The sequence below is a fragment of the Mauremys mutica genome, chromosome 3, assembly GCF_020497125.1.
Source record: "Mauremys mutica isolate MM-2020 ecotype Southern chromosome 3, ASM2049712v1, whole genome shotgun sequence".
Taxonomy (NCBI): domain Eukaryota; kingdom Metazoa; phylum Chordata; order Testudines; family Geoemydidae; genus Mauremys; species Mauremys mutica.
In genome coordinates, this window is record NC_059074.1 from 117,058,604 (window position 1) to 117,635,319 (window position 576,716).

Consider the following 576,716-nt stretch of genomic DNA (forward strand, 5'->3'; position numbering starts at 1 on the left):
TAGATTGGTCCAGGCTGAGGTTGATGGAGGGGTGGAAGCTGTTGAAATCGTGGTGGAATTTTTCCAGAGTCTCCTTCCCATGGGTCCAGATGATGAAGATGTCATCGATGTAGCGTAGGTAGAGAAGGGGCGTGAGTGGACGGGAGCTGAGGAAGCGTTGTTCCAGGTCGGCCATAAAAATATTGGCATATTGTGGGGCCATACGGGTGCCCATAGCAGTGCCACTGATCTGGAGATATATATTGTCAGCAAATTTGAAATAGTTGTGTGTGAGGATAAAGCCACAGAGCTCAGCAACCAGGTGTGCTGTGGCATCATCAGGGATACTGTTCCTGACAGCTTATATTCCATCAGTGTGTGGGATGTTTGTGTAGAGAGCCTCTACATCCATGGTGGCCAGGATGGTGTTTTCTGGAAGGTCACCAATGCATTGTAGTTTCCTCAGGAAATCAGTGGTGTCACGGAGATAGCTGGGAGTGCTGGTAGCATAGGGTCTGAGTAGAGAGTCTACATATCCAGACAGTCCTTCAGTGAGAGTTCCAATGCCCGAGATGATGGGGCGTCCAGGATTTCCGGGTTTGTGGATCTTGGGTAGTAGATAGAATAACCCTGGTCTGGGCTCTAAGGGTATGTTGATTAGTTCTGGTGTTAGTGTTGGGAGTGTCCTGAGTAGATGGTGCAGTTTCTTAGTGTATTCCTCAGTGGGATCTGAGGGAAGTAGCCTGTAAAATTTAGTATTGGAGAGTTGTCTGGCGGCCTCCTTTTGGTAGTCAGACCTGTTCATGATGACAACAGCACCTCCTTTATCAGCCTCTTTGATTATAATGTCAGGATGGTTTCTGAGGCTGTGGATGGCATTGCGTTCTGCACGACTTAGGTTGTGAGGCAAGCGATGTTGTTTTTCCACAATTTCTGCCTGTGCACGTCGGCGGAAGCATTCAATGTATAGGTCCAGACTGTCATTTCGACCCTCAGGAGGAGTCCATGTGGAGTTCTTCTTCTTGTGCTGTTGGTGGGAGGGTAACTGTGTATCCGTGCGCTGTTCAGTGTTGTCCTGAAAGAATTCTTTGAGTCGGAGACGGCGAAAGTAGGCTTCCAGATCACCGCAGAACTGTATCATATTGGTGGGGGTGGCAGGGCAGAAAGAGAGTCCCCGAGATAGGACAGACTGTTCTTCTGGGCTGAGTGTGTGGTTGGATAGATTGACGATATTGCTGGGTGGGTTAGGGGTACCACGGTTGTGGCCCCATGTGGCAGGTAGGAGTTTAGACAGCTTACAGTCCTTTTTCCTTTGTAGAGAGGTGAAGTGAGTAATGTAGATCTAACCTCATTATCTCTAGCTTGCTTCTTGCTTGCTTATATATACCTGCCCCAGGAAATTTCCACCACTTGCATCCGAAGAAGTGGGCCATTCACCCACGAAAGCTCATGCTGCAAAACGTCTGTTAGTCTGTAAGGTGCCACAGGATTCTTTGCTGCTTTTGGAGCAGTGACCTTCATCTTTGTACATTTTTTTTTTTTTTTTACAGCACCTCACACAATGGGAACCCAATCTGATTGGGACTTCTGGATTTTACTGTAATATATGTGGGAAAAAATGTCCTTCATACAGTTGGGGATCGCACTGTGTGGATAATAGACTGCAGGTTTATTACCAGAAGTGTCTTGGGTTTTTTTCAGTACATTATTACTAGTATGTCCAGTAAAAGATGGTGTGTGAATGTTACTGTAAGTCCAAGGTGTTGACCTTTAACACAGGGACAAGAGAGGTCAGGAGTGTATGCATGGCTGCAATGACTGTACTCAGTTGAAAAGTTCACAAAAGGTATCAAACTGGTGTAAAAGTCCTGACAGCTTCCTTATAGTTTGGCAACCTTATATATTCTCTTTTTATGATTATAGTTATAAAGGAGCCCAGATCCTGTAATTGACCATCATTGGAGAAGTAAATAGGGACTACAGAAGTGCTAAAGTTGAGCATGTGCTTAAATGTTTATTGGATTGGGGCCTTACTTTTTAAAGAGGATAGCCAGATTGTTTGTTTGCTTGGGGGTAAATTGATAGCTCCATTGACTTCAGCCAAAGTCTCATTGACAGTCATTAGGCTCCTTTAGTCACTAAGAAGGTTTTGAAAATTTTACACACAGTAATTTGTGCTGTTTTAATTTAAAATAAATATTTACAAGAATGTCTGTAACAATGACTTTCTTTAAAACCATGAAAGGAAAAATACCCATTTTAAAGATCTGCATTCGGTGTCTTTATGGACTACTGGATGAACAATACTTGCTACCAAATATGCCTGCCTTCCTTATTCATGTTGCTTAGCACTTCAATTCCATGAGTATGCCATCTAAATTTATAATACAATGAGGACCCATTACACTGTATTGCAGAGGTGGGCAAACAACGGCGCAGGGGCCATATCCAGCCCTCCAGACGTTTTAATCTGGCCCTTGAGCTCCTGCCGGGAACCGAGGTCTGGGGCTTGCCCCGCTTCGGCACTCCAGCCGGGGAGCAGGGTTGGGGTCTTGCCCCATTCTGCACGGCTCCTGGAAGCAGCAGCACATCCCCAGTCTGGCTCCTACATGTAGGGGCGGCCAAGGAGCTCCTCATGCAGCCTCCACCCCAAGCACTACCCCCGCAGCTTCCATTGGCCGGGAACCCCAGCCAATGGGAGCTGCAGGGGTGGTGTCTGTGCAGAGCTGCCTGGCTGCACCTCTGCATAGGAGCCGGACGGGGGACATGCTGCTGTTTCTGGGAGCTGCTTGAAGTAAGCGCCGCCCAGTGCCTGCCCCTCTGACCCCCTCCCATTCCCCAATCCCCTGCCCCAACCCTGATCTCCCTCCCTCGGTCATAGCCCGGAGCACCCTCCTGCACCCCCAACTCCTCATCCCCAGCTGGAGCCCTCATGTCGTCCTGCACCCCAACTCCCAATTTCGTGATCATTCATGGCTCACCATACAATTTCCATACCCAGATGTGGCTCTTTGCAAACTTTGTGGCCCCACCCCGCCCTATTGTGTCCACTTGTTTATATAACCCATATAAAACCCCATAAACAGCCAAATCACAACAACAAACAGTTAAATATTGGAGAAGCTCAGACAAATAGTAGCAATGAGATTATATAATACAATAGCTAAAGGAAATTATTAGGAAGCTTGTTCCTGATTCAAAGACTAAAGGTCGCTTCTGGTGGATTGTGTATATTTTCTAGCTCCCTCCCTCAGTTTATGTACCAAACTGTGTACTGTAGACGTGGTATGCTTGCCCCCCCTTAGAAAATGGGTTGTGAGGCCTTTATTAGCAATTTCCCTGCTTGTAGTTACTGCTTGAGATAGGACAGCTGAAAATAGGTTTGTTTGTTTGTTAGCACTGATTCAGATGAGTGTTTTACTTTTTTCTTTTTGTTCTCTCTCCTGATTTATTTTAGTGCAAATTTTGTTGAGCATTGTTTCCCCTTCTGTCACCTTAGGTTTTTATTTCTTTATGCTGCTTTCTACCCCTCCTTGCACCTCCCCAACTCCTTCTGTCATTATTGATTTTCAAAGAGCAATACAAGTAATTAGAATGATTCAGTGGTATATGGGTAATAAATAAATTGTGGTATATACAGTTTGCAGAAAAAGCCTTCAATTTGGAGGACTTGGGGGAAATTGTGAGGCTAAGAAATAAGTGACTTAAGAAAAGGAAATGCTAGTTGCTTTGTACTAAATGCTGTTCTTTTCTTTATCCCCGTTACCATTTTTATTTAGATCAGTGTACATTTATGATCTGTATCCTAATTTTGGGCCAAATCCTAGACCAGAGAGCAAAGCCCAAGTAGAAGTTTTTTTGTTTTGCATGCAAATCTGGCCCACTGGCACAGTGCTAGGGAATGGAATGCTCTGCCACAGCTTGAGAGGGAACATGAGAACCTGGGGAAAGTACACTCAGTACATGGCTGGGGGATTCTGGTGGTGTTGCAGATGATGAAGTTGGGGGAACTTTTATTTGAACAGGCCCCCATAAAATGTAAGACTGATTCTGCTCTTTGTTCCATGGGATCTTTTTACCTGTATTTCACTGTCTAGGGGTCGTTAAATGAAATTAATAGGCAGCAGGTTTAAAACAATAAAAGGAAGTATTTCTTCATACAATGCACAGTCAACCTGGAACTCCTTGCCAGAGGATGTTGTGAAGGCCAAGACCATAACAGGGTTCAAAAAAGAACTAGATGAATACATGGAGGATAAGTCCATCAATGGTTATTAGCCAGGATAGGCAGGAATGGTGTCCTTAGCCTCTGTTTGCCAGAAGCTGGGAACGAGTGACAGGGCATGGATCACCTGATGATTACCTGTTCTGTTCATTCCCTCTGGGGCACCTGTCACTAGCCATTGTCAGAAAACAGGATACTGGGCTAGATGGACCTTTGGTCTGACTCAGTAGAACCATTCATATGTTGTTCTTATGCTCTTTTGTCATTGTGGCTTGTTTTGAGAACTGTGGATTATCTAATGACCTCCTGTGCACGTTATTTAGTAGAAGAAATAATGAATAAATTTGCTTTAATAAACAGTATGTTAAGTTGTTTATAGTGCTGTAGCTTCTTGGTCCCAGGATATGATAGAGACAAGGTATATGAGGTAATATCTTTTATTGGACCAACTTCTATTGGTGAAAGGTACGAGCTTTCACGGAGCTTTGGCAAGCAAAAAGGGTATGTGTCTCCCCCCTCCCCCCCAATCAGGTTAGCTCAATCAAATTAACTTAACATGACTGAGGAAAGAACAATAAGAAAAAACCCAGTAAGATTCAGGATAACACCATAGAGCCATGTCAGCTGGCTATATTGTAGCCTGGGTGGAGTACAGGCTACAACAACGGTTTTCAAATGTTTTTTTTCTGGCGACCCAGTTGAAGAAAATTGATACCCACAACCCAACAGAGCTGGGGATGAGGGGTTTGGAGTGTGGTAGGGGGCTCAGGCCTACCTGAGGGGGTTGGGGTGAGGGCTGCGGGGTGGGGCTGGGAATGAGGTGTTCAGGGTGTGGGAGGGGGCACTGGGCAGGGGCTGGGGTTGAGGTGCAGGAGGGGGTCAGGGCTTTGGGTGCAGGCTCTGGGGTGGGGCTGGGGATGAGGGTTTTGGGATGCAGGAAGGGGCTCAGGGCTGGGGCGATGAGGCTCAGGGCTGGGGTATGGGCTTATCTCTGGCAGCTCCCATTCAGCAGCACAGCAGGCTGGCTTCCCACCTGTCCTGGCACTGCAGACTGCACTGCGCCCCAGAAGTGGCCAGCAGGTCCGGCTCCTAAGCAGAGGCGCGCAAGCAGTTCTGCATGGCTCTTGCTCGCAGGCACTGCCCCCCTCCAGCTCCTATTGTGTGGAAACCGGCCAATGAGTGTGTAGAGCCAGTGCTCGGGGTGGAGGCAGTGCGTGGAGTCCCATGGCCACTCTGCTTAGGAGCCGGACCTGCTGCTAACCACTTCCAGGGCACAGCACAGTGTCAGAACAAGTAGGGACTACTAGTTTTTACTGGCCAGCTACTAGAGTCCCTGGGTGCTGAGCAAGGGGACCCAGTGCCTTGCATTCCATGACCCAATACTGGATCACGACCCGAAGTTTGAAAACCACTGGGCTACAACATGACAAGCTAACACACCTTTAGATGTGTTAGCCTGAATCTTAATGGATTTTTTTTTTAAATCACGTTAACTCGATTGCACTAACTTGACTTTTGCCGTTCAAGACAGGAACTTACTATATCTGAGTAGACCAGGGTCGGGCAAGCTTTTTGGCCTGAGGGCCACATCCGGTTTATGAAATTGTATGGAGGGCCGGTTAGGGGCGGCTTTGCCTCCCCAAACAACCAGGCGTGGCCCAGCCCTGCCCCCTGTCCAGCCCCCTCCCCCGCTTCTTGCCCCCTGATGGCCCCCCTGTGACTCCTGCCCTATCCACCCCCTGTCCCCTGACTGCCTCCCCCCTCTCGGACTCCTCCGCCCCTGACTGCCCCCAGCCACCCCATCCAACCCCTCCTCTCATTCCTGACTGCCTCCCTGGGACCCCGGCCCCATCCAACCACCCCTTCTTCCTGTCCCTTGACTACCCCCGGGACCCCTGCCCCCATTCAACCCCCCTGTTCACCTCTCTCTCTGACCGCCCTGACCTCATCTACACCCCCGCTCCCTGACCACCACCCTGAACTCCCCTGCCCTCTATCCAACCCCCCTGGCCCCCTTACCGCGCTGCCTGGAGCACCGGTGGCTGGCGGTGCTACAGCCACGCTGCCCAGAGCACCAGGACAGGCAGCTGTGCCGTCCGGCTGGAGCCAGCCATCTCACTGCGCAGCACAGAGCACCGGGTTAGGCCGCAGCTCTGGAGCCGCACTGCCCGGCATGAGCTCGCAGCCCCACCGTCCAGAGCATTGCGGCGGTGGCGCAGTGAGCTGAGGCTGCGGGAGAGGGGGAAGAACAGGGGAGGGGCTGAGGGCCAGCCTCCCGGGCCAGGAGTTCAGGGGCCAGGCAGGAGGGTCCTGCGGGCCGGATGTGGCCCACAGGCCGTAGTTTGCCCACTTCTGAAGTAGACCCTAGCTTTGTGGTGTTTATCATCACCTGTTTTAATTAAATGCTTCCTACTCTGAGAAGAGAAAGAGGCAGGTGCATACATGTTAATAGTACCCAGTCTCCATTCATGCGGCGTTGTTTTTTTTGCCTCAAGGAAAATTCTTTGTCAAAGATTTGAGGTGTGAACCTAAAAAGTAGAATACCTTGTTCAGATCAGAAAGTAAAGGCAAACAAGCATTTAGAGGAGTATTGTCAACTTAAAAACTCAGGCCTCTTTGAAATGTCTGGGACTTTTGCCCTTGACTTCAATGGACCCAGGACTTCACCCTGTATTTTGTAAACAAACACATTTCTTTCTCTGGTATTAACAATATTGTAGACTATATTAAAAAGTAAGAATTCTAAAAAGCCAATAAACTAGTCACTGCCTAAGGCTTGTCTACACTGGCACTTTACAGCGCTGCAACTTTCTCGCTCAGGGCTGTAAACCCCCCCCCCCCCGAGTACAGCAGTTTTCAGCGCTGTAAAGTGCAGGTGTAGACAGTGCACCAGCACTGGGAGCTATGCCCCTCATGAAAGGTTTTTTTTGTTTGCTTGTTTTTGTTTTAGAGCACTGGGAGAACGCTCTGCCGCGACTACACAAGCCACGTTAACGTTGCCAGTGTAGATGGGCCCCTAGTCTTCTTGTTTATTTTTTGAATTTCTCTTAGCTTGGACAATGAAAATCAATTAAGTCATATTCAGCTTTCAACTTTCAAATGTTTGTGCTTCAAGTACTGCAGGAAAATGTTTGCATAAAAGTAACAATGTTTAGTGGAACTAAAAAAGAATGGCAGAAACATTTCTATTGGTCTTAGGTTTTAAAGAAGTTTATCTTTACAAAATATAAATTCTGAGCCAAATTTAAGTTGACAATGTCTCTAAGTTTTTTGTAATGCTAGCTCCAGAAGAAGAGTAGAGTCAGATTTTAAAGCTTTTTTTGTTTTTCATTAAAGAGGTTGAACTGACTTGTATAAGTGTTTTTTTTTTTTTTTGGAATATATTTGATTGTGTAAAGAATCAAAATATTATGCATGGTCACTCTGTGATTTTCTTTATAGTCAGATTTCTAACTATATTATTAATTGCTCTTCAGTAACATTACTTCTGTTTTCGCATGTTGTTTTTTAAAAAAGAAGCAGGATTTTTAGAGAGGAAACACGTCAAGAAGTTAGCAGGCTCTTTTAGTCTGTTGTAGGAACAGGAAATAAGACTACACTCATTGGAGCTAACAAGAGGAATACATCTTAGCTTGTGCACAGTTCCTGCCCAAAAGAAATTCCTACTTTGCAGAGAAACATTGGTCCTTGACCACTCTATATTGTGTTAATTAAATCAGTTAGATTGCATCACCAAGATGATAAAGGGAGTTTGCATTTTATATTAAAAAATGAAATTATAGATTTTGCAAGAGTTTTGTGTAACTGTTTAGATACATAATGCCACAATGTTTCATCATATTATTTGTTATATATTTTACATTGTTGATTTGTTTTGATGTTCACGACTTGGAAACTTATGCTACAAAGATTTTGATCATAATTATCTTCTGCTAGAAGGCACTTGTATTTGCATCTACCACACTGACTCCTACTATTTCTTAAGTTGGAGACTGAAAAATTCATGAACAGCTTTTAAATGTCAAAAGAAAAGAGAACAATTTATTTCCCTTTGCCCCATTTCTACAATACTGAACTTAATAGCTCATATTTTCAGTTGGTGAAACAGACCATCAGAGACAGAACACAGGCTTCAGTGCTTAACTAGGGTGATTATGCTAAGATTGTGGAGCATTTGGTTATGCCTTTTGGTGCTACATTTAGATAGATTGGAGCTGCTGTAATTGCAAAGTGATCAGGCCATAACATGGTAGTGGTACCAGTAGTTAGTGTGTAGTGGAGTTTTTGCAGTATCTGTGTAATCTGTTTTGCAGTATCTATTTTATGTAATTAGCTTGTGTTATCATATGTACAATAGCAGAGAATACAGAAACTTGAACCATTGAGATACCATTGTTTGGAATACAAAGCTTGTTAAGTAATTATACGCGTCTAAGCTCATTCAGTGCTGAGCTGTAGGCATTTTGTCTGAAGAATTTTGAGCAATTGTTAAAATCCATTTAATTCTCACCCCTAATTTTTATTCCTTGTCATTTACACAAACATTTGTTTGGGGCTGACATAATCTCTGCGTAATCTCAGTTTTTATGAAAGTGTGAGAAATATCCAACAAGTCATTTTATGTAGCTGCTAAAAATGTAAATGTTTCAAGTTTGTAACACTTGTATCACCTTCCTGTTGTAGCTGGTAAGTTAACAGCTTTAACTCTACAACCGCAAACATGTCATGCCTGTACTCTTCAGTGTATACACATGCCTATGGCAGGTTTCAATTGTTCAGAACGAAGAAAGTGATACAAGTCTTTGAAGTCGTAGCTTTTTTTTTTGTGTGTGTGTCTCTAAATAATGGGAACTCATGCATCGCACATCTTCTAACATTCAAGGATGCATATGTCCTAATAATCACCTCCATTTTACTACTCAACTGAAGCCATAATGCGATGATGTCTGAATGGGTTCTCCAGCAACCTGTCTATACTCACCTAAACCCAGTAATATGTCACCTGACTGTATTTCCTCCTTCGGTTGTCTATAGTTTACCACTAGTTACTGGAAGTGACATGCTGTTCAATCTTCACCCTCCTTTTATTTTTCCGTATCATCCTAAATTCCTCAGCTTCTCTGGAGGAGAAGGGAAAGTATGCTCCTGGGTTCAGTTTGTAGAGGACGACTAAAGGAGGTGACCTTCCCAGATTTCCTCTCTTTCACACTCTTGTACAAAGCCCCAGATTCTCCAAGGTATGTATGCACTTATTTTCCATGAAAATCAATGGGACCTATGAGCTTAAATACCTTTTGAGGATCTGGGCCAAAGTAATTACCAGTCTCAAAGTCCAGAGTGTTCTGTGGCAATGTAGGTACCATGGGAAACCTGACATTTTAACATTTAGATTGTCAACTCTGCCACTAGTTATTTTTCCAGGAAGAATAAATTCAGTTTTAACTGTGCAGTCTCGCATTGTGTGTGTGTGTGTGTGTGTGTGTGTGTGTTCAAGCTCCCTTCCTGATATTATTACTATTGCAGCTCAGGAGGCTGATGGTGAAATAAATGAATAACAGAATAGGACAGTTTTCTTTAGAGGAAAGCTGTTGTTTTAATGATTAGCATTAAATTCTGTCTTAAAAATAAGTTAAAGTGATACTTAACAATAGTGACTTCAGTGTGATTAATCATGGGTGCAAGTGCTCATCCTTATAACTGTGGTCCCCATCTGGCCAACAGTGCCCGTAAAGTGCTTTGAATAAGGAAAAAGTGCTACATAAGTACTAAGCATTATTATACTCTCTTCAATACTACCACAAAACCAAGAATACAAAATCTCACCCAAAAAGTTTTAAGTACCAAACAAAAAATCTAGTGTCAATGCTGAAGTTCTGTCTTGGTCTTCCCCACCAGAAAAAGGTATGTTTTTACCACGGGCTGGCTAACTGTGTGTTAGCTATCCTGCTGTAAAATCCTATTGAGACATGGCACTGTGGTTTTACAGTGAGGTAAACTAGGTGATGTCAGCCACAGACAAAGGTATAGTGTTGACCTTGCCTAGCTACCTCATGGTAAAACCTACAGGTGTCTTGTCCCCACTATCATTTTGGAGTGGGAAAGCTAATTCACATTAGTTATCCTGTAGTAAATCCCTCCCTCGCCCCCTTTGTTATAGTGAAGACAGCCTTTGTCACCTTAAGATGGTGGTTCAGCCTCCCTTTGTTGAATTAGCTGGTCTTTTGTGGAGTTCTGGTAAGTACACATGAGGCACATGGCTAGCTGTTTATATTTACATTATTTATCATATGGTGAAATTAGATGCCCAGTAATTATCAGCAATCAAGGAAGTTACGCATCTAATTATCCATGCAGCATTCAGAATATCTGCCCTCTTATCATTATTTACATAGTACCAACAGTGAATTAGGCACTTTATAGATATGTAGAAAGACAAGGTCCCTGTCCCAAAGCATTTACAGTAACTAACAGCAAAAGAAGAGTGAGAGTGTAGTTTGTAATTAAAAACAGTGACTGATCAGCAAGGTTTGGCACATGTCAATTCCGTGACTTCTAATCACTACTCCAGCATAGGGTTTTGTGTATGTGGTTTACCTTTTTGAAGAAATGATTCTTCTCATGTCAGGTTAGTATGTACAGTTTGACCTATCTTTGTTTATTGTTTTAATGATGGGGCAATAAAAATAAAAATGATGGCTAAGCAATAATACCATTTTGAACTCAACATTGTATTGACATTTCCAGTGCACTAAATGTGAACTTTGATTCCACAACAGCTTGTACATTACTAACAAGCTTTGATAGTCTCTTCCTGGTAAACAAGTAATTGTGATTTTTCTTGTTGCAGTCTGTATATTACTACTTATAACCATCAAATCACATGCTATGAACTCTGTCCTGAGAGAGTTTGAGGGCAGCTCCTACTCTGGCACTAGTGGAGAAATTTGGAGGCAACTGACACAGTTCAGTCTGCCACTTCAGTAAAAATTTAACTGTCATACTTGCTTGTAGCTCACATTAATACCATTGGGCGATATCTGTACATATGGAGAGGAGCCTTTCAATCTAGTCAAGATTGCCCAGTGTTCACAGTTGATTCACTCTTATTCTCACTGGAAGAGTCAGAGTCTCTTTATTATTACTACATCAAACAGAGTCTTGTGGACTTACACAATATTCCTGATAGGCTTAAACTAGTGATGTAACTAATCAATTAGAAATTGCTTCAGTTTAGCTCTCCTGGTACTACCGACATCTGAATGTATGGAGTTTGTTATGGATCAGGTCAGGTTGGATTCTGAAGTATGTCTGTTTTCAGATCACAAAATACCCATTTCCCCCCCACCTCCCCACCCCCATCCAGCCTGGCAAGAAGTAGAAGAAAGCATGGAAGAGCTACCATCTCCATACTCAATAGTACTGTACTTCAAACAAATCAGTTGAGGATGTAGTTTTAATTTCTCTTGAAAGGTATATAATCAGTCTAGGAGAGTCGTCCTCCAAAGGGCCCCTTCTGACCTTAAAAAATTATGAAAACTAAGTGGGAGCATCCTTTCAGCAGCCCATGCAGGCTCTTCCTCTTTACCTAGACCTCAAAAACATTCTTGTGATCAAAATTAAATCTTGCATTGGAAGATGCTTATGGTATTAACACTTTAAAGAAATGACAAAGGGAGTGGAGTAAGAACAGGGGACTAAGAATCAGAGCTCCTGATTTGTGATTTTTTTTTTTTTGGCTGTGCTGTAACTATGTGATCTAATGTGAGGTACTTCATCTCATGTTGCATAGGTTTGCCCATTGGTAAAATGAGTACAGTAACTTTGCCTACCTCATGGAAGTGATGAAGCTTTATTCATAGCTGAAATGGCCTCAGAGGAAAGATGCTATTTCAGTGCAAATATTTTATTTTATTCTTTCCAATAAAGTCCACACAAAATTTTAGGTAATACTGTCTTATGAAGAAAGAGAGCACTCCTTTTGTAACAGGCAATCCACTGGAAAGTTGCTGGAGCTCTTGACAAATGATAGCATCTTTGCACTATTTTTTCTAAACCCTGTAATTTTCATAATGTTACATAGGTTTTTCCACAATCAAGTTTTTCTTCCACCTTTCTGCTGCTAAAAAAATGTCCCTAGCCATCACCTTTCTCCCTTCTATTTTTTTAATTGAGACAGCCTGCATATTTGGTTGTAGAGACAGTTACTTCCTACAGCAGAGCACTAGATTTAAAAAAAAAAATCCAAATAAATAAAACCAACCCCCCACCAAAACAAACAACAAAAACAAATTGCTGAGCAGTTGTGGTTCTCTTGTTTGACATTTTATGGAGCAAATACTGGCCGTGCACCATTTGGCGTTCTGCAAGACAAAGTCCCCACACAGTGTTGCCAATTTCATTATGCAGTTACACCAGTTACTTTTAAAACTTGATCCTGTTTACATAGGATTTGAGTCTTACTAGCATACCCATCAAAAGGTTATTGTCTGCACACAGAAAGTCACTGTTTTTAGTGATTCTGCCTATAAATCAAAATAACCAGTAATTAAATGGAAGTTTGAGTGCCAGACAGGAATAAAACTGAAGGTCTCCCCTCTCCCTAAGGGATATTAAATTATGGTTAGCAGGTGTTTATTTTACATACCAATTGGTTTAAAATAGTGTAAATCATCATCAGGGCATGACTTTCCTTGAAACCTAATGCTAAATACAAATGAAATAATAGAAATGGCTCCCATGAACAAAAATGTTCAGCATGAAGCAGTAAGCTTTGTCACAATGAAAGGTAGCTGGAAGTGGCATTGCTTTTACAATTCAAAACACAAATTGATGGAAAAGCTGGATGTCTGGGAATGGGATTGAATATATTTTTCAGAAGTCTTGAATGGTTGCTTTCCCTGTTAAAGTATAACCCACGCACAAATACCCCATTTTTATATCTCTCCCACACTCATTTTATTGGCCTACATTGCACAATAGGGAATCAGCAGGTTTAGAAGTATGATGCTTTGTGGATGTATAATTTATGTATACAGTATGTGAACTATGTATCTGGCTGTGCCAGAATCTGTTCATGGCCAATATATAATGTATAGCAACACTTTTTTTATAATGAGGAATATATATCTGTTTATATGGTTAGAAGAGGATATTTCTTGAGCAGAGTGTTAAGAAAATACAAAATCATTTTTAGGGTTCTGTATTATTATATCTCTCCATTTCTCTTAAGAGATGCAGTCTCTATGTCAGAATCCACACTGGAGCTACACAATTTGTAATGTGTTAAATTTTGTTGGAAGTCTGAGAGCAACATCTGCAGCAAATCATATTTGCTTGTTATGCTACTATCTTTCAAAATATATTGATCATGAGAGTGGCATGTCTTTTGTGCTTATACTAGCTGGTTTAAGGAAAAATGAAAAATGAGTTTTGTTTTTTCGCAGAACAAATACATTATTGTTAGCGCTGGTTGAAATATTTCCAGTGGTACACGTTTCCATTAGAAAATGCTGTTTTTTATCAAATTTGAAATCTTTTGCAGGAGTGTCTTTTGACTTGAGGCATTTTTTTCATAATTTTCAATTGGAAAAGTTTTGAAATGGAACAGTAATTCAACCCTGTCCCAGGGTGTTGTAAGTGGAACTGTCAGACACCAGCACAAGGCTGCTCAGAAGCAGTGCTCTTCTGTACAGTAAGTTAGGGTAGGGAAAAACCTCTCAAGGCTTGGTCTTCCTCAGTGGAGGAGATGTTGTGGAAGCTGTGAATCGTGAATCCCTGGAAGTAAAGGGAGGGAAACTGTCATGGTGTGGAGGAACCAGCAATGTCTACATTGCCTGAGGGAGACAGCTCCTCTGGAGAAAAATATTTCCGGGGCTATAGTTGACCAGTCGATGCGTAGGAGGTGTGATAGAATAATAAGGAGGCTGTTGCAGGTTCAGTTAGTCCAGCACCACATGAAGTTGTTTCTCTTCTAGAGGCTGGCCCCCAGCAGGCTGATGCCCAGGGACCATCAGTTTTTTGAGTGGTGGCCCCTATGTGTATTTCACATACGAGTGCGTGGCACGCATGCGCACCTGAGTCTGGAAGCGTTTCTTAGCAGTGTCTGACCTGCATGTGCATAGCGCATCAACTCATGCTCCCAGCTGAAGGTATAAGAGGTCATTTGGATCGACACCTCTCCAATTCCCTCCTACCACCGCATGGCCTGAGTCGGAACCTACTGTTCCTTCGCACTCGTAATTTTCTGAGAGTGACTCACTTCTACGTCATTGTAAATAGGTGTACATAGTTTTTTTTTTCTTTAGTGTTTAGTTAAGCTAACATAGTATAGTTCTTCTTTCCCTGTTCCTATGCTTCAGATTCTGGGTTTCAAAAACTGTTTTCTGCAGCACTTGTCTGTGAGTGACAATCCCCAGCGGTGCCGCTATTGCCTCGGTGATGCACACATCGTGGCTCGATGCACTGTTGCTAAGTCCTTCCTGTCCGGGAGCTCTGCCTTCATAATACCTCATTTCTCCCCCCCCAATGCAAAGCGGCCATCATTGGCAGTGAGCACCCCCTCAGAGCACTGTGCATGTCCTGGAACTGACAATACTGAAGGCCAAAGATAAGTCCAGCATGAGAGCAAAAACCACTCTCACGGGCATGACAGCAGATTGCTGCTGTGGACTGCTCCCAAGCACGGTGTTTCCTCCCCAAGCTATGCCATGTTGCGTGAGATGTTGTGTGCGGAGCCAGCCAGACTGGTGCCCAAGATTCCCTGCATGGAGGGTCAGGTGCAAATGGGATCCGACGGTACCAATGGTGACCTAGGTACCCAAGCATTTGGAAAGCTTACTGGCATGTGCACTGCCCATTCCACTGGTAACATACGCCTCTTAGACAGGCTGGCTCTGCAGGTACACTATGGACCCCTGGATGCTTGGAGGCCTTTCTGTCAGTGGAAGAGTTGATCTTTCCCTCCCCTCAGTCTCCTCTTGTATCCATCACCCTTCTTCTCCCTGCTCACCCACAACATCCCACCCCCAGAAGACAAACCCCTTCTGCTGCTGCTGCTGGAGAAGCCTGTTCCCTGTTGCACTGCAGCCCTACAGTACCCCTTGCCGGCACCATCTTCAGAGTCCAAGTTCTTGGAGCTGGAACCCTCTTTCTCGCTGGTGTCATGCTGGAGTCTGAACATACACCCCAGGCTGCTCTAGCCTTTGGCATATGACCCAACAGCAGAGGCCTGGTACGGCTTCCTGTGGGGCCCACCACATCCAAGGGACCATCCCTTTTGGCCATACAGGGGACCCTGGGATCCCACAAAGGTACCATTTCCGGCGTCCTACCACCCATCCCCTGCATGTCCACCGGCGCCATTGGTATATGAAGAAGGAGACATCGAACTAGTACTGCTGGCTCCGCCAGTCCCAACTGGAGCATCCTCCTTGTCAGATGAGGTGATCATCCCCCCCCCCCTCTCTCTGCCAGACAACCACCGCCAGTACCAGAACTTGTTACCAAGAGTAGCGGCAGACCCGGGCATCCCATTGGCGGAGGTTCAGGACCCACAACATCAGCTCCTGGATGACCTTCAACCCCAGGGGCCATCTAGGATAGCCTTATCCATCATTGAGGCCAGCCTCTGACTGGCGTGGGCAATATTGCACACACCTGCATCCTGTGCCCCCCACACTGAAGAGGAGGTATTTTGTGCCTGCTAAAGAGGCGAATTTTCTTTTCTCCTGTCTACCCCACAGCCCCCTGGTTGTCCAAGCAGCCGTGGAATGGGCACAGCAGCAACCACAAAAGTCACCTGGAAGGTCTATTCTTTTGCAAGATTACAACTCCGCAGAGCTACCAGGCTCTGCTAGCCAATTGTGATTTTTTTTTTAACAGCTACAGGCTAGCTAGCAGACTTCAAGGACAAGCTGCCACTGGAGCACCAGCAGCAATCCCTGGTGCTGCTAGATGAAGGGTCACCGGTCACCAAGGTGAGCCTTCAGCTAATGGTGGATGCGGCAGACACATCCTCTCGCTCTCTAGCGACTAAGGTTGTTATGCGAAGAAGTTTGTGGCTACAATCATCCGTCTTCCCCAGGGAGGTCCAAAATATGATTTGAGGACCTCCTTTTTGTCAAGAACCAGCTGGTCCATGATAAGACGGACGAATTGCTGAAGGACTCCAAAGCCAAACTATGGTCCCTGGGTATACATACCCCGTCCCCGAGACGCAAGCAGCGGAAACAACTTTTCCATCTGCACCCTCACGCGCCCTACTACCAGCACCAGCAGGAGCCCAGACACCAATCACAGCAGCTTCGCTTCCCCGACACTCTTACATCCATCTCCTCAACCCTCTCGCAGCAGCAGACCAAATTGCAGAAGCTCCACTGGTGTCACCCTCAGCACCCTATTCACCCAATATTAGGGCAAGATCACCACGGACAGTTGGGTACTGGAGATCATCTACCACAGCTGGATACTCTCTCATGTTCCTCTCATTCCTGCTACTCTGCTCTTACCACTTGCCCCCTCTCTAGGTACCCTGGGGATGGTGAATCATTAAGCATTGGAATGACTTCTGTGATGAGAAATGGATTGGATGGTTTCCACTTAAGTAGAAGTGAGATTATGCTTCTAGGTTCAAAATTGTCAGGACTTGTTAGGCAGGCTTTAAACTAGATAGGAAAGGGGGAGAAGGCGTTCGTTTTGATTAATTCCAATGATCTAATGTGCATTTAAAAACAAGAAAATATGGGTTTCTGAAAAGTAATGAACAAGGAGAGTATTAATATACTAAGATCTGTAAACAATGCATGGTGTGTGGGGAAACAAGATGAGCTAAGAGCTTTACCAAATGATGAAGTCTTTGCTCTAGGGGACATAACTGAAACTTGGAATAACTGGAATGTTATAGATAATTACATAGAAGAGATAGCAGCAAAGAGTCCTGTGGCACCTTATAGACTAACAGACGTTTTGGAGCATGAGCTTTTGTGGGTGAATACCCACTTTGTCGGATGCATGTGAGAAGAAGATAGTGGGGGAAGAAGAGGATAGCTGTAATAACAGTAGTATTAGAAATAGCAACTTAGACGTAGGTTTGTAACATGATATGGCAGCATAAAGAGGCCGATGGAATTTTGAGCTTCATACCACAGGGAGCCTTTATAGCTATAGCATGACTGCATCTGGAATATTACATTCAGTTCTGGGCACCGCATTACTAGAAAGTTACGTATACATTGGAGGTAGTTCAGAGAAGAGCAACAAAAATGATCAAGGGACTACGTCTGAGCAATAAGAGAGAATTAGAGGAACTAACAATAGATAGCTTAGCTAAGAAGTGGATGGGGAGAGCGTAACAGTCTGACTAGCTGAAGTATATAAACCTCATGCAAAGAGCATTATTACATAAAGTGCCACAAGGGATTATAAATAGGAAGAAGTTAAGTAAACTTAGACTGAATATCAGGAAATAAATTTTTATAGTCAGATCTGTTAGGCTGTAGAATAGTTTTTCCGTGAAGTGATGGGAGCCCCATTCCTGGAAACACTTAAAACTAGACTAGACAGAACATTAGAAAATGGCCAGTAGGGAACAGACTTTCATTGGCAGGATTCGGATTGGATGACATTTTGTCAGCAATATTTGGTTGTCAGCTATTTTTGTTTGATGAAACATTGACCCGAGTGGTGTGTGTGGGTCTTAAGGCTGTAAATCATAAATTCAAGTCCCAGTTTCCATACTGCTGGGGATGAAATATTTGTGGCTAAATGTCACTGGCAAAATCTTGTGCCAAAAATTTAGTGTAATGAAATGTCTTTCAAGAAGATCTCACCATGCACAATTAACCTGGTGAAAAACCTGTAACCAAAGGTCAACAGTGACAGAGCATTCTCTTAACCCTTTGCCATAAATGACAGTGAGGACATCCATGGCTAAAAACAAGTTTTGAGTGATGCTGTGAGTATCCTTGTAGTGCTGCTTCCAAGTTTACTCTCTTTCCAGTAGTTGGGGTGGTTAAATACCTTTTTATTCTCTGTATCACTATATACCATGGTATAAGCTTCAGAACACAGTGGTACAGAAGACACAAATCCTTAATTATCACTTTATTGACTTAAGAATAGTTCAATTCTCAGCCAGTTGTTTTTGTATAAAAATAACAGAGAAAATAGAATATTTATTATACAGGTTATAAAAAGCTGCAAATATGATACAAATAGCATTGAGACATTATTTGTATCTTCCATCACAAAAATATCTGCTTTATTAAAAAGACTGAATAATCTTTTCCTCCTTTGTTCCATTACAAATTAATAATACTAATTTAAACAGTTTTTGCACTTAGTTGTGCTTGACCAATAAGCACAATTAAACATATTCTGTTTCTTTTGGAACAATATACTTTCTGTTTCTGAACAGCTCTTATTTTCCTCTGATTCACACATTGATGTCATTATTATTTCTTCCAGTTTTTACTCCAGTGTCTATGGGAGTGTTGTATTATGGAGAAGATGGGTCTCTTACGAATAGAGCACACTTGATTAAATACTACAAAGAGCTGTGTGGAACCCAGTGCTTGTGGTTTATAGGATGAGATGTTGGCACACTTCTGTTGTTGTTGTTGTTCATTTGTGTTCTTTGTACCATCATGAGTTTTGCCTTGAGGTGTTTTTTTAATCTGAAAGAAGCAGTTTCTATATTTCAGCAGTGCAGGGAAGAACCTCACTAGTCTGCACATTCCATCCTTTGCTAACCCGCCAATCTCTCCACTTCTCAGCTGAGCTGATAGGACACTTCTTCTATAGCAATTCACTATTACTAAAATTTCATTCTTACCAAACATACTACGTTACACTCACAGTATAGTATAAAAATATCCAGAATTAAAAATAAACCATAACAATCAAAACTATAACCATCTGCTGTGCTCAGATATAGTAGAGAGTGGTGCCTGTAGGGAGCCATTTGTGGCTGGAGGCTGAGCCATAGAGCAGGTCTGTAGCAGAGCTGGGAACTGAGCCCAGAACTCCCAAGCCTTGGGTAAATGATGGATGTGTTTTGTCATGGAACAAACATTTGTGGAATGTCCAGACTAGCCTTTACAAATGTGGTGACTATTTCTAGTTCATGGGCAATCAATTAATTTGAAGGGGGGAAAAATCTCTTGTGTGGACAAGATCAGAAATTAAACCCCAGATTTTAAAAGGTGTATAGGTATTGCTCCATTCAGCATTGCAAGGCCCTAGTGACTTGAATAGCTAATTCCCATTTTCAAAAGTGACTTTCAATTAGGCTAAGAGCCTTGTCTACACTTAAAACTTATGTAACAAGGTTGACTTTACTCAGGGGTGTGAAAGATTCACATGTAGTTAAGCTGACCCAGGCCCTGGTATAGACACTTCTAGGTCGATGGAAGAATTCTTCCATCGACTCGGCTACCACCTCTTGAAGGGGTAGATTTACCTCAGCAACAGAAAATCTCTTTTCTATCACTCTAGCAAGTGTCTATACTGCAGACCTACCCAGGGCCGGCTCCAGACCCCAGCGCGCCAAGCAGGCGCGTGGGGCGGCCCTTTCCCGGGGGGGCGGCATTTGGCTCCGGCGGACCTCCCGCAGTCATGCCTGCGGGAGGTCCACCGGAGCCCGGGACGAGCGGACCTGCCGCAGGCATGACTGCGGCGGGTCCCCTCTTCCCGCGGCTCCGGTTGAGCTCCCGCAGGCATGCCTGCGGCGGGTGCGCTGGTCGCGCGGCTCGGACGGACCTCCCGCAGGCATGCCTGCGGGAGCTCCACCGGAGCCGGGACCAGCGCACCCGCCGCAGACACTTCTGCCCCGGCCGCGGGACCGGGGAAGGGCGGCGCAGCGCGGCGCCCTGCTTGGGGCGCCCTAATTCATAGAGCCGCCCCTGGACCTACCCATAGGTTCCTAAAGTACTTTTGAGAATGGGATTTATCCATCTAAGGATGTGTCTATGCTGCAAAGGAAAACTTAGGGTGCGGAGTCTCAGAGCCTGAGTCAATTAATTTGGCCTTGCAGGTCTGCGGTTGTGGAGCTAAAAATAGCAGTGTAAATGTTCTGGCTTACCTGAGTCCAGCCTCTAAAACCCAGTGATGGGGGAGGGTGTCAGAACCCGGATATATACACTGCTATTTTTAGCCCAAGGCCCAGTCAATTGACCTATGCTCTGAGACTCGGTTCCATGGGTTTTTCTTTGCAGTAGAGACGTACCCAAAGTTACTTGGACCTTGCAATGCTGAGAGCTGGGCCTAAGTGACTTGCCTAAGGTCACGCAGGAAGTCTGTGGCAGAACCAGTAGTTGAACCCAGATCTTCTGAGTCCGAGTCCACTGCCTTAGCCACAAGAGCATCTTTTCTCTATTTATTTGTTTGTTTAGTTAAATATCTTAGTAGAAATTAGTAAGCTAGCTAGTTCAATTGAATATAGTCAACTATTGTAGATGTAAGAGCTCCATACAGTTTCATATAATTTCTACCTAAAACCACAAACTGGGACCCCTTTGCCTCCCTTCCCCAAACTCATGTAAAAGATGATAAAAGGGAGCATGAACCTCATAGGTGGGGGAGGGTGGGAGAAGAAGTGGTGGCCCAAAACTGGGCTCAGTTTGGGCTTAGTAACAAAATTAATTTGATTGGTAACGAAATTTGAAATCAAGTGAATTTCAGTTGGTTTCATTTTCTTTTCTGAAAAGTTATCAAAGCTCTGGTAAATATATATTTAATTTTAAAAGGTGCTTGGGATCAGTGACACGTTCAGTATTGTAAAAGAAACTGATATTGGTAAAAATCTTGAGTTTCAGTGTATGGACTCACCCTCTGGTAAAATTCTTGGGTGAGCTGCTTTTTCTGAGTGTGGTATGTTTAAATGTAATTAACTGTGAAGATAAAGCAAAAGTGCTTCCTTTCCCTTCTTCTCACGATAATTGTTATACCTTCTGGGCTTGTATCCCGCAGTGTAGGAGCCAGTGTCCTGTAGTTTCTTAGGATGCTCTCAGTTGGTGGTTAGCCATGTGAGATCTCTGCTGTCACATGAATAACAGTCATCCCATTTTGCCTTCTGCTAATACAAGTTATACTTTCTGAAGGCAACTATTAGCATGTTTGCTCCTGGCCATATCAGAGTTAGCCTTTCATGCTTCGGATTAACACATAATGGCCCCTTTAAGAGTAATCAATTTAAAAGGTTAAAATTCCCTTTTCATTCAAAGACATTCTTCCTTCCTTCTGTCCAATTTCTCTTCAATAACATTTAATATGTCACTTTATCTGAGTAAAATAGTTTCCTCAACTGTATATATTTTCAGACTTTTGGATAAGGTAAATACCACTGAAAACATGCTTGTAGAATAAAAATTAGCTTTACCTGGAAGTGGCTATATTTAAGGTTATGACAACGCAGGGAGAATTGCCTTCAAGAGAATAATTCTACAAGAAAAATATAAGCTTTCTCTGATCCAGGGTCACAGAGAAAATGTGTGAAATGAATAACACAAAGATTCTATAAACCTAGCTGCATCTCATTCCAATATTTACCACCTAATAATGATTAATTTAAGATAGACATTTCGTTACCATGGTGACCACAAAACTACTACTGCTACTTGTTTCTGTTTTTGTGTTTGTTGAGAACACAAGAAATACATTGGCTTTCAGATCTGTTTCAGGAACAGTGGTGCAAGCAGAATTAATTTCTTACCAGTATGCTGCATTCATGGGAGGGACACAAAGCGGGGGGGGGGGTGGATGTGACCCTCCCACATGACTCCTCCCCACCCTGCCTCCAGCCCAGGGCCCCCGTGCTCTCCCTGTCCCCTCCCCATGATCCAACCCATGTTGCCTGGGGGGGCCTTTGTCCTCCTCCTGCTGCACCAGAGACTTCTGAACCCCAGGGCTCTCCGGAACCGCAGTGGCAAAAGGAGCAGAACATGGGGTCCCACCCTGGCAGCTCCTCTTGCGTGGCTGTACTGCCAGCCCTGTCCTCTGGCGAGGCTGCTGTACAGACCCCAGACAGGAGATACAGCTGCGTGGCAGGGATGGAGGTGGTACAGCTGTGCCAGAGGAGCTGCTGGCATGGGGCCGCCTGGCGGCCCCACCTTCTGTTCCTCCTGTGTCTTTCTGGTACAGAGTACCATCTATAAATATCGTAGTGGTACAGCATACTGGACCAGATCGCTGTACTTGCACCACTGATCAGGAAGCCTGTTGTAGTGTGGTATACTATGAGTGAGTTAATTTGGTTTTGTTCGGCTACATTTATGGTTCATAAAGATTAACACTTGAATTTTTTTTTTTTTAAATTATGTGCTACTCTCACTTTTTTATTTTCAGTTGGATATTGGGGTTATTTATATTATTACTGACTTACAACACAATCATTTAAATATACCATGTGATAGATGCAGTATAAGAACCTGAGTAGAATAGAACAGAATCCTCTAAAATCACAAAATCTGGAAAGATTTGTAGTATATATTAGGAATTTCTTTTTTTAAATGGGAGAAGGCTGGATGACTTTGAGGATTAGTAATAAGATATGTACCTTAACTTCTAGGTCATTAGTTTAAATGCAAGTTGCTAATTACCAGAAGTTGTTACTGTTTGGTATGTGAAAGAAAGATCATGTAGCATGACATATATGAATAAGTAAATAGCAACATTTTATGCTTTTGTAGGTGCTGAAATCATCCCTTCTGTTTCAAGTCACATTCATAGTTTGTTAAATAAATTGGCAGATTACTGCAACATGCCAATCACTCTTGCTTCAAGTCAGCAAATCACCTAAGCATGTGCATAAATTTCAGCACATGAATATTTTAAGTGGCTTCACTGTGACTACTTGTGTACCTGAAGTTATGCACATGCTTAAATGCATTGCTGGATTAGCATGCTTGTGTCTGCAGAAGCCTCTCCTGGTATATAGTTAGACTCGGTCCCTTTTTGTTTTGTGTTGACTGTGTGAAGAGAACAGGCTTCCATATACAATGCATTACTTGTCCCTTTATATATTTTACTTGAATATCATAATTGCAGTGAACCCCCCCATAGCCTTCTGTTTTCCAGGCCTAACACATTAAGCTCCCAAAGCTGTTCCTCCATATCTAAATAATTCTTCTTGCATCCTCTGAAGTATTGGATGCATTTTTTCATCTTTGTTGCCAAAATTGTGCACAACATTTTGTTCTTAGAGGCCGAGGAGAGCGAGAGAGAGAGAGATTATATATCCTAAAGATGGTATTCAAAGTAAGAACTGAGAAATATCTACTATGGACTCACTGTTTCCTTACTTTTGCAACCAATTCCTAATGTGGCATGTATTTTCCTTCACTGTGGCACGGCAAACTCCCTGGATGACTCGGTAGATTCTTAAGTGTCATGTTCCCATTGCTCCTTACATGGCAATAAGGTAAGAATGCAAGACATCAACAGAAGTTTTACCCAACTGGGGCCATGAATATGTTTTGCTGTGTTTTTTTTTTTTTTTTTTTCTCCTCATGAACTTTCTCCCAATTTGAACTGAACTAGAAATGAGGTAAAATGAGTTAGAAATTTTGGCTTTTTTCTAATAAACTGTGTTCACATGTATCTATGGTACGAATTATTGTACATAAGAAGAATCCATTGATAAGCACCTACTTAATGATTCTACAGGAAAAAATTGCCCAGTAAGAACAGTAATTCTGAATATTTATGGTGACTAATATTTACAATATCTCTGAGTGAGAGGAAGTATTAAGTGACTGGCCTAAGCCATTCATCAAGAAAGTTGCAAATAATTTTGTTGTTGTTGCTTGGTTTTTTCTGTCTTGTTTGTTTGCTGTCCCCCTGTCAAGGCTGCATCCCCACTCTGGCACTTTGAGTACTGAAGGTGGGGGCCCACAAGGATTTTAAAAATTAATACTGGCCACTCCAGGCTTGTATTAAACTCCCAAGGTTACAGCTTTTCTCTGACATTGGGAGGTGGCAGTGTTTACCAAGCCAAATGCAAAAAACCCTCTTTGAACCCAGGAAGGCGCAGTTGGGAATTCCTCCCTGTGGGGTATCCTCAAGCCCTTTCATCCTACTCCAGGGAAGAGCTGAGAAAGAAAACAAAGGAAATTAGCTGTGGCTACTAGCTAATCAAACAACATTCACAAACCTCTTAGGACACCAAAAATCTAATCCTGCTCTTAAAAAAGGGTAAATTTTTATTAGAAACAAAAAGGAAGAAAATACATCTGGAACTTAGGCTTTTGCTAGATTTTAAAAGAGCAATTCCAAAAGTTAAGTACCAAGAATAGCTTTCTTGGGGTCCAGCTTAAAAGTTACAAGCAAACAAAAGCATCTGGGGTTAGCACAGGAGAGATCCACAAGCTAAAATAAAGAAATAAACCTGATCACGTCCATTTAAACATTCCTAATTAACTTACATATTTGGGGGGTTCCAGATAAATAATTCTAGGTATGATCTGATGATTGCTCATACCTGACCTAAAGCTGTACACAGCATTCCTGCTGCCCTCTGTTCCCCTCTTTCCTGGAGAGACACAACAGACACAAAGGGAAAGTTTCTTTCCCAATTTTAAAAAGTTCTAGCCTTCCCATTGGCTCTTTTGGTCAGGTTCCCACTCCTTTCTTTTACCTGTGGGCTTGTTAACCTGTGGGCTTGTTACAGGTAAAGCAAGCAAAAAACAGACACCAAGAGAGATTTTACAGCTAGCTGGCTGGCTGGGTATTTATAAAAGGGAGCTACCTCCACTTCATTTATCACACCCACTTATTCCAGAATTGTTGGATTGTGATGAACCAGATCTATTGCAGCGGAGAACCAGAATGACCAATGAACCCCGCTGGAGCATGAAACCAGACCTTGGAGAGTACAGAACATTCTAATAAATAATTTTCTTGGTTTTGAAAAAGGTTTTGTTCTTTTGTGGGGAGAGACACTTTTCAAAACTCGGAGAATATGAAGTCACTTGTCTGATTCTCTGTGATTGGCTGCAAACTCCTGAAAGAGTCCTTGGTAGCTATGACATTACTGCATGCTGTGCTTTGTGTCAGGGCTGGCCCACAACATTTTGGCACTGGCATTTTTATCTGTTTGAATAATCAAAGTGGTGCTTTCCGTGTCGTCTTGGTTGCAAAGATTTGAACTGCTTCCTGCAGAAGGTCCAGAGTCTGGGCCAGCTCATGCTCTATTGAGATGGTTGCAAGTCCGACCAGCCTCTCCTGTGTCATTGTGGAGCGTAGGTGTGTTTTTATTAACTTCAGCTTGGAGAAGCTGCGTTCTCCACTGGCAACTGTTACAGGAAGTGTTAGAAGTACATGCAGAGTAACAAAAGCATTTGGAAAGAGGGTGGTCATCTTATTTGTGCACATATATATTCCAGAACAGCCTTGGCGTTGATCCTGCTGAAATGTATCTTGAAAGGGCTTTCAGTTCATCACCTAAATCACTCGCATCAATATCGCACATGTCATCATGTGTCAACACTGTCTCTAGTGCCCTGCATTGCTGGTGCAGGTCTTCTTCAGGTATAGTGAAGAGTTTTGGAATATCACACAACAGCCCAAATATACTACTGTGTTCCTTGAGCTGCATGAAACGTTCTTCAACTGACTGTATTGCACAAGCTAGCACCTGGTTAAAGAATTCACCTTTGAATTGTTGTTTGGGATCTCTTATGGGATTATCCCGTGCCTCGTAATCAAAATGTCATCTTCTTCGGTAACTCTTGTATACTTGAATGGGTGGGAAAATAGTTTCAGTGTGAAGTTCCTCTGCCAACTTCTGTGCACTCTTCAGAACGTTTTGAAATCCCTCAGCTGACCGGTAAGACGGTAGGTATGACTTTGCTTTGTCCAGTTCCATTGCTTCAGATATATCAAGGTCAACACCTTGGAATCTCTTGCTTACAACATTTATTTCAAACAGTATGTCATGCCACAACACTAAGCCACACAGAAATTTGAAGTTATGTAGGTTCCTTGTGATTCCATTTCCCTCTGCCACTGTTCTCCCACGAACAGTTCCTGTCATAGCATTATCTTCCATAATGGCAACTATGGCATCATCTATCTTCTCAATTTGGTGTTCGATAGGTTTATCGCCTCCACTTGACTTTCCCATCGTGTGACACTCAGTGGTTTCAGTGTCAGAGAGGATGTTCCCAGATGTTGCTTCAAAATTTGCCATCGATGAGTTGATGCAGAGAAAAATACATAGATGCTTTGAATTACATTAAAAAATTCAGCAGCCTCACTAGAAGCTGATGCTGCATCACTGACCACCAAGTTCAATGAACGAGAACTTCATGGGACAAAAAAAGCTCGAGGGTTTAACTCTCGGATCTGTTCCTGCACTTCTCTGTTCTTTTCTCTCATGAAGGCACCATTATCGTAGCCCTGACCTCTCATGTCAGCTATTGCAATTCCCGTAACTTCCAGCTTTTTAAGAAGCACATTTGACATACCAGCTCCTGTAGTATGATCAATGTCAATAAATTCTAGAAAATGCTCTCTGACAGTCACCATTGTAGGGACATTTTCACTAGGTTCTGTTGTTACAAAACACACCATTAAAGTCATTTGCTCCGTATGGCTGATGTCAGGTGTGCAGACCAGAATAACAGAGTAATATTTTGCTGACTTCAGATCTGCCACAATCTTCTGTTTTGACTTTCGTTGCCAGTAACTGTATGATCTCCTTTTGAATTGTTTTTCCAAGGTAGTGGTGTGTGTACATTTCTTGGGTGGTGACTCTTCTTAGATGCTCCTGGAGTACAGCAGCAAACTCAGTCATCAGCTCCACAATTTTAAGGAAGTTTCCATTGTTTTGCACATACAGCTGATCTGAAGTGCCACGCAATGCTAGGTTTTGGGTGGCAAGCATTCTCACTATGGCAATGAGCCTTTCTTCTTCGAGTGATTGCTCCAATGCATTCCAGTTAGGTGTGCGCGCCGCGCGTGCACGGCTTCTCCGGAACTTTTTTACCCTAGCTACTCCGGCGGGCCGGCTGGCGCCCCCTGGAGTGGCGCCGCTATGGCGCCGGTTATATACCCCAGCCGGCCCGTCCGCTCCTCAGTTCCTTCTTACCGCCCGTGATGGCAGTTGGAACTGTGGAGTGCTAAACAGTTCTCCACGTCCCTAGCTTTCTCTCTTCTTCATCGTTGTATATAGTTACCATAGTTAGTTGTAGTTATTTAGTTAGTATAGTTAGTGTTAGATAGATAAGGTAAAAAGGGGGTTTTTCCCCTTTTTTGCCTTAGCCGGTGCGGGCTCATGCCCAAAGCACCGGGCTTTAAACCCTGCAGGGTGTGCCAGAGACCGATGCCCGTGGGAGACCCGCACGACGCCTGTCTCCGCTGCTTGGGCGAAGGGCACCGAACAGACAAGTGCCCGATCTGCTCGAAGTTCAAACCGCGGACCCGCAAGGATCGAGATACCCGCCTAAAGCAGATCCTCATGGAGGCGTCTCTTCAACCAGCGGCACCGCCCGCACCGGTCCCGCGGCCTCCTCCCGTGCAGGACACACCGCCGGCACCGAGTCGCTCCACGTCTGCGGCACCGCCGGCGAAGAAGGCGGTGACGAAGTCTCGGCACCGCTCGCTTTCGCCCGCCAGGAAACAGAGACTGGCGAAGGCCCTGGCTCAGGCTCGCGTAGAGGACTCTGCCAAAGCGACTCCGCAGCCTGCAGCCCCCGTGGTGCCTCTGCACAAGCCGTGCACAGCACCTGTGACTCCGGCGCCGCAAGGGCCGTCGAGTCCGGCGCTGCCACGCTCCCCGGTGCCGTCCGTGGTCGAGCCTCGGCAGCCGTCAACGCCGGAGACATTCGCCTCCGCGCGAGAGCTGATACAGCTCCTAGAGGCTCCAGGCCTCCGGCCCCCGGCACCGCCGGTGCGGGCTGTCGTGTCCAAGGGAAAACCGGCCGCGATGATCCGGCCACCATCCCTGGAATCACGGCGTGGACGTCGTACACGGTCCCGGTCTCGTTCCCGCACCGTCGACAGGTCCCCGTCCCGCCGATCGCGATCCCGGCACCGCTCTCCATCGCGGCACCGATCGCAGTCTGCTCGTCGGTCGCAGTCCCGGTACCGCTCCTCTTCGCGGCACCGGTCGTACTCCCGGCGTCGCACCAGATCCAAGTCACCACTGCATCGGCACCGACGGTCTCTGTCACGGCACCGTTCCCGGCGCCGCGACTCCCGCTGACGCTCCAGACGTCGCAGCTTGCGCTCTCGGTCGAGCTCCCGGCACCGGTCGAGCTCCCGGCACCGCGATGACCGTGGTCATTCCCGGCACCGGAGATCTTACTCCCGCTCCAGCCCCCGGCACCGCTCCAGCCCCCGGCACCGCTCCAGCCCCCGGCGCCGGTCGAGCCCCCGGCACCGTGGAGAGAGTCATGTGAGGTCGCCTTCCCGGCACCGAGTGGAAGGGCATCCCGCTGCGGTATGCTCTGGAACTTCCTCGGCACCTCCCTGGCCTTCTCGCCCTGAGTCGGTCGCCTCCGGCGCAGAAGCCTATGGGCTCCCGCATCCGACGCCACCAGCCCAGCCTCGCGGTGCGCAGCAGTGGGGATTTTGGGTGCCATGGGCCCAATATGAGTCGGACGGTGTGCCCTTTCTGCCGAGGCCTCCAGGGGCCCAGCACAGAGTCCCAGAGGCGTCGATATCCTGACCACCGCCATCACCACCACCAGCTATTCCGGTGGAGTCAGAGGGCCCCTCCGAACCCCCAGCGCACCACGCAGTGGACCCCTCTTCGGCCGAGGTCGTCCAGGAGTTATCCTCCGCATCCTCACCCGATGAGGCGGTGGCCGGCGCGGCGTCAAAGGAGCCGCCCCCCGTTGATGCGAAGGCGCATCAGGACCTGCTCCGCCGTGTGGCGACGGCTATGGCCCTCCCTGTGGAGGAGGTAAAGGAGGACGAGGACCCCATCACAAACGTGGTGGGGTCAGACATGCCAGTACGGGTTGCGTTACCTTTTGTGCGCACAGTCCAAAGGAACGCCACCACTATTTGGCAAACGCCCGCATCTGTGCCTCCCACAGCCCGTGGCGTCGAAAGAAAGTACTCAGTCCCTCCCACGGGCTATGAGTACTTGTATGTGCATCCGGCTCCGGACTCCCTAGTTGTACAGTCCGTCAATGATAGAGAGCGAAACGGCCAGCCGGCCCCTGCTCCAAAGTCAAAGGACGCACGACGGATGGACCTGCTCGGCCGAAAGGTCTATTCTGCGGGGGGTCTGCAGATGAGGATTGGTAACCAGCTGGTCCTCCTGGCCAGATACGTGTTTGACATACTCACGTCTCTGGACAAGTTCTCTGACCTCCTGCCATCGACATCCCGCCAGGACTTCACCACTATGTTGGAAGAAGGGAGGCGATCCTCTCGGTCCTCCATTACAGCCGCCCTCGACGTGGCGGACTCAGGGGCACGCACCTTAGCATCGGGGGTCACGATGCGGCACATCGCCTGGCTCCAATCTTCTACCCTGCCTCCGGAAGTCCAGTATACTCTCCAGGACTTGCCCTTTGACACCAAGGGGTTGTTCTCGGAGAAGACGGACTCGCGGATCCAGTCTCTAAAGGATGGCCGGGTGGCGATACGTACACTCGGTATGCATACGCCGGTGACGCAGCGCAGGCCATTCCGCCCACAGCCTTCCCGGTATCAGTTGCGGTACCGACCCTACCCGGCTCGGCGACCGGCCCAAAATCGCCGTCGCCCATCGGGCAATCGCCGAAACCAGGGCCAGGCCGCTTCCAAAGCCCCGCACGCGGCCAAGCAACCCTTTTGATGGGACGCACGAGGGCTGCACATCACTCTCCCCTCCGGATCCTTCCCGTTTATTTCACGACCGCCTCTTCTCGGCGTGGTCCCGTGTGACGTTGGACAGCTGGGTACTCAGCACGGTCCACTCGGGATACCGTCTCCAGTTTGTTTCACCCCCTCCTTCCCACCCACCTTTCCTGTCCCTCTTCAGGGACCCCTCTCACGAGCAAGTCCTCATACAAGAGGTCCAGACTCTGTTGAGCGTGGGTGCCATCGAGGAGGTGCCTCCCTCCAGGCGGGGCAGGGGATTTTACTCCAGGTATTTCCTCATCCCCAGGGCGAAAGGCGGGCTACGTCCTATCCTGGACCTTCGCGGGCTGAACAGATACCTGCTCAAGCCCAAGTTCCGCATGGTCACCTTGGGGATCATCATTCCCTCCCTGGATCCGGGAGACTGGTTTGCTGCCCTCGACATGAAGGACGCCTACTTCCATGTCGCTATCTACCCCCCTCATCGGCGCTACCTTCGGTTTGTGGTCAACGACGCCCACTACCAGTTCGCCGTGTTGCCGTTCGGCCTGTCGACCGCCCCCAGAGTGTTCACCAAATGCATGGCGGTCGTCGCCGCAGCCCTACGACGGAGTCAGATACATGTTTACCCGTATCTGGACGACTGGCTGATTCGAGGTCAGTCCTGACAACTGGTGGGGAATCAGCTGACAGAGATCCTGGCTCTCTTTCGGCGGCTCGGCCTTCTCATCAACATCGACAAGTCCACTTTGATTCCGACACAGCGCGTCGAATTCATCGGCGCGGTCCTCGACTCCACGGTGGCCAGAGCCTCTCTCCCTCGAGCTCGGCACCAGACAATGGTCTCCCTCATCCGGGACCTCGTCAATTTCCCGACTACGACGGTGCGGTCATGCCTTCATCTCCTAGGCCACATGGCATCATGTACGTATGTCACCGCGTATGCGCGGCTCCACCTCCGTCCGTTCCAGTCCTGGCTCGCAACTCCATCGACATGGTGGTCACGGTCAACAGGACGACCCTCGACTCCCTCCGCTGGTGGCTCGACCCGGAGGTCGTGTGCGCCGGAGTCCCGTTCCACCCTCCTCGGCCATCTGCAACGTTGACCACGGACGCCTCTGCGCTCGGATGGGGGGCTCACCTGGGGGACCTTCACACTCAAGGCCTCTGGTCAGCGCACGAGCTCGCACTCCACATCAATGTCCGCGAGCTCCGAGCGATCCGCTTCGCATGTCACACCTTTCGGTCCAGCCTGCACGGCCGCTGTGTGACAGTGTTCACGGACAATACAACAGCAATGTTCTACGTGAACAAGCAGGGCGGAGCCCGCTCGTCCCCCCTCTGCAAGGAAGCGATCCTCCTGTGGGACTTCTGCGTGACCCACTCCATTCACCTGGAAGCGTCTTTTCTTCCGGGAGTGCAGAACACGCTGGCCGACCATCTCAGCAGGTCGTTTCTCTCCCACGAGTGGTCCCTTCGTCCCGACGTTGCACACACGATCTTCCGGAGGTGGGGGTTTCCCCGGGTCGACCTCTTCGCCTCCAAGGCGAACAGGAAGTGTCTCCAGTTCTGCTCGTTCCGGGGTCACTCGCCGGGCTCTCTGTCGGACGCCTTCCTGTATCCCTGGGAGACTCACCTCCTCTACGCCTTCCCTCCGTTCCCGCTCGTACACAGAGTGCTCCAGAAGCTTCGGAGGGATCGAGCCACCGTCATACTCGTGGCTCCGGCCTGGCCGAGGCAGCATTGGTACACCCTGCTCCTCGAGCTCTCCGTTCGGGATCCCATCCCGCTCCCGTTATGGCCGGACCTCATCACGCAGGACTTCGGCAGGCTCCACCATCCGAACCTGCAGTCCCTCCATCTTACAGCCTGGTACCTGCGTGGTTGACCCACGCAGAGAGGGATTGTTCGGCGGCCGTGCAGCAAGTCCTGTTGGAAAGCAGAAAGCCTTCCACTCGTTCCACCTACCTGGCGAAATGGAAGAGGTTCGCACTCTGGTGTGACCAACAGGGGGCTCAACCCATTCGTGGTACCGGTCCCTACCATCCTGGACTACCTCTGCTACCTTAAGGAGCAAGGTTTGGTGGTTTCCTCCTTGAGGGTCCACCTCGCAGCAGTGTCCGCCTTTCGTCCGTCGGTGGAGAGTCGCTCCGTCTTTTCCAATCCGATGGTCTCCCGCTTCCTGAAAGGCCTCGACGGCTTATACCCGCCGGTTCGACGTCCTGCCCCGACCTGGGACTTGAACCTCGTCCTGGCCAGACTCGTGTGTCCACCATTCGAGCCTATGGCCACATGCTCTCTCCTTTACCTCTCCTGGAAGACGGCCTTCCTGGTTGCCATAACATCGGCAAGATGAGTATCGGAGCTCCGAGCGTTGACGGTGGGCCCGCCCTACACCGTCTTCCACGCAGATAAGGTGCAGCTTCGTCCTCACCCGGCCTTCCTGCCAAAGGTGGTCTCGGCTTTCCACCTTAATCAAGACATCTTTCTTCCGGTCTTCTTCCCGAAGCCCCATACCATGCCTCGGGAACAACAGCTCCACACCCTCGACGTCCGTCGAGCGCTTGCTTTTTACATCGAGCGGACGAAGCCCTTCCGGCGTTCCACACAGCTCTTCGTAGCAGTCACCGATCGCATGAAAGGCGAGCCGGTCTCTTCCCAGCGCATCTCCTCCTGGGTAACGCAATGCATCCGGACATGCTACGAGCTGGCTCACGTGACACCGTGCCGCCTCACCGCTCACTCCACGAGAGCGCACGCCTCGTCTACCGCCTTCCTGGCCCATGTCCCTATCCAGGACATCTGCAGAGCGGCCACCTGGTCTTCGGTCCACACCTTCGCCTCCCACTACGCGTTGGTGCAGCAGTCTAGAGACGACGCAGCCTTCGGCTCTGCGGTATTACACTCCGCCACATCTCACTCCGACCCCACCGCCTAGGTAAGGCTTGGGAATCACCTAACTGGAATGCATTGGAGCAATCACTCGAAGAAGAAGAGACGGTTACTCACCTGTAATAACTGTTGTTCTTCGAGATGTGTTGCTCCAATCCATTCCAGACCCGCCCTCCTTCCCCACTGTCGGAGTAGCCGGCAAGAAGGAACTGAGGAGCGGACGGGCCGGCTGGGGTATATAACCGGCGCCATAGCGGCGCCACTCCAGGGGGCGCCAGCCGGCCCGCCGGAGTAGCTAGGGTAAAAAAGTTCCGGAGAAGCCGTGCACGCGCGGCGCGCACACCTAACTGGAATGGATTGGAGCAACACATCTCGAAGAACAACAGTTACTACAGGTGAGTAACCGTCTCAGAACATTTTGCCGGTAAAGAGACTCTGATGCAATCTTCTCTTGATGCTGAGCATCTATGGTGGCCTTTAACCTTAGTCTCACCTCAAGCTCTTTCCACCTATGGAATATTTTCTGATGATTTGCTGCCTTATCATAGCATGCCAGATTTCTAGCCAGATTTTTCCAGTCCTTTGTTCCTGTAGAACCCAATGTGGCTGGAACATTAGACTGGAAGAGTTTGCAACAAAAACAGTATGCAGCATTCTGGGTTTTTGAGTACATAAGCCATGGCCTCTCCACTTGGTCACCATTGGGGATTTCACGCCAGTAATGTGTTGGATGGAAACGTCTATTTTCATTGTCTTTGGGAAACATGACGTTTTTCACTTGCTGTGGCCCATGCAGTACAAGCAAGTCCCTCAGGCTACTGCTCAAGCGGGTCCACAGTCTTGGATCATCTAGCCTTAAGGAACTAAACTCAGCAGCAGCTGTTTCTTGCACCTCCACCACACTCTTCTCTGATCTATACTTTTCTTCAGGAATGTGCATGGTTACATCCATTTGAGATGGAGATATGGATGCTGCAGTAGCTGCCAGGTTGCCTGCACTCTGACTAACTGCAAGATCAGGCATCTCCCCACCACTCTCATCCTCACTGGGGCCGGAAGGCTCACCATGCTGCCCCAGAGGGGCGTTTTCTTCTTTCACTCATGACTACTGTTCTGTGCCAGCTATAGTGGCTCTCAACACTTAATTGAAGGGGACAAACAAGCAGGCTGGTAGCAGGGCCTGAGTGAGGGAAGTGTCCCTGAAGATGCTGATATAACTGGCTCCTACTACTTCAGTTGACTGCCAGTTCTCCTTGAGTGGATTCAGGGAAGCAGCAGGAAACAGGAAGCTCCCTGAGAAGCTGGTGTTAATCATCCCAGGCTCCTGGGGGTGCTAGAGAGGTACATAAGAGGCTCCGCCTCCTCTCTCTCTCCCTACAGCTCCTGCTGCTTTCTGTGGCCTGGTCTACACCACGCATTTATACCGAATTTAGCAGCATTAAACCGATTTAACCCTGCACCCGTCCACACAACGAAGCCCTTTATATCGATATAAAGGGCTCTTAAAACCGATTTCTGTACTCCTCCCCGATGAGGGGAGTAGTGCTGAAATCGGTATTGCCTTGTCGGATTAGGGTTAGTGTGGCCACAATTCAACGGTATTGGCCTCCGGGCAGTATCCCACAGTGCACCATTGTGACCGCTCTGGAAAGCAATCTGAACTCGGATGCACTGGTCAGGTAGACAGGAAAAGCCCCGCGAACTTTTGAATTTCATTTCCTGTTTGCCCAGTGCGGATCTCTGATCCGCACGGTGGCGATGCAGTCCCAAATCCAAAAAGAGCTCCAGCATGGACCATATGGGAGATACTAGATCTGATCACTGTATGGGGAGACGAATCTGTTCTATCAGAGCTCCGTTACAGAAGATGAAATGCCAAAGCATTTGAAAAAATCTTCCTCCAGGCTATGATAGACAGAGTCCACAGCAGGGACTCAGCACAGTGCTGCGTGACAAGCATAACAGAAAGCCAAAGAATCAAATGGATGCTCATGGAGGGTGGGTAGGGGGACTGAGGACTCCAGCTATCCCACAGTCCCCGCAGTCTCCGAAAAGCATTTGCATTCTTGGCTGAGCTCCCAGTGCCTGAAGGGTCAAAAACATTTTCGCGGGTGGTTCAATGTCGTCAATTTACCCCCTTCGTGCACACCCCCCCCCCCCGAAAGAAAAGGGGAAAATATCGTTTCTCGCCTTTTTTAATGTCACCCTATGTCTACTGCATGCTGCTGGTAGACGGGGTGCTGCAGCGCTGAACAGCAGCATCCCCTCCCTTCCCCGGTGGTGGATGGTGCAAAATGACTGATATCCATCGTCGTCATCATCATCCCGTGAGTGCTCCAGGCTGGCCTTGGTGAGTTTGGCCGGGGACGTCTGGGCAAAAATGGGAATGACTCCTGGTCATTCCCGGCAGATGGTACAAAAGGCTTGGTAACCATCCTCATCATAGCAGCTGGAGGCTGAGCTCCATCATCCCCCCCGTTTCATGTCTAATGAAGATTCTGTGCTGCCTGGACTATCATAGCAGCGGGAGGCTGCCTCCCCCTCATTTTATCTCATTAAAAAGTCAGTTTTTCTTATTCCTGCATTCTTTATTACTTCATCACACAAATGGGCGGACACTGCCACGGTAGCCCAGGAGGGTTGGGGGAGGAGGGAAGCAATGGGTGGCGTTGTTGCAAGGGCACCCCCTAGAATGGCATCATCATTTCTGTGGGATCTCGGGCTGTGACCCGGAGCAGCTGTGCTCTCTGGTTCTCTAGTCCACTTGCCCCATATTCTAGGCAGGACTGACTCTATTTTTAGACAAAACATAAAGAAGGGAATGACCCGGGGAGTCATTCCCATTTTTGTCCATGTGCCTCCGGCCGACGTCAGCGAGGCCAGCCAGGAGCACCCATGACAGCAGCAGACGGTACAAAAGGACTGAAACCATCATCGCCAATTTTCAATTGCAGACGGTGCTATAGCTGGTAACCGTCTCTTTAACCTTGCAAAGGCAAACGAATGCTGCTGTGTAGCACTGCAGTACCGCGTCTGTCAGCAGCATCCAGTACATATACGGTGACAGTGACAAAAGGCTAAATGGGCTGCATGGTTGCCATGCTATGGCGTCTGCCAGGGCAATACAGGGGAAAAGGGCGCGAAATGATTGTCTGCCGTTGCTTTCACGGAGGAAGGATTGAGTGATGACATTTACCCAGAATCACCCGCGACACTGTTTTTTGTATTGGGATCTCAACCCAGAATTCCAGTGGGTGGGGGAGACTGCAGGAACTATGGGATAGCTACGGGATAGCCACCCACAGTGCAGTGCTCCGGAAATCGACGCTAGCCTCGGTACATGGACGCACACTGCCGAAATAATGTGCTTAGTGTGGCTGCATGCACTCGACTTTATACAATGTTTTTAAAAAAACGGTTTATGTAAAACGGAATAATCCCGTAGTGTAGACATACCCTGTTATTCCCTCTCACCTTTTCTCCAGCCTGCCTGTTATATCTCTTGTGCCCTCCTTCCTCCAGCACAGCACTCCACCATCTCTGTGCATCCAGAGCAGAGAGAATATATGTGCACCAGCAGCAGACACAATTTTCTACACTCTGGGTCCTAGTGGCGCGCCCCCCCCCCCCCACAGTCTGGCACCTGAGGCAGCTGCCTCAGTTCGCCTCATGGTTAAGCCAGCCCCGCTGTGTGTCACTATGGAACCATAATGTGAAGTTCAGGAAACTTGTACCAAACAGGTGTTGTAAACTTACTCTCTTGTATGATTGCGCCTTTCACCCTTGCTGTTTGCGGTAGCCAACACATTTGGTATAGTAAAAAAAAAAAAATACATACGAGCCTCCTTTTAAATATTGAGTTGTTTAAAGTGGTTTGGTGAAGCAGTCAATGCAGTAGACTAAAGTTACACTTCAGATTTTTACTTGAAAATACAGGGTGCTGTCTATTTCCTGTTCAGGTGTGGCAGATCATATTGCATTCTCATACATTTAGGGATGTTCTAAACAGGAAAAATGTGCATGTAATAGGAAAGCTTTACACAGCTGGAAATTTGATACTATCATCTGATCGTTCTTTCTTAAATGTGAAGAAAGTCCTGGGATTATAATAATCAGATTAGATTGTTTTTCTTGTCTTTTTCCTCTTGCTTATTTGATTGTTGTTTGCTTAGTACTGCAGTACAAGGCCTGTAAATTGGACTTCAGTCATTTTTCTGTTACATTTTAAAATGAATTGTTTTCCTACCTGCCTCCCCTACCCAAGGAGGAGATGTGTCTTTGTTGATTTCTTGATGGTAGTATTAAGATAGATATTTTTTTCTGATGTGTACAAACAGATTACAGGATAAACAACTGATTACAACAGGTCATTCTGAGAATGGTTCGTGGACTTCAGAGTCCTGTAAAGAATTGTTTTATATCAGTCATGTTCAGTCATATGCTTTTGTCCTGTTCTCCACCCCCTCCCCCCTGGTCAACTAACTGGTTTTAAAAAGCAGAACAAGAGACTTTCTTTCCCCTGCTATCCCCACCAGTGATTCCTCTGTCCCTCTCAGAGGGAATCCTGAAGATCCCTTACAAGTGTACTCTTTTTTTAAAAAACCCTCTCCCATCTGGCTTTATGCTATATCCTCTAGTCACTTGCTGATTATAACACTGCTCTACAGCCAAAATGCTTCTGAAATAAATGTAGTCTAACTTTACTAATTCTGGGTCACTGAGAACGAAAATGATGCTTAAAATTGTTGATTGGCTCTAGTTTTCAAGATATGCTATTGGGTCAGTATATACGACCCTTGACTTGGGAATAGCGGAGGATAAGTGAGTTATAAAGGGAAGGGATCTCAATTTAAACCAGAAATGACTAAAATACATCTTTGACTGGATCTATGAATAAATCTATGACTGGGTTTGGACAGTACTTGCTTTTTAGGCAAAACAATGAATGATGCAATCTGAAGTTGGTATTGCGTCATACATGATATGAATTGCATCATGTTATTCCTAGAAGTCATGGATGATGCAATCATAACGAAGCTTACATCACTCTGCTGAACAAATTGCCCTATATCAGCTCTAGAAATCATACAGTGTCGTGCTCTCTTATTTGTCAGTGTTTGATTTTGCAAAGGGACACATTTCTGTTTAGCCAAAGTGAGCAGAGATGCCTCGTACTTGTGTGAACAGTGCAGATAACTTCTGCTATGTTTGTGGTGAAGTGACTTTTGCATCACAAAAGCGCAGTATAACCACTATGGTTAAGAAAGCCTATCACCTTTATTTTGGCTGCAAAATTGGAGATCAGGACAAGAGGTGGGCCCCACACATATGCTGCAACACTTGTGCAACAAATCTTCGCCAGCTGTTGAACAGGAAAAGGAAATCTATGCCTTTTGCAGTGCCAATGATTTGGAGAGAGCCAACAGATCATGCCAGCAATTGTTACTTCTGCATGGTGCCTCCAGTTGGGAAAGGTGTGTCAAAGAAGAAAAAGTGGACTGTGCATTATCCAAACATTCCATCAGCTATAGGCCCAGTACCCCACGGAGAAGGACTGCCGGTTCCTGATGCACCAGAATCATTCTCACTTGAGTCAGACGAGGAAGAGGATGAAACTTCTGGTCCTGATCCATCAATGTCACAGGACCCACATTTTCTCCCATCCTCCTCCTCCTCTGAACCACACCTCATAACACAAGGTGAACTGAATGACCTTGTCAGGGATTTGGAACTACCCAAGAGTAAGGCAGAGCTGTTGGGCTCCAGACTACAGCAGTGGAATCTCCTGGCAGGTGATGTTAGGGTTTCCATGTTCCGTGACCGTCAAAAGGATCTTGTCCCATTCTTCTTCTTCATGGAAGGGGATCTTGTAGCCTGCAACAACATCGATGGTGTGATGGCAGCCCTCAACATCGTTCACGATCCAGATGAGTGGAGACTGTTCATTGATTCATCGAAGACGAGTCTTAAAGCTGTTTTACTGCATAATGGCAATGTTTTGCCATCAATTCCAGTTGGTCATGCAGTCCATATGAAGGAAACCTATGACAACATGAAACAATTTTTGAGGTGCATAAACTATGATCAACATCAGTGGCAGCTTTGTGGCGATTTGAAGGTTGTTGCTCTCTTGCTTGGTCTGCAGACTGGATACACAAAGTACTGCTGTTTTCTCTGCGAATGGGATAGTTGTGCAAGAGATTCCCACTACATCAAGAAAGATTGGCCACTCCGACAGTCATTGGAGCCTGGGAGGAAAAGTGTTCAGCATCCACCACTTGTTGAATCAAGGAAGATTTTGTTACCACCCTTACACATCAAGCTGGGTCTGATGAAGAACTTTGTCAAGGCCATTGACAAAACACAAGCAGCTTTCAAGTACCTCCGTGGAAAATTTTTCCAAGGTTAAGTGAAGCTAAGATAAAGGAAGGTGTCTTTGTTGGTCCTCAGATTCGTGAACTTCTTCGAGATGATGCATTTGACCATGCACTGCGTGGCAAGGAAAAGACGGCATGGAAAGCCTTCCAGTTAGTGGCAATAAATTTTCTCGGAAATAACAAGGCAGACAACTACAGGTTGTTGGTGGGAAAACCTCCTCAAGGCATACAAAAGCCTTGGTTGCAACATGTCACTAAAGATACATTTTTTTGCACTCTCATCTAGATTTTTTTCCACCGAACTGCGGAGCAGTGAGCGACGAGCACGGCGAGCGATTTCACCAAGACATTGCAACAACGGAGAAACGCTATCAGGCCAAATGGAGCCCATCAATGCTTGCAGACTATTGCTGGACAGTGACAAGAGATGCTCCATTTAATGAATACAAGAGACAAGCCAAGAAGCGCCGAGTAGACACTGAATAGGACTAAACTATGTACATAATTTTTTGCCTTTTGTTTCATAATAAATTTTAGTTATATAACCCTTTTGCTGATTTTTTAAAGTGTTACATAAATAGGACAGGTGAAATATTATCATGTAAAGCAACCATAAACACATGAAAAGACCTAGATTTACAATTTATGATTAAAACTCCATCTACACAATATACATAGACATAAAATGTAAAAACTTAAATATCTTAGAAACAGTAGCCAATCAGTTGTTTTAATTGTCATATTTGAATTCAGCACATCAAAATACATAATAAATAGCACATTTTATCTCTGAAGCAGACGACTTCTCAAAAATTGTAGACCAGTGTTATGAATGAATGGGAATCTGGAGGGTCTGTCAGTGATGATCTTGAAATCAGTAGCTAGGAGAAAGACAGATGCAGGACTCAAAACAATGCTCCTAGTTCTCCCCTTCTAGTTCCTGTCTGCTAGGAAAGAGCATATCATGTCCACACAAATCGTAGCTCATTGCATCGCTAGGCTGAAAATCAAGCAAGTAGCTACGAACCTGGCCATTATGTTTGTGAATAAAGGTTTTCAAGAATGAAAGGAGAAATATATGTTAAAATGTCAAGTCACTGATTGGGGCAAAGCATGGTAGCTTTTACATAGAATGATCTGGTGAACTAATTATAGTAACCCAGTTTTTTTCATCACATGGAAGAGAGGGAGAAAATGGTGAGCGTGGGCTAAAGGTGAGCATAGTAAAAAGGCCAGGGCAGCCCAAGGCATTCATGAAGTGAAAGGAACTTGGAGAAAATTGGCAAGGGCTGGTGAGATTCCCATATACATGGTTCACTAATCTTTGCTGCTTTCAGCATTGTTAAATTTAAGATATTGGGTTATACGTGTCACGATTATAAACAGGTGTTTAGTAACAAATAGTTAAAAGAAATGCAGCCAGTTAAACAGAAGAACAAATGTCAGTAATATGTTTAGTAAGTGAATGCAGAAAACTCTGCTGATGATGCAACACAAGTTTGTATTCTTTTGTTTCTTACCATGTTTTATAGCTAAGTACAAGATACTTTTCATAAGTTTCACATCTCACATTCTGCAGCAGACATTCTCTGATTTCCATCCTGACCTTTTAATTAGTGCCTGGTTCAAAGCCCATTGATGGCTTTGTCTACACTGCGTGCCTTTTAGCGACATGGCTGTGCCGCTACAGCTGTGCCGCTAAAAGGTGCGCAGTGTAGCCGCTGTTTGTTGGCAGGAGAGAGCTCTAGCGCTGCCAAAAAACTTCCATCCCTAACGAGCAGCAGTAGCTTTGTCGGCAGGAGAGCACTCCTTCTAACAAAGCACTGTTCACACCAGCGTGCACACCTCTGAATGACAAAACTTTTGTCATTCAGCTTCCAGTGTGGACAAAGCCTTAGTGAGTAACATATTTATCTAAAGTGGAGTGACTATATGCAATACATAAGAAAAGTTTATAAATATTATTGCCCAGTACTGATAACCTCTACATAACAAGCAGTGTTTTAAAATGACAAAGGTCAGTAGAAGTCATGTGCCTATGTCCTGCTGGCTGTGTGCTATCACGCTTATGATCAGCCTGGAGACTATACAGAACCAATGACCGATAGTTTTCTGGCTCTGCTAGCAATCAGGCTTACAACCCTCTCCTATTCCTCCTCCTCCTCTGTTGATGTACTTACAATTCCAGATGAACTGTTAACAGCAAATTTTCTAGTAAGAATATGAAACATGCAGGCTTATCACAGTAAGGTAAAGTGCAGGGGGCATTCAGGAATGAAACTGGGACAGTTCAATTCGTAATTTGTCACTTTGTATATACTACTCAGATTCTATATGTGGTTTAAAGGGATGAAATAGTTAAAGTTCCTGGTGCACTGAGCCTGATTTATAAAATGTATAGCTATTGCATTATATAATGGACATTCAGTGTTTCTTGAAAAGTTGATTTATATGATCATTATGTTCTTGAATATTAAGACGTGACTAAGAATTAATGGTATTGTCTGAGCTGCTTTAGCACATTTTTCACCTTATATGGAAAATTGCCTACTGCTTATCAGGCAGAAGCAGGGCCAGCTCCAGGCACCAGCCCAGCAAGCTCGTGCTTGGGGTGGCAGATTCTACGGGGTGGCATTCCGCCCAATCCTAGGGTGGCATGGACGCGCTTTGTAAAATTTTGTATTTATTTATTTATTTTATTTTGTTTGTTTGCCGCTCTGGCCACCCTGTAGGGGGCCGCGGCGTGGAGGAGGGGCGCTCCCTCTGCCCCAGCCGGTGCCAGGTCTGCAGCAAGCCGGGCAGCCCACGTCCTTCCCTCCCCGCCGATCGGAGCGGCGTGGAGCCCTCCCGGCAGACGGCGCGGTGGTCGGGGCCGCGTGGCGAGCACCCCGCTGAAGCTCTGGCTGCCCCCCTTCTCTCTCTCCCCCCGCTCCCTTCCCCCCCCCAGCCGGGGCACGTCTGCAGCGCAGGGAGTCCCCCTGCACCCTGGCTCCATCCGCCCCACAGGTTTTTTATCTAATGAAGAGTAAACTTTAAGGTTCATTTTGCCATTTAAATATTGGTTTTAATTCAGTAACTGTTAGAATGGGTAGTGCTTCTTCAGCAAAATAGTGCCTCTGCACATTTTCATTGCCATGTAGCAGAGTTCTTTCCTCAGCTTGGTTAGAGAACCTTAGATGTACTAAAGTAAATGTACATTTCTGTTTGGAACCATCTTAGGTTTCCGTGTGTGAGTGTGTGTAACTACAGTGTACATATAAAGAGCAATACAAATTGTTGTTAACTTTCTGTATTGCCTTTTTTACTGTTGAAGAGGCTTGGGTTTGAATGGTCTTTTTAATTCACAAGCTTTGCCTGTGTTAACCTACTCTGAAGGTTTGTTTAATCATTATGCTGCTGTGGGAACAGTTGTGTCACAAGTTAATCATTTGACTATAAAGATTTAAAAGGTAAAAAATTATGGGCATGGAGGAAGAACCACTTGTTTAAGCACCAATATCTCTGATTAGCAAAACAGCAAGAAGAATGGAGAAGAACACATTGATGTTGAAGAGGTTTTTAATTGTCTAATCTGATCTATTACAAAAAAATTCTGATCTCACATCAGTGTAAATGTACAGTATGGAAACTCCAATAAAATCAGTGTCCTGTGGAACATGAGAATCTCTGGAGGTGTGAGATCAAAATCCGATCTGATCTATGTGTTTCTCTCTAATGTCTTAAGTTTTTCTTTCAGTTAAAATATTGCAACTTCATGAGACTGTGATGGTCCATGCGGCAGAAAGTCATTCAGTGTGTGTGTGTTTGAATGTGAATATATTTCTTGTGGCATATTACTGGTTGCATATGAACAGAGACTTAGTGTGCTATACATTGTAAAGACTAACTTTAGGGACCTGATTCTGCCACCCTGATTACTAATTATAACTACCTTACTGTGCAGATGATCTTGTATATTTCAATTGGTGAGTAAGACTTCAATAGGTGTAAGGATAACAAAGTCTGGCCCTAAATTATTTTGCCATTTTAATGCACAATTATGTAGTTCAAAAATAGTTAATTGGATAGCAAAATTCAATACTTTACTTGCTCCTTAAAACTAACCCTTGGATATTGATGGTGTGTTTTTTTTTTTTTTTTAAATAATATGCAGCAAGAAATCATGAGTCCAGGAACAGCTTGAGCCAAAAGACACTTAAGGATAGGTTTATATGGCTAAATACTTTATAAACCAATATGTGGTTTATAAAGCAGTTGCATTGAACTATCCATGCAACTATCCTTTTTGTGGAGGTGGGGAAAGGAATATGGTGGGTTGTTTTGTGGTTTTCCCAATCCTGGCATTTTATGGTTCATATGAAAAGAACAAAATTTCTTATCATACGTGTTACAACAGGTCTTAAACTATCCATATTTATTTTTAGGTCTCCACCCTTGGGCTTTGGATCTTGCAAACTGCTATTTTAGTAAATTGAAGTCTATATATAGGGGAAACTTGCAAATTAAATATTGTTTAAATCTGTATAATATAAATAGCAATTACTGTTTTGAAAATCTAGCTATAAAAAGTAAATGATACAAGAAAGCCAAGTTAAAAAGGATTTCATTTTAGTTTGTTACTAAAATGACCAATGTTTCCTGCTGGCTCTTGCACCCTGCAATTGGAGGATCTGGCATGCAAATGTTTTAAATAATGCTAGGTTTTGTTGCTGTTTGGCGCTGCATAATATTGAGGCTGGAATGACTTAAATATACAGGGCATGGGCCAAATTTGGGAGTCCTGTCTTAGGCAGAACTCATACTGACGGCACATTAAAGTGTCTGCAATGGGAGTTTTGACAGAGAAATTGCTAGAGATTTTGTCTCAAACTACTTATTACTAGGTTTTGCAAGGAGCGTTTTCATGATTATTTTTCTTCAAAAATGGAGTACACCCATATGAACACTAGAATTTAGCAGAAATCCTAATTTTGATCATGTTAACATCGTATCAGTCCCTTAACGGGAAACTAATTATTTGTGATAACTTTATCTGTTCTTAATCTTTTCTTTAAATTATTTTGGTAATAGGAAGGACAGTCACTAAATCCAAAAATTCTGTGTTTAGGTTGCTAATGAATTTACTGAGCTGCTCAACATCAGAGACTGGCATATAAATTGCTCAGTAATCTGTTTTCAGGAGGCAATGGGTTGTTTATCTGTCTTTCTTTCTTCAAGGGGGTCTTGGATGTCCCTGCTAGACCCATGATGATGATAATTTCTCTTTTACACAGAAATATGAGTATCTAATGCTTTGTACTGCACTTTGAAAATCACTGTAGTGCTGGCTTCTCTCATGGGGGCACTAATGCAAAAAGGAGCATGTTTACTTTAATGAGGTGGGCATTTTGGGTTTGTCACATCCATGATCATTCTGTGTTTTAAAGCAATATATGCATTCTAGGTGGAGCTGGAACTGCTAGTTGCCTAACATTTTCCATTATTAGCCCATTTTCAGTTGCTTTTAACTTTGCCAAACTTCAGCCATTCAAGTTAACATTTTCCATGCGTGCTGTCTGCCACAGGCAGAACTCTTTTTGGAAAGTTTCAGCAAAAGTGGTTCAGCTGTTTCCAAGAACGCAGTTAGGGAAAACTGGGTAGGTTTGCCAATGTAATTTTTTTTTAATTATTATTATTTTAAACAACCATTTCTTTGAGGACCTTCTAAAATGCCTCTAGGGTCTGGAGCATGAATTTGAAATTTTGACCAGGGGATCCTCTTGGGCTCAGGAATGGTGCCTTATGCTGTCCTCATTAAAATCAACCCTGATTTGTACAAGTTACAAGACTCTGAAAATTGCCATTTGCACATAGTCAGTAGAGTAGATTAAAAGAAGCTTGCTGCTAAAAATCTCTGAACTGCATTAATTGTGCTCCAGCCTCACAGGCACAGAGCTCTGAATGGGACAACGGTGCATCAGCAGCTACTGCTTCCCCTGCCGGGGTTCTCAGACTTCATTGCACCACGACCACCTTCTGACAACAAAAATTACTACATGACCCCAGGAGGGGAATTGAAGCCTGAGCCTGCCCAAGCCCTGCCACCCTAGGCAGGGGGCCAAAGCTGAAGCCTGAGCCCCACCGTCCTGGGCAGGGGAGCCATAGCCTAAGCCCAAGGGCTTCAGCCCCCGGCGGGGGGAAGGGGGATGGGACAGTGTAGCCTGAGCTCCACCACCCAAGGCTGAAGCCCTTGGGTTTCAGCTCCAGGCGGTGGGGCTCGGGCTTCGGTCCTGGGCCCCAACAAGTCTAATGACATTTGTGGCAACACCATTAAAATGGAGTTGCGACCCACTTTGGGGTCGTGACCCGCCGTTTGAGACCCACTGGCTTAGGGGAAGACATGTTGGGAGCCCAGAGGAGACTGTGAGGTCCCTTGTCTCAGCTCTTCCAGTGATGATTGTTAATAACTCTGTGCATTTCACATCCCTTATTATTCAGTAAGACCTTTTGGCCTTGGTATGGTACTCAAAAGGAAAGTGTCATTGTTCCCATTTTATGGATGCAGTAATGGAGAGGTCACTTCTGGCGGAGCTGGGAGTACAACTCTGGAGCTAGCTTCCAAGTACTGCTCCTCTCGGGAGGCGCACAGCACAATAGGTGCAATTCAGTGTATGGGGCAAAGGTGGTGGTAAACCACTTTTATGTCTACCAGATTCTGGGTTGGAGTGTTGCCAGCTCTCATGATTTTAGTGAGTGTCTCATTTTCCTTAAAGCCTTGGCTTCCAGAGTCAAACAAATACATGGGACTCTCAGTTTTCATTTTTTTTTTAAAGTTTGTTTCTAGTCCTTATGGTTGCAGAGAGAAGCTTGAAACTGCAACTTGAGTGTACACTCAATATTTTTTTTCAAAAAGGTAAATTAAACTAATCCAAAAGGTATTGTTTTTTATAAAATCTCATGGATTTTTAAGACGGTGTCATGGTTTTGAGGGGCCTAACTAATGATGATTGAGTGCTTGACATTAGCAATACTGGGACTTCTCTGGGGGCCTTAGAAGGGTATCATCTGAGGCACACTGCTTCCTTGGGGCTACTGTTCAGATGGTGCAGCATATACACCATCCCTTTCTTAGGACAGTGCCTAAAGGCACAACTTATCTTTCTGGATCCTACTCCCACCATATTCTCTGTGCCTTGCTCTGTGAAGTTTTCTAAACCTGCCCTATCTCTACCCTCTCCTAGTTTAAGTCCTTCCTTAAAAGGCACTTCTTCTAAAAGGCCTAAAAGCACTTCCCTTCATTGAGAAGTGCTCAGTAATCTCAGCAGCAGCAGTAGGAACATTTTAGAAAGTTGTTTTTGAGGTACTTCAATTATTGTAATTGTGACCAATATATGCACTATGTATATTTCTGGAGGGGGAAAAAAATCCACAACTTGTTGATCTCTTGCACCTACAGAGTTAATGTGATTCATCTGTACTGAAAAGTTATCAGTGTGTAAGAAAGACCATAGGATCACAAGAAATAGCAAATTGCCTTTTGAGCATGAATGACTAGGTTGTGTTTACAGTCTTAGTCATCTGCTGTACTAACAGTAATTAAGAATGATGTTTTGTACACCTCCAGGGTCACATTTCATACCTAGGTGAATGTTACCATGGATTTCCTAACATGTGCAGTAGTCATGGCACACCTTTTAGTATTTACAGCATTTCCAAGCCATTAACACTGTTCTGAAAAGCTTTTGTTCAAGAGCACTAAGCAAGCATATTTTAAACCAGAACATTCTGACACGGAAAAAAAGTCATTAATTAAGCTATGGGGATGAAAACATTATCGTCAGTGTCAGCCTTCTGTTGTTAATTGGTAAAAGCATATGGACTGTAAAGTGAAGTAAAACAATTATCCAGTACACAGGGTCGGCTCTGTTTTTTGCCGCCCCCAGCACGGCAGTCAGGGAGCCTTTGGTGGCGTTTCTATGCGTGGTCTACTGGTCCCGCACCTTCAGCGTACCTGCCGCCAAATTTCCGCCGAAGCCACGGGACCAGCGGACCTCCCGCTGAAACGCTGCCGAAGGCTCCCTGACTGCCGCCCTGACACTGTCGTCCCTCCTATCCCCCCCACCCCGGGCTTGCCTCCCCAGGCATGCGCTTGCTTCGCTGGTGCCTAGAGTACAGGTTCATTTGATTTTCCAAGTTTTGCTTTTTTAGATTACATTTAATCAGTGGCAAATTGTAGATCCAACCTAATGCACGCGGAAGTCAGTGGTAGGAGATTTTCCAATGAGTTCAATGAATTTTGGAAAAGGCGCTGTGATGGGCAGGAACAATTTGAATGTTTCTCTTTAACAGTTTGTCTTAGCACCATTTGCAATGCCTAGTATTTCATAAACTCTGCTTAAGTGAAAAGACAGCATTTTGATGCATTCTCCTCATGACTGAAAAAACATTTAGAAATATTAAAGCAGACAAATAATGAATGTCATTACTTAAAATGTAGTATCAAATATATGAAAAATGTTACCAGTGCAATAATATAAAGCACCACAAAAAGTGTGTGAGACTGACATTAGCTAGAATAGAGGACTTGCATCTAATTTGCATAACTTTCTCTCACTTTTTCTCTCTGTGTTGATGGATTCCTTAAGAACACCAAAGAAATAACTGTAAAAATTTGTCTTCACGGGGTTTTGATTTTTTTAATATGGGAGATAGACACATGCCAAAATTATACTGTCCACCATTAGATCTTAAAAGTTAAAAATGAAGAATTCCCTATTATTATGGATGTTCCTCTCAGACCAGTTTTCAGTGCTAGTAACATAGATGCTTTCCACATCTGCAGTTCCCCTGCATAATAGTGCTGTGTGTTGCTGTCTCTTGGGACACCCCTCCCCCCTCTGCCATTTGAGTTCTGATGCAGTGACCAGATTAACAGCACTACTATGGCAATGGTTGCTTTATGGGCATAGATGATGCTTATATAATGTAATTACTGTATAGTTTACAATGTTGCTTTAAGTAAAAAAGGAAGACAGTTTGTCTCCATTTCCAAAAAACTTTTTTTTGGGGAGGAACCTTTTATTTTGTTTAGTTGGTTCCATTGCAAAAAAGTTTGAAATTAACAGTTTGCTCAAAATTGGCACTGAGGCCTCCATTTTTCTATAGGCCTAATTCTGCGCCATTGAAGTAACCGGGAGTTTTACTATTGACTTCAATGAGCACAGGACCAATCCCTGTATTTCTGTTCCCCCTATTCAGCCATTGTTGGCTGTTCTCCATTCTATTCTCCATCTGGCCTGCCTCATTGCACAGCTATAGTAACACTCCTTCCCCCTGAGGTGACAGCATCATGAGCACTGCTATATTAGCTCTGTGATAATAGATGCAGCCAAACAAGATCACAAAACTTCTTTCCTTCCTTTCTCTTTAATTTTTCTTAGTACCTTGAAATAAGAGAGATGTAGAATAAATGAATCATCCATGGGGGGCGGGGCGGGGGGAAGCTACAGAAAGGTGACCCAAGAATGACTGACTTCTGCACATTTCTGCTTTTAAAAAACAGGATACCCATGTAGGAGCAGCTTCCCCTCTTGACTCTTTATGACGTGACGGGATGATGATCATGCATTGTGTTGTCTGATGTCAATGGGGAAGTCTGTCATGAGCGTTTTTGGTTTTGTGTGCTGTGTAGTGCCTACCGCTTAAGTGGTACTGAACAAAGAATAAACATTAATTAACGGCAGCATTACAGAGCAATGAATATGGGGACATGTAGTCCAACCCTTAGATGTTTTATATCTGAGGTGTGGAGAACTGGAGGGCAGTGCTGGGCTCTGTGGGCTATCCTTTGGTAGGCTGCATGGAGTAAGAGAACATAATTCTACAGGATGATGTAAATAAGGTTTCAGTAGAAACATTGCAAAAGGGAAGAAGGTAATGGTGTCCCATCCCCCACTCTGCCTAGCATTGGTATCCAGTCCTTTTCCTGTTCGTGTTTTTAATTTGTTTCTTTTTTAACTAATCTGCAGCCAGTTTCAGTTTTTCTGAGTATAGACTTCCATATCTGTGTTAAAGCTCCAGCTAAGCATTTCTATTCTTTTGAGGGAACATGGTGCCTCACAGAACTGGGCCCATAGTTTTGAAGTCCAGAATTGGGAAACAGAACCTTCTTTAAGATTTTATTTTAAAGTACTAAGGAAGCAATGCTGAAGGCTTTTTTTATTTGGATAAAGAAATGAGGCATTTAAGCTGTAACTGATTAGTGCAAGTTTTTCTCTAGTGTGGAACAATCTCTGTTCAATTAAGACTTTTCCTGAGCCACTCAACTGCTTTAGTGAATGATTATCTTTCTAATTAAAACTGCTGAGTAGAGATTTAGAGGCTTTTTGATGGAGATCATTAGTTATGCATAGAATTAGAGCGTTAACAAGATATTCACATTTTTTTCCCCATAAGATCAAACACATTTATCCTCAGTAGTTTAGGGAAATAATTTGTTTGCTGTTTTGTTAATGCATTGCCTGTGATACCATTCGAGTACATACCCAGGGTCCTGAGCAGGCTTGAATTCAGGGGGCTACCCTGTGCTGCTGTCATGGCTTCTCTGCTATATATTGCTACAAAACTATCTCAGGTTAGCTTACTTGTGCTGCAGTCACACCTCCCAGTTGCTGTGTAGGTGGACTCTCAGAGCTCAGTTATGCACCATCTTGATTTTATTTGGGTAGAGAAGCACAGCAGGGTGCCTTCAGTTTCATTGTTGTGAGGTGGTAGAGGTGGAAAAGCAGCAGATTAGCTGGTCTGCTCTAGAAGCAGAAGTGCTTGTAAAGTCAAACAGTTGGGACAGGAAAAATTGCAGGAGTGCTTTTTTTGACTTGTTATGCAGATGTTGTCTAGGTGGTATGGTTGAAATTTGATAACATCAAAGGATGGATTGTGCATAGCCTTATAGGGGAACACAAATGAGAATCGGACACAAAAGACTTCCATAATTTGCCACTATGTAAGGTGCAATCCCTGTGGGATGGTTGAGGCACTAGCAGGCACTGTTCCTCGCTAGTGCCTCAAGCATCCAGATAAGGCTATACTGGTGTAGGACATGCTCCCACACACTGACCAGCAAGCAGAGCTAGTTGCGTGAATGGAGAGAGGGGAGAGCATTCTGCACCTATTGCAAGAGTGATGGCGTTGACATTGCACTGTGTGCTCCTCTGGAGGGATTCTGGATGACTCAGCAATAATTCCTCTTGACTCTCTTGCTGCAGGTTGGCCTTCTGTGCATTGACAGTTTGCAATATGCCCCTGGCTTTCAAAGCCATTTGCAATAGGTGCATCTGAATTTCCCACACAGAATGTGCATGTCTGTACAAAACATACAGCTAAAGCTACCCAGCTACTTGAGTTGTATATGTACCTGTGTGTTTCGAATGTGAAACCTTTTTGAAAATTTAACTGGTCAAAGCAATTTGATGCTTACAAATGTTCAAATGTTTTTATTTTCCAGACTGACAGCTCTGCTAAAATATAGAATAACAACACAAGAATTCCTCAACTGGGGGAGCAGCAGAGGCAGTGTTAAGCACAAGAAATACCCCTTGTCCTGGGTGCATCTAATTCAGGACCCAGTTGGAAGCCAAGAGTGGGAAGCAAAGGAGCCAGATAGCAAATAAATGATGCAAGGTTTGTTTGTTTGTATTTAATTTTCAATTTATAGACCTAGTTACAAAATAGTTAGACTAACCCTCCATAGTCTCTACCTGTCCCTGATCCAACTCTTATTAAAGTCAATGGGAGTGTTTCATTTGACTCCAGAAAGAGTTGTCTTTGGTTTTTGTAATTTTGTATCGTAGCACAGATAAATCCTGTCTATACTTGCTCATAATAAAATCTCCTCTGGGTATTACTTTCCCTGCTACTAACAGCCTCATGTTGTGGCAAATGGCCCTCTGTCCAAGGAGGGCTGGATGCAGCATTTTGGTGTCTATTGACACCGTCCCTGAATCCAAGACAAAAGTCACTTTCAAGAGTTACAACGCATAGCCCCCATCCCCTACTGCCCCAAGGGAAATAATTATACTAGACCATGGCTCTCAACCTGCCCAGACTACCGTACTCTTTCAGGAGTCTGATTTGTCTTGCATATCCCAAGTTTCACCTCACTTAATAACTACTTGCTTATAAAATCAGACATAAAAATACAAAAATATCACAGCACGCCAGTACTGAAAAATTGGTTTTGTTCTCATTTTTACCATTCAATTATAAAATACATCAAATGGAATATAAATATTGTATTTCAGTGTATAGTATATAGAGCAGTATAAACAAGTTGTCTGTATAAAACTTTTTAGTTTGTACTGACTTCGCTAGTGTTTTTTTATGTAGCCTGTTGTAAAACTAGGCAAATATTTAGATGTACCTCCTGGAAGACTTTTGGTACCTCCAGAGATATGCTTTCCCCTGGTTGAGAATCACTGTACTAGACTCTAATTCTAATTATGCATATTATATCATTCTGCTGTAGTCACCATTTGGAGCTCATGACTGTGGGTCAGTGTAACATTTGGAAGAAATCGGTGTCTGTGGTGCATTATGAAGAGTTGATGCAGATTTTGTGTGATTTTTTTTTTCTGCTGTGGTTTTATGAAGAGATAATGTTGTGGGAGTCAAGTTGTTTCTTGGCATTTTAAAGATGTTGTGATACATGAAGTGGGGAGGAGAGCAGTAGCTCCCTTTGATGGACATCCAGCCATCCAGGTAGCTGTAAAATCCCTCTTGGTCTGTCCTCTGCTTCTTAACCTTTTAGAGGGAAGAGGGATTTTGATGCACTCTCTGGGGAAGGTTTCCCAGAATCAGCCAGGTAATGTCCCTGCATTCTAAGTCATTGTAGTCCTTGAAATGTAAAAAGTTCTATTTAGTTCTTCATGTAATTATTAGTAAAATTAGAGGTGCATGTATTTTATTAACTCTGTTTCCTAAACCTCCAGGAAGAAATCCCAGCTGGTGTGGACCAGACCTGAACCAGGCTGGCCGGCACCATCTGTGATTTGGGGGACATGTGATACATGAAGGGGAAGGAGTAGCAGATGTTTACCCAGGGTATTTTATAAAGGAGTGATGGTAGGCTGTTTTATTCATATTTCTGATTCTTTTGACTTGCTCTACAGTTCTGTTTTACTGACATAATTATATATATTTGTTATGTGGAGCTGCTGGGGTGCCTTGAGCTATAAGTGTCAAGGCCATAATGAGGCTGTCTGACCCAATGGTGAGAGCCTCAGGTGGGTCAGAGTCACAGTTGTGAATCATGCCAAAGTATAAAATCAGAGTCGGAAGCCATGCCAAGGGTCAGCGCCAAGTCAGAGTTCGAGCCACACCAAGGATTAAGCTGGCGTTGGAGTCAGAAATCATGTCCAGGGTCAAAGATGGAGTCAGCAGCAGGGATCAGGGCAGGGTAGCAGGAGCGGGGACAAGACATGGTAACAAGAACAAGGAGTAGGAGCCCAACAAAGAAGCAGGTTGCTCAGACAAAGGGTGGGACAGGAACGGGAAACTTTATACACCATAGTGTTCAATCAGCAGTCTGCTCCTAATCACCAAATGCTGCTGAGTCAGCGGGTGTAGCGTATTTTGGTGGGGCGTCTGCTGCATTTTCCTCTGTGGACTCTGCAGTGTGGTGACACAGAGGACAAAGTTCTTGCTTGGCAACCCAGATTGAGTTCCGCAGTGCCTAACAATTAGCAAAAGAAATACAGCTATTTAGGGACTATGCAGGAGGAGCCCCATGACTAACCTCAATAAAGCTGCTTCCGTCGAGCCTCTTTAAGGCTCAATCCTGTGAATACTTGCGTGCATCATGCTGACATGGAGCTGGATTGTCCAGAGCCCTCACTCGTCTGTGCAGAGGATTAAGGCCCTTCTTTTTCAACCTCGCTCATTCTGTCATAGTCCCATTGCATACTCATTTATACTTCTGTACAGTGAGTGTAAAAAGCTACAGTGAGTTTCAGTGAGTGGAGAATTCAGATTTGATAGCATTTTACATCTGCTTTGCACAGATGTAAATGATTATACAAGGTGCAGGATCAAAGAGAACTAGGCCCCTGGTCTTTATATTCCTACTGTTGTCACAAGTAATGCCTAAGATAAGTAGAACTGAAAGAAACAAAAGGCAGTAACTCTTACAAAACATGAAATTCTATTATAATACCATAAATATTGGTAGGTGGATACAGGTAACTACTTCCAACATTTTTTTTTCTTAATTGGTGTCCCTTTTTAAAATTCTCAAATAGGATTGCTTTTCCAAACCAGCAAATCACTTTGGGTCAAATTGTGGCCCAGTTAGCATGGCAGTGGTGCAGTGGGCATATGGTCTCTCTGAATCACAGCCTTCATTCCAGGAGCAGCACAACTATGCCCTGCACCCTGCTCAGGCCAGACTGTTGTCTTGGGATCTAACCCTTTAGGTGACTGACGTCAAATTATGTATAGCATAAACAATCTACCGGGATTGTTCCTTTATTTTCCTTTTTGGTTGGCTTGATATATATTTTTTAAACTAAGAAAAGACTATACTGGGCCCAATCCTGAAGTTGATGGGAGTTTTGCCTGCTGAAGAATCGCAGGATTGGGTCCAGTGTAGCACACTGTGTTTTTAACTCTTTGGGGGCATAGATACTATTTATCATTTTGTAAGTAAAGTTCATCTGAATTGTTGGAATCTGATTGTTGCAGCCAGAGGACAATAAAGATGTGAAAGGAAAAGTTTGTGGCATACAGAATGTTCGTGATGGATAAATATAACAAAAGTGTTCTGAAATTCTTAAAACTCATGATGAACTGATGCATTAATTTGGTGTTTGGCTACGGCACAGCTACATCTTCAGAATATCTCATTAATACCAGGCTGCTGTTTACTGGCTGACCATTTCCTAAGACTGAAGCAGCAGGCACAATTCCCAAGAGATGACACATTAGTCTCTACTAGCCAATGGAGTGGGATTCCCAAGATTGTTTTTAAAGCTGGGGTCTGCATGTTCTGCAAGCAGACAAGCTTGAACAGGAATCTAATTAAAAGAAGTCCACCATATTGAATAAAGCCCAGGAGCTCCATCTGTTCAGTTTTACAACCAGAAATTAACCAGTGAAGCACAGGAATGCACGTCATTGTTTTGGCAATTTCACTGGTATTGTTTAATCAGTACAGCTGCTAGTCCACATCAGGAGCGGGGACAAGACATGGTAACAAGAACAAGGAGTAGGAGCCCAACAAAGAAGCAGGTTGCTCAGACCTGCTCAGAGTTATGCAGAACCTATTAGTAGTAGTAACCAGTTTGACCTTATTAATTATGGCATCACATTATGTTCGGGAGATAAAAGAAGTGGTTTAAAGACTAATCCTATGAGTGTGGCACTGATATCCCTGTGTGTCCTGTCCTGAATAATTATCTTCATACTGCCTGTAGCTTGTTTGTGTCTTAAGGAGGGGCATGACTACCAAGATCCTGATTAGTATCAAGTCATGCTCATGACTGATAAAGGGCCTGATCCTGTAAGGTGCTGCGTGGTCTCAGCTCCTACTGAAATGAGTTGAAAGCACAGTGCAATTCTCAGGACACACATTCAGTACCTCGTGGCCTTCTCTCTCTCCCCATACACAGTTTTGAACATGTAAGATTCAGAAAACTGAGCTAAGCAGAAGAGCACATTCGTTTGAGAGAAGAGAGATGGGGATGATGACAGTAAAATTCTTGCGATGTTTTGAAATCAGGTACTTCCAGAAAAGGTGCCCTAGCACCAGAAATCAGCATCTTCTGATTTTTGTTATGGGTTCTTTATAAAGCAGAATTTAGGGATGGTTTATATGTATGTTTAATGTGCTAAAGAATGTTAGGCATGGATGTTTAATTTAACAGTGTGAATTATGGCTCAATGTAGTTGGCATATGCAGTTAGGTAGCAGTTTCAGGACTGAGGATTTAATACCTGGTGACAAATCCGTCTATGGACCCTTACAACAATCGTACCTAGGTTAAAACTCCAAGAAAAGCAAAATAACACCTAGGATTAGTTCTTTACTTCTTTTCCAAGTGAAAATCTGTCATAGTCAGTCAAATGGGAGAAAACCCTAAAGGAGATGCCAACATAAAGCTCAGAAAAGACTCAACTGATTTGCAAATTCATATTGGGATTGGAAATAGAGATGAAGAGAGAAATATACACCAATGTCTCCATGTAAATGATGGGCTAGCTATAGTCAACCTGAGAAATCTCTATTAGCATCACATCCCACTGGTAACCAACAGCACTGCAGTCATAGCTTATGTAAACCAACATGGGGACGTGAAAAGTAAAACCTTACTGAAAGAAACTCTCTGCCTATTTTGGTGGGCCAAAAGGAAACCTTTATGAATAACACCTCTACGTATTATGGAAGAAGAGAATCTCAGGACAGGCTGGCTAAGCAGAAGAAAACTTCATCCTGCTCAATGGAATGTTAAGGAAAACTTCTAAAACTCATTGTGGAAAAATTTGAGCAAATAGACATTTTTGTGACAAGCAACAATTATGCACCCAGGTAATTATGAGATCAACCAAGCATATGCATATTCTTGATTTCCTGGAAATTCACTCTGGCTTATGCATCCTCTCCAATATATTTCATGTGGAGGGTGCTAAAGTCTTAAAGTAATGATAAAAGAGCAAAGCAAAATACTACTTATAGTTTCAAGGCTGGCTGGATGACCCCATTTTGCAAACCTCCAATATTATAGATGGTTAAGTGCCTACATTTTAACTCCCCATCTCCAGTGTAGCTTGAGATCATTCTTGTGACCCATTCTTCCACCACAATACAGCTCATCTCTACTGTCTGCCTGGACCATGAGCAGGGAAAGCTTAACTAAAGAAAACCAATGAAAAGTTGGGCATGCGGATACAGTTCTAATGCTACAAGCCTCCAGGGAAAGAAAAAAAGAGCCCTCTCTTCTCTGTTATGTATTTGGTCTGATATTTGCGCACTAGTGCTCCTTGCAAAGTATTGTATTAAAAATTGCAGAGTGGAACCCTTCTCTTCTGGAATTCTCAAGAAGCAGCCCTCTGCCCATAGAGGAAGTATAAGAGGAATACTCATGTGTTTGTTCCCCAGGACAGTGTTTTATTTTAACCCACTGGTTAGATGGTTGGCTTCCCACTTACGTTTTAACCTTATCAACAAGATATGAAAATCCCTGTTTGAAACCCTGAGAGTTGCCCCTTTGTATCTGCTCACACAGAAGATAACTTTCCTTGTTGTAATGTAAGGCAATAGCAGGTCTCTCATTTCCATTCCCTTCCTGCAACTTTCTCTAGAATCATAAGGCCCTGATATCTCCTCTTTACTAAAGCATGATCTCCTTTCCAGCTCTGTCCAGATATGTCCCTTCCCAGCTTTCGCTTCAACCTTAGGATAAAAAATAAATATGGATGTGCCCTCCATATGCAGAGAGTCCTACTTAACCTTTAGAAAACGGGAATCTTTATTTTCTCTTTGTAGGGACATAAACAAATTCATAATGCTAACTTTGTAAAATACATGCAATTCTGTATTGGCAAGGCGCATAAGCAGACAGGATTGGTAAAGATTAATGCCTGGTAAAGATTGATTAATTACACATTCCACTTAGTCTCTATCTTTTTCATGGGGAGAAAGAGATGATTCCTCAGTCAAGGCATAATGTGAGGTAGTGACCTGAAGTCAGCCCCCAACTTCTCTGAGTGCTGAAGACTGCTATTGCTTTAGCTTCTGCATTCTTTGGCCTTTAGGGCCTCCTACGCCAAGTACAGTAGGTCCCACCTCATCATAAGCAGGGCAGGGTGCCTGAGATGATGTTTTTGGACACATAATCTTAGTTACTCAACAGGAGGATGCCAATGGGAGACATTAATCAGATAGGACTGTATAGCTGTGGCATTTCATTTCCCTTCCCTCTCTATTATTGTTCTTTAATATGGCCCGTGTTTTAAGAATTGGAGAGTGCAGCGGTGTCGTAGCAGTGATTAAGTGAAATTTTTTCAGATTCTTGAAAATATGAACAACTGATTTAGAAACTAGGAAGTATAATATTTGTAGATAAGCTTTACTGAATACAGCTGAAATTTCCCTGTGGAAATCTATAAGGATTTTAAAAGATTCTTTTAAAAAAAAAACCGCTACAATATTCAAGACACACCTTCTCTGTATTTAGCCTCCGGTAGATTTGTGTGTGTGTGTGTGTGTGTTTTCTAACTTTCAGTTGTACAACAGATTATAAAGTTAAAGAAGGCGGTGATGTGATCTTGGATATGAATGACCCAGACAAATAAACAGGTTTGTGGATTTTGAGTATATCGCCTCACAATGGATTGCATATTCTTCACTGGTACACTTAAAGGGTCTCTAAAGAGTTTCTTTCTAAAGTTGTATAAAAACTCCATGGACGTTAACTCCAAAAGATGCATGATTGTCTCATTCTCTATGATTATGCCATTTTTGTGCCTTTTTAATTTTTGTTGTTTGTTGTGAATGAATGTAATGCTCATTGTTCAGATTTGAATGCTCCTTGGGGCCGGGGCTATATTTGCTTCTGTCTTGTACAGCACGAAGCATGTTGTCATTTAACAAGTAAGAATAAGTGAGGGACTAACAGCTGTTGGTGGAGTCAGGCATACTGTGGTCAGGCAATCAACCCTCTTTGTTACCTGGTTTTACCAGATCACTTCATTTCTAACCATTAATCCAGACCTATTGATATAGATTCATCCATTCCAAGGCCAGAAGGGACCACTGTGAACATCTAGTCTAATCTCCTGTATAACGCAGGCCATAGGTCTTCCCTAAATTAATGTTTGGACTAGAGCATCTCTCTTAGAAAAACATCAAATCTTGATTTTAAATTTTCCAGTGATTAAGAATTTACTGCAACCTTTAGTAAGTTGTTCCAATAGTTAATTACCCTCACTTTTAAAAGTTTGCACCTTAAATTGAAAATGTTAAAATTCTGTATGTATCTTGATGTTTTGTGATGTGACAAATAGGGAACTGGGATAAAATTGCCAACTAACTTTATTTTGTGAGCAGTACCAGAATTTGAACTTGGGTCTCTAGTTGTGGAAAACAAATGAAATCATTTTCTGCAGCACTTGCCTTCCCTCTCCTGCCATAAATTGCTCTCTGCCTGATTGCAAACAAACATACAACCCCCCCCCCCCACAAACAATCCTGAATCCCCCACAAAATAAAAACACAACAGTGACCTAAAAGAATCAGAGTTAACTTCAGGCTGACATTTGGGAAAGCAGATTCAAAAAGTTTAGTGCTCGAACTGGTTGCATAAAGCTCTGATTCATCATTGTATATGGGATGAATCATTGCAAAGCTGGACTTTAATGCTGCACAATAAATGATCATTTAACTATACTAGTAAATCACAAGTGAATTAGTTCTGCTGAGTTCTGTTTAGTTGGGACTCCAGCCATTCAAAAGAGGGAGGGAAAAGGGTGTGGTCCAAAAATGACTGAGGTGTAAGGAAAACTAAATCAAATAAATCATTTTTAGTACTGAACCTTCAGCTTATTATGATCTTTGGGAGAGGGCGGGAATTGGATAAAGATAAAGGAAATGGTAAAAGGTGACTTAAAAATTACGGTAGTTATTGTTTTATATTAAAAGCTGATCTACCCTTCTCTGACAGATGAGTTGGCACAATGGCTGAAATCCTGGCTCCACTGAATGGGAGGTTTGCCATTGACTTCAGTGGACCCAGGATTTCACGTATAGTATTTTAAGATTAGTAAGAGGTAGGGGTGTGTGTGTGTGTGTGTGTGTGTGTGAGAGAGAGAGATTTCGAAGTAATTGGGCAAGGGTTAAATGTCTCAACTGTCTATCTGAAGAAAATTATGCTTATTTTTACTGTGTGACATTTTGTAAAACTTCCTTTTTTTTTTCCAAACAAAAAGGAGTTTCTGCTGGCAGACTCTGTCCTTTTGCTTATGACAAAATCTCTCACAACTGTGCTGGTGGAAAGTATTTTATGTTTGTTTTTTCCCCTGTAAAACTGGCCAACAGCCAAAACTTGACAGTTTCATTTTACATCTGAATTTTTCTTATTCTCTATTGGCTTTAAAGGAAGCTGGGGTTTAAACACTGACAAAATGCACATAACTATTTTTAGGAATAGTTTATTATATGGGACTTGCTTCACCACTGTAGTACTTTGCAATTTACATGAAATAATATTTGAGGATTACACAACCACTGTAATATGCTATGTCTCTTTTTAATTCCACTGAAGTCCATATAACTTCACATGACTTTAGGAGGCACATACTTGGGCCCAAAAGAGAAACAGACACAGTACAGATATTAATGCTGTCCCAAACAGTTGTGGATGTTGTAATGTATTACTCTATTCTTAAACAAAAACATTCATTACAAAATAATTAAGGTATAAAGTGTATATCCACTGAATCTATCCAAAGCCCAGCAATTGCATTATAATTTTCATAGAGAAGTGTCAAATTTTGAAAATAAGTTAAAGGATGCATTAATTTCACTCATGTCACGTGTCACTTTTTAACTTATGATCACTCTGTGTAACATCAAATAACAGATTGCTCTGAGATTATTGGAAAATTACCCTTTGAATAAGGAACTGGATTCTGTAATCTCTTAACTCTTTATTTGGTATATTTTTGAATGTAGTAGGAGACAACATTAAGGTTGGCTGGGTACTAGTGAGTGATTAATGACTGTGCAGCAGTGGGGAAATTGGCTGGGTATCTTAACCTGTCATTTCTACATTTTTCTAGCACTTTTAAAAGTGAAATTTTTGTAAATGAAGTGTAATGCTTTTTGGAAGACCCCACTGAAATGGAGGCAACTTTTTTTAATGAGTTCTGAAAGTTTGTAAGGTTGATTTACTAGTTGTGCAGGAGTGAGTAGCCCTGCTCAGAGAGATCTTATGATGTCTACTCATCTACTAGATATTAGCAAGTCTAACTGAGACTTCATTATCTTCATTATCTATTGTATTTTGTCATAACTAGGATCTCAAAGACTTATAGGCTTTAATGTCAGAATGGACCATCAGGATCATCTAGTCTGACCTCCCGCACATTGCAGGCCACAGCACTTCACCCACTCCTCACATATACCCTAACCTTTGACTGAGTTACTGAAGTCCTCAGATCATGGTTTAAAGACTTCAAGTTACAGGGAATTCACCATTTGCACTAGTTTAAACCTGCAAGTGACCTGTGCCCCCTGCTGCTGAAGAAGGTGAAAACCTACCAGGGTCTCTGCTAATCTGACCTGGGGGAAAATTCCTTCTCAACCCCAAATATAGTGATCAGTTAAATCCTGCGCATGTGGGCGAGACCCACCAGGCAGATACCTCAGAATTAATTATCGGTAGTAATTCAGAGCCCTCCCCATCTAGTGTCCTGTCTCCATCAGTTGGGGATTTTTGCTACTTCTCAGTGGCCAATGGGCCATGCACATGCCATTGTAGGCAGTCCCATCATATCATCCTCTCTATAAATTTACAGAACTCAGTCTTGAAACCAGTTAGGTTTTTTGCCCCCACTGGTCCCCTTGGAAGGCTGTTCCAGAACTTCACTCCTCTGATAGTTAGCAATCATGATCTCCCTGGGGGAGGAACTGAATTTCTACCATATGTGTGTACCAGTGCCCAGCATGGTTGGATCCTGGACCTTGACTGGTGCCCCTACAGTGCTATTGCAATATAAATAATAATAGGATGTGTGGTGGAGGAAATTATATTAGCATGGAATACGGGGGGCACTGGTTGAAGGGAACAGGAGAAATGGAAGTGTATCCTATGGGAAAACATTAAGCACTCAGCATTTCCCTGTTCTCTTCTTTTTCTCTACAGGTTCCCTGCACATACACCTTGCATGGCTCCTCTGGTTCCCTGTGCTTGCAGTGCATGTACTCTTCCCCCTGTTGCCATTCCATGTCCCCTATATACATGCTGTTCTCTGTGTTCCAGGCGTCCACTGTCCCCTCCTTTATTTCTCCCTGTAGGGTCAGTTTGTTTGATGTGTGTTGAAGGATCATAAGTTCCTGATTTAAACTTTTCATTATAATCTGTCACAACCAGTCAGCATGACAAACGGGGATTTTACATTACATTTGTATTCTTTCCAATGTAAAAGGAATAGCACTTTCTCTCATTTGTGACATGAATGGGCAGTTTTATAGTCTCCTGTTTGGGAAAGCATCCTGATTCAAGAAGGGTGCTTAAGTGTGTTCTTAAAATTAAGCATCTGGTTAAATGTTTTCGTGAATTGGGGCTTTAATGAGTAGCAGTTTAAAAAAACATTTGTGTTTTAGTATTCTTACAGCTCAGTGAATAAATGGTTAATAACCAGTAAAGAATATGGCCAAGTGGCAGGTTGCCAGTTACTCCATATCACATTGTTCGGTTCATTTCTTCACCATCACAGGGCCCAGATACCATGCTGTGGAAGGTGTCCCCCCCACCCCCACCCCTTGGCAGCAGCATCTGGCTCTTGGACAGACTCAGCAGGATTTTGTACTGGCAACCTGGGAGCTGCCCATAGGCCGTCTGTGCTGTTTTGTTATCTGGATGGCTTTTTCCTTTGATAGCTCACTGTTTCTGAAAAATCTACATGTTATTGAAATGGCTTAAGTAATATGCATCATAACACTGTCCTGGAGAATGACTTACAATATAATAGAAAAATATTTGGCCTATGGTCTGGTCTTGTCTTCTAACATTGTACTGCTAGGAAATAGAGAATGAACAGCTTATGGAACAAGCAAAATAGTTTAAGCATTGGTATAATTGGTTCAAATATATCTTTTTTTGTTTGTTTGTTTTTGAAATTTTGTTTGCAAAAAATTTGGATTTTAGTTAAGGTATCAGTTCTTTTATGGTTTTTTTTAGAAATTGTAATTGTTTTCTTTCTGCCTTTGTTGACCTCTTTCACTTCTGTTCTAACATAACATGAGATTAGATTCATGTAATACTAAATAATTATTACTATTATGATAAATACTGATTTATTTATCCGTAATCTCAAAATAAGCATTTATCTAGACTAGGTATAGTCCATTAAAATTGTGTGTGTGTGTGTGTATTAAAATATGTGGTTTCAGGATTTTGCACTAGTCAAGAAGCCGTTTAGAGATATTGGGATGAAGGCTGTGGCATTACACAAAGCTTTATTATTCATAGAAATTGGAAGAGGAAAATACAGTATTTCATTTCTGAGCCTTCAGAAGAAGCTGTAAGGTTTGCAAATGTGAAAATCCAGGAGATGGAAGTGAACTTCCCAAGTGCTTTCAACTTCATGGGAATAATAATAATAATAATGAGTGATTATAACAACACTGTTTTTTAGAAACAGATACATTGTTTAATGCTCTTAGATTTATGATTGTAATGCCTGAAGTGACCATTGTGATCATCAGTTCTCCATCACATAGGCCAATGGAGTTCCCTGAATGAACTCCTGTTTGAACTAGAGCATATCTTTTAGAAAAACATCCAAATTTGATTTAATATTTTCCCCCTGATGATGGAGAATCCACCACAACTCTTTGTAAATTGTTCCAATGGATAATTATCCTCACTGTTAAAAATGTGCTCCTTTTAATGGGCATTAATACAGTGTACTACTTGTCTTGATCACCCCTCTGACAGCATGATATAACAGAACAATTTGGTGGTGTTTTTATATGATATTGGAAGATAACTTTTTTCTGTACAGAACTTTTTTCCACCCGAGCTAATATTTCCTCCTCCTGTGAGATTACAGTTTGTGGCCTAGTAGATAGGTCATTGAATTGGAACTTAGGAGATCAGAGTTCCAGTCCTCGCTCTGCTATTGCTTTGCTGGCTGACTTTGGGAAAGTCACTCTACCTCTATGCCTTAGTTTCCGCATCTGCAAAATTTGGATACTGATATACACTTGCTTTGTAAGGCACTTTGAGTTCTACAGTGAAAGCTGTACAGTTCTACAGTGAAAGATATTGGCATATTCTTTGCGTAGTTGCACGCAGTTATTGTTCTAGTTTCTGATCTCAGTCATACCAGTGTAAATCTGAAGTACCCTTACTGCATGAAGTCCTAGCCCCGTGGAAGTCAATGGGAATTTTGCAATTGACATCACTAGCTGGGATTTCACTCATTGATTTCAGTAGTTACCTCAGATTTATACCAGTGCAGCTGAGATCAGAATCTGTCCCCCTTATTGCTAAATACTATCCCCTGCAATGGCATAGTCTGTTCCAGTGCTGGACTCAGGCTCTCGACAGGCACACAAATGGCAGGGTCTATAACTACTAATTGTATCATGCCCCATTCAGAAACACTAGTGGTTTGCACATGCAGATGGTTCACTTCCATGGAAGTGGATTAACTATGCCAACAGGAGAGTTCTCCCCCATTAGCTTAGGACAGAGGTGGACAAACTACGGCCTAAGGGCCACATCCGGCCCTCCAGACCTTTTAATGTGGCCCTCAAGCTCCCACTGGGAAGCGAGGTCTGGCGCTTGCCCCACTCCGGCACTCCAGCCTGGGAGTGGGGTCGGGGTCTCGTCCCACTCCGCCTGGCTTCCGGAAGCAGCGGCATGTCCACACTCCAGCTCCTATGCGTAGGGGTAGCCAGGTGGCTCTGCACGTCGCCCCCGCAGCTCCCATTGGCCAGGAATCGCAGCCAGTGAGAGCTGTAGGGGCGGTGCCTGCATACAGGGCAGTGTGCAGAGCTGCATGGCTGCGCCTCTGCATAGAAGCTGGAGTGGGGGACATGCTGTTGTTTCTGGGAGCTGCTTGAGGTAAGTGCTGCCTGGAGCCTGCCCCTCTGACTCCCTCCCATGCCCCAACTCTCTGCCCCAAACCTGATCTCCCTCCCGCCCTCTGAACACCTCGGTTCCAGCCCAGAGCACCTTCCTGCACCCCCAACTCCTCATCCTCAGCCCCACCCCAGAGCCTGCACCCCCAGCCAGAGCCCTCATACCCTCCTGCACCCTAACCCTAATTTTGTGAGCATTCATGGCCTGCCATACAATTTCCAGACCCAGATGTGGCCCTTGGGCCAAAAAGTTTGCCCACCCGGCTTAGGAACATCGTCACTAAAGCACTGCAGCTGTACCAATGCATTTGCACTGATGCAGCATTTTAAGTGTAGACCTGCCCTAAAGTTATTTTTTTATTTAAAATTCTTATTTAGAATAATTTCTCCTATATACATTAATATATGATCTTTTTGCTCATTAATTTATTCTCTTTGCTTTAACATAGAAGACAGTTATTTGATTCTCACATACCTGCTTTTGTAATTATTTTAACTGTTTTACATTTGTCATATTTTCACTTGGTCACAATAATATAAATTCTGATTTGCATGGTAAGTTGGTTGTTTTTGAGTAGTATGAGCCACTCTGAAACATAATGGAGATTTAAAGAATGTGGAAAAGAAGGTGTTCTTTTGGAGTGACATGTTCCTTTCAGAACAGAGGAGCTCAAGATCTGTATATGATAAATTGTCCCTGCATAAGCCCATGTTCGCTACAATTAATGGAATTTTCAGAAAAGCTTAAGTTTGTTAGGTGCCAAAATCCATCCCTTTGGATTTCCAATAGTCAAAGCCTAAAGAATACTCATGCCATTGTGCTTGGATTTTTGTCCTCTCCCTCTGACAAAGGGTCTCAGTCTTGTAAAGCACCTGATTCCGTGCTGATGAGCATAGATACATAAATTACATACAAAATACTACATAAAAAATGTTCATGTTGCAAAGTCAAGTGCTCAAAACTCAGGAAATGCTTGACTAAAGTGTAAGTGTGTGTTGCAATAGATTTACAAAATTGTCGTGCCAGCAAGTGCTCCTCCCCCCCCCCGACTTATTGGAAAAAATGCCATATTTTTAATTAAAAAAACCCGATGTAAGTATAAGCCATGGAGGCACAAACCCAAATATAACATGGCATGGCTTTGAAGCCATTTGCGTGCCTGTTGTTTATTTTGAAATAATTGATTGTCCTCATTTTCTTTCAAATTGCTCCAAGTTCTTTGTTGCTCTTGCTGAGACTTGCTACAAATGTTTTTATATATATATTTTTTGTTTGGTTTTGCACAGTTATAAAGGTGGTTCTGGAGAATCTGACTGTAACAGGTACTATTGACTGTAACTTAAGACGATTGTTAAGTGGGTATCAGAGTTCATCACCTTACTGTATATTCCTTTTTTTCTTTTTTTCCTCATTGATCCATGTGTCCATCCAAAACTCTACTGAGGAAGTACAAAGATTACAACAGAGAAGGGGATGGAGAGTTGAAGGGAGTGTGCTGAACTATAATGATATAGTCAAGGTAACCTCGAGAAAGAATTGAGGATGGAGGCATGTGTTTATGCTGCCTTTGAAGACATGAAACTGCTGTTGCTCATTTTTAGAGCTGGGTGCAAAGATTTATTAGCTTTCAGATACTTTGGAAGCAGCACTGGCTTCATTCTCCTCTAAAGTGATTGTGTCACAGTAGTTCTGGAGTGCTACAGTTCAAATTATTCACAGTATTTCAGAGAAAACTAGCCTTTGGCATTTTTTTTTAAAAGAACTTGCACACAAATTTGGGTTGATGACCTGCTGATGTGCTTCATCCTGCTTCCATTAAAAAAAATCATCCCATTAACTTTAATGGTGGAAGATCAAGTCCCATATCCTTTACTTGTGTCTTATGTGCATAATAACTTTTGGTCCCTGCCCAGCCCACTTCTCAACATGGTACACCATTTGTTTGTGTTTTTTTTTTTTAAAGTGACTTGCAAAGGGAAAAAATGCATTTTATCCCTTTTTTCCCCCCTGTATGATGTATAAAGAAAGTATGAATGTTTAACTATTTATTTTAAAAGGGTTTTTAGGTGTTTTTAAACATAATAAATAACAGGCTTTTTTTTCTATCCTGTTTTTGACGGAGGACTTTATAGATGGCTGGAGAACTGGTGAAATTATGGCATCATAAAGTTCACTTTAGAGCTCTTTTAAAATCAGAAAAATGAAGAAGAGCTCTGTGTAAAGAAATTAAGAGTTTAGATAAAGCCAAATCACACGTGATCACAATCGAGCATGAAGACCTTTTTCGCCTTTCTCTTGAGACAGGGTATCTGCTTCTAATATGAGTCTTTCCTAGTAAAATACAGATTCCTTTGTTTTTGTCTTTTTTGAGGCTGGATTTAGAGAGATGAAGAAACATGCCCTGAAAGTGATCACTTCCAGATAACAAAAATGCTGTTGCATGCAGTGGCAAAGCTGGCTTTCCAGTTCACAGGTTGTTCTTCACTGATTATTATTTAATATAATCATAAATCAAGTGACTTACATGAATTACCATCACTTATTCAATGCATTATCTGTGCATGGTGCTTTACAGACAATTAGAAGACACAGAGCCAAATTCTGCTTACAGATGCGTCAGTGTAAATTCAGAGCATTGATTTAGGTGGAATTACCTTGGATTTGTACCAATGTAATAAAGATCAGAATCTAGCTCATATCCTTGTCTCAAGGAGCTTACAGTCTAAATTCAGCAGTATACAAGTAATGTCAGACTATTGTGAGGCGGGGAGTTAAAGGAAGGAGAAAAGTTGCAGCCAATTATAATTGTATTCTTAATTTATCTGTTGAAATCAGATATTGGGCCTTACTGTCATCTCATTTCCAGTTTAAATCCATTTACATCAGTTTCAGTAACTCTTGATTTACAACAGGGTACGACTCAGTCACTCAAAGCCTTGAGCAAGGAATTTTCAATATAAAAAACCTTGAATATATTTTAGTTATATAAATGAATATTTAAAAAAAATGCCAAATTCACCAATATGTGGTAGCTGATTTTGTGCCACTGTAACAATGCAGAGCTTCCATAAACTTTGCATAACTGTTTGAAGTGGTCAAATGATTTGTATCATAAGAGCCGTCCAAAGCAACTACAATGTTCTGGTGAATCTGGCCCATAATAATCAAAATAAGAAAAGAGGATTAGTTACAGCTAACTTACAGTAAACACAACCAAATCTGTACTGATTGCCTGGTTGTAGAAAACAGCTCAAACAAGAGGATGCTGTCTATAATAAGCTTGTTGTCATACTTGTCACTGCATCTTTTTTCACTTGACATTTTTATAGATTTTCAGATCTTTGTTGCACAGCACAAACAGAATAAATATGTGATCACAACAGAAGTCTCCAAGTACACTGCACAAAACGGACTCTGTCCTAAGTGCCCCCCACCCAAAGCACATATAGAAGTTTGCAATCCAAGGAGACAAACTGGAGAAAGCCCTCAGAAATCTGGGGGCAGAGGGTGAGGGGGCTACTGACTATCCCATCTGGCTGTCTAGCAGCCACAAGCTTACTTGTCCCGAGTTCCCCTGTGGATCAGCGAGATCTGGTATGTTACACATACATGATTAAGACAAACTTTAGCAGAAAATGCTAAAGACCAGGTTACAGAAGCCAAATGATCCAGAGTCATAAACATATTACAAAGAACATTGATATTGATGTACATATTTCTAACAGGTATAGTAACATGGCAGATGACCTTTTCTTTGTGGAATGACTGCTCAGCCATGACAGCCAGTGCGCTAGACTAATTAACTTAAAAACTATAGTGTTTCAGTGCAAGCTGCTTAAGATGGACTAATCAGACAAATTCTGATTTGTCCATGTCACCCGATGTCCGTAATTTAAGTGAATGAATTTCGGGTACCCTTGTCTGCAGGGGAGGAGGGTGCAGGGAATGGGAAAACCAGCAGGAAGATTTTGCTCAGAAGGGCGAGAAAGGAAAAGCTGCCAGGGTCACCTTTGCTCAGGAGGGTTGAGAAAGGGAGGGAGGAGAGAAGTGTATTTTCAGGAGGGTTAAAATAAATGAAGAATATTTTTCAGGGTGTGGTGCCAGGTGTTAGGAATGGAAAGAGACGGTGATGGAGAAGAGTATCCAGCAGGGAGGCTAGAAAGTGCTCCCAAGAAAATCAGTACAATTCTATAGATTATGTGATAGCATAATTAATGACAAATCTAAAAGGTGCCTACCGTAATGTTTATCTGGATCTAAGACTTAGTATGTCTGATAGTCAAATGGCTCATCGATTCCCTCCCTGCCCTTGGTCACTGTCTCTCTTTACAACTAAAGATTGCTCTGCCCAGGGTGTTTACAAGAGTACTTCCTAGGCCAAACTCTCTCAATATGGATAATAACCCATCTAGCCACAGGAATTGCTTGAATTTTAAATGTCTCCATTCCTTAGAGAGCGAGAACATGTGTCTGTAGGTGCAGATGTTTCTTATCTTCTCAGAAAGGAAACTAAGGGAGTTACTTCAGGGAAGACAGGATGCTCTTTTCTGCAGTTTTTCATTTTCAATTACCGTTAAGAGGCGTAATTTGTAACAAAGGGAAAAGGGTTATTTCCAAGGAAAGGAGAAGCTGAAAATGTCTGAATATGTTATTGGGATAAAAACTTCATATAGCAGCCTTTGTCAGTGCACTTACAGAGTTGTGAGAGAAGGAGTTTGCCCATTTTGGCTGCAAGATTTTCCCAAAAGAGGACTACTGATGTATTGGCCGAGTAAGAGATAAGCAATATGCTTCCCTGTTTTCTGCTTCTGATGCTTGGAGATCATGCACAACCCTGAGAGAAGAAAGGTGGAAAGTGGTAATTCTGTGATACCATTACACATGGTGAAACCTTATAGACCACACCCAGGGAAGGCCCTGTGCACAACTTAATATGTCTGGCGGGGCTAGAGAGGTGGGCTGCCAATGGAGCAGCTGTATAGAGAATCTTCTGCGCTCCTTGCACCCGGAGAATGGGGACACATTTTCAGAATTTTTTCCATCAAACAGAGGGAGTCAAATATGTCTTCCCTCCCCCCCCGCCCCCCACTCCCCTTGAAGCTGATGTTCAAGTAACTGCTTAAGACTTGAAGTGATCTCAGGAAGCCCTGCAATATAAATGTCTCTTAGAATTCCTGTACAGTGCCATTTCCTTCCCTTGGGGAGTCATTGTTCTGGTCTGTTTCATGCTGGAAAGGATTTGTCTGGGGTAGCTCTACTGCACAGAAACACGTTACACTAAGGCATGCTGTTCGAAGAAAATAATTCTACTTTTCCTATGGCTTTTTTCCTTAGAATGCGATAGTAGTAGTAGTATTTTTTTGTTGTTGAAAAAAATAGCTTTGATTAAATAGTGATTTTTTTTTTCTGTAACAGGAGTTTGACAATATCCAAGGTACTGTGGGAAGTTATTTGTTTTAAGAAACAACAGCAGCTTTTCAATGTGTTAGCAGCAAATGCTAGCCAAAGTAAATTGACAAGAATACAATGAATGTGTTTTCTTTCTCCGGTAACTTGGATACTAGTAACTGGTTAAGAAGGTTCATGGATTTTAACTGGCATTCTCACCTACAATTCTATCCTATAATTGCTATGACTAGAATATTTTCTGCATGTTCTCAATACAGTACATTATGTAGCAGGAAAATGCATCAGCCCCATGCTTCAAAAGCTTATTTTCTTCTTTGAGTGATTGCTCATGTGTGCTTGGCACGTGCACCAGTGCAGGAAGTTTTTTCCCCTAGCAGTACCCATAGGGGAGCGCCCTAGCAACCTCTGGAGTGGCGCCTTCATGGCGCAGTATAAGGGGCACTGCGCACTCCCCCCACTCTCAGTTCCTTCTTGCTGCCAGTGAGGGTGCTTTGGAACTGCTCTGCTCCAGCTTTGCTGTAGCTCATCCCCAAAACTGCTTGTTCGTTCAGCGTATGGTACATGTTAGTTAGTTAGTGTAGTGTAGTTTAGCTAGAGTGCCTGGGCCGGGGCATGCTCGTGCCCTGGGTTTTAAGTTGTGTGACACTTGTAGGCGATCTATGCCAGTGAGTGATCTGCACGCGGACTGTTTATGCTGTTTGGGGGAAACCCATCTCAGCAATCGCTGCAAGATTTGCAAGTCGTTTAAGCCTCAGACCAAGAGAGAAAGGGATATCAGGCTCCAGGCTATTCTGATGGAATCGGCGCTGACCCTGGCTCCAGCGCACCTCTCCGAGTCGGCACCGTGGTGTCGGTGCGCGGCGACCCTTCAGCGCCATCGACTAGTCGGCACCGCTCCCCATCCATGGGGCACGCCAAGAAGGCTACAAAGAGGCCTTCTTTGCCATGGCACTAGAGTAAACCCGTGACAGAGGCTAGACCCATGTTGGGCAGTCCTTGATTCCCCCCCCCCACCAACCTCTAGGCCTCCGACACAAAGGAAACAAAGAATTGCTGGAGTGGTGAGTTGTGAGGTGGAAGTAAAATGTTGGCTGCAGGAAGCAGTCGGGGCACACCCGGGAGTCTGACGAAGGAGATCAGATGGATAGGGAGACAGAGCTTCAACAGTGGGGTTCACTACAGCTTGGCTGGGTTTTGGCTACCCAGAATGGACTATGCTTAACTGTTTCTCTATGCTAACCAAAGATTTCCTATACTGTGTTCTTCCTGTCAACTAATAAACCCTACTGTTTGACAACGCTGGCTGAGTGTCACTGCAGAGGTGCATTGATCCCTAAGATTGTACAAGTCTCCCTCGGGATCTGTCTCAGTGGGACTCACTGAATGGAGCTCATGGTGTGAAGCAGGAGTGCTGAAGGCCCAGAGATCCAGTCTAAGGAAGTGGTGAAGCTGCCTGGCCTACCCTGGAGGAAGAACGGGACAACTACGGGGTTTGACACACTGAAGGAGTCTTCCCAGAAACTGAGCCTGTGGATCCAGGATACCTGCACAGTAACTTGAGTTCTTCAAGATGTTTTGTCCCTATTGGTGTTCCATCTCCTTCTCCTCTGCTGCAGAATCTTCTAGGCTTTGTAGGTTGAGAAGGAAATGGAGTGCTGGCGGGTCCCATGCTCCTTTATATGCCCTTGCCATAGAGCACAAGGCACTGCTCTGTTCAGGCGTGGAGCTGAGGATATTGCTATTTACAATCTCTGGTCAAGAATGCACAGGCATGCACACATCCTGTGGTGGAGCACACATGGGACAAAACAGCTTGAAGAACACAAGTTAATATACAAGTATGTAACCTCTTCTTCCTAGCTCTTGCGCTAGGAGAGGGAGAAGGAGCAAAGAGTCTACTCCTGAGTGCTCCAGAAGGGACATAAGTTGTATATGTGGCCAGAGGAGTGCAGGAAACGCTCCCTTCAGGTGCCCCTGAGCTACAGGATATGAAGGGACAGGGGAAAAGCAAGGCCATGCTATTGCTCCATATCCCCGCACCGGTCAGAACCTAAGGGGGATTGGTGCAGGGTGTGAATTCCCCTGTATAGTAGCTAGCTTGGGGTGGGATTGTGCCTCAGGTTTCCCTTAGGAAAAGTGACTACTCAGACCTGTGGCTAAAAGGCCACAGCATAGTCCTAAATACACCTTATCTTCCTGTCTCAGTTACTTACAATTCACAAATTATTTTCTTTTGTTCATCACCACAATACTGTGCGGTTCCCTCCTCCCCTTCTTTCTTGGTCAAGAGTTTGTGTTCCAGTTTTGATTAGATAAACAGCAGTGCTGGGGGAAAATAAACTCAAGTTGAAGCTTTCCTTAAAAAAATAAACACAAGATGCTTTGAGTGGAATCAGTCTTTATCTTGCTTGCAGGCGGATGTTCAGATGATATTCTGCACACTCCTATTTTCATCTGTCCTGTTAGTGCTGTTCATTGCGTCAAGCAACACACTTTTGATTGTCTGCTGAATAATACTGTTGGTTTAAGCCTGATTAGACAGCTGTGTTCAGTATCCTTCACATATTCCTAATGAGATTTTAAATTGATCAATTAAGTAATTTTAGTCAAAAGTGTTCAGCCGATGGACGGTTCCCCCTTGGACACGCTTTGAATGTGTTTTAGGATGACCTTTCCTTTGTTATCCGAGCAGTGCAAACACAATTTTTAATCAATTGTTACTTGTTAACACTGTACTCTGGCAATTCTGCAATGAGAGCATCTGACGACAACAGTGGTATTTAAAAAAAAAAATCCCAAATCATTAACAGGGAAACTGTTAAGAATTTAATTGAGGCTTCAGTTCTGTGAAATCAAAGGAAAACATCTTGATGTCAGACTTGGATGTTAAGAGATGCTTTTCAAGGCTTGTTTTATGTGAAAAAGAAACACCCATAATATAGAATGGATTTACTTTTAGAAAATCTGGTTTTGCATGGTGTGATTTTTATTTTATTTTTTAAGTTTGTATTGTGAATGCTCTTTTATAATGATCGTGAACATGGCGTTTGTTGGGTTTGCTTTGGACCTTGTACATAGAAGTGGAAATCTGAATGTCACTATTCATCTTATTCAATCCTCCAGCTGTGCATGATGATCTTAAAATTTTACAATATGCAATATTGTTCTTTGGCTCATCTTGGAATTAAGAACCTAGCTGCTCAATCATCTGACCCTGAGGAGAGAGCCTGCAGAAGGAGGTTAGTATTGGAATGCAGTCAAATTTTTACCTCATTGGGGTTCCCCAAATAATTTTATGGCAGGTTTTCTCTCCCACGGAACAACAGGGGTTCAACACAAAGAATCTGATAAAGCCTCAAGGCCAACCACTGAAGGCCCTTGCCTACATGGTGACTTCAGGGTTTCCCTGGTCTTCCTTCAGCTCTCTAGTGAGATCAGCAGATTTCTCACAGGGCTTTCGAGGGGACAGTGTTTCACTCCATTCCCACCTGTGATGTTCAACTTTTGATCTTGGTCTTCCCCTTCCCCAGGCATCTATCCATAACTTCCTAGTGGTTTGCCAGGATACAAGGGGAGGATGATGTTGCATGGAGGCAGCCGCACTTCCCCCTTTGCATGAACAAAGGATGAGATGTGTGACAGTTTTCCTTTCCATGCTCATGTCTCCAGAGAAGAAAGTGTTTGAAAGATTTTACCCAAGATTTGCATGGAGTCAAATTTAGCCCTGAAGATGTACCTGCTTACACCAGCACTGGCCCCTGAAGTGTATGGTGCATAAAAATACTCACTTAATTTTATAGTTGAGACAAGCCCTAAGTGGACTTCAGTCGACATACAGCCACTGCAGTAATTAAAGCAACGGTTCATGTCTACATTATGCTCCTTCTGTTGGCGGTGAGCGTTCTCACCAGACGGAGGGGGTGTCAGCACCACGGTGGCGGGGGGCAGCTGTGAGCCTTGCGCCCGGCCTACACCTTGGGTGGTTAGCGCGGGGAGAGAGGCAGGGGGCTCCAGCTGTCAGTCCCTCTCCAGGCTGACAGCCAACCGCCAATGTAAGTAAAGGTGTGTCGACAATTAGTGTCACCCTAATTTGATCGACGTAAGCGCTATGCCTCTTGAAGAGGTGGAGTTATGTTGGTGTAGCGGGCTACTTACTTCAGCTGAAGTAACATTGCAGTGTCTATACTGCAATAATTAGGTTGCTGTTTCACGCCAACCTAACTCTGTAGTGTAGGCCAAGCCTTAGTGTTGCCTCTCTTTTTGGCCCTCTCAAGTTTAAAAAGTTCATTTAAAACAAATATCCAGGAAAAAGTGAGATGATGGCTGCATTTGTGTAAATCAGCTCTAGAGATCATAGGTACTTTAGGTGATGGTGATTTAAAAAATATAATGTATGACAGTAACACCCCCCCCAAATATATAAACGCACAAAAATTTAAAAAACAAATCTGCAATTCAATCTATATATTTAACATGATAACCATTTTACTTTATGTACTTCTGTATCACATTACTGTAGTCATGTAACTACTTGATTCTGAATTTTAAATACCTTCACAATTGAGGTTTGGATACCTGACCTGCTAAAACCTCTTAACTTTTGGCCTGGCTGCTATCTGCCTGGGTACTGGTTGGCAATTCACAAACATCATATAGGGGGTGAAGTATTCTCTCTCTGCACTACCATGATTGTGAGGCTATGTTTCATTGGAATGAACTCTCAGTAGAGGCAAACCACTTCTGGACTAATTCAGAGCTGCCTTGTTAAAAGAAAAGGTAGGGAGGAGGCTATAAAATCCTGTTAATAAATACCAGACTATGTGTTGCATGAACTGTATGAAGTAGTTTTAACAGTCTGGTTTATTTGTCATACAAATGCAGTGGAGATAAGTCAGGTCATGCCTTTTTTGCGCTGACAGTTTCTTCCTGCAACTGTAGAGGAATAGTCATGACAATCATTTATTGAAGATAGCTGATGAAACAATGGGAGGATGTGGGCTGTTGCATAAAAATGATGTTGAGGCAGATGTGGATGATTATTAATTAGCTGATGCTTCCTCCTAGGTTTGTAATCCACAAACACAACCTGGGATGAATCTCTGTATATTAATAACAAAGGTTTTGTAGAAAATGAGTGCATGCTTTTTTCTTTTTTTAAATAAAAGCTATTTCCTGTTTTAGTCAATAGAGTGTGGAGTTTCTTGAATGAATGAAATAACAATGTTGTGTCAGTTACAGTAAGTACTTGGCACAAGCCTGGAACAACCTGCTGTGGAAAGATTTCTTAAAAGGGATTCACATAACCATACTTTTTTGGCATTAGGTGCAGTGACAAATTCAGAACTCAGTGACATAATTTTAGACAAATATATTTGTGTTCAGGCAGCCTGTGTTTTAGTGTGGTGATGTAAGAAAGCAGAAGATATATTATAAAAAGGACTTTATTAAACTGCCAAAGTTATGGACTACCTATTTAATTTGTTCTGGCTTTCAGTCTTATTTTCTTCTAGTCTCATTGTGTTGTCCTTCATTATGTCGGAAGGTATAATACCAAGTTTTTACAGGAATCACTGGGGATATGTTTGAAATACTTTAAATGTGTGCCTTCCTTTGTAGTCTTTGCAGAGATGGCATGCCTGATTTATCTCCCATGTCCTCAGAATTTCTGGAAAGTTGTAAGAAAGAGATGAAGCACACATTATCCAAATAGAAAAATGAGAACTAGATTTAGCCTCTGATAATACTGTGCCACAAATATTACTTTGATTCCTGGTACCATTTTAAAATGCGAGCAACAATTTCTGTGGCTTATATTAGCTGCCACTCTTGTTCCATAGAGTCATTGCTTGGAGCATTGGCAATATTGAAGAAGGGAAATGTTTTGATACCATTACAATAAACTGGCTGAATACTAACTACTGTTGAGAAGGTAATGCCTGTACTTTGCACTTCTGTAATGCCTTTTTTCTAAAAGATTTCAAAACACTCCATAGACATTAATTAATTAATTAATTACACTTAGAGTTTTGTAAGAGGAGATGTATATAGGGATCATTTAACTCAATGCTAAAATGCAGCCACCTCTGAAGTGGCAGCTGTTTAACCCTACCCAACAGTTTGTCAGTAAGTGCTAATGATATTATTTGAACAGTGAATAATAACAATGGAAAAATAGGGAGAAGGATGAGCATAAAGAGGAAAGGGATTGTTAAGAAGAAAAGTGGGTGGCTATCTTTACAGTAAAATATAATTAAATGTTTATTGAATGTAAATTGTATAAGAATGCAAACAGATGTGTAACATAATGGGATTTGCTGTAAATAGTGATTATTTCATATTGTTTCTTTAGTTTCAGAACTTGCTTTCCAGTGGATAATTAAATAAAATATTATAGTTGCTCTTGTTTTTATTTGATTTCATTGTTTTCAAAGCTGGAGAATCTTTTTAAACAAAGTAGCCTATGCCAAGTAAATCATTTGTTTATTGGTGTGTAGCCCCCCACCCCACCCCTTCACCCCCGCCTTCCTGAGTACAAGGCAGTTCCTCAGGAATTCCTTTATGCTGAATTAGACAGGGCAATGATGGATAACTCAGGGCAAAGGACATTCTAAGCAGCGAACCAAATTGATTGCATAAACCTTTAGCTAACTTCTTTAGAATCATGTTGGATAGAATGAATATTCTGAAGCATAAGGTGGAGCCTAATCTCGCACAAGGAGTCCGTCTTTGTTATTGTTTTCTGTCATGTTGTCCTTAAGTATTTTTTTTATTCTAGAGAACTAAAATTATTTATTTCAAGAATTGGGGATTTGCAAAAAAAGATTGAGATCTGAAATCCTGTGGATCACTGCCTTTACTGCCTCTCTGTGAATGTTTGAGTTTGAGTAGAGATAATTCACCTTCATTTGAAGAGTTTTTTTCAGTTTAAGGGTTCTTGGACTATCTACATGGAGAGTCAGCATTTCTGTGCTTCCCCCCAGCTCTTCCTCTGCCTGAATCCTGGAGGCATGTGTCTCCTAGGAGCTGTTTTGGCTTTGGTCTATCTTGTGTTTGACTTATTTCCTCATTTTCTCTCCCCTCCACCCCATCCCCTCCTCATAACTTCTGAGATGCAGATGGGCAGTTAATCCTCAGTTAACTGCTACTGATTTCTCCCATGGTATTTTCTGCCCAGGTCCCCAGAGGCACATGCTTTGTGAAATATCTGTTCTCTGTCTCTCCCTGCTTTTGCACTGGCAGAAACCCCACAATGTATGGAGTCCCTACCATCTGGTGTTAGACTAGAAAGAATTCCACAGGCTTCTGAGGAGGGGGAGCAAGCCTGTAGAGGTACCATACCTTTCCACCCCTCCTTGAATTCTGGAGCTTTTGCTCCACCCTGGGTTGCAGAATCGGGCCCTTGTTTACCAGTGGAATGTAGCATCACTGTCTCACTATACTCAAAGGCTGTGGAAAATATAAAATATCTGACAAGAAGCCTAACAACATCGTTTACCAACATTTTGTTTTCTTCTGTAAATTAAAATACTGTACTGAAAATAAAGTAGCCTTTAATTGGTTATTTTAAAGTGCACTTCAATGTATTATTGAGCAGCAACATAATTTCCAAAATATGTTCACTATAGTGTTTATAAACTCTGTAAATTGTCTGTAATTGTCAGCATTTCTTTTTCAAACCATATTTTCAATGGTATCACGGTTGTCATAAAATATTATCAAATCTATCTACCTTCAATATAGAATACAGTTCCCTGAACAGAGGTTGGGAGAGGGGATACAAAACCTGTGTGATTCCTGATCTTAGTTGAAAGACCGAGACGGATCAAAAATAATTTCTTAAACAATTTCACTTGCTTCAACTCCAAACTCTCTTCCTCAGTTTAATTTTAAGTGTTACATTATCACCTGATTGGTTTGGTTTGCAGACACCACCTACTTAATATCCAAGGCTTTAGTCAGTTTAATATGCCAAGGGAGAGGGAATGTGGTCTAGGGGTTACAGTAAGGGACTGGGATACAGGAGTCAGGTTGGGGGTGGGGAGATTTTTCTGTTCCTGCCACCATTGACTTGCTGTGCAAATACAAAGCACTTGTAGGTTCTTGGATGAACACTTCTTTATATCTTCACAAAACTGGTTAGGGAAATTCACAATTTTTCTTAGGATGAAAGATTCATAGATTTTAAGGCCAGAAGGGGCCATCGTGATCATCTAGTCTGACCTCCTGCACATTGCAGGCCCCAGAACCTTACACACCTACTCCTGTAATACACCCATAATATCTGGATGAGTTACAGAAGTCCTCAAATCTTGATTTTTAAATACTTCAAGAGAATCAATCATTTACTCTAGTTTAAACCTGTAAGTGACAAATGTCGCCATGCTGCAGAAGGTGGCAAAAAACTCCCAGAGTCTCTGCCAATCCAACTCAGGGGGAAAATACCTTCCCAACCCCAAATATGGTGATCAGTTGTATCCTGACCAACTCCTGTATTTTAGCTCCCAGCAGACAGAACACCCTTCTGTTCTCCGGATCAGCTCTGGTGACAGGTCTATTTTTCTTAGTGGGGAGTCTCTAATCTCCCTCTTCCTGGTGTTGGTGTGATTCTCCAGCTTTCCTCCTGTTCTTCTGGCTGCAAGTCCTCTTGTCTTTTGTTCTCGCTTGCAATCTTCTGAGTCATCCTCTGTCCTCCTGGGGCTCTGAACTCTGGCTATCTCCACTGATTCTTCCCCTCTTCTTATAGAACTAGCCGCTCTTCTCTTCTTCCTTGTCCTCTCATGTTCTGTTATTGCCTGCTATGCCTTTTCTTCATTTTCCAACTCAGCAAACCTGTTTGAGCTCTGGTTCTCCTTCATTTGCTGAAATGCTTCAATAAGCATTTATTTAACAATCAAACATTTTGGTTTTATACATTTATTGAAAATCAAAATGTTATCTGTATCCTGTGAATTTAGAGAGATCTCTGCAGTATTTGTTTAACAATCTGGAATTTTCTGTGCCAGTCACTTCCATACCAGAAATGCCTAAGATTTTGCCTTGGATATCTTCCTGGATACCATTGTGACATTCTCTGGATGTTCATATAACACTACTTATTCATTCTGTGGAGGGGTCAATGAAAAGTGTTAAGGTTTTGAAAGGCCCATAGCTCCATGGATAAAGTAAAACCTGTATCTTGAATGCCTGTTTGGCAGAGGTATTCCGTGCCCACTGAGGACTCATTTCACTCTTTTTATGGCTGCATCTTGGGAGGAAATAAAAGAAGCATCAGTTCAAGAGTGCTTAGCAGACTGGTTCTTGCTCACTTGCTGAGGCTCTAACTGATCGCCATATGTGGAGTCAGGAAGGAATTTCCCCTCAAGTCAGATTGACAGTGACTTTGGGGTTTTTTCACCTTCCGCTGCAGAGTCTGGGTGTGGGTCACTTGCCAGGATTATCTAGCTATATCTCACTTAATCAGTGTCCTGCCATTGGAGGGGCCTCAGGCACTGGTTTACCTTGGGACTTCTTATTCTCTGTCTCTGGTACATAATAGTCTAGGTCTCCTGTGGGCTATACTACTTTGGTCTAATTTTGGTTGTTGGGTTTAGAGTGCTGGTGCTGGCTGGTGTTGGTGGCCTGTGCTATACAGGAGGTCAGACTAGATGATCTGGTGCTCCCTTCGGGCCTTAAACTCTGTGAATCTAAGAGATAACTAAGGGATCAGGTTGTTTTTCTCTTTGTTCTTGCACCCACCATAGGCAGATTGACACACGGTTGCATGGACTAACTGTAATTTGCCTGCTCCTATCCCAACTGGACAGGGGACTGTGTGGACTTTTGGGACACTGGACAGTCTTGAGATGTTTTATACTTTCAGCACCAGTCATTTTCCTGGAGCGATGGTGGCCAGCACGAGGGAGTACCATTCTAGCGAAGGGAAAATGTCTATCTGAAATTAAGGGAAATGGGATCTGGTAGGGATTCCTGGGTGGAGCTAGTTTGGCTCCGTCACTACCAGTCCTCCTGGCTGGCAACTAATCCAATGGCATATGTTTGTATCCTGATGTTACATAATTAAAATGAAACAATCACAATGCATCATAATGTTCATAGCTGTCTTGGGGTTTGTGTTTCTTATTGATTGCAATCTAGGAAAAACAAATATTGGATTCAGGGCTCAGTGTGTCCTAGGGATAGATGGTATAGAGAAGGGAGCTGTAGAGGGAAGAAATAATGTTGGCAGGATGGTCATGTGCAATTTTCTGTCATACTCTCATACCAAAAAGAGCCTTCCCGAGGTGATTTCACAAGCTGTCTGGTGGCACATCTCACTTCTAAATAGATTGTCACCAGATAAGCTTTGTGTTCAGATTTTTTCAAGGCATTGATTAGAGAAGGTAAAGCTTAGGAACAGCTCAGTGCTATGAAAAGCATAGCTGCCTCCTGGGCAAGGAGTCAAACCTGGACTCCTAATTTGAAAACAAGAGAAAGTAATGTACCTGGTAAATGGTCTGTTAATAAATAATGAAAAAATTGACATTGTAATGTTATCTTTGAGAAATCAACTGCTCCAGAGTCAGGAAATTTTATTGAATACTAATGGAGAAATCAATTAAGGTTTCTGTTAATGAATGTAAGTGAGAGAGCACACACTAAAACACTGCATATGGTGAATACTATTAAAAATCTACCTTTATTGGGACACCATGGTGTCTGCAATCACCACGACATCTTGTACTTAAAATTGGTGCTGAGTGGCAAAGGTAGAGTTTTAAAGGGTGTTTGCAGTATGCGCAGTGCGATAGAGTTAATATTTTGGAATTGTCTGGCTTCTGAGTGCTTAGTCTTTCAAACTTAATATTGCATTAGTTCCATTTTTTTCATGTAAATTCCTTGTTTTTGTTTTAAGAAAGAGAGGTTATGGGGAAAGGAAGTGAAAATGTAGACATAACCTGTTTGTGCAGTTTAGAAGCTCTGCTAGTTTTTCTCATGTTGACTTCCCTGTAGGATCAATCAGAAAGAGGATAAGAGTTATAGGACAATAAAAAAAGGTTGAACGTCTTAATAGCTTATGTAAAGAGCTGATGGAAAAAGCCATTTGCAATGCACATCAACAAAAAGTTGTATTGGTCCTACAAAACCCAGGAACTGTGCTACATATTTGTGAGTGCCATCTTCTGGTACCTTATCCATTAACTAACTAATGACATATATACTGATACAGAGCTCTCTTTTAACAAAGGGGCTTAAGAAACACATTTTTCTTGATGATCGAAAAAGGGGAAGGAAAAAGCATGAAAAAACCTAATAGATTAATTGATATCACCTTCACTGGGGACAGCATACTGGCCTGCATGCTGGTCATTTCTGCTGCCTGGCCCATAAAGGTGGGAGAGGGTGATGCTGCTGCCTCTTCCCTATCCTTGCCCACCCTGTTTGTGGGAAGCAGAGGAATTGCAGTTGTACTCTGTGGTTGTACAGGGGCAAAAGAGGATTGGGGCACCCTGGCACCATCTCTTCCTTCAGTTCCCTCACCTGAGCACTCACTATGCTGAGGGTACAACCTGGCCCCAGAATCATATGCAGCAAATCTCTGATGTAGGGGTGAAATCCTGGCTCTACTGAAATCAATGGTGATACCCTCACTGACTTCACTGGGGGCAGGATTCCACCCTAAAAAGATTACGTTAACTTGCCATGGATGTAAGTGAATGGTAAATGAAGCTTAAAATATTAGTGGGCTACTCAGTATCAAGTGGACCTTTTTACCTTTTCCATGATAAAAGCTTTCCTAACTCCATTGTCTCTGTAGTCTGTGGCAACCTATGACTATACTTGCTCATAATTTAAGCTTGTAAATTGTTAATTTGCATTTTAATAATGGATCATAAATTCATCATGAATCCTTACACATGCTCACAAAGACTGAGTGTGCGTCTGTGTGCAGAAGTTTGTGTTTGTACTGTAGGCAGAAAACAACAAATCATTTTTGTGCAAATCTGTACATGTGCCTGAAATTGCCCATTGTGATGTGCAAACATGCTGTGCTCAGAGATACATTTTAAGAGGCTATTAAGCAGATCCATAATGTATCTTTTTGCTGTAAAGGCCAATGAAGAGTAAATTACAAATATAATTAAAGAAATAAGATGAGAAGGTAATACACTGCTTTTTCTAAAATTGTCACCAAAACTATATTTACCTCCACATCAAAATTATCTCTGTGGGAAATATCCTGTCAGTTCCATACTGAAATGATGAAAGTGCTTGTAATCCATGGGCTTTAATGCAGCCATGTGGTTATGATTCTACAGGGAAGAATAAGTGTAGTTTAATGCTAATTGGAATAGCCTTTTTAATTTGGTTGTTTAAAGGAGTTAAGGGGTAGAGGAAGTTGGGGGAGGGTTATAATTTGAAAAGGAACTGACATGAAGAGGAGCAAGGATTTGAACTGTGTTAAGTCCCAATTAAGGAAAGCACTTAAGTACATGCTTAATTTTAAGCATATTCCTAAGGTCCAATGATTTAAATGGGATGTAGATGCACATTTAAAGTTAAACATGTGCTTAAGTTCTTTCTGAACAGGGATGCTTTCCCGAATCAGGACCTCAAGCACTAAAATTGTTCACCCTGGCTACAGCATTCCCTTAGTTGGATGTACAAGCCTGGTGTTTGCTTTTCAAAGCTATGATGAATATTACTTATTAAGGCATCCTGCATTTCATGGCAGAGCTAATGGGAATCAGGACACGTCATTTTTCCCTCCTCTCTTCTCTCTGCTGCTTGGGGGTCGGAGGGGAGAGGAAAGAAAAACACTAGACCAAAACAAAGAGAAAAGGTAGAACTTGAAGTGTAAGTAGATAAATGGTTCTTTTGAAAAAGCTGTTCATGTTTTCTTTAACCTTCACCAAGAGGTAACTAATACTGACAATGAAAATACTTTTTCATTTTCCATTGATTGACATCTTCATTGGCAGGGACTCGTGCTATAGGAGGAGTCTCAAAGTCAGACTCATGGTTTCCTGAGACTGTCCGTTCATGGAGTGAAGAGCAGAGACATAGCACTTTGTTGTGACATGTATGCCATTATGTTCCATCAGTTTTAAAATATCCTGAAAAGACTTAGCTCTGGGTATGTTGGAGGCCATGGACCTCAAGGGACCAGGCAGCAAACAGCAACATCACTCCTTAAGCTGGCTTTTTAGGAAAATCAACAGTTCCTTTGACCATCATGGCCAAAATTAGAAAGTTTGATGCATAAAAATATTCCTACCCTTTTTTGACCCAAGTGATTAGCCAATATTCAAGGTCTTATGGGCTGTTTCTCTTATGATGAGAAATTGATTATAGGTATTTCTTTGATACAATCATAGTTATTTACAAAAAGTGTACGTACAATCCTGTTTCCCTGAACAGAGTATGAATCAAAGGAAGGCAGTTTCTTTCCTCAATATTCTAGATCTCTTTCCTGCCGGCACTGTGTCTAAAAAGCACACTCTCTTAGCTTTCTCTCAGAGTCATGCTACAAGTACTTCTCTGGCTGTCTTTTGGTTTTCTACTGCCTTCCTTGTCTGCTCCTCTTGTGTTTTGTTTGTATGCACTCTCTCTCAAACTCACTCCCACCCCCTCTGCCAAAACCATACCCAGCAAACCCTTCTGCCCAACTGGCTCAGTTTCTGACCTGCCTTGCATGTGGCCTGCGCTTTGGGTAATGGCTCTTATTGTTTCAGCTATTTTGGTCCAGAAGAAGTTTAATTTCTTCTTACATTTATCTTGGAGGAAGGGTGGCTGTCGTGCTCACCAGTTTCAACAAGGTTTCACCGAGCCCCCAGCAATCTTATACCCTGGTTCATATTCTTTTTTCCCTTTTATTTTGATGGGACTACTCTCATGCTTAACTTTAAGCATGTGCATAAGTGTTTGCAAGTGTGGGGCCTAAATATTATATCAAATACCTTTACCCTAAGGTCATTTTTCTGTTTTCTCTGCTGCTGAGCTACCCAGTTTGCTAAGAGTTAATTACACATTGAAAATGTTTATTTTCATCCATAGAGTGACTCATGTCTGGTTAAATTGAGAGCAGCAGAACCATCAATTCATGAGTTCCGTGACTGTATGTATGAGTGTAAACAAAGATTTTTATCCTGCCCTTGAAGGCTTTTCTATTTAATCTTCATTCCTTCTTTTCAAAATGTGGTGTATGCTGTTCTGGTTAAAATACAAACAACTTTTAAAAAGATTTACAAGATTACTGGAAATTATGTGCTTTACATGTATTCCCCTTTCAGGTTAATGCTTTTAGAACAGAGGTGGGCAAACTTTTTTTGCCTGAGGGCCACATCTGGGTATGGAAATTGTATGGTGAGCCATGAATGCTCACAAAATTGGGGGTTGGGTGTGGGAGGGGTGAGGGCTCCGGCTGGGGGGTGCGGACTCTGGGGTGGGGCAAGAAATGAGGAGGTCAGGGTGCGAAGGTGGCTCCGGGCTGGGGCAGAGGGTTAGGGTGTGTGTGTATGTGTGTGTGTTGGGGGGGGTGAGGGCTCTGTCTGGGGGTGCAGGATCTGGGGTGGGGCTGGGATGAGAGGTTTGAGGTAGGGGAGGTTGCTCTGGGCTGGGACTGAGGGGGTTCACCAGGTGGGAGGGGGATCAGGGTTGGGGCAGGGGGTTGGGGTGTAGGACAAGGTTGGGGTGCAGGGTCCGGGCGGCGCTTACCTCAAGAAACTCCCGGATGCAGCGGCATGTACTCCTCCGGCTCCTAAGCAGAGGCACTACCAGGTGGCTTTGCGCGCTGCCCGGTCTGCAGGCACTGCCCCCGCAGCTCCCATTAGCCACAGTTCTGGTGCTTGAGGTGGGGGCAGCATGTGGAGCCCCCTGGTTACCCCTACACATAGGAGCTGGAGGGGAGGCATGCCTGCCATGCCGCTGCTTCTGGGAGCAGCGTCGAGCCCTGGCATGCATGGAGCAGGGCAGGCCCCCAACTTTGCTGACCAGCTGGAGCGCTGGAGCTGGGCAAGCCCCACTCCCTGGTAGGAGCTTAAGGGCCAGATTAAAAGGTCTGATAGGCCGGACACAGCCAGCAGGCCGTAGTTTGCCCACCACTGCTTCAGAAGGTGGTAAATTACTCAGGTAACATCCCAGGGTGGCTGGCTCCAGTAAATAAAGTTGGTCCAGCACCCTTGTGCCAGAACAGGTACCTCCCAGTTGATCAATTAAGAAGGCAGGGCAGTACCTGGGGGCTATAAAAATCCAGGGAAAATTTGAGAGGGACAGAGCTGGTGAGTTATGGCTGCCAGAGTCGTAAGACTGGAGGAGGTCTCTCTGGGAAGAGAGAGGGATTTGCTAGGAGGCTGATGGAGGAGCTGACTGTCCTAGAGAGCTAGTGCCAGGAGACCGGACAGGGCTGATAACTAGGAGCCAGTGGAGGAGCTAGCATGTGGACCTTCCTGAACTAGAGATAGTGCTGGGAGGCTGAAAAGGGCTGAGAGCTACAATTTCCTGAATTATAGCAAATTTGACAGATTTACTGATAGCCTCACACAACATGACCAGGCTCATTTTCAGGCATTGATGGAGGAATGGAAGCTGGTAGCCAGAACAGTGCTTCAATCGGCAGTGGACACAGCAGATACTTCCTCCAGGGCCACAGAAACGGCCACAGTTATGCATAGGGAATGTTGGCTCCATTCCTGTGGGTTCCCTAGGGAGTGCAGAACACTATTGAAGACCCCTCCTTTAATGAATCCTATCTTTTTAATCAAAAGACAGATGAATCGCTACATACCTTGAAGGACTCCAGAGCCACCCTTCAGTCACTGGGCAACAACAGTCCTTCCCCAAAGTGTAAATTCCACCACCCACCATCCACCCAAAGCCACAAATACACCCAATTCTACCCTCGGAGATCTTACAAGCCACTGAGGAAGTGACAGAAAACTCAGAGATCCTGCCTCCCTTCACAGGCTTACACCTCACAGCTACAACCTACAGCCAAGAGGTATTTCTGAGGCAACCTCAAGAGCCATCAACCAGTATGCCTACCACCTCATGACCCCTCTACTCTCCTTGGGGTCGTTTAGTACTCTTTTTTTCCCCAAGCTTGGAGTGCAGTAACAGACCAGTGGGTGCTGAACATCATCCACCATGGCTATACTGTTGAATTCATCATGCTACCTTCTCCAAAACCCCCCCCCCCATCACTCCTCAGGAACCAATTTCACGACAGCATTCTCACTGAAGAGGTGGATTCCTTACTACAGTGAGGGGAGAGAGAGAATGCATTCCCTTGGAATATCAAGGAATAGGGTTTTATTCGACTTACTTCCTGATACCCAAGAAGAAAAGTGAGTGGAGACCAATCCTTGATCTCAGTCATCTCAATCGCTTCATTCACAAACTCAAGTTTTGTATGGTCACGTTGGCAATGATTATCCCATCCTTCGAGAAAGGCATGTGGTTTATGGCCCTCCAATATGACGGATGCTTATTTTCACATTGATATCCATCCAGCCCACAGACATTTCCTGAGATTCACAGTGGGTACCCACCATTTCCAGTACAGAGTACTTCCCTTCGGAATAGCCACCGCTCCCAGAATCTTTACCTAAATTTTCTCAATCTCAGCGGCCTGTGTCAGACATGGGGTTCTCATGTTTCCATATCTCAATGATTGGCTTCTAGCCACACGGTCCAGGCACAAAGCCCAAGTGTCAGGACTCCATTTTGCTTAGCCTTCTTTAATCCCTCGAACTCAGCGTCTATGTCAAGAAATCAATCCTAAACCTCATGTAGTCCCTGGACTTCATAGGGGCCACCATCTATTCAATCAACCTACTGAAAGACAGGTTCCAGGCACTGGGACACATCATAACTTGTATCATCAGCAATTCTTATGTACCAGCCAGGATTGTCTGTCCCTTCTCAGGCAAATGGCTTCATGTACATACTTTCACATGACTCTACCTTCGCTGCCTCCAGACATTGCTCCAGTCAATTTCCTTGCCAAAACATCACGCCATGGACTTCATGCTGACAGTCCCACCAAGGTACTGTCATCCCTTCAGTGGTGGACTGATCTATATCATGTATGCTAGGGGGGTTCCCTTTCTCTCATCCTCCTCGGACAAGATGATCATCACTGACGCATCCTGTATAGGCACAGGAGCACATGTGGCTGATCACATGACACCGGGGAGACCAAGTTCCTTAGAATCCAGGATGCACATAAATGGCCTGGAACTCTGAGCTGTAAGAAAGGGTTGGCATGGCTTTCTCCTGTTCATCTGTTCCTATCATGTTCTCATCTTGTCAGACAACACCAGCAGTTTATATCCACAAACAAGGGGGAAGGAGACTGACTGCTTCTGCACATAGAGCGGTCATTCTCTGGAATTGGTGCATCAATCACCAGATCCTCTCATCCGCAGCCTATCTTTCTGGGGCACAGAATGTGCTTGCAGACTTGCCCAGCAGACATTTTGCAATCAACTACCACTGGGAACTCCACGATTCAGTAGTACACAACCTCTTTACCTGATGGGGGATCCTGACCAGAGACCTATTTTCCTTGGATATAAACAACAAATGCACCACATATTGTTCCAGCAGAGGTCTCAGCCTCCACTCTCAAGATGATACTTTCCTACTCTCCTGGTCAGACCAAATCAACTATGCCTTCCCTCCTCTACCACTCCTGCCTTAGGTGCTCCACAAGATCCAACAAGACAGAATGACGGTCATTCTGATCGTCCCCCTGGCCCAGACAGTTCTGATTCCCAATCTCCTTTGCATGTCATACCATCTATTAATTGCTGTTTCCAACTTCCCTGATCTGTTTACACAGGAGAACGATGAGATCAGACATCCCAATCCACAGGTGCTCCACCTCAGAGCATAGTATTTGGATGGACATCTGCTTGAGAATGTACTTGTTCCTTGGCCATGCAAGGTATCCTCTCCAGCAGCAGCAGGAAGGAATCCACTAGGCAATGTTACCAGGGCAAGTAGAAATGTTTTGCTTTCTTGGCCCAGCAAAAGGGAATTTTACCAAAATCAGTGGGGATCCCCCTCATCCTGGACTACATTCTATCCTTGAAGTCATGAGGTCTTGCCCTCAACTCTTTCAGGGTGATTAGCGTGTTCCACCCTCCCATGGAAGGTTCCTTTCTTTACACACCCACTAACTGCAGGGTTTGAAAGGGCTTCATCAGAACCTTTTCACCTGTTCAATTGATCGCACCCCAATGGGACCTGAGTCTAGTTCACCCCTGCTAACGAAACCCCTCTTTGAACAATTAGCATTGTGCTTTATCTCCCTCCTTTCCATGAATGTTGCCTTTCTTGTTGCTATCACGTCCATGAGAAGAGTCAGCAAACTTGGAGCTATGATGGAGGACCTGCCTTTCACAATTTTCCCCAAAGGTGATCTCCCAGTTTCACATCAATCAATTTTCACTTACCTGTTTTCTTACTTAAGCCACACACATCTGCAGGGGAATGTTGACTTCATTCCCTACATGTCCGAGCTTTAGCCTTCTACTTATGGAGAACAAAACCTATCAGGAAGTCCCGCAGACTGTTTGTTGCAGTAACAGAAAGATTCAGGGGATAGGCCATCTTCACCCAGAGAAACTCTACATGGATTTTGGGATGCATTAAACTCTGCTACCTACTATTAGGCTTATCTCCCCCCTGCAGGGGTGTGGGCTCACTCCACGAGAGCTCAGTCTTTGACCACAACCTCCCTTCAAGATGTGCTGTTCCTAGACATATGTAGAGCGGCCATGTGGAGTTCGGTGCACACCTTTGCAACACAATATACCTTACTACAGGACTCTGTGGTGGACACCTTCTTTTGGGGGGGGCAGTTCTCCACACAACCATTCTATCCTTATCCTCGCACCCTCCTCCGACTTAGGTACTGCTTGTTAATCATTCTCAGTGAAATACAACAGGGACCATCAGTCAGAGAAGAGGAGGTGGTTTCTTATCTGTAACTTGAGGTTCTTTGAGTTGTATGGTCCCTATTTGTATTGCACTTCCCACTCTCCTTCCCCTCGACTATGGATCTTCTCAAGGTGGAGAAGGAACTAGAGATGCGGTTGTTCTGCCCCACCCTTTGTCACCTCGGACAGAAGCATGAGGTGAGCCAGGGTGCATGGTATGCATGCATAACCTTCAGTGGACTACAGATAGGACCACACATCTTGAAGAACCTCCGATTATAGATAAGTAACCTCCTCATTCCAGGACTGGAGAAAATGTCGTATAGTTACAGACTTAAAAAGCTCAATCTGTTTAGTTTATCAGATAAAAGATTGTGGGGTGACTTGATTAGTGTATTTAAGTAGCTGCACAAGGAGAAAATACCAGCTACTCAAGAGCTCTTTAATCTAGTGGAGAAAGGCATAAGAAGAAACCAGTGGTTGGAAGCTGAAGTCAGACAAGTTCGAATTAGAAATTAGACACATTTTTAACAGTGAGGGTGATTTAACCACTGGAACAAACTAGCAAGGGAAGAGGTGGATTCTTGTATCTCTTGATTTCTTCATATCAGAATTGGATGCCTTTCTGGAAGATATGCTTTAGCCAAACACAAGTTATTGAGTTACTTGGTGAAATTTAAGGGCCCTGGATATACAGGAGGTCATATTGGCGATCTGTTGTTCCCTTCTGGCTTTATAGCATGAATCTGTGAATTTATTCAGCCTCTACTATATGTTACACGATTGAATTTGCTTCAAGCTATAGACCACTTTTTAAAATTCTAGACTATTGATTTATTTTGTGAAGGGGAAAAAGCATGTTCAGTACAACAGAAGAAAATCAGGAAGAATCCCTGGTGTGACTGTTTCTGTTATCACTCAGCAAATCAACCACCCTTTTAATCATAAGTTAAATATTTCTCTAACTTTTGCCAGTGCTACTGATAGCACTCAGCACGTTACAGTGCAATTTCCTTTTCTTTGTTATGGTGAATATCCTGTTGCATGAACTCCACTTATTTCACAAATGAAAGAGAACAGTCATGCTTAAGGAAAGCAATTACAGTATTAAATAGTAATTTGCTTTATTAATTCAGGGCTAAATTGTGGCTTTTCCACAACCCCTGTGCATGGGATAGTCCATAGCTGCACTGCCACCAGAGCAGACCAGTTTGTCTCCTGGTTTTCTTTAGAGAGGCTTTACAGAGACTGCCTCTCCCCCATGCTGCTATTAGTTGATCAGTGATGTGTGTGTAGCTGGTGCAAGGAGGTAAGTGGACATCTTTATGCACCTGTATTACCCTGTACAAGCATCTAGGATGGCCCACTCTCTGGCCTACCATTTATTGGCCTAATAGTGATAATCATTACTAAAGTGATTGGATGAAATCCAGAAACCATATGCTATTGCCCAGTGAGATAGCAAGTGAAGATCAGAAGGAAACAAGTAAGCAGAGAGTGCAAATTTGAGGACAGCAGGACTGGCCCACAACATTTTGGCACCTAAGGCGGGGAGCTCAAATGATGCCCCCATATCCCCTCGTTTAGGCCAAAACTTTGAAAGGTCTCAATTCTGCCTTCTTTCTGTTCTACTCCTCTCATGGTACTGCTCTGCTACCTACCCCAATAAAGGAGACCTAACAACTTAAAATTTTTGAACAAGCATTTTAAGTTAACACTTAAAATGCCTTGTTCAAAAATTTTAAGTAACACTTGTATTTGCTGTTCAGGCATTTGAAAGTTAACTTTTCTTGTCTGCATAGTAAACACTGGCATTTTTATCTGTTTGAATAATCAAAGTGGTGCTTTCCGTGTCTTCTTGGTTGCAAAGATTTGAACTGCTTCCTGCAGAAGGTCCAGAGACTAGGCCAGCTTATGCTCTGTTGAGGTGGTTGCAAGGTCATTGTGGAGCGTAGATTGTTTTTATTAACTTCAGCTTGGAGAAGCTGCGTTCTCCACTGGCAACTGTTACAGGAAGTGTTAGAAGTACGTGCAGAGTAACAAAAGCATTTGGAAAGAGGGTGGTCATCTTATTTGTGCACATATATTCCAGAACAGCCTTGGCGTTGATCCTGCTGAAATGTATCTTGAAAGAACTTTCAGTTCATCACCTAAATCACTCGCATCAATATCGCGCATGTCATCATGTGTCAACACTGTCTCTAGTGCCCTGCATTGCTGGTGCAGGTCTTCTTCAGGTATAGTGAGGAGTTTTGGAATATCACACAACAGCCTAAATATACTACTGTGTTCCTTGAGCTGCATGAAATGTTCTTCAACTGACTGTATTGCACAATCTAGCACCTGGTTAAAGAATTCACCTTTGAATTGTTGTTTGGGGTCTCTTATGTTATCCTGTGCCTCGTAATCAAAATGTCGTCGTCTTCTTCGGTAACTCTTGTATACTTGAATGGGTGGGAAAATAGTTTCAGTGTGAAGTTCCTCTGCCAACTTCTGTGCACTCTTCAGAACGTTTTGAAATCCCTCAGCTGACCGGTAAGACGGTAGGTATGACTTTGCTTTGTCCAGTTCCATTGCTTCAGATATATCAAGGTCAACACCTTGGAATCTCTTGCTTACAACATTTATTTCAAACAGTATGTCATGCCACAACACTAAGCCACACAGAAATTTGAAGTTATGTAGGTTCCTTGTGATTCCATTTCCCTCTGCCACTGTTCTCCCACGAACAGTTCCTGTCATAGCATTATCCTCCATAATGGCAACTATGGCATCATCTATCTTCCCAATTTGGTGTCCGATAGGTTTATCGCCTCCACTTGACTTTCCCATCGTGTGACACTCAGTGGTTTCAGTGTCAGAGAGGATGTTCCCAGATGTTGCTTCAAAATTTGCCATCGATGAGTTGATGCAGAGAAAAATACATAGATGCTTTGAATTACATTAAAAAATTCAGCAGCCTCACTAGAAGCTGATGCTGCATCATTGACCACCAAGTTCAATGAACGAGAACTTCATGGGACAAAAAAAGCTTAAGGGTTTAACTCTCGGATCTGTTCCTGCACTTCTCTGTTCTTTCCTCTCATGAAGGCACCATTATTGTAGCCCTGACCTCTCATGTCAGCTATTGCAATTCCCGTAACTTCCAGCTTTTTAAGAAGCACATTTGACATACCAGCTCCTGTAGTATGATCAATGTCAATAAATTCTAGAAAATGCTCTCTGACAGTCACCATTGTAGGGACATTTTCACTAGGTTCTGTTGTTACAAAACACACCATTAAAGTCATTTGCTCCGTATGGCTGATGTCCGGTGTGTAGTCCAGAATAACAGAGTAATATTTTGCTGACTTCAGATCTGCCACAATCTTCTGTTTTGACTTTCGTTGCCAGTAACTGTATGATCTCCTTTTGAATTGTTTTTCCAAGGTAGTGGTGTGTGTACATTTCTTGGGTGGTGAGTCTTCTTAGATACTCCTGGAGTACAGCATCAAACTCAGCCATCAGCTCCACAATTTTAAGGAAGTTTCCATTGTTTTGCACATACAGCTGATCTGAAGTGCCACGCAATGCTAGGTTTTGGCATTCTCACTATGGCAATGAGCCTTTTCAGAACATTTTGCCGGTAAAGAGACTCCGATGCAATCTTCTCTTGATGCTGATCATCTATGGTGGCCTTTAACCTTAGTCTCATCTCAAGCTCCTTTCACCTATGGAATGCTTTCTGGTGATTTGCTGCCTTGTCATGGCATGCCAGATTTCTAGCCAGATTTTTCCAGTCCTTTGTTCCTGTAGAACCCAGTGTCTGGAACATTAGACTGGAAGAGTTTGCAACAAAAACAGTATGCAGCATTCTGGGTTTTTGAGTACATAAGCCATGGCCTGGCCACTTTGTTACCATTGGGGATTTCACGCCAGTAATGTGTTGGATGGAAACTTCTATTTTCATTGTCATTGGGAAACATGATGTTTTTCACTTGCTGTGGCCCATGCAGTAGAAGGAAGTCCCTCAGGCTACTGCTCAAGCGGGTCCACAGTCTTGGATCATCTAGCCTTAAGGAACTAAACTCAGCAGCAGCTGTTTCTTGCGCCTCCACCACCCTCTTCTCTGATCTACACTTTTCTTCAGGAATGTGCATGGTTACATCCATTTGAGATGGAGATATGGATGCTGCAGTAGCTGCCAGGTCACCTGCACTCTAACTACCTGGAAGATTTGGCATCTCCTCACCACTCACATCCTCACTGGGGCTGGAAGGCTCACCATGAACATTTTGTGTCTGTGTCATGCATCCGACGAAGTGGGTATTCACCCATGAAAGCTCATGCTTCAATACGTCTGTTAGTCTATAAGGTGCCACAGGACTCTTTGCTGCTTTTATGTATCTCAGGAGAGCTCCTTCCTGCTTAGATAGAAAAACTTCCTTTGCTTGCTTTCTTTTTCTGAATGCTGCCCCAGAGGGACATTTTCTTCTTTCACTCATGACTGCTGTTCTGTGCCAGCTATAGTGACTCTCAACACTCAATTGAATGGGACAAATAAGCAGGCTGGTAGCAGGGCCTGAGTGAGGGAAAATATCAGTGTCTTCAGGGTCTAACAGGCTCCTACTACTTCAGTTGACTGCCTGTTCTCCTCAAGTGGGTTCAGGGAAGCAGCAGGAAACAGGACGCTCCCTGAGAAGCTGGTGTTAATCAGTCCAGGCTCCTGGAGGTGCTAGAGAGATGCATAAGAGGCTCCTCCTCCTCTCTCTCCCTGCAGCTCCTGCTGCTTTCTGTTATTTCCTCTCACCTTTTCTCCTCCTGTCTGTTATGTCTCTTGTGCCCTCCTTCCTCCAGCACAGCACTCTACCATCCCTATGCATCTAGAGCAGAGAGACTACATATGCAGCAGACTCAATTTTCTACACTCTGGGTCTTAGTGCCCCCACCCCCCCACAGTCTGGAACCTGAGGCAGCTGCCGCAGTTCGCCTCCTGGTAAGGCCAGCCCTGGTGAACAGAGCAGAGAAATTTGATTAATCCATGCTAATAAGTAGTGTTTAAAAAAAATCCAAAGAAGAGAAGCAAGGATCTGTGGGTGAAATACCAATGTCATAAGCATTCTTAGCCAAGTTGATTGTTGTGTTAAGTGCTCTAGATTCCCAAGCTCTTCTACAGCAGTGTTGAGAGAGTATGTGTTTTTTGTTTTGTTTTTTTAAATAAAATAACAGTGCAGTCTCTGAACTTAGTCCAGGGCTTGACAACAACTTTGACTGGTAGTGACCTGTGTTACTGTAGGTGTGGGTTTCCTCTTCTGCACGTTGCTGGTGATGTTAAGAGTTCCGCAAACGTGGATTTCATAGAAAGCTGTGGAAGAGTTCTGAAGGGAAATCCCGAGCTTCATTTTAATAACCAAAACAGAAAACTGAGGAAGGAAAATAATAGATGTTCTTTACAATAGTGACCTGCAGCTTTTAATTATCACCTATATCCAGTGGTTAAAATATATAGAAATAGGAAGGGGAGCTTTCACTGCACCAGCTGAAGAGGAGGAGCTATGTTATCTCCTGCTACTCCTTCCTTTAGCTCCTGTTTACATCATCATGAGATTGTTAATGTAACTGTGTAGGAACATAGGAATGACCATATTGCATATGACTGATCGTCCATCTGATCCAATATCCTGTCTTTGATAATGGGTAAAGAAAATCACTTTTATATGCACAAAAAGTTCTAAGAATAATGAAATTCCTGGGGCATGGGAAGGAAGAGATCTTTTTGGCATGGTCGTTCACTCCGATCACCCAGCGCAGGCAATTCAGGCCGCAGCCAGCTCAGTGGCCGTACCAGCCCCAAAACCACCCGGAGGCCCCGCGCAGGTGGAGTAAAAGTAGTAGGAGGAGGCAACACCTGTCCTTCAGACAGTCTTCCGGCCAACTGTGGCCTCTGTCAGGGCCTAGACCCCAAATTTGATGGTGCGGTCGAGGACGACCTACCAGTCAGGACCATGGATCCTACCAACCTTACCTTTTCATCTTGTCTGTTCCCCTTTTACCGTGCCTGGTCCTGAATTACATCAGACAGTTGGGTGCTCCGTATGGTAGAGAGGGGATATTATATCCAGTTTTCCTCACTTCCGCCCCACCAGCCCCCCTCCCCGTCCCTCTTCAGGGGCCCTCTCATGAGCAACTTCTAATCCAGGAAGTACAGTTCCTCCTCGCGGTAGGGGCCATGGAGGAAGTTCCCCAGGAACTCAGGGGCAAGGGGTTCTACTCCCAGTATTTCCTAAGACCAAAGGCGAAAGGAGGCCTCAGACCCATTCTGGACTTGCAGCATCTGAACAAGTTTGTGAAGAAACTCAAGTTCCACATGGTCTCCCTGTCCTTTATCATTCCCTCCATGGATCCAGGAGACTGGTACGCTGCCCTTGACTTGAAGGACATGTATTTCCATGTCACGATCATACCCAGTGATGAGCTGCCAAAATATTAACAACTGGTTCCCTCCTCCTCACCCCACGAGGGGGTCATGCCCCCCCCCACCCCCGGGACTTCTGCCCCATTCAACCCCCCACGTTCCTTGACACCCCACCCCCAGGACTCCTGCCTCATCCACCCCCCTTCCCTGTCCCCTAACTGCCCCCTGCCGCTCCATCCAACCCCTTCTCTTATTCCTGATGGCCCCCCGGGACCCCTGCCCCATCCAACCACCCCTTCTCTCTGTCCCGATTGCCCCTGGAACCCCTGCCCCTGACTGCCTCCCACCGCCCCATCCAACCCCCTCTCCTTCCTGACTACCCCCCCAGGACCCTTGTCCCCATTCAATTCCCTTGTTCCCTGCTCTCTGACCGCCCCGAGTCCTGACACTAATCCACCCCCCACCCTCTACCCAACACCCCCTCCCTGCCCCGCTTACCGTGCTGCCTGAAGATGGGGGCCGCGCCACCTAGAGTCGGGGCTGGGAGCTGCGGGCGCCGGGCCGGAGTTGGGGGCCAGGCAAGAGCTGGGGGTCGGAGCTGCAGCCGCTGGCCAGCCCAGAGTCGAGGCCAAGGGCTGGCCCGGAGCCACTGGCCAGGCTGGACCAGAATCGGGGACCGGGGGCCATCCCAGAGCCAGGGGCTGGAGCCGCTGGCCAGGCCGGAGTCGGGGGCCGGGGGCTGGCCCGAGTTGGGGCTGTGCTGCCCGGCCGGGGGCCAGCCCGAGTCGGGGGCCGGCCTGGAGTCGGGGGCTGGCCCGGAGCCACTGGCCAGGCCGGAGACTGGGGGCTGGCCAGGAGCTGCGCCGCCCGGACGGAGTTGGGGCCGGGGCCAAGGCCGCCCACAGACGCGCGGCGCCTAGAGCCCTCCTTATGCCCCCCGCCCCAGCTCACTTGCAGGAAGCTGCTGCTTCCTTCTCACCCCTGCCAGGCTTCCTGCGCTAACAGCTGATTCGTGGGAAGCCCGGAGGGGGAGCCTTCAGGGTAGGAGGCAGAGGCAGAGCTGGAGCCAGGTGAGCTGGGGCTACCAGGGCAGGGAGCTGCTGGAGCTTTTGTTAAATTTAAAAGCCCTTTACAACCGGTTCTAAAAGGGTTTCTAAATTTAACAACCGGTTCCAGCTCACCACTGATCAGACCTCAACACAGATGTTACCTCAGGTTCATGGTGGCCGGCACCCGTCTCCAATTCACAGTCCTGCCATTCGGACTGTTGACGGGCCCCGAGAGTTTTCACAAAGTTCATGGTGGTGGTAATGACTTTTCTGTGCAAGCACGAAATCCAGGGGTTCCCATACCTGGACGATTGGCTCATCAAGGGCCATTCCAAAGATCAGGTGGAGGCTCAGGTGGCCTTTACCAGACAGACCTTCCTCGAGCTCAGCCTCCTGATAAACGAGGCCAAATCTGTCCTGTCTCCCTTCCAGAGGATGGAGTTCATAGGGGCAGTCCTGGAGTCGACGCAAGCCAGAGCGTACCTCCCATAGTCCAGGTTTCGGTCTATGTCCAACATCATCCTTGGTCTCTGGCACATCCCGATCACTACGGCAAGGAATTGCCTCAAGTTACTGGGGCATATGGCCGCATGCACCTACGTGGTGAATCACGCCAGGCTCAGGCTGCGACCTCTTCAGTCCTGGCTAGTGACCATGTACCGACCAGCCAGGGATGCACTGGACTCTGTGGTGACGCTTCCCCAAGTGGTGCTGGACTCCCTCCAGTGGTGGCTTGACCCACGACAGGTCTGCGCGGGAGTACCCTTCACCAGCCCTCAACCATCCCTATCCCTGGTAACAGATGCATCGGATCTGGGATTGAGGGAGCATCTGGGGAATCTCAGGACCTAGGGCCTCTGGTCCCTAGAGGACCTCTCCTTGCACATCAGCATCAGGGAGCTGTGGGCGGTGCGCCTTGCCTGCCAGATTTTAAAATCCCATTTGACAGGCAGGTGAGTAGTGGTCCTCACAGACAATACCTCGGCGATGTTCTATATCAACAAATGGGGGGGTGCATGCTCCTCTCCCCTGTGCCGGGAAGCCTTTGCGTTATGGGACTTTTGCATACAGAATTCAATCCACCTGACGGCATCCTATCTCCCGAGGGTGCAAAATGGTCTGGCGGACACCCTCAGCCACTCGTTCAATGGTCATGAGTGGTCCCTTTGCCGGGATGTGGTATGTTCAATCTTCCGTCTCTGGGGCTATTCCCAGATAGACCTGTTCATCTTGCAGAACAACAGGAACTGCCAACGGTTCTGCTCCCTCATGGAGCGCAGCCCAGGATCACTCACAGATTTCTTCCTCCTTTCGTGGGAAGGGGGCCTCCTCTACGCCGTCCCTTCAATTCCGATGGTCCACAGGGTACTTCTGAAGATCGTGCTCAAGTCATACTGATAGCGCCGGCGTGGCCGCGCCAGCACTGGTTCACATCACTACTGCAGATGTCCATACAGGTGCCCTTCGCGTTGCTCCTGCTCCTAGACCTGATCTCACAGGATCAAGGCCGCTTCCGGCATCTGAACCTGGAGTTGCTCCACCTCACAGCCTGGCTGCTCCATGGCTGAACCCAGTGGAAGTGCAGTGCTCATAACAGATTAGGCAAGTCCTCCTTGGTAGCAGGGAGCCCTCCACCAGGGCCACATACATGGCCAAGTGGAAACGTTTCTCCATCTGGGCAGAATAGCAGGGTCAAGCTCCATTGCTCGTCCCGATTCCTCTCATACTAGGCTACCTACTCCATCTGAAACAGCAGGTACTTTCCCTCTCCTCGGTCTGGGTACATTGGCTGCCATCTCTGTGCTCCACCCAGGAGCTGAAGGAGTTTGTCTTCGCTAACCTACTGGTCAGCCACTTCCTCAAGGGCCTGGATAGACTCTTCCCGCATATGCGACAACCTGTCCCGGCCTGGGACCTTAATTTGGTCCTCTCTGCCCTCACGGAGCCTCCTTTGGAGCCCCTCCCTACATGCTCACTACTGTATCTCTTCTATAAGATCGCATTCCTCGTGGCGATCACCTCTGCCAGGAGGGTCTCGGAGCTCAGAGCCCTGATGTCCGAGCCTCCATACACCATTTTTCATAAGGACAAGGTCCAACTCAGGCTACACCCGGCGTTCCTCCCTAAGGTGGTCTCCCAATTCCACATGGGCCAGGACATTTGTCTCCCTGTGTTCTACCCCAAACCACCTTTCTCCAACAGGTAGCGTAGGCTGCATTCCCTGGATGTTTGTAGGGCCCTAGCATTTTATATTGAAAGAACCAGGCTATGCAGGAAATCAGTCCAACTTTTCATTGCTGTGGTCAACAGGATGAAAGGGCTACCTGTCTTGTCACAGCACATCTCCTCCTGGATCACGGCCTGCATCTGTGAATGCTACAATCAGGCTAAGGTGCCTGCCCTGCCGATCACGGCCCACTCCACAAGGGCACAGGCATCTTCCGCAGCATTCCTGGGTCAAGTCCCGACACAGGAAATATGCAGAGCTACCACATGGTCTTCAATCCATACGTCTGGCTCTGTTGAAACAGATCAACAGAGCCAGACGTGTACCCAGAAGCCTCCTACTGGAAGACAAACCCAAGAAAGAAACCAACAGGACTCCACTGGCCATCACATACAGTCCCCAGCTAAAACCCCTACAACGCATCATCAGGGATCTACAACCCATCCTGGACAATGATCCCACACTTTCACAGGCCTTGGGTGGCAGACCAGTCCTCGCCCACAGACAACCTGAAGCATATTCTCACCAGCAACTGCACACCGCACCATAGTAACTCTAGCTCAGGAACCAATCCATGCAACAAACCTCGATGCCAACTCTGCCCACATATCTACACCAGCAACACCATCACAGGACCAAACCAGATCAGCCACAACATCACCGGTTCATTCACCTGCACTTCCACCAATGTAATATATGCCATCATATGCCAGCAATGCCCCTCTGCTATGTACATCGGCCAAACTGGACAGTCTCTAAGGAAAAGGATAAATGGACACAAATCAGACATTAGGAATGGCAATATACAAAAACCTGTAGGAGAACACTTCAACCTCCCTGGCCACACAATAGCAGATCTTAAGGTGGCCATCCTACAGCAAAAAAACTTTAGGACCAGACTTCAAAGAGAAACTGCTGAGCTCCAGTTCATCTGCAAATTTGACACCATCAGCTCAGGACTAAACAAAGACTGTGAATGGCTTGCCAATTACAGAACCAGTTTCTCCTCTCTTGGTTTTCACACCTCAACTGCTAGAACAGGGCCTCATCCACCCTGATTGATCTAACCTCGTTATCTCTAGCTTGCTTCTTGCTTGCTTATATATACCTGCCCCAGGAAATTTCCACCACTTGCATCCGAAGAAGTGGGTATTCACCCACGAAAGCTCATGCTGCAAAACGTCTGTTAGTCTATAAGGTGCCACAGGATTCTTTGCTGCTAATCCATACTTTCACGTTGTATTACGCCATCATGCATCAGGCTAGAGATGATGCAGCCTTCGGCCGTGCAGTGCTCCAATATGCAGTGAACTCCAACCTCACCGCCTAAATTCAGGCTTGTGAGTTGCCCGCTTGGAATAGACATGAACAACAACTCGAAAAAGAAAAAACGGTTACTCCATCTTTTTATAATTGTTGTTCGAGATGTGGTGTTCATGTCCATTCCAATACCTACCCTCCTCCCCGCTGTCGGAGTGCCAGCAAGAAGGAACTGAGGGGGTGGAGGATTGACGGGACCCTATCTAGGGCTCCATGTGGCGCCACTCCAGAGGGCGCCTGGGCCGACACTACGGATGCTGCTAATGGAAAATCTTCCGACTGGCTTACACGCGGTGTGCACACACCTGCTTGGAATGGACATGAACAACACATCTCGAAGAATAACAGTTACGAGAAGGAAGTAGCCATTTTTTCTGTAGACAGTAACTGGTAGGGGAAATCCCTGGCAATGAAGTCTCATGCAAATGGCCCTGTCCCTTTGGCAGATCCCTAAATCTTGGCTGGTTCTGGGGATGGGTACCTGCTGCTTCATCTATGGGACCAGCCTCTCCACAGAGTGAATGCATGGGACACTCTACACAGAGAATCTCATTGAGTTTCTAATTCCCTGTATGGGATTTTTCCTGAATATAGGACAATTAGGGACATAGTCAAGAACATTAGGACAAGAAACTGGCTAGCTCCTTGCTAAATATGATGTACATTGCAAACTGTTATGTGGTTAGTGGAGTTACATTTAATGGTTGAATATGTCCTGTGTTTAGTTAGTGTGTTGCTTTTTCATGCAGTTGGTTATTTACTCACAATGTTATGTTGGCAAAACACTTAAAATCTTTCCATTTAATTGTTTGGTCTTCTAAATCTCTGCCTTCTGCTTCTGGAAATATTTATATGTAGGTGATACATATGGATTTTTCATGTCACGTTAATGGAAAACTTTACCTTTTGTAGTATCCTTTTTTTAACATTTGGAAGGGGTTTTGTTAAATATTTGAGCCTCCTATGATATATATTAATATAAGGATAAATCAGATAAGATTTCTGATCCCCATGCAAGTTGTTTATAGATGGAATGAGAGTATTACATTTTAAGCAATTTCCTTCCAATCACCTAACCAATGAATTGTCAGTGAACTATGGTCTGTTTTGTTCCATATGGTGATCTAGTAAAGATTTACAGTTCCTTTCTGGTATTGTGTGTGTGTGTGTGTGTGTGTGTGTGTGTGTGTGTGAATCTTATTTTTCTCATGTTTTGTATTTTGGTTATAAAATTCTAATACAATACATATATTTTTTAATTACTACATTAATATCACTGTTATCCGTGCTTGTTTCAGGAACTCAATTCAGAGTGAGTCAACTTGAATAGAATTCTATTGATTCTGGCAAAATGGTTTGAATAAGTCATGTTGATCCTTCACTCCAAAAACATAGGGGTGGTATCTCCTGCTTCTCTTTGATAAGATTAGGCTGTGTGGAACGGTCATGTGTTTCTAATTTCTGGTAAGAATCTCAGCTAAGAAACAATTGATGCAGCTACTGCCATTTTTGCCCTGCTTCCCTATCATTTTACCCCCCCCCCTTCCCCCAGTTATTGTAGTACAGGAATATTTATGAATGCTTTCATTTAAATGAGTGCTACTTATCTGCCTCTTTTCATGCTGCTATGATAATATATTTACACCTATTATCCATCAGATTGTAGGGGAAGGATCATCCCATAGCAGGGTCTTTCCATAATATAAAACTTGATAAAAATTTTTTAAACCATTTGGTCTTATCAACATGTTGCCAATTCCCCTTTGATGGAATTAACTTGTTTACTTTATTTGGTATCTACAGAGCTTCACAATGTATGGCCTCTTTATTTAAAGCAAGGATCTCTTAAAATTTGAGATGCTGTGCTGAAACATACATGCGCAAAGCCAACCCTCTTCCCCATATTATTTTTTAAAGATAATAGAAGCTTCTTGTCTACTTAACTCGTATAATTAAAATGGGACACATTGTGATGTTACTTTCAATTAGTATGATAGGCTCCATGGGAGTAAGATAATTCTGTTCGTTTCACTTTTTTTCCCCCCTAATGACTAGAAAGAGTCCTCTGAGAATTGCTGAATAATCCAGGCCATTAGGAACCTGTCAACTTGAACATCACTATCTCCAACCAGAAAAATTGTTGTAAATGGGTAGACAAGATGTTGAAATTGTCCTTATTATTAATTCTGCTTTGGGCATATTTCTTTGCAGCAACTTAAAAGCCCTGATGTGCATCACTCCATTTAAGAAGTATAAATATAAAATGACACATTCTAACCAGGGAGAACCCTTATTTTAGTATTCGTATACCAGGATTATTCCTTGTTACATTTCTGTACAACTGTAATGGAATTCAACAGTTGCCTTTAGCAGTTTTGTGAGCCCCAAACACGCAAAAACCATGAGTCAGGCTTCAAAAAATCATGAGATTGGCTTAAAAATCATGAGAGTTTTTTGTTTGTTTTAAAGTAGTATGTTTTGAAATTTTGTTACTTGCCTTCTGGCTTGTGAGCCTTTAGGGTGCACTCATGTCCCATTTTCAAGCTTTTCTCTGCAACAGTGAAGACTGGAAATTTACTTTTAATAAAAACAGCTGAGATTCTTGTGTAACTTCAGAAGGTGAAGCTTTAAGAAAAACACCAAATATCGTGAAACTTGTGATAGTCACAAGAACACTGTTTTAATTAAAATGTATTTTATACAAGATCTATTTTTACATGCCTTTTGATGCAGATTATCTAAACAAACATTAATTGACAGAACTTGCTTAGAAATTCCCCCATATTTATCCCATTGTAACAAAGCATTGTGACTCAAAATTAATTTAACATGTTCTGTTGACTTACCAGTTTCCCTTTATTAAAAATATATATTTTTTTAAAGTGTCTGACACTTCAGTCTTTAATGTCAGATAATAAATATTCAGTGTTGCCAAGGCAATTAACTGGTCTGTTGGATCACTTAATGGCACAAGCAACATTTGTTATGCAATGTGAAATAACACCTGTGATTTATAAATATTTATGTCCTGAGACCTCTTGCCTATGCTAATGTGACAAATGACTCCACCTTCAAATATTTTTGCACACGTTCGATAGACTTATGCCTTTTAAACTGCTTGTTGGAAGACTCCACTTTCCAAATGCTTTAAACTAAATGCAGATGTTTTAGACTATTTTTAAAATGTTCCATTTTATATCTCAATGAACATTTTTCAATTCTTAAATTTAGTTTCTTGCTATGCAACAACATACATTTTAAAAACTATTGACACAAATGTTGCTGTAGTAAAAATCTTACAAATACTGTTACGTTTTTGTTGGAACAAAATATTTCCCTGGGTAATTGATGATGGTTGATATTGTTAGGTAACCTCAAAATTATCTGTGATTTCTTTAGACCCAATTCCAAATTCTTCTGTGCAGAGGTATAGAGATTGGAGAGGAGAGTGTGGGGGTGGGGGGAGGAGAATGAGGAAAAGTTAAAAATACAAGAAATCCTTTCCTAATATTATTTTTCCATGTAATCAATTGTTGAGGTGTCTCCAAATAGACTCCAAATAGAAGAGGAGTTAGTCCAAGAGACACATTTTCTGTTATGTCCTGTGCTATGAGAGAATTTGTGAACCTGCGAAATATAGTGATTATCAGCATGACATATCAATGCTATTTCTGTGTCTTTATAGACACCAGCTCAGAAAAGGATTGGATTGGGATGGTACACAGTGATATGGTGTGTTGTCACCTCTGTCAGCTGTTTTCTTGTTTTCAGAAATCTTAACTTACTTTTTTTTAATGAAAGCTTCTAGCTGTTCTGATTGTGAAGAAAACTCTAAAAATGTGAAAAGCATTTAAAACATTTAATTCCCTCATGTAAGAAAGGAGGGTGGGGGCACAAATGCATACAGTCTCCTGTGAGCAGCATCTTATTTTGGCAACTCAAATGAGTGAAGCTTATTTTTCTCAATTAGACCCCTGAGTTCAGACCATTTGATTATCTTGGTGTCGTCATCCACACAGACCTGGTGGGCAAACTTTTTGGCCCAAGGACCACATCGGGGTTCCAAAACTGCATGGAGGGCCAGGTAGGGAAGGCTATGTCTCCCCAAACAGCCTGGCCCCCTCCCACTTCCTGCCCCCGACTACTCCCATCAGAATCCCTGACCCATCCAACCCCCCCCCCCCCGCTCCTTGTCCCCTGACCGCCCCCTCCCGGGACCCCCTACGCATAACTGCCCCCCCAGGACCCCACCCCCTATCCAACACCCCCTGCTCCCTGTCCCCTGACTGCCCTGATCCCTATCCACACCCCCTCCCCCTCACAGGCCCCTTGGAACTCCCACACCCATCCAATTGCCCCCTGACTGCCCCCCCTCAGAACTTCTGCCCCACCCAGCTTCTCCCTGTTCCCTGACTGCCCCCTGACCCTTATCCAACCCCCCGCTCCCCGACCCTGTACCATGGCACTCAGAGCACCAGGACTGGCAGCTGCACTGCCCAGCCAGAGCCAGCCACGCTGCTGCGTAGTCCAGAGACTGGGGCAGGCCGGTGGCTCTCACAGCCACGCTGCCTGGCAGGAGCTCGCAGCCCCGCCGCCAAGAGCACTGGCGGCATGGTGAGGTGAGGCTGCGGGGAAGGGGGAGCAGTAGGAGAGGGGCTGGGGGCTAGCCTCCCCGGCCAGGAGCGCAAGGGCTGGGCAGGACAGTCCTGCGGGTCAGATGCGGCCCACGGGCCATAGTTTTAAAGAAACAGATGCTCTGATCTAGCATCTAAACACTGTAGATGCTCTTTGAAACATACTAGAAAAAATACATGAAATCAAACAGTGACCTCATGCATCTAACAATACTAAAAGAACCTGACAGCACAAAAGTAAAGCAAATTTCCCATATTACTTTAAACGTCACCTGACAATGCTTATGTCTTCCATAGCTTTTCTGAGATATGGCTTGCAGTATGCCCTGATGGTCATCAATTCACATTATTTTGGTCCATGATGGAAGAGTATTCCAAAGAAAAGGGGCCTTCATGCCGTGGCAGCGCTTTTACGTGGCTTGTGTAGTCGCAGCATAGCACTGGGAGAGAGCTCTCCTGGCACTCTAAAAAACCCACCTCCACAAGGGGAATAGAAAGTCCTTGGTTGGCAGCATATAGGAGGGGGTCTTCTTGCACATCTCTTCCCCCCCACCTGCACAGACAAGCAAGGGTCATCATAGCCTGCACTAAGTATATCTGGTGAATCTACTCAGTAGTTTGCTTAGAGGGACCAGTAAAGTGTACCATAAAACACATCTTAATTTCAAAGAGTTTTCAAGCAATCTGTTGGGGGAAAAACTCTCACTCTTTTAAAACAGGTGTAACAGTTGTCTTAGCCAGTTAGGTGGGTGCAGCCTAGGCATGTTACTAGTGCATCACTTCGATATTATTTAAAAAAACAAACAAACTGGAACTCAACTGCCACAGGATTTCATGGAGCCCATTAGGACTCAGAAAAGGATTAGACTTTTGTATAGATAATGAGAACATATTAATAGTTACATCTGATAGCATCAACATGTTTAGAAGGGTATTAACCTTCATGGTTCAGTGCAGGAGCCAGCCATTAATTGTTTTTAGGTTAAACAAAACCAGGACGGATTATTCCAGAATTATCAACTGCATGGTTTCTTCCACTTCCCTCTTAGGCACCTGGAACTGGCCACTATCTGAGACAGGATACTGAATTCAGTGGACTGCAGGTTTGCTCTGGTGTAGGAATGCCTGTATTCCTATGCAAATTGGTTTTAAAATAGGTCTCCTGCATTCACGCAAATCAAATGTGTGCAAATCTGTGTAAAAGGTTTTCTGGGTTCTGCTGAATGTTTCCACTTTAGAGTGCAGTTGTCCTTCAAATCATGCATCCTGTTGTTCAACATGGAGAAATATTTTCCTAAAGTAAACTTCTGAATAGGGAAGTTGATTTTGTGAAACTGATATTCTTTGCATTAGCATGCAGGATAGATAACAGTTTGGTAGCTATGACTGTTGGTTGTCATTTTAAAGAGTCTTGATACATAAGGAGTTTAACTAGATGAAATTTATTCTAGTCTGTTTCTTTAGCAAGGTTACTGATTTAACGTATCTTCCACAATGCACTTTGGCCAAAATATTCAAATGCTGGTGCTTAGAGGTAGGCATCTATACCTGTTTTTAGGCATCTAAATAAGTGGCTTGGTTCTCAGATGTTCTGAGCATCCTTAGCTCTCACTGTAGTCAATAGATGTGGTTGCTCAATGCCTCCGGAAATCAGGCTATTATCTGTGTGCCTAAATATAGATTTAGCAGCCTAGCCTTAGGCACTGAAATTTAAAAATATTGTCATTTATGTAAAACTTATGTCTGCTTTGTATCTTATAACCATTATTAGAAACAAGTAGTTCAACCTGTAAGCTATTGCAGCTCGGTACAGCTTTAAAAACAAAACCAAAGAGAACATAGGGTTTGCCTGATATACGTGACGTGTAAAATCATAAAATTATTTTTAAGAGAGGTGTTTTCATGACTATAACATTCCAGCGGTGGGTTTGGAAGTTGTTGTGTTTACAAAGGCATCATACACAAGGATGTTAGGTGTATGTACTTGCTGTTAATGAGTTTAAAAAAGACACTGAGGCTACCTTCAAGCAAGCAAACCTTTATTCAGCAAACTTTCTAGTTGCTTTCCTATGGAAGTTTCGTGGTAATTCTGGAATGCAGGGTCAAACAACAGCCTAGTCATAGAGCATTCCCTGGTGGCTTTGAGGCATTATGGAAGGCCGTCCAGGCTAATCATTTCAAGCGGCCCATGGAAAACCACTTTCTGGTTAAGTCTGCATCATACTGTTCCACCAATGGAAAAAATTGAACATGAGGAGGGTGTGTAGCTTACAGACAAAAATACATCCAGCGTAGCCCAGAATCTGTTTTTAGCTCATAACGGCTGAACATTTTGAAGTGTTAGACACAGTTTCCTGGCTTACTGGGGCAGAAAGAAAAGTGTGTGTGTGTGCTGCATAGTTTTGTGAAACATTAGGGAGAAGAGGCTGAAGCAGGAGCTTTGCTGAAGGTAAGGCTGGTGGGCAGTAGAAATTGTGAAGAGGGTGGGAGAACAATGGGTGTCAGGCACAAGAACAATATTTAAAAGAAAAATAGAGTGAGATAAGAAACTTTTGAACTTGAAGGCACTGGGCAGAAAGAACAATTTTTGTCTCTCTACAACTCTGATGTCTTCCAACTATAGTGGTTTCTTTAGCTAACATCTACACTGCATAGTATACGTGAATTGTTTTCCTGCACAGAACTCTTTGTATCTGTGATCAGTTGAACTTAATTGTTGTGATTGGTGAATTAGACACTGCCAAAATCACCTTACAGTTCAGCTCTAAAGGTGGCGGTTTGTGTTTTGTTTTGTTTTGTGTTTTTGCCCAGGGTCTGTGTGGCGGAGAAGGGTTAAGGAAAGCTTCATATGTATGGTATGCTTTAATAGAGCTTTATATTGTCAGTAATACACTAGAGTGACTGCCCCAATCCATGATGATTAATGCATAGACTCTCTCTCTCTCTCCTTTCTTTCTTGGATTCTGCCTAGCCTGTCCCATTAATTTTAGTAATTTACAATAAATACAAATCATAATGAGCCAAAAGTTTCCTTTCTTAGTGTTAAATACATTTGATACTGGAGGGAAAATTTCCATTCTTTATGCTGATAAAGCAGGGTAAAGTGGCTGGAGTGGCACAGAGATTTGGCCTCAATGTCTTTTGGATCTCTCTGCTACATTCAACTGGAAAGAAAAAAAAATATTTAGACCTGATTGCAAACGTAGCTTTGCTACTTAAGAGTATCTGTTTAAATTATTTGCTGAAGGAAATATGACATTTCCATCTGAGTGGTTAATTTTGGAATTTACACATAACCTCTTAAATGTCATCAGACTTAAACAACAGACTAGTGCAGCAAGGTCCAATTTTAATTCTGACACACGGGATATATATACAAGAACTTGAAATAAACAAACAAGCTACCCAAAGTTGATCTGTGTTAGCTCAGGTTACTCATGTAAACTCTGTATCAGTGGATAACACTCTTGCCTTCAGAGAAGGAAGGTGTGAGTTTAAGTTAAATAAGGTGGTTACTGTTCCACAGATGAGCTACTCAATGGCAGTCCTAACCATCTCTACTAATTGTCAAAGTGGAAGTTTTTTAACAGAATAAGGAAGACCTAGTAAAAGACATTCTCGCCTACAAGTTTGCAGGAGAATTATTGCTGAGCAATGGGGTCTTGCTCTCAACCAAGCTTCTTTTTCAGCACTCAACGTTTCATGTGGGCACAGTTGAGAGAATTTAGATGACTAACTAGCTAACTGTGGCTGCATCCAAAGTAGCTAGACACCTTCTGCTTCTTTCATATTTTGTATTTACAGTAGTTCCTAGAGGCCCCAAGTGAAATTGGGGCCCAACTGTGTTGTGGTGTTTGTGCACATATTAAGAGACAGTCCCTGCTCCAAAACACTTACAATCTAAATAGACATGATAAACAAAGGATGAGAGAAAGGAAATACTATTGGGTGGGATTTTCAAAAACACCTAGGTGACTTAAGAGCACTAGTCCCAGTGAAAGTCAGTGGCATTTGTGCTCCTAAGTCACTGAGGCACTTTGGAAAATCCCATCTATTGCTCTTATGTCTGTGAAGGAAGGGAGGCATAGATTGACTAAATGACTTGCCCAACGTCACACAGGAAGTCTGTGTCAGAGCCAGAAACTGAACTTAGCTCCATGAGTTGCAGTCCAGTACCTTCACCACAAGGCCACCCATCCTCTGGATGTATGGCTACATAACATCAGTTTCTGCACACATCTGTGTCCACAAGTTGTAAGCTGAAAAAAGGGAGGACAGTTTGAGAAATCAGGTTGTAGAAACTTTTGCTCAGTTTGTACCTGCAGGTACAGAGTCCATGCACTCCCAGGATCTAAATAATTAGTTTCCTAAATAATTTGAAATTCCTGGAAGGCACTACATTATATTTTGGTCTATACACTTAGGACTTAGTAGCTAGAGATGGAAAAGACCTATCAGATCATTAAGTACATCCCCTGCACAGGCAGGAAGTAGTCCCTCTGAGAGAGGACACATCATCCCTTTAACCACTACAGCTACATTAGCCAAAATTTGAACGGGCTCTTCTAGTTATTATTTTTTTTTTGTCAAGCGTAATGGTTATTACTTAAATGGATGTGCACACTAGCCATTGTGCATCAATTCAATAACATTTACAAATGATGAACTTTGTTTTTCCTAGAGAAGAAAATTATGTCTCCAGAGATTTAGATTGTATCAGCCCTCCTGTAATAGGATAAGGATCTTCAAGCTTGAATCAGTCTTCCATGCTGCTCTAACTTGAAAACTGTAAAACATAACTTAATTAAATTGCACAGGTCTTGCGCTCAGAAGAATGATTTAAGTAAAAGAAAAAATCATGGCCTGGTTATAGGGTCTGCAGTTCTGACATGACATGTGAAGAGTGATGTAGACTTTTTGGTACTGACTTTGTATGTAAAACCAAAAGAGATTTTTTTTGTTTTTTATTTATATATAAAAGTAGAAGTGTATGAACAATGATTAACAGTTTAAAAGACTTATCTGGCTGATATTGAATAATTAATTGAATACTGATTACTGTTTTATAAAGAAAACTGTTGAAAATAAAAACAAAATATGACATCTGTGATCTACAGAACAATTTTCTGTTTAACCTAATGAGACTCTGCTCTAAAGAGAGTCAAATGAGTTTGAATTGGATTCTGGTTTCAAAATGGATTTTTAAGGCAAAATAATGCTGCTTTTTTTTTTGGTGCTGCTTTAGTTCATTGCTTGAATACAGTAGTATATAAATGCAAAATATTCTGCCAAGAATACCATGGTACAATTATTATGGTGTATTTTTGTCATAGGAATGTGATTGGAGTTGCAGGAATCAAAAATCTGCTTCTCATTTGTGAAAGCATGTGACCAAAATCCATAGTTTTCAAAAATACTGTAAATTGCTGCCAATAAGAAACTCAGTATTTAATTCAGCTACAGTGTAACACTAACACACATCCTGCTTATTTCATATATAGATCCATATACAGCTTTGAAAAAGGTGAAGTCTAGCTTACTTTCTGGCTTTCTGCATGACTGTCACATTAAACTGCAAACCAAAGTGAACAAAGATATAATTTATAAACAAGATACTTCTAACCCTGTATTCCTGTGGAACTAACAAAGCAAATACACTCCCTCCTCCCCCCCAAACCATAAGCTGTATAGCAGTGAAGAGAAAAATACAGGCTCAGACTCATTAGGATGTAAACCATCTAAAGTTGATGATGTTTTGACCATTACAGAAAGGAGGGTATAAAAGTCATTTAAGCTGAAAAGAAAAAGTTTGGGAATTACTGAAAGAAGAATTTTTTTTTCTTAAATTAATTGTCTTGAGCTAGAGAAAGAGGAGAGAGAGTTAGTTGGTCCAAGTCAAAGCCATAGGATTCCAGACCACATAAATGCAGCAAAAGAAAATAACAAACTGGCAATTTCATATGGGAGAGGGATTTTTTTTATTACTCTGAAATACTTTTAGATTCTGCATAATCACAGCACCACTAATCAAGATGAGAGTTTCTTGTGGTGTCCTTATTTGACATACAGATGGACCAGCCGTGTTTGCGAAGACATTGGCACTGCCATGTCTTTTTTTTCCCCCCTTCCTGAAGGTGAATATTAGTCACATTCTACAGCTGAAAGTCCTTCTAAGGCTGTGTACAGTATGAGCTAGAGGTATGATTTCCCCTAGCATAGACATCCTTGTGCTAGCTCAGTGAGGGTAAGTGAGAGTATAAATAGTAGTGTAGCTGTGGTAGCATGGGGAACAGCATGGTGTATTTGTGCCAGATATGTACATGTGGGGTTCAGGCACGTTTGGACTCAGGGAGCTGTGCTACCACTGCTCCTACCCATGCTACTGCAGCTACATGAGCTCTCATTGAGTTAGCAGGAGTATGTGTACCATTAACTCAGAATATACCCCTTAGCTCGTAGAGTACATGTTTCCTAAGACAGAAGGCTGTATTTGCTGAGTTCTGGGGACTCATTTATTTTATACTCCACTCCTCTCAAAGGATCAGATCATTTTGTATCAAAAATAAACATATACTTAAAATAAAAAAAACCCAAACAAGTGAAAAAACAATAGAGAAAAGATAAATAGCATTTACCATAGTGTCTCCCACCAGAGGTCAATGCCAAATACTGTAAGTTCTTCCATAAGAAAGGTCAGAGAGTGTACCCCCCTTTACTGCACTTATCTAAAGAAATCCACATTCATCTGTCAGTGTGGGCTCCTTTTGATTAATCTCCTACCTTTTGTACAAACATTACAACCGTGATGGAGCTTGAGGTCAGTATTTGCACTAGTAGAACAGTGAGATTTCCTAAGCGCTCGGTGTACTTTCCTCTATACGTAGTTTTTTCATCTTCACGCTTCTCACTTTCAGCACTGGTACTTCAGACAGGATTTGTTTTTGAGTGGCCATGATATTCAGAAGAATATCTCCGCCCATCATGTTTCTGTGATGTCTTCCAGCAGTAGAGGACTGGCATGTAAACTGGTTTGCTCCTAGAGAGAACCCTAGGGTACCAACATTTTGCAGCCACTGTTCTAAATGAAAGGCCTCTACAGTGGGTGCCTTGTTGATTCATTAGAACAGTCATCTGATGTCTTCTCTCATCTCAAGGTCAACAGTAAAGAATGAAAAGACCAAGCCTTTTTCTTGTTCATGTTTCCTAAGTGGCTTTGCTAGCCTTGGTCTGACGTTTTCCATCTTCCTTGGTCTTCTGCCCAGTTTTCCAATCTGGGGTCCTCTGATGTATCCCAAGCCAGAAAATCTGTTCTGCATGGGTTGACTTTTATTTTTCCTAGAATGCTATTACTGCCATTCTACCAACTAACTGCCCAGTTACCTATGGAGTGTATGTGATTATATTGCCTATGTGTCTCTTGTTGGAATTCCCCTCACAGGTGATCTATTTACATACATTAGTGTTTTACAGTCAGTCTTAAACAAGACTCTTGGTCTGCTGAATTCAGACTTGGAACTAATGGATCATGGGGGTGGGGGAGGGAGAAAGAAAGATCGGTTAACGAACATTTCTCCCTCAATGATGAATCTCATTAATCAACGGCAGCTGAGCAATGGCAATATAACATAAGCGTAAGTACTTTTTTGGAGCCTGGATAGTTCTCCGAGACACTTCATCCTTTCAATCTATTGGTTCTGATGATTATTGGTAACACTGTTTGTTGATCTGCCTAGGTTAGAAAGGAGGCTGTATTAATCTAAAAATCTTTCTGATGGTTTCATAGTGATGGAGCCTGTGTCAATATCCTTCAAGTGACACTGTATTCTTTTAGCATGAGATTCACCCATGTCCAGAGGACCAGCACCAGGCCTGTGAGGCACACACATCCCACATAAGGTCTTAAAAGAGGGCTTAAGTGGAACTTAAATAGTGCATAGGTCTCATATCGGCCATGCACAAGGTGAATTTCACACTGAGTGCCCAAAAAGAGGAATGAAGATATTTTAAATATTGCATAAAAATATCTATAGTAGACAGATTCATGTGTGCGTGATGATGCCTTTTCTGCCATTGCTTAGAATGTATGTTAGTCGGTCTCTAACAACTTGATAGTTGAAGAAGTCAACCATTACCAAAGAAATCTGCAAAATTGCCACATGAAGATCCTACCATAGTCTCTTGTCCCTTTTAGATTTCATCCGTGGATACTGAATAATTCTGCCTTTGGTTGAAGGATACTCTGTCCTTTTATATCTTCCTGCGTACCTGTCAATCTGAAGTTATAGTTCTGCACAATTTAGAATAGAGAAGCATTCTGCATTTTAATTTTAGGGAAGTCTTAACCTAGGCAGTATCGTTATATTGGAAGAAGAGAGATGGCAGTGCCGAAATCAGCATAGTGGGGCTCTTACAATAAGTGAAACCATGACAGGAGTCTTTGTGATCTTCGGCTGTAAACTGCTGCTGCAGAATAAGCAATTTATTCTGTAGGTCTGAAAACTTCCTGTTCCCTCGAATTGTTGTTCCTTATAAGCAAATATAATGCCAAAAATTGTTTATTATTGTTGTTTTTAAAGTAAATATTTGCTTTCACCCAATACCTTTTGAAAACACAAAATTTGTCTTCGCTTTTGCATACAGTATGGGATGCTAAATACCTCTTTATAAACCTCTGTTCTCAGAGATTAATAATTTGGTGTGGAAAGTACCTTTAAAGCTGCAATGTGCTGCTGTACCCTTTATTCCCAAGGACATTTTTTATCATTTGGTAAGGCTGTCTAATGGCTATTCTGCCATAATGGCAGTCAGTGAATGTGCTTATGGTGGAGCCCCATTAGTTTAAGAGAAGGGGTGTAGCTGGCTGGCCATTGTCCAGGAGGGCTCCTCAGTTCAGAATCTCACTCCCACCCTGGTCTGAAATAGACCTAACTGGTCAATCTTTCAGGGCATGCTACAATGCATGTTTTTGTTCTTGAGCCCAGAGAGACTGGGAGGACTTTATATGGAAGATCATAAACATGGGGAAATGTTTTTAGCTACCGGATTCTGACTTATGTTAATTATTGGGTGTGGTGGTGGTAGGTGGGGACGAGGGGGTTTCCTGGAGTAATCTGTTGGTATACTTGCATTTTTTTTAAATGTGTCATGGAGCACCTAGGGTGAAGGCTAAAAACTCTCTTTTTTTCATGGAATGTCTAGTACAACTGAAAGTAAAACTTTTCTATCATCCTTGAGTGAGGTGAGCCACTTTATAAATACACTGATTATAATGACAGAAAACATTTAATAGGAGCTGGTTTTGTTCATGAGAGGTATCCATACAGCCACCTCTCCAAACTAGTGGGAGAATTCATCTCTTAATCTGGAATACAAAGATGCTGTGAAATACATATTTTTATTTTTTAGACGTAGCTGAGGTCAGTCCTTTATGTTCCAATTTCTATATCTTCCAGAATTAAGGGGATTTAAAATATGTGGTATCTCTGAATCAAAGAAACTGGAACTTGTCCTAGAGCCTTTCCCATACACCAGTGTCATCTGGGATTTGGCACCAAACTGATTCCCCCAACTCACCCATATTGTAGGTTGTCAAAGGAAAATCTCTATACAAATGTAAGAAAAATAGCAATGGCTGCGGCTAATTTTGAGGGTGGTGATTGCTCTGTAGTCTTGCAGATGTCATGATTTGTTGTTTCACTGGTTTGAATGTTTAGAATGTTCTGGCCTTCTGAAGTCCCAGAGCGCTGAGAAAAATCCCTTGTCACTATTTCTGTGTCATTTGAGTGTTTTTTGTTGTACTTTTAACTGGCTCCTACACTGACGGAGGCCCTATTTTACAGTCATTGTACCTTAAATAAATTTATTCCTTCACCCATTATATAACATATACATGGCATCAGACACACACAATGGAAGTTGTGCCAGTGACTTGAGCCTTGACAAATTGATGTCTATCTTGAGGTTCTTAATAGCAGCTTGCTCACTACCCTCTCTGTTAAAAGGATTACCCGTCCACTGCACAATCATTATGGAGACCAGATGGTCGCTTTGCCTGCTTCTTTAGACAAATTGGGTTCAATGTCCCCTTATGAATAGAAATAAGCCCCTCAAAGCTTCCTTGCAAATGTAGTTTTATGCTCTGATATGTAGGTTCTGCATACAGACTCCCTAGTTTGTGATCTGCTCCTACTGGAATGGTCAAAGCAGATTTGCTGAAGATTTACATTGACTGAGTAACTGGGAACTTGATAGAAAAAAAATACATAAACTCTATTTAAATTGGTTTCTTCCTCATCTTGAACGTAGGGTTTTCCCCCTTTATGTTGTTAAACCATTGCTGTGTATTAAAGCTGCTATTATTAAAGCTACTTTATATAACTAATGCTTTTCTAGACATAGACAGTTAGTACCTACAAGATAAGGGGATACATAAATAATTCCTTATTATTAAAAATATCAAATAAAGTAGATTATCATAAGATGTTTAAGTCTCTACATTTAGTGAAAGTCTCAAACAAATGGCTTGGTGAAAGTGCCCAGAGCTTTGTGTACAGAGGTGTGTAAACACTGCAGAGCATGGTAAAAAAATAAATAAAAATATATACCTCTAAGACATTTGTTTGCTGACCTTTATCTAAGGCTCTCTATCGATACTGTTTTTAATGCTAGTTTGTGACTTTTTTAATTTAGGTAACCTAAAAGTTAGCTAAATACAAAGCTTGCTGATGAATTCCTTTAGTTATCTGTGTGGTTCTTAATATGTTACAGAGATATAAAATCATCCACATTTTCTCTTCTTTTTAAAAAGAAGCTAAATCTTCCAGTGTATTGTTTGTTTTTGTGCAGATGGGATAATTTTTCCATTGAAAATGTCATAGTCCTTTGGACTCTTCATGGATTACTTGTAAACTGCCCACCAAGTTTACCTGGGGGAGGGGATGAATTTTGGTTAACAGTATATCCATTAAACTGCTGTTCTAATAATTTCCTCCCCAAAACTTTCTCTACAGTGATGCATTTCTTCTACTGGGCGTTTTCAGTCAATAACCTGCTGTTGAGTTCTGTGAAATTCAGATCCTGTCCTGTTATTTTGAATGACAGCCTTTGTGTGCTATGTGAACAGCTGATGTATTCTCAGCCTCTCAATAGCAGCTTTTGTCTTGTTACCTTTTGGTGTGTACAGAGCCTGGTGCTGCCTTTTTGTTGTTTTGCTGGCAGATTAACTTAAAATCAGAATAAACTTTAAGAAAAGTTTGCTGGCTGGTTGACAAGGTGAATTACCCAGTAGCCTTTCACCTCTGCAGTTGTGGCTGGAATTCAGCCATGACAAGAGTAAACAAGCACAAAAAATTGCTCTGATCAGTTCGATATAAGTGGTCCAAATTGTAATGGATACTTGCACAGCCTGATAAATTTTAATTGATGTTACCAAAGCAAAATGCAGAGTACTGGAAGTTTGTGCCAGTTCATCATTGAAAGTGGAGTAAGAAAGAATTAGAAAAATACCCCAATATTAGGTTCTATTGCAATAATTTCATACCTGTTAACAAACATAGTGTATAGGAATAGGAAGCTGAAATATTAAAAACTCTTAACCAATTCCCTTCTATCTATTTTTTTGTGCTCTGTCTTATTTTTATGTTGATTTATCTAATAGCAAAGGTAAAATATATGTAAATGTATTTGACTGAGATATTTTTTCCTTGTTTGTATTTTCCAGAAAGTTTGCATGGAATGCCATCCTGTTTTTGGAAAGTGTGGTGGCTAGCTATCAAGACAATGCAGAGTACGCTGATTGCTAATTGCACCCACATTTAATGGTGATTCTAGAGGTATTTCTGTTTCTATTTCATACTAAACTGTATACCAAAAGACTTAATGAAAAATGAATAGGGTAGGGTAGGAAGGGTTTTCAAATAAATGTAAAAAAAAAATGTGGATCTGTTTTCACAATGGGGTTAATTCTCAGAAGCCCGTAAAGAGGCTGCACAAGCATTGTCCAGTCCAACAGTCTGAAAGTTAATATGAAGAGAAGCACCAGTTACCATATCAACATTGAAAACACAGTTTAGAATGACTTGTTTATATCTTTTCAAAACATTCTTTGTCATTTGTATGTACATTGCAGCCACTGGAGTTTGACACCCATGTAAGGGCAGGCCGACTTGGGCCTTTTATTTTCAAGTGCACTTATATGGGGCCAGATTGTACAACCTTCTCACACTAGCAATTGAACTTCTCCTGTAAATGCTACTTTATGTGAGCAAGGATTGCTCAAGTGCGTTTTGCTGAGTGAACTTCCAAACTTCTGTGTGCTGAACAAACATGGTGCAGCTTTGTGTTTGAAATGAGGGATAAAGCTATTCTAAAAACCCAAGTCCCCCCGCCCCCCTTTTTTTCCAGATTGGCTCTTTTTAATCATGAGGTAGGGGTTTGCTGAACAATTTATTGAAGGAACATTTTATTGCACAGAAGCTAGTCAAGCTGAAACTGCAGTTTGCATGTCTCCTGGCAGCAGGGGTTTTCTGAAAGTACAGTTCACTGTACATCTAAGTAGCGATTATCCTGTTGTTTCCCTTTCATTATGCAATTGTTCTTGGGAGTTAAAGGTTTTACAAGTTATAAGAAGATGATGTTGCCAGGGGGTGTGGGAGGAGGGAAGTGTTGAAATGATTTCAATGGGGTTAGACGCCAGCATTTAGTAGCTTTATAGCAGGGTAACAAACCACACAAAGAATGAGCTTTCCTAACCACCTTCCCAGCCCCTGAAAAAAAATTAATTATTAAATACTGAAAATGGTTATTGATGCTATTTTGAAAAAAGTTGTTTCATACAATAAAAAAACTCTGTTTCTTGTTTAGAGAGTAAAAATGCTCTATTCATCTTGGTTCTTCATCTTCTGGCCACTGATATTAATGAAACTTTTTTCTTAATTTAGTGGAAAATGGGGAATTCAGAAAGCCAGTACAGCTTTCATGGATCAAAAAATCACACTAATGCTGCATCTGGTGCCAAGCAGAAGCCTTGTTCTCTGAAAATTCACAGCATTCATGCTAAGGATGAAAAGTCTTGCTCCTTGCATGGATGGGGACACAACAGCAATGGCACTAGCTACAAATCGAGATCACTAGCCAGAAGCTGCCTCTCTCACTTCAAGAGTAACCAGCCTTATTCACCTAGGCTCAGTGACACAGTGGCAAAGGCCTCTAAAAGCAGTATCCTTGTCAAACACAGGACAAATGCCTCAGGGAACTACTGCCAGGGAAGCAATGCGGCATTTTTTCCTGAGAATGGTTTCCACTATATTGGCCTTGAAGCTGCAAGTAATCATGTTGCCTCCAGGGAATGCAGTGGACATATTTTAAATTGCTATGGAAAGAATGAGAGCATAGCATCAACCCCACCACCAGATGACAGGAGAAGCCCCAAAGTTCTCATTAAAACGCTGGGGAAGCTGGATGGATGTTTAAAGGTTGAGTTTCACAACAGTAGCAACAACAAAGTCTCTACAGAGGAATCCAATGGACCAGTCCAGTTGCTGAGATACTCACCTGCTTTAGAATCCAAATCTAATGATCTGCTAGATGTGAGGAGGAGCTCCAGTACAGATGACACTTCAAGTCATCGTCTATCTCCCACTGACTCAAGACTTAGATCCAGTAAAGGAAGCTCCTTAAGCTCAGAGTCTTCATGGTATGACTCTCCCTGGGGCAACAATGGGGATATCAATGAGCTGGATGGCTCCTACCTGACCAGGAGCACTCCGGATACAAGGATTCATGCCAGTTTTCCCACAAATGACAGCAAAACGTCCTTCAACCAAAGTTCATCTCTTTCCTCCCTCCGCGATCTATATAAGGATACAAATTTAGAAAGCAGCCCATCCTCAGCTCTCAGGTTGTCTGATGAATACATTGGCACTCATGCCAGCTTAAGCAACCGTGTTTCTTTTGCCTCAGACATTGACGTTCCCTCTAGGGTAGAACACAGAGGCCCCGCACAGTACTCTTCTTATACCCTCCCATGTAGAAAATCCAAACCCCTAAACGACGATGCCTCCAAGAAGGATACATTAAAAAGCAGGATGCGACGCATCAGTGACTGGACAGGAAGCCTCTCTAGGAAGAAAAGAAAACTGCAGGTATGTGGGAAAACTCATCCTAAAGTCTGGTACTGAGAGCTGTAGACACCTTCCATTAGTGTAATGCCTGCATTTTATTTGTTTTTCCATAGGACTACTCAATGATAGCTGGAATTTTCACCAATCTCTAATTGTCATTTATGGAAGCAAATACACCAGTGAATAGATTTTCAAGTCACTGGATTTTTCATGAGATGGGCTGGAGCTTTTAAAATAATTACAGTGTTAAAGCAAAGAGATATCTGATCCTGTGAATCAAAACATAATTTGTAGCCCTGAAAATGCCTATAAAAATAACCTGAAATGTGCAGTAGAACAAATCCTTAAACGTGCACATTGTAAATATCTTTTTGTAGATGTTTTCCCTCTCATCACCAGTGTTAGCTGTCATCCCTCTCAAGTTAGGAAATGACAACCCAGTTATATCTCCAAGTCCAACTGTAGACAGCGGGGTTTTTGGTTAAACCTGTAGTTTTTGGAGATGTTATTATCTAGCTGCCTTCTTCCTGTGTATGAACCTGGCTACATAATTCTCTGGGTATCAAAACTGAAGTACCATCTGGTTAGTTAGAGGGTGTCTCTTTAGAACAGTTTAAGGCTAATCTCATCAATGGGAGCTGAGGATAGCTGTGATCAAGACTGAAATTCCTGTCTCCTGCTCTAGGTCCCAGAATCAGCTCCATAAAGCAGGGCCGCCCAGAGGATTCAGGGGGCCTGGGGTCTTTGGTGCCGGGGGGCCCCGCCGCCAAATTGCCGCCGAAGACCCGGCACTTCGGTGGCGGGCCCCGGGGCGGAAGGACCCCCTGCCGCGGGTCTTCGGGGCACTTCGGTGGCGGGTCCCGGAGTGGAGGGACCCCCCGCCGCCGAATTGCCGCCGAAGACCCGGAGCGGAAGAAGCCCCGGGCCCTGCGAGAGTTTTCTGGGGCCCCGGAGCGAGTGAAGGACCCCGCTCCAGGGGCCCCGAAAAACTCTCGTGGGGGCCTGGGGCAAATTGCCCCACTTGCCCCTCCCTCTGGGTGGCCCTGCCATAAAGGCCAAACGGTGCCTGGCCTTGTAGGAACGCACAAGTGGGGAGTGCAGAAACTTCCCTCACTCCCATAATGCCTCCCATGAAAGGGCTGGCCAAAGTTGTGCTCTCTGTGCTCTCCTCAGTTTAGGGACTGCTCCCTTCTAAAACTGTGGGGGTGCAAGCCACCACAAAGGTGAGCAGAAAGGAGGCAGAGCCATGTACCTGTACGTCTTCAGACTGTCCAGCAGTAGTGTCTAGATGAATAGGAGATCACACACAGCAACTGTTCTTCCCTAGTGTCCTGGGAAGATTTGGTAGGCATTGTGCCATTTTGTGGCATAATCTTCCTGGAGCGCCACCTCACTCCATACCACAACCAGTGTGTGAGCCGCACTGACTTCAAGGCACAGCATACAATATTAAGGGCCAGTTTGTGCCAAGAAATCAGGTTAATTTGAGGGTTGCCTGTGTAAATTCTAAGAGAGGGCCACAGAATTTGGCTCTGAGAAATTTGAAGGCTGCTCAGCTAGTTCATTATCTTACTTAAGACTTTTGAAAGTTATTATGGAGTCCTCAAGGTTCTTGAAACCTTACCCTTGCACTCATCTGTTAGTTAGAAAACAGGAAAAAAGGAAATTAATAAGTGCTTTAGTTTTTTTCCTGAGGTTTCTTCACTGATATAAACAGCACTGACTATTTTAGATTTTTTTTTAATAAAAGTTCATATCGGGCTCTAAATATGATCTCTGCAACATAGCCCTTTTGTTATGCATTAGTTAATTACGACATTTTCAGAATGATATGTGGTAAGGGATTAATGGCTGTTTTACACCAGCTGTGTATACAAAGTACAGAGACTCACTGACTTCCCCAACAGCAGGGAAATGTTGCTGGTGAGTCTGTATCAAACCAGACTTGGTGAAAGGAAATAAACCCCAACCCTAATTACAGTATCTTACTTTGAAAATGTAGGGCTTGAGTAACAACTGTCTTTGAGATGAGGACTCTAGCAACAACAGGTTAAAACGTGTAGCATCTTGTCCATCAATGTAGTTTGTTTGTGGGGGAGTGGGTGGGTCCTTTCCACTTTACCAATTTTAAACATGTAACTGGCTCAGGGGACAGCTATGCTGTCACATGGTTACAGTGGTAGTGTAGACGGATCCCTAGAGAGACAAAAATTCTATAAGTGGTATCAGTTTGGGCTCGAGTCCCTGTATGAGAGCTTTAATGGAGTTTGTAACCAGTTAGTGGCAGGGCTCGCACTTTATTTAGTGGGCCCCCAAATGAGGCCCCCAAATGAGGATTTGCAAACCTAATAATATATTCCCTAAATAAACTGAAAATTGGTCTTTTTGTAGGAAGCTGATTGGCTCTGAAGAGCAATAAGAAAGTATTCAAATGCCAGTGTTTCAGCATGTGCCTGTGCCAACACTGGATTAAAGAAAGGGGAAATGGATATTCCCAAATTTTACAAGAGATTTGCAGCTAGTTAATGCCTGGAGTCAGGCCAAGAGTTTTTATCCCATTGATCACACATCATTTTGCAGGCACATGCATAAAATATTTTTTAAAAATCTTTTCTTGCCTCTCCACTTGCACTGGTGAGAATGCTGCTGCCTTCTCTCCCTTGCTCAGTATAGCGCACATCTTAAACCTTTTATATCCATTGTCATTTTTTTCTGACTCCAAATAGTCTCAACTATCCAAATAATATGAATCCAACTCTCACCCAAATCTGCATATTAGGATATTCATTCCCTCTCACTTTCATTGGAGTTTAGGATTACTTCTGCCTCCATCTGCAGGAATGAACTTCAGACACAACCTGATTCTGATCTCAAGTCACTTTTATACTGGCATAACTCAGTTGAGTTCAGCAGACTGATCTATCCCTCGGTAAATGCTCCTTCTGGCCCAGGCTGGCTTCTCGCTGTCCCGTACTGAGAAGTGTGCCAAACGGATCAATATGTATTGCGTTGTTGATTTAGTGCTCTGAGACTAAGCCCTAGTCGATAGTAAGTTTTATGTAAAGGATAGAGACCAATCACATGCTAAAACTATATACTCTTATAGGAAAGCTGCACCTACTTTGCTGAGCATAGTGATCTAAAAGATCTAGATGTTAGAAGGGTCTCTTCCAGTTTCAAACCTAGATGTATTGTCTTGCCAACTTTAATTTAAAGATTGTTCCATTTCTGAGCCTACTGCTGCAGCAGTCTTCTTGCTGAAAAGTGACCTTTCTTGTGAAATCTGCAGCGGCATGGAATCTCACTGTTGCTCTTGGCTTTATGTTGGAGGTCATCATACTATCAAAACATGACACAGCTTCTTCCAGTACATTTTTGATGTGCAACATCTAGGATGTGAAAACAAATGCAGTTGCTTTCCAAGCTTCTGGTGTGACTAGTTCACAGGAGACCAGTGTTTGTTTACTTTATCCGTATGTAGAAGTCAGAGTGCAAATAAATATTACTATAGAAGCAGTGTAAACGTGAGCAAAAAAAATAACATTTTCCTGGGTAATAGTTGTACTTCTGGTTGAGCCATTTACAGCCCCTGGGTATTTTCAAGTAAAATTTGTTAATTTTTTTTCTATACGAAAGGCAGCAAATAGTTTTTCTCTTGCTTATTCTTTAAGCATAATGTATTTTTTAAGAATGTCAGTGAAATACAGTTGGATGGGAGATAAATCCTTCCATCAGACTGATGGAATGGTTCTTTTTGACAGTGGAATTAACTTGAAGAGCCCAATCTTGTGAAATACTAAGACACCTGAGAGCCCACTGAAGTCACTGGGCATTAGGGTGACCAGAGAGAAAGCGTGAAAAATTGGGATGGAGGTGTGTGTGTGGAGGGTAACAGGCGCCTATTTAAGAAAAAGCACCAAACATTGGGACTGTCCCTATAACATCGGGACATCTGGTCACCCTACTGGGCATTGAGGGCGCTTAACACCTTGCTGAGTCAGGCCACGAGGCTCCGATCTTCCATATAGACAGACTATTGCAGGAATGAGTGAACATTCCACATCGCCAACGTGGAATTAAAATCATATGTAGAACAGTTATCTCAGAGCACTTAAAAGGGAACTACCCTGCCCGGTTGCAGAAGAAATGAAATTGCATCATACAAGCATGAGTAATACAAATGGATTTCATAATACACTGCTGGATCTAGGAGTCAAGCCCCCACTGTAATAGCAATGTCCGCAGTCTTTAGAAAATATACACCACTTCATTTTAAAACCTGGATTCGTGCAAATCATCCAACACCCTTTCTTTTAGTTTTTTAAAACGAAGTTGAACACATTTATCTTGGCAGATAGTTGGTGTATTCAATGGGTTTAAAAATATTTCACATTTCAGACTGACATTTTTCAGACCCTCAGGAGGCAAAATCAGCCTACCTCCATTAAAGTAATCAATTTACATCTGTTAATCCAAAGATCCAAAGTTTTTAAATGGTCAGATATTGAAACCTTGCTACCTAGATTGAATTTAATTTCACCCATTATAAAACCTCTGTAAGTCTTATCAATGTTACTGTTATAGTTGGATCGGGGTGTAAAAGACAATGTCCCTGTTTCACAATGCTCAGGAAAACAGATTAATTCACCGTTGTCAGGAGTACATGGGCTGTTGGAAATCAAATCACAGCAATTATCAGTGAGTTCTGAGATTTTTTTTTTTTTTGAGGCCTGTTGAGTCAGCAAACACTGCTGGTTTGGCAATTAGCCTTACTGGGATTCTGTTGAATAAAAATGTTGCAGTAATACTGACAGTAACAAAGATTGCTAGGATTAACAGGCACCATCATGGTGCAAGCGGGCACACTCTGATGAAGTTTACAATGACGATACATGAAACAAACAAGACGCTATAAAATATGTCTCTTTGCCATAGATTACTTGCAATTTGCATTATTTACAGGAGCCAAAATCCAAAGATCTGAGTGAATACTTTGACAGCAGAATTGATAACCTTGCTACGGACACTCTGGCACCTTCGCAGATGTCTGGTTTACTGTGGTCGCCTGGCTCTGGCCACATTCTGCCCCAGAGAAGTGAATCCACTAATGCAATCAGCAGTGATGCCCTGAGGCAGAACATTTATGAAAACTTCATGAGGGAGCTGGACATGAGCAGGACTAACATTGAGAATACGGACACATCAACAGACACAGAGGACTCCAGCAGTGAATCACTCAGTTCCTTAGAGCAACTGGATCTGCTGTATGAGAGAGAACAAGGAGTTGTGCGCAAAGCAGGGTGGCTCTTCTTCAAGCCATTGGTAACTCTACAGAAGGAGAAAAAACTTGAGCTGGTTGCACGGAGAAAGTGGAAACAGTATTGGATAACACTCAAAGGTAAATCATTGTTAACTCTTTTAACCTGCCAACACAGGTGCTATCCATTGTTTGGTGGTGGGGTTTTTGTTTTTGTTTTTAAATGAAACCTAGGTAACGTTTTGAACTGAAATAGCCCCTGAAGACCTTAGGCTTTATCTACACTAGCACTTTTGTCTGTAAAACTTTTGTTGGTCACGGGTGTGAAAAAACACTCCTCCGACCGACAGAAGTGCCGGTGTGGACAGCGCTATGTTGGTGGGAGACACTGTCCTGTCAACATAGTTACTGCCACTTGTTAAGGGTGGTTTAATTATGCCAGCGGGAGCACTTTCACCAGGATATACCAGATACGCGGGAAACCTTACAGCAGTACAGTTGCAGGGGTACAGCTATAGGGTCTGTAGTGTGGACAAAGCCTAATTCAGGTAGATACTGAAGTCTGTGCCTAACTTGAAGTACACAAGTTATCTACTCTCACGCTTAAAAATAGGCATGTGCTTAGGTACCTTCCTAAAAGTGGGCCTATATTTGCATCTTCAGCTTTGGGTTGGAAGCCCTGCATTTAATACTGAAATTGGGTAATTACCTGTCCAGCTCTCTGATTTATGGACTCATGCAAAATTGGGTATGTGTCAATTTAGAGGATGCATGTGATAATTTGGCAGTTAAAAACAATTCTGGACCTGTCACAGGGTGACTAGCCCCTATAAGGGAAATTGTCCCAGTTCCTTTTGACAAGGTAGGCGCTTCCCACTTGGGCCTGTTCGGGGATAAGGGGAAGGCACTTGATACTAATGAAAGGAAGGATGGGAAATCTCTGAAGGGGAGGGAACTCTCTAGAATGGATAGCGGAGACTGTCCAGACCAGAGAGGCTTGGGCAGGAGCCCAGGAGGGGCTGGAGAAGATGACTGCAGGAACGTTTCAGACTCCTATGAGGGACCCTGGGTCTAGGGTCAAACCATGGACAGAGGTGACTGGATGTTTTCGGGAAAAGACTTGGAGGGTTGGACTATGAGAGATGAGTGACAGCCTACAGACTGAGGTGTCAGGTCAGTGTTCCCTCTAATTTTTCCCATGCATGTGCATGAATTTTGTTATGTGCACCAATGTGGAGGTGATGTGTGTCTGCATGTCCCTATCCAGCAATTCATCTTGCCCTCACCATCAGTTCAGCCCCCTTTGGTTCAACTTCCCCGAGCCCCCCATCAATTCAGACCCCCCTCCCAGCTTCCCCTAAGCCTCACCCCTGCACCTCCTGGCATTCTTCACCCTTCTCCCAGGCCAGGGAGGGCTGTAATGGGGTCCCCACTCCCTCTTTCCAAGCTGAGGGTTGGGCACCTCCAGGGGCTCTTCACCCCCCTCTGCCCCTTCCCAGGATGGATGCTGCAGTTTGGGGGAAAGAGGAGCAATATCACCGTCTTGTCTGTGGTTTTAAAGGTGGTGAGGGGGGAAGAGGGAGCAGAGTTGAGCTGAGCTGCTGGGCTCTGTGAGAATGGTGATCATAGGGGAGAGATTCTGCTGGCTTCTGGCATGGCTCAATTTCGCAATGGGACTGGAGTTTCTTGTATCATCACAAGTTGTGCTCCAGCACTCTCTGAAATCCCATAGCTCTTAAAAAAAAATCCTGAGAGTTGTCAGTACTGGGGATACAGTGTGGCAGGGCCAGATTATTAAAAAGTGGAATCTCACTTGCAGCCACAGAATTGTTCATGTGTGCATCTAAGATTGAGTGTCTTTCTAAAAGATATGCTCTGGTTTAACCAAATGTTATTACTTAATGAAATTCTATGGCCTGTATTATACAAGAAGTTAGGTAATCAAGATGGTCTGACCTTAAAAATTGGAGAGTCTATAGTTGGACATAGAAACGACTACTTAGCACACAGATGGGTGTTTGTCTTCACAATTTCCTCACCTGTGCATTTTGGTGGGGGCAGAAAAGTTTCCATTTTTTTTTTAAATTTGGCCCTTTTATTTATTAGAACAATACTGACTAATTATCTGTTCCTGAGCAAAAATTTCCTCTTCTTTTTGGAGTTACTTTTGAGCCACTAAATTACTATGAATTCATGTACTGGAAAGCCAAAAACACTTTTATTTTTAATACTGCTACATTCCTCTTTTCACTTATAAACACACTAGAGTGGTGGTTCCCCACCTCTGGTGCCCACAACAGTATTTCAGGCTTTTGTGACAGATCCTCCTACTAATCTTTCTTCACTAATGATGAGCATGGGTGCTAGTGCCAGCGTATTACTCCTGCCATCGTCCATTCACTTGCATGTGGTCCAGCCCACAGTTTAGGTTACTCCAATCCCCAGTCTCAACGGTTCAGAGCAAGCCAAGAAGCATTATGGGTTAGAAAATGCACAGCTGAGTGGGGGGCCGTGGACATTTAGCTGAAGCATTCAATTCGGCGTTTACACATCTGTAAGTGGGTATAAATTGACTTAACATATGGGTCAAAGGTAGCCCTTGATGCACTGATGCTGTGGCACAGACACTCAGTTCCCCGTGGTGCTGCTGTGTGGTGCACTGAGATCTCTTGAAACCTTGATGTGCCAGCACAGACAGTCAGTTCCCCAGCATCATGGCCCTGGCTGTCCTGTGCACCAGGTAGGCATGTCATGGAGAGCCACGTGCCTCTGTGCTGCAGCACTGACACGTAAGGGACATCCCATAGTGCTGCTGCCTTCTGTGCTGAGGGAGTTAAGGCAATAGTGGCTGACAGGGCCGGTGCAAGGATATTTTGCGCACTAGGCGAAACGTCCATTTTGCAGGCCCCCGCCCACACATCAATTCATTGAGGGGCAAATCCCAACAAGCCTTTATAGACCCCAGGGGCCAGCCATGCCCAGGGTCTGCTCCCCAGACCAGGTTCCCCACCCCCTGAACTCCCCGGAGGGTGCTCAGCCCCACCGTGAGCCCTCCCCACCCCAGCAGCCCCCACCCCAAGTCCACTCACTGGCTTTGCTGGGCTTGGGCTGCTGCAGCAGCTTGGCAGGGAGGAGCTGCCTTCCAGAGGCACTGGAGAGCCAGAGCGTCAGCTTGTGGCAGCAGTGAGCCCCAGCCATGCAGGAGCTGGCGCGGTGCAGGGGGGCAGCAGCCCTGTGAAGGTGGTGACGCTGCTAGCGGAGAGTAGCTGCACCCCCCCCGTTCTGCCCAGGCTGTGGCCTGCCGCCCTCACCCCCCGGGGGCTCCTGCAGCAGATACATGCTGCGGGCGGCGGTCCCCGTGCGCTCCCTCGCTCCCCCCTCACCGCACTCCGGCTCTGCGGCTCCCGGGAGTGTGAGCCACCACCACCCTTCCCAGAACAGGCTCAGGGCCCTGCGCCTCGGCAGTGGTGGGGGCTCTCATGCCCGGGAGCTGCAGAGCCTGAGTGCGGCAAGGGTGGCCCACGGGGGCCGTCACTCGCATGCATCTGCTGCAGCCTGCAGGACCCCCCCCGGGGGGGTGCAGGCTGCAGCCTGGGCAGGGGGTGCGGCTGTTCCCCCTTAGCGGCACTGCCGCCTTTGCAGGGCTGCTGGCGCCCCTGCACTATGCCGGCTCCTCCATGGCTGAGGCTCGCCGCCCCTGCAAGCCAACACTCTCCGGTGCCTCCGGAAGGCGGCTCCTCCCTGCCGAGCTAGGGCACTGCTTTTTGGCGCCCCCAACCACTTGACGCCCTAGCGACCGCGTAGTTCGCCTAGTGGTTGCACTGGCCCTGGTGGCAGAGGAAGCCCTTCTAGCACCTAAATCTCAACAGCGGGGCACTGGAGTCCCTTTCTCCCCAGAACCCTGGTGCAGCTCTGGTACTCCCCCGTCCAGCCATGGCCCCGTGTCCGTGGCACAAAACTCTCCTCTCCTGTGGCAACTCACATCCCACCGATTCCTCCCCACTCGTTGCTGTCCCACATCACTGCCCTCTACACCAGGGGTTCTCAACCTTTTTCTTTCCGAGCCCCTCCCAACATGCTATAAAAACTCCATGGCCCACCTGTGCCCATAACTGGTTTTCTGCACACAAAAGCCAGGGCTGGCATTAGGGGATAGTAAGCAGGGCAGTTGGCTGGGGCCTCGTGCCACAGGGCTACCCTGCCGCAAAGTTGCATTGCTCAGGCTTTGGCTTCAGCCCCAGATGGTGGGGCTCAGGACTCTGGGCTTCAGCCCATGCAGTGGGGCTTTGGCTTTCTGCCCTGGGCCCCAGCGAGTCTAATGCTGGCCCTACTTGGTGGACTCCCTGATACCTGCTTGCGGCCCCTCAGGAGCTCCCGGACTGCTGGTTGAGAACCACTGGTCTACACTCCTCCCCACTCTTCTCCCCCCTGCTTCCCTTGCATGAGACAGCACAGTGTGGAGCCAATCTGGTAGGGGGGAAGAAAGCTGTTTGTGGGTTGATGGATGACTGTTGTGTTGGAGGTAAGGTTGCATGTTTGCTACTGAGTGTAATGGAGGAAGTAGGTGTGTTACCAGCAGCGGATGGGTGTCAGCAAATATGTGGAGGAAAATCAACATACAATTTGTTTTGGGGAGGTGGAGGAATTTAACAGGGGATTTCCTAAATTGTATAGATTACACCTCTGGGAATTGCCTTGTAGTTAATATAATGTTAAATTTAATAAGTAAGGAAATAGTCAAAGTAAATGGTTTCCTAGCATATTTGAGACTGGAAGAGAGAATATAATAACCTTCCCACAGGTTTCACTTTACAAAATTATTACCTGACTCACACCTGCGTCTAGACCTGAAGAAAAATAAATACTGTGCTGTAAGTATCGGTGATGTTCAAAATGTTGCAATGTCAAGGAAAGAAAGAAAAAAATACAGTAATTCTGCACGATAATTCTGAGATCCGTTGTTAAGCGATCAAAATGCCATCAAACTGAGGCTATGTCTACAATATGTACCTTTTAGCAACACAGCTGTGCTGCTACAGCCCTGCTGCTAAAAGGTGCGCAGTGTAGCTGCTCTTTGTCGGCAGGAGAGAGCTCTCCCACCAACAAAAAAAATAATTCCACCCCCAGCGGGAGGCGGTAGTTTTATTGGTGGGAGAGCTCTCGTGCCAACAAAACGCTGTTCACACTGGCGCTTTTCGTCACTAAAACTTTTGTCATTCGCGGGTTTTTTTCTCTTTTCACACCCCTGAATGACAAAAGTTTTACCGATGAAAGTTAATTAACAGGTTAAATCACTTTTCTTTATCACTAGACTGAGGCAGTAAAATGAATCATGCTGCAAATAGCATATGTAAAGAGAAAAAGCAGTATCTGAATACCACCCTTTCCTCACCTTTGTTTAGACACTGAAGTGTAAATATGAGTTTAATCTGTGTTTTGAAAGACTTCTTAAAGTACCAACACAACACCTTACTCTAAATATGTTACAGTAATAAGACTCTCACAAAACAAGTGCATCTTGAATGCTTTTCACATGAGATTAGTGTTATAGTTACCTTCATGGTGCTGGATCTTTTTGTCTGTTAGTTGTTCATAAATAGACATTTCCTTGATCATACATAACTTTACTTGTCTTGAAAAGATTTTTGTTGCCAAAATAAACTTGTCTGTGTGGATTTCAAGGCCTCCTTCTTTTATTTTAATTTAATGTATTTATTTAGAATCATAGAATCATAGAATTCAAGATCAGAAGGGACCATTATGATCATCTAGTCTGACCTCCTGCAAGATGCAGGCCACATAAGCCGATCCACCCACTCCTTAAGCAAGCGACCCCTGCCCCATGCTTCGGAGGAAGGCGAAAAACCTCCAGGGCCACTGCCAATCTACCCTGGAGGAAAAGCATACTATACTAAGCATATATAGCATACTATACTAAGATCAAGAAACTTGCTTCAGAACTCCTTGTGTAGATTTTGATCAAATCTTGGTTTAATTGATTCTAGAAATTTAAATAACCAAGATATAAATACATTTTTAAAAGAGCCACGTGTGTGAATGAGAACAGCATGTTTCTCTGCATTCTGTTGATGTGTGTTTAGTTATAAATATGCAAAAGGCTTACAACCTTCTGGTTACCTGCCAGACTTGGATTTATCAGTGTCCTGAGGCCTCCACTTTACTTAGTATGCTGACAAGACCTGAGCTTGAATAGTAAACCTTTAACAAGGGGAACTCTTCTTCCCATCTGTCCCCTCTAATTTATTTATTTTAACAAGGGAAATTGCTTTCCCACCAATTCCCCCTCAGTACAAGCTTTGATCAAAACACATAGACTATAATCCGTTCCAGTGCAGCATCAGGAATAGGGAGAATGTGTGGACCTATCTATTTATAAGGATTATAGTTCTGCTGTTACTTGGCTAAACTCTAAAACGTGCCTTGCTCCTCTGAAAAACTTAATATTAGTGGAAAACTACCAGGATAAAAATATGTATTAAAATACCCTTCCTTATGTTCTTATAACACGTTGAGGGTATTAGAAAGAATTTTAAAATAATGTAATTTACACTTTTTATAAACAGAACAGTAAATCCAGATAAGTCAAAATACTTTGAGATGGTACAGTGCCCTCTGACTGAAGAAAACTGGGAATATATACAAGAACAAAGCACCAACCCATTAAAAGCAGGCTTGAATTCTAAACCTCTAATCCAAGCTGTGCATAACCTCATAACGCAGTTATGTCTGTGCAAGGTGTGTGTGCATAGTGGCTGTAAAACGCTGCTGCTGATGTATGCAAGTGCAGAATTTTGATTTGGTACTGCTACGCCCACTCTGCTGAGCTATAAGTGACTACAGTAGGCGCAATGCCTCTTATTTCAGAGCAAATCATGCCCCTGTCACTGCATCTGCACAGAGCCCTTAGTGTGGCTCTGTTGTATGGGGAAGCAGAGCATAGCAGGCTGGGGACAAAGCTGCGGATACACTGGCCAGTTCTTCAGACACCCTAGGTGTGTATGTGTTTGTAGTGAAGGGCACATAAATGTCTGTGTAGGCTGCTCCAGCTATTGGACTGCAGTGACCTCAGTGGGGTATACTAGGGAGAGAATTCTTTCCTCTGAGTATCAACCTAGCACTCAGGCCGCCTGGGTGCTAATTTCTGAATTTACTGTTTACATTTAATTCACATTAGAGAATGAAACGAGACTGGTCAGATTCACTTTTGTTTCTCTTAATTCTCTATAGAGATGGGTCACAACCAGAACATTGGCTCCAAACTCTATAAGTCCTTAACAGCCAGCATGCACCGATCGCTATAATGGGTTAAACTGGAGAGCAGAATCCAAACAACCCTGAATTGTGAGGAGGTTTGAAGCTGGAGCTGGTTTTACATCTAAACTTGGTGACCTAGGTTGCACCTCCAGTTCTCATGAACTAGAACTCTGTGATTTTGGATTTCCAACACTAGTCAGAGGAACGTTAAAAATGGGGGAGAAATCTATTTTCAATTAATTTTTTTTTAAAAAGAATGTGTAAAACGGAAACATTTCTATTTGTATTTTAGGTTGTATGACATCCCCATCACACACCACTATAAGTGCACACACGCGTGTGCACACACACACAGAGATGCACCACTATTCTCACAATCACCACTTTAGGGCCAAAATTTAAGTTTTGCTCTAAACAGCATTATAGTGCCTCTTAATTTGAAAAATGGTGGGAAAAGGTAGAATGTTAATCCTTGTTTGTCTCAGTTTCAAACCCTTTACTGTATATTTCTATAGTTCAGGACAGATATATATTCATAGATTAAAAAGCCAGAAGGGACCTTTGTGATTATCTAGTCCAGGGGTCGGCAACCTTTTAGAAGTGCTGTGCCGAGTCTTCATTTATTTACTTTAATTTAAGGTTTCGCGTGCTGGTAATACATTTTAACGTTTTTAGAAGATCTCTTTCTATAAGTCTATAATATATAACTAAACTATTGTTGTATGTAAAGTAAATAAGGTTTTTAAAATTTTTAAGAAACTTCATTTAAAATTAAATTAAAATGCAGAGCCCCTCCCCCCCCTCCCTCGGACCGGTGGCCAGGACCCAGGGAGTGTGAGTGCTACTGAAAATCAGCTCGTGTGCCGCCTTCGGCACGCGTGCCATAGGTTGCCTACCCCGATCTAGTCTGACCTCCTTTATAACACAGGCCATAGGAATTCCCTGAATTAATTCCTGTTAAATTAGAGCAGATCTTTTAGAACAAACATTCAGCTTTGTTTTAAAAATTGACAGTGATGGATCCTCGGTAAACAGTTCCAGTGGTTAATTACCCTCACTGTTAAAAATTTGCACCTCATTTCTAGTCTGAATAAGTGTAGCTTCAACTTCCAGGTATTGGATCTTGTTATACCCTTTGTCTGCTAGACTGAAGACCTCTCTATTAAATTTCTCTTCACCGTGTAGGTACTTATAGACTGCAATCAGGTCACCCCTAACCATCTCTTTGTTATATATATATATATATGAGTATCAGCTTAGTTACTGAGTTTTAGTTCCAGGATGCAGATGTGGCCATCTGCTATCTGGCATGTCATTCTATCTGAAAAACTGAGAATGCAGTCCAAGAAAGGGAAATCCTTTAAAACATCCAAGTTATTTGGATGGTGATCGGTGTCTTACTACAGAATTTGCAGATAGAAACAAGGGAACCAAAGTTAATCTCCAGAGATGCTTACTCATTTTCTACAGTATTTGAAGATCAAAAGTACTGAGCGTCTGCTAATCCCCTTTAGCAAATATTAAGGTTTCCCAGGTGACTGGGTGAGAGAGAACTGGCTCCTTAAATTATTAAATAAACACAACAGCTTCTTCAGCTGAGTAGCCTTTTATGTGCTCTAGCACAGAGGTTTTCAACCTTTTCCTTTCTGAACCACCCCCACCCCAACGTGCAATTAAAAACTCTAGGGCCCACCAGTGCCACAGCAACTGCTTTTCTGCATACAAAAGCCACGGCCGGCATTAGGGCAGTTGCCTGGAGCCCCATGCCATAGGGCCCCCACAAAGGTACATTGTTCAGGCTTCAGCTTCAGTCCCAGGTGGTGGGGCTCAGAGTCCCAGGCTTCAGCCCCATGTGGTGAGGCTTCAGCTTTCTGCCCTGGGCCCCAGCGAGTAATTCTGGCCCTGCTTGGCAGACCCCCTGAAACCTGCTCATGGCCACCTGAGGGACTCCAGATCCCTGGCTGAGAACCACTGCTCTAGCATTTTGACATTCTAAGTTTACTAAGCTATAATTTATTTTTTCAGCCCAAGTTTGTCTTTCAGAAAACATTTTTCCTGTTTATTAGTTATCCGTTTTCCCTTCTTATTGACAAAGCCACCATTAACCTTTGCCTTCTCTTGGTTTAGTAATTCTTCTCTTTGCTGTCCACCATTGGAGTTTGAGTGTGTCTGGCATCTTAATTCTTTATTCCTACAGCATGTCGTGTAAAAGAACATTGGAAGCTCACTTTGTTTCTCTTTTTTTTTTCCCCCAAAGGTTGTACCCTGCTGTTTTATGAGACTTATGGCAGGAATTCCATGGAACAGAGCAGTTCACCAAGATATGCTCTGTTTGCAGAGGACAGCATAGTGCAGTCTGTCCCTGAACATCCCAAGAAGGAAAATGTGTTTTGCCTCAGCAATTCTTTTGGAGATGTGTATCTATTTCAGGTAATGATATTATTTTTATTTGTCTTTATATTTCATATAATTAGTAATGTGCCCTGTGCTGATTGACTGTTTGCTCCAGTGGTTTGACCATTGGCCTGTTAAACCCAGGGTTGTGAGTTCAATCCTTGAGGGGGCCATTTAGGGATCGGGGGCAAAAATTTGTCTGGGGATTGGTCCTGCTTTGAGCAGGGGGTTGGACTAGCTGACCTCCTGAGGTCCCTTCTAACCCTGAGATTCTATGAAACAATCCTCCCCCTCCTGCTCCTTTACAGTCTCTTCACCTTAGTTTCATTCTACAGCTATCCCTCTTCTCCACTGCCCTGTCTCTGTCACTCCCTTTCCCTTCCCTTTTCTTTCCATTTATCTGATCTCCTTCCCTTCCACCCTCAGAAATTGTGGAACTAACATGCTGTTTGCTGCAATCACTTTGTTCACACTGCCTGTGTGTTCTACAGGGCCGCCCAGAGGATTCCGGGGGCCCAGGGTCTTCGGCGGTGGGGGCCCCCGCTTCGGCGGTAAGTTGGCGGCGGGGGGTCCTTCCGTTCCGGGACCCGCCGCCAAAGTGCCCCAAAGACCCACAGCGGGGACCCCCCCTCCGCCGAATTACCGCCGAAGCGGGATCCGCCGCCAAAGTGCAGCCCCCACCGCGGGTCTTCAGGGCACTTTGGCGGTGGGTCCCGGAACGGAAGGACCCCCCTGCCGCCGAATTACCGCCGAAGACCCGGCTGCATTCCGGCGGCGGGTCCCGCTTCGGCGGTAATTCGGTGGCGGGGGGGTCCTTCTATCCTGGAGAGGAAGGACCCCCCCGCCTGCGAAGACCGGGAGCGAAGAAGCTCTGGGGGCCCGGGCCCCACGAGAGTTTTCCGGGGCCCCTGGAGCGAGTGAAGGACCCCACTCCAGGGCCCCCGAAAATCTCTCGTGGGGGCCCCTGCTGGGCCCGGGGCCTGGGGTGAATTGCCCCACTTGCCCCCCCCTCTGGGCGGCCCTGGTGTTCTACTCCTTTATCACTCTGTGTCTGTCCCATCTATTTAGATAGTAAGGCCTTTGGGATAGGGACAGGACAGTCAGCTGCTCTGTATTTGTATAGTGCCTGGCACAATGGGGCCCCATTCTTGGTTGGCCCTTGTAATAAACATGATTAATAGTAGTAAGCTATCTATCTGTGCTAATGGGTGTGTTAGCTTCATCTGTTTGTTTTTAAGACAAATCTTAGTCTGTACCTCAGACTTTCACTCAATTCTGTCTTTAAGCAAAACTTTCATTGATGTGAATGGGGATTTTTGCCAGAGGGAGGACTGAGTGAAAACCAAGCGCCATGTTCTCCACTCCATTAACGCTGTTTTTTTGCTGGTTGGGGAAGGGAAAGGCAAGGGGTACGTAAGAAGAGGTGGGAACAGGGAGGGTAAGCCAGATGAGTAGCAGAGGAGATGATCAGAGTCAGTCAAGAGAGACAGAAACGATGAGAATTAGACAGCCAAATGTAACATGAGCTTAAGTGAGCAGTCTACTGTGAAAGGTAACAGTAGAACAATGATGTTCAGATAGAGGACAAAAGCGATTGAGAAATGTCTGGTCCTGACAAGGAGGAGGGCTGCAGGCATGAAATTAAAACAATACTTAACTGTGATAACTGTTGCTGCTGTCATGATTTTAGAGCTCCTCCAGGTCTGTCACTGGTCCATTCAGGTGCATGAGACTTCATCAGTGAACTCAGCCACCCACAGCTACAGAAATCATGGAGGGGCTGGAATGGATGGGGTTAAAATAAATAAGCAGAGTGTAACTTATGCTGTAAGGCATCTATTGTTTGCCCGTTACAGCCCATAGGAAATCAGCAGTATTATCAAAATCCAGACACATCTATTAGCACTCCACAGTTCTATACGGACAGACCCACCCTGACTCCGTTAGCCTCAAAGGGAATTTTGCTTCTGCTAAGCGTTGACGTTTGGAACCCCCAAAAAGTAGTTAATAATCTAAGGAAACTAACCACTTGTCTGTATTATTGGAGAGGCTCCTAACGTCAAGCCATCCTTCTAAGGAAAAATACATTGCTGCAAAGCTGCATTTTTTAAATTGATGTTTGCAGGCACTTTATAAAAATGCATCCTCCCTTGTCCTTCTGTGCTCCCTCCACTAATTTGTGCTTATTTAAATATGCAGACCTCTGTCCTCGGAAATCAGTTTTGTGGCCACTATCCCTGTGACCAAATTGGACTGAAGGAAATTTACCTTCATAGCCTATCAGTTTTATTTCTTAACTGGCTGGAGGATTGAGCCATACAAATCACTTCACCTCCACAACTCTCAGAAGTGCTCTTGTGCTTGCTGATTCTACAGCACTCACAGGCCTGGCAGGACTCACAAGTGAAAGGTTGGGTGTAGCAATCATGGGGTACATCAGCATTGCAATACAAAACCCACCGCATTGAGTCTCAGAGCCTGGGTCAGTTGACTCGGGCTTGCAGGGCTAAAAATTGCAGAGTAGACATTCAGGCTCAGACTGGAGCTCAGGTTCTGGGACCCTTCTGCCTCACGGGGTCATGGAGCCTGGACTCCATGCTGAATCTGAACATCTACACTGAAATTTTATAGTCCCACAGCCCAAGTCAGCTGACCTGGGCCAGCCGCAGCCATGCTTGGGTTTTTTCATATCACAGTGTAGACATACCCCATGAGACAGTGGAGAAAAGGCTAGCAGCACCTACTTAACTTAACTCTACACACATGCATAATTTAAAGCATTAAGCTCTTATAAATCAAAGCACCTGACAAAAACTTCTTAGTATCACCTAAGTCCTCTTTGATTATAATGTTGCTTTCTTGATCTGTTATGTAGGCAACAAGCCAGACGGACCTGGAAAACTGGATTACAGCAATACACTCGGCTTGTGCTTCCCTCTTTGCAAAGAAACTTGGGAAAGAGGACACTGTCAGGCTTTTGAAAAACCAGACCAAGAGCCTTATCCAGAAGATTGACATGGATAGTAAGATGAAAAAGATGGCAGAATTACAGCTTTCAATTGTCAGCGATCCAAAAAATAGGAAGGCCATAGAGAATCAGGTACTACTCATCATGTATTAATTTCTGCTACTGAATTTTGTTACACAGGCTTGACTACAAAGGCTCATCTGCTCTGGGCTCAGATTTTGTTAATGTTTCCTAGGCTTGGAGAACAAGTGTCCCTATGGATTCACACTTCAAAACAGGGAAATCACTGGCAGCTGTACAATGCCATACAAAAGACCTAGCCCATAGTTATAGAAGCTAACTACTACAACTTTGCCTGTAACGACTACTAATCAAGTTTCCACATATGGAAATGGATATTTCTGTAGCATGCTGCAAAAGTCAAACAAGGTCTATGTTATACTTGTGTTGGGTGAATTGCCAGACATTCCCGTCTTCTGCTCTTGTTGCTTATAGTTTATTAGCTGCTCATATAAGTATTAAGAATGAAACATCATTAACATATGGAACAAAACCAGGAGACAGTTATGGAATCTGAATTCTTAATGTTTAGGGTGAAATTCTCCAGTCTCTTTACACAAAGACTTCCAAGGCTAGCTACACAAAAGGACTTTAGTACCTAACTGTCACTTTAGGAACCTCAATCTGCCCCCGAACTCTGTAGGCACCTAAACTTGCTCAGTGCCCAATACTAATTTTTGCAGTAAAAGTTCCTGATCTGCTTATGTTTCTGCCTCTCCGCCTATGCACAGCAGCCCCACGCCAGGTGTCTGGATGCCTAAGCCTCAAAGCAATGCACAAACCAGGGGGAGATAGGCATTTCTCTGCCTAACTTGCCTGTGGGGCCTGATCCAGTAATCATGTTCAGACCTTGCCTACCCTATTGGACCCCTATAGCCATGCTTACACAAAACGCTGGGGGTGCGGGAGGAGGACCTTCCTCATAGCTTTTAGTTTAGTGGCTAGGTTTCTCACCTGTGGCATAGGAGGCTCCTGGTCCAGAATGTTGCAAAATAAATCAAAAGTGTGGATCCCAGTGATTTTTTTTTTTTAAAGTTAGGGGTGGCAATGCTCAGCATCACCACACCTAAGTTCCTTTGTGAATCTAGGGCCTAGTGATAGTTTTGCCTGGGTAAAGACTGACGATCCAAAGCCAATTAAGTGCATAAAAAAACTTCTTTTGATTTAAGTGGGGTTTGGATCAGACCCTCAGTCTTGTGACCTAAACTCAGATATGAAGCCATGATTTCCAGAGGGGAGAATCTATTGTACTATACTACTTTATAACCTGCAATTCAATAATAGAAGTAATGCAGGTAAATATTTATTTAATTATTTACCCATCCATTTAAAGGAACAGACTTTAACAGTGTAGTGTTATTCATGGATATAGTCTTAATGAGGGCATATTAATTTCTCTTAATTACATAGTCCAAGGCTTGAATATCTCCATTGTTTCCCAGTCTGGTTCACTGAAAAAATGGGTTGTAGTCTTTTGCAATTAAAATCCATCACTGGCACTGCAGAAGATTCATTCCCGTTAAACTTCTGTTTAAGAATTTCTCGCAAGGTCAGGTAAATGACACAAAGAGTGAGTTAGATCATTCACAAACCGCATAGTTTGCGCACAATGAATTCATAATGAGACTTTTCTCTGGCTTTTATCTCACTGATTGCTATATGATCTCTTATTGCAACTGCTAAATGTTTGTTGGCCATGTCAAATGGGTGAGAAAGCAATAGATAACCTTGCTTTCTAAACTCTTAATTCACAAGTCACAGCATAGGGCGCATTAAAAAGACCTTAAAATATAATTTTAAAATTAATGATTTTGAAATCATATTCCTCAGCTTTAATTCTGTGTAGTTTAGTTTGTTTTTAACCAGTTTCATGAACAGTGGCACTATAGATTATGGGGCAATTTTTTAGTCTGCCGCATAGGAATTTGATCGTATAGCTTCAGTCTACATAAATGGGAGTCATGTGTATAGATGACTGTACCTCTCCCTCAGTTTTCCTGTGTGTCTAATATATAACAACGTAGGCTGGTGCTCTAGTTTATTAATAATGATTTTAGTTACTCTTCCGTAGAACTTCATATGTGAAATCTTGACCCCAGTGATGTCCTTGGGAATTTTGTGTTTGACTTCATTGGGCTAAATTTCACACTAAGTGGTTAAATTTAGGACCCAGTCTTGCACTTCGTAAAATCTCTGGGATTAGTACCATCCAAGGGAAAATTTTACTATAGGAACCTACGACTCCCCAAGACTTACAGCTTCTATCTTCCTCAACATCTGTGTTGTTTAAAAAGCAAGATACTGAATGCCTATGCTTTGGTGGGAGGGGAGTTTAGACAGTGGGAGATATCTACATCCCTGCAGCATGTGGTTCTTGTCATACCATTCACCAGCCTCTGAAGAGGGGTTACAGTATGGGAATCTGTACATGTGAATTTTTAAGTATGTGTACATATTTAAATGTGTGTGTATATATGTTTTTAAACTTTCAGTTATTTAGGAGTTTGGGGAGTTTTAATAGTATTGGGTTTGGTTGCTAGCATTTGATAAAGAATGATTGCATTTCTAACATTTGGCAATCCAAAGAATTTTAAAGTTTTTAAATAATATTTGCTCTCCCCCCAAAAAAGACACCAAGAAGAAGGTGTTATTTTTATAACTCTCTGCCTCAGGGCTTGTTGATATTTCGGCTGCCAGACAGGTAGCCAAAGTATCTCCTAGATCAGGGACTGCCTCCATCAGTAGATGTAGTGTTTTTAGAGCCACATGGGACCCCAGTCCACTAATAGCAGACTTGGAGCCCTCTTACAAAGAATGGTGACCCACTGAATAGGCTTTAAAATAATTAAATCCACTGTATGGGGGAAACCCACAAAGGGTGTGCTGTAACTACAGATACAAAGGTCTTGGGAGGGGCCATAGCTAATGGATTAGCTCTGAGTCTGAAATCTGTTTATGCCATCTCATGGATCTGGGAGCTGTGATATATTTGTCTTTGTCTACGTATATCATACATATTTTATGGGTGGGATTTTCAAAAGCACTCCAGCTTGGGCTAACTCTTTTCCCATTGGAGTCCATAGTAAAACTCCCATTGAATTAAATGGGAAGGGAGATGAGACAAAGTAGAGTGCTTCTGAAAATCCCATACTAAACATCTCAGTTCTCAGAACTAACAGCACTACTACAGTTACTTTTGTTCTGGAGCTGCAGTAGCATTTTGCCACCAAACATTGTGAGGGCAAATTTTTTGTACATGAGGGTCTGTACACGAAGTGGGTGCATATACACTTATCTTCAGGCACAGCTTAGGCACCCACATTTAACCACTTTGGCTCACTTAATTGTTAAACATGCGTACGGTTGTGTAGTAGGCAAATAAATCATAATATATGCTACAATCATGGGACCCAGTTTAACTATCATTAAAGGCAATGAAAACACTCCATTTGACTTCAATGGAAGTGGGTTCAGGTGCATGTCCAGGAAATCTTTAAATAGAATTATTTTAAAAAGAATATTGCAAAATAAATCAAAAGTAGGGGCCTGCATCTGTGCACATGGGGAACATCTATTAGCATGAATGGAAAGTCCACTGTGGACAGAAGGCAGTATGTATCTCTTAATGTTTTTATTAATGTGTTTGCTACTTTTCAATCACATGGCTGTTTCGCTCCCTATTCCTCTTCGTTTTGTTATGAATTTCTTTTAAAAGAAAGAATCATATGGAATAACTTCGAGTAACATCGGCTTGAATGCATTCTGGGCTTCTTTCTAAAGGTTCTAAAATGGCAGCATAATCATGTTTTTTCAATAATTTTGACGTAGCTGCCATGATTCACATTTGCTGTGGACATTATACTTAACTCACTTGTCAGATGGTTGTGAGGAGAGGTATTTTCTTTTTATTAGCAGGCACTAAAACAATGAAATGTTAATGAGAAAAGCAGACACGTGCTTGGAATTACTTTCATGGGAGTTTTCCTAGGTTTCCTTTAGCTAAGTGTATTTTGTCTGTCACCTTAAAAGCCAAAGCAGCAAGATCAATAGGACTGCATTCTGCTTGCCCAAAGTCATCTTGAAATATACTGTACTAGTTCCCCTTCGCCTGCCTCTACTGTCCTCTCTCTCATTGCCCCTTAGAGGGCAATGCATTACATGGTTTGTTTAACATTTAACAGATTATTTTTCTGTTTAACATGTAATAGATTTCTCCCTCAGTAACAAATATTTATAAGATCATGACTTTAATTTCAAGCTATTTTATTGTGCAAACTGACCTCCCAAACTCCAACTTTTCATAATTATTTTTAAAGAATGAAATGTAATACTGTTAGATAATAACATACATGAGTAAAAAGTCACAGTACCCATTCTCCAAGGTAATCTTTTCAAAAGCACTTTGCTGGGTCCTTGCTGTTTTTGTTGCAAGAGAAATACAGCTTTAGTTGCAATCGATCCAGTTACTTTTTTTAAAATTGGCGCACTCGGGGACTATAACAATTGATATCTAGATTTATTGGGTCAGAGCATCAGGTGGTGTAAATCAGTGTCACTTCATTGAGTACAATAGACTACACTGATTTGCATCAGCTGATATTCTAGCCCATTTATTTTTTACTGTGTAAAATTGTCCTTCACTCCATCCTCAGTAAAATACTTCCATTTTAGTGATTGCATGTGCATCTCACCACTATGGAAAGAAGTAAATAGGCAGGGAGAGAAGTTAGGGAAATGTTGCTCTGATCTTCACACTGGTGTATTTGCCATTTTGCGGATCCTGAATCAAGAAAGGAAATCAACCAAGGTTTTGAATAAAATATTTTCTTTAAACTTAAGATGTAGAGCATCTCTGCATTTGGAGAAACTGTGTTGGAGGCTGGAGATTATGGGCTGCAGGCTAATTCTTCTTTGCAGAAGGCAAGTTGCTGATAAATTTGCGCCCTAATTAAGTAAGTTTCTTAAGCATATGCCTAACTTTAAGCATGTGAATAGTCCAATGGGGCTACTCACTTGCCTGAAGTTAAGCACATGCCTAGTGCCTTACAGAATCAGGGCCTTGACGCTGGTGCTATGACCCTGAAATGATGACTCCTTTCCATACTGTGGTCAATATGGGAAATATTGTGTACATCTGTACTTCCAGCGATAAGAAAGTGGCATTGATTGGAAAAAGCTAGCTGTCTGTAGTTTTTTCTCCCCGTGTATTCTTCTTGTTATTTCAGGATATTTTCTTTAATGTTTCTTAACTTATTAGACAGAATGATAAATAAAGGATAGTATTGATTTTACATTAATGTTGTTTTACTGTGTTCTCTTTCATTTTTCATCTCTTTGATTTCAAAGATATAGTGATAGCTGAAGTAACCCTTATGTTATACAAATTCCTGGAAGGGTGCCATAGTTGCTGCTTTAAGTTCTCTGTAGGAACACATGACAAAATAAAAAGATCTTTTCACAGTCCCCTGATAGTGAGTGACTCATTCATCCAGATGGGTGCAATATGGATTGTGTCTGAGAACTGAGGAATGGAATGCAAAGAGTTTTGTGTTTGTAATGTGGTCGAAAAGCTGTTTCTATAAAACAGCAGGGATTTTTTCTTTTAAATCCATGGGGCCACAGTAGGTTCCCCAGATCAGCTTCTAAAGATTCATTCTGTCTGGAAAAAAGTCTCAGGGAAAAATCCTGCACTTCTTACTCATGCAAGTAGTCCTGTTGCAGTCATTTCTGTTAGCAAGGAGCACAGTGTTTTGTGTATGGGGGAAAAAAATCACATCAGTTTAAAGTGTTGGACAAATCTTTTCCTTCTCCTCACCTTTACCTGGGCTCCTTTCGCTTTGGGGCAATGGGAAGAATTTGTTTTAAAATCATATCATGTGTCAAGGATTTTTATTCTTTTTGTAATTCTGGCTCAGTCTGTGTGAGCATAAAGCTTTTTCATGTGAGAGTATTTAGAGCAATCTTTAAGTGTGTTTTGTCTATATTTGTCCCCTTTTCATAGGAGTCAGCTCGTACATCTGACACCCCATTTGTGTGGAGATGGTTTTTGTTACACTGGGCTTTCCCTACCTAAAATGATCCTTCTCAGAGCTTCATGTAAAGAGCTGCATTCAAGAAGCCAGGAATAATACAGCCAGCATTGACTGGCATTTTGGTCCAGATCCTCAAAGGTATTTAGGCACCTAACTCCCACAGAAATCAGTGAGAATTGGTGTCTAAATATCTTTTAATGTCACTTTAGGCCCTTATCTGTTAACTATTTACATATATTTCAGTCCTGTAGCCGATCCTATAGGTTGATGAATTAGCACAGATACGAACAATGCAAGCGTCTTAGCTCATATCATCCTATAAGGGTGCCATATATTTTACCCTATAGTTGTTTTCCAATTTCTTAATAGATTTTTCTCTAACCTAGGAGCTATTTCTCCTAGTGATCTAAGAGTAATCCTTGCTTCCCAAATGCTTTCTCTTCCTCTTGCACCTCAGCTATTGAAGCTTCTTCCTCCCCAGTCCAGGTATCTGCTGCAAAAATAATCCATCTTGCCTAGCACTCTAACCATGTTCAACCACTCTACAATTCCTCTAGTGACCCTCAGCCTATATCATTCAAGTACCTCATCCATGTCTTCAAGATCTGCCACAATTTTATCTCATTTCTATCTTTCTGCCTTTGTTTCATTTTTTTTCTCTCAAGGCACTTATGTGGATGCTCCCTTTGTTTTTCTCCCATGCCCACCTCTCTGTTTCTGACTATAATGTATACGATGCCAATCCCTGTCTTCTTTTAACTCCCTTTCCAACACCCACTTCTTCAAGGAGACTTATAACCTCTGGCTGAGATTTTAAAACCAATGGGACTTGGATGCCATTGGTGGGAATTGAGCATCCAGCCCCCCCTAGTTGGCTTTGCAGATCTCCATCTATCAATCAAAACATTTACTATTATGAACAAAATACTGGCAGTTACCAGGAAGAATTCTAGCTTGCCATGTGGCCAGGCAATCTGACTGTCCTCTCCTTTGTCCTACCTATAATTGATAATGGCTGGGTGGATGGCCAGAAGTGTTTTCTGTTGTGTTGTGTATGGTTTTTTTGTTTTTTGTTTTTTTAAATGTCTCAAAACCATCAAGTCTGTTTAGCTAGCCTATCATATATGTGACCACCTACTGTTCCCATTATCATTCTTCTCCTCCTTCCATTCCCTGCTGTTGTTTGTTGCATTGACCTTTTTTACCTCGTGTCTTAAATTAGAAGTAGGGGCTATTGTGTATGTGCATGATGGGGTTAAATCCTCTAGTCTTAACTCAGGCTGAAATCAATGGGATATTTGGCTCATTCAAGTTAAAAGCAGAGTAAGGATTGTAGCTGCTAGCCCATGGATTGTAATTAACATGTTGGACCAGGATGTGTTTTACTTTGAAGTTGTTGCTTTTTAGATTGTAAGTTTTCCCCTTTAGTCTTCAAGTGTATAAATCATGGGCAGGGAGAATTATCGTAGTTTAAAAGGTTTAGACAAGTAGCAGCTGGTATTGGTTCACAGTCTCCGATTGGTTCCAGACATCCTTGGTTTTGATAAGACTACAAGACAATCCCTGAAATTCCATGCCCACAGCTTTTGCTAATGCCATTAAATGTAACATCATGATTACTGGTGCTTTGGGAGTTGATTAGCTAGCATCCTGCGTGGCTGATAAACACAGTCATGTAATCTTTTCTCCAGAAGATCCTTGCATCATCTCTTCCTGTCCCTCCCCAATTTTAGCTTATATTTATTTAAAATACATTTCTGTAGAAAAGCTTATGTGGGATTTTCAAAGGAGTTTAAGGAACTTTGGTGCCTAAACTCCATGCTTTTCTGAGAGTTGGTGGGCCTAACTTCCTGAGTGTCCAGGAAAATCCCAACTCTGTTTGTTTGTTAAATGTGGGATTTTCAAATATATTCAGACTCAGCCTAACTTTGCCTCCTTTGAAAACTCCCATGACTATCATGGGAGCTGACATAGGCAACAGCTGAACGTTTTTGAAAATTCCATTCTAAGGCTGTCCCTGCACTGCAGCTGGGAGGTGTAATTCCCAGCGGGTGTAGACTTACTCAGGCTAACTCTGCTCAAGGTAGCATGCTAAAAATAGCAGTGTGACTGCAGCAGCTCGTGCTACAGCTTGGGCTAATCGCTCAAGTACAACCCTGTCCAAGACCCCAGGTATGCGCTTGGGAGGCTAGCTCAAGCTGCTGTCTGTGCCCGTGCTACTTTGAGCAAAGCTTATGCATGTACTTCTACGCAGGCTGGGAATCACACCTTTCAGCTGCAGTGTAGACATACCCTATGTGAAAAGACAGACCTGAGCTTTTTGTTGTTGTGGAAAGCTTGCAACACACTTTCATTCTGTGGGCGTCAGTGTATGGAGAGTGAAGACTGTTGTTGAACCACATACTATTTTACCCCATCCATGAAGTAGAGGTAGATGGAAAAGTGTCATATTAAAGGTGTGTGGTGAAAGGAGTTGAAGTAAAGGGAAACTTAAAATAAAGAACAATCATAAAATAAATCCAGGGTGTGTGGTGAGGGGAAGAGTTCCTTGAAGGATTTATGCACAAGCATATATATATGTATTTAAAAGTTGTTTCTGGTGAGACTGCACTAGGTATTTTCCTTATGTGAAGGGTATCTCTCTGTCTTTTTTTGTGTACATTTGTGCATCTCTTCTTTGTGACCTAAAACTACATTTTTTTCAGAGACTAACACTCAAAGTTTTTTTCTTTCTGGATTTGCATAACGTAAAGTTTTTCTGATCAAGAATACTCTGAGATGGTATGTCACAGAAAAATGGGAGGCTCTCTTTTTGGCTCCTCTTTTTAAGGAGCCCAAGAAGCAGATAACTCTGACCTGTGTAATAATGGTGCCAGCTTTATGTTTGTGAACATGTGTGTGAGGGGAGGAGTGGAGGAACAATAAATGAGGAACTCAAAGTGAATCCAGAACATTTAGTGGCTCCTCACTCAGTTGCAGTGCCTACCACCGCCATCACTCCTCTTTCTTTATGATAAGAAGCCTGATTACTCCATTTTTTTCACCCATGAAATTAACAGAGTTGCACCAGCATAAAACTAAAACAATGCAGTGGTGAATTGAGCCCTTTCTGTTGTCTGCAGGAGATGGGGGGGGGAGCGGGAAGACAGTACTCCCCAACACTGGTAGCTCTATTATAGGAGACTTTCTATGGTACCTCTTCTTATGGAATAATTGCAATAGCAAGAAAGAGAATTTAAAAAATCCATTACCGTGGGAAATGGTCATTTTCCTGTTCAATGGAGCACAGACATTAAAACAAACATTTGGAAAAAACAAAAAGAGGTGTGCATCAAACATGCTGCAGCATATCCCACTCCTTCAGAATGAATAATGTATTTGGAACCTCTGGTGTCTCAGGCCAGCATGTAGCTGGCAACTCAAGACTTGTCTACCTGAAGTATTTTTGCGCTGGTGAAGCTACACTCAGCCCATGCAGGTGTGCTACACTATTGTAAAGCAGGGTTTATACCAACAGGACTTATTGTGCTTTCAAACGCCATTGCAAAAATTAGTGATGTAGATGAGCCCTAAGAAATGTATAAGAAATAAGGCAGCAGGGCAGGAGAAAAGCAGTCTCACAACTCAGAGAACTATTAGCAAGTTAAAGCAGAAATGAAAAACCGGTTGCAAAAATTAGGATATTGCGTAGCTTATCCAGAATTATCTGTTTTATTTTTTATTATTGAATCATTTCCTTGGTTACATCGCTTGTGGTTGTGTCACTCATAAAGCATTAAGGACTAGGAAAGGGTGACTTGTCTGTGGATGACCTTGAAATTAAATTGAGTTGTCTATCAAGAAAATATGGTTGTTCCAGTATTTTCCTGAAGCCATACTTAACTACCTATGTGTACTCTTCCTGAAGTGCATTGGGGAGAGCAGCATTCAGAAGGAGCCAGTAGAATTTAGCAGTGTAACAAACTAGGCAAGGAAGTCATTAATTTCTTTCTGATATTTGGTGACATGACAAGGAAACTGATCTGATTTCACTTCAAGCCAAATGTGTTAGTCAATCGGTGCACCTAGAATTTTTATACCCATGTTATCAGCTTGTCCTGTGGGCAATAAATGATTGAAAGGTACTTGTCCAGACTGAGTTTTTAATAGTTCTAGAATTCAGATAGCAGCATTTTTCTACACAATGTACACAATGTCTACATGTAAAATGCTACAGCAGCACAGCTGCGCCACTATAGTGCTTCAGTGTAGACACTGCCTACACCAGTTGATTCTCCCATCAATGGAGGTAATCTGCCTCCCCAGGAGGCAGTCACTAGGTCGATGGAAGAATTCTTCTGGTGACCTAGCGCTATCAGCATGGGGACTTAGGTCAACATAACTATGCTGCTCAAGGGGGTGGATTTTTCACATCCCTGACCAATTTTCTAGTATAGACTAGGCCTAAGTGTGGCCATGGTTAACTTGCAAAATACAGCTGCTCTTTTCTGTTGAGTCATGTAATGTAATGCAATATATAATACATACATAGTCAGCCTGATTCCACCTGCACTTACACTCTCTAAATCAAGCAGTTTACACCAGTATAACTGAGGGCAAAATCTGGCCCACATACATTGCGAGTGCGTGCACACACACACACACACACACACCCAGGTTTCAGGTTTGGGTACTTATGTTCAGTATCCAGTCCAGCATTTGGATCTTCAGTTTGAAATTTATTCATATAAGTGCACACCTTAAATGAACATTTTCACCTTTGAACTCCTCAGGTTAGGATTTGGGTGCCTAGTTTAGTTTAAAAATTGGACTCTCAGCAAGCGTGTGTGTGTATTTAAATATTTTTATATTGTATTAAGCAAACACACTTCTCACTGCAGCAGTCTCTATTATATCTAAGGCTTATAATGTATTTAATTCACATTTACAGTATGATTAGGTATAGGAAATGGTTTACCTGTTAATAGGAGTAAGACCCAGACATGCTGGTGTTACCAGTTGCTACCTCTTCTTTAGGAATGGGGGATTCAAAGGGAAGAGCACTAAAAGACCAGCAAAACCCCTCAACGTTGCTTCTTGGGTGATTGATTTCGCTGAGTCATGCAGCTTTGCTTTTAGGCAACCAAACATAGAATCTAAGCTCATAAAAATGTAGGAAACAAAATTAATCAATTTTCTTGAAACTTCTTGAACCACAAGGATTTGTTTTTATGTAATTGCTTCTGTGGGAATCAGGCTACCCACGATCCATTCATCTTGTCAGTATATATTTAGGACCACCAGCTTTGTTTTATTTCAAGCCATTTTTTGAGTTGTTGTAACACAATATGACTGAATGTGTTTTGGCAGGGGGAAAACTAATCCAATCCATATATCTCCAGATGAAAGTAATTTACTAGACGTTTGTGGAAGAGCTCACATTTTCAACGAGACCCACAAAAACATTTTTTCCTCTAATTGTCCCTCTTCATATCTAAATAGATCCAGCAATGGGAGCAGAATCTAGAGAAATTTAACATGGACCTCTTCAGGACGCGCTGCTACCTGGCGAGTCTACAAGGTGGGGAGTTACCAAACCCTAAGAGCCTTCTGGCCGCCACCAGCCGTCCTTCAAAACTGGCACTGGGGAGACTGGGCATCTTCTCAGTCTCCTCCTTCCATGCACTGGTGAGTGTGACTGCACTTTATGTGACGGTGTTATAGAAAGGTCTGGTTACCTTATCACTAGTGATTTAGTTGTATGAAGAGTAAAGCCAGGGAAACTAACATAGACACGCTCACACACAGCGCCAAACCCACCAGCTGCCAAAGAAACCCTGTTAGTTCGCAGACTCTAAATGTTTAGGAATTATCTTGCCCAGAGACAGACTTTGGGACCTGGAAGCATTGGGCCATGCTTTCTTTCGCCCCAGATTTGGGGACTCTGAAATGTTGAGGCTTATCTCAGCTTTCATTTAAAACAAAAAGACAACCATGTAAGTTTCTGACCTTCTTCTTTGCAGAGATGGGCTTGAAAATGTCAACTTATCATTGTGGAAGGTTTGCCACAGTGATTTTTTTTTCTCCCTTAAATTCACAGATGAACTTTTATATAAATTAAATACATCAAATTGGGATGAGGGCTGGAGTCAATATTTTTAAAAGTGACTAGTGATTTTGGGCCCATCAGTGTTGAGCTGCTCATCTTAAAACAGCTTAAAAGAGCTTGATTTTGCCAAGCACCCTCCATCTGAAAATCAGGCCTCTTTACAGTGTCTCAAATTGTGCCCCCAAACGTGGGGGGAGGTATCCAAAATCATTAGACACTTTTGAAAATCTTGTTGTCAGTGTGCAAAGAATAATAGAGCGGATCCTTAGCAGTTGTACGCTGTTGTACCTTTCAACAGATCTACCATAGTTTGCACCATCTGAGAATCTTCCCTCATCTCTCTAACCCTTGCCAAAAATCCTAAGGCTGATCACAATGAGCAGGACTGGATCACATTTGGTGTGGTAGAGAATGAGGGTGAAAGAGTTTTGAAGGTCCATCTTGACATATTAAGGCAAGCTCTGTCACAGACAAGGACTATATTTCTCTCTTGCACATGTGCGCGCTCTCTCTCTCTCTTTGCCCATGTGGCTAGTGTTATTGTTTGCTAATAGTGTGAAGTGACAATATGCTGTTATCTTGTATGCCCGAGACTTTTGTGTGCCTTCCTTCCTTGAGGAATTTAACATCTAAATCATGGCTTATCATTCTTCCTCAGGATCTTTGCAATAACTTCTTCAGTCGCACAGTTTACAGCCTTGTACTAGCACTAGCTTGTTGTTGGGCAGAGCAGTATTTTCTCAGTATCTTCCCTACCTTGACTTTTTTTACATCATATTTCTTCAATTGTCACTTTGTATTAATAAAAAAAGGAGCAGCAGTGCAGAAGGTTTGGGACCATGTTGAGACAAACTGAAATAACCCTCATTTGATGCCTCATTATAATTATTTTGGAGTTATCTTGCTGTTATGTGATGGAGATGTGAAGGCTTGTATGTATGTTTAATAGATCTGCTCCAGGGATGAGGCTGCTCTCAGGAAACGAACGCTGTCTCTGTCACAAAGGGTACGAAGTAAGAAGGGCTTATTTTCCTCACTCAAAGGGCTAGACACTTTGGCAAGAAAAGGGAAAGAAAAACGACCTTCAGTAACTCAGGTAAATGCCAGTTTAAAATTATTAAAAGGCTTGTAAATGACAGTACTGAAAATTAAGTTCCTATTGCTTTGTGTACATTGCTGAATAAGAAAGATTCTGACCCACAGGAGTAGAAAGTCAGTGGCTCTAGACAAGCAGGGCCTGAGAATGTTGGGAGGGCAGTGCACTCGGCAAGGGGAGGTGGAGATCCCTGCAGCAACACTTTGGAGTGACCTCATGTGGTGGACATGCAAAGCAGCCCTGCTGGGTCTTGAGAAGAGCTTAGGCTCTGGTGCTCCTTCAGCCAGAGAGGGAAGGATGTGATGACTTGGGGGGCTAGATTTTCAGCTGGCATAAATCTGCACAGCTCCACTGACTTCAGTGGAGTTACTTCAGTTCAGGGGTGGCTCTAGGTATTTTTCCGCCCCAAGCACGGCAGGCAGGCTGCCTTCAGTGGCTTGCCTGCGGGAGGTCCCCGGTCCCGCGGATTTGGCGGCAGCCTGTGGGAGGTCCGCCAAAGCCACGGGACCAGCGGACCCTCCGCAGGCATGCCGCCGAAGGCAACCTGCCTGCCGCCCTTGCGGAGACCAGCAGAGCGCCCTCCGTGGCTTGCTGCCCCAGGCACGCGCTTGGCGTGCTGGTGCCTGGAGCCGCCCCTGATTTAGTTAGCACCAGATGAGGATCTGGTAGGGTTTTTCTGAATTGTACAAGCAGTAAAGGAAAGGAGAGAGGGAGTGGGGGGTATCTCAAAAAACCCAGACAGAAACTTTTGTTTAACTGTCATAAAGAAGGCAGGCTCATGCACACATTCAGAACACTACTATTTTCCGTAGCTTTCTGCGTGCCTACCGTGTCAGTAGGGCTCATTTTGTAAAACCAGCTATGTGGGTCATTCATTAGTCCATCTTATTCTTCTGTTATTCCCCCAGTCTTGCATTTTACTTTTATTAAACAGAAATCCCTGATCATGTAGCATTTGAAAATTGGCTGCTGCAAATACACCAGTAATTTGCTTTCAGACTTTTTAAACATGCCCATCCATATTCATATCACAATAGCCCGAGAGCTGATGTAATAGATTTAATATTGCATGTTAATGTGTCTGTGTTTTATGGTCTAGCAGTTCATATTCTGAATGGGTAAATATTTATCTACATAATAGACTAAGGGTGTAGTCTATTGGGTAGTGACATATTTCAGCATATCAGAGAGATGTGCTTTCATGATGAACGTAGGTAAGAAATGACTGTGAGACCCAAGCCTGACTGAGCCCCTGGCTAATATCTACAGGGCTGGGAAGAGACACGGTGCATCCCCTGCCCACTATCCCTCCCTATCCTGACTCTATATGACTCCCCTTCATGCCCCAGACCCTGTGGAGAGGCCTCCACAGAGTTCAGAGGGGGGTTGTGTCACCAAGGCAGCTATATCCCTCCTTTTTTGAGTGGAAGGGGGGAAATCTGAACATGAAGAGGAAGGCGCCTCCACGGTCAGATTTGCTGGCATCAATCTGGGCAAAATGCTCCTTTCGTTACCGTCACTGCAGGGAATTAGCGCCAAGCTGGCCCCAAATAAATCTCAGTTTTCATAGACTTTGTGGGTTTTTTTTTTAAATTACTTCACTTTTTATTTAAAATCCTACTGTAAAACTAAGGAAAAGTAAACACTAAGTACTGTGTGTCAGTAATACTAGGGCTCTGACTCATGTCCGTAAAAGTGAAGAATTTAAGAATGGTGGCTGAAATTTTCACCCCTGACCCTCACAGTGTGCCATAGAGTTGCATAGCCATATAGATAGATCTATTCAGGACCCAGTCCTGCCTTCCTTGTGTACCTGTTGAATCCAGTAGGAATTTGGGATGAGCAGGGAAGGCATGAGTGAGTGCTGTGTTCACAGTGCTGTGGTTCCTAATCATCAGATTGTGAGTTAAGAAGAGGATGTCAGCCTTGCCTCTGAATCTCCTTGCTTTCATTGATTTAATTCAAATTGAATGTGGTGGTTCAAAATACTTTAAGCAGAAAGTCAGATAGCGTACTCTCAAACCTTTTAAAGTCTTTTTTATCTTCAGCCCAATTTTATTTCATGGTATTAATTTAAAGTCCACCCTGGGAAGATTTCCAATATAAAACTGAATGAAGGGGATAGTATTTTGTTTCCCCATTATTTAGAAACCGATCAGTTATGGAAACTGAATCCTGGCAGATGGGTGATAGCAAGGTTCACATCATCCCTGGTCTCTAAAGCAGTTTCTGTTTCTTTGATTCTAAGTTGCAAACTATTTCAAAAAGTCATACAAATAAGATACTTTGATTAGAGCTGTGAGTGGAACATGGGAAAGGAAGTTCATAAGTGTTGCTGTTTATTCACATTTCAATACTGCATCATGTGTACATGTCAAGAGAAGAGAGCTTGCGATTGTCTTCTGTATCTTAAGACAATTCTCTGGGATGACCAAAACCCGACATTTTCTAACAAAGAAGTTAGTGTCTGATATTGTCCTACTTTGCTGGTATCAGAAGTGAGCTAAAAATTACGTTTTGCTTACATATGCCTTTTTGGAGGTTGGTCCTATTACTTACAAGTGGCAAAGCCATGAATGACGTATACAGGTCTATCTAGATACTATATGACACTAATCACCATAGTAACTGAGTGTATCCATAATCATGAATGGCTTTTTTTAGCCTCCCAGCACCTGTGAGTTAGGTAAGCTTTATCCCCACTTTGAGAACTTTAGCCTTAATTTCTCCATGTCTCAGTTTCCCATCTCTAATGTGGGGATAATACTCAGCTACCATTGTTTGTTATTGGTACTATTTTGTTTGCCCTTCTTTCTATAAAGGTAGTCTTCTCTTACAACTGTGAGTCCAAGCTAATGTGTTTTAGAAAACCACAACATTTATTTAGAATAGCGTTTCTATAAATAATAGTGACATGATTTGACATGATATGGTATTTCACAGGCTACCAGGACTGGAAACTGTTGGCCAGAGGGTTAGTTTGCCACTTGAAGATACTAGATAAATGCAACTTATCATGTGGATATAAGCAACATATATAGATAGATAAGAGTGAAGAATGTGTGTGTGGCATCATAAGAGGAGTCTTGGTGCAGGGTTCACTAGTCAAAATAAAATGGTAACATGTCGCAAAAATAATCTATTCTCAGGTTGGTTGGTTGATGGAATGATATTTTGTTACCTTTCATCTTTGTTTATGCACAAGAGATTTAGTTGCATTGGAAACTAACCTTATATGTTACATAGCACTTAGTTTGTTTGATTATTTATCTGTGCATTTGTTTTAATTTAGATTTTTGATTCAACTGGGGGAAATGGATTTGCAGGCACACAGTTACTCCAGAAATCATCCAACTCTATTGAGGTAAGATGAACTAGTCTGTGTACTGCATCGTTAAATTTCTGAAGGGATGTCACATAAGTATATGAAAAAAGAACTTCAGAATCTTTATTGAATATCATCTTGTATTAGTTGACAGAACCACAATTTGTTTTATGTGGGTTTTTAAATGTGTAAGGTAGACTTTTTCCTTAACTAAAACTTCCTATATCATCCTGATCCCCACTTGTGTGTGTGTGTGTGTGTGTGTGAGAGAGAGAGTGCATGAATGCAAGAGAGAATCAGCAATTAGTTAATTTGGAAGTATTCATTTCTTTTATAGTATAGCCTAGACCAAGTTATTACTGGATTTTTGCTCGCCATTTACCAAGAATTAGTTTGAAAGAACCTGTATATTTAAAGATTAAGAAACTGTAATATTACAGAGCCTGTATTTTCAGGTAGAAAGAAACAGAACCAAATGTGCCTGGCTGCAGCGTACATGGGGGAGGGGATGTGGTGGAGGGCAGTAGAACCCTTCCCCACTTGCAGTACCCTGCATAGTGGCTGGTCACAGTCATAATGCTCCTCCTTAGTGCCTTCTGGGATGCAAGCCACTCTAAAGGAGGAGGGAGGGTTATGGGGATCTGACCTCTACCCTGGCCACACAATTGTCTAGGAGCAGAAAAGAGCACAGTCCCCCCCGTTCCTCTGGGGTGATGTCGCTCTGCGCTGCCCCTGAAGCAGAGCAGTATACGGCATAACTGCCACAATTCAGTCCTTACTGTTTCAATGTTAGTTGTATTTGCAGGTACAATGAGGACTTAAAATGTAATGTAGAATCTGGATGGCATCAGGATCATTTTGAGGGCTTTCCATCTCCTCTCCCTTCTTAGGCTTGTGCAAATATTCCCCTCTAAGATGATCACTTTTAGTTCTGTTGCATGGCTTGTTTCTGTGATCTTATATTTTTAATTCTCATCTGTTAAGCAGAGATATTTTTACAAAACATCAGAGATCTTCTTAATTACTCTTCTGGCCTATCATTCGTGTGCCTAAAAGCACTGGTAACAAATGACTCGTATTCTTTCAAGCTGCAGACCTTTGTTTGCTATAAGGACAAAGCAAGTGAATGCCAAATATCTCCCCTCCTGCTATGCCTGGCAAGGAAGTTCTCATTGGTTTAAAAGAGAGAGGGCAGGACTAGCCTTTGGTCAGTAAACTAGGTTGATCCAAGTGGTTAGAACTGGTCTGGGCAAAGGCTATGGCCTGTGGGCCGGATCCAACCGTTTTAAGCCCGTGAGCTCCCGCCGGGGAGCGGGGTCTGGGACCGCACCACATGGCTTGGCCCTGCTCTGGCGCTAACCCATTTTTTATGGATTTATAGTCCAGACAGAAGAAGCCTTCTCCATGCAAACTTGCTTTTGTGTGAGCAGGATGTAGGGCCAAACCAATTGGTAGAATTGAGGCAAATTTGTTGACAGATTGCTGTAATAGCAAGAGTCATGCCTGGTGTATCCCTTCCGAGGGTTTGCCGTATTAAGGATCAGGATTCTAGGGCTTAATTTTGATTAGAGCATAGTTTGGTTCCCTTGAATATCCCTCTGGACTAAAAGTGATAGTTTCTCTCCACTTTACCCTTTCACTCACTCTCATTCCCTGGACCAGGTCATCCCCTAATGTAATTTTCAGTTTTAAAGAGCTAAGAAGAAATTATGCCACAGAACTATGCTCCCTGTGAATTTGTCTACCTAGTATTAGATGAAATCTGCATTTAGAATGAAACATTGCACTTAGAAATGACTATAATGAAAAGCTGTAATGCAACTCTTGATGCTAGATAACATTTGAGACTTGGGAAAAGTTTGTTATAGCTCATGGCTTTTTATGCTGTAATTTCCAGTTATGATGAGCTGTATGGTTTACTTCCCTCTTGTGAGTATTCATTTAGTGGCAAGATAATAAAGAAATATAAATATAGATTTCCATAGAATTATGCAAAAGTTATACCACAGAATTTTCCCAATGATGGTACCAAACCCTTGAGTGGTGTTGTGCCTATGAAAATCATCTCCAACTCATATGTTCTTTGATGAAAAATATCAATAAAAACAACTGTTCTTTCAGCTGTGTAATGCCTGTTTGCTGAATACTGTGGGAGGAGGGGGAATATTTATAGAAAGTCACCCCTCTCTTTTCAATAGGAAGTATATATACGATACATTGTAATAGTGTGGGATTTCTGGGTCAAATCATCCCTTATAGATAACTCAGAATTCCCTCTGAATGATTCCATTGGGTGAGGTGTGAGGTTTGTCTCCTTCCCACATCCCACAGAATTGATTGTAACAAATCTGTGCTATAGAAACCAGACACAACAGGATTCTGGCCTCTAAACCTGAGCCTCCTGGCTCCCTCAGGTCTCCCTGACCTGACAGCATGTCTCCTGAAAGAGTAATGCTGCCATGGCCTTCATGCCAGCCACTGACTCTTACCCCTCCTCCCACTCCAAGGCCAGGGGATTCACTCTGCCGGGGGCTACACTGAATAACCCCAAACTGAATAAAACGCAGGCGGTTACAATACTCTCACAGGGCTGGGAGGGAGAGACAGCAGACACCCCCTGCCATATCCTTGCACCACTTGCCCCGCTCCTCCAAACAGGCAGAACCTAAAACATGCTGTGCCCCCATGGAAGGGTTTTTGAAGGGGTTGCAGGGAAGGAAGGAATAATCTATGGTCTTTCTTTGCCTTTTGATGCTACCTTCACTACATCTGAGTCCTTTCCACTCATGGTAGCAGAGAGATAACAAATCTAGACCTATGGCTGCTAAATACGCAAAAGTGGGGCATTTGTTTCTAGACTTTTTAAGGGTTCAAAATATGGCCTATGCATTTTTTTCCCCTAAGATCCTGATATTTTGATGAATCGTACTACAATTCAGAAGTGAGTCATCATAACTCTCAAAACCGTTAAGGTTGGAATCAACCCAGTTTCATTAGCCAATTTCAAATAAAAATCAAAAACAATCAAAACCTTTCATGAGATGCTTCCTGGCAAATGCAGTGAAATAGAAGTAGTGAAGTGTTCCTGGCAGCTTTTCTGAGGTGTTGCTTATGAAGATGGTGACAAAAAAACAGAGAAAGATGGGAAAACCATGAAGTATCCTACTGCTCCTCAAGCAACACTGTGGCATAGTGTATGACAGTCTAAAAGTCCTGGCACATGTTGCTGGAAAACTGGATGGGTTGTTGTAGCTTTATGTGGCAAGGAATGAATGAAGTATTGTAGCATTAGTCACTGCAGGCATAACAGAAAAAAAATCTCATTTCATGTAAGAGTTTCTGAGATGGAAAATGTGGGTGAAGCAACGGTATCTTGACCACAGCTAAGGAATATATTTGTAGTTTAATATAGAAAGACTTAAGTTTTCCTCACATCAGGCCCTTAGTAATGCTTATGTTTGAGCATCAGTATACATGGTAAACAGATTATTTTGGATCCCTAGCAGTTTATGTTGGTTAAAAAAACTCTGAATCATATAATTTAAAGGGGATTGTGTTGGGGCAGGGGAAGATGCCTTTAAATAATGTTTTTCCCCACCTTGCTCCTCTGAATTTTTCTCCATCAATGATTGTAGTGAGGTTGATTTATAATGGGCTGACTGAAGGGCTGATTTCCCTTCAATAATCCAATTGATAATTACAAACCATTGAATTGCTAGTAGCATCTCTGAGTTGACATACATGGTTGCTTCACCTTTCTCTCCAGGAAGCACACTGAGAATTAACAGTTTGACACATGATATCAGGATTCTTAATTCTTGCAATATGTCTTTCTTGCTTTATCTCTTTTTCATCATTTGTACAGTTGTAGAAGCTCATAGTTGATTCCTATCTTCTTGGCTTCTCGATGCTTTCTGATGTGAGTATAGTTCTATAGGAATTATCATCCTATAATATAGCAACTGTTCTGTACGAATTATGGTACAAGAGTCAATGAAGGAGAATCTCAGCAGATATAAATTGTCATAGTTCCATTGACTACAGTAAAGCCATGACAATTGACACCAGCTGAGACTCTGCCCTTTTTCTAGCTGGTAGTTTGCCACTAGGAAAGTATGATCTTTGAAAGTCATCAAAATGTGGCTCTTTATAAAATAATTCCTGCTTCAGGCTTCTAATCTGGCTGCAACTTGTATTTATGGGTAATGTGGTAAATACACTGATGTGGCTGTTTGATATGCCATTTTTACTGCCATGATTGTCATGCATGTCATGAATAACAATGACATTGTTATTATTTGTTGAGTGTGGTCATTATGTTTGGTGCTGTGCCAATAGAGAGGGAAACACAGTCCCTGCCCAAGGCAGCTCCTCTATAAGGATTCCATTGTGGCTTTTAATCACAGCCCTGCACTGGGCCCCTGGGGCTGCATGGCCCCTGCAGGTGCTCCAGGCAGAATTGCATCTCCCAGGTATCCAAGTGTACAAAAGGTGTGCACACACTGTTACCTCTCCCCTGCATAGATGGCTGGCTTTGCTAGCTGGCGGGGAGTGGACAGGGTCATGGCCTCACCTCTGCTTCCCCTCCTACTTTGATGTGGCTCACACCATGGAGCAGCTCCTGCACTCAGAAGAGTCCTGGAAGCTTTGTTTGCGGTTGGATTCTTTTCTTTGTGCTCTCTCACAAGTCCCCTCTATTGTTTACATGTGCAGAGGCCAGCCACAATCTGGCTCAGAGTTCGGACACCTAATACAGTGGTTGAAGATCTAGTCTCAGCACAGTGCAGCTGCAGTTATATTTTTCTTCTCCTTTGGTGGGTTACTTTTGAATAATAAATTGTGGCACAGAAGAAAGGGCAAAGATGAGCAAGATAGTAAAGGGATATTTAAGATGAATGAAACGGTTGTATAAATGTATACAAAATGGCTTTGTGTGATGCGTTACCTCCACATTAAAGTTGGTTGTGATTTTCCAGATGTATTTCATGTTTAAAGATGGATTGAGCTTCAGTTTGAGCCTAAGTAGTGAAAGATCACACCCTTCACTGTCTAACAAACAATATAATCTTAAACTGTAGGTATAGCAGGAGTAGTTTATGCCTCTGCTATGCTGTCTGTGATGTTTCTTGCTCCGTAGTGCCCTCTGCTGGAAGACTACTAGATTATCCTCTTTTCTCATTAGAAATATAGTAGAACCTCAGCGTTACAAACACTAGAGTTACGAACTGACCAGTCAACCACAGACACCTCCATTTGGAACCGGAAGCACACAATCAGACAGCAGCAGAGACCAAAAAAAAAAAAAAAAAGAGATGAAAATATAGTAAAGTACTGTGTTAAACGTAAACTACTTTAAAAAAAAAAAAAGGGAAAACAGCATTTTGCATCTGCATAGTAAAGTTTCAAAGCAGTATTAAGTCAAAGTTCAGTTGTAAACTTTTGAAAGAGTAACCATACTGTTTTGTTCAGAGTTACAAACATTTCAGAGTTACAAACAACCTCCATTTCCGAGGTGTTTGTAACTCTGAGGTTCTACTGTATAGTGATCTATTCAAAGTCTTTGATAAAATATGGTGCTAATTGTTTAATCCTGTTTAAGGCTTTTTTCATTTGTTTACATAGGCATAATTGTGTAATCCTGTTTAAGACCATTTTCCATTTGTGCGTATATGTATATTCTTGCCACGTTAGGAGTTAATTTGAACTAGTAACATGAGATAGGTGAGTGAAATAGTGTCATTTGAATGCCAGAGAAATAATGAAATCAATTCTCTAGACAAAATCTGGACTAAAGTCAGTGATATTGTATGAGAACTGGTAACGTAATTTGTTCTTGTATGACAGGAAAGAGCTTATTGTGATACCTTTGCTAAATGCACATAGTACATACCAGTAGCAAACCTCCAGTATAATATATTATTGATATTGCCATATCTCCATGTACTGTCAATTTTTTCCCGTATTTTCAGCAGCAAGTTGATGAATTTTTGAACGTCTACTGCTCTGCATCAGAAAGTGTCCAGAAAGAGAGCACTTGGGAAATCCAAACATATGTTCATTTCTGTGATAGGCCAGGAGTCACATTAACCCTCAAGCCAGAACACAGAGTGGAAGATGTTTTGTCTTTGGCATGCAAGGTACAGAGTTCTCACACCTGAAAGCAGCTTGTGTGCTTTAAAAGGCCACTACTTATACTTGTGTATTAATTATTCTGATGCTGAAGCAGGGAGAGCCCAGTCTCTGAGTCCCAGTGTCCCTGTAATTTAAGGGTTCCTCCTGTGCTTCTGGCAGTTCTGTTTAAGGCTCAGTGGAACCAAAGCAGCAGCGTCATGGGGGCCTTTCAAACGGTGGCATGGACATTCTTTGATTCCTAAGCTAGCATGCAGTCAAGAATCTTGAAAGAGCAATAACAGCTGCACCTGTTAATCTACCCATGAGAACTCTTGACATATGTCCAGTCTGCCTTTTATCACTGAGTCGTTACAATGAATAGAATTGTTGCATGGAAATTAGCTGTAGAGGAAGGGTGGTAACTGGTTGATTTACCTCTGATGTCACAATGGCCCCACTTAAGAGCTACTTACACTGTTCCCTTGAGCTTATTCTATAGCCTATATAATCGTAACAATTAGAGACAATAATGATTAATAACTTTGCTTAATTAGAACCTGATTTCTTCAAATAGAGACTCTGTAAGATTTTGGTTCTTTTAAACTATATGGAAAGTTTGAAGTGTCTGCAGTATTCCATTGATAAGATTATTTGGGACAAAGAAAAGACTGACAGATGTTAATTTCTTAAAGGACCTAGTGTTTTTAATTAACAAATTAACTAATGGATTTATTTATAAATTCTCAAAAAATTCAGCCTGTTCTCAGAGTAGGTGCTGTAAGTTTGGGGAGGATATGCTGTAGTTTTAATGCAAAACAAAGAGGTTGAATCACTGCTTAAAGGCAAAATAGAATTCTGCATTAACTGTGGAGCCATGACCAGAGCCTTCACAACACCAAAAATAGTGTAGTGTGTTAATCATCACTTGTGCAAACAGATTGAACTTGACTGAATTTGTGAATCAAACCATTTTCAAATTATAATGGAATAAAACAATAAATTTGGGGAAAAAACTCTAATTTTAAAATTCCTGTTAATTGACAAATATGTCCAATTGACCTTATCTCTGGATTAAGAAACACAACATTTGCTGAAGTTAAGGAGTGCCAGGGCTTCTAACGGAAAGATAGCCACAACTACTTTCTCTCCTTAATAGCTGAACAAAATAAGAGCCTTAAAATGACTTTTTTTCAAAAAATCGGGCATTATCTGCATTTTCTAAATCGACACAAGGATAGTGCTTTAGCCAAATCACAGTGAATCTACATACTGTCACTAAAAAGATATAATTTTGTCATTGTTCATGTTAGTTAGTCCCCATTCCTCATGAATCACTGAGAAGGAAATTAGTCCTTATTTCTAAAAAGGTCTACCCCACCATTTGCAAAAGAGCTAAATTTGAGGAAAGAAGGGCTAGGCTATTATTCTGCAAGACTTTGGTGTGACCACCAGATGGCAAGACAAAACTGAAACATTTGGCAATGGATTGATAATGTGACACACAGAAGCCCTGCTAAAAGAAACAGAGAGAGATCTATAAAATCAAGTTTAAAAGTAAATTACTTGTGTTCTTCACTACACTGCTCCAGAATATTTGTCTGTCTGTAGAAAATACTGTTTTGTTATGCCTGTATCACTTCAGTAGTCTAATAGTGAGTTACTTTATTTTAATGTTTTCTTTTAATGAAACCTTTTCTGTTTTATCTTTTCTTTCTATTCTGTATGTAAAGTTTTTCATAAGCAGTCTAACACTGACTCCTTTCTGCTACATCTTTTCTGGCTCTTTCTCCTTCTTACATTGCCCTTCCATTCTGGTGAGGGTAAGGAATCTTCATTCTTTAACACAACACAACACATTGTTTAAAAGTCTGGGTGTGGGGGTAAAGTCTGATTTATTAATTTTTTTTCTCAACTATATTTTGATGGTTTTCACTCATTTGTATTCTGCATACCTAAAACTTTGCATAACACACCGAGTGGGAGTATACATTTTAATATAATTATTTAAATAAAGTGCAGACATTACCTATACATTCTGTTACACATAATGAAATGTTCAGCTAAACAATCCTTCCTTGGTGGATTAAGATTTCACAAGCTTCAGAGGCTTGTTAAACAGAGAGGTGAAATGACCTTAATGGATGCAGAGCTGCCTTCTGTTCTGAAACATTGCTCTATTAATTCTGAAATGCAAGATTAGTCTCAGCAGTGAGCTAAATTTAAGAGACTGACTTGCCAGAGGCTCGCTTCTCTCTTTTAGGCTAGTATCCTTAGGGAGTATTCCAATTCCCCTTTGACTTCCTGCAAATACTAGGTTTCCACTTCGACTACATATGGTGAAAAGTAGGTGTTACTCACTATCATAGTTGAAACCTGGCAGTAAAAAGTGGAATAAAAGCAATCCCTCAGGAAATCCCTCTCTCCTAAGAGCCTGTATATGCATATGCATTTTCCACATCAGTTTTATGTTTTCCACATCTGTTTTATGCGCAGAACTGAGCCGCACAGAAGAGCCATAGAAAATGATGAAGATGTGTACAAGTTCAAAAGGACAGAACAGAGTTCTAAGTTTATTTTAAAACACATAATGACGCTTGGTTAATCTAACAGCCAAGCTGTAATGTTAATGCAAGTGTTTCCTGAGTATCCTTACAAGAAACTGAAAATCACACTGATGTGAGCTGGAACCGTATCATCTAGGCAATACAGACAATACACCACAAATCCATTTAGAAAATAACTTGTTGAAGATTGCCTTTGCTTAACTTCTAAAGGCTTTATGTGTGTGGCTTCTTTGACATCTGGGATTCTGTTAATAAATCATGAATTTCAAATATGTTCTTTTCATTCCTTAGATGAGGCAGCTGGAACCAAGACACTACGGTCTTCAACTTAGAAGATTAGTTGATGAAAACATTGAGTATTGTATTCCTGAAGCATATGAATACATACAAGATCAGGCAAGTTTGACTGATTTTTTTATAAGAACGTCTCGATATTTGTAGCCACAGCTAAATGATACTCCAATAAATGTCTGTGAATTAGATACAAAATGGGATTTTAGATTGGATCACTATCACAGACTGTATTCTGCTACCCTTACTCATAGTGAGTTAAACTCGCCCATATGCAGAGAACTAGAGATCTAGGACATCACTTAAGCCTTCGTTTAAGGACTATTCTGAGGGTTTAAGTGGGACTTAATGGTGCCTAGGCCTAGTGCTGGTGCTCTGCACATGAGTGAATTTCACCCATTAGGTAATACCTTATTCCACAGTTAGTCCCACTGAGTTCAGTGATACTTGCAGCATAACACACTTGTCTAATGTGAGTAAAGGTGGCAGAATCTGGAACTTGGTTAATGGATTATTTAACAATACAGCTTATTTTTTTTAATAATTAAAATGATACTGATTTCAATGATGTATTGAACCTTTGGCTTTTGCAGTCCTACAGTTTAACAACTTGTGATGTTTTCTCTCTAACAGATATACGATGAAATAGAAATTTTTCCTTTAAATGTTTACCATGTACATCTTACTAAAACTGAGAACATAACTGATTTTGGTAAGTTTTAGTAAAATCCCTCCCAATGATTTTCCTTTTATTTTCTTTGTTCTTTTTGAAGCTTAATTTTTCCTTCCAAGAGCTTTTTCTTTGTTGACAACTTTTGGGTCACTACATGTTCAGTATGACAGGTCTGCAACGTGCACAAGTTAGCACTTTAGGGAAGACCTGAGAATTGCTCCTCATTTGACACTGCTGACTTTTTTTCTTTTTTTTGACTCCTGCATTTTGGGGGAGCAAGTGAAAGGCTTACTTCCCCATGCCACTTCATTGACCAGCCAGTAAAAGAGCTGCTGAAGAGTTGGCAGGCAACTTTCTCATGCTCGACTAAACAGAAATACCCAGCCTACTCTCAAAATGTGATTTCCTTTTTGGCAGCAAAACATTCTCTTGATCCTGTGCCAACAGGCTGTCACTTGACAGAAATTTTAACTGGCTTCTTTTCCCGGTGGGAGGTAATGCCTAAGAATATCCGTATGTTTGCTCATTGTGAAATGTGGACTTTAGTCATTCAGTTGACAAGAATGAGAAAGGCAGTGGAGAAAAAAGGAAGGAAGATAATACTGTAGAAGGAAAATTGGAACAGAAAAAATAATAATTGGGGTCCTGATTCACTCCCATTCAGGCCAATTCATTCCCACTAAGATAGTCTTTCCATTGATTTTAAGGGCATGTCACCATGGTGCATTAGTTTGCACCAGAGAGTTGTAAATTCTAGCACGTGGTAGTGTGTTGCACACTAATTGGCCTGTGCGGACTCTGCTGGTTCTCACTAAAAGTTCCAGTGTGCCTGTAAATGTAGTCTTGTTTCAAAAAGTATTTCAGTAACCCTCCCTAGGGAATTTTTAGTCTGTGCTAGCAGGATCCACAGGGTCTAATTAACATACAACATGCTAGTGCACACTAGAATTTACAACCCTCTAGTGTGAACTAACATACCATGTAGACAATCTCTAATGTGAGTTTGATTGGGTCTGAGATTATAGTCTCTTTGAGTCAGGGACTGAGACTAGAAATCTGTGTGTGAGGAACAAAATGGAGAACTCTCATGGTATTGCAGAAGAACTCCTTTTCCATCATGCTGACTTCTGATCTCATCCATCTCTTTGTGTCAAGCATTCTCAGTTACAGAAAGGAAACAGCCGCTGAGGGGCAGCTCTTCGGGGCAAGAACTTTTTTTCTTTTCTTTTTTTAATGTTTGTACAGCATCCATCAGAATGGGGGCCTGATCCTGATTGTGTCAGTTGTACACAAAAATGGGTTATAAACACACAATTTTCATGTCTTCAGACACTGTTCTCACCCAGTTTTTACAAGAAATCATAAAAATCCTCACAATATTTGTCAAAGTATTTTATAGACCTTCACTGGATCTGGTGATCTGTGTTATTGAAAAGCTATATCAGGCCTACTTGGAAAAACAATAAAATATCTCATAATACCTATTTACATTGCTTTTAAGAGTAAAGAAATTTACATGAGAGAATTTGTCCTTAGGGTGTGGATCTGCATAGGCGTGTGTGTATACAAGTCGGGAGTGCAAAATGTCACTTCCCTTTGATTATGTAGATTAAATCTACTGAACATACAAAACTAAATGAGAAATACCTGACCAGAAATTCACCTGATTGTTGTTTTAAGCAGACCAAGTGGTAAGGGTAAAACCATCTTTCTTCTTAATTCCAGGGTTTGCAGTCACAGCTCAAGTTGTTGAAAACCAGCATCTCACTCATATATTCATAAGTGATGTCCTTCCAGATGGACTGGCTTACAAAGAAGGTTTGTGTCATGGCTGCACTAACCACTATTATGTTTTTAATTACTTTTTACTAAGTAACAAACTTTAGAGAGCTTTAAAATTGGCTGGAAATGGTTCTTTGCTTCTACTACCCTTGGTCGTCTTGCTTGATCACCATGTATAGTAGATGATGCTAGGTAAGATAATTTACATGAAGTGGCTGAGGAACCCTTCTAATGAGAGGTGAAGTAAAAAGAATGCTTGTCTACGCTTGGGGCAAAATCTGCTACCAGCACCCACATTAAATGTTGGGATCTGTACAGGGACAGAAGAGAGAAATTCTCCACCTCACGTGGTAGAACCTCCATGGCTGAATTAACCTCCACGGCTCTTAGATTCCCATTTGCCTGCAACAAGCAGTGATATGCAAAAGGCTGACTCCTAAAGAACTACCTTGTACATTACATTGCAGGGTACCACTGAAGTTCTCTACTTTATGGTGCTCATGGATTTGTCTCCTCATTAGCCTCTTAAGATCTCACTTTCCCCTCCACACTGCTGAACTGCATTAATTCTGCTGTGTTTGGGACCATCTGCAAAGGAAGGGGAGAATTGTTCCCTTAGTCATCTGGAGTGCAGTGGCCAACTGGTTGTTGCTGATCCTAAAATGTACAAGTTGCCACTATTGGGATCTAACTGAACTCTCCCATAAAAACCTCACTTGTTAGATTTCCCTGTTGCAATTTTGCAAGAATGAACAAATAAGCCTGATAAAGCTCCTTGTGTTTCCTGAACTGAGATCCTAAAATAAGAGTTATTTTGCCTATAGGCTTTTCAGGATGCTGAGAGCCACCTTAAAATGAACTCATGGTCTGAGAGTCTGTGTGATTCTTCTATCATACGCTTTTCTAAAGCTGCATGTCAGAGTATCCTTCTTTAGCCTTTGAGTAGAAACAGCCATGTCGTAGGTGGCAAAACAAATAGCCAATCCTGCAGTCATGGCGCACATACAAAACTCCCTCTGACTTCAGTGGGATAACTGCAGGATTAGGTCATTTGTATAAAAATATATATAATCAAAATGCAGTATAATTTATTTTGTAGCCCTGTTCATCAGCGCTCCAGAATTCCCTTCTTATTTTCTTTTCTTTCTCATTCTCCTAGGGCTAAGAGTGGGCAATGAAATCTTGATGATAAACGGAGAGGCTGTGTCTGATCTTGACCTCAGGCAGATGGAATTATTGTTTTCTGAGAGAAGTGTCACGCTCACAGTGAGAGCAAGTCATTATGGACCTAAGGGAGCATTATGTACATCGTGGTCAGATGGCGACATTTCCAGGGACCCGAAAAGCTTGTTACCCCCTCCTAACCAGTCACAGCTCCTGGAAGAATTTCTGGATAATTTAAAAAAGAACACTGCAAATGGTGAGGAGGAGATGATGATGATGATTGCATTACTTTTTCCCTGGCCAGTCAGTTATTTTAAAACTAGTTTCTTTTTTTATCCATTTAAAAAACATTATCCTCATGCTACAAGAGAAAAATCCAAATATAAACTGTGTAAAAATCCATTTATATTTCATGCATTTTTGTAATTATAGTGATTCCTGAGAGTAGCAATGAAACAGAAAATGGTCATTTCTGCAGGAAAATTATGTTTTTAACCTGTTCCACTGAATCATCCCAGTAATGCTAAGTAGTCTGTTTTGCAATGTCAGGGCTACCCATTATAACCATATGTGAGCATCAAAAGTTGAAATGGTGTCGCTTTTAGCGGCAGGAGTTTTGCTGTATGTTTTAATATACTTCATTTGTGCAACTTACCATGTACATTTAGGGCACTATGAAAATAATAACAATAATCAGCTGAAAATGGAGACATTTTACAGCAGCCTTCCTCACCAATCACTGTTTTCTTTAATGCATTCCAGTAGAATTCAGGTATCCACTGGATATAAATGTATCTTTTATCTGGAGACACTTTAATGTGATTCTCCAGCTACCTTCTCTTTGAATTCCTCAATCTTATTGTCATACTATCAGATATAGGAACTATGCTAAATGTATGGGGTGAGGGTGAGATTGTGGCTGTATTCTGCATGGGTGAACAAGATGGGGAGAATGCAAAGATCCTTAGTGCTAGGACTGCTCCTGGCTAGCATCATGGACACCCATAAATGGACAGGAAGGAGGTGAGTGTATGATCCTGTTTCCCACCATACCAGCTTGTCGAAGGCAGCTCGTACATGCTGCGCACCCTCAAGGGTTGTAGCAGTGGGCACTCTCCTTGGGTCTGAACCAGAGCCTATAGAAGTCAATGGGAGCCTTTCCATTGATTCACTGGGAGCTTGCTCATGCCCCTAGAGAACTATTGAGCTCTGTCAAGCATTCTCTTCCCCCTACCCCCACTGTCCGTGGTAGGCCAATGCCGGTTTTACCCATCATCTGATGGACTTTTTTGTCTAAATAGGAGTGAGTGGGGACTGCAGGACTTGGCATTTTGTGAACTGAAACATTCTGTCAAATGCCACATCGCAAACAAGCAGTATAAACGCCACTGTGTTTGAGACTGCCCTGCTGTGTTGGAGAAATGTGTTTTGTGATGTCAACATGTTTTTAAGATACTGCTTGAAATATAAAGTATTTTGGGGGGATTTTCTCCCCTGGAAAATTGTGTGTATAAGATACAAGCAGATTTAACTCACTGTATCATGAATGGTGTGTGTGTGGGGGGAGGGAAATAAAGGTTCAATTCCCTCTGTACCTCTGGAGGATGCTATTAAAATTCCACAGGAAACCTAGATCAGGTTCATTGCTGCATGAGAGAGAGGAAGTCATCTTTGTGCTTAATTGTGGTGGCAAGTGTTTTCTGATCTTTAATCTTGTCATGATTTAAAAAAAAAGAATAAAATCACAAAGGAGAAGTTGATAGGTTTGATTCAATTATAAAGTAACTTTATTAGGTCATCTCTGAAATAAAAAAAAATCTGATTACAAGATTTGTGATACCATCAGTAGCATCTCTCTCAGGGGCTGTAGTTCAATTTAAAACACCATTAAATTGACTACTGGCATATAAAAGTGTCATAAAACAAAAATTATGATGGAACTAATTAATTAGTTATATTAGGGCCATCACTCAGCTTGTTGGTTTGATATTACAGGCCAGCATTACCTGGAATATTCAGTATAATAAACGTATGTGTCCATTCACCAGATTCATTATTTCTGAGAGATAAATTTGCAACTTCTGTTAATCTCCAGATATTCCATTATAATAAGATATTGCTAGAGTATGTTTCATACTCTAGGCACTAAAATGTATATACTTATCTGATTAAGAAAACAGTTAAGGCAGACTCGTTTACCTTGAAATGGGGGGGGGGGGGGAAGAAGGGGAAATGGTTCTAACTCAAGCTCTGTGAGAAAGTCTGTCATCTAATTCAGTTCATGTGGAAACAAAAGAAAGTGGCACTACTTTGACTTAATAGGTAATCTTAATGGGTTTCATCCTTGTATTCTCTTTTTATTTAAAAATAACTTGGGTGTAATAGTCTGAACCCAGGCTTGGGTGCCAGAGACTCCTTTATAGTATTGAGGCACCAAAAATCAGAAGCCACATTGGAAAATTGTGGTCTAAGTGACTCAATTACTATCACCCAGGGTAACAGTATCAGAGCCAGAGTTAAAACCAAGGAGATGTGGGAGGCAGTGCTTAGGTAGGTAGGGGGTCTGACCTGTGAGTTCAGGTGTGTACGGCGCCTCACCGCCTACACTCCTATTTATACCCGTGTTAGCTGGGTGTGCAGTGCCTATCCTCTACACACTGCTGTAAGTGTAGACCTACCTTTAGTCATGCTGGGTATCAACATCTGGCCTATAATGAAGCAGAAGTGACTATAAAGTAATCTTTTGAAAAACACTAACTTCATATAGCTTTAGTGATAAGGGTTTGTCTGAGTTTGCATTTATATGCTTGTAACTCCTTAGTGTCTTTATGATGAATGCAGTTTCCTACCTAATCCCTTGCATTGCAGACATGACATTTTACCTTATGTCAAAATCTGGCAACTCTTAGCAAAGAGAAGGGAAGAGAAGTGATTGGTTTTCCACTGCTAAAAAATAGTCATTGGGAGTTTAGTTTTCTATAAGAGTGATTTGTTTCCTTCAGGAGACCAGAACTCGGCTGTGGCAGTGTGTGCAGCCTCTCCGATCCTATAATCTGACTTCCCATGTGGCAGCATGCACTTGCTGCTGAGCCACCTGTTTATACTGGAGAAGAAATAAAATGAAACACTTGAAAACCCAATTAGGTGAGCAACTAAATTTGCACCTAGCTCTCTGTCCTAAGGAAGTTAAACAAATATTTGTAAAGAAGTAATAAAAATGAGGGAATTAGGATGGAATTTTTCCTTTCTCCATTTCAACATGGTGTAGATGTTGGGGAAAATAAACAGCAGAGTTAAAGACAAGACTTGAATACTATGTATGCTAGTGTTTAGTGTGTCTATTTTTGTAATTATGAATCTTCTGCTGATATCTGAAGTATGAGCTACAAACAGAGGTTGATTTGAATAGGTTTAAATCTCTATTGCACAGCAGTTTTCAGGAAATGATTTGTTACAGTATCTCAAGATCTTCATTGCCTCAAATTCAAGTTTGCTATACAGACACTCAGATAACAAAGTGTAGCATAAATGCCTAGACTAGGGTGACCAGAAAGCAAGTGTGAAAAATTTGGACCGGGATTGAAGGGTAATAGCACCTATATAAGACAAAGCCCTGAATATAGGGACTGTTCCTATAAAATGGGGACATCTGTTCACCCTCACCTAGACAGATAAATACCTTCAAGAGGGATGTCCCCCTCTTGACTTCTTCAGAGGCGAATTATTCTTCTCTAATAGAGATCAAGTAGCCCTGCTCCTATTGAACTTCCATCAGAAAGATCATTTGAGTCCAGCTCATGGGTGATTGCGAGGAAATGGGGAAAACTCAGAATGATTGACATCTCAACTTTATTCATATCATAGGGGAATAAACCATGGCTATCTAGTAACCTTTACAGAAACCCTTACAGAAACCTCACCTGATCCGAAGCATTTCTCATTCTCAAAGTCTTTTATATGTCTCACATTATAACAGCATTGAGAAAAAGAGAGAAAAAGAATTGGAAGAACTTCAAGCTGGTAAACTCATTGCTTCCGGTAGCAGACCCTGACTGAAGCACTGGCTTTTGCCAGTTTCACAGCAGCCCACGTCTCTTTCTGTCTCCCTCCATCTGTTGATTCAAATCTTTCATTAAATATGTGAAAAATTTCTCACTTACACTGATGGCGTTTTGTAAAATACTGCCTTGAGGTGAAAATATATAAAATTACCCCAAAGTTAACATTCACATAATGTAGTTCTTCCTGAAGAAATTACCTTGCTCCTGTGTCTTTTGTTTGTGGTGGTTATTCTTCGAGTAGTGTCTCTATGGGTGCTTCACTGTAGGTCTACCTGCATCCCTGTGCTCTGATCAGAGAACTTTGGTAGCAATGTCTGTTGAGCCCGCACATGCGCTGTCTCCACGGGCTGTGCCATGAGGCTAACCAGCGCACGTGGGCTAACCATCCTCAGCTCATTCTCGACCACCCTTGGCTAGAGATGGAGCCATTAGCAGTCTGTTAAGACTATCATCTTAATCTTCTCGGCTATAGTTACTTAGTCTCCTAGTTGTAGAATAGTATTTCTAGCTGTAGTTCCCCCCTTTCTTTATTTTACCCTTAAAAATTAAAAAAAAGTGCCTCTTGAATTCTGAGCCTTGCCCAAGAACTTTTGAGGCACACTCACTTTGGAGCCACCTCGAGATTTAGAGGAACAGGAAGCCGGTACTGAGGAGAAAAAGACTCCGAGGACCACATCCTCCTCCTCTTCAGATGAAGCCATCATGCCTTCTCCACTATCTTTGATGGATGACTTTGATCTCTTTCAGGGACTGGCAAAGAGGGTGGCAGATATTCTCCAGATTCATTGGAGGAAGTCTATAATACCTACCATCAACTCCTTGATATTTTCTATTCTTCAGCCTCCTCAAAGATTGCCCTTCCAATTAATGAGGTCATTTTAGACCTAGCAAAGACTGTGTGGCAAACCCTGACATCAGTGGCCCTAACCTGCAAGCAGGCGGACAAAAAATATCATGTCCCCACTAAGGAATCTGAATTCCTATTCTCCCACCCAACTCCATTGTGGTGGATGCTGTCAACTCTTGCAGCCAACAACACCTGTCAAGGGCTTCTCACTCTGACAGAGACTGCAAGCTCCTTGATCTGTTAGGCAGAAAAGCATATTCCTCAGCCACTCTACAATTTCATATCATCAACTATCAGGCCTTCATGGCAAAATACAATTACATAAATTACTCAAAGCTGAATGACTTTATTGAAAAGATGCCAGAAATGCATCATGACTCATTCAAAGCCATTATCCGGGAGGGCCAGTTAGTGGCAAAGACATCACTGCAATCTGCCCTTGATTCAGCCGACATGGCAGCTAGGTCTATCTCCATGGCTGTGGTGATGCGATAAGCATCATGGCTTCATTTGTTGGGATTCCCAAAAGAGGTGCAGTCCATGGTTGAGGACCTTCCCTTTGACGGCATAAAGTTCTTTGCCAAGAAAACTGATTCCTCCCTTCATACCCTGAAAGATTCAAGGGCTACACGCTGGTCACTGGGTATCTATACACTAGGACAAAAGAGATGATTTAGTCCCCAATTCCAGCATAGCTCACATGCGTCTCAGTACCAACCTCAGTGCTGCCACAAGCCGCAAAGAAAGAAAGGGAAATTCCGTAAATGAAAACCATCTGGCACACAATCTTCATCCCAGCCCTCTACGCCTAAACCCCACTTTGACGGGCAGGTCAAGGCACTCTTAGACCACTCCCCCCTCCAAATGTCACAGCTGACCATTGTTCCACCCCCTTTTGGCCACCACTGGCAGTGTTCCGCAGTACCTGGGAACACACAAGATCAGACCAATGGATTGGTCTGAGATTGTCCAAACTGGATACTCCATTCAGTTTACCACCCTTCCCCGTCCATCTTCAGGGACCTTTCTCATGAGAGTTTACTACTACATGAGGTAGAGCGCCTCCTCCAGCTAGGCACCATAGAACCAATATCTCAACATCTATGAGGCAAGGGGTTCTACTCTCATTATTTCCTAATATCCCAAAAGAAGGGAGGTTGGAGACGCATACTAGACCTCAGAGCTCTCAACAAGTTTTGTCAAGGCTCAAAAATTCTAGATGGTCACCTTATCGACGATCATTCCAGCACTGGAACAGAGAAACTGGTTTTCAGCCCTCGACCTCCAGGACCTCCTATTTTCAGATCTCGATCTTACCAGCTCACAGATGATGATTTCTCAGATTCACTCTGGGGACACAACCACCATCAAAAGGTGCTCCCTTTTGGGCTATTGTCGGCCCCGAGAGTATTTTCCAAGGGTCTCTCAGTGGTGGCCGCTCATTTACGCTCTCGAGATAATTTACCCATACCTGGACGATTATCTCCTCAGAGCCCGATCTCTCTGGGAGGCTCGCCAAGTCACTGACACTACGATACAAGAAGTCAACTCTCATTCCAGTGCAATGCCAGGAATTCGTAGGGGCCGATCTCAATGCATTACAGGCCAAAGCCCTCTTATGTCCACACAGGTTCCTATCTTTAGTCACACTCATAGACACCGTCCCAAGCAGCCTACAAATACTGGCCAGGCTTTGCCCCCAGCTCTTGGGACATACGGCAGTGGGCGTGGCAGTGATACCTCATGCCAGGCTCCACATACAATGTCTCCAAATATGGTTTGGCTCGGTTTATAGACTGAACATGGACAAGTTGGACAAACTGCTGTCACTACTCACCAGGATGAAAAACTCCTTAAACTGGTGAAAGGTCCCAGATAATGTTTGCAAAGGGTCCCCTTCTCACAAACATCACTGTTATTGCTCCTTACCACCGATGCATCACTCATAAGCTGGGGCGTGCATCTAAATGGCCTCATGACGCAAGGTAAATGCTCACCTGCGTAGATATCTCTCCACATCAATCTTGAGCTGAGAGCAATCAGGAATGCCTGCGCCTATTTCCTCCCACTTATCAGAGGATCACACACAAAGATCCTGATAGACAACATTGCTTGTATGTACTACACTACATCAATCGGCGGGGGGAGCCAGATCGTCCTCCCTATGAGCACAAGCAATGAGATTATGGAATTAGTGCATCTCCCACAATGTTATACTGTCCATGGCATTCCTCCCAGGTACACAAAACTCAATAGCGGGCAGTCTCAGTCACAAATTCCCACACAACCCCACAAGTGGGAGATGCACCCGTCAGTACTTCGCAACCCATTCAGATGATGGGGAACACTGTCTACAAATGTATTTGCCATTCATGTGAACAAAAAGTGTCAATGCTACTACTCCAGAGTAGGGATTGGACAACACTCCTTATGTGATGCTTCCTCCTCCCCTGGGACGGGGACCTTCTCTACGCTGTCCCTCAGTTTCCCCTATTGTCGCAGGTCCTGCTGAAAATAAAAAGGGATGGTGCTCGTATCATTCTGATATCACCTACTTGGCCAAGACAGACCTGGTAACCGTACCTGTCACAGCTTGAGACATGTCTGCCAATCGCTCTGCAGGGCATTCCATGTCTCCTCTCACAAAACAGAGGACGTACCCTATACCCCAACCTGGGGATTCTCCGCCTAAAGGAATGGCACCTGTTTGATTCCAGCACCTAGAAAGCTCCAGTTCGAGAGAGGTACAAGAGGTTCTGGTACACAGCAGAAAGTCCGCAATATGATGCACTTACCTGGAAAAATGGTCCAGGTTTCAGATTTGGATTTGGATTTCCAGCATCCATGACTCTTCCACATACCCTAGACTATGCTTTAACCCTAAAACAGTCTGGACTATCTCTAAGCTCTCTCAGGGTCCACCTAGTGGCTATTACAGCCTTTCACCAACTTGTAGAGGGGTATTCAGTATTGTCACACCCTACTACAAAAAGGTTCCTCAAGGGCATAGTAAACCTCTTCCCTCAACCTTGACTACCTACGCCCCACATAGGATCTGAACCTTGTACCGAAAGACTGACTTCGGACCCAGGGTTGCCTGTTCACTAACATACCTATCTATGAAAACTGCCAGGAGAATAGGAAAGACAGCAACTCTGATGGTGCATCCTCCCCACATGGTATTTTTTTCCGGACAAAGTTACACTCAGACCGCATCCAAAATTTATACCTAGGTAACCTCTCACTTTCACATGAATCAGTTGATTCACCTTCCAATCTTCTACCCAAAGTTTCACCAAGACATCAGGGAGGCTATATTGTATACCCTGCTTGTCCAGAGAGCCTTGGCCTTCTACCTGGACAGGAAAAAGACCTTCAGGAAGTCCCCTAGGCTTTTTTCCCTGGCAAAAAGATCAAAGGGCTCAGCAATATCAGCCCCAAGACTTTCCAAGTGGGACTCGAACTGTATCAGACATTGTTACCAAGTTTGTAATGTGACCCCTCCAGATGCCATTCGTATACACTCCACAAGGTCAATCTCCTCATCCATCGCCTTCCTCAAGGGTGTCCCTATCTCAGAGATCTGTAGAGCGGCAACATGGGCATCAGTCCTCACTTTCACAGAACACTATGCAATCTATGGGCACTGCACCTCCGATATCATCTTCGACAGCACGGTGCTGACATCTGACTCCAAAGTCCAGACCCTCCAGAAGGGGTACTGCTTAGGTGTCACCTACAGTAGAGCACCCATAGGGACACACATCTCGAAGAATCGTTGTACTGCACAAAGTGAGGTGGTTTTTTTGGTTTGTTTTTTTAAATATCATGAGACTCCCAAGATTCCTTTTGGATTAGGGCCCCACGATCTGCGGAGGAGTTTAGTTTCACAAGCATATACATATTGCTGTCGACTGCCTGCCTGCTTCTAACAGGCATTTGGTGGCTTCACACCAGGAGAGAGGCAACTAAGTAGAAAAAGTCCTTCTCTTTTTCGCATGACTATATAGAGGAGACGATATAGAGGATCAGTCTTTTTGTCCACTTTAATTCCTTTTCCATATGCTTCATAGACAAGCTTTTCAAATGTGACAGTAAGCATTATGGCCTTTTGTCAGAAGAGCATACAGACTTACATATATGTATCAAATATTCTTTTAGAGAACAGTGTGCATTGCACCAGCTGCCCATCCTGAACTTTCTGTAACCAGTTCACACAGATGTCTTAATTTTGTACCCTTCTAGATGTCGTGTGATAGTTTTAGCCTATGACAATAAGTGGCAGGTAGTGCAGGAGGCTAAACATTAATTCCAAGGAAGTGTATATTCTCATTTGCCTCTCATAAAATGGGTTAATAGAAGCACTTGTTGCCTAGTGAATAGGCTGTAATGCAGGGGGGTTTTCAGCTCCCAGGAATAGTTGTTTAATGAGTTCCTGCTGGCACTTGACAAACTGTCTTTTAACTTCTTGTTAAATATATGCCGTGTACATTAAAAGATTGTTTATACTGTAAATCAGTTCAGGCCTTCAACTCTGTTGAACTTTTCTTTTGTAAGATAACTCTGTTCATTTATAACAACTGCTCCCTGATTTACCCCCAGCAAAGACAATGGGCCAAATTATTAATTCCTGATATAATGCTGTTCAAGTCAATGGAATTACACTAGGAGTTAATTTGGCCCAATGGGACTGCATGGGGAGTACAGGCCAGTTCTTGGACACTACCAAATCTTGTGCAGTAATGATACAGAATATATGGAGCTGCTTGTAACTATAATGTTACATATATGCAGACATAGGCCAGAATCTTTGACATAATTTAGGCCTAAACTTTTAAAACATGTCAAGCAGCAGCAGTTCTGTGTTTCATTCAGAGGAGCTGTATGTAGGTTGAGTAACTACAGCAGCTTACTTGTCCAGGCTTAACCACATATTCTTGCTAAAGTGTGAAGTAACTTCATCTCCCCACCCCCACCCCCGTTTTATATGCTTTATGCCCGTACAGAAGCTCCCTGATTTACGTGTAAGTCAGGAATGTATCTCCGACAATTACCACCCCCCACCCCACCCCCCAAAAAAAGCTTACGGAACTTTTTCCGTAAGTCTGATTTCCATAAATCGGGTTTGCGTAACCCAGAGAACGTCTGTAAATTCCTAGTAGAGATATAGTAGATCATGCTATAATATTTGATAGAATATCATTAGAGGGTCATGCACTACCTTTTCACATAGGCCAAGCTCAGTGAGTTACCCAAATTTTTCAGTGCAAATGCCTTTTCAGAATGGATGAAGTCTGTCCCAGATTGCAATCATTAAAACCTTCTAGGCTAACAACACACTCTCATCTTAGTTCTCCTTTTAGCCAATGGGCTCCTGATGAGTGTCTATTGTTTCCATGCGTCTCCCCATTCCTGCTGTCCCCCCGCCCCATTCTGAGGGCTGTGTGTGTTCCCTTATTTCCCTCCCTCCCTCATCTCAGGATTCCAGTCACACAGAGCCCCTGGCATAGGGGATCTCTCCTTTTTTCCCTCCCCCCTTTTTAGTATCTTTCCACCCTCTTAGAGTCAAAGGGATGGGCAGATGGCTGCTGCCCTTTCTCCCTCATCCGTGGTACAGGCTTTGGGGAAGCAGGATGCATGGAGTAAGGAATGAATGAAGTCTCCTTCACGCTCCTCTCTCTCTCCCTCCCCCTGCTGGTTAAGCAACTGCCCCTCAGCTGTGTTAGGTGGGTCTCATAGGAAGAACAAGGAGCAACCTTTTTTAAGTGCTAGTGGCTTTTCCAGTTTCCAGTTTTTACCAAAATCAATAGGGTTTTGCCCATTGTTGCCTAGAATATTCCCAAATTGTTGGAACTGATTGGATGTAGTATTCAAAAGTTACTGTGTTACAAAGAGACAAACCAGGAAATGCCGTCAAGTTGAGTATAGTGCTTCATTTTGCCTGGCCAGTCAGAAAACTAAAGCCATTTAAAGCATTCAGTAACAGACCCCTTCAGTTTGAGGAAGTTTTGTTGCCTAAGCAGCCAGATGACAATATATTGTAAATAGTTTGGACCATGCTGCCTATTTTAAATAGAAATGTGATCAGTAAGATATATAGATATAGACAGATATACCTTTGTTAAAGAAGAGTTGTATCTCACAAGTTATTTGTTTTGTATTAAAGACGCCGGTACATCCAAAAGGCATGTTGAGAAGCCAATCTTTAAGGTAAACCAATCAAAATAGTATAAGACTTGCACAGACCACACAGTCCTTATGGTCATTTAACTGCCAACCATAAGATAAAGTTTCACGTGTGAAGTGATCCTACTAACCTTGTCACTGAGGTGTAGGAAATCATTGATAAAACAATTACAGAACCAAACAAAGATTATACAGACAAACAATAGGAAAGTGAAGACTACAGTGATAGAACAATACAAAAATAAGGATTTCACATCCTAGCTATTAATAAGTGAGTTCTTGCCAGACAGGATGCTATCAAACTAAGTTTCCTTTTACATCTTCTAGGCTCTTCCCTTTCTCTGGAGGTAATAGGAATATCAGAACAGAACTGTATTTTTAACCGCCCAATAGCACCTTATTTCAATGTGACTAGTTTGGAGTGTCAGGATGTGACCATACACTTCCCAGTTTATGGCTGCCTCTGCTGCTTAGCCGAAGGCCTTAGCCTAAAAACCAGGCCTCAGACTGTCACAGTAAAAAAGGCCCTTATACAGACAAACAGTGATTTTGATTCTTTCTTTTCTACCTCTATAACTCGCTAAGTAATAAGAATATGAAACTACAGACCAGTTAGTTTAACTTCTGTGCCAGGGAAGATAATGGAGCAAGTAATTAAGGAAATCATCTGCAAACACTTGGAAGGTGGTAAGGTGATAGGGAATAGCCAGCACGGATTTGTAAAGAACAAATCGTTTCAAACCAATCTGATAGCTTTCTTTGATAGGATAACGAGCCTCGTGGATAAGGGAGAAGCGGTGGATGTGATATACCTAGACTTCAGTAAGGCATTTGATACGGTCTCGCATGCTATTCTTATCGATAAACTAGGCAAATACAATTTAGATGGGGCTACTATAAGGTAGGTGCATAACTGGCTGGATAACCGTACTCAGAGAGTAGTTATTAATGGTTCCCAATCCTGCTGGAAAGGTAATAACAAGTGGGGTTCTGCAGGGGTCTGTTTTGGGGCCGGCTCTGTTCAATATCTTCATCAACGACTTAGATATTGGCATAGAAAGTACGCTTATTAAATTTGCAGATTATACCAAACTGGGAGGGATTGCAACTGCTTTGGAGGACAGGGTCATCATTGAAAATGATCTGGACAAATTGGAGAAATGGTCTGAGGTAAACAGGATGAAGTTTAACAAAGACAAATGCAAAGTGCTCCACTTAGGAAGGAAAAATCAGTTTCACACATACAGAATGGGAAGAGACTGTCTAGGAAGGAGTACGGCAGAAAGGGATCTAGGGGTTATAGTGGACCACAAGCTAAATATGAGTCAACAGTGTGATGCTGTTGCAAAAAAAGCGAACCTGATTCTGGGATGCATTAACAGGACACGAGAAGTCATTCTTCTGCTCTACCCTGCGCTGGTTAGGCCTCAGCTGGAGTACTGTGTCCAGTTCTGGGCACCGCATTTCAAAAAAAGATGTGGAGAAATTGGAGAGGGTCCAGAGAAGAGCAACAAGAATGATTAAAGGTCTTGAGAACATGAGCTACGAAGGAAGGCTGAAAGAATTGGGTTTGTTTAGTTTGGTAAAGAGAAGACTAAGAGGGGACATGATAGCCGTTTTCAGGTATCTAAAAGGATGTCATAAGGAGGAGGGAGAAAACTTGTTCACCTTAGCCTCTAAGGATAGAACCAGAAGCAAGGGGCTTAAACTGCAGCAAGGGAGGTTTAGGTTGGACATTAGGAAAAAGTTCCTAACTGTCAGGGTGGTTAAACACTGGAATAAATTGCCTAGGAAGGTTGTGGAATCTCCATCTCTGGAGATATTTAAGAGTAGGTTAGATAAATGTCTATCAGGGATGGTCTAGACAGTATTTGGTCCTGCCATGAGGGCAGGGGACTGGACCCGATGACCTCTCGAGGTCCCTTCCAGTCCTTGAACTATGAATCTACCTAAATTCTTAAAGTATAGGCCTTTACAGACAGGCCTGAATATCTATATCCTAACAATCGTCAGGTACTGTTACAGAGGTGTATACAACTGTTTTGTATGATTTCATTAATTGTTATCACATATTGGTGATTGCCCAAGTAAATGAATCAAATGACTTCATGTTGCTGCATTAAACAAAGATAGAACCATCAAGGAGTGTGAAAAAACTTTACATAAAGACTGTTCTAACTTGAAAATGGACATTTTTGCAGACAGTTGAACATGCTGGTTTAAAACAAAACAAAACAAAACATGGAGTTATGCTAAGTTGGAACACATTGCAAAGGAGCCACAGAAAATAACTCGCTGAAGTAGGTTGCTGACTGGAGCAAAGCCAGTAGGTGTTCAAAGTATGGGCCAACACATCTTACATAAACTGGTATGACACAAGATGTTTTGCACAAAAATTTTGCAGACACAATGTTGCAAGAAGCCATGAAGGACACCTTGTTTTCTCATTGGATGATTAAAAGAGACACAGCTTGTATCCTCGCTATACATTTCAAATCTTCATCAGAAGAAGCCTCAGTTACTTTCTGATTAGTCCTCACTAGCTTTGCCAAGAAGAGGAACCAGGCCACGCCACCAACAGAAAAGATATAAAATACCCAACATGATCAACATGTTGTTTCCTGAAGCAAAACCATCTGAATGAGAGAGACTGTGAGCAGGACTTTCACCGTCCGGCCTGCAAGAGCACCCTCTGTTTGGTAATAGCTAAAGTCTTGTCGCTAACAAATAGCCCATGAACTCTATCTTTTAAATGCCTATCTAGGGAAACAACTGTGAAATCTGGAAAGAGAATAGGAATACAGCTGTCATAACACCTGGAGTGAATTACCTGAATGAACTTTCTATTTTGAGTAACCAGTCATTGCAACTGTGAAGCTGAGCTAGAGAACTTGCCTTCATGCCAGCTCCAACTGATAAGTAGAGAATGGCTTTTATACATGTATTGTTTACCCAACTGACAGTTTTGTTATGCAAGGCTAAATGCGTCTCAGAAAGTATGTTCCTGACTTAAAACCCGCTGAATGACTAAAATCTCTTACATGAACTTGTTACACTAACAAGTTTAATTTTAGTTGTCTAGAAGTTATGCCAGCTTAATGAGTAATTGAGTGTGTTGATGGTGGAGAAACTCATAAGACTAACTAAGCCTAGTGCTATTTGTATCAGAGGACTTGGCTTCCCCACAGCAAAAGTTAGCCGTGAGAAACGCTGACTGTTTCAGAGTTCATCCCGGAAACCACACAGATATTGTGGTCAACAGAACAGATAGCTTGTTAGACAAAAGGAGGAAGAATCTTTGAATTGGCTTGTAAGCTACAGGTTTACCACTCTTTGAATCTTTGGTTAAAGTAACATGAGAGCCTACTGAATTGAAATTCCCGAGATATTAGAATATCTTCAAAATTATTATCTGCGTATTACGTTCTGCATGTAATGTGTGATAGTTTTGTGCATGTATAAGTGGAAAAGCTTGGCTGTGAGTATCACCTTGGCAAGATAATTTTGGACTGAATTGACAATACTTTGATAATGAAATAATCTGTCTAATTTCTGAATTCTACTTACAATTGTTTTTGTTGAACTAATGTGAGCGGTTCTATAATTCTATTAGCAGATAAACTTGATAGGAAATGAATAACGATCTACATTTAAGAATCCGTCATTCCATGCTGATGATTGCCCACATAATTGTAAACCTAAGATAAAATGTTGCCTTTGTAAAAAGGTTGTAAGAGAGCCTGGAATTAACTGAACTGATTTATTATCTCTTGAAAAATGTAACATCCCATGTTGAGTTTAGTTTTTGACATTGTGAACCTTATCATATAACCATGTTTATTTTGGCTTCTGTAATTTTTTATCTGCTTTGAAAGTTATTTTGGCTAGTACAACTCATAAATTTATAATAATTCTCCAGGCAATACTTTAAGAAACTCCAATCTAAAGAACAGTGGAAAAACTTAGTTGCAAAGTAACTGGGTTAATTAAATTACTTACCTATTGTGTTTTTATAACTTGTTCTCCTCATACCTGAGAATTGTTAAGTTTTTGCTGAGCTCCTGCAACTTTTCTTGAAGTCGAGAGAGCCCAAAGACTCTCAGGATTTGGCTCTAAGGTAGAAACCTGTTCAGGAGGTGCCTTGTCTGAACTGTGTTTTAAATCTCTTCTCCAAGTTGTTAGTTTACATCATAAGCAGCTATCACTCAGAATAAGTAATTTTCATATGCTGCATCGTGTACGGACAGGGTACTAGAGTAAGAATTCTTCATATGGAAATAAGGATAATGACTAGTAATATCTTTAATGTTCAGTTTTCTAGGGGAATCTAGGCTTCCCCTTCTCTCTCCATTTAGTGCATAACTACTTGTGTTGCAGGTTATGCAATTTTTCTATCTGGATTGACTTCACAGGAACCTGATCACCCTCTCTTCCGTAGGAGAGGACCACCTCAGCAGGAGATCTTTCTTTCAGGGAACAGGATGTACCCCATCTCTACCCACAAACAGACATGACTCCCACAGATTCTGCTCCCAAACTCAGTGGATCCCCTGGGGTTGACAAAAGATTTGAGTGGCATCCAGATGTAAGCTCTGTGCTTCTCTGTAAAGCACCGGGGCCGTCTGCCTCCTGTCTGATTCTGTTGCAGCAAAGGTCCATTGAAACCTCATTACCAAGAATTCCCTAGTCATCACAGTTTCTGGACACATCTCCTTCCCACAAGGGGATTTCCCAGCGTAGGGCTTTGAACAGTTAATGCACCCTGAGGCTATGGCTAAGCTGTCTGCTGAATTTTCCACAGGTGTGCTTTGCCTCCCCCCAGAGCCTTGCCTTCTCTTCCCACCCCTTCCCAGCTGCAATCACAATTTTCATAGAAGGCTCTCTCTGGCCCCTAGGCAGGAAGATGTAGAGATGACTGACTTCAGGCAGGATGGGAGAAACCATGCAAAATGCCCCCTTCGTGAAGATAACTGGGAAAATGATATGGACCAAAGAAGTTAAAGGCCTTATTCTTCAGGCCTGATGTAGACAAAACTCATTCGTTTTAGTGAGTTTTGCTTGCATCGGATCTAAGTATTTTAGTGAATATTTGTTAAACTCAAATATCTTCTTTCAAAACACTAAAAAGTTTCTCTAGTAAATTACTCTATAAGACATTTTTCTGGATCAAACAACACCTTCGTGCATCCTTCCATTTAAATGCAGATTCAGGTATGTGACAGGGTTATAATTTGGAAGGAAGGAGGATAAGAAGATACATGCTTTAATCAAAAGTAAATATGCTCTTAAGTTCTTGTAATTTTATTGCAAGAGAGTATCTACTGTTGAAAATATGAAATAGTTTTACTTTTCAGTAGAATAAGATGCATTATCAGCCAGGCTGAACTATTTAATTTGAAGTTATGAATTCTACTTTCCAAGGGAGCATTGTTAGAGTTCACCACATTGATATTTCTGCTCTCCAAGCTATGGTGGAATGCTTCATCTACCACTCCCTGACTCTTTTTCAATAGATATTGAGGCAGTAAGTACACCAAGGCTTTACACCTTCCTGAGATTTGACTACGGCCATACAATGACTTTTACCAGAGACTTTGGAAACATTCTTTCCAGGCTTCTGGAACCTTGCCTTTCTCTTAGCAGTAACATTTGCTAGACGAATAAGAGGAATTGCAGGCTTTCATAACTGGCGATTCTTGAGAATAACAACAAAACAAAAAAAGCTGCTTTCCGTATGCCTGAATTAGTGTCTTTACACAAAAGCAGTTTCTAATTTCCATGTTATGGAAAGTCTTGTGTCATAGATCAGGCCACAGAGAGAGAACGAATCCTATGCTAAATATTGGCTGTGTTACAAGTAGTGTCTAAAGGATACACAATCATTCAAGAAACTCATTGAATTGATTGTTTCCTGCACAACAGACTGGGACTACTAATTCTTAATATATAGTACAATATAATAATTTTGCCAAGTTGCAAATAAAAATGATCTGAAATGTGGGTCCAGCAAGTTTATCTATCCTATGCCTCTAAAAATGCCATTATGTAGATATATTGCCCGACCATGTCTCATGTGTCTCACAGAAACCAGCTCAGATACTCTGATGCAGTGCAGCTATTTTGCTTTGTGCTAGCAGCAGTATCTGGGCATAGGGATGGTGTTCCCCATCACCTCAGGTATCCTGTAGTGGAATAGAGCTTATGTAGCAATTATTACACCACTCCCCTTTCACCCTTTCTGCTGAGAGTGTGGGATGCAGATTCCAGGCTACAGTATCAGTAGCTTGGGTCTCCTGGCAGCCAGTGTAACTTTAAGCAGCTCACAGGCTGCTCTAATTTATGCCAAGGCACTGGCTGGGCATCCAGCCAGCCCAAAGTCGGGGAAGCACAATGACTATCTTTGTACTCCCAGTCCCCTCATGAGTTGTATTGTGTACTATAGCCAACAATCTAAGCCATCATCTATAAGGGTGAGTGTATGTTTCAGTCCCCATGCCTTTTCGCACCTTGACTTCTCTGCTGAAACTACTACCGACTGGTGCAAATTAGTACCAACTGTGATAATGATTTTACTTGATCTGCTAGGAACTGGACTGGGACCACCATCTCATTTTAGATAGGCCACCAAATTTTCTTCAGGTACTATAGAACTGGACTGGATTCAAATGAGCAAGCATAGTAGCATTTCATGAGGCAACAATTATATTTCTGCAAACAGCCTATCACACTACAGCTGGTTAATGAGATCTGGCTATCTGCCATGGAGGAACTAGAATGAGTCCATCACAATTGTTTCTATCTGTCGCTTGTAAACTTTTCTAAGGTGTCTAAAGCATCCATTTTCTTCTCATCCCAGTACAAATCAGGAGAAACTCCAGCGTTAGTTACACCCATGTAAAAGCAGTGAAAGAGGACAATCAGGCCCTTTGGTCTTAGTAAGTTTTTTAACTTCTTTAGTCCTAAGTAATGCACAAGTGATGAAAGGCTTCAGTACAAACAAGCAGACTATCTTAGGGTTTTCCATAGCACTTGTCAAGGTAGTGTCTAAGTCAGTGATTCTCAACCCACAGCCCCCGGGCCACCTGATCAGCACACCTGACATCCTCAGGGCCATTTAGGTTGTGTATATATATTGTGTGGATATGGCCCACATAACACAGAGAGAGCTACATCTGAGGCCCACAATGGTAAATAGGTTGAGAACCCCTGGTCTAAGTGCTCCTCAGATAAATCGAGTCTTCATGGTGACCCAGTCTGTTTCATGAGTCTTCTGCTCTTCTCCCTTCCACAGTAGATGAGGGTTTGTTTAGGGGTAGGTGTATGTATTTTTGTTTGCTTGTTCTTCACTTCCCCTTCCACCTGCAGGGAGGAAGACAGGATTCTTGTTGGAGAGGAGATATAAGAGGAGAAGGGGGACCAAAATTTGCTTAGCTACAAAATCTGTTAGCAGAAGGCACTGAAGATGATGATGATTCTTCAGGAGTGCTTGAAGAGTTAAATAATTTCCTTTAAAAATCTTTTAAGTATTTTATCAATTATGTTTAAGGAGCGTAAGAGCTTGTTAACCTTGTACCAAATTTGATGAAGACTGTTATATCTAATCCTTTTCCCTGGGAATGAGTCTCTGCAGCCCTCCCTTCCAAACAGCCCATTTCTCCTATTTACACCCTCCATTACTGAGGAATTTTTCATTGCAGTCACCACATTCTTGCCAGGACTGCCTTTTGAAGTCTATCAGGACTGCTTCTTAACCTGACAGGAGGCTAGTGTGAAGCAATGCAGAGAACCTCTCCCACTCCCCAAAGCTGAGCATGCTGTCTCCACAGCACTCTGAGCCTGTTCGGAGAGTCAGACTGGGTACATCTAATTTTGCTGTGCCATCTGTTCCTTTTTATATGGCGTTTGCTGAAGTTTTTCACCAATTGGCTGTTGTCCATAATAGAGTGGCAGGTTGAAACACGCCGCCTTCTATTATCCCCTTGGGATAGGGGGAGGCTTCCCCAGCTACAAGACTCTTGACGTTTGGTAACACTTGTGCTGACAATGAGTGTTACCAATTTTTCAAATTGTTCAGAAAAATTGAAATATAACAAGACCTGAAGTGTTGTGAAAAAAAGATGCTAACAGGCTGATAGTTAGAGACAAGGTTCCCTGTTAGTTACTTGATTCCCTTGATAACTTGCAGTGGGAGGATCAATTCGTAAAAACAGCACGGACTGGAATGCAGTTAAGACTTCTTTGTTAATTAAATGGACAAAGGAGATTTGTGACATTTACATTGGTTGATGGTTTCTTTGTGGTAGATGAAGTCGCTTGCCGGATGGCTGATGTTGACATATTCAAGTTGATTTCCTTTGGTTTCCTGACTAGGAATGTAGCATAAGAATGTTGCTGCCTCAGATGTCTGCATGGGATACGTTTCCATTGTATCTTAATTCACAATCTTTTGAATAACTTCCATATTGATTTGTGCGTGTATAAATGCAGAGATGCAAGGACTGAGATTTCCTTACATGTGTGGTATTCTTGGACACTCCACATGTATTTGCCTTTTTCAGTACACAGATGGGATAGTCAATATCTGCCCTGCTTTAATTGAATAATTAATAGTAAATAGCTGATCTAGGAAGCATATTTTCTTTTCAATTCTAGTGGTGGTTACATTATCATTTCTGTTGAATGATGATGAGTCATGTATCTGCCTGCCAGCTTGACAAAACATAGCATAAGTAATATAATTAGGAAGGGAGCTTATCAAAACATTTGTGCACATTGGGCCAAATCCCAAGATGTGCTGAGCACCTATAGCTCCCATTGGAGTTGTTGGTAATTATGGGTGCTGAGAGCTGCTCAGTACAAATTTTAGGTTTTATAGTTTGTGTTTCATTGTTTACTTCAGGTTCCATTTGATGCAGAAAAAGTTTCTGCAAGTGGAGATAGCTTGAATATTAAAACTCTTCTCTTCTGTAAATGTGACATTCTCCAAGATAATTTTCTTTTAATTTTGGGGTCAGGAGGGAGAGGGGTGTGCATGTGACTGATGTTCTTCTGCTTATCTGATTTTTGGGACCAGTTCTGATGGCACACAGGAGCACAATTAAAGGATGTTTTGCTTTCATCACAAAAGGAAGAAATAAGAGGATACAAATTCCAGACCAATTGGCAGGCCATATCCTTCATTCCCAGTGTTCATATGGTATCCAACTTTTAGTTGGATGTAATATTCCAAAAATGGGCTCCTTCCCTGAAACTTTATTGTATCTAGGGCTGTTGATTAATCGTAGTTAACTCATGCGATTAACTCAAAAAAAATTACCTGTGATTAAAAAAATTTATTGTGATTAATCGCACTGTTAAACAATAGACTATCAATTGAAATTTATTAAATATTTTGGATGTTTTTCTACATTTTTCAAATATATTGGTTTTTATTACAACACAATACAAAGTGTACTGTGCTCATGTTGTATTATCATTTTTATTACAAATATTTGCACTGTAAAAATGATAAAAGAAATAGAATTTTTCAATTCACCTTATACAAGTACTGTAATGCAATCTCTTTATTGTGAAAGTGTAACTTACAAATGTAGATTTTTTTGTTGTTGTTACATAACTCCATTCAAAAACAAAACAGTTTAAAACTTTAGATCCTACAAGTCCACTCAGTCCTACATCTTGTTCAGCCAATTGCTAAGACAAACAAGTTTGTTTACATTTATGGGAGATACTGCTGAGTGCTTCGTGTTTACGATGTCACCGGAAAGTGAGAACAGGCATTCGCATGGCACTGTTGTAGCCGGCATCACAAGATTTTTACATGCCAGATGTGCTAATCTTGCGATGCCGGCTACAACAGTGCCATGTGAACGCCTGTTCTCACTTTCAGGTGCCATTGTAAACAATACATGGGCAGCATTATCTCCTGCAAATTGTAACCAAACTTCTATGTCTGAGCGATTGGCTGAAGTAGGACTGAGTGGACTTGTAGGTTCTAAAGTTTTACATTATTTTATTTTTGAATGCAGTTATTTTTTGTACATACACCTCTACCCTGATATAACGCAGCCCAATATAACATGAATTCGGATATAACGTGGTAAGGCAGCACTCCGGGGGAGGGGAGGGCTGCACACTCCAGCAGATCAAAGCAAGTTCGATATAACGCGGTTTCACCTATAACGCAGTAAGATTTTTTTTGGCTCCTGAGGACAGCGTTATATCAGGGTAGAGATGTAATTCTACATTTGTAAGTTCAACTTTTATTATAAAGCGATTGCGCTACAGTACTTGTATTAGGTGAACTGAAAAATGCAATTTCTTTTGTTTTTTACAGTGCAAATATTTATAATAAAAAATAAATATGAAGTGAGCACTGTACACTTCGTATTCTGTGTTGTAATTCAAATAAATATATTTGAAAATGTATAAATCATCCAAAAATATTTAAATAAATGGTATTCTATTATTGTTTAACAGTGCAACTAATCGCGCGCTTAATTCTTTTGAATCGCTTGACAGTCCTAATTGTAACCTTTTAAAAAAAATTATTTCAAATTTAAATTGTGGTTACACCCTTTGCCCCCAAACACAATCAGGCCATGTTGTGCTAACAGTAAATGCTGTATAAATATATGAGAAGACATAGTCATTGCACTGAAAAAAAAATCTTAAAACTCAGAAGTCAAAATACATGTGAGGAAGTGGGGGGTAGAGTACTCAAGCAAACTGATCGGGGTGATGCACAGTGTCTCTCATGGGATTTATGTTTCTACTTCATGCCTGACTGCTCTATTTTCCTTGTCTTTTCCTGTATTTTTTCATGGGAGTTTTGATGCTTGCCTATTTATTTGTTCTGTTAATTTTAACTGTCTCTCATTTAATTTTATCTTATTTAATTTTTTATAGTTCTTCCTTCCTTTATTATTTGCCTGAGGTATTCTATTTAACGTTTCTGTACAGCACCAGTTAATATAATGAGCATTTTATACAGCAATTAAGGGGACAGTCCCTCCCCTCAGCAGGTAATTAGCAGAGGCCCTGATCCTGGAAAGGCATCTGGCCCCACCCATGCAGAATCCCCTTCATGTCTGGTGTGCATATAGGGATGTTTTAATTGCTTCCCTGCTTAAGGCTTAGTCTTGTTTTTGAAAACACGAGCAACTTATGTCAGTATAACTACGTCACTCTGGGGTGTGGATTTTTCACACCCCTGAGCGACACTTATACCGACCGAACTCCTGATGTAGATGGTGCCACGTCAAGTGAGGGCTTCTCCTGTTGACCTAGCTACCGCTTCTCGCAGAGGTGAAGTACCTATGCTGACAAGGAAGCCTGCCCATGGGTGTAGGTAGGGTTTTCTCTGAAACCCTACAGTGGTGCTGCTGCTGCATTGGTGTAGCTGCGCTGCTGCCACCCTTTAAATGTAGACAAGCCCTTACTGTAGACAAGCAAGTATTAGGGCTATACCTGGTGTGTGTGTTGTATTACCACGGGTGCTATATATACATTCAGCATAACACAAGTGGTTAAAATGTTGAGGGAGTCAAAGGCCACGAGAAATTACTTATTCTAAGATGAGATTTTCTTTTTGGCCCATTAAGGAATTTAAAACCAAGTCATGTCCTAGAACAGCATGTTCATCCAAAGAGATTGGTTTTGTACATTTAATCATTTTGACTGGTCATCCCCATCAACTGGCACAGACTGCTGCATTGTAGACTGATGAGTCTACATTAGGAAGCATGCCATTAGTAAGAACGAAGAGATTTATTTTTGTAGATCAAATATGTATGTTACTTCAGATGTTCTTTCTTACCAGCTGCATTTTTAAAAGCAGAGCTTCCATTCTGAAGTTTGTCCATTTCTTTTTTCCTCTTGTGTTGTTATATATAGGGAAAGCTACTGTATTATCTCCTCCCCCAAAATGACCTGACTACAAGCAGAGAGCATTTACAAATGAAAACAAATTGATTCTTCTCCCTCTCATCATGTGTAACTCTCTAAACTGTGGTGGGTTTTTGTTTTGTTTTTTCTTCAAATGCAGATTTTAGCAATGTGCCTGATGTCACCGCAGGTCTGAAGAGGAGCAGTACTGATGGCACTTTGGACCAAGTGCCACACAGGCAGAAAGCTGACCCACCTTTCAGGGTAAGAGCATATCCTAGACATAGTGATAACAAACAAACAAATTGGAATCATTTTAAGATGACACTCTGCAGCTTGCAGAAAATGGGGGTTGGTTATATGCCAGTTTATTTATATATTTTCTTCTTAGTAAATGAATTTATTGCTTGTGACCCCAAAGGACTAATAGTATTAGCTTGACGCCAGCCTTGACCTGTAACATCCCTGGGGCATAGCTGTTGTATCTCTAATGGTATTGCCATGTGGACAAATGGGAATAAGGCAGAGTTCACCAAATTCATCTTTGCAAGTCACCTAAAGGTGCGGTTTGAGCCTAAGGCTAAAGAGAAGATAGCTTAGCATGTTAATCACTGCACCGTCTATGCCTCCTAAATTGGTTAGCTGTTCTCTAAATGTCTCTTAGGCCTGGTCTACACTACGCGTTTAAACCGGTTTTAGGAGCGTTAAACCGATTTAACGCCACACCCGTCCACACTAAGAGGCCCTTTATATTGATATAAAGGGCTCTTTAAACTGGTTTCTGTACTCCTCCCCAACGAGAGGAGTAGCGCTAATATCGGTATTACCATATCGGATTAGGGTTAGTGTGGCCGCAAATCGACGGTATTGGCCTCCGGGCGGTATCCCACAGTGCACCACTGACCACTCTGGACAGCAATCAGAACTCGGATGCAGTGGCCAGGTAGACAGGAAAAGCCCTGCGAACTTTTGAATATCATTTCCTGTTTGCCCAGCGTGGAGCTCTGATCAGCACGGGTGGCGATGCAGTCTGAAATCAAAATCCAAAAAGAGCTCCAGCATGGACCATATGGATGTGATCGCTGTATGGGCAGGCAAATCTGTTCTATCAGCGCTCCATTACAGAAGACGAAATTCCAAAGCATTTTTAAAAAATCTCCAGACAGAGGCCACAGCAGGGACTCAGCACGCTGCTGCGTGACAAACGTAACGGAAAGCCAAAGAATCAAATGGACGCTCATGGAGGGAGGGAGAGAGGACTGAGGACTCAAGCTATCCACAGTTCCTGCAGTCTCCGAAAAGCATTTGCATTCTTGGCTGAGCAACCAATGCCTGTAGTGTCAAACACATTGTCCTCGGTGGTTCAGGGCATAGCTCGTCAATTTACCCCCCTCACCTACCCGCAGAAGTAAAAGGGAAAAAAATCCTCTCTTGACTCTTTTAAATGTCACCCTATGTTTACTGAATGCTGCTGATAGACGCGATGCTGCAGCAGTCAACGGCAGCATCCTCGCCCCCCCTCAAGAGTGGCTGATGGTACAATATGGCTGATATCCATCATCATCATCAGCCTTGTGGCAGATGGTGCAGTGCAAAAGGACTGGTATCCGTCCTCATCATCAGCCTGTGAGTGCTCCTGGCTGGCCTCCGGTGAGGTTGGCTGGGGGCGCCTGGGTAAAAAACTCCTGATCATTCCCAGTAGATGGTACAGTACAGCTGGTAACCATCTTCATCATAGCAACAGGGGGCTGAGCTCCATCAGCCCCCGCCTTTCATGTGTAAAGAAAAGATTCTGTTTTGCCTGGACTATCATAGCAGCGGGATGCTGGGCTCCTCTCCCCCACACTGCTTAATGTCCTGTCTGGACTATCATAGCAGCTGGAGGCTGCCTTCCCCTCATATCTCACTAACAAGTCACTGTTTCTTATTCCTGCATTCTTTATTACTTCATCACACAAATGGGGGACACTGCAACGGTAGCCCAGGAAGGCTGGGGGAGGAGGGAATCAACAGGTGGGGTTGTTGCAGGGGCACCCCCTGTGAATGGCAAACAGCTCATCATTTCTGCGGGATCTGACACGGAGCGGCTGTGCTCTCTAGTTCTCTGATACACTGGTTCTCTAGTACACTTGCCCCATATTCTAGGCAGGACTGATTCTATTTTTAGATACCATAAAGGGGGGATTGACTTGGGGAGTCATTCCTATTTTTGCCTTTTGTGCCCCCGGCCGATCTCAGCCAGAGGTACCTATGACAGCAGCAGATGGTGCAGCACAAAAGGACTGGTAACCGTCATCTCATTGCCAATTTACAATGGCATGGTAGATGGTACAGAACGGCTGATAACCATCTCTGCTATCATGCAAAAGCAAATGAATGCTGCTGTGTAGCGCTGCTGAATCGCCTCTGTCAGCGGCATCTAGTACACATACGGTGACAGTGACAAGAGGCAAAACAGTTCCATGGTTGCCATGATATGGTATCTGCCAGGGCAATCCAGGGGAAAAGGGCGCGAAATGATTGTCTGCCGTTGCTTTCCCAGAGGAAGGAGTGACTGACTACATTTACCCAGAACCACCCGCGACAATGATTTTTGCCCCATCAGGCACTGGGATCTCAACCCAGAATTCCAAGGGGCGGGGGAGGCTGCGGGAACTATGGGATAGCTACGGAATAGCTACCCACAGTGCAACGCTCCAGAAATCTATGCTAGCCTAGGACCGTGGACGCACACCACTGAATTAATGTGCTTAGTGTGGCCGCGTTCACTCGATTTTATACAATCTGTTTTACTAAACCGGTTTATGTAAAATCGGAATAATCCCGTAGTGTAGACGTACCCTTAGCATTCTTATTCTTTGTGCTGCTGTTCCAAATAGTTTTATGACTTTTTAGGGTTGAGGTGACCATAGCAACAGTTACTTAAGCCACTGTAGAAGAGGCCACTAGTTCTAAGTGCCTCCTTTTTTTTTTTTTTTTTTTTTTGGCTGCCCAGCCAAAAGGGATACGTGGGGCCTGATTTTTAGAATCATAGACTTTAAGGTCAGAATGGACCATTATGATCATCTTGTCTGACCTCCTGCACAATGCAGGCCACAGAATCTCACCCACCGACTCCTGTAACAAACCTCTAACCTATGTCTGAGCTATTGAAGTCCTCAAATCATGGTTTAAAGACTGGTGCAGCGAATCCTCTAGCAAGTGACCCATGCCCCACGCTGCAGAGAATGGCAGAGACCCCGGGGGGGGGGGCTTTCGCCTATCTGCTCTGGAGGAAAATTCCTTCCCAACCCGATATGGCGATCAGCTAACCTTGAGCACGTGGGCAAGACTCACCAGCCAGACACCCAGGAAAGAATTCTCTGTAGTAACTCAGATCCCATCCCATCTAACATCCCATCACAGGCCATTGGGTATATTTACCGCTAATAGTCAAAGATCAGTTAATTGCCAAAATTAGGCTACCCCATCATACCATCCCCTCCATAAACTTATCAAGCTTAGTCTTGAAGCCAGACATGTCTTTTGCCCCCACGGCTCCCCTTGGAAGGCTGTTCCAGAACTTTAGTCCTCCGATGATTAGAAACCTTCGTCTGATTTCAAGTCTAAACTTCCTGATGGCCAGTTGATACCCATTTGTTCTTGTGTCCACATTGGTACTGAGCTTAAATAATTCCTCTCCCTCCCTGGTATTTATTCCTCTGATATATTTATAGAGATCAATCATATCTCCCCTCAGCCTCCTTTTGGTTAGGCTAAACAAGCCAAACTCTTTGAGTCTCCTTTCATAAGACGGGTTTTCCATTCCTCGGATCATCCTAGTAGCCCGTCTCTGAACCTGTTCCAGTTTGAATTCATCCTTCTTAAACATGGGAGACCAGAACTGCACACAGTATTCCAAATGAGGTCTCACCAGTGCCTTGTACAACGGTACTAAGTCTTGAGCCATCAAGGTTCATGAAACCTGGCTCTGGATTTGCCCCTTAAAACACATTGTTGCTTCACTTGGGGCAATGTGAAGGTGCACTATCCTGCTAGGAGTGTTGAGATACATTGTGCTTTGGGGATCAAAGCAACTGCTATGTCTTTTGTGAAGATTTATTGTATGCTGCTGTCTGAATCCAGCCTTCATGCCTATCTAGGAGAGGCGAGGCTCTTGCCCTGGGCGCCGATAGTCGGATGCAGTCTTCTACTCAGGGGAGGCTCTTTGTGCCCCTCTCCCACTTCTCCTTGCATACCCATCCACTGTAATCTTACCCAAGGAGTGTGTGTGAGAGGAGGGAGAACAACGGTTCAGGAATAGTGCAGAGAGACGTGCAAATCAGATCACAGTCTGCTTGAAGGAAAACATTTTTGTACTTTTTGCTTTGCAAGAAACGTTTAGCTGCCAACAGGAAAGGAACAGACTTGTTTGTCAAAATCATTCCTGATGTCTTTTTAAAATGTGCCAGAAAATGGGAAATTAAAGAGAGTTCAGCAGGATACTGATACACAGAGAGCAATTCATTTATAGCAGTTATTGGATGGGATAAGCTACTGAGAGCTTCTAAATTATGTACCACTGCTATTTCCAAAAGAACTGGAAGGGATCAGACAGGTTTGCTGCCTGGTGACTCTTTCCTAAAATCTCTACCAGTTATACTGGTGCATAATGTGTTGTTATTTCCCGGACCATATTGCAGTTGGGCTCTTTGATTGGAATACAGTAATGCTAACGTTATTTTTAAGAGTTAACGGAGGGTGTCCTGGCTTTCTAGATGCTGTTGAAAAAATGGTTTGGCAATCAGATGCAGTTTGATTTGATGAACCACAGCTGTAACGAGTCTTTGACAGCCCTACAATTTCTGCAAATGGTTTTTAATTGATTGCCTTCTTTCGGTTGGCGGGTACCTATTACTGTCACAGCTCTTTGTACGACCCTGTCGATGTTTCTAATGCATGTAGGATTTTTAAAGACAGTAAGTTAGAAAGTAGCCTCATTGTGCACGTTTGATGATTGGGAACAAAAAGAAGTGGTTTCTGTTTTTGGTTTAGGACTGTTCACCATATGAACAATAGGCACTCCTAATAAAAGCTAGTAGAAGAAAATAGTGCAACCTCCGAAGGTGTAGTATCTGCTTTTGTTTTGTTTTTTTTCTTTGTCTCGCATGTCTATGTATGCTAGTTTGATGCATTTATATGGAAGTACAGTTGTAAGGATATTTCAGTATTATGTAATGTTACAGAAGTGTGGGGGTGAGAGGAAGCTACATATGCGAGTACAGCATTGTGAAGAAGACATTGATGGTGGTAGGTGGTTCTGAACATATCTTGGAACAGGCAGTTTGGGGTTATTTTATTGGTGCGTGTGTGCATGTGTGTGTGTGTGAGAGAGAGAGATGTTCGTTTCCCAACAGACAACAGCTGTAGATGTAATCACTTGTTTTGTGGAAGCAGAATCCTTTGAACTTTCGTTGAATTTTTCCTAAAACAGGTAAGTAAACAAACAACAATCTTAACGAAGCTAAACTCTTAATACAAATCTGTATGTTTGCTTATTAGATTTTATATTTGTACTTTTTGGGTTTTTTATTTTTCATTATATAGCCTCTTTCCTGTAACAGCCTTAAGGATAATCTTTGCTGAGAATGCACTGAAGAGAGCATCCAAATGAATTTCATAGGTGCATACTAATTTGGGGCAAGAACATCTTTTGTCCTAGGGGTACTACATTGACACTAACAATCTTTCATTCATTGTTTTCGTCCAGGAGACAGATGAATGAACTGAAGTAGTTTTATGTCTGTCCGTCAGTCTAAAAGTTAATTCATGAGATAACAGGAAGATAAAGAGTTACTTAGTTACAGAAAATTAAACTTCTTGATAAGCTCTAAGAAATTATATAAAATAAGTAGACACTTAAATCCATCTGTTCTTGGCAATTCTTTAGTTTTGGCAGTTTTCCTTTCTCTGAGATGCCCAGTTTATACCTTTCTTAATAACTGCTCTCTACCCCCATACATACACTTTTTTTTACAATAAATGTTACACTTTTAACATATTCCATGTTAATACGTTTTCAAACTGTGTTAAAATACTGTTTAAGTGGCAGTGATATGTAACGTTGGCAATTGTTGTTTCTCCAATATGTAGGCGTATTGTTGACAGAAGAATAGAAGACCTTGAAAAATCTAGGGATGCAGCACGATTGCTGATTCAATTAGATTTAGTTGTGTTTAATCGCTCTGAGGTCTAATTTCTTGTGCTCATGGTGTTCATTGAAATGCTGATATATTGACAATTGCCAAGGATCGAGTCCTTCATACATTAAAGTAACATAAGCTGCATTTTGTATTCAGCGCCTTATGTATAGTTACTTTTATTTTTATTCATAGGACATAATTTATGAAAAATGTTTTCTGTAAACTACGGTTTATATTAACAGTGCAATTGCTAACTTGCCTATCTTTACTGTGTGTTTTTGGTAGATTCTTTTAATGCATTACACTTATTTATTTAATTTTATTTTATTTTATTTTAAAGAGAACTAATGTTACCAAAGAAGGCACTCCTACTCTAAGGCTTTCTTGTAAGACTAATGTAATCTGACTTTCAGCTGCTCTAATTCTTTTGAGCATTATCAGAGAAAAGTGCTTCTCGAAACAAATTAAATTTGAACAAAAAAAGGAAATACCTTAATGTAAACATTCTCTCTCTCTCTGATATTAGATATGTGTGTCTGTGAGAGTAGGGGAGAGATGTTTTCAGACCAGAGATTTACCAGATAATACTAAAAAAAGATTAGTTTACAGTAGATATTAGTCACTCTTCTTTAAAGACATATTTTTTCCTTAGACTGGTTGCATGTCTCCAGCTTGACAAAATAGTTCACAAAATAGTTAATAATGCAAAGCATTTGAAATAACTTCAGTATGTTCAAAGCTGAATATTAAAGTTCTTATAAAAAGAATGGTTATTTTCCCATATTTACAAAATCTGTAGAAAAAATAGATAGTTGATACTTTGTTATAATAGTAGTAATAGTGGAATGAATGCAATAATTCAGAGTAATATATGCCAACCTCTTCAAAAACTGTTAAATGAAATAGAGTATATTTAGAAGATCATATTTTGTGTTTCTGACTAGCTGAATAAAAATCAATGATAGTGGTATTTCAGGTTCTCAAGTATTATGAATAATTTGATGTACCTTTTCAAAGGGCAGATCAGAATGAGTTGTATAAAGCAGAAATGTGATCAGAGCAGTTGTCCTTCTTTCACTTTCTTTAGAAGAAAAACACTACAAATGCCTTCTTAGCTTTTGCAAAATGGTCCATCTGGTGCTGAAATTTGTATTTATTCAGAACATGATGGATGTATTTCTTAGGCCACTTGAAAGAAACCATTTCAGACACATTAAATTATGGGCAGGCAAATGTTTGGAAGGTTTGAAAAAAAAATGCCTGTCCATTTTGGACTGTTTTGGGGGTGGGTGGGGGGGGGAGGGTTATTTACCAAAGATAAGTGAACTTGCAAATTTCATAGTGATCATGAGCAGTTGATATTTTCATTAACTCTGCTTGTAGGCAAAGCTCCTGCACATTTCCAAACAAGTTAGGAGACAACACTTATTGGCCCCCATACATTGAGAATCCAGGTTTGTCCTACTGCTTCCACATGGGAGGAACCCAACAGCTATATTTTCAGAATATCGGAAGGCTAGAAGTGCGCACCTGCTGTGCATGCTCAGTATGCAATTTGTAAATACACCCTAACTTTGGCAAAAACAAGCTTTTCTTTTTTTTCTTTTGGTCCCAAAACTATCCAAAATGTGCCTGCAGTAATGCACCTAATTTGCATATACAGTTACTTTGAATAGCTGTGTAAATTTTGTGCATATTTATGCTAATGACCACTAATGCATCTGGCCATTTGCACATGCAAATAAACAATTTGTACATGTAATCTCAGTAAACATCTTTACCAATCAGGCATATGAGTCCTTGCACAAAGTGTACACAGCCCTAAACCTCTGAGACTTTGAAAATATGGCTCCTTAGTAGGATATGTTAAAAGGCAGAATTTGAGCTGTGTCAAACTGCTACCTTTTAACAGTGATCCTCACAACCTATTTCTTCAACAGATATGCACTTGGAGAGAGACGAGTGTGTGGATATGGACACACACACACACACAGCGCCTTCTCATACATCTTTCCATTGCTTGGCCAAGCCATGTTAAAAAGTCAGATGGCTGGCTTTTGCTAGTGAATTTAGTGCTAATGCCAAAGTTTGGATGGATGACTCTGAAGGTTTAAATCCTTTATTAGAGAATAGATAAAACACAGGCAGCAGCAACACAAACTTGTGTAAAAGATGCAACCAATGAATGCCTGAAAACATTTGAAATAGTCACTTCCTGTATTAGAAAAGGAAACCCTGCATTGGGGTCAGCACTCGAAAGGTTTGTTTAATACTCCATTGGTTCAGTATGGCTATTCCTATAATAAAAAGTCACTTTGCATTTTATAAATTTTGCTGCGCATCCATGTGGTGGTGGACATTTTGTAGCCCTTGTTGTTCACCTGGACCAGCCCAGAGGGACAGTTTCAGAGCAGAGGGAATCCCTTATCTCTCTACTGAGACTGCCTAAACATAATGTTGAAACTTCTTCACTCAGAACTGTACTAACACCATCAAATTCTTTCAGAGACACAATGTTGTTAGATGGTGAAAATTCTGTCACTATCCATTTAGCCCAGATTCAAACCTAGATGAAGACTTCTGAACCCCATTCCCAATCCCCTGGCCCATCCAGTTCCCCCATAAACACGTTTTTTAAAATGGAATATGTTGTTTGTTATGGAGGCAGCCACAGTAGTTGCCATGGAATTGTGGAGCGTCAGGAGAATGGAGTGTGATTTTATTAATTTCCTCAGCAAGAAATTAATAAAATCATGTAATGAATGCCGAAAGCATGAGAGTCATTTTACCGTCTAAGGGAAGGCACATGGCTATTGGGAATGGTGCATACATTAACCTGTTTTCCAGCAATTAGTGTATGAGCAGGTTATCCACAAAGACGCTTACTATGCATAAGTACAGGTGCTCATTATGGCATAATAAATGATGACCTCTCTGCTATGGCTGCCAATACTTGTAAACTGGTGCCATCCAGTTATGCTGTTGAGGACACTTATCCAGTAGAAACCAGACAGAGGCCACTAATTGAATTTGTGTATATAAGCTATGGAAGGATTTGCTTTTAATCGGTAAATGTTAGTAACTGTCAATTTTTCCCTCCACCAAAAGCTGAATAGAATATTCAGAGAAGGAAAGTAATTTTTTTTAAACGTGTCGTGTATAAAACATACATGTGATCAGTACAGATATGCCCTTTGATTTCATCCAGGATGTGGATGTGTGGTAGTGTGCATACATTATTCAGGCATCTGATTGCTTCCAGAGCAGAAGTGCTCATGGATCAGGATAAATACTCTCTTATCCTGACATCCCAAAAATGTCCCCAGAAGAATACTGATCTTAAAATAAAAATGGGAAAAGGGCGAGCGAGGTGCGGGGGAAGACAGTTTTGTGCAGCAAAGATTGTAAAACTCCTGGCTGGCAAATCCCATTATGCTGAACATATGAACAATTGGCATTAATTCAAATTGAAAGAAAATCAAACCGAGATGACCCAGGCTTCAACAGAGGCATGTCTAGAGGAATTAAATAATAGAAGGAAGAAGCCACTAGCTGTCCACACATCCTGGCACACATTTTATGCATTGAGGTAGTTCCAGTAAATGTTGTTCATGAGTATAGCTTCTTATTAACTCTTCTTTGCAATTGCCCAGGCAGTGCATGCATGCCCAGCATGTCATTAATTGCAAGAGAAATAGCTGCCTGAAGTTTTTGATCACCATCAATAAGACATTCAGGATTTTTTGTATGGTGAACAATTTCCTTTAGTAATTGGTAAGACCCCAGAACTAGTGGAGCAACCAGCAATTAATATCCTTACTCTGTTCTAACGAGGGGAAAAAAAACAGCGGTGAACATAATTCTCTTGAAATCATGTGTTGTTCTTCAGTGCAATGTGGGCATCATGCCAGTATGGAATCAAGATGTATTGCGAGAAGACAAGCTGACATGGGGAAACAGTGTGTCTATCATCGGTTTTGCTTGGTTCAGTTGTGCCTTGCAGCCATAGCTCTGCACTGAAAGCAGTACACAGCCCCACTGGGAACTCTGAAAGCTACTGTACTACATTTCCAGATGGCACAGCATGTGCTGATCCCAACCAGCTTTGCTGGCTGGTGCATAATGGAGTTGGAGCCATGGCTCTACCACCACCCTGCTACTTTTGGGGTCAGATAGCATTTCTAGTAAGCCAGGGGTGAAATCCTGGCCCCACTGAGGTCAATGGGAGTTTTGCTGTTGACTACAGTGGAGCCAGGATTTTGCCTCACATGTTCAAGGGAGGACTGCAGTTGTGTCTGACACCCAGACAAGGTCCTAACACTTGGCCTCCAATATGCATGAACTACTTAGTAAAGGACTTTCTAGAAGTGTATCAACATCTGTTGCAAATCCCAGACATTTCCTGTCGGTTGTGTGTAGCATTGATCATGCAGCTCAACCAAAATGAGTAAGAACCATGATGATGAATTTGTAGTTCATTTTCCAGTTGTTCAAGCATGCCAAAAAGAAAAGTAGATAATTTAAAAAGCGTTTGTGAGCAAGTGTGTGAACTCGTGACTCCTTCTGTGTGCTATCAGGCTGGTTTTTCTGGCTTGAAGTAGTAGCAGTCCTCCAGACACACTGACAATGAGTTTCTCGCTATTGAAATTGGTGCAGATAGGGTGACCAGATGTCCTGATTTTATAGGGACAGTCCCGATTTTTTTTTTCTTGTATAGGCTCCTATTACCCCCCACCCCGTCCCGATTTTTCACATTTGCTGGCTGGTCACTCTAGGAGCAGACAACTCAAAGGAAGAAAACAAATCTATCTCTGATGTTTGCATGTGAGGGAAATTGGTGAGAGCCACATTGAACTGTATCTTTCCTCTCTGCTACTCTGGGAAAAATCCCCCAGGTTTACATGTAGACAAAAAAGGAAGCACGATAGCAGCACCAATATAGTGCATCAAACACTAGTCTGCAATGTTTGTGATAGACTCTGGGGACTAAATTCTCTTTGCCAGCTACAGAGTACTGGATTCATTCTTCAAGGATGAGATGTCACTTAGTTCTAGTAACAATAACATTCTGCACATTTTTGGCTTGTAAGGCAGAAGCATTTAAGTACAATTTTGTCATTTCCCTGGCTCTTGATGCGCTCGGCAAGGACAGCCTAACAGCAATTGAACACTGGAGATGGAAGCACAGTTGTTGTGCACTGCATGCAGGCACAGCACCAATGATATCAGAGTCCGGGGAGAGAATCATTCCAGCCAAGTGACACATCCTGGTGTGTCTCGTTGAATTGCGACATGGGACAAAATGAGGAGCTGTCCATAATGAGGACATAATATCAGATAGAGAGCTGCAAAGCCACGTGGAGAGCTGGAGAAAGGAATGAGTCTCTGGGAGCCATAATCCCTACATGAGTGGCCAAGTGCTCCTTAGGAAATAGCTGGTAAGGCTATGGCTGTGTCTTCTCCTTGAGCCATCCCACCTCCTCTGAGGTACACCAAGGGAGCAAGCCCTTCATTCTTCTATGTGCAGGGACTGCAAGTAGGATAGGTCTTTTTGCAGGCCATATGATGGCAGGGAGAGTACATGTACCCCATCAACTTATGCAGCTGTCACAATATTGTCCTTAGAGAACTTTCAAGAGAAAGAGTAATCTGCTGACCGTAGAAGAAAATCTGTAGTTCAGCACCTATGTAAAAGGAAGATGAAGGATGATTAAAAATTATACAGTCAGAAATCAATAGCTTGAAGAGCTTACCCTCTCTCCCTTCCCCCACATGAGGGACAGAATCTGTTCTCAGTCACTCCAGTGCAAGCCCAGGAGGCTTCCATATGTTAACTGGTGTTACCAGTAACAGAATGTGGCTACCTCCATACCTTGTAAATGTTGCAGGGAAGCAGGATATTTCCCTCCAATCAATTTCTGATTATTTTGTTTGGAAACCACATCATCCTCGCATAGGGTTTGATTTAATTGATTCCATTGAATTCAGTGGGTTTTGGATCAGTCTTTTAAATTTTAACTCAGGTTTTTGCTGTCACCATAATTGCTTCTTTTTAATGTTTCAGCTGTAGTCTGTGCGTTAATGGGAACAAATATATGGAGAATACCTATCTCATAGAACTGGAAGGGACCCCGAAAGGACATCGAGTCCAGCCCCTTGCCTTCACTAGCAGGACCAAGTACTGATTTTGCCCCAGATCCCTAGGTGATCTCACAACCCTGGGTTTAGGATAAAGGTTACCATCTCTGTCTCTAAAGAATATGAATGGCAAAGCTAAGATATTTTTGTAAAGAAGGAGTGTAACTGGAAAGTGTTAAAATCTCAATGGTTACCATAGTTTCTCATTCAGCGACTAAGAAAAATTTCTTGAATACAGAACAAAGCTCTGTGCATGTGTGTGTATGAACATTTAGAAGAAAGAATTCAGTATTTTGTGATGCTTCAAGATATTTTAACTGAAATGTTAATTAATATCAAATATTGTGATCGTTATTGATTTTTTAAATGTCTAGACTTAAAATTCTTAATTTGTCAATTAAACTTTGAACAAGTAACAGTATCTAAAGATATTTTTAAAACATTTGCTGTGAAGTGAAAATATTTAAGTTGACAATCAGAAATAATGGTTCACGTTATCCATCAAATTCTTGAGAAATAAAAGACCAAATCCCTCACACCCTATGCGCAGATGTGTAGATCAAGTGAATCAAGCCTGAAACAGTAATACCTAGGGATTTGTGAACAGTTCATATTACAGAATCTGAAACCTACCCTAAATCAGGGTGGGTGCAGTTTAACGTTGTATGTGCAGACTTCAACCCAGGTTCGCAAATGGTTCAGGTGTATGTTATAAATGCAGCTAGCCCTTGCCCTCTCCATAATGGATCACTGCCTCCTCTAATCCAAAAGTATGTTCCGGGGGGAACAGGATTCACCCTCTACCCTCATGTAATAAGGAGGGGAAAACAGGAACTGCATTCTTTAGCAGCGGCTTAGCAGATGGGCTCAGGAACAACGATGTCCCATAATTCTTAGCATACTATCCAGGGAAGCTCTGGAGTTCCCTAGGAACAGCATGCTGGGGAAGAAAAGCCCTCCATACCTAGCTTGTGATTGCTATGGAATCCCAGGGTTTCCCTAGCCAAAATGCTTACTCATTATAAGGTGTCTCTCATTGCCACTGTTCTCATTTATAGAACTGCCATAGCATGAAAGTTCCCAGATTCCTCTGTACTATAGAATATAACATTTTGTGTGTGTGTGTATTTTAGAAGGGATATAAATCCTCGTTTTGGAGCATGAGCTTTTGTGGGTGAATACCCACTTTGTCGGAAGTGGGTATTCACCCACGAAAGCTCATGCTCCAAAACATCTGTTAGTCTATAAGGTGCCACAGGACTCTTTGCTGCTTTTACAGATCCAGACTAACATGGCTACCCCTCTGATATATAAATCCTCGTGATTCAAGCTACAAGCTAATAACAAACTGAGTGGGGGTTGTTTAAGAAGAAACTCCCCTGTTAGGCAGATTATTCCATAATTGCCCACAACAGGGATTTCTTGCATCTTCCTCTGAAACATCTGACGCTAGTCACTGTTAAACACACACAATGTTAGGTAAATCACTGGTCTGATCCAGCTTGGCATGGCAGTTTTTATGTTCATTTCTAGTTACCTAGCTTTCTGTCAGTGGTATGAAAGATGGCAAACATCTGTCCCTACAGGGAATCTGCACATTACTTACAGCAAAAAGGAACATACATATTTCTGTTAATCTTAAAATAACTTTTTCCAAGGTGGTTCATTATTTTATGTGTAGATTTTGATGGTGGATTTTTTGTGGGGGACAGAACTTGTCTGGTTATCACATTACTAAAAGAAAAAATAATTTAAGGGTTTGTTTTGTCATTTTTCACTTTTTTGCTATATCCAGCTCCTAGAAAGGAGCTGGAAATATTACTAAAACAGTTGCATTTAATTTTTTAAATGAATACATTTTTTGAAAATCCGGTTAATTGGTGACATCATTTATCTGGCATGTGGCTAGCTAATAATCCAGACTTAATTAGCAAGTCTGGGAAAGAATACCCTCCTAATACGGAATTAAAGCAATCATTGTTCTTTAATCAAGAATAAAGATATTTCTGAACCTAGGGTTTAGCACACTGTTTTCAATCATGCTGTATGAATTGAGTTCTTTTTAACACTGATCCACTGAGGAAAACAGATTTTTTAATTGCCATCATTTGTGTTGATGCAGAAAAAAAACAGAGGAACAATCCCTCTTTCCATATAATTGCACCTTAGTGAAGGTGATGCTGAAGACATAGCTTGCTTGATTCTCAAAGCATTAAGATCCCATAGACATTACCATGGATAAGGGGGTTGAAACATTGCTCGACCCTTTGAAAAACATCCCCATCATTGTAACCACTAGATAGTGTCCTTTGGTTGAATCTCCCCACTTTTGGCACTCCAGTGCACCTCATGTCTTGCCATCATCTAAGGACAGACATGATCAATTAGCAGGACAGGAGATGGGTACTACCTACATGCCCTCAAAATGCTCAACAGTACTTAATAGTATGTCAGGGATTAAATGGTCATTGGTTTGTTGACAGGCAGCCACCCTGCAACAGGGCCTTACAAAAAGGTTAATCCTGAACTACCAGCTGGGAGTAATAAACTGAGAAGAGGTGGAGGGAAGTTGCAATAATTAAGAGAGCTAAATTATTCCCTTGAAGCAGGTAGAAGCAGTGTGCATGTATCCAAGGGCAATATTTGGCATATAGTTTGGGTTGAAAATGAAGGTCCATGGGTACTATATTGAGATAGGGAGAGGAAAGTGTAGCATTTAAGGGCCCACTCCTGTCAGATGCTGAACATCTCCTCAGTGGTGCTGAGTGCCTCCACAGCAGTGGGCCCCAAAAGTGTTAGTAAATAGAAGGAAACTGGGGAATAATGTCACAGCTTTTTATTCCACTGATAGAGCACAGCCAATTAACTAAAGAATTGTTTATTCGTCACGTAACTCTTTGGCCCAGCACCTCTACTAATGGTATAATATCCTATAATGTTTTGCCTAAAGTCACATTTTATAAGTGATCTATTTACTAACAGGATATTTTTGTGAATTGATTAGCATGAGACATAGTGCCCTTTCGAGCATGAATTTATTAATGATCAGCATAGTTTACAATGTTTTTTATCAAACTAGAAAGTTCAAATAAAGGACAAGCACAGTTATATAAACAAAACATCTAGCAAACTGCTCGTTTCTTTTTCCATTTCAGAGCTAATTTGTAACCCACACCACTTAGTGGCAAATACACTTGACAGAGGATCAACATTATTGGTAAAATCACATTGACCTTCAGGGCAGTCCCTACCCCATGGGTGTTTTAGGTATCTGGCTAATTTCCTTACAGCACCTGATGTATTTGTTTAAGTGGTAAATTTCACTGGCACCATAGCCAGTGATGAGCTGCCAATTTTTTAACAACGGGTTCCCTCCTTCCCCCCCCCTCCGTGGGGGGGGGGTCGTGCCCCATCCAACCCCTCATGTTCCTTAACACACACACTCGGAGACCCCTGACCCATCCCCCCCTTCCCTGTCCCCTGACTGCCCCTTGCCGCCCCACCCAACCCCTCCTCTCATTCTCAATGGCCCCCCAGAACTCCTACCCCATACAACTACCCCTTCTCTCTGTCCCTGAGTGCCCCCACCACCTCATCCAACCCTGCTCTTTCCTGACTGCTCCCCGGGACCCTTGCCCCCATTCAATCCCCCTGTTCCCTGCCCTCTGACTGCCCTGACCCCTATCCACCCCCCCACAACCCACCCCCTCCCTGCCCCCTTACCACACTGCCTGGGGACCGGGTCCACTCTGCCAGGACCACGACCGGCGCCGCTCGGCCCGACTCCCCGGGCCGGGCCGCTCGGCCCGACTCCCCGGGCCGGGCCGCTCGGCCCGACTCCCCGGGCCAGCACCGGGGCCCGGCCGCTCGGCGGCAGCCGCGGGGCCCGACTCCCCAGGCCGGCGCTGGGCTGGAGGGAGCCGCGGTCTGGGACCGGGAGCTGCTGAGCCAGCCGCACCTCCCCTCCCCCTCCGCGCCCCAGCTTACCTGCTGGCTGCCTCCATGCTGCTTGTTCAGGCTTCCCGCGAACATCTGATTCGCGGGAAGCAGGGGAGGGGGAGGAGAAGGGGGCGGAGCAGGAGAGGAGTGGGCGGGAACTTTTGTTAAATTTAGCAGCCCTTAACAAGCGGTTCTAAAATGGCTGCTAAATTTAACAACGGGTTCCCGCGAACCCGTGCGAACCCGCTGCAGCTCACCCCTGACCATAGCATTCTACTAGCAGGTATGTCTCAGGGGAGATTTGGTCTTCATAAAACCATATTCTCTCAAACCATGAACTGCCATTTACAACTACACTCTGCTGCTTTAAAAAAATAAATAAATAAATCCCGTTATCTGAATGCACTTGGCATTTTTTCCATGATGTTGGAAGTGTTTTAAAAGGTACACAAGGAATTCTGTTTATGTTCCTGTGCAGTATTTAGTCCAATTAAAGATGAGCACCAATAGTATCTCAAATTTTCATTCATCAGCTCAAACGATAATCACTGCAGAGCATTTTTGCATGTTGCAGTTGTTGAGCTCTGAGTAAAAGTGTGATCATGTGAGATCGTATTTTTACCTTGCTCAGAAAAGCCTTTTCCTTGGGGAAGTTGATGGTGGCAATCCACAATGCCTGCCTTCAGGAGGAGTAAAACCAGAGCTAAGAATTTAAGTTTGGGCTCACAAAACTCAGCAGCAGGCAGCAGCAACTTATGGGTCTTTGCGCAGGATTTTTTCTATAGCAGGGGTTCTCAAACTGGAGGTCGGGACCCCTCAGGGGGTCGTGGGGTTATTACATGAGGGGTCGCGAGCTGTCAGCTGCCACCCCAAACCCTGCTTTGCCTCCAGCGTTTATAATGGTGTTAAATATATAAAAATGTGTTTTTAATTTATAAGGGGAGGATTGCACTCAGAGGCTTGCTATGTGAAAGGAGTCACCAGTGCAAAAGTTTGAGAACCACTGTTCTATAGTAAGTTCTGGAACTGTTTTCATAAAAGGGCATTTATTTAACAAGGTTAGGAAGGTGACCAATTATACATGCACTAGGGACTGCATGTTTCGTAAGATGAATGGTTTGGTCATCGCTCTTAGTAGGAGTGAAAACATAAGTGAACACTACATCAAATTACTGTAGCTAGTATTTGAATAATAGATTTCTAGAGAGGTGTCTGTTCAATAAGTAGCTTTATTACAGTGGTCTGTTTCTCAAGGTATTTTTTTTTTACTTTTAGTTATTTATTTAAGTATTCTTATTTATTTTTGTTGCACCCAAGTAATGGCATTTTTTGGTGTGTCTGTTGCAAACAGGGTATCTAGCAAATGATGATTCAGATCACAGCAGAAAATTGTTTGTTTTACCAAAGGTTCACTACAGGTTGGAAATAATCAAAATATTAACATTTTGTTCCCTTTCTGAGCTTTCTAACAAATAATCTGGGACTGCACCTTTATCTGCAGGAGAAGCAGAGGCTGCAACCCTGGACCCCTCAGGGGAAATAGATTTTAAGAAAGTTGTGACACTACATAAACAACAGAAAAGCATGCAAACCCCCTGCCTGAAATCTGCTGCTCCTTAAATTGCATATGTTAATGACTGACTGCATCAGAATAAGCAGAGAGGGAAGGAGGGGAGAGGCAATTTTTTTAATAAGGTTATAGGATAAAAATACAGTAGGGATTCAGGAAAAGTGATATACACTTCATTATTATGTATAGACTGAGAGGTGCCATCTTTTTCTAAATCAGGATGTCAGTCTAGATGTCTGTCTATCTGAATAATGCCATCTGAAATTTTGCATGATATGTTAAAGGCTTGGACCCTGCATCATTGCAATGATTTTCTGTTTTGCCTTTGACTTCAGTACAAATTGGATCAGGTCCCTAATTTTCAGAGGGGTTGAGCAAAACTCCTGTTTGTTCAGTGGGAACTGCAGGTGCTGAGAATGCAGGCCTAATCGTCTTACATAAAAGTTCACTGGACGCAAACTTTTGTACATTTCAAATACTGACGTGCTGTATTGTCACAAAGGGGTGTTAGATATTTAATTAACACACAGAATGCTACTTGATCAGCAAATATCTCAGCATTTTTTTAAAATAAAGTTAGTATTAAAACTTCTCATATTTTAATTAGAACAACTTTCCCTTGTCAACATTATTTTACACTCTCCATAAGAAGAGAAAATCAATGTTTTTACTAATGGCATTAGAGTTCTGATTAAAATTTCTGAAACTTGGAACTTCAGAGTTAACCTTAGCTCAGTTCAATGTGTCTGGCTATTATATGAAATACTTATCATTGTGTTTCATCCTCTATTTACGGGAATGCTGCTCCATCCTAAAGGTAAATCTGAACATGCTTAGTCTGCAGATCAGGCCTCGAGCGCTTATATGAGATTTGCTTCTCTTTAATCTACTTTGCTTTTTTACTAGTAATATTTTAATTAAAAAGCATAATCTCAAACTGAAATAATCCTAAACAAAACAATGCTTCCAGATAGCACCTTTTCAACTCATACTGTGGTATTTGGAGGATACTTTAGAGTTGTATTTGTTTGCCTGAGCACAGTGCACTTAGTCACACCTCACTGTACTTTTAAAAAGAAACTACAGATTCCTTACCTGCTCTTCTGTATTGATCTAGAGAAATCTTATCCCTTATGCACTGTAAGGACTTCAGAGATGTTTTGGCCCTACATAGTGTCAGAAGATGATATCCTGGTATTCATTAAGAATTGTTATAAAGTATCGTATCAGTGGATAAAATAGATTGTGAATGGGCTAAATATCTGCTTATAAAATCTTTGTATTAGGCCTCTCTGTAACCATTGAGGTGAATCAAGTTGATCCAAAGTATCATGGAGCCATGTATTAGAGAAAGTTATGGTGCTTGCACAACTGATGGTTTTCAGACATGATTGAGATTTTTTTTAGTAGGACCAGCAAAGGTCTGTTTCACTTCATGAACAAATGCCCCTGTAAAGGTAATTACATTATCATAAACTAAGCTACTTCTTTTAGTTAGTGAACAGACAATTCTATTTTGTTGTTGTCCTCAAACTTTAAAAAAAAAAATGATGTCCAAGATACAAAATCCTGAAACTGGTCCATTATAACTGACCATCTGAAATAACTAGAGCTATAGCAATACAAGAGTTCTGCTATATATGTTTTCATTTTATTTTGTCTCTTACCTCATCTCCAGTGCCACTTATTATCAGTAACCTCAGTATATCTGCAGCAAAAAGCTCAGTATGGTAGTTTCCAGTGACAACCAGCTTACTTTCAATAATTCCCAAACTCCAGACGTTTTTTCAGATTTTCAGCCAAATGAATGATTTAGTAGAATCTATATACTGTCTATATATGTACATTGCCTGGGGAATTTATAGATAATTTTTTCCAGTGAAATGTGGTTCCTTAAAAGGTTCTGCCTTGACAGTCACCTGTCCCTTAAGAAACTACAACATGCAGATTTCTATGCTTGAAAATGGCTTTGAGTGGAAAGCATTTTCCATTCATGGGGTGGGTGAAAGAAGATCCAAAGCACTTTAAATAGAAAAATCATGAAAACTGGGTCTACCCCTGTCTAGCGTTTAAAGCAAGTGGACATCTTATGGGCTTCTCCTAGGGTTTTCTTCTCCCACAAGAGCTGATACTAGAGAAGGCATTGGGCCTACTGTTCATTTCTTGGAATCCCACTGCTTTTCTTCTGTTGACCAGCTGTGTTGCTAATCCAGTCTCATTCCTGGAAAATAATAAGCTACTCGTACATAAGGCAACTAACCAGCTAAGGATCAAGTTTAAAGTGTGTCACTTTCTCTCTCTGTTGATATGGTAGTAGTGTCATTCTGTTTCTTCATTATGATAAATCAACATGCTTCACCTTCAGATAATAAATTCAAAGAATTAATTACCTCCACATAGATGCAGGCATTCTTTCTAAGAGTACATGACTGTGAAACCAAAGCAAATCTACATCAGTAACAGACACTGTACTTATCATGCTCTGTGTCTCATACTGTATACCAAGTGATGGGCTAGTCTACATTTTATATATGTATTTATATATAAAAAATTTGTTTAGGTTTCACACTCATGTATTGTGTGTGTGTGTGTGTGTGTGTGTGTGAGAGAGAGAGAGAGAGAGAGAAAACCTCCCAACGAAATGTTGTTAAAGAATTTTTTAACCCTACTCAAAAACGTTCCTGTTAATCACTTTTTTCCAAACAAATGCCAGCTAACTGGCAGAGTAGGCATTGGAGTACACGTGGTGCTTAAATGAGAAATGGTAAAATAAACAACACAAAGAAGGTAACACTAATTAACCTCACAGAACACTGGTTTTCATTCAATATCATACACTATCAAGTCACAGTGTGTCAGAGGGCAGCCACGAAATTGTGCTGGAACTTAACCAGTTCTGATTAATGTCATGTGCTCTTTCTCCAATTAATTTTGCATAGATTTTTACTCTGCAGGGAATGGCACAGCTTCAGCCTGCCATGTGCATAAATGCCAAATAGGAAAGAAAATACAAAAGGTTAATCATAGCTCCTTAGTAAGGGGATTCTTTGTTCAGTTAAAAAGGATGTTCTCAGAGTATTTTTTTTCTCTAATACATTTAACTCAATGTTTTTGAGAATCAGACATGACTCATAACCAAGTAACAGTATAAGCGTCACTGCTAATGTCTGCTTGGGCCCAAACTCACGGGAGAATCTGGCAGTATTAAGCACTGGCATGTTATATCATTGCGCAGAACAAATCGCTCTAAAGGGTTGTCAAGGTTCCTCCCCCACTCAGAACTTTAGGGTACAGATGTGGGGACCTGCATGGACACTTCTAAGCTTAATTACTAGCTTAGATCTGGTAACACTGCCATCATCCAGAAATTTCAGTGTCTGGATCACTTTCTGTCCCCCCAAAACCTTCCCCTCCCTGGGCAGCCTTGAGAGGCTTTTTCACCAAGTTCCTGGTGAACACCGATCCAACCCCTTGGATTTTAACACAAGGAGAATTTAACCATCCCCCCTCCCTTCTCCCACCAATTCCTGGTGAGTCCAGATCCAATCCCCTTGGATCTTAACACAAGGAAAAAATCAATCAGGTTCTTAAAAAGAAAGCTTTTAATTAAAGAAAGAAAGGTAAAAATTATCTCTGTAAAATCAGGATGGAAAATACTTTACAGGGTAATCAGATTCATATAGCCCAGAGGAACCCCCTCTAGCCTTAGGTTCAAAGTTACAGCAAACAGAGGTAAAATCCTCTCAGCCAAAAGGAACATTTACAAGTTGAGAAAACAAAAATAAGTCTAACACGCCTTGCCTGGCTATTACTTACAAGTTTGAAACATGAGAGACTGATTCAGAAAGATTTGGAGAGCCTGGATTGATGTCTGGTCCCTCTTAGTCCCAAGAGTGAACAACCCCCAAACAAAGAACACAAACAAAAGACTTTCCTCCACCAAGATTTGAAAGTATCTTGTCCCCTTATTGGTCCTCTGGTCAGGTGTCAGCCAGGTTTACTGAGCTTCTTAACCCTTTACAGGTAAAAGAGACATTAACCCTTAACTATCTGTTTATGACAGGGTCAATTAAGATAGTCCCTATTTACATAGAACACTGTAGCCAAAATATAGGGAAAATTGTATTCTCATTTCTTAAAGCAAAATGCATAGAACCAGAGTGTGAGCAACCACAGAGGTGAGAAAGGAATTTCTGCCCCATTGCATGACTCCTCAGGGACTTCGCATAACAGCAGCCTCTGGGGTGTCCTCCGCATCCCTGTGGGGTGGTGGGGAGAGTAGGGGAAAAGAAGCAGGATCGTGACCCAGCACCCTTTACATCAGCTTCTACAGGTAGACCTGGTGTGGTGGTAGAAGTGTTGTACACAGCCACATTAGAAAACCTGTTAAAATGGTCAAATTAAACATGACACAATTAGGACTGTCTCAATTCTATCCTGGAATCCCAGTATGCAAATTTATGGGCCCTAAATTAACACTCATTACCTTGTCTCACTTGACCTTTGAAATCTAACATAGTTGTTTTTTAGATATCATAGAATCATAGACTATCGGGGTGGAAGGGAGGGGGATCAGATAAATGGGAAGGGAAAGGGAGTGACAGAGACTGAGCAGTGGAGAAGAGGGATAGCTGTGGAATGAAACTAAGGTGAAGAGACTGTAAAGGGAGGATTGTTTCATAGAATTTCAGGGTTGGAAGGGACCTCAGGAGGTCAGCTAGTCTAACCCCCTGCTTAAAGCAGGGCTAATCCCCAGACAGATTTTTGCTCCGATCCCTAAATGGCCCCCCTCAAGGATTGAACTCACAACCCTGGGTTTAGCAGGCCAATGCTCAAACCATTGAGCTATCCCTCCATCCTCAGCCCAGTTTAATCTTCACTGTGCATTGCCAAAGGGCTGCCTGTAAATGCCTAAGCTATGCTGAAGGCTAGACAGACTCATGTTTGGCCATAGGATCAGTGCAGCCACCTTCTCTCTGCCCTTTCCCCAGATCCTGCACTGAGCATAGCTCAGCTGGACCTGGGCATCTGCTCCCCATTCAGTTATCTGAATTGTTATTTTGTGTAATACGGCTTGGATTCAGATTAATAACAACACCCTGTGAAGTTGATACAAAGTATTGTTACTATTTAATGAGCGCCAACAGTCTGCTTAGCATTGTACAAACATAAGGAAGAACTAGCACATTCCAGGAAGACTAAGGCAGAGATTATCAAAGTCGTCTGGGTAAAGCTGGTGGCCGTTTGGTATCCAAATCCCCTAGGTGGCTTTTAAGAGCTCAGCCTACATCAATGACAGGTCAGATACTATACATACCATGCTCTGCATCTTGTATTGTATACCAAGTGATGCATTTGTCTAGATGTGACTAAGGTGGTGATGAGGAATCAGCATAGGAAGGCTTTAGAGGAAAGGTGTGTTTCAAGGAGGGATTTTAATGTACCGTGGGAGGTCACTGAGTGTGTGAGGAGTAGTCGGCTGGGCCAAGCGTAAGGTGCAGCAGGGAAAAAGGAGCAAAGATGAGAGTTGAAGAAGGTTGTGAACTGCACATTAAGAGTGGGTTGGAAAAACACAGGTAGCAGGACAAAATGGAAAGCAGGAATTTTATGCACAGGCATTGGTTTGTTGTTATAGAGTTGCTCATGAATGCTGGGCTGCTGGTCCAGACAGAACACAGTGGACCTTTCATGGGAATAGGACACATCCACCCTAATTGAATTGGCCTCGTTAGCACTGACCCTCCACTTGGTAAGGCAACTCCCATCTTTTCATGTGCTGTATATTTATACCTGCTTGCTGTATTTTCTACTCCATGCACCTGATGAAGTGGGTTATATCCCATGAAAGCTTATACCCAAATAAATGTGTTAGTCCCTAAGGTGCCACAAGGACTCCTCATTGTTTTTACTGCAGAAACTGTTCTGCAAAGGGCCGCATCCTGTACTGCTTTGCATCTAGTGTGGCCCTTTGCAGCTGTGCAAAGTGTGCAGTGCAATGTGGGTGTCATTGGGTAGCATTTCATACTTCCTATCAGGTGTAAATGGCTGCAACCAGGAATGAAGAATCTGCCCCCAGGGAGTGCACAGCCCCATGTGCATCATGGAGCCAAGTTCTGCAGCACCCCACTTCACAGGGGATGACAGTGGGCAGTAAGTCTGCAGATTGTAAGGGCGTACAGGCTGGAAGCCCCAGCTAAGGCAGGGGGCATGTACTTTGACATTTGAGGACTCGACTTGCTTTAATGAAAGCTGCCCTGACATTTTAATAAAAGAAATGCATGAGATACAACAAGAATTTAGTCAGGAAGAGGGTGGGAAAGCTCAGTTCTCAAAGCTCATGGTCCTTCAAATGCCTCCAAATAATGCTGCAACATCCCACGCCCCTTTCAGGGACTTACAGAAGATGACGCATTCAACACTAGTGTTCAAATGCATCTTTATATAATATGTATATAATTTATTACACATTTTTTCTTACAGAGTAATACTGTGCTTTGCTTATAGCCTTCAATAGGCTATCTAGTAACCTTGATCAGTGGTTGCACTCCCAGGGATGTCAATCACAGCTGCCCACACACACCTTGAGCTGTATTTCGCCTGAAGTCTAAGTCATTATGACACAAATGTCAAACTTTCTGACATCAGAAACAAAGGAGACAAAACTCAAGTGTTTTGGAAATTCATCTTCTTTAAAGGTTCTTAAAATTAATCCATGATTTGCTAAGTGCAAGGAATCGTTTTTTTTTCAAAAACTGCTATTTTTAATGCCACAGAGTTGTGTGTGATTTTTGACAAATTTCAGCAAGACAAAGCTGGAATCTCAACAGATGCCATTCAGTGTATACTGTATATTGTCAAATCCTATTTCGTTCTGTAAATATGGACCTTAACTAGATTCCACAGTCCTGAGAGCTGTCATTACACAGGGATTGTGTAGTAGATGCTTGCATGCATTAGTGATGCAAGGTACTGTACGCATTGTGTGAGAATAATAGCCATTTAAAGCCAGGGACTGGAAAGTCCTACATTGATATGGCGTGCATTGCAATTGTTTTGACATTTAAAAAAATTATATCCACTTATATGGATGTTAGGAATGCATATTTATTTTGTCCAATAACACTGCTCTACAGCCAAAATGCTTCTGAAATAAATGTAGTCAAACTTTACTAATTCTGGGTCACTGAGAATGAAAATGATGCTTAAAATTGTTGATTGGCTCTAGTTTTCAAGTTATGCTATTGGGTCAGTATATACGACCCTTGACTTGGGAATAGCGGAGGATAAGTGAGTTATAAAGGGAAGGGATCTCAATTTAAACCAGAAATGACTAAAATACATCTTTGACTGGATCTATGAATAAATCTATGACTGGGTTTGGACAGTACTTGCTTTTTAGGCAAAACAATGAATGATGCAATCTGAAGCTGGTATTGCGTCATACATGATATGAATTGCATCATGTTATTCCTAGAAGTCATGGATGATGCAATCATAATGAAGCTTACATCACTCTGCTGAACAAATTGCTCTATATCAGCTCTAGAAATCATACAGTGTCGTGCTCTCTTATTTGTCAGTGTTTGATTTTGCAAAGGGACACATTTCTGTTTAGCCAAAGTGAGCAGAGATGCCTTGTACTTGTGTGAACAATGCAGATAACTTCTGCTATGTTTGTGGTGAAGTGACTTTTGCATCACAAAAGCGCAGTATAACCACTATGGTTAAGAAAGCCTATCACCTTTATTTTGGCTGCAAAATTGGAGATCAGGATAAGAGGTGGGCCCCACACATATGCTGCAACACTTGTGCAACAAATCTTCGCCAGCGGTTGAACAGGAAAAGGAAATCTATGCCTTTTGCAGTGCCAATGATTTGGAGAGAGCCAACAGATCATAACAGCAATTGTTACTTCTGCATGGTGCCTCCAGTTGGGAAAGGTGTGTCAAAGAAGAAAAAGTGGACTGTGCATTATCCAAACATTCCATCAGCTCTATGCCCAGTACCCCACGGAGAAGGACTGCCGGTTCCTGATGCACCAGAATCATTCTCACTTGAGTCAGACGAGGAAGAGGATGAAACTTCTGGTCCTGAACCATCAATGTCACAGGACCCACATTTTCTCCCATCCTCCTCCTCTGAACCACACCTCATAACACAAGGTGAACTGAATGACCTTGTCAGGGATTTGGAACTACCCAAGAGTAAGGCAGAGCTGTTGGGCTCCAGACTACAGCAGTGGAATCTCCTGGCAGGTGATGTTAGGGTTTCCATGTTCCGTGACCGTCAAAAGGATCTTGTCCCATTCTTCTTCATGGAAGGGGATCTTGTAGCCTGCAACAACATCGATGGTGTGATGGCAGCCCTCAACATCGTTCACGATCCAGATGAGTGGAGACTGTTCATTGATTCATCGAAGATGAGTCTTAAAGCTATTTTACTGCATAATGGCAATGTTTTGCCATCAATTCCAGTTGGTCATGCAGTCCATATGAAGGAAACCTATGACAACATGAAACAACTTTTGAGGTGCATAAACTATGACCAACATCAGTGGCAGCTTTGTGGCGATTTGAAGGTTGTTGCTCTCTTGCTTGGTCTGCAGACTGGATACACAAAGTACTGCTGTTTTCTCTGCGAATGGGATAGTCGTGCAAGAGATTCCCACTACATCAAGAAAGACTGGCCACTCCGACAGTCATTGGAGCCTGGGAGGAAAAGTGTTCAGCATCCACCACTTGTTGAATCAAGGAAGATTTTGTTACCACCCTTACACATCAAGCTGGGTCTGATGAAGAACTTTGTCAAGGCCATTGACAAAACACAAGCAGCTTTCAAGTACCTCCGTGGAAAATTTCCAAGGTTAAGTGAAGCTAAGATAAAGGAAGGTGTCTTTGTTGGTCCTCAGATTCGTGAACTTCTTCGAGATGATGCATTTGACCATGCACTGCATGGCAAGGAAAAGACGGCATGGAAAGCCTTCCAGTTAGTGGCAATAAATTTTCTCAGAAACAACAAGGCAGACAACTACAGGTTGTTGGTGGAAAACCTCCTCAAGGCATACAAAAGCCTTGGTTGCAACATGTCACTAAAGATACATTTTTTGCACTCTCATCTAGATTTTTTTCCACCGAACTGCAGAGCAGTGAGCGACGAGCACGGCGAGCGATTTCACCAGGACATTGCAACAATGGAGAAACGCTATCAGGGCAAATGGAGCCCATCAATGCTTGCAGACTATTGCTGGACAGTGACAAGAGATGCTCCATTTAATGAATACAAGAGACAAGCCAAGAAGCGCCGAGTAGACACTGAATAGGACTAAACTATGTACATAATAGTTTTTTGCCTTTTGTTTCATAATAAATTTTATTTATATAACCCTTTTGCTGATTTTTAAAGTGTGACATAAACAGGGCAGGTGAAATATTATCATGTAAAGCAACCATAAACACATGAAAAGACCTAGGTTTACAATTTATGATTAAAACTCTACTATCTACACAATATACATAGACATAAAATGTAAAAACTTAAATATCTTAGAAACAGTAGCCAATCAGTTGTTTTAATTGTCATATTTGAATTCAGCACATCAAAATACATAATAAATAGCACATTTTATCTCTAAAGCAGACAACTTCTCAAAAATTGTAGACCAGTGTAATTGATTGGGATTTTATGGTGTAATTTATGATGTAATTATATGATGCATGTTGCCTAATTGTTATAGGAAGTGTGGCAAAGAACTGTGGCTACTTCCCTAAAGATCAGAACTACTGTTTATTTGTCCATTGAATGACATCATATATGGCAAGCCTTTGTAGTTTCTGTTTCAGGTTTTAGCCTGACATTATTGCTTAGGACACCCAGCTCTATATTCTGGACTAAAGTCTGTGCTGTGCTGAGTTTGGACTCAGAATAGCTGAGAAGGGAAGGGAAGGGAGTGGAAAGGAGCCATCTTTCTGCATCCCTAATTTTGGGCCTGCTGAAATGACCTTTGAAGTAATTTAGAGCAGCCTAAGGGCTGCAGTATATTGCACTGACTGCTTTGCTGAATCAGTGCCTTAGTTTGGAAGCATTTGTATATACACACACATGTGTGCAGCAGATTTCATTTATGGTTTGGTCTCCTAAATAGAATATAAGATATGGCACAACATTTTGTGACAATCCAGTATTAGTATTAGACACTCCAGGTACAGTATTAGTAGTACAAGTATTTGAAAACATGATCACTGGGGGGGGGGGGGGGAAGGGGGAGAACCGTTGAGGAGTGTGATACAATACCTGCGAGTAATAGGGTAGAATTGGACAATAGAAAATATAGGCTGATTATCATGAAAAATTGTCTAAGAATGAGGACTGTGGAATAGGCTTCCTAAGGCGGTAGTCATATACCACATATGCTGAAGGTAATCAGATACCTCAGTGCTGCTCATGGTATAAAGTTGTAGTCAGACATATTGTTGGAAATCCTATTGCTTGTGTAATTTAAAACTCTGCTAGACTAAGCACTCTGGGGTATACTAGGAAACAATCTTGCACTGTCAGCAGGCATTCTCCTGTTTTCTGCCATCTTTTTCTTCTAGGATTCACTACCCTTTTTGTTTCATCTCCACCTTTCATCCTGCCTGAAAAACTGTTTTTATCTCCTTTTTTACTATGGTTACAATTTTCAAACACGCCTAAGTGATTTAGGTTCCTAACTTCCCATTTTCAAAAGTGACTTTGACACTAAGAAGCTCAAGTCTTATTGAAAGTCAATAATCTGAAGCAGATGATAAATAAAAACTACATTTTGCTAGTAAAAAGAAAGGTAAAGAACATTTTATTTTCTGTTACTTCCTAGCTCTCTGGAGTGAATGTGGCAAAAAAGAGGAGAAATAGATCATACAGAAAGTAACTTCAGACAATACTTAGTATCAAAATAGATGTTGCAAATTGAGCATGATCTTGCACACTTCAAACATCCATGGAAATCAATACAAAAAATGCTGGATCAGGTCACTAGAAAATTGCAAATTTTACTGTTTTGATCTGTGAAGCAATATTTCTTGTAAAGGACCACGTTATGCCATTGATTTTTCTTTTATGCTGTATTATACCTTCAAAGCAATAGGGAGTTATGCTTAAAAAAATCAATGGCATGATATGGCCCAGTGAATTTAGAATAGGAGCAAACATGAATCTGTGAATTTCCTTTCCTTATAGGAAGTTCTAAAAAGGCTGCACTTACATTTTGTGTCATATGTTTTCAAATGTGTCTACTTCTTTTAATCCAACAGAGCTCTGAACAAATCACTACATTGTGTCAGAATTTTCCTGAAGTCCAGGCAAACGGCATGGAAGGACAAAAGGACAGCCAAGATCTGCCCCTGAGACCACTGGGACGAGCCCTGTCTGATGCAGATAGGTTGAGAAAGGTCATCCAAGAACTTATGGACACTGAGAAATCATATGTCAAGGTAATAGCTAAATAGGAGGGGGTTTTTTCTATATTCTTCCCGTCGAGCTCTGCAGTGGTTTGCATACTATACTTGTACATTTTCAGGCTTATAGGTGTATAAGCTGACCACTAAAAGGGCCTGAGCTTACTCACATGAGCATTCACGTCACCTTCAATGGACTTACCTTTTGTGAGTAAAGGCTGCAGGACTGGGCCCTAAGATTTCAGATCCCCAGGCAATTTGAGATGTATTCCTATATACAGGGGAGTGTAAATTCATGGGCAGAGGGCATCTGCAATATCTGAGGATTCAGATCGTCCTGTCAGGTCATCCAGTGGATTTTTCATTACTTCTCAAGAATATAAGCTTTCATATATTTTTAAAGTTTGGCTCTTCTGGTTACGAAGCATGTCTTTTACCATGGAAACTAATGAATTGGTCAATGCATGATTATTTTTTAGTCAGCAGCCAGGGAGACTAAAACACATAATGCGCAATTTCAGATGTTTCTAGTAGTATTAATTTGTTTAATTAGTAAATAAGGCCATACTTTTTTTTGAATGCATGGCCCTTCTTTGACTAGACCCAAGCTAATTAATTCTGGATTCCAAAAGCAGTAACTTCAATTGAAAGTCTTGTGTGAAGCTTGGATTTGTTGACCTTCATCAAGGAAGAAGCCTGTTCACAATCCGCAGTACTGCCAACCTAACACTTAAGCTCAAAATATATGCTATTAAGTGCAGGTAGTTTCTGGAATCAACATGCATGTGGAAGTCTGGGAGGGAACGTTCCCAATGTATTTACATTAAAAATCTCAATTATCTCCATCTATTCTTCCTCAAGCAAATTAGGTATATCTACATAAAATGGATCCCTGAAGAAGTCCAACTGCTCTTTTTTGTATAGGGACCACTTTAATCAATGCTCAGGCTTTGCCCATAGATTGTAAGGCTGGAAGGTCATCCAGAGAGGCCATCGAATCCAGTCCCCTGCCCTCATGGCAGGACCAAATCCTGTCTAGTATTTGGATGCATCCACTTATGTGCAGGCATTTGGTAATCAAATAGTTTAATCTTGATCCCCCAAAAAGCAAATAGCTTAAGGATGACAATTCAGATGCTTTTTATCTTGTGGTTTAATATGGAAGTCATTGAGGTGTGGTGTAATAGCTGTCAAAGATCCCAGATCAGGCAAGTCATAACATTTTGGTGCAGGGCTCTCAAGACGACACACATTCTGCCCTCTGTAAGAAATTCTGCCACTTCTTTTCTCAGGGTCACAAAGCCCTGCCGCGTTGATCCACAAGGCAGCCACGCACTTTGATGTGACATAGTAAGTCTTCCAAAGTAGCTTCAAGTCTGTGAAGAAATGACTGGAAAAGCCCTTAATCATGTTGCCCTGAAAATATAACAAAGCACTTTAATGTGTAATAAGATTTAAAAACACAACAATCAAAATGATGTGTAAATACTAGTATTTAACGGACCTGCTGCTGTTCACCCAACCTGTATGCTTATGAACCTTGATGATGATCATGTATTTCAGTATTTGTGTTCTTCATAAAACCATCTTCTGTAATATTTTTATACCTCTCTGCCCTAAAACAACATTTCTTTGTTACACTGTGCAGTTTGAGATTATAAAACTGATAAAGCTTCAGTGTTAGGTTCAGATTAGCTTGTGTCTAAACTAAAAACAGTTTTTAGTGTTGCAAAAAAGTGAATTGTTTCTCATTTTTCTTCTTGAACATGATTTTTATACACAGCTCTCAAATGCAGCACAGTTTTGAATTGTTATATAAAGCTGAGCAAATTCTTTGTTTCTTGCAGGATTTGAGCTGCCTCTTTGAGTTATACTTGGAACCCCTTCAAAATGAGACCTTCCTTACCCAAGATGAGGTGAGGCAATGGTTAAAAAAGATGTTTTCTTCATTCTTTTTTATTGTCTGTAAAATCACTTGACACTTGGGCTTTTCCATTGCTGAGAACATGACAGAGAAAGCAAACAACAAACATAACAACAGAGCATATACTGTTGTGTTTTTCTATTTAGCACATTAGTTACATCTTTTGTAATGGTAATTGTTCTCCTGACTAAAACATTTCTAAAAAATACTTTGGTATTTTTTAGCCACTTTTTCTTAGTGCTGGCAATGACTCCACAATTAAGAAAACAAAAAATCATTGACCTGTGGCATCCTTTTGTTTATAGCTTCTCTTTAGTGGATTGTCTCCTCATGGCATCCAGTAAAGTTGGACACTTCATGTCTGTCATGTCTGATTTTCACACAGATGGAGTCATTGTTTGGCAGTCTGCCAGAAATGTTGAATTTCCAGAAGGTGTTTTTGGAGACCCTGGAAGATGGAATTTCTTCCTCCTCAGATTTTAACACACTGGAAACCCCATCCCAGTTTCGGGTAAACATGTGGTCTTTTAACTCATTGTAATGTGTCTGGAAGTTTGTGCAGAGTTCTGGTATTTAGGTTTATTCTCTCTCTCCTTCTCTTTCTCTCCATGTAGCTGTTTTTATGTTTAAAAAGCTTTGCTTTTTATTGCAAAAACATATTTGAGCACTGCCTGAATTCAGAAATGAAAAGTAAAGGCTAACTTTGCATTTTAGTTCTTCTCTTTTTCATGGTGCACAATGTGCCATTGGAAACAAGTAGTGATTTAGATGTTCAGTGTTCTATAAACGCACAATGCTTAAAGGTGCTGTGTTCTCTTATAGCAAGGTCATTATTACTTGGCCAAATTCTGCCCTGCATTATGTCCCATGCAGTCATTGAAGTGATAGTGCCTAATTCACCTGCTACATGATACAAATAACCCCAATTGTAGTCAATGGGAGTACTCTCACATCCAGGGTGCATGGAGTGTAAGTGAAGGCAGAATCTGGCCCACTGTATGGTTCTTCACGTGCCTTACTAGCACCACTCACTCACCACCCACAAGAGGTGGGCTCCTATCCCATGACTGCTGTGTTAAGGAACTAGGGAACAGTTCTGCCGTGTCTCCCAGATATGCATTGACTTCTACTAAAGAAACTTTGGGTAAAAAGACAATTTTTTAAAATTTGTTGCTAACTTTTTTTGGTTTGTCCCCTTCCCACCTCTTTTAACGGCTCCTACTTTTTTACTCTGTCATTCTGTGGATTGTTTTCTAATAAGATCTCTCTCCTGCCCTGGTAGTCCCCAGGACTCTCAGTCCTTCCCAATCTTACCTTCATCCAAAAAAGGAAACACAAAGGCACCCAGGAATTACCACCTTTCAAAAAAGATGTTAACAGACTTGAAAATCATCTGATTTTTTTTAATACCTTCTTCCTGTATCAGCCACTACTTTCCTTTCAACCATACAGTTGCCCATATTCTTCCCAACACCACAAGCTCTGTCACATGGTATTTGTTAGGGTTTGTGTCAGTCACAAGTGTATTCAACAGCATGACCAGTTATTAATACTTGTATAAGAAGCAATACTGTCAGTGTAAAGTAAACTTTCCGTTACTTTTCCAATGGGAGAAACAGGGTTTTTGGAGAGCAAATGATTGCATGTGTTTGCATATGCAAGTTCAGGAATGGAATCCCATTGTGTCTGTGTGAAGCTCCATTTATAAAAAGTGCTGTTGTGAAGCAGCAGACACATCAAACCAGATTTATTTTTGCAGACTCGTGCCACAACATGACGCTGTTGGCAGAGAAAGGAATCAAAGATGAAGTAATTGGTGTAGCTGACCCACACATACCTGGGGCAGTTAGAGTGGAGGAGTACAGGGAATTATTTTTATATGTGCCGGAAAACTGTCTCTTCACACTTTTAAATTGACACTCAGGCTCACGCTAGCTGTCATTTTCTTTGTGTAGAAGACAGGAGGTATGGAGATGAAATGAGTAATGGAGAAACATTAGAATTTTATTATAACTACTGATTTTTTTTCTTGGATTGCTCTATGAAGTGGCACTTAGAAGGCAGATAATTACAGTATTAATCTTTACCTTGTATGCATTTCATTAGCTTATTTTCCAAAGATACACAGTAAATAGGGAAAGCTCAATTTAAAAAAAAAAGTTCTTGGTTTTTCCTTTTTAAAAAGTGAATTCAATGCTCATGAAACATGTCATTCTGACAGCACTGGAGACTGAAGTTCTCTATCATGAACAACACTGCTCCCCTGATGCACCTTTAATCCTGACCTGGAGGGACGAGTGAGGGGAGAGGCATTGCCCACACTCTCGCAGTGCTGGCTCTCATTGCTGAGGCTGGCTGCCAGTTGAGGCTGAGACTGACTGCAAGATGAAGTGGTTGTTTTGGTGATGTCCACAGGGAACTGCTGAAACCATCCAATCATTTACTGTGGGCCACTGAACAACTGTCAAATGGGAACAAATTTTACCTACAAACCTGGATTGGATTTGAATTTATAACCTAAAGCCAAAAGGCTCCATATCCTACTAGAACCCTCTCACCTATACAGCCATATGTCGGAGAGGGTATACTTGCTTTTCAAACACTTACCCTTTGGAGAAATGCATGTCAACCACCTTTTTCAGTTGTAAACTGAGCACATTTATAGGAAAGCCTTTGAAACAAAACAAATACAGACTCTAACAAGACTATCTGGCTTTTCAGAGTGGAGCCACACTTTAATGATCTGGTATGCAGTGATTTCAGTTGTTAAATTAGGTTTATGGTTCTATGTAGAGAATACATCCTTGCCAGCATGGTTCAGAACAGAAGCTGTCCTAGCTTCAAAATGGGGCCACAATATAAGCTAGCTAAATCATTGCAGAGCCTTAATTAAGATTTTAATAATGAAATAAATAAATAAATATGTTGATTATCTTGGTTTCAGAAACTGTTATTTTCACTCGGAGGTTCTTTCCTGTATTATGCTGACCACTTCAAACTGTACAGTGGATTCTGTGCAAACCACATAAAAGTTCAGAAAGTCCTTGAGCGAGGTAATTCATTTTCTTGATTGATATAATTCATCTGTATGACTTTAGTTATAGTGATTTATTTGAAGATAGTTTTAGCAATTTGAGGCTTGTGCCCCAGGATAATTCTAATATTAAAAAGGAGACGTGGGAGGTCTTTTTATGTGAATATCTGTGATCTGTCCTTCTGCTAAATGTAATCATGATCTGAGGCAATAATAGAAGTTTACTTTTGTAACACCTCCGGAGTAGCTTGAATAGCAACAGAAGCTCTTTCCATAAGTCTGTGCTATCTACAGATTCAGTTCACGCTTAAAAAAAACAGCAGCTTTTAGATCTATTTTTGGGTGTATGTGTGTGAGCAACATATGAGGGTTTGTGTCAGTCAAAGCTGCAAAGAACTAAGTGTAGGTTGAGATGGAAGTGATAAATTAGTTCTTTCACACTGAGATCTTGGTGTTTGGTTGCTTTGGAGCAGACCAAGTTTACAGTACATGGAAAGATTTATGCCCAGGAGATGCTCACTCAGCAACTGTCAGTTCTGTAATGTCAGGTTTCAGAGTAGCAGCTGTGTTAGTTTGTATCCACAAAAAGAACAGGAGTACTTGTGGCACCTTAAAGACTAACAAATTTATTTCAGCACAAGCTTGCGTGAAGTGAGCTGTAGCCCACGAAAGCTTATGCTGAAATAAATGTTAGTCTTTAAGGTGCCACAAGTACTCCTGTTCTTTCTGTAATGTGTTAGTTGTAATTATTATGCTATTAAAACCCACCTTAATTATTCATTTTCTGCATTAAGCGGTGTTTGAAATGCAGATGAAAAGTGTCTTTTTTAAAAAAATGGAAGCATTGTGTTCATCTGTTCTCAGATTAGCTTCTGTGACTTCCCCATTGAACTGACCAGCTTCCCTTTCTACATTTAGCCAAAACAGATAAAGCTTTTAAGGCCTTTCTAGATGCACGGAACCCCACGAAACAGCATTCTTCTACGCTGGAGTCGTATCTCATCAAGCCTGTCCAGAGAGTGCTGAAGTACCCCTTGCTCCTGAAAGAGCTGGTGTCCTTGACAGATAATGAGAGTGAGGAGCATTATCATCTGACAGGTATCGATTTTCATTCTTCTATGGAGACTAAAGGGAGTTTCAGTTTAGTTTCAAGCCTTATTAAAATTGTGCAACTGTTGCAAACCAGCAGAATTTCTGTGTTGTTGGAAAGTTTTCTCAAATCCTAGAGAGAATCATACTTACTTTCCTTTCTCTCCTTTAAAAAAAAAAGTGATTAAGAGCAAGCTGCTTTCCGTTGTTTCCAGGAAAAATCCTACTGGGTGCTGGAGTCTATGGATGTCTTTGAAAAAAATGGGTATGGCCAAGAACTGCCATGATGGTTGGGACCAAGCTTCCCACTCTGTATTATTCTTGGAACACAATCAAGACAGCTCAGTGTTCTCTTTTTTTTTTTTTGAGCTAGGAAATGGTGAAGAAAGCTCCATCTTGTGGTTGTTATTCACTGTCAAAACATGTTAAAAAACTCAGCCAAATCAATGAGAGAATTGCCTGTAACTCTCATTTTAGTAGAGATGGATTTATGACTTCAGAGGTTTGCAATCTTCCCATTTAGAAAGGAAAAGACCACCTGTTTAAACACAACAGAAAAGGAAGTAGGGTTGATTATTTTCTAGGACCTCGTTCTCCAGCTCTCACACAACCAAAACTCCCATTTGATCCTTTATTTGGATTTTAAATTACTTCAGTGGAACTTGAAAGCACTCAGCATCTGAAGGATCAGGCTTTTGAGGAAATGTTGTATGGGTTAATTTTTTTCATTATCACAACATACAGACAGCAAAAATCTGTTGTGAGAAAGGTGAGGCTAACATCGAAGCAACGGGTTTATTAGGTATGGCCACATACTAGTTCATCTGGTGCCAGTGGCAAAACGTTCCTTTGACATCAAATAGAGCTGGATAGAAACTTTACTGTTTATTCTTGTGGAGGATTAAGAGTAGATGCCAAGTTAATACAGGTGTTAGCAACCCTGACCACTTAAAGTGCAACTGTGCCATAAACCCCAAGAGCTGGGGAAACTCTTAAAAAAGAAAATAGCTTTTCTGCATCAAAAACTATCTTGAGATGAGTTGCTTGTGGAATAAACTTGACACCAAAATATGAAAGAAATGTTCATTTAAGAGTTGGCAGGGTGGGGGGAAGCGAACCTCACCTCTTCTGACCCCTTTATATATGATTACAAAATCCAGCTGAAATTCAACGCCTTTCTTGTAGTAATAATAATATTTTTTTAAAAGCTGGTCTATAGAATTTAACCTCACAAATGTTTCCCCAAGATACAACATGCAAGGAGCCTGTGTGGTTGGCTACCATATTTTCTCAAGTCTTCCTGTGCTGAACCAAGCTCCACTTTTTACAGTAAAACTCATGCAAACAGCTTATTTTAGTGTGGCTGTAGTCACACTTGAAGCTCCTAATGGCCTTATTCATTGATTCTTGTTTATGCTAATGGTGCCACAACCACAGCTATATTTACTACCAGGTCATCAGGCTGAAGTTTTATATACTCGGTAGCTTTTTTACTAAAATATTTATTTCAGTCTTTTGAGGTACTTAAAACACCAGCTAAGAAGCTCTTTGAATATGCTGATCTGCAAGTGTGGAGCCCATATTTACTGTGACTAAGTAAAGTACCGATCTAGTCATAATTATTGTTGGTCATGGACCATTGTGACTTGGGACCTTGAATAATTTTGACCCTGAATAAAAATCTCTCCTAGGCTTTAATAAAAAAAAATCATGCATTTATAAAATGAAACTGAATTATTTGTTTGTTAAATGATGGATTTGTTTAAAAACTTCAGAAGCGCTGAAGGCAATGGAAAAAGTAGCCAGTCACATCAATGAGATGCAGAAGATATATGAGGACTATGGTACTGTGTTTGACCAACTGGTTGCAGATCAGAGTGGAACAGAGAAGGAGGTAAGAGAAAGAATGGAACATATATTATTCACACTTCAGATGAAATCTTATACAATACTGTGTCTACTTAACTCTTATTGAAGTCATGAAGGGAATCTTAATTGTGAGTTCAGGATGTTCAGTTTTGTGTCTCTCCCATCAAATTTCCTTCTCAAGGAGCTTGTCTATACAAACAGTGCATGGCAAGTTGGGGTGTAAATATACCTCATAACACCCTATCTCACTCACCCTACGGTCCCTGTGGACCCTGCTGATGTGCACTAAAATTTCTCATTTCAAAGTGCACTGGGGAACTTTTAGTGCACATCAATAGGGACCACACAGATACTTTGTGCACAGCAGGGAAGTGCAAGGTAGATTTACACCCCATGCTGCAAATAAACTGTTCATATAGGTAAGACCTCAGCAGCTGCTGTCATGTTTACACAAACTGCTGCCAGAACCTTCTCTTGGTCTGCCATGAAAGGAGTTGGGAGCAGACAGCCACTGTAACTCACAGCAAGAAAACAATGAAAATCAGTGGCTCTCAACCTTTCCAGACTTCTGTGCCTCTTTCAGGAGCCTTATTTGTCTTGCGTACCCCCAAGTTTCACCTCACTTAAAATTGCTTGCTTACAAAATCAGGCATAAAACCACAAAGTGTCACACCACACTAGTACTGAAAAATTGCTTGCTTCTGATTTTTACCATATAACTATAAAATAAATCAATTGAAATATAAATATTGTACTTATATTTCAGTGTACGGTATATAGAGCAGGATAAACAAGTCATTGTATGAAATTTTAGTTTGTACTGACTTTGCTAATGCTTTTTATGTAGACTGTTCTAAAACTAGGCAAATAGATGAGTTGATGTACCTCCTGGAAGGACTTCTATGTACCCCCAGGGGTACATGTACCCCTGGTTGAGAACCACTGCTGTAGGTTATCCATGTCTCAAGGTTTGAGGTCAAATTTTATGGATGAGTGATTAGAATTCAGAAAATGGAATCGTTTTTCATCAAAAGGATTCTAGCAGGATTCATTATAATGCCTATTTCTACCATCATTCTGAATTCATCTAGTGCTGATACATACATGGCTGTTTATCAGTGCAAAAAAAATTAGTTGGTATAATGGGCCAGCGCATCTGCTAGTATGAACTGCCATAGTTCTGCTGACTTCAGTTGAGCAGCCCCAATATACACCACCTGTGGAAGTGGCTATTTTTGTCTATTAATATTTGTAATGTGTTCTCTGGTGTGAGAGACCCTTAGCATCTGGGAAGGGCTTTTTTGTTACTAATATCTCAAAATTATTTGCTCTGATCTGAGCTCTAGACATGAATGTGCATCCAAGTAAAATGTGTATTTATCACCCCTCTAATCAAATTGGTTATTTTATTACAATATTTAAAAAGGAAAAATAGCGAAAGCATAACGGATCTTGTTCTCTAGCGTCTCCCAGAACTGGGCCAGCAAGCTCACTAGATTTAGCCATTTGTGGCCAATGATGTATAAGTGGATCAACCATTTAGCTTGCTCCTTAAAGGTGCGACAGCTACTGATTTCATTGTTTTAAGTTTCATCCTGGTAAATGAGCCAAATTGTTTCTCTTCTGGAAGAGAGAAAGAACTGCTCAAAAGAAAGAAAAGCCTAAGAGAACCAGTCATGTCCTAATTCAGTCAGTGCAAGGGTCTTATACATTGATTAGTCTATAGAAATGAAAGGGATGATAAAGAAATGTCACACTTGGCTGTATCTCAGTGACAGAACTTCAAGTCAGACATAACGTTCTTCAGCTTAAGGGTTAGTAGCAAAAATAAGCTCTAAGAGGCAAATCACCCAGCTTCCATAAGTTGTGTGCTATTATTTTTATGGGCAGTATTTTTTAAAATATATTGCTGTTCACACAACCATGGCTCAGTGATCACACACACACACACACACCATTAAACACAGGCATACTTTTTATTTATCAGCCTGCACTCATTAACATTTGTGGTTGATGATTGTTAATCAAGACATTAATTGCACTTATTTTTTTATAACGTAATACAGGTCACAGAACTTTCAATGGGAGAACTTCTGATGCACTCTGCTGTTTCCTGGTTGAATCCTTTCCCATCATTGGGCAAAGCAAGAAAAGACCTTGAACTTACAGTGTTTGGTTAGTGTCCTATTAAGAGAGAACCCTAAAGATATCGAGTACATCTTCTAGCTAGTAAAATATGACAACTGCCATTGTACTAATGAAGACTAACTATAAAATGTAAGCCCTGCTATAGCCATGTAATGGTTGGGGTGGTCCTGGATGTGGAGGACAGACACAACATTTCCTGGAAATGTTATTGAGATGTAGATGATAGAGGTCTAGATGAGAATGAGATTAGTAGTACACACACTAACTTCTCTGTGATGGCTTTTCCTTCTGCCTGCCCTGCTATCACCAAAGACCTCAGCTCATCTCTGCAAACGTTGCCACTATATGGCATACACCTACGTGGGTAGCTGAAGATCATGAGTAACTCTGAGGGTTTGAGTTGGTCATCAGCTAAATGAATGAATAACAGAGACTTTGAACTTCAACTAGTTCAAACACAGCCGATTTATGTAGGAATTGAGGGTGGGCTAAAAACAGTTGTGGGTAGGCTTTAGGGTAAGTGGGCATGTCTGTTTGAAATTGAAGCGCATGCATGAGGAGGCACCACCTCTTTGCCCACAGATAAATCCAACTGTGTTAATCAGTGATTCATTTATACTGAACATGTTGGGCCAGGCACTGGGAATTCCCAAACCCTGTCCCTAAAGGGAAATGTCTGAGTGGTACAAGGAGAGGCAGGATGGTCCAGGGGTTAGAGTAATGGCCTGCAACTTAGGAAACCTGGCTTCAATTCCCCACCTCCACCACAGCCATTTCCTAGTGACGATAGGCAACTCACTGAGTGCCCAGTTCTCCATCTGCAAAATAGCGATAATGGCACTTCCCTACCTCACTGGGGCATTGTGTGTGAGGCACTCGGATATGATGGTAATACCTTAGAGAGCTAATCAGGAATTTGAAGAGCTCTGAAGGCTGTCACACTCCAAAGGAAATGCTGAACTGCATCAAAGAACAGATTTGACATAATCTCTAATGGGCCTCTTTTTTTCTGCAACACGTTCCTTCCCCTCAAGGGAAGTTGCTGGCATGTTGCTTCTTCACAATCACGTTTCCAATTTGTACATCTACATTTGTTAAAGGCCAATTTCTGTAATCTTGATACAGGGAGATAGGCTTTCGAACAGTATTGCTCATCCCTAATTCTTTTAAGAAAGTAGTTTTGTGACAGAGGCAGACTTGTATCACACAGTTTAAGCAGTCGCTATGGGAATTTTTTGTGTGTGTGTAGAGTCAATGAGTACCCCATAGATTGTGGATAACTAGAAAGAACTGTAAGTAGTCAGTACAGCTATAATGTCTGTTTTGTTGAATACTAGACCTACAATCAGAGGCCTCTTGTTTTCCTTTTCAGTTTTTAAGCGGGCCGTCATACTGGTATATAAGGAGAACTGCAAACTGAAAAAGAAACTGGTAAGTCTGGCAATAATTTCAATTCAAGCTATAGATATGTATGCATAGAGTCATAGAGTTTAAGGCCAGAAGGGACCACCAGATCACCTATGGTCACTACTAAGAATCAAAATTGAATATGCCAACACTGAAAGAAAAGTGAATGGTACAAGCTGCTGTTTTAATGCAGCCATATCACAGTGGGCTGCACTTGCTCTCACAGGCTAAACTGGTTGCAGTGTTCAATATTTGACTGAAACTGGCGGACTGTCTGGATGTTGCAACAGGTTATGTTACTGATTCAATAAGCAGCACATTTCTTTGTGAACTAATGCCCCAGCCAGTTGTTGGGAGGTGATTTCTGTCAGATGAGATATAATATGTAATCATTTGAGAGTCATTAAAGAACCCAGGGGACTTTTCATTAACCTGGGTATTCTGGTATAATTCAAACTCAGTTATTTGCCAATTACATCACTTCCCCCTAAAGTATCAATTGAATATGCATTCTTTATGTCCTGTCCTAAACTGGTGAGCCATGTAGCTAAAGCAATCCCTGTGTGTAGTACATAGTTCACTCTGGAATGAAAGGTATTATGAAAAGATACTTATTTAATTGGGATAGTTAAATTTCAGTTTACAGCTAAGTATCTCATTTTATATGCCCCAATTACTTGAAATACACCCAACTCTCTATTCCCCAGGAGGTCACAAGGAAACGAGTCAAGGGAGTGTCTTGAAATAACTTGCAGAGACTGATATACAATGAGCAGCTAAATCTAGAAATAAGCTGTCCCTTAATTTGCCTAGGATGGCTTTTTCCCGTGAATAAGCTAATTACAGACGCCTGAGGGCATTCTGTGCCAAAAAATTAAAAATTCTGTGCACATTTTAAAATTCTGCAAAATTCTGAAGATTGTATTTATCAAATAAATGTGGAGGCTCCCGCATGGCATTGGGGAGCACACGGCACTGGCTGCAGAGGTGGGAGATCACCCTGCAGTTCTCCCTCCCCCGCCTCGAGAACATGGACTCAGCGGTGAGGCTGCACCCAACCCTGCCCCAGCGCAAGGACCAGGCCTGCCCCAGAAACACCCCAGAGCTCCGCCCCTCCATGTCAGGTGCACCAGGTGTGGGCAGGCAGGCTCAGCAAGGCAGGATCCAGGTGTGGAGAGGCTTAGTGTGTGTGTGTGGGGGGGAATCCAGGAGTGGGTGAAAAGGTTCTGTGTGGGTCTGTCGAGGCACAGGTGGCTCAATGGGGGATCTGGATGCACAGGGGCTTGTTGGGGGGGGTCTGGGTGTAACGGTAATGGGACTCTGCAGGGGAGTCCAGATGAAGGTGGTTGGGGCTCAGCAGTGGGGTCTAAGTGTGGGGGGGATAGAGCTCATAGGGTGTCGGGGGCTCAATGAGAGGAGCCAGATGGTGGGAGATTGAGGCTCAGTGGGGTTGGGATCCAGGTGCAGCTGGCTGGGGCTCGGTAGGATGGGGATCCAAGTGGCTCATCAGGGTGGTCCAGGTGCAGGGGCAGTGGGGTTTTGGGGCGGGGAGTTCTGGGTACAGGGTGGGTGAGGCTGAGCGGGAGGGTCTGGGTATGAGGGGTCTGGATGCACAGGGCTTGGATGGATGCAGGAGCAGCTCCCTGTACAGAGATCCCTCCCCCTGCAGCTGAGGAGTGATGGGTGCAGGAAGCGCTGGGGGAAGGGGGGAGTTTACAGAGCTTCCTACAGCTGGGGGAGAAATCTGGGGGTGGTTCTGACCTGGTCCTGGATGCCATGCAGGGGAAGAGGAAGTCCCATTCTCCCCAGCCCAGCCAGGACTAGCAGCTGAGCCTGGCGCAGGGTAGGAGCCACCAGCTGGGTCTTCCCCAGTCCTGCCCTCACCCCATAGTGATTTACCTTTCTACTGGCTGCCCTGGGCACCTGAAACATACTGCAGGGGAGGCTTGCTTGACCGTTTTTGTGGCTTCTCTTTGCTTCCCTGTCAGTCATTTTTCTGTGGGGAACATAAATTCTGCACATGCTCAGTGGCACAGAATTCCGCCAGGAGTAAATTACAACAGAGGAGATGACATGGAGTATTAATGTAATGTGCTTATACTAAGAGAGAGATAAACAACTGTAATAAAAGGAACAAAGCAGTATTGTCAAACTGAAGAATTTGTTTTGCTAAACAATAGGTAGTTGGTTTACTCATAGTGACCTTGCTCTCAGTTAGTTTCCTTCATGTGGAAATACTATGTAATTTATTAAAAAACTCATTTTTCAAAGCTGCAGCAATCTCTGTTTCTCTGGAATTCTGAAAGCTCTAGCTATCATTGTTTTACAGTCAAACCAACAGTAAGGTATTTAAGGAATTAGACTATTCGGATAAAATTTGCTTTTAGAAGTGAGTCCTTGGACAGAAGGCCACTTTATCAAGAACATTTATATCAGTAGAAACAATGAGGAGTCCTTGTGGCACCTTAGAGATTAACAAATTTATTTGGGCATAAGCTTTCATGGGCTAGAACCCACTTTATCAGATGCATGGAGTGGAAAATACAGGAGCAGCTATAAATATATGAAAGGATGGGGGTTGCTTTACCAAGTGTGAGGTCAGTCTAATGAGATAAATCTATTAACAGCAGGATACCAAGAGAGGAAAAATAACTTCGGAAGTGGTAAGAGAGTGGTCCATTACAGATAGTCGACAAGAAGGTGTGAGTAACAGTAGGGAGAAATTAGTATTAGGTTTTGTAATGACCCAACCACTCCCAGTCTTTATTTAGGCCTAATCTGATGGTGTCCAGTTTGCAAATTAATTCCAGTTTTTGAAGTTTTTTTGTTGAAGAATTGCCACTTTGAGGTCTGTTATTGAGTGACCAGAGAGGTTGAAGTGTTCTCCAACTGGTTTTTGAATGTCATGATTCCTGATTTCAGATTTGTGTCAATTTATTCTTTTGCGTAGAGACTGTCCGGTTTGGCCAATGTACATGGCAGTGGAGCATTGCTGGCACATGATGGTATATATCACATTGGTAGATGTGCCGGTGAATGAGCCCCTGATAGTGTGGCTGATGTGGTTGGGTCCTATGATGGTGTCCCTTGAATAGATATGTGGACAGAGCTGGGACTGGGGTTTGTTGCAGGGTTTGGTTCCTGGGTTAGTGTTTTTGTTCTGTGGTGTGTGGTTGCTGGTGAGTATTTGCTTTAGGTTGGGGGGCTGTCTGTAAGCGAGGACTGGCCTGTCTCCCAAGGTCTGTGTGAGGGATCCCCACTGAGCCCCACTCTCCCAGCATCTGGCTCCCCTCACTGAGCCCCCCATACCCTATGAGCTTTACCCCCCCACACACACTTAGACCCCTGCTGCTGAGTCCCACCTTCACCTGGACCCCCCTGCAGAGTCCCATTACTGTTGCACCCAGAACCCCCCCAAGCTCCTGTGCATCCAGATCCCCCATTGAGCCACCTGCACCCCTAATGCCGCACAAAGAACCCTCTCAACCCACACCTGGATTCCCCCCACACTTAGTAAAGCAACCCCCATCTTTTCTTATATCTGCTCCTGTATTTTCCACTCTATGCATCGGATGAAGTGGGTTTTAGCCCACGAAAGCTTATGCCCAAATAAATTGGTTAGTCTCTAAAGTGCCATAAGGACTCCTTGTTGTTTCTGCTGATACAGACTAAAACGGCTACCCCTCTGAAATGTATATCAATGCAGACGTCAATTATGTTGCTTTACCTCTTTTAAAAATGTCTTGGTTATTTTTCAATTTGTAGCCCAATAATGTACGGGCTGCACATAATTATGGCGACTTGGATCCATTTAAATTTCGTTGGCTAATTCCTTTATCTGCTCTTCAAGTCCGGCTGGGGAATACAGCAGGTAATTATATTTTACTTTTAGTTCCTAACATATTGCTATCTAAACATTGCTTCCTGAAGTCTTGTGAACAGGCAAACATTTCCAACCCAGGTACACAATGTAGTATTAGATAAACATATGTCCTCCTATCTCTCTCTCTCTCTAAATATTCATACGCCCACACCCTGTAGTAGCATGTGCTTGTAAAGGCCATAGGCTTTATACATTAATAGATATTTTCATTCAGATATTCTGTGTTCACACCTAATTTTCTTCCCTTCTGTAATCGGAGAACAAGTTCAAGAACGTTGGATGTTAAACTGTTAGCCTGAAGCTGACTTGCTAGGGTGGTGTTGCTATGTCATGACAGAAACTCAGAATAGAGCTGCAACAGGTTAGGATTAACATGGCAAAACAGAAACCCACAACAAAAGGGTAGGGAAAAACCTGAAGAGGCTGCTCAAAGCAATCAAATGATAACATGGGTCAAATTCTATCATACTTGACACCCCATGCAATATCATTGCCGTCCAGGATGCAGCATGAGAGAAAGGATTGTCCAGGGATTAGTGTGCTAGCCAGAGATCTGGGTTCCATTCTCTGCTCCATCAGACATCTTGTGTGACCTTGGGCAAGTCATTTATGGTGGAGTTTTCAAAAGCATTTAAGTGCCTACTTGACTGAAATCAATGGAAATTAGGTGCCTAGGTGCTTTAGAAAATCCCATGGTTAATCTCTGTGCCTCTGTTCCCCATCTGTAAGCAGGGGAATAGCACTTCCCTAACTCACAGGGGTGTGGGAGGACCAATACATTAACAACTGTGAAGGGCTCTAATACTATGGTGACGGAGGCCATGTAAGTGCTTCAGATATGAGATCTGAATCAGTCAGTAACAGCCCCAATTGATAGAGCAGAGCTGAATTGAATTATGTGACTAAGTGATAGCTGAGCAGGAGGGGGGATAAAGCAGACAGAGAAGCTTGTCTATGCAAGTAATAGCCTAGTGTTGCCATTAGAGGTTCAAGGTCAATGTTCTTGTGTCAGGTGAGAAAAGACCTAATAATCAGACCTCATAGGGGCTGGTAGGTTGGATTTCAAGGCTTCAGAAATAACGAGGAACGTGTTTGTTGAAGCAAGTGATGGAAAGGAAGAGTCTCATTCTGGAAAAGAAGTTGAGTTTGTAAAGACAAGTTGTAAGTAAGTCATAAAACTTAGCACTCCGCAGAGGGTTCCAGCTCATCATGCAGACATCAGCTTTTCTATGAACCTTGACTTGGTGAGATGCTGAGATCTATAATGTTGTCTGTGTAGTCTGAAGGCATGAATTATTCACACATTTTTTTTCTGTCTGTAGGAACAGAAAACAATTGCATCTGGGAACTGATTCATACGAAGTCAGAAATAGAAGGCAGGCCAGAAACAATCTTTCAGTTGTGCAGCAGGTAAACTTGACATGAAGATATATTTTTGACAAAATTACACTAATGGAATGACAAAAGTACATTGAGAACATTTTATTTTTCCAAGTGACCTTTTTTCCTGTCTCTCAGCACTTCTAAAACACCCATCACCTCAAATCCAGGCACTGAGGCAATGTTTAATTGGATGGAATTTGATGTGTAGAAAGTATCTGAAATTAAAGTGAATTCGGCTCAATCATTCATTCAGTGTCAGGAATCTGCACACATGTTTTATTGTATGATCTTAAATTTCAGTGAATTATGGCTGATGCAGTCAATGGCTAGAGCCATAAAGGGATTTAGGCTCCCAACTGCCACTTCAGGAGTCTAAGTCCAAAATTTAGATCCTTAAAATCCCTGCTCAGCTGGCACCTAACTTTCCTAGGCACCTAATTTTCAGCTGCTTCAGTCCCCTAAATGACTTCTGGTGGGCATGCACACAGCTGCCTCTCTCATGCCTAAACCTGAACAGGATCCTCAAAGAAGGAGTTGCCTATCTCCCCTGCAGCACCTGATCTGGTAGGCATGGCTACTCAAGTGGGCCTTGCATAAAACACAGCTGCTGAAGGAGATTGGCCCCTTTAGCCAAATGGTTAGAGTATTCACCCAGAATGTGAGAGACCCAGGTTCAGTTCCCCTCCATCTGCCTGCTGTCTAGTACATTCACCAGTAGGCTATTGGGTATTCTGGGGTGGGACTCCTTCAACCTTCCTGTTGAAGCTGTTCCACTTTGTATAAATAACTAAACAGCACCAACCTTCAGTAGCAAAAAGAAGGCTGCTTCCGAATGGAAAGACTGCTTGGGCATGGGAAAACAAAAACGTTACAGTGACCTGTAATCTGTCCTCTTATTGCTCTTCCCTTACACCTTGCAGTGACTGTGAAAGCAAAACTAACATTGTTAAGGTGATTCGTTCCATTCTGCGGGAGAACTTCAGACGTCACATAAAATGTGAGTCACCATTGGAGAAAACCTGTAAAGATCGCCTAGTTCCACTCAAGAACCGCATCCCTGTTTCAGCCAAACTGGGTAAGTGTCCGTTTGCTAGACTGGGAAATATAGACTGGCAGTTTCATGATTATTATAGGGCATGACCCAAACCACTTCTCTTTCTAAACATGAAGAGGGTGGTATATTTGTACTGTAATTCATGTTTTAAAATATAATATACTTCTTGGGAGAGAGGCTTTATACCAAAAGTACCAGTTATTATTAGGGCTGTCACACGATTAAAAAAATGTATCGTGATTAATCACACAATGAGTCGCACTGGAAAAAATAGAATACCATTTATTTAAATATTTGTGGATGTTTTCTACAAATATTTGATTTCAATTACAACACAGAATACAAAGTGTACAGTGCTCACTTTATATTTTTGATTAAATATTTGCACTGTAAAAAACAAAAGAAATAGTATTTCTCAATTCACCTAATACAAGTACTGCAGTGCAATCTCTTTATCATGAAAGTTGAACTTACAAATGTAGAATTATGTACAAAAAACTTGCATTAAAAAATAAAACAATGTAAAATTTTAGAGCCTGCAAATCCATTCAGTCCTACTTCTTGTTCAGCCAATCACTCAGCCAAACAAGTTTGTGTACATTTGTGGGAGATAATGCTGCCTGCTTCTTGTTTACAATGTCACCTGAAAGTGAGAACAGGCACTGTTGTAGCTGGCATTGCAAGATATTTATGTGCTAGATGTACTAAAGATTCATATGTCCCTTCATGCTTCAACCACCATTCCAAGGGACATGAGTCCATGCTGATGATGGGTTCTGATCGATAATGATCCAAAGCAGTGCAGACCGATGCATGTTCATTTTCATTATCTGAGTCAGACGCCACCAACAGATGGCTGATCTTTTTTAGTGGATTGCGTTCTGTAGTTTCCGTAGTGTTGCTTTTAAAACTTCTGAAAGCATGCTCCACACCTCACCCCTCTCAGATTTTGGAAGGCACTTCAGATTCTTTAACCTTGGAACGAGTGCTGTAGCTCCCTTTAGAAACCTCACATTGGTATCTTTGCATTTTGTCAAATCTGCTGTGAAAGTGTTCTTAAAATGAACACCATGTGCTGGGTCATCATCTGAGATTGCCATATAATATCAAATATATGGCAGAATGTGGGTAAAACAGGAGGAGACATACAATTCTCCCCTAAGTTGTTGTCACAAATTTAATTAACGCATTCTTTTTTTAATGAGCATCATCAGCATGGAAGCATGTCCTCTGGAATGGTGGCTGGAGCATGAAGGGGCATATGAATGTTTAGCATATCTGGCACGTAAATACTTTGCAACGCCAGCTACAAAAGTGCCATGCAAATGCCTGTTCTTGCTTTCTGGTGACATTGTAAATAAGAAGAGGGCAACATTATCTCCTATAAATGTGAACAAACTTGTTTGTCTTAGTGATTGGCTGAACAAGAAGTAGGACTGAGTGGACTTGCAGGCTCTGAAGTTTTACATTGTTTTGTTTTTGAGTGCAGTTATGTAACAAAAAAAAATCTACATTTGTGAGTTGCACTTTCATGATAGAGATTGCACTACAGTACTTCTATGAGGTGAACTGAAAAATACTAATTCTTTTGTTTATCATTTTACAGTGCTATTTGTAAAAAAAAAAAAACCCTAAAAAAACCAAAACATTTTTTTCAGTTACTAGACAGAATACAATGTAGAAAAACATCCAAAATATTAAATTTCAATTGGTATTCTGTTTAACAGTGTGATTAAAACTGCAATTAATCGCAATTAATTTTTTTGAGTTAATCACATGAGTTAATTGCGATTAATCGACAGCCCTAGTTATTATCCCTCAACCCCATGGGGAAAAAAGACCATACAGAAGCCTAGACCCTCAAATACAATTCTGCCGGGGACAGTCTGGAGTTTGCCCAGCTCTGGGCCAGAACAGAGAGGGGCCTTGGCTTGTGGAACCTGCCACTGGCCTGAGATCTTCTGGAAAATCCCATGGCTCTCCAACTCTTTTCACTAATCCCAGGGCATCCCTTCTCTCATCGTGGCATGTCTTCTCCAAGGGGTGGGGCTAACAGCTGCCATACTTTCCTCACTCAGGGGGGGTATCACAGTGGGAGAAGCAACGTAAGATGCTAACAGTTAGTATTAACTTTTGTTGTCTCATCCCCAGGCAGGGACACTGCCACAAAGAAAATCTACCTCAGCAGAACCCTTCTCGTGGTGTACTTGGGGTTAAGGGAGCAGTAGAAGTATGCCACAGAACTGCTGCCGCTTACCCACTTTGTGTCCCCCACCCTAAATCTACCTCATTTAGCTTCCTCCAATAGACTTGGTGTATGTCAAATTTGTTACTTTGGGTGGAAAGGGATTTGCCCTTCCACCCACTACAAGGCTTCCTCTAACTGATGTTTGGCTTTCTTTAGTGGTTTGGCCCTACCATTATCCAAAGCTCAGGCAACAGAACAAGAAATGAAGTGAAAAGAGGGAAGTGAGGCAAGGCAGTGAGGGCTTGTTCCCTCACAGCATCTATCCATTCCACCAGAGTGCTTTATTTTTTGGTCAAATAGAGGCCTTCTGTAGAGCACTGCTTTCTAGTGCTGGGGGCAAACAGCTGAATATGGCTAAATGTACATGTATACATCTATGACCAAAGAAAGTACGCTGTACTGAAACAATAGGGGACTCGCTCCTAGGAAGCAGTGACGCAGAAAAGGATTTGGGGAGTCCTGGTGGATAATCCACTGAACATGAGCTCCCAGTGTGATGCTGTGGCCAAATGCTAGCTTTGGATGCATAAATGGGAATGTTTGAGTAGGAGTAGAGGTTATTTTAAGTGTTTCTGGCACTGGTGTGAGTGCTGCTGGAATACTTTGTCCAATTCTGGCATCCACAATTCAGAAGGATGTTGATAAATTGAAGAAAGTTCAGAGAAGAGCCTGAAGAATGAGTGAAGGCCTATAAAACATGCCTTATAGCAGTGGTCCCCAACGTGGTGCCCGTGGGCGCATCTTAATGCGCCCATGTCCTGACCCCCAGGAGAGCACCTGCCGAAATGCCGCCGAATTTCAGCAGCATTTCGGCGGGGACGCCTCTTGATGACGACGCTTGTCGCTGACAAGTGATGTCATCGAGAGGCGGCGCTGCCGAAATGCCATGGCATTTCGGCGGGTGCTCCACCGCTGCAGTGGTGCTTCGGCTGGCGCCCGCCAGCCAAAAAGCTTGGGGACCACTGCCCTATAGTGATACGCTAAATAGACTGTAAGTTACCCCTTAACTTTCTCTTTGCTAGACTCAAGAGATCACTCTAAGTACCTAGATAGGGAACACACATTTAATAATGACACCTTTCTCTGCTAGATTGAAAGGCTAACCCAATTCAATGGCTAGAAATTGAAGCTAGACAAATTCAGACTGGAAATAAGGTATCAATTTTTAACAGGGAGAGTAATTAACCACTGAGATGTGAATTCTTCATTACTGGCCATTTTAAAATCAAGACTGGATGTTCTTCTAAAAGATCTGCTCTAGGCATTATTTGGGGGAAGTTCTGTGGCCTGGTTATACAGAAGGTCAGACTAGATGATCACAGCCTTCTGGCCTAGGAATCTATAAATTGGCCACTAGTGTTGCCAATATTGCAAGTCCTCTCTACCTGGACTTGATGCAAGAGGAATGCTGCAGTCATAACTGTCTCATGGGAAGCAACTGACAGAAAAATGAATTTGGATTCAGATGGCACTTGACCATACAATACACTAGGTAATTGACCCAGCCGCACAATTATTTAGATTTGTTGTTTTGCAAACCATATCTGTGGCTTTATGAAGGATTTTGCATGTACTAAATACACAATAACTTTACAACTGCTAGAGCAATATAAAATCAAATACTATCAATACCAGCAGTCTGATCTCAGAGGATACAAAACATTTTAATCAAACTGTGACTAATTAAATTATAACTCAGCCATAATCCTTTGATTATGCTACTGAGGGATACTGTATAATTCCCTTGTTTTGTGAAAGTTGTTTTAATGCAGAAATAAGACTGCCTTTTACACTTGCAGCTTCCACAAGACCCCTAAAGGTACTGAAGAATTCCTCCAGTAATGAGTGGAACAATGATACAGGGAAAGGAAACTTACTGGATTCTGATGAATGCAGCCTGAGTAGCAGTACTCAGAGTAGCAGCTGCCATACCACAGAAAGCACACAGGAATCCAAAAATTCATCTCCTATGAAACACTTTCCAAGCTGCACATCAGATTTTTCAAACAGCCTTGTCAAGGAATCTGATATTCTCAGTGATGATGAGGATGACTATCAGCAGAGCCTAAAGAAGGGCAGCCCTACAAGAGACATTGAAATACAGTTCCAGCGACTGAAGATTTCAGAGGAGCCTAGTGCTGACGCAGAGCACAAGCCGCTTGCTGAAAAGGAGGCTGGGGATGTTTATAAGGCAGGAGAACATTCAAAGCTGGTGCGTGGGCATTTCTGTCCAATTAAACGAAAAGCAAACAGCACAAAGCGTAACAAGGGAACGTTACTGGCCATGCAAGAACATCACCATTCTCTTGACAGTCACTCTGACAGTGCAAACTTGGATCTGAATTCTATTTTAGAGAGGGAATTTAGTGTCCAGAGTTTAGCTTCTGTAGTTAATGAGGACTGCTTTTATGAAACAGTGGAGAGGCATGGAAAATCCTAGCTGTGAGAGTGCTATATGATTTAACAGGTTATTTAAAATGTTAATGTCCACATAAAATTTGACTTGATTTGCTTTGAAACTAGTGATTATGTGGAAATTGCTGAAAAACTACTGTTGGTTTTGTGCACTAATACATTTTTCCACAAAAATATAGTTGTAAAGGATTCTTAAGTTATTTTAATTTATTGTGGATCAAGAAAAATAGATTAAGCTGGCCAGAGTCTGTAAATTAGTTCATCCCTTTTGAGCAGTTAACGAGATGATGTTGTGTCCCTTAAAGAGGTGCATTCTAATTATTTTAAGTTATGTGGAAAAGGTGCTGGAGGAATTGTGATCTTATAGCTTTATTAAAAAAAAAAAATTTTCCTTTGGGCATTTTTTCAGCAGTTTTAATTTTTGCTTTATTTAAAGCAGAATTAAGTTATTTTAAGGTGTTTTAGTGCACAGGAGTGCAGGAGTCCATTTTTGTAAGTTGCAAGATGCTGTTAACTTTATATATATATGTAAATATAAAAACAAAGCTTGTACTGTAATCTTTTATTTGATTGTATTTTTATTTTCTCTACCAACTTGTACAGTAAAAGGAAAATGAGCATTATGTCTAGTTTCTTGCTTTATTCACAGCTTTCTCCAACTGGAGCTTTCAAGACTGAGTTCTTTTGTTTGGGATAAGTAAGAGTATTAGCAGGCCTTCTGTGCACTTTATCCTTGGTGAAGCTATTTGCTTGAGTACATTAATATAAGATTTCTGCCCAGTAGAGTGTTTCTAGGATAAGGAGAGTGAAATGAAAAACCACTATCACATTATATTGTTTGGTATACTGGAATAGTAAGTAAAATTTTACTTTAAGGACTCACTCATACAAATTTCAGAGAGGCCCCCATTCGCCAGGTTCTGAAGCATGTGTCTAACTTTACCTTGCTGAATCAGGACCTGAAAACCAGAGTGGAGAATACACCAAACCTTAGCAGGTTAAGGATCCCATATTCAGGGCATCCTCTTCCTTATTTATTCCATTCTGCTATACAGAAAGATAGGACCCTCGCCCCCTTCCTCCAGTATTTTAACAAAGTGTGTATATATAGATGTGTAATCTTGAAAACAGTCTCCTTTTACTAAAAAAAAAGTGTGTGCCTGATTTGTTAGAGCTGGTCTCCCTGTTCAGACTGCTCCAAGGATCCTTTTTTTCTAGTTCTCTTCTTCTGCTTCAGTTCTTCCCTGTAGTTGTAACTGAAAAGGTTTGTGTCTTCATCACACATTTTCCTGTATGCATCACACAGGTTTTTAAAATGTAAAATGGAGAGCTGAGCTGGACGCAGAGTTGGATCCACATCTGCCAACATCAGCATCTGTTCACTTTTTTCCAAGCGTTCAGCTTCTGGAAACAGGATTCTAAAAGGGAACAAAGAGGAAGACATTCAAATAAATTTTTTTCTTTAAAAAAAATTTGCCTTCACCATTGTGCTTTTCTTAACAAAGATTTAGTTCAACATAAGCATATCCCTAATTTGAACGCTTAGTTTGCTGAAAAGAAATAGATCTTCTTTAATTTTCCAACTCAAGTTTAGATGTTAAGAAAATAATTGAAAATTTAACAAATTTAGTGGGAGACTGCCAGTGTAACTCTGGAGTAAATGTGACTTCAACACATCCATATGGATTTTAGCTCCATTTTAAATTATCTGTAATATTTAAATATTTAGGAAGGAGGGTACAAGAATTGATTATTTGGATAGTACTTGCCATCTTGATAACTTTTGGTAACATTAGTAAAAAGAATCACATCTCTTGTGGAAAGATGTCACCCTTACTGTCTAGCAAGCTCAGTAGAGAAGCCAAGGATAAATAGGCCATTGAGATTTGAAATGTTCAGCCTCTAATTATTTTGTAATTCAAAGAGGAGAATGCACTGGTCGTGGAAAATATTGCATCTTAGGGTGGTCACATTAGATAATTTAAACATCTATAATGCTCTAAAATGAGACTTGTATAGTAACATAACCTGTACATGGATCAATTCCTTTACATTCCATATGTTTTCCATATGTTATACACACAGTATTCATTCAGCATACCACCTTGCTTTCACATAACTGTACCTAAAACATCATATTATAAGGACTCCTGAGTTAGCATCTAGAATTTGCTTATTTCCTTTGATCAGCTAAACAATAAGAGGACTGTGATCCTTAATTACATGCTAGGCACAGTACTAAGGCACATTAAGCTGCTACTGGATACAAGACATGCAAAAAAATGCAGATTTTTTTTTCCCTTACAGAGAACTTTGAACAGTATCAGAAATTTGAGATTAAACAATAACTGATCTTTGTATTTTCAGAAGATTAAAACACAGCAATGTTTTTCTGCTCATCAGTAGTACTTTCTGAACTAAGAGTGTGTCACGCACTAGCTCATCCTGTTCACTTACCACCTCCCAAAGGTCTGTATTCAGCCACTAGCATGGACAAACTAGCATTGCAGGTTTAGATCAACTGCTGGCACCCCCGAGAATAAATGTTGCTCACCTGCTATGGTGAGATACTCTGCTGTACCACTAAAGGATGCAGCACAGAGCTGGCACCCCCGAGTCAGATGCAATTCTAGGCTGCTCCACAGACCTAAGTGATCCCCAGCATAATTAGCCAGCCCTGTTGGGTTGTCTAAAGTTACAGAAGCACAGGCCCAGCTTCCTGTAAGCAGCAGCTCTCCCCAGAGCCTCTGCAGCTTTGCATTCTGTGACCCTGACGTGGGTATGCCCCCAATGTTAGTGTCTGAGCCGGTCCTCAGACGACAGCATACAACTGTCTTCCTCAGTTTCTGCACTGGACCATTCTCCCTGAGCTTTTAGAATGTCTTTATACCACTGCAGCCTTTTTACCCAGTGTAAACGGCCCAGAGTGGAGGTGAGGATCTCACTTTTTGCCACTACCTCCATATGAGTAGTAATTCTCCCCCTGTTCCGGGCTAGTAAAATATAATGTAATCAATCTATCTTCAATTCAGAACTTTAGACCTTTTGGACACAACCCACACAGGCTCTTGTCCAGAACATATTTTGTCAGTATCTGGGTCAGTTACTTATATATTTCAGTCTTTCTTCACAAATCTGTATTCAGAAGATTAAACCTTTTTTTAAAAAAACCAAACTATTCAAAAGCTTATAAATTTAACCTGGTAATGCCACAGGCTTAAATTCTGTATTGTGCAAATAAAAAAGCATTAGGGCTTAATTATGGAGCAAGGGTGCACCCAGAGTAAACTTCTATGGAAATAATACTAGAATTGCATTTGTCTTCAGTCAGTGTTTTGAGGAGAGCTGGATGTGATGAACGAGATGCCTTGTAAGCGCTACAGATTTACATGAAGTGAACAAACTCAGAATATGTAACGAAGGCTCCATTATTCTTGATGGATTTAGTAGGCATCAACAACAATATTGTTCTAAAGAGAATTCTGGTTAAAGAATTTACTTACTCCACTCCCCGACAGCAGTATTTTCTTCTGAACTGAAAAACACTTTTAACGACCCTTTCCACCAGCTTAAAGGGTTGCTGTATCTTTGGTTGCACCAAAGGGGTAAAGTGCACTACTGACACATCCACCTATAAAAAAGAAAAGTATTAGATACAGATAGTGAACACAGGTTTGCATTTTCTATTTTTTTCCTCTCCAGTGTACATTCCTGCCATTCCTAAAGTAGCAGCGTGGGTGTCAGGAATCAGCATTTGGCATAACATAAAAAGATACATTAATGGCTTGAAAATAACTAGACGATACAGAGCTGTGAAATAACATTACAATTACTCAAGTTCAAGGGTGAAATTCAACCCTAGGGTCTTGTCTTTTACCTTCAAGGCCCTTCACAAGTCTGCCCTTTTACACTTGTCTCTTATTGCATCACATGCCCCTGCTGCTCTGCCAATGATACCAGCTTCAACCATCTGCTTGTCTGCTCCTCTCTCCAACATCTCTGTACTTTTTTCCATGCCACACACTCCCGGAATTAATCCGTGAAGCTAATAACCCCTTTTCCACACCCTCCTAAAAAGACACAATTCTGCCATAATATATAGAAGAAATTAGCCAACATTTAACAGCTGGGCCGAGGGGCAGCTGAGGAAAGTCATTATTTAGATTTATATATTACAGGTCTTGCTCACCCTTCATCATATGTTTCATATTGTATTAGGGCTTGTGTAGACTAGGTACAATGAGTAACATTTGAATGTGTTAGCGAACATGTTTTAAAAGTCTAGGCTAGCCAAAGGCAAGTTGCATTTTAACACGTCTTAGCCGGCTGAGGTGAACTCTGCAGGAGTAAGTTCAAATGATGAATGAACAGCATAGTTACTGCCAGTGCACTACAGTTCTTGCAACAGTTCATCTGTAATCCTTGTGTTACATGTTTCCTATTTTATTCTGTTATTTTTATAGTATAAAAAGTAAGCTCTTTGGAGCAGGGACTGGTCTGGGTTTGCTTAATGGAAATGATGTTGGACTAATGTAGGCTCAATCCTCATATAGAAGCAACAACAACAAAGTTCTAAAAGTAAAATGAAACAGTAATTTCCTACTGTACATAAGCATCATCCTAGACAAATTAATCTGATTAAATTACTTAACCACGAGTACAGACAAGGCTAAACATTTTCATTCTGAACAACAAGGAATACTGGATTGTAGGGGTAAATTTTCAAAATAAGGGATCAAATTCTACTCAGTTTCTTGAAACAGATAGTTCTAAAGCACATGAGTCTATTTTTGATTTGAACAAATTCCTATGTGTTACTCAGGATTAAAATTGTAGTTGAGTAGCTAAGTAATATTGAAAGTACAACAATGAAGTAAAAACATCTTTATAAGAGGGATCAGACTGAAAATTAGTACTACACTACTACTCAACTTTAAGGATGAAGTGGCTGAGCAGTAAAAATTTGTAATTTCTCATTAAAATCAGTTATTACATCAGAGAACAGGAGCCCAGCCAATGTTGTACTTATCTTTAAAAAAAGCACAAGAATTGATCCTGGGAATTACAAAACAGTGAGCCTCTCTGCCAAACTGATTTAATAAAGAGCTATAAAACAACTGGACGAGGAATATATGATAAGAAACTAGTATGGTTTCTGTAAACAGCATCTCCTCAACCTGTCTGAACCCACATTTTCTGTTTGAAGGCTCACACAAGAGATTATTAAAAGCAGCTTAGGCCTGCTCTACACAAAGCTTTGGTACTGGTTTAACAATTTGGGGTTCCTCCCCCAATAGTTATACTGGAACAGTTCCTGGAGTAGATGCAGATATACCAATTGGTAGATCTTATTCTCTTTCCCCTATACAAATAACTATACTGGCAGAAGCACCTTTATACCAGTATAACTGTGTCCACACTCCGGGGGCTGTGGTATAGTTAAAACAGTACACGTTTTGTGGGTAGACCAGGCCTCCTAGGGTGACCAGACAGCAAATGTGAAAAATCGGGACGGGGTGGGGGGAAGAGGTAAAAGCTCCTATATAAGACAAAGCCCAAAATATCGGGACTGTCCCTATAAAATCAGGACATCTGGTCACCCTAAGGACTTCATAGTCAATACGGAAAGAGGTTATAATAGTGGGGGTGGGAAGGGCTAGGATTTCTATTAGGATCAATATTTCCTAAAATGTTTATTCATTATCTGGAAGTGAGGATGAACAGTGAAGTGGAAAAATTATGTAGGTGAGTCAAGAGTACAGTGGATTATGAGGAACTTCGGAAGGACTTTAAAGTTGCACATGGAATTTAATGGCAACAAATGCAAGGGAATCCAGACTGAAGAAATATTTTAATTACTCAAACATTGATGGGCTCTACACTAACAGTACTCACACAGGAAAAATATCTGGGCCTCACTTTGGACAGTTCAATGAAAACTTGTGCTCAAAGTACAGTGTCGGGGAAAAAAAATCCAAGAAGATTTTAGGCTGATAAACACCAAAGAACAACAGTGAACATATAATTCCATATACAAACAATGTTATGCCCACAGCTTGAAAACTGCATTTAAAGTTTTCTGTAAATCCTGCTTCCAAAAGAATATAGCAGAAAGAGAAGGGCAACACAGAGTTACAGGCTTGAAGAGAGAGAGAGAAGAGAAGGACAAGGTGACCCTGTGGATAAAGCAGTGGATGGGACTCTTAAGAGACTTGGATTCTGTCCTGACTCTTCTATTGACGTGCTATTTGACCATGGCAGGTCACAGCAGCTCTCCATGGCCTCTCAGACCTTTTGTACATCTTCTCTTTTTAGACTAAGATCTTCAAAGAAGGGCCAATCTCTTACTACGTTCATGTCACAATGGGACCCTGATTGTGGTTGGGGCTTTTAGGTACTAAAGTAATATAGATAATAGGAACAATAATAAAATAAATACAGAATGCCCTGCAAGAAATGACAAATGACATAAGTTCCAAATGAGGAGAAACAGAAAAAGAGTAGAAAGGAGAGGAATAAGGGGACATTATAGAGATACATAAATAAGAATGAAAGGCACAGAGAATCATAGAATATCAGGGTTGGAAAGGACCTCAGGAGGTGATCTAGTCCAACCCCCTGCTCAAAGCAGGACCAATCCCAAGACAGCTTTTTGCCCTGATCCCTAAATGGCCCCCTCAAGGATTGAACTCACAACCCTAGGTTTAGCAGGCCAATGCTCAAACCACTGAGCTATCCCTCCCCCTCAGGTCAATAAAGTTTTCTTATTTAGCTTTTCACACAATACAGGAACAAGGCAATATCCAATAACACTGAAAGACAACAAACTAAAACAGATAATTACATATACTATATGTATTATCCACAATGCATAATTAACCTATGGAACCTACTGCCAAGAGTTAGTGTGGCAATGAAAAGAACAGGGGTACTTGTGGCACCTTAGAGACTAACAAAATTATTTGAGCATAAGCTTTCGTGGGCTACAGCCCCCTTCTTTGGATGCAAAGAATGGAACATATAGTGAGAAGATGTATATACACATACAGAGAGCATGAAAAGGTGGGAGTTGTCTTACCAACTCTGAGAGGCCAATTAAGTAAGAGAAAAAATGAAGTTAGCATCACTGGAAAGGAATTAAATATTCAACTGAATAAGAATATTATTTGCAGATATACTAGATAGTTGATATCCTTTATACTTTTTATCCTCTCATGCTGTAAGATGTAAACCAACCATTAACTGCCTGGGATTAGAAGGAAATTTCCTTCACAGGCGTGTTACTGCATATTTGTCAATTATGGAAGTTTTACACCTCCCTCTGAAGCATCTGGTATTGGGCTATGTCAGACTACATGAACCACTGCTCTGGACTGAAATGACAATCTGGTTACTACACTCAAGTAAATCCAGAAAAATTCCACCTGTCAATGAAAAAAGATTCACATCAGTGTAACTGAAACCAGAACTTGGTCCCGGGAGTATATGCTGCAGCCCAAAAAAAAAAAAATATATCATTCATGAAAAGACAAACACATTCAAATTAATTATCTGCATATGCAAAATGAATACTTAGCTGGGAAAATTTAGCAGCTGGACATGCAAGTGCTGGTTTGCATATGCAAAAACATATTTTACATGCACAATCAGCTGTTTGCACAGGCATCGTGAGTACTCAAGTTTAGGTGACTGTTTAAAATTTAACCTAAGACATAAAAAACCCAATATTCACAAAATAAGAGGTAACAGGACCAAAAAAACCCATTTGGGTCATCCACCCTGTCCCCCTGCATTTTGAAGAATGACTTCAAAGTGAGATATATGAATCCTTGGTTTTGGAAGTGAGAGTTACCTTTGTAAAGAAAATTTCAGAAAAAAATTAAATGCAATTTACAATTTAGGAGGACACCAGCTTTCCTTTGGAAGAAAATCTGCAATCTCACAGCTGACCAGCAATATTTTCAGCTTCTAGAAAAAACAAAGCACTCCTCAGCAGTCACTCAATTACAGGAACCGTTTTCCTTAGAAACCTAGGAAACTGCCTGGTTACTATGGCAACAGATACAGGAAAATGCTTTTTACTTGTAATTGGACACTTCCTTTAAATTATATACATTATTATCCTGTTCTTTCTATTTTATGCATATTAAAAAGGCTAGAATAACATAAACCAGCAGCACAGTGTACATAAATGCATTTAAAATATACAGATTCATTTGCTTATCTTACTGCCAGCTCTTTTTCCTTATTTTCCAAATATTTTTAATAGGCAAAAATAATTACAAATAATGCAAAAATAAAGTAATAATAAAAGCTAAAAATGTTTCAAGTTGAAATAAACTGATCTGCCAACAGTGTAACAACACTCATTACCACTCCTTGTTCCCGTAGGGTATCCTAGTATGATGGAGATTCCTGCCACATGATACAACAACATCAACACAAACACGTAATTTAGCTTAGGTCTGCCCATTCCCTGGACAATGAAAACAAATGCACTAAAGAAAAATAAGTTTATGTGCCAGTCAATTGTTCAGGTAAAGTAACTATCACTTACCCAACAGTCGCAACAAAACTCAGATTATGGGAAATACACGTCTGCAGCAGAGCAGTGCTACCTACAACCCTAGATACTCCTTTCTGAGATTGTTTTATTTTAAAACTTCACCAAAATGAGAAGCACCTTCACTCTAAATAAGATGGGCACAAGCCAGCATTCCGAGAGACAAGAGTTTTCAGAACTAGGGTTTTATCTGTCCACCAGAGAGATAAGGGACGGTTGTATATTTTGAAAGCAGAACTAATTTCCTCAAAATTCGTAACATTCACATCACATTTCATTCAGGTCTAACCCTAGTGAAAAATAATATTCAGGAAAATATTCTTTCCTCATTTGCAGTTGTGCCACCCCACTAACACCACTGGACCTGATTCTGATATCACACCAGCTTGAGGCCCAACATTTGAAAAATTTCCCTGGAATTTCTTTGCTTTTGTGCAGTAAGTTAGAACTTCAACATTGCTGGGCAGGGGGGCGCTTGGGCAGGGAGGGTATGTTTAATTTCCTCTTTTTCCCCCCACCCCTCTCAAACAGCAGAACTAAAGATACATCATCTCTTTGAAAACTTTGAGTTTTACAGGCTGTAGTCACTCAAAATATTTAAAAAAGTATCTCATAGACTCATAGACTTTAAGGTCAGAAGGGACCACTATGATCATCTAGTCTGACCTCCTGCACAATTCAGGCCACAGAATCTCACCCATCCACTTCTATAACAAACCCCTAACCTATGTCTGAGTTATTGAAGTCCTCAAATTGTGGTTTGAAGACCTCAAGCTGCAGAGAATCCTCCAGCAAGTGACCCGTGCCCCATGCTGCAGAGGAAGGCGAAAATCTCGTGCACTATAGGATTTCACTGAACTAAACTAAGAAGACTACAAGTAGGCAACAAAGTGCCCTCATTTTGATTAAATCTAAGACAGTTGTAGGTCACTTCTTTATGGATCAAAACTTACTGATAATGTTTGGTCTATGAGAGGTTATGGAAAGTTGTACATCTTACACAGTAATTGTAATACTGTGGTTCAGCATTAAAATACTAACTCTGTAGAGTTCATTACATTACAAAAGAAAGCCTCCCCCAGGTTATGATGACCCGCTAATATTCTTCATAAGAAAGTGATAACACAAAAGCATTTTAAGTTCTCACAAATCCTGCAACACAACTATGTACCCCCACAGCTCATAAATTATACATCTTTTATCTCACTGCACAGCCAGCATTTTTCCCACCCTCCTCTTGATTTAACATGCTTCTTCACATTGACTTGTTGGGGCCAATTTGCTCTGTGTTTACTATGTAAGCCTCCATGAGCGTTACTACTTTATTCATTCATCCAAGCTTATGGAAAGAATCAACTACAGGAAGATCCACAGAAGACTAAAGACTGTTAATGAAAGGTATGTAAAACATGAAAATCACATGGAATTGCATGTAACATTTCTAATCATGACTTCAAGCTTACTGTATAAATCTTACTAGGAACTGTAAACTCATATATACAATTATCTGATATAAAACTCCTTTATTCTGACTCTCAATTCCATTGAAATCCACTCTAAAATCTCTTTTTTAAAACACACATGTGTGTAAATTTTCTAGATTCTCAAGATTTTCCTGTATTTGCCAAATGTTTATAATGTTCATCATGGGATCCGGATATCATTATGTATTTAGGACAAAGGTTTTACATGTGTTTTTCTCATAATCTCTTTGCTTTTGCTCACTACCAGAGTGTTTCTCTAACACAACTCATTGAACAAAGTGTTCCTTTATTCTCTGGTAGATGGAACTGAGCGAGAGAATGGGCAACAGGGCTACACTTGTGGCAGAAGAGAGAAAAAGAACACACAAAGCAATTTTTGCTTAATAAAACGCCAATGCTATTTTATATGAAGAAAAGATCTTTGCATTCCAGAGAAACTGTATTTCTACAGGGCACTGCCAGTGAAGAAAACATCTCAGACCTCACATTCAGCGGTAAGTGCTACACAAACAGAAATTGAAGATAGTATTTTTATTATGGTTCACAGTGTTTATGCTAGGTTTTATAGTGCCTGGAATTTACCATATACCTATGAATTACAACATACAACTACTGCTAGCAATGTTTTGGATTGATGTTTGCAGGTTTAAATATGTTGAAACTTACAAATGAAGTAGTGAGAAAAGCTGATAACTCAAAACCCAAATGTGCTGATCAAGCCAAACTTTTAAAATGAAAGTTTTGAGATGATCTAGCCATGCAAATTAGCCCTGTAAATGGAAGCTACACCATGCCTTTACAGGGTCCTGTTACAGCAAGTGCAAGATGCTTTTGCTGAAGAAATTCTTGGTAGTTTGAGCAAACTGAAGGGATTCTGAAAAAGGGAAGGTCTTCTGACTGGGTGGCCTGAGTTACTGATGTTAAAGCTGGAATCACTTTACGAACAGTTTTTCTAAAATTTGTACCTTAACTGTAACAATTTGGCTAATGTATCAACTATATGTCGGGAAAGATGTAGAACAGCCTTTTAAATGACTAAAACTATGCTAACTACCACAGGGAAATTCTAATTGCATTCACTAATCCCACACACTACAAAAATTGGAGAATTACTTGATTACTAAATAACGAAGTCTTTAATGGGTAGTGCTTCCACACAGACACTGATCTAAACTAATTTCACTTTGTTGTACATAAGAAAATAAGAGCAAACTATCTGAGAAAAGCTTGTGTTCCACTTCAACTTCCCCCCATACTATTTCTTGTGACTTTTCCCTAAACCTCTGACATTAAAAATACCACTTGTTTTAATTTACACAAGTAAAAAAAATAAATGACATTTTTAAAAAGTGTTCAAACAGCACTGAGCTTGGCAACCACATTGCAGAAGTCCAGGCTGATGCCTCTCCCTTCTCTGTGGCTCTGCTAAAAGCCCCAGCCAGCCAACAACAGATGTAATTTCATAAGGCAAGCTTTGCCTAATCCTGGCCTCTCTCACAGGCTCCAGCGACTCCAAGTTGCCTTACTTGGGATGACAAACAGAAGTGGCCTCATTTCTATTCAACCTTACTCCCAGAAGATTCAATCATTTTAAAGGGAATTATGTCCACGCTCATAAACGTATATCCTTGGTATTACATTACTGCAAGTGTTCTGGCTTTTGTTAATGTAGCCTGACTCTCTATCTGTAACGTGAGTGAAAAAAAATTCCTCTTCAATACCATGAGTTTAAAAAAAGTGCCAGCCTAAGCAGCAAAGCTGGGGTGTGTTTATGGTGAGAAATATGAATATGTAAAAATGGCACTTTCTTACACAGCACCTCTGTTCCCTGAGTATGCAAAATTATACAGTCTGATTTTAGTGACAAATTTATTCCCTTTAATTTCTTGTTAGTTTTGCAGAACTGTCATAGTTATGGAAAAGTGACTGGATTCTATTCTGGTTTGTCCATCAACAGAACTTTTCACTAAGGTCCCAATTCAGGAAAGCATCTCTTTTAGGGCAGCACATGCTTGAATTTATGCTAATGGGATTTAAGCAAGTGTGTAAGTGCTGTCCTGAATAGGGATAGAGTTAGGCATAGGTTTAAGTGCTTTCTTGGGACCTAACATCCAACTATAGATTCTTTATTATTGTGGACGCTGAGCAACTCAAAGTGCAGAGGTTTGATTTTCAGATCTTTAGCTGAACTGGCAGGGCTGGTGAGTTAGGAAAATCATAATTTTACTTGTGAAATGAGCAAGTTTGATGTGAAAGTTATTAAGACACGTAAATGTGAAGCCCCACAATCATTTTTACAGGATCATTTCATACTTCAACTGCACTGCAATCATATTTTTTAAAAGGTTTGAATTTAACTAACCTCATTAAGATATTTTATAAAAGGGTATAAAATACTCAATATCAACGCCAGCTACAGAATGCCTACAAAATTGTTTCACTCTTTTGGGTATAAATGCCTTCTTCCCTCCACACAACCTCTCTCCCCTGTAAAAGTAAGTATTTAATCAGTTAAATACATAATTGGTTTTCACAACACATACACTTTGGTACACAACAGGCTCCCACGTGTAAATATGTTTTTTTAGTTCATGACTCATTCACATAATAATACAAATGAAGCTTTTTAAAAACAAACACAAATCTCTCATCCCAAGAAGTGCCCAACTCAGCAAGACAAGAAATAAGGCTGTCCCACCAGACATTTTCAATGCTTTTTTTTTTTTTTTTTTTAATGCTGACAGCACATATTAGCTTCTCCTATTATATCCCTGGAGAACACTATGCAGTGAAAAAAAATGATAAACAGATTCTTCTTAAATGAAAGCCTATTACTCCCTGAATGGATTATACTGTTTTTAGAACAGTTTGGTTCTTAATTGTAGGCTTTTGTCCACAGATGATGTAGCTAATCTGTTAATCAGGCTAATGTACATTAACTCCACCTGTAAAAATAATTAATTATTTTGTTGAATCATCTCTCTCCAGATGAACATGCATAGCTATAATCCCATCCCACCTCAGTAGCTAGATTTCCCCCCCCCCTAAAAATACCTAAGGGAGTCTTCTGGCCTTCTTATTCACACTGGGACTGATCCTGAAGTCAATATGAGCCTTGCCACAGACTTCCATGAGCACAGGGTCAAGCCTTATTAATCTAGATGAAGTAAAACACAGATTATGGGTACAGCTGGTACAAAGGTGGCAGAATCTAGCCTAAAGGTTATATCAGAGAGATAAGGTGGGTGAGGTAAGATCTTTTATTCGACCAACTTCTGTTGGTGAGAGACAAGCTTCTGATCTTACACAGAGCTCTTCTTCAAGCCTGGGAAAAGTACGGAGTGCGTCACACTGACACTCTCAGTACCTTTCCTAGGCCTGAAGAAGAGCTCTGTGCAGCTCGAAAGCTTGTCTCTCTTACCAAAAGTTGGTCCAATAAAAGATGTTACCTCATCCACCTTGTGTAATATCCTGAGACCAACACAACACCGCATACAATAAAGGTTATATTGTAAATTAACCCCAGGTTTTTTCTCCCAGTCTTAGTGATCTAGGGTTGCCAGTTTCAGTTGGACATATTCCTTGAGGTCTCATCACATGACATAATCTTTAATTAAATATTAATCTTTCATTGCTGGAGACTCCAGCCAATTTTGGAGGGTTGGCAACCCTACAGTGATCCGAGATGAATACATTCAAAAGTCATTAAGAGCTGATCTTTTTTATTATAAAAACAATTGTAAACAATAATATTAAAATGACTGGGGGGAAATGTTTGTTTTTCGGCCAAACACTTTATTTGGACATCAAGCTTCAATTTTAAGGAAAGATTTTTAAGGCAGAGACTTAGAGCAGCCTCAGCTCCCAAAGTCACCAGGCCTTGATGGCACTCAGCACCTAAAACTAGATATAACAAGGAGTTACTGACTGGAATTCCTTAATGTCACAGAAATACCACAGATCCAACAGTGACAGACGTTCTCTAGAACCTAAGAGTGACAGATCAGTTGAATGACAGTGCAATCATTATTTCTGTTTGTGTTGACAATCATAAAACTGCTGCTAAAATCATTCATGTGATCTTAGGACCATGTTCCTGGAACTAAAGAAAAAATTCAGAAAAGGGTTACACAAATGATAGCCTAATTGTAAATATATTTTAAATGAAGCTGACCTGTCTCTTCGCTCCTCCTCAAAAATGTTTAATTCAGTGATGGTATTATTAGACACAAGAGTGGTTGCTATTTTTAAACAAGAACATTTTAGAACGAATAGAAAAGGTTATCAATATTTTTATTTTAAAAAAAATCAATTAACAGCTATATGCCAATTCCTATTACACAATTAAGGTCAAGTACTTGAAGAGTAAAATATATTGTCCCCCAGTATGTTTGCCAAATTCTATAATTTTACATACAGCATTCACTTTGCCTAATAAGCCAAAAATCTGGATGCTACCATTAAACATAACTTTGGTGGAGCAAGTTTTAGCTCGTGGCTTAGTCACATATGAAAGGGCAGCTCTTTCTGGTTATCCATCTCTAAAACACTGTCCATTTGTAAACGTTTACGTTCAAGTGCCTTGTGTACAGCTGCTCAGCTGTTCTGCAGGCTTCTCATCTGCTGCAGGGTCACGTTCAGATACTCATTCAGATAGCTCTTATTTTAAATGCAAGCTTTTTTGTTTCCTGATTTCGCCTTTCTTTCCCCCTGCCCTTCTCCTCCCCTCCTTTTTCTGTCACACACAGACGGCTACAGCCTTGGCTGGGAAGCTATCAGCCAGCTACAAACGTTTACAACAGAAGAGGAACGGACAGACAAAAGGTGACAGAAGATAATCATCATGGCATCGGCAGGTCTACAGTTCTTTGCTTTTATTTTAGCTTTGTTGGGTGTTTTCGGCACCATCACAGCCACCCTACTGCCTAACTGGAAAGTAAATGCAGACGTGGGTTCAAATATCATAACAGCTATAACACAGATGCAAGGGCTCTGGATGGACTGCACATGGTACAGCACCGGGATGTTTAGCTGCACTCTGAAATATTCAGTCCTATCCCTCCCTGTCTACATCCAGGCTGCACGGACAACCATGGTCCTGTCTTGCATCCTATCAGCTTTTGGGATCTGCATCTCCACAGTAGGAATGAAGTGCACAAAGTTGGGAGGAGACAGGGACACCAAAAGCTACACTTCTTCTGCTGGAGGGGTCTGCTTCATCCTTGCAGGAATCTTTGAGTTGGTACCAACATCCTGGTACACAAGAGAGATCATTTCAAATTTTATGGACCCAACAGTCCCAGAGAGCAGTAAAAATGAACCAGGAGGAGCTGTTTATATTGGATTCATTTCAGCAGGACTTCTGTTCATTGCAGGTGTGATCTTCTGCACAACCTGTTTTAAAAAGCAGCAGGGAGCATGGATTTACCCTACTAAGCAACAACAGTTTCCAGCCACACAGCAAGAGAACAATGCAGGCTACAACCTGAAGGACTATGTGTAAATATAGTAATGTCTATCAGCTGGGGCTTTTTTGTTTACTTTAGATTTAAAAAAAACCAAACACTTAACTGTTTTTAATGTCAACGCTGCAATTACATTTTAACAAGGTATTTTTATTTTTAATTAAAATCAGGAAAAAAGATGGCAGGAAATAAAGCATAAATATCTGCTGCATTTTTTTTTTTTGCTGATTTTTCAAACCAAATTCTTTGGCTTTCCAGATGAAATTTACTGAAGAGAAAGGAACCAATTCAAACAGTGCAATTAAACTAATGTTTAGTTACAGCACAGACAGTTAAACACAAAAGAAAATCTATTCAGTAAATACAGGATATCAGTAATGTACCAAAATTTGTGATGTATTTATTTTTTAGAATTTCATTTTATTATGGCACAAACAAAACCAACTCTCCCTCTGTGTGAAGCCCCGTGCATTGCTTTTAATCACAGCCACATTTGCCTTTCGTTTCCAGCTCCCAACTGCCATGGTAACTAGATTTCTTTTTAAAAAACGCAGCCACATTGTATATCGGCATATCAGGAGCTGAAGAGCTAACGCTGCCATTGAGATATTGCCAAAAATGGCCCTCCAAAAATCACCACCTGCTGTGTGTTCCATGTTTTATTTTAAAAGAAAAGTCTACTAGGCAGTCTCCAACTGCTGGCAATCGACTACCAAACAACAACTGTTCGGTTTGAGGAGGAACACGACAAAAGAAGTGTCATCATGACTGAGGAAATACTTGGAAGCTTTAACCCACTGGCTACACATTTAGGCACAAGAAAAATCGGCACCCTCCCTGGCTTATCTTCCTTACTCTACAAAGCAAACCACTAGCCTTTAACTAATGGAGTATTTCACCTCCTGTTATTTATTCATTATTTATTGAACCCTATACATTTTCGGCCCTTTTAAAATTTAATTTCATAGAGCCTGATCCAACACCCGTTGAAGTCAATGGATCAAACCCACTGCAATATGCCATATACAGCAGTGGTCAATGACAGCATCTTAGTTTACAAGTACTTTATCAGTTTAATTAACTTGGTGAATGTTTCTAAAGCCTCAGAACCTTCTTTCCAGCATGCAGAACTTATTGGACATTTGTAGGAGATGTCTCATGTCAAATATTGTCCTAAATGTTAAAACAAAACAAAAAATGATGTGAATTTGCTGATGTAAGTGAGGGCATAAAGGAGGAGTGGACATAGGTTTGAATGTCTGGGGATATGACTCTGGACAAGTTCCTCACAGTTCAGTCAGGTACTAGAATATGTTTTGTTTATTCTTATACAGCTTTTTAGTGCTCAGATTATTAGCTCATGAATCATTAAAATACTATGATAGAACTGTAGTATAAAATAGATTAATATAGTAAGCATCAAATAAAGAAATCTGAATGGTGTGGAAGGAGTGAAGCTTAATCTTTTGTTATGGGCTTTTATAAAGAGAGCAATGATTTTGTACACACGACAGTGTCTAGCATATATCCATTAGCTCTGAGTTACGAGAACTTGCCTTATATTATATGTTAACAGTGAGCATTTCAATTTTCTGCCTATTTTATGAAGCAGTTTGTTTTGTACCATCACTGGCAACTGTGCCGGATCAGCAGTAATTCAGTGGTTCAGACTTAGCCAGTACCAGAACTGAAAAAGCCAAAGTTATTTAGGGACAGTGGCCTAGTGCACCGCAACACTCCAAGACAGTTGTATTGAGTTTATGTTGTAAAAGTGTATACATTCAGGGGTGTATAGTTTTCTTGAAACACCTATATTTTTCTGGAGAACTGATTAATTGAGGTATTATTGTTTCAAAAATATTTGCATGTCAAATCAGGAGCATCTCTAGCTTGTACATTTTTTAAAAATCACCAGAGAAATCAAGAACCAAAAAAGTAGTCTTGGGAAAGACCCAAAAAATATTTATTTGCATGTTGTAAGCAAAACTGAGGATTCCAACTGTTACATAAGCAGCTAAGAAAGACTCCTTTGCCAAGACTACTTATATAGAAGAATCAGAAGTTCCTTATTTACCAATGCAAAATCTAAGCAAGAACTTTTGGTTTAACTCACAACAAGCACCTCAACAACTTTCCAAGAGAAAAAACGCAGCTCCACACCCAGTATTGGTATCTAATTAAGGTTGTATGGTAGTCAAACTCTCAAGGATCATGGCAAAAAGTTGGAGGATAAACCTACAACAAGACAGCAGGAGTCGTAAAGGAAAATGTGGCAAAAGGAGTGTGAAAAATAGCCGTAATGTTTTTGTCTGCTGATTTCTGTTTCTTTTGCTCTTGCAATAGTCACTGTTTGCTTTAGAGAGAAATATTCAATAAATAAAAGCTTAACTTTAAGCATGTCGTCTTTTTTGAAGGGTACTAATCAGAAAAAGACAGGGGATTACAGGACTTCATTCTGATCTACCCATTGCTAGCTAACAGCCTATCAACAGTCTGAGAGCCAGATTCTCGGGTGGTGGAGCTCTACTTAACATAGGAGAGTGGGAGGCAACAGGGATCCAATTACAGCTACCTGATTCAGGAGGCTGGTTTGCAGTAGCCCCAGTTTTGACTACACCAATGCTGCCATGCCCTCAACTAGCCTCCTTTGCTAGAGAGGAGGGGATAACCAGCACAAAGTTGAGATTTTGGCCCCAGCTCTACGTTTTCCTCATTTGCTCTCGGTTCACACATTTCTGCTATAAAAGGGAGCTAGGACTCACTGATATTACTTTATAAAAACTGAACGTTGGAGGGAGTAAATGGCCAACAAAACAACAGGTCTTTAAAAAAATAATTGTAGATGTTTACTGCCCCAGACTGACTGTAGTCTTTTCTCCATGCTGGCAGTAAGAAGTTCCAGGTAGCTTTGAGCGACACACAGAGGCTCGAGATGCAGAGGAAATTGGGGGGCGGGGGAAAGAAGGGGGGGATGAGTCAGAGAGGGAAGATTAAGAGCAAAGAATCTGGGAGACAAGAAGGCTGGAGGAAAAACAATGCAGCCCAGAAGAGGAGACAAAGACAGACAAAGACCTAGAAATGGGCTAAGGCAGGGGAGAGCAGTCTCCCCAGAAGAGCTCTGCAGGCGAGTTAGAGAAGTTGGCAGAGTTTCGAACTCCCTCCTCCTCCTGAGAAGCACTGGTCTGTCTCCACTTCCTTTCTCGCAGTTCAGGAGATCTCCCAGTGGGAGGGAGGGGAGAGGATACAGGACTGACCCCAGGGGTATTTTATACGACCCTGTTATCTTCAGGCTGCCTGTACTGTCCCTTGAGCTGCTTCTTGTCGCAATCCGATACGAAGTTATGGCTTTGAATGGCCAATTGTCGGTCCACGGCCATCTTGTCCTGTTAAAAGGACAGGACTGCCTCCATCTTGGACCAGGTTCTTGTTGTATAGGAAAGGGCAGAGACTCAATCCTGCCCAGCAACACCGGCTGTGTATGTTCTCCTGTTTTCTTTTTTTTTTCTCTCTCCTGCTGGGCCATCTAAAGGTCAGGCTAGTTCTGTGTGTGAAGGCCTGATTCTGCCCGGCAACCTGTTTTTTGGGTCGGTCGTCTGGAGGTCAGGTTAATCCTGCCCAGCGACTCACTTTCCCGCTCTTTTTGGACCCAGTCATCTAAGGGTCAAGCTTGTTTACTTGTCAACTCCAGTGTGCCGTGTGCAAATCCTGCTAACGTGGGGTGGCAACAGCTCGAAGCCTGGAGGGAGGAGGGACCAGGGAGCCAATCAGATGCTGACACGAGGGAGTGAGACCTCTCAATAAAACTAGGTTTCCCCCCAAAATCTGTGTGGAGCATCCGCGTGTTAGCTGAAGGACCTGATCACCCTTTCGGCCAGGGTCTCCTCCCAGTAAAGCGCGCTTGTGTCGTATCGTTTGGATTCGTTGTCTTTTGGACCCGATCCCTGTCAGCTCGTCATGCTTCCGGTGTCTGTTCTGCTGGTCAGCTGCGCCTGGAGTGCGGTATTTGCTTTTTAATATCTGACAGTTAGCTTATCTAGCCTCTTATTTTTCCCCTCCCTAACTTGGTACCAAGTATCTACTCAGGATATCAGGATTGTATTAATGAGCTCAGAATTGCACAATTGCTTAGCTAGCTTGTATAGTTGTTCTAGTTGTTAGTGAATTGTTAATTGCAAACTGTTTTATGCGTACGAATCACTGCTCTGTCTTTGTCCGGAGTGCATGAATCTGGGAGCTGTCTCCACCTGGGGATTAGCTGACCAAGGGGTCCCTGTCCCTGCGGTCTGTGTGAGTGGAATCTGCCCAGCTGCAGCCGCACCACACTCTGGGTTACCCTTAGTGTGAAAGCAAGGGTGGCTGAGGCAGTGGCCCGTGGGTCTCTTTTTCTGTGTTGCACCGGGCACCGCCCTGACGAACCCAATTCCCATCTTGTGTGATTGGTGTGTCTGCCTATTTGGTGTGGTGTGGTGAGCAGTATAAAATGTATTATTACTGTGTTTTGGGGTGTGTTTGTAATTTTGATACCATCCCAGCCAAAGTTGCCTACTCCCCCGGCCCAAGTTGTAATTATCCCCCAAATAAACGCAGCCACTTGGCTTTTCACTGTTATTCTGGTCCTGCCTGTTTTTCCTCACTCAATACCAAGCTTTAACGGACCGCAATTGGTTTCGGACACTTCTGCTGGGATATGAAATTACAAGAGACGGTAGAGCAGGAAGGAAATCAGTAGAACTTGGAACTGTGGCTCTACTGTGAACATGGCATCACAGAACTATGTTTTTCTCTCTCAAGGATTCCAGGTTAAATCTGCTCAGTTTACAAGTAAAAATGTTTTTTCTTATTGGCCCTGCAAACTCAGCCTGGGATCTGACAGTGAAGCTGTGCAGTTTTTGCTTCTTGCACTCTTGTAAGTAACAGTCTGCAGATTATAGTCTGCTTTCACATGTTACACATGTGCAACCCCACTGCTTATAATGGGGACAGGTCCAACTCCCATGGAGAGGCAACTTCACGCATCCCAACTGGGACCTCCCTTTGTTCTCTTCCACCCCCTTTTACAGCTTTGGCACGAGGCAGGAATCTTTTGTCCTCTCTGGATCCCCACTCCTCTTTCTAAATGGAAAAGCACTAGGGGTATGGCTACAGTTGCGAGTTGCAGCGCTGGTGGAGGCTTTCCAGCGCTGCAATTAGTAAATGTCCACAGCTGCAGGGCACATCCAGCGCTGCAACTCCCTGGCTGCAGCGCTGGCCGTACTCCTGGCTCAGCATGGGGAATAAAGATTGCAGCGCTGGTGCTGCAGTGCTGTTCATCAAGTGTGGTCACACACCAGCGCTGTTATTGGCCTCCAGGGTATTAGCAGATATCCCAGAATGCTTTTATAAATTACTCTCTTTGTTTTGTTATGCAGCCTCTCTTTGTTTTGTTGTTAACTCGGAGCTCCGGAGCTCCGTTGATCCCGGAGCTGCTTATCTACAAACACAGCTCCTGTTTGCTGTGATCAATCTGTGAACAATCAAATGAGATAATGAGGCAGGCAGGGAGTGAGTGTTTGCTTGACAGAAACGGGGCAGAGGGGAGAGAGGGAGTCCGTTGGCTGCAGGCTGTTTGCAGTTAAGAGTTAAGGGTAAGGGATCGGGAACATGTTCTGATTTTTCAAGGCAGGAAGCTAAACACACAGTGTTGGCTCCAAAAATCCACTCTCTCTCTCTCTCTCTCTCTCTCGCCCGCTCCCTGTCACACTACGCCCCACCCCACCCCCCTCTTTTGAAAAGCACGTTGCTGCCACTTGAACGCTGGGATAGTTGCCCATAATGCATCACTCCCAACAGCGCTGCAAATGTGGCTACACACCAGCGCTGGTAGCTGTGAGTGTGGCCACACACCAGCGCTGGCCCTGCACAGCTGGACGACCAGCGCTGCAACTACCAGCGCTGCAGATTTGTAAGTGTAGCCATACCCTAGGTTTAAGATGAATTCCACCATTCTCCCTGGGCTGGCTAATACAGGAAGGCTTCCAGGTAAACAAACCCATTCACAGTTCATTGATTCTGAAGGACCCTTAATGGTTTCCACCTAATGTGTTTATATCAGTAATACAAGTTTATATCTTATTTGCCTAACTCCAGACATAGAAATAATACATGCAAACAATTAGGATGAACACACTCAGTAGATCATAAGCTTTGTAATGATACCTTACAAGAGACCTTTTGCATGAAACATATTCCAGTTACATCAGATTCACACTTATAAACATATTTCCATAAAACATATGGAGTGCAACATCACAGAGGGAGAGGGCGAATTTTTATGAGCTTGCGCTGTATAGAGAGAGCTGTACAGTGCAAGACAATATTATTTGGGTTTACAACCCAAAGGGGATGTGCACTTCAGTGCCAGGCAATTTCTTAGCTGAATCTCCCCATAGACAGCTGCTTGCAGACTCTGTGTGATTCTACAGCTGGTGCGTCCCTACCCGTGTGTATGCGCTGCCAGAGGCCGGAAAGCCTGATTCAGCGAAACAGGAAGAGGGAGCCTAGGCTAGTGGAGCAGGCAGGCTCAGTGAAACCCCAGCACATCAGGTGGCATCCTGGACCGGGGATGGGATGGGGTGAGGGGGGTGAGGGGGTAGGGTGGGTGTTCCAACCCGTCACAAAATATATTTAAACAACTGACCCAGCTCCAACATTTTGGCATGTACTGATGAAACTCCATTGTTTGGCAATGTTAGATGTGTCATTTGTTTGAGGTTTCTTTAAAAACTCTTCAACATTACAGGAGTTTTTGATATTCCAATACATTGCTATGGAAAGGACTGGGATGTCACAAGCATAACTTGTGACCAGTTCTGGCTCATCCCTTGGAATGGGATTGTAAAACATTTAAAACAACACGCTTTAGAAATATGTGTAGATATTTCATCAATCAGTTATTTCCTTTAGTTAAGAGACCTTGCTATTTTCAGTAAGCAGTTTTCAAATCACAGTCCAAAAGAATGGTTTACTTTAGAAGTAAGAAGAGGGGGAAAATACTCACTTATTGAAACAGCTTTCCCCACTGCCATCAGAAAACATTAATAATAATCTGCATTATTCTAAGCCTTTTCAGTGGTAGTGCTTCACTCAGTTGCCTCCAGCCTCAATTTATTCCAATGGTGCTATACACTGAGCAGCCCTAAAATATTTCTGAACAGCATCTGAGTAGCACTGTAGCAGCTGAACTGGGAGTTGATCAGACTGATTTATGTACTGTAGTTTCACTAATGATCTGTTGCAGCTAAGTGTCCCCCTTATGCCCCAGCATCACTTTCCTGATATTTTGTATTTAAACTTTCGCTCTCTAAATGTTTACTCATATCCCAATCAAATGTTTTACAGTTGCTCACTGGCTATTAATCTGTTTAAAGGATATTTTCATTTTATATTCAGTCATTACATACTTTTAAACTATTTTATTAATTCCCACAAAGATGTTTATTGCTGGATGAAACTTTAGAATCAATGTGCTGTCACTGTTCAGCATTAATGAATGCAGTTCAAATCAGTATAGAGCCCATATAATGCATTTTGCTTTGAGGATCTTCCTCAGATAAAATGTGTAAGTACAAAACTGTGTGCACTCAAAATTGTACCATTCTAATTGTGGAAGCACTGATCTGATTCCCTCGATAAAGATTGTCTATTTAAAGGAGAAAAATCAATCAAAATAAGGGAAATGCAGGTACCTGGGACTAGATTCGCAAAAGGACTGAGGTGCCTACTCGCCTCTATAAGTGCCTTATGTCCAACATTTAGGCACCTCGTCATTCACAAAACCACCACTGAGCTGCCACCTAACCTTGTAGGTGCCTGCATTTTTTGGGTGCCTAAGCTTTTGCTAGTGGGCAAGTGCAAAACTGCATAAGTCCTGATGCCCTGGTAGGATTCTGAGGGCTGGTCTACACTACAGGGGAAAATCAATCTAAGATACGCAACTTCAGCTATGTGAATAACGTAGCTGAAGTCGAAGTATCTTATATCGAATTACCTACCGTCCTCACGGCGCGGGATCGATGTCCGCGGCTCCCCATGTCGACTCCGCTACCGCCGTTCAGGTTAGTGGAGTTCCGGAGTCGACAGGAGCGCGTTCAGGGATCGATATATCGCGTCTAGATGAGACGCGATATATCGATCCCGAGAAATCGATTGCTACCCGCCGATACGGCGGGTAGTGAAGACGTACCCTGAGACTAGGCATTTCTCTGCCTATCTCATCTGCACGGCCCAATCCAGTAGCTAAGCTCAGAGAACACCAGTAGCTAAGCTCAGAGTACACCTAATCTATACAAAAGAAAGCTTTTTCTCAGCATTTCCCACTGGCTAGTTTGCTGGCTTCTGTGTATCCCTTTCTTATGCACCTAACTCTCCCTATACAATGCATGGGAAGTTTGGGCGTCTAACTCAGGGTTGTGAATTCCACGGGGCAGCAGGATGCCTAGGAGTTTAGGAGTTGTAATGCTTAAGTTCCCTTTGTGAATCTAGCCCCAACATTTTTACATTATATAAAAATGTTAAACCTTGTATTCATTAGTATTATAATGCAATCCTAGTTTATGGTCCAATCCTACAACAAAGTCAACGAAAGTTTTACCACTGTCTTCAATAGGAGCAGGAAAAAAAGAACATAATTGATCTATCTGATCAGCCCAGCAGATCTAGCTAGTCCAATATCCTCTTTCAGAAGTGACTAGTACCAGATGCTCCAAAGTAAGATACAAGAATCATCAAAATAGACAATTCCGGAATAGCTTATCCCTAGCAGAATTATCTTGACCCTCTCACTTAGTGGTTTGCTTATTCCCTGAAACATGACAATTTATATTCCTTCTTTAAAAAATATCCGATCTAATGTCACTGTGAATGTTATCCACATAATGTTTAACCCTACTTTGAGTCCTACTAAACTCTTGGCATCAGTGATACCTTGTGACAGTCAGTTCCACAGGTTAATTGTATGTGATAAAGATATTCCCTTTTATCAATTTTAAATTTACCATGTTTCAATTTCACTGAATGTTTCCCCATGTTCTTTTATTTAACTTCTTTATACCATCATCTCTGTAAAGAGTCACAACCATTTCAAGCTCCCCTCGTATGGAAGACTTTCCATGCCTCCTGTCATTTTATTACTCATCTCTGAGTGCCTACTGTATTTCTGCAATGTCTTTTTCAGGATCAGGTCCACACTCCTTTTGGCCTTGATCGTGAAAGGTGTTGCGTGCCCTCAACTCCCACTCATTCCAATGGCTTTAAGCATCTCTCAGGATCAGTCATTTTTGTACAAGTACTGATCTTTTTACAAGTTGCTGTTACATGCTACAGCTTCATCTAATTCTTTACAGTATCTCCTGCTAGCAAAGTCAATGCACAAAGATGACTCACCTCTGGTTTTGGAACAAAGGCTCGACCTGGAATTGTGAAACGGTTTTGAACAGTGCAGAGGTACTGAGACATGATGGACAGTCTGCTACGTTGCTTGCTTCCTGTGGTGGCTGTGAGCCTCTATGGGATAATGAGAGTGTCATTTATAAGTCAATGAATCCAGACTGACCAAGTGAAAAGAATATTAAAGCTCTATCAACTTGCAGCTTAATCTAAGGTAAGGATATTTAAAACCAAGAGTAACAAAAAAATTTTTTTTTTAAAAGCACCCTCTTAAAAGTAAATACAAAGATAAAAAATAACATCCAAACCCTCTAAAGTTTTTCTAGCATGCCTATCAAGATATCTGAATTACATACAATTTATTGCCCTAAACCTGTAGTTAAATCTGCACAGGTAATTCCCTGCACTTTTGTGGAGCTTCACTGATATAAAAAACGGTTCTGGGAGCCACCTGAACAGATCTGCTTGTAGGGCTCATGCTGAAGACAGAATTGGGTGACAATGTTCTCAAAGCCTTTGTTCCCAATGTCCATGTTTGGCTGTTTATTTTTCTGGTCTTTTTTAATTCTTGCCAGATCAAATATTAGTCAAATGAGTTCTCACAGACTCAGTATAAGGAAGCAAATAAAAGTATTATTCCCTGTAAATCCATCTGAACTTATTACAAAGGCTGATTTTTCCCTCAATAACTGGATGACATTTTAAAAATATCGTTAAATGAAACAGTTTAATAAAAATGAGGCAACAAATCTTCAAATATTTTTCACTTAAAATTCAGCTCTGAAGATCTCTTAATTTCCAAAAAAAGTCCAAAAAGACTTACAAAGCGATAATTACTAGTTTTGTAAATGACCACCTGAAAACACCAGGCAAGAAAATACAAGTTATGTGCCACATAAAGTTGTACAAAGACGTTTTACTGTCAGAATCAGTACTATCACTTTTTTCCTTGCTGTTGCCCGTTTTCGTCTTTCAAGCTTCTCATTCCGTCTAAAATCCATATATGGGCAATATCTGATTTTGTGCCAAGTAAAAAACAACAACAGTAATAAGTATTTTTGGTCACTTTTTTTCTTTCTTCCAACAAAATTAGAAATTCTGCTTACTAGTATCTTTCATCTGATGATCTAAACGTGTATCTCTATACACGTCAGTGAAACTGGCCAAGTGTTGTTATTCCTGTTCTTCTACTAGTGCATTTTAAGTATTTATAAGACACCTATATCCTGGGTATCTACGTCCAATTTTTACAAACAGTTAAACAGAGGAAGAAAGGTGAAACAACTTGCCTAAGGCCTAAACAGAGACTGGCTGATCCAGGAATAAAATCTAGAAGTTCTGACTCCCAGGGCTGGTCCACACTAGCTCTTTAAATCGAATTTAGCAGCGTTAAATCGAATTAAGCGTGCACCCGTCCACACCAGGAAGCCATTTAATTCGACATAGAGGGCTCCTTAGTTCGACTTCGGTACTCCACCTCGACAAGGGAAGTAGCGCTAAATTCAACATGGCTATGTCGAATTAGACTAGGTGTGGATGCTAATCGATCTTAGTAGCTCCGGGAGCTATCCCACAGTGCAACACTCTGTTGACGCTCTGGACGCCAGTCGGAGCTTGGATGCTCTGACCAGCCACACAGGAAATGCCCCGGGAAAATTTGAATTCCTTTTCCTGTATGGACAGTTTGAATCACATTTCCTGGTTGCTCATCGGGGCGAGCTCAGCAGTACCGGCAACGATGCAGAGCTCTCCAGCAGAGGAGTCCAGGCAATCTCAGACTAGAAAGAGGTCCCCAGCGTGGACTGACCGGGAAGTCTCGGATCTGATTGCTGTGTGGGGCGATGTGTCTGTGCTTTCGGAGCTGCGCTCCAGCAAACGGAATGCAAAGACCTTCGAGAAGGTCTCCAAAGCCATGAGAGACAGAGGATACAGCCGGGATGCAATGCAGTGCCGCGTGAAAGTCAAGGAGCTGAGACAAGGCTACCAGAAACTCAGAGCGGCAAATGGACGCTCCGGAGCCCAGCCCCAGACATGCCGCTTCTACGAGGCACTGCATGCCATTCTCGGTGGGTCTGCCACCACTGCCCCACCAGTGTGCGTGGACTCTAAGGATGGGATAGTGTCGACGGACTGTTCCTCGGAGATGTTCGCGGACGGGGAAGATGAGGAGGACGAGGCAGTCGACGGCGCCTTCCCCGACAGCCAGGATCTCTTCCTCACCCTCACTGAGATCCCCTACCAACCCTCCCCAGCCGTTACCACGGACCCTGAATCGGGAGAAGGATCAGTCCGTAAGTGCTTTAAACAAGTTAACATTTATTTATTAAAAGCAGCTAAGAACAACGAGTTAACATTTTTTTAGTAATTAAACAGGGAGAGACATTAGGAGAACAGAAGGTCTACATACAGGGGGATGGAACTTTTATCTTCATAAGATATCTCCAGGAAACTCTCCTGGAGGTAATCTGAAAGTCTATGCAGGAGGTTCCTTGGCAGAGCTAGCTTATCGTGTGCCCCGAGGTAGCACACTTTGCCTTTCCATGCTATAAGCTGGAACTCCGGGACCATTGCCCTCACGAGCATGGCAGAGTAGGCCCCTGGGTTGTGGTGGCTTTCTTCCAGCATGCGCGCTCTCTCTGCCTGTGAGACTCTCCTCAGGGTGATCTCTCTCGCACACGCCTACATGAAATTAGAGTAATTGGGGTACTATTAGTAATGGGAGCGCTTAACTGTTCCTTTGCATAACAAGAAGCCTCACTTAACAGCCACGTGCTGCAGTCTACAGAGTGGCAGCATACAGGGATCTTTCCCAGTGAACAGCCGCGAGGGGGTGCAACAGGGGCCGAGTTTATGCTTTCAGGATTGCCTGCATCAAGAGGACAGAGCTGTACATTCACTTCTATGAATCCAAAAGTGTTTGGCTTACCATGCCTTGCTGCTACACGAATTCTTCTTTCCTGCAAAGGTTCTCTGATCTGCAGCCCAATACTCCAGGCAATGAAAGCGCATTCAGAGAAATCAAACTTTCCATTAGTGAGTGCGCATGAGACAGGTGCTGTGCATACTCTTGTTCACAGACAACGAGTAGACTATGTTTCTTTGTTTAAAAAATGTATCATTGTAAGAAATTCACTATCTTTTTGACATCACACAGGTGCAACTGTATCACGACCTGATGCACCATGCCCCTCACAGATGATGGCGCAAACTAGAAGGCGTAAGAAAAAGACAAGGGACGAGATGTTTGCTGAACTTATGGGCTGCTCCAGAGCCGAGGCGGACCAGCAGAGCCAGTGGAGGGAGAACCTCAGTCAGCAGCACCGCTCACTCTGCGAACGGGAGGACAGGTGGCGTCACGAGGACCAGCAGGCGACTCAAACGCTGCTTGGACTAATGAGGGAGCAAACGGACACGCTCAGGCGCCTTGTCGATGTTCTGCAGGACCGCAGACAGGAAGACAGAGCCCCCCTGCACTGTATCTGCAACCGCCCACCCCCGCCTCAAACTCCAATCCCCCCCTCATAAAAAATAACAAGAAGGAGGGTCACCAGGGGCCGTGAAAACTGTCACTGCACCACAGGACAGTGTTAAATTACCCAAAAGCTATCAGTCACTACATTTTGAAAAGTCCTTCCCTTACTGTGTTGTTGATTATTAAAAGTAGTTTTCTGTTACTTACTTTTTCAGTCATGGTTTTTTACACAACGCTGTGTTAGATGTCTTGGGTGGGTCGTTGGGTGGTTGAGGGGGTAGTGTAATGCATAGGACAGTCACCTTTAGCAGGGTACAGAGACGGGGGCTGGATCAGCAGCATGTCACACACACAGTGCAGTCAGTAGGCGCTTAGCTGGTATGGGAGGTGGTTTGCAGGTTTTCTGTCGTTGGGGGTGGTACGTGCATTTGTAGCGGGGGAGGGGGGTTACAGATGTCATGCAACAGTCCCTGTAATGGACCGCAGAGCCACGCAGCAGAGGAATCTGTATCCGTCCTCCCCCGCAACAAGGCCACATAGCCCCTGCACACAGAGTCCAAAAAAGGAGGGATGGCAGGATCCGTTGAAACAACCAGTCCGGCACTGCTGACCGGTCTGGGAGCGGGAGCATGTCAAACCTCGACTTTAGAGGCGGTCTTTACATGACCACACACCCTACCCAGCACAGTGTGCGTCCCAGTTTCAACCCTTTAACGCAAAGTCATCAATAAAGACACCGTTGTAAAGCTACAGTGGAGCACGTACTTTAATTTTTAAATGTGTGTTAGAAGTTGGGGAAGCGGGGTGGACAGGGTATGTAACTGCAGAGGCTAGTCAACAGTAACTTGGTAAAGAAACAGGGGCAGGTTCAGCTTCTCTGTGAAGAAACTGAACAGTCACAGTTCACGCTGCTCGCTGGTACTTGAAGAGTTCCTTGTCACTGTGCAAGGTGCCTGCATAGGGCGTGACGAGCCAGGGCATTAGCGGGTAGGCTGGGTCCCCTAAGATCAGTATGGGCATCTGCACATCCCAAGCGTTATTTTGTGGTCCGGGAAGAAACTACCTTCCTGCAGTCGTCTAAGCAGACCAGAGTTCCTGAAAACACGCGCGTCATGAACTTTGCCTGGCCACCCGACGTTGATGTTGGTAAAACGTCCCCCATGGTCCACCACTGCTCGCAGCACCATTGAAAATTAGCCAAATTTCTCAGCAGCTGACTGCGGAAGAGGTGAACGATAAGTTGCGAGGAGCTGACAGCGGCCACAACTGCAGCGGGATCCGTGCTCGCAGTGCTGTGGCGCCCGCGCTGTCACTGAGAAGAAAAGTGCACGAACAGATTGCCAGCTGGCGCTTTCAGGGAGGGATGCTGGGCGTGATTGACGGTTCAATGATGACAGTTACCCAAAACCACCCTCCACACAATTTCCCCCCCCCAGCATGCATTGGTGGGAAATCCCAGCATTCCAATGGGCGGCGGGGAGTGCGGGAACTGTGGGATAGCTTCCCACAGTGCACCGCTTCCAAAGTCGACGCTTCGCCCGTTACTGTGGACTCACACAGTCGAATTAGTGTATTTATTGTGGATACACAACTTCGACTTCATTAGGTCGATTCCAGAAATTCGAATTAAGATGAATCGAAATAGTCTTGTAGTGTAGACGTGCCCCCAGTTTCCTAGATGACCATAAGGTAACCGTTTTTTTTACTGAAGGTAGTGTATTTCCCAAAAAGGCATACCAACTCATATAAATAATGGAAATGTGAACCATAACACTGAAAGGCTTTGATCTTCTCTTTTATAAAATATTCATTGGAATCACGCACATTTAAATAAATGAGAAACCAAGAAACAGAAGATCCTACAGTGTAAACACAACCACCACCGACTCATTCCATGACCTTGAGAACATCACTCTACTTTATAATGTTCAGTCTTTTCAGCTTTCTAAATACAAGGAAGTTAATGGGTATGCTATTTTGCATGTCATTTGAGCTATGTTGGGTGCAGAAACACTATAATCTGCATGTCATGTTGAAAAAAAACCCTAAAGGCACATACAGCTGGTTATAGCTATATAAAGTACGAAGTGTTTCTATGTTCTCAGTTTTCTTTGTAATTCTTTTTTGTTGCTATCATAGCATTCCACATCTTTCCACTTTATATTTTAAAGCCTACTCTATTAGCCATTTTTAATGTTTAGGCTAATACCTCTTGTGTTATCAAGTATTTTGGGAAAAAGAACTGGATCTTTTGTGCCAGTAATCACATGGACTCGGTGATGATAAAAGAAGGCTGCTTTATTTCACATTCACAATATACAGACTACTTGTCCCAGATGTTCTCTTCAGCCATCTACTGGAACCACTTAAGTACTTATCTCGAACCCCGTTCTCGCAAAAACTGCAGTAAATGTAGCAGAATGATGAATATAAGAACATAAGAATGGCCGTACCGGGTCAGACCAAAGGTCCATCTAGCCCAGTATCTGTCTACCAACAGTGGCCAATGCCAGGTGCCCCAGAGGAAGTGAATCTAACAAGCAATGATCAAGTGATCTCTCTCCTGCCATCCATCTCCATCCTCTGAAGAACAGAGGCTAGGGACACCATTCTTTACCCATCCTGGCTAACAGCCATTTATGGACTTAGCCACCATGAATTTATCCAGTTCCCTTTTAAACATTGTTATAGTCCTAGCCTTCACAACCTCCTCAGGTAAGGAGTTCCACAAGTTGACTGTGCGCTGCATGAAGAAGAACTTCCTTTTATTTGTTTTAAACCTGCTGCCTATTAATTTCATTTGGTGACCCCTAGTTCTTGTATTATGGGAATAAGTAAATAACTTTTCCTTATCCACTTTCTCAACATCACTCATGATTTTATATACCTCTATCATATCCACCCTCAGTCTCCTCTTTTCCAAGCTGAAGAGTCCTTGCCTCTTTAATTTTTCCTCGTATGGGACCCTCTCCAAACCCCTAATAATTTTAGTTGCCCTTTTCTGAACCTTTTCTAGTGCAAGAATATCTTTTTTGAGGTGAGGAGACCACATCTGTACACAGTATTCAAGATGTGGGTGTACCACGGATTTATATAAGGGCAATAATATATTCTCAGTCTTATTCTCTATCCCCTTTTTAATGATTCCTAACATCCTGTTTGCTTTTTTGACCGCCTCTGCACACTGCCGTGGACATCTTCAGAGAACTATCCACAATGACTCCAAGATCTTTTTCCTGACTCGTTGTAGCTAAATTAGCCCCCATCATATTGTATGTATAGTTGGGGTTATTTTTTCCAATGTGCATTACTTTACATTTATACACGTTAAATTTCATTTGCCATTTTGTTGCCCAATCACTTAGTTTTGTGAGATCTTTTTGAAGTTCTTCACAATCTGCTTTGGTCTTAACTGTCTTGAGTAGTTTAGTATCATCTGCAAACTTTGCCACCTCACTGTTTACCCCTTTCTCCAGATCATTTATGAATAAATTGAATAGGATTGGTCCTAAGACTGACCCTTGGGGAACACCACTAGTTACCCCTCTCCATTCTGAGAATTTACCATTAATTCCTACCCTTTGTTCCCTTGTCTTTTAACCGGTTCTCAATCCATGAAAGGACCTTCCCTTTTATCCCATGACAGCTTAATTTACGTAAGAGCCTTTGGTGAGGGACCGTCAAAGGATTTCGGAAATCTAAGTACACTATGTCCGCTGGATCCCCCTTGTCCACGTTTGTTGACCCCTTCAAAGAACTCTAATAGATTAATAAGACACGATTTCCCTTTACAGAAACCATGTTGACTATTGCTCAACAGTTTATGTTTTTCTATTTGTCTGACAATTTTATTCTTAACTATTGTTTCGACTAATTTGCCCGGTACCGACGTTAGACTTACCGGTCTGTAATTGCCAGGATCACCTCTAGAGCCCTTTTTAAATATTGGCGTTACATTAGCTAACTTCCAGTTATTGGGTACCGAAGCCGATTTAAAGGACAGGTTACAAACCTTAGTTAATAGTTCCGCAACTTCACATTTGAGTTCTTTCAGAACTCTTGGGTGAATGCCATCTGGTCCGGGTGACTTGTCAATGTTGAGTTTATCAATTAATTCCAAAACCTCCTCTAGTGACACTTCAGTCTGTGACAGTTTCTCATATTTGTCACCTACAAAAGCCAGCTCAGGTTTGGGAATCTCCCTAACATCCTCAGCCATGAAGACTGAAGCAACGAATCCATTTAGTTTCTCCGCAATGACTTTATCGTCTTTAAGCGCTCCTTTTGTATTTCGATCGTCAAGGGGCCCCACTGGTTGTTTAGCAAGCTTCCTGCTTCTGATGTACTTAAAAAACATTTTGTGATCATCTTTGGAGTTTTTGGCTAGCCGTTCTTCAAACTCCTCTTTGGCTTTTCTTATTACACTCTTGCACTTAAGTTGGCAGTGTTTGGGCTCTTTTCTATTTGCCTAGCTAGGATTTGACTTCCACTTTTTAAAGGAAGTCTTTTTATCTCTCACTGCTTCTTTTACATGGTTGTTAAGCCACGGTGGCTCTTTTTTAGTTCTTTTACTGTGTTTCCTAATTTGGGGTATACATTGAAGTTGGGCCTCTATTATGGTGTCTTTAAAAAGGGTCCATGCAACTTGCAGGGATTTCACTTTAGTCACTGTACCTTTTAACTAACCCCCTCATTTTTGTATAGTTCCCCCTTTTGAAATTAAATGCCACAGTGTCGGGCTGTTGAGGTGTTCTTCCCACCACAGGGATGTTGAATGCTATTGTATTATGGTCACTATTTCCAAGTGGTCCTGCTATAGTTACCTCTTGGACCAGCTCCTGCGCTCCACTCAGGATTAAATCTAGAGTTGCCTCTCCCCTTGTGGGTTCCCGTACCAGCTGCTCCATTTAAAGTATCGAGAAATTTTATCTCTGCATTTCATCCTGATGGGAGCTCTAGGTATCGGAGTAACGCTTTAGGTACCCGAAATAACAGCAGAGATTTAATTTATGGCATACAATCACTGTATTTCTCATTTACACAATTCACAAAAGACCCTGCAGGTAAAACTTAACGTCTAACCTGGTTTTTAGTTTGGAGCTGCTACTTTTGAGTGCAACACATAGAATATACACTCAGGTAACAAACAATGAAGTGGTTGAGAAAATGGTAATCTGGTTTTCTCAAACACTGATAATGAAAAATGTCTGAGGGCATTGTAGAGTGAGTCAGCTGATTATCAGTTGACCCAGAAACATCTGAGAGAGTCTGTGGAGAGCAGGCAGATCAATTTCACTTTCATCCAGTTTCTCAGTTTTCAAATTAAATGTAACCAGTCAAAAACGGCCCCAGCAGTTCTTAGAATTGGAAATTGATTTGGTGCATTCAGTTTTATTCTTATCAGAGTCAGGGTATAGTGAAGAGATTGGCAATGGTTCCATTCAGATTTCTGGCATCAAGATTATATTCAGGAAAGCAAAGACCAGCGTCTATGGGCTCCACTGACAAGAAATTCCCTATGTTTGAAGTGTTTAATCACTGGTAGGAATCAGTGATTGACATATTTCGAATCTGAAAATCTTCTGTTAGCAAGGGAGGTCTAAAATAAAGCAGGGTAAAATATTACTTACAGTGCAATTCTTGAGGTGACAAAGATTTAGAAAAACAAGATGAAGTGCTAACTCAAAATGTCACATCAGCCAATGAGGAAAGGAAAACGTTGAAGACAGAAAAGGAGCATGCTGTGGAAGCTACTTGGAATGAAGCAGTCAGACTTCAAATAAAACAAGATTGTGAAATGTTTCAATGCTTAAGGGAGATTTATCTCCCACATAAGAAGAATCTTTTTATGAACAGTGTGCAATGAAAAGAACTGAGCAGATTTTGAAAATGAATATTAAACTGTATAATTTGTAGCTAAGCACACAGAAACTTAAGCACCGTGCCAGGTTTCCTGCCTTAAAATTACAATTTCAGAGAAGTATAGACTATTAGGCAGTTTTAAAACATCCTGCAAGTCAACAAAATCTCTCTCGGGCTTTTCTCATCTATCACTAAAGTAACTAGGTGCTGAAATAATTTGTCCAATTTTAAGTTTTTAATAAGCCAATAACAAAACATACCTCTGCCACTTCCTTCTGAAAAGTCAAAGTCATCTGAGTTCTGCCATAAACAAAAGGTCCATCTCTATTGGAAACATTTTCAAGCCACCTGATGATCAGAGGAGTTGAAACACTGAACGGCAGATTTCCAATGATATGCACATTTGGTGGATCTATAAAATTTGAAAAGAAATCTTTTGTAAAGATAGATAAGTGGGGTAGGGTGAAAGGCTGTGGTTTTGTGGAACACTGAACACGTTCTACAATTAGAGAGCGCTGTATAGTTTGGAAGGCCTCCACCTCAGCAGAAGGGGAACTAATCTCCTTGGGGACAGGCTGGCTAGACTAGGAGAGAATTAAATTAGTAGCAAAAGGGGAGGGTACAAATGAGGAAGATATGAGCCCTCAGAACAAAATCAAGTTGTTAAGAACAAAATTTATTCAAGAAACCAAAGAATGTAAACAGAGAAAAATACTGAATTGCCTATACACTATGCTAGGAGTCTAGGTAACAAACAAGAGAAACAGAAAATGCTCATTTATGAGCATAAATTTGATCTAGCTGGTATTACTGAAACCTGGTGGGATGATTCACATGATTGGAATGTTAAATCAATGGTTACGACCTATTTAGGAAGGATGAAATGGGAAAAGTGGGAGTGGAACTATGTAAAAAGTGGCACTACTTATTTCCACGTCCCTAATAACGCAGAAGAAATTTATCTTGAATGTTTATGGCTCAATGTCCTAAAAGGATAAAGCACAAGATGGCATAGTAGTTGATGACTGCTACAGACCACCACATCATACTGGGGAACAGGATGACTGCCTGCTTATGCATTCATTATAATATGTAGGAACAAAAACTGTTATCATGAGGGACTTCAATTTGAGTGACATATCCTGGCCAAAAGAGTGTATGCTTCCCAGGATCGCATTAACAGAAGAATATTGAATAGGAGAGGTTATTTTACTTCTGTTTTTGGCACTGGTGTAAGTGCTGCTGGAATACTGTGTCTAGTTCTGGTAACCACAATTCAAGAAGGAGGTGGATAAATTGGAGAGGGTTCAGTGCAGGAGAATGATTAAAGGATTAGAAAACATGCCTTACAGTGACAGATTTACGGAGCTCAATCTAGGTAGCTTAACAAAGAGAAGGTTCAAGGGCGCCTTGATTACAATCTAAGTACCTTCAATCTAGCAGAGACAGATATAACACAAACCAATGGCTGGAAGTTGAAGCTAGACAAATTCAGATGAGAAATAAAGCATAAATGTAACGTGAGAGTAATTAACCACTGGAACAATTTACCAAGGGTCTAGGCGGAGTCTCCATTACTAACAATGTTTAAATCAAGATTGGATGTTTTTCTAAAAGATACACTCTAGGAATTATTTTGGGGAAATTCTATGGCCTGTCCTATAGAGTAGGTCAGACTAGATAATCACAATTGACCCTTCCAACCTTAGAATCTACGAAGCTATAATCTAATGCATCTTCACAGAATTTGCACAGAAACAGTTTTACCCTTATTCTTCTTTTCATATGCAATAAACAATTCTGGGTACTTTCTAACATCCATCCTGAGTATGAGGTTTAGGAAAGATCAGTAAAATCATATACTGGTTTACATGAAAATCTGATGCCACTTTTGATAAAAAGGTCTGTATAGAGGTTTACTTTATCATTATGAAAAAACAGTAAATGGCAGGTCAACAATTAACATACAATTCACTTATACATCTGAAATGACAGCTGTCAAAAACAGTTTTAATAGAACAATATATAGTTTCGCAAAGGTTCAAAGGAAGGTTTCATCAAGTTTGAAAGCACTATTTTCAAATCCCGGGATGGTATAGGATTTTTTATTGAAAGATATTAATTATGAAGACCTTTTAAGAACCTCTTAACTACTTTAAGAGTATAAACTAATGTCCTATCCACAGATACATGGTATGCTGATATGGCTGAGAAGTGAACCTTCACTTAAGATAGGGCAAATATTTAATATATAATTGAATGCTGTACATAATCTATACCATACATAGAAACACACAAAAAAATCTTTTCCATTTATTACTCACACACATGAGACTCTTTCCTTGAATTTAACAGTATGTTTTGCACCTCTAATGAAAAAGACTTTTCTAACAGTCGGAGAGTCTTATTCCATCTGCCATTAAATGGAGAGACTAAAAATCCTGGTGACAGACAATCCCTTGTTGTAGCATCACCAAGTCTGGTACTAATGGTAGAGATTTAATTAACCCTCCAGAGAGGTGAATTAAATCTGTTTTCTGGCCCATGATGATGGTATTCAAATTACCCTAGCTTTGTCTTGATTCATTTTATCAATTTTTGAATATGGGGAAATGCATATGAGGCCTTAACCCCAAATTATCAGAGACGCATCAATATTGAGCGCCTATCTTTCCTTGCTCTTGAGCAAGCCTTCTGACATTTCCTGTTGTTGCTGGATACAAAGAGATTACAGGATTGCCCCACAACCTGAAGAGGTGTGTTACCACTTTGTCTTTCTATCGGTGCATGGGAGAGGTCAACCTGCTCAGGTGAGCTACAAAAGGTATTTTGTTCCTCCAACACAAACTGCCATTGGGTGAACATCTTCTATACATCAGTCTCAAAGATGTGTTGCCTCTATGCACAATGGCAGCGAAATGAGCCCTACCTTCCTTGTTTAGAGCAGGGGTTCTCAAACTGGGGGTTGGGACCCCTCAGGGAGTCATGAGGTTATTACACGGGGGTCGCGAGCTGTCACCTTTACCCCAAACCCCGCTTAAATATATAAAGTTTTTTTAATTTATGGGGGGGGTTGCACTCAGAGGCTTGCTGTGTGAAAGGGGTCACCAGTACAAAAGTTTGAGAACCACTGGTTTAGAGAATATAATACTGTCATATTCTCTGTCCCCTCCTGAACTACCCTGGGTCTGACCTGAGGTAGAAATTCATTTAGAGCCAACTTAACAGTTCTCACTTCTGAGATATTGATATTATGACAGATCCAAACCAGTGGGGTACAGGAGTCTGGTAGAGGGCAAATATACTGGTCACTGGATGAGTAGTTTTCTGTTCCCTGAGTGACCAGAGCAGGGGCTGCACTAGAGTAATCAGGAACCTGCTAGAACCAATTAAGGCAGCCAGGCTGATTAGAACACCTGCAGCCAATCAAGGCAGGCTAATCAAGGCACCTGGGTTTAAAAAGGCGCTCACTCCAGTCAGGCCAGAGGAGAGGAAGTGTATGTGAGGAGCTGGGAGCAAGAGGCACAAGGAGCTGAGAGTGAGAGGGTGTGCTGCTGGAGGACTAAGGAGTACAAGTGTTATCAGACACCAGGAGGAAGGTCCTGTGGTGAGGATAAAGAAGGTGTTTGGAGGAAATAGCCCAGGGAGTTGTAGCTGTTGTGCAGCTGTTACAGGAGGCACTATAGACAGCTGCAATCCACAGGGCCCTGGGCTGGAACCCGGAGTAGAGGGCGGGCCCGGGTTCCCCCCAAACCTCCCAACTCCTGATCAGACACAGGAGGAGTTGACCCAGACTGTGGGGAAGATCACTGAGGTGAGCAAATCTGCCAATAAGCGCAGGACCCACCAAGGTAGAGGAGGAACTTTGTCACAAGATACATATATATTTTCCCTTGACCATTGACCTCTCACTAACAGATTGCTGGGTTTTTTTAAATGGGCCCCCATCCCAATGGCATAGTGAGATAGACTAATATACCCTTAATTACATTTAGAGCACATGCCCACCACATCATTGTTTTTAACACCTGCTGTGGAATTACCAATTTGTGATGCATATTTTGTCTAACCCTGGTCTGTCATTTCTTGCTAACCAGGGTTGCAGGCCTCTCATCCATTTTATGGGGTCACTAATGTGGCTGACGCTAAGATCTAGTAACCCCGGGGGCGGGGGAAGAGCAACGACTGTTTTGGGAACCGCAGAAGAAAAAATATAGATAATTTTATTTGTATAGACCTTTTTTCTGGGACCAAAGTCTTTTGCTACAGTTGAGTCCCATATGGCCACTATGAAATGGCCATATGGGACTTTGAGTTGGATTCAGGAGTAATTTTCCTGAATTTATGCATAGTCCAGATTGGCAAAACAGATATTTACTTTTTATGTGTAAGAGGATTTCTTCCCTTCATAATGTTTTTATTAGTCAGTCACCCTGGTAAGGATATACATAAATCCTATTTCTTTAGATATGCTCTCCCTACAGCTAGGCATTTTGTAAACACCCTCAGACCTGTGAATAAATAGAAAGAAACCTGGTCCTCTCCTACTAGGAAACTCAGATATTTCTGATTAAATGGTTTTATTGAAATATGGAAATACATGTCTTAAAACCAGGGCTACAAACCAATCCGGAAGGAAAAAAAGAAGGGGTTACAGATAATGTGGCAGTGACCTTTTTTTATAAAGGTGTTTAATTGTCTGAGATCCAGAATAGGACAAAGGCCCCACAACTTTTTTTGGAATTAGAAAATAATGCAAATAAAACTCTCTCCCTTTGTATTCATGAGGCACATCTATCACCCCAACCGTAATAAAGACTGCACCTCCTCTCTGAGCAAACAGAGTTGAACCAGATCCCACTCAAAGAGGAAGAGTTGGGTTGTTGGGAGAAAGGACTTAAATGTATCAAATAACTGCATGCAGTAATCTCTAGAACTCACCTGTCTGATGTTATTAATTTCTACTGATGGTAAAAAGAAGACAAGCAGTCTCCAAAAAGAGGGGCAAAAGTGTCTAACAGGACTGATGTCACCTCTAACTTCAAAAGAATAGCACAGATGATGATAAAAGATTTCCCTTTATTATTATGAGGCTTAAATTACCTCTTTTCTTGTTGATGGTTTTTGTAAGGAATGATGTTGAGGCTGGTAGTAACTCCTTCTTTGAGGCAAGGAATTGACAAAGAAGGTTGATACTACCTTGGTACCTGAAGAGAGGAACCAAAGGGTTGGGTTTTTTTGTATTTAAAAAAAAAGCACAACCTAGAGGTCTACCTGTAGCCCTGACATTCTTCGTTTTCTCAAGCATTTTATTCAATTTTCAACTTTGTCTCTGGAGGAAGACCAACACATGCCTTCTAGAGTAACAATTGAAGATATTCCCTAGCTAAAGCATCTGAAGACTCAAATGCTGCTCTCAACTGATATTTAGCAACATTCTGTCCGTCCAGCAAAACAGCATTTATTAATCTTCTATGCATCTTTGGTACAGCATTGACAACGACATTTTTCCCCATAAGTGATGCTGGTATCTAGCCATGACAGCATCATAACTCCACATAGCAACACCTTTCTGAGGGAACTAGTAGTCTGTCAAACTTTTTCGACAAAGGCTGAGCAGATAAGGGAGTATTCCAGACTATTTTTGTTCATTAAGACAATCCTTCCAATAGGGGGAACCTTTAACTAGTAGCTTCCCCTGAAATACTGAAAACAGGGTAATATTTCTCAACAGAAACAGAGAGAATATTTAATGTTTGTCATGCAATCCACCAACTCATGGAATAACACATCCTCTGACGGCAACGATGCTGAAGCGTACACCACATTCTCCTCTGGCAAAGGTATACCTCCTTCTGGATCAGTCTGGATCTGATTCTCAAATTTCTGCTAATTCTTCCTCTTCTGAGCAAATCTCTTACCACTATAGGAAATCTATCAGGACCTAGATGCCTTGTCTGATTCATATACTTCAGATCCAATACTTCAATGTCATCTCGGTACCAAATTCAGGAAGGTCCATTCCCATACACTGTACATCTTGTTAAGGTGAAGGAGACAGCCAGTGCCAGAAGTCTATACTCTGATTTGATTGGAAATTAGGGCTGCTGATTAAAGGCAGTTAACTCTCGCAATTAACTCAAAAAAATTAATCACATTTAATCTCAATGATAAATAGAATACCAATTAAAATGTATTAAATATTTTGGATGTTTTCCTACATTTCAAATATACTGATTTAAATTACAACACAGAATTCAAAGTGTACAGTGCTCACTTTATTTTTTTATTACAAATATTTGCACTGTAAAAAAACAAAAGAAATGGTATTTTTCAATTCCTCATACAAGTACTGTAGTGCAATCTCTTTATCATGAAAGTGCAACCCATAAATGTAGAATTGTGTACCAAAAAACCCTGTATTAAAAAATAAAACAATGTAAAACTTTAGAGCCTACAAGTACAATCAGTTCTACTTCTTGTTTGTTTACATTTATGGGAGATAATGCTGCCCATGTTTTAATTACAATGTCACCTGAAAGTAAGAACAGGCTTTTTTTTTTTTTTAAATATCAGGGTTGGAAGGGACCTCAGGAGGTCATCTAGTCCAACCCCTTGCTCAAAGCAGGACCAATCCCCAGACAGATTTTTACCCCAGTTCCCTAAATGGCCCCCTCAAGGATTGAACTCACAACCCTGGGTTTAGCAGGCCAATGCTCAAACCACTGAGGTATCCCTCCTCTGTTATAGCTAGCATTGCTATAACATGAGATATATGGCAGAATGTGGGTAAAACAGAGCAGGAGACGTACAATTTTCCCCTAAGGAGTTCAGTCACAGATTTAATTAGCGCATTTTTTTTTAACATACCTCATCAGTATAGAAGCAAGTCCTCTAGAATGGTGGTTGAAGCATGAAGAGGCATACGAATCTTCAGCTCATCTGGCACGTAAATATCTTGCAACACCACCTATATCAGTGCAACGAGAACACCTGTTCTCACTTCCAGGGGACATTGTAATTAGACATGGGCAGCATTATCTCATATACGTAAACAAACTTGCTTCTCTGAGCAACTGGCTGAACAAGAAGTAGGACTTAGTGGACTTGTAGGCTGTAAAGTTTTACATTGTTTTGGTTTTGAATGCACTTATGTAACCAAAAAAACCTACATTTGTAAGTTGCACTTTCATGATAAAGAGATTGCACTACAGTACTTGTATGAGGTGAATTGAAAAATACTATTTTATTTTACAGTGCAAATATTTGTAATAAAAATATAAAGTGAGCACTGTACACTTCGTATTCTGTGTTGTAATTGAAATCAATATATTTGAAAATGTAGAAAGCATCCAAAAATATGTAAACAGGCTAGATCCTTGAGCTCAATGGGTAGTGATCAACAGTTCAATGTCTAGTTGGCAGCCGGTATCACGTGGAGTGCTCCAGGGGTCAGTCTTGGGGCTGGTTTTGTTCACATCTTTATTAATAATATGGATTTTTGGATGGAGTGCACCCTCAGCAAGTTCGTGGATGACGCTAAGCTGGCGGGGGGGAGAGGTAGAGACGCTGGAGGGTAGGTATAGGGTCCAGAATGACCTACACAAATTGGAGGATTGGGCCCAAAAAAAAAACCTGATGAGGTTCAACAAGCACAAGTGCAGAGTCCTGCACTTAGGATGGAAGAATCCCATGCACTGCTACAGGCTTGGGACTGACTGGCTAAGTCGGAAAAGGACCTGAAGATTACAGTGGATGAGAAGCTGGATATGAGTCAGTGTGCCCTTGTTGCCAAGAAGGCTAACGGCATAACAGCTGCATTAGTAGGAGCATTGCCAGCAGATCGAGGCAAGTGATTATTCCCTTCTATTCGGCATTGGTGAGACCACATCTGGAGTACTGCGTCCAGTTTTGGGCCCCCCACTACAGAAAGGGTGTGGACAAATTAGAGAGTCCAGCAGAGGGCAATGAAAATTATTAAGGGGCTGGGGCACATGACTTATGAGGAGAGGCTGAGGGAACTGGGCTTATTTAGCTTGCAGAAGAGAAGAGTGAGGGGGGATTTGATAGCACCCTTCAATTACCTGAAGGGGGGTTCCAAAGAGGATGGAACTAGGCTGTTCTCAGTGGTGGCAGATGACAGAACAAGGATCAATGTTCTCAAGTTGCAGTGGGGGAGGTCTAGGTTATATATTAGGAAAACCTATTTTACTAGGAGGGTGGTGAAGCACTGGAATAGATTACCTGATGATGTTCGTCCATCGTTTTCAAAGAAGACCTTAACATCTATCAGGTTGTGAGCTGTCCACGGTGCGTCCGCAAATGGCTGGTAAGGCCAATACGGGCATGGAATGTTCTGCCACATGTCGGGCAGACATGTGTGGGCACCACTGTTACAACATTTGCAGCTCTGGCTTTACGGAGTGCTCGCTTCTCTTGTGCTAGGGTTATCCTTCTGGCTTCAGATGTCTGGCAGCCTTGGTGGATCAGCGTACGCCATGTCGATCGGTCTTGTGCCAGGGTTTCCCAGGAGGTGATGTCGATATCCAGGGACTTAAGAGAGGCTTTCAGCGTATCTTTGTATCGCTTCTTTTGTCCCCCATGCGATCGCTTTCCTTGAGACAGCTCACCATAGAAGAGCTGTTTGGGGATGCGGTGGTCTGGCATCCTTACAACATGGCCTGCCCAGCGTGTCTGGGCTTTCATAAGCAGAGTGTAAACTGATGGCAGGCCTGCTCTGGAAAGGACTTCTGTGTCAGGCACCTTATCCTGCCACCGAATCCTCAGAAGTCTGCGGAGGCAAGTCGTGTGGAAGTGGTTCAATTGCCTAGCGTGCCTCCTGTATACAGTCCAGGTCTCACTGGCATACATCAAGGTAGTTAGCACTACTGCTCGGTAGACTTTAAGCTTTGTAGCAAGGCTTATTCCACGGCGGTCCCACACGTTGGTCAGCAGTCCGCCAAATGCAGAGCTTGCCTTGGCGATTCTGCAGTTGACCTCGATGTCAATTGTCACTGCGCGGGAGAGGGTGCTGCCAAGGTATGTAAATTGGTCCACTGCTTGCAGCTTTTGCCCCTTCACTATGATGGTGGGCTCTTGGTGTTGGGCTTTCGGAGCTGGCTGGTGCATCACTTCGGTTTTCTTTATGTTGATAAGAAGGCCAAAGTTATCGCATGCTGCTGCGAATTTGTCCATGCTGGCTTGCATTTCCTGCTCTGATCCAGCATTCAGGGCACAATCGTCAGCAAAAAGGAGGTCTCGTAGCACAGTCTCCTTTATCTTGGTGACAGCCTGGAGTCTTCGCAGGTTGAACAGTTTCCCATCAGTCCTGTATCTCAGGCTGACTCCCAAGGAACTGTTCTGAAAGGCGTCTGACAGCATGGTTGAAAACATCATGCTGAACAGGGTCGGTGCCAACACACACCTTTGCTTGACGCCATTTGTGACGGGAAAGGCCTCTGAAGCTTCTCCGTCGTCCAGAACACGAGCCGTCATGCCGTCGTGGAACTGACATACCATCAGGATGAATCTATCAGGGCACCCAAACTTCGACATGATACGCCACAGACCTTCACGACTGACAGTGTCAAAAGCCTTAGTGAGATCCACAAAGATGGTGTACAGTTCATGATTCTGCTCTTGACACTTCTCTTGGAGCTGTCGGACTGCGAAGATCATGTCCACAGTGCCACGCTCTTTACGAAAGCCGCACTGTGTCTCGGGTAATAGACCCTGTTCCAGGTGGTCAATCAGGCGATTCAGCAACACTCGTGCAAGGATCTTGCCTGCGCTGGAAAGCAATGATATTCCTCTATGATTGTCGCAGACTTTTTGATTTCCTTTCCTCTTGTAGAGGTGTACGATGGACACATCTTTCAATTCCTGAGGAATAGACCCTTGATTCCAGAAGGACTGAAACAGTTGAGTGAGTTTGTCAACAAGCACTGCACCACCATCCTTATAAACTTCTGCTGGGATCGCATCAGATCCTGAGGCCTTGCCACTGGACAGCTGGCTGATGGCCTGTAGGATTTCAGTCTCTGATGGTGGAACGTCCAGACTGTGGTTGATATCCGCCTGGGGCATTCTATCAATCGCCTCGTTATTAATGGAAGATGGGCGGTTCAGTACAGATTGAAAATGCTCAGCCCAACGCTGTAGAATCAGAGTCTTCTCAGTAATGAGAGTTACACCATCTAAATCCAGTAAAGGAGAGCTCCCTGAGGGCCGAGGGCCGTACAAGGATCTGAGGGCTTCGTAGAACCGTTTGGCATCGTTTCTATCAGCAAACATCTGGATTTCACCTGCCTTGGCACTCAACCAGGAGTCCTGCATCTTGCGAAGCTTGCTCTGTACGGTCCTGCGAGTGTTGTTAAAGGCATTTTTCTTAGCTGATGACGACGGGTCGTTCTGATGAGCACGGTAAAGGCGGTGCTTTTCAGCAAGTAAGGCCTTGATCTCTTCATCGTTTTCATCAAACCAGTCCTGCTGTTTCCTGTGTGAGGGTCCAAGAACCTTTAGTGCAGAAGAGTGCACAATATTCCGGAAGCGTTCCCAGTCCTTCTCAGCATTTTCCTCTAATTGCAGCTCTAAGAGTTGGTTGTCAAGATCTTCTGCTAGTAAAGCTGCTGTATTGGGGTTCCTCAGTTTACTGACGTTAATCTTTTTCACCACAGCTCTGTTTCCCTGCGGACGTCTCTTTGGCTTGATGTAAAGGCTTAATTTAGAGATGATGAGTCTATGATCAGTCCAACAGTCAGCACTCGGCATGGCCTTAGTCACCCTTACATCCTGTCTGTCTTTCCTCTGCACGATGACATAATCAATGAGATGCCAGTGCTTGGAGCGTGGATGCATCCAGGACGTCTTTTTGCGAGTGGGCAGGCGGAAGATGGTATTGGTAATGATCAGATCATGAGCCACACATGTCTTCAGGAGTAGTAGGCCATTGCTGTTACATTTGCAGATTCCATTTTTTCCAATGACGCCATCCCAGGCAGAGTGATCAGATCCTACTCTCGCGTTAAAATCGCCAAGTAGAATCAGCCTGTCGGTACGCTTCACGGATGAGAGTAGGGCATCAAGATCTTCATAAAACTTGTCCTTTACTTCATCCGGATTCATCATTGTGGGTGCGTAAGCGCTGATTAGTATAGCTTGCTTTCCTCTCGGTAGTGGAAGATGCAGTGTCATGAGTCGGTCGTTCACACCCTTGGGAAGATTGGCAAATTTGCGGACAAGCTGATTCTTAACCGCAAAGCCAACTCCAGATTCACGACGTTCATCACTGCTACGTCCACACCAGAAGAATGTGTAACCACCCCCTATTTCTGTGAGCTGACCTTCGTTGGCTAGACGAGTTTCACACAAGGCTGCAATATCGATGTTAAATCTTGCGAGCTCTCTAGCGACCAGGGCTGTTCTTCTTTCTGGTCGATCTGCTGAGGGGTTATCTTGAAGCGTGCGTACGTTCCATGTACCAATAATGAGTGGTGTCACCTTGCGGTTTGTTATTTGAAGTTTTGTTGTTCGACCGCATAAGATGGGATCCCCTCCAGCCGCGGTAAGCTAGCCAGGGTTCTGTGAAGCAAACAATGTTTAGGGCACCTTTACTAGCCCCTTCCTCTTGCTACGGAGGTGAGCAGTGCGGTCCTAAAAAGGGCTGCTCAGTCACTCAGGTAGACGCCGAATCCAGCTGTTGCTTCGATCAGCAAGAAGACGACCATTAGACCTGAGCCGCCTGTGTGCAGGTCCACAGCTACAGCTCCCAGTGTATCCACACCTGCTGCTTTGTCGCTCGCCCATCGCCACAGGACTTTGAAATTTACGGAAGTTAGGAGATGTCAAGACTTGCGCGTGGATTGGATTAAAGTGAGGGAGAGGTGCGCATAGTCAGCCTCACTCTCTCTTCCCAGATCCCATCTTGCTCCAATGGCAGGACAAGAGTCGAGACGGTTGGAGATGGGCTGGGCGCAGTGGTTGACCAGGGCATCTTTCGTGTCTTGCCGTGCTCTTAGCGTACCACACCGCTTGCAGAAACCGCCTTCATGACCGTTGGTCCTATTCTAGAAGGTCTCATCCGCTCAATCCGCCGGAGTCTGTCTTCACATGCTCGGAATAGACAAAGCCCTATCTCACCGGAGGTCTAAGCCCAACGGCTACCCTCAACCTGGTTTAGCCAGCCTGTCGAAGCTGTTGCCCGGGGTGTGGCCGCTGCGCATGCTACAGCTACAGGGAGCCACAGGTGAGAGCTGAGTGACAGGTGGGGACCAAAGGTGGACGAGCTGCCCTGAAAGGACACGACATGCCCCTACACCAGAGGTGCTACCCCTCCCTGAACACCCCAGATACCCCAGATTACCTAGGGAGGTGGTGGAATCCCCATCATTAGAGGTTTTTAAGGCCTGGCTTGACAAAGCCCTGGCTGAGATGATTTAGTTGGGGTTGGTCCTGCTTTGAGTGGGGGGCTGGACTAGATGACTTCCTGAAGTCTCTTCCAACCCTAATCTTCTATGATGCTATGAAATAAATGGTATTCTATTATTAACAGTGTGATTAATCAAGCAATTAATCAAGATTATTTTTTTTAATCACTGACAGCCCTATTAGAAATATCTTTGTCCATACACATACAAAGCAAATGAATGAAGTTGCTTATAATACTTTCTCTGGATCCAACCCCTGACCTGTTCCTATTCTCCGATCTGATGGAATTCTTCTAGGATGAATAAAGGAGAGTGGAGAAAAAATCCATTCTGGAAACCCAGAAGTCTTTGGAGGTGGGAGTAGTGGAAAAATCTTGAGTTCAACTCTTCTTCTCCCTGGGAAAGTACCTAAACTGAATCAATTCCAACAGAATGTTTGGTGCCTGCTCAACTGAGACACGTGTTAATCGCCGATGGAGCGGGAGACGGTTCCAATTGATGAACCTGTGCTGTAACTATTATTCATTGCAGTGCCATGCTGGAACTAGCTACTGGAACCTTATCTTGCCCCTACATCAACAGTTTCTTAGCTCTTACCTTTGGAACAAGATCATAGATTAGTTCTGGAAACAGGAGCCAACACCACAAGAGTTTTCCTCTTCACATCCTTCCCACTTCTGGGTTCTTTAGCACTGGGTGCCAAGGTGGAGGTTTTATCCTTCTTCCCTCCCAACTCACTCAGAACTGATGCTGGTCCCTGAGACTTATCTGAACCTTGTATTTGCTCAGTTCAGGATGGTTTTTGCTGACAGCACTTCTTGTAATAAAATCACCCAAAGTCGGTTCTGTCTCTCCTTTTTGGCCCATGCTGTAAAAACTGAGCAAATCAAACTTTTTGAAGGGGAGTGTCCCTCACCCAAATATGCGAGGCATCTAGCATGTACACTTGACACCAGAAACACTGTCGGACATGACATACGTCTTTTAAAACTGGTATTTTTATTCTTTGCTTCTGCCATCTCCATACTGAAGACTTACAATTAACTTAATCTAATAGTAAACTATCAACCATTGAACAAACTACTAATTCTAACTATAAAAATTAACTAGCTAATAAGCTACAGACCCAGAAACACTCCAGAGCAGTTCCTCATCCGTTCAGCTGTTGGAGCTGGAAGAAACTGAGGCAGCTGGAACTTTTATACTCTCGCTCTGGAATAGTTGATGCTCACTGAGAGGTGGAATTAGGGAAGCGTGTGAGTGCTCCAATAACTACTACTAGCTAGAATTCCACCATTCAACCTGCCCCAAATAATGTATCCACACGAGCGTGAATATTCAAAGAGCACTAGAAAGAATGTGCCACTGTTTCCTACATGCTGAAGAACTTATCCCTGATATCATTTCTGTGGCTGAGTCCAAAGATTCAAATCCTGAAGGGCCCTGTACAAACCCTATAAAGCAGCAGTAACAGGCATCAAATCTGCAGAGAGAGAATCTGAACCTCCACCCATGTTACAGAGCTCCCTTGCACTAACAGGGTCTTCCAGCAAACAGAAGAAATTGAAGCCTTGATATTGTATGGGTACATTTAAAAAACAAAACAAAACACCATGGCAGCAAGTCTTAGAGCCCAGGTCTACAGACTTGGGTTTGCAGGGCTGACGCTACTACACTAAAGATAGTCATGCTAATGCCCCCACTCGGGCTCTGAAACAGGGGGAGGGGAAAAGGTTTCAGATCCTAAGCTCCTAACCAAGTGGGAACAACTACACAGTTGTGTTTAACGCTGTAGCGTGTCAGCCAGAGGCTCTGAGACTTGTTGGGTTTTGTTTTTGCAGTATCGCTATATGCTACACGTCAATAAGTAAAAGCCATTTTTATACAACAATAAAATGCAAACAAAAAATTGGATTTAATTCACATTTCGTATAATGTAATTCTCTAGTTTGATTCACAAATAATAGAAAGTGGCACTTTTTGAATTCTGTCAGTGATTTACATTTTATTTTCACAGAGCAACAACAGAGGAACCCATGTGTGTAGATGAAGTGAGAGGAAATGGAACTCATGACGAAGAACTGCAGGTACCTTATCAAACAAGCTAATTTTCATAGTAACTGTTCAGAGGAAACAACAAATGTACTGAAAGCAGATACTAACCATCTTCCCACTTCTTTTGAAGGTGTTTTGGAAAAGCTCTCTCCATCTTGTATGTCAAAATGTCCCCATGAACAATGTGCACTTTTCCTGGAACTGCTTCAGACAGCATCTGTTTGTCAGCAAGCAAGCAGAATTAGTCTATTTAGCACCAATAAAATCTGGTAAACTTTTAAACATACTGAGCCATAATCATCCTTGGCTTCAGTGGAGTTACACTAGGCATGAATCTGGTCCTATATTTTTATCCTCACATACATGTAGTAGTAAAACAGAATAATTATCTTTTAGGTCTGGGCACATTATAAATAAAAGATGAACAAAATGTACATTTCCATGCAAAAAAGTTATACACACAAAAACCCAAACAGGTCTGATCCTATAAACCTACTATTCACTACTTGTGAGAGTAAAGGGTTACAGGATTGAGAGTTTAGACCTAATACAAATAATTAAAGACTTAAGTATTTTGAAGCCTGGAATGAACACAGATTATTAAAATATATTGGAGAAAATTCTCAGGTGTCAATACAACTTATTTGTGCTTCAAACATGCAAACTCTCATAAGGCTTGATTCTGCAAAATGCTGAGCACTCTGGCCTGATCAAGCAAAACACATTATTAGTTCCACTCAAATCAATGGCACTATTCACACACTTAAAGTGAAGTACATGCTTAAGTGTTGTGCAGGATCAGGCTAAAGGATTTAACACCTTACAGGATCAAGTTTATAATGCAAATCTATACAGCCATGAAAGAAGGAGTTCTGTACAGAAACAAACTAGTGGAGAAGAGAATGTTTATAGAAAAATTAATGTACTTTGAAATTTTCAGTGCTCTGCTACCTATCTATTATTAAGGGCTTGTCTAGACAAACAGCTAGTGTGTGGCAAGCCGGGGTGTAAATCTACAGTGCATTAGCATGCCACCCAGTCTATGGGGACCCTGCTCATTTGCACAAAAAGTCCCCTAGTGCACACTGATATACTCCCATTTCAAAGTGGAGTAGATCAAAATGCACTAGGGAATTGTAAATGTGCACTAACAGGGTCCACATGAACAGCTAGTGAGCAGCATGCTACTGCACTGTAGATTTACATCTCAGCTTGGCATGCACTAACCGTTCATCTAGACAAGCCCTTAGGGTTTTTTTTTGTTTTGTTTTCTAAGTAATTAGATTTTCCCTCTGGGTCATCTACTGCTGCTTGACCTTGCATTGATTCATACTGCTTCATTTAAGCCATTAGTGTATTTGAAATTATGTCTTCACTGTAGGATCAAACAGGCAGAGAAATAGTCTTAGAGACAGCAAACCATAATATTAAATCACAAACACTGGGAGTAAGCACACACAGTAAGAAACATGTGAAAGATACACTGATGTGTTTTAATCTGATAGTTGCAATGTTTTTCCCCCAAAGTACCCTATTGATTATTTATGGAGCAAATCAATTTTTATATTTACCAAGTATCTGGGGAAGATTTTTTTAAATTATTTTTAAAGCAGATTAGGAAAAACCAGATGGACAATGAAAAAGCAATTTTGGTTTGTGTGTAAGAAAATTCAAACCTATGTTATAAATGTCTGTTACAGCTCCATTTTGTTTCTTAAAGCTGTCCCCTTACTCCATTTTGTTCTTGTTCTCCTCTGTGGCCGCCCCTCCCTGGCTGTTAAGTTGTTTACCAGGGCCTCTGCCCTTCTCAAAGGGAGGGCCCCTTAAGTTGTTTAACAAAAGCCATTGCCCTTCTCAAAGGGATGGACACTTGTGCTAAGTGGGACCACTGTCCTGTTCAAAGGGTTAGTCCTGTTATCACCTTGTTAAAACCTGGGCTTGGTATAGGGTAGGCTCTGTCCAGAGCTGCAAGACCTATTGTGTTTTTAAGATCCTGGGCATGAGTCATACCTCTGGGCTCAGGGCTAGTCCAAACATGCCTCTGTGGCTACCTGCAGTTTTTCCCTACCTGCTCTCCTCCCTGTGAGAAGGGGAACCAATCAGAGTTACTGGCGGGAAGCTGCCAGGGTTTGCCTTTAAAAAGACATTTTTTGAACAGACTTCAGAAAGGTTCTTGCATTGCTGCCTGGTCTGATCAACCAGGGGTTCTGGGGGTCCTTTCTCCGCTCTTGTTTTATTTTTGAGCATACCCCCGTTTTTGAACCCCCCCCCCACGAAGAACGAATTGCTGCCTGAGAGATCTCCTGATTATCAAGACTGTACCGAGCATTCTGATGTTCTTGCTGCTTCTGCCTCTGCTGCTGCCTTGTGGGATGGTAAGAATCCCTCTGTGAAACTTTCTATACTTTTATTTTTATTATTTTAGCTGCTGGCTCTGTCTCCCCAGCACACAGACTCAGGCTTGGTCTGTGTTTTAAAACCTCTCTTAAACTCCGTGGCACTCTGCCACTAAAAGTAAATTGGTGCTGCACCTAAGCTCTGCTCCTGTGGGCTTTGCCCTGGACTCACGGTTTTCAGCTGTATCCACTGCTGCAGCCACCTCCCTTGGCTTCCTTGGGGGCTGCCTTGGGAGCTGTATTCTGGGGCACATACCACTCTGCCCTCTGTAACTTCCCCATAGCATAAGGTGCACCATAGATTTTGTTTCTTTAGTTTAATAAGTCATAGTTTGTTAAGATTGTAAAGCTTGTAAGTCTCACCTGCCTTGCTATAGTTCGTTGTTTTGTTGCTCCATATAGCTGCTTGTTGCAGTTTGCTTAGAATTGTGATATTTGTTGTTTTGCCTAGTCATTGGTTAAGATAGATTTAAAAAGTCATTGCCTGATTGTATTCTGTACCTGTTTTGTTACTTTGTAGAAGCTGCTTGTCATTTTCTATAAGTTTGATTAAGTTAGAGGATAGATAAGGTTCTTGCTGTTCCAATCTCCCCCTCTGAACTTCCCAAACCCCTTGCTGCTTTTTTCCCCTGTGTCTGCATCACCCTCTGAACTTCCCAAACCCCTTGTTGCTTTTTTCCCCTGCATCTGCATCACCCTCTGAATTTCCCAAACTCCTTGCTGCTTTCTCTCCCACGTCTGCATCACCATCTGAACTCCCCCCTCACACACTGCTCTGTTGTCCTTACCTCGCAGGGCTTCAGAGTCTCTCGCTGCTTGCAGCTGCATCTCTCATCATTCCCCCCCCCCGTTTCTTGACCCAGCCTTTGGGTACACTCTTGCTATCACAGCCTCACAAATTAAGTCTACACTGCATAATTTCACTTATCACCCATATTGTATTATTGCACTGTGATTCACATATTACTTCCACCTTTCTAATATACTTTGTATTTGCATTAATACTATTGTTACATTGTGTATAAGGCCACCTACCACTTAATACATTCTATCTAAGATTGTTGACCATTCTATATAGAAGCTACTATTTTATTTTGCATTTCCCTTTGGTATGTTTTACATTCCACATTGTATCTAGAGCTGTTCCTATATAAAGTTGAGTTGCTTATTAACTGTACTGTATCCCATTGTGCTAAACCCCACTTACTGTACCCCACTGTTAGAACTCCCTACACTGTTCAATAAGAAAACCCCCCCACCATCACTGTCTATTGTAAACACCCTATACACCCCATCCCATCGTATTTCTCACCACTCCCTTTTTCCTTTAATAAAGAAATGAATTTGCACCCCACCCGTGTGGTAATTGCTCCCCAAGATCCCATATACCTGCAGGCAGGGACAATAAACAGTTAAATGTTTTGAATTTAATCAGTGAAAAAAGGAAACTGATTTTTGTGGCAGCTTAGATTTATTACTCCAACTCATTTCAGCATCATAATTTGCATATTCAATTTCAATCATGCAGCTTCACTCAGGGATTTGGACAGGATGAAAAGTTTTAAAATTTCACCTCAATACTGCTTAATGGAAAACCAACATTCTCAGCTTTCTGAATCAAAGGAAACTGCTGCTTTCCAGGAATGTTCATGGACATACAGAATTCAAGTAGAGATTTAAATTCCATGCAGGGGGTACTGAAACGGAGTTTAACTCTTTAAAAAAAAAAAAAGTCCCCATCTCTTTGAAACACAATTAGTTTCAACTAGAGAGAAAAAAAATCTAACATGAAACAAGTCTGGAATTTTAATACAAACCAATTTAAGAGTAGATGTCATCACTGCAGCAGTAGTTTAGCTACCTATAAGTAGTTTATCTGCCTTGATTTGTTAATTTTTACTGTGAAGGGTGCCATCCACAGATGCAAATTAATGTAATAAGATCCATGGAGTAAGTAAATAGTACCAAACAAAGCAGACAGATGTCTATACAAATGATAGGCAGTGATCATACGTGAAATTGTTTTTTAATGGTGGGTTTCGCTGTCAAGAAGGGTCTTTAGGTTTTTTTAAATGACTATAGTTTGCATAATTTAAAAATTCATTAGCATATTAGAGACAGAAGAACAGAACCTTAGACTGGTTTTTCTTTTTGTCAGCAGTAAAAGTATTAAAAGTAAATAGGTATAAGTAATGAATTAGAAAAAATAAAATGTTTTTTCAGATGCAACTTCATGTCTTAATAGCCAGTTATTACCTATTGCCCTTTAACTTTCACTACACTAGTAAATTCCACTGCATTTTATGAAATCTGTTGGCATAAAATTGCAACAAAACATTGCTAATTTGAACTAATGACTGGAAGACCCATTGTGAATTAATGCATTTTAGGGCAAATCCTGCATCCATCAAGGGTCCTCTGGCAGCAGAACTAATGAGGTTCCACAAACTTCTAGGCACAAAGAACTGGGGAAAGATAGAGCCAGAGGCTTTGTCACTGCAGCGCCTCTTGCCCTCCACCTTGCATCTGAGGGGGTATAAAGGCACTCATGGATACTTCCACCAATAGGCTGAATTCGCCACCATTGAAGAGTTCTGCAGTCATTCCATTGCTCAGCCTGAGGGGAAAAATCTTACCTCTGCCCCTTTTATAAACCTGCTTAGCCAAGTTATCAGGTTGTATGCCAGCATGAGGCTATGACCCTTTGAGAATGAAATATAGAGAAATTTACAGGAATCCCCTGACCAAATACACCTCTACCCCAATATAACACGACCTGATATAACACGAATTCGGATATAATGCGGTAAAGCAGAGCTCCGGGGGGGGGGGCAGGGCTGTGCACTCCGGTGGATCAAAGCAAGTTCGATATAAAGAGGTTTCACCTATAACGCAGTAAGATTTTTTGGCTCCCAAGGACAGCGTTATATCAAGGTAGAGGTGTATGTGCACAATAATTCACCAAGGGCCGGCATATAAGGTCTCTACCAAAAGCCAGTAGTCCACTGATCATCATGATCATTGTGAAATGTATGTACAAATATTTAAGAAATTATGTATCTATACTGGAAATTGTGTTCTTAAAGCCTTGACGTTAAAGGCAGATTACCTGGTGACCTGTCTTAGACACGTTCTGTTCAGGCAGGGCAAAGGAGACGCTTATCTCTACATCTGGTCACTGTGTATTGTATGCCTCATAATGTAAGTCTATTTGCATACTAAGCCACCAACTAATCAAGACTGCCAAACTGACTAGAGATCACCAAATCTACAGGAAGGAACACACTGCAGGAGAGTGTTCAGTTTATGACTAAGATGAAAGGATTCATCTGGTCTATCAAAAGAATGCAGAGAGACACACTGTATCCTTCACTGAGGAGAGAAGTTGACAAAATGGCCTGTTTCATGAAAAAGGGATCACAGCCTGCCTGGCTGACAAATGCTGGAGAACAATATTGCAAGACATGAAAGTGACTAGTTAAATATGTCTAGGTTCTAGAATGCAAATTATGATTTTATTTTATATGCATTCATTTATTTCCAATACTTCTACTTGCTATCGCTTAAATCTCTATACTTTGTTAAATAAACTTACTTGTTTTCTCTATAAACGTTTCTAAATGTGGTTTATTAAGTGGCGGAGTGATCTGAGGTGTAATTCATAAGCTGAGATGTATTTTCCCTTTGAGAGCAGTGGATCTGGGAATACAGCGACTGTTCAGTGGAACGACTGCTGGACACTGCAGAGGGACATTCAAAGGGCTTGAGGGTTGAAGCATGCCTACTGCTAACCTGCAGCGGGGCAGCAGAGCTTGAGCTGGCATGCTTCTATTGCCTGTAGCCCAGGGAGTTGACCCCCAGCAGGCAAAGACCAGGCTTCCTCATAGTAAAGGTAGGTGGTAGCGAGGTGCCTCACAACCCTGGGTACTCCTGGGAAGTGTGTCAGCCACAGACCCCTACTTCAATATTATGAAGCAAACATCATGGGAAAGCCTGAAAAGAACTTAGTAAAAATCCAGAATGTTTTAAATGTCACTGGTTTCACACATGGTAAAAGATTCTTCTAAATAACAGCCCCCAATTGTTATTTTAATATATGGCATTTTCTGCTGTTCAAATCCCAGACCCTTTATGTACAACTATTCTAGATTGAAACAGAGAACTTCCAGTGAAAAACCAGAAAAAACAGAGAGGTTATGACCCACATCAAAGAGACTCATTCTGTAATTTATCATCATCTTATCTGGAAAATAAAGCTCAAAACCAAATTTAATACTAATGGATGCAAGATACTGTTTGTTTATTCACACCCACTCTTACTCAAGATCTCCAGTATATAGTAATAAGTAATAATTGGAGATATACCAATCTTCTAGAACTGGAAGGGACCTCGAAAGGTCATCAAGTCCAGCCCCCTGCCTTCACTAGCAGGACCAAGTACTGATTTTTGCCCCAGATCCCTAAGTGGCCCCCTCAAGGATTGAACTCACAACCCTGGGTTTAGCAGGCCAATGCTCAAACCACTGAGCTATCCCACAAAGTGTCCAAGATATTTTGTTGAAGGATCCTAGAAGCGGTGCTTCTATTTAGAGGAATCTGCTTCAGCAGTAGTTTTTGAAAGCCAAACAAAAATGTTCCAGCTAATTCAAGCAATTATCTGATAAGACATGCACAGAGAATTAATTACATCATATCCTTTCTTACTTGGTTCAAATAATGGTGATTTATAAGTCAATTATGAGATTCAAATGTATTAACTGGCGGATAATGTTTACATTCAATAATCCTAATGGATGCAGTTATAACAATTGTATCAGGATGATACTAACTACAACAGTTTTTGCAAAGACAGCATGGGTCTGCAACTGTTTCAACTGTATTTTCCACTCCATGCATCTGATGAAGTGGGTTATAGCCCACGAAAGCTTATGCCCAAATAAATTTGTTAGTCCATAAGGTGCCTTAAGGACTCCTTGTTGTTTTTGCTGATACAGACTAACATGGCTACCCCTCTGAAACCTGTTTCATCTGAGTGGGGCCGCAGCATTATTATCCTTTGTTTGGACTGAAGAAATGATTTTCACAAAGAGATTAGAAGTACAAAAATGTCATTAATCAATCTGGTGAAAAAGATCTGATCAGATAAAGGTGTTTGAGATGGACTATAAACTATTTTAAATCTCAAAACCTTAAAAGGATTTCTATATAAATTGGTATAGCAGTATTCTTCCAATTAATGAGTAATACATCCAATCAAACATAATAAAATAGATTAATGTACTGTATTAATGTGCCAACATAGATTAAACTAAACAACGGACCTCTAGGAAAGAAGCAGAAAACACTGCAAATATTTCTGATACAAGTTGTTTTAGAGCAAGGAGTACTTTTTTCAATTGTTCAGATCAAAATAGGAAATCCAATTTTTTTTAAAGTAATTTAACTTCTTGAATGTTTAAACATATATTAATTATAAAAAACAATTTATTTCCCAATTGATACCTGCAGTCCTGGAATAAATCGAGTATCTTTTTCAACTAACAGGAGTTGAGCAACATCAGCATTGAGAATGGATCTTGTAATTCCTCCTGGCCCAGGGCCCACCTCACAGACATGGGCATCTTTCAGCTTGCCAGCCTGTCTCACTATCTTATCTGTAAGTCACAAAGCACATACAAAGCTTTTATTTTGCAAGGCACTGAGCTCACCAACATTAGTGTAGTTTGTGTTTCTACAGTAAACAATGAGTTTATCACAGAAGAGACAAACAATGGCACCTCCTGGTTAAATGAGAAGAGTACTGTTTTTTATGGAGCCTGCTAGACAGCACAGAATTCAGTTTCAGAAACTCATAACCAAACAGAGAGCTTGCACAGTCCGGTGCTTAATGTATTTTGTTAATTACAGAATCTATTAAAAAAGATAGACAAATAATTTTCTCCTTACAAATAGGAAATTCAATTCTCTTTCTGGCAGGTAACCTCTGACATCTCTGTAGAGTCTGCCCATTTAAAGGGAAATGCCATTACACTGAGGCAGTTCCAAAGAAATATAAAATGAACAAGGCTAAAGAGGAGCAGCCTGGGGATTACGGTATTTAGGAAGCGGAGCTATTTGAGATAAGAGATTGGGGAAGCCCGGAACAAGAAGCAGGAAAGATTAGGGCAAAACAGAGCAGAGTTGGTTGTGGACAGCTAAATGTTAAAGGCGTGGGAAGAAGAGAAATCTGTACAAAAGGAGGTGGAGAAAGCCAGGGTCAGACAGTAGGAGAACACAAGGAGTGGTTAAAAAAAAAAAGTGGCATGCAAAGCGGAACCACTTCAACAGAAGAAGCTGAGCAAGACCCAGACATGAATAGCCAGTAGGTTGACAGGGCACCCAGCAGGTAGCAGACCACGGTTCAAGTCCCTGCTCCACATCAGGCAGTGTGAGAATTTGAACCCGGTTCTCCCATATCCTCAGCCTCTATGCTATTGGATATAAGGGGACACAGGCATCACAACCACCTTCTTTGCTTTATGCAAGGCCTGATCTACCAGATGCATCTTACAGTCAAAGCACGCAGGGGATGCCTATCTTGTGAATCCCGCTGGGGCTCAGGTGTGAGGCTCAGGTGTGAATTAGACACAAAGCTGCTCGATGGTATGAGGACTGAGGTGGCTATGTGCATGATAGGGTTGCCAACCTTCCCAGATTGGCTCGGAGTCTACCAGAACCGGCCTCAATCGCCCGGTGACTATTAAAAGGAATCCGGGAGATCTTAATAGGCCAAATGTCTGACAGGCGGCACAGTGGGGCTAAGACAGGCTCCCTATCTGCCCTGGCTCTGTGCAGCTCATGTCTGGCTCCGAGGTGCAGGGGCAGCCAGGGGGTCTCTGCACACTGCTCCCAAGCACCGAGTCCACAGCTCCCATTGGCCAGGAACTGCAGCCAATGGGAGCAGTGCCTGCATGCAGGGGTAGCACAAGGAGCCACCTGGCTGCCCCTGAGCCTAGGAGACAGCCGCTTACAGGAGCTGCCGGAGGCAAGCGCCGTCCTTCCGGAGCCCGCACCCTCAGCCCCTCCCACACCCCAACCCCCTGCCCCAGCCCTGAGCTCTCTCTGCACCCAAACTCCTTCCTGGAGCCCATATCCCCTCACGCACCTTAATCCCCTGCCCTGATCCCGCTTCTGCACCCCAAACCTCTCATCTACGGCCCTCACCCCCTCCAGCACTCTAACCCTCTGCCCCAGCCCAGATTTCCCTTCTACACTCTGAACCCCTCATTTCTGGCCCAACCCCAGAGCCCTCACTCCATCCTGCAGTTCAACCCCCTGCCCCAGCTCGGTGAAAGCAGGTGGGGGTGGGGGCGAGCGAGCGACGGAGGGAGGGGGGGAGGAGGCCTCGGAGAGGAAGCAGGGCAGGGATGTGATCTCAGGGAAAGGGCGGGGGCAAGAGTGTTTGGATTTGTGTGCTTAGAAAGCTGGCAACCCTAGTGCATGCCCACCAGCAGAAATTTAGATGCCCAGGGAACGTTACCAGTGGAGTCTTAGGCACATAGGTAATTTAAGCACCTATAAAGTTAGGTGATAGCTGAGCTAGGGTTTTGAGGATTTAAATTTTGGACTTAGGCCCCGAAAATGGCAGTTGGGCACCTAAGTCCCCTCTTGCGAATCTCACCTTTAAGGCTTGTCCACATATACAGTTGTTCCTGATTGACTCCACATGTTCCTGTTTCTCATAACTATTTTTATTGCACCCTACCTTAATCTGAGTTAACTTTCAAGTGTAGAAAAGCCCTTGGGGGTTTCACACCCACACTGTGCAACTATTGCACAGTAGAACCATCTCTAGGTCAGCAGAGAAGGAGCAACACAGTTTGGAGTCAGCAGCATAAGTGATGTGAACTGTGGCTGAAATGAAGCTGGAGAAAAATCTGACCAGTATAATACAATAGGCTCAGAAAAACCAGGACACTCCCAGTAAACTAGGGCATATGGCCTTCCTAGTCAAAGCACATGCTAGGATAATAAACAAATGCAGTACTTCATACCCTGCACAAATATGACCCTCAGAGTATCTCATTTTTGAGGCAAACATAGAAGCTATCTAATTGCCTCCCACCATTCCCTAATATTCTCTGGTAACCTCTGAGGGGGCATTAGTATTTTTTAAATAGGCACTGGACACAGCTCCATAATTAAGATGGAGTTGAATTTTGCATTTACATAAGAAAAATCAATTTTCTGTTATGTATAAATACAGTGTAAACCCTTCCCCCCAATACAGTATTTAATCTGCATACAAAATTACATTTCTGAGCATTTACAGATAAATGTATTGAGTTAAAATATATTTTTTTAAATGTACCAGTGTTGTTGTGAGGAAGACAAGAGTCCCCATGCAAATAAATGTAGATAGAACTTAAATTTTGGAGAAAATGAATAGGCAGTTTATGATTACAAATTTTAAAAGATGCAAGATAAAAAATGTCCTACCTGTCAATCTCAGATCCAGGAGAAAATTCTGGGATAGCTGCTTTTGTGCTCGGAGATTAAACAGTTTAATAATTTCTCTAACAGTTGGCAGAGGTGGTAGACGGAAAGCAGCCATCTTTCCTGAAGCAGCCATTGGCCAAGACTGTTAACTCTTGCTCCTAAAAAACAGGGAAAGAAGGCACTAGGAGTAATCAGGTGTACAGTAGGGCAGAATTAAATATGTAAGAAACAGAATGGAATGAAGTAAAACTCAAAATATTTACTTATTCTGATTTTATCAAATGAACCTATTGCTTTAGAAGCATATACACCTCTATCCCGATATAACGTGACCGAATATAACACAAATTCGGATATAACGCGGTAAAGCAGTGCTCCGGGGGAGGGGTAGGCAGGGCTGCACACTCCAGTGGATCAAAGCAAGTTCGATATAACGCGGTTTCACCTATAACACGGTAAGATTTTTTGGCTCTCAAGGACAGTGTTCTATTGGGGTAGAGGTGTATTAAAAATACACAAGATTTACAACCTACGGTCCTAATCTTGCAAACACATATGAATGTGCTTAATTTTAAGCACATGAGCAGTTTCATTTACTTTAATCTACGCACACCTTTAAAATTAGGTATTGTGTGCAGGAGGCAGCACTAGAATCAAAATACTGGGCGGGTCAGACAACAGATGTAAAATGAACCCCCCATACCTCCAAAAATAGTTATTTAACAGTCCTGTATTTTGATGATTAAGTCTAGCCTTTTTTAAACTAAAAAGTAGTGGTTTTACATTGAAGGGGAAAGTCAAATGTACAAATGTACAAAAGCTGAACACTGTCAATTATTTAATTACATTAATTTCCCCAATAAAAAGAAAAACTATTTCCTCTTTTCCCTGAAACATCAAGTTTGGTGATAAGAGAGACAAAGGAGGAAGAAAGCCTAAGTGCCATTTTCTACAATGTTGCCCACACTTTTTGATCCTTTGACTTTTTCTAACTCTGACCCTCTGGATGATGGAGAAAAGGTGCCCCCTTTTCAGACCCATTCCCCTAGCTCAAGGGTTACTTCATCCTGATCCGAGTAGCTTTGGAGACAAGAGGTCCTATTATGCAATGGTCCATTTGGATGCAAACAGCTATTTAGAGCAAGGTAGATCCTATAGCTCAGCGATTCTCAAACTGTTGGTTAGGACTCCAAAGTGGATTGCGAGTTCATTTTAATGGGATCACCAAGGCTGGCATTAGCCTCATTAGGGTCCAGGGCAGAAAGCTGAAGCCAGAGGGCATTGTCCCCACAGGCCTTGGACTCAGGCTTTGGCTACACTTGCACTTCAAAGTGCTGCCGCGCCAGCGCTTTGAAGCACTAAGTGTAGTCAAAGCGCCAGCGCTGGGAGAAAGCTCTCCCAGCGCTGTCCCTTCTCCACCTCCCTGTGGGGAATAACGTACAGCGCTGGGGCTTTGACCACACTGGCGCTTTGCAGCGCCGCAATTTGCAGCGCTGGAGAGGGTGTGTTTTCACACCCTGCTGCAGCACTGCAAATTTCTAAGTGTAGCCAAGCCCTCAAGCTTAGAGACTTGGGGTTTCTGCTCTGGTACCCAGTGAGTCTAATGCCAGCGTTGCAAAGCCCAAGCCCCACCACGGGAGGGATAAAGTGCAAGCCCGAGCAACGTAGCTTTGTGGGGCCACCTGTGGCATGGGGGTCGTGCAGTAATTTTGTTGTCAGAAAGCTATCGCACTGCAACAAACTTGAGACCCACTGCAAGCTTAATGAGAGCTGCCGCCTCCACAGGTCACTGCTCCCGACGTACAGAGGCGGGCCCTGACCTGCACCAGCGTGTGCAGCTCTTAATAATACTTGGCATTCCCAGGAGCTCAACCACTGACAAGCCCCATTTTCCAATTAGCCCAGCGCTGCCAACCGGCCGGGGAACGTCTAAGGGGGCGAGTGAAACCACCCGCAAGGCCCCACGGTTCTCACCCCGCTTCCCTCTGCGGAGGGCTCTGCTCCCGCCTCCGCCCCCAGGATTCACACCCCCGGCGGAGGCCCGGGCAGCGCGTGCCCCGCGCCACAGGGGGCCGGGCCAGGCGGGGCGATTCCCGGGCTGCGCGTTTCGCATCACGACAACTCTCCCGCCGCCGGCAGGGGCGGTGCTTGGCGGGGGGGCGGGGCGGGGGCGCCGTGAGGCTGGGCAGGTCTGACCCCCCGCCGCGCGGAGGCGTTGCACATGCGCAAAGCGCACACGGGAGGGGGAGATGGGCGAAGCTGCCCGCGCGTAACTTACCGGTAGAGCCGTTGCCGCGCGGAGCGCAGCCGAGCGGGAACGCGCGCGCGCGAGAGTCAGGCGACCGCTGGCGGGTTCTTTTTAGTGTAACTTTATTAGCGCGTTAATCAATAACAACAGCCACGCGGCGCAGTGACCCGGAGATGGAGGAAAGCTAACCGGAAACAGAATTTCGGCGCCCAATCTGGCAATCGATGGGGAGGGGCGGTGTCTCCCCATAGCGCATGCGCCTCGCCGTCAACCTCAACGTTACACTCCGCCTTCCCGGGTCTGGACAGGGTCTCACATGCGTCGTCTCCCTACGGAGAGGAAGGGGGTCTTAGAGCGCATGCGCACTAGTAGTTCTCAACATTCCCTGCCCCCACATGTTGCGCGTGCGCTTCCTACCCAGGCCGATTCAGGGTCATGGGCCTCACACTGCGCAGGCGCAGTAGTGCGTGGCGGTGTCCTGCTAGCGCCGCCGGGTAGTTCTTGCTGTGCGCGTGGCGGCTCCGCCGGGCGTTGGGCTCGGCTGCCGGGTACAGCTGGGTTCCGCCCGCGCTTTCCCTGCCCCAGGTTCGCTTTGTCTGCGCCGCCGCGTGAGTTACGTGAACTCCGATGTCCCGAGCCCTGCTGCCAGACCTGCCGCCTCCTGCTTCTGCTCGCACGGCGCCCCCTGGCGCCCTGAGGCTGCAGCCACACGCCAGGGGGCTGGTTCCTGCGCAGAGCCTCACCAGGGTTGCCACCTCACTAATGGCTGGTACCTGGACCCCTCAGGCTCCGCCGCCTGGTCTGCCTCTCCCCCGCGAGGTCTGCCATTTGCTCTGCCTCTTCCCTGAAGGCCGCCCCTCTTCTTCCCCCCCCCACCCGGGCATCCCCCTGCTCTATCTGCCCCCGCACACTCCACCCAAAAACCAGACATCTGGGCTTGTCAAATGTCACTGTGACTCACAAGCCGAAACCCAGACTGTCTAGGTAAAAAACGGATGGGTGGCAATCCTAAACCTCACTAGGCAGCAGGGTCCAGCCATGTAGAGCCAGCCAATAACATAACTGGTGTGTAAAACTGTGAGAAGTTAGGGGGTGCAAAACACAAGGGGTCAGACCCACAACAGGACAAAGGCATTGCAGTACTCAGCATTGCTATGCCTAGTGTTTAGGTGGTCTGTCACTTAGTGGAGTCCTCAGCCCCACATTTCGTGCTCAGGCTCCTTATACAATCTACATCAAGAATTGAGCACCTACAAATGGAATCACTAGAAAGCCTGCAAATTGAGGGGACCAGCTTCAAAAGGACCAATTGAAAGTGACCTAGTTCACAAAATATCATAGCTCAGTGGTTTGGGAAATCACTTGGAATATGGGATTTCCTGCTACACATCAAGCAGAGTGGGGATTTGAAATCAGGTCTCCCACATTCCAGGTGAGTAACCTAACTCCTAGCTACTAGTATTTAGACATTCCCATGCATTCACCCCAAAATTCCTAGTCTAGTCACCACAATAGACTTGTGGGCTTTGGTGTGCTCTGGAAACACCTACTGGACTGGGCCACATGTGCAAGATGGACATGGGAATGTCTAATCTGAGCATCATGCTGGGGTTTAGGCATGAGATGGAGTATCGAGCAGCATGGTGGCATCAGATGTGTGCAGTGCTGTGCATGCTTACTTGCAGGAACTTAGGCACCCAGGGAATTTGGGCACTTAGAGAGTTAGGGAGCAGCTGAGTGGGGGTTTTGAAGATTTCAGTGGTGCCTAAATGTTGGGCATCTAAAGTGGTAACTAGGTATCTAAATCCATTTGTGGATCTAGCTCAAAGGTTTTAGCAACATTGATTTGTTAACATTGCAGCCCTGAAGCATGTTTCAGTCTTGAAAACAGTATTTTCCAAAAAATTATGAGCATATAAAACAAGGCTATAAGAACAATCATTCTACAGCCTTCGCTAGAGCTTTCGTTACTATGGACAGAATAAATATAACATCATTTATCCAAGATTCTCAAAGCCGAAAGATAATTTATCCTAAGAAAGCCTCTCAGTTGATTTAGTGTTATCCCCATGTACAGTGGTACAATGAAAGCACATAGACGTTGATGTCTCAATTTTCAGAAGTCACTGCAATCAATGGTAGCTGCAGATACTCAGTACCTTTGAAGATCCAGCCATAAATGACTTGCTTAAAGTGGTACTCCAAGTCTGGAGCAGAACTAAAAATACAAAGCAGATATCCTGACTTCCAGTCTTTTTAGGGTATGTTTACATTAGAGGTTTCTTTTAAAAACTTGAGTTAACTAATTTCCAAGTTTGTGGTTTGCCCAATTCTACACACCTAGGACTTGATTTTCAGCAGTTCTCACCATCTGCAGTTCCCCTTAATTTCCACTGGAGTTGAGAGTGCTGAGCACCTCTGAGAATCATGCCTTAGGGGTCTTGAGTTGGATACAATTAGGTTTAACTCCTCAAAGGATCTCAGGCAGTTAGGCTCCTAAATACCTTTGAGGATCTGGGCCTTCATGCATGGGCAGCAGGTTATATATATCTGCGGTGCCCGGGCTACAGGAATATTCAGGGCCGGGTGCCCTGCTCCAGCAATATTTGGAGCTGGGTCTCTCCCCTGGCCCTGCCTGGATTGGGCCCCCACAGGCCTCCGGCCCCGCCGCGTCCCTGCCTGGAGCAGGTCCCAGCCCCTGCCTGCCACCCCTCCCCCTGCGTGTGTCCCCCCCCCGCCGCGCCGTGTCCCTGCCTGACAAAAAGCAGCAAGCGCCTCTCCCCTGCCTGCTCTGTGCTGCTGGAGATCAGCTCCCGGCAGAACTGCTGTCTGCTGCCGCAGGGTCCTAGCGCCTGCCATTCACTAATGGCAAGGCAGGCTGCCCTTACCCTGCCCTTCCGCCCTGCGCCTCCCCAGCGCCCCAAACCCTCATCCCCAGCCAGAGCCCTCATCCCCCTGCACCCTAATCCTCATCCCCAGCCAGAGCCCTCATCCCCCTGCACCCTAATTCTCAACCCCAGCCAGAGCCTTCATCCCCCCTGCACCCTAATCCTCAACCCCAGACAGAGCCCTCATCCCCCCGCACCCTAATCCTCAACCCCAGCCAGAGCCCTCATCCCCCCGCACCCTAATCCTCAGCCCCAGCCCTGAGTCCCCCCACATCATGAGCCCCACAGCCCTCACCCCACACCCCAAACCTCTGCCCTAGCTCTGAGCCCCCTCCTGCATCATGAACTCCTCATCCCCAAGCCCCAGCCAGAGCCCTCATCCCCCCGCACCCTAATTCTCTGCCCCAGCCCTGAGCCCCCCCACATCATGAACCCCTCATCCTCAGCCCCACAGCCCTCACCCTGCACTCCATCCTATCCCCAAACTCCCTCCCAGAGCGTGCACCACCTCCCCCTTCCTACGCCCCCACCCCCAGCCCAGAGCCTGCACCCAAATTCCGTCCCAAAGCCTGCACCCCTCACCCCCTCCTGCACACCCACGCCCTGCCCCAGCCTGGAGCCTGCACCCAGCACCCAAACTCCCTCCCAGAGCCTGCACCCCTCACCCCTTCCTACACCCCCACCCCCAGCCCAGAGTCTGCACCCAAACTCCATCCCAAAGCCTGCACCCCAATCCCCAGCCCAGGACCTGCACCCCATACCTCCCCCTGAAACCCCGCCCAGAGCCTTAGGCAGGTGGGGGCAGAGTTGGGGGGGGCGGGTTCTGGGCACCACCAACATTTCTACAAACTTGCCACCCATGCCTTCATGCACTTAATTTCATCTGACTACAGTGGGAGTTTCAGGCATTCAGCAGCTTGCAGTATCAGCTGCTTAGTGACAGTCCACCTAGGAATGACAAAATAAATCAAGCAATTGAAATGTCACAAGTAAGTATTTGAATTACAGGACATACTGTAGCTAAACATATGTGTACAGTACACTTCTTTCAACATTTTCCAGTACTGGTTGTAAGAGGCCCCTGCTGACATCAGAAGTGATTGGGCCTGGTAGAGAAGAATGTTCCTTTCTCTGTGGTACAGCAGAACTAATGATGGGTTTTAAGTATGTACTTATGATTTTACTTTTTTATTTCTTTGCTTGCTGATTGCTTTGACAGGGTAAGTGAATGGTAATAAGCAGTTTTCTGGAAGTGAAATATTTAATAAAAAGCAAAGGGGAAGCCCTGGAGAAGTGAAGTGCATATTGGTAGTTGCAGGTGGAAAAGTAAAGTTCATAGAAGGATGTGGTTTTTTTTATTAATGTCAAGCTTACATTTAATGTAACCTATCTGTAACCTAATGTTTCCAGTAAGTAACCCTCAATCAGGGGAAATCATTGAGGGGGGTTCTCGGTAGCATTCACTGAAAAAAGCCTGTACCATCAATAACAAATTCCCAATAATACAATAACAAATCAGTAGATCCCAGTAACCTGTTAAAGTCCCTGTGCTCTGATTGAAGTCAATGGGATTTGTCCTGGCTCAAACCCATGTACTTTGTTTTAAAAAAACAGATAAGCATCAGTTACGTAAAAGATCATGGAATCAGCAGAGGTATTCACAGCCACTGATGGAAATAGCATATTTAAAGGAAAATTTAAATGTGCACGAATGTAAACTTTTTTACTGTCCATATCTAATTGGAATGACTAAGTCATTAAAAATATTTCAAATGCAATAAGATTAATTAACAATCAAATGGTAAACCAACATCCTAACAGCTTTGTAAGGTAAATTAAGACTGAAGATATTAATATCCTTCTGAAGAACATGGAAAAATCAGACCATTTCACAGTCATTTTAAGGTAATTTTTGGTATATATATTTATAAACGACTTTTGGTTCATTTAACAGTTGGTGAAACAACTTCTAAATTAACTGAAAGTATTTTAAAATGTTAGACTACTTTCCCCCTATTTAGGTTATTCACACATAGGCTTTATCTAAACTAGAAGTTAGATCAGGTCCTCTTTCTAAGGCCTTGGCTACACTGGTGCTTTACAGCACTGCAACTTTCTCGCTCAGAGGTGTGAAAAAACACCCCCCTGAGCGCAGCAAGTTACAGCGCTGTAAAGCACCAATGTAAACAGTGCCCCAGTGCTGGGAGCGCGGCTCCCAGCACTGCAAGCTAATCCCCTCAGGGAGGTGGAGTACCTGCAGCACTGGGAGAGCTCTCTTCCAGCGCTGGCGCCGCGACCACACTCGCACTTCAAAGCGCTGCCACGGGAGCGCTCCTGCGGCAATGCTTTGAAGTTGCAAGTGTAGCCATACCCTAATTAACACCTTCTAAAGCTCAAGTGAAGACACAGCAATATGATACACATATTAGCATATTATAAACTAGTTGAGTTAGAGTCTAGGCTTCTCCCATATAACATAAGAATGGCCATCCCGAGTCAGACCAAAGATCCATCTAGCTCAGTATCCTGTCTTTTGACAGTGGACAATGCCAGGTGCCCCAGAGGGAATGAACAGAGCAGGTAATCATCAAGTGATCCATCCCCTGTCACCCATTCCCAGCTTCTGGCAAACAGAGGTTAGGGGCACCATCCCTGCCCGTCCTGGATAATAGCCATTGATGGACCTATTCTCCATGAATTTATCTAGTGCTTTTTTGAACTCTGTTATCGTCTTGGCCTTCACAACATCCTCTGGCAACACCAGGAGCCATGCCCTGTCTAAACCAGGAACACAGGTGAGTTTTTACTGTGTGATAGCTAACATTGTAAAATCCTAGTGCAGACAGGACAAGTTGTAGATTTACCTCCGTTTATCTGCTTGAGGTGCAAGACAGTTTGTTTACACTGACCTTCCGCAGGCACGGCTGGCCGCAGCTTCCAGTGGTCGCGGTTCACTGTTCCCGGCTGTTCCACTGTTCCTGGCCAGCCACCACTTCCAGCAGCTCCCACTGGCTGGGAACAGTGAACCACAGCCACTGGGAGCTGTGGGCAGCCATGCTTGCGGGCAGCCATGGCTGCAGACGGTCAGGTTTCGTGGCCCACCAAAGGATTACTCTTATGGGCCACGTGCAGCCCGTGGGCCCCAGGTTGCCCACCACTGGTCTAGAGTATATAACGGGTCGGCAACCTTTCAGAAGTGCTGTGCCGAGTCTTCATTTATTCACTCTAATTTAAGGTTTCGCGTGCCAGTAATACATTTTAACGTTTTTAGAAGGTCTCTTTCTCTAAGTCTATAATATATAACTAAACTATTGTTGTATGTAAAGTAAATAAGGTTTTTAAAAGGTTTAAGAAGCTTCATTTAAAATTAAATTAAAATGCAGAGCCCCCTGGACCGGTGGCCAGGACCAGGGCAGTGTGAATGCCACTGAAAATCAGCTCACATGCCGCGTTTGGCACACATGCCATAGGTTGCCTAACCTGGTATATAAAGTCCCTGCATGTTTTGTTTATGATTCCCCTCTAAAACAGTTCAATCACTGTTGATTCATTGGGAGCATGTACACTACTTTACATTATACACCTCTACCTCGATATAACGCTGTCCTTGGGAGCCAAAAAATCTTACCGCGTTATAGGTGAAACCGTGTTATATTGAACTTGCTTTGATCCACTGGAATGCGCAGTCCCGCCCCCCCAGAGCACTGCTTTACCACGTTATATCCAAATTCATGTTATATCGGGTGGCATTATATCAAGGTAGCGGTGTACTAGTAGCCAAAAGTCCCTAGATTCATCAATTGCTGTAATTCAGAGTGCCATTCTACTTCAGAAGAGTGACTGCAAAAATGGTAGCCCTTTTCACAATGTGTTTGATCCCAGACTCATAGCTGACAACTCAGAAGTTTTTACTACTTTACATGTGTTTGTAATCTAGAAGGACTGAGCTAGATTCTGTTCTGGCCTGTGTAATATTATAATTTTTCCATAAGATTTAACTGCAGGTCCCGACTCAAGACAGTTATACCCATTTAAACCTCTCTGAAATCAGTGGATTGACCTCAGACCTGTGCAACAACTCAGCCTGGAGAATCTGATGATATGAGCCAGACAGAATGCAGTTTGACTTTCATATTCCATCTTGCAGCTGCAGGGCTGGCAGATAGAAGAGAATGGTTTTACTTAAAAAACAGCTAAGTTTTATCTAAAACTAGTAGCTAAAACTGTTGAAGGGGTGTGGCAGCTGGACCAACTAATTCACCATCCATGCAGTCTCCCTCACACAACCAATGAAATTGTTGCATGCAAATTAGCTATAGAATAAGGGTGATGATTGGTTGAACTACCTACCTAGGATTCTTTTCTTGACATACTGTATCAGTCCACTGCACAGGTATTATTCATAAAGTCAAAATGGCTGAGACCTTAAAAAACTGGTGATGATAGACCCCGAAACCCAATAAAGGTTGCACCTGGTGATATTCTGAACAAAAGGAGCCCTCAACCATGCTGTTTCCAGTCACTTCACGCTGACTCTATGGACATTCTAGGCTACAGAGTGAAACAGAATGATAATCTTGGAATTTTACAGTGAAATGTATTTTCAGTGTACTGCATAAGGGCCAATCATGCTCTCATAAAGGAGAATGTGACTTTTGCAATTGATGTCAATAGGAAAAGAAGCTGGCCAATGTTTGTCCTTTATATGTTCCATTGTACTGTATATATATTTTAAGTGTCTCTTTAAAATCCTTCAGTTCTTACTCAGCCAAGATATGGGAATTTTGGCTGAGTAAAAGGTACAGGATTTGGCCTGACATATTTTAAAATGCTAAAACATGATAAACGTAGAAAGAGCAAGCTCCACATGTTGATGAAAATGTAGAATAGCAAATGATATTTGCTATTTTACAAAACAATAGGAAGGGTTTAATGAAAAAATAATTAGTGTTTATCTTTAATTATTTCAAGTTAAGCTCTTAATAAATGTGATTTCATGTTGGGTTTTTAAAAATGTAAATTCTCTGCAATTTTCTCAGGTGCTTGGCTGGTAGATCTTGATCACATGGTCAGGGTCTACCTCAGGGATGGGCAAAGTTTTTGGCTTGAGGGCCACATCTGGGTATGGAAATTGTATGGCGGGCCATGAATGCTCACTAAATTGGGGGTTGGAGTGCGTGAGGGGGTGAGGGCTCTGGGGTGGGGCCAGAAATGAGAAGTTCAGGATGTGGGAGGGGGCTCTGGACTGGGGCGGGGGAGGGTGATGGTTCCAGCTGGAGGTCTGGGCTCTGGGGTGAGGCTGGGGATGAGGGGTTGTGGGTGTAGGAGGGTGCTCTGGGCTGGGACCGAGGGGCTCAGAGGGCAGGAGGGGGATCAGGGGTGCAGGTTCCCGGTGGCTAGGGAAGGGGGGTGGGGCGCAGGAGGGGGTCAGGGGTGCAGGCTCCCAGTGGCACTTACCTCAAGCAGCTCCTGGAAGCAGCGGCATGTAGGCTGCTGGCCAATGGGAGCTGCAGAGCTGGCGCTTGGGGTGGAGGCAGCATACATAGCCCCCTGGCTGCCCCTACACGTACAAGCCAGAGGGGAGAAAGGCCGCTGCTTCCAGGAGCCATGCGGAGCCACAGCATGCATGGAGCAGGGCAAGCCCCGGATCCCGCTCCCCGGCGGAAGCTCAAGGGCCAGATTAAAACGTCTGAAGGGCCAGATGTGGCCCCTGGGCTGTAGTTTGCCCACCCCTGGTCTAAATGATCACCATATCTGGGATTAGGAAGGAATTTTCTCTAAATCAGATTGGCTCACCTTCCTCTGCAGTGTGGGGATGCAGGTCGCTTGCCAGGTTTGTCTGGGCATATCTCATTTAATCATTTCCCTGCCACGGGTGGAGGGGCATTGGTCCCTCCTTTTCTCTGTCTGCTGCACACAATAGTTTAGTCTCCGTAGATTTGTAATATTCCAGTCTAATCCAGACGATTGGTCTTAATTCAGGAAAAATTGGATAAGATAAGTGGCCTGTGATGTTCAGGAGGTCAGACTAGATCAGGGGTCGGCAACCTTTCAGAAGTGCTGTGCCGAGTCTTCATTTATTCACTCTAATTTAAGGCTTCGCGTGCCAGTAATACATTTTAATATTTTTAGAAGGTCTCTTTCTATAAGTCTATAATATATAACTAAACTATTGTTGTATGTAAAGTAAATAAGGTTTTTTAAATGTTTAAGAAGCTTCATTTAAAATTAAATTAAAATGCAGATCTCCCCGGACCGGTGGCCAGGACCTGGACAGTGTGAGTGCCACTGACAATCAGCTCATGTGCCGCCTTCGGCACGTGTGCCATAGGTTGCCTACCCCTGGACTAGATGATATCCTGGTCCTTTCTGGCCTTAGACTCTATGACCCTAAAGGGGGAGTAAGAGGCACCTATGCTCTTTACCCCCACGTGTGCTTGCTCTACAGCACAAGAACCAAATACTTCTCAAGCAAGACAACCAAACTCCACCTCATAGATATGCCGATTTACCATCTTCTCTTCTTCGCCTGTACAGTATTGATAATGTGCACCTCAGACCATTGTTTTAATAATAAAGTTCATATATGTATATATATATAGTTCCAATACTAAATGTCCTTTTTTCTCACCATGCCAACCTCAAATGTTCACTTAGACTTTGTGACGGATGGTGTCTGCTGGTGGCATCGTCTAGTAGTTAGGCCCCTGGACCACCTCCACACCTGATGTCGGTCTATCTTCTGTTGTGGATGGTTTGATCCTCTGGTCAGTTTACCACTTAGTCCTCTCTCTCTCCCTGTGTGACAGATTTCCTAAGAAGATATGGAGTTCAGTTATTGACCCCCCACAAGTGTCTCAGCCCAGTGAGGTTTCAAAGGTCCTTTCATTCCTTTCCTTCAGGGGGGAGTCTAGAAGTTGAGGGTTCTTGGGGGTTGGTAGGGCTGCCCAGGCCATCCCACTCCTGGCCACCAGGCTCCAGCTCAGGGCCCTGTAAGGATTACCAAATGTCCAGCACCCAGGAGAGCCTGACGTCTGCCTCCCTAGGCCACTTCCTACCGCCCTCTCTCTTGTCAAAGTCTTTGCACTCTGTTACAAATTAGTAACAGCAAAAGTACCAGTTGACTCTTCAGTCCCTCTGGGCTCAGCAGGCAGGCCCTTCCTCTCCAGAAGATTCTTGTAGCACCCTTCCTCAGGAGTTCTCAGGGCAGGTCCTTCACCCTGCCTTGTCAGCCTCCTTCTGTGCTGTCTGGCTCCCTTTTAAGCTCTACCTCCATCTGGAGTATGCGTTGCGGGTGTGGCTGAGCTGGGTCGGCTGGGCCCAGAGTTGCTCCTTAACCTCTTCAGTTCTTGTGCTGGGTTTATACACTCCATCCCAGACTTTTCTACAAACAAAAATTGTACCACTTTAACTATACCACTATACTTAAAGCATTACAAGTCCTCTAACATGGATGCAGTTATAGAACTCTAAAGGTGCTTTATACAAGCGTGGCTATTCCTGCAGGGAAGGGGAATAAGCTGCACCAAAATAAAGCCACCTTTATACCAGTATAACTGTGTCCACACTAGGGGTTGTACCTATTTAACTATTGTGGTAGAAAAATCACCCTCTAACTGAAATAATTATACCAGTACGCAATTGATGTCTAGACCAGGCCCAAGGCTCTGGCCCCAATGTTCATATGGCTCTGGATGAATTAGCCTAAGGCTCAGTGGATAAGGGGAAGCAAAGAAAGGGAGGGCAACAATAAGTCTCCTCATCTCCTGGGTCCCAGGCCCACACCCAAACTACTGCTTCATCCAGCCTCTTGTTGTTGCCCCAGCTTGCTGTGTGACCTGGCAAATCATTTCCTCTCTTTGTGCTCCAGTTTCCTCTCTCAGTGGGTTATAGGGTTAATGGAAATAACACACATTTTTTAACAGTGAGGGTAATTAGGCTTTTTTTTTTTAACCGAGTGTCATGGTGGGTTCTTTAGCATTGGCAATTTTTAAATCAAGGCTGGATACTTTTGTAGAAGATATGCTGTAGTTCAAACAGGAATTATTTTGAAGAAGTTCTATGGCCAGTGTTAGGAGGTCAGACTAGATGATCACAGTGGTCCCTTTGGGCCTTAAAATCTATTTAATAGTCACTGAAGGGTCTCTCCAACTGCAGACTTCATTAGGTTTACAGGAAGGCATGAAACTCCTTGATCTCCCACCCATTCATTCTGCTCTTTCCTGCACTTTCATTCCCCCCACAGTCACCTGAGGCATGCAGAAGCAGGGGTCTCTTTCTATGGACCTAAGGAAGTACACTTTAGCCCCAGGTCTAACTTACTGAACATAAGAATGGACCTACTGGGTCAGACCAAAGGTCCATCTAGCCCAGTATCCTGTCTTCTGACAGTGGCCGGTGACAGGTGCCCCAGAGGGAATGAACAGAACAGGTAATCATGAAGTGATCCATCCCCTGTCGCTCATTCCCAACTTCCGGCAAACAGATGCTAGGGACACCATTCCTGCCCATCCTGGCTAATAGCCATTGATGGACCTATCCTCCATGAATTTATCTAGTTCTTTTTTGAACTCTGTTATGGTTCAAACTCTGTTATGTTTGGCCTTCATAACATCCTCTGGCAAGGAGTTCCACAGGTTGACTGTGCATTGTGTGAAGAAATACTTCCTTTTATTTGTTTTAAACCTGCTGCCTATTAATTTCATTTGGTGACCCCTAGTTCTCATGTTATGAGAAGTAGTAAACAACACTTCCTTATCTACTTTCTCTACACCAGTCATGATTTTATAGACCTGATATGATATGACCTCCATGCCCCCCAGGAGCACCATTGGCTTCAGGGCAATGGGAGGGGTCTACCTGCAATCCCAGGATCAGGGCCAGAAGTACAACCTTAGCTATGGAACAGCAGCTGCCATTCCATCAATACTGTATTGGTATCCAGTGAAGAATTTCCATTGAAAGAGTGAGATCTCTGTGGCATTTTGAATAGTTAGCATGGCATGTTGTAGTCTATAATCTCAAGAAGATATAAACTTGTTCATTCTTTTGCTCCTCTTTTTATGAATTCTAATGACATTTTCCTTCTACAGTTTTCTCTTGAGCTCAGTAAATGGCATATTTACTATTTACATTGTGGTTCTATATTTATAGACATTCACTTTATTACAATTTAAGAATTATCTCAAAATGAAAATATAATCACACTGACCTTAAAATTAATGTGTTGCTTGGAATTACTATTGGTAGGTTTTAAATATATTCACCTTGTTCTAGAAAATGGGCTTAAAGAAAATGCCATCCTCATTAGAGTTTTGTGGCCTGCAGCCTAGTAGAGTGAGATCCATGTGACAATCAATTTACACCAATTTAAGGTAAATAAAAAGACAGATTATAACTGGCTAGTTTGTGTTGCAAAGTGACCCAAAAACACCCAAATGAGGTTAGAGCTAGAAAATTTGTTATTTCCCGCCCTATTGAAAGTTTCCTTACTACAAAGTCTCTAATCTATTGTTTGTTCTGACAAGTGTTGTTTTCAATTATCCTTTAAAACAACAGAATCATAGAAATGTAGGGCTGGAAGTAGTCCAGCCTCCTGTACTGAGGCAGGACCAAGTATACCATTCTGACAAGTGTTTATTTAGCCTCCTTTTAAAAACCTCCAATGATGGGGCTTCCACAACCTCCCTTAGGGCAGGTCTACACTAAGGGCGGGGGTCGAACTAGGGTACGCAAGTTCAGCTACGTGAATAGCGTAGCTGAACTCGAAGTACCCTAGTTCGAACTACTTACCCGTCCAGACGCCGCGGGATCGAAGTCCACGGCTCCAAGGTCGACTCCGCCACCGCCATTTGCAGTGGTGGAGTACCAGAGTCGACCGGAGCGCGCAGGGAGTTCGAACTATGGCGTCTAGATTAGATGCCATAGTTCGAACTCCGAGAAGTCGAACTCACTGCGTCGACCCGGCAGGTAAGTGTAGACTCGCCCTTAGAAGCCTATTTCAGTACTTAACTGTCCTTAGAGTTAGAAAGTTTTTCCTAATATCTAACCTAAATCTCCCTTGCTGCAGATTAAGCCCACTTCTTCTTCTTGTACTTTCAGTGGACATAGAGAACAATTGATAACCATCCTTTTTGTAACAGCACTTAGCATGTCTGAAGACTGTTATCAGGTCCCCCCCCCCCGCCGGTCTTCTTTTCTCAGGACTAAACATGTCCAGTGTTTTTAACTCTTCCTCATAGGTCAGGTTTCTAAAACTTTTATAATTTTTTTTGCTCTCCTCTAGACCCTCTCCAGTTTGTCCACAGTTTTCTTAAAGTGGGATGCCCAGAACTGGACATGGTACTCCAACTGCAGCCTCACCTGTGCCAAGTAGAGGGGGACAATTAGACAATTATCTCCTGTGTCTTACATACGACATTTCTGTTAATATACCCCAGAATGATATTAGCCTTTTTTGCAGCTGCATCACATTGTTGACTCATATGCAATTTGTGATTCACTATAATCCCCAAATGCTTTTCAGCAGAACTACAGTCTAGCTAGTGATTCCTCATTTTGTGTTTGTACACTTGATTTTTCCTTCCTAATTGTAGTACTTTGTCTTTACTGAATTTCATCTTGTTGATTTCAGACCAATTCTCCAATTTGTTAAGATCATTTTGAATTCTAATCCTGTCCTCCAAAGTGCTAGCAACCAGCCTTGTGTCATCTGCAAATTTTATAGGCATATTCTCTCCATTATCCAAGTGATTAATGAAAATATTAACTACCAGACCAAGGAAAGACCCATGTGGATTCTGACTAGATACATCCCCCCACTCTGACAGTGAACCATTGATAACTATTCAATGAGTACTGTCTTTCACCAGTTGTGTACCTATCTTATAGTAATTTCATCTCAACCACATTTCCTTAGTTTACTCATGAGAATGTCATGTGGGACTGTGTCAAAAGCCTCACTGAAATCATGTAATAGCATGTGTGCTGCTTCTCATGTATCCACTAGGCCAGTAACCCTGTCAAAGAAAGAAATTAGGTTGGTTTGGCGGCATGCTTTACTCTTGACAAATCCCCACCAAAAGCAGCCTCTGCCCATGTCCCCCTCCCCCCCCCCCGAACCCTGCCCAGGGCAGGCAGAGGGTCTGCAGCTCCCCTGTCTGTGCAGCTCTTACCTGTGGCTCCAAGGCCCCCCCCTCTGGCCGAAGCCGGGTTGGGGAGAGCTGTGCGGGCACCTCTGGTGAGCTGGCACGGAGTCACGGACCCTCCACCTGCCTTGGGCTGGGCAGGGAGCCTGGGGGCCAGAGACATGGGCCAGGGGCTGCTCTCAGCCCCGCCACACCGCAGGCAGGTGGAGAGTCTATGCCGCTCCCACAACTGCCTGGGCTCCCTGGCCAGGCTCCATGCTGGCCTGGCCAGGGGCTGAGGCACGGGGGGGAAGAGGAGAGGCGGAGGTGAGGTCTGCCTCTGGGAAAAGGAGACAGGCCAGCCCCTCCCGGGCCTCCTTAGTTCCGGCGCCTGTGGAGCCAGCCAGTTCTCTCCGTCACTCTGGGGGCGGGAAGAGCAGCAGCTGCTAAGCAGAGCCGCTCCTTCAGGCTCCAGAAGCAACTGCTGCTCTTCCCGCCCGCAGTGGCCGAGGCCAGTTACTGCGGGTAACCAAACTTTTAGCGTCCAGTCAGCTGTGCTGAGCAGTCGCTGTCAGTTTCCCTTTTGGACTGGACGTTCCAGTCGAAAACCTGGCAATTCTAGTACCAGCACAGGGGAACCTCTAGAAAGGATTGTGTCCCAAGGTTCCTTTGGGATGTGTAGCCTGCTCCTTTGAGTGTGTCAGGACTGTTCTGCAGGCCAGTGTGGATGAGGGTCGAGAGCCAGGCCCTGTATTCTCCCAACCTGCTTTGGGGTGGTGTGTATCCATACAGCATATGGATGAAGAAGTCATTGCATTCCCCTGAGTGTATGGACTGAGATTATATCTGACTTTAAAGTGGGATGTGAAAAGGGGGGGCTCCTTGCACTCCCCCTGTTTCTGCACATCTGTGCAACAGCCAGTCACAATCTGGCCTTGAGGGTATAAAAGTGTTAAGCAGTTTGGGGTGTTTGAACCTAGCAGTTACTCATGGTCCACTTTAAGAGAACTCTCTAGAAAGACATTTTTATGGCAGTAGAAGAGTACAGACAGTGAACTTTTTAGCTACAATTGCTCTATGCCTTTTTAATGCCAAGTGCAGTACAGGAAAAATGATTCTGTGAGCTTAAGCTGCTATCTTCAGCATCCCAGAAAAATTTAAAGATGCAGAATGGAAAAACTGTGAAGAATACATGCTGGAGGTGTCTGGTCTGGCCACTGGGTGCCACTCTTGTTTCATGTTAAGTGAACACTACAGTCTTCACCAGTGAACAAAACATTTAAATAACTACAGATAGTGGAGTCAGACTGCCAGAATATTAATATTGTACCTGGAAATAAAAGCAGAAGGTCAATGAAACAAGCCTATAGTGAAGAATGAAGGCAAATGTACTAAGCAAAATTGAAAGTATAAATCTTGACTAACAAAGCTGAAAAATAAATGTAGTTAAATACATGAATAGATAGGTTGTTAATCACAGCTCTTCTAGATTTTGGAAGCTTTCAAGTAAGTTAGGCCAAAATTTACTTTTTGCTAAAAAGGAGCAGAAGGAGTGCTTACAAAACCTAATATAAGTAGAAAGGATTTTATGACATTTTAAAATTTCAGTGTAAAGGTTGTTTTGTTTTTAATTATATTGCAATTTTGGAACCCAAAACTTATCGATATTGTGCTAGGGACGAGAATTAGAAAGTGAAGTAAAAAAAATAAGCACACTGTATAAATAATGAAAAGGTATTATTCAAGTTTTTATACACCAAGGTGTTTTCCTCAGAAATACATGAGGTTTATTTAAAGATATTGGACCAGCTTCTCAGCTAGTGTAATGTTCCATTAAAGTCAATGGACCTATGCTGATTTACACATCAGCTACACTAATTTATTTTTTAAAATCATGACTGCGTCTAACTATCTCTTAAATAAAAATCCTTGTCCTAAAATCCTTGAAAATATCACCGCACTGCTGTAGTTTACAATCTGGCCTTTTTTAAGACTGATCCCAGTGCATTCAAAGAGTCAGCTAGATGGTGATAAACTAATATAATTCTGACTTTTCATCTGACAAAGCCTTGTCGGAAAACTTAAAACACACAGTTCTCCTTAAAGTGATTGCAGACACAGTGAGTCAGACTTGTAGGCAGGGTGGATAAAAATCAATGATTTAAAAAAAATAATCAAAATCAGATTTTTTTAATTTAAATTGGATTTTTTTGATAAAATGCTTTTTGAGGAAAAAACCTATCTAGAGATAGTTTTAATTAAGATACATTATAGCACAAAGATATCTCATCATGGAATAGGGATTATAAATTCTAATTCTATAATATGAGACAATATATTCATGTAATGTTTAAGAAAAGTTTTGTAAATGAGTTCCAATCATTCATGAATTAGGGGACCCAGTCTTATGAGGTTCCAGGGGCTTCTGTATCGGTTATTTAGGGTTAATCTTTCTATCTACCCAATGGGATTCAGTGCTCGGTCTAGAAGATACCATCAGAGATGCTTAGTTTTGCACTTCTCAAACTGTGGATTTGTGTCTCCAGAGATAACATGCTTGTTAACAGCAAAAATGTTTTTAAATAAATAAATAAATAAATAATATATAACAGTGAAAAATAACAGACCTCAACCCTATTGTCCCTCTGCAAATTTGTGTACATAGAGTCAATCCCTTACCTCTCTCTAAAAGTGCAAAGTTTCAAAAAGTTCAATGAATAGAAGATTGTTGGGCGTGGAATAGATCTGGACAAGAAGTCTGGAGATAAATGTGAGAAGGGAGGGACAGGCAGTAGAAACAAAAGTGAAACTATTTGAGCAGCATATTCCAGAAGTCTTGAGGTCTTTCTGAGTATAGCCTTCACTGATTTGAGAATTACCATACCATTCTCTGACTAGACCCAGTTTGGGAATAAGAACCATTCAAGAAATATATATTTGCTGATGATGTTTTAAACAGAGTCACACCAGTGAACTGGTGGAAGTCACTTAAGCACTTGGATTCAGAGACTGTTGAAGTGATAATCTCACTTTTAACAGCAGTAGCTTCTTCTGCTGGTGTAGAAAGAATATTTTCTTCCTTTTTCTTCCTTTGGACTAATTCATTCCAAATTGTTTGGGACCTAAAAAAGCAGGAAATATTGTTTTCCTTTTCCAGATTATGAACGAACAGGAAAATGAAGGTGAAGATGACTGAGATAGCTGCAGAAGCCAATATAGTCGATTTAATTTTTTTTTTATTTAACTATTTTAGTTAAAAAGAATTTTAACAAAAACAAACCTGATTTTAAAAATCTTGAATGTTTAATTAAATTCAAAAATTCATATGCTTGTTTTGTTAAAATATTGTATGTTTGCATTAAAAAAATAACGTTGTTATTTTAGTTAAATAAACAATTTAAATGTCTGGTGATGTTCTCCTGCTAATACAGCATGGCAAGAAAATCCTCCAAATAGTAATGATTAACCTGTTGAACTGGAGATAGTTCACCTCCCAATGACTCCATAAATATCTGCTTCAATTACCTTTGGTAAATGAAATAACCAATCATTCATTTTCTGATATAGCTGTAAAACTAATCTGAAAAGTTTTCAAAATAAATCACTTTAAAATGTATAGTGTGTACCTTCTAAAAATGAAACCTACATCTATCTCTGAGTTGTGAAGAATATGTATTAAGGTTCTAACAACCAACAAGAATGCACTTGGATGTAGAAATCCATGATTAAATCAAGTCTTCCTGACTAGTGATTTAAATCATGATTTAAGTCAAATTGATTTAAATCAAATCCACCCTGCTTGTAGGCTGGATAAACACTGTTCAAAACTGGTTTGAAAAATTGCATTTCAAGCTTCGAAGAATTGTTATTATTATTATTGTTTATTATCTGTATTGTGGTAGCATGAAGGAGCCGACGTCATGGACCAGGATCGCATTGTGCTCCGGGCTGTACAGAGCAAAATGATGGTCCATGTTCCAAAGAGCTTACAATCAAAGTGTAACACAAGAGGCAACAGATGGATAGAGGCAGATTGTAGAGCACAAGGGAACAATGAGACAATATTGCTCAGCAGGATAGGCAGTGGTCTCCACCCACCAGAGGCTTTACAACATTATCAAAACACTTTTGTTTTTTGCCTAAATGACATTTCACTGAAATCAATATAATTTTGAAACAATTTGACAAACTGGCATTTTTGATTAAAAGTTTCTGACCAATACTCAGAGAAAATATGAGAGTCCTAGAAATTAGAGGTGGAAATTGGAGGTTTATTGGGAGTGAGAACAAGGTTGTATCCTAAGTTCTATTCTGTAGTTTGTCTAGTCCTATTTGTAATAACTCAAGAAACCATGCTTCTGGAAATTCCTTATTAGGATATTTTCTCTTATTTTTTAGCCTGAAGTGTCCTTTTCTCAGTTTCATTCATTTCCCCTCATTATATTTCTTGGACCTTCTTAAGTTATTATTATTCATTATTTGTGTTACCATAGCACGTAGGTTCTATTCATGGACAAAGACCCGATTGTGCTAGGTACTGTACAAATACAAACAAAAAAAGATAGTCCCTGTCCCAAAAAGTTGACAATCTACATATAAAACAAGAGACAACAGATGGAGACAGACTGACAGGGCAGGACAAGGAAACAATGAGACAATCTTGGTCAGCATGACAGGTAGTGGTCTAAGCACACCAGCAGCCTAACTGTTGTCAAGTTTTTTGTAGGCATCACAGCAAAGTAGGTTTAAGGAGGAATTTGGAAGAGGAAAATGCGGTTGCTTAGATAATGAGGTAGCTTTTCGGATGTTTTTAAGGAGCTCCTACCTAGCATGAGAAGCAGCATGAGAGAAAGCACTGAGGCTCTTGTTTGAAAATTTAACATTTGATTAGTAGATGAGAGTTGATAGGTAGGGTAGGGATAGGCTGTGAAGGGCCTTGGAAGAGAAGAGAAGCAGTTTACATTTGATGCACTAGAGAAGAAGGAACCAGTGGAAGGATGCAAAGAGAGAGATGACTGTACTCAAAGCGACAGCTAGGAAAATTATCTTTGCTGCAGCTTTCTGAATGGATATGAGTGAGGTAAGATCAAATTTGTTAAGTCCAATTGAAAGTCTATGGCACCTAGGCTTCTAAGTGAAATAAGCACTTTTGAAAATGGGATGTAGGCCCATATCCTCAAATGTATTCGGGTGCCTACTTCCTATTGATTTCAATAGGAGTTTGGGACCAAAATACCTTTGAGGATCTGGGCCTTGAGCACTTTTGAAAATTTTACCCTTTGTACTCTCATGTACTGAGGAAAACTCCTGTAATATTACAAATATAATATGACTCAGCTGATAACAGTCCAATAAAGTGTTACTAGCAGGTCTTGTTTCATAGTCAAATATATTTAATAGGAATGCAAATTAATTAAAGTTACATGGAATTTCAATTGTTGATCACTAATCAGCTAATTTTTCTGTTTTAATTCTTGGTCTTTTCCCTTACCATAGAAGGATTTGAATCATGTGCTGAATCCTTTTAAAGTGACTGGGTGGAATTTTAAGTGGCAGCATACTAAAAATTAATTTATCTGTGGAACTACTATCATTTTGATGGTTCGGGTTCAACCCTACAATGAGAGCATCAATTAGCTCCAGTTCATGAAGCAAGCTTTCAGTAACTGGATTCCCAGATTGATAATGTCTCATAGCATAGTTTCCAATCCTCTGTTGAACAATTTGCCCAAGTGCTTCATGACTTTGGCAGCCAATGGAATTTAATTTATGTAGTAAAGTATGAGGGCAGATTTGGACAAGGGAAGTACTTCACTTTTTTTGTAAATTTACTTTATACACAGAGAATTTTGAAAATTGATCGCTTTTCTCAGACGAGCTTTGGATTTCTCTGTGTAAACTAACACCAGTCGAGAGAAGTAAGATATCTGCATAGTTAAGTGCCTTATGTTCACCCATCCCATTGCAACTACCGTTTTCTGATTACTTCTTGAAGAAGTAAAATGTGCTAAAAATGCCCCCATTAATTGTATAGAAAATAGTGAGTGGAATGAGGAAGGATGAATTTACTGATGTAAAGAACAGTATCACAGATACAGCATTAAATATACTTTCAAGGCAGGACAATAACCAAATACCATCAGATGGCAGTTGTACACTCACTAGCCTGGATTTCTACACAGCCAGTAACAGAGGTGATAAAGAATCAGGATGAAGACTTTAAACCTGGTTCAGATAGGATTTATCTTAAGCTGTTAAAGGAGACTAAACAAGAGATGAACAGGAGATCTACATCTGTAATCTTGGAAAATTCTTTAAGTATGAGTGAGGTAAGAGAAGTCTGAAAGCAAGGAAATGCACTGCAGAAAGTATCAAGAGTCATAAAGGGGATAAGTGCATCCCAGGAAACTGAAGCAGAACATTATTTATTTACTTAACTCTATTCTTTGCCATTGTATATTCTCTACATGAAATATTTAAAAAGAGTGTTTCATCCTGTAGAAAACTCTCTGATATACCATACATAAAAATTAAACCTCAGCTATCCTGATAGTGCTGTGCTCTGAAGCACAGGGACTGATCCTGCTACCAGTTAAGCCACTGAATGTTTTACTATGCCCTTTGCTGGAAGTATGAGCTGGCGCCAAGTCTTGTTCCTGTTTTCTCATTAGGGTAAAAAGTGCCAGGACAAAAATCCACGCTCAGGTGTTTGGATAATATTGCTTATTAAAGACTTTTAATAAAGACTGTTTCTTTCTCTCCCCATCTTGGTTGTTCATTTTTAATCCACTTTGTAATATTCTAAATCTATTTGTCTCTCTATATATCTTATTTTAACTCATAATCCCGCTTAGAATTCAGCCCATTTTTAACTATTGATGTCATTAAAAGTTCTGTGTATTTCTCTCAGTTACTTTACTGAAGAAATCTATTGTATGTCGCAGCATCTACTTGGCACGGAGGCATTTTGTCATATACGTACATCTGTTTATTAGGAATCCAAAATATTTGCCATTAAAAACATCTTAGCTGCTGGGCTAAGAATAGATTAGGTTAATGGTAATATAGTTTCCAAAAATGGCTAAAATTGGTGAGATATTTAAGGGACAGATTCAGGCTGACTCTGCCAAGGTGCTCAGGCAGGGGAGGAGAGTCATAGGCCCACCCTTACACTTCTGGTGAGCAGAGTCAGAAATAGAACCCAGAAGTGGAGCTGAGCCAATGATGGAGTTTTTGTTTTTTTTGGCAATTTAGAAAAGCAAAAATAATCATTTGGGGTCAATCAAAATGATTTGTTTTGCTTAAATAGAAATGTTTTGTTTTAATTTTGTTCATTTTTTAAAAATTGTTTTGAAATAAAATTAAAGGAAGGTTTGAAATGTAATATCATTTCAAACCACAAGGGCAAAACGTTTCATTTAAAAAATGTCAAAATTAAGCATTTCAACTTTTTTCTGATTTTGTTTTGTTTTGTAATAGAAACAATTTGGCAAAATCAATGTACATTTATGAAATATTTCAATGTCACTGAATTTGCATTTTTCACCCCCCAAAAAAGTTTTATCTGAAAAACGTTGCCCTGATTTACCCAGGAATCCTAACTCCCAGTTTCCTCAGCAAAAGAGCCTCTTGTTTGTGCATCACTTTCTGTGAGCTACGTAGGGCGGTGATCTAGCATAGCACTTAGGCATATGCTTAACTTTAAGCATGTGACTAGTCCCATTGGAGTCAAGAGGACATACTGACCATTGAAGTCAAGGGGACTATTCAGATGCTTAAGTGCTTTGCTGGATCGGGGCCTAGAGCAGTAACTTTGAATTCTGTATATATTTATGTCCTTCCCCAAAGAAACATCTCACTGCTTGTGGGCTGCATTATTAATCTTTACGTGTATGTATAGGAATAAGACAACCGGCATGTAGCAAAGCACTAAGATATTCATTATAGACAAATCTGACCATTTCAGTCATTTGAACTAAATTCAATTTTTCTCTTTTTAAAAAAGTTTAGTGTTTGATATTTGTAGAATATCATTTGTGCTGATGTTGATTAATGGTACCAAATTTTACTGTTCTCACTTGGACAAAACTCCAGTTAATTTAATTGACTAAGCTCTTATGCACTGATCCTGCATAATGCGGAGAACCTTCAATTTCTTTGGACTTCCTGTATGTTCCATTAGCTCAGCACCTCTCAGAATTAGATCATTTGTTCATAAACTGGTTTGAGTTCCTTGCGTGAAAAGTTATTCGTAAGTAGAATGTATTATACTATTATAACATATTTACGGTAATATATATAGATTCCCTATTTTTATGTGATTACACTCCACCAGCCATACTATGGAATGTCATCTTTTGTAATGATTATCATACCTACCATAAAAAATAGTAATAGTACAGTCCTTTAGAAGAAATGGCATACTGGATTGTCTAAACTTTCAAAGGCCAATCCAACCAGATCTAGTTATTTTGCACATAGTTTATATTCAAAGGACTCCATGTGTTGACCAATATCACAGCATATATTTTTGTTTGTTTCATCCTTTGATATTACGTTCAGAGTTGTCAAACTGTGCATTTTAACTATTATCCTCTTGTCTGCTGAGTAAGAAATCTTAAAAAAAGGATTTTAAATGGCTGGCAGTGCATTTGTATGCATTCTACACAGCCTTCTGAATTTTTCACTGCTACATGAACTCAGAAAATTGCATGGCTAGTTTATTAAAATTAATGTGCAATGGTGGTTGTTCAATGTAGACATTTTTACATAAATGGCACATAGTCTTATAGTAATGTATAATTAATGAGTGTTCTGTGTTGCAGGACTGATCAGGTATCAATGGCCTTTTTAATTTGAGGTTTTTCTTTTTTTATCTTAATCAATTTTTTACGATGCATGAGTGAGTATTGTCCTCATGCTAATGGGCATTGGCTTCAGTCAGATACTGTGCAGGCAGGGGTTTTGTGCTACTTCTCACACATGTTCTTGCCAAATGTACTTCAGTTTTGACCCACAACTCTTTTGAGTTCCCCTTTAACTGGGAATGCCCACCATGCCAACTTACATGGTGGTTTTGTGAGATGCTCAAAAAGGAACTAGTATGAGATCATTACACTTGTATTTGACTTGTCAACAAAGGCAGAATTTGTAAAAAGTTTTTTTTAATAAGAATAAATATTATTTGTGAACAGATATTCGATATGCATGTCAAAAACTAAATGGCTTTTTGCATGTGTTGTAACTGCCATCCACATACACCAATGTTGGCAAAAATATGTTTATTTATGTGATGACAGTACTAGAAATTGTATTTCCTTGATTCTTTTCTGTGCCACACTCAACAAAGGTATTAGGCCAACATTTTCAAACTTAGGTGCCTAAGTTGAAGGTACTCAACCACCTCTGAAAATCAGACCACTTAAAGTATCATTATATGGTCCTAGCTATGTAACTTTAGGCATCCAAGTTTTCAGATTTTGGCCTTTAATATTAAAGAATAAAATTCTAGATAAGCAGTCAAGAAGGACTAGCGATGATCCAATAAAAGTATAAGTAGGATCACTGTTCAGATCCCAACCTTGAGCCCTGTCTCTACAGCAACCCCCTATGACTATAAGGATATGTCTAAACTTTGAGCTAGAGGTGTATGTTCCAGCCTGGGGAGACATACCTGTGTTAACTCTAATCAAGCTAAAAAAGTAAGAGTATAGCTGCAGTTGTGTGAGCAGCAAGATGGGCTAGCCATCAGAATATGCACCCATGTGAGATGCTAGGCACATACTCATGGTGGCTGGCCCCTCCCACCACTCATGCTGTCAGGGCTACACTCTATTTTTAGCATGCTCTATTTTTAGTCACGCCTCCTTGCCCTTGTTGGACCTGCTCCCAGTGGAAGGAGCATTCAAAAGGGAACATCCTGACTGAGGAGGAGAATGGTTGTGTGCAAAAGCCTCCTGCCAGGAAGTCGCTGGGACTCCAAGCCCTTGGGGCCTACCTGAGCTGCAGGAAGTCAGTTGATTACAGGAACCAAAGGGGATGACTTGCTGTTACCAGTGGAGGAGCTGTTGGAGACAGAGCAGAGCCCATGAGGGAACCCATGTTTAACTCTGGAGGGAATGGGATGAGGGTAGGAAGCGACCCAGGGAACGTGCCTGGGGATATTTGGACCTGAACCCAGTTTCAGGGCATCTGGTTTTGAAGGGCCCTGGGTCAGAACCTGGTGGAATAGTGTGGGCCTGGGTTCTCCTACCCTCACCGCTCTTGCCACTGGATGATATTGCCGTTAGGCGAAGCGGCCTCTTGGACTCTTGCCACTGGGTGATACTGACTCTGTGATATTGCCACTAGACAAAGTGGCCCCTGCAATCCCCACTGTTGGGCATTATATCCCAGAGCATCATTACTTGGCAGCACTGTTGTCCCAGTACACCCAATCTGCACTCCCCAACAGTATCAGATAGCATATTTATAAAGCTTTTAAAGAGCTTGCCTTCACTAGGAAAACAATTGTATTTTCAAAACATGTTAACTAACCCGTGTTAGTCATCATGTATTAAAACCATAGCACAGACAAGGCAATTTGCATGTTAACTTGTGTCAAAATACAAATTTCCTGCCTCTATTAGAGTTTTAACATAAGTTAACTAACATTTTAGTTCACGTATTCTGAAAACACTGTTTTCCCTAATGTGGACAAAGCCTTGCCCATGGAGAACATTGCTCAACTCCCCGTTTTTAATCTGAAGATTCAGAATTGCAGAATTTCTGGGGCAGAGAAATGATAAGGGTCACCATAAGTTACAAATGGAAGAAGAGCAGCTGGATACTGCTATTTGCCTGAATGGGCCTAAACTCATCTAATTTTCAAAACAAAGCAGGTTTGTTTCTAATAAGTAGTTGGATGGGTGACAGTCTGAGAATGCTATGCTTTCTAGGCTTGTTGCTTTTTTGTAACAAGCTGTAACTTCTTCAGATCTCATAAGCAAAGCAAGTTTGTTTATGGCCTGTATCTGGGTGAGACACTTCCAAAGGGAAAATAAAAGTCTGTGGACTGCACACATCTTCTATGCACAAGAGTGCAGCTGCTAGAGTCCATCTCTTACAACACTGCTTTTGGCAGTTATGGTTTCACTTCTCTTCTCATCACTTTGTTTTTCATATTCACATTCACATTCAAGTAATTTCCACTAAAAAAACTGCAATGCACGGTTGAAAAGAGCAACACAAATGTCAGGTAACAGTCATTTAAAACTATCGCCTTTCCAGGACAGCTCTCTTTGGATAAACTTCAATAAATTCTCCTGCTAATCTGGACTATCTAAACCTTTTGAAAGTCCCATTCTTTTTTGTAGTTTATAATATTTAGTTTTGCCCAAATACAGCACTTTATCATACCAGAATGAAAGATGGAGGGGATCCCTTATAATTATACAGTGTATATAATGTGATGGAATGCAGTAAATTTGGCAGACCCTGTTTCATCTTTTGTGTAAAATGGGACAATTTTCACTACACAGTTTCCATTGCACAGAGGATTTTTTGAGGAAAAAATCCCAGAGCATGTAAAATCATATATTCTAAATTATACTTATTGATGAATACAAGTGCACATTTTAAATTCTTATGGTAAATCTGTTGGTAATGTTAATTTTATGGTAAGGTCCAAATAATTAATCTGTAGGTATGGGATTCTGATTACTTGATTGACTGTCACATTAGACAGTATGAGATGAGGCTGTGCTGTTTTGACTATATTTTATTTACTACTATTTTTCTCTACAGTCGTGATCACTTCCCACTGAAGAAGCTGAATGGACAAATCCATGAAGACATGTTTCATTTTCCCTGACAGCAGATTAGGGTGACCAGATGTCCCGATTTTATAGGGACAGTCCCAGTTTTGGGGTCTTTTTCTTATATACGCTCCTATTACCCCCCCATCCCCTGTCCTGATTTTTCACACTTGCTGTCTGGCCACCCTACAGCAGATGTTTTCATACATAAACACAATAACAGAGTAATTACATATACATTCACATTATTATAGCGGCTGTGTGCTCAGTGCTACTTAAAACAAGGCACTAAGCCAAATCTTCCTAGTTTCCATTTTGATTTAAATTATATTCATAATAAAGGGATTTTCATTCAACCTAAATGCAGTTTCATTCTAGTCTAACAAACCTTCTCACTTTTTATTATTATTATTATTATTATTATTATTGTTATTATTCTTTTCCTTTTATTCTAGGTCACTCAGCCCAGATACAAGTGAAATTCTCCTCTGGTGGTGATAACAGTGATGCTACTCAATGAACTATAACAAGGGCTCTAAATGCATCTCCTGTAGCATAATCCACAGTGATTTGCAAAAGTGGGAATAAATCAAAGCAGTGAAGAGATGCCACATTGAGCCAGAAGCTAAATGTTACATCTTGTTGCATGAAGTAAGGGAGAACAGATCCTGTTTTTCTGGTAGCACAATATCTTTGTGCTTGTTACCTCAGATCCAGCCCCATTAAAACAATCATTCAGAATCTACAGGAGATTGTCAACGCTTTCTTTCATGCAATGGCAGCTGATATTGGTGCTTACACACATTCCTCATTCCCTTCAAGATTTTCAACACACAAAAAAGAAACTTAATTTATAGTTAAAAAATAAGAGTCAGCTTACCCTGAGGCTCATCACTGGCACCAGGGGAAAAAAAAAAGATAAATGCCTCTAGGTGAACTGGCAGCGATGCTAATTCTCCACTCACTTTACCGCTACACTATATGCACCACATTAATCATTTCACAGACATTTCAGAAAACTTGCACTATTTTCAAATAAAGATGCATCGTCTTCAACTCAATAATAATACAACTATATCTTGTAGCCCCAGCTTAGTTCATACAAACTCCATCCCCAAACAGGAGATTTATAAAATATTTCTAAAGTCCTCTGGGATGTAATTTTTATCCTTATGTGTTTGTCTATATAGTTTTGTCTTCTCTAGTGAATATTTTTCCATGTGTTTGTACATATATAATATTGTCATTTGTCTTATTCAACTGCTAACACACTTGGGATGTTTTCTGCTTCACAGTTTTATTGCATGGATGGGTAAATGCATTATATGATCCCTATGAACTGTGTTTTACACCTCAGTACAAATCTAATATATTTTTTGCTTTTGTTTTTTTAAAATAGAGCATAGCTGCATCTTCTACTAACTTATGTAAATTCTGTGGGGATTTCATGTTTTTAGTTTTAATTTTTTTTAAAAACTCTGAATTATAAAGACACTTGGGCCCAGATCCTCAACTATATTTAGACCCCTAACTCCCACTGATTTCACTGAAAAAGCATACAATACAATGATATCAATTATAAAATTTCAAAAATACTGTTTAGAAACTTTCCTTGTTATAGTGAAACTGAACACCCCTAGGATCAGCTGATGAATACAAGTTGCACCTCTTTTGAAGGATCTTGGAGAGAGCTTTGGGTCCACAGAAGAATACACCGATGCTGTTGCTGCAGCAATAACAAAAAGATAACAGAACAAAACAAATAAACTACATCTTTTGACAATCGTCAGTTTTGTTTGAATCTTTAAAATGGCCTTTTGACAAATGCATTTTAAAAGTTTTGCCCATGTTCATTTCACAAAGTATTATTTTATAACTATCTTTATTTTTAATTCTTCTTTAGTGTTTTTACATTTTATTACAGTGTTCAACGTTTTTAATTATAACTCTCTGTTTTCACATTGTCATAGTTTTACAAAAAAAAAAAAAACCTACTCCATGGGCTGAAATTTTCCATTTTTTGTCTCTAAGTGGAAGTATTTTAAAAAAATGCACAAAATCCCTGCAGTTATTTTTGAGTTCTATGAAGATGAAAAAATATACATTTTTGCCCACAGACATAATTTAAAAGTGGCTGAATTTTGAAACTTGACATGTAAGTAGTCCTCATAGATGAATAAGTGCATGCCCAAGTTTGCAAATATCTAGGCAATGATGTTTACAGATAATAGAAAAATAGCTATTTTCTGCACAATAGAATATATCATTGTTTGCGGGTTTGCTTTTAAAAAGACACTGCACATATCCATTAAATATATAAAGTACACACTCATTAGCTGTGCACCTACTGGAGTAAATTTTCAGAATTTGTGCCATTAGAGCAGGAAGCTAAATCTGCAGCAATGAGGTACAACTGATGTTTGCTCCCAATAAGCTTTCTCAAAGGAAAGTGCAAATGAGGTTCAAGTGAATTCTAACCACAAAAACAGTGTTGCAGAAGTGTTAATACTGTACCAAGAACATGTGCCCACCACTGAATTTCAAAAGCACACCTATGCCTAAGTGGGAACTGGAGTTCCAAAATGTTTGCACCAGCAATTGCACCTATAAGAGCTTGGAATGGCTAAGAATCTGATTGGCTGCTGCTGCCCCTGTCTCTAGCTGGACAGTCCTAGCTCTGTACTCTGGAGCAGGTGTGAATGGTGGATTCATGGAGTCATGTAGTACAGCAGTTCTCAAACTGTGGGTCAGGACCCCAAAGTGGGTTGCAACCCCATTTGCCAGGGCTGGCTTAGACTTGCTGGGGCCCAGGGCCAAAGGCTTTGGTCCTCCGTCCAGCGGTCATGAAGTAATTTTTATTGTCAGAAGAGGGTCGTGGTGTAATGAAGTTTGAGAACCCCTGGTGTAGTAGATACACCACCACTCTACTCCATCTGCAAAGAGACTGTGCATTGCAGAGAAGAGAGCCCATGTGGACCTGGACTCAGTGGTATACAAGGGATGTAGACCCTGGACAGGAACAGCCTTAGTCATTTTGCTGGCCAGGTCAGAAAACATTTTTGGCACCCACTCTCCCCTAACAGTCAGGCAAAGAAAATCTAAAACACGGTTGGCCGTTCAGTTGGGGAGGGGGAGCCTAGCAGTCCAGTGTCCTCTGGAAGTTGTTATAGTGCCCCTGGAAGCTGGTGCCCAGGGTGATGGCCCTGTTTGTCTGCCCCTAGAATCAGCCCTTAGTCTGGTTACCTCATGAAATCCAGCTGCCCCTTTACTCACACACAGCAGAACCATGCCAATTCCTCTGCATCCTGAACCATCTGCACATGCAGAGGGCATGGAGGAGGGGCAGTTTTTGCCCCATACAGGGCCAATAAAATGTTTCTCTCATGCACTTTTTCCTTTAAAGAGTTCACATTTGACCTTAAATGTATTAACTGAGGCTCATAAGCAAATTCATAGATTCATAGGGACCACTGTAATCATTTAGTTTGATCTCCTGTATAGCACAAGCCATAGAACTTCCCCCGCAATAACTCCTTTTGAACCACAGCATATCTTTTACAAAGAGATCCAACCTTGATTTTAAAATTGCCAGAGATGGAGAATCCACTATGACACCTTGGTAAGTTGCTCCAATAGTTATTTACATTCACTTTTAAAAATTTACACCTTATTTCTAGTCTGAATTTGTCTAGCTCCAACTTCCAGCCACTGGATCATGTTATACTTTGCTAGACTGAAGAGTCCATTATCAAATTTTTGTTCCTCTTGTAGATACTTACAGACTGTGATCAAGTCACCCCTTAACCTTCTCTTTGTTAAGCTAAATAGATTAAACTCTGTGAATCTCTCACTATAATGTACGTTTTCTAATCCTTTAATCATTCCTATGGCTTTTCTGTGAACCTTCTCCAATTTATCAACATCCTTCTGGAATTGTGGACACCAGAAATGGACACAGTATACCAACAGTGGTCATACCAGTGCCAAATGCAAAGTTAAAATAACCTCTTTATTCCTATTCAAGATTCTTCTCTTTATGCATGCAAGGATCGCATTATCCTTTTTGGCCACAGCATTGCAATGGGAGCTCATGTTCAGTTGACCATCTGCCATGACCCCGAAATCTTTTTCAGAGTTGCTACTTCCCAGGACAGAGTCCCCCATCGTGTAAGTATGGTCTACATTCTTTTTTCCTACCTGTATATATTTACACTTAGCCATATTATTTGTTTGTTCTCAGCTTACCAAGCAAGCCACATCGCTCTGTATCCATGACCTATCCTCATCACCATTTACCACTCCCCCAACTTTTTTATCCTTTGCATACTTATCAGGAATGATTTTATGTTTTCTTCCAGATTGATTCCAGGTTGATAAAATGTTAAATAGCACAGGGACAAGAAATGATCCCTGCGAGACCCCACTAGAAATACCTGCTTGATGATGATTCCCCATTTACAATTACATTTTGAGACCTATCAGTTAGCCAGCTTTCAATCCACTTAATGTGTGCCATGTTAATTTTATATCATTCTAGTTTTTTAATCCAAATGTTGTGTGATAGCAAGTCAAATGCCTAATAGAAGTCTGTTACATAAACACTATTAACTTTGTCAACCAAACTTTTAATCTCATAAAAATAGATCTCAGGTTAGTTTTACCAGATCTGTTTTCCAAAAATCCATGTTAATTGACATTAATTATATTACCCTCCTTTAATTCTTTATTAATTGTGTCCTGTATCAGCCACTCCATTATCTTGCCTTGGATCGATGTCAGACTGACAGGCCTATTACGACCAAATTCATGTTCCTAAAACTTCAGTGCTGGATTCTTAAGAAAGCATCACGACATTCAGGACTTTTCACCATCACCTTCTACTCTGTGCATGAAAAGCAGCACAGAAAGTGTCTTTCTTGAAGATTTTTCACTTCACAACTATATTTTGAATATTGTCAAACAATAAAGTTTAGACTGCAAGTTAAATTTGACTGCAAGCCTAAAATTTAAAAATATGATTTTGTAGTAGCAATATTTAACAAATAATAAAAAGGAAAAAATTATATTTTTTATTGTCAGCCCTTTGCCCATTTCTTAATCTTCCTTCTTATTTCCTGATTTGTATTCATCTTTACCTCTATCAATTGGTTTCTCTATTACTGTTATTTTTTCAATTTTATGGTATTCTTGAAGCTTACTCTTTTCTCTCTTCCCCTTCTAGCATTTTAGTTTTTTATTCATAAAAAAATGTTTTTCCTTTTCCTTTCTCAACCCTTTCTCCTGAATGAGGCCTTTAGCTTGCATTAACAGGTAAATATTTGGAAATGGAAAAGAATCACAAAGATTCCAGAATTTTCTGGTGATGAACACAAAAATATTTCAAATTCTTTCTTCAAAGGCTTCCAGGAACAAAGAAGCTTTTCTCAGACCACTAGCAAATCCACCAGGTTCAAATGAACTGTCTTTGCCAGCAGAGATGAACTAATGACAGAACAGCACAGTCTTACAATGGTAGCCAAATATGTTGGGAGAACAAACATATCCTTGACATCATAAGAAAAAAAAATCACAGTTTATCTCTTTAATAACCATCTTCAAGGGAAATTAATGTTACTTTGTCCTTTGTGCAGAACAGTAATTGGATTGTGTGTTTCAATTATATCTGGCAAAGGCCAGGATATTGAAATATTTATAAATATTAGATTTTCTTATCCAAAAATTAGATTTTATTGGCATTCTCTTTCTGAGATTTCTTCATTAAAAGCTTCATTAAACATAAATCTTCTTTCCACATAGCAAGAAACTAAATTATTTTAAAAGGGTCATTTAAAAAGATTTGCCCTCCCACTGTTTATGTTGAGAAAGAGTTACATAATAAGGCTAGAAGCTAACCTGCCTTACCTAGGATGATTTTCTGCTATTTGCCTGAACTCAGTGTCCCAATTCGGCCTTCCATAGAAGGTCTTCTGTCTCAGACCAGTAATTACATCCATCTTTTCATCATCATGTAGAGCTATATGAGTAGCCTAAAGCAAAATGTACAGCAAGACAATAGTTTTAGAATCAATAACGTATATGGAGAGTAAAAAGTAAAGCAAAAATACTGTCTCTGAATAAAAGGTGGAAATATATATTACTGGGGGGGTGGGACTTATAATTATCATCAGAGGGCAGCACTCTGCCCCTAAAGAGAAAGCATACTGGGGGCAGAACAATATTTTCAAAAGTGCCTAAGTGGCTTAGAAGCCTAAATTCCATTTTCAAAAGTAACTTAGGTACATGGGCACCTAAGTCCTATTGACTTTCAATGAGACTTATTCCTAAGGCCCTGATCCTGAAAGGTATTTAGGTGCATTTGAGGGTCTGGGCCCAGGTCACTTTTGCAAACATGGACTTAGATTCCTAAGTTTCTTAGCAGCTTTTGAATATTTCCCGGTAGTTAAGCGGGTGATAACCATTTTAATGTTGAAAAGAAATGATTTGGGAAAGGAAAAACATAAGTAGTGAAGTAATGGTGATTTTTAAATAAATATTAGAAATTATATGCAATATAGGAATTCTACATGTATCCAGGATGTGTGTACTTTGAATTTTCAGTTGCTCACAGAGCAGGAGTCAAATTGGGTATGCACAAGTGGTGCACAACAGTCTACCACCCCTTTTATTTTTGTATTTGCCTAGAAAAGAACCTGCTTAAATATTCTGAACAACATTCCACCTCATACTTTCATACGGCATATACATACCATCATTAGCGGTGGCCAATGCTTTACCAATAGCATACTCTATGGTATCAGACAAGCAGCAATAACTTCCCTTTGTTAAGTTGATAAAGGAAATTTACTTGCAAGTAATTCTGCTTGCCATTTTCATTCCCCTTATTCCCCCAATAGTCTCCTTTCAGAAAACATTATTGCACCACCCGTAAGCAAGGAGGCAAAGAACCAAAGTTGATATTGAGGATTATCCACACCCATTTTAACCTCAGTTGAGAAACTTCCAGAACAAGTAAATGGATGTATTTTCTAAACTTGATATATAATAACCCATCTGTCCAATGCTCTATGTACACAGACTAAGCTCCCCAAGGTAGGGACCATTTCTTCTTGTATGAGTGGAAAGTACTTAGCACATTGTAGGCATTATAGCAAACCAGTACATAAATAATAAATCAATTAACAAGACCATGTTAATTGATATTGCCATACCAGCAGAAGAAACAAAAAAGAAAGAGGAAGAGAAATGGAAAAGTATGAAGACCTCGGCCACGAAGTGGAATGATGATAGAAAACAGAACAAAGATGATTACAAGAGCACTTGGAGCAGTCCCTCAGGGTATGAATGAGCAGCTCAGGAATACAGTAGGTGTGCAAAACATCACGATTAGTGATCTCCAGAAGCCAGTGCTCGTAGGCTTTGTGAGAATATTAAGGAAAGTCAAAAGAGAACCAGTACATTGGAGCCCCTAAAATGCAGAAGTTCTGTGCACAATTTAACAAAACTTTTGACTACCCAAACCTACAGAGTCAGTTTGTGGTCAGGATTTATTGGTGACTCATGGGAATAAATTTTTGATGGTAGCTTTCCCCTCTTTATACTTAAAGATCTTGTATGTTGTGAAGGTGAAAAAAATCCCTATGATGTCATACTGAGGGATAATAATAATAATTATTATACTGTAATATAATTAACACTATTATAATTAATATATATTATTATTTGATCCAACATAGCAATGCCTGTGTTCCTTTTCTCCTAAATAATATACAGGATTCTTATATGTAGACAGAAATAAGGCCTTTTTTTTTCAAGTTACATGCACAGAAATGCAGTTATGTGCATAATTTGCATGCAGATTTACTCTCTCTATAGGTTCTTATATTGCACCCATCACTGCATAGGTATTTAAAAATCAAACATAGAATCTCTCTCCATTTTCCTCCCTCTGTAAGTAGGAGTAACGTGTTTGTTTGTATTATAGACTATTATTATTATCCTTGTGAAGAATTATTGAAGAAAAACTAAGTCAAGAAATTTGTTTGGAATTTAGTTCTGAATGTGGTGTGACCTGTGGTCATTATCTTTTGCAGGAGTGGATTCCATAGTTTGGATCCATCCCTTGTGAAAGTTCCCTCTCTTGTGCTCACGAGTCTCCTCTATTTCTTGACAGCTTCAGTGTTCTGGTGAGGCGTAGCAGTCACAGGAGGTCCTGCTAGCTTGGGCCAATCTTATGGAGGGCTTTGAACAGTGTTTTTCAAACTGGGGTCACCACTTGTGCAGGGAAAGCCTCTGGTGGGCTGGGCTGGTTCGTTTACCTGCCCTGTCCGCAGGTCCGGCCGATCGCGGCTCCCATTGGCTGCAGTTTGCCGCTGCAGGCCAATGAGAGCTGCTGGAAGTGGCGGAAAGTATCTCCCTCCGCGCTACTTCTAGCAGCTCCCATTGGCCTGCAGTTGCAAACTGCGGCCAGTGGGAGCCGCAATCGGCCGGACCTGCGGACGGGGCAGGTAAACAAACCAGCCCGGCCAGCCAGGGGCTTTCCCTACACAAGTGGTGACCCCAGTTTGAGAAACACTGGCTCTGAATATCGTGGTAGAGGACTTGAACTGGAGTCTATTCAGTGGAGAGCCAATGCAGGGACTGGATGATTTGCTCATGGCCAGCTGTGCTGCTCAGCAGATGGTGGCTGCATTCTGCACTAAATGGAACTTTTTCAATATTTGTGACTTCAGTCCTAAGTATAATGAATTACAGTAATGAAGCCTAGATGTCTCAAATGCATTGCCAGGACCGGGTTTGATATCTTGAGGCATAGTTTCCTGACCAGCCACAGATGGAAGAGGGCTTGTTTGCCACCATATCTCTATTTGGCCATCCAGTGGCAGAAGAATCGATAGGGACATCAAAAATGAACAAATTTAACAGTCTGAAGGCATATGCCCTCAACAGAGGGGAAAGAAGTAAATTCTCCAAAGGGATTCTTGCTTTCTGAAATCATCACCTTCATTTTGCCTAGGTTCAGCTTCAGTCAACTACTCTTCATCCAAATGTTGTTCTTGGCCAAATGCTGGGGGATAGCCTGGAGAGAATGCTGGTTATGTTCTATGTAAAGGAAATGTAAACCTTGGTGTTATCTGAGTATTGCTGGTATTTAAGCTAACACAGTCTCCACTAGTTGTTTCCTAAAGATATCAAGTAAGATAGGGAGAGGTTTAAGGCTTGTGGGATTCCACATGTGAGAGCTCTGGAGGTAGAGGATCTATTACCAATTACAACCATCTGTGTTTGGTCTGAGAAGAAGAAAGCCATTTCACTGTACTTCTTTTCACCCCTGCAAACTTTTGGAGGGGGGATAATAGTAGTTGGTGCTCAGTGGTATCACATGCCACAGAAAGGTCCAAAGGTCCAACAAGATGTCCACCTCTGTCTATGAGCTGGTGGTCACTCACGAAAGCAAAAATTGTTTGTTTCTGTACCATGTTCTGGCGTGAAGATTCAGGATATTGGCAGCTGGTGAGTGATGGTGACCATGTGTTTTGTTAGCTTCTTGATTAGCTTGTTTAGAAAATCTTGGTAGTCCATCGATCCGATGATGACAAATCTGAGCAAATCATCTATTATTGGTCTCATGGTGTGCCCTCTGATGGCTGTACAAGCCAATTCTAGAGGTGCACAATTGGCTGCAGATGGTGCATGGGAAGTTCGCAGTCAGTGGGTTGTGCACTGCTGGTGCTCTGTGACGTCGTTCGCGTGCCTCTTGTAGACACCGGCTGCGGTCTTCCTCAAAGGCTATACAGGTATTCCTGACTGTTGCACGCCACTGTGTTCTGTCGCTGGCGGTGTCCTCAAGGTCCCTGGGTTTGATACTGCTATACTGCAGATTGGCTTTGATGGTGTCCTTGTAACGTTTTCATGGACAACCTATATGCCGGATGCCCTGGGAGAGCTCACCATAGAGAAGCTGGCGGGGGATTCTGTTGGCATCCATGCGGCTGACATGACCGGTCCAACGTAGCTGTGACTTCATGATCATCATTTCGATGCTTGTCATCTGGGCTCTCTCGAGGACCTCAAGATTGGGCACTTTGTCTTGCCAGTGGATCTTCATGATGTTGCGGAGGCAATGCATGTGGAATGCTTCGAGCTGCTTGATGTGACGCCTATATAGTGTCCATGTTTCACACCCGTACAAAAGAGATGAAAGAACAGCAGCTCTGTACACAAGCAGTTTTGTTGACATCCGGATGTTGTGGTGGTTTAAAACTTTGACACGCAGATAGCCAAGTGCCTGGCTTGCTTTGGATATTTGTGCGTTGATCTCATTATCCAGTTATCCATCACTGGATATGACACTACCCAGGTATTTAAAGTTCTCCACTACTTTAAGCTGAGTGCCATCAATGGAGATACTTGGGAGAGAAGCATTTGATCCAGGTACAGGTTGATGGAGAAATTCTGTCTTTCCGAGGCTGATAGTTAGTCCGAAGAGTTGTGAGGCCTCGGCAAACTTGTTGACAATGTGCTGAAGATCATTTTCAGTGTGAGCCATGAGGGCACAGTCGTCGGCAAAGAGTGCCTCAAGAAGGAGTTTCTGCACTGTCTTAGGGTAGGTCTATACTCACCGTCCGGGTCGACGCGGTGAGTTCGACTTCTCGGAGTTCGAACTATCGCGTCTAATCAAGACGCGATAGTTCGAACTCCCCGTGCGCTCCGGTCGACTCCGGAACTCCACCACCGTGAACGGCGGTGGCGGAGTCGACCTTGGAGCCGTGGAGTTCGACCCCGCCACTTCTGGACGGGTAAGTCAGTCGAACTAGGGTACTTCGAGTTCAGCTACGCAAATAGCGTAGCTGAACTTGCGTACCCTAGTTTGACCCCCCCCTTAGTGTAGACCAGGCCTTAGTCTTTGCATTCAGGTGACGGAGGTCAAAAAGTGAACCATCGTGCCGGTATTTCAAATATATACCTCGATCCAGATCTTTAGAAAATAGATGGTAGATAACAGCCTGTGAGTTTGCTAACATTGAGCAATGGCTTATTTAATATTGGTCAAACTATTGCATGCTTCAGCATGGGAAGTGGATTTTTCTCTCCAAAAGAAGTTTTCACAGTCTCTGTTAGATAACTAGTATAAGACAGAGGTTCTCAACCTTTCTGGGCTCACGACCCATTTGTAAATGTTTGTGGCCTGTCACAACCCAGTAAATAGTATGGGAATAGAGGTCCTGGAGTGGTTTCGGTCAGGTCCTGGCCCCTGGGGGAGTTTCAGGGTTCTCAGATTTCTACTGCATTAATAGTCCAAAGTGACTTAAAAACTATCCCCAAAGTAGCCCAATCTATTTATTGAAACAACATTTCAAACAAAGTGGGAGGGTGTATGGGGGGGGAGGGGGATGGAGGTGTGCTGGAGGGAGTACCTAAGGTCTCACACACAAGGTGGGGGGGAGTGTTGCTCTCTCTGGCTCCCTGTCATGGTGGTAGGGTAGCTGGTGCAGGCCTGGGACTCAGCACCAGCCCATCAGTCAATGACTCTCTGCGGGCCTTTCCCCCTCCCCAAGGTGGGGAGCTGGGGCCTGGTCCTGTCACCCTCCTGGCCGAGCTCTGAGGCTCTGAGGTGAGGAGGTGGCCCAGTTGAGAAGTACTTGTCGTCTCCGCTTACCTGTTAGGCTGGCCAGTTACCACAGAGTGGTGGCTCCTGCAGCTCCTGTGCTGTGGGGTTGGCTGGGCTTGTCTCTCAGCTCTGGGCATTGCAACCTGTGGGGTTGCAGCACTGCTCAGGTTTGGCCCTACCCTGCTGACTGGACCACATGACCCTTTGAAACATTCTGGCAACCCAGTTCTGAGTCCTCACCCATGGGCTGAGAAACTGATGTAAGAGGCTGTTGGACTATGTGTGTGTGAACAACTGCACAAATACATTTTGAAAATCAATCCCATAATGTTGAAAGCACCTCAAGTCATTACCTTTTAAATAATCCCTGAGGGAAAGTGGGAAGGAATTAAGATGAGAGAAGAGCAAGGCTACAAGGAAAGGAATGACCTGTGGTATATTTCCTCTTTTTTAATCCTGTAAGAGTCCTTTCATTAAATGGAAAGAACAAAAAGTAAGAAACAGGATGAGAGGTTTTCCTTTCCTGCATCTAATGTGACTTGACTGACCAATTAATAAAGCAGAGCGAAAGAAAAGACCAATTTGGGGCTAAATAAAGAGAGAAGAAGCTGAATGAGCCTCCTTAATCTAAGTAGCATGCAGATCTCAGAGTGGGATCTATCAATGAAATTTAAAGTTGGCAAATTTAAAACTCATTAAAGGAAATACATTTTCACACAACACAAAATTAACTTGCAGAACTCACTACCCTCCAGCCAGGTCACTAATTTAATTCACCCCATTCTGAGGTAACAGAGTCAAAAGAAATATATATAGTCCAGTGTTTCTCAAACTGGGGTCACCTCTTGTGTAGGGAAAGCCCCTGGCAGGCCAGGCTGGTTTGTTTAGCTGCCCTGTCCACAGGTCTGGCCGATCGCGGCTCCCACTGGCTGCAGTTCACCACAGCAGGCCAATGGGAGCTGCTGGAAGCGGCGGCCAGTAAATCCCTCGGCCCGCGCCGCTTCCAGCAGCCCTCATTGGCCCAGAGCAGCGAACCGCGGCCAGTGGGAGCCGCGATTGGCCGGACCTGGGGCGGGGCAGGTAAACAAACCGGCCCGGCCCACCAGGGGTTTTCCCTACACAAGCGGCGACCCCAGTTTGAGAAACACTGATATAGTCCCACGTCCTCACAATAGGGAGGGCCTTAAGTTTAAGGTGACCATTTTTTTCAAATTTAAAACCAGGACATTTAAAATTGGTCGATTTTGGCGGGCTCTGTGTGATGACGTCATCATCGAGTTCCCACGGTCGGGCTGTATGTAATGCGCGGGAGTATTATTGAAGAGTCGCCGTGGCCACAATATAGTGAGAAGCAGCAAAGAATATAGTGAGAGTGCGTGTGCTGAATGCCGAGTATTGCCGAGATCCAACAACGAGAACCGTCGTGTAAAATAAAACTAAAACTAGGATAAATTAATAAAATTGATTTAGGCTGGTTTATCAAGGATTGATTTGATGTACTCAATCTTTTGATAAATTAATAATTTTTGATTTTGTAGTCCTAAACTGTACTGGTTACATCTCACGACTAACCAGACCAATGTTCAAAAAACCAGTACTGTACTGGTAAAACCAGTACGTATGGTCACTTTACTTAAGTTCCCCTGCTGAGCCCTCTAGGTGACTCAGCTTCGCCTTGGGGCTTTCAACATCTCTACCCTTTCCTTACTTCTGAGAGGGGTGTGTGGAAGGGAGGTTTTTGTACTCTCCACAACAAGGGTGGTTGGTAGGGGAGCCCGGGCCCTCTTACTGTACCGGGCTGCAACCAAGAGCCCTATTAGAGGCAAAAATATCAGCATACTGAAGTGCCTTGAGGCTGCCTCTCTGGGTCACTTCCTACCATTTGCCTCCCAAAAAGTCTCAAAGTCCAATATAAGATAGCAAAAAAAAAGAAAAATCTGACCCTTCAGCCCAGCTGATAGCCCCTTCCTGGCAGCAAAGGCTTTTGTAGTTCCCTTGTTCAGGAGCTCTCAGGATAGATCTGTCCTCCTACCCTGACTGACCCCTTTTTTAGCCATCTGGCTCCCTTTAAAGCTCCTCCTCCAGCTGAAGCAGGAATTAAGTAAGGAATTAAAGTAAGGAATTAAAAATAACAATAATTGTGAAAGGTATTCCACAAACCATCATGCCAACATCCAATTTAGGGTTCAGAAGAAATTTTCCATGCTGGCAAGGTGTCTTCCACCTTACTCTACAGCAGATAGTACTGGTGACTTCCAGAGATAGGATATTGAACTAGATGGACTCCACGTTCGATCCAATACAGCAATTCTTATGTTCCTATTTTCCTAAAGCTGAATTGGAAGTGGGCTCTATATTTACAGATCTTTGTCTCCTTGCTTCCTGTTAGTGGAGTTATAATGGTGTAAGTGTGGAAAAATATCACAAAAGATTTAAAAAAGAAATTTTAGGAGAAAAAAAACCTGTTTATCAAATACTTCAAGAATTTATAATTACATTAATTCATCCATTTGCTTGTTCCTGTTTCATATGCTGCCATACTGGAAAATAAGGTACATTAACTCAAACCTATTTCATTAATACCTGACTTTCATCCCAGCCAGTAAGAAATATATGATAACTAAGAAAATGGGTTTTCCCTTTCTCAGCCATTTGTGTTTCCAGCAAGAACAGGAGATCAGCAAACCACTCAAAGGCAGATGCATCTCGGCAAGTCCAATAGAAATAAACCTGTCAGGTAAAAGTAAGGAAATTCAACAAGACATAAGCTTTCAACAAGCTTTCTATAAAGCTCTTAAATTATTTATGTTGAGATAAGTGGTTAATCTTATAGCATTCTACTGTACTCCAGTGGAAATTTAAACACGATCCCATCTACTTTTGACATTGTGGAGTTTCTTTGTATGTTTTAAAACACCTTTTTCTTCTTAAAAAATGTGAGTGAATTTAGTGATTAAAGTATTAATTCAGACAGGCAATATGCAAGCCATCTAATTCTGTCAATGCATCTTGGCTTACAAAACCTAACTGCATTTTTCTCGAATAGAGACTGAAAATCCTATGAAACTCTGCAGTGATTTCGAGATGTGATCAAACAGGGAGTAAGATGAGACCACCACACTCAATTTCATTCATCCACTAAGAAAGTTATTCTATTTTGTTGAGATTCTTATACCATGCCCATCACTGTGGTATTGAACTCTGGTTCCAAAGGTGAAAAATCTGTGAACTAGCCCACTCTGTCCTTTTAGTCTTAAGGTTGGCGATACCGTATTGAGTGCAGCATTAAACATCTATGCTCCTAGACAAAACTCTTAAATACATTTATTATGACTCTTCATTTATTATAGATGGGGCTGGTAGTGCCACCTACTATTAAGGTTGCCAGACATTCCAATGATAAGATTTTGTTTTCAGTTGCTTATAACAATTGCCAAACTTTAACCATCTGGGCTGAAATTTTCATTGCTGTGTGTTGGCCTCAAGATGATTTTGGGGGGGCAAATTTCACCTAAAAAGATACAGCTGTTTCCAAAACTGAGACTAAGGGAAAATATGTTGTTTTGCCCATGTTGGAAAATTCTTGAGACCTATTCTTTGTAATGCTCTAGTGCCCTCAAGTTATAGAGCAGAGAATAGAAATTTGGTGGGGGCGGGCTTTATGTCAGGGAGATGCCTTTTGTCATCTTTGACAACCCACCTACATTTGTCCAAGTTATAAGCCTTTGAAAAAATCACAGTTTGCAAATGTTCAATAGATCATTACTATCGCTTAACAGCTAAAACCCCTAAAGATTCCTTCCTCACTGTGCATGCTCAAGCCTCTGACATCTCCTACTGCTGAATGGACTGCGCAGGCATCATCCCTACAGAGTGACTGTGCGTGTTCTAGCCCCTTACAGCAGCTACACATGACCAGGCTATGCATGTGCCACCCCCACAAGGCAATTGAGCATGCTCCAGACTCTGGAGCAGTGATGGGCAACCTGAGGTCCGCAGGCCACACGCGGCCCATCAGGGTAATCTGCTGGCGGGCCGCAAGACAGTTTGTTTACATTGACTGTCCACAGGCACGGCTGCCCACAGCTCCCAGTGGCCGCGGTTCACTGTTCCCAGCCAATGGGAGCTGCAGGAAGCAGCGTCCAGCATGTTCCTGTAGCCCGCACCATTTCCCGCAGCTCCCATTGGCTGGGAACGGCGAACCGCGGTCACTGGGAGCTGCGGGCAGCTGTGCCTGTGGATAGTCAATGTAGACAAACTGTCTTGCGGCCCACCAGTGGATTACCCTGATGGACCTTGTGCGGCCCCCAGGCTGCAGGTTGCCCATCACTACTCCAGACCCTCACAGCTCTTCTGCATGACAGGACTGCACATGCACTATTCTCGCAGAGAAACTTAGCGTGTTCCATCCCCTCACAGCTTCTACACATGACTGGACTTTCCATGCACAGTTCCCACAGAGCAACTGAGCATGCACCAGCCAAGGGGTGAAGCTGGACTTTCCCTGTAATGCTAAGGCCAGGCACTGGAGTCGAGAGCAAAATCTGTGAGACTAGAACTAGCTGAGTAAAGAGAGTGAGACTGAGAGGCAGGGAAGGGAGACTGGGCCTGGGAGCTGGAGGGGAAGCTGGGGTTGTCTGGGGAAGGAGACTGGGACTGGGAGCAAGTGAGGGAAATGTATGGGGTGGGGGAGCGGGTTGCAGACCAGATGGCTGGGGGGAGAATAGGGAAATTGGATGAGGAGCTAAGAGGAAGTGGGATTCAGAGCCAGTGAGGGTTGGTGGAACCTGAGATTGGATGAGATGCTAGGGACTGGCCGCCTTGCAACGTTAATAATGTTTTTTTAAATGTAATTACCGATATTTGTATAGTCCCCCAAAGTGTACTAGACACTTTACTAATCCATAAGAAGCCGCTTCTCTCTCTCAAAGAGTATACAATCTAAGAAGAAACGAATGGGACAATGGATGTTAGAAGGGATACAAAGCTATAAACAAAGTCAGAAAAGTGATGTTTGGCTCTTGTTTTGTTGTGTCCATGATTTTTATACTGTTTTGTATATCATTTCTCCTCTTAATCCAAACTGTCTCTCTTTCTCCTCACCATGCCCCAGTGCCTTGACCTTTAAATATCAAAGGAAGTCTGACAGGTCTGCCTAATGTGTTTTTGTCTCAAACACAGCACATTTTGAAAACTGGTTAATTCCACCTTCATATTCAGCAAAACAAACTCTTAATTCTAGTCTTGTAGCCCCATACTTTATTCACTTAACTGGACTACTTCTTAGGTGTTACTAATAACTAAGCTTTTCATATCCTGAATAAATCACATTCTACATGTAATAAATGTGTGCTTTGGTTATTGTGATAATTTGGCATTTACAGCCCATGTGTGTAGAATGAATAGGGGTAAAGTTTTATTTGAGGCATGCTTATGGAGGGTGAGGTTTTGAAGCTTTACGTAGAAGACAAATGAGATACACATAGTGATGTTTCTAGTACACGTATATGCAAGAAAGATGAAATAGACTGAGCTATTGTGTAGCTTCTAGTGAAATGGTAGATGGTGGAAAGGGAATATGTTTTGTTTTATAAGTGATTACATGGCAAGATGTTCGTGTGTCTCACTCTGAAGAGTTGGGTGAATTAGAGGAGGGTCTAGGGCAGTGTTTCTCAAACTGGAAGCAGCAGCCAGTAAGTCCCTCAGCCCACGTCGCTTCCATCAACCCCCATTGACCCGGAGCAGTGAACTGCGGCCAGTGGGAGCCGCGATTGGCCGGACCTGCAGACGGGGCAGGTAAACAAACCAGCCTGGCCTGCCAGGGGCTTTCCCTACACAAGCGGCGACCCCAGTTTGAGAAACACTGGGAGCAAGGGAAAAATATTCATGACCTGCTCTTACTGCTGCTCTTAAATGTGTAGTGTGGAGGGGGGGGGCTACCCCAGAGCTGTTTCTGGGTGGCTGTGGAGGGCCACAACCTGAGTAACCACACCCCCTTTGGGTTACAGGGCATAGTCCGGCACACTGTAGTTATCTCTATCCTCCACACTCAAAGGTGAGGGTCCTGCATGGGTGCACTAACAAGACGATCAAGAATTTAGCACTCAGCCTTATAGGCATAAAGGCTGTTTCCCAAAAGCAGCTTTAACATGACATTACATTTGACAACATGAACTCTGCAGCCTTTTAGTATTTCCAAATTACTGTATTTTGCTGGAAAGTTTGAGGGATGGGGTGAATCTTAAATAGGGAACAAGAGGTTACAGCTGTTTGCCAGTGTTAGAATCTGGGTTAACCAATACAGTTTCATAAATTCCAACTACAAAATTTCAAAATTGGGGCTAGCTGGGGTGAGGACGAAAGCAGCTTGTGCATAACTAAACTGAGCGGTAACAGTCCAGTCATGAGTACTGAAATGTCCCATCCTAACCATCAAAAAAGCAATAGGAAAACTACACTCTAAGGCTATTTAATTGTGAAAAATCAATTAGATAAATGTGTACGCTTCTGATTTGCGGTGTTTTTTTAAATTATACAGCTGCTGACATTATGCAAAGCTATTAGTATTTATATCTCAACTATATGTGGGCAACACTAGGAAATATTAGTTTAATAACTGTAATGATAGCTGTACTCAAATCAAGATGAAATTGTTTTTAAAAAAAAGAAAATCCTCTTATTTATTTCCTTCATCGACATGTCTATGGTACTCACCGCTATAGAAGGCGAGTGCCGCATACTTGGAGACAGATTAAATTATTTGTAATTATATCACAAGTGGAAGCTTTTAGTCAATGGGAAAAAAATAATTACTCTGAGATTATGTCAATCTCACTTAAATGACTGATAAAAAAATTCTAATACTACTTTGGACTTCCACAGCACCTTCCATTGAGATCTCAAGATATCTTTCCAAAATTAATGATTTTAGCCTCACAACACCTGTGAGAAATAAGTATCATTATTCCCATTACACTAATGAAGAAACTGTGAAACAGAAAAGTTACATGTAAAGTAGAAATAAATGTATTCCTGTTTCTCACAGAGGTCCTGTGAGACTTAATGCATTATAGCAAAAAGCCATGGCAGGGCGTAAATTAGTTGGTCACTCGGGCACACCTTAAGTACCTTCATCCTTGTGCCTTTATCCATCCCAGACGGCAACAAAGTCTTCTAGTGCATGCCCTGAAAAGTGACTTGCTGCTATTAAAGTATGGGATATTGTTAATTCTCTCTCTCTCCCCCTCTCACCCACACTTTCACTAGTCTATTTGGACCCCTTCTCACCTCCTGCATTCCCAGAAACCACGCTGCTCTTTCAGCAGCAATTTGTCATCAAACCACCAGCTTTAACTCCCCTTATTTTATAAACATCAAGGCCTTGGACCTGCATTCAGGTCCCTGTGGGTGGACCCTTAACTGGTCTGCCCACAGACACACTTCCAGGCTCTGGCTCTAAACCTGAAACACTGAACAGCTCCCAGTTGAGTTTTTACATTAGAAAGTGAGTTAAAATGGCTGGAAGGGGAAGGGACAGTTTTTACTTGCCACTTTCTTTTTAGTGTTTCACTCTTTCGCTCTCTCCATTTCCACCCCAGCTGTCTCTTCTTCACCCTATCCTCACAAGGCACTGCCATATTTATTATTATTAATTATTATTATTATTATTATTACAAAATTAGTTCAGAGAATTAAGAATATGTTAACTTCATTGGTGCTGTCCAGGACCTGCAGCCTCAGGCACACTTTAATCAATTACATTATTAGAAATAATTCATGTTTGGAACCAGTGGATCTACTGGAGAGTTTAAAGACCCTGTTGTCTTCCTTCTGTTCTACTTAAAATCTATCTTATTTTGCAAGGAGAGAAAGTAGCCAATAGCTGCTTAATGTAGCTTACAGAATCACAATACCACACCGGAAGAGCCCTCATGAAAACTGCAAGTGGAAGTGGAGCTCAAAAACCCTCCAGAATTGACTGAGAAGGGATTTTCTCATAGAAAAATGCTACTTTTTGAAAGAAATCCATTTTTGTCAAAACCAAAAGTTTGTTTTAACTCCTTTTTTGTGTGAGAGACACTTGCTGTTTAGTCACCAGGAAGCAAAGCACTATCTAATGCTTTAGTTTTACTGCAAATACTTTAATTAACCTAATTTCCTCCCACCTCAAAATTACAATGATTTATGAGAATTATCATTGCACTTCAGTTCCTCAGGCAGCTGAGTAGAAGGAGGGAAGAGGTGAAAAAACAGCTGGAGGAGAAAAGGCAAAGAGGGAAAGGTTTCTTGTGGGGTGTGGGGGTGAGTTACAGGTTTAACTGCCTTTGCATGCATCTCAAACGTCTATGAATTTTTAAAAGTTAACTACGAAAACAGAGTGCATGTTGGGGTTAGAAGCAGACAATTTTAAAACATATTTCCATCTTTTTTATTCCTCTATTATTAAATATAATGGGTGAAAGGTTAAATATTTATCTGCGTGCTGAGATCCCAACCCATTGTCAGTATGGTTTTTAAAAAAATCATGAAAGAAAGTACAACGACAATACAAATTCTGCGCTGGACAATTGGCCTTCAAAGCCATACTCTAATAATCTTTAGCTTCAGAACTGTAGATGGAAACCTCTGTACGTTGCTGAAGGGAATCATTAATAATGAATGCCAGTGTGGAACTGTGATGGGGTACACAAACCCCACATGGGAGAGCAAGGGGTTAAGGATCAGCTCTGGGCTCAAGCAGCCGTACCCAGTCACACCTGCAAAACCTATGCAAGCTGGAGGCATGACTTTAAAAAGGAGAGAACAGCTCAGAGGGTGGCAGTGGAAGGGAGCAGATGGCTGTTGTGAGGGGAAAGTACTGCCCTTGGAGTTCATTGCCTGGGATCTGACAATCCAGACCTGTGAGAACCCACAAAGAAGAGACTAGTGACTGAATGTTCGGGTCAGAAACTAGACAGAAGTGATTGTCTCCAGGAAGCTAAAGGAGGCTGGGGTAGGAAGTGGTCCGGGAAGGTAACTGCTTAGCATACCAAGGCACCGATTGGAGCTGCCCACCATTTGGCCCTGTACCGGAGCCCAGTGGAGAGGGCAGGCCAGGGTTCCTGTACCTACGCTAAGAGAACATTACAACAACAAGAGCCTTACCTAGGGTGAGATGCCAGAGGTGGGAAGAGGCAGGGCAGGGACTTGGTGGAAGGTGTGGAGTGGGGATGGGGCCTGGGGCAGAGCAGGGGTTGAGTACCCCCTGGGAGCTGAGTAAGTTGGCGCCTATGCTCCACCCTCGCTTCTTTTTTGTTATGGGTTACCTGGGTATCAAGGTGAATTGTAAGGAGATGCCACTGCACCAGTGGTTGAGGTAATAAAAATGTTCAATTAGGCCTTTAATAGAGTAAGCTAGCAGCTAAAAAGTACTTTATCTCAGAAAGTTCTGAAAACTCATTGGGTCCACTGGAGAGCAGACAAATGAGATAGTTCCTCCATCTCAACAGAAACTAAAGCAATTTCTACCCTCAACCTGAAGGAGCTGGTTATCTAATTTTGACAAGAATTAGCTTAGTAAAATACTACCAGAGGATGTGAGGGCAGTGAACTTTTAAAAGGAATTATAAACAAATTTCCCTACCTTCTCCAACGTCAGTTCTGTATTAGGATTACAGCACTTAAACCATATGGATTTTAGAATGGAGGCGAACGGAGTGACTCCTATCCCTGCTGCAATGCATACGCTGACTCGATAGTGAAAAACATCTGTAGTTGCAGCTCCAAATGGTCCATCCACAGCCAGTCTGAAGTAACAAAGTATCATTTGTTAAAAGTAAGCAACATATCAATGTGACTCAAAATCTGAGAGACACTGGGCTACATTTTCAAAAATAGTGCTTCTGTTGCATATATAAAAAATCACACGTCTAAACTGTCACACAAATTGCTATCGCACAAGGATTTAATTTTCAGTGGATGGCATTTCATAGCAAAGCAACTATTTTGTGTGAAATGAGAGCACAAGTGCATCCATGTGAGTTTGGGGCCTGGCCATCTATTTAAGCATGCAATTGCAATTTTCAGGCTTTCTGAAATGTGATTAATCATATAATTACATGTCCAAATTTAGCCAAGGTATTTGCATATTTAATTATGATTTACTGCAAAGCATCCTGTTGTTAGAGCTTTATTTTCCATATTGTATAAATCAAAGGACAGAGGAGCAGATTTATTAATCTTTTTGAAAAGTTTTCAGTATATATTTATGTAATGAGAAAGATCATATGTAAGCAAAGAATTAGTTTCTGAACTCTTTCAGAGGAACAAGTATTTCAGAAATAAAATATACTTAATAAAACTGGAAACTCTACTTAGAATCAGAATTAAGAGAAATTCGTTCAGGTCTGAATTCCTCCAGAATCAACAGTTCTCAATCAGCATCAGTCAATTTGGATAGGAATGATATAAATTAGAGCTGAAAAAGAACTATTAAATCATCTAATCCATCCTTCTTGCAGCATGGGATGTAACCCTACAGTATATTTTTGAGTGCTTTGTCCAGCCTAGTTTTAAATTACCCAAGTGATGGTGCTTCCATCACTTCCTCTGGAAGATTGTTTCACAAGCTAACATCTTACTTTCAGGAAATGTAAGTTTCCCTTATTCCAGATTTTCTGTTTACTTGCAGATGTCATTGTCTGAATCACAGTAAAAGGAAATTTAAATAGTGTAAATGAACATGCAGATGTTGTAGGAAGAGTTAAGTATGCTAATAAGAAAGGAAGAGGTAATCACTGTGCAACAGTCCACAAAATACATTTACATTAATTATTTGAAAATCTATTATTTTGAATGTTATGTTGCTGGCTTGTTTAAGGGTGTTGCTGCATAAGCAAACATGTCCCATTTTCAATTACTCTATTTCCCATTTTCAATTACACTAGTCATTTGGTTTGCTTTTATTCAAGTATTTCCAGTGGTTTGCGTGGGTAATTGCATGTTAAATAGCAACTAAACATGTACTAAAAAACAATCTTTGATAATTTAGCCACAAACCTAAGTATGTGGTTATATAAACATCTATTTTTCTCTCTACATCTGTCTTGATTTGTGCATGTTGTGCCCAATCCTGCATTTCTTGAACACTCAAAACTCCCACTGAAGTCAGTGGGAATTTAGGGCATAAAAACATACATGATGAGGTTTGTCATCAGCTGTCTAGATAGCATGTGGTAGGTACACTGCAATTATATAAGATGTACCATTCTCTGCATATAGCATTTATGGAATATTTAGAAGTAATTTTCTGTATAGTGCAGTAATGATTTAGCAGCATGATTTCATTAATATCAGTAGATGTTGATGGCTAAATCTCTGTGCACTGTTTGAAAATTCATCCTTTACTATTAATACTTGAAACAGGCGATTTTTGTTTTGAAAATGAAGTTAAACAAAGGTTACTTACGAGTAACACGAATTCTCTGAACATATTACTTTTTGCAGATCCCGTAGGAGTTGCATACCATGCCTAGCAAGCCATAGAACCATTTCTAGTAGTAAACAATTAGGAGACACACAAGCTGCTGCCATGAATCTAAACATTCCGCACCATACTTATAAGTTTCACTCACTTCTAAGAATCCTTAGTACCTCATTGCCTTACTTAACTCTATACAAAGATCTAAGGGGGAGGGAGGTAACTGAAAAGGATTTGTGAAGCTGGGGCAGAATTGAGGGAGAATGCTGGGAAAGAGGAAGAAGCACATAGGTGTCAATAGAGAGAAGATAGTTCCCTAGACCCAGTGAAAGTGGGATCAGGACAGCTGGGAGAAGTAGAATTCTCTCTGAGATAAGGAATGGAGGTAGAAAAAGAGATCCAGGTACTGGAAGAGAGTTATAGGACAGTGGCTCTCAACCCTTCCAGATGACTGTACCCCTTTCAGGAGTCTGATTTGTCTTGTGTACCCCAAGTTTCACCTCACTTAAAAACTACTGGCTTACAAAATCAGACATAAAAATACAAAAGTGTCACAACACACTATAACTGAAAAAATTGCCTACTTACATTTCAGTGTATAAAGCAGTATACACAAGTCATTGTCTATATGAAATTTTAGTTTGTACTGACTTCACTAGTGCTTTTTATGTAGCCTGTTGTAAAACTAGGCAAATATCTAGAAGACTTCTGGGTACCCCATGTTGAGAACCACAGTTGTAGGGAAGCACAACACAGGGCTAGGGAGCAAGAAAGAGGTAAGATACTATGATGATAGGTGCCATTATAAGAACCTAAATATATAAGTTAATAGATAGGAAGCTAGCATACATAAATGGCTACTGTCATTTTAATCTGATTCATAAATATACAGGTACAGCTAAATGGCCATATTTATGTATAAGCTGATTCTGAATCAGGGATTTGTGACAGACCTTCTTGATGACTAAGAGCTCTAAGTTCATATCCATATTCATTTTTCTTTAGCATAATGACATACTGAGATGGTTCCAAGTTTATCATCTAGTACTGTACAAAAGGCAACACACACAAAAATTAGTATTTAAACCTTGGTAGCTTCCAGGGCTCCTTAAAGACTTTTTCCTCTGCTCCACAGGCCTTGAACAGGGCTTCTGTCCAATCCCCAACTACTCTTATGTGCACACTGAAGAATTCCTCCTCAGGAGCTGAGGTAAGCGTGAAAGGATGCCACTCCAGTTGGGATACAGAAGGGCACTGTAGAAATATATACTGGCCAGGCTCCATTTTAAAGCCACATTTCTTCATATGGAGTTCAAGGACTCCAGAGGAATGAGTCACCACCTAAACCACAGTAAACCACAATAAAAGATCGATTTGTCCTGTTCTGCTGTGTTAATTATGAATACATGTTCATTTATAGTAAGTTACAAAGCTTCCTCTAGTTCACTTCTACTTGCCTTCAACCAAAAGGAATTAAAAAGCGGGATACACATTAGTTTTTAAGTTGGCAGTGGACAATGTACTATACAATATATCATAGTGCTACTGTTATTCAACATCAAATTAAGAATTTCAGTTGCATGTATTATATGGTATTTTGCATTATGGATTTGAGAAGTCACGTGAAGCCTGTGTGAGAAACCACATTTTAGGCAACTTTTAGCTTGAGAGTCTGAGAGAGACCACACAACTGTATCCCCAAACATATTGGGCCTAACGTTCCTTTCACAGCAATTTGACTCCAGTGTAACTCAATTGACATGTATGATGTTATTGCTGATTTACATCAAAGTAAGTAAGAAGAACCAAGCCCATTGAATACAATTCTAATTCACTTTTACTAAAAGCTCATCTCAGTTAAGCAACTGAGTTTTTCAATATCATGAATGGTTGCTTAACAGAAATTTCAGTCCACTGAAATTCTCATTTTAGTGACTTTACCATCAAGGCTCATCTGCCACAATTATCCTCCTAGACAATGAGTCTGGGTCTGATCTCACTTAAAGCTGGTTTCACAGCTGTGTAACTCATTGATTTCAGTGGAATTATTCCTGATTTACTTACTAATGTAAGTGAGATAAACAGGCCTTGAACTTAAAGACAGATCCTCAGCTGACATAAGTTGTCATAACTCAATTGACTTCAATGGAGCTATGACTATTTTTACCAATTAAGGATATGCCTCATAATCCCCTTCAGGTCTCCAGGCTCTATGGGTAGAATCCTGGACCACTATTAAAGTTAGTATGAGTTTTGCTGCTAAGATCAGGATTTCACGCTGTAGGGCCAAAGAGAGAGAGAGACATCACCTGATCACAGGTTGCCTCATCAATCTGGTACAGATACTCCCCGGGTTACGCAAGACCCGACATACGCAAATTTGTACTTACGGAAAAAGTTCCATAAGCCAGAAATAGGATTTTCAAGTTGTGTAACGTACGGGAATACGTTTCTGATTTATGCAAAATTCAAGTTATGCTAGGCTTCCTGGAACGGAACGATTACATAAGTCGGGGGGGGCGTCTGTTCATGGAGGAACAAGTTTGCTTACATGTAGAACTTATGGACTCACTATTGGAGTGGGAGCAAAAGCTAAAACCAAATAAAAAAGCAATACTTTGCAAAACTACATGGTAATACTGGAAGCTAGCAGTCAAGATGAAGCTACAGAGTGGTCATCAACAAAATTAGGAAATAAAAAAGGTCTGTGGATAAAACCATTTCATTTGTACATTGCTTTTTATTCAGACATTTAGACTATATTACATACCTTTGTAATGACAACTTCCTGCTGAAATCTCCAGAACCTAACAATTTTTTCACAGATGTATACTACCACAGGACCGAAAACCCATTTCCAAGCCTGTAGAAAGTTGCACATAAAAAGACAACAAAACTTAAGATACAAAATGTTTTCATTTCTGATGAAATCAGCAGTTAGCATAAAATGACATGATTTGGACCTTTCTTCTATGGCTTTTGGTTGACCTACCAAGAGAGCATATTTCTTGTACTGTCTACTGAGGGACAAATTCTGGCATTTGCCTGAAACAAATATAATCAATTCCTTAATGGGTGCACTACAAAAGCTGTGTTAATGTACATCTGTATTCTGGCCAAGATCTTCCCTTTAAAAGCTTTTCCTACTAACAGACAAAAGGATTAACTACTTAGGAGTTGTATGTATATGTCATTGCTAGGTCATGGAGTATAAATACATATATTTATGGAGCAAAATCCAGAGTCTTACTCCCTTGCTTTTGTCACAGAGACTGAGACATTTCAGAGTGGTCAGAAGAGAGGTAACCAGCTTCTCCCCAGTGCTTTCATTGTTGGCTGTTGGCTTTCCAGTACGCAAATGTGTGCAGCACTAGCCAGAATTAGATCCAAAATGTTCACTTATGCTTTAAGTATATATTCTCACATATCAATTCGTCTGTTCTGTATCAATAATTGGACTAAGCTAATTTATGGCATCTAGCTGGTCATACTGTATATATTATACATGATCATTGTACTTTGCTGATCATATATACTGATCAATATAATAATAAAAAATACATAGCTGATCATGTATATTAGTGGATAATTGTACTCAGTTGGAGTATAATAGCTTTAGATAATTATATATAATTGAATCTGCAAGATTACAAAAATGCAGACATGTGTCAGTACAGAGGACACCATCATATTTCCAGTCTAATAGATGGAAGAATGCACAAAAAGCTCATTTAAGCTAACCAAAGACCTGAAAAATAGGTGGCTTTTCAAGTCACCAAATCAATATTTGTTTGCTGAAACATTGACATTGGTGTACAAATGATGCTAGGTTATAAAGCATCTTTTATGAGAAGGAAATCTTCATTCATATTATATAATTCCTTTAGATGGTGCTAAGGGGATGGAGTTGCAATTTGCCTAGGATAAGTCTTGAAAATTAAGTTAAAAAATACACATTCAAATAATGGCAAGAGGCTGACAAAAGTAAGAAGATTCTGAGTTAAAGCAGAAACTCAACTCATTCATTGTCCCTAAAGACTAGAGATGTCTCTGCACAGTCAGCAGTTTGATATGTCCCAAATAAATTAGCGTAGATTAAGTTACAGCAATGATTAAATCGTTTTTTCTGTTTGTACTACTTGTAAATAAAAACATGTAACAGAAATTGTAAGAGCTCAGCCAAAGCTTTCAAATGAGCCACTTTGATCATCAGCAAACAGCTTTTAAACACTTTCATTTTAACGTCTTCTGGATGGTTAAGAATAACAGAACATTGTCCAGAACTGGTGGACTGGTAGTGAGATGGTGCTGGACTGACTCAAGATAGGGATTGATGATATAAAGTCTGATACAAGTTAATGGTAATTGTGTCACCGACTTCAGTAGAAGCCAGATCAAGCCCATATGGGCTGACAGATACAATACAAAGTATTAAAGAAATGTCATCAGGATTTTTGCCCTTGAGTGTTCTTTTGAATGGAATTCAGAAGTACCTACCAGATATTATATCACAGCATATCACACATCCAGCAAAGTAACATTCTTACAGATAATCTATATGCCAGATGGTATTATCACAATTCATTCAATATAATGTGAATTTAAGTTTATGGTTTTGGGTATGCAGGAAAGTCTGGCAAAGGAGGTCTAACAGAAAAAGATAAGTTCACTAGTTAGCTTTATGATAGTTAATATCAGGCCATGCTGTTGAAGCAAGCTTCTGTCTGTATTCACAGAGCATAACAGCATATTGATTTTTATGGAAACACTGTAGCTGAAATTTTTAGAGAGGCATTTATTTCCTCATTAATAGTGGATAGTGGCTAACAATAGTTTAAGAAAAATCTATGTCAGCCATTAAAAGCACTACAAGATACTGTATGTTATTTTTTCCTCTATTTAAAATGTTTTGAATGGAGGTGCAGAATCCTTTGGAAATCTTAGACATAGTCTGCAGATCCCCAGGGGTCTGTGGACTTCAGGTTGAAAACTACTGCTTTAGATAGTAAGTTCTTAGGGTATGGGGTCTCTTTATTAGGGCTGTCAAGTGACTAAAAAAATTAATCGTGTGATTAATCATGCTGTTAAAAAATAATAATAAAAATAATAGAATACAACTTATTTAAATATTTTGGATGTTTTCTACATTTTTGAATATATTGGTTTCAATTAGAACACAGAATATAAAGTGTACAGTGCTTACTTTATGTTTATTTTTTATTATAAATATTTGCACTGTAAAAAACAAAAGAAATATTATTTTTCAATTAACCTCATACAAGTACCATAGTGCAATCTCTTTATCATGAAAGCAGCAAAGAATCCATCACGATTTCAACAGCTTCCACCCCACCATCAACCTCAGCCTGGACCAGTCTACACGGGAGGTCCACTTCCTAGACACCACGGTGCAAATAAGTGATGGTCACATTACCACCACCCTATACCGAAAACCTACCGACCTCTATGCCTACCTTCATGCCTCCAGCTTCCATCCCGGGCACACCACACGATCCATTGTCTACAGCCAAGCACTGAGGTACAACCGCATCTGCTCTAACCCCTCAGACAGAGACCAACACCTACAAAATCTCCACCAAGCATTCTCAAAACTACAGTACCCGCACGAAGAAATAAGGAAACAGATCAACAGAGCCAGACGTGTACCCAGAAGCCTCCTACTGCAAGACAAACCCAAGAAAGAAACCAACAGGACTCCACTGGCCATCACATACAGTCCCCAGCTAAAACCCCTTCAACGCATCATCAGGGATCTACAACCCATCCTGGACAATGATCCCACACTTTCACAGGCCTTGGGTGACAGGCCAGTCCTTGCCCACAGACAACTTGCCAACCTGAAGCATATTCTCACCAATAACTGCACACCGCACCATAGTAACTCTAGCTCAGGAACCAATCCATGCAACAAACCTCGATGCCAACTCTGCCCACATATCTACACCAGCAACACCATCACAGAACCTAACCAGATCAGCCACACCATCACCGGTTCATTCACCTGCACGTCCACCAATGTAATATATGCCATCATATGCCAGCAATGCCCCTCTGCTATGTACATCGGCCAAACTGGACAGTCTCTATGGAAAAGGATAAATGGACACAAATCAGATATTAGGAATGGCAATATACAAAAACCTGTAGGAGAACACTTCAACCTCCCTGGCCACACAATAGCAGATCTTAAGGTGGCCATCCTGCAGCAAAAAAACTTCAGGACCAGACTTCAGAGAGAAACTGCTGAGCTTCAGTTCATCTGCAAATTTGACACCATCAGCTCAGGATTAAACAAAGACTGTGAATGGCTTGCCAACTACAAAACCAGTTTCTCCTCCCTTGGTTTTCACACCTCAACTGCTAGAACAGGGCCTCATCCTCCCTGATTGAACTAACCTCGTTATCTCTAGCTTGCTTCTTGCTTGCATATATATACCTGCCCCTGGAAATTTCCACTACTTGCATCCGACGAAGTGGGTATTCACCCACGAAAGCTCATGCTCCAAAACGTCTGTTAGTCTATAAGGTGCCACAGAATTCTTTGCTGCTTTTACAGATCCAGACTAACACTGCTACCCCTCTGATACTTTATCATGAAAATTGAGCTTACAAATGTAGAATTATGTACAAAAAAAAACTGCTTTCAAAAATAAAACTGCTTTAGAGCCTACAAGTCCACTCAGTCCTACTTCTTGTTCAGCCAATCACTCTGACAAACAAGTTTGTTGACATTTGCAGGAGATAATGCTTCCTGCTTCTTGTTTACAATGTTACCTGAAAGTGAGAACAGGTGTTCTCATGGCACTCTTGTAGCTGGCATTGCAAGATATTTACGTGCTAGATGTATTAAAGATTCATATGTCCCTTAATGCTTCAACCACTATTCCAGACGAATTACATCCATGCTGATGATGGGTTCTGTTCGATAATGATCCAAAGCAGTGCGGACCGATGCACGTTCATTTTCATCATCTGACTCAGATGCCACTCGCAGAAGGTTCATTTTCTTTTTTGGTGGTTCGGGTTCTATAGTTTCCACATCAGAGAGTTACTCTTTTAAGACTTCTGAAAGCATGCTCCACACCCCGTCCCTCTCAGATTTTGGACGGCACTTCAGATTCTTAAACCTTGGGTTGAGTGCTGTAGCTATCTTTAGAAATCTCACATTGGTATATTTTTTGTGTTTTGTCAACTCTGCAGTGAAAGTGTTCTTAAAACGAACAACATGTGCTGAGTCATCATTCAAGACTGCTATAACATGAAATATATGACAGAATGCAGGTAAAAGAGAGCAGGAGACATACAATTCTATCTGAAGGAGTTGAGTCACAAATTTAATAAATGCATTCTTTTTTTAACAAGCATCATCAGCATGGAAGCATGTCCTTGGAATGGTGTCCAAAGCATGAAGGGGCATACGAATGTTTAGCATATTTGGCACGTAAATACCTTGCAATACCAGCTACAAAAGTGCCATGCGAACGCCTGTCCTCACTTTCAGGTGACATTGTAAATAAGAAGTGGTCAGCATTCTCTCCCGTAAATATAAACAAACTTGTTTGTCTTAGCAATTGGCTGAACAAGAAGTAGGATTTTTTTAATCACGATAAATTCTTTGAGTTAATTGCATGAGTTAGCTGCAATTAATCGACAGCCGTACTCTTTATATTTGTGTAATGTACACATCAAGCACATTCTTTATACTGAATAAATAATAAACAAACAGAAACAAAAATGCTGTAAATAATGGATTTATATACAGAAGGCTTGATTCTGAAATCCACAGTCTTCACTGGGAGTTTGCCTGACTAAAAAGGACTATACCAAAAACAATTATTAAGGAATAATGATACCTAGCATTTTTCATCTGTAGATGCTAGTGCGCTTTACAAAGGAGGTGAGCATCATTAGCCTCATATTTTAGAGGGGGAGACCAAGGCCCAGAAAAGTGCACTTGTCTGAGGTCACCCTACAAGCCAGCAGCAGACCAGGAATAGAACTCCAGCATCCTGAGTCCAGGTCACTGCTCTAGCTGGTGCCATTCTGCTTCCTCAAGAAAGGATATATATATAAAAAAGACATGAGCTTCATTCTTACCACAGGTTCACTGCCAGAAAATAGTGGCAACGGACATTGAGTGGCTTTCTCCCATTCTGAGTAGTGATCTTTACAATAGGTGACATTGTGCAGCAACAGACTCTGTGGTGTCTGACCTCGGACGAGCTGACTTAACACATAAAAAAAAGATATACAATTGATATGGTCTCTTTTGTTGTTCTGATATACTAGTATGTTAACAAATACTGTACTGAATGAAGAAATGGAAATATCTGAAAATATGGCAGCTGGTTTGTTGTCTTAATGTTGTTCTTTCAGATTGTTTCAACTATCCTCCTTCCACAAGGTATTTAGGTTTTTCATTGTCAACCCACCAAGTGCAGTGTTTATGCTATACTATAAGTATGTAGCAACACCACTGGCAGTTTGGAGAGTCAGTACAAGTAACAGTACAGTACTTGTCTGTGGATTGAGTCAGAAGGTAATCTCCTTGGAGCAGAGACCTTGTCCTCCTCTATATGTGAACAGCTGGTGTTGCTCAGAAAAATAAAATAATAGTCAATTTCTTTTCTTTGCAGCTTTAAGGTACATATTTAAAGAGCATCAAATAATTGTGAAGAGCCTTAATGAGATGCGTGGTTTTTTTGTTAACATATTTAAACTCTAACTTCTTTACACTAGAGAATTTGCAATGACGTGAATTTCCTTGAACATACCCTTCTCAGCTATTGAGTTTAAAATGTACCACAGCTGGTGCTGATTGTGGGTGAAGAAGAGGGGATAACGGGGCTAGGTCATATTATTGCCTTTCTTTATCCGTTTCAGATTTATTTGAGGCCAGATCATGCCAGGGATTAGAGGGGATAAAAGGTGCTTCCTTACTCCATTGTGCCAGTGTGCCACACTTCCTGTACAGAGGGGGCTCCATACAGCCACTGCATCTCTCCCTCTCTCAGGTGAACAGGAAGAAGCAAGAGGGGGTGGGGAGTAGGCGGAGCCTTGACTCTTGCCTCCCCGCACCTCCCAAGTGTGTCCAGTTGAGTAGCTATGCTGTGGACCAGGAAGTGTACTTGTGACATTTGATGCAGTTTACTCATGCCCAGGAGCAATAAGGAGAGTAGGAGGAAGACTGAACTCCCTGAGTCAGTCTCCCTCCCAAACTGCCCCTATCTACGAGATAGATCACAAACTGATGATTCAGCACTTTATTGTTATTTTCTATGGGGTCCTTTTTGGGATCACAGTGTGCAGGGGCGGCTCCAGGCACCAGCGCAGCAAGCGTGTGCCTGGGGCAGCAAACCGCAGGGGGCAGCCTGCCGGTTGCTGTGAGAGCAGCAGGCAGGCAGCTTTCGGCGGCGCGCCTGCAGGAGGTCCGCTGGTCCCATGGCTTCGGTGGCAATGAGGCAGTGGGGACGCCGATGGCACAGCACTGGCAGACCTCCTGCAGGCATGCCGCTGAATCCGCGTGACCAGCGGACCGCCTGCAGGCGCGCCATCAAAAGCCATCTGCCTGCCGTGCTTGGGGCGGCAAAAAACATAGACCCTCCCCTGACAGTGTGGCATTCTTAAGAATGCTGAAGAGCAGTTTACACTTCGCATATTTGAATAGGAGTGGATTGAAGTCAGTGGGTCTACTTGTAGAGTAATGTATTAATCCATTGCCTGTCATGCTAACCAATATTGTCTCATTGTTTTCTTGGGCTTCCCCACCAGTTTGTCTGTATCCATCTGTTGTTTTTTGGTTTGTACTTAGGTTGTAAGCTCTTTGGGGCAAGGACAGTCATTTTGTAAAGTGTTTGTACAGCACCTAACACGATGGGGTCCTGGTCCATGACTAGCACTCCTAGGCGCCATGATAATACAAATAAATAATATGAAGTAATAATATTAATAATAGGAATCATCAGTTTGAGAAATGGTATCACACTTTGTCCATGATGGATTAAGGGACCAAAAATAAGGAGGTCTCTTGGGTCTATCCACTCTGGTGCTTAGGTGCCAAAGTCCTGTTTTTAAGCACCCTTGTAATCCACAAAACTGCTGCTTGTCTGTTGCCTAAATCACACCAAATCCCCCACTCACACTCACTATCGTAGGTTTGAATCAGGTGTGATCCTAAAGTGTTGATATCATCATATATAATCACTTCATACCAGGCATATCATATATATATATGTTTATATACTCACCCCATACCATGGATAACCAGACCAATAAAGAAAACCATGAATAGGTGATGGGTATACCAGAACACCTCATAGAATGATCTTCTGATGATCTCTGTGGATGAAGTCATGATCAGAATGAAAGCCACAGTGATTATGACACCAGTTACTCCAGCTATGGTAGTTAGTATCTGTGTTGTTGTGTTCTAAAATAAGAATAAATTATTATGTACAGAGACTAAATCAAAGATGCAGCTTCGGTATAAGAATGAATGTAAGCAACAAACCAGACAAGGCAAAAAGATTAGAAGCTGCATGAAAAAAGATTATTTGTTCTGTTATCCATTTAGGTTTATTCCAGACATGAATGTAAATATTAACTGCAATTTGTCTGTTTCAGCAATTGATAGGAGGAAATGACATAATCCTGCTAGTTCTTGCATCTATTTTTGTTGTACAAGAGTGCCTCAGAAAAGAGAGAGAATAAATTAGTTGAGTTAAGAGTAGGTAAAAAAAGAGATAATAACCAGAACAGCACTGAAAAAAATCCACTATCATTTTGAGAGAGATAAATGAGGGGTGCTCAGTGGCCTACAGACTGTAGGAAGTATGGATCTGCTTTGTTCTTATTTCATTTTAACTTACATTATTTCAGGCAGCAATAGATGTCCCTGCCTGATAGCCTCACGTTCTGTTGCCACTGCTGTCTCCATGAGACATTCATTTTGACTGCAGGCTTCCAGAATTCCAAAAGAGCTGCAGACTAGAATTGAGGATTTACCCTTTCAGGGCTCTAAGCTGTTCTCTGCCAGGATGGATGATGCTATGCACACACTGAAAGACTCTCGTGCAACACTTTGCTCACTGGGTGTCTACACTTCTGCTACTAAAATGAAGCAATTTAAATCACAACACTACCTGAGACCATTGTTCCACCAGAGGCCCCAGTAGACAGAAGATCAAGACCTTCTTGATGTTACTTGCCATCTTCCATGGCAATGGGCCCTTCTCACCAGACATCTTGTACCTCAAAGCAGTCATTTTGAATCTTTAATTGAGGACAGCACACCAATTATATCTCCTCCTTTCGGGATCACAATGGTCCCTTTTGTATTGTACATGGCAGAAGATCATGTTGGACAAATAGGTACTCAGTACACTGGATATGTAATCCAGTTCATCTCCCTTCCTTTCCCCAACCCACTCTCCCCATCCCTTTTCAGAGAGTCTTCTTATGAGACCATGTTACTTTAAGAGCTATGGATTGGGCACAATAGAGTTGGGCATGATAGAGGATCCAGGAGGATTTTATTCCTGCTCCTTTGTGGTCCCAAAGAAATCTAGTGGCCTCTGCCCCATTCTAGATCTAAGAAAGCTGAACAAATTCATCAAGAAAATCAAATGCAGCATGGTCACCCTTGCTTATATTATCCCTTCCTTAAAGACTGGAATGCTGCCCTCAATTTATAAATGTATATGTCCACGTAGCGATACATCCTTCCCACAGGAAGTACCTTCAATTTCTGATAGCCATCAACCACTGCCTGTGCACAGTGCTTCCTTTTGGCCTGTCATCAGCTCCGAGCATTTTCACCAAGTTCATGGTGGTGGTAGAAGCCCACCTTCATTATCTGGACATTCAAATATTTCCTTACATGGATGATTGGTTAGATCAAGCAGCATTAAGGGATCATGTCCAAAACAGTGTCCTAGTCATCAGGCACGCGTTCTTCCATCAAGGTCTGAAAATAAGTTTGGACAAATCACAGCTATAAACAACTCAGCACATGACTTTTATAGGAGCAGACCTCAACACCAGAACAGACATAGCTATCTTCCACAGGAAGTCTTCCAATCTATAGCCTTCTTTTCAAAAATCCTCAAGTTCAATCCAACAATGACAGTGCAAGTCTCAGCCACATGCCTCAGGCACATGATTAACTCTGCATGCCAGACTTCACCTCTGTTGACTGTAGTCGTGGCTTCATTTGTATATTGACCTTCTAGGCATCTGCTGGACATGCAGTTTGTGTATCAGTGCAAGTGCTTCAGTCTCTGGATTGGTGAATGGATCGGCAGAATGTATACAAGTGAGTTCCATTTCTGTCCCCAGAACTGATTATGTCTCTGGTTACAGATGAGTCTGTCAAAGGCTGGGGGGGGGGGGGCGGCATCTTCGTCAACTTCAGGCTTAAGCTCACCTCAGGAAATTTTCCTCCATATAAACATGCTGGAGCTCAGGGCCATACATTGGGCTGGCAAAATATTTATGCCCACATCAAAAATTGGGTGATTCAAGTTCTCATGGACAATACGACTGCTATGTTTTACATGAACAAGCTGGGAGGGACAAGGTCATCTCAGTTGTGTCAGGAGGCTATCCTCTTGTGGAATCTATATACTCAACACTAAGTTTCTTTGAAGGCCTTCCATTTTCCAGGAGTGAGAAACACTCTCCTGAATTCTCTCAGTAGGGTTTTCATAGACTAACATGAGTGGTTGATCAGGATGGATGTTATCTTTCAGGTTTTCCACCACTGGGGGTACCCACTAATAGAATCATTCATGACAAACCTCAATAACAAATGCATGAGATTTTGCCCAAAGGTGGATTGCAACCCCAGTTCCACCACAGATCCTTTTCTTCTTCCCTGATTCAGCCATCTTCTATATGCATTCCCTTCTGATCATTTCATTCCGAGGGTCCTGAGGAAGCTAAAACAAGATAGAGCATCACTAATCCTCATTGCACTAGTATTGGTTCATGGATCTGTATCAGCTTTCCATCAGGTCACCGATAATTCTACTGCTGGTCAGGGATCTTCTGTCTCCAAACTAGGGCATCTGAACCTTGAATCGCTCCATCTTATGGTGTGGATGATCTCTGGTTAAATATTCAAGAGAAACTGTGCTCCTGAGAGGTTTGGGCCGTCTTAGTGAACAGCAGAACAGAATCCACTAAAGTCACATACGCAGCAAGATGTAAGAGATTTTCGATTTGGGCATGCTCACATCATTTATTTCCCCATCACACAGAAGTCACATATATTGGATTATCTTTTGCATCTCAAATCATCAGGCCTTTCAAATAGTTCTGTCAGAGTTCACCTGGCTTCTATTCCTACATTACATCTGCCAATAGACAATTTTCCCATTTTTTCTCATAGAGTCATAGACTTTGAGGTCAGTAGGGGCCATCATGATCATCTAGTCTGACCTTCTGCACATTTCAGATCACAGAATCTCACCCACCCACTCCTGTAATAGACTCCTAACCTCCGGCTGAGTTACTGAAGTCCTCAAATCATGATTTAAAGACTTCCACTTGTTTCTCAGTTTCTGAAGGGCCTGGTCAAGGTTTATTCTCCTGTGTCTGATTCCGTACCTATTTGGGATTTGAATCTAGTGCTTTCCAAACTGATAGGACCTCCCTCCAATCTATGGATATGACTTCATTATCTTTGTTGTATATGAAGATTGAGTTTTTGGTGGCAATTATTTCCATCAGTAGGGTTTCAGAGCTTCAACCTCTTTTAGCTTACCCTCCTTTTACGGTCTTTTATAAGGTCAAGGTGTCCCTTCTAGGCCACATCCTAAATTTATACTCAAGGCACTGTCAGCTTTCCACTTATATCAAACAATTACTCTTACGGTGTTTTTTCTCCAAACCCCATGTATCTAAGGCTGAGGAGGCTCTCCCTAACTTAGATGTTCAGTGAGCCATGGCTTTTTACTTGGACTGCACTAGATTCTTCATCCCAGCTCTTTGTAAGCTATGCAGTGTCATCTCAGTGAATCTCACACTGGGTCTCTGACTATGGCCTTGTCTACACTTGCAAGTTACAGTGGAATAAAGCAGGCCCAGGCACTCTAGCTCACTCCCCGTCCACACTGGCAAGGCACATAGAGCGCTCTGACTCCACAGCTACAGCGCTGATGATACTCCAACTTGGCGAGCGGAATAATGTTTGCTGCATCCCCGCTGGAGCACCGTGGCGCCAGTGTGAATGAGGTGTTGTGTTACTGCACTGTGATCAGCCTCTGGAAATGTCCCATAATCCCCATAAGTCAAGTGGCCACTCTTGTCATTGTTGTGAAATTGGCAGCAGGCATGCGGAAATGCCCTTTCAAAGCTCCGTTTTGGAGAAGCCGTCTGCTTATCAGCTCCAAGAAAAAGCAAACATTTACTGTTTGCTTTGAGTGAGTGAGAGAGAGGCGGGGAGGGGAAGGGGGGTCTGAACTTACAAGACAGCATGTTGACACACTCTCAGCACCCCAAAAATCCACTCTCTCTCCCCCACATACACACAACACACTCCCTGTCACACTCCACCCCCCCCTTTGAAAAGCACGTTGCAGTCACATGTGTGCGGGGATAGCTGTCCATAATGCACCGCTCCCAATGCTGCTGCAAGTACCGCAAATGTGGCCACGCCAGTGCGCTTGCAGCTGTCAGTGTGGATGGACTGCAGCACTTTCCCTACTGCGCTCTGCGAAGGTGGGTTTAACTCACAGCGCTGTACATCTGCAAGTGTAGCCATGCCCTATATCAAGCTCTGTTACAACCTTACTAAAGTCTCTCCTCCATTGAGAATAACTGCTCCCTCTTCCAAGGCTCACTCCACTACATCAGCATGTGATGGGGTGTACCAACACCACATTGGGGCCAGCGGGACCAGACAAATCACTGTGGACCCAGGGGACTCACTCCCCATGCCTGCTGGAAGAGACAGATAAAAGGAGGCAGCCCAGCTCAGTTGGGGCTGGCGGAGGAGGAGGAAGGACATGTTCTGCGGGCTCCTGTAGAGGAACCAGTGACTGTCCAGGTTGTTGGGACTGTGGACCCAGACTACGCTGTGAATGACCAGCCAACCTTGGAGACTGACTGGGATGCTGAACTGCTGCCAACCAAGAAGATGCCTGAAATGGGCCTTATGTATTAGAAGCCAATGCTCAACAGGGAATTTTATGGCTTTCTAGAGCCTGGGTTCCTCTGCCCTCTGTCCCCTGCACTGTCACTACGCGTGGCCACCGAGGGCCCTAGTTGGAGACTGAGTGTTTGCTCTGCCCCGTCCCACGGGCTACAGACTGTTTGCTTGGTCTGCCCTGTCCAGAGAGTCAGACCCCTCAACTACTATTGTTTGCCCCAGCCAGGATGTTCGAGACTGAGCATTTGCTTTCCCACACTCCAGGGACTATGGACTGCTTAGTTACTTGGCCCCACAGTCCCTCCCATCACAATTGTTTGACCCAACAGAGAATCCCGATGATTGTATGACCAACTCCACACTGGGCCAACAGGGGTGGCCCCACTCAATATCATAGAATCTCAGGGTTGGAAGGGACCTCAGGAGATCATCTAGTCCAACCCCCTGCTCAAAGCAGGACCAATCCCCAGACAGATTTTTACCCCAGTTCTCTAAATGACCCCCTCAAGGATTGAATTTACAGCCCTGGGTTTAGCAGGCCAATGCTCAAACCACTGAGCTATCCCTCCTCCATGACACAGCATTTCTGAGTAATGTCCCAATAGGTCATATATGCAAGGCAGCAGCGTGGTCTGTGCATACTTTCTCTACTCATTATGCCATCATTCAGACCTCTCTTGACAAATTGGTGTTACAATCCCTCTTCAGATGATCCAAAGTCTCTCTACCTGCAAAGTCACCTACAGTGGAAGGTATATATGCATAATCTCTCAAAGGAGAAAAAAAGGTTATTTACCTTGCAGTAACTGTTGTTCTTTGAGATGTGTTGTGCATATATATATTTCATGACCCTCCCAACTTCCCTCTACTTTGGAATTATTACAGCCATGTGAAGGACTGGAGAGGGAAGTGGCAAAGATGCCCATTTTATGCCCTTCCCTGAAAGCACGAAGAGAGCAGTGGTGCATGTGCCACCTAGTGTTACTGCTGGCATATCCAACTCGAATGCACTGGCACGCGTGCACACACACCTACAGTGGAATGTGTATGTGCACAACACATCTCAAAGAACAACAGATACTGCAAGATAAGTAACCATTTTCATACAGTGTAACTGAAGGCCTAACGTGGCCTGCAGACCCTAGATTACTGTGGATGATGCACAAGAATGAAAGAACCCAGCTTGACTTCCAGATCCCGAGTTGACTTTGTAGGGTTAGAATTAGAAAAAAACATATTTTTACTTGTAAAGTGAACTTATTTGATATGGAAGTGCTGGAGAGGTGATAAGTTCCACAGTGCCATTTTTAGAGTTGAACTACTCTCAGATGTTCAGACTTGACAGCACAGAGTATATTTTCAAACTGGTGTCTGAGATGAATATGTTCAGATCCTATTACATGTGAACAGGATTGATCTAGATGACATTTTGACCATTTACACTACACTGGCCAGTTTGAATGTTGAGATGAAACAATGAAAAATGTCAAAGACTCTTAGTGCGCTGCTACTGCAGAGGCATAACTAAACTGAAAAGAATACTTGAATTACTGCTCTCAGAACTTTCTTCTGTAAAGGTGGAAGAAATCCTTTGTTTGAATTTATTCAGAAAGACAGACTTATCCAGAATGTAGAGACAGATGCAAGTGGGCAATAAAAGAAATGTAAAAATAATTATCAAAAGATTAAAATATAGGCTACATACATTTAGTATTATTATTTAAGAGGTTTGGAAAGGTCATCAGGAAATTTACTTCACTGTGTTTGGGAGAGTAGGCTTACCTCAGAAAAATGGGAGTAAACCACCAAAGGGTGTTGGGCCCCCTCTAAAACCTACAAACTCTTCTTCTTCAATCAGTGGTGAACACATCACATGTGCATCTGGTGACTGTGGGTAGAGTGTCCCAGCCAGGGCTCTAAACTCTAGAATTTTCTTTACCCATGGGTCTGAGAGACCTGCCTGGATTGCCAACGTTCAGGTCAAGGCCATGTATGTTCAGGCCTTTGATGCTAGTGGAGTAGTTTTTTTATTTGCTTGATGTGTATGAGATTTGATTTTTCTTTCTTTTAGCAGATGAAATAGTCACTGTCAGTTGAAAAATAATTAATACAATAATATCATAACTTTACACTTGCAAAACAATGTAAATACACAGATTTATGCTTGCCCTTCCACCTTCAATCCAGATGCTTATTTTCCCATTCCTGGCTCTCTACTTAGCACCTATAATTCTCATTATATTTGAAGTATGTGACATTATACACAAGCAAGCAAATAACACCAGTGTGAACAATGGTATAATGCAATAACTATAAAAATAAAATCAACTAGCTGCAGCCTGAACTCATTGAGGAAAAAAATCTACTGTTGTTTACACTGGTATAAAATCAAGAGCAAGTCCACCAGAGTCAATGAAGTTACTCCCAATGTACACCAATTAACAATGAGTAGAAGCTAGCTGCAAATTAAGGAAACCTTGCAAAACCACTGTGAGAGCCTAACACCAGCTGTGAAAGAAGTTTCATTATGTACTATTATTATTTTTATTTTAAAATATTGTTCTCTCTTTTTCTTGTCAGAGGTGGTTAGCCATATTTCATATATCAATAGCTTACAGGTTTAATAAATTTTCAACTAATAATACTCATCATCTACACCCCACTTATCTCCTCCCTAAACTAATTTAAATAGTAAACACATTTCTCTGAGCTGGAAAACCTGAAAAGTGCATTTTTTTAGCTATTGTTTTCAGCTGAAATTCAGGTTAATCTTTGACAGCATCTCCTAGCTCTGCTTAAAAGGTATTGAAATATAGTTTTATCAATAAAATAACCTGCAGAGGACAATTTTTCAGATAAGGAAAGCCAGCAAGCACCTAATGACAACTTACCACTTCATAGCTTCTAATTGGGTTCAAGTAGCTTTCATTTGGTGTTTTGCCAATGCCAGAAAGTTTATTCTGCAACCCCCCTGCTTCCTTCGATTGACTTATATGATATCGCTCTATGTTGACCAGATGTGCAACAATATGGATGACTGTTTGAAAGAGATAGTTATGCAAACAGAAGTTAAAGTTGTATATTTACACATGCCAGCATCATTTTATTAACTATGACATGAAACATTTAAAAAGTCTCTTTGTGGATTAAGATCTTTACACAGTAATCAACAACAAAAATAGACTTTTTTCAGTGTGTAATACATGGCAACCAGTTATGTTCAAAGTATAAAATGGAATAACAGCTTCAACATAATCTTCCCATGTTTGTGGTCCCGATGATGTCATTTCTTGTGTTCCCAAATGTACTGCCCTTTAGCTTTTGGTGCCATGGAAAGGTGTGCTCTTGAAAATAGGAATGATACACCATAAAATTGATTGGTTTCACTCAAAATTAGGCATGTTCCCTTGCTAAAATGTTTATAGAGCCTTTCACTTCAATGGCACGTATGCAAATTTTATTAATGTCAGAAGTAACACATAATTGGTGCCACCTAATAAGTGTTTTCAGAGGTCTTAATTCCTGTTGGACAAAGAAACTACCACATCACAAAACGACGACAAATGCAATGGGTGATTCCAAAGGGGAACCCCAGGATTGAATAGTCATAACCTATTCCCCCCAATAAGTGAGTCCTTCAGTGTCAGGTTCAGTTAGGGCAGCATGGGGAAAGCCTAAATTGCAGCTCCCACTGCTGTACCTCTTCTGTGAAAAAGAAAACAACAGATTTCCACTATAGTTTATCTAAGACATTTAGCTCTAATCATTGTAAAAATGTTATTTGGTATCAGCAGCACATTATTCTTTTCTTCTACCATAATCAGAGTTCTATTCCCAATGCAAACACATCCTACCAGACTCATGTTTTGGGGATCTTACTAAGAAATCTACTTAGACCTAGAATTTTCTTCCTTCTGATGGGTGACAATCACTCCAACTTGTACCTGACAGATATAGCACAAGTCTTCTAGCATGAGCCAGACTGTGCTTTCCTGGAAGTTACTTTGTGCAAGATGTTAACATACAAAATATAATCCTATACAGAAAAAATATTAAAATTCAAACAAATGCATTCAGAATGTTGATTTCCCTGGGTCTTCTATGATCTTAAGTACTGGCTTGAGTTTTATTAGATTTGTGCTTCTGATAGTTTCTTGTGTGCCACTAGAAGAAAAAAATAATTCAATCTAAAAGTGAATTATAGCAGGCTAGTAAGAGTAATGCAAACTTCTAATTCCATTTTCAGTGTGGTTCCTTTAATGCACAATAGTTGTAGCAAAGTAAAAAGTCTGGCACCAGACACGTTGCCATTAGCTAAAACATTTTATATCTCTATAGTGCATTTTGTGGAGTTTCCTAAGATCTACAGTGTGTGGAATTTGCTAAGTACTTTCAAAAGCCACTGTACAAATTCCTGAAATTTATGAGCATTTTTTATTGCTCCCAATTTATTCATTATGGGTACAGAGCTTAGAATGCTTCATCTATAATTTGTTTTTACCAGTATTTTCCCACCGCTCATGAGTAAACATATACTATGGGCAAAATTCTGCATTCCTTACTCAACCAAAATTTCCTTTGACATCAGTGGGAGTTTTGCCTGAGTAAGGGCTGCAGGATTTAGCCCTTTTTATTAGTAAAATCTGGAACCTTAGAAATGGTATGCAAGTGTAGTAATTTGCATGCTAGCCTTTACATTTTTCCTCTAGTCCACCACTGAGTTCAAATCACATGCTTTTATTGAGGGGACAAAAAAGGAAGAGGGCTGCAATTAGAGTTCAGTGTCCATAGTGCATCTTAAAAATAATTTAAAAAAGAACAAAAAGAAATGTAATATAATTACATTCTTGTAAGTCTGGCCAATTTAGTTAGTCTTGTTCAGCCAATTCTGCTGTCAGTGAAGCATATACACCTCTCATTGAACTAAATAGAAATTGCATGTGCTTATCTAAGGGCATGTGCTTATCTTTCTTTTTCTGCATGCCTGCCTAGGATAATAATCATTTTGAAGTTAGTGCCTACTAATTAACCATCTTGGTATTCCCACTATTATAAACTCAAAGGGTCAAAATCTTGTCCTTTGTAACCTCACTAAGTCAGTGGTCTTGCCTAAGTCTGTGAATGCTTCAGTTAACTGACCCTAAGTTTTATAGCAGCATCACCTACTCTGCTTTCTGTTGTCACAGGATTGTTCCTTTTGAACTTCAAGAAAAATCAAAATCATATCTTTTAATATATTAAATTATGAATCTGTGTAATACAACCAATGTATAAGCATACCGAGCCCAGCACACTATCTGATATATTTTGATATTAAATTCCATACATTCTCAATTTTGGATTTTTTTATTTGTTTGTTTTATTAACTTTGTTCCCAATTTAAAGCTTTTCTGCATAATAAAGGTGAGGGATGGTGAGAGCTTTGCATTATATTGTGCTCAGAAATACTGGGAATATAGAATCTTGTCTTCCCTGATTTTTTCTGGAGGACTAAATTAGGACTGGAGATAGAGCTATTTTAGAAAATTCGGGGTAGGTTTTTAATATTAAAGCTAAGCAGAAAAAGCCAACCCTTTCAGACTACCTTTATGTCATAAAGAAGTAAAAATAAAATATTTTTTCTTTCTTTTTCTTTTGTAGGTTACCTTTAAAACCAGCACTAATATTATGACACTCTAGTTTCAGATTTTAGGTTTTTTTAAAGAGGGGGGAACTGTAAGATTTGTAAATATATAAATTTACTTTCTTTTGAGGAAGAAAATGAATATGAGAGAAATTGTCTGAAACATTATTTGCTCCTCTCTTATAAAGATCTTTAGGTTCAAGTTACTATTTTTTAACTGAACTATCCCATGTGAATTAGAATATCTTGAATGATCTGTGTGGATCAAGTTGAGAGAGTATGAAACTACGATTTTATTCTACAGGTCTATAGGGAAGATTTATTAGAGCGTGAGTAACTCCTAAGCCGCTCTTATCATAGACAGGTATGAAGAAAGTCAGGAAGCCACACTAAGCAGAATTCCCTTTATTGAATTTTCAGTGATGCCCTTTGATTATAGATAACATTGTTTCCTCTTTCTTTTTCTTCCAACTTACCTACTTCCACCAGGCTCTAATTACACCTAGCCAATTGAAGCCTACAGTTGAATTTGTATAAGAACTGATGAAAAATTAAAGATTGGTATGGAAACTTAGCTACAAACTTTCCCCAAGACCACAAAAACCTCTGCCAAGCTAGTCTACTGTTTGAGAAGTAAGATAATAGACTAGATTAATAATATTGCTCTGATTATCTTTAGCATGCTACTAAGTGAAAGTGCTAAAATAATAATTAAAAAGCAGAGACAAATACTTGTGATATTTTATTATTAAACAAAAAATGATTTCCAACTTTATATTGTTCAGATATCAAGCTCAGTGATTTGATCAGCAAATTAGTTTAGCTTCCTACTGCCATATTTGAAACCATAGGAGAAAATTTACTTGTTAGAACAACTAACTAGAAAATTTCCAATGGTCTTGTGTGGTACTTGATTGTACTAACTATAATGCTTTTCAGCATACAAAAAAGAATTTGACAATTATGACTGAAATATTTCCCATTTTTCTCTGCACATCATCTTAATATTGCTAAATATTATAACAAGGAACTCCATATACTTATGGGTAACAGCTTATAGTGCAAACAGATAAATGTGATTTTCCACACAATGTACAGATGTAGACTAAAAGTTTAATATTGGGAGTTTTCTGTAGCATTTAATTTTGTATTTTAAACAACTGAGTTTCTGGCCCTTCTTAACACAAAGGATATCAGAATGAACTCAGTATTTCCCAAACAAAATATTTTTCTCACTTGTTTTTAAAAGGAAACATGAGTTTGTAAGTTGTAATGTTTCACTATTCAGATGTCCTTTTGTTTTGATGTTTTCTTTTTTCAATCTCATCATCAGTTTCCCCCTATAGATAGTCAGGATTAAGTACTGGCTTTCTGGTACTTGACAACAACTGTTGTGTGTAAATCTCTAGAATTACTGAAATTATAAAGTAAACACTTTTCTGATAACCCTGCATTTCAAAAAATGTCCAGTTTAACACACTAGCAAACATTTTTACACTAATATAAAAAACAAAAATAAAAAGGGCTTAATTGACAGTGTAATTTTACTCACATTTTGGAGCACGACAGAAATTATACACCAAATAGAAGTTGGTTGATTTACAGTGCTGGGTTGATATGTTAATTAAAGGGAAAAAATGTTGCATTCTCTAGCAATATGATCTATGCTGAAAATGAACTCTGATAAGTGAATGGACATGACAGATAAGCAAGTCAGCCTAATATACTAGAAAATACATATTCCACCTCCTCTACTTTCCCTTCTGACTACTTTAACATTACATCCAAAAGATAAAATTCAGCTCTTGGATCTTAATGGAGGATCCTGATTCCATATTCTGCTCTCCCTCCGTGGAAAGGTTAATGTCAGATACATGCATGGGAAAGCAGATCCTTCATACAGAAAGACCAGAATATTAGAGTCAAGATCAACCATGACATTCTGAGCAGAATTCTGACAGTAAAATTTATTGTGGCTGTAGCAACCTTAATTAACCCCTTCATTTCTCCTGCTTTACCCTCCCCCCCAAATATCCTTTTGTAAGGCCAACAGATCCCACTTGTAGGCGGGTGGGATTGAACTGGTGGTCCCTGGAGCTTAGTGCATGAGCTTCTACTGCATGAGCTAAAAGTCTTATGCCTGTTAGCTAAGGGTGTAGAGCAGACTCTTTAAACTCTCTCTCTCAGTGGTTTTGGTGCCGAGGGGACAGAACATCACACCCAGGAAGTGTGTGGGTTACACTCTCTCAAGGATTTGCTAAATGTTACTGAAGTCAGGTCTTTACACTAGGCAGTAAGTTTCTAAAGCTTGATGGAACTATTAGAAGGGTAACCTTTAGGCACTATTGCAGCTGAAATGTTATAAACTCTACCAAAGCAAAAACTAGAATTTTGTGCACAATAGTGGCCAGCAGGAAGGATTCCTGTGATATTTAAAGTTTCACTCACTAAATGGTCATACTATAGCAGTGAGTGTATCAGAGTTTTTTATGCAGACACAGTAGCAAAATGAAGACAAACACATGCATGGAATTAAGCAGGAGGCTGCAACTTTTATTAGACTTTAGCACAGCAGAGGAGCGCTACGCTCTAATCACTCATACGCTCCTATACCAGGCATTTAACTGGCTCTAGTGCAGGAGTTACGGAGCTCCTTACCCTATAACCCACAACTCAGGGTAGGCTGTCCTCAGGACTCGGCTCTCCCTAAGTTCTAGCACCCTCTCTGCCATCTGGAGGATTTCATGAACCCAAGGCCCATCACCAAAATCCCAGGTCTTTTACCTCTGGGACCAGTTCATTTTATTCTCTTAACTGCGCTGGAAACCAGTGCTGAAGGATGCTCCTCATGGCCCCTGTGCCTGGTTAAATCCTTGGAACTGGGGAATGCTGGGCAATCAGCACCCGCTTCTCCTCAGCTGGCTAATGGGTGCCAGAAACTGCCAGCAGGAGGAGCTACCTAGTGTCTCTTAGTCTTAGTGGATGTCTGACCCTATCAAGTTCCCCCAACCTGTTGAGGCAGGTGGATGGCATACAGAGATTACAATATTAGGTAGAATCACTATATCATTACTAAGCAACAATTGAAAGACAAACCAGGAAAAATAGAAAACTTACTTGCATTTACAGCTATTCCATAGGCAACTATCTTATGAAATGTGAGGTTTTTGTCAAGTTGTCTCCTCAGTGCTCCTCTACAACACTTGGCAAAAAAGCAAAACTAATTTTACAAGTTATAGTTAACTCAATTTACTATTTCCAACTCACACATAGGGAAAAGGGGATGGTGAGTTCAACAGCTTTTTTTTTTTTAATTAAGCAATTGCATGCTACATATTGACATGATTTATTCAAGTATTTTTCACAGGGATTCAGTACACTTGGGGGTTGAATGGCAGAAATCCAGTGGCAACCAATTATTGAATAAGGTCTTGATCGTGTAAGTTCTTATGTAGTGCATAAAGAGTGTGCACATTATTACAGTATTGCCAACTCCTGTGATTTTATTGCAAGTCTAGAAATGTTTGGGTTTTTTCTTAAAGCCTTGCCTCCTGAAATCATGTGAGTATGTGAGAATCTCAACTTTCATTGGAGTCATGAGGCTTCACCTGTGTGTTCCTCACTTTGGCCTTCATCTTGCCACTAGACAGGAGTAACATGATGGATACACAGCAACGTTCTCCATTAATGCAAGTTGAATTCCCCTATATTCCTTGTCTACACCGTCACATTTTACTTTGTGCTTATATGCACAACACTTTGCATCACCAGTATTATGCAGAATCTAGCCCTAAATAGTGTTGCCTCTAAAGCTACAAATGATTAGTCTCCTTTTAATTATGGGCATATAATAACAGTGTAAACAATAATAACTCAGAACTAAATGCACAGATTTTTCTAACAATTACATTCCTTTGAAATTTTTGATTTGGATAACATTGATGAGCTATAGAAATAGAAAATAATACATGGATTTCAAAAACTGTACTTACAATGCTTGTTCCTCTTATGAATGAAATAAGGTTTCTACTGACTGGTAGCAGGATTAACATGCAGTTAAAATTAAGGCATGTTGCAGAAGCTCTCGCCCAAGCCAGTGTTGACTGTACACATAATGGTATAAAAAATTATATTACAAATTTGGGGGTAGGTTAAAGAAGAAAGGAAACATATTAAAAAGCAAGTCTCTCATTTGGAAAAATTACTCAGTATCTGCAAAATTAGTACAGTAGAGGCTGATAATAAAATATGCATGTTACAACATTCTCCTTTGAGAAGGTGCTTAGCAGTCTAACTCATACTTACACCCAGCATAACCCGTGTATAAAGGTAAGCATCATCTTCTTCATACCAGTGGAATGTGTCAATAAACAGATATAAATTCAATCCCAGCCACACCAGCTACAATAAAAATGGGGGGCGGTTAAGTGATTAATGACACCTTGGATATTTTACTGCATATTAAATCATTTGTGGTATTCTTTCAAAAGGACCTGGGGAGTATTTCAATACCAGTATGAAACATAGTTCTAGAAGATCACAGAAGTTAGAAATGGAAAATACCTATCAGACTGAGTCTATCTTTTGGCAAATGCAGGATATAGTCCCCCAATAGAGGACATATCATCACATAATAAATGTCAGATAGTACACTTGTTCTTAGGTATAAGATGTAGCATGGTAGTGTATGTGTTTGCAAAAGGCAATAACAATGAAAACTAAAGACTTCCAGAAGTGAAAAGAGTTGGGAAGATTGATGGAACTCCCTTACCCAAAAAATCAGAAAATAATTCAGAGCACAATTTCAAATACAATTATAAACTACTGTTCCCTTAATCTGAGAAGTAAAATGCTTAAAAAATATAGTAAGACATTAAATTGTTATAAAGGCTATTTATAAAAGTTGTTGAATATTTTATACAGGTTTTACATTTCACTTGTTCATTTACTGTAAGCAAACCATAAAAAACCTCTTAAACAAGCTTAAAATACTTATATATAGCCAATTAGTTTTTTTTAATACTAAAGAGATACTTACTAATAACAGAACTGACAGACTTTCACTGAAAATCCAGCATCCCATCTTGATTGCCACTCTTTTATGTTAATAGCAATTCACTCTTGCGTTATAACATAACCTGAGTTCTCTGTACATTCCTCAAGGTTTTCTACTAATACTTTTTGTCCTGAGATCTTAATAAGCACCTACCGGGAGCTGCAGCTCTCTCTAGGAATTTTCTAATTAAGGACTTCCTGCTAAGAGCAGATCACCAAACTGACATGCCTTATGACCTGTGTAAATACAAAGCTGCTCCGTGTCCAGTGATTCCTCTTTCAAAAGTTATTTTACAGAAAATGAGAGCTGGGTTCATTAAATTATCCTCATTTATCATTCTGGGTTGGCTTTCACCACAGGTTCAGCAGAAATTAACATAATTCTTCATGATGTAAGTTGTTAAAATACCAAACAGGAGGGAGTATTCATTATGTCTATATCTTAAACACCCAAAATTATCTTAAAAGAACTTGATGGCTGCAAAATCAAGCACTCAAAAGTTAGGAAATGCCAGAATAAAAGTTGCCTATACAACCTTAATACAGACCCTTTGTGAGTATGTATTATGATACAGACCTTAATTACATGATCAGACTAACACAGCTACCCCTCTGATACATGATCAGATACTATTTTTTCCTCACAAAACCCCTGCTTAATTCAGAGCACAAGATGGACAGTGCTCATTTAGTGAGGCGCTATTCAGTATTTTGTTTTATCCAAATTGTGCAATATATGGTCCTATGCCCTATTCAGACTCTGCTCTGAATACAAAATTAATTTCCTTATTGGCTTTTCTATGATGCTTATCAATATAGGATCTGACTGCTTCACAAATATTAACAAATTTATTTTCACAACACCCTGTGAGATGAGGAGGAGCCAAGGCACAGAGAGATTAAAGTCAAAAGCATCCACTAATTTTTGGTGCCTAAGGCTTGACCTGCAGTGTACTCAGTATTATATAGCATTTATATGTTCAAATCACAGCTCCCAATGACTTCAGTTGCAACACTGAGTGCTCAGCACTTCTGCAAATCAGACTCCAGCTTCTCAAGTCAGGCACCCAGAAAATTAGGAACATATAATTAGTGGCCACTTGTGTAAAGTTTGCTTTAAGTGACTTGCCCAATATCACACAGGGACTCTGTACTAGATCCATAAAGGAGACTTAGGGCTTGTCTACACAGGGACACTAAGGAAATTTGATCTGAATTAACTAAGGGCATGGCTACACTTGCAGACATAGAGCGCTGGGAGTTGAACCAGCCTTTGGAAACTGCAGCAGGGAAAACGCTGCCTAGTGTTTACACTCTCAGCTGGAAGCGCACTGGTGTGGCCACATTAGCAGCTCTACAACACCACAAAGAGCAGTGCATTGGGGTAGCTATCCCAGTGTTCAAGTGGCTGCAATGTGCTTTTCAAATGCAGGGGGTGGGGTGGAGTGTGACAGGGAGTGTGTATGTGGGGGGAGAGAGAGTGGGTTTTTGGGGTGCTGAGAGTGTGTCAGCATGCTGTCTTGTAAGTTCATCTCTCTCAGGCCTGGTCTACACTAGGACTTTAATTCGAATTTAGCAGCGTTAATTCGAACTAACCGCTCAACCGTCCACACCAGGAAGCCATTTAATTCGAACTAGAGGGCTCTTTAGTTCGAATTTGGTACTCCACCTCGACAGGTGGAGTAGCGCTAAATTCGACATGGCTAGCTCGAATTAGGCTAGGTGTGGATGCTAATCGAACTTAGTAGCTCCGGGAGCTATCCCACAGTGCACCACTCTGTTGACGCTCTGGACAGCAGTCGGAGCTTGGATTCTCTGACCAGCCACACAGGAAATGACCCGGGAAAATTTGAATTCCTTTTCCTGTCTGGGCACTTTGAATCTGACGTCCTGGCTGGACATCGGGGCGAGCTCCGCAGCACCTGCAACGATGCAGAGCTCTCCAGCAGAGGAGTCCGGCCAATCCAAGAATAGAAAGAGGTCCCCAGCATGGACAGACCGGGAAGTCCTGGATCTGATTGCTGTGTGGGGCAAGGAGTCTGTGCACTCGGAGCTGCGCTCCAGCAAGCGGAATGCAAAGACCTTCGAGAAGGTCTCCAAAGCCATGATAGAGAAAGGATACAGCCGGGATGCGATGCAGTGCCGCATGAAAGTCAAGGACCTGAGACAAGGTTACCAAAAAGTCAGAGCGGCAAACGGACGCTCCGGAGCCCTTCCCCAGACATGCCGCTTCTACGAGGCACTGCATGCCATTCTCGGTGGGTCTGCCACCACTGCCCCACCAGTGACCGTGGACTCTGAGGATGGCATAGTGAACCTGGACAGTTCCTCGGCGATGTTCGCCGATGGGGAAGATGAGGAAGGGTTTGTGGAGGACAGCGCAGGCGACAGCGAACACAATACCGCTTGCCCTGACAGCCAGGATCTCTTCATCACCCTCACAGAGATCCCCTACCAACCCTCCCCGCCCGTTAACCCGAACAAGAGCCCTCATCCACGGACAGATACTCACCCTTCCCCCACACCCCTCACCCCTTCCTACGCCCAAAACCACAGCCCAGAGCCTGCATCCAATTCCGTATGCAAAGACGGCACCACTCGCCCCGTCCTGCAAACCCACTTGAAACCGTCCCCCACCCCAGAGACCTATGTAGGAGCAGGAGGATGTCCGTCCTGTATTGTACAAGCTGTATGTACATCAGTGCACACCGTACCCAGCACAGTATGCGTCCATGTTTCAACACCTGAACAGAAATGCAAAGTAAAACAAAGATTTATTAATAATGAGTGTAACAATTAATTTGCTTTAAAACGTGCTTTGGAAGTGGGGGAAACTTGGAGAACGGGGTATGTAACCGCAGATCGAAATCGACACATACAGACACAGGCCCAGGGTCAGTTTCTCTTGAAAGCAAGTGGAGAGTCATAGGTTACCCTGCTCTCCGAGGAAACTTGCTTTCAAAGCCTCCCGGATACACAGCGCTTCCCGCTGGGATATTCTCTCGGCACGGGTGTCTGGCTGAGCGTAAACTGCAGCCAGGCGATTTGCCTCAACCTCCCATCCGGACAAAAAGGTCTCGCCCTTGCTCTCACAGAGATTGTGTAGCACACAGCAAGCAGCAATAACTACGGGGATATTCTTTTCGCTGATGTCCGAGCGAGTCAGTAAGCTCCGCCATCTCCCCTTGGGACGTCCGAAAGCACACTCCACCACCATTCTGCACTTGCTCAGCCGATAGTTGAAGAGTTCCTTCTCTCTGTCCAAGGCGCCTGTATAGGGCTTCATGAGCCAGGGCATTAGCGGGTAGGCTGGGTCCCCGAGGATCACTGTAGGCATCTGCACATCCCCAACCGTTAGTTTGTGGTCCGGGAAGAAAGTTCCTGCCTGGAGGCATCTAAACAGTCCAGAGTTCCTGAACACACGCGCGTCATGAACCTTGCCCGCCCACCCAACGAAGATGTTGGTAAAACGTCCCCTATGGTCCACCAGTGCTTGCAGCACCATTGAAAAGTAGCCCTTTCGGTTAATGTACTCGCTGGCCTGGTGGGCTGGTGCCAGGATAGGGATGTGAGTCCCATCTATAGCCCCACCGCAGTTTGGGAATCCCATCGCGGCGAAGCCATGTATGATGTCCTGGACGTTTCCGAGAGTCACTACCTTTGAGAGCAGTTGCTCAACGATTGCGTGGGCTACTTGCATCACAGCAACCCCCACGGTAGATTTGCCCACGCCAAAGTGGTTCGCTACTGACCGGTAGCTGTCTGGCGTTGCAAGTTTCCAGAGGGCTATGGCCACTCGCTTCTGCACACTCAGGGCTGCTCGCATCCGTGTGTCCTGGCGCTTCAGGGCAGGGGCCAGCAAGTCACAGAGTTCAAGGAAAGTGCCCTTACGCATCCTGAAGTTTCGCAGCCACTGTGATTCATCCCAGACCTGCAGCACTATGCGGTCCCACCAGTCCGTGCTGGTTTCCCGGGCCCAGAATCGCCGTTCCACACCATGAACTTGACCCATTGCCACCATGATCTCCACGGCGCGGCGTACCCTGCTTTGTGAGAGGTCTGCGCCACTCTGTGACTTCCTGTCCTCACCGCGCTGCCGGAGCCTCCTCGCCCGATTTCTCAGCAGCTGACTGTGGAAGAGGTGGACGATAAGGTGCGAGGAGTTGACAACGGCCATAAGTGCAGCGATGATCGCAGCGGGCTCCATGCTCGCAGTGCTGTGGCGTACGCGCTGTAACTGAGAAGAGAAGGGCGCGAACAGATTTCCCGCCGGCGCTTTCAGGGAGAGAGGGCGGGAGTGACGGTTCAATAATGACAGTTACCCAAAACCACCCTCGGCACATTTTTTCCCCCAGCAGGCATTGGGGGCTCTACCCAGCATTCCAATGGGCAGCGGGGAGTGCAGGAACTGTGGGATAGCTTCCCACAGTGCACCGCTTCCAAAGTCGACGCTGGCCCCGTGAATGTGGACTCAGAAATTCGAATTAGTGTATTTAGTATGGATACACAAATTCGACTTCATAAGGTCGAATCCACAAATTCGAACTAAGTTGATTTGAAATAGTCTTGTAGTGTAGACAAGGCCTCACACACTCACAGCAAGCAGCATTCCACACTAATGGTTGCTTTGTCCCAGAGCAGATAAGCATGCCGGTTGTCAGAAATGGAGCTTTGAAAGGGCATATCTGCATTCCTTCAGCTGAGTTCAAAACAATGACAAGAGTGGCCACTTGATTTAAGGGGATTATGGGACGTTTCCAGAGGCTGATCAAAGCTCAGTAATGCAACAGCTCATTCACACTGAGGCTGGGACGTTTCAGCCGAGGCGCAGCAATCGTTATGCTTCTCATAGAGGTGGATTACCAGGAGCGCTCCGGCTGGAGAGTCCAGGCGCACTAAGTGCCTTGCCAGTGTGGATGGGTGAGGAGTTAGGGTGCCTGGGGCTGCTTTAATGAGCTGTAACTTGCAAGTGTAGCCATGACCCTAAGGCCTGGTCTACACTAGGACTTTAATTCGAATTTAGCAGCGTTAATTCGAACTAACCGCTCAACCGTCCACACCAGGTAGCCATTTAATTCGAACTAGAGGGCTCTTTAGTTCGAATTCGGTACTCCACCCCGACAGGTGGAGTAACGCTAAATTCGACATGGCTAGCTCGAATTAGGCTAGGTGTGGATGCAAATCGAACTTAGTAGCTCCGGGAGCTATCCCACAGTGCACCACTCTGTTGACGCTCTGGACAGCAGTCGGAGCTTGGATTCTCTGACCAGCCACACAGGAAATGACCCGGGAAAATTTGAATTCCTTTTCCTGTCTGGGCACTTTGAATCTGACGTCCTGGCTGGACATCGGGGCGAGCTCCGCAGCACCTGCAACGATGCAGAGCTCTCCAGCAGAGGAGTCCGGCCAATCCAAGAATAGAAAGAGGTCCCCAGCATGGACAGACCGGGAAGTCCTGGATCTGATCGGTGTGTGGGGCGAGGAGTCTATGCTCTCGGAGCTGCGCTCCAGCAAGTGGAATGCAAAGACCTTCGAGAAGGTCTCCAAAGCAATGATAGAGAAAGGATACAGCCGGGATGCAATGCAGTGCCGCGTGAAAATCAAGGACCTGAGACAAGGCTACCAAAAAGTCAGAGCAGCAAACGGACGCTCCGGAGCCCTTCCCCAGACATGCCGCTTCTACGAGGCACTGCATGCCATTCTCGGTGGGTCTGCCACCACTGCCCCACCAGTGACCGTGGACTCAGTGGATGGCATAGTGAACCTGGACAGTTCCTCCTCGATGTTCGCCGATGGGGAAGATGAGGAAGGGTCTGTGGAGGACGGCGCAGGCGACAGCGAACACAAAACCGCTTTCCCTGACAGCCAGGATCTCTTCATCACCCTCACAGAGATCCCCTACCAACCCTCCCCGGCCGTTAACCCGGACTCTGAATCAGGGGAAGGATCAGGCGGTAAGTGCTATAAACATGTAAACATTTATTTTTTATAAAACAGGTATAAAAAATAGAAATGCTATATATAAAATTTTCAATGAAAAACTATACGAAAAGTAGGTCCACACATATAGGGATTGAACAATAATCCTCCAGGGACAATTCAAGAAAGGTCTCATTTAGGTCCTCGAAAAGCCTCCGCAGGAGGTTCCTGGGGAGAGGTGCCTTGTTGGGTGCTCCGTGGAAGCACACTCTTCCGCGCCAGGACATCCTTATGTAGATGGGAATCATCGCCTCCACAAGCATGGCCGCATATGGTCCTGGTCTCTGCAGGGCTTCCCTTAGCATCCGCTCTTTGTGACTCCGAGGGACCCGCATCAGGGTGATCTCGTTCATGAAATGCTGCATCTAATTAGGGCAATTAGTGTATTGTTACTGTTGTGAATGGTTGACTTTTACTTTGCATAACAATGACCCTCGCTTAACAGCCATGTGTTGTAGGCCACATAGGAAAAGCATACATTGATCTTTCCTGTGCACTGGCGGGAGTGGCTGGAAAAGGGTCAGAGTATATGATTTCCAGATTGCCTTTAGCAGGAGGGCACAGCTATCCATTAACTGATAAGCAGAATGTACTGTAAGGCTTACCAGGACTGTCTGCTAGACGGATTCAGCTGTCTCTCCCCACTTGTCCGCTCTCCTGTGCAATGCCGCAGCCAATGAGAGCGTATTCCGAAATCTCGAACTTGTCCTGAGATCTCGTGAGACTTGTTGCCCTGTATGGTCTTGTTCAGAGAACCTGACTAGACTGTGTTCACTGTTCGCAAACATGTATCTGTTCAAGGAAATCAGTTACTTTTCCCATCACACAGCTTCGGCTCTTTCCCGGACTGCCCCGGCATCCCCCTCGCAGAGGCTGGCGCAGATTAGGTGGCGAAAGAAAAAGACTAGGGACGAGATGTTTGCGGAACTGATGGCCTGCTCCAGAGCCGAGGCGGCAGAGCAGAGACAGTGGAGGGAGACCCTCTCTCAGCAGCAGCGCTCACACAGCGAACGGGAGGACAGGTGGCGGCAGGAAGACCAGCAGGCGACTCAAACGCTGCTTGGCCTAATGAGGGAGCAAACGGACACGCTCCGGCGCCTTGTTGATGTTCTGCAGGACCGCAGGCAGGAGGACAGAGCCCCCCTGCAGTGTATCTGCAACCGCCCTCCCCCGCCAAGAAGTCCTGCCCCCCCCTCACCCAAAAGTACAAGACGGAGGGGCGGTAGGGGCCGTGAGAACTGTCACTGCACCACTGCATAGCGCTAATGTACCACACACCTCTCACGCTATACATTTGTAGAAGTGCTTCCCTTACAGGCTCACCCAGTCCCAAATCCAAGTTTCATCCCCCCACTGTGTATTAGATTATTAAAAGCTGTTTGCTGTTATTCACTGTTTCGGTCACGTCTTTCGTGTCAGAGGATTTTTTTGTGTATGGGGGGGGAGGGGATTTATAATTGCACGGTATAGCCTACATTACCAGGGTACTGACTTGGGGGCATGATCAACTGTAGGGCACACACACACTGCAGTCAGTAGGCACCAGGGTCACTCTGTGTGGTGTATGCTGCCCCGGGTCATTCTGTGATGTGTATGCTTGTCCAGGGTCCTAGCGCCTGCCACCCCCTTAATGTTAAGGCACGCTGCCCTTACCATGCACTTCCACCGTAGCACCGAGCCTCTCCGCTGCCCTGAGCCCCAACAAGAGCCCTCATCCACGGATAGATACTCACCCTTCCCCCACACCCCTCACCCCTTCCTACGCCCAAACCCGCAGCCCACTGCCGTCATCCAAACCCCTATCCAAAGAAGGCACCACTCGCCCCTTCCTGCAAACCCACCCCTTCCTGCAATCCCTCCCCTTCATGCACAACCACTTGCAACCGTCCCCCACCCCAGAGACCTATGTAGGAGCAGGAGGATGTCATCCCTCTATGGAACAAGCGGTCTGTACATCAGTGCACACCGTACCCAGCACAGTATGCGTCCATGTTTCTACACCTGAACAGAAATGCAAAGTAAAACAAAGATTTATTAATAATGAGTGTAACAATTAATTTGCTTTAAAACGTGCTTTGGAAGTGGGGGAAACTTGGAGAACGGGGTATGTAACCACAGATCGAAATCGACACATACAGACACAGGCCCAGGGTCAGTTTCTCTTGAAAGCAAGTGGAGAGTCATAGGTTACCCTGCTCTCCGAGGAAACTTGCTTTCAAAGCCTCCCGGATACACAGCGCTTCCCGCTGGGATATTCTCTCGGCACGGGTGTCTGGCTGAGCGTAAACTGCAGCCAGGCGATTTGCCTCAACCTCCCATCCGGACAAAAAGGTCTCGCCCTTGCTCTCACAGAGATTGTGTAGCACACAGCAAGCAGCAATAACTATGGGGATATTCTTTTCGCTGATGTCCGAGCGAGTCAGTAAGCTCCGCCATCTCCCCTTGGGACGTCCGAAAGCACACTCCACCACCATTCTGCACTTGCTCAGCCGGTAGTTGAAGAGTTCCTTCTCTCTGTCCAAGGCGCCTGTATAGGGCTTCATGAGCCAGGGCATTAGCGGGTAGGCTGGGTCCCCGAGGATCACTGTAGGCATCTGCACATCCCCAACCGTTAGTTTGTGGTCCGGGAAGAAAGTACCTGCCTGGAGGCGTTTAAACAAACCAGAGTTCCTGAACACACGCGCGTCATGAACCTTGCCCGCCCACCCAACGAAGATGTTGGTAAAACGTCCCCTATGGTCTACCAGTGCTTGCAGCACCATTGAAAAGTAGCCCTTTCGGTTAATGTACTCGCTGGCCTGGTGGGCTGGTGCCAGGATAGGGATGTGAGTCCCATCTATAGCCCCACCGCAGTTTGGGAATCCCATCGCGGCGAAGCCATCTATGATGTCCTGGACGTTTCCGAGAGTCACTACCTTTGAGAGAAGTTGCTCAACGATTGCGTGGGCTACTTCAATCACAGCAACCCCCACGGTAGATTTGCCCACGCCAAAGTGGTTCGCTACTGACCGGTAGCTGTCTGGCATTGCAAGTTTCCAGAGGGCTATGGCCACTCGCTTCTGCACACTCAGGGCTGCTCGCATCCGGGTGTCCTGGCGCTTCAGGGCAGGGGCCAGCAAGTCACAGAGTTCAAGGAAAGTGCCCTTACGCATCCTGAAGTTTCACAGCCACTGTGATTCATCCCAGACCTGCAGCACTATGCGGTCCCACCAGTCCGTGCTTGTTTCCCGGGCCCAGAATCACCGTTCCACACCATGAACTTGACCCGTTGCCACCATGATCTCCACGGCGCGGCGTACCCTGCTTTGTGAGAGGTCTGCACCACTCTGTGAATTCCTGTCCTCACCGCGCTGCCGGAACCTCCTCGCCCGATTTCTCAGCAGCTGACTGTGGAAGAGGTGGACGATAATGTGCGAGGAGTTGACAACGGCCATAAGTGCAGCGATGATCGCAGCGGGCTCCATGCTCACAGTGCTGTGGCGTCCGCGCTGTAACCGACCAGAGAAGGGCGCGAACAGATTTCCCGCCGGAGCTTTCAGGGAGGGAGGGCGTGATTGACAGTTCAATGACAACAGTTACCCAAAAGCGCCCTCGACACATTTTTCCCCCAGGAGGCATTGGGAGCTCTACCCAGCATTCCAATGGGCAGCGGGGACTGCGGGAACTGTGGGATAGCTTCCCACAGTGCACCGCTTCCAAAGTCGACGCCAGCCCCGTTACTGTGGACTCAGAAATTCGAATTAGTGTATTTACTGTGGATACACAAATTCGACTTCATAAGGTCGAATCCACAAATTCGACTTAAGTAGATTTGAAATAGTCTTGTAGTGTAGACAAGGCCTAAGCTGTGAATTTAAAGTGGATTAGTTAAACTGCATTAAACCTCTATGTGGACACTCTCATTCAGAATGAAAGTGGCCTTAATTTGGGTTAACCCATAGACTCAGCCTTGCAATGCCTAGCATTTAGGTGCCCTGCCACATACTGGAACACACACCCCGCTAGGCGTGCAGGCTCCCTGTCCAATGCAATGGGGAGAGTTAAGTATCCACAAAATCCAGCATGCTGAGTCAACTAGCCAACAGAAGAAAATTCCAAGGAGAGGGGTGCGTCCGAAGACCTGCCCCTCAAAGGCAATTACTCAAAGGCATAACTCCAGGTTCAAGGGAAGTGCCTTCGTCTGCTCAGAATTCATAGCCATGAACCCTCCCTTGGAGTTAAATATCCATTGGTACCAGGAGACTGTATGCTGGGTCTTCCCATGTTCTTTGTCAGTCCCGCAGTACAGTCATTTTCATACTCTCTCTGGCACAATGCATTATTTATACACTGTGGAACAGCTTCAACAGGAGAGACTGAAAGAGAATATGCTATAGTATAGTGGTTAAGGTACTTATCTGGGATGTAGAGAGCTCTGCCACAAGACCACATGCCTCTGCTTTATTACACTCCAGAATCAATAAAGTTTTGTATATATATGTCCCTTCTCCCTTCCCCACAACCCACCCCTCTCCCAACAGATCATAGGAGGGGCTTGTGGCTTCTTTCTGTGTTCTGGAGAGTGGGTTTTTTGGCTTCTCCTTTGACTCCACAGCACATTTTTTCTGTGAAGGTTCTTCTGTCTATCCCACTGATGGCCCCTCCATTTTAGTCTGCAGTCATGACCATAATGACCTCCAGTGCCTCAGCCTCTGTGTAATAGCCCAGGTCTCCTTCTTTCAATGGGTTACAGCAGATATCGTCTCAAAAATGATCAGGTAAGCGTCTTGGTCATCTTCCAATCCAATCTTTGCAAAGGAAGGAATGGCGTTCACTGACACTCTGGTAGAGGAGAGCGGGCCGGGCTGGGCAGGATTTTTAATGGCACGCTGGAGTCCCGGCAGGCAGCTCGCGTGCCATCTTTGGCTCACGTGCCATAGGTTGCCGACCCCTGTACTAGATGGACCCTGCCCCACAGATCTTACAGTCTAAACAGACAAGACATACACAGGGTGAAGGAAGAAGTAGAACTCACAAGCAGATCCTAGTGTGTGTGTGTGGGGGGGGTGTCTCACTTATACAGTCCTGAGGTCAGGGGTTGCTGGGAGGAAGGGGGAAGGATTCACATAGTGACAGATTCCCTAGCCCCATTCCCATTCTTGTCCTGATAGGCCTTCTTAGTCCCAACCTCCCCCTGCAAGAAGCCATGTAGCCTCTGAAAATCTGCCCCGCCACCCCTCCCTGCTTGTCTTGCACAGCAGAATCATTTCCAAAAGAGTTCTTCACATTCATGCCTTAAAGGCAAAATTTGCCCCTGACAAAAGAGACATGTTTCTTAAAAATGAAACTTTGGAGGCAGTTTGTCCAAATGTGAGTGCAATTCATTTTAGTATTTCCAAAACATGAGAAGCAACGGATGACAATAGTGAGGGTTAAAGAGAATCTGTCATGCTCAACAACTACTTTTTAAGTACTTAATATCAATTTAATATTATCAGTTTATGTTATGCTATTTATACTATTGTTGATGCTCACTACAACCATTATAATGAAACTGTTATGATCTGGGTTTTGAATGTTTATTATATATACTTGCAATTTAGCTATGTCTATTTTCAGCTTTATTGTTAATACATGGAAGGATAAAAAAATACTATGATTGTTCACTAAGAAACCTCTACAACCTAACGGACATTGATTGACCAGTTCCATTATGCTGTTCAACAGACACTACACCTACTGTTAATTGTTCACTTCGGAAATCCTTTTAAGGTCAATAATTCCCCTTCCTTATTGCTTCTGGATTATCACAATCACTAACAAGGTAGTGGCTACAGCACTATTTTTCAATGAAACAAAAGGAAGAAGATATGAGGGAGAGGGGAAGAAAAATGTGCTGAGGGTGAGGAGAAATATTGGGAAGGTCAGATGCCAATTTTGAGTGCTTTAAGAAAACCCAGCACCTGGATTAGCTGTACTTCAAAGCAGAATGCTGTGCTGAGGTGTTCTGCTTTGAAGTACAGCTGATCCAGACAGCAATTTTCTAAAATGAGTCAAAACTGGCATCTGAAACAGAATTTCTTTTAAAGTACAGCAGATTCATATGATGGTTTGGACTCCAAAATTTCTCTGGATCTGCAGCTGCACTTCAAAGCAGCACATCTCAGTGCAGCATTCTGCTTTGAAGTACATCTGATCCAGATGCCAGGTTTCTTAAAGGAGCCCATACCATCATGTGACTCAACTGCACTCTAAATTTTTTCTTGTTTAATAGCAATGATTTTTCATATATACTAGCAATGATTTGTGATATTGTATTGTATCTATCAGAAACAATGATCAGATTAGGTAAACTCAGTATGACAACTGTTTATTATAATCATATGTAATGGTCTCAAACCTCTTACATAGATCCACCCAGACAGGAATCAGGAATGAACTCTGATTGAAAGATGCTTTACTGACCCCGGAGCTAGCTGTTGCTTCATTTTGTGGGTGCTTTGCGATAATCTTGGGATGCAACTTCTCCCACCAGCACGTAGAGTGTGGGGAAAAGAGGAGTTTCCTTTTGGCAATCTGGGGCAAAGCTACAGTGTGGTCCTTTCAAAGGAGCAGTCCTGCAGTGAGTGGGGACTGTGAGAGCACAGAACTGCCCCACACAAATGCCTAAAAAAGTTAATTAGTGTTGGGTTATGCTAAATATTGCCATAGAGCTCTAACATAACTGCCCATCTCCAAATAAAATGTTAGCTACCTGTAACACAAACCCATAAGGTTTGTCAGTAATCCTTTTAATATCTCTAATAAAAATGGAGTTATTTTTATTTTCTGTTTAGATTCTGAGCTTTTAGGGTGCATTTGGGTTGTGTTTTCTGCCTTTCTCGGCAACTAAAGGGGCTAGAAATTTACTTTAAAAAAAAAAAAGGAAAGCTGAGATTCTCAGGTAATTACCTGATTCTAGGAGCTGGAGCTTCAAGAAAAATGTAATTATTGAGAGACTCATGATAGAGTCATGAGATTTGGCAATACTACAGTACTTGGTGCATGAACAGCCGCTTTTCTCCCTACCCAATATGTTGCCAGCTGCCTGGGGTAGGGTGAGAACACAAGAACTTCATTATTACTGATTTTTTTACTTGATAAAGACTGAAGATTTATACTGACCCTCATTGCTTTTTGAAGGAGCAAGAACTTGTCATGTGAAAGCAAATGCTATAGCCATGACACCCAGCCCTTGTTGATAATGCACAGATAAGGGTGAGGTGCTTCTATCACAAGACAGAAGAAAAGGGGATGATTAGGATACCTGACTTTCTGTTCTGATAATGTCATTTTGAAAAATTGACCAAGATTGCTCACTAACAGTAACGCCTGATCAGGTTCTTATGCTACCTGAATGGTCCCATGCTCTCTCCCCTCTCAGCCCACATTTTAAAAAACAAATTAATGAAATTTAAAACATTTAGAAATAATAATTTTAGGCCATATTTTCATTGGGCCTCCAAAAATATGCTAGCAGAAATCACACACCATTTTACACACGTGAATAAGGCAGTGAGGTGCCCAATGACCCATTTTTATTTGCTTGTCAGCAAATGAGAACTTGAGAATGCAATTGAAAGTGATTTGCATCTGCAAAAAACCAAGTAATTACATGCCCAATTATTGATTTGTGTGTGCAAAATGCTGTTTTTTAGATCAATTATTTTCTATTTTTTTTAAACTAACTGAAAAATGTACAAGCAGGCGTAACTGCAAATAATGTGGATGCATTTTCAGGAGGCCTGCTGAAAATTTGACAGGAAACAGAAAGTCACAGATGCAAGGGGAAGTTACCTCCCTTTGTGAGGTGTGAAACAAAGAGGAGCAGGAACGGGTGAGAAGCAAGTGATGATGAAGGTGTCCATGGTGTCATTCTTAGTGTCCCATAGCAGGTCGAAGGGAGCAAGAAGCCATTTTGCACCCTCACAGCAAGGAGAGTTTGGGAGAGAGGGAAAGAAGAATGGAGCAAAGGAGAGTAGGTAGGGGTAATGGCAGTGAGCAAGGAGGAAGAAAAGGGCAGGAAAAGAGAGGGAAAGGACAGAAAAGAAGGGCAAGGTAAGAAGTCAAAGTGGAAAGAGAGAGGAGAGGAGACAGCTGGTGAGAGGGTGGTGTGAGGAGTGGGGGAGGGGTGTCGTTCTGTAGTTTCCTGGGTAGGGAATGGCAGAGGCACTTGGGTTCCCCATGGCTCAGGCTGGGGCTACAGGGGAGTGGGAGGCTGAAGCCCCCATGGTCCCTGAGGCGGGACAGGATGAGGTCTCCAAGCTAATGTGTGTGGGGCAGGCTCAGGACCTGCATGTGCCGAGCCCAGCAGGGAGCAAGGCTGGAGCAGGAGTCAACAGGGTGGGCCTGGCCTAAGCGCAGAGGCACCGAACAGCTCTTCCTGCCACCACTGCACCCCTTTGGCAGCCAAGAGGCGGTGGAGAGAGAGATCAAGCGGATATGCGTGCTGCAGGTCATCCACCCCAACTCCCCCTTCAGGTACCACAACACACACAAAACACCATACACTGACACACAACCCACCTCACACACACACTCCCTCATCCTCCGCCCCGACTCCCCCTTCTAGTACCTCAACACAACACACAACAAACGGCTGCACAGCCCCCTCTCTATCCCCAAACCCCTCCTCAACTACATCTACTCCCCCTTCAGGTACCACGACATAACACAACACACTGACACACAACCCCTGCCCTCCACCTCTCCTCTCCCACCCACACTCCTCCTCATCCATGTCTACCTCCCTACAGGTACCCCGTATACAACACAGCATTGTAACACACCTACCTTACTCATCCACCCTTCTTTCCATTCAGGTACCCACCCCCATAGTACACATGATACACATGAAACCAACACACAGCTCCCCTCCCTCCAACACACACACATCCATGCCTCCTCATTCACCCCACCCCCTATTCAGGTAACCCACACATCATAGAAGATAATACTACCACCCCATCTTCCTCAACTACCCCTCCTATCCATTCAGGTTCCACAACACACACCCTCTTCATCCATCCCTATTCCCCATTCACATACTGCATACATTACAACAGAATTCAACACATACCAGGCACTTCATCCAAACACCCCCACACTGACCATACCCCTAATCCCTATTCATGTTCCCAATACATCACACACCATAACAAACACTGACACACACCCTTCCTCATCAACCCCTAACTCCCCATTCAGGTACTGCACACCAACACAAAACACACACATATCCCCTCCTTACTCCCATCCTTACTCTCCTTTCATATACCGCCTTCCATCACACCAAAACATACACAGCCTATAATCATTCACTCCTATACCCCCTTCTCAGGCCTCTCCCCCCCTGCCCCAACTGCCCGTCTTATGTCAGTGGAAGCACTCCTGGTGAGGACCCACACCACCGACAGAAAAAGAGCAGAATGGACATGAACACTGCAGTGATTACTGCAGTGGCTGTAAGTTGACCTGACATAGGTTGACTTAAGTTTATAGTGTAGACATGCCCTCAGTGTCTGCATCCGGAGGGGTGGGGGGCGGGAGAGGAGGGCGGAAGGTATTATTGAAAGTGAGAAGAGTATAAATAGGAGGCAGTGACATCATCACTTCAGTTGCCTCTCCCCCATCTCTACACAAGGAGGCAAGATTGTCTGGAAGAAAAGAAAGAAAAGAAACTCCATTGAGACTATGGGAGGGGCTAGTCCTAACTAGAAGCCATTCTAGTTAGCATGAACTGCTGTGAAGTTCTGGGTGAGAGAAATCCTTTTGCTTTTAGAATTATTAGCATGATAAATTTAAGGAATTAGCTTATGTTTTTATATTTTTTTTCCTTTTGTAACCAACTCTGGTCTTGCCAATACCACTTAATCACTTAAAATCTATTTTAATAAATCTGTTTTATGTTTAATCTAAACCAGTGTGGTTTTGGCTGAAGTGTTTGGAGAATCTACTCAGGTTAATGGGGCTGGTGCATGATCAATTTCTTTGTCAATTTCTAGGTCACTGAATGGTATAAGATGGTACACTTCTGGAGTGCAAGGCTGGAATCAGGGATATGTGGGTGTTGCCCTATATGTAATTCAAAAGTGGCTGGGAATGGCACTCTGGGGGTAACTTGCATGATAGAGGCTGGGATGAGTGGCAGAGTGGCAACGCACACAGCAAAGCAGGGCATAGTGACCACCAGACTGGATAATTAAGGAGGCACAACAATAAATAGCCAAATTATGCCCTGGGGTCACAAAACGTGACCATATAATCTCTCAAAACAATTTTGGTTAAGGTATTAACAGAGATCAGGGCTTCTTGGCTCTTTTTTGGGAACAATGACAATAGCCATTTTTCCAGCAACAAAAGAAAACAGCCAGAATAAATGGTGAAAAATAAAAATATCCTGATGTCATTAATGTAAGAACATATTATAGTCTTTATAGTGGAAGTAGGTACACTGAATAGTGGAAAGAAAGAGGATGAAGGGAGCCTCTTCTCCTACCTAGTGAATCTGTACAATGGACAGCCATAATTTGATTTCATTGAACTAACAATGGGAGGGGAAGGGCTGCTATCTCTGGTCTGACTAACAAAGATGGGGACCCCTCATCTACTAAAGGTCAGTCTCAAAGTTCAATGCAGATTTTAAATACAGCATTACAGGTACGAAAGATCCTGAGCCAAATTCTGTTCTGTTACTCAGATTTGCAGCAATAGAACAGATAGCAGAATTTGTCATTTTATTCATTTTTACATAGAATTTAATTGATGTTTTGCTCATAGGAGTTCAAAGTAATAGCATAAGAGAGATCATAATAGTGCAAGGGATGAAAAAAAAAGTTGCAGTCTCATGAGGTATAGTTTAATTTTTTTGCCAACCACAATACAAACATCATTTACAAAATAAAGTCTTTGTTCAATCACATCATTAGAAAGAGCCTTGCCCTCTATTTATTTTACTAAAGTAAAGTGGATTAAGCAGTATAAATATTTCTTAGCTAGATTATACTAATACTTATTTTTTTAATATTGTATTTTTTACACAGATGTTATTGGATTAAGATGATCTCATTTCTGGCTCTTATTCAAATTTTTGTGATCCCATTTGCAGCCAGTTTTTTTGAGTATGAAATGTTGTCAAGCGCTGTCTGGAATACTTTTAGTGGAATATTTGATAGTATATTTTTTGTTGATATAATTTTAATTTTTTTCACTGAATACATCAGAAATCATGATAAGGTACAAGCTAAAATTACTTAAGTGAATTCACCTCTCCATGAAATGTATAGCATTTAAAGTATGGATAAAAAAGGGTTTAATTAAATGCATTTTGTTTTGTATATAGGTATCATATTTAATACTGTTTTCCCAAATTTTCTTTTAAAAAAATATAGTAGTGAGTTTAAACAGCATCATAGCACAAATTCCTCATTTCCATAGCTGTACAATTATCAGAGTTGATATAATTATATGTTATCTGGATGGTTTTCAGATGTTGACTTATTTCCCATCGTTTACTCTTTATACTTCCTACCAAATTCATTCTAAGACGGTTATTAAATCTTAGTTCATGTTAAATTAAAGATGAATATGTTTTGGTCAGTACAGAAGTCTGAAGGAGCCATATCATTATGCACCTTGTAATATCAGCTACCAAGCATACACGTGCAAGCACAGTAGCAAAATTTACAACATATTGCACATGGCTGTTCATGACTGCATATAAAAATATGGGTTACGCTCTGGAAGTTCACACAGTGGAAAGCTCTTTATGCCATACACAAATTGGAAATTGTATTTGAAAATGATTACAGGCCATCTTTTTTAACATTGCAGTATGGTAATATATAAAAGTATAAAGTGCAAGTATTCTAGACTCATTTATCTCCTGTAAAAATGTTGGGTTTTGTTTCTATTATTTTAGATTTAAATCAGCCAATGGTATGGTCTATAAAGTAGCTCTATTGATAGGCATACAAGCAAAAAAACAACAGATACAGGGGTAGATTTAAGTGGCAAGCTGCAACTTTATTAATTTAAAACTGGGGAAAGGCAATATACATCTACCATCTGCTCTCACAACTCGGCGTTTCATTGGGTCTAATGCAGGGTTATAGGTCCATATAACAAATAACTCAGGGTAGAACCTCCTTGGCCTACCCTTAGGACTCAGCTCACTTCTGAATCCCCTCTTCCTAGCTATGCATGGAGGCTGGGGGTATAGACTACCAAGGTGGGACCTCTGTCCAGGAAGACTTCAATTCTCCCCTTCTCCGACAGATGCAAAGTCCCCAGAAAATCCTGAGACTCATTTACCTCTGGGAGCTGGCCACAAGTTGTGAAAAGCTAAACAGCCTCTCCATTCCTAATATTAAACTTTCAAGTCCTATTGCTTTCAACCCAACTCTGCTTCCATTAAACTTGTCAGGAAGCTGAAAAATCTACTAGTCCTCAGCCAGTTTGGCCCAAGAGGAAAAATTCCTTCTTGGTCCTTTTGAAAGCCACACCTTTTGGCCTACCAAGAGGGCAGGCCCTGCCTGTCATTGATTGTCTGCATATTGTTTGTAGCTCTTCTTGGTGTCCTCTGGAGAACTTTTAGGTCATCTTGGGTTTATGTATCTGTTATATCCAATCCAGGGCTGCTGGGTTATGGGAAGTTGCAGGTAGTTCCAGGTAGAACTCTGATAGAATCCATAGTTTTTAAAAAAAGGGCTTTGCCTCATAGAAATGTGTTCTCCATTATTGTACATGAACTCTACCTTAGCCAGCAGCAAGGACCAGTCATTCAGGTGGAAGTTTATGTAGCATTGAAGATACTGCTCCAGAATCTGTTTGGTTGTCTCTTCTTGACCATTTGTTTGAATGTAGTAGGGAGATGAGAGGCAGGACTGAATACTCAAAATCTGAAGAGTTCCTTGCCAGAAGCAGGAGATAAATTGTGCACCACAATCAGAGATGATGTGCTCTGGGAGGCCATGGAGGCAGATGACTTGGTCTACCCAGAGCTGGGCAGTTTTCTGGGAGGAGGGTAGGCCAGTGCAGGGGATGAAGTGTGCCATCTTTGTAAGGTGGTCCACTACTGTCAGAATGCCCATGAACCAATTGTACTCAGGTAATTCTACTACAAAATCTAAGGTGATGACTGTCCAGGGGAGGTGGAATCTCAAGGGGTTGCAGGATTCTGAGGGGTTTATTGTGCAGCACCTTGGAGTGGGCACATACATTTCAAGAGGCCACATAGGCCTGCACTGTGGCTCACATGTGAGGCCACCAGAACGCTTTAAAGACTAGGTGCTGAGTTTTAAAGCAGTCAAAATATACTTCCAGGGTGGAGTCATGACATATTTGTAGGGGTTTAGTCAGTGTTTCTCAAACTGGAGTCACCGCTTGTGTAGGGAAAGCCCCGGGCAGGCCGGTTTGTTTACCTGCCCCGTCCGCAGGTCCAGCTGATCATGGCTCCCACAGTTCGCTGCTCCAGGCCAATGGGAGCTGCTGGAAGTGGTGCGTGCTGAGGGACTTACTGTCTGCTTGTCAGGAGGGATCCTGTGGGCCGAGACTGAGTGTATGAGGGTGTGTAGATCTTGGTGAGGGTCCGTGTCCAGAAACTTATGAGGCATAAGGATGCAGGAGGTTTTAGGGTTCATGTCCTTCAGGTTGCATAATATTTGCCCTTTTGGGCAACACATTGGCCTTGTTATTTTTGGTTCCTGAACAATAGGAAAATCAAAGCACAAAGAGAATAAGGCCCACTGAAGATGTTGTTGGTTGAGGGCCTTGGCCCTACACAGATATTCAAGGTTGTTATGATCAGTGTACACCCGATAGGGCACAGGTCCCCACAGGCACTCTCTGAAGGCTGCCTTAATTGCCCGTAATTCTATGTCCAAAATTTCATACTTTTGCTCCACAGGTATGAACTGGCGATAGAAGTTCTCGAACCCCAGGAAATGTTGTAGTTTGCAAACATTCCTTCATGCTTTCCACTTGAGGACTGACTTTATCTTGCCTGGGTCCATTGCGATACTAACAGGAAATAGGATGAACCTTAGGAATTCTATGGAGGACTAGTCAAAAGCACATTTTTCTAGCTCAGCATAAAGGCAAGGTTGGCATAGCCTCCTCAGGATGGAACAGACATACATAGTGTGTTGTTCAGTATTGTCTTAAAAAATAGTGGTATTCTAACATGTATTATCCAGAATATGCCAGAGTACATCATTAAGAAAATGTTGGAACGTCACGGGCGCATTTGTCAACCAAAGAGCATCAAGAGATATCCCATGTGATCATAATATATTAAAAAAGCAGTGTTCCATTTGTCCCCAACTCTAACACATACTAGTTTGTGTGACCCCCAGATGTCTAGCTTTGTGTATACCCAGGTGGTACTCACACAGTCCATTAGCTTGGGGATTAGTAGTAACAGGTATCGGTTTCTAATGGCAACCTGATTTAGGGCCTGATAGACATCACGTAGTTGGGGGATTCCATCCTTAACAAAGAGACTGGCATCCCAGCAGGAGAAGTGTACTCATGAATAAAGCCCTTGGCTAGGTTCTGCTGAAGGTAGGTATGCAGTGCAGCTAATTTGGGTTCAGACATGGCGTATATATGCCTGAAATGAATGTTTGCCCCAAGTTGTAGCTCAATTGGGCATCTGTAGTCCCTGTGTGGGGGCAAGGTGTCTGATTTTTGCATGGGTCCATGCAAAAGACATCTTTGTAGTCACTGTATTTGGATGGAAGTTGAGGATCAGTAGGTGGCTCTGTCAGGCCAATAACCCTGCCACATGACCACTGGAGAACTACTGCACACTATCTATTTCCTAGGGTCAAGAAGTGCCACTGTGATAATTCTGAGTAAAATTTGACTTTTAGTTCACGCCTGCTGATAAGAGGATTGTGGAGGGCCAACCATGAAATACCCGGGATCAGAAAAGAAGGAAGTGTGGGGAATGGATGGCACTGAACTGTGAGGTCTCTCAATACTCTTGGATAGTAATCTCAGAGGAACAGTTTCTGGCCACTGGCCCAGAGAATAAGAGAGGTCCATAAATTGTCTCTACTAGGTTCAGAATGGGCTTAGGCTGCAGGAGAATCTGTTGTGCATGGGCTGCTTCTGCATCAATAAAGTTGTCTGCTGTGACTGAGTCAATGAAGGCCTGCTGTAGAGGGAGTCGCTGGGGATGCCCCTGTATTTGTAATTCAACTGGTACTTGTATGTGTAGTGCTGGTCAGTGGGAGCCAGCACTCATTCCCATTAGGATCTCAATCTGGGTTTCAGGGGGACACTGTCAAGATACCCAGGCTAGCCTCCTTCACCAAGCCTGGGCTGGCTTGTTTCCCAGATTCCTTTAGCCTGGGTTTCTTGTGGTGCAACTGGAAATAGTGTGGTCAGGATTGCCATAGTAGTAACAAAAGTTAAGGCATCACTGATGCTTTCTCTCTTAATGGGTGAGTTGCTGGAGCATTAGGACTATCTGCATTGACTAAGCTGGTGAGGCAGAATTCAGTAGCATGGGACGTGGTTGCAACACCCTTTTCTTTCTTCTCATCACTCATGTAGATGATTGTCAATACAGATAACAAGATCTATGAAGGCGTCTAAACCTGTTGGGGTTCCAACTCGGGCCAATTCATTCTTAATCTCGTCCTGCATTAAATAGTGTGGTCAGAATTGCCATAGTAGTAACACAAGTTAAGGCATCACTGATGCTTTCTCTCTTAATGGGTGAGTTGCTGGAGCATTAGGACTATCTGCATTGACTAAGCTGGTGAGGCAGAATTCAGTAGCATGGGATGTGGTTGCAACACTCCTTTTCTTTCTTCTCATCACTCATGTAGATGATTGTCAATACGGATAACAAGATCTATGAAGGCGTCTAAACCTGTTGGGGTTCCAACTCGGGCCAATTCATTCTTAATCTCGTCCTGCAAGCCCCATTGAAACTGAAATATCTGAGCCACATCACTCCATTCCATGTCTGATATGAGAAGCGGAAATGAGCTACGTAGGAAGCGGGCATGCTAGACCCTTGTTGGAGTTTCCATAGGGCAGCTGCAGCACAGCAAGCACAGTTGGGGTCATCAAACATGGTTGATTTTGCCATCTGAAAGGCATCCCAGTTGGACAACGTCTCCTCTGTCAGTAGGCTGACTATAAGGCCTACCTTGGTTTGGCTGGATGCACATGTCTACGGTCGAAGCAAGAGCAAGAGGTGGCATTGATTCATGGAGCCTTGGCTCCCATCAAAGTTCTTGGGGAGAGAGATAGCAGGTCCCAGCTCGGGTGACAATGAAGTTGGATGGGTCTAGAGCACAGCATTGTCTGCATGGAATTGATGGACTTGCTCCCACCACACCTGATTCTCAGTGGCCAACTGCGCGTTCTGCATGTGCAATGCTCAGTTGTCTGACTGGAGACAGATCACCCCCTCATACAGTGCAGATGACCTTTTGGGTACAGGGAACTCCATGAGGTCCATGGTTGGCTGGGCCCACTCAGAAAAGCAGTGGTCCAAGCAAGCTGCAAGGACCAAGGCATGGGCAGTCAGGCCTAATGGTTAGAGTCAGGAGCCTGGAACCAGAGCTGGGGTTAGTGTCAGGTGCCAAGCCAAAAGTCAGATCCAGTACCAAGCCAGTAGTTGAAGCCAGAGTCAGCATCAGAGGTTGGATGTAGAAGCAGACACCTGGAGCAAGGCAGGAAAGCAGGAACCGGGAAAAGTGTGTGTGTGGGGGGGCTAGGATAAGAAGAACAAGAACCAGGAATATGCTGGGAGGCAGGAACCAGGAACAGGTGGGAAGGTAGGGTTCAGGAGTCAGGCAAGTAGGCAGGGTCCATAGTAACAGGCAGCCAGGGAGTCATCTAATTGCTCAGACAGCTTCCTGTGCCTCTCTCTGGTTTAAGTAGTGCATTGCAGCCAATTGGTGGGGCTGGACATCTCCCCTAATCAGGAATTTTGTGGGCAGGTCCCATTGCGAGCTAGAGCTTCACTGCTCCCCTTCTCCACTGGCTCAGGTGAGCTGCTAGGTGGCAGCCATGGTCTGAGCACTACTTGGGGACCTCACAACAGGTCCCAAGGAGAAAGAGGAGCCAGCCATGCCCCACCCTACATGTGCTCTCAGCTCTCCCACCATTCCAGGCACTGTGTCTCCTCTCTGTTGGTCAAATCAAAAATCCTCCCCTATTGATGTGCGTGGTGTGTGTGAGGAGCTTTGTGGGAGCTAAGCATCAGCAGTACAGGATGGAAAATGGAGCAAGTACCAAAAACAGATGAGGAGCTGAAGAAAGGGAAGTGACAGGATGGCACCTTTGGAGACAATGTTCTAAGTCAGAAATGAGGTGTACTGACATTTCTGACTGCAAAGGCTGTCAAGTGATGTTGGTCTCCAGCTGTCTCATTTTCATGATTCCAAAAAGTAATAATAAAAACATTTAAAAAGCTACCTAGTGAAACTAATTAGGTCCATATCAGAGTTCTTTTATAGCCCCAAATCATACTGTATCACTGGTAAAATAAAAACTTCTGCTTAGAGTTGGTATCCCCTTTAGACTTAAGCTCCTGTGGACAAGTCTGTGCAAGTTTTAGGGAAGGGTGTTCAAGGACTGCAGGTTTGGACCCAAAGGGTCAATGGGTTCCAGATACTCAACACCTCTGAGACTTTGGCCCAGTATTAGTGAAGGTTCTGAAGAACCAGTTGTGCAGAGGTAAAAAACAAAAAAGAAGTGGGGAAAGTCACCTAAACTAAAGTGCATATGCCCCAAATGAGAAGTGTGTAAACTCAGTTTACCTCAACAACACTACTGTGAAGAAACATTAAACTTTCTGAAAGGCTCTTTGAAAACAATGGGCCTGATTCTTTCCTCACCAACATATGTTATACACTGGTGCACCCATCGACATCAAATGAATCACTCCTGAATTACACCATTATACGTGAGCGTAGGATCAGGCCCATTATACATGAGATCATTTGATTTTAAGAGAAATAGTATGGTAGATACATTTTTTAGAGCATTACTTAAATCATATTTTCTTTTAGTTTAGTTTAGATGGTGCAGTTTACCCCCAGTTTAAAGGCTAAACAGATTTTCATTGGGTAGGAGGCTTCCTCTTGCTGGCAGTTTATTTAGAATCATAAATTGTTTGCATTCTTATTTTAAGTCTGAACATTAATATAAATGCAGGAAAACATTCTAGCTGGAATTAGATGATTCAAGTATTTAAGTTTAAATCATATTAGTTTAATGTATGTCTAGGTTTATGTTTTAATAGTATTTTGTTCAACTTTTCCCCAGGATATTGTTTTAGAACAAAAGAAGATTACAGTGAATTATATAAAAACATGGCTTATTTCAGATCTCTTAGGAGTTCTGCCAGTTGATTACTTTTTGAGAGTGAGTAAAAAAAAAAATGTTGCTTAAACTAGACTCTACTAGTTAAAGTTAAAAATGGTAACTTTCTTAGATTTTATTTTTATCTTCTAGAAAGGAAAACTGGAGAGGATTCTATCAACAAATGATACTAGTTGACAAGTAGCATCTACCAGCAAATTGGTCAGAATTTTTATCCTGTTTCGTTTATTTAGATTTGCAAAGCTTATACTGTATGTGCACTACTGGGAACAGGTAAGTAACCATTTAAATTAAGACTCATACTTGCCACTTTACCTGTAGCACTTTCCATATTCCAAATACTTTACAAACATTACTAATTAATCCTCACACCAAACCTGTGAGATAGGTAATTATTATTATCACCGTTCTATAGAAAGGGAAACTAGGCAGAGAGGGTACGTGAATTGACAAAGGCCACAGCAAACACTGGTGTATCCCAGATAGAACTGAGGAGTTTCTGGCCCCTAATCCCATGGTCAGTTTACTAAATCATGCTAGTATCTTTTTTCTATTGTTTTAGTAAAAGAAAATAGGTTCAAATAGAGAATCATAAGTCAATTGCAAACAAAACATTATTCACATACAGGACAGCTAAAGAATATCATGTAAATAAGCAAAAATCGCTCCCTAATACTATAAACAAAGTGATTCTGTACTATCCTAATATCCATGTATTTTTAATATTGTTACTTAAGTGACTGCTGGAACTTTAAGTAAAAGAATGGCAATAGGAAAGGAAAAGAAGTGTGAAAAGAGTTTTATTCTTATGTAATTAATGATATTTCATCTAACGTCTTATGAAAAATATACATTTATTTGTTTCACTCATTATTTATACTTACTAAACTGAAAACAGATGCAACCTGATCTATGGTGTCGCTACTGCTCCATCAGAATAGTGGCAAAATTGTGGTTGATGCCTGATGCCATGCTTCACACTTCTTGTTTTGATAAGTGTTTGGTATTTAGTGAACAGTTTTGCAAAAAGACAGATTGGGAAAAAAGGTAGACGCTCTAAAAGAGAAAAATGGGTAAGCAGAAGTAAGGATATCTAAGGAGAAAGGTGATATAGATATCCCTTGGTAGACAAGATGTATGGATTAAGAGATGAAGGGCAAGATCTTTTGTTGTAGTGCAGCTGCTTTATACTGTGCTTCCAGTGGAATCTAGCTACAGAGCTGGCATATCTGCACCCAGAAAGATCACTCCAGTGTCTGGGGTGTTCTGTAATGTATGCTGGTGGAGCAGATGGGTGAACAGCTAGGTTGGGAGAGTGCAAAGGTGAGCATTATGTCACTGTTGCATGCATATCCTGATCTGTGGCATGTGCTCTTTGGCTGTACTTGAGGATTTGCTACAATATCTTATAGGAGGTGTTAAGAGAAAAAAAGTTCACCTAGCTAAAAATAATTCACCTAGGTTGTTGGTTCTTGAGAGGACAATTCTCTAAACAACAAGTATTGAGATGATCTCCTGCTACTGTTTACTTAAGGGCTTGGTTTTCCCAGTTATGTTGGGAAAAACGCTGTTTTTTAATATGTACTTGAATAATAGTGTTTTAATTTAGGCCTAATAAGCACAATTTGTTCAACAGTGTTATGTAAAAATTAGCAGTTTAGGGTAAATATACTTATTGTGCATTTGCTGAGGGCAATTTTGTTACAGGACCAGCATATATACAACAGAAATACTAGGGTGGTGTAAATTGTAGTAGATCAAATTAAGTCAGTAGATAGTAGACAAATGAGCATCCAGGCCACTGTCTTCATAGGAAGAAGAACAACACCACAGTCCAATCCTGCAGAAGTAATCAGAACAGGTGGCAGCTACAAGAGATGTTGACTTCCTTCTGTCCTATTTTGTTGGTGGTTATGGTTGATAATTTTAATCTCAGTTTCTTCTTTCCTCTTATGTAATGGTGCTGCCTTTTAGTGATGGTACACAGAGACAGAAAGTGAAAAACAGACAGGGAAGACTTCTCTGTTACTAGCATGCCTCACCAATTTATTCAATTTCTTTAAGGGTGTAATCAAGCATGTGGACAAAGGTGATTCAGTTGACATGGTATACTTGGGCTTTCAGAAAGACATTGACAAGGTTACTCACCAAAGGCTCTTAAGCAAACTAAGGGTATGTCTACACTGGCAGAGTTACAGTGCCGCCAGTTACAGCACCACTCAGAAAGCGCAGAAGGGAAACCACTGTTGTGTGTTCACACTGTCAGCTGCCTGCGCCATAGCATGTTCACACTTGCGGCACTTGCAGCAGTATTTGGGGCGGTACACAGCTCCTGACTGCATGCATCTCTGACCTCTGAGTCGTCCTCTGCCTCTGGGTCCCCCTCCCCCTCCACATCCTCGTCCAAGATTTCCTCTTCCTGGCTCAGTCCACTCTCGACTGGCACACGAGCCACCAAAGTATCCACAGTGGCCTTCGCAGTGGAGGTGGGGTCGCCACTGAGTATTGCATGCAGCTCTTTATAAACCGGCAGCTCGTGGGCACAGCTGCCGGTTTACAGGCGGTTTGTCTCCCGCTCCTTGTAATAGGCGTTCCACAGCGCCTTCACTTTGACCCTGCACTGCAATGTGTCCAGGTCATGGCCTCTTTCTGTCATGCATTGGGAAATCTGTCCATAGGTATCATAATTCCTATGGCTGGAGCGCAGCTAGGACTGGACAGCCTCAAAGGCTGATGAGGTCCAGCAGCTTGGCATTGCTCCAAGTGGGAGATCGCCTGGCGCATGGAGCAGGCATGGTCACCTGGAAAGATGTGCTGAGACCACTGCACGTGTCACTGAGCAAACAGGAAGGGGACTTTCAAAATTCCCAATGAATTTAAGCTCACAGTTGGTCACCTGAGGGCAGGGCAGTAGAATTCAAACTGATGACCAGGGAGATGAGAACAGCATAGTAGGACACTTCCTAGAGGCCAATTGCAGTGCTGTAATCGACCAGGGTGTCTACACTGGCACTGCTGCGCTGTAGCCCTGGTGCAGAAAGCTGTATGCCTTTCGTTGGGGTGTTTTTTTTATAGCACTGCAACTGCGCAGATTCTGTGCACCAAGTGGCTTGGCAATGTGTACACCTTGGGAGTTACAGTGCAGAAAGCTGCTTTACTGCACAGAAACTGCCAGTGTAGACAAGGCCTCAGTAATCACAGGATAAGAGGGAAGGTCCTCTCATGGTTCAGTAACTGATTAAAAGAGAGGAAACAAAGCGTAGGAATAAATTATAAGTTTTCATAGTGGAGAGATATAAATAGTGGGGTCCCCCAACTATCTATACTGGGGCCAGTGTTGTTCAACATATTTATAAATGATCTGGAAAAGGGGTGAACAGTGAGGTGGTAATGGTTACAGACAATACAAAGTTACGCAAGATAGTTAAGTCCAAAGCTGACTGTGAAGAGTTACAAAGAGAACTCACAAAACTGGGAGAATGGATGACAAAATGGCAGATGAAATCCAGTGTTGATAAATGCAAAGTAATGCACATTGGAAAACATAATCTCAGCTATACATACAAACTGATGGGGTCTAAATTAGCTGTTACAGCTGCCATTTTTATGTAGTGGGTAGAAGCCGCAACTCAGATCAAGGCCCTGTTATGTTAGGCACTGTACAAACACAAAGTAAGTGACAATCTTTGCCCTGAAAAGTTTACAAACTAGATTGACGAAACATACAAAGTGTAGGAGGGGAACAGAGCGGTAAGTGACTTGCTCAAGGTCGCACAGCAGGTCAGTGGCACAGCCAGGAATAAAATCCACATCTTTTAACTCTTCCTTCAGTGTTCTAGCTGCTTTCCTTCTCTAGAAGTCATTCTCATTACAGGCCCACAAAATCAAAACGCTTTCTGCTAACACCTTACCAACAAAAACACGTGAGACCACTAATTTTCATTTCTGACTTCATCGAGGAAAATGTCTGGATTTTTTTCTGTTTTGTTGATGGAGGAAGAAGTTTGTTTATCAGCTGTTTGTAAGGTCAAGCCAAGGAAGGAGTCCATCTTCTCAAGTAAACAAAATAATTTACAATTCTCATTTAATAAAATGGACTCTTATTTTATGACTATGGAAGATGCTGTGAGAACCTTTCCTAAATTAATTGATATTCATAGACAAATTTATTTGAGGCTCTTATGCTTCAGTAAAAGACCACACAATGCTTTGATGAAGAATGAAAATTTTGAAAATGTTCTTAAGTGACTTTTATGAAATATGTAGATAATAAACTAGGATTAAGGATGAGAATTTGCTAATACCGTGTGGAGTTTATTTTCTCCAAGGTACACAAGGAGTAAATCTAGTGTATACTAATACTGTCTGACTTCCAAAACATCAGTACTCAATAACAATGAGCTTTTTCTCTGCTAAGCACCCTGGTGGGCCAGGCCAGGTTGTTTACCTGCCGCGTCGGTCAGGATTTCACCCTAGGAATTCATCTGTTATGCAGAGCATCTTGTTAGTAAGCTTCTGTTTCCAGACTACCAGAACTGAGTATTTAAATGTTTTATAAAAAACACACACAATATTTAAGAGTCAGATAATTTTAATTTTTTCTGATGTCTCAAAAAACTGCAGGTAAACCAGGATATGCTTTTACTTTGCAAACAGGTCATTGAGGATCTTCTAGAAGAACATTCTTTACTTGTTTTTGTAATAGTGAGGATTTAGGGTTTTTCTACTTTTTTCCCCCTGTGACATAGACTATTTTTGTGAGTACATTAGAAGAAAAGCTGATAGATATGACTTGAATTGCCATCCACCTCTGCTAAAGTTGATGTTGTCTTAGATAGCAGATCTGAGCATATTCTGAGTCATGGCATGAAATCTGTTTGACTGAAACTTAAATTTTCTGTAGTAATAAATTTTATACCAGTGGTATCACTGTTCATTTAATATTTTTAAACTTCTTTTACTTTTTTGGGGTAGCTACAATAAAAGAATAATTTTATCTTTCTGGATGGGTAATTGCTTTATTTTCTCCTTTTGTGAAAAGTTTTAATTAGGTAGTTATTGCTTTGTCTCTCGTCCCTGATTGTGGGTTTCTCTAAGAAATATTGAGTAGACACTTACTTGTTTCTGTGACTTTTAGGATTATATCTGAGTTATCTGTGCTACCTATCTTGATGGACAAAGGAGAGTGTTCTGTTACTGCTCAAACAGGCACATAAAGAGGAATTGAGGCCTGGTCTACACTGTGGGGGAGATCGATTTAACTTACGCAACTTCAGCTACGTGAATAACATAGCTGAAGTTGACATACTTAGATCTACTCACCGCGGTGTCTTCACTGCAGTGAGTCAACTGCTGCCGCTCCCCCGCTGACTCTGCCTGTGCCTCTCATGGAGGTGGACTACAGGAGTCGATGGGAGAGTGCTCGGGGGTTGATTTATTACATCTAGACTAGACGCGATAGATCGACCCACGATGGATCGATTGCTGCCCGCCGATACTGCGGGTAGTAGAGACATACCCTTGAGGGACCATTAGCGGGAACACAATATTTATACCCTTGGCTATGGAAAGTAGAGATTGAAGGAACTGTGTACACCTCCTAGTCATCAAATACTACTCAAAAATTGTTTAGTGTCCATCTGGCTATGAATTCAGGTCCTACGGTGTGACTTTCTGTAAGTAATATCATAAAAAGGCATTTTTTACGGTAGTCACTATTTGGGGATCCAGGAATAGTGAGGAATCTAGCAGAACCCTAAGATCACCTTGAGAATCAGAGGATAAATGGTCTCCACTGAGGGACAGTTCTACTAAAAGCTCCCTCTTCCTATCAATTATCTGTCTTCCCTGGATATAGTTTCAACTAGCTACTCTTCATCTTTGAGGAGATTACAATTTTGGTTGATAAAGGGAACTGTATAGATGTAATATACTTAAACTTTTTAAGGCATTTTACTTATACTACATGTCATTCTGATTAAAAAATTAGCATTATACAATATCAATACACACACATTAAATGGATTAATAACTGGCTAACTGACAGATCTCAAAAGTTGTCCACGGAGAATCCTCATCAAATGGGGATGTGTCTAGTGGGGTTCTGCAGTGACTGGTACAAAGACTGACACTATTCAGTGTTTTTATCAATGACATGGAAGTAAGCATAAAATCACTGCTGATAAAATTTGTGGATGACAAAAAAGTAAGTGAGGTGGTAAATCATGAGGATAGTGCAATCTGGATCATTAGTAAGCTGTGCCCAGTAAACAAATTAATTTTAATACAGCCAAATACAAGGACATCTAGAAGCCAGGATTGTAGACTATACCTACAGAATAGAGGACTGTATGCTGGATAGCAATGGCTCTGAAAAGGATTTAGGGGTTACAGTGGACAAGCCATTGAACAAGTTGTGGCAAAAAGCAACCCTTAGATATTGAACCCAGCCCTGGTTGTTGCTGGCTCTGCCTGGCAGAAGGGTTACATATGTATAGATAATTTTCTTTCTCTCATGAAGCATAGCTCTATCCCAAGGCTAGAAAACATTTCCAGACACTTACTCATCAGGAGAGGTGGTTTAAATCTCAAAATTTGATGTTGGAAAAGAAGGATTTTAAAGAAAATAACATTTTAAAGAAAACATCTGTGAAAGTTTCATCCCATATCTTGACCAGCCCTGCTAGCCAGACAACTAAATCTGCCAACCAGAGGCCAATACAAAAGGTGGCTGGGAACTACACTAAGACCCAGGGTAGCATCTTGGTGGCAAGCTTAGCATTTCATGACCAGCTGCTAGAAAGGGGAAACAATTCCCACCAGGTTCTGTCCCTGAACCACATTCAGGGGCTCTTTCTTTCATATCAGCTCCTGGTGAAGTTCCCCATCACTGCAGGAAACTGAGCTCTGTGTACTCTACAGCAAGCTGTACCTAAATTCTGTGGCAATGCCCTGCAGCATTGTACAGCATCCAGGCTGGCTGGCCCGGCTCGGACCGGCCAGGGGTCAGGGCAGCCAGTGCATCTCAGCTCAGGACGGGCAGTGCGGCTTGGACGGGACGGCCAGGGCTTCTCTGTGGGCAGGAGGAAGGGGCTCCAGCCATGGTGGAGTGGGGTAGAGAGGTCAGGGCCTCGAAGCTGAAGCCCAGAGAGATTCAAATGGGAAAGAAGGCACTTTTTTTTTTAACAGTGAGGGTGATTAACCATTAGAACAAATTACCAAGGTAAGCAGGGGATTCCCCATCTCTTGATGTCTTTATATCAAGACTAGATGCCTTCCTGGAAGATATGCTTCAATCAAACATACATTGTTTTACCCAAACATAAGTCATAGTGGAATATACACTGTGACATACAGGAAGTCAGACAGACTAGATGATCTAGTGGTCTCCTTTGACCTTACAGTCTACAAATTGAAGTCCTTTATCTCAGGTATTGGGATAACAGGCTAATGGGATTATCACTGTTTTTTAGCTTGTTATCAATGTGTTTCTGGCACCTGGTCTGTAATGTTTCATAACTTTTCCATATATTGAATAGAATAGTTGAATAATCTTTACCACATACATATTGAAGAGGGGCAGGATTGCACATTGCAAGATGTTACATAGGAGAGCTCTTTTTTACCCTTTATTCAGTAGCCTTTGCAACACAAAAGAAAACCATCAGAAGGTTAAAGTAGATTGGGAGGGTGATTATAACTGCATCTCCTTGCTGGGCTGCTCCAAGGACATCTCAACAACATGCTATCTTTCAGCATGGGTTAGCACACAGACTGACTATCTAGCCCTCAATAGGTTTCTCTAAATTATGTTTCATGCCCTTTTTTAACCTTGACTTATTCTTTTTACAGAGTAAAAATACCTCATTAAGGGTTTTCTCACAACGTGATGACATTCTTTTCAAGATAATTTAAAAGTAATCTGTAAACTAATCTTTTCCTTGTAACTTGTTGTGTAGATTCTGGAGACTAAAGCTTTATGAAAGGAGTGTTTTTAAATAAATCCTAATTAATTTTTCATCCAAATAGAATGACTACACTTAGATAGGCAGATTTCTAATATTTCACAAACATTGAAAATTGCAGCTTTGGAGGGTTAATATAGTAATGTAGGTTGCTTGGTAATTGGGGCATGACATTATATTTTTTTCCCCAAGTTTTGCTGAGGTGAAAGTTACATGGTTTATGTGCTCAAGATTCCTAATGCCTATTTTTGTGGAGGCCATTAACTGAGAAATGACATGAAACCCTGCCCTAAACATATTGACCTACATTAATTCACACAAGGCAATGCCTAGTATTCCACTAATTATCTGAATGTGGCAGTAGGCAAAGTAATATACTGTAAATTGCAAACTAGTAATTTGAATAGTAAACTTCTATAATATCACTGAAAGGACACTTCTGTCATAAGCCCCTCCTTATAAGGCATTTATAACTTGTGAAGAATAGTTACCATGTGGGCAGAAATTTGTCATCCCACTACTCATTCCAGTTCATTTTTAATTAAACTTGCTAAAATTCCTTTTAGTCCTTTTTTTCATGTATTCAACCCGTGACGTTATCCTTATAGTCAAAGCCTTGTGTATTTTGCATTTCTCAGACTACAGAATTCACCCCCTGCCACAGAATTGTGCTCCAGAATCATAGCTTTCATTTTTATAAAATTATTTGTAGCCTATATTGTTTTGAAGACAACCTTGAAAACATGAATCAAGTGTAAACTGATGTAATGATGTCTTCCTGAGTTTGCAGACAAGTGAAAATTGCTGAGGGGGGTGAACGGCCCCATGCATCCTAATGAACTGTTAACATAAACCTAATGATCACTATCTGTGGCAAACTGAAAATGGAAAGAGCATGGACAGCATAAAATAAATGTAATAGCAAATAATGCAGGTCATACTATACTGAATGTATCATTTAATATTACATTTAGTTTGATAAAAACTCCATTTAAAAAATGTATTTTAAACACCCACAGAATTTCCACCAGAGTTCTGCAGAATATTTGGGATTCTATTTACTACAAATAAAAAGGCTTAAATTCAGCTCCAGGGTATGTGGGTACATCTCCCCTGGAAATCCCTGGATTAAATTCAGCAACAAATAGTGCTGTATGTTATAAATTGGGTGTAAATGTGTCAGAACATGGGAATATGTATTACAACTGCACAACCTGCATAAAGCTGGAATTTACAGGGGGCACAAATCCAGTGTAATTTTTACACCAAGGAGTCAGAAAGGAAAAGCAACTAACAGGAGAATGTAAATCTTACTTACAGGGGAACTGCTTTTGACTTAAACTCTGCTTGGCACATGCAAATTACACTTCTTGGAAATGCACTGAATGCCAAATCGGTGTTAATTATACTAGTTTACTACTTTCATCCACATATGCCCATTTTGTTATAGTTTTTACTCAACACATAACTTTTACATTGCTGTTAAATTTTGTCTATTAAATTATAATTTTTGTGTTTGCATATCCAGTAACTCTTCCCAATAAAGATTTGATAATCAGTACTACAATTGTGTTACTATTTTGGCTTTTGTTAACAATTTTGTAATTATTAAATATTTCCTTTTTGTGTGTGAAGGTTGGATTCAGGACTAATTACAAGATAAATAGTTATTTGAGCCTGATACATATGATTATTCTGTTGATAATAATGTGGCACTGGAATTCCGGCTTACAATTTCTGATTCAGAGATTCTGAAATTTTCCAAGTACTGGCTGGGTTCAACGTGAAAACATTTTGGTAAAATACATATTGTAATTCCTATAAAATGATGGTCTTTAGTGGAGTGGGAATGGGTTTGGGATATTCCACACAATACTTATTCTTTGCTCAAAGGAAATTAATGGCTATTTGTACACACAAAAAATGCTCTCAATTGACCTGATTTGAGAGTAATTAAAAGTCTTTAAAGATGAATTTTCAGTCTGATACCTTGAGATATAATTACATACATGTAATTCGTGGGAATTGTATTTCCAAACTTGAGAGTGCTTCCTTTAGTCTTCAATGCTTTGCCTTTCATAATTAGCAAAAAAACCCTAAATTTATGATATATTGTGAAAAATCTAGCATACACTTTTCAAATTTGTTTTGGTATTTGAAACTTACTTTTTAAAACTCCTGACCTCTCATGGGAAATTCTGAAAACATTTTATTTAGAAACAATTCTGTTTCTACAGCATGTATGCTCTTAATCACTTTTCCCTATTATTACTAGGGATATTTGCAAACAAATATGCTCTTAGGAATTTATCTGCTTCTGCTACTTCTTCACTTAAAATCAAAATCCCTCTGGAACAAATGAGCTCCTAAGCAACAGAACTATTTTCATATAAATATTTTGTACATGAAAACAAGCATAGAAAAAAACACTGAAAATGTCATTACTTTTGCAAAATAGTTTTTTACTGAAACATTTTTCAAAGGTTTCCATGCAGTAAACAAGCTATTAATGCTGCCCCTCTCATTTGATTCTTACCAGTGCAGTTTAATCCTTTGCTTCTAAATTCCCCAATTCAAACTCTTTCCTACTTCTGAAGCTAGTTTCAGGAGACAGTTCTATAGACCTGCTCTGACTGAACATTCATTCGGTAGTCTCTTCTTACTAATGTTTACCTTGTATAAAAATCCAAGAAACTTGTCAAATTTCACAGCTATTCCATCTGATTTGACCAAGTTATGACAGTTTGCGCTAAGACCTTTTATCTTCTAGTAACTCAAGAATGATAAAACTAGAGGGTACATAAATGAAGCTATAGTCTATGAATATTTATTCATCTTTACAATTAATAAGTGAAGGAAATCCATTAAGATTACATATGTTCAGATCCCAGTCAAAGCGGCCCCTAATCCTTAGTGCACTTAAATCTTTTGTTCTTACTGGTGGCTAGCACAATGTGAAGATTTTAACTAGCCACAGGGTTCTAACCCATTTTCCCAGTCCTAGTATGGAAAGCTTTCCTTCCTCTCTTAACAATGTACTTCACATCCAAGTTCCCAAGAGTGTTTTCAGGACGTTTACTCCCACTTTGTGGTCATCTTGAAGAAATGAGAAGCCACGAAGTCGGACAGAAGTACAGGGGGAAAGGTATTATCCCTCCTCCAGGGATCTAAATGAATCGTGTGAAGTGTTTTTTATAAATCACCAAAAGCTTTGTTTACAAACTTCTTGTTATCAATTACTGGCTATAAAATACTTGGTTTAAAATGCTATTAGATTAAAACTACAAGTCTCATTAATAAGACTTCATATATTTTGGATGAAATAATGACATTGACGTACATACTGAAAACTCTAGCTGGGAAGACATAATATTTAAAAGATCACAACAAAACTTATTTGATAACTCTTTGATGTTTTCACTGTAAAAGTGAGACTTAGAGGTGCACTCTGTACTAATAAATAATAATAAATATTAAATAAATCATACTCAATATGTAGGCTTGGCAGAAAGCATTTTTTAAAATTATTTTTTACAGATAATATAGATATTTATTTTTAAGCTTTTTTATTTTTATGAATTGAAATGTTTACAGTTGCAGGAAATTAAGGGGGGCATGAGACAATGGGGGTAAAGACTATAATTATTTAATAACAGTAGATATTGATATTCGTCTCAGAGCATAGGGCCTGCAAAAAATCCATATAATTGGTGCTAAAAGCCTTTTGTGGGGCCTTTGCCTTGCAGTGAATTTCATCCTTAGGGTGTAACACACAAGATTCTGTAGAGATATAGGACAGACTCGTATAATGTCCTGTGGACATCCTTCAGAGATGTAAATATACATTTTTGCCACGCAGTTCACATGCATATAATCAATGTAATATTAAACATTTTAGTTCTACCCTAATCAATTTGCAGATAGTCAAATAATTACCTATGTGTATATTAAAATTACTATATTAAAATTAATGCACAGTATGAAAATATCTCAAAAGTAAACCTAACATTTGCAGTGACTGTCCATATGGCAATAAATGCAAATTGGATATGATAATCAGATGGATGGTTTCTTTAACAATACCTTTTAAAAAAATAGAAAGTATTTGCATTAAAAGACAAAACTTTTTAAAAAGTATTAAAAATAGCTGAGCACAATTTATCAGATTCTTAGGCTTTGCACATTACACCCCTTGCTAATCATAATCTCATTATGCATAAGACACTATTTTCCTACTTTCTTTCTTACTTTGCTTTTACTATCGTGCACAGCTGGTTTCTGGTAGATGCTTCTGTCATTGCAGGTTGTTAAACCAGTTTCTGACCTCAGACATGTGCATGTTCAACTCCTATTGATTTCAAAATTCATATGTATACATTTTGTTAAAGAACAAAAGGTAAAGGAATTTGACTCATTACAGATCGTGTACGCAACAAGGTTGCGTGTTCAGTGTTTGACCTGCAAATTCTTACTAGAAAGCTTAGCTTAAGATTACTGATCCAAAACATCAGCACTTGGAAGTTTATTTGGAAAAGTAGATATGTTATCATTTGTGACTGAAGATTTTAAGCAGAAATAATCTACTACATTAGAATATTTTTTCCTTTGTAAATCACATAATTGTAGAAGTTAGAAAGGGAAATAACCTATTAGATCAACCAGTTTATCTTCTAGCCAATACAGGATTGTTCCTTACAGCACATTTTTTACTGTTTTGTTCAGTTGAAATTTTGTACGCTATTTTTAAATGTGGTTGAGTGATCTTGAAGCATCATAGTACGGCTGTGAGAGGCAGCCAGACTAAGCATTTCCTGCTTTAGTGGAAAAGTTCTAAAAAGTTACAGATTTTGCTTGCTCCAAATCAGAAATACATTATGCTGCCCTTTTTAGATATTTGGTAGTCTCATTAAATAAATGGGTGACAATAGCAGCCTCTTCAGAATCTCTACACTTGGATTCTTACTATCTCAAACTGCATGAAACATTTGTTCTGATGCAGTTTGCAAGACAGGCTCTGTATGAGGAAGCAATCATTTCTCTCTTTCTTCTCCTTGGTTTCTTCCTGAAATATTTTCTTTTATTTAAAGACTAAGGGACTAGGGCCATATTCTTAAGAGAGGCCATCGGTGCTCAGAGCAACCTGTGGGTATGTGCAAGATGTGCTGTAGGTCTCCTTTGCACACATTAATACTTGAGCCAATGGATTTGGCATGAAGTAAGATTTAAAGCAGCCTCACAGTTGTTGCAAGTTGTGCCAGCTTCAGTGACCCCCAAGGGGCTGCTCTGGTGAGTGTAGGGTGACCAGATAGCAAGTGTGAAAATTTATTTTTGGAAAGAGGGGATATGGTTGCCTATATAAGACAAAACTCCTAATACAGGGACCATCCCAATATTATTGGGATGTGTGGTCACTCTAGGTGGCTGAGGATCCCAAAAGTAACAGGCAGGGCCGGCTCTGGCTTTTTTGCCGCCCCAAGCAAAAAAAAAAAAGGGGGGGGGCGCGCACCGGAGCGGCAAAGCAAGGGGAAAAAAACAAAAAAAAACCCCCACAAAGCGCGGCAAAGCGGGGTGGGGGGAACAAAAAAACGGCGTGGCTGGAACTGCACAGCGCGGGGGAAAACAACAACAACAACAACAAAACACGGTGCGGCCGGAGCAGTAAAGCAGGGGGAAGGGGGGGGGAACAAAAACAAAAAGATGGTGCGGCTGGAGCGGCAAAGCAGGTGAAAAAAAAAAAAAGAAAACACGGTACAGCTAAAGCGGCAAAGCAGGGTGGGGGGAAACCTGCAGCACAGCAGGAGTGGTAAAGCCGGGGGGGGGGAACAAAAAACAAAAAAACATGGCATGGCTGGAGAGGCAAAGCGGGGGGGGGGGAGGGACAATGGCGCGGCTGGCAAAGCAGGGGGAAAAAAAACCAAAAAACCCCACAGGGCGGCCGCAGCCAGGGTGCAGGGGGACTCCCTGTGCTGCAGAGTGCACGCCTGGTCTAGTGGGGGGAGGGAGACCGATGGGGGGGGGGAGAGAAGGGGGCGGCCAGTGCTTCAGCGGGGAGCTCCCCTCCTCCACCCCCTACAGGGTGGCCAGAGCAGCAAATAAAAACAAAAAGCGGCCGGGCTGCCCTAGGATTGGGCAGAATGCCGCCCCCTAGAATCTGCCGCCCCAAGCACCAGCTTGCTCAGCTGGTGCCTGGAGCCGGCCCTGGTGACAGGGCACTTCAGCCACATCTCCTAAGCTAGGCATTGTGAGGGGTATGACAGAGACCATAATTCAACAAAGCATTTAAGCATGTGCTTAACGCTGAGTCCATCAAAACCAACTCATATGCTTAAAGTTAAAGACATGGCTAAGTTCTAGGGCTGCCTGGAAAACAAGATTAAAATCGCACAGCTTTCTGATTCTTGACATTTTTGTACACATCTGATTTAACTTACATTTGCTTTACACTTATTTTGAATAAATGCATTTGAAATAATAAAAACTAATGATCTTTGAGTCAACAGAAAAGGTAAAAGATTTCTTTTGTATTTTCCCTGTTAAAAAATCACTTGGAAGTGCTAATAATTATCACTAATTTTAACTTAAATAATACAAGTATTACTGGAAAAGTATACCCTAAATAATTGCATTGGAAAATTTGTAATTTCTTTCCATTTAATAATTACTTTGCTAGCCCCTTTCAGCAATCAAAATGTAAAATGTTCTAAAATCTTGTTATAGTTATTGATTCCTAATTTCTTAATTTTTCTACATTATTTCCCTTAGGAGTTTCTGATATCTGGTTATTTAGTGTGAGCATTCTGGGTGGGGCAGCTCTCTATGTTTTGATGCTAGCCAGAGACACAGGACTATTTGCTATCTCTAAAAGAAGCGCTCTTATGTATAGAGTGAAGGTATAGTAATGTATCTACAATTTATATGTTATATTTATTATTTTTGTATTTGTTTTATAGTAAAATTAACAAGTCATTACGTTTTTGCATAAGACCCATTAGATGTGATAGTAAAGTAATTCAGTCCATCTCTGCAACAAATAGATTAATTACAGTAATCTTCTCTATTATATAACAAGCTCCCATTAGAATGCCATTAAAAGCTGTTTGCAACTCCCTAAATTTATATATTATGTCTATCCTTCTAAGCCACCAGTTCTCCCTTTTCCAAGGCATCTACTAAGGAAACACCTGGGATTTGAATGACATCACATTAGGATCTCATGTTGAGAGCCTGAATGTCCTGTTTGGCAAGTACAGGGGATGGTACATGTAGGCTGGGCTGCATGGACAGGAATTAGTGCTGGCTGTCCTTCTCCGAGTTCTGCGGAAGCCCTCACTACAGTAGGTTAACCACAAGCACTGGTCTCCACAGGTTGGAAGGGGCAACATCAGACCCCAAAGCTCTTTCTCTAGCTTTTTCCAGTGTCAACTCTGTGCTTACAGGCTCCTACTCGGATTTCTTGCCTCTCCCTCATTCTCATTTTCTGTGTGATTTCTTTTCCTCACACACCCATACCCAAAACAATTCTCAGTCAAAAGCTCCTGGGTGGGTTCACACACATCTTTGTATATGCTTACAGTTATGTTAACTGAAAGGTGAGTTTATATCTGTCAATCTCAATGACATTTTAACTCAACCAGTAACAAGGTTTCATCTCGCTCAGAACACACATACCCCCATACACATCTGAGCTTTACTCATCATCCTAATGAGGCCTAAAATAGTGACACCTAGTAACCCATCACAAACAGAAAGAAAAGAAATAATTTAACGAATTACAAATGATGCAAGCTTAATTAGTTACATATATAGTGTATTTTTATGACTAAAGAAATCAATTTATGTAATGCTTAAAATATTAAATTATAAACTATTAAACTAATATAGTAACGCATTCATTAACAACGACTTCCTAACTTTGCTTCTTCAGTATAAGGAATATCTTGTCTATCTGAAACAATGTTGTGTGCCATTTGAACTTCAAAAACAAGTTCTAGATCACTTTGAAAATAAATAAATAAATTTCAAAGACACTGGTTTAATGAAAAGCGGATTATTTGGGAACTTCCAAAACAACTCAGGTGGATGTGTTGTAAGATGCCATTAAGTTTATAATGAAATACTTTTAAGTTTAGAAATGAAATATATTTAAATTGTATGATACTGTCTGCCAACAAAATATATTGCACTGAAAACCACAAACTGTTTGGGATAGATCAACATGCTTTAATGTTTAATAGTTTTTATATTTTGACTAAATTAAAATTTCTTTGTTTTTGTGAGTCAGTGGGTAAGCCTGCATCCTAAATCAGATGAGATAAAATGGTGAGAATGTTTTAATTTTCTCAGCAACTGGAATCCTTCATCTGAATTAAGACTGAGAGGTGGTTAAAAAAACTATTACTAGCAAACTGTGCTCATGAGCTTGTACATTCTGTACAACATTATTAAAATAGGGAAGAATATGTCATAAAAATATTTGATCAGTATCTCATAATCTTGTTTGTTTATATTTTTATATATTACATACAAAAGACTGTTAACAGAACATTTAGGTTGCAAAGTCAAGCATTCAAAAGCTAGGAAATGCCAGAGTTAAAGTGTCCCATACAATCTTAATTCAGTCCCCTTGTGTGTCTGGACTCTGCTACACTGGCCTAACATTGACACAGAAAGTCTGTGGCAGAGCCATGAATAGACTCCAGCTGTCTTGAGTTCTAAATAAGTTCATTAATCACAAGAGAGCATTCTTTCTTTCTTACAATCTTCTGTCTCATTCACTGTCCGTCCTGTGCACTTAATGAAGTAGGGGTTCCTGTCAAACAAATAGTATATGATCATATAGTTAGAGACTGTATCATAGTGCATACACATAAGAGGCCCAAGTTAAGGTTGCATAAGCAATCTTAATTCTGACATTTCATAACTTTCGAGTACTTGAATTTGCAACTGTAACATCCTTTTAACAGTTTTAGAATGTTATTTACTAAGTTTTAAAAAAACAAAAACTAAAAAAAAACAGAAATTCTATTCTGTGAAAATATATTGACAACCTGTATGTGTCATCAGCCGTATTTGCACCTGGAACCTTTAATATGGAACCAGGGAATATGCTCAGTGCAGTTGGAACATTCAGAGATTTTAGCAGGAAAGGCTCTATAAAGGGTTACTGAGCATGTCCAAATGGTGATTTTCAGAGCCTTATATCTTAGCCAAATCTGCATAGATTTTCCTGGGGTGAGCAAAAGGCACCTCTCTGATCCAAGTACTAACCCCCCGGGGAACTTCAATTTCATGTTCCAAAGCATGGAGGTATTACAACTCTTCAAATAAATGAGAGTAAAAAACCCTTAAAAAAAAAAAAAGGAAGCAGAGCTACCTTGCTGGAATCTCTATCCATACCCCTCTGTCCCCACCAAAAAAATCATCCTAAGGCACAGAACAAGCATGAAGAATTTCAGCCCAAACAGTTAGAAGCAATTGAACACAGAGACTTATGATATAACTTGTTAGGCAATCTTACCTAACAATGTTGTTTCAGCTCTGTCTAATCAATAAGCCAAAATATAAAGAAACAGTGTTAATTATGAAAACATGCCTTATTTAATAACTTCATACAGATTTTTTTTTAACTTTGATAATAGGAAGTGATGACCAACAACTGCCACCATGTAGTGGACAAAAATATGCCATGGTTTAAAGATACAGGACATGTGATTCTGAACAGAGTGATCAGTGAACTGGAATTTGAATTTTTCCAAAGTAAAGATGTTATCTACAGGGAAGGAGCTTTTGGAAATAAGATGTACTTTCTTGAAAAAGGCACAGTGATCATCTACACAGCTCATATACGAGAGAAGTTAGTTGATAGTGGCTATTTTGGAGGTAAATATCTTTTTATTTCCTTTTAACGGTATTTCATTTTACAGATGGAATTCTGGTAGCAAACCAGCTGCCTATTCATTTTATTAGGTGACCCCTAGTTCTTGTGTTATGTGAAGGAGTAAATAACACTTCCTTATTCACTTTCTCCACACCAGTCATGATTTTATAGACCTCTATCATATCCCCGACTAGTTGTCTCTTTTCTAAGCTGAACAGTCCCAGTCATTTTAATTTCTCCTCATATGGAAGCTGTTCCATACCTCTAATCATTTTGTTGCCCTTCTCTGTACTTTTTCCAGTTCTAATATATCTTTCTGAGATGGGCGACCACAACTGCATGAAGGATTCAAGATGTGGGCATAACATGGAATTATATAGTGGCATTATGATATTTTCTCTCTTATTATCTATTGCTTTCCTAATGGTTCCTAACCTTCTTTTTTTGACTGCCGCTGCATATTGAGTGGATGTTTTCAGAGAACAATACATGATGATTCCAAAATCTCTTTCTTGAGTGGTTAGAGCTAATTTAGACCCCTATTGTTGGAATTATATTTACCATTGTGCATTACTTCGCATTTATCAACACTGAATTTCATCTGCCATTTTCTTTCCCAGTCACTCAGTTTTATGAAATCTCTTTATAACTCTTTGGAGTCAGCTTTGAACTTAACTATCTGAAGTAATTTTGTATCATCTGCAAACTTTGCAATCTCACTGTTTACCCCTTTTTCCCGATCATTTATGAATATGTTGAACAGAACTGGTCCCAGTACAGATCATTCAAGGACCCCTCTATTGAACTCTTTCTGCTGTGAAAACTGGCCATTTATTCCTACACTTTGTTTCCTACCTTTTAAACAGTTACTGCTCCATGAGAGGACCTTCCCTCTTATCCCACGACTGCTTAATTTGCATACGAGTCTTTGAGGAACCTTGTCAAAGGCTTTTTGAAAGTCCAAGTACACTATATCCACTGGATCACACTTGTCCACGTTTGTTGACACCCTCAAAGAATTCTAATAGAATTCTAGTAGAACCAGATACCACTGCCAGTATAATGATGGCCTTCCTGCTGCATGACATGCCAAACACCACCTACATATGCAGCCTTTACAGCAATTTTTGCCCGGCACAGGTTTTCACCAGGTTGCTTCAGTGAGTCTGCCTCTTTACCCCTCCCAACGAGAGCAGTAATGGGCAACTAGCAACCTAGCACTTTCTACCTACCCCTTGAGTGAGGTCAACGAATGTGGAGAGCCAGCAAAAGGTAAACAAACTTTATGCACAACTGATCTAGTGTCTCATTCCTCAATAAAATTCCTAATGCAAGTATCAAGTATCAGAGGGGTAGCCGTGTTAGTCTGGTTCTGTAAAAGCAGCAAAGAATCCTGTGGCACCTTATAGACTAACAGACGTTTTGCAGCATGAGCTTTCGTGGGTGAATACCCACTTCTTCGGATGCAAGTATTCACCCACGAAAGCTCATGCTGCAAAACGTCTGTTAGTCTATAAGGTGCCACAGGATTCTTCGCTGCTAATGCAAGTGATTAGACCTAAATGCAAAGATTCCACAAAAAATATGCACAAAACCTGTTGAAGGGTTTTAAAATTTCTCTGGTCAATAACATTTGTGACATAATGAGATTTAGTTTACGCTTACAAGCTTCTGAGACAAATATTTCAACATCTCACCTGGTACAGCCTCCCTTTAGTGGTCATAAGCTGTTTGAAAAAGCCATTGGAAGGCCATTAAAATATCAGTGGATGCACAATTTTCATATTAAATTTGTCTGTACCAGTACCTTTAATACCTTTATACAGTATATAGACAAGATAGGATGGTTCAGGGTCATGAGTTATGTTGAGTGAGCTAGGACAGTAGTTCTCAAATATTTTTGTGCAGTTTTAAACAAGGCCATCTAACTTAAAGCGGAAAAAAGATCACAAAGTTTTCTGTTTTTAATTCAGTGCTATTGTAAATCAAATGAATCATAGAAAATTAAAATTGTAACAGTGCCATCCCTGTAATTTAATCACTGGTTAATTTAATTTTTGTTTTATTTAATCAAAACCACCGGAATCAGCGCATTTGTATTGTAAATTACACAACTTCTGTCCTTTATTTCATATACTATTGATCACTTATGGCAGGTGTGATTAGATAATTAAATCACTGGCCATATGAAATTGCCATTTAATCAATAGGCCAGGTCAACATTTCAAAATATGATACAAAAAGATGCAGGACATTAAAAACTGACTAAAATTGTACTGTTTTAGACATTGTTATTGACTATATGATCATTAACACTGTAATAAACTGTTGGGTGCTTTTGTGTTCTATTCCTATTTATTGGTTGTATGGTCAAACCTGCTGCAGTATTTATTGATTATGGCTAGCAATGATTTAATCGAATTGGACCTTTAGGTCAGTCACTAGGCCGGTGGTCTGTATGTTTTTGAGTCAAAAGCCTGTGCTGAATATATGTAGTTACCTGATAACTGTAGAGATATATTTGCAGAAGATTATAATTTAGAGATGCTCCCTCATAAGAGACAATATTATGAACATAAGAATTTGGAGATGTGCCCTGATGGTGAGGGGTGAGAATATCGCATGGCTGCATGCAGCAGTTCACCAGAGATGTGCTCTGGTTTGTTTTATTTAAGTTTTATTCCTTTCTCATTCACTGGCTTGTTATTTTATGAACACCAAGATAGTTATATGGTGTCAGAAGTGTTGAATAAGAAGGAAACTGCAACCATTTTGACGTTAACTCCTGTGTTTGCAACTGAAAGCGGAGACAAAGGGAAGCACCTGAGAAGCATGTGCTGCACCAGGCACATAGGCTTTTGCATGTATTTGGTGAGCACAACAGTAGCTTGCCTAGCTTAAGAAGGGGAAAAAAGCCCAAAATGAATGTGTTGCAACCTCCATCCAGTTTGCAATTGTCAGGCAATGTTGCAGAGAACTGGAAAAATTAAGACAGAGATTTTAATTGTATTTAGCAGCCATCAGGGCAGAGGAGAAAAATGATAAAATGAAATCATCAATCTTTTTGCTTGTTGTTGGGGAGGAAGCATTGGATATTTATAACAACTTTAAGTTTGAAGAAGGTGACAGCATGACATTAAGTAAAATATTGAATAAATTTGAGGAATATTGCATGCCAAAAAGGACTGAGACCTTTGAGAGGCACACAAATTTTACATGCATGCAAAAAACTGATGACACCATAGAGCAAAATGTCACAGAATTAAGGAAACTCAGTAAAACCTGTGACTTTGGTGAGCTGACAGAGTCTCTGGGCAGAGATAGAATTGTTTGTACCATTAAAGACAATGTTTTAAGAGAGAGTCTGCTTCGTGAAGGAAACTTAACTTTAGAAAAAGCTGTCCAAATATGCAGGGCAGCGGAAACTGTAAAATCATAAGCCAAAGAGCTGAATTCACCAGAAGGGGTTATCCATATACAGGGTAAAAAAAGAATATAGCCAGAATAGGTCAAATCAAAGAGTGGAACCACTCGCTATGAAAAACACTGCAAGAGGGAAGACTGGGTACAGACGGTCATGTGGAATGTGTGGATCACAGCATGGTCCCAAACAGTGTGTTGCCTTGAAAAACTCTGTCATAAATGTGGGAAAAGTAATCATTTTGCAAAATGCTGCAGATCCCAAATGCAGAAAAGTCAAGTGCATTCAATAAAAGACAATCTGGTTGAGGAGTTTTTCATAGATATACTAGGATCTACCAAGCTTGATGAGATGGACTGGATACTGCATATGACAGTGAATGGAACAATTATTCCACTGAAATTAGACACAGGAGCTCAGATAAAGAAGCAGTTCCCTACAGTTATCCATCCATGTAGAAAGGTGCCATTTGCACTCCATGATAAACTCAAGGCCGAGCAGAACGGGTGAACTCCCTAGTCATTGTGGAGAAAAATAACGGCAAGCTATGCATATGCTTAGATCCCAGAGACCTCAACAAGGCTATCAAAAGAGAACATTTCAAACTATCAACCACATAAGAGATTATGGCTCAATTTGCAAATGCTCAATGTTTCAGTCAATTAGATGCTTCCTCAGGTTTTTGGCAGCTAAAATTAACTGAAGAAATCTCAAAGCTATGCACATTTAATACCCCATTTGGAAGATACAGATTCTTACGCTTACCCTTCAGCATATTTCAGCACCAGAAGAGTACCACAAAACTATACATGTGATCTATGAACATATTCATGGTGTTGACACCTCAATGGATGACATCATTATCTGGGGCTCAACGAAATAGGAGCATAACCATGGGCTTTGGGAAGTCCTGGATGCAACTAGAGCTGCAAACCTCAAACTAAATAGGGAGAAATGTGTTTTAAGGGTTGCAGAACTGACTTTTGTTGGGGACATTATTTCCAACGAAGGTGTAAAACCCGGTAAGAGGAAGATTTCAGCTATTGAAATGATGCCACATCCCTAATCAAAGAAAGATGTCCAGCGGTTCCTGGGAATTGTTAATTATCTTGGAAAATGCATACATAATCTATCTACAAAAGCAGCAGCTTTGAAAAAACTCCTAGAGAATAAAAATTAATGGTTTTGGGGTGCAGAACAGGAGGCATCATGGGAAGGTTTAAAACAACTGATACAAGAACCAGTGTTGAAGTTCTATGCACCAGGAAGGCCTATTAAAATATCAGCAGATGCTTCATAGTCTGAGTTAGGTGCAGTGGTTTTCAGAAGCATGAGGATTGTTGGCAACCAGTAGCATATGCAAACAAATCACTGACTGAGGCATAAACCAGATATCTACAGATCGAAAAGGAGCTTTTAGAAATATTGTTTGCCTGTGAAAGTTTCAATCAGTATATTTATGGACAGACAGTGGACGTTGAAATGGACCACAAGTCCCTGATAGTGTTATTTAGCAAACAGCTAAATGACTGCACCTTAAGGATTCAAAGAATGATGATAAAGCTGTAAAAGTATGATTTGGTTGTGACCTGCATGCCCAATAAATTCATGTTCACTTCAGATGCACTTTCCAGAGCAGTGGCTCCCATGAAACCAGAGAAGACTTTAGAGACGGATGCAAGCCTATATAGATCTGATTCTAAAGTCAATTCCCATAGCTAACAGGAAACTACAACAAATAAGAGAGGAAACAGAGAAAGATGAATCACTGGGAATCCTTAAAGAAGTGATAATTAAAGGGCAGCCTGAAGAAATAAGCAGTTGCCGTCCAAGTATAAGGGACTATTGGGACTACAGACATGAACTTACTGTGATAGATTGGGTGACTCTCTGGGCAGTAAGGTTGTAATTCCAATAAGCCTCCAAAAAGAAATGCTACAGAAGCTCCATGGGGATCATTTAGGAATTGAGAAGAGCAAACAATGACCACAAGAGGTACGGCTCAATCACGACATCACTAATGTGGTAGGAAACGGCTTTTCCTGCTTGAAATATAAGCCGTGTCAACAGGCAGAGCCTCTGAGACCTCATCCACTTTCACAAAGGCCTTATGAGAAGGTAGGTACTGATTTATTTACCTGGCAATCAAAGGATTATTTAATAGTCACAGATTATTATTCTCTAAATCCAGAAATGTGCACACTGCACAGTACTAATAATAAGTCAGTGATAACCGGCTTGAAGAGAATCTTCTTCAGACATGGAATTCCAGATGAAGCCTTTAGCAATAATGGGCCTCAATTTTCTTGTGCAGATTTTAGGCAATTTGCCAGAGATTAGGATTTTCATAACAAAATATCAAATCCAAATTATCCCCAATCAGATGGATTTGTGGAAAGGTCTATGCAGACAGTAAAGAACCTTATGAAAAAGACTTTTGATAGGTGTGTGTGTGTGTGTGATTTGTACTGGTTTACTGAAGTACATCCTTGGAGAATGACTTTTCTCCAGCTCAACTGTTAATGGGAAGAAGGATCAGATCTAATTTACCAATCGCTGATAACTTGCTGAAATCTCATAACAATGAAACCATACAGAAGATGAAAGGAAATCAGAAGCGGAAGCAGAAATATTATTTTGACCAAATGGCCTGTGATATCCCATCTCTTAATCCAGGTGATAGAATGTGCCTGAGGAATCACACCTCTCATACTTGGGGCCAAAGGGGTATCATTAAAAAACAGCTGTATCCAAGGTTTTATGTAGTTGAGACAGACCAGGAGGCAGGGGTGGCTCTAGGATTTCCGCCGCCCCAAGCACGGCGGCACGCTGCGGGAGGCGCTCTAGTGGTCGCCGGTCCCGCGGCTCCAGTGGACCTCCCGCAGACGTGCCTGTGGAGGGTCCGCTGGCCCCGCGGCTCCGGTGGACCTCCCGCAGGCACGCCTGCGGATGCTCCACCGGAGCCGCGGGACCAGCGACCCCTCCGCAGGCACGTCTGCGGGAGGTCTACTGGAGCCGCGGTGCCAGCGGACCTTCCGCAGGCATGCCTGCGGGAGGTCCGCCGGAGCCGCCTGCCGCCCTCCCGCTGGGACGCCGCCCCTTGGCGCGCTGGGGTCTGGAGCCGGCCCTGCCAGGAAGACACATTTTGACATAATCGAAGGGATTTACGTGTAATCCCAGAAAGTTCCAACACATTCACAGTAGATGTGGACTCTAGCATTTCCCATCTGACTGATCCTTTATCATCACAAAGGAGAAACTGTCAAGGAACAAGAGAACTACTGAGGCTCTAATGAAAGGCTGATACTGAGAAGATCAGATCAGGAGATTAAACATCCTGAAAGACTCATCGAGACTTGCTATCTTGGCTGGAGAAGGGATATTTGAGGAAAGTGAGTGGTAAAGACTCACTTGCAAGTGATGTGCTGGTAACCTCTCCTCTCTAGGTAGTTGACACACTGGGTTTATGGAAATGTACTACATGGGTTGAGAATTTAATACATGTGTTATTAGATAGTTGTTAGCTGTATATAGATATAGATAATGAGTTAATTTTTTTCTGTAATAGGGAAGATATAGAGATATGTTTGTAAAAGATTATAATTTAGAGATGTTCCCTCATAAGGGACAGTATTATGAACATAGTAATTTGGAAATATGCCCTGGAGGCAGGAATTGGGAACACTGCATGTCTGTGTCAACAGTTCATCAGGGATGCTCTCCAATTTGTTTTATTAAAGTTTTATTCCTTTCTCATTCACTGCTTTGTTATTTAATGAACCCCAAGATTGTGACAATAACTGTGGTTTCAGTTTATTTATTCAGTCACATATAATCACACTGTGAATGAAATGCAAGGTGTGTTTTTGTTCTGTTTTTTATTGAGTGTTCTGAATTGTCATTTCATTTTTGTTATTTGTTGCTACATGGATTACAACCAGTGGGAATTCTCTAGAATATGCTCAGCTCTTCTGTAACATCACAAGACTTGTGACCCTGGAGATAGCACACCATCTTGACATGGTGTTTTTTTGAAGTCACAGATGTCTCAGGCCAGGGTCTTGTCTCTGGAGTTAACAATCAGCATTACTTGCCTCTTTCTTTTGGGTTGTCTTTCTCAGCTAGCCCTGTCATGGATGATCATCTTAATGACATCCTAGACTGTCCAGTCAGATCCCCCATCTTGTCAAACGTTGAAAATCAGAGCAGTATCTTATTTAATTACATTCTGTTCTTTTTATTAGTTCCAGTCTTTCTTGATGGTGTAGTCCTTCATCTCCCAAATATATTTAAGAACATAAATATTTTGTGTGTATGTCCTGATGCTGCTTCCTTATCTTCTACGCTCTGAGATGGCTTCCCTAATTTCACTCAGGCTGTTTTTATAACTGTTTTTATAGCTCTTTCAGCATCTCCTCCATAATGGAAAGCAATTTGTAATTCATAGACTAGAACTTATTATTAATTATTTATTATTAAAACTTCAACAGCAGCACAAAAAGGATTTAAATCTGCCTTAAAGTAGTACCCCAAGATTCTCTTGTCATATGGGAATCCCTGATCCCTCTCCTATAAACATAAAGGGTGATCCCAGAAGAGGTATGTTGAGTGTGGGGCCAGCATGCAGTGCACTCCAGTGATCCTATGCAGCATTTGGCAATCCCCAGGATTGTGAGGCAGATAGCTGAGAATCCAGCCCCATATATTTTATCCCTCTCTTCATTTATAAACAGGAAAATTGTACACATTCCACATGGACTAATTCAGATCTTTTAGTAGCTATCTATGTTCCATTTGTTGCTTCTCACTTTTAGGGATGTCTTTTCACTTATAGGAAACTATTAGTGGCTAAATGTGAACTGTTACCTAAGAATGTCTGTAATTGCTATCTTTGAGCTCAAAAACAATTGCAGGGTAATGGTCTCAGTTTCTTTTCCAAACTCATCATTCTGTATATATTGTTAAATAGAAATATTTAACCACTGACCTCCAACTTAGAGCTGGTTAGGCATTTTTCAACAAACCTTTTTTTTTGGGAGGGGGGGGAGGAGCTACAAAATGCAATTGCTGAAATAGGAACTTTTCACAGAAACATACCACTTTTGATTAAATTTCATGAGAAAAGGGTTCTCAGGCCCAGGATGGAATTTTGGGTGTGAGAGAGACTGACCTCCCTCCTTTCCAGAAAAGCCAATAGCCTGCTGGTTAGGCCACTTGCTGCAGATATGGGAGACCCAGATTCAAGTCCTGGCTTTGCCTGAGTCAGACAAGGTGAATTGCTTTACCACCGGTTTATTGACTATTCTCAGGTAAGCCTCTCAATCTTTCCTATTGGAGCTGTTCCACTTTGTATAACTAATTATATGTACCTTGCAACAGAGACCTGACCCTCGTCTTCTACATCACACTGAGTGCCCTAATCACTGGGCAATAGAGTCAGTCTTTCTCTCTGGCCCAGAAAATATTCATACAAAGCGGAACAACTCTACGTGGGGGAGAGGTGGGAAGAGTGAGACTGAGTCTATAGCAGGTTGCCTTCCACTGCTCTATAGCATGGTGCTTAGGGCACTCATTTGGGATGCAGGAGGCCCAGATTCAACTGCCTGATCTACCTGAGTGCCCTGAACACTGAGCTATGGCTATCCTAAGTTGGGGTGTCTCTGGTTTTACACTGATTTTTTTCTTGGGTTTGCCATGATGTGGAATCATGGGACGGGAAAACCATTTCTCACCGGCTCCACTCTAACCCATATCACACTTCTTTTGTTTTCACTTTGAACCAAGTCCAGGTCATGTTAAAGCCAATGGCAAAATAACCTTTAACTTAAATGGGACCAGGATTTGGCCCTTTGTTGCTGTTTCCCCTGAAGCTGGGTTCTTGCAGCTTTTTGGAGCAGTGTTTCTAGAATATGTGGCTGGCTAAACAGGGAACAAATCTTTAATTCCTTGTTAAAACACCTTTTAGTACTCAGTTATTATTAAAATCACTCAGTTAAAAGGTAGAAAATGTTTAATTCATTTTAGTTGTAATTTACTTTTAGTGTTTTGATTTGTTTTGTCAATGTGACTAAAATTGTTTTATAAACAATCTCATGAACTCTGCACTCTCTTTAACTAATCAAAAATATAGTGAGGAAAACTAACATTGTATAAGGATTATAGTAAATAAATTAAAATGAATTTTAGTAGAAGCTAAAAAGAGGCAACATGTCAAATCCAACCTGCAAACCTCTCAAAGTTAACAAGACAATAAACTTGACATTGCATAGTATTTGACATATAGCGGTATTTTTAATATTTACTTTTTATCCCAAAACATTTACCTGAGAAAAGGTCATGGCGTTAAATTTGGAGACATTTACAGCAATTGCCAAATGTTTACTATCTACACGAATGTCATGTTTCGTAGTCAAAAGAAGGTTGATGTGCTAAATGTCAATTATTTCAACTTGTTTGATGGCAGCACAGATTGCCAAGCAACATAAAAAGATGTTTAATAAATATAATATACACTGCTAACCATTAATCTTGCCTAGCAAAGGTTGGAGTTTCATGTATAGAGGATTTATGACAAGTAACAGCACAGGACATTAAAACTCAATTATTGCTATGCTGGATGAAGGCATTATCATTAACTGGTGGAAGCAGTACCTTGTTTCTTCTGGTTCTGCTGTCAAACTCGGGAAAGCATCAGGGACAATGAAATTATTTTAGGAAATTGTATCTTGATTTTTTTCTACATACCGCCCCTCCTAGAATTGGCAAAAGAGGAATGCCTAGAATTATATTTACAAGAAGTCTACCTGGTCTTACTATTCATGATAATGATGGGTACTATGAATAATTACATTTTGCTAGAGCTCTGAGTATTTAGAATTAATCCAAATGTTACACTTTTATAAGGTAATGTAATTAAATGAAAGTGTTAATATGGTACATTTCTATAACACTTTTCATGCTGAAAGATTCCAAATCACAGATAGAGCATCACTAAAACACAGCTACTCCAGGGCACATAGTGGAAGCCAATCATTGCACATCAGGGAAATTTTGGTCAAGTCACCAATGCAAACCACATGAAAAGTATTATGAGACCTCTAAAGTCTGCGCAGATCAATCAAGGTATCTGTTTTTAAGGATCTTTCCAAATACTGTACACAGAGTAAACTTCATTGTGCTTCATTTATGTCCCTCAGAAGACAGAAGGTCTGAACTATTCTTATTAGAATTTGAACCAGTTGTTCCATGAACTCTAGGCACAGTATTTCAAACATAAAATATAATTCATTAAGCTATCCCTTCTGGCAAACAGTGGTTTCAAGGTAATATCATTATGATAAATTCAGTGTTTATATTTTCATTTTAATGAACTATGTATTAAATTTACTACACATAAAAAGATGTGATATACCTTCCTGTAAAATTCAACCCCATCTGCTTGGTCAATCAGATTTTGTACAGATTTAAAAGAAACCTAAACACCGTAACGAATGAAAAACTGATTAACATCAATATACTATATGTGAATACCAAGAAAAGAAAAAATTCCAGTAAAATAGCATCTTAGAGAAATACGGTATCATAAAACCATGAGACCTTTGTATAATGTTTCCCTAGTGTGTCTGTGTAAAAATTGTAAAAATGAGTTACACATTTCTAGAAGTGAAAATGAATCATTGTTAAGTACAGCTATAAGTTTCTTCATCTTGAAAATACTTATCACCTTAGAAGAACAAAGCATTTAGAGGGTGGAGTATTTGCAATGAACTTCCTATAGTAAGAAGGGAAAGCAAAACCAGCAGAGTGAAACTTATTTCCATCATTCCACAAATGGTTGTCTTTTCTCCCAAAATAAACAGCATAGAGGATTTCTCCCATCTCAAACTGGTCATTAGTTATATTCTGGTTTATGATAGTCATGATATCCACATAGATAAGATTGTATGGATTAGATTTTTATCAGTAAGTGCAGATGCTTCTCCTGCCCTTCCCTCTTATATGGGTTTAGGGGTCATCTATAAAGTTCAAGGAACCCACTTAGGAATCAACTCAACAACTCAGAGAAGCGAACTCTTTCAAGTATTCCATTTTATTTCTACGGCACAGCAATGGTGGTTTCTCCCTTAGTATTCCCTCATAAGAAATACTTCATTATATCACAAAATGGAGACCACTGTCCATCTATCCCAAATTAATGAAGGACCCTGCAGACTAGAACTGACCAAGTATTTTCCATCTGAACAACTTTCATTACAGAAAATGCAGTTTCTGCAATCAAAATTTTCAGCAAGAAAATCTCAGTTTTGCTGAAATTTTTCCACTTTCCATAAAGAAAATCCACATGAAAATTTTTTTTTAGGTTGGTTTGTTACAAATCAGAAAATTTTGTTTTGTTGACTTGATCCAAAACATCTAATTTCAAATCAGTTCAATTAAACATTCATTAGCATTTCCCTATCAGTACATAACTTTATAGAAGTTGTAGTTCAGGCACTCATTCAATCCTGCAGGCCAGCAGCTGGTCCAACAGGTGGCCCATGGGCCAATACGGTCTATAGGAAAATTTCTTCAGGCCCCTGAAGATGTCTGCTCTACAGTAGACCTGCTCTACAAAATGGTGTTCTCTGTGCAGCATGACCTCACGCACCCTTTATGTATGAAGTCATGCTGCACAGAGGATGCCGTGACTCTGCACAGCATGACCTTGCACACACTGAGCATGAAAAGTCATGCCACTTGGAGAAACACCATTTTGTTTTTGTATGTGGCCTACAGAGGTGCTGCACAACTATGTATGCTGCCTGCATCACTGAAAAGGTTGGACAGTCTGGTTATTTTGCAGATTTCTCTCTGATCGAGCTCTGTGCATCTTGGGAGATATGATCCAGGTTCCCCAGAAGACTACAAAGGAGAATGGGGGGCATCAGGCTCCCAAACTACAATGTTCTAATGGGAAAATATAGTGTTATGTTCAAATGACTCAAAATGAGGCATTTTTTGTCATTTCAAAAAACCAAAACATTTAATAGATTCATAGATTTCAAGACCAGAAGGGACTATTGTGATCATCCAGTCTAACCTCTTGTTTCACAGCCCATAGAACTTCCCCAAAATAATTCCTAAAGCATATCTTTTAGAAAAAACACCCAATCTTGATTGAAAAGTTGTCAGGGATGGAGAATCTACCATGACCCTTGATAAGCTGTTCTGATGATTAATTACTTTCACTGTTACTTATTTCCAGTAAGTTTAAGGAATGTTGAAATGTTTAGATTGAAATCTATTTTTTTTAGAATTTCTGTTCTGTGAAAAATATTGAAATTTCAACTTTTCATCCCAATTTAGAACAAAACCAAGGTTGACATGTTGGATTTCCCGCAGGAAATCACAAATTTTGTTCAGCTGTACAATAGGTTCTGACCACAGAAGTTACTCTTTCATGGAGGAAATTGCTAAAGTTCTTGTTTCCAGTAAACTAAAGAATAAGAAGTGTGAAGACCCTTTTCCTTCTTCACAGACTCTTTTAGTTCTTCTCTAGTTGTTCGGAACACAAAATTTCCAAGCATAAGGACATGAAAAGTGACAGTAAAAGGCCCAAGAAACACAGAAAGGTTTCCTCAGATCCTCTTCCTTGGAGAAGAGAGAGCTTTTGGACTTGAAGGAGGAACCTCAGATTAAGCTTTCTGAGCAGGAGTTTTTTGAAACCATTCTGAAGAATGGTGATAAATTCTTTCCTTTAAATAAGCCCCTGAAAGAGGTAAACCAGAGGATGTGGTAAGGAAGGGCAGTGAGACCACTCACAATTAAGTCTGACCTGGTTATACTCTCAAAATCGGTTGCAACACTCTGATTTTGGTTAATGACATGGCAATTTTTAAAGCCACCTCAGCAGTCTTTCATGCATCTGTTGCCTCCTCATCTTGTTTTAGAGGCAGGCTGGCATGTCTAGAGTATAGTTGGGTGCATTTTTTTTTATTTTTAATGATAATAAATTCACTGAAAAACACATTTTTCAGGGCACCGGAAATATTTCCAAAATGTGGGTTAACTTCAGCAAATATTTTAGTCTAGGAGGGGAAAAAAAAAGAAAAATGTCAAAACAGTTCATTGTGATCACTTGGAAACTATATGTTTTGACTTTTCAAAAAAATCAATGTTTTGTTTTGAAATTTAGCTATATTTGTTCAAAAATGAACAAACAACAACCAAACAAAGCAACAAAACAACATGAAAAAACAAAATCATTTTGGTCAAATGAAATATTTTGTTTGACTAAATTGTTTTGTTTTTCATTTCAGTACGAAAAATTGAAACATTTCAGTTTTCATTCAAATCTAACCCATTTTCCCCCAGATTTTTCATTTCAGCCTCTGAACCAAAAAAAATCTATTTTTTACTCAGTTCTAGTCCAGACTCCCTACTGGACAATCTCCCTGTTCAAGTTTAGGGACACACTGGATAGCCTGAGATTTAAATCAAGAGTGAAGGGTTATAATTCAGCATCACACCACCACCTCTGGCTAAAGCCACAGAAAGCTGATTCCCAATCATACCACGTACTGGTCACCATAAAATATAGTGACTACAAGGAAATCTAGATTCTACTGTGGATTTCAGCACCCCTTTTGATGAGCTACAATTGCAGGAGGGCTATCAAACCAGCAAAGGATAAACTGAATTGATCAAAACGCATGAGAGACATGGAAAATGCTCAGCTCCCTTCAAACAAGCAAGACAATAGGCTGATCCAGTCTGATGTGATTCCACATATAGGGGGCATACAGCAGGACAGTACTGTCAAAGTGTTGTCAGACAAATGGGTCTTAGATATATACATCCTGGTTTACATCCTAGAATTGAATGCAACTCCATATTCAAGCTTAAATGACAACTCTTATTTCCTCCAATCCTTTGAAACATCAGAGTATGAAGAGTATCTCTGTGCTTCCTAGTTCCAGTGGCTAAAGGAGTATCTCTTTGTTTTGGTAGCTAGAAGAAAGTAGGTTCTCTGAGACCACAGAATGTCAGAACTGGAGTGGATTGGTGGTGATAATTCATGCCAGCTTCAGGAGCTCATTCAGGGAACAATTTCTATTACTAAATGGAAAGCATAGAATTATCCATAATGATGCAGAAAAGACAGAAGTGTTCAATAAATATTTCTGTTCTGTATTTGGGAAAAAAAACAAATAATATAGCCTCATCATGTGGTGATGTTAACACTTCTTTTCATTCCACTAGTATGTCTGGAGGATGTTAAACAGAAGCTAGTAAAGTTAGATATTTTTAAATCAGCAGGTCTAGATAACTTGCATCCAAGAGTTTTAAAAAAGCTGGCTGAGGACCTTCCTGGAACAATAATGTTGATTTTTAATAAGAAGTCTTGGAACACTGGGGAAGTTCCAGAATACTGGAAGAATGCTAATATTGTGACAGTTTTTAAAAAGGGTAAATGAGCTTACCTGGGTAATCATAGGCCTGTTAGCCTGACATCGATCACAGGCAAGATAATGAAGTGGCCGTTATGGGACTCAATTAATAAAGAATTAAAGGAGGGTAGTGTAACTAATGCAAATCAACATGGGTTTATGGGAAATGGATCCTGCCAAACTAACCTGAGATATTTTTTGATGAGATTACAAGTTTGGTTTATAAAGTTAATAGTGTTGACATAATAGCCTTCTGTAAGGCTCTTTGTAATGTTTTGAATAAAAAATTGGAATATAAAATTAACATGGCACATAGTCAGTGGATTAAAAATTGGCTAACAGATAGGTCTCAAAATGTAATTGTTAATGAGCAATCATCATTGAGCAGGTGTGTTTCCAGTGGGTCTCACAGGGATTGGTTCTAAGCTATTTAACATTTTTATCAATGAGCACTGTAAGAAAACACAAAATCATCACTGATAAAGTTTGCAAATGACACAAAAATTGCGGGACTGGTAAATAACGAAGAGGACAGATCACTGATTCAGAGCAATCTGGATGGCTTGATAAACTGGGCACAAACAAACATGTGTTTTAATATGGCTAAATGTAAATGTATATGTGACATTACCCAGGATACAATCTGGACTGATGAACAGCTGTGTCCCCTCAGTTCTCCAATCTGGGGTGCCTTTTACACTGCTTTGCTGTCAGAGAAACCACTCCTGGGCTGCTCTCACACAGCATCCAGCATGTAAACTACTCCCAGTTATAGTGCAAGAGTGCTGGAGCCAGCCATGCTTGAATTATACTGCAGAGCGACACCAGCAAATTCCCAGTCCCAGACTTCCCCCAGAAATGTGTGTCTTTTACTGCCCAGCACCCTCCTGGACAATACAAGCTCATATAAAGTCTGTCATTTCATTAATAGAAAATGATATGCACAAATCTTGTTTTCACAAATGGAGCATCCTAAACTCTTCAGTTCAAACACACTGATCTAGATAAAACAATAAAACAAGTTTATTAATTACAGAAAGATAGATTTTAAGTGGTTACAAGTAATGAACCATAGAAGTCAGAACTGATTACAAGAAAATAAAAGTAAATTGCAACTAACGCCTAACTTAAGAAGCTAGAGTAAATTCAAAGCACAGGTCCTAACCCCATATATTTTAGCAGCCTTACTGGCTGAATCTTTCAGTCCAAAGCTGTTTCCTTTGTTCTTCAGGTGTTGTGGATACCATGAGTAGAGAAAAAAGGAGGAAAGTTTGGGACATTACCTCTTTCCTTTTATAGTTCTTTCTCTTCTTTGAGAATTATCTCCAGCTTTGGTTCAGGAGACAAAGTCTGTGTGGATGGGGACCTGCAGCTGTTTCAGTAAATTATGCATTTTCAAATGATACTGCACAAGGCATACTTTGTACAAAATTTATCGTAGTTTTGTAAAAGGGGTGAACATAGGGGTATACGCTATCACAGTATATATCTAGGAATAAAGAATGTAGGCCATACTTATGGGATGAGGGACTCTATCCTGGAAAGCAGTGATTGGGTGGGGGGGAGAACTGGGGGCTGTAGTAGATAATCAACTGAACATGAGCTGCCAAAGTGATGCTTTGGCCAAAAATGCTGATATGATCCTGGAATGCATAAACAGGGTAATCTTGAGTAGGAGTAGAGAGGTTATTATACTTCTTTACTTGGCACTGGTGCTACCACCATTGGAATACTGTGTCCACTGCTGGTGCCCACAATTCAGGAAGGATGTTGATAAACTGAGAGGAGTCAGAGAAGAACCATGAGAATAAGTAAAGGATTAGAAAACGTGCATTATAGTGATAGACTCAAATAGCTCAATGTATTTAGCTTAACAAAGAGAAAGTTAGGGGTGACTTGATTATGGTCTATAAATACCTACATGGGGAACAAATATTTAATAATGGCCTCTTCAATCTAGCAGAGACCGGTATAACACAATCTAATGGCTGAAAGTTGAAGTTAGACAAATTCAGACTGGAAATAAGGCTGGAAATTTAATGGTGAGGGAAGTTAACCATTGAAACAGTTTACCCAGGGTCATGGTGGATTCTCCATCACTGACAATTTTTAAATCAAGATTGGCTGTTTTTTTAAAGAATCTGCTCTAGGAATTATTTTGGGGAAGTTCTATGGCCTGTGTTACACCAAAGGTCAGACTGGATGATCACAGTGGCCCATTCTGGCCTTGGAATCTATGAATCTCATCCCAGGATAACTGACAGAACTCCACCACAGTATCAGTTGGCTCACGGTCAAAGCAATCAGATATGCGTACATTGTCCTAACTCCAATCCCAATAAACTAAAATGAATTGGCAATGTCAGACAATGGTTCAGTGGTAGTTTACATTAGAAAGGTTCTCATCTCTGCTACAGATTGGGCAATCTTCTTTGTTCCTGACTAGAAAAGGCACTGCTTTCCTTTCAATTCCTACAAAAGGTAAACTAAATATCAAAGCAGACTGACAAAGTATAGATCCAGGAAACTGGAAGCTGCATTCCAAAGTCTTTAAGTAGAGAGTCAGGTCTCTAGAATAGCCATCAATGGGCCAATTTGTGTCCAGGATAAAACAGAGATACCAAAATTTTATTCCACATAAAAAGATCAACAGTCAGGGCAGGTCTTCACTAAGGGCAGGGGTCGAACGAGAGTACGCAAGTTCAGCTATGTGAATAGCGTAGCTGAACTCGAAGTACCCTAGTTCGAACTACTTACCCATCCAGACGCCGCGGGATCGAAGTCCGCGGCTCCAAGGTCGACTCCGCCACCGCCGTTTGCAGTGGTGGAGTACCGGAGTCGACCGGAGCGCACGGGGAGTTCGAACTATCGCGTCTAGATTAGACGCGATAGTTCGAACTCCGAGAAGTTGAACTCACTGCGTTGACCCGGCAGGTAAGTGTAGACTAGCCTTCAGTAGCCATAGTTCCGCAGTTTCATCCATTGCCAAAAGCAGAAATTGTATATAGTTCTCAGATCCAATTCAGATGGTAACCACCAGTCTGAAAGGAGCTGTTCTCAAAAGGACCACTTCTACTATCCAGCACAGAGAAATTGAATTAGCAAGATGTGTCTAGTCAAAGCAAAGGTGAAACATATTTTGGAGCTTTTACAGCAAAGTCTAATTATGCACCTAACCCCCGCAAACTTGAAAATTCCAAGTGGCATACTTTTCCAGCATACTTAGAGACAGTACTGTAGTGCAAGATTTCATCTCATCTGGACATCAGAAGATTTTACAGAGCTGCTTCACATGTCAGCCCTACACTAGCACAGAAAACTTCCCCAGGGACTGAAATCTTGTATTAAACACCCTGAGTAAGCATTTCTTTGATCACTTATCAGAAATGCTCTTATAGTCTCTTTCTTTAAAGATTGTCTTCCTGGTTGCAATCACTTTGGCAAGAAGATTTTCTTATCAGTAGGATAGCAGTATTGCAACTCTAACGAGGGCATAGTTCTGCTAAGAGCTAACACAGCATTTATCACTAAAACATCTCAATGTTCCACAGATCACAAGAGTTCATTCTTCCATCTTTTTGACCATATAAAAAACGTGTTCTGAAAAAACTCTGGCATATTCTTCATTGTGCTAAGGCTCCATAACCATTACACTGGATACTTCAGCTTGCTGCTTTCAGCTTGGTTCAAACAGAACCAGACCTTTCATTCACTGGCAGCAGGGGAATGTCCACCCCCTGAAATTCTCCCCAGTGTTATCTGTCTAGCAGTCAACCAGACCTCCCTGATGCAGAGAGCTTTTTATGAGGAAAATTCCAAACTTTATTTCAAGTTTCTACTAATGTTTTTGCTCAATAGTGTGAGTCTGTCTAATTCCCAGCCACATCACAGAGCCGGACTTGCTTTTTGAGGATATTGCCCCTTCAGCTCTGCTTCCCTCTCTCAGGTGTTTGCAGTGAATGTGCCCCTGCAGGCTTCAGGAAGTGTGCTAGGCCAAGAAAAGCCAGAGGCAAAAGGAAGGGTCTGTGTCTCCCACTTCACCCCCTCATTGAATGCCTCATTGAGGGGTTTAGTCAGCTCTGTCGGCAGAGTACACTTCCCCATTCTGCACAGATAGGGCAGGGTTGCCGCACCCACCCATCCTGGGCAGGAAAGGAGCCAGGCAGGATCTGAAAAAGTGGCTCCAAGGTCAAGTAGCTCCTCCTCTCTCATTTCCATGCAAGGAGAGATGACAGATGGAAGATAGTGCCAATCCCTACAGCCTGAACCTGCAGCCATGCTCTTGACTGTGGAGCGCAACAGATTTTGACTGTGGACTCCTCCCAGACCATGAATGGAAGGCACTGGACACAATGTGGACACTGCCAATGCCAGAGAGTGAAGATTCCTTCAGGCCCAGCTCCCTCTCCTTACTGCCACCTCTATAACCAGACCTCCCAGAGGTCACCAACTGATATCCCAGGCTGGATCCTTCAAGGGAAATACAGATCCATCTTGCCCCTGGGGATCACATAGGGATTATCATTCTGTATCAGACACACGGTCTATATATTGTGGTATCCTCTCTCTGATTCTGGGCAGTGCCAGATGCTTCAAAGGAAGGTACAAGTATCCCATAGTAGGTGGAAATGGGATAATCTTCCCACCATATTAGGTATCATCCTGGTCTCCAATAGTAAGAGATTAGTTTAAGCCCTGAAGCGCAAAGTTTAATATCCCTTCCAAAATTTTTATTGTAATTAATTATATGTCCAAATATTCATGATATCCATAATAATGTCCAGTCCCTTGTTTTTAAATCTTGTTAAGTTTTTTGGCCTCAACACATTTCTGTAGCAATGAGTTCCATAGTTCAGTCACACACAGTGTAAAAAAGCATTTATTTTTATCAGTTTTTAATTTCCTACCTTTTAATTTCATTCATGTCCCCTTGTGTTCTTGTGTTGTGAGATTGAGAGAACAGAAGTTCCCAATCTGTCTTCTCTATACTATTCATTATTTTGCTTACTTTTATTCTGTTCTGTCTTATTTGTCTTCTTTCTAAAGTAAAGTATCCCAGCCTTGTCAATCTCTCTTTATATGAGAATATTCCCAGGCAGTTGACTGTTCTTCTCTGAACATCCTGTTTTTGAGGCTACACCATTGATTTATAAAAAGGTATTATGATATTTCTGTATTATTCTCCTTTCCATTCCTTTTGCATCCTAATATCTCTTTAGCTTTTTTGATTGGAGCGGTGCACTGAGCAAAGGTTTTCAATGAGCTGTGTACGATGACACCAGGTCCCTTTTTGGAGTTGATATAGTTAGTTTAAAACCTATAAGATTTAAATTTTCCCCTCCAATGTACATTACTTTGTATTTGCCAGCACTAAATTTCATTTGCCATTGTGTTGTCCATTCACCTAGCTTGTTCGGTCTCTCTGAAATTCCTGACAGTTCTCTCTGGTCCTGGCTAACCTACGTAACTCTGTCATCTGCATATTTTGCTACCTCACTATTCACACCCATTTCTGAATCATGAATAAATACATCAGACAACCTGGGACCTAGTGCAGAACCTTGAGGCACTCTACTGTTAACCTCTTTTGATAATGCAAATAGACTAATCCTGTTCTTTGCTTTCTGTTTCCTAGCACAGGATCTACAATCAATATAGATGGCTGTCATATCAGTCATAAATAGCCACAATGAGGATTGTGAGATAGAGTCACATCCTTAGCCCTGGTCTGCACTATGAATTTAGGTCGAATTTAGCAGTGTTAGATCAATTTAACCCTGCACCCATCCACACGACAAAGCCATTTTTGTCTATTTAAAGGACTCTTAAAATTGATTAGTGCTGAAATTGACATCGCCAGGTCGAATTTGCAGTAGTGTGGACGCAATTCAATGGAATTGGCCTCCGGGAGCTATCCCAGAGTGCTCCATTGTGACCACTCTGGACAGCACTCTCAACTCAGATTCACTGGCCAGGTAGACAGGAAAAGCCCAGTGAACTTTTGAATTTCATTTCCTATTTGGTCAGCATGGCAAGCTGATCAGCACAGGTGACCGTGCAGATCTCATCAACAGAGGTGACCATGGAGTCCCAGAATCACAAAAGAACGGGAAGTACTGGATCTGATTGCTGTATGGGGAGATGAATCTGTGCTATCTGAACTCCGTTCCAAAAGATGAAATGCCAAAATATTTGAAAAAATCCCCAAGGGCATGAAGGACAGAGGCTATAACAGGGACCCGCAGCAGTGCTGCATGAAACTTAAGGAGCTCAGGCAAACCTACCAAAAAAACAAAGAAGCAAATGGCCGCTCTGGGTAAGACCCTCAGACATGCTGCTTAACAGTCAACTCACAAATACATCAGTTTTTGTTTTCTAATAATATACATTTTACAAAAAGAATTTTCTTGAAGATGTGTTAACTTGGAATCAGAGAAACAGATCCTTAGTTAATACACATGGAGAGCATCTACCTTTGCAGGTCATCAGCTTAACATGTGTCACCTAGTGCCAACAAACATGCGCTGTAGATGTTATTTTCCAAATCACATATTACACATTGAGTCCAGCCTTCAGTCTGAAATTCCTGTCTTGCCATTCCCATGCTTTGACTAGAAATTTCATCCCTCCGGTAATTAGATAATCTGTTATTATCTCAATTTCACAAAAGCCTAAATAGAACGTCCAGCCCCAGTGTTTTAGGCATGACGAAGAGTTCTCTTTATCAGAGAAATATTTGGCTCCATACATCCAAAGATGGAATCAAAAGGGGCTTTTATTAATTTAAGTGAAGCCTGGAACAAAAAATATTTTGCTGCAAGATATGAATGTTAATCTAAAGACCTACAGCTCATTTTCTGAGCACTCACAGCTCCCACTGAAATCAGTGAGAGCTGCAGGAGTTTAGCACCTCTGAAAATCAAGCCTCTAGTCTGTCAAAACATGGGATAACCATCTGAAGATAGTCTTGATTTCTTCCCTGTCACTGGTAGTAAAGCTGCCACTGATCTTAGTACCACAGCTAAACAAATTCAGGATAGTAATGTTTACTTTATCTAAAAAATTATACTCTCTCTTTTACCCTTGAATAATTGAGTAGATATCAAATATCAATCTTTCAATTATTCATTAAGTTATTTCACTTACTAGAAAAATGGCTTTAGGCAAACAAGTGTCACTTGTACTAGAAACTGTGAATGTCTTCATGAAGTTTGCTAATCGGGTCTTCATTTCTTAAACCACAGAGAGTCTTTATTCAAATATGAAAACACAGTAAAATCCCTCAGTAATGGCTGCAGTAACAGTCTGATAATGAGGGAGCTTTTTCCTTCTCTCAGGAAATCTTTTTCCTTTTTTATCTTTTCTGGTAGACCAGCCCAAAACATTGAGAGGTGATCGTTGGTACATGCTGTATGTAAATGTGAGAGACAAGGTGTGTGAGGTAATATCTTTTTTGGACCAATTTTTGTTGGTGAGAGAGACAACAGAGAGCTACACAGAGCTCATCTTCAGGTCTGAGAAAAGAACTCTGTGTCACAGCAAAATGCCAAGGGGACAAGATTGTTTAGCTTAAATAGTTTGCACATATTCTAAAGGGACCATTTATGATAGAGTGGCCCATTAACACCTCTGCAGTCATAGGACAGAAAGAGGGGGTCAGTGGGTTACAGACTGTTGTAATAAACCACAAATCCAGTGTCATGATTCCATCAGACTGGGAGCTTAAATACATTACCTTGCTAGACACCAAAAATCATGGGCAGATGGAAGGATTTTTTTGGGGGTAGCAGAAGTTATAAAGGGTGTACTTCTATATTTGGGGTAAGAAAGGAAGATGGTGTCCCTGGATATAAGAGGATTTGATAGTATTAGGTGCTGCTGTATCACAGCCACCAATCAAGGACTTTAACTAGTATGTTTCTTTACAAACAAGTGACAGACAAACTATTAATGTCTGATTCTCTACTGAGTTTCACATCGTGTAGCCATTTACATCTGAACAACACTAAGTGCAAAATAAGTGGAGAATTCTGATTTGGTTGCATTTTCCACAGGTTTAAATGACTACACAAGGCGCAAGGTAGTGGAGAATCAGATCCTTATCTCTGTCAACTTCATATGATGGCCTACCACTCGGGGGATCCAAAAGATTCATCAGGACCCACTCCACAGGCAGGGGAGCTAAGGAATAGCTTGAGAACTTGCTCCGTAGACATTCACTTCAAATTTCCTATGCTCCTAAGGTGCCAGTGCATTCTGGTGTAACATACTAAAGTGACATACATAGGTTGTTTTCTGCTCATGACATACTGTATGTATTTAAAGGGAAAACTGTTCTCTTATTACTCATACAAAAATGTATAGGCAAAAAATATAAAATTTGGCTGCTGACAGTTGAATATCTAAGTTAAAAGGGCCTGATTTTCTGAGCTTAAGAGCACCCACAACTCCCATTGCTTCAAATCAGGCCACTTTTATTATAATATATGTTGTATGTTCCCATTTTGATGCATTTTTGCAGCCTCCTCTAACAAAGCTGTACAATGGTATACTGTTAGAGGACACTAACTTGTTACTAATTATTATTTGTTATTTCTTGGACCGTCACATTTATGTGATCTTAAGCACTTTACATAGGAAATTTTTTCCTATTAGTTGCAGTTTCTGTTTACACAATCAGACTCCAAACACTGGAGATTAAAGCATCTTTCAGTTACGTTTGTAGCAACAAGATAGTATTGCCCTCCTCTATGTGCTAAATTCCTTGCAAAGATGGTGTTAAGAATTCCATCCTAAATAAAGCAATTGATCAATATTCCTTCTCTGCTTACACTCCAATCTTCAGAATTGCTGGTTACTCTAGCTAGATGGATTTACTTAGAATAGTGAAAGACATTCAGAAAGTCCATCCAATTTCTTGATTTATTTGCTATTGATGCATAAAATAAGCTTGTCTGTGAAATAGCCATGTTGAAATTGCTGTTCTCATGCATTCTTCATTGTTTTTATTCAGCTAGACTGACTCCTGAGGGTCAGATTAAAATTCATTCATCCAAAGCTACAGTAGATAGCCTCAAATTGGTTCTTCCAGTTAAGACCTGTGCCCATATTTATAAAACCATTTAGACAGAGAGTGTTCTGACTGGACAAAAACATTTTAAACAGAAGTTCTTTTGCCCATGTGATTAACACAATTTAGAAAATACTGTTCAGTATTCTAGACATGTAATTCAGTTTATTGCAGCACAGCATTGTGGTCTTCACAAAGTTATTTATTGCTACTGATGATGAGGGTCCATTACTTGTTAGATAACCACATCCCTTGTCTGTAATATTAGACATACCCATTTAATGCAATTATAAAGCTTAACACTTATGTAGTGATCTTCATGCTGCTTAATAAACATCGTGTTAATAAATTCTCAACATTCCTAGGAAGTATGTTAACCCCATTTTACAGATGGGAATACTGAGGCAGAGAGTCATGCAGGCAAATTTTCAAAAATTAGTCTCTAATTTTGGGTGATTCATTTTAGATTGTCTAATTTGAGGCATCTTGGGCCATATTTTCAAAAGTACTGAGCATTTAGCAGCTACCCATTGGCTTAAATTAGAATTTTGGGTGCTGAGCAATTCAGAGAAATCAGGCCCAAGGCAGGCATCCAAAAGCTAAGGGACTCAAAATTAATAGCTATTTTCAAAATATTGACATAAGTGACTTGCTATAGGCCACAATGGGAATCAGTGTCAGATAGTCAGAATTAGAACTCAGCTCTTGAATCCTATTCCTGTGCTGAGATCATGAAGACCCAAACTCCTCTCTCATTTTGGGCTGGATTCTGCAGTTCATATTTCGGCAAAATGCCCATTGACTTTAAGCTTCCATGAATAAGCATTTCAGGGCTAGTTCATCACTTTCGGCCCTTGTACGCTGCAGAATTGTGAGCCTCTCTGATAATCACATTGTATTGTAATTTCTTACATAAATTATAAGCAACTTAAGTCAGAGTCCTTGACTTATCTTTGTATATCACTGAACATACTGACGATACTCGATAATAAATATTGAAACTTATGAAAAAAATCAAAATTAACTTTTTTTCATAGAAGACATTACATTTATATGGTAAATGTTTGATTATTGACGTTGGCTAATTTTGGCAAGATGTTGAATACAAACTTATGTAGCTCTTTCAAGAATGACAAAAATACATTATAAGTGAAAAAATATAATTTTGCTCAAAAATGAAAATAAATGTAGTTATCAAAATATTCATATTTTTTAGTTTGATAAGTTTTCCATTGAATTCACTGGGAGTAGCATTAGGTACTTTATTTGCTCACTGCATTAAAAAACTGCACAACTGACTATTTCCCTGTATTTTGCCACACTTTACCAAACATCAGACAATTTGCTGATGCTCATGCAAAACTGAAATTCCCTTGAGCAAATACTAGATTATTCATTGTTCCATTTTTCCCCAATTAAGCTATTGTTCTGTTTATTTTCAATTGTGAAACTGAGCTGTTGAGTATATAAAGCACTTCTCCTGCAAAAATAAAGGCCTCAATACTGTAAGCTATTTCACACAGACAGAACCCTGCACCTGTGTAAGAGTGGGAACAAAGTCCAGAAGATGATTTTAGTTTAAGTGAATGCAATGGTAGTTCTCCAATTAAGTGTTTTCATTTCAATACATTTCCAGTAAAGTTAATTATACCATTTATATAACTATAAAATGTTGTTTAAATTGTGATTTTATAATATATCTAATTAAAAGCTCCAGAGCTCCAATGCATTAGAATGCAGTCTTTTTCAGGCACATTTTAGATTTACCTACCTATCAAGTGCTGGTCAACACCTGCATTCATTTTGCTATAGAAAAAATAGTTTATAAAACAAATATTAAAATATGCCAGGCAAATGTTCATTTAATAGTTAAAATATCTCACCTAAATTCTAATATCTTAATACTTTAGCAAATTACTGGTTTGTGATAAATTGCATATATTTTTGAAAACTTATATTATTTCCCTGACAGGGTATGGATATTGTCCTTATGCTTATCTGTAAATATATGTTATTTAGTTATAATGATCACTTTGTAAAACCACATCTGAATATTGCTGATGTATGTTACCAAAGCAGATTGTACACAAATATTTTGTCTTGTGACTTAAAAACATAAAATATTATATGAGAAACCCCTATGTTGCACAAAACCTACAAAACTATTACTGTTACAAAACAAAAACCCACTTTTTCTGGGGGGGGGAGGTTAAATTAAAATAGTCTAGAAGAAACAATATGTTGAAATACAGATCTCAGTTTAAAGTAAGACCTCGATAAACTCCTAAGAAAACAATCGCGCGCTAATGATAAGTAAGCAGCTCGGAAGGTGTTGAAGATTTTTATAAGACATCTCAAAGCTCAGGCCACTGATACTTAGCTTGGCACCCTGGGTAGCTCTCCTTCGGTTTGAGAGAGGACATCAGTCAGAGGATAGGAGGATTAGCAAATCTAGACTCACCATGTTCCCTGCTGGAGTCAAGATTAGTGATAGTATTTCTAAAAGTACGTAATTAACTTAAAAGATGCTCTTAAGGGTGAAATCCCTACTCTTTCTCAAAGAAACTTTAGTCAAAAGTTAGAAAATAATCTAAGCTCTAACAATAATAAAAAGTAAACACCATTGCCATCTTGTGGCTTAAAGATGCTTTAACAGATTCATACTAGAAGATGATATGCTGCTCCCTCTGATGTTCTGTAAACATAACACATTTTCAATTAAATAGGAGAATCAAAGTGGCACAACAAAAAAACAATGTCCAGACATACATATCAGATTCAATTACAGAAATGGAGAAACAATCCTATTTGTCTAGAAGGACTGATCACATGGCCAGTCATTAGACATGAATGTGCATAGGTTCTTATTGAATGAAATAGTAGTAGACATATTTTGCTACATTGTCATAACAACAACTCCTGACAGAATAAAACATCCAGATAACTTTACACAAATTGAAAAAAGAATTATACATAAAATAAATATAGCTTGAGCCCATCCTGCTACCATTTCAGCCAATGCAAGTTTTGCCATTGACTTCAGTTGGAAAAAATTGGGCCCTTTTAAAAAAAATAGGCCTGCTTTGAATAAAAGTATATATTTCATATTGTTGCAGACAGAGACACAAACTATCGCTGTAAGTAGCAATTTGGATTTTGGTTTGGGGTGGTTTTTTTGTTGTTTGTTTGTTTGTTGTTGGTGGGTTTTTTGTATTTTATATCTACCCATGAAGGATCTGGTACTCTGACCTCTGTAATAGGCAGCAGAATACAAGATTAAATGGACCATTGATCTGAGCCAGAATAACATTTTTTATTTGTTTTATACATGAGTTTTTTTGGAGGACTAACACTGAATGCAATTGTCTTAGAAAATAATTTAAGTTTTGTAATTTACTGAATTGAAGAACTTTTGGCAACCTATGACAGTCTAACTTCATTCCTCCCTATATTTAGTAGGCCATAACAAATGAGTGTAGCAAATTTCAAGATTGTAGTATTAAACAGCACATGAACACTTTAAATCTGTTAAGAAAGACTGATGACCTCTGATAGAAATTTCAAAGTTCAAGTCTGAGATTATTTTTCCTGTATCTTGAAATCCATAATGAATGAGTGGATCACTGAGTAAAATAAAAACTAATATTTGAACCAGATTTCAAGAACTGTTTAAACCTGACTCCAGGAAGGGTTCCATGACTGTGAATCACAAATGGAGATGGCCCAGATTTAGATGCCTACCTCCCTGAGAGGGACTGAGTTTAGGACACACCCCTCTCCTTGGCATCTGCTATTGGCTATCTTAGGCAGTTTTCTGCCTAGCGGGCTGGCTTTTGTGGATCCCATTTTTTGGTGCCTATCTCTTCCCATACAGGAGCTTAGGTGCCTAACTCCAGGTTTGTTGATTCCACTGGGTGGCTAGGTGCCTAAAAGGGTACGTCTACACTACGGGACTATTCCGAATTTGCATAAACCGGTTTTGTAAAACAGATTTTATAAAATCGAGTGCGCGCGGCCACACTAAACACATTAAATCGGTGGTGTGCGTCCATGGTCCGAGGCTAGCGTCGATTTCTGGAGCGTTGCACTGTGGGTAGCTATTCCCTAGCTATCCCATAGTTCCCGCAGCCTCCCCCGCCCCTTGGAACTTCCGGGTTGAGATCCCAGTGCCTGATGGGGCAAAAATCATTGTCGCGGGTGGTTCTGGGTAAATGTCGTCAGTCACTCCTTCGTCTGGGAAAGCAACGGCAGACAAGCATTTCGCGCCTTTTTCCCCTGGATTGCCCTGGCAGATGCCATAGCATGGCAATCATGGAGCTTTTTTTGCCGTTTGTGACTCTCACCATATGTGTACTAGATGCCGCTCACACAGGCGATTCAGCAGCGCTACACAGAAGCATGCTTTTGCTTTTGCATGACAGCAGAGATGGTTACTAGCCATATTGCACCATCCAAATCCTTCCATAAATTGGAACTGAGGATGATCTTGGCTACCAGTCCTTTTGTACCATTTGCTGCTAGTGCCCCTGGTCAATCAGCCAGGGGTGCAAAAGCCAAGAGTGGTTACTAGCCATATTGTACCTTCCATCGTTTTGTACCATTGGCTGCTGTCATAAGTGCCCCTGGCCGAACAGCCAGGGGCGCAAAAGCAAAAATTGGGAATGACTCCCTGAGTCAATCCCTCCTTTTTGGTATCTAAAAATAGAATCAGTGCTGCCTAATATAGGCAAGTGTGCTAGAGAACCACCTGCTCTGTGTCAGAGCCCGCAGAAATTATTATCTGTATGCTATTCACAGGGGGTGCTCCTGTAACAACCCCACCTGTTGATTCCGTTCTTCCCCCAGCCTTTCTTGGCTACCGTAGCATTGTCCCCCCACTTGTGTGATGAATTAATAAAGAATGCAGGAATAAGACACACTGACTTGTTAGTGAGAAATGAGTGGAAGGCAGCCTCCAGCTGCTATGATAGTCCAGACAGGACATTAAGCAGTGTGTAGGAGAGAAGCCCAGCATCCCACTGCTAGTCCAGGGGCAACTGAATCTTTTCTTTACACATGAAGGGTGGGGGCTGATGGAGCTCAGCCCCCTGTTGCTATGATGAGGATGGTTACCAGCCATATTGCACATCCATCCACCAGAAAAAATTAGGGCCAATAGGCTGATGACGAGGACGGTTACCAGTCCTTTTGTACCATCAGCTGAGGCTGATGATGAGGATGGATTTCCATCTTTTTGCACAATCAGCTTATGCTGATGATGAGGATGGATTTCCATCATTTTGTACCATCAGCCGCCCATGACGGGGGGGGAGCAAGGATGTTGGTGTTGAGTGCTGCACTATCGCGTCTATCTGCAGCATTCAGTAAAGATGTGACATGTAAAAGAGTCAGAGGATTGTTTTACCTTTCGCTTCTGGGGGTGGGTGGGGGGTGGGTGAGTAGATTGCCAAGCTATGCCCTGACCCGCGGGCACTGTGTTTGACCCTAGAAGCATTTGGAGCTCAGCCAAGAATGCAAATAATTTTAGGAGGCTGCAGGAACTGTGGGATAGCTTCAGTCCTCCAGTCCATGCGCATCCATTTGATTCTTTGGCTTTCCGTTACGCTTGTCACGCTGCAGTGCGCTGAGTCCCTGCTATGGCGTCTGTCTGGAGATTTTTAAAAAAGGATTCTGAATTTCATCTTCTGTAACGGAGCGCTGATAGAATGGATAGAACGGATTTGCCTGCCCTTACAGCGATCACATCCGCATGGTCCATGCGGGAGCTCTTTTTTTTATTTTGATTTCGGACTGCATCGCCACCCGTGCTGATCGGAGCTCCACGCTGGGCAAACAGGAAATATTCAAAAGTTCGCGGGGCTTTTCCTGTTTACCTGACCACTGCATCCGAGTTCAGATTGCGGTCCAGAGCGGTCACTGGTGCACTGTGGGATAGCTCCCGGAGGCCAATACCGTCGATCAGCGTCCACACTAACCCTAATCCGATATGTTAATACCGATACTAGCGTTACTCCTCTCGTTAGGGAGGAGTACAGAAACCGGTTTAAAGAGCCATTAAAATCGATATAAGGTGCCTCCTAGTGTGGACGGTTTTGGCGTTAAATCGGTTTTACGCTCCTAAAACCGATTTAAACGCCTAGTGTAGACCAGGCCAAAGTTAGACACCACAGCACTGAGCATTGCAGTATCTAAGTCTCTCCATGGATCTGGACCTTAGTCACCTCTGTTACAAACATTGACATTGTATAGGAGAAATATAGTATAAAATCTAAGCAGCTTAGTTTGAGTTGACTGAGCAAACATTTTAAAAGCAAAGAAATATATAGGATTCAACACATTCATTTTAGCAAATAGTTGAATCACTAAGGTCACAGTTTAGGATATCACTTAAGCACATGCTTAATTCCATCCTATACAAGAAAACAGTCACATGCATATACTTAAATCTCATTGATTTCTTTCCTAAATAGGGACACACTTCCTTGAGAGTCAGATGCATCAAGATGCTGAGCTCCTTCAACTTTTGACACTCATGGGAGTTTGGAACACTACACCTCTAGAAAGATGCTTAGCTTCTCATAGGTCTGGGTTTTTTTAGAAATTTATACAAATAATAAAAATATCAATTGTAATTACACTAGCTGGGATGAAAAGTTATAAAGATATTAGCCCATATACTTCAGGACATAAGCCAATCACTGACTGCCTGGAGTTAGAAAGTTTTCCTGTTGCTATGTTATTGTCTAATTGTCCATTATTAAGATGGAATTTGTGGTTTGTTTGTTTATGCTTGCTGTGAAGGATGTAGGACTGTGACCAGCATTATAGGCCAGAAGGATACCAGACTAAATAGACCAATGGTCTGATCCAGATAGTATTTCATATGCTTACTGACAAGCTGAATACATAGATAAGACAACATATACATCTTATTGAAATTTGAGTTCTTGGTGTGACAATTATCCACACCTTTATGTTCTTGGTGTGACAATTAAAGCTGTGACAATTAGCCACACCTTTATGTTAAAAAAATATTTTCATCTCTCTCTCTAAGAATATGAATATTTTACATTAAGTTTCCTCATGTACACCAGAGACACTATGTTAAATCTAAAATTTACAGTTAAGAAGGATGTGGTAACTTCATATAAATATCTCCAGAGAAATAATGCAAAAAAGGGAAATAGCTATTCACATTGGACAATTAACTGAAATTTCATGCATTTTCTTACAGTTGAAAGGACTTTATCTTGCACCAGTTAAATAAAATTAGAGATGTTGCTTTGATTAAATTAAATTTAATCCCTCGGCCACATCTTAGTATATTACTGCAACCTGAATCAGGAAAACTTTTTAAAAGTTTAATAAAAAAGTCTGTCTAATTTGCTTTAAATAAGATTAAGAAAAAATAGTATTTCTGATTGTTGTAAGACAAGTTCGACATTGTTGGCAAGTCTTCAGAGTTCAAACATCCATGCAACTTATCCTCCAAGAGAACTGCTGTAGTGCTTAGTTTTGGGGGTAACTGTCTAAAAATAAAGTTATTAAAAGTCGATTTGTAATGAAACTGGCTATACATTAGTGGCAGTGATGTGGCCATGAAGTAGTTATGCATAAGTTACTTTGAAGAAAGCTAGTTACATGTAATATAAATGGAACGAATCAGTCAGTGGTCTCTAACTTTGATCAAAGGCTGTTACAGGTTATACTAAGGACAGATTTAGGTCCATTTAAACCAGGCCATCAAAAGTTCCTGTAATTTGGAGAAGGAACTATGTTAATATCACTGGGACAAAATAAACCTTTCATTGTGCATTTTAGAAATCCAGAAAACTTAATTTCCTCCTCAGAAGACAACAGATTTTTCATCAGGTCCCTGGAAAGGTGCCATTTTGGAGTCCAAAAATTATTTTTTGGCAACATAAAAGTAACAAAACATTTTATTACCCTCCCCCTATCCAGGCTAGCTCAGAATTTTGTTGCTCTGTGCCAGTTTGAGAAAATTCCAGTTTTAACATAACCAGCTTTTTTTGTCTCATCTGGGTCTGCCTAGAGATCTGAAAATGTGTGAACCTATTTTTCTAATTAAATAACATGTTTCTTTCTAATTGGGACACCAGCACAGACACCTGGGTTTCCATTTGAGTAGTAGACAGACATACCAGTAGATCCTTAATAATTTTTGCCACCACCTGGTGGCAAGAATACCTCAAGATGGATTTTTCAGCTGGCAAAAATGTTTTTTTTCCCCTGAAAAACTGATTAAAAATTGGCATAAATGCCCTGACTGAATCACAAGACTGTTTTCTACCAGCGTGAGCCCCTTTTGTCCAGAGTGCAGCACAAATGTGTAGCCTTCAAAATATGAGTCTTACGCCAGTTCTCAAAGGTCTTCCCTTCTCACATAGATGACAGTTCTCTGTCAGAATGTTAAGAAGCAGGTTATGAATGGACGCTAGGAAAGAGAAATGCTGCAGACTCAGAAGAAAGCCTAGCTCTACCTCTTTGAGTATGTGATTCTATTATATCCTGCAAAGTCTGGGAGGGTATGGGAAACAAAAAGGGGAAGACATCATGGAGCATATAGACGTAGGAAAAGTGGAGGGAGGCTGGGGAGCGAACCACAGAGGGGCAGCTGACCCCCTTGTCCAACAGCAAATGACGTAAGAAACCTCTTGCACACATGAAAAACTGATCCTGCAGTCTTTGCTCAGACAAGTTTCCCTTTGAAGTCAATGAATGTTTTACTTGATGAAAAGACTTCAAGAATCAAGTGGCAGAAATTGAATAGAAGAAAACCAGAAAATTTATCTCTAGAGATTTACATTTCTTGATGCAGACCACCTTGTAATATAGCTACAGACAAAATAGAAATTTCCTCTTGCTTCTTCCTTGATGAAGAAATTCTGGCCAAGAAATTGGCCAGGTAAGTAATGTATAGTTTGAGGGCAGTCAGGTATATTTGATGTATCTGAATTTAATTTTAAATAAAATTTCAACTGGATTTCAGGTGTGCCATGTCAAAAGAAGTTTTGTTACCTTAAAATGGACAGTGGTGCACTTCTTTGATAACTGGGATGTTTTAAACCTCCATTATCTATTAAAAAGATAGATTGCGAATATTAAATATTCGCAGTCTATCTTTTTAAATAGAAGATGAAAGATAAGAGCACTGGAAGTACAACCTGGCCAGAGCAAAGAAGGCTCCAACCAGAGAAGTATAAGCTGCAACAGAAAACTGAAGGAGAAAAATTACATTACTAGCTTTATGTAATTTCACTGCTATAATGCTTCTGCTATGTTCCTTCCATTTGCAAGTTTTCCAGAACTCATAGCTGTTTTCCTCTTTTATTGGTATATTATTATGAGGGAACATGGGATACAGTCTTGCATTCTTTGTTCACCCAAAACGTCAATAGAAGATTTGAGTGCAAAAGGAATGAAGGATCAGGCCCATCATTTAGTTAATTAAGTGTTTTAAAAAGAGTGCACTATTCTATTGTATATTATTTCACATTTAGGACCAAACCTTGAAGATAGTCCTGGGAGTAATTTTACTTATGCAAATAAATCCCACTGAAGACAGTGGGGAATATTCACATGACTGAAGTTATTCATATGTATAAGTGTTTAAAAGATCAGATCTTTAGTATGTAACCATAATATAAACGTAATCCAAGCCTTTTGTTTTATTTTTAAGTAAGTGCATAGGGCTAGTTAATTATGCATGTCAGAGAGGCTGCATATACAGCTTTGTTACTGAACAAATATACCTTTAAAATATTTTTAAGGTCTTTGGGATACACACATTTTGGTGCTATTCTGATTGCAATTTTGTCTTTTGGACTGGTTACAAGCATAGATTATTTATGAGAGCTGATATATTGCCCACAGAATATGAATAGAATTGCTGAATATTTTGAGTTTAATAAAGTTAACATCTGTAAGCTTAAAACAAATAATGTTTATTCAATTTTTGTACAGAAGTATTTTTTCCAACAAAAAATGGTGCCAAGTGCTTTAACTTTACCACACTCTCATTGATGATTCATTAAAAATGAACAACGATCACATCGTTCCTGTAGGAAATATAAACCTGAATGAACCTATAGAGCAAAATCTGAGCCAAAACAGTGAACTAACCATGTGCAATAGTTTAACTGTGCTTATTAGCATAGATTCATTTTGTCTCCTTTTCTAAGTAATACTAGTTAGGACAAAATACATTATCATGTTGTCTAATATAAAGATTTTACACATATAACTTTAAGATGACTGCATTATTTTCATGTGCTGAAGCCATGAGCAAACCATGGAGGTTATCCCACCCAAAAGAATACCAATAAATATTTTTTATACCATGCCATCATTTTTCTTGAATATGCAATGTATTTTACAGAAAAAAATAAAATTTGCTGAGAGGAAGGATGGTGCCGTGGTTAGGTCACTAGCCTGACTACATTCAATTCCCTGCTCTGCCGTAGATTTCCTGTGTGACTTTGGAAAAATCACCTAGTATCTGTGTGCCTCAGGTCCCCATCTGTAAAATGAGGGTGATCATACTTCACAGGGATATTCAATTTCTGAAGATACATTTGTTAGACTGTGATGGGTTAAGACATTATGGTGATGGGGGTAAAATAAGTACCATAGACAAACATTATAGTGTGCTTTACATTTTATTAGAACTATTTTTGTATCCCTCTACAGTACTTGCCAATCATGGTTGCCTTAATTAAGAGTCCAACTGTGTTCACAGGGAGAGGAAAAATTTATAATTAAAATATATGTAACCAATATATTGAAAACTGCTCTAAAAATAACCTCTTTCATACATAAGAAGGTCACATTTTAAGGTCCAGTATTTTAAGACTTTCCAGAATTAGAAACAATGTTATGTATCCCATTGGCAAGATGGGATTCTCCTCTTTCTGATGATATATAGCACTTGTTTTTAGTACTGCATCACTGTGAGATACAATATCAGACAATGAATGAGTGACTAGTCCAATTACTTATCCTAGGGCTCAGGCCAGTGTAATTTTGGCAGGCTGAGACATAAGGGGATGCGCAGTGGAAAATTCCATACTTGAGGGGAAAGAAGACAACATTTTTGTGTCAGGTTGATTTTTTAAAAAAACAACATTTGTGTAAAGTAACTCAGAGGTCCAGCATGTTAGACAAAGGAAGAGATGTGTTAATGGGCAGAGTGCATGTGACAGTCAAATTTGGATGACAAATACAATTGCAATTGGACACAAACTCTATTACTTATCACATGGATATTATCATCACCTGCGTCTTTAATCTTTTTTTTTTCCAGGCAGGGCTAGCTCCTATGATTTATTTTAGTTATCTTGTACTCATGCTATCCAATTCACTAACAGTTGCTTCTTATCTAGACAAGGTTCTTTTAATTTTTAGATGGATAGAAGCTATGACCTTAAATCTTACCACTGTGATCCTGGTGCTGGTTGTTTTTTTTTGTACACACACTATTATAAACTTTTAGTTCAGTGTGACTGTCAAGAGCAACTTTTCTAAAAATTCTGTGTCTGCTTCTGAAGAGAGTGTGAAAAGAGGGGGCAGCAGATTAATTAGTGAGTAAGTGAACCAGTTAATTAATATTACAATTAAATCTGCCTGAGGTATGCTTATAGCATCCTTGGCAGTTCTGCGAATGTAAGTAATGAAAGTGTTTGCTTTCGCTCTCCTTCCCACTATAGTATTGAAAATATAGTTAATTTTAAACAAGTCTGATAAGGAGTGGTCAAAATGAGAGAGCCTACTGAGTTACCATAGTGCCAGATAAATTGTGTGTCCTATGACATAAATCTACATTCTAGTCCTAGGATAGAAATCTAAAAGAAAATTAGTAATTATATACAGTACAGTGCCAAGAGATCAACGGTGTTGCCTTTGGCAATCACTAATGATTTTTTTTAGTTTGCAAGAACAGGATAATGTTTTATTTCTGCCCCCAATTTTAATAAAAAAAAAGTTAATTTGCATTTATTTCTGCAAGAGTGAGCCATGTTACTATGGAAAAAAAATCTAAGAATCATCTAAAACAGAGATAATTTATCATAAGAAAGAAATCTGTGAGATAATATTGTATAACACATTTCAGGCTCTATCTTTCCCTTTGAAGAAACAGTTGATTTTCTTTCTCATAATAATATGTCCCTGTTCATGATAGTAAATCATGGCCTTATTCTGCATGCTTGGTCCCCACAGGAGTACCTGGATGTTTATTTGGCTATAGGAGGGGTGTGTGAGTAGCCTATGGCAGGTTTGTAAACCAGAGAAAGGCTTACTCTTCCTTCATGTGGAACATTTTGCATCAATCATCAGCCCCAGATCTAGGATTCACTGCCAGCTTACAAGTCAGTACCTGGCTAAGAGAGCTCCCTGAATGTGGGAAAGCATGTGTATTACAGCACTCCTTGGTTAAAGAGAGAGAATCCAGGTAAGCTCCCCACCCCCCAAAAAATCAATTAAGTGGCTTGAAATGAGGGGATATATAGGGAGCAGTACTAAGTTTGTTTATGTACTGTCTCATTTATATTCCACATTCTGAACTACTAGACCCATTAGCTACACTACTGTGAGCCAGAAGGTTCTACCTGAGAGCAGAAGTATGTTTATTTAATTAAAGATGGTTATTCCTTTGCTAAGGCAGCACAGAATCTGGGGTAAGCCCACTGCCTCCCAAACACGCCTGTTCTCCTTTCCATGCCCTATTTTGATGCTACTAATGTTAGCATGTCCAGGTACACTGAGATGGGAGCTGTGAGTAAATGGCAAGCAGAGCAAGCATTTATTATCTGAGCCTGCTGTAACACTTTAACTACTTTTTCCGGAGGGCAATTCTTCACTTCACCCTTAAACATGAAATATTGCTTAACTCTTGCACTGGCCACTTCCTTGGAAGTTAATTGGCTGTAGTGGACTGGATTTTTGCATCACAAAGTATTACACACTGTGACAAGCTGAAAATAATAATTTAAGATTATTAAATAAAGTAGATACAATATAATACATTATTTACAGCTAAACTGTAACACTAGGCCACAGAGTGGAAGCCAAGGTCTCGCACCTGCACAGAGACCACATACATTACTGAGTATTGCTTCAAGGCAATTTTCTCCATGCTGCTGTACTGACAGGATTAGCGTCATGATGATAGCAAGAGTATGGTCAGTGGAGCTATCATGGTGTTTTTTAAAAAAAATATTATATGTTTATATCATAATAGCATCCAAAGGTGCCAAGCAGGATCAGAGACCCATTGGGCTATATGCCTTACAAACATTTAGAAAGACATCTTCCCTAGAACAAGAGCTTACAACATAAGGTAAGATGAAATGCAGCAAATGAGTGTTGTGAGGAGGTATACAAACCCAACACTGGGCAACACAGGATTAATGAGCTGATGTAAGGTCAGGTATCATTGCCCCTTCATACCTGTGAGAGATGTCAGGGAGAGAGGAGCGCTTAAGAGGAAGCAATCCAGCTCAGTTGATGGCAGACTAGGGGGTAGAATAGAACTTCAGTTCCAGGAGAGAGGGCTGGCTGAAGGCAGGAGCTCTTTGGATAACTGCTGCCTGATCGCACCGATGGATGTCAACCAGATAGACAGACCTGATGCTGACTCACCTTGTGAAGGAACTATTTCCCCTCTGTTTCCCATGAACTCAGTTTGGGCCCACAGCTTGATGAGTGCCCTCGGAAGGAAGCCCTTAATACAACTTTAGGATGGTTAATTTCCCTCTCTTCCGTTCACTGATAGCCCTACAAGGGGTGGGCTATCTGGGGCCCAGCTGGAGGGCTGAGCCTTTTAGTTCTGGAACAGGATGGAAAAACCACCCACCCATTGCAGAGCTGTGGCTTGGATGAGTGTTATGGATATGGTCAGAGTCTATGGGGTGTTATCAACTATTGGCCAATAACCATGAGTCCTTAGTAGGGCTCCACAGTGCCCATAAGGCAGTAAAAACAGCCACAGAGTAGCTCTGCTGGTGCTTTATGGCTGAAGGGGAAGATTGTCCTTTCCTCCAACCCTGTGAAGATCCTGTTCACAAAATTTGTTTACTTTGGCATCGAACTGGTTGCAGAATTTGATGCTATTACTTATTCTCTCTCTCAGTTTCATTAAAAAAATAGAAAACCAGATATATTGATGGGGCATTTACTCAAAGCTCCCCAACTTAATGAGAGATTCACCCTCCGCACAAGTTTTTTTGGAAAACACCTGCCATTTGGTGCAGTAGATCTGTTCTTGAGTGTGCTTTTTGGAAGTATTTTTTTCTACAGCTATTGTAAAATACTTGGTAAAATCTAGTAACATTTACAACTTTGTTCACAGAAGATATTGCATTCCGTATACACTATTAAAATACAGATTAACCAACAATTAGTTACAGCAAAACTGAATTTCCCCCATTTAACAAATCTTTCTTCCACTGTGTCCAAATGATTAGCTCACAGTTGTTGCCTGAATGATGTACAAGTCACAAGAGAACTAGAGGCAGCTAAATAACAAGGGATTAAAAAGAAAAAAAATACACACATTTAAAGGGCTGTTTTAAATTTTAAAAAAGCCTGAAATGGCTGTGTTTGTATCATTTAGAAAAAGGTTTTAATTGTTTGTTCACAGTCTGAATGAAATCCTAAGACTTTTATCCACTGTTTCATTCTATGGATGGTCTTATTTTTCTCCTTTCAGATCCCTTTCTCCTCTTCATGGTGAGCAGTGCTGCTTAACTAAAATCACAAAGTAGCTGATCTTTTCTGAATAGTGAACTTGTCAGAGATGCGTTACTAGTATTGTAATAAGGGGCCGTTAGAGACAAATTCCTCCATAATCAAGGCAAAGAGGCAACCTGGGGTATGAGTCAACCCTGCAGCAGTGCTGTGGCTAGCAAAAGGAAGCAGCTTGTGCCTTCCCTAGTCTCAGGCTGCCAGAAAATGGCTCTGCCCTTCGTGTACATTCAGGTAGGCCTGAGGGCAGCCTTAACTTGTTTTCTTTCTGCAATGGGCCTCAAGAAGCAGAAAATTACTGGGAGGTAAGAACACCCTGGCCACTCCAACTGCTATCTCCAACACACTCTCTGCCTGCCCACAGCTCACTTTTTTTAAACCCTCCTGTGTGTGGTAGAAGGTTGAGCTTGTGCTGAGCCAACTCTGCCAGCTCCTGCAGAGGGTCTCTTTTGCAGAAGGGGCTTTTGCCTACACTATGACATCTTTGTGCCATTGCAGGTCAGGGATGAATTCCATGGTACAGTGGATGGGCATGACATTGAGGAAAACTAGGCTCTGTTTCCACCTCTGCCACTCACCAGCTGTGTAACCTTGAGCAAGTCACTTCTGTTTCTCCTCCTATCTTCTGTCTTGTATATTTGGATTGTAAGCTCTTTGGGGAAGGGATTGTCTCTTACTATGTGTATGAATAGTGCATAGCACATTGGGGGCTCTAGGTACTGTATATAATATAATAATTGTACCTCCATATCTTTCCTCTTACTCTTGTAGGAGAGTCCAGCATTCACCCCCCACCTCCAGTCCACGTCCCCACCACCAAGAGTTTTTGGAAAACACCTGCCACTCTGGCACAAGCAGATCCACTCCTAAAAATATACTTTTCAGAAATATTTTTCTCTAAAGATTCTTTATTGAATGGGTTCTTGCCTTTGGGTCTCAGCTCACAGCAGGAGACAGGTCTCTGAGTGAGATCCATTTCTCTGTATTACCTTTCAGTAGAGTTTGGAAACTCCAGAAAGCCTTCAAGAGGTAGACCAGTAAGGATAAATGCAAGGAATAGATAAAAAGTAGCTGATATGACAATTACCTCCTGTACCATCAATCTGGAAAAATAGTACAGTGATGACTATTTAAATTTTACTTACTGAAATATGCCTGCCACAAATTCCAACCAAAATGATTAGTCTTTCTATGGGTCCCTATATCCATATTTGATTTTCATGTCACATGGACAGGTGGATATTGACAATTCACTTTGTGCATCAAGAGCATTGTAAGTCACGTCTCTTCCTCACACAAGTTCCATGGGAGGGTTTGAACATATTCAAGAGCCTTTTTAATTATTCAGCTAGATTGTTGGTACCATAGTTAAATTATACAACCATAAGATGGATAGTAAATCTTAATTGATTTAAAAGGTAATACATAGTTTGGTGGAAATATTTACCTTAAAATATAGTTTTTTGAAATATTCTGTTTATACTGAAGAAAAAGCAAACCAAATATCATTCTTGTGTTGTAAATTATAAACTATTGGAAGTATCTGCTGTAAGCATGAAAAGGAGTCAATTTTTATTAATTTACTGCGGTGCCAGTTAGATTTTAAATCTAAATACAAACAAACTAGGTTTGCCAATTGGATGAATTATAGCCAATATGTAATAGAATCCAATGGGATAACCCCTGTTTATTGAGTCCAGGGAGTGCTAATTTACTGATTGTAATACTGGGTTCTTTTCAGATCAACTCGTAGCTTGAACAGTATTTCTCAGATTAGAACTCTTGCTTATTCTTAACCAACCAACAATGTATTAACCAACCCACAACCACACTAATATACAATGACCAGTTCATCACTCAAGTGTATACACAACCAATGTTCTAGGCATGTACTACACACCCAGTATAGTCTGGCATTGGCAAGCAAGACTAGAGTTGAGGCTTAGCAGTTATAACAAGGAACAGTGCATATTACCAAGGGTTCTTATTATATTTACTTATGATCATCAGTTCTCCAGTTTCTAATATATTTCACAGTTCCAAGGATGCACTTGCCTTTAAGGCTCTGTGGTTACTCCTATTTGAATGGATTAGTCTAAATTGAACAAGTTTAGAATATTTAAAGCAATCTCTCTTAGGTCAATTTTCTTGGACCTACCAAGGAGTTAAGTCTGAACCATGGTTACTCAAGTCTCACTAGAGATTGCAAACTTAGCAAGATAACCTACAGTTATTTATATTCAAAAAAATAGAAGGGGAAATACAATCTTTGAAATGAAATCTGATCACTTCTTCTTATCCTCTGAACCTTGGGATGGGAGGAAAGTCCATTCTACACAGCTGTTCCAGGCATCGGTTACATTTAGGATCCTGCAGCTTCTTGTTAGGCTCAGTCAACTCTCGCAAGCACATGGTGACTTCCATTTTAAAATATCCTAATTTCAGGGATTTGATGGAGAGGGCAACCTCTGGTTTATATTAGATCAGTGCCAAGTGAGCGCTCGGATTTCAGCTCTCCTAGTTTTTCTGCTGTTTCCATTGTTACTCAGTAGATGGCAATAATGTATAACAAATGTCTTCAATCCTTTTCTTATCGGAGGATGTTTACGTTTAATTCATTTTAAGGTTTGTATTTCATTAGCAAATTCTGCTATCAGTTGTATTCCCGCAGTCCCCACTCCACCCACACACACTCTTTAAGCAATTTCTCTTAATATTCCAAAATTACAGCCTGGCTTATATCTTTTAACATTCCTTCTTCCTGGTGCCAGACAAATTCATATTACTCCTAGAGTGCAACGAGTATTTACAATGAAAACCAACAAAATTCTTCATCTTCTAAATTTGGAGGACATGCTCCATACATTCTTGGATTGCACATAAGCATTTCACATTATTTAGGACTTAAAATAGAGCATGAGACATTTTCCGCATATAGAGAAGGATGTTGAGCTGACTCATGAGGCAATCAAACGTGTAGCTTTTAATTAGGGGTGAAAACATGTGGCTTCCATTTCTTGGGGTAACAGGTAGTTGCCCAGTTTGACCTTCCATCTTACAGCCAGTCATTTCTATTTTGCAGCTTTCCCAGCCATCTTTTGATCCATTCACAATGTTCAGTAAGAAAGCAGGGTATCACCTTTACTTGGTAGCTTAGGGCTTGTACACACTACCACTTAGGTCAGTATAATTTATGTAGCTCAGAGATGTGAATAAGCAACATAAGTTACACTAACCTAAGTGCTGGTGTGAACAGTGCAATGTCCGCAGGAGAGCTTCTCCTGTCAACATAGCTACCACCTCTCGCGGAGGTGGTTTTATTATGATGATGGGAGAGCTCTCTCCTGTTAACACAGAGCGTCTTCACCAGACATGCTACACAGTGGCACAGCTGCATTGGTGTAGTTGCACTGCTGTAGCACTTCTAGGGGATATTAGACCTAGGCTGGGAAGGAAAAAGAGGTTTTATCCGTACGCAAACTGAGATTCTTGCCTCGATAAGTAACTATACTCCCCTTTAGACATTTTAGTTTCTATTCTTGGGGATAGGAACTCTTGATCTTGCTGATCTGTAGCTCCTTGGACAAAGTGTCTTGTACGATGTGAGTCATTTTCTTATTGTCTTTACTTCATACATGAACCCTATTCTGGGATAACAGAGGTGGACAGCTTTTTTTTTTTTTAGGGCCAGAAGGAATCAGTAGTTATTAATCATTCAAGGCATATCTAGTTTATATATCCCTTACACTGCACAGTTTCCAACACACCCTTAGCATATGCACACTAATAAGTATCAGAGGGGTAGCCGTTTTAGTCTGGATCTGTAAAAGCAGCAAAGAGTCCTGTGGCACCTTATAGACTAACAGACGTATTGGAGCATGAGCTTTCATGAGTGAATACCCACTTCGTTGGTGCTCATGCTCCAATATGTCTGTTAGTCTATAAGGTGCCACAGGACTCTTTGCTGCTTTTACTAATAAGTAGTGTTTTTGCAATAAATACACTTTGCATGTGACATTTAAAGCAGTTGATGAAGGGAACAGAATAACTAGAAGTTAACAGAAGTGTTAGATTTCTATTGGTGCACTTTCTGTATCTTATAATTGCATTGGTATAGTACAAGTATACGCCACCATTCTTGAAAGAATTAGATCTGACTTACTGGAATATTTGCTGTAAAATATTTTAAAATCTCTTCCCTAGCACAAAAAATATATTCATTTGAAAGTCTACAGTTTGCTGAGTGGTTGTTTCATTTGTTAGTGTAAGTGCACTTGCCAGCATAGTTATCATTTGACTAAAGGGGTATCTATAAAAAAGACATGGTCAGGTGTGTCCTGCTGCACTGAATGCTAATATGCCTTCAGTAGAAGCACATTATGCTTTTATTTCTGACTGTACATTGAATTATTTACACCTTCAAGGCAGTTGATTGAACTGCAGCATCAGTCAATTAGCAAATCAAAAATTTATATGATTCCAATTTAGCACGGAGTTCTTCTCTCTCTATTTTTTTCTTTTTAGATTTTCACCCTGACAGTGACAAATTACTCCTCTGCTGGCTGAGATTGGAAATTAAAAGCATTTAGAGTTGCTCATGCATTTATGCTAATGAGAAGTTCTGATATGATTTGCATGCAAAAGAGGACAATCTGAAAGCTCATCAGTTTTTCATGCTTCTGCATTTTGATGTGTAGGATTTTCTGTTTTTCTGCAGAGCAAAAAATTTTTTCTTGGGGAAACAATACAGAATGTGAACAAAAAGAGCTTCTTTTAAGTCAGAATTTTTTTTTTACCCTCCAGATTCTTGTCAAATCATTTGCTTTTCTGTTTCAGAACTGCAGCCCACATTCATTAGCATTTTAGATGTTTATCAAAGGAATGATCCAGTATCTGCCATGCAAGATTATAGCTCAAGCTTCATTTTAAATTCAGCAAGAAAAAAAAAGACCCGAGGACAGATGAGGGACGTGCATCCTGACAATCTTCTTCACAGATACACCCGAATTAATCCCATTTAGAGCAAAATTTGACTAATCACCAGAGGTGAAAGCTTTAAGTTTAGTGAAGTAGTTAGTGCTGATAAATTTTGGGGACCTCTTTTGGCACAGTCTTTCCGGTTATTCAGACACAGGAGCTGGGCATTCAGAATGATATAGCAGATCACTAAATGGGAGCTTTATAGCTTCCATTTTTAAGTTAATTAATTATTTCAATTTGTAGGCATTTAGTCTTGCTCACTGATTTGCTTTAATAAAAGGGAAAATGGCAATAAAGTGTCAGGGACAAACTGTAATACCTTTTCAATTTATTTATTTTGCTTTTGCAGTGAATAGTTGTACATATTACAAGCAGCACAACTAAAATAATAATTTACTAACATAAGGGAAGAAAGAGAGCTTCCTGATTGACTCCTTTGTTTGGAAAGCTTGATTGGTTTAGAGCTGTATGAAAGTACTGATTTTTGTTTTACAAAAACAGTTTTGTTTTGTTTTTGCCAGTGGCAACTTAAAAACTCCCTCAAAACATAGCTCTAGTTTGGTCTTCTTTACTGGAACCTTCTTGCTATAATTATTATAGAACATTAGCACTACCCAGCACTTATTATAATATGCACTGACCTCCATAAACTGATATAGAGAGACCTGCTTTTTTACTTTGTACTCGATAAACTAAATGATAGTACATAGTCCATTTAGCAAATCAAGGACAAATATGGACTTAACTAAGGGACACAATTCTTATTTAATTTGAAATCTGAGTTATAGGCATAAATCAAACAGATCATATCACACACAAAGCACTCTCCAGAATGCACTTTACACTTTGGACTAAATTTTACCTATGGTTATACACATATAGAATTCAAGGCTGTGGAATATCAGAGATGTGTCAAAATAGAATTTGATCTATTAATGTAATTGGGGTTACCATGGGGTAACTGAAGCCAGAATCTGGCACTTTAACAAGCATTTTATACACTTAAAGACAGTTAAACATTACTACACAGGTAAAGGGGAATATATTACCAAAATACCCTTTTTAAGGCAATGTGATGGCTCAATCTACTTGGAAGCAAAATATCTGTCAATTATATAACCACATAAGTTCCCTCTCCCCCCATTTATGTGTGCACACATGTATGCATGCACCTTGATCCTGATTCATGGAGCAAATATCTCGCTCCCTCACCTGTTTTGTTTAATCTTTTTTTGTCCCTACCCTTCAGTTCTAAGGAGGAGGAAAAAGAAGGGGAGGTGTAAGACCTGATGAAAATAGGAAAGATGCAGAATGAAGAGAAAAGGGAGAGAAAAGGCAGCAGAAAAAGATCCACTGCCTCCCAGCTTCACTTCCACAATAGAAATTCCTGTAAAGTAGAAAGACGAGGGCCAGGGAACCCGCTAAAAATTCTCCATGTCTCTTATCACATGCTCTGATGCTACATCTACTAGAACCAATCCCGTTTATGTCCAAGAAGTGGCTTTGCTTGTTATGCCTTAGAATTGATTTCCCACATCACCACTTAATCCACCCTCCTTCAGCAGCTAGCTAGATGGCTCACTCACATAACCTTCTCTATAGATGACAAGAGCAGATCTTTCAGTGTTTCCCCTCCATCTCCATACTGGAAAACTTTCATTAGTGGGCCATGTTCCTTCTATCTCTGAGGCTTTGGAACTTTCAAACCTTTGGCCTGACTTCCCACTGGTGGAAGGGGTAGTACACCAAACTCCACCTATTTCTCAACTTTGCCAGTCTCACTCCCTCTATTGTCCATGGGGATCTTTTCCTTCAGGTAATAGGAGCTGATCTAATTACTACACCAGGCTTTCAGCTTCCAATCTCATCCCACCCTTGGAAAAGCCACCGGCCAGCCTGTCTCATCTGAAGCACACTCTGTCTGTCCTGGAGTTTCTCTCTCGGGCCAGCACCTTCTCCAGTGCTTCAGGTACCTCTACTTCTTCCTCTTCTGAAAGGCCCAGGCTTGCTACTAGATCTCCAGGTGTTTCTATATCCTATTTCACAGTACATGCATCTGCCTCAGAGGCTGAAACACAATAGGGTAAGCACAAAATCTCAATTAGCCAATGTCTTTGAGGGTGGAAGAAGAATCTTGAAAAGGTCACAGAGACATTGTGAGCCTTACAAGAAATTCTTCCTCATCATCCTTCACCAAAGTCTTCCTTTAAGCTAAGTTCCCAGAGGAAGGAGTTTTGCACATTATTTATAGTTCCTCCTTGTCCTCCTCTTCCTTTCATAATCAAACAGTTCCTTCTTTGTCAGGTTTCCAGAACCTCTTAGCAGGGGCATCTTGCATTGCACAGACTGAACAGATTAAACTCTTTCACCTGACCTCTTTTTTCTAGCCTCTGACCCTTCCAAAAAAGCTACCTGCTGAGATCAGGCCAACCCCATCCCATTTCCAACTCTGTTCTCACACAGAACACGGAAGAAGGCAAGGCTGGTTCAAGGGTCAAGTGAGCAGGGTGGGTGTCCTGGGTGCCAACTTCCAGGAGGTGCCATGCCACTGGGCAACTCAGCCATTTTTGTATTATGGGATTTTTTTCTCCACTGGTTGGCTGGCTTCTTTTTCTTTTTTGTGCAGCCACTCTGGGGCTTTTTTGTGCAGCCACTCAGGGGGCACCAAAAAGCTTTTTCCACCCTCACTGGCAGAACGCCTCTGGCTGTTCCAGGGTGAAGGCAGTGCTTATTCTGAAACTTGTTGGGATTTGTACAACTAGGATGGCACACAAGGACTATTATGTAGAATTGTCTTTGGAAACCCCATTTTTCAGTCTCTGCCAAAACACTCTTTGCCCATGGAAAAGTGCAGGATCTCCTCTGACCCAAAAATCTATTCTTCCCATTACCAAAAGGGACACAGGTGGTTGGGGCTTTTTTAAAACTCCATGCTCCCTTTCATGCCTGAATATTGGGATTTGTTGCCCTATTCTGAACCCAGACATACTTAACAAGAGGCTTTGCAAACACAAATTTCCATTGGGAGACGCTTCCAATGTCTATTCACTCCATATTCCTAGGACATTGTTTTGCTTGGTGAACCTCAAAAGGGCCTGGTCCACCAGTATCTTGTTTCACTGTGCAGAATTTAAAAAAATATTTTTATTCACTTTGCTTCTCCATGGTCCCCAATTTACCAACCAAGATCCTGGTAACATGCATTATATCTTAATGCTACTGTAAATGTATAATAATTTGGGGTGATTCAGACCCCATCTTGATCTCCCAGCAAACTTCACCAGTACCTTACATGTCTTCATTTTCTCAGCAAATCACAGCAATATCCCATTCCACACTACCTACTTGAAGTGACACCTTTTATCCTTCAAGGAAACAATTCTTCTCCCTGTGACAATTCAGGAACCTGTCATTTGGTGGTGTCACCCACTTCATGTTGCTTTGGGACTGACATTGTAGCTTCCACCCAACCTGCTTTCTGCCACTATGAATTTCAGCCTGCCAGGCTGAAGAGTTCACCTTGGATCCTTTTTAGCCCAGAAGTCTGATCTGCTCAGAACAGGGACATATAGTCATTGGCCCAGTGGATTGCCTAGAAGCTAGTTCACTGGGCCAACATGTATTTATCCAGATGCAACAACTAACGGCAATAATCTTTTGGAACAGAAGTGTGACAGGCCCTGTTTTTGGGCACAGTCCTGGGTCTTTTCAGCATGCATCTACAGAGGAGGGACTACATCTCTATAAATTTACTCAGACATTTTCAGGAGATTAAAAGGAAATTGAATTTCAATGACATTCTTTCTGGAGATTTTCCAGATCTAGAGATTCCCCCTTCTATAGGTTTGGGTCAGGGTCTCACTACTCATAGTTATCACCCCAGAACTCTGTATAGCCTTTATCAGCTGGTGTTTATATACTAGACTTAAGTAGCACATCTTTTGCCTTCTTACTTTTTGGTAATTGGAGCCAGAATGCTGTGAGTTCTTCTTTGCTCCAGCGCAGTATAACATAAGGAATTACTGGGAATACTTTTCCATTCTTTAGTTTACATCTTAACACCACTGTAGACACAGTCATGAATAGTTACAGAAAGTACTTCAGAAGTATTGTATTATATTGTCATGTTCTCTGTGTGAAAGTCTGATAGAAGTCAATAGGAATTGTGTATGCTGCTCAGTGGCATAATCAGGCAATAAATTATGAAAACTCTGCAAATGGTACATTCTGTAATAAGAGAACATCTAATATAACACACTTCAAGTAAATTATGGTAGTAACAAGAATATCCATATCATAGTAAGTATTTTAAAAACAACAGTTTTGGAACAGATAAAAATCCTCACGCCTGAGGGCCTAAGCCAACCTCTAACTGATGGGGGACAGGATGAAAATTTCCTTAGGCATCTTAGTCTAAAACTGCTTATTGCAGGGTTTCATTAGCCTTCCTTTAAGACAGCTTGTAATGACTATTGTTGGAGACAGGGTACTATTCTGATTTGGCATGGCAATTCCTAAATTCTTATAGTTCTAGTACAGTACTTTGCTGATGCGTAGATTGAGGGTGGGATTGTTGACTTCAGTGGGAACAGAGAGAGGCCAGTGCTGGGCAGTTTTGAAAATTTCACCCTGAACTTTGGTTCTAAGATAGTCAACCAAAAATGTCTTTGAACGCATTCCTTCGATATAGTACATCTTACATTAAGTGTGGTAGAAACATCAGTAAGCTAACTGGCTATCCTGAGCTTGTCATTCCAAATGAAAGATTCTCAGACAAATTTTGAAAGATTATTTGAGACTGTTTACAAAAGGGACTGAACGTTGTGAACCAGATAATGACTAGCAATAACATTTTGCAAGTGCTGTTTCATATCTGAAAAAAAATCAATTAAAAATAAACAAGGGATTCCAGAGTTTTGAAATTGCTGTAGTACTTACATATGAGTCTGGCTTTCAAACAATAAAAAAAAAATCTTTTGATCTAGATTATAGTCCTGGTTCTCTGAGGTGTCAGGAAACATTTGTAAGTCTGCAAGATGAGGTGTGCAGAGATTCTATTGCTGCTGATGTTTAGACAAGACTCAAAGGTCTCATCACAAGAAATTCTGTCCAAGGATATGGCTTGCACATGCTCCCTTTTCGAGAAACTAGATTCTATATAAATTGAGGGGTGGGGGGGGGGTCCACACTTGCTTCCGACACAAAGAATCCCTTTCGGAGGGTGGTTTTAGATTCTCAAGCGGGCAGAGCTTTCCTTGCAGAGGAGGATTCAGCATACCTGACTGAATTTTAAAGAGATTAAGAGCAATGTCACCAGCCAGTAATGTTTGTCCTCAGACTGATGGGCCTCATAGCCACAGTTACATTTGTAATCCCCTTGCTTGGTTCCTTTGGCCAGCAAGACATTATCAACACATTCTTGAAATCTGCTCTCCCAAATCCCAGCCTTAACTAGTCATGAGTTAAAATCCACCTTAAACTTGTCACTGGAACCAGACTGAATATTATAATGTTTCTAACTGTAGTACCTGTGCACTCAGATACATGACAATTGTGCAGTATAATAGGAAGTGGAGACATTTTTCAGGCAAGTTAATATAAAATGTTTAAATATTCACTCTTTGAAGCTATTCAAGAATTTGGAATGTGAGAATAAGGCCAGGAAATGGCTTAGTGGGCAGGCTGCAGATGAAGTGGTCAAAAGGTATGTGATAAATGCAATGCATCACATGGCACTGATTTCTCATATGGAGATCATCATGTATACATTGTGTGCATGCATGCACCTGTAGAGAGTCAGCTAGTACAGTAACGACGCAAGGTAAACCGAGTGTTCAACATTTTATCAACTACTACTATAAATAGTAATACATGAAATAGTTATTTACTGAAGCTTAAAATGGATTAAGCAGGAAGTCGGATGTGCTGAAAGGAATGAAACATCCTATAATTTGCTTTGATGTACCTCTCTAGCCACTACTGCATTGCAACTCTCATGTTCAAGTTGTGAATACTAGGGAGAACATAATACAGTCAAGTGAACCAAAACAATCTTCCTTTTATACATTTCCTAAGTTAAGTTCCTATTAAAAGTAGCCAGATGGGCCGCCGCATCTCCCATTGAAGTAATTGGATGTAAAGATACCCAGCACCTCAAGATTTGGACCAAGAAAAATAGGAAAAATAATCAATATTATTGTCATCTTTTTTAACATCTTTAGTGTCTATTATGCCTGTGATTTTTTTCCCCATTGCCTATTTTCAGTGTCTTATGTAGATATTGTAGCCTTTCTTGTCTATAGAACAGACAAAATGGCTTCTATGCCAATTATTTCAAATATATGTAGGGTAATGTTTTGGGGGGTTGGGTTTTGTTTTGTTTTTAACACAGAACAGCAGTTTATAGGTAGAATAATACATGTGAATTTGTGTTCTTATAAGATACAAACCAAACTTCTTAGCTTCAATGGGCCAGATCTTCAGCAAGTATAAATTGGCACAGTTCCACTGAATTCAATAAAGCTACATTGGTATAAGTGAGAAGAGAATTAGGCTCATGATGTGTGCAATGCAAAAATGAATAAATGTTGCTCTATCTAACATGTTTGTTTAATCTAATACAGCTTATTATGTTTCCTTATTTTTAGCCCTAGTTTCCCTAAATTAATACTATTTCCATTAAGAAAAAAAGTTTTCACATTAGGAGGGGCACACTCATGCATGTCCCTCTCCCACAAATAATAACCCTGGGTTTGACACAATCTATGTCAGTGATCTTGTGGACACCTTTAGTTCTCAAATATGTGCTGGAATCTTTTGCACTGGTTATGAAAGTCTGGACCCCAAAGAAACCTTCCACACATGCCTGAGCAAAAACATGGTCCCCTCTTTGGACAGATGATGGAGGAGGAGAGCAAGGCCAGAAACTTCACAGCTGAATACGAGCGGCTCAGGATTAGCATGTGGGGTGATCATAGTAGTCACAGTAATATTCCGCTGCCTTTTTTAAAAGGTGTTTTAGGTAGCTGCCCATTTAGCCAGTGTCTAATGCTGCCTCAGTTTCTTCAAATATACCATAAATTTTAAACAATGAAAAGTTGAATCTTCCATGAGGATCACGTTTTAGGGACAGAATTTAGGCTCTGTGAAAAGCAATGTGGAAAATGTTATATTCTGAATCATTTGAATATAGATAAGGAGCTATATAGTGTGGATTATGATGTTTATTCTGCACTGGTGTTCATTCAATTTTCAATTAACTTCTAAGTTTCCATCAAGAAAATAAAGGAAGATTGTGAGGGAAGGGAGAGAAGAATTATAGTTCCCATAAAGTGTTGCATCAATTTTTTTTATTACATTTTCCCCCAATCCAGAAATGTGTCTACTGGGCACTAAGAAAAGGACTAATACTATGAGAGCAGTTACAGTATGCAGAATGTACTCTTGTTCAGTGGACAGTTTCAGAAAAGTAGGAATATCCAAGCCTGAGAAAAAATATTGAGGAAATGTACAGAGTGATAGACTTAGACTTACAAGCAGGTACTGTATTTATTTGGCTTTACTTTTGTGTGTGTTAAGATAGCAAAGAGAGGGATATAAAAGTACAGACTATTTGCCAGATTCTGGCCCCAAAACATGGATAAAGCTGGGAATATGCGTACGAAACCTTTCCTCCATTCCATTGTGTGCCTGTGCCGGGACATGCCGCACTCTAGTGCTTGTGCGGTAAACATGAAGGAATGATCTCATGGCCAGAAGTGAAACACAGCCCAAAGGCAATGAGGGTGGACACATTCATGGTGGTTGTAGTCTTACATTTCTGAAAGAATACATCCTCTCTGTTCCAATTTGTCCCTTTTTCTCAGACCCTTCGGCAGGGCAGTTTCTTATACTAGCCTCTGTTATCAGGTGCTTTGGATCAATACTTGTTCCTCTAGAGCCATATCATTATTTGTTTCATACAATTTTTCTGTCCTCTGTAACTTGTCCCACAAAGATATTTTGTACGCATGTACTTCCTGAGAAAGATATTATGGTCCTCTATGAAATATCTGTTATATGTTTCCAAAATCCATCCAAGCTAATATTAAGATAATTTTAGTTCCCGTCTTTCCTGTACTATTTTTCAATTTAAGTTCTTTTGAAGATGCATACACAGTATCTCCTAGCACAACTTCTTATTTCTAAATAAGCATCCTCCACCCCAAAGGTCTTCTGCTCTTTGCTCAAGGCTAGCAGCTATGCTTGTGCATGTCAACTGTCCAAACTGAAGGCATTAATTTGAATCCAGTTCATTATCACCTATAAATAGATAAGGCTGATACATTCTTTTAAGTCCCTCTTATCCTTGTTCTACTCTATAACAGATATGAATTATTGACTGGTTTATACTGATTAGTATATGGATAAAGGCTTAATGGAGACGCATTCTATCTGGAAACACTTTCTGGAATTGTATTATAAATAGTTGACAGCTGGACTGATCTCTTCCCCTTTACTATTCTTGTACAATTGTAGTGTTAATCATGCCTATTGAATTCACCTGTAGGTACATTTATTATATGTCATCTTGTACATTATGTCTACATGTTAATGCTTTATATTGAATAGGCATTGGTTGCATGCTGTGTTTATTCATGATTCTGCTTTACTATAGTTAATTACAATTTATGCATCTTTATACATTATTCAAAAGTGCAATAACATTTTCATTGTAACAGAACAGGGTGCTAGAGAAATAGGAAGAGCTAGAAAACTGATGTCGGTTACTGGGTAGTTACTGGCAGACGAACACACATTTCAAAGGGAAGTCAGCTTGTCTTTAATGTAGAGAAGAGAAGAAAAACTATAGGTTATTGGGATAGGAGAGTATTTCTAATTTGATTAAACAGGTCTGAACAATCCTTGGCCTTTCAGAGGTCAGAGAAAGACTCCCTTTTTCTCCATGGGCCTGTTACTAATTTCCACTGTAAAATCTAAAAGTGTTATTTCACCCACTCTCATCCCTTCTCCCCTTTCCTTCCCCCACTCTCTTTCTCCAACCCAATTAGCAGATTAGCCAGCAGGCTAGGATGCCTGAAGAAGTAGAAATTAAATTGACTTTCATCACACGCCAAGCTAAATGTAGAGTTATCCAAGAGCACAACCAGACCCCTAGAAAGTTTCTCCTTCCTTAAGGACCCCCAAGGGTGGATAAAAAAAATCAAAGGTGCCATCAAAGACTCCTTCAAAGTTATGATGCTATCCTCCATAAAAATATCTCACAATGGATTATAGATGAGGCTATGATTATATAATTAGATGATAAGCTGAAAGGCTATCAACAGAGTGAGAAAGAACACAATCCATATTAAAACATAGCTTACCCTGGGTAGGAATTAGAATATGAGTATATTACATGAGTGAGTGGTAGAGGTGAGAGGTAGAAACAAGAAGCAAAATTTAATACAACACTTATCTTCATTAGGAAAAAAAAGCGTGTTTTTTTTACCACATGGTGACTAACACATGGTAACAATCTAGTGTGGATGAGGCAGTTGTAGTTTTAACATGTGTTAGCCAACTGAGGTAAACACTAGTTTTGGAAATGGTAAAAATGTGTTAAAACTACAACTGACTTGCCCACATTAGAATTTTACTTCCAGGCACAGTTACACATGCTAAAACCCCTCTTTTCCCCCGTAGGGTGGATGCACCATTACAGGTGTGGGAAAAAGTAACTAGCTGCATAATTAAAACAAGGGTCACGTTAAGGGAGATATAGGAAGGAGGTTAACAGGAATTTAGTCAGATTTCAGCAGGGCGTGGCACCAGTTTACTGTACATAGAGCAAAATATATGACTACCTGACACATGATCAAATGTGCACCAGGTACCTATATAATGTGCAAGTAACTCATGGTTCTTAGAAGTATACCTTTCAAGCCAGAATTGCTGAACTGCTTAATGGTGGAGAGCTTTTTAGACAAGTTATTTTGGTACTTATAACAGGTGTATCTTAGAACCAGCTGTGTTCATCCTTCATTTGAGGAGGCCAGTGTAATGAAAGAAAGAGATTACAAAAAAAAAAAGAACAGAGCAACCTTTAAAAGGAGCATATATTCCAATACAGATGGAGAAAGAGCACCTGTCTGTGTGTACATAGGATATTTTGAGAAGCAGCCAGGAAGGGTGGCTATGGTGACAGGAGATTTAGTAAGCGATAGGGCAACTGGAAATACACAGCACAGGACTTCTGGACTCAGGCACAAATTTAGGATCTGGCTGTATATTGTTGATATTTCCAATGCTTTCTCAATAATAGACTTTTTTAAAAGGTTATTTCTAGTTTTCCCTGATACCAAGATATCCTCCCAAATGTGCAACAATGCAATATTGCTTCTTTGTATGTGTTAGATAGATTGAAAATAACAGCTTTGAGAGACAAGAACAATGAGAGACATCTCATTGTTAGCTCTAGATGTTTATGATGATACAGTTGATCTATTTAACAGAAATATCCAGCTAATGAGCTTTATCAACATGGTTGGATTCATTTTAAAGGGCATTCCATGGGAATAAAGTTCCAGATACTAAAGTAGCAAATAATTGAATATTCTGCCGGACATCTTAGGGTTTGGGGACTTTTGGGACTTCATTATAGAAGTCAAGGGGGAGATAGAGAATAAGATATAAGGGTTCAGAAGATCGCTGAAGAGTGGGACAAGATGGTCTAGAATGACAAAGATCTCAAGAGAGGAATTAAAACTCTGGGATATAATAAGGGATTGGATAGGGAAGTGGAAGGTTTTAAAAAAATAATTTTAAGACTTGGATGCTTTACTAGACGCTTTGTTTTTGAGCAAATTTACTTTAAAAATGTCTTGCAAATTTTTACTACATTTTCCAAAAATATCATTAGAGCCTGTGAAAAATCTCAAGTTAGCAAAACTTCTTGCAAATTTCCAGTGACCCAAGTGACCAGAAATGTAGAAGCTGTAGTTGTATATATATAAAAAACCTACAGGATGCAATATCATGTTCTCCCAACAGTGGGAAAAAATACACCCAAAGTATGGGAATTGGCTCATTTTTCAAGATTTAGGGAAATTGTGAAACATGCCTTTTCTACATAATCTACAGGACTGCATATTAGATAGGGCTGTATCTCTTGTGCACTAGGTAACCTGCTTTGGCAACCAGTATCATGTATACTGCACAGAAAAAGCCCACCTCATATTTATTTGTGCGTATATGCTAGAAAAATCAACTTTATGTGGGACATTGGAAGTTAATTAGTCCTGAACTGAAGAATTCTATGTTACAAAGAAAACATATGGAATGAAGAATATGATACAGAATGACCAAGGGTGGTGGTTTATTCTCCATCACAGACAATTTTAAAAACAAGACTACATATTTTTCTAAAAAATATGCTCTAGAAATTCGTTTGGGGAAGTTCTGTTGTTTATGTTATACAGGAGGTCAGGCTAGATCAGGGGTCAGCAACCTTTCAGAAGTGGTGTGCCGAGTCTTCATTTATTCACTCTAATTTAAGGTTTTGCGTGCCAGTAATACATTTTAAACATTTTTAGAAGGTCTCTTTCTAAAAGTCTATAATATATAACTAAACTATTGTATGTATGTAAAGTAAATAAGGTTTTTAAAATGTTTAAGAAGCTTCATTTAAAGTTAAATTAAAATGCAGAGCCCCCTGGACAGGTGGGCAGGACCCAGGCAGTGTGAGTGCCAGTGAAAATCTGCTTACGTGCCGCCTTTGGCACGTGTGCCGTAGGTTGCTTACCCCTGGGCTAGAAGATCACAATCATCCCTTCTGACCTTGGAATCTATGAATTCATACTGTACTCAAGCAGAAAAAAGCAGGTTCCTTTCCTTTCCCTACATTTTGCCTTACACAATTATTTATCAGAGTTTCCTGGTAAAGATTTATACCTAAAGCATTGTTATGAAATATTCAGTAGTTACTATATTTTAATACTGCCGAATAAGTAGATTGTTTAATGTTCTTCTGGCAATTACAGTATGTAGCATTGTTCCCAGAAAAAAAGGTTAAACAATGGTATGAAGAGTACAGACTGCAAATATTAAAATGTATATATTTTCTGGGCATGTAAGACTTGAGAGGCCCTGTACTGTCTGTAAGCAATGCAGCAGGCTGAAAAGACCCATTGTGGAAAATCAAAAATGGGGTGGGAAACTCCACAGCTCTGCCCCTTTGCAGCAGAAAGTTGTTTATCTGCTTGAGGGATCTGTGCTCTTGCAGATAACCTCTCACCATTCAAAATCTGCAACTCTCTATAGTGGTTCCAGTCCTTCCTACCCCAGTAGAACTACATTGGTGGTAGGATGAGGATGTGTTATTTTAGAATATACATAAGAATCTCCAATTGTTAGCACATAGAAACTGTCCCAACTTCTCTCTCTTGCCAGTCATTGCAGAAGGGCAGTTTCAGTAGAACTGTCTGTCCAGTCATTTGTGCCAGAGGCTCCGAGACTCCCATAAGCCTGATGAGGGGGTGTTTCCCCAAATATTCCTTTCTAGAAGGGGAAATTTCCTATCCTTGGCTGTGCTTTATAAAATACATCAGCCAGAGAGTATTCATTTTGAGAGCACATTACCATTTATAATTTTTGTTCTTGGTAGATTGCCTCAGTTATCCAGGGAGGAAGTCATCTCCCATGCTAGGATTTAGAGGATGCACTACTCAGTATATCCGATATTATTCTCAGGAACCTAATTAATTGGGTAGGATAGATATATGGAATTCTAGTCTGGGAAGCAACAGGTGTGAGCTGCTGTGGAAGGTCAAAAACAACTTTAGATGAGGCAAAGCCTGAGAAGAACCCAGGCCTTCTGCTGGTGTACAGACCTCCAGATGGAGACCTTGTCAACTACCAGGACAAACTTAAAACTATTCCCAGATTTCTTATCCTCTGCGACCTCAACCTTCACTAGACAATGCAATGATACAATAGTACTTGATCTCCTGTCCATCTCTAGACCAACACATGCATTCAGACACCCACTGGCTCCTACCATTAACCAAGAAGTTGAGACTGAGAGGTATGCTGGCAAGGACAGGGGTCTCAAAGGAAGGTAGAGCAAAATAGTCAGGCCTGTTAGTGTAATGCAGGTATGCACACACTGCTCCTGAAGCTGCTCGTGACTGTATCCATTTCCCAGAAGTGGCGGAACTGGAGGAGCTGAGAGAGGCAGAGAGGTATGTTGATGAGGCTTTCCGGGACACAGTAGAATTGTCCCACCTTCGCTTAGACAGCTCCTGTGCTGTTGAGGAGGAAGAAGGGCCCAGGGAAGTAGAGCAGTCAATGGGAGCAGAGGGAAACCTTCCCGTAGTTGGGACCCTCCTTCCAGATGGTGCTGGGGTTGCCTCTCGCACTGAGGTTGCCTCTCTGGGGGAGGGAACTTCAGTTTCTAGGAAAAGGCAGGTGTTAGTAATGGGAGATTCGATTATTAGAAATGTAGATAGCTGGGTCTGTGATGACCGGGAGAACCGTATGGTGACTTGCCTGCCTGGTGCGAAGGTTGCGGATCTCTCGAGGCATCTAGATAGACTTATGTGTAGTGCTGGGGAGGAGCCGGTGGTCGTGGTACATGTAGGTACCAATGACATAGGGAAGGGTAGGAGAGATGTCCTGGAAGCCAAATTTAGGCTGCTAGGGAAGAGACTGAAATCCAGGACCTCTATGGTGGCATTTTCAGAAATGCTCCCAGTTCCACGCGCAGGGCCAGGTAGGCAGGCAGAGCTTCAGAGTCTCAATGCGTGGATGAGACGATGGTGTAGAGAGGAGGGGTTCACGTTCATTAGGAACTGGGGAAACTTCTGGGATGGGAGGAGACTATACAGGAGAGATGGGCTCCACCTAAACCAAAGTGGAACCAGACTGCTGGCACTAAACATTAAAAAGGTTGTAGAGCAGTTTTTAAACTAGGAGATGGGGGAAAGCCGACTGCCACAGAGGAGCGTGTGGATCGGACACAGACTTCTCTTAGGGGAGAGTCTGATGATAGAGAATCTTCAGGTTATAGTCAGGAGCAGAGGAATGAGAAGTATAATGTAAGGGCCGGATCTGATGATAAACAGTCACATAAAAAAGAATCTGGCACATCAGAAAAAGGCAGGCTAATAAACAGGGACAAGTTTTTAAAGTGCTTGTACACAAATGCCAGAAGTCTAAATAATAAGATGGGTGAACTAGAGTGCCTTGTGATAAAGGAGGATATAGATATAATAGGCATCACAGAAACCTGGTGGACTGAGAGCAATCAATGGGACACAATCATTCCGGGGTACAAAATATATCGGAAGGACAGAACAGGCCGTGCAGGGGGAGGAGTGGCACTATATGTTAAAGAAAGTGTAGATTCAAATGAAGTAAAAATCTTAAGCGAATCCACAGGTTCCATAGAGTCTCTATGGATAGAAATTTCATGCTCTAGTAAAAATATAACAGTAGGGATCTATTATCGACCACCTGACCAGGACAGTAATAGTGATGATGAAATGCTAAGGGAAATTAGAGAGGCTATCAAAATTAAGAACCCAATAATAGTGGGGGATTTCAATTATCCCCATATTGACTGGGAACATTTCACTTCAGGACGAAATGCAGAGATAAAATTTCTCGATACTTTAAATGACTGCTTCATGGAGCAGCTGGTACGGGAACCCACAAGGGGAGAGGCGACTCTAGATTTAATCCTGAGTGGAGCGCAGGAGCTGGTCCAAGAGGTAACTATAGCAGGACCGCTTGGAAATAGTGACCATAATACAATAGCATTCAACATCCCTGTGGTGGGAAGAACATCTCAACTGCCCAACACTGTGGCCTTTAATTTCAAAAGGGGGAACTATACAAAAATGAGGGGGTTAGTTAGACAAAAGTTAAAAGGTACAGTGACTAAAGTGAAATCCCTGCAAGTTGCGTGGGCCCTTTTTAAAGACACCATAATAGAGGCCCAACTTCAATGTATACCCCAAATTAAGAAAAACAGTAAAAGAACTAAAAAAGAGCCACAGTGGCTTAACAACCATGTAAAAGAAGCAGTGAGAGATAAAAAGACTTCCTTTAAAAAGTGGAAGTCAAATCCTAGTGAGGCAAATAGAAAGGAGCACAAACACTGCCAACTTAAGTGCAAGAGTGTAATAAGAAAAGCCAAAGAGGAGTTTGAAGAACGGCTAGCCAAAAACTCCAAAGGTAATAACAAAATGTTTTTTAAGTACATCAGAAGCAGGAAGCCTGCTAAACAACCAGTGGGGCCCCTTGATGATCAAAATACAAAAGGAGCGCTTAAAGATGATAAAGTCATTGCGGAGAAACGAAATGGATTCTTTGCTTCAGTCTTCACGGCTGAGGATGTTAGGGAGATTCCCAAACCTGAGCTGGCTTTTGTAGGTGACAAATCTGAGGAACTGTCACAGATTGAAGTATCACTAGAGGAGGTTTTGGAATTAATTGATAAACTCAACATTAACAAGTCACCGGGACCAGATGGCATTCACCCAAGAGTTCTGAAAGAACTCAAATGTGAAGTTGCGGAACTATTAACTAAGGTTTGTAACCTGTCCTTTAAATCGGTCTCGGTACCCAATGACTGGAAGTTAGCTAATGTAACGCCAATATTTAAAAAGGGCTCTAGGGGTGATCCCGGCAATTACAGACCGGTAAGTCTAACGTCGGTACTGGGCAAATTAGTTGAAACAATAGTAAAGAATAAAATTGTCAGACACATAGAAAAACATAAACTCTTGAGCAATAGTCAACATGGTTTCTGTAAAGGGAAATCGTGTCTTACTAATCTATTAGAGTTCTTTGAAGGGGTCAACAAACATGTGGACAAGGGGGATCCGGTGGACATAGTGTACTTAGATTTCCAGAAAGCCTTTGACAAGGTCCCTCACCAAAGGCTCTTACGTAAATTAAGCTGTCATGGGACAAAAGGAAAGGTCCTTTCATGGATTGAGAACTGGTTAAAGAACAGGGAACAAAGGGTAGGAATTAATGGTAAATTCTCAGAATGGAGAGGGGTAACTAGTGGTGTTCCCCAAGGGTCAGTCCTAGGACCAATCCTATTCAATTTATTCATAAATGATCTGGAGAAAGGGGTAAACAGTGAGGTGGCAAAGTTTGCAGATGATACTAAACTGCTCAAGATAGTTAAGACCAAAGCAGATTGTGAAGAACTTCAAAAAGATCTCACAAAACTAAGTGATTGGGCAACAAAATGGCAAATGAAATTTAATGTGGATAAATGTAAAGTAATGCACATTGGAAAAAATAACCCCAACTATACATACAACATGATGGGGGCTAATTTAGCTACAACGAGTCAGGAAAAAGATCTTGGAGTTATCGTGGATAGTTCTCTGAAGATGTCCGCGCAGTGTGCAGAGGCGGTCAAAAAAGCAAACAGGATGTTAGGAATCATTAAAAAGGGGATAGAGAATAAGACTGAGAATATATTATTGCCCTTATATAAATCCATGGTACGCCCACATCTCGAATACTGTGTACAGATGTGGTCTCCTCACCTCAAAAAAGATATTCTAGCACTAGAAAAGGTTCAGAAAAGAGCAACTAAAATGATTAGGGGTTTAGAGAGGGTCCCATATGAGGAAAGATTAAAGAGGCTAGGACTCTTCAGTTTGGAAAAGAGAAGACTAAGGGGGGACATGATAGAGGTATATAAAATCATGAGTGGTGTTGAGAAAGTGGATAAGGAAAAGTTATTTACTTATTCCCATAATACAAGAACTAGGGGTCACCAAATGAAATTAATAGGCAGCAGGTTTATAACAAATAAAAGGAAGTTCTTCTTCACGCAGCGCACAGTCAACTTGTGGAACTCCTTACCTGAGGAGGTTGTGAAGGCTAGGACTATAACAATGTTTAAAAGGGGACTGGATAAATTCATGGTGGCTAAGTCCATAAATGGCTATTAGCCAGGATGGGTAAGAATGGTGTCCCTAGCCTCTGTTCGTCAGAGGATGGAGATGGATGGCAGGAGAGAGATCACTTGATCATTGCCTGTTAGGTTCACTCCCTCTGGGGCACCTGGCATTGGCCACTGTCGGTAGACAGATACTGGGCTAGATGGACCTTTGGTCTGACCCGGTACGGCCTTTCTTATGTTCTTATGTTCTAAGTCCGTGAGAAGCTATTGAGTGAGTGATGACACACTCTTTTCACAGCTGTTCTCTCCAGCTGACAGGTTGTCACTTCTAAACACTGAATGTTGCACTTACTTTCAGTAACTTTTAAATGGAAACAAAATGTTCTAGACAGAGAATTTACTGTGGCATGTCACAGCCCCTCTCACTCTTCAGGAGGGTCGACGCAATCAGGATAGCTTCAGCAGCACAGTTTCTCCTTTGGATTCCCAGGCAGGTACAGCTCCCTCAGGAGCTATCCACTGAAGTATACCAAACCCATGTGAAAACCTAGGAAACTGGCAAATACCAGCTACCAGTGAAGGTTGCAGCAGGCCACTCCATCCCCACAAAGCTTCTTAATGCTTGTACACTACTTTCTACCTCCATATTGCCTACAATCCTATCAGGAAAAGTTCAACACACCATGAGGCTTACTCTGGATAGGGGCATAGCCTCTGCTTGCTGCAGTGGAAGCAGACAAAGTGGACTCAGTACTTAAAAATACCTAGAGTTCCATGATTAATGTGGAATTTAATCCAAGATGTTTTACTATTGGATCTGACAAACCTCTAAAAAAAAAAGTGAATGGAGATATACCAATCTCCTAGAACTGGAAGGGAAAGGCCATTGAGTCTAGCCCCCTACCTTCACTAGCAGGACTAAGTACTGGTTTTGCCCCAGATGCCTAAGTAGCCCCTTCAAGGATTGAACTCACAACCCTAGGTTTAGCAGGCCAATGCACAAACCACTTAGCTATCCCTCCCCACAGTACATAGACATTACACAACAAAAGAAAACAAGCAAAAAATGAAAGCACAAAACCAAATATTCTGTTGTTACAAAAGATGCAGTAGGACAACACCTCTATTCTCTTTTGCACTCCTCTGAATGGTATACTGTACTGTGTTAAGGTTAGCTATGGTTATCAGCAATTTTGGTGTCACATAGTTCCAGGCATGTGCCAATAGACTCAGTCATTGAGTTTTTAATTTGGAGTGTTTTGATTACCATGTTCAATTCCTTGCTTTCTGCCTTTTTGAAACCTGCAATCTACAAGGGAAGTGTCAACAATTTTAAAGCTGTCCCTCACTGGTTCTCATATCACTAAATTATCTACTGTACATAGATGGCCACCAGAAAGTGTAATCATTCAACTTTGTTTAAAGTACTATGGGACAATCAAGTAAATATTACTGATATATTAATAATTCCACAGTGCTCATTACATTTCTGATAACTCTTGCAGGATGTGTTGTGGCAATAATATAGCAGCCATACAAGTTAGTGCTTTCTTATTTCTTGTGAAATGCATGGATTTATCTGCTGCACATTACAAAGATTTGTGTGTGGTTGTTCAACTACAATAACTTCCACTTACTATGATCACTGCTTAATATGATCCTGCACATCAATCAAACCTGAAGTAATAAATTCATTTGTGTGTGTGTGTGTGTGTGTATCCAGTTTTTCCTCTTAACTTGATTACTTTCAACTGGGGAAAAACATTTTAAAAAAATCAGATAATCCAGTTGGAAAAAGTGGAAGCATTCTAAAATGAAACAAATAGCAAATAAGAGATTGCTCTAAATGGGCACTACCAACATGTAAATAAACGGGCTATTATATAGCTCTGCAAAAACATTTTCTTACCCACATCTGGATGGTAGTTCCATTGTGGTAGCAAAATACAGAAAAGAGAAGGCAAAAATAGCAAAGGATTTCAGTGGAAAAAAGTTCCAAGGAAAATCTTTTAAATCAGCACAGGTTAGCAAAGGACAATGGACTAGCACAGTGCAGTATAAGTGTCTTGTTAAAACAATAGTGACAATTCTTCATCTCTATGACAGTGGAACAGCAAATCCAAAACTCAAAACATAGACTTAATGGATGAGGCATCAATGTAGAGAGATGCCTCCTGAAAGAACAGATGGAATTTCTTATCTTGGTTACAAAAAAATGGCTTACAAATTTATTGGACAAGTAAATTAGAAGGCTGACTGTCATGTTTAGAACAGAAATAATACATTGCTCATGTGGAGAAATGATGAGGCCTATGATACCACCAAAGACTGCAGTGAGGCCTGTCTCAAGACACAGTCACTCAGAATTCTAGTAGATTTCTACCCCACGTATATCTATACAGATACTGATGATGAAATGGGACTTTGCTATAGCACTGATTCAGATAGCTTCAGAAATGACATTATTTCTGATTCAAGATTTGTCTACATGGGGAAATTTACCAGCAAACTAAATATACAATTTATAGTTATACCTGTGTAACTTCTCATATAGACACTCTTATTCCAGAATGTATCTACCCTTTTCTGGTTTAGCTCTTGTCACTTTGGAAGTGGTATAAACTAAACTGAAAAAAGAAAATTTTATTCTGGAATAATAGTGTACACATGGGGAATTATAAGGGTATAGCTATAGTGATAAAATTATATTATGTTTCCTCAGTAGACAAGCCCTAAATCCAATCAGATTCAATTACTCATGAGTTTTAAAGTTATGCATGGACTTAAATACCTTGCTGAATCAAGGCCTAAAAACAGTGTTGCACTGCTTCCACTAAGTAAACAGGACTGGCCTTGGAAAAAGACACCTACCTGACAGTTGCCTTGCCAGGATGCTTTTAAAAGGGCAGAAGCAACATGTGGTTGAATATAAGGCCAATTTAATAGCAGGGATGACTACCCCTCACTTCATTGAGAGGGTGTCAGGAATCAGGGCTTGCAGCAGAGCCAGTCTCCAGGCAACCTAAAGAGCACAGTGGGCCTGTAGCAGGCTCCCTGATTGGCTAGAAGAATCAGCAAACCAGCTCTCAAGTCCAGCAGCAGTTCAGTGGCTGCAATACCTCCTGCGGCTACATGTTCCTAGTCTTGTTTTTGCCTTGTTCCAGCCCTGCTCCTGCCTTGCCTCATTCCAGGTAACCAAGTTCTGACCCTCAGCTCTGATTCCCGCCCTCTGACTTTGACTCTGGCATCTGACTCAGGTTTTGACTCTGGGCTCCGACCTCTAGTCCTGACTCCTGCTCCGACAGCTTAGGCACGACCACCCACATCCTGGTCATGTGACAGAGTAAAAGGCTGGGACACACCACAGTGGATGAAAGATACTGTGTTCCCTTTGACCTCAACCAAGTTTACCTAATTGCTTCAGTATGAAATGGCTTTTTCTTCCTTCTATAATCTGCTTTAGAATAAAAATGTAAGGATAGTCAGACTAGTGTATTGTCTGGAAACTCCCACTCTTTTCTTAATTATCTGTCAGCCAGCTTTCCCCTTATTAATTAATGCTCTCAAGCTCTCAAGCTTTAGGAGCAGCTTTTACCAGGTCACTGTTCACACATTGAAAGAACAGATGCAAAGGGTTTTGTGAGTGACAAGATGAAAATTAGGCACTATCTTAGCATCAGGTTTCAGAAAGATGTTAAGAAACATCTCTGCATTTCATGTTGGAATCTATTCCACAGCTCTAATTACTGTATATACTGTACAAATGCTTCATTTTAAGTCTGCCAATATTGCCATTCCAATTTGTCAATCCAGGAATTCTTTTTAGTAAGTGCTACAAGTGTACTACTCATCATTGTTATTATGTTCCATTAGAACATTTGCCAGTTTTGAGTTCCGTTAGATGTATATGATAGCATTTGATGAATCAGTACTGAAGTGATCCACTAAAAACGACATCCAATTTCTTGGAGTGCTTTCTCCCAGTATTGGTAAGTATCTAGGTTTGAAATGCAATACTTCTTCTAAAATACTCAGTAATATTGTACATTGCAAACATTCGTAACGAGGTTGGTATTGACTGCTTAATTAATCGTACTTACTCTCATACTCTGACTATTCTCTGACAGACAGTAATCTAATACCACAACGATATGCTTTGCTACACAATGGTGGCATATTCAGTTGTGTGACCCATTGGTGAGGTTTTCTATGTCAGGGTGCTTCAACCTCAGTGAACTTTCATTTGTACTAGAAGCTTCTTAATTTCTTTGATTTGGTACAGTATGTCCAATATCTGCATTTCTGTAATCTGGGAGAACATGGCATATGAAATATACACGTCTCTCGAGCTAGTAATTGATCCAAAAATGTCCTGTAAAACAAAAAACATGCAAAGCAGAATGTTTCAGCCTGCAAATATAGTCCAGATTTAGGCTTGTGTATGCACATGGAGAGTGCATATATCTTTCTCCCCACATATTCTGACTTGATCTTTGACATTCTGCAGTTGTTCAATGAACTTTTTTGGGTGGTGGGAAGATAACACAAGGTAAGTCAATTATATAATTGACATTGTTAGAAATAGAAATAATCTTACATTCCAAATGTAACTGACTCCTTAGAAATATCAAAGCTAGATAATTACTGATAAGATCTGTCTGATGATTGACTCCACCTCCTGGCAAGGACAGTACACAGTCTTCCATAACAGAATGTATCTACTAATATCATCCTGGATCTTGGCCAAAAGGGAAGAGAAACAAGCATTTCTGAAAGTTTTAATATATTTCAGGGCAATACTGAATTTGTATCCAGGGCTCCTCTAATCCAGAATGATAGGTCATTCCCTGGGACCTTTCAATCAGGCAGAAGTATCCAATTGCTGCTTCTGATTTTGTGCACTTTCACTCACCATGTACTTCTCTCTATTGCTTACTTTTCCTCTGAGGCGAGCAAAACAGTCAGTGTTGTTTCAATTCCACTGAGGCAAGTTCTCTCTCCCCCTTTACTTATAAGGATGGGAAAGAAAAAAAGATCGAAATTTTCAGGCAAAAATGGCAGCAAGTGCTACTGGGCAGGGAATGTAGCATCAATGGTCAGCCAGATGCAAGTTATAATGCATAGTGAGTGTGTTAATGCCACACAACAAAGAGATCTTCCACAACATCAAAATGAAGAAAAAGGGAGAGTGTTTAGAATTCCCTCTTTCTGTGTAGTGCATGCTCTCTCCGTATTTTAAGGCCTCAGTGCAGCAGCCCACAGTAGCTCTGAAATAATTCAGAGCACAATTTCCGCATTCTACCTCAGTCTTGTTGAGTTTCTTAGACCTTGTCTACTCTAAAAAGAGTTTGCTAGTTTAGCTTCTTCTAGCAGAGACTCAGCTTATACTGGCAAAAGAATTCCTGTACTAGTATCGCTTATACCAATTCCCCAAATGAAATATGCCAAGATCACACTCCTAACTGACATAGTGATGCCTACAAAACTTTTAAGCATAGACCAGTCCTTAATGAAAATGTTTCTTGAGCCTAAGAACAGATCTGCCACAGCCTCAGCCTACACTTAGAAAGACCTCAGAGTAGCAATACCCACATCAGCACATTGATTTCTATTGTATATTCCATGCAAAGCACTTTGTTAAAAGAACATTGAGGTTTTGAGGTGAAGCACTCAGAAGTCAGGAAATGCCAAAGTTAGTAGTAGAAACTGTGTTGAAGACCAAAAGAAAATATAGGTTCCATTAAAGCAATTATAGTAATAACAGCAAAACAGTTTAAAGGAGTAAAATGTACTGACAGTTTATGAATGCACAGTAACTAATAATAAGAATAAAAAAATAAATGAATAAAAATCATTTAGAAACATAAAAACCAAAAGGAGAAATCTGGAAGATATCTAATATGAAGTAAATATATTCTTGTCAATTAAATTAATTATTTTTTCTTATAGTGCTAAAGACCAACCACAAAACAATAGGAACACAGACATTCCAAAGTGATTTTCAGCTGCCTGGGGCTTTGGATCTAAAAACAGAGACCTCCGAGTTGCTGATTCAAGGCTGCCAACCACCTTCTGAAGCAAGTAATTAAAACTATGGGGAAAAAAATCTGCCACTAAATGAGGAGGAACTCGATGCTCTATAAGTTTCCTGGCCCAAAGGAAATAAAAAATGAAAAATAAAGCTGAAAAGCAAAGTGAAATTTACCTACAATGAACCAGTTGATTGCTTGCTGGTGGAATGTTCCATACACAAGCATCTTTGAAAAATTTTAGCAGCATACTTTACAAACAGACTATGTTGAGACAAGAAAGGATATTTGCTTTTTCTTCTTTTCCTTTAGAATCAACTATTTCTCCCTCAGACCCTCCCTCTCCCCACACACAAAAGTTAGGAAAACAGGTTACTGAAACTTCTTCATGTTTGCCAAGTTTTGCTAAGATGCCTAGAAATATCAGAAAGATGTTTCTCTCTCTTTCAAATTGCAGTAAATATTCTATGAGATTCCTTGTAGAATTAAGTTATTTGCTAACAGTATGACAGCTTCAGTTATTTGGAGGGTGAGTTACCTGTGCTCATGGTCCATGGTCCTTTTTTCCAAAGGAACATTGTTTACAAAGAGAAGGGTTTGGGTTTTTTTAATTTATGTATTAGGGAACAAATTACCCTTCTACCTCAAACTCCTAAGACAAAAACCACCAGGATTGAAGAATGCCTAAAACATAATTTCATTTTAGAACACTTTCAAACAATTTAAAACCTAATTTTAATATATTCCACTCCACATCCTTTTCCAGAATATGAAGTACAAATCCATACCTTACTTTACACACAGCAAGGCTTGCAAGACAACAGCCCATCTGCAGAAGTCCCAAAATAGGAAGCAGACTGCCACTATTTCAGGAGAAAAGTGCCAACAGACTCAGGGAGATTCAACTGAATTGTATTGTAATTATCCAAAGGAGACTGTCAAATCATGGCCCACAAGTACAAGTGACCTGCATTCAAGTTTCTTGAAATCCACAATTCTAAACAAAACCCATTATTTGCTGTTCGCTTAAAGCATAATCTACGGCTGGAACAGCAGACTTTTAGTCTACAGTTCAATGTGCAGCATTCAGCATGGTTTCACACTGGCCTTTTCTATTGTCCAATGGTGAAATGATGCGTTATCTTGCTGTAGAGAGTCAAGCTCATACAGCAACTCCCCAGCAGGCAAAGAGAGGTTTGCTGTGACATCTGCAAATTGTTAGTTTGCTAGATATCTGGAATATAATAAGTTTTGAAATCCTTTCTAGATTTACTTCAAGTATGTAACTTTGGTTTACTAAAATGAAACAGGATAGGCAACCTTTAGCAAGCTCCTTATCTGGAGTTAACTATGTATATCACTGCAAGTCAATACTCGGATTCAAAATGTAAGAGGCATTCATTATTTAAATTGCAGTGATACCTCTAAGTTGAAGAATCTAAAGAAATATACAAAAGTGAAGTCCAGGGAAGTTTGGCAGATTGCTGCATAAAGACTGTTCTATGAGCATAAAACATTAGAATATGAGTGAGGGAATTAACTTGTTGTTTAATCTAATTTTTTAAAAATCATCTCTCTAGTGCTAGGATCTCACTCCTACATTTATGTAGCAGTTCCTTAAATGTCTTCTTGAAGTCGTGCATTTATATTTAATTATATAAACTGCATGCTCCTTATGTCTATAAAATATAAGACATCTAAACATAACTTGTCTTACCTAAAACTTGCATGCTTAAACAACAATTTACAATCTTTAACTTTGAAAAATTTATTTTTATGATAACATATTTCTTCAGCAGTAGCTGATACTTGTAAATTCAGTTTTTCCCAAATGAATTTAAAGGAAAAAACCCTTATTCATCACTGAATGGTATTGTAAGCTCTTGCTAATTGTGAGTTATGACAGTTTCTTAAGTGATCAAAATAAATGTTTATCATCTTCAAAATTTTGTGCAGTGGACAAAATGGACCTAATTATCAGGCTTTACTTAGGCAAAGGTAACTGAAGGATTTGCACCTATTACACCAGGGCTGAATTTACCTTGAAAATTAAAAAAATAATAATTTTAGACTATGTGTACCATTAGCAAGAAAAAGGTAATGACAAACTTTATATAACTTATTTGATATAACCCAAAAGGACAAATTATTGCTTAGAATTAGTCGTGAAGCACGCTTTCGGGTAACCTGTGTATACTGAAGAATAAGAAATTGTTATATTTTGTTCATAGTTATAATCTGAATAATCTAAAAAAATAACTACTGATAGCTCTCTTGTGACTTAATACACTCTCTAAGTCAAATTATACTTGTATGATCATTTGTAGCTTTGTTAACCTGGTTTAAATTTCTTTCATCTTTGTATATATCTGACCTAAGCTTGTTTAAAATACCTTTAAAAAGTGAAATAAAGGGGTTTGTGGCAGGGCAGGGGTGAAATCCCTTGAATGCCCTGCTAAAATGCTGGCTAAGCCCTGCTTTTGGGCAGAGAGGCCAGGGGCAGAGGCGCAAAGCAGAGGGAGGGCAGCTGCAGAGGGCAGAGGGAGCCCAGCTGCAGGCCCTAACGAGGGCTTGCTCACTGCAAAAGACTGAGCCAGGGGTCGGCAACCGGTGGCTCGCGGCTCACCAGGGTAAGCACCCTGGCGGGCCGGCCCGGTTTGTTTATCTGCCGCGTCGGCAAGTTCGGCCGATCGCGGCTCCCACTGGCCGCGGTTCGCGGTCCCAGGCCAATGCGGGAGGCAGGAAGCGGCGCGAGCCGAGGGATGTTCTGGCCGCGGCTTCCTGCCCCCCGCATTGGCCTGGGACCGCGAACCGCGGCCAGTGGGAGCCGCGATCGCCCGAACTTGCCGACGCGGCAGATAAACAAACCGGGCCGGCCCGCCAGGGTGCTTACCCTGGCGAGCCGCGAGCCACCGGTTGCCGACCCCTGGTCTGAGCTAAACAGTGACAGCGGGGCTGAAGGCTGGGAGGGCTATAAAAGCCCTGAACAAAACTCAGTTAAGAGGCTAGCCTCGGAGGGGACAGGAGGCTACAGCTCTGTCTCCTCACCACAGGCAGGGAGCCTCAAGGGCCAAGAGACCCTGGAATGGGTTGGAAAGGGGATAACTGTGGGGGGATAAAGGGGACTGCATGGTGGCACTGTAAAATAAAGCATAAGGGTGAACCACCAGAAGAAGGTGTGAGAACTCTTATTTTACCAGCCTCGGCACAGTGCGAGAAGGCGGAAACCTGTGCGGACCCTGTGACAGGGTTATTTATCCTTAATTTTCTGTATTTGTTTCCAGATTGTCCTATCCCCACTTGCTTAACTAGGGCCAGGGTTGACGCCTCTTTGAACACTTCTTCTTGCCCTTTTATTCTGTATATTAAATTTGTCAAAGGCCATTGGCTGCATTATCAGCCCTGAGCTTGAGTTTAGAACTTGTTCTAACCTTGGGGAAGAGACTAGAGTCCAGTGACTGACATATAATTTGTCTTACATTTCCAAAGTATATCCCCTATAAAAGGCATTGTTGAGCCATCTTTTCTGGGGTTTTCATGGCGGCAGAGTTAGGCACACCTAGTTTAATGATGAGTGAACCTTGCAAATGAGCAGTTCAGATATTCTAGCAACTGGAAACTCAGATGCTTATCCCCAACTTAACCTAAATTTTTGCAGACTGGCAACTAGAATGGAAATTTCAGAAGAAAAAGCATTCTTTGAGATTACAAATAGTCCTGGGTTTTGGCTGTGCTAGAAAATACTACAGTGATGGCCTGTATCTCAATATTTTGTGATTTTCACTTCCCATCCAAGCCTAAATGTACTGGTGCAGAGGTGCATGTAAATTAAGACATATACACAAAAAAATTCAGAATATTGTTAAATTTCCCCAAAAGGATTCATGATAAGGTTTGGGTTGATAGTGATTTTCTTCCATTCCTAGTTGTGCTTTTTATATCTAAAGTGCCTCTGACAGAGAGGACAGGCATCATATGACCGTGATGCTGTCTAGCTAAAGTACGTGGCGGACCACTTGTTAAGTCTCCTAGTACCATAAAAGAAGATTGTTCAACCAGCTCTTTGAAGGAAGGGTGTAGAATTACGTTTTTATATGATAGTTTACATTTTTCAAGAGGGGAAAAGCCTGTTCAAGACATGAATTTCTGACTGAATGAGGTTGCGCATCTGGTAGATCTGTAATGCTTAATATCCAATAGACTGGACAATTGCTACTTAGGGAAACATCTTAAACAGTGGGTATATTTATCAATATTAATTGATCTTTCTTCCGATCCTAGGAGGATTAGACAAAAAAAGTTGAGGTAGAGAGTTTATTTGTATACCCCTAACACTCTTTCATCTTATTTATTTTTAGAAACTATGTACATGTGCTAAGGCAGCTTATTGTCATAATGCCTTATTGTAAAGGGTACAGATTTTTTGCGCACTCTACTGTACAAGATAATGTGTGCACATGTCCTGGTGATCTGAATGTTCTTTTTGTTTTATCATATCTATGGATGCTTTAAAGGGATGTCTAAATCTCCTATCTGGATGTTCAAATCGGCACTTAAGTGCATAAATGGGCATTTACACACCTAAGTGTCAATTTAAGTGTCCAAATGTGTAATTTAGATGTCCTATTAAGATGTGCATGTTCAAAAATTGGTCTGACTTTCTGGTACTCTTGGTAATATCTTTAATAGTTTGCCAATGTACAGGTTTTAATTTTGCTGCACAGCACAGGGGTTTTAAAATTTTTATAGTGTTCTAAATGGGTTTTGTTTTACTTTTAGTGTTTTATGTGGTTTTGTAATCGGGTGCCAAGATACCAAGGAAATGTTGGCACTAAAAGTCTAGGTAGGATCTTACAAAATAAAACAAAAAAACAAACCATGTACCATTTACCCATAGCATCTCAGAGTATACATTGAGATTTGTCATATTTTAGTCTAAAAATCATAAAATCCAATATCACAGGGTGCTGCAAGTACAGTACCTTTAGAAGCAAAAGAGTTAAATAAGCTCTGTGTTTTATGGACCTTTAAATTGTAAGTGATGTTCTGTGATGCACATTGCGAGTACAGCCTGAAACAATATATGTAACATTTTTTCTAATTCTCCATAGAATCTGAATAGGAACCTGAAAGCCCAGTAACCTCACAGGAGCAAGAGCAACATAAAAGCATCTGCCAGACACTCTAGTTAGAGTAGATGCATTAAGATTATCCACCACTTTGGAAAATTTACAGAAACAACCACAGAGTAATGTGAACCATTTTAAATAGGTCTCTTAACTTTATTATTTTATAAGGAAATAAAATCATTTTTGGCCCTAAAGCCTAAAGCTTTCCCCCTCCTTCCTTAAAAATAAGGATGAGCATTCTGAAGAAACGTATCTCAGAAAAGAATGCCTGGAGAAAAGATATTCTTTGATAAAAGATGTTTGTTGAGTTGCTTTCATAACATTCCTTAAAGCAGGAGTACCTGTTTAGTTGGATTTGGGTCACTTTTTATGGTTTTAATTTAGACCAAACTAGACAATCTTTTTTCTAGTAGTTCAAGAGCTAGAGAACGGAGTCACAGAACTGACATTACTTGTTCATTATTGTCTGCTATTCTTAATAAATATTACAGTATTTTTCTGATGGGTCTAATAAATACATACAGGACTCCAGTCTTGTCTACATCTCAGTTCTTGCTTCTTTCTACACCTACATTCTACCATATATTTCCGAAGTCACCATGTGTCTCCGTCTCCTACACTTGATGTCAAATTCTGATTCTATTGATATCAGTGTGAGCTTTGTCATTGACTTCAATGGGGACAAGATTTCACTCTTTTTTTGTGTGTGTGCGCCAGTCATGCTGCTCTTTTGACTGGAACAGCTTCCTTCTTCCCATTTGTCAAATGACATCCTTCCATTATAGTAAATCTACCCTTCAGAACACAGTTTGTATAACTTCCCAACACAAGTCTTCGCTCTGACACTGTGCTACCTTTCTTTTAGCTGAACCTTCTTTGTTCAGGCTCTCTAATATAGATTATGAGCTATTTGTGAAGAAGATTGTCTTCCTACAGGTTTGTTAATCCCCATGTAGGCTTCCAGAAGGGTGCATTCTCCTCCTTTTCTTCTTCTTCTAGCTGTAGTCTCCTCTATATGGGGTTAGCTCTCAGAGTCCTTCTTCGCCATTCCTGTCTTGAATCAGTTCCTCAGAAATTCTGAAGCTAATCAAATCCTTTTATATGACATCGTCCATCTAGTTTTGGGTCTTCTTTTTATCTTCCACTTCTAAAAGTTTAACACCGTTTCCTATATATTCTTCCAATCTTTTCACATGCACAAGCCATCTAAGCCTGGATTCTCTCAGCATTTCTATAATTGGTACTACATTTACACTTTCTAATTTGTTCATTCTGAATGTGGTCCATCCTTGTAACACTAAACATCCATCTTAACATGTTCATTTTCATTGTATTAAAGGCCTGCTTCTATCTCTTCCTCAGTGCCAAGCATTCAAAGCCATACAAAAGTATGGTGCATTCTTAAATAATAAACAGAATACTGAAATAGGTGTGAATGCTCCAAGTGTCAATCTCCAAGAATTAGTATTCAGTGTGCTCCTAGGTCACATACAGTACACAGTTAATGATGCAGATATTATTTGCATAATCCATAGCTCATTTAAATGTATTTTTTACATCCAGACTCTTTTATTCAGTTGTTAAATTGTAAGATGAATACAGGTAGCTATAAAAATATTGTGGATTGTGAACCAGTAGAGTCCCCATCTGATCTGAAGTGCATGTACACAGTGGATTAGTCTCCAAACTCAGCCTCTGCCTGAGACTTGCCTGTACTGTTAATTTAACAACAACAAAACAAACCTTTGCCTAAACTTTCCCCTGAACTTGGTTTGTTCCTAGGCTTCTACCATTTTATATTCTTGAGTTAGAACTAATAGGACTCAATTGGTCCAGTAAGACAGTAGAAATAATTGCATTTCTGTGCAGGGTCAAAGCAAACCACGGTTATGCTGAGTCATCAGAAGAGCCCTACACCTCTATATAGAGTACTAGTACCTGACACCATCGCAATTTGTAACCTTGTGCTGTGATCTTATCAGATATCACAAGTTAAGCAGGGTCAGGCCCACTCAACACTTTAAAGGGTGAACCTTCAACTATAAACACATAGGTGCTGCAAAACGTGATGATAGTGACTAACTAAAGTGTTACTCTTCCCTCTGAATCAGTACTGAACCAGTTCCTTGGCATGGCGTTAAAGGACACTGAGGTAGTTTTATGACTCATCTGATATAAACAAAGATCCTGCCCATTTACGGTCATTAGGGATTCCCAGTCACTTTTCTCAGGAGCAGCATTAACTGTAGTGGGCCCTGCAATTTCAGTTGGTAATAATTTTTCAATTCCTATTCAAAATATTGTGTAGGGTTGCTATGCACAATTAAACAGTTGTTTCATTTCAGTGCTGTGTATTTGCACTGTGCTTTCAGTTTAAATTGGTTAAATGCTTTCAGATACAGTAAAGGTGCTATTTATAATATTATATTGTTTGGTAACAGTTAGTGAAATAAAACCCCCTACATTTTATATAGAAGTGAGCAGATATCTTGAAAGGAATTTTGTCACCTTAATATAAAACAGCATGACATATTGTAGAAGTGAAAAATGAAACACATGCAATCATTTTCACCTAAAGAAAAGAATAAGCCCTCTTTCATGTTACAGTTAAACAGAATATGGCCTCAAAACCCTCAGAGAATCCCTGTTTCAGTCAAACCGTATTAGGCATAAATAACCTTGAACGACTTCAGTTAATTTTAACACTTATGATGAATGTGCTCCATTATGGAGCTAGAGTTAGTAAGTGAAAATTATTCCTGTCTAAGCCACAGCTTTTCTAAACCAAGATCATTAAACAACTTTTGACTACAAATACTGTTGGAGATGAGCATTCCTGTTTCAAGGCAGATGAAGGTACAGCTAGATCTCTACCAATCCCGTGAATTTCAAATATGTATATTGTAGTGTTGTTGTAGCCGTGTTAGTCCCAGCATATTGGAGAGACAAGGTGGATGAGGTGATATGTTTCATTGGACTAACTTCTGTTGGTGAAACAGACAAGCTTTCCAAGTACAAAGAGCTCTTCTTCAGTAGTACCCAGTAACTTTTTACTGTATATAAACCATATTTGGTGAAATTCAGTGGACTTATAGCCGTTTACATGATCTGTGTATTTGATCCATTGCTTCCATATAGCACAAATTCAAGAGTCTTCAAAACTAAATATTTGCAAACCAAATATTGAAAACAAGTCTGCCTTCTCTCTAAGTTTGTATGCTTTCCTCTGCAATCCTGATTAGCTTTTTAAGACCCAGTTTGAAACTTTATTACAAAAAAATCCTTCAAATGTGATCCTCAGCTTGACTGGTAATAGAAGAGACGCATCAAACCTTTTGTCCAGGAGGGACTTTTTCCAGTACTTGAAGTTCTGCATCCAATTAATAATGTTAATTATATTATTAAATATTAATTACTAATATTAATATTCTAGTTATTCAGCCAGTTGTATAAAGTGGGATCTCCTTTTGTGAGGCTACTGCATTAGAAACAATCAAACATGTCAAACTGGTACCTTTTCTCCCATATAAACTTTTGAATAGCAAAAGCATCAAAGACGGATTCCATGTCATAATCAATTATATTTGTTCATTCATTTGATCTTAGCATCACTGTACCTTTGCACATAACCAGTCCGTGGATACAGTCACTGTTCCCTTTTTCACTTATTGAGACATATTCCATATATTTTCATTCTCTGTTGGAGCAGGTATCAATTATAAAGATAGATTGTTTTTCATAACCTCCATGTATACCTCCATGTATACTGAAGCCATTCAACACAATATTCCCTCTCAGTTTTTGAGAGGCTGTTTCTAAGATATTTGACCAATCATAAGTAGAGCTGGGCTAATACATAGTTGCAAGGGAAAAAAAAGGAATATGTTTTAAATTTCTAAAAGATACTCCATTATTATATTCAAATTACTTTCATGTTCATTTTCAGCCTGTATTGTAGCCAGACAGTTTATCAAAGGGATCATTCTTCTAAAACACCAGCTTTAAGCAAATATCATAGACTATTCATAAAAGCCCCACTCCTTCAAAGATTTATGGATGCCTTACCTTTACACAGCATGAATAGTCCCATTTAAATTAATGGAACAACTAAAGTTAAGCATGTGCATGTCTTTGCAGGGTATATCAAGTTTTTGTATGAGATTATTTCTAATAGAACTTGTGTTGCTACTTTGACTCACTGGCATAATAGTGCATGTTATTGCTTATGTAGAAAGGACATCACCTATCCTGCTATACTGTATTTTACTTTTTGTTGTGTTATGTGGTTTAACTCATGGAAGAGACTGCATTAAAAAGTGCTTTTTGGGGAAAAGATCGCTCTCACTCACAATCCTGCCCCTCTATCTGCTTGGACTTGGAGTGAAGTTACAACTTTATGCTAGACTTCACATCCCCTGCCACTGGTTGTGGTGACAAATTCTCATCAAAGAATCAAAGAACACAGTGGAATGCATAGGAACCAACATTGGTCTAAACACATTATAGTTGACTGGAGGGAAAAGAAAAGCTTTTTTAAAATATACAAAAAGTCAAATGGATGTATTAGTAATTGAATGTTAAAGTCTTCTTCCATATGCATATGACACTTTGAAGAGCTGGAGAAAGAGGGGCAAAACATTTTCTACAGAGATAAGGGAGAGTATGTTTAAAAGGGAGAGAAGCCTCCCAAGAGGTAAAGATAGAAACAAGAAAAGGAAGGAGAAAGTTGTCTTTGTGATAAAAAGAATACTGCAAGAAAACACTGCAAAGGAAATGTGAAGTAAAAATGGATCTACAGTAGATTTTCTTTTCTCAAGTTTCTCCTTGTTGCCCTCAGGAGAGCAGCTCTCATCTGTGTGCTTCTGAATACATGCCTGCTGACCTCAGTGCACTCATGCTCCATGAAATGAAGCAACACATGAGAACAGAATGGATTCCCTCCTATCACAGATTGTCTTGTCATCTCAAGCACTTCTTCACAGACAGGGTAGCACAATACTCACTAACTTATCATAAGCCTTATTTTTCTCAGAGGTCTTCTCTGTCAGGAGAGTTTGGGACCAAGTTGTTGTATGGTGACATATATTTTGTTTGACCCAAAAGGTTTTGTTTCAGTTTCAAGCATTTAGTGGTCTTGATCATTTTATTTTAAAAAACGAAAGGAAATTCTGAAATGAAAAGTGGTTTCAAACTGAAAAATTGAAACGTTACATTTTTGAACATGTGAAAATAAATATTTTTATTTATTTTTTGGAATTTAAGGGTCTCCCCTCCCCCCAACCAAATAGTTTGGCAAAATCTACACAAATTATGGTGTCACAAACTGCATTTTTCACTGAAAAAAAAGTGTGAGAAAAAGACTCTTTTTCCAAATCCCCCTTGTGTCCCAGAGGGACTGTATCTTACAAGTTTCGGTGGTCTGGTGTGCATCTCTATACAAAGTGCTCTTTCTCCTTGTCAAGGTTCCTTCCCCACTCTGAACTTTAGAGTACAGATGTGGGGACCTGCATGGACACTTCTAAGCTTAATTACCAGCTTAGATCTGGTATCGCTGCCACCACCCCCAAGCACTACTTTTCTTCCCTTGGTAGCCTTCAGAGACTTCACCAATTTCCTGGTGAACACGGATCCAAACCCCTTGGATCTTAAAACAAGGAGAAATTAACCATCCCCCCTCCTTTCTCCCACCAGCTCCTGGTGGATCCAAATCCAACCCCGTTGGATCTAAAAACAAGGAAAAAATCAATCAGGTATTTAAAAAGAAGGCTTTTAATTAAAGAAAAGAAAGGTAAAAGAAAACCCTCTGGGAGAGATTAGCTACTCTCACAGACAACAGATTCCAAACACAGAGGATGTTCCCCTGGGCAAAACTTAATACATACAAGAATACCCAAATTTGATAATTCCCTTAATGGTACCAAGACAAGTTACAAAGAAAATAAACATAAACCTATTTATCCCTTTCTAAAACTTACTACTCTGATAAGAGGCTGGTTCCTTGATCTTTTTCACTCCAGCTGAAACTGAGACTCTCAACAAAGGAAAACTTCCCTCCTTCCTTTTGAAACATCTTGTTCCCCCATTGGTTCCTCTGGTCAGGTGTCAGCTAGGCTAGTGAACTTCTTAACCCTTTACAGGTAAAAGAGGCATTAACCCTTAACTATCTGTTTATGACACTTCTGCATTAGACACAGTGCAAACAGAGGAAGCCCACGAGCAAGTAGAAGGAGCTGGTTTGCCCATAATTTGTTCAAAGGTTTTAGTTTGAAATTGGACCTTATAACATTGAGTCAACATTCTAATGTCAAAATTAGGAAGAGGGAAGGGGGAAAATAGTAGTTTAAGATATCTATATCAAGCACATGGTGTAGACGTAAGCACAAAACCAAACTAAGTATTGCCAAGGGAATCTGGATTAGTTCCCTATCTTTTATTCACCAGTTAGGTAGTTGGTTTGGGTTATGTATTACATTATTTTTCGGAAACTGTTTTTATCTTAATCTAAAGTAACGTGTACCTAGACACTATTGCAAGGAGCATTTTACAAAGGCATCCAATAGTAAAAACATAAATGACAACAATTGCAGCCACCCCACTCTGGGCTTATCTTAAGTCACCTCCTCTTTCTGTTACTCACCACTTGACTCATCAGATTTGGGGAAGAGCAATGGTACTATGCAAATACACTCTCCTATTATCAGTGTCAGTCTGCCAGGCCCTTATCCTAATTAACCAACCAGCACCAACTCCACATTCAAATCTCTCCTAGAATTCATTCCACAAGGCCTAGAATTAGTTAATTCATAATATTTTAAAACCAAACACCTCTAAATTATTCCCAGTGTGGCCTATTCTGTGTCTTCTTTTTTTAGACTGTAAATTCGTCAGGGCAGGGGCAATCTTTACCTTTGTTTCTTATGTAAACTCTGAGTACATCAGTGTTAATGAAATAAATAATTATTGGTTGTTAGAGGAGAATAATCCACTTTACAACAGACATCAGGACCAGTACTAGCAGGGCCAGCTTTACGCCTATTCCACCGATTCCCCAGAATTGGGCCCCGCACTGAAGAGGACCCCTTGCCTAAGGCGGCCCCGCTCCAGGGGTCTTCAGTGGCATTTCGGCAGCGGGGGGTGCTTTGGTGCCGTGGAAGACGCTGAGCTGACCCCCCGCCACCGAAGCCCCGGACCGCCACCGAGTAATCCAATCGGGCCCCGCGGGTCATAAAGCTGGCCCTGAGTACTAGAGTACAAATCCCTCACTAACAGCTCACTGGGTTCCATTTAGCTGTGAGTCAAGTTATGGCTGTACTAAGTACAAAGACAGCTGCACAGTGGGAGTGAGTGCATTACAAGCTCTTTTACATGTTGTGTCTAAAGTCTGCCCAAGGATTAGTGAAAAATCTAAACAAACCATTGAACTAATATGACTCCTTTGTCTATTCAGTAACTCAGATGCTCTTTCACTGATATTCCACATGAAAGAGTATTTAGTACAGAACAGTGCAGTAAGCCATGCAATCTTATCACAAGTAATCACAGTTTAAAGACCTAGTCATCATCTCTCTCCTTCAGTTCATTTGTGTTCTCTGGAGAACATCTTGTTCCTTATTTAATCTACAGCTCATGGCTCAGAGAGAAGGGATGCAGAGACTTGCTAGAAACAGTGAAACAACCCTTGACATCCAGTACTATGTGCTGAATTGTTCCAGACTCACCAGCCTTCTTTAGTGTGTTAGAAGAGCACATAAAGATTGACTACTTATTTATTAACAATTTTTTCCAATTTCAATACAGAGGGATTTTGCTTAAAATGTTAATGATTTGACAATGCTGTGTGATGTCCAGCTTCTGATATTCTGCAGTATCAGTAAAAACAGTTTGCAGCCCATATCACGAAAGCTTATGCTTTACAACGAAATTTTCAACTAAGAGTTACTACAGGAGCTCAACACTACTGAATGTCAGGCCACTTTTATTTAGGTGCTTAAACATGGACTTACAAGGCTAACTAAGCTCCCAAGTTGGAAACTTCTGCCATTTAGCTTTATTGGTAAAACATTATGATGCATACTTTTCAAATACTTGAGAATAATTTCAGTTCCATAGCTGGAAAAAATGCATATACTTCACTATTTTAAGGCTACTTATGAGAAAAGGCTCTCCTAGGAAGTGTGTTTGAATGTACACAGTACGTTAAGTTAGATCCATATAGATTTTTAGACAATACCTTATGCTCGTGATGAGACTAACATCGTGGCTCCATGGTGTGTCAAAAGTTAAACTGTATTTGTTTTTACTAAAGATTCATTACAAGGAAGCATTGCACTTTTTCTGTTACACACATTATTTGTATGTGGGTGATGAAAATACAAGGAATAAGGGAGTGCCAAATGGCAAAGTTTGGAATGGGAGCCAAATTTTCCCCAAGTGAAGGGGTACTCAGACCATACCCCTTATAAAGATAGGGTGTGCTATAAAGCCTGGATCTGCATTCATTTCTGGATACCAGTTTCCCTAAAGTTTGGGGTTCTTTGGATGTGGGATTGTGGTGTGGGTAACAACACACATAAACTTATTACCCATTTGCCTCTTTGATTCTATACTGATTTCCTTATGCCATATCATTTAAAAGAACAAAGTGACAATTTACATTGAAATATCAAACTGTAATTCTTATATGCACAATTTGTTTCTGTAATTAACACAACTGTTTTAAAAGAAAATAAAAGAGATTAACACAAGCAGGTGTTATTTCAAGTTTCTGAAGCAAAGTTTTCATGATAATGATATCTTAGAATCTATATTGCCAGAGAGCACAGAAATTTCAGGCATTACACTATAAATGGTGTGTAATTATTTTCTATCACCTGATTGTAACCTGAGTGTTGGAATGGCTTGTTTTAGATGTTCACAATAAAACATGAAACCACAAAGCTTGCCTGGTTTCAGGTTCCATTAGACTCAGACAATGTGTACTGAGAGAATTGCTAAAGGACATAAAACTTTAGCGTTAGCCTGGGCCTCTTTATGACTTTGTATTAAAACCATGTAAAGTCACAGTGTCACACTACTAATGAAACCAGGAGAGACTCAGCAATTTTGACTGAATTCTCTTTTAGATTCAGGGTTCATTTAAATCTGAAATTCAGAGTGAAACTCAGAAAGGGAGTGGGATTCAAACCTACATGGATAGAAACCAAAAGTTTGTACAAATGCATACTAATTTAAAACACTATGTTTTGAGAAGTCCTGTGCTAAAACTGCTCCAGCTTCCCTAAATTAGAGTCCAGCTATAGTTCCAGTGGGTATAGATTACAAACAAATTGAGTACATCCCTCAAATATTTAGTACCGTAGCTGGGACATTGCTTTTCTACATCATGTCAGTATCAGAAGCACAATGCTGGCCTTAGAGTTATTGGGGTGTTTTAACTATAAATTGCTACTGTATTTGAGTAGCTCCTATTATTCTCTCCTCTTCTGTTTAGGACTACTGCACTGTAATTCTCTAGAAAGCCAGCAAGCTAATATAAGCCTGCCTCCCCTAGCTGATGCCACTTAGCCTGCTGCAAATTGATGTGGATAGCTCTCTTGCTTTAGAGACTGAGCATTTTCACCTTCACAATACACTCAGTTTTCCGTGGCCTTGGGCTTAGGAACCTGAGATAAATCCTTAAGGAAGCTATTCTATTTTGCATAATAATCACACTGATGGGCTAAAATTTCAAGTATCCTGGAAGATTCCACCTTGTCGCTCCTCAGAAGGGCAATGATTCCCAGGAATATCACATTCCCCACTTCGCCTTTCCATATTAAGTCTTGAAACTAGGCATCGTTTTTAGCTAACCCCATGAAAGTCAAACAAGTCAAGTACAGCTAAAGCTTATGCATGTTTCCCATTATTATGTTAATTGTATGCATGGTATTATCGCATTTATAAAGCCATTTTCACAGACAAGACCCCCACTATGTGCCACCTGCTTAACAATGTTAACATCATGACAAAAGCCAGGAAATTCAACATTCGGACTCACATTTTGCCCTTAACTTGTGCCATTGTGAAGAAAAGCACAAAGATGTGACCTAAGTGTCATTTTCAATTTCCCTGCTTTTGTCAGTTGGTGTCACAACCTTCTGAATGGTGTTTTTGTCTGCAGATTCTTTTGATTTTTCTTAATGACAATTTTAAAAACAGATTTTGTAAAGTGTCACTTGAGTTGAAGAGGTGACAATTCTCAATGCTGCTTTAAGAACTGCCAGGGTAGAATGACTAGGTATCTGGTAATGTTTCCTGTTTTATGATGGCCTCCTACCAGATATGGATATTTATGTCTATTATTAATTATTGGCCAGATTTTGACACACTAACTCATGTTGAATAGTGCTTTGCTCCACAAGTAATACCACTGATGTGAGAAGTCAAGTATTAAAATCTGGTACCTAACCATTTTTAAATAGCATCAGTCTTGACAGCCAGATGCCTTAAAGCAGAGAAAACAGATAAAAGTTTTTACCAAAAACACCCACCTCATTCTAGACTTCAATGGTGAGTAGCTAAAAAAGCTCGGCTTAAAAGTGGTCTTGAACTCCTCCTTGAAGCTCACTTAGAGCTCTAGTTGGATTGGCAGAGAAAAGAAGATCCAAGAAATATGGAAACTGATGCTTTATCCCCTGTTGAAGCCTGTGCTTGCTGTGTTGGACACACCTGAACTTAGCAGGTTTTAGCCTCTTCACCAGCCTCCTTTCTTCTGAAGTGCCCTCTCCTTTTTCTGTGTTATGTTAAACCTGCAGATCACCTGTCTCTGTGCTGCTTCCCAGCCTAGCATTTCCCCACTAAACACTCTCTTCTGTGATGTACAATGAAGCCTGAGGAAACTCAAACCAGGGCCGCCCAGAGGGGGGGGCAAGAGGGGCAATTTGCCCCAGGCCCTGGGTCCCGCCGGGGCCCCCACGAGTGTTTTTCGGGGCCCCTGGAGCGGGGTCCTTCACTCGCTCTGGGGGGCCCGGAAAACTCTTGCAGGGCCCGGGCCCCCGGAGCTTCTTCCCCTCCCGGTCTTCGGCGGCGTGGGGTCCTTCCGCTCCGGGGCGGAAGGACCCCCCGCCGGCGAATTACCGCTGAAGTGGGACCCGCCGCCGAAATGCAGCCAGGTCTTCAGCGGTAATTCGGCGGCGGGGGGGCCTTCCATTCCGGGACCTACCGCCGAAGTGCCCCGAAGACCCACGGTGGGGGCCCCCCGCCGCTGAATTACCGCCGAAGACCCGGCTGCACTTCGGCTGCGGGTCCCGCTTCGGCGGCAGGGGGCCCCTGCCGGGGGTCTTCAGGGCACTTCGGCGGCGGATCCCGGAATGGAAGGGCCCCCCGCCGCCGAAGACCCCAGGCCCCTGGAATCCTCTGGGCGGCCCTGACTCAAACTGAGTGTGATGAGAATTCAGAATTCCCAGACTCCAATTCAGTGGATAAGGTGGTGCAACTAGGTCCAGCACAAAGACAACTGACCCCCTGTCTACCTTTAAGGAATGGGGGGGTTGGGGACACTGAAAAGCCCAAAGGTGATCAGGCAAAGGGAGAAAGAGTGTAAGTACTCAATTACCCAACAGAGAAGAGCATCTTCAAATACCTCAGAGATTCCAAACCCTCTTTCACCCTTCCCATCTCATGTCAGTCGTCCCCAACCACATTCTAGCTCAGCTGCCAAACACACTTATGACAAATGCTACCACTCTTCCGGATGCCACGTCCTTAAAGAGACCCCATGAGAAGATCCTCCATGCCTGACCTCCTCACATTCCAGAACCCTTCTGTAAAATTTGCAGCTCTATCTGCTCAGTGCCAATGGCAAGGAAAGTGCCTCAGTTTTCTGTTACCTAGTCACCAGGGGCAGCGCTGCAGGGAGATTTGCTGGGGGCTATAGGCACCCCAAAATTTGCCATAGCCCTCCCTCACCACTCTCTGGCCTCCCAGCTGTGAAGACGAAGTGGAGAGAGTGGCGGTTGCTAACCTGGTGCCCAGCTCTGAAGCCAGCGATACCACCAGCAGCAGCGCAGGAGTAAGCCGGGAGGGAGGCTGCAGTGCCAAAGAGCAGTCCCCAGCCTGTGTCCCTGCCTGCCGGGACACACCGCCCAGAGCATTGGGAGGGTCTGGGTCCTGCCCCCTGTGGTCGCTGCTCCCTCAGGGCTCTGCTGGCCCCAGAGCCGGGTCCCCCTGCCCAGACAGCTGTTACTGGCTGTGAATAGTTGAAGGGCGGTGGGAAGCTGAGGAGCAGACGCAGCCCCAGGGCCCCAAGCACCAGCAGGAAGAAGAGGGAGGATAGAGCCACAGCCACCTGCACCCTTGCAGAAGCCAGGTCAGCAGTCACCCAGCACTGCCTGGCTTTGGCCTGTGACCTGGCCAGGGGGTGGGGTCTGAGGTGGGGAGAAGAGAAAGTGGGGCCAGCACTTACCTGAGGAAGAGCAGGGAGGTGGGACCACAGAGGATGCAGGGCCTTGTGGCAAGGGGGAACAGCCCCCCCCCCAAATTTCTATCTAGCCCACTCAGCCCCCACACTGGTAAGAGGCTGGCGCCGCCCATGCTAGACACCCCAAGTTATGGGTGCTTATGTCAATATGCATTTAAAGTTTTCCTAAATACCCACTGAAGCCTCATGGAACACTTTAAAAAGTATTATATATAGAAGCAATTATATTCCAAGATTTTACTAAAAATAAAGTCTTAACTAATCACTGGTTTAAAAAAAATCAGGATCTTCCATTCTTAAAAATTCACCTGAAATTAGTATTTTCCCCCAAACTCCATAGAATCAGCAGCCTACCTCTTTCACTAGGTGACCTCACCCCAGTTCCTTCCCTAACCCCTCTTCTTTTATTGTGGACCATCAGAAAGGGCCAGATTCACTCCTATGGGCGGGAAGTGGTACAAAATGCCTGTGGTTATAGCTTCATCAAGAAGGGATTAATCCCAGGGAGAGCAGGAATTGATATTTGTGCCATCTGCCCCCAGAAATTCCACCTGAGAATTAAGTGGCAGACAGGTTCCATAAGAAACAGCAGTAAATGACATGTTTCAAGTAATACTTCTTATTCCTTAAGCATTGTTCCCAAACAGTAACCTGTGGACCACTGATTCACTTGGTGGTTGCCAGAGAGCTGACTGGTTACATGGTATTGGTTTTCCTTGTTTCCAGCTGTTAAATTGCATTAGATGACAGCAAAAATACATTAAATACTTTCCTAATATTATGTTTTACATAAGTAACTGCTGTAAATACCACAGGCCTGCTATTCAATCACCAAGGAAAGGGACAATGGTCCATGAGACACCTTCTCTTTTAATATTTGCCCCATGCTAAAAAAAGTTAAAAAGCCCCTGTTCTGGGTGTATAAGTAACAACAGCTCATTACAAACTGGTAGAGTTCTCAAAAGGTGCTTAGATACCTAGATGGTAGTTACCTTATACATGCCTGAAGATAGAAGTCAATAGTGCAAGTTTGTCTGCCAGGATCTTCACTCTACTTAAAATGCTAGATGAATAATCAAACTGCAGACACATACTGTAGTTGTGAGAACCTGAGGTGCCCCTCATTCCATTTGATAATTCAATAAACAGTGAAAAGTTATGCTTATTTATAGCTTATAAAAATGTTAAAAAACGTTTGATAGATGTTATAGGTAGAGTGGCTTGAGTATTTTTCCTGACAAAATTTTTTTTTCTGAAAAATGCCAATTTGTTGAAACTGAAATGGTTCACAAAACAGGTTCAGTTATGTGACGTGAAAAAATATTGTAAAAAGTTTCAAGGTTGCTTCATTTTGATAGTTTTGAAATGAAATATTCTGTTTTTCAGATTCAAAAAACCTTCTTGTTTAAAAAATTAAGTTAATTAGACTAAAAGGTTTAAAAAGATGAATGAAAATCTAAATGAAACATTTTAAATAACTCCCCCAAAAATCTTTTTTTGTTTGTTTGTTTGCCCCAATTCAGAATGGGGAAAAATTGTGAACTCTTGAAAATATTTTAGGGTTGAGAAAACTGTTTCCTTCCCAGCTTTAGTTATAAGCATGGTACAGACCAGGGCAGAATGTGTTATGGAGGCTAAAAGCATATGATAAAAACATGTTACAGATTATTATAAGCAACCTGTTGACCTAGTAGACTATAAAAATGTATAACAATTGATTAACCATCTATGCAAACATTAGTCAATCATTTATTAACCCCTTTATAAACAGAAGTGTGACCCAGAGGAACATGTATTAAGGGATTCCTTATGAAGGGAAATGGTCTTTAAGTAAAAAGGCAAACAAAATTATATTGGGATACTTTAAGGTGGTACCTAAGGTACCTTAAGGTTACGTTCTTGAGGTGGCCTTGTTACAGTTTTTATCTTGTTAATCTTTCTTCCTTTCTTATTTCATCATCCATATGTCCCCCTTCATCCTTCCATATTGTACTGCCAATTTTGTATTCATCCATTTTTCATTCTCCCTTTCTCTCCCTCTTTCTCTGTATATATCATGATTCTTCCTCTGCACAGTAACCCACCTCTTTATTTCCATCCTTTGTTCCATTTACCTTTCTGATGGCTGACATGATTGAATTTGACAAGACTGACATAACCCACAGCAGGACTCATCTTAATATAAAAAAAATCAAGTGAAAAGTACGAACCCTGAATATTTTAACCACAATATGTTAAACAGTATTTAACTTCTGCAGTCCATAAAAGGTTCATTACTTTCAGTCTTAAGTTATTTGACATCATGAATAGAATTAGGCAAAAGGATCAGATTGAAATATGAACTTGGTGTAATGTTGCAAGCTTGTGTGACCCAAATGGAACTCAAGCTTTACCATTTTGGTTTATAATGTTCATTCTCCCCAGCAATGTGCACAAGATTCCTTACACTAAAAAGAAAATGCACTTTTCAGGAAGTCTCACGTGCCCTGTACTGGTCTCAAAATCAAATCTAAACAGTGTTAGCCCTGCTGAATTTGAAAGCCTGCTAGTCCCATTATCTACCCTATTGGCTGTTGCCTTGAATATATCTGCATTGCAGAGAGTACTGCATCTCATTGGCATTTATGAGACTGCTCTAGCTGGTAACACTTTTGTGTTTTAAAAACAAAATATAAATGAGTCTGCAGTCAAAAGCCTTGGGAATGTCTGGAGCTCATCAGTACAATGAGTGAATGGATGAAAATGTCCAGCGGGAAGCATAGTATTAACGCCTCTCTGGGGAATATGAGATGGATTTGTTTTGGCTTCATTCATTGAGGCTGGATTTATGAAGTCAACAAAGCCCAGGACTCATATGTATTCTTATGAGTGGAGAGGAGAGCCAGGAAGATGAAATCAACAAACTTTTTCTTAGTTGGCCAAATGCAAATCTGAACTTCTTAGCTTACCAAGGCAATTTTAGTGCTATCGGGAGTAAAGAGAAACTCCAATCAGTACATATAACTAATAAAACATCTGCTTATTGTCCTTTTAATTCTGTTCTATCCTGAATCCCCAGGAATTCTGGAAATAATTTTGATTGCAGCCTCTATATGGATCTTTTACAGACAGTTGAAAGCCCATTAGATGCCCAAAGATCTGTGTCATGCCTAAGAAAATAAAATGTAGCCCAGAATGAAACAAGTGTAGTGTAGTTATAATCAAGGCTGTGCAAAATTTTCTATTATAAAAACAATTTTTCAGAGGTTAATAACTGTTTTTTTCCAGCTCCAGGCTGATACTTCAAATATATCCCAGTTCAAGAACAATTTTTCAAATAGATTCTTAAATTTTGATTATTTAAAAAAAAATCCTTTCATACCAGCGGTTGGATTTGCTTAGTGCAACCACCATTGTCATCCTAGGTCACCAAAACCACTAACATCATCGAATTAAGTTATGTAGTTGTTTTTAAAACATTTTTTGAATTGTTTATCAGGTTAAGGTGCCTTTAGAAGCATAATAAACTCAACCAGAGTTGATATTAAAACAAAATTAATAATTTAGGAAATGAATAGTCATAATATGGTTTCACTGGTTTTCGGATGGTGAAAATTTAATGGCCTAGATATTTAAGAAAAATCAGTAGCAAAATTCCCAATGACCTAAAATATGAACATGATTAGCCCTAAATCACCAATCCAGCAAAGCTTAAGAACATGCTGAATTTGAAGTATGTGGTTGTCAGGGTTCCTTCCCCACCCTGAACTTTGGGGTACAGATGTGGGGACTTGCATGAAAGACCCCCTTATTTTTATCAGCTTAGGTTAAAAACTTTTCCAAGGCACAAATTCCACCTTGCCTTGAACAGTATGCTGCCATCACCAAGTGATTTAGACAAAGAATCAGGAAAAGGACCACTTGGAGTCCTATTCCTCCCAAAATATTGTCCCAAACCCTGCACCCCCCTTTCCTGGGGAAGGCTTGAGAATTATATTGTCACCAATTGGTACAAGTGAACACAGACCCAAACCCTTGGATTTTAAGAACAATGAAATATCAATTGGGTTCTTAAAAGAAGAATTTTAATTAAAGAAAAGGTAAAAGAATTACCTCTGTAAAATTAGGATGGCAAGAACGTTAGAGAATAACAAAAGACTCAAAAACACAGAGGATTCCCCTCGAGACAAAACTTTAAAGTTCCAAAAACAGGGATAAACCTCCCTCTTAGCACAGGGAAAATTCACAAGCTAAAACAAAAGATAACCTAACGCATTTTTTTGCTATTACTTACTATTTTTGCAATATTAGATACTTAGCTTAGATATGGCTTAGGGAGATGTATTTTCCCTGCCCTATTTCCTTGTTGACTCCAGGAAACACAGACAAAAAACCTTCCCCCACAGATTTGAAAGTATCTTCTGTCCTTATTTGTCCTTTTGGTTAGGTGCCACCCAGGTTATCTGAGCTTCTTAACCCTTTACAGGTAAAAGAGGAATTGACCCTTTACAGGGTAAAGAGGGATTTTATGCTACTCTTAGCTGTATGTTTATGACAGTAGTTAAGTTCTATCAAGTCCCATTGACAGTGACACTTAAGCATGTGGTTAAGTGCTTTGATGACTCAGAGCCTAACTATGCATATCCAGTGCCTACTGTTTGTAACAAATGTTTACTTCAATGTAGTCTTCCCAAATTATCTAAATACCTACTTTCATAGTAGATCCTACTGTTCTTTACAACCATTATGATCTTTTGGATCAATATTTCACAATTATCAAAGCTCCCTGTTGACTTTTTCCAAATATTTCATTGTGGGTGACATTTAAAAATGGTCATTAGCATTTTTCTTTTACCAAAAGCCTATTTAAAAAGAAAAAGATTGGCTAGCTAGTTCAATAATGATTTTGATATTTTCAATAAAAAGTTAAAAACCACAAAAAATGGGTCTGTTACAAATGCTTTTTTCAATATTTTAATTTTTTTTTGAGAAGCTCTAGTATTTACTCAACAGACCCTCATTGTTTTGAAGGAAAAATTATGATTTTGATCAATAATCTACTTTGAAATTCTTTCAGCTACAGTACTTTATCCATGTCAAATGGAAAGTCAATAAACTTAAATTCATATTAAATTGGAAATGAGTAGATTACAACTGCTCCTTTTATCTTTTATTCTTTTCTGAAGCGTCTCACCTCATAACTCACATCTCAGAATGCTATCTTCAATCCCTTGGGTTTGAGTATTACAGGAGGCTGCAAAGAATGGATAGCTGCTATATTACCTAGGCACAGTGGAGGGGGTTAAAGGGACCATTCAGCTGTTGCTCTGAATTCTGTTGATTTGTGAGTATAAGTGACACCCTTTAACATTATTTGAATACACTGGGCTGGATGTTTTTTTTCCAGTTTAATATATTAGTCTCCAACTTGCTGAATCTCAAATTGCTCCCATTTTCACAGGAACCATGCCAGGGTATTACAGACTAAATTGCTAAATTGGTTCTGGAAGGGAGCATAGGATGTTAAAAATAAGATTACATTTATTTTTTAAACATCTTGTTTATATGTATGTATGCATGACAAAGTGTTGGTATTCTGTTACTTAACTGTGTGATTTTATGCCTACTGAACTTTAAGACACTCATGAAAATTAGATGCCTGCTTCGCTCGTTTCTCTGGTGAATGAAATTTCAATAACCATGGTCTTTGCCCCTTTCTTTCCTGAACTGTACTTTCATGCTAACCACTTTCAATGATAGCCTTCTACCTACTTTTTTGTATTTTCTTACGTATAATCTTCTTGTATGCATGCATCTTTACACACTTTCTTGGACCATTCTACCTCTTAATCTCCTCGTTATAATATCTCTTTCCCTTTTCCTACTTCTCTTCTGTACTGTACCTGTTAAAACCCCCTTAACCCTTCTCTTCTGTATCAGCATTTACACACACCTGCTTTGATGCAGTTATACATTCCCACACATTCAAAAACTTCAAGGGGAAGTGCAGTCCCTAGGGAATTGAAGGAAGATTTCCTGAGACTCTCAGAAAGCTTTTGAAACAAACAGCTCACACTCTGGGTGTGATTCTCCCCTCACTTGCGCTAGAACAGTTCCATAGAGGTCAGTGGAGTTACAGTTGATATACACACATAACAGAGCAGACTCAAGCTCCATCTTCTCAGCTTTAAGACTATGTCTACACTGCAAAAAACGTGTGTCCTTAACTCAGGGTATGGCTACACTTACAAATCTGCAGCGCCGGTAGTTGCAGCGCTGGTCGTCCAGCTGTGCAGGGCCAGCGCTGGTGTGTGGCCACACTCACAGCTACCAGCGCTGGTGTGTGGCCACATTTGCAGCGCTGTTGGGAGTGATGCATTATGGGCAGCTATCCCAGCGTTCAAGTGGCAGCAACGTGCTTTTCAAAAGAGGGGGGTGGGGTGGGGCGTAGTGTGACAGGGAGCGGGCGAGAGAGAGAGAGTGGATTTTTGGAGCCAACACCATGTGATACCTTCCTGCCTTGAAAAATCAGAACATGTTCCCGATCCCTTACCCTTAACTCTTAACTGCAAACAGCCTGCAGCCAACGGACTCCCTCTCTCCCCTCTGCCCCGTTTCTGTCAAGCAAACACTCACTCCCTGCCTGCCTCATTATCTCATTTGATTGTTCACAGATTGATCACAGCAAACAGGAGCTGTGTTTGTAGATAAGCAGCTCCGGGATCCAGCTCCGGGATCAACGGAGCCACGGAGCTCCAAGTTCACAACAAAACAAAGAGAGGCTGCATAACAAAACAAAGAGAGTAAGTAGACTGGTAAAATACCATCATGCAGATCTGGGGTGACCAGCAGTGGCTCCAGAACTTTCATATGAAGCAAGCTACATTTCTGGAACTTTGTGAGCAGCTAGCCCTGACCCTCCAGTGTCAGGGCACGTGCGTGACAGTGGCCAGGCTGGTCCAGAAGCAGATTGCCAGAGCCATCTGGAAGCTGGCTACCCCAGACTGCTACAGCTTTGTTGCTAACCAGTTTGATGTTGGAAAGTTGACTGTGGGTGAAGTGGAAGCATAGGTTTCTGAGGCAATCAAGTGTGTGATTTACCCAGTGGTGGTGGGCATAAATAATGTTGCAGAAGTAATTGCTGGTTTTGAGAGAATGAGGCTTCCCAACTGCACTGGGACCACTGATGGGACTCAGGTGCCCATAGTTGGCAATGCTCAAGGCGCACACTCATACATCAACCACAAAGGGTGCTAATTCATTGTTATGCAGGCACTTGTGGACCACAGATGTGGACACCAATGTGTGCTGCACTGGAAAAGTTCATGAAGCCATGTTTTCCCACCGATTGGGAGTCTACCTTCATGGTCAGGCCAGGACACTATTCCCACCAAATGACTTCATAAATGGAGTAACTACCCCCCCCCACCGCGTTATTCTAGGGAACCCTGCATATTCCCTTTTGCCTTGGCTTATGAAACTGTATTCTGATCTCAGAGGTTCTGGCAAAATAAGGTCTAATTCACAGGCGCCAGCTTCTAATTTTTCCTGCGTAGCCCTAGGTCCCACCCCTTCCCCCCAACTCCACCCCTTGCCCCCAACCCTCACCCTCCTCCACCCCTAGCCCCACTCCCACTCCACCCTTCTCCTAAGGCCCCGCCCCACGTCTTCCTACCCCCGCCCCACTCCTGCCCTGCCTCTTTCCACCCCCTCCTCTGAGCATGCCCCATCCCCATTCCTCCCTCTCCCTCCCAGCTCCTCCTACACACCACAGAACAGCTTCTCCGCAGTGTGCAGGAGGCACTGGGAGGGAGGGGGAGGAGTTGATCAGTGTGGGCTGTCGGCAGGCAGGAGTGGGGGTGTGGGAAGGGAGCTTGGCTGCCGGTGGGTGCTAAGAATGAGATAATTTTTTAATGTGGTTGCTCCAACACTGGAGCACATACAGAGTCGGCACTCTCAGGAGGCGTTACAGATGTCGTTGAGTATGCATTTGGAATCCAAACAGTTCTATAAACAGTGCCAGTGCCATCTGTGTGTCATCAATGCTGTCCACATTATTGTGGCTTGCTGTGCTCTTCCCAATCTTTGTGACTCCAAAGGTGAGCTATTGGCCCTCAAATAGACCCATGACAGTAATGGACTGTTGAACCAATACACTCAGCCAGAAGTGCACCTGTCACAGCTGGAGCAGGATGCACATGGGCAGCAGAAATCAGGGACGCTTTGTGCACTCACATTATGGATTTGCATGGACCAATGGAAAAAGGAGAATACTATGTTTAAGGATGCATTTGCATAGCACTTTTTGCCATAAATGAAGCACTCTCACTGTACATGACAATGGTCCAAGGGCCCGAATCCCCAGAGGGCTTACTAGCCTGAGTCAGGTAGATTTGTATGTAGATGGAAGAGGGGTTGAGCTCAAGACTGAGTCTGAGCCAGAGCTTACATTGCAATGCAGACATACCCTGGATTAGCTAACATGGGTTAACATAGCACTGAGGGCCTGGCTACTCTGTTTTTAACTCGAGTTATGGACTGTAAGTGTGCCTAGGGTAGACTTTAAAGATCAAATAGGATGAAATAATACCTTTCACTAGGAATTTCAAGATTTCGTTGGTCAAGATGATAGATAACCTAGCTATGCCATTTACAAGCACATTGTTCATTTGATATAATTATCTACTTAAGATATATAACTAATCAATTTATAGACTGACATCTTAACAGAAGTTCGCCCATTGAATTCACATCTGTGCTTTGATATACAATTTACATTAGAACCCTGATAAGTGTCACACTAATTCAATACACATCCTCTCCTTTGAAATGCATTTTATTTTAGGATTAGTCTTGGGGACTACAAATTCAATACACTGGGAGATTAAGGACCATTAAATAATAACGACCCTTGCCCCGTGATACACAAGCTTACTGTGAATCAGCAAGGCTTCCAGAATGCATTAATTTTGGCTGAATAAAACAGACAAATCCACAGTTATTGATAAATAAATAAAGAATATAAGGCACCTTCAAACCCATGTAAGGTATCTAGTCTGTTTCTTTCTATATTGTTAATTTGCCTCTTTTTACTGAGCTCTCTCTCTCCTGTCCTGGATATTTTATTACTACATTTGTAGTTGTATTCTATCCTCATTCTGTGTGCATCTCCCCATGTCTTATTCTCTCCATTTGCCTTTTATAATCTTTATTTCATACACACACACACACACCCCTCGCTATTTTGATAATTTTATCCATTCTCATTATTTTATGCAATCATTTTTCCCAGCACATAAAAGCTGCATCAAAGTGTTTGTGTACAAAAAGAACCCCAAAAGATTTTTGTATTTGCCTATTTGATACAAAATGTGATTTGATGCAGAGCAAGATTTCACATTTTCTGCCAGCAGTCAATGCTGTTTTTCTAATGTAAAGGGTGAATTCAGCTTTTTGGGAATAAATGCTTTTTGTTGAGAAGTTTCATCATCACTGTAAGGCAGACAGCTTATTGCAATGGGAAGACAGGGTTTTTTCCTTAACAAAACTTGACATGTTAATTAAAAGCTTAAGGAAGGATGAATTTATGACTCAGGCACTGGACTGGGACTATAGAGTAGTGAGTTCTGTCCCCAGTTTGGGCACAGGCTTCCTTTGTGATCTTGGGCAAGTCATTTGATGACAAATCCTCAAGTGGGGTGAACTGTTATAACTCCATTGACTTTAAACCTGTGGAGCTATGACAATGTACAGTTTACACCAACCAAGATCAGCTGCTTAATTTGTTTCGGTGAAATCCTGACCCCATTGTAGTCAATGGCAAAATCCCCATAAACTATGGCCAGGATTGTACCCTCCAAATCTCCATCCCCTATCTGTAAGACAGACATAATATCTCCTTTTTCCCCATCCTTTGTCTTTCTTTTAAAGCTCTTCAGAATGGCTGCTGTCTTACTAGCACAACTACTTCTATAAGGAATGCAGGATCTGAGTGCAAAGTGTACCATGCTACGGAGGAGACAGGTTGGAATAGACTCACAGCCCAGTTGTGTTCACCAGACTCATGGAGATAGCAATTGCTACCTCTTGCCAGTATAAATTGAAAAAAAATGGGGGAAAAACAATTCAGGTGGAAAAAAAACTATTTACGTCAGACAAAAGCCAATTAAAAATACACAGGAGAGTTAAACACAAATCATGATCTTGCACTTCTACAGCACCTACCATCCCAGAATCAAATAGTGCTTTAATAACTAAGGGCTTGTCTACACAAGGCACTAATCCGAAATCGCTATTCCTGTGCGTGGTTGCTCTTATTCCAGAATTAGAGTGCCTTGTTCCCAATTTGCATAATCCTATTTAGGAAATGAAAGTGGTTTAAGATCATTTGAAACAAGTCACTTCTATTCCAAAATAAAAGCATCCACACATGAAGTTAATCAGGAATAGTTAATCCACTTTAAATTCATACATTTATTCCAGATTAATTTTCATGTCTAGACAATCCCTAAGCATCATAACGAATACCCCTCTGAGGAAGGTATTATCCCCATTTTACAGATTAGGAAAATAAGGCAGAGATAGTTTAATGCTCGGTTAAAAGTTGTACACTTAAAAGTTGTATCAGCGTAGCTATGTTAGTAAGGGGCGTGAAAAACCCTCACATGCCTGACTGACATATCTATGACAACATAACCCTAAGCCAGGGGTCGGCAACCGGTGGCTCGCGGCTCACCAGGGTAAGCACCCTGGCGGGCCGGCCCGGTTTGTTTATCTGCCGCGTCGGCAAGTTCGGCCGATCGCGGCTCCCACTGGCCGCGGTTCGCGGTCCCAGGCCAATGCGGGGGGCAGGAAGCCGCGGCCAGAACATCCCTTGGCTCGCGCCGCTTCCTGCCTCCCGCATTGGCCTGGGACCGCGAACCGCGGCCAGTGGGAGTCGCGATCGGCCGAACTTGCCGACGCGGCAGATAAACAAACCGGGCCGGCCCGCCAGGGTGCTTACCCTGGCGAGCCGCGAGCCACTGGTTGCCGACCCCTGCCCTAAGCATAAACGCTGGTATGTTGAGAGAAGAATGTTTCAGTTGATATAACTAACAAACAGGGAGGTGGTATTCCTACACCAACAGAAAACCCCCCTTTGTTGGTGTAGGCTGCATCTACACTATGGAGCTATGCTGATATAGACTCCCTAGTGTAGCAAGACCCTAAATGACTTGCTCAAGTTCTAACAGGAAGTCTGTCACAGAGCCAGGAACAGAGTTCATATGTGAGCCCCAGTCCTGTGATTTACCCACACGACCATTTGTATTGGTGTGATTCAACAGGAGGAAAGACAGACAAGTAAAACAGCCAACATGTCAGCCTCTAACTTTCATTTTATTAAAGATAGAAACAGTGTTGTTGTAGCCATGTTGATGCCAGGATATTAGAGAGACAAGGTGGGTGATGTAAGGTGGGTGACCAGACCTGAAGAAGAGCTCTGTGTAGCTCGAAAGCTTCTCTCTCTCACCAATAAAAGATATTACCTCACCCACCTTGTCATTTTATTAAAGAAGATTAGTTGAAGAATTTTCACTCCCCCATCTCTGCCATAAGAGCAGGGAACAGAAACACCAAAGCAAGTTTTTACATAAGGATGTTAATTTATACCTACCCTCTGCCAGTTTGGCCCAGTCCTACTCTATTTGAATTCAGTGGCAATTCTCTCATTCACGAAGAGTAGCATCTGGCCCAAACATAACACATAAATATATCGCTGTCACACAGCATGTGACTCTGGGTGGCATGGTGTAGGCCAGGTAGGAATTGAGTCTTTCATCCCACGTTTATAAACAAAATAGACATCTAGCCATATTAATAATCCAAATCTGAGGGAGGGGGGAATTGTCTTAAATTTGTGAGAGCTTCTAGGCAGCATCAAATTCAGTGAGGTCAGTTACAGTCTCTTGTCTTGCTGCTGAAGAGAGATCAACAACTCCCCATCCACTTCTTCACCTTAGGAGGCACCCTCTAATGCCATGGTAATGAGCACAGTAGAGATGCCTTGAGAAATAAGATAGGAGAGCCTCCTCCCCAATCCACTGCCAGCCAACAGAACCTCTTGGCAACACAAATTCCATCTAACATCTCCTCAAGACACTCATTCTTCCTTTATTTCAACAGCTGTTTTACTAGCAGGGAACCAGGCAAGAAACCAACTGCTATTAGAGCAAGATAGGACAAGGAATAAAAGTGAACGTAAACTAAACTTCAACTGCTCACACTGCTAAAAAGAAACAGGTGAGTCAGAGAGCCCCTGCTTCCCATGGTCACAAAGAGCTGAAGGACTCGAGAAAGATAATTTGTTCCCTGGAGCTCCCATGAGGACACTCATCACATTAGCAATAACACACGTGCTTTGCGTGCAGATCGTATACAAAGCTAGCCCAGCTCATGGGAAATAGAGAAAAGGGGACTGAACCCGAAAAGGGATAATTTGCTACGGATTACCATTGTGCTGAAAGACTATTCCAATTAAAGGGCACAGGTATCCCAGTCAACCTAGATCCCAGCTATCAGGGAGGTCCAACATTCATATCAAGTGACAGGGCAATATAACCTTATAAGAGCATGGCCCAAGCAATCCCAGGCAACCAGTGCCCGTGCTGGTGTCTCATTATGGCGAAAACAAAATAAACCAAGTGTTCCAAACTTAGTTTTCTAGCTGGTTAAATCCTGACATGGTACCCACGTTCAACCAGAACAGAAATACTTACGCAAGCAACAATTCAACATAACATAGTATTGTAAGTGTCATATTAGCTCCTTTATTAAGATACAGAGAATGAGCACAAGCTGACAGGTAAAAATGAGACTTTGACCTTATTGTCTAGTTGTTCTGCAGAGACTGTGTCCCAGATAACATACTCCTTACTGAGGGTACGTCTATACTTACCATCCCGGTCGACGCGGTGAGTTCGACTTCTCGGAGTTTGAACTATCGCGTCTGATCTAGACGCGACAGTTCGAACTCCGGAAGCGCCGCGGTCGACTCCGGTACTCCACCACTGCAAACGGCGGTGGCGGAGTCGACCTTGGAGCCGCGGAGTTCGACCCCGCCGCGTCTGGATGGGTGAGTAGTTCGAATTAGGGTACTTCGAATTCAGCTACGCTATTCACGTAGCTGAATTTGCATACCCTAATTCGAACCCCCTTTTTAATGTAGACCAGGCCTGAGAGATAATAACAGGCGATACACCAATCTCCTAGAACTGGAAGGGACCTTGAAAGGTCATTGAGTCCAGCCCCCTGCCTTTACTAGCAGGACCAAGTACTGATTTTTGCCCCAGATTCCTAAGTGGCCCCCTCGAGGATTAAACTCACAACCCTGGGTTTAACAGGCCAATGCTCAAACCACTGAGCTATCCCTCCCCTTTGATGTCCTTTATGAGCTTTCTTTTTGCAGGCCATATTTGAAATTCTGTCTCATTACCTTATACCTGAGACTTTGAAAATTACAGTTTGTGTAGCTAATGCAGGGGAGGTCTTACCAGATACTTTGAAAGACTCAAGACCCCTCAGTGTAAATAGATTGCACTCCATGGTTGAATTTCAGAGTTTAAAGAAATAATTTATTTTAAAAGACCAGGATATCCTTAGCCTTTAACACATTAAGAAATCCTATTAACCTCCGTAGTTGATTTCTTAATCCTTTAATCTGACTCCCCCGAGCATGCTACATATATTGGGCAGGCTTCTGGCCCCAACACATTCCTCCAGCGGTGCAAAAAAGGCCAGACAGCGAAGAATTTCCCCAATTGGCACAGGTCTGCTGTAGTTTCACCGTAACCCTTTTTGAGCCATGCAAACATTTCAATGACTCTTAACAAGCAAAATTTCTTGTGATCTGGTTAGATACGAGTCTTTCAAGGCTGAGGGTTTTTTGAGTTTATTTTATATTTTTAACAAAATCTTTGAGACAACTGATCACAAAAATAGGCCTTCAGGATCCTATGAAACTTTGTGAAGCATCACATGCCCACCAGCAATGTAGTATCCGATTTGTGATTTGGCTCCATGGCATGGCATCTTACACAAGACGAAACTCAGTGGGTAACACCCATATGAGTAGACAGTGAAGGAAAAAAATATTTGAAACTCACATGAACTAAAAATCAGTCAGTTTCTCACAGCTCAAATAATCCATAAAGCCTGTTCTTAGGCTGTTAGAATCACTGAACATTTTAGGAGTGTTTTACTATATACCTTCCGGCTTACCAATAAAGAAAGTCTCACAAAATGTTTTTTTAAAAAGTTCTGTATAGCTTTAGCTCAGCTTTTTTTTTTTTTTTTTTAAATCTAGTCCTGCCAATGGAGTTTTGTACCAAGGGATAAGATCCAGATCACCCTCTCACACTCACTTTCCCTCCTCTCCCATCCCCCACACCTGCTTACAGTGCCATATTGTCTTCTCTTTGGTATCAGTACAGCAGATCAAATAATAAACTATTATTTCATTTGGAACTTTTTGGAACTGTAATCATCAGCTTTTTCAGAGAACACTGTTGAGAAGTCACATATAGTCAGCCTTGTCCATATGGACTGTGCATTGTCCCCTCACCGGTGAATCATCCACTTACCTGATGGCACGGGACACCAGGAGATGTTGAAAGGGTGACCTTCCTATGATGTCCCAATCCAAGCCCACACCTTCCTGCTGCACCTCCTGCTTGCCTCTGATGTCATACTGTCACTGGTCTGTGGGAGGAAAAGTCAGAGAGACGACAGATGAAGTGAGGAGGGGAGAGTGAGCCACCTTTGATACTACCACCACTCCCAAATCTTTTTCAGGGTCACTTTTTTCCAGAATAGTGTCCCCCCCATCCTGTAAGTATGCCTCTCCATCCCCCATCTCTTCCCTCCAATTGTTTGTTACATACTTGAATCTTGCCTTCAGTAAAATGGCAGATTGTATGGGGAAAGGGCCTTGCCTATTGTCTGATACACATAACAGTAATAGGGCTCAGATCCTGACTGCATCCTACATATACAAATAAGTCACAAAATTTATATTATTATATTATATTATTATTAAGTGGCTGGCATTGATCTTACCCCAGAATAAATGGCATTGAGAAAATTGTTCTTGTTAAAAATAAAAAACCAAACCAAAAATATGACCTGAATTTGCAAACTGACAACAAATATGCTATGTCAAAATTTATAGACTCACACCAGGGATGTGTCTGTCCTGGGATTTTTTGTTTTGTTTTCTTTGCCTCATTCTTCCTCAGTATATTTTTGATAGTGCTGACAAATTTTTTATTCAGTATCAAAAAATCCAATTCTAAACATATTTAGGAAATTGTTCCATATCTGAAGCACAGACACACTGTACACAGTTACATATAATTTTATACTTGTACTTAACAGGCTTGAGGATGAAGCAAACCCTTCCCCGCCCTTCCCCCATCAGTTCTGACTTCCACATAGCTGCGTCGGCTGGTCCTTTTTACTGGTTGCACACATACTAACATGTGTAACCCCTCTGCCAGGCTGAAACGATAGCAGCAAGGGCCAGGTTCAATACATAGGGGTCCCTTCCCCACAACGTAATGCAAACCAGCTCGAGCCCCCACCCAGTGACCTGGGAAAATCTTACACACACCCCTGGGTGCCTCAAGGAGGCAATACTTCCCCTCTCGCAAGCACAGACTCTTGGTGTAGCAGAAAAGGTTTAATCACATGAGATAAACAACAAGCATTAAATTGGGAAAATACCTCAATTAGAGTTCATAGGTCAAACCGTGAGCAAAGACCCACCCCAGCAAATTGGGCTGTGTCCTTCTCTCTGGGCCCTTGAGTCCAGCAACCCCCCAAATCACCCACAGTCCCAAAAGTCCCACAATCCAAAAGTCTCTGTCCCGGGTCAGTGCAGCCCCAGAGTTCAAGAGTCTCTCTGCAGAGGTCCCCCTCCCCAGCCTGGGTAGAAAGGGGCACCTTACGTGGTTTGGGGCCAACTGCCCTGCCTCTTCGTGGGGTTCTGCTTCCACTAGTTGTCCCCGCAAACAGCTCAGCTCCGCTGGCTCTGTGGGCTGCTCCGCTCTGCCAGCTGCTCTGGTCCACCAGCTGTCCTGTGAGCCACTCCAGCCGTCCTCACGAGCTGCTTGGCTCCACTCACCCAGTGGCTGCACAAACTGCTCCACTCCGCTCTGCAAGCTGCTCTGCTCCACAGTATTGCTTTCAGGCTCCCCCACTCATTAGCACAGTACTCAGTGCTCTCAGCTCAGCAAGTCCAGCTCTTCAGTGATTTCAGCTCATAGTAGGGGAGCCCCAGTGCCAGTGAGTTCAGCTCAGTAACCTGTATCTAGATTCTTAAGGGAATCAAAAAGTTAACTCTGACATTCCACAGTGGAGAGAGGCATAGTTGGAACTGGTGCTTCTGGCTCACACAAGGAGCCTGCACCACCAAGTACAGATATCTGTCCCCAGCCTCTCCCTCTTGACTGGGTTTTGGAACCCATGTCCCTTGTCTAGCAAGTGCTATTTAATTGATAATGAAACCCTCTATCATAAGACAGTTTTGTAGTTCCTCATTTACTTAATCGGGGTGACAACATTTTATTGTTCCTGTCCCAATAACAACGAAATTGGGGCTCCCACAGCTGTGAAAATAACCATCCTAGGCTGCAGTGTAGTATGCTAAGTGGGGTGGGAGTGCCAATGCAAATAACTGAAATGCTAATGCGAATACTTGAAACTTCTTTCTGCACTCCCCATAATCTACCACCAGATGTCAGGGTAGAGCTCATCCTGACTCTGCTTACACATGCATCTGACATTCAGTTCTTAGATGTGGAATGGATCTGAAATGTTCATGGCTTTCCACCGGAGTGTGTGTTTGTAACATGAAGTGTTGGGGTTTGGTGTGTTTATAGTCTTGTTGCACAACTCAGCAGCTTATTTTTATTTCCTAAACATGATTAATTGCATCTTCCCTCCCCCATTTTCTCACAGGGGATTCTGAGATCTTGCAGGGCTGAGAAAGAAACAACCCCATGCTGATATACCCTTTAAAGGAGCTGGACTTGGCCTCAACGTGTGACACAGAGCCTCCCGGGAGTTATGAACAGCAGCCCATTCTCAGCATGAAAGAGGAGCTGAAAATGACTCTCAAGACTTGAGTCATAGAGCTGGAGCCAGAAGAGGACCCAGGGTGGGAGGAAGGGGGATGTATTCTGGGGTTACATTTAAGAGGTTCTAGATCCTGCCAACTGCACTAGTTGCATAGTGCATTCCCTGAACACACCATCTTGTGGTGCAGTGTGGCACAGGAGTCACTCTTCAACAGCAGGACCCAGGGCCACTTAAACTGCATCCCTTAGTGTTTGGGGATAGGTGGACCCTGTGTACTGAGGCAAACTGCATCATAGGTGAAGTGCCTGTATAATAAATCCATTGACTAAAGAAATAGAAAAGAAATCAACTGTTTGCCTCCCAAATGTGTTTTATGAAGTTGTTACAATCGCACCTCTCAGAACTGCTGTGGAGTTAGTACAAGATAATATCAGTTTTAGCAATTTAATTTCATCCCACTGCCCCCAAATCCCAAGCTCTTCATCTTCATCATGCATTTGGACATGGTGTAATGGTCAGAAAATCCCTAATCTTAAGGGAAGATGGGAGCAGAAGGGAATTGGATAACAAAAGACCAGGCTTGAAGAGCTAATGTTCTGGGACCTCAATATCGGAGTGTGCTAAAAGGGGCAGTTGCTGGTCCACTAACTGTCATACAAGAGCCCATGTTCCATGATGTCCACCTCCATCACCCCACATGGTAAGTTTTCAAACAAGCAACTTCATGTTTTCTCCCTGCTGCTCCACCAAACTCACTCATCCTCCTCCTTCAAAACCCTCCCTAAAATTCTCCTCTGCCCTGAAGCATGGCAATGGTTAGGCTGCTGGTGTGCTGAGACCACTGTCTTCCAAGGTGACCAGTATTGTCTCCCTGTTTCCTTGTACTCCCCCATTTGTCTGTCTGTCTCCGTCTCTTGTGTCTTGTCTTGGACTTCAAACTCTTTTGGTCAGAGACTGTCTTTTTGCTCTCCATTTGTACAGTGACTAGCACAGTGGGGTCCTGGTTCAGGACTAGGGCTCTGAGGTTGCTCCAATAATACAAATAATAATAAAACATTATGGGCCTGATGCATAGTTGCATTACTCCAGTTTTCAATGGACATTGATCTCGATGGAGCTAGCCCAGCAGAAAATTGAAGTAACACAATTGCGAATCAGGGACTAAAACTAATCCAAAAATACTAAAATATTTTAGCAAATATTTAATTATATCAATTCCACTATATTTATAGTACTTGTTGTAAAAAGCACAGAGGACCTCCTGAGGTCATGAGTGTCATAGTAAACAGCAAGTAATGAGGCCATCCCTTTTGACTAATTCTGTACTCTCCGAGAGGCCCAGTCTGCAAAGGCATTAAAGATGTATTTCCATTATTAAGCAGTATTACAGCATGAAAATCTAGTCCTTTTCACACTTGTACCAATAATGTTTTTCTACTCAGAGCAAAACACAGATTTCTAGTCACTCAGTGGGTAGAAAGCAGAACATTTGCATTTCAACATCACTTACAGATATTGCTACTGCTTCATGCAGTAATCCCCGTACATCTTTAAAAAATAAGAAATATTGGTAACAATTGATATCAAGGATACATTTACAGATAGCTTATGGAGAGAGTTAATAAATAAATAATAGGTGTTCTATGCATGCTACTGGCTTGGCTCTTTTTCCCATTCCTATTCTCCTTGCCTGCTCAGTCCTTTCTCCTTTCCTCAGGCTTCTGATCCCAGTTTTAGTCTCCTTTCCCAGCCAGTCCTAATCTCCTCTACTAGCTTTGGTCAGAGTCCCAGTCTCACACCCTTCCTTGACTGGTCATTTCTCCCTCCCCACACCAAGTCTCTTTGCCCAGCTAGTCCCAGTTTCCCCTGCTGGTTCCTGGCCTAATCTGTCTCTCTTTCCCTCTACTGCCTCCCACGCCCAGTCTCCTTCCCTGTGCTCCTCATTCAGTTTAGGCTCTCTCCACACCCTGCTTGTCTCCTTGTCACAATCTCTTTGCCCAGCCAGTGCCAGTCTACCCCTCTCCCCTGGGCTGGCTTGTCCCCTGTGGAGTAGAGTGAGGCAGCTTTCTCCTCTGCACTGCCTGGGCACTGGAGGGGAGGATGGGGGGCAGGGAGGGAGAGGGTTTGCTGACAGCCTTGGAAAGACAGGCTTCCTGCTCTCGGTTTCAATTCCTGGCCCCAAACTGGGAGCAGCCTTTACAAACAAAGTCCCTGGCCTGGGACATATGCAGTCGCTCTGTGAGGATGGGGTGCCATGCACAGTCTGCTCAGCACTAAGGGCTGGGAGAGGCTCAAGCATTCACTGAGCACAGAGTCTGGAGATTTTAGCTGTGTTGCTCTAGCAAGTCTCTACTGAGCATGTGTAAACTGATTTTTCAAATACTTATAACTTGACCAAATGTGGGTAGATTTTCACAGGGATGGCAAAAGGCATATCCCTAACACAAAGAACACTCCCTGCCAAGTCCAAGTTCTTGCCCTAAAGTATGGGGATACTAGTGCATTTCAAATAAAAGGTTTTAAGATTATTTTTTTAAAAATGGGCAAAACAATTTATTTTTTCCTAACCTCATTCTCAGAAACAGCTGAACTTCAGCTGAAATTTTTGAAACACACGCATACACACACACATATGCGTGCACACACATGCAAACACACACACACACACATTCAGCCTGAGGCAGACTCCTGGCATGTAAAATTTCATCCCACATGCTTAACATTTTACAAAAATTATAGGCGGCTGAAAACAGGATCTTATAATGGGGCATGTCAGGCAACCTTAATAATAGATTATAAGGTCAGCAGGGATCACTGTGATCATCTAGCCTGGCCTGTTTAACACAGGCCATAGAATTTCCCTGAATTAATTCCTGTTTGAGAGCATACCAACCCCGTTATAATAAGTGCACGAGTACAATGTGTTACACATGGCTATGAGCCATGATAAGCAATCTCCTATTCTTTAACGGCACATAACAATTGATTAGTCATTTATTAGCCCTTTATAAACTACAAATATACCTTTAATATGAAGTGGGGCCAAAATGTCTAGGCACTAATCTGTGTATTTAGAAGGTGAGATATTCAGCAGCATTAAAAATGCATTACCTTGTAATATCAACAAGGAGGATTTCACTCAGACAGGAAATGCTGGTGAGGAGCCAACCTAGTGCCTTGGAAGAAGGGTACAGAAAGTGACTCTTAGCTCTTGACTGTCAGTGAGTGGTAGAATTGATGTATTGTGTGCTAGACAAAGCATGTTTTCATTAGCTAACTATTTCGTTCAGGTCAATTCCAATAGTTGGTTACGCCAGGCACAAAAGTTATCCCAGAGAGACTGTCACTTTCAGTTGCCAGTTGCGAAAACGTAGCCATTTTAGGAGACTATTACAGAGTAATGTATTTTTACCGCTGCTGCATATCTCATGCTCCAGAAGTTATAGGTTTGATGCAAATCACTTGATAAAAATCTACAGACTATTCCTGTAGGAGTTCAAAGTAGATAATCATAATGATCAATTCAGAGATTTTAAGACCAGATGAGATTTTCTTTATATTCTGCTTTAAACTTTTTTAAAATCAGATACTAACTGAAATGGCACCACCGAAAACTACTAACATCTGTTTGCTTTATTATTGGAAAGAGCATAATGTCGATGAGCTTCGTATTGCAGAGATATCATTACCAATCAAAAAGCTATGTAGCATTTGTACCTCAGTTCAAATCTAGTTTGTTGGCCGGCCAAAAGACAAAGTCCATCCACAGAGTCTACAATATTAAAAAAGGCGTGAACCTTCCGGGTGAGGATTGAGGGGCAGCAGAGTGAACTTGTATTGCTGTATCTATTCTACAGGGGGAGGACCATCAATCTGCCACTAAATTCAGACACAATTTAAATATATCAAATAAACGTATAAAGATTCATAAACTATTGCTTGAGAGCTTAAAAACTGGGAAAGAGCAAGACAATCTTTAATGTAAAAATGCTGCTACCAAGTAAGCAAACACTTTTTTTTTATTCGTATCAAGTATTTATTAGGTGTTAGGTTTTATAAATTGTTTGGTCCTGCAGCCTTTATTTAAAAAAAAAGGCTACTCTGAATGCATTACCAAGTATCCTGTGGAATATTTCACATAAAAGGAAACAGAAAATGTATAAATGTAAACAGGCTAATTGTATGCAGATATAAATTATGCATGTTGGTCTTATGAAAAAGCATCCCTGATTTTCAGAGGTCTTACTCAGCAGCTTTGTATCTTGTCTAAGGGGATATTTAGTATGGCTGTGATGTGCAGAATTTAAAACAAAACTTTGAATACTGGAGAATAAAAATGTAGCCCAACTGTGATAAGACCGCACTGTGGGGAGAAGTTCTTTTTTATTTTATTTATGTTGACTGCTATGCTCATTAGCCCTGTTAACGTGTGCGCACACTTGCCCATGGATACAGTGCCACTTAAAAGATTTTGTTAAGTCTGAACGTTTGCAAAGGGATTCGAGTTATTTTGATGTTCCTTAACAAGAATTCAAGAAACATTCTCAAAGTCACAAACCTTTCATGGCGGAACCATTTCTGATTAGTCCCATACACAAGTGGCCTGACTTGCAAAGGTGCTGAGCAGACACAAGTGATCAGCACCAGTGCAGAATCAGGTAAATAGGGCCAAAGACTGGAATTAGGTGAAAGGACCCCTAAAACAGCATAACACTATCCACAGACACACCCCACTGCCCAGAATCAGCCTTCAGAATATTGGTTACTGGAGTGGAGTGGGATTCAGGAAATCTGGCGTCACAACACCTAACTTCTAGGTGCCTGGGGAAATCATTGCAATACACACAGCCTGAGTTAGGCACCTACGCTTCTATACAAAGAATGGGAAGAGACAGGCACCTTAGGCTGTGATTCACAAAAGCCAGCATGCTAGCTGAGTAGGGAGCCACCTAAGCTAGCCATAGGGAGAGGCCAAGGGTACGTCTACACTATGGGATTATTCTGATTTTACAGAAACCGTTTTTTAAAACAGATTGTATAAAGTTGAGTGCACGCGGCCACACTAAGCACATTAATTCGGCGGTGTGCGTCCATGTACCGAGGCTAGAGTCGATTTCCTGAGTGTTGCACTGTGGGTAGCTATCTCATAGCTATCTCATAGTTCCTGTAGTCTCCCCCGCCCATTGGAATGTTGGGTTGAGATCCCAGTGCCTGATGGGGCAAAAAACATTGTCGCGGGTGCTTCTGGGTACAGCCTCATCCCTCCCTCCATGAAAGCAGCAGCAGCCAACTGTTTTGCGCCTTTTTTCCTGTGTGAACTGTGCAGACGCCATAGCACAGCAAGCATGGACCCTGCTCAGCTCAAGACAGCAATCATGGACGTTTTAAACACTTCGCGCATTCTTGTGCAGTCAATGCTGAACCGAGACCTGCAAAGCCAGGTGAGGAGGCAGCGACTATGGCAGCGCAACAAGGAGAGTGATGAGGACATGGACACAGAATTCTGTCAAACCGTGGGCCCCTGCGCTTTGGAGATCCTGCTGGTAATGGGGCAGGTTCTAGCCATTGAACACTGAGTTTGGGCCCGGGAAACAAGCACAGACTGGTGGGACCGCATAGTGTTGCAGGTGTGGGATGATTCCCAGAGGCTGCGAATCTTTCGCATGCGTAAGGGCACTTTCATGGAACTTTGTGACCTGCTTTCCCCTGCCCTGAAGCGCCAGAATACAAAGATGAGAGCAGCCCTCACAGTTGAGAAGCGAGTGGCGATAGCCCTGTAGAAGCTTGCAACACCAGACAGCTACCGGTCAGTCGGGAATCAATTTGGAGTGGAAAAATCTACTGTGGGGGCTACTCTGATGCAAGTAGCCAAAGCAATCATTAAGCTGCTGCTACGAAAGGTTGTGACTCTGGGAAATGTGCAGGTCATAGTGGATGGCTTTGCTGCAATGGGATTCCCTAACTGTGGTGGGGCGATAGATGGAACCCATATCCCTATCTTGGCACTGGAGCACCAGGGCACCCACTACATAAACCGCAAGGGGTACTTTTCCATGGTGCTGCAAGCACTGGTGGATCACAAGGGATGTTTCACCAACATCCACGTGGGATGGCTGGGAAGGGTTCATGACGCTCGCGTCTTCAGGAACACTACTCTGTTTAAACGGCTGCAGCAATGGAATTACTTCCCAGACCAGAAAATAACAGTTGGGGATGTTGAAATGCCTGTCGTTATCCTGGGGGACCTAGCCTACCCCTTGAAGCCATGGCTCATGAAGCCATACACAGGCAGCCTGGACAGTAGTCAGGAGCTGTTCAACTACAGGCTGAGCAAGTGCAGAATGGTGGTAGAATGTGCATTTGGCCGTTTAAAGGCGCGCTGGTGCACATTACTGACTCGCTCAGACCTCAGCCAAACCAATGTCCCCATTGTTATTGCTGCTTGCTGTGTGGTCCACAATCTCTGTGAGAGTAAGGGGGAGACCTTTATGGTGGGGTGGGAGGCTGAGGCAAGTCACCTGGCTGCTGATTACGCACAGCCAGACACCAGGGCGATTAGAAGAGCACACCAGGAAGCGGTGCACATTAGAGAAGCTTTGAAAACCAGTTTCATCACTGACCAGGGTACAGGGTGACTGTTGTGTTTGTTTCTCCTTGATGAACCCCCCTTCCCCCTTGATTGACTCATTCCCTGTAAGCCACCCACCCCGCCCCCCTTCGATCACAGCTTGCTTTCTATGGAAATAAAGTCACTCTCGTTTAAAAATCATGTATTCTTTATTACTTAATTATAAAAAGAGGGAGAGAACTGACAAGGTAGCCCAGGTGGGGTTTGGGAGGAGAATAGTAGGGAAGGAAAAGGCCACTAAAAAAATTTCATAATAATGAGAGTCTTTTGGTTGGGCTGTGCACTGGGGTGGAGTGGGCGGGTGCACAGAGCCTACCCCCACGAGTTCTTACTCGTCTGGCGCAGGGGCGGCTCTAGGAATTGTGCCGCCCCAAGCAGAGCGGCACGCCGCGGGGGGGAGCGCTCTGGCGGTCGCCGGTCCCGCGGCTCCGGTGGACGTCCTGCAGATGTGCCTGCGGAGGGTCCGCTGGTCCCGCGGCTCCGGTGGACCTCCCGCAGGCATACCTGCGGATGCTCCACCGAAGCCGCGGGACCAACGGACCCTCCGCAGGCACGTCTGTGGGAGGTCCACCAGAGCCGCAGGACCAGCGGACCCTCCGCAGGCATGCCTGCGGGAGGTCCACCGGAGCCGCCTGCCGCCCTCCCGCGGCACGCCGCCCCAAGCACGCGCTTGGTGCGCTGGGGTCTGGAGCTGGCCCTGGTCTGGCGGGTGAGGAGGCTAAGCAACATGGTGAGGAGGGAGGGTGGTTATACAGGGGCTGCAGCGGCACTCTGTGATCCTGCTGCCATTACTGAAGTTCCACCATATGCCGGAGCATGTCAGTTTGATCACGCAGCAGCCCCAGAGTTGCATCCCGCCACTGCTGATCTTCCTGCCGCCACCTCTCATCTCGAGCATCTCTCCTCTTATCTCGAGAGTCTCTCCTGTCCTCACGTTCGTCCCTCCTGTCCTCACGTTGGTCCCTCCTGTCCTCACGGTCACTGGCATCTTTCCTATACTTTGCTACCACGTTCTTCCACTCATTCAGATGAGCTCTTTCATTGCGGGTCACTTCAATGATTTCCGAAAACATTTCTTCTCGCGTCTTTTTTTTCCGCCACCTTATCTGAGATAGCCTTCGGGACGGAGTAGGGAAGCTTGAAAAATTTGCACCTGCGTGAGGGAGGGAAAAAAAGGAGAGAAGTATTTAAAAAGATACATTTTAGAGAATAATGGTCATACTCTTTCACGGTGAACAACACTATTCACCTTACATAGCACAAGTGTCTTCACTACAAGGTCACATTTTGCATCTTAATATTGAGTGCCTGCGGCTTTGGTGTTACCGTTGAGTGCTGCTTCTTTCCTGTTAACGTGCAGCAGCAGAAACCACCCCGTGGCTGGCATCATGGAAGATCACTGCTAAACACCCCACTTTCCCCCCGCAACCGCGTGGCTGGTAGCAGGAAAGATCCCTGCTAGCCAAACGCGGAAAAGCTCAGCGCCAGTCACGCCCCACCCCCTTCCCCCCTGCAGGGAAGGATTTCTTTTAAGCCACAGGCAAACAGCCCAGTAGAAATGGCCATCTCTGTCCCCTTACTTAAATTCCTGAATTTCAACCAGATTACCATGAACGATATCACTCTCCTGAGGATAACACAGCGAGATAAAGAATGAATGTTGCTTGAATGCCAGCAATCACCGGGACCATATGCAGCTAGGCTTTGTCATGCAGTGATACCAGATTACTTGCTACATGCATGGCGTGGTCAAGTATCCTACCATGGAGGACGGAATAAAGCAGCGCTGCCCAGAAACCTTCTGCAAAGGCTTTTGGAGTACCTCCAGGAGAGCTTCATGGAGATGTCCCTGGAGGATTTCTGCTTCATCCCCAGACATGTTAACAGACTTTTCCAGTAACTGTACTGGCCGCGAATGCATCCCAAGTCCTCAGGGCAAATTAATCATTAAAAAACACTTGCTTTTAAACCATGTCTTATATTTACAAGGTACACTCACCAGAGGTCCCTTCCATGGCTTCATTGTCTGGGATAGTTGCTTGGGAGGGTAATTCCGTCAGGGTGAGAAAAAGCTCCTGGCTGTTGGGGAGAACGGAGTGCTGTGTGCTCTCTACAAGCTCGTCCTCCTCTTCCTCCTCATCTTCCCCGTCCACAGAATCCTCAGCCAGGGCTGCGATTACCACCCCCACCTTGGAATCCACGGAAAGGGGTGGGGTAGTGGTAGCAGACCCCCCTAGAGTTGCATGCAGCTCAGCATAGAAGCGGCATGTTTTTGGCCCTGCCCTGGACTTTCTGTTTGCTTCTTTGGTTTTCTGGTAGGCTTGTCGGAGCTCCTTAACTTTCACACAGCACTGTACTGAGTCCCTGGTGTGGCCTCTCTGCATCATGGCCTTGGAAATTTTTTCAAATGTTTTTTCATTTCGTCTTTTGGAACAGAGTTCTGTTAGCATGGAATCCTCTCCCCATACAGCGATCAGATCCAGTACCTCCCGTGCAGTCCATGCTGGAGCTCTTTTTCGATTCTCAGGAGTCTGAATTGTTACCTGTGCTGATGAGCTCTGCGTGGTCACCTGTGCTGGTGAGCTCTCCACGCTGGCCAAACAGGAAATGAAATTCAAAAGTTCACAGGGCTTTTCCTGTCTATCTGGCCAGTGGATCCGAGTTCAGATGGCTTTCCAGAGCAGTCACAATGGTGCGCTGTGGGATAGCTCCCGGAGGCCAATACCATTGAATTGTGGCTACACTAACCCTAATCCGACATGGCAATACCGATTTGATCACTACTCCCCTCGTCGGGGAGGAGTACAGATATTGGTTTTAAGAGCCCTTTATATCGATATAAAGGGCTTCGTTGTGTGGACGGATGCAGTGTAAAATCGGTTTAATGCTGCTAAATTCGGTATAAATGCATAGCGTAGACCAGGCCCAAGTTGAAGGATGTGTCTGTCTCTGGTGAGAGAGAGAGACAGAGACAGAGAGACTGACTCTGTCTCTCTCTCCCGGCCCCTCCTCCTGGTAGTTAGAGCACTCACCTCTGATGCAGGATACCCAGGATCCAGTCCCTCTGCTTCAATGACTGATTATCTATCCACAGTGGAACAACTTCAATAGGAGAGATTTAAGGAAACCTTACATCCCTTCTCCCCCACCCACTGTTGTGTGTGAACTCACCTTATAGGCCCTATCAAATAAGTGGCCTTTGAGCAGGCCTACCAGATCAGGCCCCACACATAACTTAGGTGACCAAATGCCTAACTCCCTTGGCTTGTGAATCATTCAGAGGCTTAGACAGGAGATAGCTGTCCAGACACCAAGAGGGAGGCAACAGTGCACACGCTCAGAGGAAGGAACACAGGCACTTAGGGAAATTTTACTGCAAAAAATGTAGGTGCTGAGCAAGTTTAGGTGCCCGCAGGGTTTGGTGTGGGGTTTTGTGCCTCACAATGGTGATGAAACCACAACTTAGATGCCTAAAACTGGGACTTACGCACCTAGCACCTTTTGTGCATTCAGGGCTTACCCTGTGCATCATTTATTCAGTTGACCATCTGTTACGGAGGGGTCTCTCTCACAGGGCGGTTGTAAAGATAAACTCATTTGTGTCTTGAGGCACTTGGACACTGTGCCAAGGACCATGTAAGTAAGTAACAAACACACACAGTAAACATAATGTAGACAGCTTAAAATTCATAGTTTACAAGCTGTTGTGCCAAGTGAGGAGAGTTGCGAAATCTGATCATGGCTCCCTAGGACCCTATTGTTGAAAATTGCTTATTATAGGTGCTGAATAATGCCAAGAAAGATTTTTTGACCAAACTTTTTTTGGCAAAAAAAAAATGCAGACTCTAGTCGACCAAATCATCTCATGTCTCATGTTTATATTGATTTTGCCAAATTGTTTCAATAAAAAAACCCCTTAAATGTTCCCCCCAAATTGAAATGTTTGATTTCAACATTTTTAAACAAAACATTTTGATTCAAAACATCTTCATTTTGAAATGTCCTTCAATTTTGTTTAAACATTAAAAAGCTCAACGTTGAAACAAACTGATTCATTTTAACCCCAAATGATTTTTTTTGTGGATGTTTTGGAACTGCCAGTGACATGAAAAAATCCATTGTTTGCACAATTCTAGTGCTGAATCAGTGTCTTTCCACTCTTGATGACCATCTCACACCACATAACTTTTGGGCCTTGCCACATAACTCCAAGGTTCCCAGCAAAGCAGGGGGTGTGGGTGGCATGTGACACTGCATCATAAGTCAAGGGAAAATTACTGCCAGGGATCCAGTAGCTGAAGACAGAAACAGCTAGAAAGTAATTCCAGTTACTTTAAGTACTTTTATATTGAACCTATTTCTTTTGTGCCCATCCAGCATTCTGTATAAAGATTACAACTAAAAACTGAATTAAATAAGTGATCCTGTGAGCACCAGGTGTGACATCTTGAACTCACCCAGCCCACTTCCAGAGGATTACAAGGTGAAGAACACAGTGAAGAAAGAGCTCCTTGTTCTTACTGTGGGAAGGGGAAACCAGAAACTGGGTGGCCACACAAGAGGACTCTCTCCCGTGTGTGCTTTGGAACTTGATTCCATGGTAGGGCTCTCTAAAGGAGCACAGAAGGATTGTTTGTGCACTGGCTGGCAGCATGACAGCGTTGTAACCATTGATCTGCATATTGCATGGATTCTCTGGCTAACCTTGCCTCCCAAAAAAAGGATGTTTAAATAGAATAGGCTGCATCCACTACTCCTCCCATAACAGCCACCACTAATCAAGATGTGCACCAGCTTGACACTCCAGCTGGGGTTGAGGAGTCTTTTCTTCAGCTACGCCTTATTCTGAAAGCAAAGGTTCCCCAGTCTATGCCCTATCGGAAAGTTAACCCACAGTGTGAACAACATAGTTATACTTTGGTGAGCTGATGAAAAATGAAGCACTTATGGAAGCAAACAAACCTCTGACCTGTTATGAAATATAATTACATACACAAATAACATACCTCAGTTTGTACACCACCTGCCCCAACAGAGTCTGATCCTAGTTGAAACTTTAAAGCACTTCCACCATATAAATATTAAATAAGTGAATGTTTTCTTCATTGAGAAGATCAAAGTAGCAGTGCAAGGATCTCTAGGCAAATTTAGAACATAGCCAAAGAAACTTGTTTTGAAAAAAACCCTTAAAATATAAGTAAACTGAACGTTACCACGAATAGCAATCTAAATGCATCACCGGTGATGCAGCAATAAAACAGAAACTTCCATCACTCTGTGGCAGTACCCAGTTCGGTTAGAGAGCGGAGCTATTGTACCTAGATATTCTAGCTATGCTGACATATGATGTTGCCATTTCAGAAGAAGGGGGGGAAAAAACGCTATTTCTGACTCACTGTCTACTGCTGCTTCTGCTGCGTTGTGTGATAGGGCAAGAGGCACAGCTTGCATATTCACCTGCCATGATGAATTACATCAATTTCAGTCCCCCAAGATGGAACTACTGGCACAGAGAGTTACTAAATACTACCAGTTGCTTTATCACACTACAGACATAAGACAAAACAAGGCACACACTACAACTGAAACATAATCTATTCAGTCACTATCCTGGGATATGCAGGACACAAATAGAAGAGGGAGAGTGGGATTTTCATTCAACAGAACCCTATATACTCCCATCTTCATGCCTTCTTCTCTAATTAGATGTATTGTAGCTGTTCAAATTAAATGAAGATTTAAACATAGAAATTGCTATAGGTCAGTTACCCAGCTAGCCCAGTATCCTGTCCCCAGCAATGGGCAGTACTATGTGTTGCAGAAGATGGTGTAAGAGACCCTGCAGTTGTGCAATAATCTACCATCATGGGAAGTGTTTTCCTAAACCTCATTCTTCAATTCCTTCTCAACTTTTCAAATCATAGTCTGGCCTCCTCTCCTGGTGCCTGAACTGGGGACTGGGCTTTCAAATGAAGGTTTTTCTTGACTGGCCCTATCTCCTCTTCTACCCACTCTTATGGATGAGCCTTGGAATGAGCAGAAGCTCAGAGAGACCAGAATGGGCAGTGTATACAGAGCACAGCTTACTGCTCCTCTTCCTAACTATAAACCAGGAGAACATCAGCTGGTTTCCATCCATAATCTGCTCTTTATTGTCAATTAGTTTTTTACTTTTTATTTGTGACAAAAATTCTCATTCTGCTCTTTGTGGATTTTTATACATACCATAGTCCATACCTAGAAGTGATTAATTTGTAACACAATTGAGTGAACCCTTGTACTGACTATCAGTCTCCTGTACATTTCATGGCAGAGTCCATGTGGGCATTCATGAAATAAAAACAGCAGTCGTATTGGGTGCACCATACATTGTTAGTGAATTAAGGCCTTAGGGGTTGTTTAAATATTGCAGTAATCATCTTGTCAGGCAAAGACCCAAATTCTACTAAGATTAAGCTGACATTCATCATGAATGGCACAATAGAAGGTTATTGAATTTAGATCACACTGGCTTGGAAAACTGGCAGCAGGAGGACAGAATTGTCCCAAGTTGGAAACATTCAGCAGAGAAGGAGCCAGACAAGGAAAACCTACAGAACACAAGTGTGTAGGTGTGTACAGTACATACGTATAAAAAAGCTCGTATGCACACATTATAATGTAAAGAAAACATGTACACACACATGAAGGATGGGATTTCCAGACACATTCAGCATTGCTTTAACTCTGCTCCTGTTAAAATTGAGTGGGGGTTATGATATTGACTTCAATGGGGGAAGAGTTAAGTCTGCTCAAGAGTGCTTTTGAAAATCCAACACATGTATGCGTGTGTACACACACCCTTAAGAGTGCCCTAGGTTGTATTTTTTATAACAGAAACATGCTCTTTGGATGTCATGTTTTTAATCATCGTACATTTAAGTAGTGCAAGAAATGTATCCTGTCTCCAGGTGACTTCACTCGTAAATCCTCTCTACATCTTACCTAACTGTTCAGAAATTATGTATACTGTGCTAGTATACTTCCTGTACATTCAAAAACACAGATCTGATTACCCGATAACTCCAGGAAACAAAACAGAGAGATTCATTTCTCTGGGTCACTATCCTTTTACTGAATAAATTACTGAACTTATTAAACTTGTCAAATAGTTTACCTGACTGATCATTCAGCCACTGAATACAGGACTTTTTACATGTACGACACTGAGAAATTTATCACTGATCACTAGATACCTGTGTTTGGCTTCCCCCTTTTGTTTTACAATTATTGGGAAATGTAGTAGTCACTTAGTACCACAGAACTAAGTTCACTTGAGAGGAAATACGCTATATAAAAAGTAAAATATGAATTGTGCTGTAGTCAGGTAGGCATATGTAGAAAGGGTTTCAAAACTCACCTACAGTATCTGTTGTGTCTGCAAACTAACAGGTATTGAAGATAATTTAGGGTTTAGGATACCAGCGCTGAACACAATCAATGTGGATCAAATGCACATTACGAAACTGAATGCATTTTATTTATCCATTATGTCAGAGCATGAATCGGGGTGTAGATTCAAATACTGGAATACAAAAAAGTGTTTGCATATCTAAATACAGCTACATCAGTATATAATCACATAACATATCAGACAGAGGTATTGTAGAGCAAGCTTTTGCATTTCAAGGCAACTCTACAACCAGGTTTATATGGCAGATTACTGCCAATTTATCTATTCCCATATGAATAAACTGGTTGGCAGAGAGGGGCAGATTATCACTAATGGCTCTATTATGGAGAGAAGCGGCAGCCATTAGCTATTTTACATCTGGACAAAGGAGAATTTAATTGATGGCCCATCGCCCAGACGACAGAGAGAGATGATGGTTTCACCTTAATGCCAAACATTAAAAATTCACATGGTTGTGTAGGAAGGGGAGTGTTCATCCAGTCTGATTCTGAATAGGGGGTATTTTGAAAGATGACATGAAGAGAGAAGCCAAGCAATAGGAGCTGCCTACCCCAGAACATGTGAGTCCACAGACAGACCATCACAACTTACAAAGAGCTTTAAAAAAGATTATTGGTTTTGTTATTTTCCTTAATTGCCATTTCAATACTGAAAAGGAGGGAGAAAAAAAAGTTACATGCTGAACATACAAGATGACATCTTGGGATGTTTATATTCACTCAGGAGAAAAAATGGAACAATTCCTTGAAGACACTTATGACAGAAGAGTTATTTTTCATGTGTGTTTATATATACAGTTGTCTCATTTTACATATATACCATTCCCCCCTCCAACTCCTGCAAAAAAACCCACTTCCTGTTGTATTAAACCTAAACCCCAAAATTTAACCTCCCCTGGCAATGCCAATTTTACTTTCTTTGATGCTTGATTTATAATATACTTTATAAACTACAGTATATACCCAATATTTATTCACCCACCACTGAAATGCAGCACCTACTTAACAGCCCAGCACTGGTAAAACATGAAGTTACAGGGTGTCTGGGGATAGATATCACATTGGAATTTAACCAGGATATTGACCATGATCACCAGAACCACATCCCGCCGGCTCACTAGCCTATCCTTGGAGTTCTCCTGTCTATGTAAAAATTACCTTAGCTAGGTTAGCTTGCAAGACCTTGTAAGATCACAGCCCAGTTTGATACAGCTGCAGATAGTTTTACACTCCTGATCAATGTGACAGGACATTAGTCTGTCTTGTCTATAATTTATATTTTATACTGAGCAAAGTTAAAAGAGAATAATAAGAATATGAGCCCTGTCTCTTTAGAGTCAGACAACTCGATTCAGGCTGATACCTCTAACCAGGTTTGTTAACATGCAGAAACATGGCTGTTAGGCTAGAATAAAGAACAGAAGGCCCTTTGAGTGGCTGCTGATTTGGAAATAAGATCTGAAGAGGGGCTTGAGGACACCTGGTAGAGTTATAGAAGTGTACTACAAAATCAGGAAGCAAAAATGTTTGCTCACAGTGCTGAATACATTCCTGAATGGATTTTGGAAACATATGGTGGGCATATCACAAGACACTGAAATATCCTTGGATGGTACATCTTAGGAAATATTGGCAAGGAAGTATTGTGCTTGTCTCTGCTTACCAGAGAATCAACACTGCAGCGATCTATGCATTGGCAGTCGATTTAGCGGGTCTAGTGAAAACTTGCTAAATCGACCACTGATCACTCTCCCATTGACTCCTGTACTCCACCAGATCGAGAAGCGTAATGGGAGTCGACGGGAGACACTCTCCCATCGACGTTGCGTAGTGTGGACTCTGCGGTAAGTAGACCTAAGCTACGTAGACTTGAGTTATGCTATTTGTGTAGCTTAGATCGACTTTCATGCATAGTGTAGACATGGCCTTAAGAGTAACCTTAGAAAATATTGCTCAGGGACCTCATAGAGAAGAAAAATAAAAGTATTAAAGACACTTGATACAGGATACTTCTCCAATTTGCCCCCCCCCTTTTCTTTTCCCTGACTCTTTGGCATGGCAGCCTTGGTTCTAAGACAGGAGATACATTCTCCAGGGACAAGATTTGGCACTGTGCCTCCAAGAGGCACAGCACAGAATTCAAAGCCCAGGGTGAAAGTGGGCTATAGTGGCTTTCAGCCATCTTTGTACTGTCCCAGTCCTGGGCTACTCCAAGGGCTTGATTAGCCCCTGGGGTAAATTAGGTAACCCAAGGGCTGCCCAATGGGCCGCAGTGCTGCCTAAAAACTCAGCAGTGTTCCACAATGCAGCCTCACACGCAGTGTGTCCCTCCACCACAACACACCCCTTATACCAGGGCTTGCAGGGCAGTCCTCAGAAAGCAGATGACTTCTGCAGTGCCTGTTCCAAGGAATCCTCCCATGGCTTGAACCAGGGCTTTTAGGGCCTTTTTATATCTCTCTGGCCCATTTACCTGGTATAAAATGGTCAGGATCAGGGGGAGGATCTCACCCTGGACATGAGATTTTGTTTATTCATGTTAACTAACCAAATGTTGCCACAATCTAGTTTAGCTGTTGCAGAGACTAAAACTAAGTGGGTTGTGCTTGTGAATCCATTTCTTTTGTTTGAACTGGATGGTTTCCTCCTACCTCCGTGTGTGTGTGTGTGTGTGTGTGTGTGCGTATGTGCAAGAGAGAGGATCTAGGCTGTAACAGTAATGTATGTTTTACCCCCCCACTCACTCCTCTTTGCTCCTTCCCCCCGTTGCTCGCTCTTACGGCTGGTAAAAAGTGGGGCATGCCATGGCCCCTTGGTTCCCCCTGTTCCAGTGCACCATCTCTCTGCATCCCCCCTTTAACTTCAATTGGGCTACTCACATAGTTAAAGTTACACAGGTGAGTGAGTATTTGCAGCATTAGAACCTTACCATTTATGAAGGGAAATGCAGGTAAGGAGTGTAAGGTGATAATCACAACGGAATTCCATATTCTTGTTATTTTGCCATTTCACAAGTGTGCGCAGAGAAGTGGGACATATCTTGGCTTAACTTTATCTGGCTTGCCATCAGATAATATTGGTTAAACTGTAAAATGGTAACACAGCTATTCTTATTTACAATTAGTGTAAACGTTGTGTAATGATTATTGGAGCTGAGTGTCTAATAGACTTTCTCAAATATCTGTAATGCATTTTAGTGATAGCAATTAGTTATGTCTGTCTGCATAAGATATGGATTTTACCATGTGAAAAGGGTTATTTTTCTTCATGGTAAATAAAAACATTGAGCAATATGCACACATTATGTTAAAGTATAACTGTTAAATACATTTTATGTCCATTCTCATAAGTGTTATAATTCTATCATCTATAATGAGACGTGTTAAATAAAAAAATTCAGCTTGATAATTAAATGTATTGTTTATTTTTCAGATTAAAGTTTCACAACTATTCACATCCATTTAGTGTTAGCTATGTAACTATCTAATTTTCATAGCTTGTATTAGTACTGTTTATTTAAACAAAAAATGTAGTTTTCTTCTTTAGTTGTGATGGATTATATTTATAAAACTGTATAGGTCCTATTTAGCATGCCTTACTCAGGAAAAACTAGGGTGATCAGATGTCCCGATAAAATTGGGACTGTCCCGATATTTAACCCTTTGTCCCGATCAATGTACGATCGGGACACCATTTGTCCTGATATTCAGGTACGGAGATGAGTGGGAGGGAGGCGCCAACTCCATGGGTGCTCCAGGGTTGGAGCACCCACGGGGTAAAATTGCAGCCAAGCTCCTCCCTCCTCGCCTCCTTCTCCCCTCTCCCCCCCAGCATGCCGCGTCCCCGCTCCTCCCCCCATCCCAGTGCTTCCCACCACCTAACAGCTGTTTGGCGGTGCTTAGCACTTTCCAGGAGGTAGGGGGGAGGAGCAGGGACACGGAGCACTCAGGGGAGGAGATAGAGAAGAGGCAGGGCAGGGGAAGGGACTTGGGGGAAGGAGGTGGAATGGGAGCGGAGCAAGGGTGGATGCTTGGGTGGAAAGAGGTGGGGGGTGGGTGAGCACCCACTCGGCAGAGGGGAAGTCGGCACCGTAGGGGTGAGTGGCGGGTGGGGGGGTAAAGAGGCGAGTGAGTGAGCAGTGGGCGGGCAGGAGGAGGGGTGAGGAGGTGAGTGGTGGGTGGAGGACTGAGGAGGGATGCAGCAAGTCAGTAGGGTGCCGGGGGATGAGGAAGGGTACGGGGGGGGGCGAGCGGGGAGGGGGTGGGACCTGGGGCAGAGTGGGGGCGGAGCCTGGGAGGAGCAGGGGTGGACTGACGGCATCCCAATGTGTCCCGATATTTTAAGGTTGTGATCTGGTCACCATAGGAAAAACTCCCGTTGGCTTTAAAAGTGATAAAAATAAACATTTTCAATGAACAATGCATGATTAGCCTGAAGAACTCAATGCCACAAGATATTACCGAAGCCAAAAAACAAGTAGGCTTTTAAGAAGAGTTATACAGATGCATGTGTATTAACATCCAGTTACATTAGATAAGACGTACAAACTTAAATGCTTCCAGACATAAGCCAATCTCTGAATTGTTAGGCTGAAGAGTCCCCTATGGTTAGGTTCTTTTAGCATTACCAACTTCAGGGTTCAATGCATCTTCCCATGAAGCAGCTGCCCCTGGACACTGTCAGACAGGATGCTGGAATAGATGAACTATTGGTCTGACCCAGTATGGCAATTATGTACCTCAACAATGAAAAAAAATGCTCTATATTGTGCCTGGCTGTAGTTCACTTACAGATAGATTCTCCTGTCTCCTTTATTATTTTTAGTATTATGCAGCAGCATAGACACACAATGGTTATGTGTGAAAAATTGTTTCATATCAAGCTTTTGATGTTCTGTAAAAATTCTTTAGGTCTAGGCCCTCACTGCTTAGTATTCTGTAAGTCGATCACGCATCAGCTTGCCTGCATATTCCAGTAATGTACTGAAAAGTCTCACTTCGTATAGCTGAATGACATTCCTAATCCATCTGACAATTTCCATGTCTTTCTCAGCAGTGCAACCACAAGGGTAGAGTGAAATAAGAGATAAATTACATATATTAACAAAGCTTATGGAACAAGGAAATGTACTTAAAAATCAAGGACGGGGAGGAGAGTCACGTGACTTGAGCAGTAAGGTGGATGTAACACTAAGTTTTAGTATAGATCCATTCCCTACCTTAATCCATCTGTTGTGTTCTGACTATGTTAGGACCTGAATGCGAGCGCAGGAGCTATTTGAAGTTCCTTTCTCTGACAGTGTGGGAAATAAGGTAAGCCTGCCATGAGAAGAGACTTGCTTTCATCAGTGGGGTTGTCATAGGTCTCACCCCCACTTAGAGCTGTTGGGTTCCAAAATGGGGACCTGCACTGGTTTCCCTCTAAACTAAAAATCCTAGTTTAGATCTGGTAAAAGCTGCCACCACCCAATCAGGTACGTGGATTGGGACACAGTCCTTCCCCAAAATCCTTGGGGATCCCAAGAGCCCCAAATCTATGGAGTTCTTACACCCAGGAGAAATAAACCATTCCCCCCTGCTTCCTCCCCCCTCCCTTTCCTAGGAGGGATACCGGGATCTAACTACAGAGGGATGCCTCCCCCTCCCCTTTCCCTGAGAATCCACCCAAAGAAAAATTAACCAAGTCCTTTACAGAAAAGAATTTATTAAAGAATAAAAAGAAAGTAACTTGTCTCTGTAATCCAAGATGGAACAATACACAGGGTCTAAACTTATTAATCTCTGGAGAGAATCCCCCCCTCCTTTCTTTCTCAGTAAAAGGAAAGTAACAGCAAACAGAAATAAAGAATTTCCTTCAGCAAACACACCATTGCAAATGTAGAAATCAAATTATAAGACTAATCCGTCTTTCTAATTAATACTCACTATTGAATAGTAGGAACTACTCCAGGAGAACTTGGAGACATGTCTGGCCTCTCTTAGATCCAAAAAGAGAACGAACACTTACACAAAGAACACAGACAAAGGCTTCCCTCCACAGAGATTTGAAATTATCTTGTCCCTGATTGGTCCTCTGGTCAGGTGGTCATCGGGTACTGCATGTTAACCCTTTACAGGTAAAAGAGACCTTAACCCTTAACTATCTGTTTATGACAGGGGTCAACATCAGCATCAAGAGTATGTGGCAGGAGGGAGTCTCCTAGTGCAGTCACTGTAGTGGACACCGGATAGATCTTCTTGGCTAACCCTGTGCCTCTCATTCATCAAGAGTTGTTTGCAATATAGTTGTAGCTGTGTCAGTCCCAGGATACGAGAGAGACGAGGTGGGTGAGGTAATATCTTTATTGTTAGTCCAGTCAAAGATATTACCTTACTCACCTTGTTGCTCTATTCATCAAGAGTTCAGTTTTGTGATTTTACTGGTGGCTTGAGACTCCTTGATCCACAAAGGCCAGATTTTGGGGGTAGAAGTCAAAGGTCAACATTGATTTTTATACATACTAAATTCAGTTACTGGCAGTGCATGTTCATACAACCATTTACCCATCTAAATACCCAGGTGTGACATTCTGTACTTCAAAGTAGCACCCTGGAACCCCCATATTCACCACTGTCATCTGATTATGGTATGTTTTGTGCAAAGTATACCTTGTGAGGTATAATTTTAAAAGTCTTGATCTGTTCAACATTAATAACCTGTTGAATTGTATGTACTACCATTGTATGTGAAGTTATGAAATATTGCTATATATGTTCCTGAACTATATTGTGAGGCTGGGAGATGCCCACAGCTTGCCTTTCAGTTGCAATAAAGGAGGGCCAGACATGCGTTGATGGCCCATTAAAAAAAATTCACTCTCCCAGGGACTCCTCAGAGAATATGCAATGAGGGCAGCCTAACCCATGTCACAGCAAGGATCTTTCTAGCAGCTGGAAGAAAGGGGGTAGTGACATCATCACTTGGCCTCCCCCGCATCTCAACATGTGGAAGATCATTTGAAAGACAAATACTTTGACTTAGGGAGATTGGTCCCAGGCCGGAAGGGAGTCCGGTCTATGTATTGAGGAACTGTAAGGTGTCTATAACATGTTAGAGTGAGAGACTCCTTGATTCAAAATTTGCTTGGTCTGTTAAAGTTAGAAACGCAGTGTAAATTCTATTTTTATTTCTTAGGTAACCAACTTTGATCTCTATATCTGCTACTTATAATCACTTAAAATCTATTTTTCTGTAGTTAATAAATCTTTTTTATATTTTACCTAAAATAGTGTGTTTTTAGATGAAGTGCATGGGGAATCTCAGCTCAGATTACACATTCTATAAAGTGGCAAACTTATTAATAAGTTTACATCATCTAGGGAACCCTGAGCGGTGCAAGACAGTATATTTCTGGGATGCAAGGCTGGGGTGATTGACTGGTGCATCTCTCTGTATGATTCCTGAGTGGCTCAGGGAGTATTCATGCAATTAAGCTGGGTTTGGGGCTCCATATATTGATGGCTAAGTGACCACAATGCCTAGAGTGGTTTGCAGCTTGCCACTGGCACAGCTTTGTGAGAGACACTTCAGGGTTAAGGGGACACAGGAGTTCCAGATTGTACCCCAGGGATTCCCGTCACACCATGTGCATGTATACAAGGCAGATTCACAAATGAAAAAAAAAACCAAAGTAAAGTCCTTGGGCCTCTACCTTTTATCTATTATCCTTTAAAGTATTTCAGAGGCCAAAGAGTTTTTTCAGAGGTCTTAAATTTTTAAAAGCTAAGGAGAATAGCTCCAAGGTTAAAAGCTAGAAGTACAATTATCTTCTCTTCCAGATGCTGGCACCTCTCCTGGCCTACTGAAGAATATTACAGAAGTTATATGAAAGATACATATACTTTGCATAAATCGGAGGATGACCTCCACAGCATTATTGCAGACAAACTGAAAGCTTCAGCAAACACCTTACAGAATGAGACCACATCTGGATAGCTGGAATTTCCATAAAAGTCATGCAGGACTACGGAACAGGTTTTATGCATAAAATGAAAGAACACTTATTTTTATTAGGGCTGGATATGAAATTTGGGGGATATTAGATGTATAGTCTGCAGAGTTTATGTCTTACAAGACAAATTGCTATTATATCCAAATTTTGTCTGGAGGGAGGTGCACCTTTTGGACCTTCAGAAAGGGCCTCATGATATTCTGTAACTGACCCCTCTGCAGAGTGGCTTGTGTATGGACTGTGGTTCACAAGTCCACTCTGACGTGCTGTTTGTGCCACTAGCTGGGAGACGAGTGCTGTAGGCACTGCAAACACTAGGTTCTACAGGCTACAGCCCAGGGTGGGTTCCCACAAAGGGTATAACATTTTGGGTACATCAGAGGATTCCTTTTTACTAGATTGTCAGAGAATGAAATACCACCCCAGGCACAATTTCTGTAACAGGTAAAAACAAAATCAAGCAACACTGCCTACTCCAGCCCATAAGGGCAGACCACTATAAGGGAAGGTGCAACCCAGGGGGCTCCTCAGGCCACTATAGATACCTGGCCTCTAGAAAGCAAACATCACCTGGCTGTTTCCCTGTCCAGGTTCCAATCCCAGCTCCAAGTTCCAGCTGCCCCTCTTCACAGCGAGCTCCTAAACTGCTGCTACACAACGTATAGCTCCTTCCCTGAACCTGGTGATGGTCCCCTCAGACCTCAGGTTCTATTTCTCTTTACTATGCCATGAGGGACAATGGAGCCCTCTACTGGCTGGATGTTGAACTGGATAGGTGACCGTTCCCAATAATGAATCAGCAGGTTCAGTATAGTATGGTAGACCCATTTTAGCAAATCCGTAGATTCAAAATGTACAGCATTTCTCATTACACAGTGATAGTCATTAGAGCTGGGCAAAATGTTCTCAGCAAATTGTAAATTCCCTCCCAAAAAGTCAGTTTCCAGGACACTGAAAATTCCTGAAGTTAGGTCAAATTCAGCACATAGTGCCGGGGGGCGGGGATAAATTAGAATGTCAATTCAATCCAAATGAGTGTTCCCCCCCGCCCCGCAGTTTTTCATATTGTCATGGAGAAAAAAAATCTGTTTTGTTTTGAAATTAACCAAGCATTTTTTTTTGCGGGGGTAGGTGGAGGGTAATTTTCAGAACACATGCTTACAGGTTTGGGGTTTTAGAGTTGGAGATAAATAGGAAGCATATTATCTGCACACAGGAATTGTGTTTGGAACTTTGCCACCATGCTAATACTACAAGTATCAGGATTCTCTCTCATTACATTACATATGGGTCCATAGCTAAAGTAAATAGAAAGAGAGATCACTTATGGCAAAGCTTCTAGTGTGACCTACATAGTAAAATATAAGCTCTATCAACAGTACAATGCATTAACCAATTAAAAAAGGGTCTTGACTAGACCCTGGATGAAATATTTTGGCCAATTTCTTTTTTTGAAAGAAAAAAGAAAAAGCAGATTTGGCAAGAACTTCATGTCAGTTTCACTGAATTCCTTGAGTCAAAATTCCCCACCTACCCCCCAAAAATTGAAAGTCTAAGCATGTAATTTTCAAAATGAAATGTTACAATTTTTTGGTTTAAAATGAATATAAAAATATTCACAATTGAAACATTTTATTTTGGGCCAAACAAAATGTTTTGTTTGACCCAAAACTATTTTTAAAAACTTTTTGATTTGCTAAAACCTGGTTTTGATTCAACCCAAAATGATTTCTTTTTTCCACAATTGCCAGCAAACTGAAAAATACCCATTATTCACACAGCTCTACTCACTGACTATATTTTTATGTAATTAAGGATATCCTAATCCACCCATCCAACGGATTCCCATATCCAGGGAAATAACACCCCAAAGATCTTTAACCTTAAAAGCTGATCATGCATTTCTTTTCCTGTATATACCTTCCACTGAAGTCAATGGGAGTTATGCGTGATGACACTGCAGGATTCAGTTAAGTTAGTTTATGGACCACCCTTTTCCTTAGAAATGAAAGGATCCCTGCACATCTCTGCATGCAATGTGTGTTTTTAACTGTATTGGATGCTTGATCTAAACTTGTTCAATAAAAGAGCTTCAAACTTTCAGTTTCTGTGAAAACTGTCTTTCTGCTTCATCTCTTCTTTTATTAACCCTGGCCTTACCATGCAAATGACAAATTTTTTTTGCATTTCCGAAGCTAGCAAATTACATTTATATTTGAGTTCAGTTAAAAGCTTTCACGCATGATTGAGCCTGCTTATATTTTCTTTCCATCTGATCAAACTGTTCAGATTTTAGAGCAGTCTTTCACTTAGTGGTAGGAGAAACAACTTGCCCTTGTAAAAGAGAGCTTTCAAAGTAGTCCAAAATACTGAGAAAGAGGAGGTGAGAGGCTGCAGAGAACAGACTGCTCCTTACACGAACAGTTACACTTTTTCATTCAAAGGTGACCTGTGAAGGAAGACAAAATTGAGCTATGCCTTCTTTGCTTCTTTATTATACATCATAAAGCCCCTAAGGGTTTTGGGGTTTTGTTCTGGTTTGGTTTTTCTGTTTACTGCTTGACTTTACATTAGCTGTTCAGTCCTTTTGTAGCAGATTTTTCCTAGGAAGTCTCAAAAATGGTAGAACTATTAGGGTTAAGTTAGCAGAAATAAAAAGCCAATGAAACCTGATTAACTGAAAAAGATAGTGATTTTCATTCAAATTTTATTTAATTTATTTATTTATTTTGGCCTTAAACCAGATACAGTGATTAAACTCAAACACCTGAGAAACTCTCAGGAGAAAAAATATCTTTGTTAAATATTCAAACACCCCATCCTTTCTACTAAGAGCAAAAAAGATCATTCTGTACATGATGTACAAGCACATATGGCCAGCGAGGTTCTGATTCATGACTGGAGTCCTCGGGCACAATTCAAATAAATAATAAATTGAGATGAAACCTTCAGTGAGTTTTCCAGCAACATCAGGAAATACCATATTTAACATTCCTGACATTTCTAACTATATGGCTGCTAAAAAAATTTCCCAGGAAGTAGGATGTGTCAAGCCTTGTTTACACATAGTGAAAAAGCAGAAAGGGCACAACTCCAGGTTTTCCACACCTTTGCAAATCACCTTTAAAAATGTGTGGTGTTCCAGGGACACCCTCAGCACCCATTTTTTTAAACTGGGAGTGGCAGATGCTCAACAGCTAGATGATATATAGTCTCATTTTAGTGTCCATGTTGCCCAGCCGAACACTTCATAATGCACGGTTGGCATTCAGATAATATGGAGATTAGCGCAGTTTTTAAAAGCCAGTATGGAATACAGCTAAGCCTTTTAGGCTACATTTACACTACACATCACTGTGACGCTGGCAGACCATGTGCCAGGTCATGCCAAGGCCCCTAGGCCTCACTGAACAATGACAAATGCATAGCTGGAAACCAGCCTGGCTCACCTGTTTGTTAATATCGTTAAAATAGATGGTAAGTGCTTAGACTTTATGCAATGTCTGTAAGATGCTGCATGTATTGATCTCACCTATAACATCTGTATCCCATCTGTACTAAGGTTATAGTAAACGTTTGCATTGTAATCCTCTATAATTGTGTAAGTCATCAAACTGCAATGTAGAAATGCTGGTATCCAACAGAAGGTGTTAGGACCAGCCCACCAAGAAGGCCCATTGAAACCAAAACCATTGTGAAACCTCAAAGAATAAAAACTTTGTAGATTGCTCCCCCCTACACCCATGAAGACAAAATGTGCAGGTGCACTTGTCCCATCATCTTGAACTCTGAATTAAAATCCCTGACAGGAAGGAACTGTATGTCTATGCTGCTTGAACTCTGAGGGACCAAGATTTTTAAGCATAAACAGGGGATCTCCAGCTATTTGGCCTGGGTTAGCTCAAGAGGACTTCTAGAGCTTCCATATTATAGCAGCTTCTATTACACTCCAAAAGGTAAGACCATAACTCATTTGTACATGTGTGTTTACCTGCTTTAACCTCATGAATAATTCTTTTCTTTTTCTTTGTTAATAAATCTTTAGTTAATTATTGGATTGGCTACAAGTGTTGTTTTGATATAGGATTTGAAGTGCAATTCACCTGGGGCAACTGATTGGTCCTTTGGGACTAGGAATAACCTGAATATTGCTGTGATTTTGGGTAGAGGACCGTCAATCACAAAGACAAGCTTGCCTGGGTGTCAAGACAGACTGGGGAACCCAAGGGGATAGTTTGTGATTCCAGGTTAACCTGGTGATAGTGCTTGAGGAGTGCACACTCAATACATGGTTGGTGAAATCTAAATATAGAACTCACATCCAGTTTGGGGTTTGTGTCCTGCTTCTTTAATCTGCTCTGAGGCTGGTACTCACATTTGTGAGCCCTTCCAGAGAGCATGACAACCAATTTCAGCAGCATGTAGCATATGTGCACCTACGTGCCATAGCAAAGAGGGAGCTGTGTCCACACGGTGGTACGTAGCTACACCTGTCAGTGAAAGGCTCTGGAAATGGGGAGGAAGCAAGCAAAGGCTGAGCCATTCCCCACTGACTCTCACCTGACAGAGCCTTTTCCTATGGCAAGTAAAGGTTCCTGCCGGGGGAGGCAACGAGGCTTAGCCGCACTGCCTGCCCCAGACAGAGCCTTTCCCTGCAGAGGGGAAAATGCTCCAGCAGCGGGGAGCTGGCAGCCTCTCCCTGCTGTCCCCACACTGCCAGAACCTTTCCCCATTGCGGGAGTCCTTTCCTGTGAAGGGAAAGTTTCCAGCAGCAGGACACTACACTGGTAAAAGTAGTAGTAGTTCTGTTCCATCTAGGACCATGTGCAGATTTATGGAAATATCATTGGAAAGGCAGTTCTTGTGGCATTTCCAGCCTGTGATGGGATCCCCAGGGTGAAGTCTGGGACTGTGGGACCATTGTACCCCCTTAACTCTCTCCAGCATGGGCTCTCTCTCACAATGCCTTGCTAGTGACCAGCAGCAAGCCCTTCTAGGCACTGTTATCACTCAGCACAACTGCATGCGGAGCCCCACAACCAGCTAGATGGCATGAATGCTCCCAGACCCATTCATGAATCACACAGAGAATAGCACCAGCCAAATCCAACCCCCGCACACACACTCCCACTCCCAGCACTGTATCCCAGGAATATACTGTCTTGCACTGCTCAAGATGAGCAGGCAAACTCACAGGTAAAGATAAACAGTAAAAGAAGTTTATTGATTACAAAGGATAGATTTTAAGTGATTATAAATGATAGGCAAAAAGTCAGTTAGTTACCAACATAAAATATAAGCAGGCAGTCTAAACTCTCAACCCTATTAGACTGGACAACATCTAGATTAAGCAGTTTCTCACCCCACTGGATATTGCAGTTCATAGTACACAGATTTCACCCTCGAAACCTGGGCCAGTCTCCTCTATTGGAGTCTTAAGTCTTCTCAGTGTCCTTGTTGCTTGCAGCATAGGTGGGGGCAGAAGAAAGGCCAACCATGGGCCCCCTGTGTTCTGTTTTATACCCTCAGTCCCATGTGCTTGGAGAACACAAGTCCAGGCATGTTGCATTGCTGAGTCTGCAGGCAAGGTTGAGCAATTCCCTTGGTGTGGTCTTATGCAGGTGAGTCATTGCATTGTAGCTCCCTTGCTGGACAATGGCTGTTGATTGTTTTACACCTCACCCAGGCATTGGTTACTTTCCTTGCTGTTGTCTCTGGTGAGCTAATATCTGGCTGATTCCCCAACTTACAGCATGTTTTAGTGACAGCCATACAATAATCTCATAACTCAATATGCATTAATGATACACATATTTAGACTGAACGGTGACTTTCAGTAGATCATAACCTTTCCCCTGATACCTTACACGGCAGCCTAAAGCTGCGTTAACTTACCTGCTGATGCTCTTCCGTGTCATTGAATGAGGCTGGGACAGCCATGTACTACAGCAGTTTCTCGGTAATTTGCAAGTTCTGGGACAGAGCTCCGGCTAACTCTACACTGGGGCCAAACCCCACTCCCAGGAAAAAATCTAGGGAAGCTCTATGATGCAAATGTGAATTTCTCCCCTTCCTGGCTTTTGTGCTTTTCTACAGCAGGGACAGTTTGGTATTTAAGTATCTCTGTTTTGTCCTATTCCTGTTCTTGACAAATGCCTGGTGCCCCCCTTCTAACAATATTAGTCTTGCAATCCAGCTTCAAAGACCATTTCCTGTGCAATATCTGTATTTGGATCTCAATTTTTTTAAACCATTATTAGTAAGACTGGACTGAGATCTGAGATCTTCCTTTAATTTAACAAAAAATCAGCATAGCCATAGCACTTTGTTACCAAGGTTTAAAACTTGGAAACTTTCTCCTCTAAACAAAACCAATGACAAACCGTAAATAACCAAAATATAAGAAGAGACATTTTGCTGGAATAATTTACAATGCATTCAGTGGATTAAAAAAAAAAAGGAAGAAAAATTAGCCCTTGGGTAAAGCTTAAAATACTGTAGGTGTGAAAAAACTAGCAGGCAAAACACAGGAAAGCTATTTATCCAAACTTAAATTGCTTTGAAATACAAGTGTTAATGGAATCAGGGAAGAGAAAGGAGAAACAATTTTGTATACTTAAAACTCTTCAACCCAAACTAAAGCTAATCTAAAAGTACATGAACAGTAAACACAGTTTAGAGTGTTCTAAACAATTAGCTACAGTTACGAGTAAGTTTCAGGGGGAAAGAAAGGTTATTATGAGAGCATTTCCTTCCCAGAGTGTCTATGGTTGTGCCTAGCTCTTAAGTTTCAACTTTGTTGAAAGGACAGCAATAAGTACATTTCCTTTATGGTGCCAGATTTCTAAGAAGCTCCAGACTAGTTCACTTCTGAAGTGAGGTTAAGTCAGTCAAAGCTTCCAAAGATTAAACAAACCAAAAATCTGCACTCTAAGAACCAAAGTAAGCAGTATAGTAAGAAGCAAGATAGCGTAACCGGTCCTTACTTGGCATTCAGTGGTGCTACAGAAAGAGCTGGTATTCTGTGGGGATTATAAACACACATTATTGATCCCAGCAGTGCTTGGGAAAGTGTGAGCATAAGATAAAATCAGGAGATTCCTGCTTTCTTACCCTATTACTTGCTTTACCTGGTATCCCTCCTTCCATCTTCTGAGTGCCAAACTATCAGTTACACCTGTGCACACTAAGGGCCAAGTACCTCACTTGTTTTGCATACCAACTGAAGGCCAAATTTGATCCAAGTAATGTTGGTTTACCGCTTGCATCCATTTTCTGACTAGCACGTACCTGCATAATTTACACTGCTCCTTCTATCTCTGCTGAATTTGTCGGAGACTTCCCTAAGAATTGCACCTGCTCTAGGTTGACCTATGGGCTACTGTACAATTCAGCTTTCAAAATTAACAAAGACCAACCTAAATTTTATATACAAATTTGAATGGAGACCTTTCTAGTGAAGACTTTTCCATCATAACAGCACTAGAAACAAGATTCCTTATAATCAGAGATGCAAATTTCAATGACCTGAGTCAGTAAGTGTGGGGTTTAATTGTACCTTAATTAATATTACAATTAGACCTGGTAGGAAACTGTTTTCCCAACCTGTGAAAATTTGAGATTTCAAAAGTTTCTCATCCCAGTTCAGGGTAAAACTAAATCATTTCAAAAGTTTTCACAAGAAAAGAGATGCACCCTCCCCATCCCAGAACAGCCAATAGTCTGGTGGTTGGAGCATTCACCTTACCTAGGATGTGGGAGATACATGTTGAAGTCCCTGCTCTGAATCAGGCATCAGCCACATCAGGAGAATGCCCTTCCTCCTGGCTAATCTTGGATCTCTCCCCCTCCAACCTGAACTTTCATTCTGATCCTGAGAAGCCTTCCCAACAAAAATTGTCAGAACATATATGCTCCCATGAAAAGTTTTGGTTTCGATGGATCAGCATTTTCTGACCACCACCAGGTTCCGGGCCTCCATTGTTCTCTGTGCTGTGTGTTCAGAACATAAAGGTCTGTCCCTGTCACATACTCCGTGTACACTGTAAGTTACAGGGCTGCTACTTACAGGTCGGTCTTCTGTACCAGATCTGGAGTGGCTGCCGAGCTTCTCTCCAAGATAGAGATACAAAAGGTGTGTCCTTTTCGAGATACTCTAGTCTAAGGCACTGCCCAGTATACCTGTTACTAGCTCAGGTAAGGTATGTTAAACATGGCACCACCAAGTGGCCAAACATAATAGAGTTCTAGCATTCCATCACAGTCCCTGCTCCAAAGAGCTTGCAACCTACAATCCTTAGACATGGGGTTTCACTTGTAGACATTTGCTCAGCCGATTGCATCATACATTGCTATTTAGTGCTTATCCAGATTCTGTTGTGTGCAAACAACTGTCATTGAAGTCCATAGGGATTGTGGACATGTGAGGGGTGACAGGAGAAAAAAAAACCTCATCTTTATTACAAAAGAATGAAAAACAATTATCTGATTGTAACTTTTCCCACACTTTTCCCCTTTTCCCTTAAAGTGCATGATATAAATTGAATACCTCAGTCCCCACAACTAGGGTGTTCTTTTTTTTAAAAAAAAAGATCATTTGTAAGAGACTCTTGTTCAGTCATTTATAAATTGTCACCTTTGTAAACCAAGAAATAACCTTGTTTTAAAAACTACCGACATTGTTGTTCTGTTGTCACCTAGCTGGTAATTGAAAATGTGTTTCTGTCAGTTCCATCTAAGACTGAATGTAATTCTTTCCAAGATCTTGATCTTAAATTGGCAAAAAATAAGTCAGTGATAAAGAAGCAAGAAGTTCCTACTTGTTCTTCGTACTGGTGATATTGCAACTGCCCCTTCTTGTAATCCAAGACATTATTCCTACTGACTTGTGGAAGGCAGCACCACAGTACTATTTTTCCATAGTTTTTAACACTGCCATTACTCCTATTAATTCCAATAAGGTTTTTGCCTAAGTAGGTCCGAGTAAGAACTGAATAAGGACCTCAGGATTCAGCTTATTGTGTGTGTGTTGCTTCATGTGAAAGACAACAAAACAATCTCACTTTCTCTACCAAAAGCACCAATACTCAGCCTGTGGCTTCATAGTCTTACCAGAGGAATCTGACTGGTACCCTTCACTCTGTCTGGGTCTCTTATGTGTAGTAAGTACATATAGTTTATATTACATAATATACATATTCATATCTACATACACAATATGCATATGCTATATTTTACATTTATATTTTATATTTACATTTATATTTGTATGTTCTTACAAGGCCCTCAATAAAACACCAGAGAGGCTACTGACCCCCATGTATCCAAGGTCCCGGGCCTAACATTCCCAGGCCCAACATAAGGGACTAAAATAATTGGATAATAAAGTCTGTCTAAAAGTCGTACGAGGGAATGTGCAGACTATAAGGACAGATGGGGCATGAGTGTATGGATGGTAAAATAAGGTAACCAGATAACAGTGTTTAGCCCACTGGGTTATCTTTAGTCCATACATTATGCTTTTCCGGGACGATGGGTAAACATCCTCCCCATAAAAAGACAAAAAGCAGGGGAATGTAGTAAGTGCAGGCCCTGATAAAGGCCCAGTATGAGGCCTGAACTGAAGTAATGGTCAAGACTTTGCTAACATAAAGCAAAGTTAAGCTGTGAGCCAGAGGTAGGCCCTGCTCACAGAAGCTAGCAAGGAAAGGGCTGATGCTGCAAGAAGATATGTACCTAAAAGGTACTGAACATTCACATACTTGCACATTCCACACAGATAATAAAGAACAGGCTGGCCCATCCCAGTGACAGGGGCAAAAGGGTAATATGATGGATAGAGTTGTTTTGATCGAACCAACATGTACAAGGTGAGAGGCGGCACCTAAATACGTAGAGAGGTTGAACTTTGCTGCGTAGAGGGGTGGCCCCTCAATACGTCAGGTGTGATGTGTAACTTGTTTGTATCTGTGTATAAGAATGCATCCCTGGGGCGGTGTCTTTGTCCGGCCTAGGGGGCAGTGGAAAGTCCCGCCACTGACTGAGCCGGGTCCATTGCCAAGAGGCACTTTCTCGTAGTATGCCCTGAGTTAGGCTAAGAAACCTACAGGGAACTGCAATTGTGTCCGAGGTCGCAATAAACCTAGCCGACGTGGCTTTGCATCTTACTGGACTCTGTGGTTATTGGGGGTTCTCGTCGGGTCTGCTGTGTCAGCTATCTGCGCAGAGCTGGGACAGCACACAGAGGGAACACATGCACGCAGCCAAGTGATATCAACATTGGAGAGAGCAGAGCACCATACCGGTAGAACTCTGACAACATTATGCAGCATGTAGAAAAAGTCAAGAACTCTCCATGGACAGCCTGAAGGATTGTATCAGACCGTGCAAGGGGTGCTGAGCAAATAGACCTGTTATATGGGTTCCACAGAGTTCCATTCCCACCCTTTTGTGGGAAGGAAGAGTAGCTGTTGGGACCCTACTGCCAGTAAGAGTTGATTCCTCTGTAACATAGTGGGCAGGAGTGGAACATAGGAATTCCCATACAGGATCAGATCAGTGGTCCATCTAGTCTAGTATCCTGTCCTTAACAGGGCAGTGGCCAGTACCAGGTGCTTCAGGGAAAGGTGCAAGAGTCCCTTCAGTAGACCATTATGGAATAACCTATCCATAGGTTATTCCTAGCCCTCTTGCTCCCAATCAGTTTATGCCCTGAAATAAACACTCATACATCCCTTCTACAAATATATTTTTACTCTTTATTTAAAATAACTTTGAATATGTGTATCCATATAAATGTCATTTCTTTTGAATCCTGCTAAGGGCTTGATAAGATCCAAGCTCATAGTTCAGTCAGTAGCAGTAAGAGAAGTAAGGTCACTGTTCAGATGCATCAATATAGATCTCAGCTGGGATTCCACAATACAACAGTCCTAAGGGGCTATTTTTACTGGACAGTTTCCCAGTGACCTGGTATATTCTACTACAGTAACAATTATTTGTCTTGGCTCTGTGTTTTAAGAGGATTCAGTGAAAGCCCTGGCTGAAGAAGTGTTTATTGCTATGACCATTACCTTTCCCCTTTTAATTTTTTTCACTTGACTTTAATTTTAGCTGGAGTTTGTTCTAGATTAATAGCCTATGACAGAGTTACACAAAGGAGTCCATTTAAGTTTCTTGAAAGATTTTAGTATTAGAGAAAGACAGCCTTAGAGACTCACAACTGCTATTTATCCACAGAAAGTGAAATGCAGACAACAGCATAAAAGCTTCTCCATAGCCCTGACATTGCCTCTTGCTTACCTACCTGGAACGACTCCCTCCAAGGTCAAGAAGGTACTATAGTCCACCCACCATCATCCATTTAAAACTGGTCCTCTCTCTGCTGAGACTACAAAGAAGCCAACTAAATGTGAAGGTGGAATTTTGATTTGGATACCTGTCTATTAGGACCTAGACTGGGCCCACTAGCTCATGTCAGATAGGCCACGGAAAAGCAATCAGATGGTAGTGATTTTCAATCACTACTGAATGGGGGTTGGATTCAAACCAGTGACCTAGAGGTGAAATGTTCCACATCCTATTACTAATCCTCTAAATTATTCTTTTCCCCACAGCTGAGACTTCCCAGACACACGAAAAATGGAAGTGTGTGAAGAATTACAATGGAAAGGCTGAGACATTAGTTCATAAAGGACTAACAAACTCCATGCCTAATATGCCTAGACAGTATTGTTATGATGCAGTGATAGCAGGTCAGCATTATTGATCTTACCAAGAGGCTTCTCCAGAAGTGACTACACACAAAACATACCCAGTTTATGAGTCAATACAACTACTTTACAATATACAGCAATTTCTCTTCATGTGAGGCAGCAGCTTACTAGAATCACTATTCTGGAAGGCAGAAGAGCCAGAAACCCCCCAAAATAGAATATATTAAAGGGTATGCCTTCCCCAAAACACTCATATTAATTGCAGGATTTTCCTTTTAAAAAAAGTTTCCAGAAAAAAAAAACCTCTGGGATGAGACCAAATCTGGAAAAAAGTTTTAGCTCCCATGAAGTATTTCACAGGGGAAAAAAAGAAAAAGTGGAAAATGAAATTCCAGCATAAATTTAATTATAGCAGTCACTACTAGAGCTATGTGAATAATGGATTTTTTGGTTTGCTGGCAATTAAAAAAAATCATTTTGGTTCAAAGTGTTTTGTTTCTGAATTTAAAAAAAAATATGAAAGAAGTTTCTAAATTAAGAGTAATTCTGATCAAATTATTGAAACAAACGTGTCAAAACACATGTTTTGGCTTTTAGAGTGTTTCCCCGTCCCTCACATCCTACATGAACAAGTCAGCAAAGCGGACACAAATTCACGAAATGTTCAGTGTTGCCAAGTCTGCATTTTTCACCCAAAGAGAACTTCAGCTGAAGATTTCCACCCATCTCTAAAAATACTTGGGGCTCATTTTAACAAAAGCAGTGCACTTTCCCACTTAGGTAGTTATGTGCCCTTAGCTTTAGAGCTTATCTTCTTCATTGGCGAGTATTGTAAACATTAAATGAGATCCAAGAAAAAACACTTTAGTGACATTCTCACTCTTCCCTTTCTATCTGTAATTCTGATGCTAAAACACACTTAAGCAGGCTTCTTTTGGGACTCCTCCCTTTTGACCTTAAAGTCTCAGTTCATGCAGATACACACAAAAAGTCACCACCAGAATGAGATCATGACAGAGTGATCCCATTTCAAACAGGAGTCAACAGCCCTGTGTTTGTCCAAGCTTGAAATCGTTTGAATCTCCTAGGGGCTTAGTGGTGTAAACTTTAAGCAGATTTGGTTTTTATGCTTGTCTAAAGGCCAAGCAGAACTTTTATTTAGTGCTGCTTTTTATCATGGACCTGATGCACACATGGCAGGGAGATGAAAAACTCACAGGGGCATGTTCTCCACAGACATTGCACCCTGAAGAAAGAAAATGCTCGGCTTTGAGAATCTGCTACAGTCAACAATGCAAGAGAGGCAGGCAGAGACGTGAACATGAGTAGCATACCCCTGAAGGTCACCAGAGTGCTTGCTTTTTTTGGCATCACTTATGCTTTGCTGCCACTATGAAAGTATCTAAACAGCTGGCATTTTCAGAGGTGCATGAAATGCTTCTGCTTCAGAATTCATGTAAAACTTGAGGGGGTGCAAAGGGAATAGAGTTCAGTTTGCAAGGATCTACTTGCCTGCTCCACATAAGGGTGACTGAATCTGGACTTAAAAAAAAAAAAAGCCTTCCGTTTTTCATTTACCTGAACCTGGAACAAAATGGCTAGTCTGCTGTAGAAGCCAGGAGGCCTGTTACAGAGTTGTCACCCAGCTAACGCTTTGGTATATTGAGCCTTGGCTATGCTATTAAGTCAGGGGCACCATCCCCATGGTAATAGTTAGCTTGCATGACAACCTGAAGTAATTTAAGGACAGTAGGAACAGTTGAAGTATAAGGGTGTCACTGTACTTGTGAGCTTTGTAATAACTGGAGACATTCCCTTGAAAGGATATTTTGCTAATGAGATCTGAAAAGTCAGTAAAGCGGAGAAATAAAGGAAGGCTGTTCCACCCTGAAGGAGACCTAGGGAAGAAGGATTGTCACCAATCACAGCCAGATGGGCTTCCTACTAATTTTGTTTAGTGTGTGATTTCATATTAGTAAGTGACACCAGGAAGTACATGAGATTTTACTGTACCATTTGAAGCATCAATTTAAGAAGCAATGTGAAGATATAAGTGGGTGGGAAGAGTTGAAGATGTGGAACAAAGAATGTTAGGCATCACAGTATCCTGGCTACAGGAGAGCTGGTTTGAACTATGTGACAGTGAAGCCTAATGGATTACACAAAGGATTAAAAGCCCTGGGAATCCCTGAGTTCTAATCCCAGCTACAACAGATTTTGGGCAAAACCCTTCTCCTTTGCATATTTCAATTTTCTTGTGTACAGTAGGATCAGTTCTGATAACAATATCCCATTATTATTTGCTATTTATAAAGGGACATTGGCAGCGTTAGGAAATGCCAACCAAAGATAAATGGTATTACCCACTATTGAGCAGCAGGATGGAGGAGGAATAGGAAAGAAACTGAAGGAAAGCAGTACAGCACTGATCAGGCCCAACTTGTGACTGGACACTGAGCAGCTCAAATGTGTGAGTGGCCTGAACACAGTTGTATTGTACGGCTGGTTGAGTTATTTCTAGTATGAAAACAAATAGTAAAAATGTTCATAAGGCAGAAAAGCAGGTGGGTGGTGGGGTGGAGAAGAGAAGGCAAGAAGGAAGGCAATAGATTGGGAGACAGTAGAACTGATTTTGGCAACCCTTGGATTTCAGTGCCTGACTAGAAATGCTCTGTGGAGAAGGAAAGTGCACCTAGTTCGACAGTTGTAGAACTATGCTCAGCTCTGATGTAACTCAGTTGATTTAAGTGGGTGCAACTCTACTTACAGCCCAGCCAAATTTGATCCCATGTCTTCTGGTGGAACATGCAGATTAAAGCTCCTCCTTAGTCAACCTAGTGACTTTAAACTTCCTACGTGAATCTCTGTCTTTTTAAAAATCAAACGGCTTATGTAATTCACATCAAATTTTGTCCATGAGGGGGGGTTGTTTGGCCAGAGCATTGGCTCATCTTGGACCTTATCACCCCCTCCCTCCTGGTGCATAAGAGCAATTGATTATATATGCAGAAGATCTCTGATTAAAGCATACGCTCAGAAGATGTTACGCATCGTGTGCTTGCCATTGACAGCTTTAATTTTCATGTCTGCAGGTTCTGAAATAACTAATGTACAGGTATATGAAGAGGAACTAATGCATGTTTATTTCCAGTTAGTGTACTGTAGCTGAATTAATACAGATCAACAAAATCAGTCCATGCAAACCTTGAATCAATGCACTGAAAACAGAATGAAATTAGCAAACACTGATTTGTGCCAGTTTATATAAGGCCATACGGGTTTGTGTGCAGTGTTTGCCCAGCATATTTTCCAGCAGGAACCAGTGTCCATTAGAGCAAGAGTGTTGTAAAGTACTGCCTGATATTTTTCAGACCTGCAGTTTAGATGCTGTACATAATCATACCCTTGCTTGCTTCGGGCTCATTGAGCTGGTAGGATGTTTGCCAAGCCCACCAGGCTCACAGAGCTTGAACAGCTTAGGTTCTTAAGCTCCACCTCCCTCACCCCTCCTTCTCTGAACAGAAAAATATTGGAAGGTTTTGAGAGTCTCCCCAGATTGACGTCTGCTGTCCAATTCCTGCCTAATGAACTGCTTAACAACTGTTACCAAAAATTAATGAGTCCAGTCACAGTTGTAATTACCATATTGCAGCTCACTATTGTATTAGATTACCATGGACTTCTATTTAGGAATATTTACACCATGACGACTGCTTAAACTGTGTAGCAGTGTTTCAGCAGATTGCACTGCCTCATACTCCATATTTATTTGTGTGGGTGGGAATCTCTTAGGGTATGTCTCCACAGCAATTAGACACCTGTGGCTGGCCCATGCCAGCCGACTCAAGCTCATGGGGCTCAGGCTAAGGGACTGTTTAACTGTGGTGCAGACATTTGGGCTCAGGTTGCAGCCTGAGCTCTGGGACTCTCCCACCTTCCAGGGTCCTAGAACATGGGCTCCAGCCTGAGCCCAAACATCTACACCACAGTTAAATAGCCCCTTACCACAAACCCCAGTCAGCTGGCACAGGCCAGGCCCAGGTTTTTAATTGCCGTGTAGATGTAACCTCTGGGCTAGGTGAATCTTTTCATTACTTTTTGGGTCTGAGCAAGAGAGGCTCTTACGATAAGACTATCCACCTATATGAATATACTGAGACAAGTTCACCTTGCACTACACTTCCTTGACATTGGTTATACCAGAGAGGAGTCAGGCTCAATATGAATCATAATGCATGTTTGTTTTTTAAGCAGATAAATTAGGGGAAGAAGGGTCTTATGATTAAGGCACCAATCTGGGACTCAGGAGTTCTGGCATCCTGACTGCAACAGACTTCCTGTAACACCTTGACAAGTCCTTTCAGCTGTGCACCTCAGTCCCCCATGTGTAAAATGGGGATAATATGACTATAAGCTCTTCAGGGGAGGGACAGCTCTACTACGCATTTTGGTAGCATCTAGCATAATGGGACACTGATCTCATTTGGGGCTTCTAGGAGCTATTGCGATAAATCTTATTTTATTAGCTCCTGAAGATTTCAGATTACACATACACACATCTGGTAAAAAGTTTCCTTCGAAGTGATTTGTAAAGGCAAACCAAATTTCAATGGTTACACAGTTTGCAAGTATAATTTTTCAGATTTTGACACTGCTGTAGTGCATTTAGTAAGTCTGTTAGGAGAACCATGTAAATGGATATAACTCCATTTAGTGCCTGCCTTTTAAATGGAAGAGTGAAATGTCTAAAGTACAAATGGATCCTAACCATGGGCCATTTTAGGAAATGTAACTTCCTTGCTAAGCACCATCTTGGCCCCTATTCAGGAAGGGACAGGAAGCTGTGAAGTTTCCCTCTGGTGTTCCATACATATTCTGGTGGGATTACAGGTTTGCTCTCTCCCCTCCCACACAGAAAAAAATTGAGGGGTTTAGCCTGCCCACCCCTCTCCAAGCCAGCAGATCTTCTAGGATCCCTGAGGAGATCCCAGGATTTGGAAGTACCCAGGGTCATCTACATAGACTCATAGACTTTAAGGTCAGAAGGGACCATTATGATCATCTAGTCTGACCTCCTGCACAATGCAGGCCACAGAATCTCACCCACGCACTCCTGTAACAAACCCCTAACCTATGTCTGAGTTATTGAAGTCCTCAAATCGTGGTTTGAAGACCTCAAGCTGCAGAGAATCCTCCAGCAAGTGACCCATGCTGCAGAGGAAGGCGAAAAACCTCCAGGGCCTCTGCCAATCTGCTCTGGAGGAAAATTCCTTCCCGACCCCAAATATGGCGATCAGTTAAACCCCGAGCACATGGGCAAGGCTCACCAGCTAGCACCCAGGAAAGAATTCTCTGTAGTAACTCAGATCCCTCCCCATCTAACATCCCATCATAGGCCATTGGGCATACTTACCTGATAGTCTCTTTGCTTCCACATAAACTCCAAAGCCCTGCCTGTCCTTCTCCTGTCCCTAATTATCTATGGAATGCAGCAGGTGGACAGAGTTGTAGGAAAGAGGTCTGTTGAGCATGCATAGAGGCCAGGGTGACATGCCAAGAAGCCCACAGTTGTCCAGTAAGAGCCTGCTCACCAGACTGCATTCCCCAACTCCAAGTAGCACAAGGTAGGTTCCCCCTGAAAGCTGAGTTCTACCCTTCCAGTTCCATTTATCGTATTCCACACTGTAAACATGCAGGACTCACCCTGCCGCACCTCCTGCTGGTCATCTCCAGGAATTAGCTCTTCAACTCAGGATCGCCCACTGTCAGCCGGTGATCTGCTACCACTGCTGGCCCCCATGTCCCTCCCAGGACACTGGTGCCCCTTTAACTGGGTGCTGCCCCCTGGCAGTACCCCCACAATTCTGGGTATCCCCCATCCAGGAGAACCCCCACCCACTATCCCCACTTTACCTCAGTCTTGGCTACTGCCCAGTCTCCATCTAGCCCCCATTCACTGGAGCAGACTGAGGAATAAGCCACTCATCACAGGCAAAGGGGTTTGGACCTGCTGCCTCTGGCTACCCGGGGGCTGCCCCCTGCAACCCAATACCTGATAGGCCTTGCCAGGCCTGCAGCCTGGGGCTTTCCTAGGCCAGGGTTCCCTGACTCCATTGGCCTTTCCCTAGCCCTGCTCCACTCCAGATACCTGGTTAAGCTCCCTGCAGCCAGGCCTCTGCCTCTGCCTCTGCCTCTGCCTCTGCCTCTGCCTCTGCCTCTGCCTCTGCCTCTGCCTCTGCCTCTGCCTCTGCCTCGCTGTCTGTACATAGAGAGAGACTGTCTGCTTGAGCGCCTGGCTCAAGTCTTTATAGAGCCAGCTGGGCCCTGATTGGGTCGTGGCCCCAGCTGAGCCTGCTTCCTCCCAATCAGCCCAGGCATCTTGCCCTTCCACAGCCCTCCTCCAGGGCTGTTTTAAACCCCTCAGGGCAGGAGCGGGTAACCACCCCGCTACACACACCCTGTGCCCAGAAACCCAATAGGTACACACACCCTGTGCCCAGAAACCCAATAGGTACACACACCCTGTGCTGGGAGATGTAACAGAGCACACCAGTATTGTCTGCAAGCTACTATGTGGTTTGGAGCATTGCAATAGTCATGGTGATCCCAGGATGAGAGAGAGAAGGTGGGTGAGGTAATATATTTTATTGGACCAACTTCTGTTGGTGAGAGAGAAACAAGCATTTGAGCTGCACAGAATCCCATCTTGTCTCTCTCACTAGCAGAAGTTGATCCAGTAAAGGATATTACCTCACCTACCTTGTCTAGCTACTATGCATCATCTCTTTGCCATCAAACAAAGATAGGGTGACCATATTTCCCTTTGCTGAATATGGGACACCTAGTAAAATTACTTGTATTCAAGTGAGTTCAATGGCAATCAATCAGAACTGTGCAGTACAAGCTTTCAAATTAACATCCGGTTCACTGAGCCCTGTTAAAAAGACAGTGAGAGGGGGAACACTTAAAGGGCTGATGGGTGGGCAGCAGAGGTGACACGTAACTGGCCACCACTTGGCACCTGCCCACACTCACTAGCCACTGCCACTGCAGCACACAGTGCGCAGCCAATGCCAGCGGAAATGGGATGGAGGGTGGGGCCCTGCTGGCCGAAAGCCAGCATGCAGCCGGGGCTGCACTGACAGACCGGCAGGAGCAGCCAGCCCTGTGCGCTGCATTTTCACCCTGCTACCAGCCTTTCACACCCACCCATATTGTCGGCAACTAGATCCCCAGGCTCACTCCTGGTGGACGGGTGGCTGCCTAGCAGGGATCTAGCCAGCAGCATGACCCACCAGTACTGATGCAGGGGAGACAGGAAATATGGGACAATTTGCCCATTTTTAAGAAAAAATAGGGACACTTGCAGGAGGGCTTAAATATGGAACTGTTCCTTTACAAACTGGGACATCTGATCACCCTATACAAAGGATGTTGTGTATTTGGTTGTCATGGGTTTTGTTACTATGGCAACTGAGTTAGACTATTAAGGGATAGCTCAGCCGGTTTCAACCGGCTGAGTGAGCTCTCTTTTTCTGTAAATAAAATGGAGGTTTTGGTTAGCTGTCTGCTCTCTGGCCTCAAGTGATTGCTTCCTACACCGGCTGCCCCTAGGACATAACAAAGGAGGTGTATACATAAGACTACAGAGGCAAATGAAAGAGGAGAGAAGCATGAGAATATGTGTCACTGAATCTCACTATGAGAATTTCTGAACTATTTTTCTTTGCTTCCCCCATTTCCTCCTCCAAAGCCAGCCTGTTAGCACAGACAAGTGAGGCAAGTCAATAACATCCACTCACACAAACAGGATATATTGAACCAATTCAAGAGTAGGTGGATAGCAGCTGCGGTCTTGCCTGTGAAATAGTCTAGTTGTTGCCTGTGTGCAATGAGTCATCAGGCCCCTTTTATTTACACTTTCATATAAGTGCTGGCAAACACTGATTTATGTTCTGAAATCAGGGAAGTGCAGTGTGTGCGAGAGAGAGCAAGACAGACTGAAAACATCTCTTCTGGTCACTCTGAAGAATTTTAAACCACACAGACCTCAAACAGATTGACCTTTGATTATTTTTTGAATTGAGGACAGATTCCCCCTTTAAAGGCTCAATTATATTGCAGGGTTGGTTTTTTTTTTTTTATGATTTTAGAAGATGTCATGGTAACTTTAGGCAACGAATCCAAAGCCAGGCTGTTTCATGTGCTGAATTTCAAACTATAAGCCACAGTTTGCAATTTTAACTCCTCTGATATTTGCAAGTTACTCCATTATACTTGCTTTTGAAGAACTTTTATGGCAGGCAATTTACAGAATCTGACATGTGACAGCAACCCTAAAAAAGAGGGTGGGTCAAATTTATCCCTTATGATAGCCCATTGAAGGCAATGGAGTTACTCTGGGAACTAATTTGCTCCTGTGGCTCTTTAATGGGTTTTACAGAATAACATAGGATCTGAATTCCAGATAGAAAGAGCTGAAGTTGAGAGAATAGTTCTGTCACATACTCTCGGGGGGAATTTCAGAATTTTTCAGAATACGTTTAGATGTTTGGAAACCCATATTTCCAGAGCGGGGAGGTATTTTGCTGGTCCCTTTGGTTGTTCACCCATAGCATTGCCTGCAGGAGCTACCCTGGCCAGAAGATGTTTTAGTGCCTGCCATACCCCCGTCCACATCAAGCTGCCAAGCAACCCACATACACAGCGCTGGCCAACCAGCAGAGGAACAGAACATAAGAATGGCCCTACTGGGTCGACCAAAGGTCCATTTAGTACAGTATCCTGTCTGACAGTGGCCAGCGCCAGGTTCCCCAGAGGGAATGAACAGAACAGGTAAACATCAAGTGATCCATCCCCTGTCTCTCATTCCCAGTTTCTGGCAAACAGAGGCTAGGGACACCATTCCTGCCCATCCTGGCTAATAGCCATTGATGGACCTATCCTCCATGAGTTTATCTAGTTCTTTTTCAAACCCTGTTATGGTCTTGGCCTTCACAACATCCTCTGGCAAGAAGTTCCACAGGTTGACTGTGCATTGTGGGAAGAAATATTTCCTTTTATTTACTTTAAACCCGCTGCCTATTAATTTCATTTGGTGATCCCTAGTTCTTGTGTTATGAGACGTAGTAAACAACACTACCTTATCTACTTTCTCTACACCAGTCATGATTTTGTAGACCTCAATCATACCTCCCCTTAGCCGTCTCTTTTCCAATCTGAAAAGTCCCAGTCTTATTAATCTTTCCTCATACAGAAGCTGTTCCATACCGCTTATTTCTGTTGCCTTTTTCTGAACCTTTTCGAATTACAATATATCTTTTTTGAGATGGGGCGACCACATCTGCACGCAGTATTCAAGATGTGGGAGTATCATGAATTTATATAAAGACAACATGATATTTTCTGTCCTATTTTCTATCCCTTTCTTAATTATTCCCACCATTCTGTTTGACTTTTTAACTGCCGTTGCACATTGAGTGGATGTTTTCATCCACAATGACTCCAAGATCTCTTTCTTTGAGTGGTAACAGCTAATTTAGACCCCATCATTTTATATGTATAGTTGGGATTATGCTTTCCAATGTGCATTACTTTGCATTTATCAACATTAAATTTCATTTGCCATTTTGTTGCTCAGTCACCCAGTTTTGAGAGATCCTTTTGTAGCTCTTGGCAGTCTGCCTAAGTCTTAACTGTCTTTAGTAATTTTGTATCATCTGCAAATGTTGCCACCTCACTGTTTAACCCCTTTTCCAGATCATTTATGAATATGTTGAATAGGACTGGTCCCAGAACAGACCCCTGGGGGACAACACAGTTTTCAGAATGCAGAGAGGTAAACAGACGGTATATACCTACCCTTTGTTTCCTATCTTTTAACCAGTTACCAATCCATGACAGAACCTTCCCTCTTATCCTGTGGCAGGAAAAACAAAGGCCAGCTCAATCAGCAAGTAAAAAACAGCTGGCTAATCAGAGCTAAGCAAAAAACCAAGTAGCTCAGGACTCCAGCACTGTCAAAAAGTTGGTGCCCAGGGCAAACATCCTACTTCCTTGACCCTAAGAGCCGGCCACAATGATTTCCTTTAATTGCCTAGTGCATTAGTAATACCTTGGGCCATATTGAAAAGAGCCACCTAGGTGCTGCAGTACATTCAGAATCATGATTCGCTTTGCCTCAAAGCCTCTCCCAGGAGATTACCTTTGGCTGTGAGATACTCAATACAAGGCAGTGCCAGCATGAAGCTCTAGCAAAGAGCACCATGCTCTATGTCTGAGAGGTATGGACTGTAGATTTGTGTACACACTGCATATTAGACTGACTATTAGAACTGAACACTTGCAAACCCCCAGATGTTCAAGCAGGAACTTTTCCTAACTGAGGCAATATCAGGCCACCAGTTAGCGCAGAGTAACTCGGGCCTTTTGCCGAAAGGAATCAGACTCACCCAAGTTTTTGAATTAGTAGCTCCTGGTAATTGCCAGTAAAGAATAAGCACTATCAGTGGTGCCCCTGTAACCCACTGGTCAGTGTGTTACATGTCCCCCATGATACCCAATGCACAGAGAATGAACATGCTACAGGCCTTAACTACTGGGTCTGGCTCTTTAGCTTAAGCTGTAGAGATTCTTGAGTTTAGCTCTGGAGATCCCCTATGGTTGCCAATATGGCTGCCATCACACAGCCGTATTCTAGAAGTTGGAGTGGGCCAGCAGTGCCCTTAAAGATTTGTTCAGTGTTCTACATATCTAACAAACAAGGGTAGGCTCAATTAAAAACAACAACAAAAAATCACTCAAGTTGTCATTAAAAAAAAAGTTAACAATTACCTGCCTAGTCATTATGTGCCACTGAGTATAAACAAATCTGGCCTTGAATCCTTATCCTTAATTTCATTTGTAGGAACCCAATTTGTTTTCACATTTGATCTCTTAGGCAAAAAAGGAGAGATTGCTGAGCTGTTTTTCCCCCGGCAGCAAATGTAACTGGACATTATCTTTGGCACGGAACAACTGTTCTAAATGATGGCTGCTAGATTAAAAAGAAAATTTAATATATATGTAATTAATTTGCAGCTATAAGAAATTACATAAATAAAAGTGAGCAGGAATGGTTAACAAGCTAAGACAGGAAGTTATTTCAACCACAAAAACAAAACAAACACACCAAAAATGCACAAGTCTCCGTAGTGACGTACTTCTGACATCAGGTACTTTTGATGAGTAATGGAGTAAGAAGCAGAGGGGTCCGATGGATTAGAACCGGACTTTTATTCCTGGCTCTGCCACTGTCCTGCTGTGTGGACTTGTGGAAGAAAAACAGAGGCACAGACACTTACCCACTGTCTGTTTAGACTAAGTTCACTATGTGTTTGTTCAGCACCTAGCACAGTCTAGTCCAGGGGTGGGCAAACTACAGCCCGCGGGCCGGATCCAGCCCAGGAGTCATTTTAAGCCGGCCTGCAAGCTCCAGCCGGGGCACCGGGTTGGGGGCCACACCACATGGCTCCCAGAAGCCATGCCATGGCCCCACTCCGAGGGTCGGGGGCCGCTCCACACCTAGGAGTCGGAGAAGGGACATGCCACTGCTTCTGGCAGCCACTTGAGGTAAGCACCACTCGGAACCTGTACCCCTGAGCCGTTCCCCACGCCCCAACCTCCTGCCCTATCCCTGATCCTCCTTCCGCTCTCCAAACCCTTTGGTCCCAGCATGGAGCACCCGCCTGCACCCCAAACCTTTCATCCCCAGCCCCACCCCAGAGACCACACCCCCAGCTGGAACCTGCACCCCTTCCCGCACCCCTGCTCCAGCCCTGATCCCCCTCCAAGCCCCTCAGTCCTAGCCCAGAGCACACTCCTACACCCAAAACTCCTCATCCCCAGCCCCACTCCAGAGCTTGCATCCCCAGACAGAGCCCTCACTCCCTCCCGCACCCCAAGCTCAATTTTGTGAGCATTCATGGCCCGCTGTACAATTCTATTCCCTGATGTGGCCCTCGGGCCAAAAAGTTTGCCCACCCCGGTCTAGTCCCACTCTTGGTTGGAGCCTCTAGGCTCTACTGGATGACATAAGGAGAGAGGAGTGAATAATCGATTTTTTGGTTCAAGGCCAACCAAACAAAAGCAAAGAAAAAGCACCAGAAAAGTTAGTTTAATTTCAAACTGAATATTTTGTTTTGCACCAAAATTTAAAATAAAAATAATAATAGTTCGAGGTGAGCAAAAAAGTGTTTAAAAAAGGTTGAAGCAAAAAGGTCTTGACATTTCAGAAGCACTCTTTTTCTTGCTGAAACTATTCATCAAATTAGATCCAAATTTATGAATAGTTTCAGTATCCCCGCCCCATGCACTTTTTCAGCATGTTTACTGTTTGACCCTCACAAAAAAAATTAAAAGAAAAATTGCCCAGGTCAACAAATAGGTTTTCTTTCCGTCAGGTCTTAGTTATATAACACCTATTTTTCCACTAACCATTTTGTGTATCAGAAATGCACAGACCACCAAGTATATCTACAAACATTAAAAACTGACCTAAATATGTTATCTAGTTCTAAATGTAAATGCAGATAAACTAATTAAAAAAGCTTGAAAGAAGGGTGGGTGTGAGAGAGAAGACAAGGAAAGGAAAAAGGCTATGCAGAAATATTGACAGCAAGGGGAATTATGAAAGGAAAAGGGTTCCACATTCACTCAGACAGGCTGGTTCAAGTGAGTCAGAACATCATACAGGTGCAGTTCCTGAACAGGGCTGCCCTTACCATGAGGCGAATTGAGGCAGTTACCTCAGGTGCCAGACCTGGGCAGGGGGGGTGCCTCTAGGACCCAGAGTGCAGAAAATTGTGTCTGCTGCTGGTGTATATGTATTCTCTCTGCTCTGGATGCACAGAGATGGTGGAGTGCTGTGCTGGAGGAAGGAGGGCACAAGAGACATAACAGGCAGGCAGGAGAAAAGGTGAGAGGAAATAACAGAAAGCAGCAGGAGCTGTAGGGAGAGAGATAGAAGAGGCGGAGCCTCTTATGTACCTCTCTAGCACCCCTAGGAGCCTGGACTGATTAACACCAGCTTCTCAGGGAGCGTCCTGTTTCCTGCTGCTTCCCTGAACCCACTTGAGGAGAACAGGCAGTCAACTGAAGTAGTAGGAGCCAGTTAGGCCCTTAAGACGCTGATATCTTCCCTCACTCAGGCCCTGTTACCATCCTACTTATTTGTCCCCTTCAGTTGAGTGTTGAGAGCCACTATAGCTGGCACAGAACAGCAGTCATGAGTGAAAGAAGAAAACGTCCCTCTGGGGCAGCATTCAGAAAAAGAAAGCAAGCAAAGGAAGCTTTTCTATCTAAGCAGGAAGGAGCTCTCCTGAGATACATAGACACAAATGTTCATGGTGAGCCTTCCGGCCCCAGTGAGGATGTGAGTGGTGAGGAGATGCCCAATCTTCCAGTTAGTCAGAATGCAGGTGACCTGGCAGCTACTGCAGCATCCATATCTCCATCTCAAGTGGATGTAACCATGCACATTCCTGAAGAAAAGTGTAGATCAGAGAAGAGTGTGGTGGAAGCGCAAGAAACGGCTGCTGCTGAGTTTAGTTCCTTAAGTCTAGATGATCCAGGACTGTGGACCAACTTGAGCAGTAGCCTGAGGGACTTCCTTGTACTGCATAGGTCCCAGCAAGTGAAAAACTTCATGTTCCCCAAAGACAATGAAAATAGAAGTTTCCATCCAACACATTATTGGTGTGAAATCCCCAATGGTAACAAAGTGGATAGGCCATGGCTTATGTACTCAAAAACCCAGAATGCTGCATACTGTTTTTGTTGCAAACTCTTCCAGTCTACAGGAACAAAGGACTGGAAAAATCTGGCTAGAAATCTGGCATGCCATGAGAAGGCAGCAAATCACCAGAGAACATTCCATAGGTGGAAAGAGCTTGAGATGAGACTAAGGTTAAAGGCCACCATAGATGATCAGCATCAAGAGAAGATTGCATCAGAGTCTCTTTACTAGCAAAATGTTCTGAAAAGGCTCATTGCCATTGTGAGAATGCTTGCTACCCAAAACCTAGTAGTGTGTGGCACTTCAGCTGTATGTGCCAAACAATGAAAACTTTCTTAAAATTGTGGAGCTGATGGCTGAGTTTGATGCTGTACTCCAGGAGCATCTAAGAAGAGTCACCACCCAAGAAATGTACAGACACCACTACCTTGGAAAAAAAAATTCAAAAGGAGATCATACAATTACTGGCAACAAAAGTCAAACAGAAGATTGTGGCAGATCTGAAGTCAGCAAGATATTACTCTCTTATTCTGGACTGCACACCTGACATCAGCCATACGGGGCAAATTACTTTAATGGTGCGTTTTGTAACAACAACAGAACCTAGTGACATAGGCGGCAGGTTTGTATAATTTTTGGTGGGGCCCAAAATGGTGGTGCCCCCCCGCTCCCGCCCTGTAAGCCGATATAAAATGAAGCTACAACGCGTCAGTGCCACAAGATTACAAGGTTGGAGAAGGGGTAGGGAGTTCCAGGGGCCAGTCAAGGGACAAGGAGCAGGGGGGGTTGGATGGGGCAGAGGTTCGGAGGGGCAGTCAGGGGACAGGCAGCAATTGGATAGGCATGGGAGTCCAGGGGGTTTATCAGGGGACAGGTAGGGGGTGGGGTCCTGGGGGGAAGTTGGGTGGGGTCTCAGGAGGGGGCAGTTGGGGACAAGGAGAAGGGAGGCTTAGATAGGGGCTGGGGTCCCAAGGGGCAGTTAGGGGCAGTTGTCTCGGGAGTGGGTAATCGGGGGACAAGGACCAGTGGTGCTTAGATAGGGGGTGGGGGTCCTGGGAGGCAGTTGGGGCAGGGGTCTGGGGAGGGGACAATCAGCGACCAGGTGCTGGGATTCAAAGGGCTCTGAGCTGCTGGCAGCCGCGGGGAGCCCTGAGCCCTTTAAATCCCAGCCGCCGCGGCTGGCATTCAAAGGGCTCTGGGCTCTCTGCCCCTGCAGGCAGCCCGGAGCCCTCTGATTCCCAGCCGCGGCTGAGATTTAAAGGGCTCTGGGCTCCCCGCGGTTGCAGGCAGCCCAGAGCCCTCTGATTCCCATCCGCGGCTGGGATTTAAAGGGCTCTGGGCTCCCCGCCGCAGCGGGCAGCCCAGAGCCCTCTGATTCCCAGCCGCGGCTGAGATTTAAAGGGCTCTGGGCTCCCCGCGGTTGCAGGCAGCCCAGAGCCCTCTGATTCCCAGCTACGGCTGGGATTTAAAAGGATCTGGGCTCCCCGCTGCTGCCGGCAGCCCAGAGCCCTCTGATTCCCAGCCGCGGCTGAGATTTAAAGGGCTCTGGGCTCCCCGTGGTTGCAGGCAGCCCAGAGCCCTCTGATTCCCGGCCACGGCTGAGATTTAAAGGGCTCTGGGCTCCCCGCGGTTGCAGGCAGCCCAGAGCCCTCTGATTCCCAGCCGCGGCTGAGATTTAAAGGGCTCTGGGCTCCCTGCAGTTGCAGGCAGCCCAGAGCCCTCTGATTCCCGGCCGCAGCTGGGATTTAAAAGGCTCTGGGCTCCCCGCTGCTGCCGGCAGCCCAGAGCCCTCTGATTCCCAGCCGCGGCTAGGATTTAAAGGGCTCTGGGCTCCCCGCTGCTGCCGGCAGCCCAGAGCCCTCTGACTCCAGGCTGCGGCTGGGATTTAAAGGGGCGAAACCTAGCTCCAAATATTGGTGGAGCAGAGCCCCTGATTGTGAATATTCCTGGGGCTTTAGCTCCACGAGCCCATATAAGTTGGCGCCCATGCCTAGTGAAAATGTCCCTGCAATGGTGACTGTCAGAGAGCATTTTCTAGAATTTATTGACATTGATCATACTACAGGAGCTGGTATGACAAAGGTGCTTCTTAAAAAGCTGGAAGATACGGGAATTGCGATAGCTGACATGAAAGGTCAGGGCTACGATAATGATGCCAACTTGAGAGGAAAGAACAGAGGAGTGCAAACAGGGATCCAAGAGTTAAACCCTTAAGCTTTTTTTTTCCTATGCAGTTCTCATTCATTGAACTTGGTGGCCAGTGATGCAGCATCAGCTTCTAGTGAGGCTGCTGAATTTTTTAAATGTAATTCAAAGCAGCTATGTATTTTTCTCTGCATCAACAAATTGATGGCAAATTTTGAAGCAACATCTGGCAACATCCTCTCTGACACTGAAACCACTGAGTGCCACATGATGGGAAAGTCAAGTGGAGGTGATAAAGCCTATCAAACAGCAAATTGAGAAGATAGATGATGCCATAGTTGCCATTATGGAGAATAATGCTATGACAGGAACTGTCCGTGGGAGAACAGTGGCAGAGGGAAATGGACTCACCAGAAACATACATAAATTCAAATTTCTGTGTGGCTTAGTGTTGCGGCATGACATACTGTTTGAAATAAATGTTGGAGTCTCATTCTTACAAGGTGCTGACCTTGATATATCTCAGGGTTTCTCAAACAGAGGTTGCCGCTTGTGTAGGGAAAGCCCCTGGCAGGCTGGGCCGGTGTGTTTACCTGCCCCATCTGCAGGTCCAGCTGATCGCAGCTCCCACTGGCCGCGGATCGCTGCTCGGGGCCAATGGGAGCTGCTGGAAGCGGAGGCACTGATCCACGGCCAGTAGGAGCCGCGATCGGCCGGACCTGTGGATGGGGCAGGTAAACACACTGGCCCGGCCCACCAGAGGCTTTCCCTACACAAGCGGCAACCCCTGATTGAGAAACCCTGAGATATCTGGAGCAATGGAACAACTGGACAAAGCAAAGTCATAGCTACAGTCTTACCAGTCAGCTGAGGGATTTCAAAACGTTCTGAAGAGTGCACAAAAGTTGGCAGAGGAACTTCACACTGAAGCTATTTTATCAGCCATTCAAGAATACAAGAGTCACCAAAGAAGAAGACATTTTGATTACGAGGCATGGGATAATCCCATAAGAGACCCCAAACAACAATTCAAAGTTGAATTCTTTAACCAGGTGCTAAATTGTGCAATACAGTCAGTTGAAGAATGTCTCATGCAGATCAAGGAACACAGTAGTATATTTGGGATGTTGTATGATATTCCAAAACTCCTCACTATACCTGAAGAAGACCTACACCAGCAATGCAGGGCACTAGAGACTGTATTGACACATGATGACATGCACGTTATTGATGCGAGTGATTTAGGTCATGAACTGAAAACCCTTTCAAGATACATTTCAGCAGGATCAACTCCAAAGGCTGTTCTGGAATATATGTGCACAAATAAGATGACCATCCTCTTTCCAAATGCTTTTCTTGCTCTGTGCATACTTCTAACACTGCCTGTAACAGTTGCCAGTGGAGAATGCAGCTTCTCCAAGCTGAAGGTAATAAAAACACATCTAGAAAAGTAGTTCTCTCTTACCACAGAGGGCAAGACAAGACGCGATGGGTTCAAACTGCAGCATAGCAGATTTAGATTAAATCTCAGGAAAAACTTCCTAACTGGAAGAACAGTAGGACAGTGGAACAGAGGTGGAAGTTTCAAACCCGCGGGAGCCCCAGCATGCCCCCTGGGATTGACGCCCCAAGCCCTGGGGCTCCAGTAAATACTTGGGGAGAATTTAAGCCATGCATCTTCCCCTTCATTTGACCATTGATCATCATGCTGGATGAAGCAATTAATGACATCACTGAAGGGTTTTAAAGTTAATACTCTGATCAGATTAATAGGGGAGTTCATATCTATGTATCATTTTTTCAGGCCACTGCATCAGTTACTCTGTCCACATCTGGAAGCCACAAAAGCTAGATTTTTTTTTAAATGATTACTGAAATTCTGGAAAATCTGACTGAGTCATGCAAGCCTTATAAATACACCTTGCAGGCCACATATGGCCTGCATGCTGGATGTTTGGAGCCTAAATACCTTTGAGAATCTGGGCCTGAGTCTCCAGGGCTCGCAAACCAACACCTTTCACAGGCATGGGATGTACACAAAAGAGAATTTATATAAGCCCATAGTAACATCTTTAAAGCCCTGGGTAGTAATTTACTATACCTGCACTTCCATATGCTGTTCATAAAAAATGTCCTGCAGTAAGCATTCTTTTAAAAACACAGACCCCATCCAGGAACTCAATGGTATTCAGTAGCATTTGGAATCTGTGCAGAACATGTTAGGTTTTATTCAGCTACTAAATAAAGGATTAGGAATTAAGGTAAGATACCAAGATATTACAATACCATAGGATAGACAGTATAAGAACCTAAGTAGAAAAGAATGGGCCAATATTATTCTCATTTGTGCATCTCTTACTGCAGTTAGTGGGAGTTGTACATGTTCCTGGAAAGGCAGCATTTGGCTCTTTCAAATGTCAAAGCTTCTTGAGCTTTTTTGCGATCCCTCAGTCATCTTACAGCCATTCACAGGCAGTATCTACATTTAGGCTTCTCAACTTTATGCCTAGGAGGCATTTGCTTTGCTGTTGGCTACAGCAAAAAGTAGCCTTCCTTCCATATAAAGCACTGAACACTCATCGGATCACATTTCCATTCAGTCATATCCTGCCTTGAACTTTGGCCCTCTAACTCTGTATGCAGGTTTGCAATTCTCAGACATAAAAAGATATAGATAAACATAAGTATATCTGCCACTGCCAGGGCTGCCTCAGGGAGAGTGATTTAATGGTTCCTGTACAAGGATAAAGTTGTTTATAAATATGGATGTACCTGGGTACGCCAATAGCAGGTAACCACACATTATCCCCAGGTGTCTCTCTAGGAGATCTGATTAATTTAGTAATGCATGCCCTTTCATGCATCTCTCACACCCTCTGCATCACCTGAAACTGCTATTAAGATGAGCAAGTCACTAAGAGGTCAAATCTCTTCCTGTCATATGAACAAAAATGAAGTTGGTAGAAAGGTGTAAAGTTACTGTGGATTCTGATTAAGTTAGTTCATCCTGTAGCATTCCCTCCATATGAATCTGAAGTAAGTTTAAGGGGGACATATTTTGCCCTTATTTACCCCTGTGCAATGAGATCCTAGAGTCGTCAGTGGGGTTCTACAGACAGAATCTGGTGCACTGTAACTGTCATGGGTTTGCTGCAAACCCTTTTACAGCAGCTAAACCAATGGAAGTTCATATGTAAAACCATTACTACGCACAAGAGGCAAAACAAAGAGACACTGTTCCTTTGACTTGGTCTACACTAGCAACTTATGTTTAACTATGTCACTCAGGCTTTTCCACACCCCTGAGCAATGTCATTATACGGACCTAGTACCCAGAGTAGACTGCACTATGTCAATGATAGGGCTTCTCCTGTTGACATAGCTACCAACTCTTGGAGAGGTGGATTACCTAAGCCCTCCCGTCAGCCAGGAGTGAAAGTAACTTAAGGTACTTACTGGTATCTAGAGTCCTTAGGAGAGGGAGGGACCTCAACCGGAAGAGGCATGACCTCTACTGGAAGAGGTGGGGCCTTTAAATCCCCGGACACTTTAAATCAGGATTTAAAGGGCCCGGGGCTGGGGCTGTGGCAGTAGCAGCTGGGAGCCCCAGGCGCTTTAAATCACCCCTGGAACTACCAGATGCAGAGGCGGCTGGAAGCCCCGGGGGTGATTTAAAGGGCCCGGGGCTCCAGCTGCTGCTATGGCAGCGGAGCCCCGGGCTCTTTAAATCACCATCAGAGGGGGCCCCGGCTCTGGCAGAGCTTTAAAGGGACCGGAGCTCCGCTGCAGTAGCGGCAGCTGGGAGCCCCTGGCCCTTTAAATCACTGCCTGAGCCCCGCTGCCACTACCCCAGGGCTCCCACAGGCTCCGGGGACAATTTAAAGGGCTTGGGGCGGTAGCAGCTACCGGAGCCCCGGACCCTTTAAATCGTCTCCAGAGCCCTGCTGCTGGAGCCCTGGGAAGGCAGGGGCGGGTCTCCGGCAGCTATTTTAAGGGCCAGGGCAGTAGCGGCTGCCGCAACCCCGGATCCTTTAAATAGCTGCTGGAGCCCCCCCACTTCTACCCCAGGGCTCCGGGGACGATTTAAAGGGCCCAGGGCGGTAGCTGCGGCAGGCGCCCCAGGCCCTTTAAATCGTTGCCTGAGCCCTGCCGCCGCTTTCCCAGGGCTCCGGCAGCAGGGCTCTGGCGGCAATTTAAAGGGCCCGGGGCTCCAGCCAGGGGCAGGCAATCCACCCCGGTACGGCGCACTGGCTCTTGCCGGTATGCCGTACTGGGGCATACCGGCTTACTTTCACCTCTGCCGTCAGCGTAAGTAGTGTCTTTGCTGAAGTGCTGCAGCCTTTTAAGTATAGACAAGCCCTTAGAAAGGCAATCCCTTGAAATTAACAGACTAGTCAGATACTGGACTCTACATCTTTTGCTAAATTCCTCTAAGGAACATATGCAGTGTTGTAGCAGTGTTGGTCCAAACAATGGAAGATGTTGAATTTTGCCATCTGACTTGAAGAGCTCTGTGTAGCTCAAAAGCTTGTCTCTCTCACCAACAGAAGTTGGTCCAATCAAAGATAGTAGCTCTCTTACCTGGTCTCTCCAGGGAATGTGTCTGACTGCGATTAGTGCCTTGTTCTTAGTCCATTAGACGAGGCAGGGCTCATGTTGGCTGCTCAGTAGGGAGCTAGTTAAGCAGCTGGCTAGTAGGGAGTTTAGGATTAGATGTGGATTAAACTTTTGGGATTCATAGTTTATTTGCCCTCCCAAAAATGCAGTTTTGGGTGGACTGAAGCTATTTGTGAAGTTGGGCTGAATTAGGTGAAGAGTGTCAGCTGGAAAAAGATTTTAAAAAACCCTAAGTCAATGTTTTGTTTTGACATTTTAAAAAACAACCTGTTTTAACACATTTTGTTTTAACTACAACTAGCTAAAAAATTTTTTTTAAAGGGTAACAACCACCCACAATGGAAAGCTTTATTTCAGGTTGAATCAAATTTCTCATTTCAGTGAGGAAAAAGCCCCCCAAAAGTTTCCATTTCAGGTTAACTCAAAACTTTATTTTCATGGGTGGGGAGGAGGTCGAGGTTTGGTCAAGAAACAGAAAACGAATAATTTGCTCAGCTCTATTATGGATGGATGTATTGCCAGTAAACGGCTGCCTGGGTAGTTGATATGGGGACTTCCAAAAACTCAAGGAACCTACCTGTTTGTTTTCTGGACCTTGAACACTAGCCCTGGATTGCTGAAAGGGAACTGTGGATAACATCGCTGACGATTTGGTTTATTTTAGCCCCAGCAATTAGTTTACATCAGTTTATGTTTTCAAGTCTCATTACAAGCAGGAGAACTCAAGTTTTCTTTCTATTTTTAAACAAACCATAAAGGAGAATCTGAGCTTTTCTTTATGTCTACACAGTTAAGTGTGAGTGGGCCATGGCTGCTGGCTTCATGGATCCCCAAAGCTGGCTTTTCTCCGAACCGTCTTCTGGCTCCGCACACGCCAACCCCTAACTCGCTCGGTCTCAACCATCAATGCCCACATGAAGATGCTTCCATACTCTCAGGGGGTGTATGGGAAGGAGAACATGAAAACGTAGCTACTGATTATCTCATTGCACAGGGTCCTTTTCAGAGCATTTCTTTTATTCCTTCTCCACTATGCAGCAGAGGGGAACTCTGCCTGCTACTGCATATCCTTAGTAAAAAAAACTTAGGGGAAGTTATGTGCATTGCAGATTATATTCAGATACTGGATTTATACACTGACAAGTGATGCATAACTTTCAAATGAAATTCACTGGAAGCTATTATACTGCATTGATCAACAGGCAGTGCATTATCCACTTCTGCACAGTACTAAGGATTGACAAGACATCCCACTCAAAACTGCTCTAGAGAGAGTCAAGACCATCTGCAGCATTTGTCAAGCTTTTGAAACCCTCCATTTCAATCCACACCACAGAATGTATTAAACCTCCATGTAGCCTGAGCATCTCCTCAAAGCAGCACAGCATAATTTAGTGTAGAGACATAATGCAAGATTTGGGCACAAAGGGAGAGTGTTATTATAACCCATGCCTGCTTGGTGTGGCGCTCTGTCCCCCTCTAGTGGCACCTAGCCAAGCTAGATTGAGGAGTCTGCTACAGCCTCAGCTAACTCATGCAGTAGAGGCTCATATATTATGAGTCAGAAGTCCTGGGTTCAATCCTTCCTATTGACTAGGGTCTGTTGGTTTTTCCTTATGACTAAGGAACACTACAAACTGTATGATGCAATACTTAAGTGCCTTACAGCAAGTTACTATATCATGAGTAAATGGTCATGGGCTAATGCACAGGGTTTGGGCGAGGATCCCAGCTCTATCACAGACTTCCTGTGTAACCTTGGGCCAGTCACTTAAGCAATTCTGCTTTTCCATCTGCAAAGTGGGGAAACATAATTTACACTGGAACCAGGCAAAGCTTTTCAGATGAATAGTTTATATATACATATAGTTTATATATATGCAGTTTTGGGTAAACCAGAATGTGTCAAATTCATGACAAGAAATTCTATTTCCTGCTCATAGCAGGGGGGCGAACTTCAACCTGGGTCTTCCATATGTCAACTACAGGGCTTTAAGAGGGCCTGGCACAACCTCCACCACCAGCCCCTCCTGTTTGGTGAGCATTTAAAAATTGCCTTTGTTTATAATTTTAAAAAATGGTTTAAAATGCTCAAAATGTTTCGTTCCAGGTCAAACATTTTGTTTCACGATAACATTTATTTTTTGTTTTGCTGAGAAAACAAATTGTTTTGGGTCAATCCAAAATGAAGGTTTTGATTTCAGTTTGGCCCATGAACCAAAAAAACCAAAAGACACTTCTTTGTACAGCTCTAATTTACACCTCCCTACCCCTTTGTGTGGTAAACAATGTTGGTAAGTGGCTTGGAATTCCTCAGCTGGGCGATGCCAGGGAAGTACAAAGTAAGGGGTTGATACTCCCAACTCCAGAT

The 576,716-nt window shown here is 42.0% G+C and overlaps 4 protein-coding genes and 1 long non-coding RNA gene across 10 annotated transcripts; 2 read left to right on the top strand and 3 right to left on the bottom strand.

Annotated features, from left to right (window-relative positions):
- Positions 1 to 50,752: 50,752 nt before the first annotated feature.
- On the top strand, positions 50,753 to 240,570 carry TIAM2 (TIAM Rac1 associated GEF 2). 3 transcript variants are annotated; one of them, XM_045009400.1, is made up of 27 exons: positions 50,753 to 50,922; positions 115,781 to 115,892; positions 117,000 to 118,202; positions 123,144 to 123,579; positions 132,971 to 133,143; positions 135,983 to 136,207; positions 147,649 to 147,834; positions 149,205 to 149,351; positions 152,644 to 152,715; positions 158,646 to 158,813; positions 161,643 to 161,747; positions 162,276 to 162,354; positions 164,041 to 164,133; positions 165,257 to 165,517; positions 188,402 to 188,505; positions 217,359 to 217,538; positions 219,350 to 219,418; positions 219,812 to 219,937; positions 222,371 to 222,479; positions 223,379 to 223,558; positions 225,325 to 225,443; positions 227,485 to 227,593; positions 228,939 to 228,997; positions 232,739 to 232,844; positions 234,179 to 234,266; positions 235,160 to 235,314; positions 239,341 to 240,445. In XM_045009400.1, exons 2-27 carry the CDS (start codon positions 115,878 to 115,880, stop codon positions 239,979 to 239,981), a joined length of 5,208 nt encoding a protein of 1,735 aa, XP_044865335.1. In that variant the 5' UTR covers positions 50,753 to 50,922; positions 115,781 to 115,877; the 3' UTR covers positions 239,982 to 240,445. The 3 variants fall into 3 exon arrangements, with proteins under 3 accessions (XP_044865335.1, XP_044865336.1, XP_044865337.1); XM_045009401.1 differs by having other exon boundaries at positions 158,649 to 158,813; XM_045009402.1 differs by lacking the exons at positions 50,753 to 50,922; positions 115,781 to 115,892; positions 117,000 to 118,202; ... (10 more) ...; positions 165,257 to 165,517; positions 188,402 to 188,505 and adding an exon at positions 193,430 to 193,714 and having other exon boundaries at positions 239,341 to 240,570.
- Positions 240,504 to 302,476, bottom strand: TFB1M (transcription factor B1, mitochondrial). 4 transcript variants are annotated; one of them, XM_045009418.1, is made up of 8 exons: positions 302,244 to 302,476; positions 299,580 to 299,738; positions 296,604 to 296,755; positions 288,814 to 288,922; positions 274,486 to 274,637; positions 264,889 to 265,008; positions 243,460 to 243,587; positions 240,504 to 241,374 (listed from the first exon to the last, which is right to left on the bottom strand). In XM_045009418.1, exons 2-8 carry the CDS (start codon positions 299,710 to 299,712, stop codon positions 241,125 to 241,127), a joined length of 1,044 nt encoding a protein of 347 aa, XP_044865353.1. In that variant the 5' UTR covers positions 299,713 to 299,738; positions 302,244 to 302,476; the 3' UTR covers positions 240,504 to 241,124. The 4 variants fall into 4 exon arrangements, with proteins under 4 accessions (XP_044865353.1, XP_044865354.1, XP_044865351.1 ...); XM_045009419.1 differs by lacking the exon at positions 302,244 to 302,476 and adding an exon at positions 302,017 to 302,034 and having other exon boundaries at positions 299,580 to 299,737; XM_045009416.1 differs by lacking the exon at positions 302,244 to 302,476 and adding an exon at positions 301,858 to 302,007 and having other exon boundaries at positions 299,580 to 299,737.
- CLDN20 (claudin 20) lies at positions 254,847 to 255,506 on the top strand. The gene has a single exon (XM_045009420.1). It carries the CDS (start codon positions 254,847 to 254,849, stop codon positions 255,504 to 255,506), a length of 660 nt encoding a protein of 219 aa, XP_044865355.1.
- An 8,637-nt stretch (positions 302,477 to 311,113) lies between the features above and the next one.
- On the bottom strand, positions 311,114 to 316,154 carry LOC123366195. The gene is made up of 3 exons (XR_006577956.1): positions 315,890 to 316,154; positions 311,833 to 312,099; positions 311,114 to 311,529 (listed from the first exon to the last, which is right to left on the bottom strand). It is a non-coding gene; the product is annotated as an uncharacterized LOC123366195 (long non-coding RNA).
- A 13,028-nt stretch (positions 316,155 to 329,182) lies between these two features.
- On the bottom strand, positions 329,183 to 376,655 carry NOX3 (NADPH oxidase 3). Its single transcript, XM_045009410.1, has 13 exons — positions 376,536 to 376,655; positions 375,803 to 375,898; positions 375,490 to 375,600; positions 374,615 to 374,699; positions 368,766 to 368,911; positions 360,971 to 361,152; positions 358,821 to 358,950; positions 353,473 to 353,565; positions 351,790 to 352,043; positions 348,867 to 349,029; positions 341,828 to 341,974; positions 333,538 to 333,662; positions 329,183 to 329,362 (listed from the first exon to the last, which is right to left on the bottom strand). The coding sequence occupies exons 1-13, from the start codon at positions 376,578 to 376,580 to the stop codon at positions 329,236 to 329,238; spliced, it is 1,704 nt and encodes a 567-aa protein (XP_044865345.1). The 5' UTR covers positions 376,581 to 376,655; the 3' UTR covers positions 329,183 to 329,235.
- Between the last annotated feature and the right edge of the window lie 200,061 nt (positions 376,656 to 576,716).

What these genes read in the sequence shown, in the direction of transcription:
- TIAM2 (XM_045009400.1), top strand. An exon ending in AATCATCCAACTCTATTGAG is followed by an intron (nt 152,716 to 158,645) that starts GTAAGATGAACT and finishes CCGTATTTTCAG; the next exon opens with CAGCAAGTTGATGAATTTTT. An exon ending in TGAGAACATAACTGATTTTG is followed by an intron (nt 162,355 to 164,040) that starts GTAAGTTTTAGT and finishes TCTTAATTCCAG; the next exon opens with GGTTTGCAGTCACAGCTCAA.
- CLDN20 (XM_045009420.1), top strand. Translation starts at nt 254,847, where the DNA reads ATGGCATCGGCAGGTCTACAGTTCTTTGCTTTTATTTTAGCTTTGTTG.
- TFB1M (XM_045009418.1), bottom strand. Translation starts at nt 299,712, where the DNA reads ATGGCTGCTTCAGGAAAGATGGCTGCTTTCCGTCTACCACCTCTGCCA. An exon ending in TCAAAAGAAGTGGGAAGATG is followed by an intron (nt 274,638 to 288,813) that starts GTTAGTATCTGC and finishes CAAATTTTATAG; the next exon opens with ATCCACCAAATGTGCATATC. An exon ending in TTCAGAAGGAAGTGGCAGAG is followed by an intron (nt 265,009 to 274,485) that starts GTATGTTTTGTT and finishes ATTATCCCATAG; the next exon opens with AGGCTCACAGCCACCACAGG.
- NOX3 (XM_045009410.1), bottom strand. Translation starts at nt 376,580, where the DNA reads ATGGGATGCTGGATTTTCAGTGAAAGTCTGTCAGTTCTGTTATTA. An exon ending in ATACACGGGTTATGCTGGGT is followed by an intron (nt 375,601 to 375,802) that starts GTAAGTATGAGT and finishes TTATGTGTACAG; the next exon opens with TCAACACTGGCTTGGGCGAG. An exon ending in TGGAATAGCTGTAAATGCAA is followed by an intron (nt 368,912 to 374,614) that starts GTAAGTTTTCTA and finishes TCTTTCAAACAG; the next exon opens with TCATCCATATTGTTGCACAT.